General features: G+C 39.6%; 5 protein-coding genes and 2 long non-coding RNA genes across 13 annotated transcripts; 3 read left to right on the top strand and 4 right to left on the bottom strand.

Moving 5' to 3' along the window:
* The first annotated feature begins 152,135 nt into the window (after positions 1-152,135).
* On the top strand, positions 152,136-274,967 carry lef1 (lymphoid enhancer binding factor 1). 4 transcript variants are annotated; one of them, XM_003226503.4, is made up of 13 exons: positions 152,137-152,544; positions 156,303-156,553; positions 162,638-162,701; positions 164,191-164,324; positions 226,450-226,582; positions 236,227-236,317; positions 241,097-241,180; positions 244,273-244,395; positions 246,094-246,256; positions 253,912-254,019; positions 257,361-257,409; positions 259,441-259,481; positions 273,816-274,967. In XM_003226503.4, the coding sequence occupies exons 2-12, from the start codon at positions 156,326-156,328 to the stop codon at positions 259,473-259,475; spliced, it is 1,212 nt and encodes a 403-aa protein (XP_003226551.2). In that variant the 5' UTR covers positions 152,137-152,544; positions 156,303-156,325; the 3' UTR covers positions 259,476-259,481; positions 273,816-274,967. The 4 variants fall into 4 exon arrangements, with proteins under 4 accessions (XP_008117556.2, XP_003226551.2, XP_008117558.2 ...); XM_008119349.3 differs by lacking the exon at positions 259,441-259,481 and having other exon boundaries at positions 152,136-152,544; XM_008119351.3 differs by lacking the exon at positions 241,097-241,180 and having other exon boundaries at positions 152,139-152,544.
* LOC103280414 (uncharacterized) lies at positions 170,642-195,274 on the bottom strand. The gene is made up of 4 exons (XR_010006791.1): positions 195,197-195,274; positions 184,484-184,599; positions 183,556-183,686; positions 170,642-172,205 (listed from the first exon to the last, which is right to left on the bottom strand). It is a non-coding gene; the product is annotated as an uncharacterized LOC103280414 (long non-coding RNA).
* A 5,214-nt stretch (positions 274,968-280,181) lies between the features above and the next one.
* Positions 280,182-300,294, bottom strand: hadh (hydroxyacyl-CoA dehydrogenase). Its single transcript, XM_062982805.1, has 8 exons — positions 300,083-300,294; positions 295,289-295,417; positions 293,867-294,024; positions 290,277-290,403; positions 287,099-287,188; positions 285,593-285,665; positions 281,084-281,200; positions 280,182-280,774 (listed from the first exon to the last, which is right to left on the bottom strand). The coding sequence occupies exons 1-8, from the start codon at positions 300,191-300,193 to the stop codon at positions 280,656-280,658; spliced, it is 924 nt and encodes a 307-aa protein (XP_062838875.1). The 5' UTR covers positions 300,194-300,294; the 3' UTR covers positions 280,182-280,655.
* A 7,867-nt stretch (positions 300,295-308,161) lies between these two features.
* On the bottom strand, positions 308,162-339,393 carry LOC100557193 (cytochrome P450 2U1). The gene is made up of 5 exons (XM_062982803.1): positions 338,800-339,393; positions 323,065-323,700; positions 316,181-316,342; positions 313,550-313,717; positions 308,162-311,586 (listed from the first exon to the last, which is right to left on the bottom strand). Exons 1-5 carry the CDS (start codon positions 339,263-339,265, stop codon positions 311,408-311,410), a joined length of 1,611 nt encoding a protein of 536 aa, XP_062838873.1. The 5' UTR covers positions 339,266-339,393; the 3' UTR covers positions 308,162-311,407.
* An 11,004-nt stretch (positions 339,394-350,397) lies between these two features.
* On the bottom strand, positions 350,398-396,969 carry sgms2 (sphingomyelin synthase 2). 3 transcript variants are annotated; one of them, XM_008119353.3, is made up of 7 exons: positions 396,808-396,969; positions 386,028-386,266; positions 362,414-363,086; positions 361,046-361,163; positions 360,770-360,923; positions 357,128-357,294; positions 350,398-354,943 (listed from the first exon to the last, which is right to left on the bottom strand). In XM_008119353.3, the coding sequence occupies exons 3-7, from the start codon at positions 362,866-362,868 to the stop codon at positions 354,740-354,742; spliced, it is 1,098 nt and encodes a 365-aa protein (XP_008117560.1). In that variant the 5' UTR covers positions 362,869-363,086; positions 386,028-386,266; positions 396,808-396,969; the 3' UTR covers positions 350,398-354,739. The 3 variants fall into 3 exon arrangements, with proteins under 3 accessions (XP_008117560.1, XP_003226552.1, XP_062838874.1); XM_003226504.4 differs by lacking the exon at positions 396,808-396,969 and adding an exon at positions 390,253-390,400; XM_062982804.1 differs by lacking the exon at positions 386,028-386,266.
* A 9,602-nt stretch (positions 396,970-406,571) lies between these two features.
* Positions 406,572-418,725, top strand: LOC134299764 (uncharacterized). Its single transcript, XR_010007017.1, has 2 exons — positions 406,572-406,635; positions 417,884-418,725. It is a non-coding gene; the product is annotated as an uncharacterized LOC134299764 (long non-coding RNA).
* A 24,354-nt stretch (positions 418,726-443,079) lies between these two features.
* Positions 443,080-508,794, top strand: papss1 (3'-phosphoadenosine 5'-phosphosulfate synthase 1). Of its 2 annotated transcripts, XR_010006782.1 has the most exons (13): positions 443,080-443,404; positions 464,315-464,429; positions 466,652-466,887; positions 467,796-467,934; positions 470,783-470,901; positions 478,988-479,101; positions 481,372-481,483; positions 482,422-482,627; positions 485,253-485,388; positions 487,522-487,790; positions 497,807-498,036; positions 502,014-502,177; positions 508,074-508,212. XR_010006782.1 is itself a non-coding variant. In XM_062982801.1 (12 exons), the coding sequence occupies exons 1-12, from the start codon at positions 443,345-443,347 to the stop codon at positions 508,210-508,212; spliced, it is 1,875 nt and encodes a 624-aa protein (XP_062838871.1). In that variant the 5' UTR covers positions 443,084-443,344; the 3' UTR covers positions 508,213-508,794. The 2 variants fall into 2 exon arrangements, 1 of the variants encoding a protein (XP_062838871.1); XM_062982801.1 differs by lacking the exon at positions 502,014-502,177 and having other exon boundaries at positions 443,084-443,404; positions 508,074-508,794.
* The last annotated feature ends 67,922 nt before the right edge of the window (positions 508,795-576,716 follow it).

Below are 576,716 nucleotides of genomic sequence, written 5' to 3'. Positions count from 1 at the left end.
AAGTACAAAGATATGTATTGTAATGCCATTTGGGAGTGTAAAAGAACAAAGTGCTAAACATTCTCTAAGAGAATTGGAGTGAGGTAGGGATTCAAGTTACTTCCAGCAGAGAGTAGAATAAAGTGCAAAATGTAATTAATTTGTTTAAGTGGGGTTTTGATCATGGGGACTAGATCATTCAAAAGCGCACTGGAAGAGCCAAGTTTTTAACTCTCTTTTAAAAGAGGATAGGATGGGTGCTTGCCTAATCTCCCTGGGAAGAGAGTTCCAAATCTGGGGGGCCACTACAGAGAAGGCCCTCTCCCTTGCCCAACAAGCCGAGCTTGTGATGGAGCAGGAAGCGAGAGAAGGACCTCCCCAGATGATCGAAGAGATCGTGCAGGTTCATAGGAGGAAACACGATCGCAAAGATAGGCAGGTCCCGAACCGTTCAGGGCTTTGTAGGTAAGAACCTGCACCTTGAATTGGGACAAGAAAATGATTGGCAGACAATGGAGCTCCTTAAACAGAGGGGTTGACCAATCCCTGTAATTCACTTCAGTTAGCAGTCTAGCTGCCGATCGTTAGACCAATTGTAGTTTCCGGGCCGTCATCAAGAGCAGCCCCATGTAGAGTGCATTGCAATAGTCCAATCTGGATGTAACCAGGGCATGGACCACCATGGCCAAGTCAGACTTCATGAGGTATGGTCGCAGCTGGAGCACAAGTTTTAATTGTGCAAAGGCCCTCCCGGCCACCGCCAACACCTGCGTGTCAAGTGTCAGCGCTGAGTCCAGGAGGACCCCCGGACTGCGGACCTGTGTCTTCAGGGATAGTGTGACCCCCTCGAGCATAGGTTGCCACCCTATACCCTGATCCGACATACGACTGACCTGGAGGAACTCTGTTTTGTCAGGATTGAGCTTCAGCTTGTTTGCCCTCATCCAGTCCATCACAGTGGCCAGGTCCTGGTCTGGTATCCGAGGGGCTTCCTTGGATTTAGGTGGAAATGAGTAGTAGAGTTGAGTTTCTTCTTCATAGAGATGGCACTGAACTCCAAAACTCCGGATGACCTCTCCCAGCGGTTTCATGTAGATGTTAAAAAGCATAGGGGCCAAAATAGAACCTTGCAGGACCCCACAGGTCAATGGCCAGGGGTCTGAGCAGGTGTCCCCTAGCTTCATTTTGAAGGCACAAAACAGCAACAACGTGTAAACTCTAACTAAATTAAACAATAATTGATATCAGTCCAACACATTGTTCTTCTGTAATATTTTGTAGGGACATGAGAAATTAATCTGGGCCCAGACAATTACTACACTGTATTTAAAAATGGAAAAAATGAATATTGTCTAAACATTTTCTTCATTTACTTAATTTTTATTTCAGAGGGCTATCATCGCAATCCAAAAAAGACATTTATAAGATAAAACTGAATTTGTTATTTATGATTTTTTTTCATCATAGTTTATACTCTGCTGTTTGTTTGATTGATGTATGAGAGATGTACAGAGGTCTTAAAATTCTGCCCAAGACAATAAAACAGTTAAGAAAAAATCACTTAAAAATGTTCTGGTCTTTTGAGATGACTTTCTTACTGTTTAAAATAATGTCATCTTTTTCAGATAATTGTACTTCTGCATTTGGAGCACCCATCTTTTCTCTTCAAAAAGTTCCCTAGACATTGGCAGTTCTACATGCGTGGCAAAATAAAACTGGAGTAAGTGCAGAATTATCTGGTCATGTACGGATAAAGTACACACAGTGAATGTTTGAGAGCATATACATGTTGTAAGATAAACATTGATTAATTAATGGGTTGGCTGGACCTTCATGACATTCTGAAGTAAGAAGTCATTGAGCAAATACGTGCTCTTTCTCCTTAGTGGGAAAAAGTGTTAGATTTTACATTAAGAATGTCAATGAGAGTAGCAATGTTCAAAACATCCTTTCATTCCCTAATGTATGGTTAATGCTCACTTAGGCTTCAGATCAAATACATTTTGGTCTCTAAGACTGAGAAACATTTTGGCCACATTTGTCACCTTACTAAAAGATGCAGGGAAGGACAGGAAGACATTTGGCCACTATAGGAAGGAAAGCATTTGCGCAAGTGAAAAAGAATGCTAACCCTTTCTCTAAATCCAAGCCCTTCTGCTCCTGTTTTTATCACTAAAAGAACCATTTTAACACTTGGACAATTACCCATTTTCTGATTGACATTATCTCTATAAATGTTGAATGTTTGAGATTTGGCAGGTATGACAAATCTCAAACCACCCAAACACAGTTTCTGCCCTGAGTATCATTTATGGCACAATATTATTTTAAGAAAGAATATCACTATTTAAGCAAATAATCCCACCTTGAATAAGTTCAAGGGTTTGAACCCATTAGAAAGTTTTGCTTGATTGAACCAGAGGAGAAGTGGGCAGAGCATGGGCAGGAGAACATGGATACAAACACATGGACAGTCTTCAACAAATGAGTTGGCCATGATGATGATGATGATGATGATGATGATGATGATGATGATGATGATGATGATGATGGGAAATCTTGCCAAATGGAAAAGCAGAAGATTAAAGATACAGGGCAAGATGTCTGTAGGCTTTATGACTGGACTCTCTGACAACAAGAAAATGAAACAAAAGGATAGGCTATTCTATTTGCCTAGCCTCGTCGAGTTCTGCAAGAGCAGGAAGAACTTCTGAGAAAGCAGCAAAAGGCGCCCTAAATGAATTACATGTGGAAATCAGTATGTGGAGAAGACATTCATTAAGTTATCAGGTGTTTGGTTGACATTGTTGTTGCACCAAGGAGAGGAATAATTTCAGTCCTGTGAAGAGGGATAATTTCTTACTAGGGCACAATAGCACTTCAAAAGATCTTATGAGGAATTGTATTGGGGTGAACATTGGCTAGTGACTATTTCTATGTGAATTAATAATGATTTAGAGCCCTGTTAAATTAGATTTGAACCAAATATCAATACATTTTCAGCTTTGTAGCTAAGGTAGTGACTCTGATAAATTATCTGAACTGGATTCCAGAAATTCCATTTCTCAGTTGACCGGCCATCTTAATCAATAAGCATGTCAGCTATGGTGATTTTATAGATTGAGTTCCTGGAGTTTAGGGCAAGCATCAGCACCCAACATTTTTTGACGGCTGCCAGGTTCTCTACTGACCAAATTGCCAACCTGATTCAAGTAGAAGTGGATAGCTGGTTCAACTATCATTTTAATTCTCCACATTTTCCATTATGTTGTGTCATGTTTCAGACTGTTTAGATAGATTCAACTACCCAATATTACTTGGAGATTAAATCTACCAGAACTCATGGAATAAGCACAACTTTGGAAAGTTACTCTTTTTCTAGTTGGGGAATGTGAGGAATTCTAGTCTCAAAAAGTAGCATTTCAGTACTCTGGAAAATGAAGATGAGATCTACCAGTCAACATTTCTGAACTCACTTATATTGATACCTCCTGTTCTGGAACCCATACCAAAAGCTAGGGCTTTCCACACCATCTCAAGTTTTCAGCCTAATGGCTGGAGAACCACATTGGAAATTCATTATAGAGGAGGCAATGTGGGCTAGCAACACTTTGGCCTTTGCAATAGCCATGGTATACATGATATGAATAAATGACTGCAACGTTAACTATTCTACAAAAGTTCAACATCACAGCACCATCTATCATACAGTTTGTTGCCAAAAGATACTTTTGTCTGTTTTATTGCTTGAAACATGTGAACTCCATCAACTTTGAAAACTAGTGTGGTCTAATTGATGAAATTGATAGTAAGGAGCATGATGATAAAGATCTCTCCTCATTTAATAATTTTATGGCACCCTAGATATGATTTTGTCTTTCATGGAATTGTGGTTTACACACAGAGCCTTGCACACATGGTGTTAGCTTGATTGTATTTTTGTATCTAGGGAAATTGTGTGAATGTGCAGGATTTTTAAAGGAACAAGAAAGCCTTTGAACACCATTTGAACCTACCACATGTGCATGGGGTTTGCATGGAAGTGAATGAAAACAAATTAATTGCAATAATTGCCAGATCTAGAGCCCAAGACTCATAGGTTTGGGGACATGTGTGATGCATCATTAGGGTTATAAGACAATATTCCCTGGAAAAGAAATTTTGTCTTGCTTTATAATGCTTCCTTACTTTGTGGTTATTGCTTTTTAATGCTTCTGGTTGTTGCCAATGTGTTTTGCAATTGATATGAGCATAGTTATCATGGCATGGCAGGCTGTAAGTGATAAACCAATATATTCAAAGGCTTAGTTGGATTTTATCCATCTAGAATCTGCCTTATCTGGAAGGAGTACAAAGGATTCCTGCTGAGTATTTACTTGGGCAAGAACAGCATCCCTTGTATCTGACTTCTTGGCTTGCAAGTTATGTTTCCTAGCTCTTACTGTAGCTGTCCAGATCTATCTGAAGATGTTAGTACTCAGAAAAATGCTTCATCACAGTAGGGATTTGTCATTCCCTTTTATTTGAAAGGTAGGCAAGGCACAGTCCCAATAGGTGACAACAATTGGTGTAAAGTGGGAAAATGCCCTTTAAATCACCATTGTTTCTTTTAATGATGTTTTCCAAACTGTGGTTCATAGTAGGAATGAAGACTTGCCCCTGGATTCACAGAAATTTCCTACTCCTCCTCTAATACGAGACTTAGTAATTCCAGTATTGATGGAATGACAATCATGTGTGTAATAGAAAATCAGCCTTAGACACTTTACTGCATGAAACAGGGCAGAAAATGAAACTATCCCTTGTCAAAGAACATAGTACTTAAAACCTGCCAAGTTATTTTGCACATTAGGCCCAAAATGCCACAACTATTCCTAAAGGTAAAAATGTAATAGCAACACATTAAACCATCAACAATTTGTTGCTTTTTTATATATATACCCAACATTTGCTGTCCGACTCACTTTGCCTTATTGCAGTGCCAAACCTGGCATCACTATACACTGTGTTACAGACTAGATTAGTTTTCAGAAAGAAAACTAGTTACACAGTGCTTGCACAATTCTGCAGATGAAGAAATGGGTTCTTCATGACTCCTTGCTCTCCCGTCCTGTGGAAAATTGGCCTCTGAAGGCTTGGTTCCCAACTGCTGGTTTTCCCCGGCCTTCTTTGTCTTCCTCCACTGGTTGTTAATGAGTCTGCACAGCAGCCTTTGCTCTTAAGCCATAACATCTTAAAGTGAAAATGACTGGGAAAATTAGAAGGGAATTTCACACCAGTTTTGCAGGTCAGCACAACAAAACCTTAAGACTTTTACTCCTCAGCCAGAGTGCCTTCTTCCAGTACTCGTACCTATTCTGCTGTCTCTGGATTTTCTCAGCACGATAAAATAAGTTGCCCATCGGCAGAAACAAGCAATCCCAGGTGGTGCTGTTTCTAAAAAAGGCTGTCCCATTTCAATTTGACAAGTGCTTCTGGCATTTGAAAGTAACAAGGGAAATCCCTGTATTGAGATAATCTAGGATTAGAGAGAAGTGTTTCAAGCAGGTACCGGAGGCAAAGGGAATGAATTTGGGTTAAACCCGCAGCCAATGTAACTTTTAAAGCCATGTACAAATGAAGGCATGCACATATTTCTTGTGTAATTATCTCAGACCTACAGTTAGTGGTGTAGCTTTTATTTCTGTGTTTATTGTGATTAATTAATAAAGTGATAATTTCACATAATGCTGAACTATTGCATTTATATATGGGATAAAGTCATTAACATCACCATAAACTTTCCTTTGTCTTTGATTCTGCTGTCCTTAGGAACGGCCACCTCTACAGCAGTTCCCATGTTATGAGCAAGCAAGGTTCTCTAGGATTGTTCTCAAGTTGAATTTAAGTCAGAACAGGTACTTTTAGAAGTGTAACTCCAGCCATATAAATATACATATCAGCTTTGGATAGCATAGGGAAGGGTTAATACCCCTGTGGTATTTGTTTTGCTGTTTGTGCCCCTTTTTAGAAAATTTCATCTCACTTCTGTCCCTGTGATTGGATTGGATTTGTTGTGGAAGCAAGGACTGGTGAGAAAGCTCCAGTGGAGAAACCCTTTTCCCATGATAACTCTTTCAGGAGGAAATTTCCCTTTCTGGGGGGTGGGGTTAATACCAAAAATATGAGAAATATACAATTGTGCAAAAAATAAAGGAACAACATTAGTGCAAAAAGGCAGAGTTATGAAGATGTGTGGAAGTACCATCACAGATTGACAAATTTGTGCAATTGTGTTAAAGAAGAGAGGTGCAATATTGAAGATGCCCAACCTGGTATGTATTTGTTGTTAATAATAATAATAATGGGGTTGTAGTTGAATTGCGGGTTCATGTGATAAAGTTCCAGGTCAAGTGGGCAATGGTAAGGGAAGACAGAGCTATAGTTCAAAATATCTACGAACAATCTCGGAGTTTAAGATCCTCTGGGGAGGTCCTGCTCTTGGTCCTGCCTCGTTTGCAGGCATGATTGGCAGGGACGAGAGACAGGGCCTTCTCAGTGGTGGCCCCTTGGCTGTGGAATTCCCTCCCCATGAATATTAGATCTTCCACAAGAAAGTAAAAGCTTGGCTTTGTGACCAAGCCTTTGGGGAACTTGTGCAATAGATAGATATGGAATGATGTGCAATGACAATAGAAATGGCCCAGATTATGCTTGTGGATTATGTGATTAATTGTGAAGATGCTTTTAATTGTCTTAATGTATTTTATAATTCTATTTTAAATGTTCATTTTAACTGTACATTATTTTAAGGCATCAGATAGTTGCCTATGTCTAAAGCTGCCTTGAGTCCCCTCTGGAGTTGAGAAAGGTGAAGTAGAAATGTCGTAAATAAATAATAAATATGATGCCACTCTTAGCTGGGGACAGAGAAGGGAGAGGCAGTGGTGGCCATGAAAAGGCTGGTGGGAAGGCCAGACAGAGGGACACAGCATCCCACCAACCTTTTCCTGGCCACCACCACTTTGCATTATATTCGACTAAATATGGTAATTGTTTAAACAACAGGCTTTTGGACATCTGGAGAGGTTGGTCAGCAGATTTATTTTACTCAATTTAACTTGAGAATTTTTTTATTTCAGTCCAGCTATTAAATAGTACTACAGTTATACATTCATTGGATCAGGCTGGGAGTTAGGTATGGGAAGAATATTTATAAATATTCATTAGCAAGTTGGAGGAAAAGGCCTTCCTAACAGCAAACTCAACTGAAAATAATAATAGACCAGTAGGAATTTTGTACTCTTTTTTACACTGGTATTCAAATTCATTATTATTATTATTATTATTATTATTATTATTATTATTATTATTATTATTATTACACACCAGACATCACAGTTGTGGAAAAGAAAGAGGCTTGGATCATTGATGTTGCCATCCCAAGTGACAGTCGCATTGACAAAAAACAACAGGAAAAACTCAGCCACTATCAGGACCTCAAGATTGAACTTCAAAGACTCTGGCAGAAACCAGTACAGGTGGTCCCGGTGTTGATGGGCACACTGGGTGCTGTGCCAAAAGATCTCAGCCGGCATTTGGAAACAATAGACATTGACAAAATTACGATCTGCCAACTGCAAAAGGCCACCCTACTGGGATCTGCACACATCATCCGAAAATACATCACACAGTCCTAGACACTTGGGAAGTGTTCAACTTGTGATTTTGTGATATGAAATCCAGCATATCTATCTTGTTTGCTGTGTCATACTTATAGTAGTAATAATAATAATCATCATCATAATAATCATAATAATAATCATAATAATAATAATTTATCTATATACCGCCCTATCTCCCAGAAGAGACTCAAGGCGGTTTACACCAAAGATACAGACATACGATAAACAACAATATAAAAACACATTATTACACAAAATGTAATAATGTAACATTAAAATAAAATCAGTAAAATCACAGCAGCTTCCAATTGGGGTCAATGATGTCGTAGGTAACATAGACCATGATCAGGAAAAGATGAGACTGTACAGTATATTTCATTTCATACTGTACAGTATATTTCATACCCTTAAAATATTGTGGAAGAAAAGATCTCTACAAAAAAACCTATTTTTTGCAGAAAAGAATGTGAGTGCTAACAAAGACAAACCCACATATTTACCTCTACAAACTAATTCCTCAACAAAGCTTTGGAAATTTGAATACCAGGAAAAAAGTACAAAAATAATATGGAGAAAGTTACCAGAATTATTTGTCCTCAGAATAAAAAAATGTTGTCTAGTACCATCAGTTTGCTACAGTCACGATTTCACATTTATACCACTGATATGAGTCCATTTGTTACTTGAGGTATTAATTCTGATCCCGTTGGTAGAAATGCAAGTTCTGCAGAGGTTTACAGAACAAAACTAAAGTCAGAATGATTTAAATCCATTATTACACTTCATTCGTGTGGAGATTCGTGGCTGCAGATTTTAATTGGCAATGTTGACTGCTGGTTTTAATTTCAGCCAACCCCTACCACACCCTACTTGTATGGATGGTTTGCATATGTGAATAGTATAATTTGGGGCTGCTGCTTCATGCACAAAATTACATATGGCAAACACAAAAGAATGTAGGAGAGAGGATTGATTGTTTCAATTATTTTTATTCCTCACTTCTTTGTTAGAAGTAGCAGTGATTCTTCCAGACCCCGCCAAGGCCCATCACAATAACAGTAAACCTGTACTAAATGATTTGTCCACTCCAGCTCTTGCCATCAAATTACAACATCATGCAAGGAGCTGGACTTTCTTTGCTCCTCTCTCCCATATTACCTTCAAGCACAAAAATATTTTCTAGATGCTGTTGCTGTGCAACATATGGGAGAGAATGCAGAAAGAGCCTATAATGGGAAGGGGAATTTAATCTAGAACAAAAAGGTTCTAGTCTTCTGGAAGGTTGTTAGGACTGCAGTACCGCTAGTCTGGAATATTTAACTAGCCTGTGTTTTTATATTAGTGAATTGGTTACTGAAGCTGTGCCACGTATTGTACTCTGTAAGCTGAGTTGAGTGGCCCTAACAGATAGCAAACAAATCATTCTGTAAGCAAACAAAACCAGTGGAGAGATTCAATGTTTGTAGGTAGAATTTCCAATACATGGGAACATGCAGAAAAACAGGGAACTTTCTACAAAATCTAAATGTGATATACAAACCCAAGATACAATAAGGACCATTTTAGCAGCATAATGATTTGTGATGCAAAATTATCCACAAATTAGTTAAACCTGCAGTGCAAACATTTTGTAGCTTTTCAATGGGTACCATTTATACTATTTGTAATGGCAACTTCCACTAGATGGCACTAAGTAATGGGCTAACAGGTATCTGATGGGGTTGGGAGATTCCCCCAAATCACATTAAAACCAACTATTCCAACTGGTTCCTGAGGTTTAACAGTTTGTCTTATTATGGTCTATCTGAAAACAAGATGGGCACAAGGTGAAGGGGTACATACTCTACATGAGAAAAATCATTCTGTAACTATAAAATGATGGTGATGAATCTGTAATAACAAAATGGTCTCTGAAAATAGTTCATTTTTAAAAACACTTTGTCACCTTAATATCAGGACCCCCCCCCACACACACACACACAATGAGTTAAACCTTTGTGCTGGGAGGACTGCTGATTTACAGGTCAGCAGTTCAAATCTGGAGAGAGCAGGTGTGCTCCCTCTGTCAGCTCCAGCTCCCTATGCGGAGACATGAGAGAAACCTTCCAAAAAGGATGGTAAAACATCAAACATCCGGGCATCCCCTAGGCAACATCTTTGCAGGTGGCCAATTCTCTCAAACCACAAGTGACTTGTAGTTTCTCAAGTCACTCCTGACATGGAAAAAAACTTTAATATCAAATCCATTGTATACTACATGAGGTTAGTAAAAGTAAAGGTTTCCCCTGACGTTAAGTCCAGTTGTGACCGACTCTGGGGGTTGGTGCTCATCTCCATTTCTAAGCTGAAGAGCTGGTGTTGTCCATAGATACCTCCAAGGTCATGTGGCCGGCATGACTACATGGAGCACCGTTACCTTCCCACCGGAGCAGTACCTATTGATCTACTCACATTTGCATGTTTTCAAACTGCTAGGTTGGCAGGTGCTGGGGCTGACAGCGGGTGCTCATTATGCTCCCAGGATTTGAACCTGGCACCTTTCGGTCCACAAGTTCAGTAGCTCAGTGCTTTAACACACTGTGCCACCATATATCACCATATATCTATATTTGCCCTATGTAAATTATATATTTGTTTGCTGAGTTTATTCTGTTATGTCCCCACATTAATTTAGGAATTGTTAATAGTCTGCATACACAGTCCTACAAATGAATCTGTTTTCTCAGAAAACACGTATTTGTAAATATAATTCACTCAAATGTATGCATTCCTAAACATATTTTTCAGCATCACTACCATGTTTCCTTACTTATATCCACCTTTCCTCCAGACTGGTGCTCAGAAAGCTCATAAAAGACAGAACATTACAATAAAAACACCTTAAAAACATACACAGTTTGACACAACTATCGCATGACACTATGAACAGAATAAAAACCATTTAAAATCTCCTTTAAAAACAAAGACTAAAATGATAATTTTAAATAACATTATGTTGAACTATTAAATTTGGACAAGTGTGAAATCAAAATAATGATTATTATGTTCATCAGAACAATGTTAAGGGAGTATGACAAATTAGGTTCACTTCACAAACCAATTGGTGCAATGTCTAAATCAGTAATTCCCAACCTTTTTTTGACCAGAGACCAGTTGACCAGGGACCAGCTTCCAATACTAGTACCAAAATGTTTACAAATCAGTTTGTAGTTAACTTTAGATTTGTTTTGGTTATTTGGGGTGCTGATTCAGAAAATTGCATTGCAGAAAATTTCCGCAGAGTGAGTCTTCTCCGCCCTGGCCTAGGAAGCCTCCCAAGGCAGAGAAAGAGCTGGCAAGGGCAACACACTGGCATCTCCTTCCTTCCTTCCTTCCTTCCTTCCTTCCTTCCTTCCTTCCTTCCTTCCTTCCTTCCTTCCTTCCTTCCTTCCTTCCTTCTCTCTTTCTCCTTCTCTCTCTCTCTCTCCTCAAATAGTGGCACGCAACCCCGGCGCCAATTTTCACTGCATATCTTGCTGCCCTTATTTTAGATCTCACGGCCCACCAGTGGACTGCGGCCCACAGGTTGGGAACCACTGGTCTAAATGTTTAATGTTGGGTCTGTTATTGTTGTTACAGTTTTATAGATTTAATGGTTTTAATCTATTGTAATATGTCTGCTGATTTGATACATGATGATTTATACATGTGAGGCATTGAATTTTACCATTGATTATGTTGTGAACTGCTTTGAATCCCCTCAGGAGTGACAAAAGCAGTATACAAGTACAATAAATAAATAAATAAATAAATGATAAATACACTCAAGTTCTGCAAACACACAGAACCACTTTGCCAGGATCAGTCCCATACACACATGAAACAAAAGACATACATGTTCCTATTAGGTTTCCCCCCCCCAAAAGATCTGAGTCTAAAGCAGTGGTTTCTCTGGTGGAGCTTCAGCCATCAGTGGAACTAGGGAGCCTTACCACTGCAGTATCCCTCCTTCAAAATCCCTGCTGAGAAATCCATCTGATGCGGTTCCATACATTCCTCCCTCCACTGCTACTGGTTTGCCTATTTAAATAAATATTGTAAATATATCCACTGAAGTTACTAGCTTGCCTTAATACACTAATACCATAGTACCATAGGTGATCATGAATCAGGAGAAGAACGATCAGACGAATGGAGTGGAATGAACAAGCTCCACTCTGCCAGTGCATAACATTTGTGGTACTCATTAAATTGGGAAATATATATTCCTTCTCTTATAGTAAGGATGAGAAGATGTTTTGGAATGCAGTTCTCATAACCCCTTGCCATTGGTCACACTGGGTAAGGCTTTTAGTTAAAATATTCTCTAGGCCAACTATTTTCCATTTTTGCTCTACAGGTAGTACAGAAACAATCTTTCTCTACCAGCCATCTCAGGCCTCTTCTACACTGCCATATAAAATCCAGATTGGCTGCTTTGAACTGGATTATGTGGCAGTGTAGACTCATATAATCAGGTTCAAAGCAGATAATGTGGACTATCTGCTTTGATAATCTGGATTATATGACATTGTAGAAGGGGTCCTCACTTGCGTAGAGAGAATTCTCTGCAATTTCTTGTATAGGATGTGAAGTTACTTAAGCACATCATAAACAGAATGTTAATTTAACATGCCACAGTATAGTACACTGAGAGAGTATTTTTTCCACCTTGAATTATCCCTGACTCCAGGAAAAGGATGGGACCTATGTTCCCTGTTATCAACTGTTCTTTTCTATATTGATTGTGATTTCAAACTCCCCTCATTGTTATAACAGGAAAATGAAAAAAAGTAGGTTTGGTCCTGACGTGTGCTGTGCTGGTGCATGAGTCCCATGTAAAAGGAACAGCCACCTGGGATGAAGCATTACTTGGAAGAAGAACCAATGACAACATGCTTGTTGTGAAACAGCTTGCCTCTGCTCTATGTTGCAAGTATTTCCTTTTGAATAATGCCCCCAAACCATACTTAACCTCTCTAAACTCAGTCTGACAGCTTAAGAACTGCGAACCCTTTGGGGTGCTATATCACTTGCATCGCAGCTTTACATGGAAACGAGTGTAAATATGTAATAAAGCTCAAAGTTTAAAAGTGCTGGGGCAGAAGTGGCAAATGTGAAACTGGGAAAGGGATTTGAGGATCACATGGCAGAGCATATGTTTTGTATTCAGAACATCAGAGTGTCGATCCTTGGCATCTCCACTTTAAAAAACCAAAATATAAACAGATGATGGGAAGGGTTTGATTCACAAAAGTTGCTACTACAAATCAAAAAGTGGCCTATCCGGGACTGGAAGGGCAACTGGTATACAGTCATACAAGGTTGTATAGAAGTGGGAATTTCAGCAGGAATTGCTTGTTTTACCTGGTTGTGAGACACGAAGCATCTGCTGAAATCCCCTTTTGAACATGGTTTTCAGCCTAACAACTTTACACAAGGCAGCCTTCCTATATTCCCAAAGAAGCAAAAACAAAAATGTATGCAATTTTGACAATGTAGGTCAATACAGGGCTTATAGACATTATGTGTGTGTGTGGTTTTCCCCTCTTTGTGATTAACTAAGGTGCCTTGCACCTCTAATCATTTGAGACAGTGATCCTATGATGTCACTTGAGAGGAAATAACTTGAACTCAATAGTCCTTCAGAGTAGATCTGGCTACATTGGCTAGAATCCCAATGAGACTGACATAAAGCTACCTGTTAAGGCAGTGGCTCTTTAACTCTAGTCCTCCAGGTGTTTTGGACTTCAAGTCTCAGCAGCCTCAACTGCATTGGCCAATGATCAGAGATTGTGGGAGTTGAAGTCTAAAACACATATTCCCCATTGGCACCAACACAGCTTTTAGTCTGTTTACATTTTGAAAAATGATTTAAACTGGACAAGTTGGTTTTATTGTGTGTTGTCTTATTTATGTATTATTTATTTACAGTATTTATATTCCACCCTTCTCACCCCAAAGGGGACTCAGGGCGGATCACATTGTACACATATAAGGCAAACATTCAACACCATATAACATAGGACAGACACAGAGACAGACGCAGAGGCAATTTAAAACTTCTCCAGCTTCCAGCTCCCTGAGGGTATGCTTGACTCCAGCCACAGGAGGAGCAGCTGCTTCATCATCCACTGCGACATCACTTCCTCATTCCAACGGCGGCTAAGTGATTTTTATGGCATCATAAATTAGCCTCCCCACATATAAGTGGTACCTAAATTTCCTACTTGATAGATGCAACTATCTTTCGGGTTGCTTAGGTCAGCAACGAGCAGGGGCTATATTTTATTTTTAATTGTCGGGTGCTCACCCCAACACAGGCTGGCCTCGAACTCATGACCTCTTGGTCAGAGTGATTTATTGCAGTTGGCTGCTAACCAGCCTGCACCACAGCCCGGCCCCTTATAGATATAGAGATGGAAATATAATAATAATAATAATAATAATAATAATAATAATAATAATAATAATAATACCAAATACCAAATTTATTTAATGCTTAGACCATAGGTCTTTCGCATGCAAGACAAACAAACAAATACACAAAAGCCAGACCATCAAATACAATATAATAATAATAATAATAATAATAATAATAATAATAATAATAATAATAATAATAATGGCAGAAACCAGTGCCGGTGGTCCCGGTGGTGATGGGCACACTGGGTGCCATGCCAAAAGATCTCAGCCGGCATTTGGAAACAATAGACATTGACAAAATTACGACCTGCCAACTGCAAAAGGCCACCCTTCTGGGATCTGCGCGCATCATCTGAAAATACATCACACAGTCCTAGACACTTGGGAAGTGTTCGACTTGTGATTTTGTGATACGAAATCCAGCATGTCTATCTTGTTTGCTGTGTCATACAATAAAATAATAATAATAATAATAATAATAATAATAATAATAATAATAATAATAATAGGAAGAAGAAGATTTAGAACTGCAATAGAAGAAGCACACTTTCCAAGAAAAAAGTAACATGTAATTAAGGTTTGATCCTTTCTTTTGCCGCTGGATATGTCTCCGTGCAAATCTTGTAAAATCAGCAAGTGTGGTGGCTGATCTTTTCAGATAAAGAAGCACTGCCTGGGCTAAGTCGATCTGAAGGCAGAATCAAGCTCCGTGGGCTTTGGTTGTCATATTCAGCTCTCAGCCAGAAATGTTGCTCGACCAGCATAGAAATATTCCACTTGCATCTTATCGTGCTGTTGGCGTAACAATCAGATTTTGATGTTTGTTGTCTCACGGGCATCCAGTGATCCATCCTGGCAGAGAGTAGCATTTGATATGCAGTCTTAAGTGAAAGAATGACTGAGGGGGAAGGTGCAGTAAACAGCAGAAAATGCTTGCAAAGTTAGCACTCTTAATGAAGTCTAGCATTCTCCATCATTAAGTAAGCCCACATAACCCCAGTACAGTGCCCCATGAGTTTGCGTGGTTTGGTTTGGATTTTTCTTAGAAATCATTCTTTCTTCTACTTCTTAGAAAACAGCTTTCTTTTGGGTTCTTCAGGTGGAGAAGCTTCTTTGTACTCTGGGACAAAGATTGCAGTCTCAACATAGAATTAGCTCATGTTGGTAAGACTTTTGATTGAGCTTATTGGCTCCTATACCTGCTACTGACCATTGGGGAAAATGATCTGATCAGGGTTTGTTGTTTGTTTGTTTGAGGTTAGTAGTTAGAAAAACAAAGGAAATCACTGGTGTTTTCACCTTAAAGGTAGGAATGAGCAATATGCAACCCTACAAGTTTTTGGAATGCATCTCTCATTTCCCATAACCAACATAGCCATCAGTGATGGATAGGAGTTGGAGTCCACCAATTTCTGCCATCAGTGATGAGTACGAGTTGGAGTCCACCAATATTCTCCCTTCCTAATGTAAATGTGCTTTTAAAAAAAACCAAAGTCTCATTAAGACATTAGGCTCTACCCACAAATCCCCTGTAAACATAATCTGAACTCCCCTCCACTTTTCATCTAAGTTCTACAACTTTTTTATCCCTCCGGGGAGATAGGGTGGAATATAAATAAATTATTATTATTATTGTTGTTGTTATTATTATTATTATTATTATTATTATTAAATGAAATTTTGTTGGAGACAAACTTTCATTGTCCTTTTATATGAATACATGTACAGTAGAGTCTCACTTATCCAACATAAACGGGCCGGCAGAACGTTGGATAAGCGAATATGTTGGATAATAAGGAGAGATTAAGGAGAAGCCTATTAAACATCAAATTAGGTTATGATTTTACAAATTAAGCACCAAAACATCATGCTATACAACAAATTTGACAGAAAAAGTAGTTCAATATGCAGTAATGCTACGTAGTAATTACTGTATTTACAAATTTAGCACCAAAATATCATGATATATTGAAAACATTGACTACAAAAATGCGTTGGATAATCCAGAACGTTGGATAAGCGAGTGTTGGATAAGTGAGACTCTACTGTACTTGGTTGTGAGGTTTCATTTTGTCGTCCCAGATGAAATATTCTGGCATAGCCTGTTCTGGAGCTGGATACAGCATCTTGACTCCACAATTATCTGCGTAAAAGTGATCCAAAGTCCTTTTGGAGTCCAGGCAGCTGGCAAAGTTGACAGCCCATCAGCAGAAGTGCCATGTCATCTTGTTTCACCAGCCAGAAGCAGCTCCAACCTCCGCAGCAGATCTTTGTTGGTTATGCTGCTTCTGGTGAGGCCCAGCCATGTCATCTCCAGAAGTGATGTTGCCAGCAAGACTCTGCTGGGAAGTTGCTTGGAGCTGCTTCTGACTGGCAAAAGAGCAGTGGGTCTTTTTTATTTACGGACACTGGATCCTGAATCTCACCCAATCCATTGGTCCATCCATCAAAAGCACCAGGATCATTCTGGAGCTTCCTGGAATCTCTAAACTGTATTTTTTTTGTACCAGATTATTGGCTAGAAGCATCGCTTCTGCTACAGAACCAGCTGTATGTCATGTTCTCATAAGTACATTTCATTTAGCCCATGTAGACATGGTCAGGCACCTAGAATTTTTCAGACTGCCACATTAAGCATTTCCTAAATCTTAACTAATGACAGTAAAAAATAGTATTTTTGGTCATCTCCCTATTCCTTTGGTCCTATCTGTCATTATAATGTGGCCCCAATGATTTCTCTGGAACTGAATTCAGCACTTGGGCTGAAAGAGAGTCCCTCTTTACTTTAGTTGCGAAAATCTTTATCTTTATCAGAAAGTGAAGGGGAATCTTTTGATGCGTATAGGAATCAAAAGAAAGAGACAGAAGTTTTATAATGTAACGTCACTTTTTGTGTATAGTAAAACTTTTCCTGAAGCTAAACACAATATACGCAATGCAATTTTTGAAAATTTGTTTGAGTGAGAAAGAAAAAAATGTTTCATTTTGATGGGAAATGGAAATTGGGGGATTAAAGGCCTCAGACAAGTGATTTGTAATTGGTCTCCTGGCTGCCCTCCTTCCTTTAGTGGAGAGAATAAAATGGCACACAAGGACTTTATTAGCTGCAGCTTTCTTTCCTGACCCTGGGATTAGTGGAATACTTTAACCTTGACACATTCATTCTATATCCACTAAGCTTCACTTTTAACGATCTTGTCTCTTTTTGCCTCTTCATACTTGTCTGCTTCTGCCACATCATGCCTTTTTAAATTAAAAAAAGAGTTGTGTAGTGTCCCTTGCTTGAAAGTTAAAGCAACTTTCCACTTCCTTCAGGGATTCAACCTATTCAAAAGCCTACAGAAGAACAGAAAGATACCAGAAATCCACCTTGCCACAGTAGTTGGGGTTTTTAGGGAACTTAGGTGCGTGTGCGTGCGCGCGCGCGTGTGTGTCACATCCTGCTTTTTCAGATGCTTACCAACTTGGCCAAGTATCTTTACTCTTAGCCTCAGCAGTTTGCCCTGTTCTTCCTGTACTTTTATTTTAGCCTCACCTGTTTAATTCTGTGAAAAAGATGCTTTGTGACTGATAATGCCCAGTCACAAGATTTGCAAATGGATTACAGCTTGGTGGTGAAGTATATGTTTTCAAAACAATTGATCATTTTCTTATAACTCTACATCGGCTAGAAAAAGTCCTGCGTGAAACCCTTGAAAGTCACTGCATATCAATGTCAACAATACTGGGACAGATACTATCTGTCTCAGTGTAAGAAAGATCCCTACATTCCTCTTAGCCTTTGGGTGATAGCCATTTAGCAAGCCCCCTACTTCCCATGGCACTCTTTCAAACTTGCAAATGTTTCTACTGGCATGGACTTTTGCTATAAATATGAAAGTTATAGGACCACATCAAACACATCTCTCATTGTCTGTCCCTAGTATCTGGCATTCAGAGATGTTGGCTCTGAACATGTATGCTCCATTTAACTGCCATAGCTAATGCCCATTATTTGAAGTATCCTCCATTATTATTTTCAACTCTGTTTTAGAGACAAAAACAAAAGTATGCATGTCACAAATGAACACAATCCATAATCCATGGATCCTGCATCCACAGATTTGAGCATACAGATTTGAGCCTCTTAATATCTATAGCCCAGTCTTTTATAGGAAGGATGGATGGATGATGAGGTTGTAAAAGAAGTAAGGTGACGGTGGCGTACACAGATGGCGGAAGGAGGAATGCTTAGCGAGACATCTGAAAGTTAATTGTGGAATAAAGAAATATCCCTCAAAGGTATACATTTCCCCTGTGCACTGATTTATTATAATTACAGAGTTTATCTATACCTTTTTTCTTTATCCAGCCACATATTTGAGTTGCTTTAGATTAAAGTATATGTCTTGTTAATTATGGCATTTAGTTCTCAAAATGTAATTGGTGTCTGGTGCTCTTAAGCTCCTATAACTCTTCTTGTCACTGTTTCAAGGGGGCCTGTTTAATTTGCCTGGGGTAAGCTGAAATGGAAAGTACCGTCTTACTTAAGTAATTTGACTTTTTTCTTGTGGCTTTAGTGATTTAATATCACTCTGGTGTGGAGAGGGAAGGAGAAGAAAAGGAACAGAATTTGGGAACATTGTCTGCCAAGATTTAATCAAGCCTCATACTCTGTGCCAGTAACAATTTTAATGGCTTTATTATGTCCTCTGAAAAGATGAAAGTCACAATGTTTGCAGTAAACAAAGCAGCACTGGACATCGAGTAAATTGACTGGATCAGCCCGACAAGCATTTTCATGCAGAGTCTTCCTTTCAAAAGCCATGTGGCAATGTACACACAGAGATGCAGAAGTAGCAGCATATAGAAATCTATACCTGCATGGCAGCAGTCATTTGAGTGAGCAAAATGTTTTTTGTTTTTTTCAGCAGCAGCAACCAGCTAGAAGATGGGATCTTTTTCTTCCAATTTTAGTTCAGTTCAAAAAGGGCTTTGGTAAATTTCTGGAGTGCATGTTATGATGTTGAAACCACCCAATAGTCCTTAATGTACATTTCCATGGAATGTCTCAATCTGGATAGATTTAGTCCCATGTTGAGAAGGAAAAATATCTCAGCATGGGGGAGAATTCAATTTGAACAGTAATTCCCCCTGTCTTTCTCAGGTAGCAAAACTATGGACATGCTGGTCCTGATTGAGCAATCTCTCTGCATAGGTGTCAGGGCCTGCAATACAGATGAAGATGAAGGGCTGCCAGGCCCAGCATCTGGTTAAGAAGAAAGCAGGGAGCAACAACAGCTGCTGCCTGACCCTGAGGAAGCTACCCCTGCAGTGCAGGACCAAGTGCCTCAGGCAAGTGGGAGTCCTGAGTTAACTCAGGATCAGGAGAGCAATGAAGCAGAGTTAAGTATCCCGGAAAGACTGCAACTGAGGACCCATGCTATTCAGCTGTGTAGATCCGCTCGGCTGGCACAGAGAAGGGCCAACAGGTGAGAGCACTTGTGCTATGGAGTGTAAAGAGTGGCAGCTTGGATTTGATCTTTGTTGGGAGCAATGTTTGGAACTTGCTACAGCTTAGAGCTCTGTTGGGTGACTTCGTGTGCGTTATAGTGTGTTAGACCTTGGCTTTGGACTTCTACTTACATATAGTTTTGGATGTTTGATGAGGACCTTTGGAATGGACTATTGAATATGACTTTTGGATTATCCCTGCATGGTTTGTTTTTTGAATCTACTTTAGCTTGGATCCCAGGCTGACTGACGACAAGCATAGTGAGTGGCTGTTTATACTGACAGATGCTGTGCAGGGTTGCGACAATAGGAGAGGGCTGTTAGTGCACAAAACTGGTGCAATTACATTGATGTAGGTTGTGACAGCAGGAGAAAAAGAGACACAAGCATTTGAGAACTAGGCTTCTTGGAGCCCTTTGTGACCTGGAAAAGGTATAACTGCTTGGTTTTGCACCAGCAGAATTCGGTAAGGTGAAGTGGGGACACTATTTGCCCAGGAAACTGTCGCAGCTATTAAATTCCAAACATTCAACCCCTTCTGCGGAAGCTGCACCCTTCATCCAAGGAGAAAACCCCAAAACAAACTATATTTTAGTAAAGAAAGATTTATATGAAAATATATACAAACATAACAGTCCTTGGCTTTTATCAGCAGCTTTTAACTGGCGAAACAAAATGTTATCTTCAAGCTTTCTTCAGCTCCACTCCAACAGCTTTCCAACAGCAACACCATCACCTTCACAATAACATTCACATTCACTAACTCAAGATTTACTCAGTCTCTATTAATAGCACTCAGTCTTTAGCAGGTGTCTTGATTGCTGCTGGTCATACATGGATAGGACATGATTCTTACAAACACTTATCCATTTTCACATAAGAAATGACCTAAATAATATAAAACTCTGACAGAAACAAGAGTCACTGGTGGCTTCCATTTTAATGCAGCATGGGGTGCATTCTAGGAGTACTGCTACACTGTGAAATTAATGTAGTTTGACACCACTTTAACTGCCATGACTCAGTGCTATGGAATCCTGCATGGCGTCTCACAGTATAAACAGCACTCTTTAGCAAAGAATGCTACATATCCTGTAAAACTATAACTCCCAGGATTCCATAGCATTGAACTGGTGCCAAACTACATTAATTCTACAGTCCCCGGAAATCCCAGCCAGTTCACCAGCTGTTAGGAATTGTGGGAGTTGATGTCCAAAACAATGGGAGGGCCAAAGTTTGCCCATGCCTGACGTAGATACACCCCAGATCTTACTTTAAACTTCTGAGACACTGTCCAAGGTACTGAATTTCTTTTGCCATGAAAACCACTAGTCTCAATCTAGGGATGGAGATCATATGAATGGCTATACACATGGGATAGGATGCACATTTTCCTTCCAATAGCATCTCATTGAAGAATGACAATTAATGCACACTAGATTATTTCAGGCTGCTCTGTTGTAGAACTAGGACTTTTCATACCGATACCATAAAGCACCCAATAATGTGTCAAAAACCTCCTTCTTTAGAAGACTGGTGAACTTTCCTTAAACTCTTAAGCAGGCCATAACATTTTTTAAAAGTTACGTTATAATTGTCTCAAGTCAAACTAATGAAAATCCCTTTTATATTTAATCCAAGATAATTTTGTGTTACGTATTACAGCATTTAAGTAACTTGAGAAAGCTAGAAAGGGATTCCTAAATAAATCTTTTGACCTCCAGGCTACTCGTAAAGAAAATAGTGTATATCAGACAGACACACAAATCTTTATTTTATAATCGCTATGAACTTTAATTTGATAGAGTTTGAAATCAGTTTGAGGTAAATTCCATCTCAGAATTCAGTAGCTACTTGTTGGCAGTCTTTCGTGAAGTTTTCCTTCCCCGTTCCGCCCCTCAAACCACAGAAATGTGAATGAAAATATACATAAGTAAATAGAGCTCTTTCTTGTAACTTATTCAATATCGTGCTAATCTCAGCACAACCTGTGAAATAATGAGATATATGTTTTGCAATCCAGAATCTGTCTTTAATGCCAGAACTCTTTTAATTCCTCAGTTGTAAAATGCAATCCCTGGTTAATGTGATATCTGGTTTAATTTCTCTTTCTTCTGAACCTTCTTCCTTCCTTTATTCCAGTGGTTCTCAACCTTCCTAATGCTGCAGCCCCTTAATACAGTTCCTCTTGTTGTGGTGACCCCCAATCATAAAATTATTTTAGTTGCTACTGGTATGAATTGTAATGTAAATATTTGATATGCAGGATATATTTTCATTCACTGGACCAAATTTGGCACAAATATCCAATACACCCAAATTTGAATACTAGTGGGGTTGGATCAGGGATTGATTTTATCTTTGGGAGTTGTAGTTTCTAGGATTTATAGTTAACCTACAAATAAAGAGCATTCTGAACTCCACCAACAAGGGAACTTGGCACACAGTACTCCCATTACCAACAGAAAATATTGGATGGGGTGGGCAGGCATTGACCTTGAGTTTTGGAATTGTAGTTCACCTACATCCAGAGAGCACTGTGTACTCAAACAATGATGGATTTGGACCAAACTTGGCATGAACACTCAAAATGCCCAATTAGACTGGTGGAGTTCGGGGGAAATGGACCTTGGCATTTGGGAGTTGTAGTTGCTGGGATTTATATAAAAGGGCCGCTTTTACCCCACCAACGATAGAATTGGGCCAAACTTCCCACACAGAACCCCCATGACCAACAGAAAATACTGGTCTTTGGTGACCCCTTTAACACCCCCCTCACACACACCCAAAGGGTCCCGACCACCAGGTTGAGAAATGCTGCTTTATTCTTCTGTTTATTCATATGGCCACCATGGTGCAACCAGGGATGGGGGAAATGTTCCAGCATTTGCAGTCTCTTACATTTGAATGGTTTAAACCTTATTTTATATCTCCCCTCAGTATGAAGAAGTGTGTGGACTCTGGAAAACTCTTCTAAACCAAACTGAAACAAAATTATTTCCCCATTTTATTACCCAGGTTTGACAGGTGTAGCTGTATAGAAAAGACTATGTTGTGCCTGCCTGTCATACAGGAGTTCAAAGACGAGAGGCTAGTTAGAAAAATATAGTCCAAATCCACACTAACATAGATAAACAGTCATTTGATGAAGTTAAGCATTCTAAGGATTTCTTGCCTAAGAATAACTGATGAAATTTACGAGATAGGTGACTTGAAGGCACACACACCATAAAATCTTCCCCATTCGTGTTGTTGAAGGCTTTCATGGCCGGGATCACAGGGTTGTTGTATGTTTTCCAGGCTGTATGGCAATGTTCTAGAAGTATTCTCTCCTGACGTTTCGCCCACATCTATGGCAGGCATCCTCAGAGGTTGTGAACGTGGCCATACAGCCCGGAAAACATACAACAACCCTGTTCCTCATTCATTTTTAAAAAATAAAATTTCAAGTTAATTTTAGGCAGAATATGAATAGAGTTGAAAACATAAGTACATTGCGAGCAAATTGCAGAAAATTTAGATTATTAGTACATTATTTTTCAAAATAAACTGAAACAATACCCACATACCTCTGTCCAGATCTACTTTAAATCAGATCAGAATCTCCTGTAAATCAAGCAGAATCTCTTGTAAATCAAACCCTTTGTTGGAGACTACTGGTTTAGACTGAAACAAAAATAAATATAGGAAATGTACTTGCATCTTCAGTTCATTGGCACATAGAGTATTGTCCTGAATTCAGTTATGCAGATATTAGCTGAATCTCAACATCCACTTAATGTGGTGGAATTAAGCCAACATACACAGTGGCGGCACAATGCCCTGCTTAGTGGCAGCTTTTGTTTCCTTTTCCTGTGGTGAGTCCTGCTTCGGGCAAAGATGTCTGACTCACTTGGCACAAACAGAAGCCACCATAAACCGCCTCAATGGGACTTTCCAACTGTCAACTGCTGCTTGTTTCCATAGCTGAGTCAGATAACCACTCTCTATAAGTTAATAAACCAGCGTAGGCATATTTGAAAAACACAGGCCATGCTTCTGGTGGTGTCTTAATGCAGAATTAATGCAGTTTGACACAATTTTTGCTGCTATGATTCAAGGTTATGGAATCACGGAAGCTGTAGTTTGGTGAGATACCAGCACTCTTTGACAGAGAAGGAAAAAGGTCTTGTATAGGTGCAACTCTGAGGATTATATAGCCTCAAGCCATTGCAGTTAAAATGGTGTCAAACTACATTAATTCTACAGTGCAACTGCACCTTCATGCAAACAAAAATGGGAAGAATATTCCAAAAAATGTTTCTCGGGTGTTGAGAAGCTCTTAGGAGAAGGTTGATTTGATTAGAATTTTCATAATTTTATTCTACACAAAATTGTGTAGAATTTTGTGGAAATTGTGGAAAACAGCATTTTCTGAACAGAAAATAGCATCCCACAAAGGAAAATGCTGCAGTTCATGGAGAGGGGATGGGTTGCAGAAGAAACAGCATTTTCTGGGCAGAAATATCTTACTTTCCATGCAAAGTCAACATGTGCAAATTTTGTGCAAAATTGGACACAAAATGCTAATAGTCTTTGAAAACTGTCCACACCCTAAATATTTGCTGCATGGTGGAAAGAAAAAGATACTTCTCTTCAATCCATCTAAAAGAAGCCAATCAGGCAGGCAACTGATGAATGTTTTTTATATTGTGGAATGATATTTTAAATTGTAAGTCGCTCGGAGCACTCTGGTGGAGAGCGACTAATTAAGAAATAAAGTGAAGTGAAATGAAGTGAACTATGTCTTTTTTGCAGCATTAAAAATGGATGGGTTGTCCAACTCAAGATGTCAGGTGAGCTTAAGGGTGGGAAACGGCTCTGCTTTCAAATGGCTGGAATGGCAAGGGACTCAATAACAAGAGGTAAGGGCCAGCACTGATGCTCCTAAGAAACTCCCTCATTTTATGCTAAGATTCCCTTATTTTAATTCTAAGACTGGCCCAACACTACAGGGCTTTACTAGACCACAGCCTGAATCACCAAAGAAGGGTTTCTGGTCCTCCCCCCCAAAACAATCCCTGTGATTCTTCAATATCACTTCACAAGTCATAAGACTGATTTCTTTAGAACAGGTTCTGTGAAGAGTTTGGAAAAGTTCACTTTTGGACCACAACTTTCAGAATCCTCAGCAGGTTGCAAAGTAGCTTAAGAAGTTATCGTCAAAGTAATAAGGAATATTTTAAGCCCTTGTGCACTATAAATTACAGCTTAATATTTCTCTATAACTTCAAGACAACATCCTATGGAATCTTGGCAGTGACAATTGAGGGAAGGCAATTTAGAATTTTTAGCTAGAGATTTTAATGCCTCATTGAACTACAAAGGCCAGGTTTCCAGATATTGTAGTCATATTAATTAAACTGGAATATGCTGTACAACTCCTTTATCTGTGGGACCAGTATCTGTGATTTCATTTTACCACATCCAAAAGAAATATGCCGTATCACAGCATTTTTAGTGTGATTCTTAGTATTTTTTAGGTTAGAAATGTGTCATTTCAATAGGGTTTGCAATTATCCACAGTTCTGCGTATCCACACAAAGTTTTGAAATGTAATCCCTTTGAATACAAGAGTTGAAGTGTAGTGAATAACTGAATGATGTGAAAGGGTATTAGGACTGAATCAAGGTTGGAATTAGACATCATGCCCTGCTCCAAAAAAAGCATAAAAAGTCTTTGATGTAAAACATTTTGTCCAGAGTTTTCTGAGCTTTTACATATCCATTCAACTGGGAAGTATCACACACTTGAAAAGGCAAAGGCATTTCTGTTGAGCATGTTCTGATTTCCATTTGCCAATCATGACAAGTAAAAGCAAGCAAGGAGACCATAGATCTGACACATCTCCAGAAAGATGTTTGCTAAGCAAGTCCACACTGTAAATGACTGGTTTCAACACTGGCAGTCCTTACACTCAACCTTGTCCAGATGCGCAATGGAAAAAGCCTGGCCTGTTCCAAACATTTGCCTCACAGCAGTCTAGTTTAACTAAGCTCAAAAGTGAGGTCAATACAGCCATTTAGAACCCATTTTATATGTTCAGAATAGCTGCTAAGATGTTTATTTAAGTAGAAAGATCGCCAACTTTATATTGTCTAGTTGGAAAAACAGAAGCCTACACATTGAAGTGTGTAATATGACTCCTCCTATCTTTAGCAACAGCCTGACTTTTATTTCCTTCTCTGCCTTTCCCTAGAACGTGGGGAATTCACTTTCTCAGACTGCACCCCTAGAATCTATACCCAGCTTGGCCAGTGGCCACTTTGGATGGGGAACTTTGAAAAGTTACTTTAGCACCAGAACTCCAAGAATCTTCAATTGACATGGCCAGAGAGAACACCGAACAAGTATTCTGGTATTTGCCATAAAACAGAGGAAAAGTTACTTTTTTTAGACTGCTACACTCACCAGTGCAGCCAACATTTTGAAGATATAGGGAACAGGGAGCCTTTCCAAGTTTTGCTTTGAAAAACATGTATCTTGAACTAAAGGGTAAGCAAAACTAAACTTATTACATCAGACAAAAGAGAAATAGTATGGCATTGATGGGTCATATAGGTAATAATAATGTCTCTGTTTATTAGCATGTTTTTTTCCTGTTTCATCTCTTCATTTTGGATACTACAGACCACGATTTCTGATGTAAGCATACTGCTAAGAAACAGCTTCAAAATGAGGAGCAGAGGACGAGAAATTGTAAGTACCATTTATAAGATATTTAAGTCAGGAAAATCTTCTTATCCATGTCTGCATTAAAACTTGCACTTAGGATGTTAATTCAGAAGAGAGGCTGATATCCTTTTAACATAACACTATTTTTGCTTAAGTCCTGCATGACAACATGCTTGTCACACAAGTGGCCTTTTGAGCCGTGCACCAATTCTCAGACATATGGGAGTGATGAGGGCAAAGGAGGAAGGAGAGCCACGCTTGCTGAGATTGTGTGTGTGGTGCACACATCAGCATGCACAGAGGAATACCTATAAGGTAGGGAGTTTAGGTTATTGTGCAGCACCACACAGCAGAAGAAGAGTAAAGGGGCAATTTGTGAAAGAAAAGTATTTATTTTAAATAGAAGTAAGCAAGCTCAGCCTTCTAGTTGTTACTGGACTGCTGTTTCCAAGAGCCCAATGATGAAGAATGCTGGAAGGTATAATCCAACAATACTGAGAAGGCCGCACTAAAGCTATGAGTCAGTTTTGAGAAATCCAACAGCTAACTTTTATTTAAGTTCCATCATTCCATGGAGTTTCAGTTGTGAAAAAGGAGTCCTATTGATTTAAGCAGGTCCAACCTAGGTAGGAGAAACATTGGTATTAGCTGCCCAGATTCACGTACATTTCAAAGAATTGCAAAGGCACAACAACTTTGGTATCAAAATATGATTATTTTATTAATTGTTGTTGCATGATTGGTTACAATTTATGCCTGGCCATAGACTTCTGATAAAAAAATCAGAACTTTTGGGACCCATTTTGTAGAAGTAACTTGCATCTATCTATGTACTGGTTACAACATTCTCACTTTGTCTGCCAATCAGCTCTAGCTAGCTTTCACAACTCTTTTTTCTATTTTATGGACACAATGATTTTGTGAGGAAAGTGCCTCTAGGTAATTTTATACAATATTTCAAATACATTTTGTGATGAAACTAAGTTTGTGTACATTGAGCCATCAGAAAAGCAAAGATGTCACTAGCTCAGTCTCCCATATGGATAATTTTAGATTTTGGAGTAATTCGAAATTCCAGATGTCCCACTTGCATTAGATATTGGTTTATATCACAATATGTTTCTATCAATGCATCCTGCATTTTTCCTCATAACCAATTGTTAATTATTAGGAAGTGTCTTTGCCAACAGCACAGATTATTCCTGCGGGAAAAAGTATCCAACCAATAATGCAGGGTGTTCAAATGAATGCACACTTAACACTTTAAAATTCTGGAATTTTTAATGCATTTTTTTAAAAAATTGTATACATCTTCATTGGATTAATTATAGTAGAGAAGTGTCACAAAATTACAAAATATCTGTGAGATTTACAGCAGCATTGCTCTGAAGGGACAACTATTTGAACACCTGATGTTAAATGGTAATTTAAGATGGAATTTGTAACTCTAATAATTGTTAAAGCATATATTCTTCAACAGAAATGTATTTACTCAGCCTTCAAATAATTGCCATAGCTACTATTACCTGTTGAAGGCATGCATACATTTTTGGAGTGACTGTACAATTCACCAGCAGATCTAAACCATTTGGTTAATTTAAAGGCCAGATAAATAAAAGTGTTATCTGCAGAGTCTGATGGGCATGACAGTACACTACTATAAAAAGAGTAACAGAATAAATTCAATTCTTATAAATCATCCAGGCTGTTATAATGACTGCTCTGTGCATTGCTGTGATACAGTATTCTTAATAAAATGACATACTGACTCAAGTTGAATCAGAAGCTGTGTTATTCTTTTGTCAAGAACATATTTCGGCACATGACTACCTGGCTTTGTACCTCTCCACAAAAGATGTTGGTACACATAAAAGAGAAGCACCTGGCTTACATCTGACTCACCTTTGCAGTTTCCCTTCTGATTAATTGGGTGGAGGACAGCAATATACATGTTTACAAGATTCCAGTAAACACAGGTGAGAATAGTCAGAAGACTTTTATTGACATATGCATCGTGGGATATGCTTTTAAAAGGAGATTTAACTTTTAAAATAATTAGTTACACCAATTGTTCTAACCACTACCTCAAAAGTAGATAGCGGTCATAATAGTATGATAGGACTTCTTTAACTGCAGGATCTAGATCTCTTTTGGAAACCATCACTATGTTTCTTGATAGTGGCCATCTTAGCTATGTACTTCTGGTAAACCCAAACAGACAGCCCTGGAGAGGTACATTTCATTTCAGAAGATACTGGGATAATTGAAACTGATCTGGGGAATGGGAATGAAAAGTCCTTGGTAACACTGGGAGTTCCCTGGGAATTCTTCCAGGTGAAGGAAACATTAGGCAGGTCTCAAAAACCTGGAACTTCCAAAGATTCTGCGCACAGGCTAGAGAGGATCTAGGTTATGGCTGTTGACTCCTAGTGTTGATGATAGTTGATTTTCTGCAGGGATGGTGGGATAACCCTATTTCCTATTCTTCTAGCATGCTATAACACCTGATAGTGGAATTGTTCTGTTGGAATGACTTTATTTTGGGAGCATTGAAGACCCAGCATGTACCATTATTTTCCTAGGCATCAAAGGTTCCTAGGAACCAGAAGTTAGTGTTTGTCAGAGGCATGCCTCTAAAGACAGGCAAGGTATGTACAACAGTCCAGGATCTAGCTAATCCACAAAGATGCCGAAAAAAAATCTGAGGATTAAGCAAGATAGAAAGCCAAATGTCCCTTCCAGGGTCAAAAGCCAGTTACTAGTAATATCCAGGAAGAAGGGTTAAGTCCACAATTCCAAAGCTGGTGTCTGAGAGCTGTCCAGATTCCAGAGTGCATGAGGGTCCAAAGTCTTGGCTCAAGCACTGACATTGCAGCCAGTAGTCTCTTAAATCCTACTTTCAAAGGTGTTCCCTGTTGTTTGCCCTCTTCTCAGCTAACTTCAACCATTTTCTCAACTGAGCCCTTTCATTCCACAAATGCAAGAACAATGAACCCCTGCTCAGCAGAAGTCTCTTGTGTTTGGTCAGCAGGCTAAGTAATCTTTCCTTTTATAGATGATCTTTCAAGATGTGGCTGAGGGAGTTCCTGTTGATTGCTCGGCTCTAGTTTTAGAACTGAGCATTCTATCAGCAAACCCTCATCCCCACTATCCATGACAGTGTTGCTGGCTGCACAGCTATAGGGGCTCCTACTAGTCACTAGAAGAGCTCAGTGAGGGGCCTACTGCCAATCACTAGAAGGATCTGGGTGTAGGTGCTGCAAGTACTCTCCCTCCTTAACCTCCCTGTCTATTTACCAATCCCTCTAAATACAGGGCAGCACCAGGTGCTTGATCAAGGGTTAGCAATTATCATACTCTTTGTCTTCTCCAGTTGGTTAATTGTGCAGATTGGGTTCAAAGGAAGACGACAAGTGAATTGAACAGGAGTGAGAACAGTAAGAAAGAAGAAGCACCTAGAAGATCTTTCTGAGGGTAACAAGACAGCTTCAGTTGAATTTTTCTTTGCATACAGCTAAATCAACAACCTTACACGAAAGAGAAGGGTTTAGTAGCCACTCTAGGACAACTACTCTTATGCTGCTCTGGAAAGACCATTGTGAAATATTTCCATAAAGAAGTAAGAGCAACATGGAAATAAACACTCAGGTTTCAAATCTAGAATCTAACATTCTCTTAGGCCAGTGGTTCCCAACCTTTTTTTGACCAGGGCCCACTTGAGTGGGAACCATTTTGGCTAGGGGCCATTCTCCAACATTAATACCAGAAGGGGCGGGGTGGGGCTGGTCAGCTCTGTGGAAAGGAGTGGAAATAAAAAATAAAATAAAATAAAATAAAGAGGAATGAGGTTTGCAGAGTGGATATTCGTTCTTCCAGCCCACTGCTGGGCCAGTGCCCACAGGTTGGGACCACTGTCTTAGACAATGCACTCCAAAGATGTGCCAGACATGTAGAAAATTAGGATTGGATAGAATCCTATAGAAATGTATTTCTGCTAACAAAACCCTCATCTCTCTGTTCATTTTATAAATCTGTTGACAAAGTAATCTGCTACTCTGTGGCCTATAACTGTTCAGCAGAATACCCAATAATTGACTGGAGAAGAGTTACCAGGAGAAGCCTTCAGTATCATTGCACATTTTGAAGGAATCATAGTCATGCAACTGCATTAGTACTCTAGAAATCTTCCTGAAACATCTGCTCTCTAAATATGACATTCGGGTTTTTTTGTTAGTTGTGCTTTCAGAAAATTAGGAATGACATTTTAAATGGGGCAGATGTGAAAGGATTACTTTTCACCAAAGACTGAACGTTCAAATGTACCATCAGACAGAAGATAAAATAAGAGGTTGTATGCATGGGCAGATGATGGGATAACATTAGCATGTAACAGTGCCTAAAACTGTATGAGTAACTCCAGAATTTGAGACAATCAATGGGGGCTGTTACCATTTGTGGAAATAATTCCTCCTCCCTTGTAACATCATAGTATCTCATCAGTATTCCATGTGGAGCTAAAAATCAGCACTGGGTGCTCTTGGTAGACTTCAAACATGAACCTTCAACAACATGGATGAGTACAAAGAGAATCTGAAGGGGGTGATCAAATAATTCATCCCACGTGGTTTAAACCAGATGTAGACTCAAACAAAAGGATTTGACAGGCACTCACATGAGACTTGCTCCTGAATAAGATTTATTTAACCTATTCTAGAAAACTTTGCAAATTCATGGGACAGAGGACAGTTGAGATGTGAAGTAATAAGAGAAAAAAGCAGTTTGAAAGCAAAATCTACCAAGGAATATTCATCACAGAAAATAAAAGTGTGACAGTATATTTAAATAGCAATCCTCTTAGGCACATTTTTTAAATATATATGCATTAAACTGGACTATAGACTCAGAATCTGTACTAGTTTGCCTTTATTCATAGAGTGGAGAGAGAAGAGCCCTAAAAGACTTTATTTTGAGGATGAATGAATTTCATTAGGAACCAAGTGCCAAAATCCAGAGTATGGAAAAGCTACTGTTTGGACTACAGCTAAGACATTCCAGGAGTTGGAGCCCAAAAAGTAATATTTTCCAAAATCTGGACATAATCCAAAGACCGTTTGAAACACTGTTGCTTTAGGCCTGGACACATTCAAAGCTCTTTGATTTTCCAGCATGGATCATCAGTAGGTAACTAATATATTTTGTTGCATTTGTTACTTTATAAAGTTCCTCCCTTCTCCCAATTCCTCTTTAAGCTGTTGCCAAAAACGGAGGGGCTGAAGGGGGAGCGGAGAAGAAGAGAAACCCCATCCTGGAAAATGAATGAAGGATTCTGTGTCTTACACATCTGGGGCCTATTAGTGAGGGAAGAACTGAAGGCACTTTGAATAGGCAATTCCAGCCTTCCTTCGGTAAAGATCGGAGTAGAGGGAGGGGGAACCCAATCTTGGCAACTGACAAAACCTGAGTTTGGGAAAGCAAGCTGCCACCACAGCATCCATCCTGCAAAGTGCACTGCTGGGTAAAAGGAAGAGCTGTAGCCTCAGAAGTCAAAGCCATGGGAAGAGGCTGTGGCATGTTAAAACACCCCCTCCCCACAAAAATGTTCTGCCTATGCATTATTTATTGCTTTCCTATATTTATATAATATTCAGTTTCCTGAAAGTAATTTGTTTTGGATTGTGTAATGCTGGGCAGAACATCAAAGGTATGTTAATCAGTGGCAATAAAACGTGAAGGTTTTATGGTCACTGAGGTATTAAATATTGCTAATAAATTACAGGGTTAGCATTTTAAATGAGCTATCGGTAGAGAAGAGCATCAACACCACAGTCTAAAAATACTAATTGCCATGGCTTGACTTAATAGTTATCATGGGTTCCAAATAACTTTACTCCTTCCAGAAAGTACAAGCTTTGAACACCATAAAAATAAATAAATAAACACAGGGCTGTATTTTACACCTTAATCCTTCAAGTTATGCTGTCAAATTAGCCTACAAATAACTCATTTTTAACATGCTACATAGTTCTTAGGATTATGTCGTAAAGCAGTATGTGTGGAGGTCGGTGCACAGCCGATCAACACACAGTCTTCAAAGAGTGAGGTGCACATCCAGTGGCATGGTTAACATGATGACAGTGGCTTCTCAATCTGTTGCAGCCTTCTTCCGCCTTCACAGCCGTTGTAACATGTGCCATGTTATCTTCCGCCTGCTGCACTGTTGAGGTCTTTGGATCTTCGATCAACTTTGATCTTCCAAAGCAGTTGCTATACACCCAACCCAAAAACGGAAAATGGAATGTTGGTGGACAGGAAAAGGGATTTAAAGATAGGCTTAAAGCCAACCTTAAAAACTGTGGCATAGACACCGAGACCTGGGAAGCCCTGGCCCTTGAGTGCTCTAACTGGAGGTCAGCTGTGACCAGCAGTGGGATGGAATTCGAAGAGGCACAAATGGAGGACAAAAGGGAGAAAAGTGCCAAGAGGAAGGTGCATCAAGCCAACCCTGACTGGGACCGCTTTCCACTTGGAAACAGATGCCCTCACTGTGGAAGAGCATGCAAGTCAAGAATAGGTCTCCACAGTCACCTATGTACCCACCGCCAAGACACTACACTTGGAGGGTCATCATACTCAGATCACCTAAGTAAGTATAAAGCAATTTGTGAGACCCAGGATATATAGAAAGACCTCAACTGCATATATGCAAGAGGATGACTGTTTACTTACTATGGATTCTGTCTAATCCAAAGAAAGTTAAAAATGGAAAGCATATTATGGGCTGCACTGTAGTTTAAGCAGACAAATGGACACAATGGCATTTAGTTATCTGTTGGCTTCTGTGTTTGTTATGTGCCTTCAATTCACCTGTTGACATTGTGAGTCCATGAATTTAACAGGGTTTTCGGAGGCAAGGAATACTCAGTGGTGGGTTTGCCAGTTCCTTCCTCTGAAATATAGCCTACAGCACCTAGTATTCATTGGCAGTCTTCCATCCAATTTCTAAGCTGGCCCTTCTTAGCTTCCAAGATCAGATAGAATTCGTTCCTTTAGGGTAGTTAGGCTGCTGAGGTATACGAATATTAAAGGGGGGGGGGGTGTAGTGGCTAAATGGTGAAGTACAGGTGATTGTGAGGGATGGAAAAATACAACATCCCCAACAATCAACAAAAGACATATGTAGGCATAAAGTGGAGTGACACCTATGTATAACTTCATAATTCTTCACATTTCCGCATCACTATGCACAACAGCCAATTAAACAAATAAAAATAGGGAAACCTATAGTGATATGTTGTCACATTGAAGTAGGGCTGTTCCATCAGTTTTAATGAGGTTGCCTTCTGTCCTTTCACCTTACACAGCTATAGCACTTCAATTGCATTTTAACATATCTTCCAATATTTCGCATATTAAATTTAGGACACATGTAGCCAAGCAACTTCAGAGTGTGGCAGAAGTTATTAATGAGGAGGTATGCATAAGCTATGGGAGACATCAGAAGTTTGCAATGGTTTGCTTGTCACTTATTTGAGACTGTCACTGCTAAAACTGTCCTGCTAAATCAGAATGGTTGGAAGTTATGCTTTAATTGTCATGGCTGTATCCTATGGAATCCTTGGATAAATATTTTGGGGAGTCACAGGGGCATTCTGGCTGAGAATTCTAAATATTCTTCTCTGAATGCAAATCGCAGGACTCCACAGGATTTTGCCATGGCAATTAAAGTGCAGTCATAAAGCTACAGTTGTGTAGTGTGAAAGAGTCCTTTGTTTCTGTCCAGCTGTCACTTAGCCAGCAGCCACTCATCTGAACTGGTTCCTTCCCCACTAAGACATTCTTTTGCAATAAGAATTGCAACTTTAAGATGTACTTGTTAAGTGTGACTTTTTCCTCTCCCCTTTATTTGTGTGTGTGTGTGTGTGTGTGTGTGTGTGTGTGTGTGTGTGTGTATCATGCCCTTTAGGTTTGCAAGGTATGTCCAGTTGCTTCTGGATATAAGAGTAATTGCCACCAGTTACTCATATGTCCATATGTGTCCATATGAGGAGACGCATATGGACTACACAGCCATAGATATTCCAATTCCTTTTATAACAACACCTTAAAAAATTCCACTGCAGCAATTGACTTATCGCTTTTCTTCAGAGTTAAAAGTCAACCTAGAGCTACCCTGAAAGTCACAAGCATGCAGGTTCTCTAAAATCCATGACAGTTCTGCATTTGGGAATCCTCAAAACAGTAATGTCCATTTGGGTGACAAAAATCCATGATTTTTTCCCATTAAAATGCCTTCACAGCAACAGAGATATACATACTTTAATGCTAATATTTCAGCAGTTCATTGGCGTTAGACGTGCAATAACACTTAACACAGAAGTGTCAAGAATACTCCAGGGCAGGCAGAAGTAATAAGCTTAATATGTCGTTTGAGTGGCCTAAAGTGTCCTCCTGACTTGTCTACCTATCCTGGCCCTTCTGTGATGTAAACTAACACTTCTAGGGATGCTTCTCTGTCTCGTTTCTTCCCACAGGTCCTCTCTTGGCTCTTCTGAAGCCAGATTAAGTTAGTACTCAGAATAACTCAGCTCTGGAATTCCCTCCCCAGGGAGATCAGGCTGGCACCCTCACTATCCATCTTTCGAAAGGACCTTAAAACATGGTTATTTCGATGTGCATTCGAATAAATATTTCCGGTTAGTTATTAGTTGCCACAACTACTGCACTTTATCACATTACACTCTTATCGATTGAACTCTGTAATGAGATCCTTAATTCCCTCTTGTAGAGTCTGCTGAATTTTATCTTACAGTTTGTATATTATGTTCAGACTCTAATGTTCTAATGTTTTGATGTTGATGTTTTATGCTGGTTTGTATGTTTATACTATTTCACTTGTTTACCATTGGTTTAATTATGCTGTATTTTATTGTATGTGAGCCGCCCCGAGTATCCTCTGGGGAGATGGGAGCAGGATATAAAAATAAAGTTATTATTATTATTACTATTATTATTATTTCCTTATCTTAGAATGAAGTTTCCAATTAAAGCCTTTAGTTTGTTCCCCAAGCCATTGGTGTCATTGCTCCTTAATCAGAATCTCTAACTGCTGCATGCACTCTCTATCAACGGCCAGACTAACATGCACATTTTAGTTTCTTGCATTTGTTGACATCAATGAAAGAAAAAAACATCTATTTTACTTTAGCAAATGTTAAAGACTGATAGAACCCCTTGCCATGCACAGTCAAAGCCTCTGTTTAAAAGTTTCCAAGGAAGGAGCTTCCACCACACTCCGAGGCAGAGAGTTCCACTGTTGAACAGCTTGTATGGCCAGGAAGTTCTTCCTAATTTTCAGGTGGAGTCTCCTTTCCTGTAATTTGAACCCATTGCTCTGAGTCCTAGGGTCCTTCCACACAGCCATATAATCTAGAATATCAAGGCAGATTATCCACAATATCTGCTTTGAACTGGATTATCTGAGTTCACACTGCCATATAATCCAGTTCAATGTGGATTTTATACATCTGTGTGGAAGGGACCATGGTCTCCAGGGCAGTAGAAAACAAGCCTGCTCTGTCTTCCTTATGACAGCCTTTCAGATATTTAAACATGATGATCATGTCTCCTCTCAACCTTCTCTTCTACAGGATAAACACACCCAGTTATTTAAGCTGTTCCTCATGATCTCCAAACACTTGATCATTTTAGTCACTGTCCTCTGGACACCTTGCAGCTTGTCAATATCTCTTTTTTAACTGTGGTGGCCAGATTTGGACATTGTATTCTAGATGAGGTCTAACCAAAGCAGAATACAAAGGCACCATAACTTCCCTTTATCTATCTATTGCAGCCTAGTTAAACAGCTGTTTTTAATGTATTTATTTGTCTTATGTACTGTGTATTTCTGTTTAGTTTTGCCTATATGATGTTTTTGTTGTTTTTTTTACATTAATGTGTTTTTGTCGCTTAACCATTGTATGCTGCGTTGAATCCCATACATGGGAGAAAAGTGGGATATTAATAATAATAATAATAATAATATATATTATTATTATTATTATTATTTTGTTTATTGAAAGTAAAAAGCAGCTTAGGAGCCTCTGATTATTACTGTATATGATATAATCTAATCTCTTTAATATTACTTAGAAGCAGGAGGAAAAGAAAAAAAAATGAAAATATACAATTGAATCTCCTCTTCAAAATTGTTTAACAATTCACTTATTTTTAATTGTGATATAGTTTTTCACATTCGACTTCAAAACATTTCAGCCTGAACCCCAACATTTGAAATAAGCATTTTTTTAAAAGTGTGATAATGTACATTGTTAAGATCTTTGGAGTTGTTTGATCTAATCTCCTGGGATAAGGAAGTATTGACAGCATTGTTAATCTAGTCCTGGAGAGTTATAAAATCAATGAAGTCACAGACTCAGAGACACCCGCTGAGACATATGAAAAACATTGAGTGTCTGAAGAGACAACCATCATAGAAAGGCAGACAGACAGAAAACAAAATAGTTTGGCAAGAAAAATCAATGTAAAGATGATCAAATGCTATCACTCTTTCAAGATAAAGAAATGTACATACAGGTGAAGATATGTTATAAGGGAAGAAACTATAAATGATATTGGCTTCTTGAGTTATAAAATAAAAAGCCTAAGTTGTATACATTATTTTGATACCTGATAAGTAAATGTTGTCCACCATCCCAAGTCAAAATGGACACATTCAAATTCAGACATGCTATTTTGAAGAAGAGAGTAGATAATCTCTCAAGGTCTTCCACGTTCTAAAATAAAATGATAATAACAACAATTTCACTGATTTCTTTTTCTCTTTCCTGATACCCAAAACCTTTTGCCAGAAGAGATCACCACCACATTCTGGCTAATAGTAGAGCCAAGCAGTGCCCATTCCTTATCTTGATAATGTTAAGTGATTGTCTAAAATCTTATATTCCTAAATGCATGTTGCACTCTATCTCAAAATCAAGAGAGCTGAAAAAGGGCAGAAGGATTAAAAATTCAATTTTCAGCCATTCAGAAATATAGTGCCAGACAGTTTAAAAATATAAGAGCATGCAAACCCTATCTACTCACTCAGCCCTCTCTTCACATGAAGAGTGTCTTAAGAAGAGAGTTTCTTCAACACATGAAGGCTCTCCATGTTTGGAGATCTGGAAAATGAGCACCCTAGATGAGTAGTTCTCAACCTGTGGGTCCCCAGATGTTTTGGCCTTCAACTCTCAGAAATCCTAACAGCTGGTACATTGGCAACGAAGGTCCGTATAGTGAAAGTATGGATGCGAGAGCTGGACCATAAGGAAGGCTGAGCGAAAGAAGATAGACGCTTTTGAACTTTGGTGCTGGAGGAAAATCCTGAGAGTGCCTTGGACCGCAAGAAGATCCAACCAGTCCATCCTCCAGGAAATAATGCCCGACTGCTCACTGGAGGGAAGGATATTAGAGGCAAAGCTGAAGTACTGTAGCCACATCATGAGAAGACAGGAAAGCTTGGAGAAGATCATGATGCTGGGGAAAATGGAAGGAAAAAGGAAGAGAGGCCGACCAAGGGCAAGATGGATGGACGGTATCCTTGAAGTGACTGGCTCGACCTTGAAGGAACTGGGGATGGTGACAGCCGACAGGGAGCTCTGGCGTGGACTGGTCCATGAGGTCACGAAGAGTCGAAAACAACTGAACGAGTGAAACGATGACGACGGTAAACTGGCTGGGATTTCTGGGAGTTGTAGGCCAAAACACCTGGGGATCCACAGGTTGAGAACCACTTCTCTAGACAGATCAAGTAGGAGTCTGAACGGAATAATTGGCCCGGGCTGTGGCACAGATGGGAGAGCAAGCCAGCTGCAATTAACTGCAATGAATCACTCTGACCAGGAGGTCATGAGTTCGAGGCCCGCTCGGAGCCTATGTTTGTTTGTCTTTGTTCTATGTTAAAAAGGCATGGAATGTTTGCCTATATGTGCAATGTGAGTCCCCTTCGTAGTGAGAAGGGCGGAATATAAATGCTGTAAATAAAATAAATAAATATTATGTTTTGTATTGGCATTAAATGTTTGCCACTTTACTTTGGAAACCACCCTGAGTCCCCTTGGAGAGAGGGGTGGGTAAAAATAAATTATTATTATTATTATTATTATTATTATTATTATTATTATTATTATTATTATGCAGCTGTGTGCTGCAGGGAAAGAAAGCCGTGCATACCTGTAGCACCTGTCTCCTCTAGAGTAGAAATAGCTTTAACTAAGCATTAAACCTGGTTTTCTCTACCGACAGAAAAGAAATGATTGTAGAAGGAGTGGTATCTTAACTTTGATGCTTTAAATCCAGGTCTTTGAAGGATATAAAGACAAACAATGCCTGAAATAATGGGAAGGGGAGCCCGAGGAACTCTCTCCCATAATGGGCTTGATAGAAAATGAATCTTTCAGCTTCCCAGATTGAAAACGGATTTCTGTCCTCCCAAATTCAAGATGCTTCTGAAAAACAGATCAGAACCCCCACTGAAATCTGGGACACCGAAACAGACCACAGTTTACCCATATTGCACGAGCCTATGCTGCGGCTTCTCCTCATTAGTAACTTTTGGCCATACATCCCTGATTTAATCTGTGAAATGTTGAAAAGTACACTGTTGCATTTGATTATTTCATAGGCCAATGTAAGCCACTTTGAGCATGGCTTTTATGCTAGAAAAGCAGGATTGCAATAAACTGATTATACTGAAAATAATGCTAGATTTTAAAATTATTATTATAACAGAGGTTTCATTTCTGTGCAAAATTTAAAGGAGTTGGCTAAATGGAAAAGCACAGTGAGTTTAAAGAAAGTAACCAGAATATTGATTTTGCTTATATAGTTTGGCAATATAAAACAAATTCCCTGTGTGAAGTTATAAATAAGAGCAAGTGCCAAGCAATATAATCTGCCAGGGAAAATGCTTTGCTTGAAATCAAATTTCCTATTGACTAAGGATTTGTTAGTCATTTTTCCATGGATTGTTTTTAACTAAGTGTTATAACTGAAGCTTGAATGGACTTTGTGACACTTAATGAGAACAGGAGTAACGCATCCAAAGAAAGATCAAGACACAGAAGCACAAATGAACTTATCTGAGAAAATGGAGCTATTCTAATCAACCAGACTCAAAATCAAGGACTAGACTAGAGCAAATTAGATACAGCACAGCTGATCTTAAGTCAATAATCAACAGAGCCCAGGCATTTCTCAAAGTCAATGAGGCAGAAAGATTTAAGGCATGACAAATCCAACACAGCAGAGCAAGAGCAAAGCCAAGCTTTCCCCTTCTGCCAGCAACAGAAATAGCTTCACAGAACAATAACACAATTCCCAAATAAAATGCTGAGCTCCCCCAACCTCCAAAGAGATGATGATTTGTCCCCAGTCAGAATTCTGGATAGCTTCGGAAACATCACGAAGATGAACGTTTTGAGAAGGAAAGCAAATAAAAAATCATGTACACTGGCTGCAAATTATTGCCACTTTAAAGTTGCAAACTAATTTTAGATTTCATCATGGAATGTCTGTTTATAGGACAATTGTTTGAGAAATCAATGAAGCTGTGTGGCATCATTCAAATATTTCTGAAACCAGGATCTGCCCTCATTTGGAGCAAAGCAGCCAAGGCATTCATTAGGCATTGCAAAAACTAAGAAGATTAAGTGGACTAGTGAGGATTTTAAAAGAACAATCCAGTTCACCCTGCTCTGTTTCTCTGTGCATGATATGCACCACACATATCCACACAAAATGATAACTCATAAATGAGTTACCATATTTAGATTGCAAGCCCCAGAATCCTCCAGACTATATGGTTCACTGTATTACTAGCTGGGGATTTGGGGAAGTTAAGAGTCCAAAATATAGCTGCAACCAGACCTGCAAAGTGTCAGCAATCTCTCCCATGAGGGAAGAAACTCCACTACTGAAAATGGCTAGAAATCAATCGCAGCCGTGTGTTTAAAAAGAGGGAATGAGTTATAGCAGCCACGGGGCAGTACAAGGATGCTAATAGGAAGTAGCAATTCTTAAACTAAAGTGCAGAATTAAGTGGTTCTCTTCCCTTACTCAGCCTTAGTCTTAAATAGTGGGGAAATGAAGCTGAAATACAACAAATTGATGTGTGAACTAGTTATGAACATAAATCTGAACACTTTTGCTTCTGGAAACATGGGAGCAATTTCCTGTAATATTAACTTTGTTCTTATATCCTGCCTCCCTCTCCCCAAAGGGACTCAGGGAGGTTTACATGGGGACCAAGCCCAATATAAACATGGTTACAAATAACACAATAAAAACATATAACAATAAAATATATTAAAACAGTAAAACCAATGAAATAGATATATAAAAATTAAACAACCAGTAGCCGAGAATGGGCATGTGCAGATTTGAAACTAACAGGGCAGGACAAGAGCTTGTGCAAATACAAAACTGTAGGGCCAGGGCTGGGAATCAAGTTTTGGAGATCCAACCAAAATATTAGGGCTAGGTAGACTTAACCAATAGCTAAACCATTATTCAAAGGCACATTGGCACATCTAAGTCTTCAAGTCTTTCTGGAAGGTGGACAGGGTGGGGGCTAATCTAATCTCCCTGGGGAGAGAGTTCCAGAGCCGGGGGGCCACCACAAAGAAGACTTTCTCTCTCATCCCCACCAACCATGCTTGTGATGGAGGTGGGAGCGAGAGAAGGGCCTCCCCAGCAGATCTTAGCACTCATGCCAGTTCATAGAGGGAGATACGGTTGTGAAGATAAGCAAGACCCAAACCGTTTAGGTCAGTCAACTCTGTGTCTCTGGTCCAGTGTTTCTCTAACTGTGCTCCTTCAGGTGTTTTGGACCTCAGCTCCCAGAAACCCAGGCAGCTTACCAGCTGTGAGGAATTGTGGGAGGTGAAGTCCAAAACATCTGGAGGAGCACAGTTTGAAAAACACTGCTCTAGTCCATCAAAACCCAGAGTTGTGGTGATTGTTGTTGCTGTTGTAGTTGTTATTATTAGCAATAGCATCATGGCCTATGGCTAGTACAATAAACAATTCAATTCAATATTAGCAATAGCAGTACCTTGCTTTTCTTCTAGGTCTTCTCCTAATATTGGGAACAGCCAGACTTCTTGTATGGCTGCTATTGTGATGTCTCAAGTAATTAAAAAAACCCAATTAAAATAAATCAATAAATTAAATGAAATCAAAAAATTATTTTAAAATCCTCAATTTAATTACAGTTAATGAGGGTATTAATTTATTAACTGATATATTCAGTTAATCATAATTTGTGTTGGAATATATTCAATTAATTTAATCCTCAGTAGGAAATAAGATTTAATGAAATGAAATCAATTTAATGAAATACAATTTTATCAAAAGTTGATGCTATTTGCACTTGTCCAAAAACTGTATATTACATTTAAATATGTTTATACCATGTTTTTATTATTTAATTGTTTAAAGAAGTGATACTTGAATATTTGATCAACTTGGAAATGACCTTCTGCTGTAATTATTCACTCTGATGTGCCTTAACCAATTTATTCAATATACAATTTGTTTTCAGTATTATAGTTATCTGTAATTAAAGCGTCACATGTTTTTGACACAGGAGATAACAATAACTATGTAAAAAATATGTGAGTTATCACTTAGTGTTCAGACATTTTAGTACAGTAGAATATATGGCGTACTGACCTCAAGTAGCAAACATTGTGGTCCTTAGAGTTAATGTTAGTAAATAGCATATGAACAAAAAGGACAGTTAACAAAGGGAAGATGGACTAATTGGTGAACTGTAATAGAGAGGCTTGACAGACAGTCAAGCTGTTGTGTTACATGAAGTAAACTGAGAAAGTGAATCTATAATGAATAAAAGAAATACTCATTTAGTAAAATCAGTCATTTTGGTGAGTAGGGAAAAATTATTGGGATTAAAGCTCAGATTAAGAATTGGGGGACAGAACAAACAGCTGTGTCAAAAGAAATCAGATACCATATTTGGGCATTTAACAGTACATAGTTGACTGATTTTTAAATACTGATAATATGTCACTTGATTGTCACTATAATTTGTTATTCTGGAGTGATGGAAAGCATAGCTTTATATAACATATATATTGACCCAAATCCAATTATTGGTCACATCAAGAGACCCCATCAACTAATTCATCACTTAAGGGGATATTGATTCCATGGGATAACTCTAAACATTGTCTTTATTTTTGCTTTTAATTTTAGTTAACTATCACTTTTGTATGAAGGTTGTCAGGCACAACAACAGATATAATTAAGAATGTCTCTCAATAACTTAGAAGCATATTTCTAGCCATGCATGTTCTCAGTTTCACAATTAGATCAACACTTTGTTGGAGGTTCCCATGTCAGTGGAGTGGTGAATCCACTCCTATAGCATACTCTCTAAAGAATCAACACAAGGTACTAAACCTGCCTGGATAATAATAATAATAATAATTATTATTATTATTATTATTATTTTATTTCTTACCTGCCTGTCCTGACAGCTTGAGGCAGGTAACAACATTGCTAAAACACATAATCAGAACACATAATGATTTAAAAACATTCCACAGAACACACACATTAAAACACACCTCCACCAAATACAGATTAAAATACATAAAAGTCAGACATAGAGTGGAAGTTTAAAATTCATCATTAAAATTATCTGGCTAGGCCTGCTGGAGGAGATAGGTCTTCACTAGTGTCTTAAATTTTGACATCTGATTTAGCTGTCACTCCATCGGCAGGTCGTTCCACAGTCATGGGGTATCTGATGAAAAGGTCCTCTAGGTGGTGGTTGCCAGCTGGATTCTGGTTGGATCAGACATCCCATAGAGGACCTCAGTGTTCAGGGTAGATAGTACAGGAGAAGGTGATCCTGTAGGTAACCTGGACCCAAATCATGTAGGGCTTTAAAGGTCAATACCAACACCAAAAAAAAAAAAAACACCAACACCTTATACTTTGCCTGGAAATTAATTGACAGCCAGTGGAGTGACTTAAAGATAGGGGTCATATGCTCACTCCTAGATTTTCTTGTAAGCAATCTGGCTGCTGTATTTTGAATCAACTGGAGTTTTCAAACTTAGTACAAAGATAGCCCAATGTAAAGTGCATTTCAGGAGTCCACCCATCACTACCATCTTCAATTTCTCCAAATCTAGGAAGGGGTGCAGCTAGCGCATCAGCCAAAGCTGATAGTAAGCACTCCTGACCATAGGCTCTACCTAGGCTGACATTTGGAGAGGCGGATCCAGGAGCACTCCCAAGCTGCGAACAGTCTTTTATGGGGCGTGTAACCCCATCTAGTATCTCTATCCCCAGATTAGGACCCTTGGTGGCAAGCACCTCTGTTTTGTCAGGATTCAGTTTCAATTCGTTTTTCCTCAACCAGCCCATTACCTCCTCCAGGCATTCATTCCTCCAGGCCTTAGCTGAAGCTGTTTTTTAAGGTTTGCTCAATCAAAGTTCAGAATAGTGCACAGAGTATATTCACTCTCAACTGGCATGATAGCAACCAACTGCCACTGATGACCTGATTGGTGGTGAAACATGTATTGTTTACCTGCCTGCCTTGGAGTGCATGCATTTCTACATGGGCCTGCAGGATTACTGCACAAGTTGGGTGGCAGACAATTGCCACCTTTTTAATGTATGCCCTCCAACATTTCACATATGGAAACTAGGACACATGTGACCGAACAATATCAGAATGAGGTCAAGATGTCAACAGGTGTTAATGACAAAATAAGATCTCCTCACGGAGTTAAAACTACTTTTGCATTTTGAACTAATTTTGCACCGACTAATATAACACGAGGACAAAGCAGAGAGCAGAATGAGGGAGAGATAAACTGAAGTAATTTAAAAGCAGCTGAAAAAGAAGGAATGACAGAGTATTAATTGGGATTGTCTCTGCCAAATTGGCACAGTTGAAGAATACTCATATATTTGGCTGGAATCCATTGTCCATTTTCTTAAATACTGTTGGTTAGTCCCAACTAGACCAGATCCACTGAATGATTGAATAGGGAGGCAACGTGTGTATAAACTCACTAAAGTCAATTGCCCTGCTTTGGTTACAACTAAACAGTAGGATATGTACTATGTTGTCCAGACTGGTAATATTTCTTCATATATCTAATACACTTGCAGTCTCGTTCACTGATTAGGTACTAAAAGGTAAACACAGGCTTGGTGCACAAGTATGATTACTGAGGAAATCCATCTTTGAGGAAATCCATTATCTGAAGGAAAGCAAGTTAATTAGAGGGAATATAGAATGGATTGGAAGAAATCTAGTTTGACTCTCAGACTGTTAGGAAAGTGTAAAGATTGCTCACAGTTTTATTAAACAACAAAGACCTGAAACAGGTGTTATTGTTTTTAGAATATTTGTTGGAGCAGCATATAGCAACAGTAAATATAGGTTTTCCTGCAAAAATATATTTCTACAGGGTGTACAACATGATGTATAAGGAAACTAGAAAACACTGTCTTTTTAAGATGCTGTTTCATTCATAAGCAGCTAAAGTGATACTAATTAAATTATTCTGAAACTGCCTTCTTTTAAAAAAATCAGATTTCTGAGATGCCTGAGAAGACTTGGTAAGACAATGTTTGCCTGTCTTGCTAAAGCACTATTATATTGCTGATTAATGTCTCTTTTCTTTCCTTTTTTTCTAGTTGCCTACTTGGAATAGTAGTGAAGTCTGGATTTGTCCCTTTCCTGAGGGTATATGTCATGACCATTCAGGAAATGAATAGGTCAAAGAGAATGAGCATTCAATGGATATTTGTTTTGGATGAGATTTGAAATTAGTAACTGCCTTTCTCTACACTTTTTAATTGCAGTGAATGGCTCCATTCTTTTCAACAGGGTAGGGAGAAACAAATCACAAAGGACTTCGCTTAAGTTAAAGATGTCTCCATTCACTATATATATGCCTCTCTTAAAATGCTCATTAATTTAGCTCATGACAACACAGAGAGAGAGAACTAGGAGCACAGCTGGCAGGACTGCGCAAAAAAGTTGTGGGTTGACAACAAAGTTGCTCTAGATATTCAGATCTTGGGAACTGGAGGATACTGAACAGGAAAGACATATTTTTCTTTCTCTTTCTGTCTTCCCTATGGACAGCATAGCTACCAATCTTTTTTGAAATGACATACATATTACAAACCAAATCCACATTAAAATATTTTAATATCCATATTAAAATAAGTATTACAGCAGCCACACTGTTGTTTAATCATACCCATGTGCCAGTATTTGTGCTCTTTCAGTCATCTAAATATAGCACCATGATTTTATTTTAATTACCATGGACATATCTTATAGCGTACCCTCCAACATTTCAAATGAAAACCAGGGCATGTGTGGCTGAGGAATATCAGAGTTCAGCCCAAGATGTTAAAGATTATTACGGTTCAGGCCCCGCCTATCTCCGCGATCGCCTCTCCACCTACGTACCAGTGTGGACTCTTAGATCCTCCAGAGAGGTCCTCCTCTCTCTCCCATCACCATCCCAAGCAAGGAGATAAGGCAAGCCCTGTCAGCATCCTTCTTCCTCAAGGACTTGAAAACCTGGTGGTTCCAACAAGCCTTTGAAGATGGTTAGCTCCAGATCCTACCCTGACTGCTGGCTAGGATCCTGCTGACACTTTATCCACTTCTTTGGCCATGTAACACATCACTGTACTAGTTCTTAACCTTCTTGTAGCTGCTCAACAGGCCTTGAGATTGAGAAGCCCAGGCTCTATCCTGGCCACCAGTTTGCACTTTAATCACCACCCCCCATCTCCATGTTACTTCATTGCACCTGCCCTGTCCCAGCCAATGGAATCTTACCCATTGCAGTTTGAATTTTACCCAATGGATCAGCAGTTGAATGTGGTTTTAATTTCTGCATGAGTATATTATGATAATAGTAATTATGTTGATGTTTTATCATGGTTGTGTTGTATGTTCTGTGCTGGTAATTGAATGCTTTACCTATGTTGGAAACCACCCTGAGTCCTCTTGGGGAGATAGAGCGGTATATAAATAAAGTTTTGTTATTAAAGAGAAGTAGCATACGTGCCAGGAGAGATGTAGCACTTTGGTTTTGTCTGAGGCTACTGGAAAGGCCAATATTATATCCTGTGTCCTCACTGAGTTAAGTATAACCAATTTTGTACTCCGTATGCACCAAAGGAAGTAAGCCAAGAATGAAGTGAGAAAGTTTGGGGAAAACAGAGAAACCACTTTTGCTAAGCCAACATACTTGCATAGAACCATGTGAGAAAAGCTTAAATTTAAGCATTTGTTTTTCCTTGGTGGGACAGAAATTTATTAACAACTACAGGTAGAGTGCTGTTCGCATCTTTTCACAAACAACACCTTCTAGACCCAGGACGCTATGGTCGATGGACCACTGATTTACTATATTAATTCCTATACCCCAAGGAAAGAGCTTCAGAAGAGATGCTACAGACAGACACTCTGCTTACATGTGGTTTGGAAGGCTGCCAAAATGGGGCATACAGAAGCCACATTTTCCGTCTTAAAGTGTCACCCTTCAGGTACAGAGTACAAACAGCAACAAAAACATAATCTCCTCCCCACATGAAAGGAGGAGAAGGGAGTAAATAGGCAAAATGCCAGCTGCTTGCTGCTTTGAGACATACCATGTCACACCTTAAGTTTTGAAGTTCATAAATAAATCCAAAATGTTGACACTTCAGGGGACTTGTGGGTGGAAGCCAGAGGGTTCCCTCCTTCCTTCTCTCTCGCTCCCCCTGCCTCTCTTTTAAAGCACTAATTAGTTTATTCAGCAACAGGACTAATGAATGAGAAGGATATTCCTTGAGGTCTCACTTATGGTTTCCCCTCCAATGCAAATGTTTGCTGTCGAGACTGGAGATGTAAATAGTGACTGAATGAATATATTTGTATTTCTCACTAAATTACTGACCCATCCCTGAACACTTTGCCATCCATGTCTTCACTAGTTATTAATCAGTGGTTTCTGAACATTCCAGATCATCCAGTTAGTTCCATACAAAGGTGGCATAATCACGTTTCCTACTTCACTGGGAAAAACAAGAGCCATAATTTGTCTTCCTCCTGTAGGTTTCATATACAAACAATTCACATACTAAACACACAAGTGTATTGTGGCCTATTTTTAAAAAAATTAATAAAATTGCATAGTCTTATCTGACACTCATTTTAGCTGTATTCATTTTTTAACTCAAGTTTCTGAACATTGTATACAAATGCATTGCCCTTCCTCATGCTAGTAACAAACCTCCAAAAACACCAATGGAATAGGCAAAGTCTCCTGTACACCAGAACATGGATGTAGACAAATAAAATCCTTGCCTGTAGTGGCGGAAATAAAACAAATTTAAACTTACAAAAGCAAAGTGATTCAAACTCCTAGTATATATGCAGAGTTGATTCATAAAGTAGTTCATAAAGGAGTTTCGAGAATTTATTTGCAAAATTAGGGATGACTGCTCTGTCAAGATCCAACTTCTGTACAGAGGATTGACCCCATATTAGATTGCAAATATTTCCAAGAATGTTTCTCCAAAGGGGTGCAATATATTTTTGAAATCTGTATACAGTTTGTTACATAAAGTCATGCAATTGCTGGGCTAGAAGGATTAGGCAGTGCTTGCATTATTCCATAGCTACTACACAGATTGAAAGATTGAAATGATAATTCAGATCAGTGGTTCTCAAACTGTGGGTCCTCAAATGTTTTGGCCTTCAACTCTCAGAAATCCTAACAGCCGATAAACTGGCTGGTATTTCTGGGAGTTGTAGGCCAAAAAACGTGGGAACCCACAGGTTGAGAACCATTGCTTTAGACCAGTGGTTCTCAATCTGGGGTCCCCAGATGTTTTTGGCCTACAACTCCCAGAAATCCCAGCCAGTTTACCAGCTGTTAGGATTTCTGGGAGTTGAAGGCCAAAAACATCTGGGGGCCCCAAGTTGAGAACCACTGCTTTAGACTCTGAAGATAAACTGGCATAATATTCAATCCAACATAGACAATTTTGGGAGTAAAATAAAGAGACCCTACTCAGAGGGTAACATCATCTTTAGCTATTGTGCCAGTTTTAGGACCTCTGACTTAGTTTGCAAGATGCCAAGTGGCACCTTGGGCTTCCAGCACCAGACCTTGGAAAAATGACATGTTTTCGAGGACAACCTCCACAATCCCTTGGCATAGCCTATGGGAGTTTCTAAGAGCTATTCTTCCAGAAGGTCTTAGCAACTTCCCTACCATGTCATTGCAAGCCTGACAGGCTAAGATCTGAAACTCAAGACTACTCCTGGAGCAGCCTGCATCAGCATTGCCAACTGACCTCAACAAATGCAACTCTAATTCACGAGACCTGCAATGCCTTGGCCTCAGACTTTCATTCTCACTATGAGAAACTTCCCTCTAGGTTCTGCCTGTTTCCTTTTCCTGATGCCAAACTTTACCTCTGTGTTCTTTTTAAAATGTTATGTGTTTCTGTCCACTCTAACACTTTGGCCATATTAAAGTATTTGTGTGTGTGTGTGTATCAGGAAAGACTTGAGAAACTGCAGATCACTTCTGGTGTGAGAGAATTGGCCATTTGCAAGGATGTTATCCAGGGGACGGTCAGATGTTTGATATTTTACCATCCAGTGGGTGGCTTCTTTCATGTCCTTGCATGCGAAGCTGGAGCTGACAGACGGGAGCTCACTCCACTCCCTGGATTCGAACCACCAAACTTTCGGTCAGCAGTCCTGCCAGTACAAGGGTTCAACCCACTGCGTCACCAGAGGCTCCCATATCAAAGTGAAATGTGCAAGGAGGCTAATGGTAGGAGATTTCTCTACAAAATGACTTTCATGGTAGATCCTCTATCCTCCTTAAAATGTTACAAGGAGGCTCACACAACAATATGGAATGAGTATGTTATCAGGAAACTTTGGGAAATTGGAACATTATCTTCTGTCTCTTTTTTTGGCCAACCACTTTGGGCCAGATCATTTGACCCTTTAAAAACTATAATCAGGTGGAGTTGCCATGGGAAATAGCAGTTAGGAAAGTCAATGTCCACTAGATCTGTTGCGTGTTCTTCAATTTTGTTTTCTTATTCTGAAACCAGACCATTGATACTTCTTACTTCATTCTTATCTCTGACCTGTTTGGGCTACGATATTATTATTTACCTGCCTCTCCTCACTGTGTGAGGTGGGGCAAAATGCAGTTAAACTACATAATCAGAAAATACATTCAATAAAATACATATATTAAAACACGTTTCTAAAAAATACACATAATAAAATACATGGAACAAAGATTAAAACACAGTTGTTATAGAATGTAAATTTAAAAACGGCAGTTTCCAAGTTCAGATACCCTAGAGTCATACCTTGCTGTGCCTTAATGGAGCTGAATATTGATGTGTAGCTACACTACTGGTTGTTGCAGGTACCTAATGGCAAAGTGACCCATACTTTTCTTCTATGTAATCAATAGCCTAGACCAATTAAAACTGCTGACATTGTTGAATGACATTTTACATCCAAAACATTTGCCACCAATCAAGTACAATACATGCGTTGCATAAACAAGATAAAACTCTATGCCGTGCTAAACTTATTATTATATCCATCCCAACATGTTAGTAAGTGTGACTCAATGCATCTGGCATGCAGGAAATAAAGATTCCAAAGATAAGATATTAGGAGTGAATCAATAGGATTCTCCTTTACATATCCCTAAAGTCTAATTAACTTCAAAGTAGTTGATATGAATATAATTAAAGAGAAGAACAAACAGCAAAAGGGGGGTGGGAGAGACCTGATTTAATAATATTGCTAAAATGACAGTGCTGGGCTATGCACTAAACCATAGGAAACCATGCTATCAAGTTAACATAATTGTTAAACAAATAATAATAGTGACATTGTATAAATTATAATTGTAGCAACATGGGTGTCTGTGAGTTTTGTTAAAAAAAATACAGCCATGAGGGAATATTTTTAAATGGCCAAAATGAGGTAGTGGTGCTCTTAATGAGCTGATTTAGACTATAAGGCAGGACACACAATTAGCATCTTGAAAGTGAAGTGGCAGAGCTGCAGTGTGTCTCAGAAAAGAGATAAGAACCATTATGCTACATATCCTTCTGAAGAATTGACCTTTTTTCTGAGGCCAACTTTGGAAGATAATATACATCTTGACTTGAGAACATAGCTTATCCTAGCCAAGAAAGTAACTTTTCCAAACTCTGAGGATATATTGTGTACATTAAATATTTGTGGTAGGTGCATGTGACATTGACTCCCTGGGCTGCTGAGATGTTATGGAACCTTCATATATATTCCAGCTGCTTGGAAGGATAAGGAAAAGTTGTCAATTTAACTAGAAGCTGTTGCAAGCCGGTTCTGTTGAGATGAGTTTTGGGGAGATGGAGTCTCTCTAGGTAACATGGAACTGTTTCTACCTCCTATAGAGATGTTCTGGTTGTACAACATATATATGAAACATGGGTCTAGAAGCTGTTGAAACTTGCCCATTATTTCTGTCTTTCTAATTTGTGACTCTTGACCAAATCTTGTTTTTTTCCTATGTGTCATGCCTTTTCTTGCTTTCTTGCTTGTTTGCAACACTTAACTTCTTAAGCATTGAACAGATAAAGGTATAATAAAATCCACAAACAGCACAGGTAACAGAACAATATCATGTAATATACTACATATGATACATGCTAAGGTGTATAGGAACAGGAATGAAACATTAAAATATACAAATCTATAACTACATGCAAGAACAAAAAGATCTTGTCCTAGCAGGGGGGGAAAGAAAGCAACATGAGCATTTGTTGTGCTTCTGCAGGAAAAAACATTCCAACATACAGGTTTTATCTAGTAAGGGATGTGTATGATGTTTTAAAAAATGAAGCCATACAGGTTCTAAGTGGCCTCACTTGGGTTGACTTTTGAGTGTTGTTCCTCTTCCCTCTTTATCCTGATTTTTCTATTTTGTAAATTGGGAGGAGTTTACTATTATATTTGCTTTGCTATTGTCACAACGTTGGGGTTCAAGGGTTATGGTAACTTTGCTGCCATATTGGTAGGACAAGCACCATCTTCTAGGTTTGTTAGGTGCACGTTCATTTGATGCCACATTAGTGGCGCAAGAAGAGGACATCTTCGTAGTGGCCAACTATGTGATGGGATAGGAGCCGATTTCCAATCATTGATCTTGCACAGCATGCCCATTATAAAACAACATCACTTTCAGCTCCCATTTGGAGCCAATTTTCATGGAATAATCAGGTTTTAGTAGTGTAGAGTGCTCGCTTAAGTGGCTGAGGGAGAAAAGGAAGGGGCTTGAGGCTGTTAGGAAGTGTGAGAGTTGAAGTCCAAAACACCTGGAGGGCCCAAGTTTGCCCATGCCTGCTGTAAGAGAACAAATTACTGCACTTCCGTGTGATTTGAAACATCTTGGTATTATTTGAGTGAAGTAATTCTTTGTTTGACTTTACATTGCCTCAGAAAAACCATTGACAAACATATTTAATAAATTAAAAAGAAATAATAAAGGTGTGGGTAAGTACATGGGAAGCAGATTTTCCACGAGAAAGTGAGGCTCGAGGTCATGTACACTAGACTTGTATAGGTCAAACTCAAAACCAAGATTTTGAACTTTGACCCAAAAATCAACTGGAGGCAAATTGTTAACATCAAATAAAATGTTGTAGTAAATGCCTTCAGAGTTAGAAAGAAGGAAATGACTTCCTTCCTTGTTCATAGTGTTGACCAATGTCTCTTTAAGAGCATGATTAATAGGTATCAGTATATTAATAGCATAATAGCATGGGAAGTACTGAATGAATAGTTGCCGCATTTAAGGTTTATGATTTACGCATGCACACACACACACTGTAATTTGCTTTCCAAGTGTTAAATGAGAATTTACAGTGGTGTTAATTGAAGTGGCATTTCTCTGCTGGCTCCTTGCTGTTAGGCAAAATGAGATTCTTTTTGCTACAGATTAAAAGTTTAATAATATCTTCTTTATGTTTATTCCAGTTTAGTGCCAGTTCAAAGAATAATTATTACAGTTGGTTGTTAATGGATTAGACTGGCCTTGCGCTCTTGCTGAATCCAACTTTTTATTCCATTGGCATTGTACTGTCTGTTGTCATCTTCTAATTAGCTGATTCTTTCTTCTTCTTCTTTTTTACTATTTGGCAATTTGATGGTTTGAGGGCTATTACCAAAATCTTAAATTAATGTGCATGTTTCACAGGATGTGTTGTTAGCTTGATTTTACACTGAAAACCAGGAGGCAAAACTGACAAGATTTGGGATTGCCACTTTCTGAAGTAGTTTTGGGAAATACGTTAGATGGATTAATGGAAGACGGCTATAAAAACATCAAGAGTGTCAAACCAGTTATGCTTAACTAGGTCCAGTACTAAGGGTTTGTCAGTACAGCTAGGACAATTCACTTATTAGGATTGCCACTACCATTGAATAAAATTATTGACCACCTCTGCAGGGAGATTTGAGATCTCATGAAGGACAACAAAGGGTCACACTTTGAGTTCACTACTGTAGTTACACTAACAGAGAGATGGAGACATGTCTATGGGATTCCCTATTTCTTGTACAAGAATAAATTTCCTGGATTTAGAACTCAAAGAAATAGCCATATTAGTCTAAAATATCAGTAGGCAAAGAGATCTTGCAGCACATTAGAAACTGAGAGAATGAAGCTGATAGCATAAGTTTTTGTAGACCATGTCTTCTTTCTCTTGACTTGAATCCATGATTTACTCCTTTGCCTCAACCTGCAAAATAACAGTTTCCTGCTGCCACTTGCATACTATCAAAATAATGGACAAAAGAGGAAGCAGATTTACATAAAATGTGGATATGATTATATCAAGGCACATTTAGAAATAATACTGTTATTTGAATGCAATACGGTATTTTTCATTATCATAGAGAAACTGGTGACCTCTTCTAAATACTGCGAGGGACAATAATAACCTTCCCATTAGTCAGAGTGAAATTCTCACCTGATTGGAAATATTAAGAGGCAACTAACATTAGAAAAGCGGTGGCACTCTGGTGTGCCCTAGAATACCTTGATGCCTTCAGGTTCAGTGAAGAACACAATCCTACTATCAGTGCTGAAGTAACATCAAGCTACGAACCCAGTTAGCTTCTCTACATGTACAAATGGGGGGGGGGGGATTTTATCCTTTGCCTCTGGCATTTTGCTGCCTAAAGGAACCAGTCATGCCATATAATCACAACAATTTATTCTTGACTTTGCCCCATTGCCAGCCTTCTTCTCCCCCAGGTGGATTCCTACCATTTCCCACCAATGTGACTGGACAGTGTCATGTGGATAAGGAGACATCAACATTTAAAAGTATATTCTGCATAGGGTTGTTGTATGTTTTCCGGGGTGTATGGCCACGTTCCAGAAGTATTCTCTCCTGACGTTTTGCCTACATCTATGGCAGGCATCCTCTGAGGATGCCTGCCATAGATGTAGGCAAAACGTCAGGAGAGAATACTTCTGGAACGTGGCCATACACCCCGGAAAACATACAACAACCCTGTGATCCCGGCCATGAAAGCCTTCGACAACACATTATCTCTGCATACTTTGACTTATTCGGGTTTTGGACAGTTTCAGAAATTCCCTTTGCTTGAATAAACCCAGTGCTGATCTATATGAGGGGAATCCCACATATCACAGCTGCACATGCTGCCCTGCAATATACATCTTTCCCCAGTCACCTGCTCTCAGCAAAACACCATGGCTTCACAGAGCCGCATTCCAGCCAAACTAATTTTCTTAGGTTACAATGCACCTCTTTATCTGTGCTTTAGGCACATGTAGCTAGGTAATAAGGATACAGCCTTAGGCCCAAAGCTACCAGTAGGCAGCATGGCATCTGATCTAGATTGGGGTGGGTGGTTGTTTTGTTTTAATGCTTAACATTATAAGATTCAAAAATTGTATAATGAATGAATTAGCAGAATTATTATTACTTGTGTGGGGCTGTATTGTATTATGTATGGCTTTCTGTTAATAATGCATGCTTCCCCCCACGCAGCAGCGAGAAGAAGAAGAAGAAGGAAAACCTCACTGAAGAGCAACATTTTAAAAATAATTTGTTAAGGATGCAAGGTCGGTGAAAATAACTATGCACATTTTCCATCTTCCATATTCAAAATGTGATCCATGCCTCAAGAACAAAGGAGCAATCCCGTTTTTAAAGAGACGTTATAATTTATGCTTTGAAATATCATGTATGTCTGGACTTTGAGTGCTTTGTCTTTGATAGTTCATTTATTGTCATTTGTGTGTAGCGGGTTTGTTTGGGTTCCCCCACCTTTTCCTACAGTCATGTAAATTCAGTGGCATACTTTAAAATTTTAATTTCACTGCTTGCCATGCGTTCAGGTGCTAAGAATAAGCCCTTCACCAGAAAGAGACTTTTTTTTTCAAGGAGTGGGGGATGGGAATGTTTGAGAATGATATCCTTTGTAGTTTGTGTTATTGCAGACAATAAAAAGGAGACGATCCTTGGCAATGAAATGCACAATGCCCACATCTAAGACAATCAAGCAGTCAAGAGCCAATATTCTGACCACAGATAACTATTTATATATGCTGCATCTGGAAGAGGGTTTCTCTCCCTCCCACACAATCTTTCATCCTCTGCTAGCAGCTGCTACCAAGCCGAATGTAAAATTAGAGAGATCGGCGAAGATCAGGGCCGGCTCAAGGCATTTTGTGGACTGAGGTAAGAAGTCAAAGGGAGTCCACTGTCCAATTCCAGGAGGGAAACCAGACTAGCAGTTGATGGCACATTGACCTTCACTGTCCTCCATCGAAGGTCAATGTGCCAGGCTTTCTTCCCCTCTCTTTCTCTCCCTACCTTTCTCTGTGGACTTTATCACACAATTTGCTATAGTTGTATTAGCACAGATAGTGCAAACATACCATGTTGAACACCTTTGATATCACACCTCTCTTTATTTGCAGTGATTCACCATTCCATGGTCTTGCAATCATACTTCCAAACACCTCTGCAACCCCACTTTCCTGCAAAATGGAGACTGTGGTCAAAAAATCATATGAAAACTAAGACTTTGAAAGATATCTATGAAGGAACTAGATAAGGTCACAATCATTCATGCCATAGCATTCCTGTTTTTATATACCCATGAAGTAGACAGGAAGAGAATCAATATACAGTAGAGTCTCACTTATCCAACATAAATGGGCCGGCAGAATGCTGGATAAGCGAAAATGTTGGATAATAAAGCGGGTTTAAGGAAAAGTCTATTAAACATTGAATTACAGTAGAGACTCACTTATCCAAGCCCCGCTTATCCAAGCCTCTGGATAATTCAAGCCATTTTTGTAGTCAATGTTTTCAATACATCGTGATATTTTGGTGCTAAATTCGTAAATACAGTAATTACTACATAGCATTACTGCATATTGAACCACTTTTTCTGTCAAATTTGTTGTATAACATGATGTTTTGGTGCTTAATTTGTAAAATCATAACCTAATTTGATGTTTAATAGGCTTTTCCTTAATCCCTCCTTATTATCCAAGATATTCGCTTATCCAAGCTTCTGCCGGCCCATTTAGCTTGGATAAGTGAGACTCTACTGTACATAATGATTTTACAAATTAAGCACCAAAACATCATGTTTTGCAACAAATCAACAGAAAATGCAATTTAATACACGGTAATGTTATATATTTACTGTATTTACAAATTTAGTATCAAAATATCGCAATGTATTGAAAATATTGACTACAAAAACACTGACTATTAAAAGGCAGAGTGCATTGGATAATCCAGAATGTTGGATAAGCGAAGGTTGGATAAGTGAGACTCTATTGTATTTGAAATGTGATGTTGGAGGAGAATTCTACACATACCAGGGACTAACAAAAATCAATGAGTCTGAGAGCAAGCTTGAATTTTCACTATAAGCCTAAATTACTTAACTAAGGCTACCATCCTTGTGATGACATCACTAATTGCAAAAGATAATGTAATATGCCTTCTGTATCCACAAATTCTGCATCAATGGATTCCATCACCCATGGCTTGAATTTTTTTTTTATTCCGTAATGAGAATTTGATTTTGCTTTTACAGCAGAGTCTCGCTTATCCAACATAAACAGGCCAGCAGAACGCTGGATAAGCAAAAAAAGTGGGATAATAAGGAGGGATTAAGGAAAAGCCTATTAAAAGTCAAATTACAATATGATTTTACAAATTAAGCACCAAAACATCCTGTTTTACAACAAATCAACAGAAAAAGCAGTTCAATATATGGTAACGTTATGTAGTAATTACTATATTTACAAATTTCACACCAAAACGTGTCCATGGTGGTCCACGCTCTGGTTACAGCTCGTTTGGACTACTGCAACGCGCTCTACGTGGGGCTGCCTTTGAAGCTTCAATTAGTACAACGAGCGGCAGCCAGGCTTATAACTGGAGCGGCGTACAGGGAGCACACCACTCCTCTGTTGCGTCAGCTCCACTGGCTGCCAATATGCTACCGAGCCCAATTCAAAGTGCTGGTTTTGGCCTACAAAGCCCTAAACGGTTCCGGCCCAACTTACCTATCTGAACGTATCTCCTCCTATGAGCCCATGAGAACTTTAAGATTATCTGGGGAGGCCCTGCTCTCGGTCCCACCTGCCTCACAAGTGCAGCTGGTGGGAACGAGGGACAGGGCCTTCTCGGTGGTGGCTCCTCGGCTGTGGAACTCCCCCCCCCCAGTGACATCCGGCAGGCTCCATCCCTTCTGAGTTTCAGAAAAAAAGTGAAGACCTGGCTTTGCGAACAAGCATTTAATGAATGAATTATGATGGCTTTAACTCGGTCCGGACTAAGGTTTACGTGCAAGGTTTATGTGGACGAATGGATTAAGTATTTTATTATACTGTTTTAAATGTATTTATTGGATTGTTTTAAATTGATTGTTTTAATTGCTATGTTTATTTTTGTACTGTATACCGGCATCGAATTTGCCAGATTGTGAGCCGCCCTGAGTCCCTTCGGGTGAGAAGGGCAGCATATAAATGATGGAAATAAATAAATAAATAAATAAAACATCGCAATGTATTGAAAACATTGACTACTAAATTTTTTTACTACAAATAATGATAGAATTGCCTAAAATCAATGTACAGTAACATTGTCAACATTGAAACCAAACACTAGCAAATACAGTGGACCCACTGAAATATTTGGTAATTTGGAAGACAATAGGAAAAGTGTAAGAACACATTACAGATGGATATAGATTGATGAATTTAAATGATTTGTTCATAGCTGTTGATTTCTAGGGCTCTTGGAGGTCTCTCATTCATAAATGAATTGTCGTTCAAGGCAAAATAGATGGGCAGCTGTCCAATGTAAATGTAGAATAGTGTTCCACAGTATTTTTACCAATAAAGAAATATGGAAATAGGATCCAGGACTTGCCTCCCAACATATGGCATAGATACAAAGAACACATTTACACTATAGACAAAAGAATATCAGAGTTGATATACAGAATAGCATATATAATCTCTGTCACATAGCATATATAATCTCTTAGAAACAAAGAGAAAAGATCTGCCTATCTTTCAATTTGAAGTGTGCCACTGTGAACCACCTTAATTTTTCCCCTTTCCATCTAGCTCACTCACTGTTCAAAAGAAGGAAAATAAATAGTTGAATATTGAAGAGAAGCAGTAGTGAGTCTCTGTGATGAATATGCCAAGAGTAATCCAATTTGCATGGAAACATAGATGCTGTAAACATTTATGCATGATTTGGGAGGAACTGATCTAAATGTATAAACTAAAGGTATGCATTATTACAGAAACAGCATAAACATTGATTCCCATAACTTCTCCCCAGTAAGCTGTCAGGTATAATTAATTCGTGCTCCTAGCCATATTAAATTGCAAACAAGCATAACATGTTTGAAATAAAGCAATAATTTAAATAAAATGCAATTAGTAAGCTGCAGTGCCTTCAGTCTGGCACAAAGTGACCCTCATTTCAGCAGCCCAGCAGTTAATGAAGCTGGCATTGAAGGAATTCTCTCCCTCTTTCTCCCTCTGTCTCTTTCACCCTCTCCCTCTCTGAACATTATCCTCATTTTCACGCAAACTTCATGCTGAAGTTAAAATAGAATTCAATTAAACATGTTTCACAGTCTGCAGAAGCCGGAGATAGCAGAGCTGTGCCCCATAGAAGTTAACGTCTCTGCCAGACTGAATCAAAACAATAAAAGAAAATTGTCACTGGATGATTTATTGGGGGCGGGCATTATGAAGCCCTTATCTGAGCCCAGTTTACATGAGATATGTTGGCTTAAGGGAATGACCTAATTCACTACTGGTTGATTGTTGACTCTCAGCTCAGTTTGAGCCTGTAATTTATTCTCTGAGAACCATATCAAAAGGAGGGGATTTAGTGGTAAAGATCCTACAATGTACTTGCACAGTGGTAAATCTACGCACACAGAGTTAACTCAGTGGTTATACTACACCACCTTTGTGTTGAATCCCAACATTGGACCAATGGTTCTGTATTGGTCAACATACTTTTTTATTGTCCCATTGCACAGTGAAAAATAATGTATATTAACTGTTTATAATCCTGATAGAGAAAGTGGTACAAATGGTCACACACCACCCAAGAATATGTAACTGAATATGGAATTTGTTTACGTATTCTTGGACATACAACCATGGATGGACTACATTAATGGCACAATAAGCAAAAAACGAATAGGGAATTTACATAACTGTATGACAACAATGGGATACTCATTAACTTGTTTTAATTGGAGTTTTGAAATAGCATGTTTCAAGTAAAGACATTACAGGTAAACATGAGTATGACAGCGTCATTTTGAAAAAATAATGTAATGACTGGCAATGTTCCAATTTTTGTGTGGGTAATGAGTAATATTGTCCTCTTATTCCCGAAGCATTTTTACAAGTTAGTTAAGAATATCATTCTCCATTCCTAGCTAGAGGGATGAGGAGCCACCAATGGAAAAAGCTTTGTAAATTCATTATTTAAAATAAATAAAACGTAACACTTGGTCCAGACAAAGGAAAAGGTTTGATTTTGTAAAGTGGTGAGCAGCCTGCTGCAATAAATCACTCTGACCATGAGGTCATGAGTTCGAGGCCAGCCCTTGGTGGGGTGAGCACCCGTCAATTAAAAAATAAAAAATAAAAGTAGCCCCTGCTCGTTGCTGACCTAGCAATCCGAAAGATAGTTGCATCTATCAAGTAGGAAATAAGGTACCACTTATAAAGTGGGGAGGCAAATTTAACTAATTTACGACATGGAATGAGGAAGTACCGTCACAGTGGATGATGAAGCAGCTGCTCCCCCCTCTGAATCAAACATCCCCTCAGGAGAAGGTTAAATTGCCTCTGTGTTTGTATCTGTCTCGGTTCTATGTGTATATGGGCATTGAATGTTTGCCCTGTATGTATATAATGTGATCCACCCTGAGTCCCCTTCAGGGTGAGAAGGGCAGAATATAAATACTGTAAATAAATAAATAAATATCGCACCTTGGTTAGGTTTGTAACTGAAATGATTCTATAGAGCCATTTGATCAAGTGATTTTTAGATCACTCAAATATATGAGTCTAATGTGGCACAGGCTGATTAGTAGCCAGCTGCAATAAATCATGATGACCAAGAGGTCATGAGTTCGAGGCTAGCCCGTGGTGAAGTGAGCACCCGACCATTAAAATAAAAAATAGGCTTGCTCGTTATTGACCTAAGCAACCCGAAAGCTAGTTGCATTTATCAAGTAAGAAATTTAGGTACCATTTATATGTGGAGAAAAATCATCCAGCTGCCGTTTGGAATGAGGAAGTCGGCGTCACAGTGGATGATGAAGCAGCTGTTCCCCCTGTGGCTGGAATTGAGCATACCCTCAGGAAGCTGGAAGCTGGAGAAGGTTAAATTGCCTCTGTGTCTGTCTCTGTCTCTATGTTCATATGGCATTGAATGTTTGCCTTGTATGTGTACATTGTGATCCGCCCTGAGTCCCCTTCGGGGTGAGAAGGGCGGAATATAAATACTGTAAATAAATAAATAAATAAATTGTATCCGATGTGGGCTATTTTCTCCCACTCGTTATACAGTTTTGTGTTACATTTGTAAAAGTGAAAATGTTCTGCTATAGAAAAAAGGACTTAAATCCAGATGTTAGTGCACACTACAATAAAGCTAGTGAATCAATGGAAGCTTAGGAGCTCAATACTTGTGTAACATCTATTTATTCAATTATCTAATTCCAACTGCTAGTCCCCAGTAAATCCATGAAATAAATATAACTGTTGACATACCAAGTTCCTTCCCATTGATTAAGTGGATTGACTTTAACTGGGACTAACAGTGGGTTACAGCCAATATTTTTGTGTTATGTATTTAGAATACTTTACGCTTTTTCTCCTTTTCTTGGAAAGGAACATTATTTATTTTAGCCACATATACTTTTCGCAGTATTACATCTCAGATAATATCTGCCTGGCAGTATCTAATTATACAGTAAAGCTTAATGGGTAATGAAGTCTCAATTTATTTTGCGGTAAGAAGGAGATTTCCAGCTTTTGCTACTGAAAATCTTAACTGTGCCAACAGAAGGTTCTGAATGGCAATAGTCATAGTAGCCACATTTTAAAAATGGAACTGTTCCCTTGCAGTTTACACAGTAGAATTTGCACTATAAACAATTATTCAAAAAACCTTTTGCTATTGTTCATGCCTCTTTGTGGCTTGCCAAAATTTTAACTAGTTTATTTCACTGGAAAAAATAAGTTAATTATATAAGAGGTACTGAGATCTTAGATTTATCTCATATTAAACTACGGTCATAGGAAAACACTTTTTTTAAGCAATGAAAGACCCCTGTATGGCATAGATATGACACAAAAGAGTGCACAACACATTATGTGAAGTATTTTTTTGTGCTCCTCTGTAAATTCAGGATCTACAGAAATAGCATAACTCTGTAAGAATACCCAAGGCAAATGGAAAGCTGTCAAGAGTATCTGCCAGTTAAAAACCAGTCAGACCTAGAGAGATGTGGTAGTAATTGTCATGGATGACTCTGTTCTATAACACTTTTGTTAACTTGCTTCAAAATCGGACACTGAAGACAATGTTAGAAGTTGGGGGAGGGTGTATTTGGCAACTTCTCTTCCATCTGCCCACAAAGGCTCAGAATTGGAAAATGGTCTCTTTTGGACTACAGTGTCCATATTCCACCAGTGAGCATGATTGTGATGTTTGAGAATTTGGGGAAGTGCAACCTCTTCATTTAACAAACTTCAAGGTCTTTAAAAGTCACTTTAAAAGAAATGTCACTTTCATACACCCTCACAAAATTAAAAATAACTTTTAAATATAAACATTTAAATATTAACTGAACTATCACATTAAAATTAATTGAAAATATCCATTAAAAAGGATGGGGGAAAATAATTTTTAATATTTTGAATTTTGTGCTAATTTAACAAAAACAAATAAACATCATTTTTAACCAAAGCAAGATAAACAAAACACGACACAATGTAAATATTACTTCTCTTCATTCAATGTTCAATTCATTGCAGTATATTAATCTTCTTTTTCCACATCTTCAAAGATTATTTATTTATTTATTTATTTATTGTATCAGAAGCAAAGCGAGAGTACAGTTGTAATCTATTTAAAAACACAAAGTTAAAAACTTGGCATTATACTAAATGTCCTTGGACCAGTAGATGTCCACTTGGAGTGCCTCTGGTGTTGCTATAAGAAGGTCGTGCATGTGGCAGGGCTCAGACTGCATTGTAATAGGTGTTCTGTGGTTTGCTCCTCTCCAAACTCACATGTCGTGGGCTCCACTTGGTGGCTCCATTTCTAAAGGTTGGCTCTGCATTTCGTGGTGCCAGAGCGCAATCTATTCAGCTCCTTCCAAGTCATCCAGTCTTCTGTGGGCCCGGGAGGAGTCTCTCATTCGGTATCAGTCATGGCTTGAGGTTCCAGGTTTTAGTCTGCCACTTTTGGACTCTCACTTCCAGAGGTGTTCCTGCGAGTATCTCTGTAGATTTTGGAAAATTATTTCTTGATTTAAGGCATTGGCCTGCTGGCTGATACCCGAACAGGGGATGGGCTGGAGATGTCAATGCCTTTGTCCTTCCATTATTAGCTAATACTTCCCGGAGAATGTCAGGTGGTGCAATACTGGCTAAACAATATAATTTCTCCAGTGGGGTGGGGCGTAGACATCCTGGATATACCTCACAACCTCTGTTTTTGTAGACGACGATTCTCTCACACCAGAAGCGACTTGCAGTATGTTCTCAATTCGCTTCTGGTGTGATAAAAAAAAATCTAATTCCCCAAGGAATTTGATAAAATTGATCTATAGCATGGCAGTATTCTATGGGCTGTCTCAGTTTTTGATAAATTCAATCTACTGTAAAGCTAATAATGAAACTGATTATTTACAATAGAATACCTCCATGCCGTAGCTCAAAATTATCAAATGTATTAAACAAAATGATAATAAAATATGTTTATATGCTTCTTTGTTTCATTACTGCACTTATTTTAATTTCGACATGATACCCCATCCCAGGAGAGCCTCAATTTCACCTAACACATGCAAGCAGAAACAAGCCTGGGACAGTTCTGCATGCAGCACTAAAACAGCCATATTGAAATGGCCACACTGGAACATCCTAGACCCTACTGTTTTATCCTCTCCCCTATTTCAATGAACCTATAAATAGTAAACACATTGCAAATCTAATTCCTTAATGACTCTGCGCAGTGTGTTTCATAAGCTTTGCATTTCATATTGTATTCATAGGACATAACAGCCTTCCTTTCTCCAAAATGACAAACATATTTGTTACATTGAAGGGCCAATTTAGAGTTTAATTTGATATGGCACTGTATTCATGTGTACCCAGATAATTACCCTGGTAAATCTGACATGCACTGTGCCTTTGAAACTACACAGAAACTGCAGATGTTGTTCTTTGACTATGAAAAGCAAAACAACAAAATTCACTGGTTTCCAAACAGCAATACTGCCTCCTGTTCTGTTTCCGAGTATAACTTCAAGTCCTAGCTTTAATCTCTAAATCTCTAAACAGCTTGAGACCTCAGTACTTTAAGGATTGCCTTCTTCCACATATCTGCCTGAGTATTAAGATTACCTTCATAGTTTTTCATTTGGGTAACCTTACTGTCAGAGGCGATAGTGCAGTGCTATATTTTGAATTGCAGACACTCATCTTACACACGCACTCAAGAAGAGTCCAAAAAAGGCAGGCAGCTTTCTTGATGTCAATGAGCCAATTGTAGCAGTGTTTATCTCAACATTAAGCAGGGGTTTTGTAAAGCTAAAGGGTCACAGTTGCTCATTCAAGATGAAGTCATCTTACTATAAGAGAGTTTGCAAGAATATATTATGGCTTAGGTAATCCACTCATCCCATGTCCAACCCCACTATTGTGAGACTTGCCACTACACTCAGAAAGAATAGGCAAGCTGGAGAAGGTGTCAAAATATGATATCATTTTTGCTCATGAAAAATGTCCCAGAGCTTTGGCCTTGTTAACTCTGGTTGCACTACAACATAGGTCAAAGGCATGGATGGTCACTGGGTCCACTGCTATAGGAGGCGCATGGCTCTGCTGGAGGCCAATACTATTCAAATTGTAATAATGGCATAAGAAAAAGCAATAAAATCCAGAGTGAATGAACTGCCACATTATGGTAGATCTATCATCCACCCCTGGTCAAAGGTAAGTCAGAGACAAGGATGTAAATAGTTCAAATTCCATTGTCACAAGCAAGAATATGATGGGTTGTTATGCATTTCCTGAGCTGTATGGCCATATTCCAGAAGCATTCTCTCCTGACGTTTCACCCACATCTATGGCAGGTATTCATTCCCGGCTATACAACCCAGAAAACGCACAACAACCCAGTGATTCGAGCCATGAAACCTTCAACAACAAAAGAATATGATGTTACTCTTTTTCTCCATGCTACAAAAAAGCCATCAGAAAGTACAGAGTTTTCAAATACTATTCACAGTATGGGACTTATTTTATGTGGGGGGGAACATTATTTTCACCATGAAAAATGGTGTTTTCTAAGGAGAAAACTCACTTTTAGCATAGAAAATGCCATTTTTGTACATTTTTCATATAGAGTGTTCATGCAAACTGTAGTATTTTTGTTGGTTTACGATTCTCCTCATCAGCATTTTCCAAATATTCTTTTATTCACCATTCAGAAAGTGACCCGGGACTCTGGAATTCTAAGTAGCCAACATAGTGTGTCAGTGATAATAATAATCTTTATGTATATCCTACTTTTATTCAAGTTTGGAATTCAGCGTTGTTTCTAAAAGATTGCAGCTTACAATAGGTTAACTTTAGGACTGCCATATATCAGGAAATAATGTGAAGGCACACAACGAACATAAAATCTTAGTTCATTAATACTGGTAGTCAGTTTTGATATCTGGAAATTGTTTGACAAAAGGATTCCAGAATTAGAGTGCCACAGAGCCATTAATGGTAAACAACTGACTACGAAGGCCTTTGTGTAAAACCAGTGAGGTGCATGGCTCAATGGGATTTGGCCCTGGATCACCAAAAATTCCTAGTCTAGCACTAAAATAATTTTAGTAAAGCTTGTAAATTTCTTCAAAGCCATTCTTTAGCTCGGTGGTTCCTAACTTTTTTTTGACCAGGGACCACTTGACCGGGGACCACTTTGACTAGGGACCACTTGACCAGGGACCACTTGACCAGGGACCACTCACCAACATTAATAGAAAAAGGGTTATGAATCAGTTTTTGGTTAACTTTGGGTTCGGTTTGGTTATTTGAGATGCTCAATAAGAAAATTACATTGGATAGACCACATCAACTCTACTTTCTGATACAGAACATATGCCATCCAGTAGTCGCCATTCGCTTGCCCACAAAAAACCATATTTAATAATGTCGAGCCACTGTTAAAGAAAGGGAAGTATTTCTGTTATGATTCTGATTACAAAATTTCATAAAAAAACTTTTCTAAAAAGGAAAAAAAATCTAGAGCTACTGAATCTAGAGCTTATTTTAGGTCTTACGGTCCACGAGTGGGCCATGGTCCACAGGTTGGGAACCATTGCTTTGGCTGAACTCCATGCATCACTTCCATGAGTAGGTTTTCAAAGTTGTTATAAGCAGATCTAGGGAATGTGTATGTGTGGTTGTGTTACTGATGAATGGAAAGTTGGGAAAATGAATTTCTAGACAGATATTTTCTCATTTTTATTAGACTTGTTGCTCATTATCTGAAAAATAGCTCTAAGCCTGATAAAGTCATGATTATGCTTAATGATTTTATCAGGTCTTGTCCACCTATGATATCACCAGGGCATAATCCTAGGACCCGGGTTTTAGGCTAATATCTCAAGACCTGGGATGCTTCAAATCTGGCAAACCTATTTGAGATATTTTCTTTCACTCTCCTCCTCTCTCATTCTGACCTACCTCACTACATTGTTGTGAGAATATGTGTGTGACATTTACACCACCCCAATCTCTTTGGGGGACAAATAGGATAAAGATGCAATACATAAATAAATACTGACCAATGCACTTTTTGTTCTCGCTTACGTCTGTGCACAGGGCTTTTCCAAGGTTCAGATCTCCAATAACAAAGCAGCTGCTGTGGCCTTGAAAGCAAAGCATGTATGTTTATTAAACAAAGACAGCGGGACTTCCAAGATACTTTTTAAAATGTAATTTGGTCTGCCAAGAGTCCTAGCACATGGTGTATGCAGATGTCGTCAGCTTTCATGCTACAGATTCCTAGAGCAGTCTTCAGCTATGAAAGGCAAGAGCATATTCCGTGCACAGGAATAGGGGGAAAGGGTGATCATTTAGGATCTATTTTATTTGGCAAGATTATTGCCCTTGTGTGTCAGAAATTTACAATGTATCTCATGCAGGATTTACTACTGCCTGTGTTTTTTTTCGTGAAACATTTGGTTGTGGAAATTGTTAGGTCATTCAAATATTATATGATGCGTTTCATTGAGGAAAGTTGGGGTAAACCAGGTATTGGTAATATGGCTGATTTCTATGTAGCCAATTGCGTTTTTAAGACAGACCTGTAATCAGGCCTGTAGCGAGGGGGGGTTAGGGGTTCAACCCCCCCCCCCCAAAATTTTTCAGGTTATAAAAAAAACCTGGTTTACTCATGAATTTTAACTGGTTAACCAAATCCCCATGCTAAGTCTATGAGACACAAAACATTAAGAGTCCCTCCAGGCACTATTTCAAGCAGATATTGACAGGTTTGTAGCGGGGAGGGGTGTGTGCTAGGGGTTAAACCCCCCCCCCCCGAAATTTTCAAAACCCCTCCCGAAATTTTTTTCTGGCCATGGCCCTGCCTGTAATGAAGGAAGAACCTGAGCACTCACAGATTCTGGGATCTACAGCAGGTCTTCGAATCAAACCATAGGGAATATACCAAAGGCTCACTGTACCCTGTTTCCCCTAAAATAAGACATCCCAAAAAATAAGACCTAGTAGAGGTTTTGCTGAATTGCTAAATACAAGGCCTCCCCTGAAAGTAAGACCTAGCAAAGTTTTTGTTTGGAAGCATGCCAGGTGCCCACCAAACAAAACACCATAGCATGCAGGATTGGTAAATGTACATACCAGTTGTATATGGAAATAATGGTAGTAACAAGAAATTCTTGACAGAAGTCACAGTTTGTCTGGTTTGGTTATGTTGGTTTGTGATGACAACTACTGTACAGTATAGAATAAATGTTCATTTTTTTGTTCAACAATAAATGTGAATTCTTCTTCATGGAAAAATAAGACATCCCCTGAAAATAAGACCTAGCGCATCTTTGGGAGTAAAAAATAATATAAGACACTGTCTTATTTTCGGGGAAACACGGTAGCTGGGATCTAGAATCTAGAGCAAGCCTGCACAACCTGTGGTCCTCCAGATGTTTCAGCCTCGAACTCCCATAAGCCCTAGCCAGTTTGTCCAATGGCCAGGAATTCTGGAAGCTGAAGTCCAAAACATCTGCAGGACCACAGATTGTGCAGGTTTGATCTAGAGCAATCTATGGTGGCTGTCCAGGGTACTTGGGAAATTGTGTTAAACCAGAGTAATGTGTAAACTAACATTATAATTTGATACCTCTCTATTCAGCCATCCTGTGTTGAACTCCTTGGATAGGAAAGGGCTAGGTGTGCATTTCTTTTTCTTCATTGGAAGTGAATTACATGGCTCTGTTAGCAAGAGTAATGCCAGAATAGACCTGATATGGCTTCACTTGAAGGAATTTTGTCAACATCGGTGTTTTAATATGTTCAACAACATATTTTCTAGATCGACGATTGGTAGAAAAAAGAATGATGACTAATATAAGCAATTCAATGCAATTAAATACAAGAGTGAAAACTTAGGGTCACTTCCAGAAGTGATGTGAATCATACATACTGGTATTTATTTGTTTCTAACAATGAAACCCTCTGCTTAGATAGAAGGACATCCCATTGAATTCAATGGAGACATCTCCCAACTAAGTGTGCCAAAGTTTTTAGATTCAACTTTGGTTTTTAAAAACAAATGGTTAAAATTGTTAATTTAATCATTTATTGTGTTGCTGAAGGCTTTCATGGCCAGAATCCTTGGGTTGCTGTGAGTTTTCCAGGCTGTATGGTCATGTTCCAGAAGCATTGTCTCCTGACGTTTTGCCCACATCTATGGCAGGCATCCTCAGAAGTTGTTGAGGTCTGTTAGAAACTAGTCAAGTGGGATTTATATATCTGTGGAATGTCCAGTGTGGGAAAAAGAGCTTTTGTCTGCTTGAGGCAAGCGTGAATGTTGTAATTGGCCAGCTTGATTAGCATTGAAAGACCTTGCAGCTTCAAAGCTTGGTTGCTTCCTGCCAGGGGGAATCCTTTGTTGGTAGAAGTTAGCTGACCCTGATTGTTTCTTGTCTGGAATTCCCCTGTTTTTCGAGTGTTGCTCTTTATTTATTGTCCAAATTTTAGAGTTTTTAAATAATCATTTATTAATTTTAATTTTTGCTCTGTACAGAAAAAATTGTTTTCAAAATACTAAGATTCAAAATAGAATTCCTGGAAATGTGTGATCATTCATATTAAAGTTTGCAAGTTAGCCTTTTAAAGTGCTAATTTAATGCTCAGATTTATATTTTTGCAATGTTCTATTGTATATAGAACTTCAGTGACCTTCTTAATGGAAAATGGTATAATAGTACTACAAATAAATAAAAACAAAATAATGGACATCAGTTTTCCAAGAGTGGGTGGGATCTATAAAATTCCTTTCATTGTTTTCTGATTATTACAATATACAAAATATTACAATCTGTTATTCCAAGAATGCTATCTTCCACACACTAGAAAATGCTGTGTATACATATATGGGCAGCCTAAGCTATGGCCATACAGATGAACATTTATAAAAACCATAATGTTGATCAACCTGACAGCATCACTGAAAGGTAGCAAGTTCAATGAACAGTTTTAGTATCTGTTGAGACCGCACCTTATTAAGTAATATCTTTTTGCTCAAACCTCTGCTGGTGTTAATTCCTTCCCCCTCCCTTTGCCATTCCAAACACCAGAGATCTTGGCAGCTGTCTCTAGGTTTTTTAGAATCGATATTGTCATGTCATCAACCCTATGGGACAAAATATACGGAATCGTATTCTCATCAGGCATCCAAATAATTTCATTGAAGAGGGACACTTTGTTAAACTCTTGTCTTTTTCACTATGATAGCTGACACGTCTTCAAATGCCTGCCGACTTACCCAGTGACAGCTGTGTGGAAGGGGACGGCGTATCACAGGCAGTGTGCAACAAGAGATAAAATGATGGTTTGGACTTCAAAGAAACTGATTGTAGCCATTCTGAAGTCAAAGGGTTCACTGCAGCCATTGCCAGTTGGTTCCTCTGAGCTCAAGCTGGGAGAGGGGGAGGTCTGAGCTCCCAAGAATTTGGAAATTATCCAGATATTTGAGGTGCTATATATTAATCTGGGAAGAGGCAAGGATGGGGAAGATGGCAGTTAGAAAGCAGCCGACAGTCATGATATTTCCGTTTGACTTGTGTGGGTCAACTGCAAACTGTTCTTGGATATAGTGATGGATTAATTACATTTGCATGCCTCGAAAAACATCAGATCAGAGGAAGGGCTTGTCTACACTGACAAAAAATATTTTGGACTGCATTTTCCCTGTCTGCAGTGACCTTACAGTGACCCTGCTAATGCCACACACATCACACTCATCATGGTGAGATTGCCATAACCATCATGGTGGGATTTCCTTGGTGAACTCGCCTTGGTGTAGGGTGGAGGTCCTCATCTTAAAACCTTCACATTATTTTTATCCATATGGCTGTGACCACTCCACTTATCCCCCTCTGTCATGCATTCAAATATGGGTATTTCCTATTAAATGGGTGTGGTGTTTATGGCTATATTGAGATATAAATAAATATATGCACACATGCATCTTCTCAAGAAAAAAGGAAAACAATCACACCAGCAAGCCTAAAATATAAAATTCATATTAGGAAAGAACCAGATCCCATTGGAAACTATCAGGCTTCTTCCTGATCCCAATCACCTCCCACCAACCTGTTCCAACCACCATTAATTCTTCTTCCAACTCCACAGCAATACAATATCACCTCGGAGGGAAGGCCACACATCAAATATATTCTGGAAAAATGCAGGATAAAAGGCAAGATTTTTGAACCAATTTAAAGACCAAAGCATCACACTGCAAATGAATAATCAAGAATGTTGTATGCCTGAATTTCAGCAGTACAAGGTGAGTATTCTATCCCTAAAACTTCACCCAGCCCTACACATACAGTTAAGTGGGGAGTCTTCCCCTTAGCCCAAATGTAAGCCATTGCAGAGACTACTGGGGTCATTTTTTGTCTCCAGATCTTCTAGTACAGTAGTTCTTAGCCTTGGTAATACTGTGAGCCCTTAATACAGTTCCTCATGTTGGGGTGATCCACAACTATATAATTATTCTTGTCGCTACTTCATAACTGTAATTTTGCTAGTTATGAATCATAATGTAAGTATCTGATATGCAGGATATATTTTCATTCACTGGACCAAATTTGGCGCAAATACCTGATACACCCAAATTTGAAGACTGGTGGAGTTGGGGGGGAATGATTTTGTCATTTGGAAATTGAAGTTGCTGGAATTTACAGTTCAGCTATGCTCAAAGAGCATTCTGAACTCCACCAATGATGGAACTGAACCAAACTTGGCACTTAGAACTCCCATGATGAACAGGAAATACTGGAAGGGTTTGTTGGGCAATGACCTTGGGTTTGGGAGTTGTAGTTCACATGTATCCAGAGAGCACCGTGGACTCAAATAATGATGGATCTGAACCCAACTTATTTATTTATTTATTTATTTCCCTCATTTCTATCCCGCCTTTCTCACCCGAAGGGACTCAGGGCGGCTTACAAAACTGGCAGAATTGATGCCAATACACAACAATACAAAAGAATAAGCAATTAAAAACAGATTTAAAAAATACAAAATACTTGAGCCATTCATCCACAAAAACCTTGTACATAAACCTTAGTCCAGATCGAGTCAAAGCCAACAAAACTTATTCTTTGAACGCTTGCTCACATAGCCAGGTCTTCACTTTCTTTCTAAAACTCAAAAGGGATGGAGCCTGCCGGATGTCACTAGGGAGGGAGTTCCACAGCCAAGGAGCCACCACTGAGAAGGCCCTGTCTCTCATCCCCACCAGCCACACCTGTGAGGCTGGCGGGACTGAGAGCAGGGCCTCCCCTGAAGATCTTAAATTACGTGGTAAGTCATAGTGAGATACATGTTCAGATAGGTAAGCTGGGCCGGAACCATTTAGAGCTTTATTTCTATTGTCACAAATACTCAATATGCCCAAGTTTGAACACTGGTGGAGTTTGGAGAAAATATACATTGTCATTGGGGAGTTGTAGTTGCTAGGATTTATAGTTCACCTACAATCAAAGAGCCCCTTGAACTCCACCAACGATACAATTGGGCCAAACCTCCCACACAGAACCCCCATGACCAACAGAAAATACTGGTTTTTGGCGACCTCTCTGAACCTCTCTTGCGACCCACCCAGGCTGAGAAACACTACTCTAATAGGTCACATCTGCATATTCATATGACTGGAAGTGATGCCACGTCCAGTTTCATTTCAGCAACTGTTTGCAGTGTTTTGGGGAATTTTAAAGTTTGTTGGGTCCTGTGGCTTCCAGGGGCAGAACCACTTTATTCTGCAGAGACTTTGAGACATTTTGGTGTAGAAAATAGGAGGGTCTGTGGTCTAGGGACATTCTGAGTTTCAGAATTCACAAAATGGGGTCCACAGGGTGCATACAATCCATCGCTGCACTTTCCCCACCCACTTACCTCAGGTCCAAAGATGAAAGATTATGATGAACAATGATGGAACATTCTGGAAATTGAGATGCAAAAACATCTGGAGGTCACCAGTTTAGAGAAGGCTGATTGATAGATTCCAGCAAGAGGACCTCAGTAATTATCTGTGTTAGAAAATTTCCAAACATTGCTGCTCTGAAGAGACCAGGTAATTGTGTGCTGAGTTCTTTGCACTGTGTCCAAAGCTTTTTCGGCTTTCTTCACACAAAAGGAAATCAAAGCAATCTTTCACAATTGATTGGAATGTTGTCCTGCAAATATTTTGTGGAACCAAACTAAGTTGAAGCCACCATAACATTGTCATTCATGCACTGTTATAACGGGAAGCATAAGCCATACAATGTATCACCCAAGATAAGCCTTTCTTTCTCTCTCTCTCTCTCTCTCTCTCTCTCTTTCTGTAGTTAAACATCCTACCTGGTTTGACGGACCAGTGCTTTTCAGCTAGTCAGCACCTGCTCAGAGCACTTGATACCCTCCTGATCTCTTTCAAGTGCAGCCAAAGGATCAAGACTTAATTAGTAGAGAAATATCTCTTACACAGATCAGCCCAATGCAAATTCCCCGAGGGACAGAGATTTGTCTCTATTTGGCATCCACACCCCAGCTATACTCACCAGGCGGCTTGTGTGCTTTTTTGTCATCTGGCAGACACAAGTATGCGCTGTACAATGCTCTGGAGCATTGCTCGTGGCAGAGGAGACTTTGAGTCTTCAGGTAAAGATGAGGCATGTTTTAGCAGCGTACTTATGCTTCCTCAGTGCCAAGCCAAACAAGACAGGGCAACTTGCCTTCTATGGTACTCTTCACAATGATCCATTTCTTGACTCATTTGTTGGCTTAGTTAGCTTCAAAACATTTTAATTTTTTAATCCTAAGAATAAATGTCCTTTGGCGTAATACGTTGCTGACAAGTTTGTCCTAGGGCAGCAGCAGAAGATTAAATTATACTGTAGTGCAGGGAAAGAATATATATTTTTCCTCCAAAAGAAATTTGAAAGGGAAATGATTGCACTAGATTTTGTACGCAGCCTGGATGACACATCTCGGAGAGGTCTGATGGATTTAGAAAGACCAAGATGAAGAACAATTTCCTTGCCAAGTTTATATTATGTGATACTATTTCTTTCACTCTCTCCTTTTTTAAAGTAAAGCCTTCCTCTTTCTTTGCATGCAACACTTTAAAAAAAAAACTCTTCACTTCTTTCAGGGAGAGGAAGAGTCATCTAGTAAATTGAAACATTTCACATCGCCATAATTGACATTATAATCATCATTGTCATCGTCAATGTCGTCGTTAATGCCCAGGGCTGCCAACATGTCATGATAAGGTAACAGAACAGGGATCTGTAAAGGAGCCACTTTGTTGCCTAACAATCATTTGCATTCATTAGCTTTGGACATCTATACCTTAAAATGGAGTCTGTAGGCAAATCCATTAAAATGATTTCTGATTGAATCATGTATTAGATAATTTGGATTAAGATGGGTAGACAAATATTTAGACTGTTGAAGACAACAAATGTCTTCAAACAAAGACTTAGAAAATAGATATAATTATGTGACTACTCTGAGAGATCCTTCGTTCCTGGAACTGTAGTTCTATAAAAGACTGAGGAATAAAACAAAAATCTATTTTTTATCCATTAAATATAAGTGAAAGAATTCCAATGTGTACAAGGTTCTGGATAACATCAACACTAATTTCTATTGGAATCAATATTCTGAAGGCTGCTCATACCCAAACAGTTAAGCCTCCCCGACCCCCTTTTGCCTTTTGTATTTTTTTTCCAGGCTGGGATTCTGGTCTGTAGATGCCAACCAGAATCATTTTTTGGTGGCAGTTCAGCATCCTATCTACTGTGATCTTGGGAAGAGTCAATCATTTGGCTGTTTTATGCCTGTTCCTTTGGCAGTCTTGATCAATCAGTGGAATCAGCTAACAGATGACACACAGTTGAGCTATGTTATGCCGCGATAGGAAAACATTATGTTTTGTAGATTTATTATGATTGAACACAGCTGCTTTGGGGGGGAAATTTTGGCTGAATCTTATCATATGAAGTCACAGCCTGCATAGAATTTTGCTTGATTAAATTGGCTGGAGATTTTGTGTGTGTGTGTGTGTGTATGTGTATGTGTGTGTGCATGTGTGTGTGTGTGTATTCAAAGACATAGCCTTAATAATCTGGAATATCAATATGCAAAGGGATCTTGTCGCACCTTAGAGTCTAACCCAGTTAGTCCCCTCTGGACAGTCATCCTCAATTTTGATGTTGTTTGTTACCACAGCAGCAACCACAAGTTCCAAAGAACTCCTTGCTGTTGCCAGGTGACACTTCCAATATCAGCAAAGGTGCCTGACCTATCTGTAGGAAGGAGGGAAGCGATGGTGATAGGAAGTTTGGGAGATTGTCTATATAGAATGAAAAAAATAAATCTATTTAGCACTGCATTTTCCTAGTCTGCATTGATCATGCAGTGACCCATTAACATCACACACATCATGTACATTTTGGTGAGATGGCTATAACCAACCATATATTTCCCTCTGCCAAACTCATTTTGTTGTGTGAGAGAGGCCCACATTTCCAGTCCTGCATATTATTTTCAGCCACGTGCCACAGACATTCTGCTTATTTTCCCCTCATATCAACACTTGCAAATAAATGTATTTTCCCTTAAGCTAGGGGTCCCTAAACTAAGGTTAGCAGACCAGATGCCACCCTCCAAGGTCATGTACCCATCCCAAGTCTGAAACTTGACTATCTCATCGGTCAAAAGTAGGCCCACACTTCCCATTGAAATACTGGCAAATTTATGTTGCTTAAAATTATTCTTCATTTTAAATATTGTATTGTTATTTCTTTTTCTTTTTTGTACTACAAATGAGTTATGTGAAGTGTGCATAGGAATTGGAATGTGGGGTTTTTTTTCAAACTATAGTTCAGCCCACCAACAGTCCGGCCCTTGGCTTAAAATGTTTGATGGTCCCTGCCTTAAGCAGATGTGCACTGATATTGATATTCTGATATATAAGTATCTACACACATGAACCTTTTAAAATAATAATAATAATTTTTAATTCAACCTAGGAATGAACCACTTCCTAGTGCAGTGGTTCTCAACCTGGGGTCCCAAGATGTTTTTGGCCTACAACTCTAGCAGCTCCATAGCCATAAAAAAATTTCGGGTGGGGAGGTTGAAACTTTTTTTAGCAAATCATGAAGAGCAGTTCCATAACGCAAAATAATTTAGAAATCAGGCTCCCTTGGTAAATTTCAGTGAACACTCAAGACAGATAAACTTCAGTAGACATTCATGGGGATTTGATTGACCAGTTAAAATTCATGAGTACCAGGGGTTTTTTTAACCTGAAAAATGTCAGTGGGGGTTGAACCCCTAACAACCCCCACCCCACCCCACCCTGCCCCACCCTTGGCTACAGCCCTGACTCCCAGAATTCCCAGCCAGTTTACCAGCTGTTAGGATTTCTGAGAGTTGAAGACCAAAAGTACCTGGGGACCCCAGGTTGAGAACCACTGTCCTAGAGAATGCTCACCTCCCACCAACCAGTTCTGCCCACCACTAACTTTTTCCTTCAACAAGATGTTGAAGCAGTTTCTACCCAGGCCCCTTCTACAACAGTTGAATAAATTCCCACGTTTTCTGCTGTGAACTGGAATATATGGCTGTGTGGACTCAGATAACCCAGTTCAAATCAGATATTGTGGGATTTTCTGCCTTGATATTCTGGGTTTTATGGCTGTGTGGAAGGGCTCAGAGATGGCCGGCAACATGCCTAAAAGTCCATATTTTCTGTAATACCTCTGGGTAAAAGGCAATTTTTTTTCAAATGGATTAAAGCCCAAAGAACTGTTGCCTATGAGGTAAGTATGGTTTTTAGCGCACAAAGACAATCCCTAGTAGCCATATTCCAAAAATAGGAACATTTCCAGGTTTTGAGTTTCAATACTTCTTGTATAGAGTTCTAATACATATAGAGCTTTCATCCCAGTCTACAGTTAGTCTTTCATTTGGTCAAAGGAAAATATTCAATGTTGTTGCTGCTCAATTTTATGATGCTATGTTGTTGCTATAAAATTTACAATCATGCCAGAAAATAAATGCTAGCCTACTTGATACATCTAATGACCAGATTGTGTTACCAAGGAAATTGCCTGCAAACTGTCACTGACGTCTGTCAAGATGCTTCCGTTCCTAACAGAGCCATCCATTGTAACCAATATTTCTTAGACCAACTTAGCAAGGGAACTGAAACAACAAGATGCAAAATAAATCTCAAAGCAACCTCCTGCATTATACAATTTAGTTTGTTATAAAAGAATAGAAGAGTTCAGCTCTGGTAGACCAAATCAAATTGGTCTGGTTGAAGCACCGCATATCAGATTCAAATCCTCAATATTTTCAGTTTATATCTTTGGTGAGCATCATTTTCCTGCCCTTAGAGAAGGCATAAAAGAATAGGCCTTTTGGGCTGGAGTAGCAATAAGAGTGACAGAAAAATAGCAGCTCTTGGAGGGTCATTGGCTCTTTTCGATTAAAGGGGAATACACTGAAAATTGAAATCACAACATCCCAGCAGCATCGTCTGATTAGCTTGGGAGAAAAGCTGAATGTCAACCATTTTCTTGATCTGCCTAAGCCATGCGGTTAAATGGAGCAATCTGGTCTGAAAGGGATTTGTACTTTTGTTGCCTGCAAGGGAGGTAAAGAGCTGGTTTTAATCCATCAACAATGCTTTCACTCTTGGAGATCTCAGGGATTAATCGCACAGACTGGACATCATTTATAACTTACCTCTCTCCCTTTACACTTCCATATTCTGTCATTCAAAGAAGGGTATTCTTGACAAAAGAAATAATTATCATCTGAACTTCTCACATAAAATAGATTTTATCAAGGATGTGTATCTCAATGAAGTGTTTTACATATGTATATATGTTATATTTAATTCTATTTACCTACAACAGCAGCTTAAGGAAGCCGTGATTATCAGTATACCTCAAATAATGAAGCAGGTGTGTTCCTAAATGTTACTTCTTTAACAAAAAATGAGGTGCCAGAAGAAAAAATAGAGATGGGTTCCTGTGCCAAAATAAAGGAAGACCAATTCAATATAGTTCAACAAAGTTTTTATTCCAAACTAACAGTATGCACATCAAAAATAAAACAACCAGGTCAGGTAAACCTTTGCATGAGTCACCAAAACAATTTGAACCTGCTACAGACCACTTGAAAGCTTCATCCAAAATGCATCCGTGAATTACTGTATAGATTCCTAGAAATTTAAATAAACTAATTCATCTAGAAAAATTGGGTCACCTTATCTATGGGTCAATGTAAGTACTGTTCTGCATTTCCTTTGAATCGCTTTGAATGCGATTTCCTGCTTCTTAGCAGGGGGTTGGACTGGATGGCCCATGTGGTCTCTTCCAACTCTACTATTCTATGATTCTATCCTTGAGTAAAGTGGTGAAGAACAAGAGCTTGGTCCATCCAGTTGTTGTTTATACATGCAGTCACTTATGACTCCTTGTGACCCTATGGATCAGCCCACGCCAGAGCTCCCTGTTAGCTGTCGCCACTTCCAGTTCCTTCAAGGTCAAGCCAATCACTTCAAGGATACCATCCATCCATCTTGCCATCCTAGGAGAACATTAAAAAAACCTGACCCTGTCTATTTTCTGTGTCATGATAATACTTGTGTCCACTTTGAATGTCTAGGCAGGAGAGTGGCAGTGGCTGTGGCTTGGTTCACTGAGTCAGTGCTGGAGCTTTCCCCTCTCTATTGAAATATTATGCGGGTCATATCAAAATCCATCATTTTGGCCTCAAAACCTGCCCTCGACTTATACATGAGGTTGACTTATACATGAATATATATGGTACTTTCTGTTTCACCAGCCTCCGCTTTTCTTATGATTTCAGTTTGGTGGCCAAATCCATAATTTGTGCTTTTTTAATATGCTAGGGGGCCCCTGATGGCACAGTGTGTTAAAGCGCTGAGCTGCTGAACTTGCAGACCAAAAGGTCCCAAGATCAAATCTCAGGAGCGGAATGAGCGCCCGCTGTTAGTCCCAGCTCCTGCCAACCTAGCAGTTTGAAAACATGCAAATCTGAGTAGATCAATTGGTACTGCTCCGGCGGGAAGGTAACGGTGCTCCATGGAGTCATGCCGGCCACATGACCTGGAGATGTCTATGGACAACGTTGGCTCTTCGGCTTAGAAATGGAGATGAGCACCAATCCCTGGATTCGGTCACGACTGGACTTTACCTTTAATATGCTGGGAGCAGCAGATGAAAAAAGGCTAATTTTCTTGGTATTCTGCTGTTTATCCCTGCCCAGTTAGAGATTAGAGATGCACCTAATATTACTATGCCTTCTAGGCAGACAAAGACAACTAAAGAAGGATTGGCTGAGAAGTATCCCATTCTTTCCCAGCTCAAGCTAATTTGCAGAGCTTCATGCAAGCTGCCAATTGAATATCTGGGTTTCTCCAGTCCTTTACTACCCTCTCAATGCTGTTTAAAAAGCAACTTCTAGCTCGACATAACTCAAGGAGGAAAAGAGGAACAGAATGGGGGGGGGGGGGGAAGACTTTGTGAAAAGGAGCTTCTCTGACAGATTTTTTAAAATAAGGTTTCCCATTTTACAGATGGGAAGCAGAAGATCAGAAAACGGATCTATCCAGACATTCAGTCTGCAGTGGAAACAATAAGTAGTTGTTGTTCATTCTGTGTTCAGGAGCCAAGTATCTCGGTACAAGGAATTATTTCTCTTTCAGGAATGACACATTTTTGGCACCCAAAATCTCAGTATATTATGCTGTGGGAATGCCATTATCATCCTAATTCACAAGGCTATGTGATTTTCAGCATTCTTCACAATATGGCTGCTTGTGTGTGCTCCTCATAATTGGCTTGTTATGAGTTCTGATTGTTCCTTGGAAAAATGTCTCATTTTTAGACTTTTTATTAATCAAAGTGTCCCTAAAAGTACCCAACATCAAATTGCTATTTGATTTCAGAACCAGCTTTGATATCCAATTAGATTTGGACATCATGCTCTTGTATAATTTGAAACAAAGATTTACATTCAGATTTCATCATACTTAAAGCAGGTCCACTGTTATCAACAGGATTTAAGCTACTCCAGATCAGAACTGAGAAAAGTTTCTTTGTTGGACTACAACTACCAGAATTTTCTAGCCTGCATGGCCACTTTTTAGACATCAAGTTTGGAAACTTATGTATGTGTATCATTAAATGTTCGCAGCTAGTAGTAGCAGCTTGAACTTTTCTAGATCAAAAAGCTGGAAATCAAGCCCTATGAGGAATGTCTTTGGGAGCACAGTATGTTCAGGTTTGAGAAAAGAAGACTAAAGTGACATGATAGTCATCCTTAAACATCTGAAGGGATGCCATTTAGATGATGGAGCAAACCTGTTTTCTGCTTCTCCACAGACTAGAACATGAACCAATGGATTCAAATTACTTGAAAAGAAATTCAACCAAAACATTGGGAAGAATTGATTTACTGAAAGAACTTTTCAACACTGGAGTAGACTGCTTTAGAGGGTGATGGGCTCTCCTTGTTTGGAAATATTTAAACAGAGGCTGGATAGCCATCTCTTGGGACTTTTGATTCCAAGTGTGGAAACCAGTATTCACTTGTATATTTCTTAGAAGTGGGGAGAATACAGTACATCTCCCTCTTTCCCAGGTATTACAAACTCATTTAGGATTGTCAGCATTCACATATGGGTGTCTACATTTGCATATATTGACATCTCACTATAACAATTGTACTATGCAAACTATGTTAATGAACAGTCACGTCTTCTGAAAAGAAATGTGTGCCAATATGACTGTTCCAGAAATAGAAAAAGCATAGGTGTCTCAAATGCAATTATGAAAAATTGCTTGTCACAGAGAGAGCTGCACCCGCATCAAACACTTCCATTTTTCTATGGGTGTCCCCTGCTATTGGGTTCTGTTGACAATGATTAAAACCCGTCTCCAGCAACCTGTCATTGCTTCCATACTTGAGAAGAGGAATTGAGATGCAGATTGATCTAAATCCCATTAAGCCATTGGGCCCTTTGGATATGAGTGTCTGCATTTGGAAGGAGGCAGGAACAATGTGGGTGTGCGTGTGTATGTTGGGTGTTTATACATGTATACATCTCTCCTACACATACAGAAATGCTTTTCTATACTGCACATGTATATGTGGATAGAGAGAGAGAGAATAGCCATCCAGGAGAGTGTTTATTTTTCAGGCTACTTTGTCAGCTGCTACTATGCACCCGTCTTATAAATATTTCATGCCCAATATTTAACATTATTCTTTCCCCAATCGGATCAGCTTTGAAATGCTCCTCAAAGTGAATTCTCTCCTAACAATGGCTTGACGCAAAAGCCTTTTTTCCTCTCTTAAGAAGAAGAGGCTGCACATGGTCTGCTGCCATAGCAGCATGAATAGTTCCTATTTAATGGAAAATCAAAGATACTTTACATTAATTCAGTGAGTGGCAGTCAGTCGGGAAAGGAGAGATGGAGAGCTGGACACACAGGCACCTTTTTGCCACAAACATGGAAGAGGAACGTACCTTCTTTTCTCCGGTTCCATGATTACTACGCAGCCTGTATTTGAACTATAATAAGAAGTGACAAGTTTATGTAAATGATCCACACAAGGATTTTGCTCTTGTAAAACAGAGCAGTTACTCTGGGCTTTCTAATTATTTCATGCCTTGTGGTTCTGTGATAGGGCAGAGATGACTGTACTTGAAAAAATCTATTGTGATTGACAAGCCACTGTCCCTCTGGATCTCATTAAGGTCTGTACTTTGTAAAGGGAGAAGAAAACCCTATCGGGCAAAAAAAATCACCCTAAATATTATTTTACTTTATTTTAATCCCAGTGCCAGTGGCTTTTTCTCAGTTTATTTGTTGGGAGTTCTGTGTTTGTGCAAAACTCTTCAAGGATTTCTGCTTGTTCACTTGTTCCCAAAAAAAACTGCTTCATTTCAGCTTTGGGTGTTTTTGATGTTGTTTTCTAAACTTACATACTTCACAGCATGTACATACCCATCGAGCACCATTTTTAAATATATTGTTACCACTTTTCAGATGTGGTTATCATTAGTCTAAGTTCAATTGCTAGTCCCGAAAGAGTAAACACATTAAATCCATGGGAATTTGGTAAATCAGCACTTATGTATGCTTCATTGGTTAAATAGATCTGCACCAGTTCCGAATAAAAAGAACATCCCCTCTTCTTCTTTTTTATACTTACAGTAGAGTCTCACTTATCCAACATAAATGGGCCAGCAGAATGTTGGATAAGCAAAAATGTTGGATAATAAAGAGGGATTAAGAAAAAACCCTATTAAACATCCAATTACATTATGATTTTACAAATTAAGCACCAAAACATCATGTTTTACAAGAAATTGACAGAAAAAGCCGTTCAACACACAGTAACGCTTTGTAGTAACTATTGTATTTATGACTTTAGCACCAAAATATTGCAACATTTACTACATAAACATTGACTACTAAAAGGCAGACTGCGTTGGATAATACAGAACGTTGGGTAAGCAAAGGTTGGATAAGCGAGACTCTATGGTACTTTTATACTTATTTACATTCATATCCCATCTTTCATGATGATTCTGAAGATGCCATTCAGACCTACTTCCAGACATTGGTTAGCTCAAGAAACTTTAGTCTATGTAGGTGTTTCCTGATTCATCCACATCAGTGTCCTCTTCAATTGAGTGATCCATTTCTGGCTATGAAAATTAGTTATGGGGCAAGGCAAGACAAATGGCATATTATAATGGAGAAATGTTTGGCTCTGTTTACATGCAACTGTTGAGCCACCTGAACACTTCTGATGCTTCATCCTAAGTACAGAGGAGCCCCTGGTGATGCAATGCTAACAGGACTGATGACTTGAAGGCTGGGTTGTTGACCTGAAGGTTGCCGGTTCAAATCCAACCCGGAGATAGCAAGGATGAGCTCCCTCTATAGGCTCCAGCTCCATGCGGCGACATGAGAGAAGCCTCCCACAAGTATGGTAAAAACATCAAAATATCTGAGCGTCTTCTGGGCAACATTCATGCAGACGGCCAATTCACACCAGAAGTGATTTGCAATTTCTCAAGTCACTCCTGACATGAAAAAAAAATCTTAAATAGTATACACAACTCATACTTCTTTGCAATGATTGCAATAGTATTATTTTGAAACTTTTCTTTTAAATGTAGAACAAGAGACCCTTTCCACAATAAATCAAAAGAATATTTTATCAAGAGTGGGAATGTTTTGTGATTGGCATAAGTTACCACTGTCAGATGAAGAGGGGCAGATAGATTGCCAAGACTCTGCCGCTCCCGATAATGATGGTCTCTCTGAGTCTGAGGAACTTGGGACTGAGTGAGTTCCTATTCCACAGCAAAAGGTTGCGGATTCTGAAGACCATTGCCATCATTCACTGAGCAGTGGTTTTTAAGTAGGAGACATTGACCTAATCAGGAACCTGAGGTCTTAAAACAGCTATCTAAATCTCCCCATCACTCCTGGCAGTTTTGTTGCTTTTTAAACCATTCTCCTTAGTGACTAGCAGTAACCTTGGGCACTTATCAAATTCCTATCCCCAGGAAAGAGGACACAAGGGATTGTAGTATATTTATTTATGTATTTATTTATTAACCATATTTATATCCTGCCTTTCTCAATTCCGGAGGAGACTCAAGGCGGTATTACAACAGGCAGAAATTTGATGCCATACACATATATATCAAATCAACAATTACAATTAAAATCAATAATAAAAACATAAATTAGTAAAACATCAATTAAAATCATGCCATCCAAAACATAATCCAGGGCCGTTCCATTGTCAATCACATTGATTCATAGTCACATATTGCACTGCTCCAATTATTTGTCAAAAACTCGGTCCCAAAGCCACATCTTGAGTTTTTTCCTGAAGGTCAGGAGAGAAGAGACTTTTCTGATCTCACTGTGAAAGGAGTTTCATAGTTGAGGGGTCACCACTGAGAAGGGCCTGTCTCTTATTCCCACCAATTGCATCTGCTAAGGAGGTGGAACTGAGAGCAGGGCCTCCCCAGATGATCTTAATCTCTGAGATGGTTCATAGAGGGAGATACATTTGGACAGGTAAGCTGGGCTAGAACCGTAGTGACCACTGGATGATTGTATTTAATATCCCACATGAGCAGAGTGATGCTCAAAATTCTACAACAAAGACTTTTATCCTATATAGTATGAGAACTGACAGAAATTCAAGCTGGATTCAGAAGAGGAAGAGGCACAAGAGATTATACTGCAAACATATGTTTGATAATGGAGCACACCAAAGAATTTCAGAAGAAAATCAGCTTGTGCTTTACAGTTTATAGAAAAGTGTTTGATTGTGTAGATCAGTGTGGTCCAATCTTTAGTTACCCGAGGGGGAATCAAACTTTAGTATAGGAATGTGAGGTCTAGAGACATTCCAGAAAGAAAATGAATTACATAATTAATATTTAATTACATAATTAAAATATTATTATTTAATTACATAATTAAAATATTTTTCAAGTAAGAAGCGCAAGGGCCAACAAAAATGTATTGGTGGACCGCATGCGGCCCATGAGCCACGGGTTGGACCACACTGATGTAGATCATGTAAACCTAAAGAAATTATTGTGCAAGAACATTCAATTATTATAACGCATAACCTTGCAAGCAGAGTTTATTGGTCCAGGGAAAGGGAAGGACTATGGAGAACTGACATCTGAATTGCATTTAAGGGAAGAGTGTACAGTTATATCTCTGTGCCTGCACCCAACAAGCTGAGAAATGTTTTAGCCCTGAGAACTGTGGGTTAGACTAGCTTCACCCAGACTTAACATATTCTATGTGTTGTCGAAGGCTTTCATGGCCGGGATCACAGGGTTGTTGTATGTCTTTCGGGCTGTGTGGCCATGTTCCAGAAGCATTCTCTCCTGACGTTTCGCCCACATCTATGGCAGGCATCCTCAGAGGTTGTGAGGTATGGAGAAAACAGTTTTCTCCATACCTCACAACCTCTGAGGATGCCTGCCATAGATGTGGGCGAAACGTCAGGAGAGAATGCTTCTGGAACATGGCCACACAGCCCGAAAGACATACAACAACCCTTAACATATTCTCTATAAAAAGTTCCCCACACTCCATGGACAAGTCAAGTGTAATGCATCCTAATTTCAGAAGGAGAGATTCAAAACAAGAGCTGACCTATTTTGAATTTTTAACATCAGTAGTTAACCTTCCCTGCATGCGTCTTACCCCAGACAAACCGCCTGCTAGCAGCTTCTGTCCTATCCTACTTTGAAACGTTTCAGAACTTGACATGGGCATTATTAATTTGTCCTAACTCTACTTGGTTGCTTTCCTTTTCATCTTCATTACACAACTATACCTTCCTCAGAGGTCTTGTTTACATAAAACACTGTGCACTTGGCTGTAGTGATGCTTAATGAGTTTCAGCATCGCTATTACAAAGTGTGCTCGCTCTTTCTAATTATGAGTCATCACCAGAATTTGCTAAAAGAAAAGCAATGTTGTGCCAAAGGTATTCTCTCTCTTTCTCCCTCCCTGCCTCCCTTTCGTACAATTTGAAAGATATATCTCTCTGTGCTGTGCTATCTAAAATCTATTTAAATATCCATCCATATATCTATCTAAAAGAACTTCATACATATTGAAGAACTATAAATTATGAGTTAAAATAATGCTGCAGGGTGAAACACTGGAAGGATCATCCTAGTTTTTGTATCTCTTAATTTAAGAACATTGGTTCCTCCTGGATCTTGAAGACTTGCCTAAGGAAACAGCACAGCTAGAAGCCTGCAGCCAAATATTTGCCTGGTTATTTCAAATCAGACTCCATCTTCCCATGGTTCTGAAGCTTCTGGGTGTGTGCAATTTACACTCTCCTCATAGACTTCTTAAAACATGTGTGCGCACACGCGCGCACACACACACACACACACACACACAGAGGAGTGTGGGAATTACTTCCTTTGATCCCAAGACTTGTATGTGAATGGTATATGGGTACATATTCAGGGCCAACAGCACCATCCTTTTGTGTCTGATTGGCCTAGAAAGGCCTTTGTACATTCACAAAAGTAAAATAAAATACTACCTAATAATGTCAAACTATTGTACTGTCCAGCCCAGCTATATTAATCCTGCAAGCAATGGCTCTCTGCAAGGCCTCAAGCAAACCACCCCACTGCTATTTGTACTTTTTATGTTGCTATTTGTACTTTTTTTTACACTGCTGTTCTCTCTGGTTCCACAAATTAAAATTCCCACACCTACAAGAATTTCTCAATAAGGTCAACTCTATCTCAGGAGACCTGAATAGGACAATGATTGTGCATGATCTAATCATTTAATCCATCAGGACATGGTTGAAGATTTCACCTACATAACTGCCCAGTAATGTATATTAAAATCTGCCAGCTGAGATCCCTCATAAAACATCAGAAATTATGATTCTATAGCATTGCAGCATGGGTTAAACCCTTGTGCCGGCAGGACTGTTGACTGAAATATCGGTGGTTCGAATCCGAGGATTCGAGGATGAGCTTCCGTCTGTCAGCTCTAGCTTCCCGTGTGGGGACATGAGAGAAGCCTCCCAAAGGATGGTAAAACATCCAGGTGTCCCCTGGACAACGTTCTTGCAGATGGCCAATTTACTCACACCAGAAGCGACTTGCAGCTTCTCAAGTTCTTCCTGACACAAAAAAAAGTATGGCAGTTAGAGTGGTGTCAAACTGCATCAATTCTACAGTGATGCACCCTGGGGTACAGAACAATGGGTTGAAATTAGGGGAAATTCCTGCTGAACCTTAGGATAAACTTCTTGATGATAAGAGCTGTTCAATATGGAATATGTTGCTTGAAGTGTGGTAGAATGCTCTTCTTCAGAGTTTTTATACAGAGGCTGCATGGCCATCTGTCAGGAGCACTTCAAATATGGATTTCTACATGGCAGGGGCTTGGGCTGGGTGGCCCTTGTAGTTTCTTCCATCTCTGAGTCTATGATTTTATGATTCTATTAGTCCACGATTCTAGAGAAGAAATTTGGAAAATTGCTTGATTTATGGGAAAGGCAATTACAGTCATGTATTTGCCATCTATGTAAAACAGATTAGATTTGTATCTTCTCAGATTAGTTTGGATGGTGCCTCGCTGTCTTATAATAAAAGTCTGGGAATTTCCTGCATAGGATGCAATATGCTTGAGGCCTCCAGTTTTCAACATTTTTGTACCAAAACACTGAGGGTGTATTATTTGGCTCCACTCCATTCTGATGTCATGCAGGGACTATGAAAAAGATGGAGACGGAAAACACCTTTGAGTTACTCAGTGCTCGTCATTTCACTTTTGATTTCAAATTAAGCCTTAACCATGCTGGAATGTTATTTCTTCTGAAAGCTGGTACCAAGGAAAGATTAATCAAAAGCCAATTGTTAGCATAACTCACCGAAATTGTTTTCTTTTCTGCATAGTCATAATCAAGTCATTTACCCTCTTCTATACTTCAAGTTTCTTTCTTTAAAGTAGCTGTACTTGTAAAGTATTATACAATCAAATACAACTTTTGGACATCAAGGTCTCCCTGAGACAGTTTGTGGGTGTAGGGGAAGATTTAATAATTTAATAGCTGAATCATTACCTTTTCCCTCATATCTCTCCACTGAGATCTTCCCAGGTCCCTCTCAGCTTTCATTTGACTACTAGAATCATAGAATCATAGAATAGTAGAGTTGGAAGAGACCTCATGGGCCATCCAGTCCAACCCCCTGCAAGAAGCAGGAAATCGCATTCAAAGCACCCCCGACAGATGGCCATCCAGCCTCTGCTTAAAAGCCTCCAAGGAAGGAGCCTCCACCACAGCCTGGGGGCGAGAGTTCCACTGTCGAACAGCCCTCACAGTGAGGAAGTTCTTTCTGATGTTCAGGTGGAATCTCCTTTCCTGTAGTTTGAAGCCATTGTTCCGTGTCCTAGTCTGCAGGGCAGCAGAAAACAAGCTTGCTCCCTCCTCCCTATGACTTCCCTTCACGTATTTGTACATGGCTATCATGTCTCCTCTCAGCCTTCTCTTCTGCAGGCTAAACATGCCCAGCTCTTTAAGCCGCTCCTCATAGGGCTTGTTCTCCAGGCCCTTAATCATTTTAGTCGCCCTCCTCTGGACGCTTTCCAGCTTGTCAACATCTCCCTTCAACTGTGGTGCCCAAAATTGGACGCAGTATTCCAGGTGTGGTCTGACCAAGGCAGAATAGAGGGGGAGCATGACTTCCCTGGATCTAGACGCTATACCCCTATTGATGCAGGCCAGAATCCCGTTGGCTTTTTTAGCTGCTGCATCACATTGTTGGCTCATGTTTAACTTGTTGTCCACGAGGACTCCAAGGTCTTTTTCGCACACACTGCTGTCAAGCCAGGCGTCCCCCATTCTGTATCTTTGATTTCCATTTTTTTTGCCGAAATGAAGTATCTTGCATTTGTCCCTGTTGAACTTCATTTTGTTAGTTTCGGCCCATCTCTCTAGTCTGTCAAGATCGTTTTCAATTCTGCTCCTGTCTTCTGGAGTGTTAGCTATCCCTCCCAGTTTTGTGTCGTTTGCAAACTTGATGATCGTGCCTTCTAACCCTTCGTCTAAGTCGTTAATAAAGATGTTGAACAGAACCGGGCCCAGGACGGAGCCCTGCGGCACTCCACTTGTCACTTCTTTCCATGATGAAGATGACGCATTGGTGAGCACCCTTTGGGTTCGTTCGCTTATGTCAGGACCCAGGCTGCAGAGCACCAATAACCATGCGCAGAGACCAGAATCTAACTAATATCTTTATTGAGGAAATATGTAAAGTTAATAAAAACAAGTGTAGAATATAGTTCAGAAGTAGACCCTTCAGGAAAGGTCAAAAATAGTCCAGGAAAACAATGTCCAATATGAAATATTAAGGTCCAAAGTTGTAATCCAATAACCGAAACACACACTTTACCAAGCAAAGTGAGGGGAAATGACAAGGTCCTTTAGTCCATGAAGCTTAATGCAAGGCTAGGAAGCAAACTAGATTCTTGGCAAACAAGGCTTGATTCAAGGCAACAAGAAGCGAGGAGCAAGAACAGGGTCCGTGGCGAAATCCGTGGCGAGGTCCGGGGAACAAGGCAGGGCTGGAACAAGAGCAAGGTCCTGGAAACTGGAGTAGCGTAGTCCACACACAATCTACTCCCGAAGCTGACGAATTGACTCCGCAAGGATTCCTTTGTGTCCAAACACCTATATAGGATCTTGTTTTCCCGCCAAAGAACACCTTCTCTGGGGAACAAGAACCGAAACCTATGCTGTGTCCAGATGCATGACTCCTTAAACTTTCCCAAGGGAAACAGACTTAATCATCTAATTGTCTGGCAGCTATCCTAGCGCTCCGGCGAGTCGCCTCCCGAGCGCTTCTATCTTGATTATAATAAAGACGGCGAGAAAATGGGGGAGATTTTTGCTCAAGGCTTGTTTGGCTGACTTCTTGTGGGCAAACATCCTGCAGCTGCAAGGGCTCCAAATCCGGCAGAAACGGTGGGAAACCCAAGTTTTCCTCTTCATCTGACACAACAGTACTAGGAACAGGACTACATGGCCCATGAGTCATCACAGCTTAGCCAATTGCAGATCCACCTAACCGTAGTTTTCTCTAGCCCACATTTTACTAGTTTATTTGCCAGAAGGTCGTGGGGGACTTTGTCGAAGGCCTTACTGAAATCCAGGTAGGCTACATCCACAGCATTCCCTGTATCGACCCAACTCGTAACTCTATCGAAAAAAGATATCAGATTAGTCTGGCATGACTTGTTTTTGGTAAATCCGTGTTGACTATTAGCAATGACCGCATTTGTTTCTAAGTGTTCGCAGACCACTTCCTTGATGATCTTTTCCAGAATCTTGCCTGGTATCGATGTGAGGCTGACCGGACGGTAATTGTTTGGGTCGTTCTTTTTTCCCTTCTTGAAGATAGGGACCACATTCGCCCTCCTCCAATCTGCTGGGACTTCTCCCGTTCTCCAAGAACTCTCGAAGATAATTGCTAGTGGTTCTGAAATAACTTCCGCTAATTCCTTCAATACTCTGTATTGATGTAGCTGATCTGGCCCTGGGGACTTGAATTCGTTTAGAGAGGCCAGGTGTTCCTGGACAACTTGTTTCCCTATTTGGGGTTGGATTTCCCCCAATCCTTCGTCCATTCCATGTTGCTGAGGTTGAGGATGGCTTTCTTTTTGTGAGAAGACCGAGGCAAAGAAGGCATTGAGCAGTTCTGCCTTTTCCCTGTCCCCTGTCGCCATCACCCCATCTTCTCCTTGCAATGGCCCTATCGCCAGTTATTGACCTGTACTATTTTTCCGGCCCTTATAGAGCCGTGTCCTACAATGGGGAGGAGGGATGAAAAGATCACATGTACATTATACAGTTTTAGCTTTGTTCCCAGAGCTCGAAAATCATTTGTGATCTTTTGAAAAGTATGCCTAGCGGTGTCATTGGTACCTACATGAATCAACATAAGGTGGGGAGGGTGATGGGGCTTTAGGAGCCTGCTGAGCCTCTGAGTGATATGGTGTATTTTTGCGCCCGGGAGGCAGCATGTTTCTCGAGCCATCCCATCCGGTCTGGAAATGATGGCTTCTGTTCCTCTAAGGAGGGAGTCACCTACTACCAAGACCTGTTTCCTTTGAGGATTGACAGGGTCCCTTTTGTGCAAGACAGTGTGTATGTCCCCTGAAGAGTGTTCCTGTTGAAGTGAATCATGCAGGTGTAAAGTGTTGTCCTCCTCCTCAACATCCCCAGTGCATTCATCAATAACAATCCATTGAGATACATCCGAGAGCCCATTACTCTCCCAAGGATGTTCCTGTTGCTCCTGGTCTACGATTGGGGATGGAGCATTTGCATGATTACATAAGTGTGAATGTGGTGATGCACTGTCCCCGTCCGGGCTATCCCCTGCGCATTGATCAAGGGTGGCCCACTGAGTGGTATCTAAGAAACTGTGGTCCTCCACAAGATGTGTTTCCTGATTGTATGTTAATGGTGTTAGAATTTCAAATCTGTTGTGTAAATGCAGCTGAGCAGAGGAGTTCTGCGGAGGCTGCCTGGTCCTGTGTCTCCTTCTATGGGTGACCTCCTTCCAAGCCTGAGGGTTGTCTACCTGTGAGTTGATCTCCCCATAAGGTTCCTGATCATGGTCATGGTGGTGTTGGTGTGATGCAGGCTGCAGATCTACAGCAGCGTGTTGTGCAGTGTCCAAGAAGAGCTCGAGTGCCTGAATGTCCTTAAGGGTCTTAATACGGTGCTCGAGCTGTTGGATCCTCTGCTCCATCAGAGTCACCTGTTTGCATTTGGAGCAGATGTAGTTGACTAGTTTTTGTGTGAAAAAGCAGAACATGCCACAGCTGGTGCATGTGGTGGCAAGTATTTGCTGTTGGTCCATCTCTTGGTGAGTGAAGTGACCGAGGAGGATTGTGTGTGTTATGGGCAGAATGCTATCCACCTTCCTGTGTGTGTATTTTTAAAGTTGTTTTGTTTATTGTATATACTGTAAGAATGTGTTTTACTGTAGTGGTGGGTTTTAAGGCTATCAACAAGAAGCCAACACTTTCAATAACAATAGCCTTGCCTCACCTTCCAAACAATGGCAGAACAGCAAGCCTTAATTACAGCTAGCCCACACTCAAGAATCAGCCCAGACTCAGGTTTTTAAAGGTAAAAGCGTCCAACAAACACAGGTTTTTAAGGCTTTTAAGGCTATCTAAGAAAAGAGTAGGCAATCTAAGAAAAGAGTGCACACTCTCAGGTTTTTAAGGAATTATTAGACAGGCCTTACCTAAACCAAGGAGCAAGCTGCTTTCCTGCTTCCTCTCCTCACCTCTGCGTGAACTCTGAAGATCCCATGGAACTGCAAGTACAGTCTGCCCTAGGTAAAGGTAAAGGTTTTCCCCTGACATTAAGTCTAGTCATGTCCAACTCTGGGGGTTGGTGCTCATCTCCATTTCTAAACCACAGAGCCAGCATTATCCGTAGATGCCTCCAAGGTCATGTGGTTGGCATGACTGCATGGAGCACTGTAACCTTCCAGTTGGAGCGGTACCTATTGATCTACTCACATTTGCATGTTTTTTAATTGCTAGGTTGGCAGAGGCTGGGGCTAACAGCAGGAGCTCACCCCACTCCCCTGGATTCGAACTGCTGAGCTTTTGGTCAGCAGTTTAACCCCCTCCACCATCGAGGGCTCCACAGTCCGCTCTACACATTCATTAATTCTGCCTTCACAAATGACACTATCCACAACTTGAAGGTATTTAAATGTATATCTATCCCCCCATATCAAAGCATGATTTTTTTCATTTTAGATAAGAAACACGATCTTACTACACCATTGTATAAAATGGAACTTGAGCATCCGTTAATTCTGGCAATCATGGGGGCTCCTGGATCCAAACCCCAAGGGCCCACTGTAACTGGAGATTATAGAATTCAAATCAAACTCTTCATATATCTAGTTCAGCAGTCTTTAGCTTTTAAGCAGAGGGACAGTTCACGGTCCATCAAACAGTTTGGGGATGACAACTATAATCTGAAAAAACATGAATAAATTCTTATGCACAGTGCACATGTTATTTGTAGTGCAAAAATGAAAGAAAAATATAATATTTAAAATGAAGAACAATGTTAACCAACATAAACTTCCCAGTATTTCAATGGTAAGTGTGGGCCTGCTGTTGGCTAATAAGATAGGTTTATTAGGATTGTTGTTGTTGTGTGCCTTCAAGTGATACTAAGTCTAAAGCTATGAGCAGGGGCAGATAAATTACCTTGGAGGGCCACATAATAATAATAATAATAATAATAATAATAATAATAATAATAATAATAATAATAATAAAACTTTATTTATACCCCGCCACCATCTCCCCAATGGGGACTCGGGGCGGCTAACATGGGGCCATGCCCAGAGCAATACAACATAATAAAATATAAAAACAACATATCATAACACCATTTAAAATACAATAAATAATAATAAACAGAACATCAAGAAATCAAAAAACAATAAAGCAAGGGCAGGCCGCTTGAACACAGAGATAAAACCCGGAGTGAGAGGGACAGAGGAGTACTCCAGTATGGGCAGGGACATTTGGAAGGGGTAATCCAGAGGATAGATGTTCGGAGGGGAGTAATACGGAGATATATGACAGAAATTACTCACCGAAAGCACAACGGAAGAGCCATGTTTTCAATTCTCTCCTAAAAGCTAACAGAGTGGGAGCTTGCCTTATTTCAGTAGGTAGTGAGTTCCACAGTCGGGGGGCCACAGCAGAGAAGGCCCTCTCCCTTGTACTTACAAGGCGTGCCTGGGATATAGGCAATGGTGATAACAGGCCACCATTGCCTCCCGGGCCTCCCCGGATGATCGCAAAGAACGGGCAGGTTTATGGAAGGAGATACGGTCACGGAGGTAGGTGGGTCCCAAACCGTTCAGGGCTTTATAGATGATGGTCTGCACCTTGAATTGGGACCGGAAGATGAACGGCAGCCTCTTAGTTTGGAAACCCCTGATCTAGCTTAATGTGGTCTGCATTGATTGGTGGAAACACTGCAGTTGTCATCATCTTTGCCAGGCATTCAGTCTGAAAAGGATTGCCAACAAAGCCTGCACTTTTCTACTGAGAGAGCCCCCAGAAGCATTAAAAATACAGGAGACTTTCCAATTATTTTTGTTTTGATTTCACCTACATACCCATAAAATTGCTTGAAATATCCTGGGATTCTCCCCCCCCCCCTTCTCCTCCTTCATCTTCCCCCTCCCCTGATCACTTGCCACATCCAGTCTCATGAAATAGTTCAGAAAATAGATTTCCTAACTTCCACTGAATCTTTTTTTCCCTTTTAAATGCAAGAATACACTAAATGTCTAGGATATTCCACAGTTAATAATATACTTGGGATCCTTGTGCCCAGGAAACAATAGCCATATTTACTTAATGATAGACAATATCTTTACTGACCACTGAGATAGTACAAACAGGGAAATACAGAAGTATTTCATTTGGCAACTACAGAGTTAGTTCAAATTAACCCGGGAAGTGGAAATATGCCATTTTTGGAAATGCCAGGATATCCCAGGAAATATACAGAATGAGGAAATGGTCACAGGGATCACCAAAATAAAATTGGTTTGTACAAGACCAAAACCTAGAGATGCCAGAGAATGTGAACTGATTATTTGCAGTTTGTTCAAGTGAGGTCTTTCCTTCTTTTTTTCAGGAACTGAGTGATATCTGATTTGTGCTCTGTGCTTTGAATATTGTCTGAAGACATATGTATTTATGATTGCTTGGCTGCTTTTGTCTTTGGACTTCTATTACAGCTGTGATTACATAAAAAGGTAAAAGTTTCCCCTGACGTTAAGTCCAGTCATGTCTGACTCTGGGGGTTGGTGCTCTTCTCCATTTCTAAGCCGAAGAGCCGGCGTTGTCCGTAGACACCTCCAAGGTCATGTGGCCGGCATGACTGCATGGAGCGCCATTACCTTCCCGCCGGAGCGGTACCTATTGATCTACATACATATAATTTCTTTATTTAATAAATAAATAAAATGTATTATATTGTGAGTACCTTGTAGCCATTTAAGGGTGGAAATTAGATGTCAACCTTCCAATTTGGATATATACGCTTCAAGGATATGTCACAGTTACTCTGAGACATTAGAGAAAGTCACAACTGGAGATATGTGCAAGAAGTAAATTTAAACAAAGTGCACAGAAAACGTTGCTTTTGACAGAGTTTGACACATGCCGCATGGTAAATATATGTTAACCCTAGGCCTGCGTATATCTATTTTTGACCATTGGAGAGGTTGGGTTTCCTTTCCTCTCTCCTTAGTGACCACTCCATTGGACCTACCATATTGGTGCTGAAATCACTAACCATCTGAGACTGAAGAAAATTGCCAGGGAATCCAGAAACATCTGGTATGTCCTTATACCATCTCTCTCTTTGTTTTGGGTTTCAGCCTTCTTTCTTCATACAGTGTCTTTTCAACAGGCCAAGTAACATTTTCTTTTGGGGAGAGCATGGAAGTAAGACATGAGTTGAGAGCTTCTACCCCCTTCTACCTTCCCATCAGCACTTTTCCATCTTCTTCACACAGCAGGCCTAACATGTCCTTGTTTCCCTTCTACTTCCAATGTTGTGTAAAAACCTATGGTTGTTATTGTTTTCCTGTGTTGCTAGTCTGAACTCAATCTAAGCATTAGCCTTCCTGACCTTCTCCTTCAAAATACTGGCTCCTTTTTGCCCCTGCCTTTTTATTGCATCAATCTTGTTATGCAGCCATTCTAATTCCTTTCACTTTTCTATCTTGTTGAAATTGTCTGCAATCTTTCCTTCGGTATCTCAACCTCTCCAATATCACAATATCTCCAGTAACATGGTAACTGAGTATGGTGCCTCACATAAATGGCTTTCTGCATTGGGCCATCAACCAAGAAAACATCATCATTCACTAATTTTTGCAACAATTCACAGTAGCAAAAAATCAAGGGTTTGATCTTGTGCCAAGTGCTCCTTAGTGATAGGCTGCTCTTGAATGAAGCAAACACCAAGTTACCCAATCCATTTTTAAATTGGAAATATTACCCTCAATGTTTTTCGGGTATCAAGACCAAGCAAACTGCTTTATAGTTCATATGGTAAATGGTTTACCATGTATATGGTAAATTGTTTATTATAGAGTTGTATGACAAGTTTGCGATGCAATTTCATTTTAATTTAAAGAGTATATTATTAACTAAACCACTCTTCCTAATGACTATATTTTTCTTTTATGTGCTCCTGTTACATGATAATAAGTGCCTTCACGAGCAGATTTTTGACATGATTATTTGCTGGCAAAAGTAAGAAAATGAAGTTCCCACACCTTCCTCATTTAGACAAATTTGTTGAACTGATCCAAACATGTCTAACTTCAAATATTAATATCAAAACTATGGAACTAAGTTGCCAGGATATCTTCTACAAAATTACTGCTACCGAAGTATTGTTAGCTATAAACCTTTCCTGCAAACTAGCATTCCATACAACTAACACTCATTGTCCTTAGTTTCATATAGGCAATCACTGAGAAAAATGGAGGGGTGTGTATGTATAATTTGTGCCTCTTTGCCATAGGGTTATCCACAAAGCCCTACTACATGCTTATTCAGTAAATTAAGCAAATTATCTCCTTCCCAAAGGCTAATTAACCTAGACAGAGGAGATCGTAATTATGAAGTCTAGGTGGTTCCATCAAAGTAATTCAGCCACAAAATGGGGGCCAAAAATATGAAACTAAAGGAAGCTCTAACACAGGCAAAATTGCTACTAAACTGGCCTGGCACAAGATTGCTCTGCAAGCAATTTTATAACAAACATATTCTCCAACTATTCATAAAATACAAGGCAGGAAAGGGTGATAAAATGGTGGACAAAACATGCACCTTTCTCCAGACCATGAACAGTCTCTTTGATGGAGTAAATTTTCTTCATACACCGTTGTACTATGTCTGTTCACATCGGTATGTGAAAAAAAAAAGTGAGTCTTCACAGAAAATGTCTGCTAGCACTTTCATTAGGATGCTTCCATGCTAGGCATTGTGATTGGACTCAAACTCATTCACTTGTTCCATACAGTCCAATAATGGCATCTGCCTAATTGCTCTGTGCTTGTCCTCACCAATTCTGTGACCCTATTATTATTATTATTGACACAACAACGTTGTATGACACAGCAAACAAGATAGATATGCAGGATTTCGTATCACAAAATCACAAGTTGAACCCTTCCCAAGTGTTTAGGACTGTGTGATGTATTTTCGGATGATGCGTGCAGATCCCAGCAGGGTGGCCTTTTGCAGTTGGCAGATCATGATTTTGTCAATGTCTATTGTTTCCAAACAATATTATTATTATTATGTTATTATGACACAGCAAACAAGATAGATATGCAGGATTTCGTATCACAAAATCACAAGTCGAACACTTCCCAAGTGTCTAGGACTGTGTGATGTATTTTTGGATGATGCGTGCAGATCCCAGTAGGGTGGCCTTTTGCAGTTGGCAGATCGTGATTTTGTCAATGTCTATTGTTTCCAAACAATATTATTATTATGTTATTATGACAGAGCAAACAAGATAGATATGCTGGATTTCGTATCACAAAATCACAAGTCGAACACTTCCCAAGTGTCTAGGACTGTGTGATGTATTTTCGGATGATGCGTGCAGATCCCAAACATCATCATCATCATCATCATCATCATCATCATTAGGCAGATGTGTACCATTTTAATTTTCCTTCTATTGCATAAATAGAATTCCTGTACAACCCTAAAACATGTTAAAGTGGGAGAGCCCTTGCTTCAGCATCTAAAATACTTAGTATGACTTTGCAGAGGTTCCCAGTCCCCCAATATTCCCCCATTTTGCAAGACAGCAGTGATGTTTCTGAACAGAAGCATGAGGGAATATCTGTCACAGTTCGTACTGAAATTCAAGACGGTGTCTCCATTCGTGTAGCCAAACTTCTTCCTCCTCGGTTAAACAGCTCTGTAGCTTATACAAATCCTGCATATTCATTCTATATGCCTCCTGCCAGATGCCTGAGACTCTCATCAAATCGCAGAGAGAGGAGGAATTGTACGGTGCGCGATAAGCCAGGGGTGGTTGCCCTGTTCCCATGGCCTTCAGGATCAAGAAGATGATGGTTCTTGGTTCCCTTCATTTATACCAGGAGGATTTAAGCTGAATCTGAATCCTGACAGGCACTTCCTGTCCCGCATACACACCCTTGTCAGAGAGCTCTACGGAAGATATCCAAAGAGGATTAGCAGTGCTAGGTGTCTGCCTGTCACTTGGAGTTGAAAATCTCAGCAGCACTGGCTGGGTTTTATTTTTATGAAACTCCAGCCCACTACTACATCAGCCTCCGAAAGGGGGAACTTCACTCAAATGATCATGACAAAGCCTTACAATCCCTGTGTCAAATAATAATTTAATGGCGAAACAAAATGCCACATCCCCATTGGGAGAATATCATTGGGATATGACAATTATATTTAGTATCTGATCCAGTGTACCCTAATGGGAACCAGTAGAGGAACCTGAATGTTTCACTTTTCCCTCATACAAATTCAGTATCATTTATCTGAAAGGGACCAGAAATGTTTTGGATTTTAGATATCTCGGAGATAGACCCAAGTCTGAATAAGAAACTCATGTATGTTTCATATACACCTTATATATACCTAAAGGTAAATTTATACACAATACGTTAATAATTTTGTGCATAAAGCAAAGTCTGTGTCTTATTCGAAAGTAAAGATGCCACTATCTTAGCAACCCATGTGGACAATTTTGGACTATTTTGGAATTCTGAATAAGGGATGTTGAACCTGTGCATTTTATCCCATGTCACATGTAGATTTCATAAAAAAAAAACTAGATGCCACAAGTGATCTGGGTTTCATTTAGTTGCTAAATCCTGTAAGTGTAAGACCTTATGGTCCTATGTACTATATAGTCATAGGCCAGACTGGATTGACAATACTATGCTTAACACATATACTCCTCAACATTCCCCTGATTGAACTCGGGCATGTATTCATTGGATTTAGATTTTTCATTTTCCTCTTCCCAGTGATGATTTCACACAAGGATTTTATCACACAACTGGATAACCTCTCTGTTGCAGCACTGTAGCTATGGAACAATACACCCACTCATTTTGACTTTTTGTTTCTCTTGAACTAAAAAAAGACCCTAGAAAGACTTTGTGTGATTGAGATCTAGGGCCCTGTCTTCATTGAATGCAATTTCTCAGTCCTGCCTTCTGGTTCTCCCACTGACCTGACTTGCCATACAGGCTTTTCTCCCCTTTTAGGGGGTGGAGAGTGGGAGTGGGTTACATTTACATTTATAAATAAAATAAAAAATAATTATCCCCCAGAATAGTTTCAGTAAAGTCTATGTTTTGGAAAGATACACAATGTTTCATTAGCTATGCTAAAGCAGTCTGGCAAGTGCCAGAACAATGCGTAACAGTTCAGCTAATAATACCACCTCAGACCATGCGCCATATGATTATGTCTTAATCGTGTGCTGACTTGAGGCCCAGCTACCCAACCCTATCTCTCAACTCGTCCTCTTGCTGGAAGCAGAACAACTGACTCATAATCATATATGCAGCAGAAGCAGTTATAGTACACCAAAGGAAAACACAGTGTTCTTCTATTCTACTATTCCTTCAGTTTTATAAATCAAATCCATCTTTTTCTTTTTCCTTCTTCCTTTGATGACAAGGTTCCCTGGACTCAAAATGGTGATGGGTTCTGAGAGCTATATCAGAATAATCTTGAATAAACCTCTCTTGTTTGACACTAGAAAAGACCCACAATTAAGAAACCAGAAGTCACTGTGCAATTCAAAATGTGTTACATATACAGTAAGGTAAAGGTAAAGGTTTCCCCTGATGTTAAGTCCAGTCGTGTCCGACTCTGGGGGTTGGTGCTCATCTCCATTTCTAAGCCGAAGAGCCAGCGTTGTCCGTAGACACCTCCAAGGGCATGTGGCCGGCATGACTGCATGGAGCGCCGTTACCTTCCCGCCGGAGCAATACCTATTGATCTACTTACATTAGCATGTTTTCGAACTGCTAGGTTGGCAGAAGCTGGAGCAACAGCGGGCGCTCATTCCACTCCCGGGATTTGAACCTGAGACCTTTCGGTCTGCAAGTTCAGCAGCTCAGTGCTTTAACACACTTCGCCACCGGGGCTCCTGTATGACCTCCCATATCTACGGGATATATATTTCTGAATTTACTATGGAAACAGAAAACTGTGGATAATAGCAACTTCTGCTGGAAGATAATGAACAACCTCCACTGGAATTTGCTAAGTCCTCCAGGGTGACTCTATACTATAGAATTTCCTAGATGATGTAGAAAATTACTAGAGAGTACATATTATCCATTAATAGGTATAAAGGGGAGAGTTACAAGGCGGAAGACCAGCAACGGGTTGTGCATGGTGCCATGTGATAATGCTGCAATGCTGGTTTGCTGTCTTGTGAAATAAAGTCCTCTATCACTGACCAGCCCTACCCAACCTTTTACAGATGCTATATGCATCTCCCCATAGAGTCTAGACCAGCGTTTCTCAACCTTGTGGGGGTCACAAGGGGGGTCCAGAGGGGTCGCCAAAGGTGAGTATTTTCTGTTGGTCATGGGGGTTCTGTATGCGAAGTTTGCCCAATTCAATCATTGGTGGGGTTCAAGGGGCTTGTTGGTTGTAGGTGAAGTATAAATCCTAGCAACTACAACTCCCAAATGTCAAGATCTATTTCCCCCAAACTCCACTAGTGTTCAAATTTGGGCATAGAAAGAAGTCAACAACTGATTTTTTTCCAATTTTTATTTTTTCAATATTTTTCTTTTTTTCCTCCTCTCTTTCCTTCTCTTCCCTTCTCCCCTTCCCTTCTCCCACCTCACCCTCATCCCCACTTTCCCCCTTATCCTTCCCTTCCTTTCCCTTCTTCCCCCTTAAATGTTATGAAAATGAATAAAAAATTAAAAATTAAAAAATTTGGGCATATTGAGTATTTGTGCCAAATTTGGGCCAGATCCATAATTGTTTGAGTCCACAGTGCTCTCTAGGTGAACTACAACTCCCAAACTCAAACACCCACTAAATCCTTCCAAAATTTCCTGTTGGTCATGGGAGTTCTGTGTGCCAAGTTTGGTTCAATTCCATCGTTGGTGGAGTTCAGAATTCTTTTTGATTGCAGGTGAACTATAAATCTCAGCAACTACAACTCCGAATTGACAAAATAATCCCCCCCCCCCAGCCCCACCAGTATTCAAATTTGGGCGTATCAGGATTTTGTGCCAAATTTGGTCCAATGAATGAAAATATATCCTGCATATTAGATATTTACATCACAATTCATAACATGAGTTATGAAGTAGCAACAAAAATAATTTTATGGTTGGGGGTCACCACAACATGAGGTCTGTATAAAGAGGTTGTGGCATTAGGAAGGTTGAGAGCCACTGTTCTAAACCCTCTCCAACAGGCATTCCATTACCTGCAGTTGGCTGGCTCTGCCTAAAAGGTAATGCAATTGATGTAATCAGATCTGAAGGAACACATGAGAAAGAACAAAAGTAAAGATTTCTGAAAAGCTTGCAATGAACTCATTACACATCCTGCCAACCTCACACTTTGCACACCCCACATCCACTAGGAGATGTAAGTTGCTTCTAAGCTCTATTTCTGCAAAGTTAAGCAAAAAAGAACACTGTATGAAAGCCAACTGAGCATGTAACAGGACAGACAGCTTTCTCTATAGGCCCCGGGGTAATAAGCTTTTACTTTTTAATGGATTCGTACCCTTTAATCAAGGTGTTAGAATAAAATCCTTTTGAAGCAATGTTTGTGTTTGTCTTGTTAAACTTTATTATCAATTGTTGGCTACTAATGTAGCAGCCAGATATATGCAGACACAGATGAACAAGGGAGATACATAAGCTAATACCAGAAAAAGACATATTCTCTTGTTCCAAAGAATATTTGGCATATGTAAAAGGTTTCATATAGGCAATCCAAGAATGGAAATGTTTATAGGGCCAATATTTGTTGATGAAAGAGTTGAACTATCCAGTTATTCTGAAAGCATGCATGAATCACTGTGTATCTTTCACAAACAGATATTCTTCTAATAAATCACAAATATTGACCTATGACAAACAATAGGACAGCTGCCTTACATGTTTGCTTTATTTATGCATCTCCTATTTTCACACTAAGGAGCTTTGAACAACTTATAGTATAAAGGGAAATCTTCCAAAGAGTTGCAGGAGATTCCCCTGCCCTGACTTTGTGATTGTGATTTTAACAAGACATAGGATGCATCTATACTGTCAAATTAATGCAGTTTGACACCACTTTAGCTGCTATAGGTCAATGCTTGGGAATCATAGGAGTTGTCATTTTGCAAGGCCAAAACTACAGCTCCCATGATTCCCTAGCATTGATACACGGTAGTTCAAGGCATGTCAAACTGCAGTAATTCTGTAATGTAGATGAACCCTTATATTCAAAAACCTAACATTGTCAAACTCTGGAAATTAAGAAAGTGAAACCTATTCTATCCCATATATCTATAGTACATGTCATCATTCAGGCACTTAATTTCTGTGTGGCTGGGTGCTATAAAAAGGACATGAACAGTATCAAAAGAGAGCAGGCAGATCAATCAAGTGGCTACAATCCAGAATAAACAAACCTAGGGTTGGATCCAAAGAACTGTCAGCGGAAGGAAAATAGCCATTAGCACCACTCCGCAAGAACGTGTGCAAAATGCCATGCAGTAAGAAAGAAGCATCTGTCAATTTCTGCTTCTCTCAGTCACTTACTTGTCCATACTTACGTTTGCTTTATCCATATTAGTTTGTGTTTTAAAAAAACTGTAGGAAAAGAACATTGATGGACACTTTTGTGCATGTTTCTCCAAATGCGTACATTTTTGTTTGCAGTTTTACTTATTGTGGAGACCAATTTTCTAATATTTTCCATACTAACATATTGTACATATTTTGTGAGCATTTTCACATTGTGATAAATCTATCACAAACCTGACAGACATGTGAAGGAACTTCATTTTGGTTCAAATGTCCATTTGGAAGTACAAATGAGTTAAATATGTATTCAGCTGGGAACAGAAAAACTTTTTCTGCATCCCTATACAGCGCTGTAATAAATTACTTCACATTTATGTTGTTTTCATTAGAAGTTGAGTCAGGTTTTAATAGAAAAGGTTCTGAGCTCTGAATTTCATGATGAGCCCTAACCTTATGAAACTTACAATCATTCTTCTCATCTCATTGTTTCTGGTACATCATTCTACCATCCATTTTCATAGATTAAAACTATTCTCATCAAATAATTTCTGAACAATGTTAAACTTGTGTAATTTCGACATCAATATTTGCTGTCCAAAATGTACATAGTTCTTGTGAGATGCTCGATTGCTCTCCCCTCCCATTGCCATTCACAGCAGACTCAGGTTTTATCCCTGTAGCAGGCATTTTCTTTCTCCCGACCATATTTCAATTACTTCTCATACATTTAAGAGGAAACTGTTTGCATAATGTCCTCAGGAGAAAAAAGAAGATGGATGGAGTTTCAAAATAAACAAAAGGTGACAGCTAAATCTTCAAAGCTGTGGTAATACTAATTTTTGGTTTAGCTATAATGTCTACAAAACCACACAAATTTACCTGGAAGAGCAGGTTAATTGTATCTTCCCTCTGGACAAACAGACTTCTAGGTTTTTACCTTTTTTTAAAAATGTGCTTTTCCACTGTAGGGCATACAGTCCACTCAACTACTTCGTAACTGTTTCTTCTGTCCTGCATATATTCCCTGGATGCTTCAGGGCTAAATTATTCTCCTTCAAAAATATCTGGTGCTCTACTCTATGATTTTATGTCACACACTATAAGTGATCTTTCCTAAGTTATACACAGACTGACTCTCTGTTACTATTAAGTCTTGTGAAATAATTGCACGTTTCACATACGACATTTGTTTCAGGGAGCACAGTATGCTTTGAATGTATTAATAAAGACACTGAGTTTATATTGTTTGAAACCAAAAATGAGTACAGACCTCCCTTGTTTCATTTCCTGCCATATGAAGAAACAGTGTTGATGGAGGATGCAACTTTCTTATCTGCTTCATTTTACAATGCCCATTCTCTAGTATTCTGTAACATTTCTGTCAAATGGCCGTTTTCTTGGAAGCTTTGGGTGCCTCTACACCAGGCATAGGCAAACTTCGGTCCTCCGGGTGATTTGGACTTCAACTCTCACAATTCCTAACAGCTGGTGGCTATTAGGAATTGTGGGAGTTGAAGTCCAAAACACCTCAAGGGCCGAAGTTTGCCTATGCCTGCAGTACACTCGAATGAATGTGGTATGGAATCATGGGAATTGTAGTTTTACAAGGTCTTTAGCTTCTTTTAGCTGCTGACTTATCCAATTATAACTTCCATGATTCCATAACACTGAGCCACAATACCTAATGTGGTGTCAGACTGCATTCATTCTACAGGGTAGAAGCATCCTATAGCTGGTCCATTTTCTGGTTAATTTGCTGCCTTGCTTAATTTTTACTTCTGTCTCAATTTGTCTGTTCGCTTACACTTGAAAATTACCTAGGGCCGGCGCTGGCTATAGCTGACTTCTCTAGTTGAGTTAGTTTTCAATGTCTTTCATGCTCTTTGATTCATGTCTGGGCAATGCTGTGTTTGGTGATCCCTATGTAGACTTGTCCACAGCTGCACAGTATACTGTAGATTCCTGCAATGGTTAGAGGATCCCTCTTATCCTTTGCTGAACATAGCATTTGTTGAATTTTCTTACTGAGTCTGTAGATTGTTTGTAGGTTGTGTTTCTTCATCAGCTTTCCTATGCGGTCAGTGGTTCCCTTGATGTATGGTAAGAACACTTTTCCTCTGGGTGTCTTTATCTTTACTCCCGTGGCTTGTTCTTGGTCTTGCAGCTCTTCTGATGTTTGTCGTAGAATATCCATTAGCCTGTACAAATCAGTTTAGGTGGTTCAGTTCACCTTGGAGGAGGTGGGGCTCACAGATCCTGTTTGCACAGTCTACCAGGGCTTTAATTGTGCTTCTATTTTGACCTGGTTGATTATTGGAGATTTTATGTAGGTATCTATCAGTGTTCGTAGATTTTCTGTAAACTGTGTGGCCCAATTGTTGATTTGGTTTGCAAATGACTAGGACATCTAGAAATTGTAGTTTTTGAGAAACAAAACCTGGAAACAACACCAAAAAAAGTTGGTTCTGATATGCAGATGACCCTTTCACCATTTGGAGCCATGGAGAAAAAGAATTAAACAAGTTCCTGGAACACATTAACAACATCCATCCAAACATCCAATTTACTATGGAAAAAGAAAACAAAGGAAAGCTACCATTTCTAATTTATCTTTCTTTTTTATTATTCCATGTGAATGTCCGTTTACACATTATTTGTTATTTATAAAGTACATTTTCTTATTTAAAAACACATAAAAGAGTTTTTTTGGGAGGCTGGAACAGATTAATAGCATTTCAATGGGAAAATTCACTTTGAGATTAGAGCAATTTGAGTTAAGAGCTCAGTCATGTAACAAATCAAACTCTTAACTCAAGGTATCACTGTGTTTGGCTGCAGATATTGGAGGTGTGTCTGCTGTCAATCAGGCTCCATGATTCATTCGCCATCTGTCCCAAGGAAGGTAAAACATTTCATCAATGTTTATTTTGCAATCTTGTTAAAAGCAGAGAGCTCCTCTGATACACATGCACACAAAGCAAGCAAAAGTAATGTGTTAATGTGTTATCTCTAGCTGATCAATATCATTTATGTATGGGAGGAAACCAAATAAGCATTAAATGCATTCAAGCTTCAGGGCTGTTTCTTTCTGAGATAATATCAGATATTAGCCACAAACACTTGGCTCTTGTTATGCCGATTTTGACTGTAATCGGTTTTTAATTACATACGTTTCTATCTCTCGGTGTTATTTCTTTATTAGCATGGTAAAAATGCACAGGTCTTTTGACTGCTTAATTTAAGGGTTTAAGAAGGAAATTCCAGTTCCAAAAATATTTCTCTTCTCCTTGTCAATGAGACCAGTCAACTGGATGAAATTGTAATTTTTAACAAAGCAAAGTTGATAAGTTTAGAATATGTATTAGCAGTTACAACTGTGGCACTGGAACTATGTGATAATGGACCTTTGCAGGGACCTGTCACAACAAATATAAATAATAACAACAACAACAACAACAACAACAACACCTTGCTAGTTGGAGGGGGCTGGACTCTGCTCTCCAGCCTGTGGTCCAGCTTTATGATTTCTAATGGAGCCCCCGGTGGCGCAGTGGGTTAAACCCTTGTGCCAGCAGGACTGCTGACTTGAAGGTTGGGTTGCTGACTTGAAGATTGCCGGTTTGAATCCAACTCGGGGAGGGTGTGAATGAGTTCCCTCTATCAGCTCCAGCTCCATTTGGGGACATGAGAGAAGCCTTCCACAAGGATGGTAAAACATCAAAAATATCCGGGCATCCCCTGGGCAACATTCTTGCAGACAACCAATTCTCTCACACCAGAAGTGACTTGCAGTTTCTCAAATCGCTCCTGACACGAAAAAGAATGATTTCTAAGGTGGATTTTAGGAGACATTTGCAACTGCTGCAAAGATACTACAAACATAAATGTGAATTGTAATATTTATAATACTGTAAAATACTGAACAGGTTGTTAGCTGATTTTTTTTCTTTCTCTAATTTCAATTAGATGGTGGAAAGTTTGAGACTTTGATTTCAAAACTAAAGCGTTCAACTACTCATGTCTATCAGCCCAGCTATTTTGCCTTTTACAGAATGAAGGCAGGAGGAGAAAATATTGTTTTGTAATTGAGGAACAGAGTAATGGTTGTGACATTCTGAGCTCAAACTACATCTTTTTTGTGGTTAATTTAGTCTGCCACTCTGTTTCCAATGTGGGCAGCCAATCCCTCTGGGCAGTTTAGAAACCGAGGATTAAATCTAAAACCAATGTACCAAAACACATCACTCTCAGAAACACAGCAATGTTTCTGTATGATAGAAAGAGGAAGATCAGTGTTGTTAATAAGATAAGCAGAGTTACAGGCATGGGGTGATGGTACCCCTGATTTTATTTTATTTTTTTTTTTATTTTTTTGGTATGCCCTCACCTCATTTCCAACATATGATGTCTCTAAGGTCAATCTGTAACACCATTTTCTTGATTTTTTATGACATTATTTGTTCAAGGGGGTGCTATTGCCCTATCTACACTGCCATACAATCCAGTTTCTGAATCCAGATTATCTGCTTTGAACTGGATTATATGAGTCTACACTGCCATATAATCTGGTTCAAAGCAGATAATCTCTTTTCAAAAACAGCAGTGTAAATGGGGCCAAAATGTGACTTAAATGGGGATTTGAACCCATGTCAACTGAAGGTTTTTTGTGTGTCAGGAGCAACTTGAGAAACTGCATATATATATCTGTGTGTGTGTGTGTGTGTGTGTGTGTGTAATGGCAGGATCCTGTTTCCCATATTACTGGATATTTTTTTAAAAAAATGTATTCTGATGAAAGCCTATCCAGAATGCTCTTGGATTAGGAAGAAGCCCACATAAATGAATATGTGTGAACAAAACCAATGGATTCCATTGACACTGACCCAAACCTGTCAGTCTTCGCTTCGGGAAGTCGAGTTATGAAAAGAAAAAGGCCAGAAGTACTGCTGACGAAGATGAAGTAAATCTCTGTTTTGTGGTCAACAAATCCTTCAGATCTTTGCCCTGCAAGTAGCATGAAAATACCAGAAAAAGAAAAATGTTCTGACTAAAGAGATTATGACAGAATTAGGGTTTCTAAACCAATAGCAGTTCATAATTTCTACAAGAAACACAGGAAGAACTAATATTTAAAACATCTCAGAAACTTCTTAGGAATTTTTGGGTCCTCCAGTATGATTGTACAGTAGAGTCTCACTTATCCAACATAAACGGGCCGGCAGAATGTTGGATGAGCAAATATGTTGGATAATAAGGAGGCATTAAGGAAACGCCTATTAAACATCAAATTAGGTTATGATTTTACAAATGAAGCACCAAAACATCATGTTAGACAACAAATTTGGCAGAAAAAGTAGTTCAATACGCAGTAATGCTATGTAGCAACTACTGTATTTACGAATTTAGCACCAAAATATCACAATATATTGAAAACATTGACTACAAAAATGTGTTGGATAATCCAGAACGTTGGATAAGTGAGACTCTACTGTATATGTAAAGGACTGACAAAGCTACCAAGGGAATGCATGCATAACAAATAGAAGTGTTCTGGGTGCAAATTATCAATTTCTCACTGCAATGCTAGCAGTTTGGGGGCTGAATGAAATGTCATTTGAAGGGCAATATACTTATTTTTCTCCTTCATATATATTTTTCTCCGTCGTATATACAACCCCAGATGGAAAGGCTTTACATGCAGCAAAATGCCCATCAGCAAGTCGGATTTAAACTGTAATAACAAAGTCAATATTGGATAGATTAAAACACAGTAGAGTCTCACTTATCCAACATTCGCTTATCCAACGTTCTGGATTATCCAATGCAATCTGCCTTTTAGTAGTCAATGTTTTTGTAGTCAATGTTTTCAATACATTGCAATGTTTTTGTGCTAAATTTGTAAATGCAGTAATTACTACATAGCGTTACCGCATAGTGAACTGGTTTTTCTGTCAAATTCGTTGTAAAACATGATATTTTGGTGCTTAATTTGTAAAATCATAATGTAATTTGATGTTTAATAGGCTTTTCCTTAATCCCTCCTTATTATCCAACATATTCGCTTATCCAACGTTTTGCTGGCTCGTTTATGTTGGATAAGTGAGACTATACTGTATGATATTGATAGTACTGCTATGGGGACAATTTCAAGCTGCTAAATCTAAATGCTAGTACCTAGTGGAGAATATCCACTCAATCAAGGGATTTATTTGTTGATTTACTGTTTGATGCATTGAGCCTGTCTAGTTCAAGCAGATTTAAGTCCAAGTTTTGATTTGTATATGCAGGGTGCATATTTCATAAATGGGAGGTTATTACTGTTTTCTTAATATTACTTCTTCCTTTTTCATTTGATTCTATTCAATTTGCAGTTAATTATTATCTGATCTTCGTCATCACTATCCTGCCCACTGGAAGAAACATCAACAACCTTAGATATGCAGATGATAAGACTTTGATGGCTGAAAGCGAGGAGGAGTTGAGGAGCCTTATAACCAAGGTGACAGAAGAGAGTGCAAAAGCTGGGTGGCAGTTAAACATCAAGAAAACCAAGATTATGGCAACCAGACTGATTGATAACTGGCAAATAGAGGGGGGAAACGTGGAGGCAGTGACGGACTTTGCATTTCTAGGCGCAAAGAATACTGCAGATGCAGAAAGCAGACAGGAAATCAGAAGATGTTTACTTTTTGGGATGAGAACAATGACCTATCTCGATAAAATAGTGAAGAGTAGAGACATCACACTGGCAACAAAGGTCCGCAGTGGTATTTCCCATAGTAACCTATGGATGTGAGAGCTGGACCATAAGGAAGGCTGAGTGAAGGAAGATAGATGCTTTTAAACTGTGGTGTTGGAGTGCCTTGGACCGCAAAGAAATTCCAACCAATCCATACTCCAGGAAATAATGCCCGGCTGCTCACTGGAGGGAAGGATATTAGAAGCAAAGATGAATTACTTTGGCCACATAATGAGAAGACAGGAAAGGTTGGAGAAGAGAATGCTGCTGGGGAAAATGGAAGAGAAAAGGAAGAAGGGCTGACCAAGGGCAAGATGGATGGATGTTATCCTTGAAGTGACTGGCTTGACCTTGAAGGAGCTGGGGGTGGCGACAGCCAACAGGGAGCTTTGGCGTAGGCTGGTCCATGAGGTCATGAAGAGTTGGAAGCAACTGAATGAATAAACAACAACAAATCCTGCCCACCCTCACTATCGGGGGCCAATTTATGATGACACTTTATGCATTTAATAGAAGTCCACTAAACTTTATGCCAGCAGTTCTCAAATTATGGAGCATGACCCTCAGGGGCAACAATAATTGCTCAAGGGAAACATTAAAAAAAGCAGAAGAACAGGCTCCCATATCTCCTTCTTCATCTCCTCTGCCTTCTTCTCTGTCTTTGAGAACAGTTGACTTATGGTATAATATTCTGTCTGTTTGTATGGTTTGTATGGTTCTACACATTCTCTGCCGATTTTGCTATAATGGCTAAATTTAGCAAAATGGCTAAATGTTATAGCAAAATGACATGGCTAATCCATAGAACTATTTACAAAAACATGCAATATAACATCCCAATGTGCATGAAGTATTTAGATCCTAAGTTAAACATACTGTGTTGAGCTAAAAAATGAGTGCCTGATGCTGATAGATAATAAATAGGTAGTAGCCATCCTAGAGAATTCAATGGATTGGTCTAAAGAGTAACGTTTCTAGTCTCTGGCATTCTCAAATGTCTACTGTTTGTGAATGTGGAGGTTTCACAAGGCTAAATAATCCATGAATTTATATAATGCCTATTCTAATTCAATGGCCATCATCATGCTATTCATACAGCTAGATGCTGGATGAAGAATTACTTTCTAATGTTTGTGTTTAGATGATCAGAAATTTTAGCATTATGAAAAAAAAAACACTCCCCAATCTTCTTCTTCTAAACCAGGTAAAAAGGTCCAAGAGGGAGAACTGAACTGTTCCATTTTTATACCTAACGTTGTTTTGGACTTGAGAGGCAAATAAGAAAAAATGGTAAATAAATATAAATAAATGCATACACACATAAATGCATAAGAGGGAAGGAGAGGGGAGAGGCTGTTGCGCATTAGCTAGGAAAGTTGTCAGAAGAGACATTTGGTGACAGGCATTTTGCTTTACAAGAATACTATTGCCATCAAAGCATTCCAGAAAGATATCCTATATTCAATTCAAGTTAGAAAAGGGGTATCTTGTTTTATTGGCCTACATCCTATGCAATACTGGTGCCAGAGCTTTCCCTCTCCTTCTCTTTACACTCTAAAACATCCCTTTTGCTTAATACTGGTCCCAGAGAGATTTCTAGGGGAAAGCAGTGGAGCAAAACCATCTTTTCCCAATTCCAACAGAAGTATCCACCCAATTGCTAGCCAATGTTACATATGAAGGTTGCCAATTGTGTCCCGTCATTGACATTGGCTGGAGGTTTGGATTCAAAGAAAGCAAATCAATGAACTGATACAGACTGGATGTATGTAGGATATCATTGCTGTCATGATTATTTCATTCACAGTGGAACACTGTCTCCAGACTCATGGTCTGCCTTCCATATATATGTAGATAAGTTCCATTCCTCCAAAAGAAAGGATTGAGCCAAGTGAAGAAAAAAAAAGGAGAGCCTTTAGCATATCACACAAACTCTCTATGTTTTATCATCCAAAATAGGCCTCTCTGGAGCCAATTTAATAGGGTGTAATGTATACCAGACCCTTGCTGGAATAAGTCATGCTCTGTTCTTCTCCTCTGATGTATTGCCAATAGGGAGCTCTATCTTCCTGACAACATTTTTTTATTCGGGGATGCAAATACAAAAATTGAGCATCCGGAGACATTACGTGTATTTGTGACTCTCTTTTGAAAATGTTTCTCAAGTTCCATAAATCAATAGACAATTTAGGCACAATTCCAGACCTTTCCCCTCATGTAAACGGTAAGAAATGTTTTTAACACTGAGTAGCATTGATACTGCAAAAACCTGAGGTTCAGGGAACATATGGTATTGGCCTATCCTTGTAGTAAAGACTTCCAGCCAGTCTCAGATCCAGTATAGGGAACTGGCTTAGGGAAAGAAGTCAGTCCATCTGCAGAGAAACAAAGCACTGATGGGATTTAGTCAACCACTAATTCTCAATATGTCCACTATACCCGATTTCTACAAGTCTGGAGTATAGGCTGTAATACGGCCCTATTGCTCTTCTTATAGGTCTCTCCAGAACTTGAAAGGTTACTTTACAAAAATATTCCATCCTTGTTATTTGGTAGAAGTATTAATTGTTATCATTAGGAATTCATTGTTTTGGGACAGAAAAATGGCTCCCAGACAGTTGCCCAACTTTGATCTAAATAGCTAGATTCAAGGGAGCTGAAATAAAGACTGGAGAAGAATCTCAACAGCAGTCCAGCTAGATATAAGTCTCTGTCCTGACATGATTCCTATCACTTTGGAGCACTGCCATTGGGCAATCAAAGGAATAATGGCTATGACTGATTAGAGAAGCTGAGAAGGAGGAAGCAGAGCCACCCTTAAGCCATTTCCTACATAATGATTTCCTTTTCCACTCCAGGTATGCCAACTGGACTGGCATTTTAATTTTACCTGAGCACTTCTAACAGGATAGTATCTTCAAACTAATTGTTAGTCTCAACTAGAGTAGAATTATTAAATCAATAGAATTTCCATAAATATGGACTTATCAAGTTCTTGATGATTTATGGGTCTACTCTACTTGGGACTAACAACTGTATTTGTGTCTTGTATAACACTTGGAGGCTGTTGGTTATCCAAGGGAGTTCAAGACTGATTGCTCTCCAAGAGAAGGAAATGGTCCCCTCCCTAAATGACTGGGGATTCGACATCACTGTCCCATCATTTGCAACGTAAGGTGGTGGCATGGAGAAAAGGGACATTAGTAGCCCAATGGTAGGTAAAGGTAAAAGTTTCCCCTAACGTTAAGTCCAGTCATGTCTGACCTGAGGGTTGGTGCTCATCTCCATTTCTAAGCCGAAGAGCCGGTGTTGTCCGTAGACACTTCCAAGGTCATGTGGCCGGCATGACTGCATGGATTGTCGTTACCTTCCCGCCGGAGCGGTACCTATTGATGTACTCACATTGGCATGTTTTGGAACTGCTAGGTTGGCAGAAGAGCCCAATGGTAGATTATGCAAATTCTGATGATATTCCTTAGGACTGGCAGTGACCATTTAAAGATGAACATACTTATCACTTTGAGAGTAGCAGAATGCCATTACAAGAAGACATTGATAAATCCACCGGCTTATGTTCAACATAAAAAAGATTCTAATAATGCTAATTACTAGCATCCTATAGAAATAATATTTTTTCTTATCTGTGCATGGAATCATCACTTGGCCAGCAAAAAAGATCAGCTTCAACATTCTTTTTCTTGGCATCTGTCACTTTCAGTAATCAATGCCTTGGCGGGGTTGCTATGAGTTTTCCGGGTTGTATGGCCATATTATCTCCTGACATTTCACCCACATCAATGACAGGCATCCTCAGAGGTTGTAAGGTCTGTTGGAAACTAGGCAAGTGAGGCTTCTATATCTGTGGAAGGTTCAAGGTGGGAGAAAGAACTCTTGTCTGTTAGAAGCAAGCACGAATGTTGATTAGCATTGAAAAGTCTTGCAAACCTCACTTGACTAGTTTCCAATATACCTCACAACCTCTGAGGATGCCTACCATAGATGTGGGCAAAACATCAGGAGTGAATGCTTCTGGAACATGGTCATACAGCCCGGAAAACTCACAGCAACCCAGTGATTCTGGCTGTGAAAGCCTTCGACAACACAATGCCTTGGTTTCCTGGTACCAAGAGGAAGTTTACATTCTGCTTTTCAAAACTCTTTTTTAAATAGAAGCAGCAGCTTGGCTTTTTATACAGTAGGTTTTAGTGACAGAAAACCTTCCATCACCCCCACCTTCGAATGAGAGAGAGAGAAAGAGAGAGAGAAGCATGTCACCCTCAAGCAGTTCCATCAAGGGATGAAATTTTAAATCACATCATGTCTCACACCCATTTCTTAGTGCAAAATAAATCATTCTAACAGAGTGCAAGCCAATTTTTACTTTAAAAAATGTTGTGTCCTTAGGCTGTCTTCTTGAACTTCAAAAGCACACTTCATAATTATTCTACCTATCAAAGGAAATTCAATATTTCACCTCCAACCCCATTCTACTTGTGTTATAATTTTTAATTGTTAATCAATTATATTAATTTTGAACTAGTTATTCTCTCTTGAAATTACATGTTTCTTAGAAACATACGCTGACTTATTCGAAATGAACATGTATCCCTCAAAGTTACATTGTGGAGATTTTTTTTTTTGCAACGTTCTTCCTCAATTAACTCCTGTATTAAGGATTCAATCTCACATGTCCTTATTCTAGTTTAATTTGCCTTATTTCCTCACTAATTTTTGAGCTAAATATTTCCTGTTTAAAGTCTTCAGATACTTAATGTTTCAGGATTATTTATCTTTCTGTTCATTCCACATTAGCATTGTAAAATACTGTAAGGTAAAGGTTGATCATATTGAGATTGCAACCAATGGCTATTTTAAAAGGTGACAGTGAATCTTATACACTGTAAGGGAATTCAACACAAAAATCAACTAGTTTTGTACTGAGTGAATCAACCCATGGACCCATCGACCCATGGAGCACCATCTATTCCAGGGAGCCTGCCTCCAGTGACTTAGGATAGAGGTTTTGCCTATCACTTGCAATCTAATCCTTTAAAATGGAGAAGCCAAGGTTGTCCCTGTTTGTTGTTGTTTATTATTCAGTCACTTCCAACTCTTTGTGAGCTCATAGACCAGCCCACGCCAGAGCTCCCTGTTGGCCATGGCCACCCCCAGATCCTTCAAGGTCAAGCCAGTCACTTCAAGGATACCATCCATCCAATTTGCCCTTGGTTGGCCCTTTTTCCTTCCATTTTCCCCAGCATCATTCTCTTCTTCAAGCTTTCCTGTCTTCCCATTATGTAGCCAAAGTATTTCATCTTTACCTCTAATATCCTTCCCTCCAGCATGCATTTGGGCATTATTTCCTGGAGAATGGACTGGTTGGATTTTCTTGCAGTCCAAGGCACTCTCAGAATTTTCCTCCAACACCACAGTTCAAAAGCCTCTATCTTCCTTCACTTAACCTTCCTTATGGTCCAGCTCTCACATCCATAGATTTCAATGAGGAATGCCATTGCTTTTACTATACGGACCTTCGTTGCCAGTGTGATGTCTCTACTCTTCACTATTTTATCAAGATTGGTCATTGCTCTCCTCCCAAGAAGTAAATGTCTTCTGGTTTCCTGGCTGCAGTATGCATCTGCAGTAATCTTCGCACCCAGAAATACAAAGTCTGTCACTGCCTCCACGTTTTTTCCCTCTATTTGCCAGTTATCAATCAGTCTGGTTTTTATGTTTAACCCAACCTTTGTACTTCCTTCTTTCACCTTGGTTATAAGGCTCCTCAGCTCCTCCTCGTTTTCAACCATCAAAGTAGTATCATCTGTCTATCATTTTCTTCCAGCAATTTTAACTCCAGCCTTGGATTCATCAAGCCCCGCATGTTGCATGATGTGTTCTGCATACAAGTTGAATAGGTAGGGTGAGAGTATACAGCCCTGTCGTACTCCTTTCCCAATCTTGAACCAGTCTGTTGTTCTGTAGTCTGTTCTTACTGTTGCTACTTGGTCATTATATAGATTCCTCAGGTGACAGACAAAGTGACTTGGTATCTCTGTACCACCAAGAACTTGCCACAATTTATTATGATCCACACAGTCAAGGGCTTTAGAATAATCAATAAAACAGAAATAGATGTTTTTCCAAAACTCCCTACCTTTCTCCATTATCCAGCAGATATTGGCAACTTAGATTCTCATTCCTATGCCTTTTCAATTGACCCTAGAACCATCTAAATGCAAAGCCCACACTCTTCTATGCTGTGGCTCTGCCGTTGATCTTGCATACTTCATACTCAACTCTGACACATGCTTTGGGCTTCATTTTCCACAAACAAATTCTTACTTAAATGCTAAAGAAACTGAAATGTAAACTATCCAGCTGAATAAATACACATATATGTATTTGTTTTAACAATTCATTCTGCTTCTGTCCTTTTTTTCATGCCACGAGTGACTTGAGAAACTGCAAGCTACTTTTAGTGTGAGAGAATTGGCCATCTGCAAGGATGTTGCCCAAGGGACACACAGATTTTTTTTGATGCTTTGCCATCCTTGTGGGAAGCTTCATTCATGTCCCCACATGGGGAGCTGGAGCTGATAGAGGGAGCTGATCCAGGCTCTCCCCAGATTCGAATTGGTGACATTCAGGTCAGCAACCCAACCTTCAAGTCAGCAATCTTGCTGGCACAAAGGTTTAACCCATTGTACCACTGGGGACTCCTTGCTTCTGTCCTACAAGATCTTGACAGACTGTGAGGGAAAATAATGAGGAATTGTGAAAACTAAGCTGGTGAAACTCTCCCCAGCCCAACTACTGAATGACAAATTTCATTTATAATATCCCACAAACATTGCCTATATCAGGGGCTGTAAATTGTATTGCCTGCATTGCCTTTCTTGGCCTAATCCCTCAGGCTGGATGATGTCAAAGGATAGAGTTGTGCCTTAAATTTCATCCATCCCGAGTGGCATCTAATTTCTCTTGATCCTATGGCCACTTCCAGCTTCTCAATGCAGAAAAAATCTTGAGTTCTGTACATTTTTTAAAATCCTTTGTTAGTTCCCACCAGTCATTTAGGACATGTGAAAGGTATCATGCATATCAGAGATAATGTGGTTTCCACCTACCTCTACAGCTCTGTCTTAAAACGCTCTCAAAATGTGGTTTCAAATTAAACCTTCTTAGATAACCATTGCAATAAACCACAGGGACCACAGTTTTGACAGCTTCAAACAATAAGCTATAGTTAGAAGAATATGGAAGAAGTGCAATTAAAAAAGAAGCGTTGCTTCTTTTTTGCCATTTGTGGCCATAAAGAAATGGAGTAGTAGACTGAAATCTCTGTTTGAAATATATTCCAGTAGTTCTGTCGCATAACAAGGGCGCGAAATATTCCTCTTGAATCTGTCACTGCCAGCGGCTGAAGCAACAGATGTGGCAGATCCTAGAGAAAAAGAAAACATCTGTTTATGGTAGCTTTGTTGGACTCCAAGGATGGAATGTGGAAGCCTTATGGGAGCCATATAGATACTTGCAATCTTAATTTATTCAGTGTTGATTTATATCTCTGTTAAAAAATCTGGATAGCACACATATTCTACTGTTAGCTATTGAAAAGTGAACCTTGAGCCATGGTGTCTCTAAGTCAGATCTCACTGTAGCCACAGACTCGCTGAGCTATTTCATGCAAATCACTTGTTCTCAATTCGAACCCTCTAATTTTAGACATGGGCTGATAAAACCTGTTTGGATTATCAACAAAATCAACATAATGTAGCAAACTGGATAGAAATCTAATGACTGTAGGTTCTAAAGCAAGCATGGACAAACTTCAGCCCTCCAGGTGTTTTGGACTTCAATTCTCACAATTCTTAGCAGCCGATAGGCTGTTAGGAATTGTGGGAGTTAAAGTCCAACACACCTGGAGGGCCGAAATTTGCACATGCCCGTTCTAAAGTAATGCCAAGCTGAGCCATTTTGTTTGCTTGACACTCATACAAATTTCTCCTTCTTAACTATGCTTGCGATAATAGTCTGCAATGGTGTAACTTATCCCATGTTCAGTATGTGCTTCTGTTTTCCTATGGGGCTAACTACGTTGTTGCATCATCTTATATTACCTACACAACATTGGGATAGCCAAATCTGAAATTAGGTACTTTTCTAATTAATTTTTTATACATCGCCCTATAACTAGCTTCTCGTGGGGAATTGTAACAAGCAATAAACAATTTAAAATTCAACAGCAATGAAAAAACAACAACATTATCATGCAACACAAACTACTGAGAGTAAAAACAGTTTAGGACTAGGATGGGTCTTTTAAAGCCTGGAAAGATTGAAAAGGGACTTTGACAATAACGTGACAACAAAGAAGGCACCAGGTAAGCCTATTTGGGGAAGCCATTCTTCAAGTACGATGCCACAACCAAAAAGAGCCTCTTCCAGAACTGTCTACCACACTTCACTTGCTGTTGAGACCTGGAAAATATCCTTCAGACAAGTTCTACTCATGCAATGGCATCCTTTGGAGGAGATGGTCTTTTCTCTTTTATTTATAACTCCTGGAGATGTGTTCTGCAGGCTAGAGAACCCAACAATTGTCTTCCCCTTTGTTTGTATGGAAGATATTTATTGAAACCAGGGAATGTGTCAGTATATATTCAATAGAATCAATGTGGTAGCATGGTGAGACTCTTAGAGGATGTTTGACTCTACAGGGTTCTCTGGTCTTAGGCCTGGTCCTCTGGACAAGAGGAAGGAATCTCAGGATGATAGAACTGCCTTGAAAGGTCTACAGGTGTATGATGGGCACACATGCATGTCGATTTTTCTCATTATTTAGCCTACAGCTCAGTGGGTGACCTTTGGCAAGTCATATTCCCTTAGCTCAGTGTTGTGGCTCAACTTGTGGTTCCCAGGTGTTTTGGCCTCCAACTCCCAGAAATCTCAGCCAGTTTACCAGCTGTTAGGATTTCTGGGAGTTGAAGCCCAAAACATCTGGGAACCCTTAGGTTGAGAAAATCTTGTGAAGCAAACCTATGAAATAGTTTGAAGGCAAGTAACAAGAACAATAAATTCTTTATGCCCTATTTTCCTTTAACTGGACTAGATCAGTGTCAAATTTGCTTTAAATAATATTATAAGGAGATGATTGAGTACTTATATCATTTTCCACAAATTTGTTAATTATTCTCTTCTGCTTTGATGTGTAATGTTGGAATTGACTATTCTGAAAGCCTGCCTGATCAAGCAAAAACATTCAAAGTTTATCCCAATTTTTTTTTTTAGACATTGCCTTAAAATCATGTCTTTCCTCGTAAAATATGTGGCGTGTACAGACTCAGTGACGCAGTGGATTGTATTGGCACTCATTCGACAAGGCCCCATAACTCAATCACGGTTTCGCCACACCTGAGTATTACAGCCATCCCAACCTCATGCCAATAAAAACTTCTCAGCACACTAAAGTATCGTTTATTTTGCATCATAGCCTGAGGGGTTTTTCTGTAGATTCATCCATGTGTAATTACCCTTTTTTGTTTGAGTTCAAGTGTTAAGTGAGCTTCCCACTAACATAATCAATCTTCTCTGGTTTGAAAGAGAAGAATTTGACACACTGTTTAATAGAAGCATGGGTTGATCATCAGTTATTAAAGCAAATGTTCTAAATGTAAAATTCAAACCGTTTTGGTGCTCCATGTCCTAATCAGAGCTTGGGGTATTAATTTTTAAAAGTATTTTATTATATAAAATTTATCACTACAAAAATCCCCACTAGTGATTCATTACCATTGACATGTTTGGTTTACTTTGGGTAGCTGATTATATTAATTGTTAGATTTTCTAGTTTCTTTTTTTCCTTTTCTAAAAAGATTTACAAGAGAATGGCATAAAACTTAGAAAGTTCTGCTCAAAAGGCCTCTAAAAGCTTTAAAAAGCCAATAGAAAGTATTATACGTTATTTTTGCCCCAAAAGTAAGGTGTTCCCACTGACTATGTCACTTTAAAAATATAATTTTACAAAAAAAAGTTACTCAATATACATGAATATGTTAATTGTCAACTGGTTGCTTGCTTACATAACCTATATCCAATTGCTCATTGCAACCAGAAGAGACCCACTGAATCAATGAGATGTACATAAAATATATGTACCAATGGGTCAAGCTGTCATCTTATCTCAAACCTTCCCTTTCTTGGTCTTGTGTTGCAAAAGAAATTGGGCATTTCTCAGTTCCAGATGTTGTTGAAGGCCATTGACAACTTAGATCAGCTTTCTTGGCCTTATAACCTTTAGATACATAAGAAGAGTCCTAAGTCCCAGCCAATAATTGAGTTGATAGGAGTATGATATATATTGTACTCCAAAACCTCTAGGGTATCAGGTTGGAGGAGCCCCCAATGGCGCAATGGATTAAACCCTTGTGCTAGCAGGATTACTGATCTGAACATAGCAGATTCGAATATGGCAAGAGCGTGGATGAGCTCCCTCTGTCAGCTCTAGCCCCTCATGTAGGGACATGAGAAAAACCTCCCACAAGAATGGTAAAACATTAAAAAAAAATTGGGAATCCCCTGGGCAATGTCCTTGCAGACAGCCAATTCTCTCACACCAGAAGGGACTTGCAGTTTCTCAAGTCGCTCCTGACACACACACACACAAAAAAAAAATCAGGTTGGAGAAGCTGACTTTGCTTCATTCCAGCTTGGGTTTAAGATCAGAATTGACTTGGTTGTCCCAGAATTGGGTAGGAACCTCCAGATATCTTAACCTACCACTCCACAAATCCTACTAGCTTGGCTAATGGTAAGAAGCTGTAGGAGCAGTAATAAAAAATATCTGGGTGGCTAGACTCCCTATTCTTGCCCCAAAATATGACTTGGATTGAAGTTCCTCAAACCTTTTAAGTAGCGGGATGGTTCATGGTCCCTCAGACTGTTTGGGGGGCCTAATTATAGTTTGGGGGGGGGATGAAAAAATGTTATGCACACTGCACATATCTTATTTGTAGTCCCAAAAAATGAAAGAATACAATATTTAAAATAATGAACAATTTTAACTAACATAAACTTACCAGTACTTCAATGGTAAGTATGGGCCTGCTTTTGGCTGATAAGATAGTCAAGTTAATTGGGATTGTTGTTGGTGTGTCTCTTCATGTATTTCAAACTTAGGTGACCCTAAGTCTAAAGTTTAGGGCGGGATTGAGTAAATTACCATGGAGGACTGCATCTGGCCCACGGGTGTTGGAAATAGCAACATTCTCAAGCCTCCAGTAGTTATTTGTTATATATATAATTGCTTACTGTATTGTATATGTGTGTGTTGCTATGCAATTTTTCCTTAACTCTTTGTTGTGGGAGGGGCTACACACTATGTGATCAGAACTGGGCTTGTTCAGGACTCAGACCTCATTTTAGAACAGTTCAGTTTAGACTTCAGTAAGAACTGTGTGCTTCAGACTTCAATGCAGGAACACTATGCTGTACAGAAGCCATTCGACTCCATTGGACTATGGACTGTTGATTCTAAGAATGATGCCATGTGTTACCTACACACAGAAACTGCTTCAAATCTATTTGTAACTGGATTGATAAGCAAAGTACTTGTATGCTGAATACATGAAGTTTCTGAGTAAACCAACTACAGTAGAGTCTCGCTTATCCAACGTAAATGGGCCAGCAGAACGTTGGATAAGTGAATACATTGGATAATAAGGAGAGATTAAGGAAAAGCCTATTAAACATTAAATTAGGTTATGATTTTACAAATTAAGCACCAAAACATCATGTTATACAACAAATTTGACAGAAAAAGTAGTTCAATACACAGTAATGCTATGTAGTAATTACTGTATTTATAAATTTAGCACCAAAATATCATGATATATTGAAAACTACAAAAATGCTTTGGATAATCCAGAATGTTGGATAAGCGAGTGTTGGATAAGTGAGACTCTACTCTATGTTACTTTTAAAGAAGTCTACTTATTTTTGTTCTCTTAAGAGTATGATTTAAAGGCAAATATATTAGATGTAGATATTTTTGAGCAACTAAAAGAACACTTCTGAAACTCTGGTATATATATCTGTGTGTGTGTGTGTGTGTGTGTGTGTATTTTGTGCATTGGCATATCTTTGTCCCTAACAGTTCAAAGAGATATTTAGGACATCAGTTTAACAGTAGAGAAATCTAATTGCCTTGCATGGATGCTGGTGATAAGGTTATGACTCTAACAGGTCATGCTTTTTACCAAGAGGTTATAGAGGTTGTGACTTCTGACAAGGTCATGCCAATCTAAATATCATAAAATCTCCAAAAACGGTTATGGAGATTTCCATTTTCCAAAAGCAGGCCTTAGTTTGGGGACCACTGATTTGGATTAAAGGTAGTATGATGGGAATGCAACCTTTTTGATACAATAGACCTCTTGCTGGCATTTGATACCCCCATCATTGGATTTTTCAGTCACAAATGTTGGACCTGGGACTCAGATATACAGCATCACAATAATTCCATTCCTTGCTTAGTGGTCTGTATCAGAAGTTATTACTGGTTAATCTCTGAATATGAAATCCCACATCATCAACATGCTCAACTCTAACTCTTCAGGAGCTAATCTTGATGTTGGTGTTGATCCCTTTGGTAATATTTGGACATTAATGTAGCAAATGTGATGCGGATAGTTGCCAAATGTTAATTTCATAACATGTTTAACATAAGTGTTATGTATGAAACAAAAATAAATGACATATTGTCACTAGAACTGTAGTCAAAGAATTATCAATTGTCCAAAGGATTTGGTTACCCCAGGATACTGTGTGTCCATCATGTGTGTCAATGTCAATGGTAACTTTTATAAAAAGAAATCCTGGTGGACCTATAATTTGTGGATTTCTTTTTATAAATGTCCATGGAGTATTCCATATTTATCCTTCCAAGTCACCAAGAGTTACACATCAAAGAACATGTTTGCATTTCTATAATAGATAACGGCACTGACTCAAGCTTCAGGGTTTATACAAACTATAAACTGAATTAACAATCTCACATTTGTATACTATAATGATTAGGCAAGGAAGTGGAAAAGAGAAACCTAGCTGCAGGTGAAGTAATAATTTCAAACTCTTCCTAGCACCACATTTTTACCATGGCAATGTAAATTTACATGGCCAACATATTACTTTAGTTCACAACTTCTCACTCAATTCACAGGGTCAAGCAATATGCTTTAACTTTAGGATTTTGTTCCCTGAAATACAGGTAAAGTCAACATTCTTCAATATTTCTTAGCTCACCTATGTTGTTAACTTTATTGAAACTTTGCTAATACTTACCTACCATACGTGCCACTTGGCTTTTTAGATCTACATCGATAACCAACCCATAGTGTCCTAGATTCAACCTAAAACCAGTGATAGTGGGATTTTCCCCTTCTCCTTCATCCTAGAACCCTCTATTGTAATGTTTCTCTAACTCCGCTCCTCAAGATGTTTTGGACTTCAGCTCCCAGCCAGTTTGCCAGCTGTTAGGAATTGTAGAAGCAGAAGTCCAAAACATCTGGAGGAGCAGAGTTTATAAAAACCTTCCTTAGCAGTTTGCCCAGTATCCACTTTTATGCAGCATAAAGACTTGTGAGATAGAGTTGTTGAGTGTGGCAGAACCAACAGGTTGCATTAAAGGTACACCACTGACTTTTAGACAACATTTTTTGCATGTATACATCAATAAATACACCCCTTCTCCAAACCTGTGATCAGAGGGCAGAAAACTCCCATTTTGGTTGGACTGCAATATACCCAGTGAGGCTTAGGTACACACCAAGTAATAAATACATTAATAATAATCATCATCATCATCATCATCTTTATTTATATTCTGCCCTGAAGGGACTCAGGGATGTTTCCAAGAAAAAAAGGTAAAATGCCATAATACATTAAACAAAGACAAAATAAACAACCCCACCTAATCCCAAAAATCAATTTTTAACTATAACAAAGTAACCGATAAATAAAATTAAATAATAACATAACTGGACAATGACATGCTATGTTATGTTATGTTATGTTATGTTATATTATATTATATTATATTATATTATATTATATTATATTATATTATATTATATTATATTATAGATTGCTTTGGTTCTTTACATTTTTACAACCAATTATTTTGTGTAAGCCAGCCAGGCCTGCGATGTCCAATATGAAGTTTTCATTGGGTGTAATTGGAGCTTGGTCCCTGATTCAAAATGTTTTAAAAGGTTCTTCTGGCAATCACATATCCAGTTTAGATGGAACAACAGCAGAAAATTAAAATACATAGTATTTCACTCTAGAATAATCTACTGGGAATTTCCTTTGGAGTTTAAACTGATCCCCTCTCTCCTTATTAATTTGGCTTGTAAAATTGTTATGGCTTTGGAAGTTGCTTTTAATGTGCTTTGGATGAGTGTTTTTTTTAAAAAAAAATCCACATCACTATGGTAAGTGTTAGGAGAGCAAAAAAGAAAAAGAGATAGAAAGAGAGGAAGTCAGGAAGAATGAAAGGAAGGAAAGAAGGAGGCTTTGAGCGCTTAGCTCTTTGAAATCTGTGACTGAACCTTTATGTATTCAGTATGTATTAGGGTTGTTGCTTCTTTTTCCTTGATGGGCTTCTCATTTTTGAGACTTATATGATGGACAAGAAAAGAATGATCCTCTTCATGCTGGGAATAGTTATAGCGACTGAATTTGTCAACTGCTGACAAGTGAGAATTTTGTCCATTTGTGTGCTTTGATGGCAACAAAAACATTTCCAAACAACATCTTGTTTAATAAACAGGATGGAAAGAAGTTGAAATTCTAAAAAAATATATATTTAAGAGAAACTAATATAAATTGAAATACTATCTTTGTTTGTCCCAGCTTCTGCCAACCTAGCAGTTCGAAAACATGCCAATGTGAGTAGATCAATAGGTACAGCTTTTGCGGGAAGGTAACAGCGTTCTATGAAGTCATGCCAGCCACATGACTTTGGAGGCATCTACAGACAACGCTGGCTCTTTGGCTTAGAAATGGAGATAGAGATGAGCACCAACCCCCAGAGTCGGACACGACTAGACTTAAATGTCAAGGGAAAAACTTTACCTTTACTATACCCAGGGTATATAGGTATGTTTCAGCCAGAAGTACAAAACATTGTTAACTTCAGGTTAATAAAAAAAGGTACCAAGTTGCATGAAAATTCTGTTAAGTGAAGGGTTCTGGAATGCTTCCCTCAGATAATTTACAGGCCTGCTGTATTGGCCTTATACGTCTGTTAAAGTTATGTTATTTTTTAAACTGGTTTATATGGTTGGTACTGTTCCATTATCCGGGAGGAGGCCAAAAAGGGGTGATAGACAGAGGATAGTCCATTTTATGGAGAGCGGAGTTGAAGGAGGGAAACCATTTCCCCCATTTTTGCTGTTTATTCCCCCTCCCCACTTCCCATGTCATAAATGTGGGTTGTTTCCATGATGGAGATATGGGTGTGGAAATAACAGGAAAACAGGGGGAAATAATTTTACTTCTTCAAACCCCCTTTCCCCTTAAAAAAAAAAAAGGACTATCCTACTCTGTCTAGCACTCCCGTTCGGCCTCCACCCGGATAAAAGAACAGCACCATATGTTTTAATTGAAGCTATGTGTTTTTAGTGTATATTTTCTATTTTAATCTGTACAGTGTTCCCTCACTACTTCGCGGTTCACTTTTCGCGGATTCGCTGTTTTGCGGTTTTTCAATAAACTCTAAAAGACTATTATAAATCATAAAAAATTACATTTTGCAGCCTAAGGAAGGGAAGAAGGAGAAGCCAAAGAGAGAGAAAACGAGCCCAAGCGGCAACGGGAGGAGAAGGAGGCGATTTATCAACACATGATTGGTTGATAGACTTAAAATAGTGTATAACTACTAAAATAATGTGTAAATATTAAAATAAATATAGTGTCCCTACTTCGCGGATTTTCACTTATTGCGGGTGGTCCTGGAACCTAACCCTAGCAATAAGTGAAGGAACGCTGTAGTTCTTTCCTTTCTTGATCCATTGAGAGAGGTGAGTTCTGGTTGTTTTGTTGTTGTTAGTATAATTACTTCAGCAAATCCATATACCAATTCTTGTATTTAAAATGTCACTCTGCAGCCTGAAGTAGAATATCCCATTAACTCAAAATTCTCCAATCCTGTTTGCCGACTGTGTACACTAGATCTCCTTATAAAGGAGATTGTTGTTCCCACAACAATGCTTACCAATAAAATAACAACACACAATTATTGGCTTTAGTGAACCTCAACTACACTGAAATACTAGATGAATGTAATATTTAAATATTCATAGCTCCCAATGGAGAGTCTGGTAATTAATATGTAGCTTAAGCTACAACATTTGCAATAGTGTTAGAGCTCTGGCCTGCAGCCCCTTTGTTTTAATTGCTATTACTAAAGATAGATTTTTTTGGTGAGGCTAATCTGAAGAAATTATGTATCTCCATCAGAGCTATAAAGACATTTCACAAGTGGGAAGGAAAATAGCTCATAGTATTATGACATATAGACTTTCCATGAAATTTAAAATTGGATATGTTACAAAATTATTAAAATGTCTAAAACTGAATTCTAAGTGGCTACTAATACATCCAAAATATTACAGATGAAAACTGGGACACATATGACCAAGCAAATCAGAATATAGTCAAGATGGGAAAGTAATTAAAGTGGAGGATCACAAGATCTAGGACAGGCTGGTTTTTTCCTAAGTCTACTGGGAAAGGCAAGATTCCTCCCAATAGTAACTGGTGGAGGGGTAGCAGTCAGATTTACTGCAGGTTTTTATTTTGAACTTTAAAGGAGCTAGCCTAGGTGCTGAATCTTATTTGGACTCAAGCACCTCCATCAGATCATCAAGACTAAAACCCAGATTGGATTGACAACTCTGCTTAAAGGTAATCCAAGAGTCACCTGTGGCCCAATAAAGTGGGACAAATAAAGTTGACCTTCCATATCCATGGATTTAATACTCATGGCTTGAAAATATTCAAAATAAAATTAAAGAAACAAACCTTGATTTTTGCAACTTTTTTTTTTTAAAGACACAATTTTATTACACATAATGGAACTTGAGTGTCCACAAATTTTGGCATCCATGGGGTGCTCGAACCAAACCTTAGTCGATATCAAGGGCCCTCTATACATAGTTGCTTTTCTGTGTGCCGTTGAACCAGGGTGAAAGGGCTCGGGCTGTGGTGCAGGCTGGAAAGCAGCTGCAATCAATCACTGCAACGAATCACTCTGACCAGGAGGTCATGAGTTCGAGGCCAGCTCGGAGCCTATGTTTGTTTGTCTTTGTTCTATGTTAAAAGACATTGAATGTTTGCCTATATGTGTAATGTGATCTGCCCTGAGTGCCCTTCGGGGTGAGAAGGGCGGAATATAAATGCTGTAAATAAAATAAAGACCAGAGGCCTTTGTATGATGGTGCATTGAGCTATAATGGAGAGCACGAGAGGACGGCACTTCAAATGTTTTTAAGTCCTGATCACCATCTTCTACCTTTTCTCTGGCATCAGTGATCTACCCACTCATTATATGGCTCATTCCTTCAAGGTCAGACAAGTATCCCCCCCTTTAGTTAGGGTTGTTTATCTACTCAACATTATATCTTGGGAACTTAGGTAATTGGTTTATGGCAGTGTCTATAAATAAGAAGAGGGAGCCCTGGTGGTGAAGTGTGTTAAAGTGCTGAGCTGCTGGACTTGCAGACCAAAAGGTCCCAGGTTCAAATCCCGGGAGCAGAGGGAGCAGCCGCTGTTAGCTCCAGCTTCTACCAACCTAGCAGTTCGAAAACATGCCAATGTGAGTAGATCAATAGGTACCGCTCCAGCGGGAAGGTAACAACGCTCCATGCAGTCATGCCGGCCACATAACCTTGGAGGTGTCTACGGACAATGCTGGCTCTTCGGCTTAGAAATGGAGATGAGCACCAACCCCCAGAGTCAGACATGGCTGGACTTAACGTCAGGGGAAAACCTTTACCTACCTATAAATAAGAAGTCATTTGGCAGGTAGTGGGAAGAGAAAAATAAGGTTATGCTGAACATCTCTGGCTTGAGATCTGCTTTTTTAAGTACCTTGTTGGTTCTCCTTTGGGTTCAGGTGGTTTGCTCAGGAAGAAGTCTGGGGTGACCTTCTCTTCACCATGTTACATCTTCCACTGGCAATTTTCAAAGGATTTAAGACAGTAAAATAGATCAGGAAGGAGACCCTTATTTACACAATTTCTTGAGTCTAGTTATCCCTATGGTGGCAGCTGGAGCCTATCAATATTGATGCTATCTTTATTTTATTTAATTGTATTCTTTCATGTTTTTAATTTAAAAATGAATCCTTATTGGTTGACCTGGCAGATAGCAGTATCACCAGATAAAAGTAGTACCAGTGTTGAAGCACAGCCATGGTTCCCAGGGTCAACATTCAGGGGCTTTTTCATAATGATGTAATCTGCCATTCTCCTCATCCTTCCCTGTAGAAAAGAGCTGCCATCCTCATAGGAGCTAGGACAGTGAAAGGAAGGGATTATTTTTCATCAATATTTATATTGTGCAAACCATGCCTAAATAGTCTGGAGGTGGCATGGACTTAAAATGACAATTAGAATTAATTACATACACTCACTGTGATAATGAAAACAATTGGAATTGGCTTGTTCATACAAGTAAATAAACTGTAGACTTCTCTTTGGAGTCTGAGGCCCCTTCCACACAGCTGTATAAAATCCCACATTATCTGCTTTGAATTGGGTTATATGGCAATATGGACTCAGATAACCCAGTTCAATGCAGATATTGTGGATTATCTCCCTTGATATTCTGGGTTATATGGCTGTGACTATGGGGTTTACAGGGATAAAGATCTGCAACATATACCATTACCCCCATTATCTGTTATTTCAGAACACCTGGATCACCGATACATCTGATGTAATAGAGAAGGTGATCACAGCTGCAGCTGCTTTGCTTGGAAGTCTCAGCTGAGCTGCACCAATTGTTTCAACTATTTCTGTTTTAATAGGTGGCAGAAGGCAGCAGATGACAATTTTGTTAGAAAAGCACCAAATGAAGATGCCATAGCAGTTACCACAGTCTAAACTTCCCAAGGACAACTACTGAGGTGGTATGGGGAAAGTTTGTAAGGCACCAACCAAGCCCAGAATTATTGGATGGACACCTCACTCTGCCTAAAGCTGAGCACTTACCCAAAAAGCAGGATAAAACTGAATACAGACATCAGCACTGGTTTCCTTGCTTTTGTTGTTTACACTTTGGAGCATCTCTGTTTTAGTCACCATTAAGCTGTCTGCTTTCTGATTATTACCAGGCTCCAGAGAAAAGCCATTATGATGCTGTGGCAGGAACCCTTCAAAATGATGCTGCACAAACCTCTAACCAATGCAACACATTTCTTCAGTTATGGTTTCTAGTCACATCTATCAGATCCTTTTCATTTATGCATCTTTCATAACATGGTTGGAGAAATCAGTGTCAGCTACTTCCAGTAGGAGTTAGAAAGCAATGATTCATCTTCAGACAAACCCCAATTTCTCATCTGTGTCTCATGCTGAGTAAGAATGTTTTTCTCAGTATTTATCCACTCTTCATTTTGCAATCTACTAATAAACTGGCTCTGCCCTTTGCCCAAGCAGAATGGGGTAGAACAAAGCCAGGGAATCCCGAAAGATTGGGCAAAGCTCATAAACTTAGAGCAAACATGGTGATTGCATTGCATTGCATTACTGACCTGCTTGACAAGCACAAGACTGATGCTCTTGGAAAGTTACTCACTGGTTTCTTCCCTTTGTTAAGAATGTCATGTTTCAGATAGTGCAAGATCATTCAAGAGATGGGCAGTCAGGCTGCATTAGATTAGCTTTTTTTTCATCAATATTATTACACCACAAATGCATAACAACAACAGAATACAAGTAAAATAAATTTGAATTGCTTTAGCACAGTTTAAAACCGAAAACAATACAAATTATTTAAATGTTCTTTGCATTATCTATCAATCACCCTTAAAAATAAAATACTGTATATTCAGCTATGGAAACTCATTGGGTGACCTTGGGCAAGTCACATTCTCAGAGGAAGGCAAGTCCCTTTGAACAAACCTTGACAAGAAAACCTCATGATAGGGTTGCCGTGTCAGAAATAACTTGAAGGCACACCACCATCACCACAACAACAACAACATATACCTTCAAGTCCCCCATCAACTTAGAGTAATCCCATGAATTTCATAGTTTCATAGATTTTCCTTCCTTTGAATATAGTTTCCCTTCCAAGCACTAACAAAGTCTGGCCCTGCTTAGCTTCCAAGATAAATTCCTACTTAATTCAGAAGAGCATGCATTGGATTGGACTGTAACTTCCAATTTTCAAGCTCCACCCATCCAAAAGTAGAAGCTGATATGCCAACTAAATTTAATCTTCTCCCACTGACCCACACTGATTTCACAAAGAGCTTTACTCTATAAATAGTATTAAGCCTGAGGCTGAAGATAAAATAGGAATAAATGGTGTGTTATGCCACGAAGACCTGACTTCGCTATTCAGAATCCCCTTGCCTCCTTTTTTCATCCTCCTGGAACATTATTAATGAAACTTCTTAAGACTTCCTCTACTTGAAATGAGTTCCCACCATGACACCATGTATTTCCAGATTACCAGTCACCCAAATGGGGCAGTGCCTTTCTTTGTGTTAAGTGACCCACTGATGAGCCTCCGTGTTAAACCAGCCTCCTCATTATCTGAGTTCAGGCGAGTTTCGGTCAAAAATCAAAGGCTTCATGTTTGCCTGGTTCTTGTTTGAGATACCGCCTGTCACCTCCAGGTCACAGGTTTAAATCTGGCCCATGTCACCGGTGACAGAAAGCTCTTGCCATCTGTGCCGAGGGCTCCAGGGCCTGTGTGAAATGAGCTCCAGGGAAGGTGACACAATCACACTCAAAAATACCAGTTGGTACTTTTTGATGTTTGGATCAGCTAAAGAGGCCTATTTAAAATTTAGGAATCTGATTTTTTTTATCCAAGAGAACACTGAATCTTCCATTCACTGCAACGTCAACAGCACTTCACCTCAAAGTGATGGTCCCTGGATTGGTGATGGTCCCCAAGCCATTGGCTGCCAATCTCTGATGCATTTCTGAGAAATAGTTGTAGTCAAAGGACAAAGAGTATAATGATCCCTAGTATATTAGGGTAAAATGCTGGCCCTTCGCACAAGACAGGCTACAGCACAATTATCTATGACAATACTTGGAGTTTTCATTTACTATTTGTTACACTTCTATCTCAGAAGTCCTCCACTGAACTCGAGGTAATATACATAGCTTCCTCCCATACCATTTTATCTCCATAACAACCTTGTGAAATAGGTCAGATATTAGCTGCTGCAACATAACTCAGTAACTTTTATGGCTCATAGGAAGATGAATCTGAATTTATCAAGTCTATTCCAGCACTTCACCCACTGCACTGCACTGGGGCCCTATCTACACTGCCATATAATGCAGTTTAACTGTATTATAAGGTCAGTGTAGATTTATATAATGCAGTGCTGTGCATTTAAACTGCATTATATGGCAGCATAGGGCTTGCATCTCTTTATAAAGATGAGGATATAGCCAAAAGGGAGGGACTACATAAGATCCTCAAGTGTAAAAATGTATCATTAAATACTAAAGTCAGAATCATCCATGCTATAGTATTTCTATTTTCTTTGTGTGCTTTTAAAAGCTGGAGACTACAGAAAGCTAATAGATAGACCAAGTCATATGAAATGTGATGGCAAGAGGAGAGTTCTGTGGATACCATGGACTGCCCAAAAGATAAATTGATGAATCTGAGAGTAAATAAAGCCTGAACTACCACTAGAAGCTAAAATGTCTACACTGAGGCTATCATACTTTGGATTCATCATGAAGTGGCATGACTCGTTGGAAAAGATGGTGATGCTCAGTAAAGTGGAAGGATGTGGGAAAGGAAAAAAAGAAGACATTGCACATGAATTAATTCAGTAAAGGAAGCCGTAGCCCAGAGTCTGCAAGTCCTGAGCAGGTCTGGGAATATGTCTTATGCGTTTTTAATTATTTCATCTATTTCACATCCCATTTTAAGAGAAAGAATAGTATACATCAAATGAAATAAATAAATAAACTATCAAAATATATTGTGTACATTGACCTCTGTGGCTGTTCTGAGATAATTTTTGAAGCAACTAAGTAAGACTTAGCTTCAGGGACTGGTGAATGTCCAGATGTTTTGGGCTACAACTTTCTTGAGCCCTATACACAATGATAATGTAACATGATTTTTGTTCCTGGGTTATAAATGTTATTTTCTAATTGTTTCTATCATAAAAGCATGGGGAAAGTGTATTAAATTGCAAAAAACTCCTGCAGTACATTTTGCTATAGTTTTTCAGTGAATATCTCATAGAGTCTCAAACCAATTCAGAATAGTTTGTGTAGCCACAAAAATAACGTTTCTGGAGTGTAACAACTACTTTCAAAGTAAATGCCACACAATTAAACAGGAAATAACACTTTCAAACCAGAAGCAGAAAATTCTTCTGTTGTGAATTTTTCTGTGGTGAAGAATGTTGGGCAAGATCCAGCAAGATCTATAAGGGCTTCATGATTCCCACAGCAGTCTCTAGATACAGTAATCTTATGCACTGTTACATAGGACGAAGCTTAACTGAACTTGGGACATTTTTCTCTAAGTAAATAAACACAAGATCTGACTGAGTCATTTCATCATGATAAGGTTAAGCGTCATATTTAAAGTTTGCAGTTATTCCTTTTGTGCAGTGTTAATCTCATTTGATTTGCAATCAAATCTAAACTATGTTAATTATGGTATGAACATCGTCTTAATTATAAAATAAATCCTAGCTCCTGGTAAAAATACAGAACCTATTTCTAAGCCCAGTGGCTGATCTTGCTACTTATATTTTGCAGCCATGGGGTTTTCTGGGGCTAAGAGTATGTGACTCATCCAAGGTCACCAAATGGGTTTCCATGGCCAAGTGGGGAATCAAACCCTGGTCTCCAGAGTCATAGTTCAACACTCAAAACACTGAAACAAAGGTCAAGTTTAATGAAAACCAAGTCAATGGAATGCATATGAATATAATAACAGAATTTCATTGAACACAATGGGATTTTCCTTTAAAATCACAGATATAAGGTCACACTGTTTAAAATATATTTTGCTGGAAATAATTGATCTTCCTTATGAATAGTGGTTCATGTGTTTGTTTAGTTGTACTCTGGTTGAGCAGGGGGTGGGAAGTGATCCTATCAGCTTTAGCAAGCATAACCAGTGGTGAGAAATATTCTGGGAGTTGCAATTCAACAACATCTGGATATCTACACTTTGTGCACCTTTGATCAAGATTTTTGCCTCTGCTGAACAGCACCAATACATGCAGGCACAAACTGCCAAGTCCCAGCATATTTGAATGAGAATATACTGTATGGTGCACTGTCTCATCCCCAAATTCTTAGGGTTGATCTACACAGTAAACTTAATGCAATTGGACACCACTTTAACTGTTCTGGCTCAACTATGGAATCCTAGGAATTGTAGTTTGATGAGGCACCAGCACTCTTTAGCCAAAAAAAAGCTTTCGCCCATGTAAAACTACCAGAAATCAAAGTACTGAGCCATGGCAGTTAAAGTTGGGCAAACTGTAGTAATTTTACAGTGTTGATTCACTCTTAGTCACATATAGCTAGCTTTCCACTTCTGTTTTTCCAGGATGGAGCCTTCTGCAAACTCAACATCTGGCAGAAAGCTGTTAGAACCACTTTTGCTGGCTACAGCTGCCTCAACGGAAGGCACACAGCTGCTTAAGCCATGTGGTAAGCAAAAGGCACTCATTTGCTTCATTGGTGTTGTGCTTTCTGAATGTTTTCAATCAATCCAATGACGGTAGGATAAACGGAGTCCCTTTCAGGATTTATATGGTGTCTAATCTTGAGTTCAGCTACATATGAGCCATTTATATATAGTGTGTGAAGATCATCTTAGAACAGTTATTTGGAGCTGTGGATGTTGGTTAAGTAGACAGAGCATCCTAGCCATGATGTTATGTTTGTAGTCCTGGTGACTAAAAATGTGTGAAAAATATATATACTGTTGTTTTTCAGAAACTGGATATGATGGGATAAACGTAGCAATACTAATAGTTTGGCTTATGAGTATATTTCACACTATGTTTTAGCCAACTCCACTAGACAATGATGACAGTAGATTTCAACTGCTATAATATTTGTTAGTACTTTCTGGAGACAAAGGCTCTGAATCTGTGATCTCCATCTACTATAGATTTTCACATCCTATACATAAAATCACAAGGTATGTATGTAATACAGACAGGATAAATGTAGCTATCTTGGCAGAAAAATTCAAAGGACATCCAGTTAGAAGCAGAGTATAAAGGTTATATCAAGATGATTCCATAATATGCAGAATAATGTATGCCTCATATCAACTGACCCAGGATGGCCTTGGAGGTGGCACAAGATTCAACAGAAGACACACATTTGCAGGAGAATCCTGATCAAATGCAAGTCCTTTGGGGATTATAATAATGTAATGCAACCATATGCATCTAACTGAAAATACATGGGCAAAGAATAGGGGGAACTCATAGTATGGGATGTGCAATGAATAGAGGGTGAAAGGGAGAAACATGCCAAGAGGAAGGCAGGTCAAACAAACTCTTGTTGGGACTGTTGGACTATTGGGCTATGACCTGTTAGGATCACAACCTAATGAGGATTATGACCTGTTAGGATCATAACATATTTGGTAGCAGAGTTTCAGAAGTGTCCCTTTAATTTATTGGGTAACAGAAGATCACTGGGCATGTAACTTGTTTCTATTTGATGTTCTCAGCAGACAAAAACTCAAGTAGACTTGTTTTACTCATAACAGGTGCATTTCTTGTCAAGTTTAAATTTTCAATTTATATCTTTAACTTATAGTCTTTAACAGTCTCTTCAAAACTATATTGCTCCGTACAGTTCTCTTTCATAACAATCTACTTCCAAGGGACTGAAGCCGCAACTTTCTTCTAACTCCTAACACTGGCTTCTGTACTCTAACAGACTCAAGCCTCAACTGTCATTCTTCAATTGCCATCCTTTTTAAAATGCCTTCTAAACAGTCACATGATCAACAGCATTTCCCACTGCTTCAAGTACATAGAGCTAAGAAAACTGCAAACCAAATAAGACATAGTAAAGGTAAAGGTAAAGGTTTCCCCTGACGTTAAGTCCAGTCGTGACCAACTCTGGGGGTTGGTGCTCATCTCAATTTCTAAGTCAAAGAGCCGGCGTTGTCCGTAGACACCTCCAAGGTCATGTGGCCGGCATGACTGCATGGAGCGTCCTTACCTTCCCGCTGGAGCGGTACCTATTGATCTACTCACATTGGCATGTTTTCGAACTGCTAGGTTGGCAGGAGCTGGGACTAACAGCGGGCGTTCATTCCGCTCCCAGGATTTGACCCTGGGACCTTTCGGTCTGCAAGTTCAGCAGCTCAGCGCTTTAACACACTGCGCCACCACCAGGGGCCCTAAATAAGACATACACTTCAGAAAATAAACGAAACATTATAAAACAGACAAAACATTAAATAGAGGAGACTTGAGAAGGTTGCTATCTCCAACAGAGACCACCTTCCATCTGGAAATCTATGTTATCATTGAGAAAGAGCATGCAGATCTAAAACAAATCTCCATAGTCATTTAAGGACCCACAACTAAGACTCTATCCTTGGAAAAGAATCATACTGAGCCATAAATGATTGGCTATAGCGAAAGTCTTCCTCTTTTATTTATACTATAACTCCCATCAGTCCTGGCCAGGGGTTATGAGGGCTGCAATCCAAAAATATCTGGAGTGCCACAGTTGCCCATCCCTGTTATCAGGCTTTCCTAAACTGGCACGATGGGTGGGCTCTTTCTAACCTCAAAGGCAGTTTACATCATTTGTAATGATGCTGTACAGGTGTGTTTCAGGCCAAGGGCCAAAGAAAATAAAGCAACACACAACAAAGGAATGGGCTGCTTCAGAGGGTGTGGACTCTCCTTCATTGGCAGTTTTTAAACAGAGGTTGGATGGCATTTCTCAGGAGTGCTTTTGGTGTATATTTGGCATAGCAGGGGGCTGAAAAGCATGACCTTTGTAGCCCTTTCCAATTCCATACATGCACACCTATACATCAATTGGAGTTTTAAAAGAACATATTACCCCATGCTTGGGGGGAATCTTAGGCATGAGCCCAATTGAATTATATATAGCATATTTCTGAGTAGATACATAAGGTTCTCACTCAAAAGAAAAGGCATAACTAGAGTAGAGCGACTGAATCGATGGTTCAATTGTAAGTCAACATTTATACAAGTTCCAATGATTCGATAGGTCTATTCTAGTTGGAAGTGGCAATTGGATTGTTAGGCTTAATTTGTTCTGCTCAGTTTGCATTTCGTTCTGTGGACAAATTAGCCATCTTAATTTGTTAATTGGTTTATTATGGCAATTTCTATCTTCAAAGACTTTCCAAAGCCCCTACCCTGCCAAAAATAAGTCCGCATCCCTGTCGTAGAGTGCCTTCAAATCATTTCAAGCTCATACTAAGATAAACCTACCATGAGGGTTTCTTATGGCAGAATTATTTCAGAGAGGGTTTGCTTTTGCCTTCCCAGGAGGCTGAGAGCGTGTGACTTGCCCAAGGTCAACCCATAGGTTTCCACAGCTGAGCTGGGATTCAAACCCTAGTATCCAGACTGCATCTATACTCCCATATAATGCAGTTTCATAATGCAGTTGAACTGCATTGAATTGTATTATATGAATCCACAATGCCATATAATGCAGTTCAGCTGCATTATCAAACTGCACTGTATGTCAGTGTAGGTGGGGCCCCAATCCAACACTGAAACCACTATACCACACTAAATATCCCTTTAGTTTTCACATGACAGTACAGTATTTATATCTCATACTGTCCTTCACTGTACTTATTTGAAAGTCATTTCGAGGATGTTTAATTAAAAGATCCCTTCCCCACCCCTTTGCATTTACATCATTTCTAATTGGGGTAAAAATGTTAATATGCTTCAATCAAAGGAATATACCAACTGCGTTGACAACAGTGCACTGTCTCTGATCCTTCTAGTACCAGATTTGTGCATATTGCTTTGGGTAACTTACATAGGCCTCAAGGAATGCCGTTTTGCACATACTCAGAGGCACTGCCAAGCTTGATCCTGAGTATGTTTATTCAAAATTAAGTCCCATTTGCTGGACAGGTGCTTTCTCCAAAGTGAATCTGTCAAGGATTGCTGTCTGACTACTGAGCCAGATGCCCTATAGCTAAATCTACTGTATAAACATTGGCTCTGGGACCAGATTTCACCAAGATTTACCCCATGAGCCCCTTTCCATCAATGTGAGGAGGAATGTGTGAGCGTGTATGTACCTTCAAGGCGCATGTTGACTTATTGTGAACCCATGGATTTCATAGAGTTTTCTTAGGCAAGGTATTCTTTCAGGTTTTTAAAACTCCACTGTGGGTCTATGAACCAGGAATAGCATGCTGCAACTTCTTTTATTGGCCCAGTGTGGGTGCTTCTACACTGTAGAATGAATGTAGTTTGACATTACTTTAGCCCATGCCTCAATGCTATGGAATCGTGGGAGTTGTAGTTTTCCAGTCTTTAGCCTTATTGCTGTCAAAGGATTTCATGGCCGGAATCACTGGGTTGCTGCGAGTTTTCCGGGCTGTATAACCATGTTCCAGAAGCATTCTCTCCTGACATTTCACCCACATCTATGGCAGGCATCCTCAGAGGTAGTAAGGTCTGTTGGAAACTAGGCAAGTGGCGTTTATATATCTGTGAAATGTCCAGGGTGGGAGAAAGGACTCTTGTCTGTTGGAGGCAAGTGTGATTGTTGCAATTGATCACCTTGATTAGCATTGAACAGCCTTGCAGCTTCGAAGCTTGGCTGCTTCCTGCCTGGGGAAATCCTTTGTTGGGAGATAATTAGCTGACCCTGGTTATTTCTTGTCTGGAATTCCCCTGTTTTCTGAGTGTTGTTCTTTATGTACTGTCCTGATTTTAGAGTTTTGTTAATACTGGTAGCCACTTTTTGTTTCATGATCAAGCAGTGCTTCTTGTAAGTCTGAGCACAGTCCAGAGTAACTGCCAGGAATTTGGGTGTGCTGCAATGCTCCAGTGGGATTCCTTCCCAGGTAATCCTGCGAGCTCAAGATGCTTGTCTATTCTTAAGATGTAAAGCACAAGTCTGTGTTTTAAATGGATTAGGGATCAGCTGGTTTTCCCTGTAATAGGCAGTAAGAGCACCTAAAGCTTCAGAGAGCTTCTGTTCAACCATTTCAAAGCTCCCTGCTTGGGCGGTGATGGCAGTATCGTCAGCATAGATCTCTGTCTTTTCTGGCAGTGACTGATCATTTGTGTAAATGTTAAACATGGATGGAGCAAGCACGCTTTCCTGAGGGAGATCGTTCTTCTGTTTTGCCATCTGCAAAGGTGACTTGCAGCATAGTTAAATCTATTATATAAACATTGGCCCCAGGACCAGATTTCACCAAGATTTCCCCATCGATGTGAGGAGGAATGTGTGAGCGTGTATGTGCCTTCAAGTTGCCTGATGACTTACCTAGGGATTGCATAATTTTCATAGGCAAGGTATTCTTTCAGGTTTTTAAAAAAATCACTTTGAATCTATGAATCAGGAATAGCATGCTGCAACTTCTTTCATTGGCCCCAATGTGGGTGCTTCTACACTGCAGAATGGATGTAGTTTGACACTACTTTAACACCATGCTTCAATGTTATGGAATAGTGGTAGTTGTAGTTTTACACAGTATTTAGCCTTCTGAGTTGCTGGGAGTTTTCCAGGTTGTATGGCCACGTTCCAGAAGCATTCTCTCCTGACGTTTCACTCACCTCTATGGCAGGCATCCTCAGAGGTTGTGAGGTCTGTTGGAAACCAAGCAAGTGCTGTTTAGTGTTTCTATGGCTGTGGAGTATTCAGGGTGGGAGAAAGAACTCTTATCTGTTTGAGCAGGTGTTTGCAGCTAGTTTCAATTGGCTAGCTAAATTTGCATTTAATTGTCTTGTAGCTTGAAAGCCTTGCTGCTTCCTGCTTGGGGGAATCCTTTATTGGGAGATGATTAGCTGGCCCTGATAGTTTCTTGTCTGGAATTCCCCTGTATTCTGAATATTGTTCTTTATTTACTGTCCTAATTTTAGAGATTTTTAATACTGATAGCCAGATTTTGTTCATTTTCATGGTTTGGACTTTGTGTCTATGAAATAGGAATAGCATGATGCAACTTCTTTCATTGATCAAATGTGCATGCTGCAACTTCTTTCATTAACCCCAATATGGGTGCTTCTACACCGTAGAATGAATGTAGTTTGACACTACTTTAACACCACGCTTCAATGCTATGGAATCGTGGGAGTTGTAGTATTACGAAGTTTTTAGCCTTCTCTGTCAAAGAGTGCTGGTGCCTCGTCAAACTACAGATCCCATGATACCATGGCAGTTAAAGTGGTGTCAATCCGCATTCATTTTACAGTGTAGAAACACCCTGAAAGGAGTGTCCCTCTCTTTGGGAATTAATCTGGAGATAGCCCTTCCTCCGGAGCCCCGGTGGCAAAGTGTGTTAAAGCACTGAGCTGCTGAACTTGCAGACCGAAAGGTCCCAGGTTCAAATCCCATGAGCAGAGTGAGTGCCCGCTGTTAGCTCCAGCTTCTGCCAACCTAGCAGTTCGAAAACATGCCAATGTGAGTAGATCAATAGGTACCACTCCAGCGGGAAGGTAATGGCGCTCCATGCAGTCATGCCAGCCACATGACCTTGGAGGTGTCTACGGACAACGCCGGCTCTTGGGCTTAGAAATGGAGATGAGCACCAACCCCAGAGTCAGACATGACTGGACTTAGCGTCAGAGGAAACCTTTACCTTTACTTAGCCCTTCCTCCTTCCCTCCTTCCCAGAGGCAGCAGTGTTATGGTGAAGGTTTCTGCAGTGACTCATCTGAGAAGGGAGGAAGCAAGAATAATAATAATGTTGGAAAAACCTTCTCATCAGCACCTTTCTTCTGATTGTTTCAGCTGGAGCAAAGCGAGGAGCCAGGCCTAATGTTCAGGGACTAAAATAATATTGACAGTGGGAGACTGGGAGTGAGGTGGGGCACAGGGGGAGAACAAGCCATTCTTCTCCTCTAATATAATTGCAAAGAGGAAAGAAAGAAAAAAAGAGAAGCCAAACAGAAATCTGGAAAAAGGAATGATTGCTTTTATATTGGCATCATGTGTTCCCAAAGTCTTTCTGCTCAAGGGCTGGAAGGGGTCCAGGTTTGGATTGTAGATGTGTGTGTCTTTCCCTCTCCACCCGCCTCTTCCTTTCTTTCTTTCTTCCCGACGATTATTATTATTGCGATTATTTTCAAGGCACATTGCAGTTCCAACTCTGTCTCTCTCTCTCACACACACACAAAGTCTTTGATCTTTCTTGGCTGTCTCCTTACCCGGAAGAAAACCCTCGGCTGCTCAGCTGGGAGCGCGAAGCCCACGTGGAAAACCTGGCGCGGCTCCAGCTCTTTGCCAAATTTAGTCACACAAAGAGGCCGGAGAGGGGAGAGCGGAGGCTGGGAGAGGATGAAAGGGACCGCCGGCGGGGCTTCAAAGGCAGCCGCCGACCCGCCCCCGCGCCCCCTAACCCCGCCCCCCCCCGCCATATAAGGAGCCCTTCGCACGCAACGACGCCCCCACTCCCACTCCCACCCACCCCACACACACACAGGCCAGCCCAGGGGGATCTGGCCCACGCAGGCCTCCCGCTCCCGGTTTCAAAGAGGGAATTAATTGTGTTGTCGAAGGCTTTCAAGGCTGGAATCACTGCGTTGCTGTGAGTTTCCCGGGCTGTATGGCCATGTTCCAGAAGCATTCTCTCCTGCCATTTCGCCTGCAACTTTGGCAGGCATCCTCAGAGGTTCTGTTGGAAACTAGGCAAGTGGGGTTTATAGATCTGTGAAATGATCAGATTGGGAAAAAAAAAACTCTTGTCTGTTTGAGGCAAATGTGAATGTTGCAATTGGCCACCTAAAAAAAGGTAAATGTTTCCCCTGACGTTAAGTCCAGTCATGTCTGACTCTGGGGGTTGGTGCTCATCTCCATTTCTAAGCCGAAAAGCCGGCGTTGTCCGTAGACACCTCCAAGGTCATGACTGCATGCAGCGCCCTTACCTTCCCGCCGGAGCGGTGCCTATTGATCTACTCACATTGGCATGTTTTCGAACTGCTAGGTTGGCAGGAGCTGGAGCAACAGCGGGCGCTCACTCCGCTCCCGGGATTTGAACCTGGGACATTTCGGTCTGCAAGTTCAGTGCTTTAACACACTTCGCCACCGGGGCTCCTTAACACACTTGGCCACCTAGATGAGCATTAAATAGCCTTGCAGCTTCAAGGTCTGGCTGTTTACTGCCTGGGGGAATCCTTTGTTGGCCCTGATTGATTCATGTATGAAATTCTTCAGTTTCCTGAGTGTTGTTCTTTATGTACTGATTTTAGAGTTTTTTAAATACTACGTAGTAGCCAGATTTTGTTCATTTTCATAGTTTCCTCCTTTCTGTTGAAATTGTTCACATGCTTAAGGATTTTAGTAACTTCTTAATGGCCATAGCCAGGGAAAAAAAATTAGGTGGAAGGGGGGTTGAAACTTTTTTTTAGCGAATCATAGAGTACTTCCATAACGCCTAATAACTTAGAATTCAGGCTCCAGCGACAAACTTCAGTGGACATTCACGGGGATTTGGTTCATGAGAAAACCGAGGGGGGGGGGGTGTTGAACCTGAAAAAAATTGGGGAGGGTGAACCCCTAGCACCCCCCCCCCCTTGGCTACAGCCTGTCTGTGTAGTCTGACATGGTGGTTGTGAGAGTGGTCCAGCATTGCTGTGTTCTCAAGTCATATGCTGTGTCCAGGTGGGTTCATCAAGTGCTCTGCTATGGCTGACTTCTCTGGTTGACTTAGTCTGCAGGGCCTATGAAAATGAACAAAATCTGTCTACCGGTGTCTAAAATCGGGACAGTAAATAAAGAACAACACTCTGAAAACAGGGGAATTGCAGACAGGAAACAATCGGGGCCAGCTAACATCTTCCAACAAAGGATTCCCCCAGGCAGGAATCAGCTAGACTTTGAAGCTGCAATGCTTATCAAGGTGATTAATTGCAACATTCACATCTTTCTCCCACCCTGGACTTTCCACAAATAAACAGACCTCTCAGCCTCTGAGGATGGCTGCCATACATGTAGGCAGAACGTCAGGAGATAATGCTTCTGGAACTAAACTCACAGCAACCAGGGAATTAATTGCCCCGCTCCTATCTCCCTCTCGAACCATCAAATGTAACTCACCAAACCATTTACTCCACCCCTGGCTTTTTATCTCTATTTTTTGGCATAGATTCTTTCCAGCACCTGTCTCCTCCCTTAATAATGGGGGCATCTACAATGCTGAATGAATGCAGTTTGACACCACATTAAATCTCCTGACTCCACGCTCTGGAATCCTGAAAGTTGTAGATTCACAAGGTCTTTCGTTTTCTCTAAAGCCGGGGCTGGTTTGGCTCGCTGATTTCAAAGGAAGGTCCGCTTCCCCGCCCACCCCGCTTTCCTTCCCAGAGATAAAGTTTCATGCTCTGCCTGGGTCTTTCTTTCCCTCCCTGTTTCAAAACCACGCGCATCCTAATCCTATGAGATGGAGGAAAATTCCTAGCAGAGTGGCAGGCATCTGTTGGGAAGCAGAGGCTCTGAAAAAACAACGAAGCCGCCTCTTGGGGTGGGGGTTCAAGGGGGTTGGATTCCTCCCTCCAATTAATATTTCTGCTTTATTGCCTCAGGAAATGGAGATTAATATAGACAATGAGTTATATTCCAATCGCAACAACTCTGCCATTGTGTAGCTGTGAGTTTTCCGGGCTGTATGGCCATGTTCCAGAAACATTCCCTCCTGACGTTTCGCCCATATCTATGACAGGCATCCTCAGAGGTTGTGAGGTAGTTAAGGAAGGTTTATTTAACTGTGGAAGATCCAGGTTGGGAAACAGAACTCTTGTCTGTTGGAGAAAAGTGTGGATGTGGCAATTAATCACCTTGATTAACATTGAAAAGCCTTGCAATTTCAAAGCCTGACTGCTTCCTGCCTAAGGGATCCTTTGTTGGGAGGTGTTAGCTGGTACTGATTGTTTCATGTCTGTAATCAGTATGTTATTCTTTATTTATTGTCCTGATTTTAGAGTTGGGAGACAGATTTTGTTCACTGTCATGGTTTCCTCCTTTCTGTTGCAATTGTCCACATGCTTGTGGATGTCAGTGACTTCTCTGTGTAGTCTGACATGGTGGTTGGTTGTGAAAGGGTCCAGCATTTCTGTGTTCTCAAATAATATGCTGCGTCCAGGTTTATTGCTTCAGGAAATGGAGATTAGTATAAGCAATGTGTTGTCATCCAGTGGCCCATCTTTTCCATTCCTAATCATTCGCCACTTTTGCAACTTCTTTTACCCCAAATGGGGAGTCACAGTGTAGGTTTTTTCGAAAAAATTCCCTCGGAAAATATCAGATTTCTGAGGAAGTTATGTCAATCAAACCTGGTATGGCACAAGCTAGCAGCAAGGCGCAATTCTATTCGCGTTTCCTCACCAAATTACAAACTAAATACAGAGAAAACTAAATACAGTACCTTGTAAAACTAAAGCTCCCATGATTCCATTGCATTGAGCCACTGCAATTCAAATGATGTCATTGGTGGTCTCCCATCCAAGTACTAGCCTTACTTAGCAGCTGATGTTAAATCCTATTGGGTAGAAGTGGTCATTAATCCACATTTAGAAGCGACAGGCTTCCAACCTCTCATGAGGCACCTCCTGTGAAGGGTGGCGTCCAATCCCACCCTTTTTTGTGGGGTTGCTGTGGTAATTGGTCACCTAGATTAACATTGAATGGCCTTGCAGCTTCAAAGCCTGGCTTCTTCCTGCCTGGGAGAATCTTTTGTTGGGGGAATCAAGGTGACCAATTGCCACATTCACACTTGCCTCAAGCAGACAAGAGTTCTTTCTCCCACCCTGGACCTTCCACAGATATATAAACCCCACTTGCCTAGTTTTCAAAAGACCTCACAACTTCTGAGGATGCCTGCCATAGATGCTCTTAGAACCTGTGCAGGTTTAACTATGTTTGATTAATACAAGGACTTGGCCAGTGATGATGTACCTTCAAGTTTCCCACTTTTGGCCATATTTACCCAGGAATTCCAGGTTCTGCCTGCTATATTTCAGAGGAAGGCAAAGGCAAAGCACCTCTGAGTACTACTTGCCTAAGAAAACCATAAATATGTTGTGGAAGGCTTTCACGGCAGGAATCACTGGGTTGCTGTGAGTTTTCCGAACTGTGTGGCCATGTTCCAGAAGCATTCTCTCCTAACGTTTCGCCCACATCTATGGCAGGCATGCTCAGAGGTTGTAAGGTCTGTTGGAAACTAGGCAAGTGGGATTTATAAATCTCTGGATTGTTCAGGGTGGGAGAAAGGGCTCTTGTCTGCCTGAGGCAAGTGTGAATATTGAATAGCCTTGCAGCTTCAAAGCCTGGCTGCTTCCTTCCTGGGGGAATCCTTTGTTGGGAGGTGTTAACTGTGAATTCCTGACAAGAAACAATCAGGACCAGTTAATACCTCCAAAGGATGCCCCTATGTAGGATGCAGTCAGGATATGAAGCTACAAAGATATTCAGTGCTAATCAAGGTGATCAGCTGCTAAATTCACACTTGCTTCATGCAGACAAGACTTCTCCCATCTTGAACATTCCACAAATATATAAACCTTAGTTGCCTAGTTTCCAACAGACCTCACAACCTCTGGGGATACCTGCCATACATGTGGATGAAACGTCAGGAGAGAATGCTTCTGGAACGTGACCATACAGCCCGGAAAACTCACAGTAAGCCATATATGCAGTACATTATACACACATATATGAAAAACACCCATATACATATATACATAAAGATATAAGATACACACACTCATATATATAACATACACAAACATATACTGAAATATACGTACACAAATATATGTGAAAGCACCCACCCACACATATATGCATACAGATAGATAACATACATATACATAACACACACACATATAGCAATATACATGCAGGGTTGTTGAATGTTTTCCGGGCTGTATGGCCATGTTCCAGAAGTATTCTCTCCTGACGTTTCGCCTACATCTATGGCAGGCATCCTCAGAGGTTGTGAAGTCTGTTGGAAACTAGTCAAGTGGGGTTTATATATCTGTGGAAAGTCCAGGGTGGGAAAAAGAACTCTTGTCAGTTGGAGGCCAGTGTGAATGTTGTAGTTAATCACCTTAATTTCTCCATACCTCACAACCTCTGAGGATGCCTGCCATAGATGTGGGCGAAACGTCAGGAGAGAATACTTCTGGAACATGGCCATACAGCCCGGAAAACATACAACAACCGTGTGATCCCGGCCATGAAAGCCTTCTACAACACAATACAAAAGGTATATACACACAAATATATAACATACTAGCTTTGCCCGGCCACACGTTGCTGTGGCTTATGGGAATCCTTTGTTGGCCAGATGGAATAGCAGTGAATAGCCTTGCAGTCTCAAAGCCTGGCCGTTTTCTGGAGTAGCTGGAACTTTTTGTTGTATGAACGTAGAGGCATGGATGAGGGGTTGTGCTGCCAAGTTTAGTGTTTCTGGGATGTGTAGTTTTGTTGTTTTGTCCTAGGCCGAAATTTCATTACCCTTTTATACATACATATATATATATATATATATATATATATATATATATATATATATATATATAACATAAACACACATATATAAATACACCAATATACACAGACAGACACACACACACATATATATTCGTGTGTGTGTCTGTGTGTGTGTAGTTGTTTTTTGTAAAGTGTGGTGGTGATTAGAAGGGAGCCGGTGGGCATGTAGGCTGATCGAAAAGGGAGGGGAGAAGGAGGGGTGGAAAAAAACAGATTTAGGGCAAATTTCAGAAACAGGCACAAATCCTTCCCTAATTGTTTTATTAGAGGGATCAGATTAATACTAAACCTCCGTGTGAACAGTCCTCCCCGGAGGAAGCTCCCCTTTCTTCCTCTTGGCCCCCGCCCTCGCCTTCTCCAGGGTCCAGGCACAGTAAACACCCCCAAAATTGACACAAATCTCGTTGGAGCTGGAAAGGATTTCCCCATCCCATCCTGCCTCGATATCTTTTTTTTAATGGCAATGCCAATCGATTAGACACATGCTAATTGGAGACCCGAGCGCTAATCGTTCTGACAGCTAATAAGAGTTTTGAGAAAGGAAGAAGGCGGCACAATGCCTTTCCGGGGGTATTCTTCTCTTGGCTGGGACTTCTTAGGAAGGTTCCTGGTCGAGTTCTTCCTCGCCCACGAGGCGCTTGCTTCGCCTTCCCTAAACTGCCGTGGGTGAGAGGGGACCCACGCAAACGGTTAATATATAAGCGGCGAAACACTAAAACCACGTATGCCTGTTAAAGCAAATCCTGAGCTTATCTGCGGATTTTGGTCGGGTTTCCAAAGGGGAAGGAAGATCTCTCTGCCGGAGTATCTCCAATATTGGAGGAATAAGAGAACACAGAAATGCAGGACCACTCTCACAACCACCAGGGCAGACGACACAGAGAAGCCACGGAAATCCACAAGCAGGAGGACAATTTCAACAGCAAGTAGGAAACCATGAAAATGAACAAAACCTAACTACTTTTTAAAAAAAAACCTCTAAAATCAGGACAGTAAATAGGAAAAACACTCAGAATACAAAGGAATTCTAGACATGAACCAATCAGGGCCAGCTAATACCTTTCAACAAAGGATTCCCCCAGGCAGGAAGCAGCCAGGCTTTGAAACTGCAAGGCTATTCAACGCTAATCAAGGTGATCAATTGCGAAATTCACACCTGCCTAAACAGACAAGAGTTCTTTCTCCCACCCTGGACATTATTCCACAGATGTATAAATCCCACTTGCCTAGTTTCCAACAAACCTCTCAACCTCTGAGGATGCCTGCCATAGATGCAGGCGAAATCAGGAGAGAATGCTTCTGGAACATGGCCATACAGCCCGGAAAACTCACAGCGACCCACACAAAAGCTCCCTTCCTAATCAGAGTGCAGCCCTGGAGGCATTGCAGAGTAAGCCATTCTCGAACAATGTGTGCATCCACACTTTAGAATTAATTCGGTTCTGCGCCACTTCAATTGTCATGGCTCAATGCTAAGGTATCCTGGGAGTTGTAGTTTTACCAGTTCTGAGCCTTCTCTGCCAAAGACAACTCACCAAACTAAAATTCTCAGGGTCTCATAGCAGTGAAAGTACTAGTAGTGTCAAACTGCGTTACTTCTACAGTGTAGATGCATCCCTGTTTATGTCGACTCCCTTGTAAGTCCCACTCGGATGGATGGGCACCTAGGAAAGCAGCCAATCCCAACATCTTTAGACTTCTGGGCGAATTAATGCAGTTTGGCAACAAGTGAGCTTGTATGGCTCAATATTTTGTCATCTTGAGTGTTGTAGTTTTACAAGGTCTTTCTCTACCCAAGACTGCTGGTGCCTCCCCAACTACTGCTAGGCTTCTGTAGCATTGAGCCACAGCGGTAAAGCGGTGTCAAACTGCATTCATTCCACCCTCCGTCCACAGGCAATGGTTTTGAGAAACCAAGGTGGGAAGCCCATCTTGGACGTCCAAACGCATTCCCTTCCAGCTCACAAGGCAGCGAGCTTCGTCTCTCTTCTTCTGGAAGGATTTAGTGCCTCGGACCGATGGGATCAACCGAAGCGAAATCCCGAAAATAATATTCCTCGTTGCTTCCCTTGGCTCAGCTCCTCCCATAGTAGTCTCATTGCAAGAAAGAACCGTGCCTCCCCCACTCCCACTCCCACGCGCGTCCCAGAACGGTCTCCTTAGGAAAGAGATGAGAAAACGGGCCTCACGTGTTTGTGGCGGTGAGGAGGTTTCTCATCTATCCGACGGTTTCGTCTCTGCTGAGAAGGATCTGCGCCTTTAACTTGGGTTAAAACGACACCGAACCGATATGAGCCCAAAACAAAACCCACACTTTCGAAAAGCTAGGAAGCCACATGGAATCGGATGCAGTTACTCCCATGTAAACACGTCCACTGTGAGGCTGGGAGTTGGGTTTGTCATCATTTCACTTACACAGCTTAATATCAATATGTGTCTGTGTCTGGATAGACAGATTGGGTACATGGATATCTATGTAGACAGACAACAGACAGACAGACAGATGATAGATAGATTGATGATACATGATAGATAGATAGATAGATAGATAGATGATAGAGATAGATGATAGAGATAGAGATAGATGATAGATAGATGATAGAGATAGATAGATGATAGAGATAGAGATAGATGATAGATAGATAGATAGATAGATAGATAGATAGATAGATAGATAGATAGATAGATAGATAGATAGAGATAACCCTATTGTATTCCACTGTCGCATTGTAATTTTGGCACACTTCAATATATGTATGTATGTATGTTGTCTAAGGCTTTCATGGTCGGAATCACAGGGTTGCTGTGTGTTTTCCGGGCTGTATGGCCATGTTCCAGAAGCATTATCTCCTGACGTTCCGCCCACATCTATGGCAGGCATCCTCAGAGATTGTGAGGTATATATACGAAACGTCAGGAGAGAATGTTTCTGGAACATGGCCATAAAGCCCGGAAAACATACAACAACTCAATATATATACTTATATGTGTATACTTATAATAGTATAATATATAATATATAGTATAATATATATATATATATATATATATAATATAGTATAATATATAATATATAGTATAATATATATACTTATAAGTATATATATATATATATATATATATATATGTGTGTGTGTGTGTGTGTGTGTGTGTATATATATACACACACACCTCTTTATAAAGTGTGTGTATACACACACACTGTATATACACACACTTTATAAAGAGGGATAGATGTACATGTTGATCTCATGTTCAATTAGACAGATAGGTAGATAGATACAGTAGTATGTTCAATATTATATATGTATATGTATTGAGGTTGCTGTGAGTTTTCCCGGCTGTTTGGGCATGTTCCAGAAACATTCTCTCCTGACGTTTCGCCCATCTATGGTGGGCATCTTCAGAGGCTGTGAGGTCTGTTGGGTTTATTTATCTGTGGAAGGTCCAGGGTGGGAGAAAGAACTCTTTGTCTGTCGTAAGCAAGTGTGAATGTTGCAATTAATCACCTTGATATAGCCCTGAAAAGCCTTTCAGCTTCAAAGCCTGACTGATTCCTGCCTGGGGGAATCCTTTGTTGGAACCAACCTGGACACAGCATATTATCTGAGAAGACAGAAATGCTGGACCACTCTCACAAACACCATGAAACCCACAAGCATGTGGACAATTTCAGCAGAAAGGAGGAAACCATGAAAATGAACAAAATCAGGCTACTAGTATTAAAACAAACTCTAAAATCAGGACAGTAAATAAAGAACAACACTCAGTAAAGAGGGGAATTCCAGACAGGAAACAATCAGGGCCAGCTAACACCTCCCAATAAAGGATTCCCCCAGGCAGGAATCAGTCAGGCTTTGAAGCTGCAAGGCTGTTAAATGCTAATCAAGGTGATTAACTGCAAAATGCACACTTGCCTCCAACAGACAAGAGCTCTTTCTCCCACCCAGGACCTTCCACAGATATACCTCCCTTACTTAATTTCCAATAGACCTCACAACCTTTGAGGTTGCCTCATAGATGTGGGCGAAACGTCAGGAGAGAATGCTTCTGGAAATTGCCATACAGCCAGGAAACTCACAGCAACCCAATATGTGTGTGTGTGTGTGTGTGTGTGTGTGTAGGGACAGACAGACAGACAGAGATATTGTATTCCACTGTCGTATAGCAATTTTGGCACACTTCTATTATATATACTTTATAAAGAGAGATATAGAAGGGTACATGTTGATCTCATATTCAGTTAGACAGATAGGTAGATATTTATTCAATTTATTTATATATTATTTATTTATTTATTTATTATTAAATTTTATATATCTATATGTATCTATCTATATATCTCGATGTCATGTTGTATTCCGCCTTTGCATGCTAATTTTGGCACAATGTAGTCTGTCTATATAGGGAGAGATACCTATTGATGCCATGTTCAATTAGAAAGGTAGGCAGATAGAGAGAGAGAGAGAGAGAGAGAGAGAGAGAGAGAGATGTTCAACTAATGTTGGCCCATTTCCACTATATGTATGCAATGCATACACACATACCATGTTCGATTATATAGACAGATATAATATGGTATGTCCAATCCTATTATATATCGATGCCATGTTTTATTCCACGTTCGAATGCCAACTATGGCACATTTCAATTACTGTACGTATAGAAGAAAGAGAAACGCATAGAAAACCCTTTTTGGTTGTCGAAGGCTTTCATGGCCGGGATCACAGGGTTGTTGTATGTCTTTCGGGCTGTGTGACCATGTTCCAAAAGTATTCTCTCCTGACGTTTCGCCCACATCTATGGCAGGCATCCTCAGAGGTTGTGAGGCATGGATAAACTAGGCAAGGAAAGGAAAAAATATATATCTGTGGAGAGTCCAGGGTGTGACAAGAGTCTTTTGTCAGTTGGAAGCTAGCATTAATGTTTCAGTTAATCACCCTTTTTGTTTGGGAAAGCTACCCTAAAATATAGCAGAGCATCCAAAAATAAAACAGGATACTAAAAGTTGAGCATTCAGCTCATGAGCCAGCAGAGCGTGTGATGTGGCTGTAAAGAATTCAGAGTTTAGGCAAGCAAAGATGCACAGTCTAATCTTAAAAATCACAAAAGGTTTATTTACAATAGGAAAAGACTATCGGTAGGATATTTGTTTTGAAAAGAAGACACAGCCCGACTCTATGACTTGTTGAAGTGACCATACCATTCAATTCAATGTGACATATTGCCACATAAGATGTACACAGAAAGACCTTGAATGGTTTCTCTCTCTCTGGATTTACCTTCCAAGTAAGCATCCAGGGGTCCTTTATGATACCTGCCTGCTGCTAACCCTATTTTGCCTGCTCATTTCTGATCCCTTTTCCTCTCTCCCTGCCTTCCCATTTCGTAACGACGCCTTTCCCCTCCCTTCCTCTCTTTCTCTGTGTATCTTTTTCTAAAACTGTAAATATAAACAAACAAAAACACCCACATGAGCCTTCTCTCCCTCTCCCCACACCCTCCATTTCCAGCCACCAAACAATTTGAAATATATGCGCTCCCCCTCCTTCTCCAAAAAGGGGAAGGCTTAACAAAGCAGCCCTAGAAAAACATCCTTGTTCCAGATTTGTCTGAAGATGTTCAGATAACTATTATTTGCCCTCTCCGGAGAGGCTTCCTTGGGGAAGGGGAGAGTGAATTAGAAACCTCCACCCCTTTGAAAAGAGCAATTCCCTTCCCACCCTCGGAGCTTTTGAAAGAAAAGCCCTCAACCCATCTCAGATCATAACAATAATAATAAAAATATCTATATAAACGATGTCAGGAGAATTGGTGATGAGGATACTGAAAGCGATGAGGCTCTAATCGGGGGGATATGGTGGTAGTGGGTCCTATTATTATTATTATTATTATTATTATTATTATTATTATTATTATTATTATTATTATTTAATGATGATGATGATGATATCCGCTTTTCTCTCTTAAAACGACTCACAACATTACAAACAATTCAGGGTTGCTGTGAGTTTTCCGGGCTGTTCCACAAGCATTCTCTCCTGACGTTTCGCCCATATCTATGGCAGGCATCCTCAAAGATTGTGAAGTCTGTTGGAAACTAGGCAAGAGGGGTTTAAATATCTGGAAAGTCCAGGGTAGGAGAAAGAACTCTTGTCTGTTTGAGACAGGTGTGAATGCTGCAGTTGACCACCTTGATTAGTATTGAATAGCCTTTCAGCGTCAAGATCTCGCTGCTCCCTGCCTGGAGGAATCCTTTGTTGGGAGGTGTTAGCTGGCCCTGATCGATTCATGTCTGGAATTCCCCTGTTTACAGAGTGGTGTTCTTTATTTACTGTCCTGATTTTAAAGATGTTTTTAATACTGGTCGCCACGTTTTGTTCATTTTCATGGTTTCCTTCTTTCTGCTAACACTGCCCATATGCTTGTGGCTTTCAAGGGCTTTTCTGTGTAGTCTGACATTGTGGTTGTGAGAGTGGTCCAGCATTTCTATGTTCTATAATAATAGGCTGTTTCCAGGTTGGTTCATCAAGAACACTCAGAAAACAACAATCAGAAGACAGGGAAATTCCAGACAGGAAACAATCAGGGCCAGCTAACACCTCCCAACAAAGGATTCCTCCAGATAGGAAGCAGCCAGGCTTTGAAACTGCAAAGGCCATTCAATGCTAATCAAGCTGGTCAACTGCAACATTCACACCTGCCTCTTTCTCCCACCGTGGACCTTCCACAGATATATAAACCCCACTTGCCTAGTTTCCAACCGACCTCACAACCTCTGAGGATGCCTGCCACAGATGCAGGCGAAACGTCAGGAGATAATGCTTCTGGAACATGGCCATATAGCCCGGAAAACTCACAGCAACCCAATGATTCCGGCCATGAAAGCCTTCAACGGGACACAAAAACAATGCAATGTATGGGTTGCTGTGAGTTTTCCGGGCGGTATGGCCATGTTCCAGAAGCATTCTTTCCTGACGTTTCGCCTGCATCTATGGCAGGCATCCTCAGAGGTTGTGAGGTCTGTTGGAAACTACTAGGCAAAAGTGGGGTTTAAATATCTGTGGAAGGTTCAGGGTGTTCGACAACACAATGCCATTTATGTTTTTGTTTTGTTTTCAGAGGGACTTCTTGGCTTACTTTCTTGTTTTCCTAGGTACATTTCTTGCTTCCTGACCCTGAGTTTACACCTTTCCTGATGTGGAACTCAGTAGCTGAGGCTGCTTTATGATCTTCATTTCCCATGGTAAGGGGGAACTAGGCAAGGGGGGTTTAAATATCTGTGGAAGGTTCAGGGTGTTCGACAACACAATACCATTTATGTTTTTGTTTTGTTTTCAGAGGGACTTCTTGGCATATTTTCTTGTTTTCCCAGGTACATTTCTTGCTTCCTAACCCTGAGCTTGCACCTTTCCTGATGTGGAACTCAGTAGCCGAGGCTGCTTTATGATCTTCATTTCCCATGGTAAGGGGGTGGTGGGGAAAAAAAACTTTGGGTACATAGATATAATAATTTTTCAAAAGAGAGAGATCCATCCTATCCCTTTCCCAGTTCGCTGCTTCCTAAGCTGGGTTGAGGTTGTTGTGAGTCCACCCCCCCCCCCCGCCTTTTCCACTACCACCACCACCTCCCCTCCTCCTCGGGATGGCTACATTTCCTTTTTCTCTCCCTCTCTCCCGAGCGTCTATCAATGCGCTGTCAATCAAAGCGGCGGCTTCCCTTTCATCTTCTTCCTCCCGCCCCCACCCTTTCAACAGAGCGAGAGAGAGAGGAAAAGGGGGAGGAGGGAGGGAAAGGGGAGTGGGAGGAGGAGGAGGGAATGTTAAAGTTCCACTACGGAGGGAGACAGAGGAGGAGAGAGAGAGAGAGGCAGAGAGAGAGAAACCACTGCCTTTTGGAGCAGGCTCCACGCGAGACCGTGGGTCGCACGCAGCGAGGCGACTCTTTTCCCCCTTCGCATTCCCGAGGATTGTTTGGACCACGAAAGAAGAACCCCACGGACGGAGTCTTTCTCCTGAGGACTTAGTCAACCTTGGACTCTTTTTCTTCTTCTTCTTCCAGGGGAGAAGTTTCGGGGTCTCGCTCAAGGGGCTTCGGGGTCTCCACGCAGCCCTCCTGGCGGACCCCAACCCCCAGAGTCGCCCCTTTTTCTCTCCGGAGGCGACGGCAGCGAGGAAGAGGAGGGAGAGACCTTTCGGAAGGGGGAGACCAGCACTCCCCGGTCCCGGGGACAAAGGCAGAGGCCCGGTGCGTGGGTTTGGGAAGGGGAGAGGATTGGGGAGGCGTGCGTGGCTGGGGAGCTCCGTGGAGGGGAACGAGTGTGCGAGAGAGCGGCTTCCCTTCTTCTCCCTTTCCTCTTCTCCTCTCTCTTTCACTCTGGCATTTCCCCTTCCCTCGGTGAAGTCTCTGTCTGTGGCATTTCCCCTTCCTTCTCCCTTCTTTCTCCACTCTGCCCTGTCAACATCCCTCCAGACTCCCCCAAAATAGCTCTTTTTCCTTTGTGGGAATCTTACTCTCTTGACCTGCATGATTTTTTTATTTCTATTTTTAAAAAGACGATCCCAAGCGGAAGAAGAGAAAAAAAAGAAAGACAGCGGGTGTTTATGTTTTGGAAAAAACAAAACAAAAGTGACGCTATTGGGTTGCTGTGAGTTTTCCGGGCTGTATGGGGAGGTTCCAGAAGCATTCTCTCCTCACCTTCCGCCCACATCTAAGGCAGGCATCCTCAGAGGTTGTGAGGTTTGTTGGGAACTAGGCAAGTGGGGTTTATATACAGTAGAGTCTCACTTATCCAAGGTTCTGGATTATCCAATGCATTTTTGTAGTCAATGTTTTCAATACATTGTGATATTTTGGTGCTAAATTCGTGAATGCAGTAATTACTACATAGCATTAATGTGTAATGAACTACTTTTTCTGTCAAATTTGTTGTATAACATGATGTTTTGGTGCTTAATTTGTAAAATCATAACCTATTTTGATGTTTAATAGGCTTTTTCTTAATCTCTCCTTATTATCCAACATATTCGCTTATCCAACATTCTGCCGGCCCGTTTATGTTGGATATGTGAGACTCTATTGTATCTGTGGAATGCCCAGGGTGGGAGAAAGAGCCTAAAGATCCCACAAGACTACGTTCTATAAAAACCCTAATTGGAGCCCCGGTGGCGAAGTGTGTTAAAGCACTGAGCTGCTGAACTTGCGGACCGAAAGGTCCCAGGTTCAAACCCCAGGAGCGACGTGAGAGGCCGCTGTTAGCTCCAGCTTCTGCCAACCTAGCAGTTCGAAAACATGCCAATGTGAGTAGATCAATAGGTACCTCTCCGGAGGGAAGGTCCCGGCGCTCCATGCAGTTATACCGGCCATATGACCTTGGAGGTGTCTACGGACAACGCCTGCTCTTCGGCTTAGAAATTGAGATGAGCACCAACCCCCAGAGTCAGACATGACTGGACTTACCTTTACCTTAGAGTAGGTCCAAGGTGGGAGAAAGAAGTCTTGTCTGTTTGAGGCAAGTGTGAATGTTGCAATTGATCACCTTGATTAGCATTGAATAGCCTTTCAGTTTGAAGGTCTGGTTGTTTACTGCCTGGGGAAATCCTTTGCTGGGAGGTGTTAGCTGGCCCTGATAGTTTCTTGTCTGGAATTCCCTTCTCTGCCAAAGAGTGCTGGTGCCTCACCAAACTACAGATCCCATGATTCCATGACAGTTAAAGTGGTGCCAATCCTCATTCATTTTAGTGTAGATTCACCCTGAACACCTTGCAACAAAGGATTATCCCAGGCAGGAATCAGCCTGGCCTTGAAGCTGCAAGGCCATTCAATGCTAACCAAGTTGATTAATTGCAACATTCATGCTTACCTCCAATAGACAAGAGTTCTTTCTCCCACCCTGGACCTTCCACAGATATATAAACCCCACTTACCTAGTTTCCACCAAACCTCACAACTTCTGAGGATGCCTGCCATAGATGTGAGTGAAACCTCAAGAGAGAATGCTTCTGCAGCATGGCCATACAGCCCGGAAAGCTCACAGCAACCCACCTTTTTTTTTTTTTTGTAGCAAGTGTGAATGTTGTAATTGATCACCTTGATTAGCATTGAATAGCCTTGTAGCTTCAAAGCTTGGCTGCTTCCTACCTGGGGGAATCCTTTGTTGGGAGGTGATTAGCTGGCCCTGATTGTTTCCTGTCTGGAATTCCCCTGTTTTCTTAGTGTTGGTCTTTATTTACTGTCCTGATTTTAGAGGATTTTTAAAAATACTGGTAGCCAGATTTTGTTCATTTTTATGGTTTCCTCCTTTCTGTTGAAATTGTCCACATGCTTGTGGATTTCAATGGCTTATCTGTGTAGGCTGACATGGTGGTTGTTAGAGTGGTCCAGCATTTCTGTGTTCTCCAATAATATACTGTGTCCAGGTTGGTTCATCACTTATTATTATTATTATTATTATTATTATTATTATTATTATTATTATTATTATAGAACTTTATTTCTGTTCTGCTTATTCTCCCCAAAGAGACTCAGAGCAGATTCCAAATTCAAGGGCAAACATTAACAGCCTTCACTAAAACTGACAAATACCTACATAGCATCCCAGAAAAAAACAACCACATATGAAATCAGTAATTAAACCCTAACATCAAATTAAACCTAACATCAGTGAATTAAACCTAACATCAATAAATTAAACCAACATAGTCAGACAAAAAATTACATAATGGCATAAATTCTGAACAAACATTCACATTAATTTACTGAAGCTAGTTGGAGTTCACAAAGTTGTTTGGTTGGTTGTGTGGCCTATGGTGGTAAATTGGGCTGACATAGACTAGCAGAGCCCAGATACAAAATAGTTCTCAACTCATCAAGTGCTCTGCTAATGGCTTTCTCTGGTTGAGTTAGTCTGCAGTGCCTTTCATATTCATTGATTCCTGTTAGGGTAATGCTGTGGTTGGTGGTCCCTATGTATGTAGACTTGTCCACACCTGTATGGTATAAGGTAGACTCCTGCAGAGGACAGTAAATAAAGAACAACGCTCAAAAACAGAGGAATTCCAGATAATAAACAATCAGGGACAGCGAATCACCTCCCAACAAAGGATTCCCCCAGGCAGGAAGCAGCCACGCTTTGAAGCTGAAAGGCTATTCAATGCTGATCAATAACAACATTGGAGCCTCCGATGGCCTAGGGGATTAAAGCCTCGTGACTTGAAGGCTGGGTTGCTGACCTGAAGGCTGCCAGGTTCGAATCCCACCCGGGGAGAATGAGGATGAGCTCCCTCTATCTGCTCCAGCTCCATGCGGGGACATGAGAGAAGCCTCCCACAAGGATGGTAAAAACATCAAAAACATCTGGGCGTCCCCTGGGCAACGTCCTTGCTGACGGCCAATTCTCTCACTCCAGAAGCAACTCCGGTTGCTCCTGATACGAAAAAAAAATAGCAACATTCACACTTGCCTCAAACAGACAAGACCTGGGCCTTCCACATATATATAAACCCCACTTTCTGAGTTTCTAACAGAACCCACAACCTCTGAGGATGCCTGCCATAGATGTGGGCGAAACGTCAGGAGGGAATGTTTCTGGAACATAGCCACACAGCCCGGAAAACTCACAGCAACCTAGTGATTCCGGCCACGAAAGCCTCCAACAACACAGTGACGCAGAGAAGCCAAACCGGGCAGAGGCGCAAACTTGTCCAGACTTCTTGCGGCAGACACTACAGAAACTGGGGAAGGGAAGGGGGTCTGTATTCCTTCCTTCCTTCCTTCCTTCCTTCCTTCCTCTCTTTTAAAAGCCGGCAGACCAAGCAGAGGGAGAGTCCTTCCCCCTTCTCTTCTCCCCTTTCTCCAGGTGTTTGGTGGTGAGTGGCGTAGGGATGGAAGGAGGGTAACTCTTTGTGTATTTGCGTGGGTTGATTAGATTAGGGAGCCTCCTCTCCAAGACTTCTAACTTCCATCCTTCCTGTTGTTTCTCTTCCTTCCTTCCCTCTCTCCTCCAGGCTCTCCAGAGGCAGCAGCCACGATGCCTCAGCTCTCGGGAGGAGGAGGAGGAGGCGGCGGCGGAGGAGGAGGAGGCGACCCCGAGCTCTGCGCCACCGACGAGATGATCCCTTTCAAAGACGAGGGCGACCCCCAGAAGGAGAAGATCTTCGCCGAGATCAGCCACCCGGAGGAAGAGGGAGACTTGGCCGACATCAAGTCCTCGCTGGTCAACGAGTCGGAAACCATCCCTAGCAGCAATGGGCACGAGGTAAGAAGAAGAAGAAGAAGAGGAAGAGGAGAGTAGGCCATTGGTGTGGGGCAGCGGGAGGTGGCACTGCAGCTGGGAAGGTGGAACAAACTTTCCACCTTCCTTGCTGAGTTTCTCCATACCTCACAACCTCTGAGGATGCCTGCCATAGATGTGGGCGAAACGTCAGGAGATAATACTTCTAGAACATGGCCATACAGCCCGGAAAACATGCAACAACCCTGGAAGAAACTTTCTGGAAGGAGTAGTTATTCACCAGCGAGAGTAAGTTAGTTAAAGTTACGGCAAGGGCAAACTTCGGCCATCCCTCCAGATTTTTTGGACTTCCAACTCCCACAATCCCTAACAATTGCTATGATGAGTTTTCCGGGCTGTATGGCCATTTCTCTGCTGACGTTTCGCTCACATCTATGGCAGGCAACCTCAGATGTTGTGAGGTTTGTTGGGAACTAAGCAAATGAAGTTTACATACTTTATTTGTAAAAGGTCCAAGGTGAGAAAAATAACTCATGTCTGTTGGAGGCAAGTGTAAATGTGGCAATTAATCACTTTGGTTAGCATTGAAAAGCCTTGCAGTTTCAAAGCCTGGCTGCTTCCTGCCTGAGGGAATCCTTTGTTGGGAGGTGTTAGCTGGCCCTGATTGTTTCATGTCTGGGATTCTCCTGTTTATTTATTTATTTACAGTATTTATATTTTGCCCTTCTCACCCCGAAGGGGACTCAGGGCGGATCACATTACACATATAAGGCAAACATTCAATGCCTTAACATAGAACAAAGACAGAGACAAGCTGGCCTCGAACTCATGACCTTTTGGCCAGAGTGATTTGTTGCAGCTGGCTGCAGTTGGCTACTCACCAGCCTGAGCCACAGCCCGGGCCTGTTTTCTGACTCTTGTTCTTTATTTACTGTCCTGGTTTTAGATTTTCTAAAATACTAGTAGCCAGATGGTGTTCATTTTCATGGTTCCCTCCATTCTGTTGAAGTTGTCCACATGCTTGTGGATTTGAATGGCTTCTCTGTGTAGTCTGACAGGATGGTTGTGAGAGTGGTCCAGCATTTCTGTGTTCTCAAATAATATGTTGTGTCCAGGTTGGTTCATCAAGCGCTCTGCTATGTCTGACTTCTCCAGTTGAGTTAGTCTGTAGTGCTTTTCATATTCCTTGATTCATGTTTGCTGGTCCCTATGTAGACTTGTCCACAGCTGCATGGTATACGGTAGATTCCTACTGAGGTAAGAGGATCTTACCATACATGAAGGCAACCATTGACCACATAGGGAAGCTGATGAAGAAACACAACCTACAAACTATCTGCAGACTCACTAAGAAAATCCAACAAATACTACATTCAGCAAAGGACAAGAGGGATCCTCTCACCTCTGCAGGAGTCTACCGTATACTGTGTAGCTGTGGACAAGTCTCCATAGGGACCAGCAAACGCAGCAATGCCCAAACACTGCAGGCTGATTCAACCAGAAAAGTCAGCCATAGCAGAGCACTTGATGAACCAACCTGGACACAGCATATTATTTGAGAACACAGCAATGCTGGACCACTCTCACTCACAGACTACACAGAGAATCCACTGAAATCCACAAGAATGTGGACAATTTCAAGAGAAAGAAGAAGGAAACCATGAAAATGAATAAAATCTGGCTACTAGTATTAAAAGATTCTAAAATCAGGACAGTAAAGAACAGTCATAAGACAGGGGAATTCCAGTCATGAAACAGTCAGGGCAGGTAACAGCTCCCAACAAAGGATTCCCTCAGCCAGGAAGCACCCAGGCCTTGAAACTGAAAGGCTATTCAATGCTAATCAAGATGGCCAATTGAAACATTCACACTTGCTTTTAACAGAAAAGAGTTCTTTCTCCCACCCTGAATCTTCCAGAGATATATAAACCCTACTTGCTTAGTTTCCAAAAGATCTCACAACCTCTGAGGATGCCTGCCATTGATGCGGGCGAAACGTCAGGAAAGCATGCTTCTGGAACATGGCCATGCAGCCCTGAAAACTCAAAGCAGCCCAGCCGGTAGGCTGTTAGGAATTGTGGGAGTTGAAATCCAAAGAACCTGGAGGCTCAAGTTTACCCATGCCTAGGGTTCCATAGCACTGAACCATGGCAGTGAAAAGAGCTGTCTATCTGCCTTCATTCTCTGATGGCAGTACAGCCACGGTCTTAACGCTCAAACCACGGCACCACAAAACCCAATGGATATTTCACAAGAGGGGCCTTTCGGAAGGGCAGGCTCTCCCAGGCGAGCAGGGCCGAGGCAGCCTGCGTGTGTGCCGGGGCATGGAAACCGGGAACCGCCGGCCGGGCGGCTGTTTTTGGACGGCGGCGCTTTGAAATCCGATCCGCCGCGGTTCCCCATGAATGAGCAGCGCTGGGAGAAGAAGAGGAGGAGGAAGAGAAGGAGGAGGGATCGGAGCTGGAAGCTGTTGGCCGCCGCGGAGGCTCTCCCCCTTCCTCCTCTCACTTCCTTTTTGGAGTTGTGACTCGGGGCGAACGCAGAGGTTCAAAAGCAGCCATAGTGTCTGGGTTGCTGTGAGTTTCCCGGGCTGTATGGCCATGTTCAAGAAGCATTATCTCCTGAGGTTTCGCCTGCATTTATGGCAAGCATTCCCAGAGGTTGTGAGGTCTGTTGGAAACTAGTCAAGTAGGGTTTATATATCTGTGGAAGATTCAGGGTGGGAGAAAGAACTTTCAGGCAGGTGTGGATGTTTCCATTGGACACCTTGAATAGCATTGAATAGCCTTGTAGCTTTAAATCCTGGCTGTTTCCTTCCTGGGGGAATCCTTTGTTAGCTAGCCCTGACTGTTTCATGTCTGGAATTCCTGTTTTCAGAGTGTTTTCCTTTATTTACTCTCCTGATTTTAGAGTTCTTTAAATACTGGTAGCCAGATTTTGCTACCAGTATTTTTAAAAACTCTAAAATCAGGAGAGTAAATAAAGAACAACACTCTGAAAACAGGAATATGTAAAGGTTTCCCCTGACGTTAAGTCCAGTCATGTCTGACTCTGGGAGTTGGTGCTCATCTCCATTTCTAAGCCGAAGAGCCGGCGTTGTCCATAGACACCTCCAAGGTCATGTGGCTGGCATGACTGCATGGAGCGTCCTTACCTTCCTGCCGGAGCAGTACATATTGATCTACTCACATTGGCATGTTTTCGAACTGCTAGGTTGGCAGGAGCTAGAGCTAACAGCGGGGGCTCACTCTGCTTCCGGGGTTTGAACCTGGGACCTTTCGGTCTGCAAGTTCAGCAGCTCAGCGCTTTAACGCACTTCGCCACCGGGGCTCCCAGCATTCTGAAAACGGTAATTCCAGACACGAATCAATCAGGGCCAGCTAACACCTCCCAACAAAGGATTCCCCCAGGCAGGGAGCAGCCAGACCTTGAAGCTGAAAGGCTATTCAATGCTGATCAGGGTGGCCAATGGAAACATCCACACCTGCCTGAAACAGACAAGAGTTCTTTCTCCCACCCTGGACATCATTCCACAGATATATAAACCTCACTTGCCTAGTTTCCAATAGACCTCACAACCTCTGAGGATGCCTGCCATAGATGCAGGCGAAATGTCAGGAGATAATGCTTCTGGAACATGGCCATACAGCTCGGAAAACTCACATCAACCCTGTGATTCTGGCCATAAAAGCGTTCAACAGCCAAAAAAAGTTATTTCAGAAAATTTCAGGGATCAAATTTGGCAGTATAGTACAGAGAAAGGCACTGTAGCCTTAAGTAGGCAGTTCTCTGATGTTTTCATGTTGCTGCCAAAGGAAACAGGATGAGCCTGCCGCATGTATTACCCAAGCCTGAATTTCAGTAAATCAGAGCATGTTTCAGGGGGAAAAGATGCATGAAAGGTATCTGTAGAAACTCTAGAACCCTTACTTCTCTGGCTTCAGTGGCTTGACCATGGGAACTGGGAGCTGCTGCTTGTATATCAGGAGAAACACCTTCTTCTCTTGCTGCTGCCGGATTCTGATATCAGCAATATATTAAGAAAATAAGTGGAGCTGTAACAAAAACAGGCAGCAGAATGGTCTCAAGCAGACACACTTCAAATAAATTCCACTCAAAATCAGTGTCATTTACAATCCTGGCGGCAGTCCTGAGAATAAAGCATATGGAAAGTCAGCAGGACTTTGTTCAGAGATGGGATTGAGTTACAAACTTGCTTCAGTTTAAGTTGTTCATTGTTTGCCTTGGCTTTGTGTTATTTTCATTGTTTCTAGCCTGTCTCACGATTCGCAGGAACTTGCACAGATTGATTTGAAAGTAGTAGCTGGTTAACTTTATTGTCAATAAATACGTATTAGTTGTCGAAGGCTTTCATGGCCAGAATCACTGGGTTGCTGTGAGTTTTCCAGGCTATATGGTCATCTTCCAGAAGCATTCTCTCCTGATATTTTTCCTACATCTGTGGCAGGCATCCTCAGAGGTTGTGTGGTATGTTGGAAACTAGGGAAGTGGGGTTTATATATCTATGGAGTCTAATACCAAATAAACAAGAGTTATTTCTCCCAATCTGGACTTTCCACAAATATATAAACCCCACTTGCCTAGTTTCCAACAGACTTCACAACCACTGAGGGTACCTGACATAGATGTGGGTGAAACATCAGGAGAGAATGCTTCTGGAACATGACCATGCAGCCTGGAAAACTCACAGAAACCCAATACATATTAGAATAATCTGCACTATTTGGTAAACAAGCATGTTAGCTATTAGTTCTTGTAGCTTGTTATGTTTGTTGCATTTATCCTGTGTAATGCATAATAATTTTTATTTTATTTTTGGTGTGGACATGATGCCTCACCAATCTACAATATATTGTAAGTCCCTTCTCCTTTATACTGCAGTCCTCAAGCAAGTTACCTGGAAGTAATTCGTGTTTAATGCAGTGAGACTTATTTCTACATCGATATTCATAGTATTGAATGTAAATCAATTTTCATGGCATAGAATCATAGAATCATAGAATCATAGAATAGTAGAGTTGGAAGAGACCACATGGGCCATCTAGTCCAACCCCCTGCTAAGAAGCAGGAAATCGCATTCAAAGCACCCCCCGACAGATGGCCATCCAGCCTCTGCTTAAAAGCCTCCAAGGAAGGAGCCTCCACCATGGCCCGGGGAGAGAGTTCCACTGTCGAACAGCTCTCACAGTGAGGAAGTTCTTCCTGATGTTCAGGTGGAATCTCCTTTCCTGTAGTTTGAAGCCATTGTTCCGTGTCCTAGTCTGCAGGGCAGCAGAAAACAAGCTTGCTCCCTCTTCCCTATGACTTCCCTTCACATATTTGTACATGGCTATCATGTCTCCTCTCAGCCTTCTCTTCTGCAGGCTAAACATGCCCAGCTCTTTAAGCCGCTCCTCATAGGGCTTGTCCTCATAGGGCTAGGAAAGTTTATATGAAAAAGAATAATATAATAAACACCATTAAGCCTAGAATAGCCATACAATCTCTTGGGTTTAAATCAGCAAGGTCAGAGCATTAGTCATCAACTGTATAAAGCATTTGCATAAACTGTTTAGTAATTTACCAGCATTAAAGCAATCAGGAAATGGTTTGGGTTTCCTGGACCATGTTCCAGAAGCATTCTCTCCTGATGTTTCATCCACATCTCAGAGGTTGTGAAGTCTGTTGGAAACTAGGCAAATGGGGAATGCCCTGGGTGGGAGAAATAACTCTTGTCTTTTGAGGCAAGTGTGAAGGTTGCAGTTGGCCAGCTTGATTAGCATTTAATGGCCTTGCAGCTTCAAAGCTTGACTGCTTCCTGCCTGGGGAGGTGTTAGATTTAATGGTAATACAGAGACTCTCAGTGACATTTTTCAAAATAAAACTGTAGAAGCCACTATGTCACTAAACATGGAAAGCCAGTAAAGCTGAACAAAGTTAGACAACATAAACCCTTTGCTTCCTTTTCTGGAGCATCATTTCAAGCTTATACATTAGGAAGTTATTCTGTTTCTGTAGCAGTCGGACATCACCAGGTTTTAGCATGGACAAATCAAATTAAATGGATGCTAATGTGATAATGATATTGGATGGTTTCTTTTTGGCTAGGTGTCCAGGCAAGGCCAGCCTCAGGAAATTTACCATGACAAAGGCAGAGAACATCCTGAGGAAGGTGAGAGTTGTTCTTTACTTTACAAAGTTTCACGTTGTTGCTTTACATTGTGGCAGAGGTGTACCTGTAACAGTTCTTTAGAATCTGTATAATATCAGCAGGTTCATGTGGCAACTGATAGTATGCCTGTGTGTGTGCCTTCAATTCACCTTAAGATAATCCCATTAGTTTTATAGGGTTTTCTTAGGCAAGGAGTGTTCAGAGGTGGTTTTGCCAGTCCCTTCTTCTGAAATATAGCCTACAGCACTTGTTATTCATTGGAGGTCTCTCATCCAGGGCCTGACCTGGCTTAGCTTCCAACTTCAGACAGAATCTGGTATATGTCGGATATTTAGGTGGTACGGTGTGTCTGAATTTTTTTTAAAAAACTGTATTTGAATAGTTTTGGAAAAAAGGTTTAGTTCTTACTTTGTACCTTTGTGCAATGGATACGTTTCCAATTCATTTTAGATCCTTGGCATGAAGCATGAGAAGGATCCATTCTTATATTTCCTTTGTAGGAAAGCAGATGTCCACTCTTGTCCTTTCAGGATGCGATTGCATTTACTTTCTACCTCCCTGCTTTTGCCTTTTCTTTAAAGTTCAGGAGAGGTTACTTCAGTGATCGCTGAGGCATGATGTTGGAATCAGCATAATTCAAACAGCACAGTGGTCGCCTGAAGTGCTAATTAGCTAAATATTTTGGATGACCCTCAAATTACACGACTTGATGAGAGTTTTCCCCCCCAATGAGGCTGACTGGGTGAACACGATTCTTACAGCAGAATCTATTGATTTCAGGTCATTGAAGACAGAAATGAGTGTTGTTGGCTGGAGGATTGTAGTGAAGGGTTTGGTAGCCTGTGTCAATAAGAGTTGTAACAAGAACTCTGCCAAATTCAGCATTTCAGCTTCTGTCTGGGTGCTTGCAAAATAGCCATTATCATTTAAATTAGACCTTAAGCAGATTAAAAATGGAACCCCCTATGATGAATAGTCCCAGAACTAGCAGCAGGGTACTGTTGTATGCCAGTCTGAAATCTTTTTTCTCCTTAATTGCTTCTAATTGGCACGATCAGAATAAACTTCCTCATTCTACATGTATACAGACTACAAGAGGGATGATTTGTTAAACAAACACCCAAGCTAGTTAGAACATCTCAGTTATTCACTACAGAAATATGAGACTTTTCATGTCTCATATTTAAAGATATTTATTTGAAATTTTGATTTTTATGCAGAGTTGGTTGGGAGTGGTGGTGTTTTCTTCCCTCCTCCTTCTGCAAAATGACATGCACTAAAATCTGCTAGTAGACTCAGTTAAAACTTATGCCCACTTTAACAATATCTTTCTGAAAGGCCTACGAAATGAAAACATGTAAACACTGATAATAAAAACTGGAACATTTTCTTTAAGTGCTGGAAGAATATGAGTTATTATTTTGTACAGAAATTGCTTACACATTAGAACCGTAGATAGTAACTCTATTAACCATGCTTCTCTTTACAGGCAAACACACAGATGGTGGCTTATATGGTAAAGGACCGTCTTACTCTGGTTATTCTGGGTATATTATGATGCCAAATATGAATAATGACCCCTATATGTCTAATGGATCCCTTTCTCCACCGATCCCTAGAACAGTAAGTTTACTTTTTTATATATATCCAGCTATATATCTGCCTGTCTAGAATTGCAGAAGGAGATTATTCTATCAAGACAAGAGTTGTTTACAGATTAGCAGGTCTTTAGTTTTGATAGGATTAAAGAAGAATGCTTATTTCTAATTAAGGTGCTGACAGTGCATTCCTGCTGCTCAGGCTCATTTCTCACTGTGCATAAGCTTTCTAGGAATTTTGAAAAGCTTACAGAGGAGTATAAGAGGTGAATCATACCAAATAGCTTGGTGGTGTGGCTTCAGTGGTAGGCATAACCAACCGTTGGTTTTACATTTGTAGCACTTATGGTGAAGTGGGCTTTGATTTGATAGTGTTGTTTAAGCGTTTCATAAGATCTTAGATTTACATGCCTTGAGTGCAAAGCCCATCAAGCTCAATATGGTATAGATCTGATCAGACATTCAAGAATTGATTTGTATTCCTGCATGGCTGAGTATATCCAAAAGGAAGGTGTATTGAATTTTATGGCATCACTGAGCGGCATTCAACAAAGTGAGCATTTAAAACACAACAACCACTTTTGCATCCTGATTGCACCGAGAGGAGAGTTGGATGCATCTTAAAGTTTGTATGCAAACAGCAAATATTGGGCACATGGTTAATGATCTCAATGCATGCATTCTGCAGATAAAACATATGCACCTATGTGACAATGTATGGTAGCAACTATGGCTTGAAGTGACCCATTGACTAAAATTTTATGTAAATTTATTTGGGACTTACTCCAGTTTGAAATTTGTTAGCTTAGCCTTAGTTGCTTTCAAGTGGTCCCTGATTTATGACAAACCTGCGATAGAATTGCCTTAGCAAAATGTTTTCTGATGGCTTAGTGACTGACCTGACAAATTACCCAGTGTCTTATTCCATCCTATTGAACAAAATGGGAAGTTCAAGCTGGTTCCATAGCAATGTTTCTTGTTGTGATGTTTATGTGTTACTGGTGATTCCTTACATGAACCTAAAAATAAAAAGTTTACAAGTTTTAGAAGATAGCTGATTGCATGAGGATAAAGTATGTAAAATGTCTAAAATGTATTGTTTAGCATGTGTCCATGCTTCCTATTGATTTACTTTAGAGGCATTTACTTTGGCTTGATATGCATATGAAAATATTGGTAATTGATAATTGTATGCGTGTACATACAAATTTAAAATATGATTGTGGAGGATATAAATAGCTGGAAAATACTGAATATTCTTGTGTGTTTCAAGCTGTGTCACTTTGTTGACTTCAGTTTGTTTCCCCACCTTCAGGTTATATCATTTATGCTCTATGTGTTTTAGTGATAAATCATCAGTTATAAGGCATTCAGTGATATAAATCATGACATTCAAACATATTCTTTCTAGGCTTTTGGAATTTTGTGTCAACTGCAGAGTTCCCATTAAGATAATTCCTAACTGGTTGGATAAAATAAGCTTGGAGGGGGTGGAAATAGCTTACAGAGGTATTTACCGGAGTGGTGGAATATGATGGTTTTGAGAAAGATTCATCCCTACAATTGCATATTTGTGTTACCTTGACAAACAGGTTTGGAAACACATATTTTCTAGGGTGAGAAAATTCTGCTTTTCCATTCCTGCCTTTTTAGTAGAGCTTTAGTTATACCACCTTCTGGTTTCTTTTCCGATCCATTTAAAGATGTATAATTCTCTCCTGTGTTGAAGGGACCATTTGTGTGCAGACTTGTTTTAAGGTAGATGAGAAATTCTTCGCTAATGTAACAAAGGATCTGCAAGTTTCTTGCATCTGTTTCCTCAAAGGTGTTAGGATACAGAGAATGCTGTAGTGCATTTTGAATGCAGAGAATTTCCTCGCCTTTTTACTGGATAGCATGACTTGTCAATTAGCAGGAAATCTGAGGAATACCATTACGTACTGAGAGACATCTGCATCTAATTAGTTGCTGTGTATTTGATATTCAGATGCAGGTGAAGGTGGGTGGGAAGCATGGTGTATACCTAAACTGCTCACTATTTTTGTGTATATGTATCTTCAAGCAGCTTGTTAACTGATGGTGCCTCATGAGGTTTTCTTAGGCAAGGAATGCTCAGAGGTGGCTTTGTAAGTTCCTTCCTCTGAAATTTCATCTGCAATATCTTGGACACATTGCTGGCCTCCCATCCAAGTACTAACCAGGAATGACTCTGCTTAGCTTCTGGGAGCAGATGTCATCTTGTGCTTTTAGGGTGTGGCATATTAAAATTCTTGATGAACAGAAATATTCATATTGGAAGGCGTTTGAGATTGTGCATAGTTTAAATAAAGCCTGAATATATCCTTGCATATTTTGTCATGTAAAAATGTCATACAGTTTGATGCAGTTTAGTAAATTTCATTAAGAAAATTCATGGGGTTGCCATAAGTTGAAAGACTATTTGAAGGCACTCACATACTTGTATTTGTTGGGATCTGTTTGGCAGGATGTTCAGTATATTTTGAAGTCACAAAACAGCTAGCTTGGTAAAAAAAAATACTTCACTTACTTCCCATCATTTTATGCCAGTAATGATTAACACTGGCAGATTCCAGGGTTATCCTGGGAATTTGTTTGAGTTAAGTAGATTATCAAAAAGTTTCCCAAAATTTTAAAAAAATCTGCAAATGATTGTATCGTTATATATAGGGAGATACTTTGATGTTGTAGCCCAGGGGTCCCCAAACTAAGGCCCGGGGGCCGGATGCGGCCCATCGAAGCCATTTATCTGGCCCCCAAGGCACAAGGGCAGAAGGGGGTTGGGCTAAATGACCCAAGGGGTCTCTTCTTCTCTTACAACCATTATTATTATTATTATTATTATTATTATTATTATTATTATTACTATTATTATTATTAATATTAAGGCTGGGTGGCCATCTTTCAGGGGTGCTTTGCATCTGCTTTTGGTGCACAGAGGCAGAAGGGGGTTGGACTCAATGGCCCAAAGGGTCTCTTCCAACCCTCTTTATTATTATTATTATTATTAACATTGAGGCTGGGTGGCCATCTGTCAGGGGTGCTTTGCTTGTGTTTTTGGTGCACAAAGGCAGAAGGGGATTGGACTCAATGGCCCAAAGGGTCTCTTCCAACCCTCTTTATTATTATTATTATTATTATTATTATTATTATTATTGTTATTATTATTATTAACATTGAGGCTGGGTGGCCATCTGTCAGGGGTGCTTTGCTTGTGCTTTCGGTGCACAAAGGCAGAAGGGGATTGGACTCAATGGCCCAAGGAGTCTCTTCCAATCCTCTTTATTATTATTATTGCTATTATTATTGCTATTATTATTGCTATTATTATTGCTATTATTATTATTATTATTATTATTATTATTATTATTATTATTATTATTATTATTATTGCTCGGTGGCCAACTATAGTCCGGCCCTCCAACAGTCCGAAGGATTGTGAACTGGCCCCCTGTTTAAAAAGTTTGGGGACCCCTGTTGTAGCCTATAGTGGTGTCTTGCAGGTGAACAGCAGCTCAAGGACTCATTAAGGAGAGATACATCTCATTTATTATTTATTCTTATTTATTTATTTCACCTGGAATAGTTTAAAATACATTACACATGTATCCTTGGTTCACTTCTGACATGATAAATAAATACCTGGAATAGTGTGTCCTTGTGGACTTGGAAGGGTAAAAGGCTTTAAAACCAGCTACATGTTAGCTTTAACACTGCAGTTTACTCCTGTTTTAGGACGGTGACCTAAGCTGCATTTCCCTCTGTGTGCTATGTTCACTTTGAGAGAGAGAATGTTGTTGTTGGGGACCTTCTACTCATTTCTGACCTAAGATGACGCTGTCACAGGATTTTCTTGGCAGATTTGTTCAGAGGAATTTTATCATTGTTTTCTTCTGAAGTCACCAAGAGGGCTTCAATGGGAATTTGAATCTTGGTCTTCAGAGTTTGAGTGCAAAGCTCAAACTATTGCACTGTCCTGGCTTCCAGACTTGTGAATGAATGAGCATTATTTTGGAGCCCTTTTCTGTCACGAGTTGCTCTGAATTATCTTCCAGGTTGTGAACTGTGTCCTTTTGAAGTGATTAGAGCACACAGTATATATCTTTTACTTTCCTTTTCAAAGATTGTTTATATGTTTGTGAGGACATCCTTAGTTCAAAAGACCCTATCTGGAAAGATGAGTAAATGAGCTCATTCTTTAGGACAAGAATGAATAATTATGATGACATCCCTGTTTATAGGTTAAAGATACTCCTAGTGGAAAAATATATATTGCTGTATCTTTATTCCTAAACCTTCCTTTCCTTTCTAATCCAATCTAGATTTTCCCCATTTGTTTTTATTCTCAGTCAACCTATGTTGTCCTTGAATACTTCAGGTTACAAGTTTCCCATTTGCTGGAAGAGAAATAGTTGTAATAATGGAAGAAAAAAGCATGAACAGCTGGAGCTGCAAAAGGCAGAAAAATCCTTCACAAAGCAAGTGTTAATGTAGCACACTTGTAAAGAGTGAGAATTGTGTGCCTTCTGGCAGTTTCTCTCATAACGTAGGAGTGTTAAACAGAGAAGAAGATAGAAGAAAAGGAGGCATTAGTATTATTTCAGTTATTTTCAGTTTTGTTTTGTTTTTGCTGTCTGTGCCCCTGTTCAGAAGATTTCACCTCACTTTCTGTCCCTGTGGATTTTGAAAAAAAAAATGGCTTGTTGTGGAAACAAAGATTGGGAATAAAGCTTCAGTGGAGGCAGCTTTTCCCCATGATAATCCTTTCAGGAGTGAATATCCCTTCTGAAGGGAAGTTTTCTTTCACTTCCTGTTGTCTCACCCTATTCTTAACTATGAGTTGTTTGTAAGTCAGATGTTTATAACTAGGGGATTGCCTGTATATGAAATTCTCAAGTAGTGCTGGCACTAGAAAAAAATATGGGAAGTAGCTCAGATGGTGCGAAGTCTATTTCCAGGTGGGTGAGAAGTAGAAAATTGCAATGCCATTTTTTTTCAAGAAATCTGGGGGTCTGCAGAAAGGGGATTGGGGGACCCACAGAACCCATAGGTTGTACTTGTTCTCTTCCTCACATTCTTGCATGATGATATATTAATTCATCTATATATGTAATGACAGTAATTCTAAAATGGATGGGGAACAGTTGGATTTCTTGGGAAGCAGTGCCAGAGCATCCTTGTGACCAGAATGACCCCTCTCTCAAAAAGCTCTGGGGTTCAGCAAGCCCTCTGTATGAGGTACCTTCTTTCTAAATCAGAATTAAGAATGCACATAAAAGAAACTATGAATGAGAGTTTTGGAAATTTGGGGACAGCTGCTTTGTGTAGCTCAGATAAAGAAGAATAGAATATAGTACTCAGGCCACTTCCACACAGCTGAAGAAAATCCCGCTGGAATATATGGCAGTGTGGACTCAGATAAACCAGTTTAAAGCAGATACTATGGGATTTTCTGCCTTGATATTCTGGGTTATAAGAAGGGCCCTTGGTTGCACATCTGAAAAACATTATTGTTTTTGTTACATTTGAGAGACCACTGACAGTGCAGCTGTGCCTTATACAGTTCTTGCCATGTGCTTCCTTTGCCTAAGCTATGAGAACACTTCAAATGTTCTTGGCCCAAAACTAAGTGGTATGCCAGTTTCGTATTGTGGAAAACAATATGGAAATATTCAGCCAAACAATGGGTTTCGACATGGCCCCAAGAACTGCTACTTCCAATACATGTTGTACTTGAGTTTGGATACCCAAGTGCAAAACACATGCTTATTATGCCAGTTACAATAAAAGGAGTAATTTGTGTAATTATTTTCTTTTTCTTCAGAATGAGAAATAAGCCCTTTCCTTAGTCCTCTGAGGGCAGTCCTGGTAAATGGACTCAGAATATAGGTAAAGCGGGATAATCAGGAGACACTGCAACGCAGGGCCAAGGGAGAAAAATCCCATAGTATTTTTGGCAAGCAGGCAGCAAAACACACACAGTAACCAGAACAATTGTTGGCATTCTCTCCCAGGTCCAGTGATGAAAACTAATTAAAATCAATTAAATTAAACTTTTTTTAATAAACAGGCAACTTAATTAAATTCATTTTTTAATTTGATTGCCTTAAGTTAAAACTTCAGCATTACTTTAATTCCAGAATTAAGTTATTAATTAAGTTATTCAATTGCTAAATTAGAGGCCAAGTTAAAGAGCCAAGGATTTTGTCTTTCACGAACCTTAGCCTTTTTGGATTTCTGTTTGTTACTTTACAGTGTTTTGTACAAAGTGGAATGACAGTCTTATGGTCACAACATGCAAACCACTACAAATGTTAATGGCTATAAGAATTTTTATTTAGTTAGTTAATGGTTGGAACAGGATTAATTCCAAGGTTAACACATTTTTAAAAGACAAAAAGTAAGTTCAACTTGGAAAGAAGGGTGATCTTTGTATTACCAAACTCAAGATGGGATAAAAGGAGACGGGAAGTGAAAAATCACACAGTAGGCATTTCTGAGTTCCAGTCTATCATAGATTTAGTATAAACTTTTAATGTACATTGAAATAGCAATTTAATCAGTGTAGTAGTTGAAATTGTTTCCCTTTGCAATATAAAAGCAATTGAATCAGATTTGTTAACTTATTTATTAATGGTTAACTTAACACATTGATATTTTTCTGTTAACTTTACTCTTTCTAGTTAGGGCTCATATCCTATTCTGCTATACCTACAGCCCACACAAAACATGGAAAGTGTTTCTGTATCTATTCTGAGATTTCTCTCCTAGCCTGCCACAGAGAAAAGACAGCAATTCTTTGTGACTTCAGCCAGCATCCTGAAACATGGCAATATAAGGCTATTAGAAGATGTTACAGGTGTAGGATTTATGTGCTATATCATTGAGATAGTTGTTTTGCTTTGTTTCCATAGGATGGAAATCATAAGGATTGTATGCTCCAAAAGAGTTTCTAATAAAGCTCACTATATAAGACCTCTGTTTCTTGAAAAGAAAAGAAAACCCAAGAAGGTGTAAAATAAATTTTGGTATCTAACAAAACATACATACATGCTTTGCTGATAGAGAAGATAAGGGAGTCTGATTATATCATCATGAGCCTTGCTCTTTCTTTGGTGGAAGTTGTGCTAAAGTAGTGGTTCTCAACCTGTGGGTCCCCAGATGTTTTGGCCTTCCACTCCCAGAAATCAATGCTGGTAAACTGACTGGGATTTCTGGGAGTTGTAGGCCAAAACATCTGGGGACCCGACCAACAGATTGAGAACCACTGTGCTAAAGTCATGTTATGGAGCAGTAAATGTCCCTTTAAAAATGAGCAAACCTTGTTCTTGCGTGAAACAGAAGGTTACTCCTTATAAGAGGGTGCAATGGCTGAACATATATTAGGCATAGTTTCCCTGCTCAACCTTGAGGCACAGGTTCCCTACAGAAATCCAAACAAGACTATTCAAATGTTATAGACATGTTTGCATGCAAGTTTCTCATTTCTGAAGTCTTTGCACACACACAAAGGCTAATACTAAAATAGCTGTTGACAAGCTGAAACTACAGAACTTTTGGAGAGCTGAAAATATCTGTGTGCACACATGTCATTTTGTGTAAAATGCATGCAAATCGGGCTGGGTGACCTGTGGCCCTCTGCTTAATCTCATGGAGACCTCCTCCTGCAGCCTGGTCTTAACCTGAACAGATGTCTCCTAAGAAAATGTAGCCCTTAGCAGAAGAAAAATGGTTCCCTAGGCCTGGTATGTAAGCAAAGATATATATGAATACATATACATACTGCATACATGTACAGAAAATAAACACTTTTGATCTTGTAAGAGGACTGCAGTAGATGTCAAGTGAGATTGATAGATGTTTGTGCCTCTCCGTATTAGCTCCTGAACTGCAACAAAGAATGACATTGTTTATAGCAAGACTTTGGAAGCTCCTTGCTTTATTGGGGGTTGGTCTCATTTTGGTGGACATCTTTGAATGTTTCAATAGATTTGGATGCATCAGGTACTTAAACTTTTTTTGGCACCGTATTTAAGATACTGGTCTAGGCCAAAATGCCAGCCTTAGAGCAACAGAACTTTTTAATTGCCAGATGTTGTGTCAAAATCATATAGAATCAGTGGTTCTCTTCTAGTTCTAGCAAGTTATCAAAGCATCATCTCTGAAAGAAATGTCATAGTTTTCTATAATATAAATATGCAATATCAAAGCATTTATCATTAGTGATGACAATTGTAAGAAAATCACATCTTTAAAAACAGGATTATTTTTAAGTACCGTATATACTTGAGTATAAGCCAAGTTTTTTAGCCCTTTTTTCGAGCTGAAAAAGCCCCCCCCCCCCCCCCCCGCTTATACTCGAGTGAGGGCCTTGGCTGGTTTATATTTGGGTCGTCTTATACTTGAGTATGGAGTCCCTGTGGCGACGTGTGTTAAAGCACTCAGCTGGAGACTGAAAGATACCAGGTTCAAACCCCGGGAGCGGCGTGAGCGGCTGCTGTTAGCTCCAGCTTCTGCCAACCTAGCAGTTCGAAAACATGCCAATGTGAGTAGATCAATAGGTACTGCTCCAGCGGGAAGGTAACGGCGCTCCATGCAGTCATGCCGGCCACATGACCTTGGAGGTGTCTACAGACAACGCCGGCTCTTCGGCTTAGAAATGGAGATGAGCACCAACCCCCAGAGTCAGACATGACTGGACTTAATGTCAGGGGAAACCTTTACCTTTACTATAATCGAGTATATAGGTAATCAGAGTTGGACAGTCTTATCTTATTACATTCTTATTATTATCTTTAATTACAGTTTTGTGTAAATATTCAAAAACATGTATCCTACTGACGCCTCAATTAATGTAATTTTATTGGTATCTATTTTTGTTTTTACCACTAGCTGCTGCATTTCCCACCCTCGTCTTATACTAAAGTCAATGAGTTTTCCCATTTTTTGTGGTAAAATTAGGTGCCTCGGCTTATATTCAGGTCGGTTTATACTCGGGTATATTCAGTAGCTATATTTGCAGTTTAGGTTTTGTAGGGCAGACAGTTTCATCTCTTATATCCAAACTAGGACAGAACATTGACTTATTAGAGGCTGTCAGGCAATGGCTGGCATCTAGTTAGTGCCGAAAATGCTATTATATGCAGGGTGAACAATTCACCATAGCACAACAGAATTTTCTGCTGACAGTGGCAGAAAAGGAGTGCAGAAACAACAATGAACATTGAAGTTGTGCATTACATATCACAGTTGTATATTTCAATTATGTTGTGAGGTGTTGCTATTCTGCATGGGGATTTTGTAGTGCTGGCACAGTGTGTGGATATTTATGCTACACCGAGGGGTTGTTGGATTGAAGCCAATAATTTACTGTTTGTTTCCTGTAATACTTTATCCACACAATGATCTTTATAAGCATTAATTGGCACATTGTTTCAAGTAGTATAGCATAAAGTTTTAAGAGTCTAAAGCAGGCATGGGCAAACTTTGGCCCTCCGGGTGTGTTGGACTTCAACTCCCACAATTCCCAACAGCCTCAGGCCCCTTCCTTTTCTCCCTCAGCCGCTTAAGCAGGACTGTTTCAAATTTAAGAGTATAGTAGAGTCTCACTTATCCAAGCTACAAGGGTCTGCAGAAGCTTGGATAAGCAAATATCTTGGATAATAAGGAGGGTTTAAGGAAAAGCCTATTAAACATCAAATTAGGTTATGATTTTACAAAGTAAGCACCAAAACATCATGTTATACAACAAATTGGACAGAAAAGGTAGTTCAATATGCAGTAATGTTGTGTTGTAATTACTGTATTTACAAATTTAGCACCAAAATATCATGATATATTGAAAACATTGACTACAAAAATGGCTTGGATAATCCAGAAATTTGGATAAGCGAGGCTTGGATAAGTGAGACTCTACTGTATGTTCAGAACATCTTGTTCGTTTGGGCTTTGGGTTCAGAGCCTCATAATTTAAGAATACTTTTCAAAATGGGCCAAAGTTGAAGGGAAAAAAGACTCAGAGTTACAGGAACTCTGAACCAATGTTTCTAAAAAGTCCAGAAATTTTGAATTATTTCTATTCAATAGAAATAGAATTTTCAAGCCTGTGTCACTGATACGTGTTTGTGAATTACTTCAATAGCCAGAAAGATTTATTTTTTTAAAATATAAGCTTAATTCTATATTATAGGACTTTCCTGCTTGAAGGTGGTTCTTGCTTGACATAAACAGGCTTCTTGTGGGTTTCAGAAATCTGGTATTAGCTACTGTTAATTGTTGCAGTATACTTTTTCCATCCTGCCTTAGAAAACTTGCTTTAAAACAGTGTTTGTCAACCTGGAGGTCAAGACCCCTGCGGGGGTCGTGAGAGGGGTTTCTGGGGGGTCACTAAAGACCATCAGAAAACACATATTTCTGATGGTCTTAGGAACCCAAATCCCTCCAGTATTTTTTGTTGGTCATGGGGGTTCTGTATGGGAAGTTTGGCCCACTTCTATCATTGCTGGAGTTCAAGGGGCTCTTTGATTGTAGGTAAGCTATAAATCCCTAGAATTATAACTCGCAATGTCAAGTTCTATTTTCCCCAAACTCTGCCAGTGTTCTAATTTGGGCATATTGTGTATTTATGCCAATTTTGGTCCAGATCCATCATTGTTTGAGTCCACAGTGCTCTCTGGATGTCAGTGAACTACAACTCCCAAACCCAAGGTCAATGCCCACCAAACCCTTCCAGTATTTTTTGTTGGTCACAGGAGTTCTGTGTGCCAAGATTGGTTCAATTCTATCGCTGGTGGAGTTCAGAATTCTCTTTGATTGTAGGTAAACTATAAATCCCAGCAACTACATCTCCCAAATGGCAAAATCAATCCCCCCAACCCCACCAGTATTCAAATTTGGGCGTATCGGGCATTTGTGCCAAATTTGGTCCAGAGAAAGAAAATACATCCTGCATATCAGATATTTACATTACGATTCATAAAAGTAGCAAAATTACAGCTATGAAGTAGCAAAGAAAATAATTTTATGGTTGGGAGTCACCAAAACATAAGGAACTGTATTAAGGGGTCGTGGCATTAGGAAGATTGAGAACCACTGCTTTAGATGTTTTAAAATGCTGCAATAAGCACCATTGTATAATGCTGTTGCATAATGATTGGTTTTTGATATTGCTTCTTTCTCATAGATGTTTCTGTATTAATCTCTGGACCAGTAAAATAAGATCAATAATGAAGTTGAAACAAAGCAGTGGGCCCTCTTCTTCCTATTTCCAGGGAATTAATTCATAATCTTTTGCCTTTGTAGCTTGTTTGTGGATTTCCCAAGGGCACCTGGCTAGTTGCTGAACAGGATGTTAGATTAGATGAACTACATAACTTCCCACCTGATGGGATCTTCTCGATTTTGTCCAGCCAGAATAGGCAGCAATTTGGGATTTGGCAATTAGATTCGAAAACACCTCATAAGACCCAATGTGTGTAAAGCTGCCATGTTGAACCATTGTAATCCAGCTTGGCTTCTTTAAATATAAGTTTAATATATATACTTCTATTATTTATTACATATCTACGTCTTTCTTCTCTAAAGTATGTAGGATTCCCAGATGGGCAACCTGTGCAGGCTTTGCTTAGTATGGTTCAGGTCAGGCATGGGCAAACTTTGGCCCTCAAGATATTTTGGACTTTAACTCCCAGAATTATTATTATTATTATTATTATTATTATTATTATTATTATTATTATTATTATTATTTCATTTCTATCCTGCTTTTCTGGTAGGCTGTGAGGAATTGTGGGACTTGAAGTCCAAAACACCTGGATGGCTGAAGTTTGCCCATGTCTGATTTAGGTGCTGCATGTTTGGCCTGCAGAAAAGAAGGCTGAGAGGAGACATGATATCAATGTATAAATGTGTCAGGGGAAGTCATAGGGAGGAGGGAGCTGGGTAGTTTTCTGCTGCCCTGCAGACTAGGACGCAAAACAATGACTTCAAACTACAGGAAAAGAGATTCCACCTGAACATTAGGAAAAACTTCCTCACTGTGAAAGCTGTTCAGCAGTGGAACTCTCTGCCCAGGAGTGTGGTGGAGGGTCTTTCTTTGGAGGCTTTTAAACAGAAGCTGGATGGCCATCTGTTGGGGGCGCTTTGAATGCAATTTTTCTGCTTCTTGGTAGGGGTTGGACTGGATGGCCCATGAGGTCTCTTCTAACTCTATGATTCTATTATTCTCTCCCAATCGTCCACCTCCTGTGTCAAAATATTTCTTTTCCACTATGACACTGGCTTGCTGGATTGATTCATTGCCCTGAACGGACCCCTTGTTATCTTGTTAAGAGATTGTTTTTTATCTGCTACAGGCAATTCTGCTTGGCCCCATGGTGTGTTATCTGGATTGTTTTGCTATGATGTCAGCTGCCGCTAGCATTCTTTTGTGATGGAAGAGTGTGAAAAAGGACAGTTTGATAAATATTCCTGTAGTGTTCCCCCCCCCCAAAAAAAATTAGTTTTAAAACATATTGGCTTGGATATGCAACAAAAGCATACTAGGAATATTGTCCATCACTTAGAACCTTTTCTTTCAAAACTCAATCAGCAAAAGAATTGGTTAGGAGATGATGACAAACTAGGGCAGCTTTCAGAGACTGAACATATTTAAGACAAAAGAATCAACATCTGCAAGACTTTTGTCCCCTTGACAATATAACAAGAAGCAGTAGGTTTCACATTCTAAATATCTAGGAGTTTAAATAAGACGGGAAAGTTCTGCAACAACAAAATGTCCAGAGAGGTTGTGTAGCTGCTTTCTTTGGAAGGATCTTAAAGAAAAGGGAAAGTGTTGCTGTAGGAACACAATATTGTTTCTGGTAAAACAAATTAAACAAGAAGAGGTTTCCTGCTGTTGTTTTGGACTTTTTATTTCTAGTCTTGCCACAAACATGAAATTTCTTGAAGGAAAATTTATTTTTTCTAAAACACAATTGATTGGCTGAGGACAGACATAATATATTGATCTTATGGTGTGTTCTTTACATATACTCAAAAATACCTTCTTTATCGGGCATGGGCAAACTTGGGCCCTCCAGGTGTTTTGGACTTCAATTCCCACAATTCCTAACAGTAGCTGTTAGGAATTGTGGGAGTTGAAGTCCAGAACACCTGGAGGGCCCAAGTTTGCCCATGGCTATTTTTGGTTCTAAACTATTTTCGCAATTCTGTTTTCTGTTTGCAAGCTTTTTGCTACAAATTTACAAAGGAGAAAAACATTTCTAAAGCACTCACTTATAATCAGGGTTCTTCTAGTTTTCAGTCTTAAGTTTCATCTTTTCCTCAATTAGAATTTTTGAAATGTCACGTTCTTTCCATTGTGTTAATGAAGAAATGTACAAATTCTGATACAAACTTCATGAAGTTTTCAGAGCTCTGAACTGGTGACATGTAACAGATAGAAGCTCTTGCCAGCTTGGAGGGGACAATACTTGCACGCTATGTAGTCAAATACATGAAAGCCTATCAGAATCTTAAGAACCAATGCAGTGTAGTGGTTTGGGTGCTGAATTAAGACTCTGGAGTTTGAATCATGCTCAGCCATGGAAACCATTGGTCACATTCTCCCAATCAAAGCTCCCTCTGAACAAATCTTGCCAAGAAAATCCCTAGAGTTTCCATAAGTTGTAAGTGACTTTTTTATTGTGTCAGAAGCAAATTGAGAATATACTGCAAGTTGTTTCTGTGACATAATGAAAAATTAAAATGTGTAGTTCACGTGCTGCCTTGCCAGAGAAAGAAGATATGTGCCACGCAGGTGAACAATAAAGAACAAGTGGTTTATTCTTCTTAAATACAGAACAACATATGTACAATGTGCCCAGTTGCATCAACTCATATAATGTCCTTTTATGAGAGATTTAAAATAGTCTTTCCTTTATCCATGTGGATAAATTCCTTCCAGCAGCTCATGAAGCAAGAGCACACTTCAAATCTCTGTGTCTCTTGCTCTGCGTCACTCTTCCAACTGTCTCTACACCTGCTTAGCTCAAGCCTGAACACAATTGCAACAGTATCAAAAACTTCCAGGCTTAACAGCTTTCCAGAGATGACTCAACCAATCACCTTTGTGCATCTTATTTTGTGCATCTGATTCCTTACATATCATAACAGTTTCTGGTGTGAGATAATCGGCCGTCTACAAAGACATTCCCAGGGGACTCCTAGGTGTGTTACCACTCTGTGGGAGGCTTCTCTCATGTCCCTGCGTGGGAAACTGGGGCTGACAGACAGGACTTCACCCTGTCTCGCAGATTCAAACTGCCAACCTTCAGGTCTTCATATCCATAGTTCAGCTGGCATAAGGGTTTAACCCAGTGGTTCCCAAACTTATTTGGCCTACCGCCGCCATTCCAGAGTTACGAGCTCTGAGGCAGGGCTGTGCTTCTATCCCTGTCCTGCAGTGCCTGCCAGGACACGGGGTGGGACTAGAGGAGGGGGCAGGGCCTCTTCCCTAGTGCCTGATGGGGCTGAACCTCTACCCCGCCCCCATGTTCTAACAAGCACCTCAGGAGAGGTATACAGAGGCTCAGCCCCGTCTCACACTCTTGGAAGGAGGCCCCACCCCCTTCCCTAGCTCCGCCCTCTGTGTCCCAACAAGCACCTCAGGAGAGATATAGATTCTCAGCCCTGTCTTAGACTCTTGGGAAGAAGCCACGCCCACTCTAGCTCCACCCCCTGTGTCCTAATAGGCACCTCAGGGGCTCAGCCCTGTCTATGGCACTTGGGAAGAGGCCCCGCCCCTCCCCTCCCCTAGCCCCGCCCCCATGTCCTAATAGGTGCTGTAGGAGAGAGAGGTTCAACCCTGTCTTGCACTCTTGGAAAAGGCTCCGCTATGAGCAGAATACATAAATCAATTTTTCTAAATCTCCTCTTCTTTCTTTTATGCTTTCACCACCCCCTTACAGTTATTCATTGCCCCCAAATGCACCTGTGGCCATCACCGCCCCCCTGGATCGCTGCAGCGCCCACCAGGGGGCGGTAACAGCCACTTTAGGAATCACTGGTTTAATCCATTGCACCACCTCGGCTCCACTGTAAATGATTGAAGACACAGAACAATTAAGATAAACCTACAGCTATTATTGAATATACATAAATTCAGACATGATCTTTGACAGCTGAGTGCCAAAAGCTCTCAGCCAGGATCAGTCCTTCTCAGTTCTCTGCTCTTTGTCAAATTAGGAATCACTGCACTTTGAATGAAGAGTTCGCAATGAACAGTAGTCTTAGCCAGGTTTCCAGTTGGTGAAATGGAAGAAACCATTAACCAACCATCCCAGGGAGTGGTTAACTGACATTTTAACACTTCTTATCTTCATTAGCCTCTACTATCTATCTTGCAGCTTTAGAGATACACAATGTAGAATGAGAGTCTACTAGTCCATACATAAAGCAGCAGAAAACAAGCTTGCCCCCTCCTCCTCATTTCCTCCTCTTCCTCTTCTTCTTCTTCTTCTTCTCCTATTCCTTTATTTTTGTACCTACATGACTCATTAAGCATTCTGTGGGATTCAAAAACTCAGGCCACTTATGTACTACTTCTTATGTACTCACAACATTAATGGTCCTCATAAGAGCTATTGCCCATCTCCGTTTTCCGCATGCTTTCCAAGTGACTCTCTTAGAGCATTGCATTAACCCCCTCTTATTTGAGCAGCTTAGGGAACTAGGCATGTTTCACTTAGAGAAGAGAAGGTTGAAAGGGGACATGATAATCATGATTAAATATTTGAAAGGATATCACATTGAGGAGGGGGCAAGCTTGTTTTCTGATGCTCTGGTAACTAGGACACAAAGCAATGGAGTCTAATTGCTGGAAAAGATATTTCACCTATCACTAGGAAGAATGTCTTAACAGTAAGAGCTGTTTGACAATAGAATATGCTGCCTCACAGGGTGATGGAGTCTCCTTCTCTGGAGCTTTTTAAACAGAGCCTGGGTGACTATCAGTCAGGAGTGCTTTGATTGTGTTCCTGCATGACAGGGAGTTGGAATGGATGACCCTTGTGGTCTCTTCCAATGCTTTGATTCTGTAATTGTCATTGATGTCTTCTGTTTACATACTTTCCTAAAGTTTGCTTTCCCCCTGGAGAAAAATAGTAATGTCCTGTTTCAAGCATCTAGCTCAGTGATTCTCAACCTGGGGTCCCCAGGTGTTTTTGGCCTTCAACTCCCAGAAATCCTAACAGCTGGTAAACTGGCTGGGATTTGTGGGAGTTGTAGGCCAAAAACATCTGGGGACCCCAGGCTGAGAACCATTGATCTAGCTAATGGTATGCCCTGCTAACTTGCCCAGGAAAATAAGGTAATTTTTCTGACAGAAAGGGGAAATGAGCAGAAATCCCATGATAAGAACAGCATTGTTACACGCTTGTAGAAAGCATGCATCTCTTTTTAAAACTATATATTCATGTAAGCATATTGTATCTGCTCCAGCTTTGCAAGCCTACATAGCTGTTGCTTAGTTCTGCTAGTGGTACAGAAATTCCTGGAAAAATATTCTTTCATGTTCAATAATGTATAGTAGTAGTTCTTCAATATAGACTGAGCAAATGGGAAGAATGCTTCCTGAAACAGTTTCCAATGCTTTGAGTTCTGATGGACCAAAAATTGAATTTAGGCCATTGAAAAAGGTGTGTCGAAGCAGTTCCATTGGTTAAACAATTAACAGGATAGCAAAGTTATCATAGCGCAGTTAGTATTGGGACTAAAAGATTCTGAGAAATGAGAAATATAACATTATGACATGGGACACAGGAAGTAGTCGATTAAGACCTCACACTGAAAAACAGAAATCTAAGAGAATGGCAAGAAGTCGGATCAGAGCCATGGTGCTATGGGAGAGAAAACTCTTTTCCTGAATGCAGTTTTTAAAATAATTTTATGTCCCTTCTCTCAAAATATCAATTTGTCACATGAAGCAAAATCTGCAAGTACTTGTGACATACAGAGTAAACAATTTCTAAGTAGATTTCATTGGAGCATCCCATCACCATAGACCCACTATGGTTTCCTATTTTTCTTTAAGTAGGCTAGATTTTTGTTATAAAAATAACAATTGCTGATGTTTTACATTGTGTTTTGTAGAATTCTAATTGATGGTTACTTTGTACAAGTAAGGCATGACATTTTCTGACATCTGCTTGTTTTCAGATAACCTTACTGATGCTGACATAAATCAGCTTAAGTATGTGTTATTGAAAGATATCTTCCATTAGTCCATAGGTGTTGCTTCCAAATAAATGTGTATTTTTGTGATGATGCACTGCTAGTTATCTGGTGCCATGCTGATTTTAAACAACTTATTTTTCAAGAGATTACAAACATAGTGTCCCTCTGAATCTGCAGAATCCGGATCTATAGTTTTCCAGTATCTTGAGATTATCCATCATAGCCCATATTGGCAAATTGCAGTAATGTGGACATGGACACACTGAAGCATGTATATTTATATCCCCACAATTTAATATTATGGGCTATGTTTTGTATTTGTGTTGGATCTGAGAATGGAACCCCTAAGGAAATAGTGGGCCACTTGGTCAAGTGCTGATTTTGACCTAGAAAACCCTTGTGTCCAGATTATTTGAGAGTCCGGGTCTCCCTTTATGAGCTCATTACAGTTCTAAGATTGTCTGGAGATGCTTTTCCTCCTGTCCCACCCTGTTCCCAGGCTTATTTGGCGGGAAAAAGAGAGAGGACCTTCTTGATGGCTAATCCCAGACTTGGGAATCTCGCCCTAGAGATGTCAGGATGACCTCCTCATTTCTTTCACAAACATTGTTGTGTCACCAGGCTTTTACTAACGAGGGTTGGGCTTTTAATGCTATATGTTTTTGACATTTGTATATTGTCTTGTAATATTTTTTAATACTTTATTTTATAGTTTGTTTTTAAAATCTTATATTTATACTTTTATCAATGTTTTGTATTGTTTTTAATTTGCACTTGCTGTACTTCAAATACATTGTTAGTCCCATAACTGGGAGAAGGGTCAAGGTCACCTTTAAAAAAATCATATTAGAAATCTGAATGGTGTTTTTTTCAAACCTCAATAATAATAATAATAATAATAATAATAATAATAATAATAATAATAATCATCATCATCATCATCATCATCATCTTTATTTATATCCCACCACCATCATTCCAAAGGGGCTTAGGGCGGCTTACAAAGGCACTCCAGGTTGCAGCATATACCATACAGTAGATAAAAAACAATACATATGTATAAAACAAGTCACATAAAATTATAACAATAGCCCCTGTCAATACACATAACATAAAATCAAAATCAAAATAACCATATCAGCCAATAATTCCAGGTTTTTAAGACAGGATCTGAATGGATCATGTTTCCTATTAGACAGCTTTTTTAATAGTCTAAATTGTTAGCTAGGAAATGAAAAACTAAAATTTGCATTTCCATATAATTTTTCACAGCATTTTATATGCAGAATCTAAATAGATTCGTTACACAGAATGTATTTTTACTACAAAGAAAGGAATATTATTCATTCATAGGTGCTTGCTTACAGTGGATTTAGCTTGGCTTTAAAGCTCTAATTTTTAAACTCTGCCTTTCTGTGTACAATCATCATTTATTTTACTTTTTAGGACTCAGAATACATGTGCATAATAAGCAGTTGATTTTGTGTGGTCCGGGCTATAAAAAAATGTCCCTTCTGTTCTTTCCATATGAAAAACGTGTTTTTCATTTTGGGAAATTTTACATAATTCTCTGTGTGCTCATGCGCTTTTCTTCTGTGTTATTTCAGATTAAAAACAAATGCTTCCCTCCTCCTAAGTTTGCATGTTCCAATTACAGAGTTGTGAAAATAAGTCATCTCTCAGCTTTTTGTTTCTTTAAAACAGCTATCGGTGATGTCAGAGTCAATACTAAAAGCATTAAGAATGCTGGCAGAATGTAATGCAGCTGCAATCCAACATGATGTTGGAAATGGGGTTGAGAACATAAAGGCTTTCCATATTCCCAGGGCGCACAACTGCTTGCGGCCTTGGCTTTGATCTCTTCAAAGGCTGCTGCCTCCTCCTAGATGGAGAGACTTGGCTGCCACTCGCTTGCATTGAAAAAAGGCAGAGGTCTCTATTCAGGCAGAAATCAATCACTGTGCAGAAACAATTATGTGTAATTCAACCATCATGAAAACAGGACGAGATTATGGGTTTGTTACCTGAGTGACTGCGTAGAGACGAGGGAACTCTGAACACAGGAGTCCTGCTGACATGCCACATCTTGATGACAATTATAGACATATGAATGATGTTGCGGGCGGGGGAGGCATGATGACAAATGCTGGTCACGCTGTCCAGCAGAGCAGAAAATGAGGTTACAATTGGGAGATAATGTTTGCATATGTAACCATATTTCATCAAGCTGGGCAACTTCGGGGAACAGGCAAGCTGGGATGCGGTACAAAGTATGCCTCCATCCACAGTGGAGGGCACTTGATATAATTTATCTCCCTATTTATATATCAGAGTGTTGTCAAAGGATTATATTGATAAATATCCTGGTAATGTTTTCAGATTCAAAGGCTGAAAGGGTGAGAAGAGAAAGAACGGGGGAAGGGAAGTAAAGAGAATGGAGGGGTGGAAAATTTTGGGTAATTTGAAAAGAGATGATATCTAGAAGTTGCTCCAAGGCTGCCTTCCTATTTTTGAGAATGCTAGTGGTGGTCTGATGAATTGCTGTGTTTTTGAATTGCACATATAAATGCCTCCCACTGCTTTCCCATCCATGTCAGACTTTCAGAGGGCTTCGTGCTCACATTGGTGTACAGCTGACACTCTCCTTTTTAAAGAGTACAAAGATCTTAAAATATTTCAGCCACAATGTTCTCTATTTAATATGTAAGTGGTCTTTTTAAAAAAATCACCCCTTAAAAAAATAAAAATTGAAATTGTAGTGGCTTATATCTTAATTTTTTAAAGAGAGAATAATCATAGGTGAGGTTTTTAATAATGTCACTATATTTTAAAATATATGCTTTCTTCTTCCCCTACCCCCCCCCCCCCCAAAAAAAAGAAATATAAAATGCAAAGAGATGGCTGATTATAAATGGCATTGCTGCTCAGTTTGAAACACAGGACTAGGTTTACCTTTTATGCTGCTCAGGCTTTAGACATCAGAGGCGTGAGAGCTGCTTTGAGTTACAGATCTTCAAACAATAAGTCAAAACAAAAAATCAATCCCTCTGGTCCCTGGCTGCAGTTAACTAAAGATAAAAGAGAAAAATAAAGTTATGCTAACGCAGATAGAGGAAAGGAGCAGATATGCCAAGGAAACACAGAGGACAAGTGCAGAGTTGAAGTGGGCCCAGTGTGAGCTAACATCAATGCATTTTTATCTTATCAAAAAGTTTTAGGGTTGCCAATTCTTTTCAATCTGGATCCAGCCTGCTACGGGGCCGCCTGAAGCATTGGCTTCAATGAAGTCGCTTTCTTCCACTCTCTTAAATAGAATCACAGAGGAATTGGACTCCATTTCACTCACAGTATAAAACTTTGCCACTAACTTCAATAATAAATTAGAGACTGGAATAAACCCTCCTTGCGCTGTTAACTATAAACTGAGCTTTTAAAAATGCATATTGAAAGCTATGAAGAAAAACATCAAATATAAAGGATGAGGGGGTGATTATTAGTTTAAATGTTTTGGAAGAGTCACAGAAAAATATTCATTTATATGAAAAAAAATTAATGTTTTACAACTTTTCTGAAGGGATTCAAAGAAGGTGGGTGGTTTTGGTTTTTTTTTGTTTTTTTTGTTAACTTGGGTGTCCAGTGTAAAAAATTAGAGTAGGAATGATGCTAAAACAATATCAGAGTCCCTTTGGAAATGTCATTATTTTCAATGATCTTGGTATTTTCCTATGGGACTTGTAAATTATATTTTCTATAAGTATGTAATAATGATTTGAGCATTGGTTTAGTGCTAGGAAGACAGGTTCAAACCACACTTGGTCCTCATGCTAATTGGGTGCCACAGGCCAGTCATTCTCTTTTAGCTAAATTTACAACACGAAGCTGTGGTGAAGGCAAAAATGGGGAGGAGAAACAGTTGGCCTCTTTAAGGAGAAATCAGAATACAAATGAGAGAAAGAGAGAGAAGATGGTGTTGTGGTTTGCGTTTTGGATTAAGCCATCGGGGGAGACCGGATTTCAAATACCCAAGCTAAAATTGGAGCCCCCGGTGGCGCAGCAGATTAAACTGATGAACTGCTGTACATGCTGATCAAAAGGTAGGTAGTTTAAATCCGGGGAGCGGGATGAGCTCCCTGTGTTAGCCCCAGCTTCTGCCAACCTAGCAGTTCAAAAACATGCAAATGGGAGTAGATCAATAGGTACCACTCCGATAGGAAGGTAATGATGCTCCATGCAGTCATGCCGGCCACATGACCTTGAAGGTGTCTATTAACAATGTTGGCTCATCAGTTTAGAAATGGAGATGAGCACCATACCACAGAGTTTGACACGACTAGATTTAATGTCAAGGGGAAACCTTTGCTTTTACCTAACATTGGGTGGAGCCTCCGGTGGCCTAGAGGATAAAAGCCTTGTGACTTGAAGGTTGGGTTGCTGACCTGAAGGCTGCCAGGTTCGAATCCCACCCGGGGAGAGCGCGGATGAGCTCCCTCTATCAGCTCCAGCTCCATGCGGGGACATGAGAGAAGCCTCCCACAAGGATGGTAAAACATCAAAAACATCTGGGTGTCCCCTGGGCAACGTCCTTGCAGACGGCCAATTCTCTCACTCCAGAAGCAACTCCGGTTGCTCCTGACACAAAAAAAAAATCCCTAACATTGGGTGATCTTGGCAAGTCACTCTGTTTCAACCTTACAAGAAAGCAATGGCAAACTCTCTCTGAATAAATCTTGGCAAGAAAACCCTACAATATGGCATTGCCATAGGCCGACATTAGTCTGGAGACACATACCACTAGAAAGACAGACAGATTCATGTGTGTAAAATATTTCATGACATTGCAGCTCAATGGCTGTATTTGTTGCTACTTGTCACAACTGCCTTCCACCTGGAAACCTATGTCCTCAGTGTAAAAGACCATGTAGATCTGGAATAGGTTTCCACACCTCCAGACTCGCCTATAGTGTAGTATTGCCTTTTTTCTCTTCCTTAAACTCTGCAGCCTCTAACCTCTGTGGGTGGAAGATAAATGTTTATATGATATCAATTTATAATACTTGAAGTTGGTAGCAGAGAATTGTGTAGACTATATAAAAAAGGCATGCAATGCCAACTGGTGCCCACTGAGACTTGAGATGCAGAGAAAGTAGAAACTGTTCAGAAAGGCTGTGTCTGATAGAGCCAGCTTCTACAGTGTCCCACCTTTCTTGGCAAACAGAAACATCTGGACATTGGGTGCTTTGAGTGTGTGCACGTGGCAGTATCTTGATAGAATTGGCTGTTCCAGGAAGATTGGAAGGAACCTTCAGATGTAAACTCTGAAAATGAAGCAGTTCTGCTGCTTTACACAGATGTCCAGAACAGAGAAAGCATAATCAAATCAAAGAAGGAGCCATTTGTTCCCCAACAGTTAGAAGCTCTTATAAAAACCTGGTGGGGTACCAAAAGCATGTCTTATAAGGCAGTCATCAGGGACAGTGACTTCCACTTCTCCCTCAGAGGATGTTGTTGGCTGAATTTCTTTGCATCCTTACTGAACAAACATGCTCATCATCTCTTAAGGAAGGTCTTGGGATTGTTCTGCAGAATTTTATCATGGAGATAAACAGAGAGCTAACTAAAAGTCCTGCATTAGCAACTATCCAGTTCACAGAGGAGAAAAAACAGAGACCATGTACTTTATTATACTGTAGGGAGGGGAGAAATTCTGTATCGTAAATACCTTGCTTGATACCAAGACAGATAAAAAGGATTGTCCTCCTCGGTACTTTGCTTACCCTGTGAAGATCAAGTTTACCTTACTTGAACTCACCAAGACTATATTCACTCTCTATTATTGGGTAAGGCCCCTTCTACACAACTGTATAAAAACCACATTATCTGCTTTAAACTGGATTATATGGTAGGGTAGATTAAGATAATCCAGTTCAAATCAGATAACCTGGGTTATCTGGCAATGTAGAAGGGGCCTAAGGATTGTGTTTTTAAAAGGGGTTGTTCCAGCTAAGTAAAGTTACCTATACTGTACCTGCTTTGCTTTTGTTTAGTATCTGTAGTTCTTACCTGAAACACAACAGTTCACTTATGAATCTGTTTTATTTCATGAATTAATTAATAAATGAATGACTCATACAGCAGTGTGGAGTCCCAACTCACTCACACATCTATACAAGAGCCATTCCAGCTGCCTCATCAAATATATACTATCAGAATAGTTAGTCGGTAAAGGTAAAGGTTTTCCCCTGGACATTGTCTAGTTGTGTCCGACTCTGGGGGTTGGTGCTCATCTCCATTTCTAAGATGAAGAGCTGGTATTGTCCGTAGACACCTCCAAGGTCATGTGGCTGGCATGACTGCATGGAGCGCCATTACCTTCCTGCTGGAGCGGTACCTATTGATCTACTCACATTTAAATGCTTTCAAACTGCTAGGTTGGCAAGAGTTTACAGCGGGAGCTCATTCCACTCCCTGGATTTGAACCACCAACCTTTTGGTCAGCAAATTCAACAGCTCAATGGTTTAACCCACTGCGCCATTAGGGGCTCCTCAGAATAGTTACCTCTGAAATTTGACTTTTCCTTTTTTCATTCCGTTGTTAAAGTGCTTAATAAATATCCCCAAAGTCCCAGCAGGACATCACTAGTTTTGAGGCTGCACAGTTGTTCTCAACTGCACATTTTGAGTCCAACTTTTAAAAACTTACCTTGGATGAATCCTTCTCTTTTCTCCATCTTATATAAAAATCCCTCATGTATCCCTCACAGCTCCCTCCCTTTAAATATGGGCATAAAGGTCTAGACATAAATGGATAATGCTTTCAGGTTACTGTAGTTAAAAGGGTTACAGCACGTGCAGTTCAGATTTTAGTTGAGACAAGAAAATCACCAAGCAGCAATACAAGCTGTTACGATTTAAGTCATTTTAAATGCATAGCCTGCTTTGCAAAAAGGTTTGAGAATAAGCATTAGATATAACAAAAAATATTCAGGACAGAACAATTAAAAACCAAAAGATAATTCATTCATGCAGAGGAAGCCAATGTCCAATCTTCTGTCTGTAAAACTGAAATCCTAACTCATTTCTAGACTTGGCAGGACTTCAAGAGTAAGGGAAACAGCTGCAGAACCTTGCTGCGCGCTTTCCTATCTGAATCTGTACAAGGATGGGTTTAAAGAGTCCCCTTTATTTGGTTTTAAGACTGCTTCTAACAACATTTTTCTTTTTGCTCATACGTTTTCTGGAGAATCAAAAGATGCATACTAAGAAAGGGAAAGCTTGCATTAACTGAGCTGTATCTGGATACAACATCTGCTGTTTCTTGAGTTTTCAGGAGCTAAAAAAGTTGTCAGGTGGAGAAACTGCTTTTGGTTTCATCTACAACTAAATTCAGACTCGCTTTCCCACATGTGATTGCGAGATAGCCACAGGAAACACATGTGTAGCAAGAAAGTTGCTTTGTGAGTTGGCATTTGTAAGCTGTAATGAAAAGGGGAGAAGTTGTATGACAAATTATTTTGGGGTTAAGACATTGATGTCTTTATAGAATAAGCCTATGTGCTTAAATTAACTATGTCTACAAGGTTGTCATGAGGGTACTGGAAATGCCAATTCACTTCCCATTGACACTGTGGAAAGTTCTGTTCATGTTGTTTCTCAGTCGAATAATTACTAAGGAAAATTCCATAGCTGCCAACTTTAGCTCAAGCTTTTATCTATGTTATTTCTGGCAAAATTCCAGAGAATAATTTATTGGAAGTAAGATTGCCAGAATGAAAGCTGGAGAGGGCTTCTGCATCTTTAATGATTGTGTAGAAGAGGAATTTCAGCAAATGTTGCTTGGTACCTGGTTGTGTGATAAGCAACACTTGTCTAGACTAGATAAGGATATACTCTCACTTTTTGATGAGAAACATTTGGTCAGAAAACATTTTCTCTGAGTAATCAGATATGAGGAGCCCCTGGTGACGCAGCAGGTTAAACCGCTGAGCTGCTGAACTTGCTGACTGAAAGGTTGGCGGTTCAAATCCAGAGAACGAGGTGAGCTCTTGCTGTTAGCCCCAGCTTCTGCCAACCTAGCAATTAGAAAACATGAAAATGTGAGTAGATCAATCGCTCCAATGAGAAGGCAATGGTGCTCCATGTAATCATGCCAACCACATGACCTTGGAGGTGTCTATGGACAACACCAGCTCTTCAGCTTAGATATGGAGATGAGCACAAACTCCCAGAGTCGACTCAACTAGACTTAATGTCAAGGGGAAAACCTTTACCTTTACCAACTAACTATTCTGATAGTATATATTTGATGAGGGAGCTGGAATGGTAATGCAAAAATTTGTTAATTGTTGGGATGTATAAAATAAAAATTTAAAAAACACAAAAAAACCAGAGGTAAAAAACAAGACTAGACTTAATGTCAGGGAAAAACCTTTACCTTTACTCATCAGATATGAGAATTTTGATATATGTTTGGTGACAAGTTTGGTGACAATCTTTTGAAAAACTTCACTGATCTCACCTGATGGAAAACTGATTTTATGTTGTGCTTTAGTTGCATATTCTTTTCTGACAGGGTCTTGGACTAGCTACCCTGAGATCCCCCCCCCCAAAAAAGGTAGGAATATACATATTTTAATGAATACTTATTTAGATATCCCTGGCACAGTAGAGTCTCACAAAACCAAGCTAAACGGGCCAGCAGAAGCTTGGATAAGCAAATATCTTGGATAATAAGGAGGGATTAAGGAAAAGCCTATTAAACATCAAATTAGGTTATGATTTTACAAATTAAGCACCAAAACATCATGTTATACAACAAATTGGACAGAAAAAGTAGTTCAATACGCAGTAATGCTACATAGTAATTACTGTATTTACGAATTTAGCACCAAAATATCACGATATATTGAAAACATTGACTACAAAAATGGCTTGGATAATCCAGAAACTTGGATAAGTGAAGCTTGGATAAGTGAGACTCTACTGTAGTTCTTTCTAGCTGTGTGGTTCTAGGATTAGTTCTGCTGCAATGATTGAAAGTATAGGTTGCTAATCATAAACATATGTCTTCTTTCTTTATTTGGAAAATCGTTAGAATTTAGCTATATAACAGGTAAAAATGGAAGCGTTGTATATGTGATACTATTTTGCTCTGATTGAAGCCACATTTTGCATATTAAACTAAGCTTGCCAAGTTTTTCCACAGTATGAATTGGATGTTGTCTTGCTAAAGTATCATAAGCAAAGAACAATGTTATATAATGTTCGGAAAACCTCTGGTAAATTCTAACTGGATGCAGTAGTGTGGGAAGTGGGTTAACACATAAGATCCAACATTAAAAATGTCTGTTTTAATTTTGATGATTATTGCTGATTTATAAGGTATCACAGACTCTACTGTGCTAGATGCAGAGACAAAACAGTAGGAAAAGGGTCTCTTCCATGCACTGTTTCTGATTTTCTGAGCTACCCAAGCACAGCAGCAATTGTATTGAAATCCAGTTCCTACAAGTCATCCTATGATTGCAGAGTAATGTCGGGTTTAGGGCTATGTTGTGTCACTTTACTGTGCTCACTTTTTATATCATCCCTTGAGGCTGCAGTACATGTCCATTAAAATAAATTGAAGATTTCTATTAACTGGATTAAATCTGGATTATGTGTAGTGTTGCCACTTGTCTTAAATCCTGTTTGATTTGTGTAAGTTTTTCAACTGACTTCAATATAAGTACATTTGCAAATAAGACATCTCATGCTACAGTTATAGAACTATGTTTCCACTTTTTACTGCCATGGATCCATGGAATCCTGGGATTTGCCATTTAAGGAGCTCACTTAGATTTCTCAGCCAGAGAGCTCTATGTCTCACCAGATTACAAACCCCGGGATTCCATGCAATATAACAATGGCAGTAAACAGTAGAATCACAGCACTATAATAGTGCAGTGTGAAAGGGCTCCTGAAGACAAAGGCAGTGTTTGTAGTGGAACACAATGATAAATGAGGGAGCTTAGCCCCTTGCTTCCTTTGCAAGTCAGGACTGCAAAATGATATCTGTACATGGAGTACACATAACACTTGCCTGGAAGCAGAAGCCAGGATCGTGCTAAACAGATCACAATAGATTACCTATGGGGATTGTTAGATGCTAGATAAGACTAGTTTCTGTTTGCCTGAGAGTTACTTTTACAAGTAATCTTAACTAATACTATTCCCATACTATACTGTACCATAAACTCTGTACTGACTTGATAGTAATATTGAAATACAGTAATTAAAAACAAATTGTCAGAAACAGACAAATGTAACAAAATGTAACCCAGCTTTTACTATTTAGTGTATTATAAAAACTTTTTTAAATGTAAGTATTTTTTCTTAGATTTTTAGATTTTTTTTGCTGGTTGTTTCAGAGTTGTTTGAGTTCTGGTTAATTAAGAGTCTACTGTATCTCTAATTTGTTTACCCAGCTGAATAACCAAGAACAGCCAAGCAAAAGCAAATAGGTTTACAGTAGCATCCAGTTCATTCTCGGAAATTCAGTATGTCCATGGAATTCTTAGACTTAAATCCTTTGCTTTCAGTTGATGGAAGGAACCTACATTGGATGTAATAAACTTGTTTAAATCATTCAACATAGTTCATCTTGAGCCTGACACTCTATCACTATTCATATCACTTTACCTTTTAATCAGTTTACATCTGTAAAATCCATAAGACTAATGTCCTGTTGAATGAGCTCCTAAGATATTATCTTGGCTCATAGGATTTATTTGTATATGTGTTTAGTACATACACTCTTTTAAGTTTACAAAGTCCCTCTCCTGAAGTGTTTTCTTTTTAGTCCACACTAGAGCTTTCAAAGACTTGTAGTTCAGTTATTAGGGTCAGTTTTCTAACAATTTTCTGCATAATGGTCAGATCTGAGTTGTTTCTCAAAATGCAACAAATCATAAATACATAAATACAAATTTAAATTCCATATCTTCTTTAAATGAAAAGTTTATGCTCTTGAAGCTGAAGGATCATAACTGTCTCTTATTCATTTGAGATTCATTATATTTATGATGCAAGTCAGCAATACTGAAAGGTCCAGCACAATGTTTGCTGTGCCCTAATACTCTTAACTCCCCTCCCTGCTTGGGCTTCTGGAAACGGCAGAACATTGGGAGCCCCATTAATCAAATGATGTCTCTCATATGATTGAGCTGAGAAAAAGGATTGACCACTTTCAAGCATTTTGTAGAATAAGATGAGCCTGGTATCTGCTAATCTTAAACTGGAATTTGTCAGTTTGGAAAAAAAAATTAACCATGTTGATTCTGATACATCTGAGACTGATTCTGATACATTGTTGTCAATTCTGGAAACAGTAGCATAAGGTCCCCATTTGGAAAAGACAACCAAGAAGTCAGAAGAAGACTAGAACATGGAAGAGCAGCTATTGAAAAACTGTGTAAAGATATGTCACTGAACAGCAAAGTCAGAATCATTCATGCAATTGTATTTCAAGTTTCTATGTGTGACTATAAAAGCTGGACAGTGAAGAAGCCCATTTGAAATGTGGTTCTGGAGGAGAGTTCTCTGAATGCTATGGACTGCCAAAATGCTATGGAGAGCCAATCAAGCCTGAACATTCTGTAGAAATGACCAAACTGAGGCTATTGTACAATATGAAACAATCAAACAGATGGTTACCTCCATCCTATCATTTTGATGTTCTGGAAAATATCCATGTTAAACCTATTTTTGATGCTCTCGATTATTTTTGTACACTGAAGGAAATAGGGTATATGGTGCTTAAGATACTCTTGTAGTAGCTTAATGCAATCATAGAATCATAGAATCATAGAATAGTAGAGTTGGAAGAGACCACATGGGCCATCCAGTCCAACCCCCTGCTAAGAAGCAGGAAATCGCATTCAAAGCACCCCCGACAGATGGCCATCCAGCCTCTGCTTAAAAGCCTCCAAGGAAGGAGCCTCCACCACAGCCCGGGGGAGAGAGTTCCACTGTCGAACAGCTCTCACAGTGAGGAAGTTCTTCCTTATGTTCAGGTGGAATCTCCTTTCCTGTAGTTTGAAGCCATTGTTCCGTGTCCTAGTCTGCAGGGCAGCAGAAAACAAGCTTGCTCCCTCCTCCCTATGGCTTCCCTTCACGTATTTGTACATGGCTATCATTACAAAAGTTTTGAAACATGAATAGATGTGGAATGCAGTAAGATTAGATGGGTTGATTCAACAAAGGAAGCCATGGGTTTTAGTTGGTACTGTAAGTGAGCTGCTGAACACCTTATTTGCCTCAGTCTTCTCCCAAAAGCGATCTCCAACCCTGAGCAATATGGAGCAGAAGAGGTAAAAGGAGAAATACCTGGCTACTCTAAATGAATTCAAGTCTCCAGGGCCAGATGAACCATATAAAATAGTACTGAAGGAACTAGCAGAAGTCATTCCAGAACCACTGGCGATAATCTTGGAGAATTCTTAGAGAACGGGAGAAGTCCCAGCAGATTGGAGGAGGGCAAATGTCCCTATCTTCAAGAAGGAGGGAAAAGAGGACCCAAATAATTACTGCCCAATCAGCCTGACATCAGTACCGGGAAAGATTCTGAACCAGATCATTACGGAGGCAGTCCCTAATCACTTAGAAAAGAATGCTGTGTCAATATGAATTTCTCAAAAACAAGTGACTGCCTTGGAGTGTGGTGGAAGCTCCTTCTTTGGAGGCTTTTAAACAGAGGCTGGATGGCCATCTGTCAGGGGTAATTTGATTGTGCTTTTCCTGCATGTAGGAGGTTGAACTAGATGGTCCATGTTGTCTCTTCCAACTCTATTATTCTATGATTCTATAAAACTACAGTAGAGTCTCACTTATCCAAGCTAAACGGGCCGGCAGAAGCTTGGATAAGCGAATATCTTGGATAATAAGGAGGGATTAAGGAAAAGCCCATTAAACATCAAATTAGGTTATGATTTTACAAAGTAAGCACCAAAACTTCATGTTATACAACAAATTTGACAGAAAAAGTAGTTCAATACGCAGTAATGTTATGTTGTAATTACTGTATTTACGAATTTAGCACCAAAATATCACGATACATTGAAAACATTGACTACAAAAATGGTTTGGATTATCCAGAGGCTTGGATAAGCAAGGCTTGGATAAGTGAGACTCTACTGTACCACCATCCTTGACAATGTTATACTTCTTCTGAAGCCCCCCATGAGATCTCAGCACTGATGTAATCCTTTCACAGGATATTTTGGAGGTTGTATGGTAAGACCAGGCTTTTGGGCCTTTGCAACCCCCCAAAAGGGCCAAATACAAGCCTAAGTACCTATGTCCTAACCCACAATGTGATATCTTTGAGTTTTATTTAAAGAACTGAGTAGTCTATTAATTTAACAAAGAGAAGAAAACAGTCTGGCCTTTCTTCTTTATCTTGTCTACCTCAAGACCTTAAAATCATTAGATTATTACTTAGGAACTCCTTGGAAACATCTAGGTTAAAATACATACATATTGCACTGGTGCTTGGTTTAAAGCGAGGCATTAGACCAAAATAGATAGGAAAAGCTAGTACTAGAGAAAATATTGAAGAGGTTTGTTTGGGAGGTTTTGCTACATGTAGTAGCTTACTGGCTGTTTTCATTTGCTACTTCATACACTTACTATTTTAAAGCAGGGCAAGGTAACCACAGATCCTTTCTGAGCCATTTCCTTTGTAAGAAGGAGAGCTACAAGTGTAAAAGCAATTCTGCACTAAGACTCCAGGTGGAACCACTTGAAATGCACTTCATTATCTACATGGAGATAAAGCCAGCTGCTCTTTTGTGAATGGCTTTGTATGTTGAATGGATGCTATAAGACAATAATACACTACAAATGCAACGCCTGTTGTTTCGGGTATAGCTGCTACGCTTTATAGTTGCCCTTCTTATAACAGGGATTGCAGGGTTCAGAAATGGTTTCTGGTTACTTTACAAAATTATAATGGAGAACAGCATCTTAAAGGTTCTAACATCATCATTTGCAGCCGTACATTATTAATATAAATGGCATGTTTGACTGAGCTGATTCCAAAGCTTAGAGGAAAATACTGAGCTAGCTAAGTACATGTCTTCATGACATTTGAATTCCTTTATTCATACTCTATTTTTCCATCCCTATTCTGATAAAATAAAATTTTGATTTATTCTTAACCAGCATCTTGATCTACATCCAAATGTTGCTCTCTCCTGAATGGAATGCTTATTGCTTACCTAACCTCATCCATTTAAAAGATAATGGGTAAAAAGCTGATAAGGGAAACCTAAAAGCTTTTTGGCTTATTATTAAATTGCTTGGTTCAGTCCTGAAAATACTTCCAAGGGAATAGGTCCCATGGAATACAATGGGATTGGGTTTTAATTTAATATGTTCAGGTTCTATGATTCTACCATTATTCATTCATTTGTAATTTGTTGTTTGTGTAACTATTCTGAATATCAACAATGGAATTTCAAAGTATGGTTTTCCTATTTTAATTCCAGCCTTTTCTCCCATATCTGCAAAAAGGATATTATTTTAATATTACATTAAATATGATTAGAGTCTCACTTATCCAACATTCGCTTATCCAACATTCTGGATTATCCAACTTTTTAGTAGTCAATGTTTTTGTAGTAAGTTTTCAATACATTGTGATGTTTTGGTGCAAAATTTGTAAATACAGTAATTACTACATAGCATTATTGCATATTGAACTACTTTTTCTGTCAAATTTGTTGTAAAACATGAGGTTTTGGGGCTTAATTTGTAAAGTCATAATCGAATTTGATGTTTAATAGGCTTTTCCTTAATTTCTCCTTATTATCCAACATATTTCCTTATCCAATGTTCTGCCGGCCTGTTTATGTTGGATAAGTGAGACTCTACTGTACTTTGTTCGTCCTTCTTTTGGGGGGATTGATTCCACTATTTTTCATGATGAGTCTAATGTGGGCATGGGTCAGCTATCCATTCATTGAACATCTTGCGTGTAGATCAAAGATTTCCTTAACTAGGGAATGGAAATGCACATTGAGTCAGATATGTCTGATGAGTATAGTGAGATGCTATTATTATAGCAACAACCTGTGCAGAGCGAGAGTTTAGAGAAACCATTACTGAAAATGGTATTGAAAACTGAAAAAAGTGTCTACAGTCAGTAGCATAAAAAAGTAATATAGTAGGACTATAGCTTAAGGGCAGTATACCAGAGCATAATCTCTTTAACCATACACAGGAATAATTTGATCCATTATATGATATGACTTTTTTCATTCATGTACAGCACAAACATTGAAACAGAAACATTGGGTAATAATGAATCCTATTGAAATGAATGACTCCCATTGGAAGTTACTTGGAGATGTGGTCTATAACATCCTGGATAGTGGCACTGGTGACAATGTGTACATTTGTTAGATTCAGGTACAGGGTAATAATAATAATAATAATAATAATAATAATAATAATAATAATAATAATAATGGCTTGTATGGCCATGTTCCAGAAGCATTCTCTCCCGATGTTTCACCCACATCTATGGCAGGCATTCTCAGAGGTTGTGAGATATGGGTGAAACATCAGGAAAGAATACTTCTGGAACATGACCATACAGCCCGGAAAACTCACAGTAACCCAGTGATGCTGTCCATGAAAACCTTCGATAATAATTTTATTTCTTACCTGACTTTCATCATGGCTTGAGGGTATTCTTTATAGTAGCTCCTATGTTATGAGTACCTCTTCCAGGAAATATATGCCTGTCACTGGGCTTTAGAAAAGTTTTCTGAACTTTTATTCCTGTTTGCTTTAGGGTGATTTTATTACACTATTTTAACTGTGATTTTATATTGTACTGTTAAAACCACCATAGTTGGGCAATATCTTTATAAGAACCAACCAAAATGACATAAAACTCTGTAGTCTTTCAGGACTTCCAGTAGTTTTGAGGAGAAACAAACATGAAGTATAAGAATTAAGCTGGCTATTGTAGCCATGAAGTCTGCAGTTTATACAAGATGCCACAAATAATGAATTAGTCACTGGTAGGTTATTCAGATATTAGATTACACCTAGGAGTGTATGGATAGAGGGCGGATCTCATTTTGGAAAGGACAGCTAACCCAGTGCCATAATCCTCCACCTTCTGTGGCTGCTGTTTTCTGTTGAAGAAAAAGATCTAATAATGGATTTCCACAATTTCCTATTGAAAAAAGGAACTTCCTGCTGATAACACTTCATAAGCAAGCTCATGTGTAATTTTTAGAGGGATCATCATCATCATCATTTCATAGTTACCTCCCCTCCCCCTCCCCCAAACTAAGACACAGAGCAACTTACAGAAACTAAAATAATACCAATAACACATACAAAGGCATAAGCAAAAAGATTCAAAATAATTGCAAAAACACAGCTAAACTATATATAGACTTAAACCATTTGAAAGAAACCTATTAATATGGAAAGTCTTGGAGGGGAATTCAAAGGGATTTCTGCTCTGCCCTAACCTGTGAAGGTACTACAATATTCTGTCTTGTTTCTGTTTTATTTTAAGGGTGGAGTCTAGAAACATTAGCTAGTTGCAGCAAAAACAATAGTCTTTAAGTACCTGAAAGGCTCATCAGTTTCATGTATTACATATGGGAAGTAATATCATTTCACATATTGCCATAACGCCTTTTTACTATAAATGGTATTTAAGGCAGCTAACAACAATAACATACAGGATAAAATATAAAATTAAACCACATGCATCCCTTATCCTGAATTCTGAAATCCAAAATTCTCCAAAATCTTAAAATGTCCATACGGGTGGCTGAAAGAGCGACCCCTTTGCTTTCTGAGTATTCTGTGTACAAATTATCTTTGTGCTATGTGTATAAGATAAAATATAAATTATTTTTTTTATTTTGACCTATGGTTCCCATCTCCAAGATACTTCACTATTATTTATATGGAAATACGGGTATTCCAAAATCCCCCCCCCCCAAAAAAAATCCCAGTTCCAAAACAGTTCTAATCCCAAGCATTTTTGATGAGGGATACTCAATTTATATTATTATTATTATTTATTGTATGACACAGTAAACAAGATAGATATGCTGGATTTTGTATCACAAAATCACAAGTCGAACACTTCCCAAGTGTCTAGGACTGTGTGATGTATTTTCGGAAGATGCGCGCAGATCCCAGTAGGGTGGCCTTTTGCAGTTGGCAGATCGTAATTTTATAAATGCCTATTGTTTCCAAATGCCAGCTGAGATCTTTTGGCACGGCACCCAATGTGCCGATCACCACCGGGACCACCTGCACTGGTTTCTGCCAGAGTCTTTGAAGTTCAATCTTGAGGGCCTGATAGCAGCTGAGTTTTTCCTGTTGTTTTTTGTCAATGCGACTGTCACCTGAGATGGCAACATCAATGATCCAAACCTTTTTCTTTTCCACAACTGTGATGTCTGGTGTGTTGTGAACCAGAACTTTGTCAGTCTGGATTCGGAAGTCCTACAGTATCTTTACGTGCTCATTTTCCAATACTTTTGCAGGTTTGTGATCCCACTAGTTCTTTGCTGCTGGGAGGTGGTACTTGAGGCATTATTATTATTATTATTATTAGTATTATTATTATTATTACTATTTGTTCTTTTCCCCTGCTTTTCTCCCATGGGTGAGATTCAAAGAGGCATACAATATAATCAATATATAAAAGTAAATCTGTTGAAAACACATCAATTAAATTTGAAAAAAAATAGCAGCCACCAATTAAAATGAACGTCAGCACAACTAAAGTCAATTAAATGCCAAAAACCTGTTAGATACTAACATGTTTGCCTTTCACCCAAAGGACATCAGAAATTAGACTATTTTGCCATTCCTTGGCATTTGCGTGAAAACACTGGAACTGTCAGTACTTTTACATCCCAATGATTTGAACTTCTCCTTCACAAAGCCATAGTCATTAAAAGCAATTTTAAGGAATTCTGGAAGTTGAGGTCCAGCACATCTGGAAGGCCTAATATTGGGCACTCAGGGACGTCATCCAAAAGTCTGGGCTGCAATATCACTGGCGACACTCCCTTCATCTTTTCTTTTTCCAATACTACTAATCCCAGAGAAGATATATAAATCCAGAGAATGTGCTTTACTGGCAAAATTTGGATGAACGAAGGCAAGCAGGACTTCATCCAAACAAGATAGAAATACAGTACTATCTGATATAAATAGAGATGTTCAAGTAGTATTATACTGTGTTGCACTCCCTCTAAAGAGCCAACTTCATCATTTGTGGGTCTTCCTGGATCAATAACATGAATTCAGGCAATGTCGGGTAATTTTCCCAGCACAGGAGGGTATGTTCCAGGACTTGCATTGATGTATGACATGATAAATAATAGTGAATCCTATTATCTTCAATAATAATAATGGAGACACTAAGAAGAAGAAGTAGCTTATACAGAAGGTCAAAGTGAAATTGTGGATGAGTGAAGCTGCATAAACCGTGCATGCAGGGGTCATGCTGTATTAAATAATGGAGCATCATATGGCTTAGAACAGGGAATTGAAGTAGTGAATCCTCCAGATGTTGCTGAGCTGCTACTCTCAGAATTCTTCATTATAGCAATAACTATTAGGCTGCATGATTCCCTATCCTGCTTTAGAACAATAACTAGTATAAGAAATTTAAAGCCTTTCTGGCTTGTCAAGGATTCTCTTGAAATATGCATGGTTGCTGCTTCTGTGGAAACGTACCCTAGTTCTAGCAAAAGATCAAGAGGAAGTATTTCAGAGCAGTGGTGAGGTCTTAACATTCATAGTTACTGTGTTGTATTTTTCCCTCAGGCTAACTAAGCTAGATTTCAAATGCAGCTTCTTTATCATGCAGGGCCTTCCAGATGGGAAGGATTTTGCCTGTCTGAAATTTGCAATCCACAAAAAGGCTCTGTCATGATTGTTGCTCACTGAACTACTATCAAGAGGAAAAGCAATGAACCTAAATACTAACCTAATGCTCCTATGTGAATATCTTAATTGAGATATTTACTGTGTTGATACTCCTATTGTTGCCAAAATTCCCATCATAAAAGTACCTGTGAAAGAACTGTTTTAAAGAAACCAAAAAACCTAAACAAAGAATGCAATTATATAGATATTTATTTGCTTATTTATTTGATTATTATTTGGAGATCCAACAAAGCTTATATGCCAGTAGTGCCTAAGGCCACAAATTAATTTAGTGAGTTGATGTGGTTGGTTAGCAAGTGTGGAAGGAACACTGAACTTAACAGAAGAAAATTCTGTGCTTTTTTCCTACCCTACTCTTTTTAAAGCTACCAGTGACAAATGATTTTTAAAAGAAATACACACATCCTAAATCGCACTTACTTTTATGTTTCTTAATTTATAGTTGTGTTTGCTATATTATTGTGTAAATAACCATTGATTTATAAAATTTCAAAATGGCTTAATTTTCTTCCATTGTGAAAATTTTGCAATGCTTGGGCTGCACATTCTGCTTGGATTTACCAGCATGTTCCATTTCTTCCACTACTGAAAAAAATACATGGAAAATCACATGGTTGCTTCTAATTCATACTTCGTGTACATGCTTAACTCAAGAAACCCAAGCTAAATGTCTCTTCTGCCAAATTTAGTTTGTGGTGTTTGTAATCTTTCCTCATTAAATCTTGATCTCATGCCATATCCATTTCGTTTTATCAACAAATGTTGGGTCTAATTAGAAATTTCCAACTGGAGGTCAACATGAAGTGCATGACTCAAGAGAGAAGAGATTATTAGGAATTGTAAATGCTAGTGTCAGAACTCAAGAGAGGTTCTGCTTTTCTAGATATATCTTAATCATGGGTGGAATAGTTTTGGTAAGGGGATCTTTCAGATATCTGTTTTGTAAAAGTCCTTAGCAAGATGCCTATGAGACTAGATTTAGCATTAAGCATGCCTTCAAACAGAAGTCTTCGAGTGAGTATGTGTTTATGTGCCTTCAAGTCACCTGTTAACTTGTGGCAATTCCATACCTTTCACAGGGTTTCCTTAGACAAGGAGCACTCAAGTAGTTTAAGTAATTTCTTCCTCTGCAATGTAGCCTATAGCAACTGGTATTTACTGGCAGTCCCCCATCCAAGTACTAACTAAGGCTGACCTTGCTTAGCCTCCAAGATAAGATGAGATCTGGTGCATTTAAGGTATTTACGTAGGTCTTCAAGTACATCTAGCCCCTTTATCTTTTCATTATAATGAAGTGTGTATATGTATCATATATGTGAAGTGAAAAAAAACAGACAAAGTAGTGGGAAAGCACAGGATAATTACAATTGGAAAATACCCCAGGATAATTATGTGAAGGGGAGTAAAGGCATATGATAATGGGATGGAGAAGCTATGCTTAAAGCCCTGTCTTTTTGTTACATGAAATATTTGTGATATGATTATGTTCATGATATATGAAATACCTGTGATAATGGTAATCATGTGGATGTGTCTCTAAAGGTCTCCGTAGTAAGCATGGTCTAGATTTTGCACCACAGAGTATTTACAGACAAAGAGCTCCTACCAGTGTTAGTTAAAATATACTCTGGGCCTGTTTTTCTCTATGTGGAATGAAAAATATGGGGAAGAAGTCACAATCACAGGTTGTTTTCAAAAGTAAAACACATGCTTGCTCCTTCTCCTATAAAATCCTATGAGTGTGTGTGTGTGTGTGTGTGGATTTTATTCTATGAATTTTAAACATCCAAAGAATGACGGAATACATGGATGTGTATGGCTTAGTACATCAAAGACCAGTGGCTTGTGCATTTTATTAAACGTGCAAGCATGCAAAAGCTTTGTATTCAAAGCTACATTGGAAGTGGGCCTAATTTGGAATGAGGATGGGAGAGAATTTTCTCTTCTTCCTGAAGTTTTAGAAAGAGACAGGAACTTGCCTGGCTTTACTCAAAGTCTAATCTGCAAATTCACCTGGTAACCAGATAATGTACTTCAGTTAGGTGCTGGGCTGAAGCTTCTGCTGGGAGAAATATATGCTGGAAGAGTGCTTGCAGGCATCAGTGTCACTCTTCCTGGAATGCCTGACCTTTCCCGGGGCTTTGATCATGCAGGCTCACCGTTTGAGATAATGAGCCCTTTGCCGATTCTGGAAGGGTGTGGGCTTTTTTTCTTTTTTTAAAAGCCACTTTGTTGGGGCTTTTTAAAAAGCTCTAATGTACTACCTGTGTTTCTGGCCCATTACCCAATAATGGAGATGCCACATTCCCATCTTAAGCCTTTTATTTGCTTTTGGCAAAACGTCTATATATGTGCATCACTTTTGGAAGGAGACTACTGAGAAACCACTACCTGTAAAGTACTAGATTCCATCTGAACTTGGAAACTTATTAGGCTTATTCCTTTAGTGCAGCTGGTAACAACTGGTAAACTAGCTGAGATTTCTGAGAGTTGTAGGCCAAAACATCTGGGGACCCACAGGTTGGGAACCACTGCTTTAATGCTTGGATAGGAAACTACAAAGAATGGCAGAAGCTCTGGGCTATAATACAGAGGAAGGAGCTCTCAGTATTCCTTGCCTAGCCTATGAAATTCATGGGGCCACCTTACATACTTACTTAGGTGATCTCTTGTTGTCAGAGTATGATGGCCTCCCAAGTGTAGTGTCTTGGCGGTGGGTATGTAGGTGACTTAGGAGCCCTATTCTTGACTCACATGTTCTTCCACAGCGAGGAGATTGGTTTTTAGGGGGAATGTGGTCCTGGTCAGGGTTGGCTTGACACACCTTCCTATTGGCATGTTTCTCCCTTTTGCCTCCATTCATGCCTTTTCAAATTCCACAGCACTGTTGGTCACATCTGACCTCCAGCTAGAGTACTCAAGGACCAAGGCTTTCCAGTTCTAGGTGTCTATGCCACAGTTTTTAAGGTTAGCTTTAAGCCCATCTTTAAATCTCTTTTTCTGTCTACCAACATTCCGTTTTCTGTTCTTGAGTTGGAAATATAGTAACTGCTTTGGGAGACAGTGATCAGGCATTCGGACAATGTGGCCAGTCTAGCGGAGTTGATGGCTTAGGAACATTGCTTCAGTGCTAGTTGTCTTTACTTCTTCCAGCACGCTGATATTTGTCTGCCTGTCTTCCCAAGAGATCTGCAGGATTTTTCAGAGGCAACACGGATGGACTCGTTCCAGGAGTTGAGTGTGATGTTTGTAGACAGACCATGTTTCGCAGGCATAGAACACCGTTGGGAGGCCACCATAAGTCAACAGGTGACTTGAAGGTGTGCAAACCTTGTGACGTAGTATAAATAGTCCACGCACTGCTTGGCCAGAGAAAGAAGATATGTGCCACACTGGTGAACAATAAATAACAAATGGTTTAATCTTCTAAAACCAAAACAACATATGTATAATGTGCTCAGTTTCACCAACTCACATAATGTCCTTTTATGAGAGATTTAAAATAGTCTTTTCTTTGCCCATATGGATGCATTCCTTCCAGCAGCTCATGGAGCAAGAGCACACTTCAAACTCTGTCTCTCCCTTTCTGCTTCATTCTTCTAACTGTCACTCTGCACCTGCTTAGCTCAGGCCTGAACAAAATCACAACAGTATCAAAACTCCCAGGCTTACCAGCTCTTCTGACATGGCTCAACCAATCAACTTCATGCATCTTATTTTGCAGTTGAGACACACAATCAGAACTGCTTATGTACTGAGAGCTGCCAGGTCAGAAAATCCCAGGACTTTATGAAACTGTGGTTTCCATACAGGGGTGTGTTGAGACTGAAGTCTCTAGGGCACATCATTGTTATTTGGTGTCATTGACACTTTGAATTGGAGACCTTCAGGAACTCCAGTCATCAACAATAAACTGAAGGCTATGACTTCCTTGTGAAATGATTGACCTGAATGCAAATCTACTCCTTTTCCACTTAACTGAGCATTATTGTCTTTTCTAGTGAGTCACATCACTGCATGAGATTTTCAAAGTACAACAGCCTGAGTTTAGTCACCTTGACTTCTAACCAGAGCTCAGGCTTGCTTTCCTGTAGTTTCCATTTATTTTTTTCTTTTTAGTTAGCCATGATAGCCATAGAATTCTCCTCTAACACCACACTTCAAATTTGTTGATTTTCTTCTGTGTATCATAGCACAGTCATAACTTTGTTTATAGAATCATAAAGTTGGAAGAGACCACAAGGGTCATCAAGTCCAACCCCTGGATTGCAGGAAACAAACCAGTCATGACAGATGACAATCCAGCCTCTGCTTAAAAACTTCTGAGGAGATGATGCCACCACACTTCAAGGCAGCATATTCGACTAGTTTGATAGACATTTATTTCAAGGTGTTTGGGCTGAAGGTGTAAAGGGGCAAGTTTCAGATTCCTAAGAATATACTTGGCATTTCAGAAAATTTTAGGTGCTTGTATAGCATAGATATGTGCTTGTTCACAGGCTTGTAGGATAGATGTGCGACAGATCCATGCAGTCAATACATATATCCAACCATCCTAAACTGTCAGATTTGCATGTGATTGACTTGCATTTTAGCTCCTGTTGTGACATTTTGAGATGTAATTTTTAAAAATCTAGCATCTGAATTTATCCTTACTTATAGAAAATATGTCTCTTTCATCTGCGCTAAATTTGGATAGGACAGAAGCATGCTTAAATATAAATACAATTTTAAGCATTTCACATCTTGGATTTTGGGAGGAATGTGCATTTTCATAAGCTCAACTACACTCAGAGAAACACATATTTTTGCACCATGGGAAATGTTTTAAATTTTTTCCATAAGCATCTAATTAATTGGGGAGTCTGTTAAAAGTAGCCAATTGCTCATGCTGTACCTGTCTCTGTGTATATGTACATCTTTTGCTCATGCTATAGAGGCTGTTCTTCAAAAAGACAATTGGCACCTACGAAATTAGACTAGCATCCTGCAGCTTAGCCAGTTTAATAAGGTGCTGAAATATTACCTTTGCTTCTCATTATAGATACGAGTTGCTAATTAACTACACTAAAGTAAATGGGAAGCAGTGATGTTGGGACTCTGGCAAGTAGATGAAAGGAATGGGGCACAAAGCAGTAGATATTTTCTCCAAGTGTAGACGTGGGAGGTGTTTTCCTGCTGTGTACATAAAGGAGGCACAAGCCCTGGGGTCATGATGGGAGTACCTTGATTATCACTTTTAGTCAGAAGTGGAGGGAAGCAACTCTGAGAGGATAACTTGTTCCTAGTAAGAGTCAAACCGATAAATATATAATTGGATGGACCACTGAAGCCCATGGTGTATTTGCAATTAGCATATTTTGCATTACATTTCAAAAACATGCCAATTAATTGACTTCATGCAATTAGAATCCTTAGAAACAAAAAGCCCCTTTCTGAGTCATTTCTAACCATACAGCGTAATGAGTGGTTTCAATGTGTTATTCTATCTATATGGTACTTTTATAGACAATTTTTTTCTGGAAAAATGTGTTTTGAAGATTATGAATAATATACAACCTGCTGGTCAGAATTCTGAAAGATTGTATCCATCTTATTATATTAGAGTTGTAAAGTAATGTAAGAAATATGCATGTATCATTCTTCTTAAATGAAACTTTCCAAGCTCTGGTATGGAGAGCCAGAAAACAGGCAGGTTCATAAAGCAATTAAAATGCTTTCATTTAGTACCAAACCTTTTAAAACAAATGCAGAAAGAGGGGGGATTACATTGAGAAGGAAGGGTTATTTGTTTGAGCCTCAGTCATTATTATGTAATATAAAGTTTTTGGCATTATTATAATGTGTCAATTCAGAGGTTCGTCTCCTATTTTGGGTGGGAATTCCTACTTACAGGGCTCTAGCATTCAGTGAAAGTAGGCAGGTATACAGAGGTTTAAAAATAGCAGTCATTGAAATCCTGATTATTTCTTTATAATGACTTTTTCCTGTCTAAAGCACATTAATGTTTTTGTCTCATGCTGAACCTTCTTGTTTGTGTGTACTCTTTTGCGGGGTAATTGAAAGGGAACCATACTAGAGGTTTCTTCCATCATCTGTATAGTGTTGTTAGATTGCTTTGTTATTCTGTTAAGGTTGTGAGTTCCTGGCAAACCTTGTATGGAAGCATCTTTTACATTTAGATGCACAGACTGTTGAACAGCCTCCTGTATGATGGTAATGCAACTTGAATGATCTGCTTTTCATTCAGTGTGGATGGTAGCAGCCAGACTGATGAGACTGAATGGCAGAGGAGAGACTGGATTCATAGGAAAATTTTCTGACACATTCGGTTCCTTTCCTACATAGGTCAGTTCCATTAGGAATGGAATAAAGCCTAATGGAGTAAAGCCTAAGTGGAGGTAGTCTGTTCTTTGTCTGATATGAGGCAAGCAGTTGCTAATGTAGTTTTAGCTGTACAAACGGATCTCCGCATTTGTGAGTTTAACTTTTGATTATTTATTAATTTGATTAATATGGTCCCTCTGAAATCTTCTGCTACAACTCTGTACCAATCTCTTATGGAACCTAGAGATTCATAGACAGTTTTATAAATTCACATTTTCCCCACTGAATGAGGAGGTCTTGACTGGAAGGCTTTGCACAGAGCTTGGGAGACAATATCTCCCAAATCTTCCAGTGTCCATGCTAGCTGGAGGAGAAGTAAAACTATAGTCCAAACAAATTAGAGTTCTGTTGTTGTTGTTGTTGTTGTTGTTGTTGTTGTTGTTTATCTTTGAGCCATTTCTGACATGGTAGACCTAAGGCAAATTGTCCCAGGTTTCTTGACAAAATTGTTCAGAAGGGTTTAGAACTAATAATGCGTAATACTAACTTTAAATCAAACCCTTGTGCTACACTATTCCATTTTTTCCCATGCCAGGACCGACTTGAGAAGCTGCAAGAAGCTGCAAGTCGCTTCTGGCTCGGGCTGTGGCGCAGGCTGGAGAGCAGCTGCAATGAATCACTGCAATGAATCACTCTGACCAGGAGGTCATGAGTTCGAGGCCCGCTCTGAGCCTATGTTTGTCTGTCTTTGTTCTATGTTAAAAGGCATTGAATGTTTGCCTATATGTGTAATGTGATCCGCCCTGAGTCCCCTTCGGGGTGAGAAGGGCGGAATATAAAGGCTGTAAATAAATAAATAAGAATTGGTGTTCTGCAAGGACGTTGCCCAGAGGACGCCCATATTTTACCATCCTTCGGGGGGGCCTTTCTCATGTCTCTGCATGGGAAGCTGGAGCTGACAGATGGGAGCTCATCCCACTCCCTGGATTCGAACTGCCAACCTTTTGGTCAGCAGTCCTGCCAGCATAAGGGTTTAACCCACTGCGCCACTGGGAGCTCCCATTTATTCCAATAATTCCCCTTTGTAGTATAATAATTATTCACTAATCTGTCATCCCAAAGCTTCTAAAGTTAATGGCTGAATATTCTGAGTGTGAATTGAGGAATTATAAATGTTTTAGATGGAAGAAGTAGAGAATTTGAGGGTTAGTAAAATAATCACTGCTTACCCCAGAGTTCAATATTTGGTATGGCTAGGGATCCAGCTGCAGAGGCTTTGTAGAAGGAGTAATACTGGCATGAGATAGAAGAAGCTACTCTAAAAAATTGTTACATGTGGAATTCATATTGGCCTTCTTTACAGACTTCCCGCTAAGTGAGTGGAAAAGATCAGGTGAATGGAGGGACATAAAATAGGGGTGGGGGAGGAAGTAGTACTGTAAATATCAGCTGGCAGGAATTCCTTTCATGACTCTCTGAGAAGGACATTGTGGCGGGGCTTGCAACTATGGTATGATTAGCATGCAAAGAAATGTGGCTGCAAAGAAGTCTTGCATGCTGTTTGTTAAGGAAGCTACTATCAGGTTCAGCCCTGTGAGGAATGGGGGGGATTAGGCATCAGCTGTGAGTTCCTCTGTTTGGGTTGGGAAAATGGCACAACCCAAAGAGCAGTGTTCCTCAAATTTTGTTTGGCCCATATCCTTTTAATAAATACAAAAATATCCTGCTCCTTCAAACTACATCTGTGATTTTTATTTAGACTTTAAAATAGCATGGGTAAAATAACTTAAAGCATCTGTAAAATGGTTTTATTTTATTTATCAATAAAACATGCATGATGTGCCTCAGTTCTTATCCGTGAAGAGGCAAATCACGTTGTCAAGCCTGATGTACTGCTTTGTTTTCATAACCATATGTGCAGCAAAATATTTCAACTGAAAATTACAAAAAAAAAAAAAAGGTTTGCTGGAAGTTGCTTTTAGCAAGTGCATTCTGGAAACTTGAATTCCAAAGAACTTCTTGGAGATTAGGTGGCAGAAATGAACTACAACTGGAAAATATCTCCTGAATTTATCCAGCATAAAGATTTGCACAAGAGGGTTATTTCCCCTTTTGAAATTATTTTCAAGAAGTATATCTTTCCAGAATATCATCAAGTTGAGAAAATGAAGCACTATTTTAAACACCAGTTCCTTGTATCTATAAATGGAATTTGGCTATAAAAACTTAAATGTTACCACAGTGAGCAATAGTGGCATTTTCCTTTGAAACCACAAACTCTGCCAGATATGCCAAGCTCAGCCAAAACCCATCATTCCTAGAAGTTTTAAGCAGTTAATCTTTCCTTGATACTCCAAAACAAGGGTGGTTTCTACCTTCAGCTCCTAACTCCAGACGGTCATATTTCTCTTTGACAATCAGTGAACTCCAGTGAGGAACTGAAACACTATGTGAGCTTCCAAGTGTCCACAAAGCAAAGCAACTGTCTTGGGATTAAATGAGCTGCTTTTCACGTAATTAACTGACCACTTCTTGTAGATTAATAAGCAGAGTTTGGAAATCAATTTATGACACCTCACCCTGAACCAATGAGTTTTTTCTTTCTTTCTGCTTGATCATGAACATGATTGTTGGAATGCTGTCAGAACAAACTCGAACCAAGTGCTGTTGCTTCCCAGCAACTATCATATCAGCCTGCCTTCCTTCCTTATGAACATAAATACATAAAATAGATCCAAATGCATTAGATGATTTTCCCCAATCATTTCTGTTTGGTAAGAAAAACTCTCTACGGCAATTGGATGAAACTTTGAGACATTGTTTACAGGTGACACCATCATAAAATGCCTCTTTAAATCTAATTCTGCATAAACATGTCTATGGGAGGCCTTAATGTCACATCCCAGTGGGTAAACGTTAAGCAATAACATTTACCAATACATAAGTATGTTAATCGCTTACTGTTTAGCATATGAAATTTTGGCATACATCAGTTCAAACTATAAGACATGAAATCAGAAGGTTCTATCTGCTAAAGAGGCTTGATTAGGAGCAACATCTGGCATAGCACAGTGATATATTATGCTGGCATAATACACTGGTTTTCAGGACTGAACACTGGTTTCAGTAAGAAAGCAGAGAAAGTCATACTGTTGCCATATGAAGGCAGTGTTTTCAGGGTGTGTCTTCAAAGATAAAGTTGCTTTGGCACAGTTTGCTGTGGAAAATTGCTCATGCCAACTTAAAAATGAACTTTAGTTTTGAGGACCCATCTAAGAGCCAGGCACTGGAAAAATAGGCTATTCAACTACCTCTCTGGATGGTGATAAAGTGGCTTTTTCTGTCATTTCCTCTTCTCTGCTCACATTCTTTTTACTCCTGCCATTGCTGTGGTGTACACTGGTCTGCAGGTTCTCAACTATTGTCGAAACTTGTCCCCTGTTACAAAGTCCACTTGTGTCATATGTGCGTGCATGTGTTTGTTTTATATTTCGCCTTTCTCACAAAACTGGGAGTCAGAGTAGCTCACAATAAAAAAAAGCTCAGATCTCCCAACAGGCTAAGGACCTTATCACACACAATTTGGAAAACATGTTTTAGGTAGGTAACCCATCATTTAAGAATGCTAGATGAGAACTGGATACCTATTCACCCCATCTCACACGCTTCTTTCCTTTCCGTATCGAATAAAATAATGCGGATCAGATTTATCACACAGCCAGGGAATGACTCCTCCCAATCCATCTAGTGTTCCCCTACATCACTGCCTCTTTTCAATGTTAAAGATTTCAAATAGTATTCCATAACAGCCTTATATATAAAAAATACTTTACAATCCAATGAAGTTACCCGAAAATGGTTTTACTATCACGGTCCAGAGTCAGATGCAGCTTTGTATGTGAGAATGTAATCTCTCAAATAGTTTTTCTCATATACTATAATAGAGAGTACCATTCCAAGTTGGGTGTACATTTATAGCTAAGCTTAGAAAGTTACTTTTTAAGAAGAATGGATATAATTACATGTTGAAGCCACTTGTAATGGAATAACACATCTCCCACCTGGGGACCAGAGCCACAGTAAAATTATATCTCAAATAAGACAGGTTCTTCCGAAGAAAACTATGGGTGATGCTATCAAGATCGTACTGGAACATCTGGCAGAAACATCAGGGAGTCACTTCCTCAACTCCAGTCCACCGTGTGGGTTGCCCACTAAGGTAACTAAAGGAGTCTATGTCACAACCAGACATAAACTGTTACACCGAAAATTTAGCACAGCACAGTTTGCACATGTTGTTCATTTCTAACAATGCAAGACTAATAAGAAAAAACAGAAGTACTGAGAGTTTGTTTTAAGACTGAGTCATGTAATAATTTGCATCTGGCATGGAAAGTGCTTACAAAATGCAAAACATGCTGATTCATTGTCCTTGGACACACAGTCATACAGTCTTGTCCTAAAACCATCATTCTCTTCAAGTCTCAGTTCATCCAGACCTGTGTTCTTATTACACAGTTAGAGAAACTCTTGTGAAAGGCTGCTTTCTGACTGTTGCCAAAACTCACGCTGAAAAATGTCCTTGTTCAGTTTTAAAGATGAAAGCCAAGCTGATGATTTAGGAGCTATTATACAACTTCCCCTTCCTTCCCTTCCTTCTTTTCCTTCCTTCATCCCTCCTTTCTTCCTTCTCTTTTCTCTCTCCCTTCCGCTTCCCCTACCCCTTCCGCTTTCTTCCTTCCTTTCCTTCCCTTTCTTCCTTCCTTCCCTTCCTCACCATGCAGATCCTTTCTGGTGCCTTCCTTGATTCCAAAACCCCTTTGCTTCTTTTGCTACATAGCAGAAAGGGGTTGGATTAGATGTCCCCTGGGGTTTCTGCTATTATTATTATTATTACTACTGCTACTACTACTACTAGGGCTGGATGGCCATCTGTTGGGGGTGCTTTGATTTGTGCCTTTACTGCATGGCAGAAGGGGTTGGACTGGACAGCCCTGAGGTTGCTCCTATTGTTGTTGTTGTTACAAAGGTTGGATGGCCATCTGTTGGGAGTGCGTTGATTGTGCTTTTTCTACATGTAGAAGGGGTTGGACTAGATGGCCCCTGGGGTCTTCCGCTGAAATACTGTTATGTTTGTGTGGGTTAACATTTTAAATATTGCATTTTTTGTTATTTTTGGCACAAAAACTAGATATGTGCAGTGTGCATAGGAATTTGTTCATTTTTTTCAATTAGTTCACACAAACATTCTCCATCCATCTGCCACTGGCCCAGCCCATCTGTCAAATTTTAAAACTCAATGCGGCCTCCGTATCCAAAAGTTTGCCCATGCCTGATATATATATATATATATATATATATATATATATATATATATATATATATAAAAAATCATATAATCATATACATTTTTATTGGGGCTTCACAAGAAACCTTTCCTTCTAAAAGCCATCAGTGGCTGAAAAAGTTTGAGAACCCCTGGTTTAGGATATCAGCAGGAAGTAAGTCAGCATATGAACAGAAAATCTGAGATGGAGGGAACAGAGGCTATTAGGAGTTGACTACAAATTTGTTTAAATAAACTTTTGTTATTTAACATAGTTGTGTTTTTTAAGCACTAGGTCACAGATGAACCAATTCTGCCCTAAAAGACCCTGAAGCTAACCATGCAGAATATGTTTTGCAAGGTTCGCCCACATTATTAATAAGCTGTGGTTGAAGAAATTATAATTCCTACATTTCCACAGACAATCTCTTAACACACCATGCAATTTTCCACATTTTTTACTAGATCATTGTTTAATTGAAATACTCCTGACAGTTTTTGCTAACATCATTCATTTATGTAACATTTTTCATGCACATATTTTTCAGGAGCCAGTTTATGACTCATGCCATGTGTTGTGTTGAGTCTGCTCATTTTTCTTCAGCTATCTGTATTGTCTGTGCTTTAAATAGATAAAAGACTATATTTATTTTGAAACACAGTATTCAAATAGAATTAAAATACTTACCATCTTATTGCCCTCTTTTTACAGTTCAGTCTCCCATTTTCATGTTTGAGAGAAAAGAAGTCTAATTTTTTTTCTGTCTAAAATGTTGATTTGTTTGGGCAGAGGAGTACTTATGACCTCTTCAAACGGGTTTTTTCCATCCTAGAGCACTGCGGGAGCCCATAAAATGATGCAGGGCTACTTCCAGCAGAGGTTTGTTGGGCCCCATCCTGGCAGCATGCTTTTTTTTGTGTCAGGAGCAACCGGAGTTGCTTCTGGAGTGAGAGAATTGGCCATCTGCAAGGACATTGCCCAGGGGATGCCCGGATGTTTTGATGTTTTTACCATCCTTGTGGGAGGCTTCTCTCATGTCCCCGCATGAAGCTGGAGCTGATAGAGGGAGCTCATCCGCACTCTCCCCGGGTGGGATTCGAACCTGGCAGCATTCAGGTCAGCAACCCAATCTTCGAGTCATGAGGCTTTTATCCCCTAGGCCACCGGGGATAAAGAGGTAGCCTTGAGGATACAGGTGACTACTCGGAAGAATCCGGGGACAGCATGGGTGGAAGCCGGGGACAATGGGGAAATGGCATGGCATGGCAACCCACAATGAGCCATGGTAAGGGGACTAAGCTGTGTGCTGCCCCACAGTTTTCCATGCTGTCCCCCATTATCCCCAGGCTTCTGGACCTCCATGTGATGAGGTCTTCGGTCACTCCGACTTGCAATCTGATATACAATCAGGACACAGGTTAACTGTCTTAAGTGACAACTTTGCCTCTCTTGTTTTTAGCCTGCACTTAGGGAATTTAGTAGATTGATTGCTAAGTGTTGTACACCAGAGACATGTGCAATGAAGAACAGGTCATGTCACATGAGAGGCTTTGAGGGAATTTTTTGTTCTGGAATAAGTAAAAGTAAAGGTTTTCCCTTTACATTAAGTCTAGTCATGTGTAATACCTCAGGCACCTTTGGCCCCTGACCCTGTGACTATTGCTGACCAGGACGAAAAAGACTTTGGTTTTCTTCCAAGTCAGCAAGATTCAACTCCTTTCCAGATGCCTTCTATTGACATTGCTGAGCCAGCACCAATTAAGGATACCCTTGAAACAGTGCCGGCTCTCCCAGATTCTCCGGACGGGTTAGCGTTTGATCGCAGAGCCTTTTTGAAAACAGAGAGATCGCAGAGACAATGTTTGAGGAGAAGCGCCAGGTTAGCGGAGTGTGGTGACTATGGCTAAGCTTAGTTCTCTTGGGAAGAATTAGGGAGTCAGGCACCTGGTGCGGTGACTAGGGCAGGCTCAGTTCTCTTGGGAAGAATTGGGGAGTCAGCCACCTGTTTTTGGGTGAGCTTATGAACTTCAATAAAAGTATTGCACTGGGAACATTCCTTTGCGGTGTCAACATTACTTCTCACTGAAGAACATCATCGTCTCCAGCTCCTGAATCCCAAGCGGTCTGACGGCACGCTTACTCTTGAGTAGACCGGGCGCCGGTCTACCTTCTTGCCCTGGTTTGGACTGAGTTTCGGTTCCAGTACATCTAGCTCGTGCCTTGCCTTGTAATCTTGTTTTGGATATTTACTTCAGAGAACTCATCTGTGTTAACTTGCTCTTTTTCCCCACTTAATCCTCAAACTGAGGTTGAGTGTGTTTCGGTCTATGGACTTTGGACCTTAATATTGGACATAAGACTTTCACTTATTGGACTAATTTTGATCTTTCCTGAAAGGTCAATTGCCTGCTCAACTTTTCTGCTTATTTTCCTTTGGAACTTTATTTGCTTCAATAAAGATATTATATTGTTATTGGCCTCTGTGCTGGTTTTCAGTGCTCTCACTGCCTAGGGGTGTAACATCGTGTCTGACTCTGGGGGTTGGTGCTCATCTCCATTTCTAAGTCAAAGAGCTGGCGTTGTCCATAGACACCTCCAAGGTCATGTGGCTGGCATGACTGCATGGAGCACTGTTACCTTCTCACCAGAGTGGTACCTATTAATCTACTCACATTTTGCATGTTTTCAAACTGCTAGGTTGGCAGAAGCTGGGTCTAACCGCGGGAGCTCACCCCGCTGGAATAGTTTTAGTCAAAAAGTCACGAGTCTGGAGTCTCTTAGGTTAGAGAGATGCAGGGATTCAAGAAGGAAATGCCTCTCAGATACAGCTCATGGTTTTTGTTCTAAGCTACCTTCTTCCTGTGTAAAGAAGTCTTAAATCATTTCTCTTCATAGACTGAGTGGAGTCCTCCTCCCAGGCATGCCAATCAAAGCTCTGGAAATGCCATGGAAGTGAGTTGTGGAAGGGATATAAAAAAGAGATTTGAATGTTCAGCTTTCAAATGGGATCATTTAGGAATAGAGATAGATGTTGAGATAGGGGTAGATAAGATCAAGACAGGTTCAAATGAAAATAGAGATTCGGTTTACTGAAGGATGAAAGTGTAGTGATATACTGAGTCCATTTACAAGGGAAGTTGTTGCAGCCGACCCTCCACATCCATTGATTCTGTATCTACAGATTCATCCAAGGGTGACTTGACAATATTATTTTTAAAAATCCTTTATTTATGCACTAAGCACTATGCTATTGTAGTTTCTCGGCATTTCACAGGTCCTTGGGCTCTCTCCAGCAGTCATTTGAGTTGTTCACCATTTCAAATAATGCCATTGGATTCATGGATTTGGTATCTACAGGGGGCCCAAGAACCAAAGCCCTGCAGATATCAAGGGCCCTCTGTACTTTGATTCAGAGTTATTACATTGCATTGCTTATGCAGCCAGCGACATGCTAGATGCTTCAATTTTCTGTTAGTAAATAAACTTTGTTATTTCATTTTATTTAAGCAGTTAAAGATAAAATTGGTCATCAGATATCACAGAGTCCAGAGTTAAAGTCACCTTGGGGCCCCACTTAATAAGCCCAGGGAAGGGTTTACAGTTTTGAGCAAGGTGAGTAACAGGGACACAAGGGCAGGTTTCTGAGAAAACAACACAAAGAAAGGATCTGTCACATTCTGAAATATACTTTTTTAAAAAAGTTGTGTTTATTCACAACAAAACATTCAATTTATCTGTAAGTATCCTCTTTTACCTTTTGGAATATCCTCTAAGACATGTCCCCATTACTTCTGGAATTTAAAGGAAAACATATTGGACCTTTCTGTGGTAGACTTTTGAAGGGACTGGAGAGAAAGATGGTCTGGTGATAGCAAGCTTTTTAATCTCCATAGCACAAACAAGTGATTCATATTATCTTAGTGGATTCCCATGAATTTGTTGCACTAATGCCTTCATCTTTCTCAGATAGCATGGCCTTGTGGACTGCATTCTTTATCTGTTTCTATGATTCAGATCTTAAGCTCTATTTTTTTTGGTGTGCCTTTATTTAGTTTGTGACCGCATCAATAACTTGAGATGGAAAAACACATTGTTGGATGTGTTGTAATTAGAGTTGTGCGCAGAACACATTTTCCTTCCTTACATTCATTCTTTCGGACTTTTGTTACTTTCGGGAGCACGTAATGGGAAGCCCCTTCCCTGCACAAAAATGAGCTTGACATGAAAGCAAGCGGGAGCTGATCTCAGCTCCTCCCCTGCTTTTCAAGGGCAGCTTCCTTGCCTTGGAGAGTGCGTGTGTGGTGTGCAGCCTGCCTGCAGCTGAGCGCCTCTCCTCTAGAGAAACAGGTTGGAAGCCTCCTAAAAGTGCAAGCCAGTGCCTGCAGGCAAGCACCTCCTCTAGAGTAAGAAACAGAACTTGTCCCCTTGCCTTGGAGAGAGTGTGTGTAGTATGCAGCCTGCCTGCAGCTGAGCGCCTCTCCTCTAGAGTAGAGAAACAGGTTGGAAGCCTCCTTGAAGTGCAAGCCAGTGCCTGCAGCCAAGCACCTCCTCTAGAGTAAGAAACAGAACTTGTCCCCTTGTCTTGGAGAGTGCGTGTGTGGTGTGCAACCTGCCTGCAGCCAAGCGCCTCTCCTCTAGAGTAGAAACAGCTTAAAGGCCTATGATGGAAAGGGGAGCCTGGGAAACCCCCCCCCCATAATGGGCTGATAGAAAAATGGATTTTTTGGCACCCCAGAGCAAAAACAGATATCTGTCTTCCTGATTTCGGGAGGCTCCCAAAGAATGAATCAGGGCCCCCCACCAAAAGCCGGGACAAGAAATGGGTCAAGGTTTACCCCAAAAGCACAATCCTAGTTGTAATAAACCCGTAACCAAAAACTTTAAATCAAACTTCTTCATTTGAGGTAGAAACTACACAGTATATTGTTTTGTTGTTGTCGTTATTATTGCCGTCAGGTCAACCTCAACCAATGAAGACCCTATGACTGAGACATTTTCAAGACACTATTATGAAAAGCCTTGCTTAGGGCCTGCAAATTGGGAGCCATGACTTCTTTGATTGAGTCTACCCATCTCGAATGCAGTCTTCCTTGTTTCCTATTGCCTTCTGCCTTGCCAAAGCATTATTGTCTTTTCCAGTGAGTCATGCCTTCTCATGATGTGGCCAAAGAATGACGGCCACAATTTAATAATTTTGACTTCTAGGGAGATATAATGACTGATTTCTTCAGGGGCTCAAAATGCAGCACTTGGAGGCTACAATCAGAGGTGGGATGGGAAGGGGTCTTTGATCATTTCTCTGTCTTGCAACTTTTTCTCTGAAAAGCACTTCTCCAGACTGTTTTTCCCCTCTACAAGGGGATGAAGGTGGAAATAAGAGGTAATTTACTTTCTTTGTAGGGGGAGAGGCAGTTGAGAAATACAGATTCTTCTCAAATCTCATTCCATTTAAGCTTAAAGGCCAAATTCAAATGGGCACTAAAATCAGACAATAAAGCATTGATTTTTAAATGCATGGCTATACTAAAAAGACCTATATAAGTTATTTCAAATTATTTTGGATTTGGCCTTATTGGGTAGCTATTTTTACTTTGCTGCAGAGTGGGTATTATTTTTCTGATGTCTTATATTGCAAAAGAGCTGGAGCCTAGAATTGTGTGTGACTTTTTAAAAGGTGCTTTCTAACTTTCTTTGAAATATCCCTTTCAGTCTGGTCAGTGGGGCATTATAGGCACCCTCTCAGGTTAACAGGCTTGAGTGTTCCCTTGCCGTTAACCTTTAATGTTCATAATACATTGTGACATCCATGTGACAAGGTGCTTTAAAGCATGACACCGGGCTATTTACTTTTACAGACCTGTGAAGTTCTGCATTTTTCTGATACTTTTGCTTTGCCCATATAGTTGTGAGCTTGTGGTGCAACCTGTAGCCTAGACTCTTATAGACACCAATTTAAAGATGTTTTGTTGAGCAGCAGGAGGTATGAAATGATGACTCTGTTAGGGGTCCTCTGTGCAATACAAACTGTTTTCATAGGACGTATTTATAAATGAATAGCTGGCTGTTAGCAATTAACTTTTCCGTTTTGAGTTCTATAGTAGTCATTTAAGAGATTTTTTTCCTGCGTGACGATTAGTCCTTCAATGTAGTAGAAAATTAGTGCCTGTTATGTAGGCAGCTATCAGTGCTACCTGATCATGGGTCTATTTAATTTAATATAGCCAAATCAGATTGGAAGTGGCTTTTCAGGGTTTCAGGCAGGACATTTTATGGGCTCCTTGGCCCGTCCTACACCGCTTGTTCTCCCCTTCCAGGATGGAGCCCACTACACAACACACATGTACGTCCAGTCAGGCTCCATCAAGAAAAGGAGAGCAAGCGGCATATGCCACTGTTGCAGCAACATGAAAGTCTTCCCATGATGTTGCCTTACATGGGGAATACATAGGGGAAGCCAGGTGGTGACACTTTCCCCCATAGAATGGGGGGGAAGGCAAGTCACGCAATGCAGGGCGTAGAACAACAACTTCTCCACACACCCCACTGGGAGCTCATGGATTTGCCACAATGCGTGGCAAATCCATGGGCCTTTGTGATGAGGTTCTGAGAGAAGTTGGAAGTGGTTCATGTACAGTACTTTATACTATTTAGTAAATACTTCTGATATGGTTGTTAAAACTGAAGGGTGAGCTCTCTCTTTCTATATATATACTGCCTGTGTGTGTGTGTGTGTGTGTGTGTGTGTGTGTGTGTGTATGTATGTAGAGAGAGAGAGAGAGTGCTTTGAAGAGGGGATATATGCCTGATAGTGGTTAACTGATGTAATAAAATATATGTTTATGTACATAAGTGTTAAAAAGAAACTACCAATATGACTCACACAACGTGACTCACTGATTAGGTAGCAATGTTGCTATCACCTGCAGTAGGTTTCTGCACGGATTCAGAGAGGTCGGTTCTCTTTGACTAATCTGGCTGGTCTGGCTTGTTCGGTTCGCTGTAACGGCAAGGGCCCAGCCTCCATTTTTTGGCCGCAACAGTACAGTGGCTGTCAAAAACGTCTGCCTTCAGTTACAAGTGGAGTGTGGAAGGGAGGCAGCCATTAAAAGGAAAAGCGTGAGGGGAAAAAACACACCACTCCAGGGCCTGCAAATCAAGAGAAAAGAGAGGGCTTTTTATAGGAATCCCAGAGTAGGATAGCTCCACACTGATTGCTCTTCCTTCCCTGCTCTGGGAAGTGGAGATTCGAGCCTCCTTAAAATGCCTTGGAAAGCTGCATTCTGCAGGGAGGGAGAGAGTGCCATGCATGCCTGCAGCGCCTATCTCCTCTGGAGTAGAAATACCTTTACCTAAGCATTAAACCTGGTCTAACTAAGCATTAAACTGGTCTAACTAAGCATTAAATCTGGGAAAGGATTGCAGAAAGAATGGTATCTTAACTCTTTTGAAAGGTCTTATTGAAAGATGAAAGGACAAACAATGCCTTAAAAGGGAAGGGGAGCCTGGGAAGTCCACCCCACAATGGCCAGATAGAAAATGAATCTTACTGCTTCCCTGATTGACAATGAATATCTGTCCTCCTGAATTCGGGAAGCTCCCAAAAAACAGATCAGGACCCCCACCAAAATCTGGGACACCAAAACGGATTGCAGTTCACCTGGATTGCACAAGTCTAATCTGCAGTTTTCCTTTATAGTGTTTCTACACCAGACTTTCAATAAAACAAATGTATTTATTTTTTTTCTTTGAGATCTATTTATAAAGAATCTTTGGTTAAGGATCTTCTTTATATTTTTTATTCTTGCTGTGTATGTTACTTCCATGTAAATTTTATAGTCAAAGATTGGGTGCTTTGAATCAATTTTGGTCGAGAGTTAGGAATATCTACCTTTACCCCAGTGGTTAGCTGAGAAGGAATCCAGGAATCCAACCTCCTTCCCTTGATCGGCTGACACAAAACTATACTTTAGGGAAGAGGAGACTCCATGGAAAGTGATGTAGCTGTGCTTGTCTTTGTCCGAAACTGCTTCCAGGCAGAGGCAACTCTAATTGATCTGGGCATTGCTGTGAAATTCATTGGAAGCTTTAGAATTGGTTCCTCAGGGGATATCTCTGCAATCAGGTTCCTGCTTGAACTGCCATGGACCATTAGAAAATATTTTCTGGTGAAAGTACAACAATGTAAGCTAATACAGTTTTTGCGGATCCCTTCCAATTCCAAATGCAATGAAGACCCAGGAGGTTGAATGGACATCCCATAGGAAGCATCAATGGGGTTTTCCAGAAAATGTGAAAGTGGAAACATTTCCAGAGCCATAAAAATCACCGCTTCTTAAACTATGCGTGCTAACCCCAAATGGCATTGATTTAGTGCAATGCTGGGATCATAAAAGATTTGCCAACCGTTAAAGTTTTCTGAATGCCACTTATTTACACAAATCTGTTAGCAGCAACATGCAGTGGTTTACAGTGGACTCTGCAGAAAATGCTTCAGCTGTATTCCACAGAAAGGAAAACCAGCCTGTTTAGCAATCCTTGCGAATTCTAGCAAATAATTCACCTATGTTTAACAAAAATGACTACACCTGAAAAAACATTATTTTTTAAGGTTAGATATCAAATTTATTGCCAAGAAATGTTGGATAATGAAGCGAATATGACCAAATGGAAGATATCATATTTTGGATATAAAGAGATGACAAGATTTATTAGAAAAGATGTTTGGTAAAATAGGACACAGTATATAAGACACAAGAAGCATATAAACTAAATTTTGGAAGCCACAATCATAAATTTGGCTTAAGCAGGACTGTTGATGAACGAGTGTCTTAGAGATCTCCCTTTCATAAGGTCATTGAATGCTAAAGCCAATTTCATAACAACAAATCTAAAAATAGCAGTACCTGGTATCCAACCTAAAATAACTATATTTGCTATATCTCATGTTTCTTAGGCTGAGGCATAACTTTTGTACTTCAATTTCACTCTTACATATACTCTCTGCACTCTATTCATACCATTTCAGTTTGTGGGAAAGCTTTCATGTTTGATTTTACAATGTGTAATTTGTCACTGTTTTTATTATTGTTGTGAGCCGCCCCAAGTCCCCTCGGGGAGATGGGGCGGGATATAAGAATAAATTTATTATTATTATTATAAAGCTGATTCAATGGAACTGATTAAGCATTTTATTTCACTGGCAACTTATAATGTTTTGCTTTGATAATTGATACTTTTAACTGATTAAGAAGCAAGAAATGTTGTGAAACAGAAACAAATATAGCAGTATATTTATTAATCTGTTCTTTTGAGCACTAAGGTTTGTCAGTGCTTGTCTTTCCAGAATAACTAAAACTTCATAACATCGATTTAGTCTACATAACAAAAAGTATTGCAGTACATAACTCCAGATAATTATAGAGATATAGAGGGGAAAGGGGAGAAAGAATCACACACACACACACACACACACACACAGAGAGAGAGAGAGGTGATGTGGATAATTTTTCACAGGAAACAACAGCATAGGAAAATTATCCAACCCACGTCTCTAATGGGAAATGCTCATGCTCAATGTTGTCTTGAACTATCCACTTGCTTTTTGCTTCCTTAGTGTACTTTATGTTGTCATTATTTTTTCTCCCTTTTCTTCAGTTTTTGGTGGGAAGGTTGCTGCACATTTTGTATAGTAATACATACATTTATATTATGCATTGTCTAGAGGGCTGGGGAAAGCAGCCAGTTTTTCTCCAGATTCCAACAAATTTGCAGAATCATTACATTTCATAATGCCCGTGATACACAGTGAAGCCACTGATGCATTTAAATTGAGCATTGTGTGTATGTTTTTCTACTCTGCTATCTATGGTTAAAAAAAGGACTACTATGGCCTGAAATGTAGAATTTGGTGTTAGTCTTATTTTTGTTCCTTCCTGCTACCAACTTGATAATGCAGGTTTCCTGGAATTAAATCACTTTTAGGACTCAAAAGAAGGGACCCGAGACAACAAGAAATGAGAGAAACCTACCTCTAGGAAGGGAAATTTACTCCTGGGGAAAATTTACTCGTATCATGGGGAAAAGATGTCTCCACTGAAGCTTTCTCACCAATCCTTGTTTCCACAACAAGCCAAATTTTTCAAAACACAGATGCTGAAAGAGGATAAATTGAGACCTTTGCTATTTTATATTTATGCAAAGGGGAGAATTTTTAAAAGCCTTTTGAGGGATTGCCAGCTCATGCAGAAGAAAGTAGTCAAAGAACATTACAGTATGGAATGTGTAATATTTTGGTATTGGGGAAGTCCCTAGGAGAAACCTAGGTTTAAATCCCCACTCAGTCATGAGAATCCACTTGGTGACTTTGGGAAAATCCCATGCTCTTGCCCTAGAAGAAGACAAAGGCAAACCCTTTCAGAAGACATTTGCCATTTAGAAATCCCCATGGTAGGTTTGCCTTGGTGTTTCCATAAGTTGGAAAAGACTTGAAGACACACAAAAACATCAACAATAAGCTTGTATAATAATAATTTTATTCTTATATCCCGCCCTATCTCCCCGAAGGAACTCGGGGTGGCTTACATGGGGACCAAACCCAGTAATGCAACAATAAAATACAACGTAAGATACATTCAATTACAATGAATTAATACATTAAAACATATAAAATCATAAAAGCATAAACTCAACAACAACTGATAACTAATAACCAATAGACGGGCGCAATGGGCGTGTTCAAAAATTGTAGGCATGGCAATAAATTATAAATGTGCAATATATTGCAAGGTCACTAATAAGATGAGCTAGTAATAAAGTGCAGTGGCTGGGTATAGGTGGAGATAAAAGGACTCCATCATATTGTGCCGAATTAGTCAAAAGCACATTGAAATAACCAGGTTTTCAGGTCATTCTGGAATGTGGCCAAGGTAGGGAGTCCCTTCGGGGAGATGGGGCGGGGTATAAAAATAAAGTTATTATTATTTATTATTATATTACTAATCTAATTTCTCTCAGGAGGGAGTTCCAGGGCCAGGGGGCCACCACCAAACAGGCCCTCTCACTTATCCCCACCAACCGTGTTTCGGACAGCAGCAGGAGTAAGAGGAATGAGTCCATGTCCCAGTTTGTTCCTTCAGTTGTATGAGAGTCTTGTTGGTCTGAAGCTTCCATAAATATTTATCTTGGAAAAAAGTTATTATCAGGCTTGGGCTGCGGCGCAGGCTGGTTAGCAGCCAGCTGCAACAAATCACTCTGACCAAGAGGTCATGAGTTCGAGGCCAGCCCATGCCTGCGTCTGTCTCTGTCTCTGTTCTATGTTATGGCATTGAATGTTTGCCTTATATGTGCAATGTGATCCGCCCTGAGTCCCCTTTGGGGTGAGAAGGGCAAAATATAAATACTGTAAATAAATAAATAAATCTTAGATACCCTCCACATTTTCTAACGTCTCTTTGTTTTTAGAGTATTAGTCTAAATATTAATTCAGTGCCTATAGATATCTCCTTTGAAAATTGAGGCAGATAATCTGAAACTTGGTATCCAATTTGTGTGTCTTAAAGAAGGGAAGATGCATGGCAGTTTAGAGCTGTCTTTCTGGGAAACCAATTCTTATATCTCAAGGGAAATTCACACTGCTTTTATTATTTGGTCACAAATAATGGACCTAATGCTTGTTGGCTTTTAAAACACCTATGAGTAGCACTGCATTTTCTCCCTTGCTCACACACTCTCTCTTCCTCTTGCAAAATATAAGACAAGGCCAAAGCTTAAATTAAAATCCTCAGGTTCTTATCTCCTTCCCACAGGAAAGCAAATCTGTGTTGAAAACCGTAAAATTAAGAGGAGAGCAAGGATAGCATAATTTAGCAAAAATTCATGCAGAAGATTCTGAGCTATATGACTGGAGGGATAGGTCAGACATTAAGAAGATAGCACTTGCTTAATGCAGGCTCCTTAAGGTGGTGCTCTGAAAACAAGGGAAAGTATGCAAAGGAAAAAAAGTAGCTAGAAAATGTGACACCAGCTTTGTTTTTTATTCAGTTTAAACTAGAAAGGAATTCTTATACAGAAGCACTTCTCTTGTGTTATGCTATACATCTTGTTCGCATTCAAATGAAGGTTGTCCAGTTAAGAAACCTCTCTCACCATTTATTTTATGAAGTACTTGATCTATGTATTTTGATATGAATCCCTCCCCGCTCCCCATTCCCAATACATCCATCATCTGGTATGGTTTTTATATTTGTGACCAAAAAAAATATTGCTGAAGGGGTTCCATTCAGAGTTTATCAAAAGGAAAAGCTGCCGTTTTTCCTCCTTGATAATAGAGCTCATTTATAGAAAAGTAGAAAATTAAGCTACAGAACATGGTGTAATAATGCAAATGATTTCAAACACTTCCATATTTTGCCTAGACATAGAATGTAGAAAAATGTCTCTAGAAACTCCAGCATTTTTCCAACTCAAAGAGATCACATCATGTAGCAACTGAATGATTTAATATTAATAGTATACTGTGTAATTGTAATCATGTACAGATACTGTTGTGTGAACTATGTTTTACCTTAGTATTTCAGATAGGGCTATTTGGATAGGATCAGCCATAATGTAGGAAAAAATTATACTGTTTTTAAGGCGCACTGTTGTTTTCATATGAAGGAGACAGTCGTCTCTTCCTCCTTGTTCTTATGTGAAAATTAAGATATGGCTCTCAATGCTTCAGTGAAGAAAGTTTGGTGTAGTGCAGGCAAGTGCAAACTTCGGCCCTCCAGGTGTTTTGGACTTCAACTCCCGCAATTCCTAACAGCCTACCGGCTGTTAGGAATTGTGGAAGTTGAAGTCCAAAACACCCGGAGGGCCGAAGTTTGCATATGCCTGGTGTAATGCTCTGAGTGATGGAGAAGGATTCATAAAGCAGGATGTGAATCAGTGCCCCTAGCCATGAAAACCTGTTTGGGTGACTTTCAACAAGTCACACACTCTCAGCCTCAGAGAAAGCCAGTAGTAAACACCTTCTGATAAGATCTTGCCAGACATTGATAGCGTAACTTTAGGGTCACCATAGGTCCAAAAGCCATGAGGGTACCAAACAAGAAGAACAAAAATGTTGGGGGGGGGGGGGCAGACTATAGTTTGAAAAAAAAATCAGCAAATTCCTATGCACAATAGACATATCTTATTTGTAGTGCAAACAAACTGAAAGAACAATACAATATTTTAAATTAAGAACAACTGTAACCAACATAAACGTACCAGTATTTGAATGGGATATATAGGCCTGCTTTTGGCTGATGATGATGATGATAAATTTTTTTATTTCTTAACTGCCTCTCCTTGTAGCTTGAGGTGGGTTACAGAATAATTAAAACACATAAACATTGTAAAACCTTTTTTTTTTAGAATAGATGTTTGGGCAAACCCCAAAGATACAGAAATACAGTTGTAATCAGTGGCTTACTAGCACTCTTAGTGATTATACAAAATTATACTACGCATTTTATGATATAAATGTTTTTATTTTTTTAAGTTTGTACATCTGTTAATACTCTGTCAATTTATTATTCTTTAAGTGTTGGATGCATTTAGGATTTTAACATGCTAATGAACATAAGCATTACTACTTGTATAGCATGGCTTGGCTGATGTTTCAATATTCCTATGATCAAGGCCACATTGAATTAAATAGATGCTCTAAACAAGGGCTCATTTAGTCTAGTCCAGTGAGCCCTTGATTAGAGTCACGTGTGTTTTGCGTTCAAAAAAGCACCTTTTTCCAGGTTTTGTTCAGTCATAAACTTTTCAGAATTCTTGATTGCATCAATGGCTTTCTAATTGCAGTGAGTCTGCTGCCTTCTTGTGCTTTTATATTTGGACTGTCATGACTATCATGTCTCTTTCTACTGTATTAATGCTCCTAGCAATCAGACAAATGTATATTAACCAATCATTCTAAATGCTGCCTAAAAGCCATCTCACCTTGCATTTTCAATCTCAGATAGTGGAATATTAAGTACCTATAAATCAGTCACAGATGGCAAATTCATGATGAGTAGGATTCACATGCAGATTGATAAAAAATAATTTGGAGAACTTAAAAGTTGCCAAAAGCTAAAGACATTTGTGTGCCTGGGTCTGTGTGTGAGAGATGCATTGGGATTGTCACATTTCTGATCTAAAGTTAACTCTTTAAAGGCCAGGCAGGCACTACTGAAATTGGGGTGTTAAAAAACCAACCCTACTGAGAACACAAACAATATTGTTACCTTTTTTTGTTTCTGTTTGCAGTCAAACAAAGTACCGGTGGTGCAGCCTTCTCACGCAGTTCACCCTCTCACCCCACTTATCACCTACAGCGATGAGCACTTTTCTCCAGGGACACATCCTTCACACCTCCCCTCAGACGTCAACTCAAAGCAAGGTGAGAGACCATCATTAGCAAGATCGCCACCCATGCTTTACCCTGAGCCCTAGGGTGCTAAAGGGAGCACTATCACTTTCCTACTTTTCCTAAAAATTTGCTTGATCAAGAAGCCAGATGCTTCCATCTTCCTGAGAACTTGAGAAACCAGAAGTCTTTAGTGCCCCCTGCCATGTTAAGAATGCAGTGCATCCAAGTGCTGGGGAAGTTTGCAGATTGGTTTGCTTGTTTTCAAATACACGTTCAGATACTAAATTTAATGGCAATGGGATGTTGCCTTCCCATTCTTTCCTATTTATTATTAACCATGTTATATCTTAGAGCTCTGAGTAGTCTTGCTCTATTGAATGAAGTTTCTGAAATGTGTTTCTCCCACCTTCAGCAAGTTGCTTTGTTTCTCAGATCTCCAGCATTTTCTTTCTCACCACCATTTGTAATCTTAACCTAGCTATAACACCCTGCACAATTTGCTTTCAAATTAGTTTTGACCAACTTCAGACTGGGCTGTGGGAAAGCATAAAAGCATGCAGCCACCTCAATTGCACCTCGTTGCAAATTTATTTTTAAATCTCTGTAGTTATTTATTCATGCTAATAGTTGATTAACTAGATTACTGAAGTATCACTATTGCTCATCTGAGTTTTAGAAAGTCAGCTTAGATGGCTTGTCTTTGGCTATAACATATACATACAGTGTTCCCTCACTACTTCGCGGTTCACTTTTCGCAGATTTTCTGTTTCGCTGTTTTTCAATAAACTCTAAAAGACTATTATAAATTATAAAAAATTACAATTTACAGCCTAAGGAAGGAAAGAAGGAAGGAGAAGCCAAAGGGAGAGAATAGGAGCCCAAGTGGCAACAGGAGGAGAAGGAGGCAATTTATCAACACACCATTGGGTGATAAAGACTTAAAATTTTGTGTAACTATTAAAATAATGTATAAATATTAAAATAAATATAGTGTCCCTACTTCAAGGATTTTCACTTATTGTGGTTGGTCCTGGAACCTAACCCCCGCAATAAAGTGAGGGAACACTGTATAGGTTTTGATAGAGGGTGGTGACATGTGCCTTTGCAGGAGTTTATTAATAATGGGTTCCAGAAGACTTCTTGGAGTATATTTCTGCATTAGAATTAGTAAAATGTAGTTGTGCTGAGCATAGATATGAGGCATACGGAATTAATGTTTCCAAAGAAAAACAGAATCTTGAAAAGATAAATATATAGTCAATTTTAAGAAAACAGGGTAGTCAATGTTGCTGTATTGCTTAATGTTCCTGTTATCGTATTATATACTGTATATACCCCTATAGAATGAATATCACAAAGGACAGAACTAATCATTCCAAGCTGGAAAATGTATTAGAATATTTATAGTTTTGATGTATCATAGTCCTGAATCACTTACAGGAAGGAGCCCCCGGTGGTGCAATGGGTTAAACCATTATGCTGGCAGGACTGCTGACTGACAGGTCGGTGGTTCAAATCTGGGGAGCGGGGTGAGCTTCCGTCTGTCAGCTCCAGCTTCCCATGCGAGGATGGTAAAACATCAAACATCTGGGTGTCTTCTGGACAACGTCCTTGCAGACGGCCAATTCTCTCACACCAAAAGTGACTTGTAGTTTCTCAAATCCCTCCTGACATGGAAAAAAAACTTACAGGAAAGCGGTTTCATGTATTGCCATGAGTGTCTGCTGAGATGAATTTTCTAAAAGTCTCTTTTCTGAGTATTTCTACTTTTGTGTTTATCATTTCCTGTTTTAGAGTAAGGTTCTTCCTGTCATATATTTATTCCATGTTTATTATATTATCCCCAAACCACCTTTTAACTTGACATATACCATGGATCTATGCAAAAAGAGCTAAAAGCAGGGCAGATAGGAAATACCACACCAGATGGGAGAAAGGATCATCATCCTTTGCCATATATATTGTTGATTATGCACTTGCAATAGAATTCTTAACTGAAGTGTTATATGTAGCAAACTGGATACAAGAGTGATAAAATTTCTGGAACTGCACCAAAAAAAGTAAATAGCTGAGGTTTGCAGGGGCACTATTGGCCAACTTGGGACAAAAAATGTATTTAATAGATAACCCTATTTATTTAATTAATCAGTTCAACCTTCCACATTTTCCAAAGAAAGTACCCAAGATAGCATGCTAAAATCAGATATAGTATAGTCTATACATGACCAGTTTCATTCACCCATGTCCTATCTAGGCATTTTCTAGGTCCTCCAGTGCAACTCTACAATATTATTGGGCCAGAAGTCCTTCATTTCAGTGGACTTTGCTATTGCTGTATCAATGCAAAATTCATAAAGTGCTTCATGTGGATGTGGCAAGTCTTACTGTATAGCTGGAACCTGTCTGAAACAAAAGTTAAAACTATTAAAGAAATTATTCCATAAAAATATTATATTGAAATAGTTTAAAACCAAATTCAAACATAGTAAATAGGATAAAATCCTAACATATCCCTTTAAATGATCCTTCTGCTACTGTAAGCCTGCCTAAATAAAAAGATCTTTGCCAGCCAGTGAGTAGAGAGTGGAAAGTGGGCCAACCAAATCTCCAGTGGGAAAGAATTGGGAACAGTCACCAAGAAGGCTTTCTCCTGGTCTTCACCAAACACCCCTGATGATGGCAGAATGGAGAGAAATCCTTTCCCCAAAGGTCTTCAGAGTCAGATTGGCTCATAGAGGGAGATGCAGTTTTTCAGGGACATGGGATGCATGTAGTAATGCTTGCTACTTGGGGGCAAACAGTCATTCAGGTGACCCCTTTGTCCGGTCACGCTGCAGCTTCTTACTGAATTTTTGTCAAGGAGCAAGTCTTTCAAAATGACTCAGTCATTTGTACCTCTTCTCGTTTAGAACAGAGGGCTTTACATGCAAAATGAGACCTGCGATTCTTGCTTCGCTACTTCTCTAATGGGCTAAATAAATCAATGGCTTAATGGTCTTTGTGACCATAATTCTGTATGCCTCCTCGGGGGTGTGAGATTTAGGTAGACCGTGAAAACCACTGGGCTCATCTGGGACTAAGATTAGTGTTAATCCTTGAGGTGGTTTTTAGAAAGGGTTTGTTGCATTTTTATGTTCTTGGGAGTGTGGGTTGATAGATCGTTTCCAGTGGGACTGCTTTACCCTACTGCAAAAATACTAACCAGTACAAAAGCCTGACCTTGGCGTCCACAAGAGTCAACTTGATGAGGAGCTTAGCTGAAGCTGGAGTGACAATCAGAAACCAAATGAATCATATCAAGTGTGACCATTACAGGCCTGAAAATGATTCTTAATTAACCACCGATCCTCTGTGGTAGCAAGTTTCCAAAATCTGTGAATCACGAGGGAACCGCAGAAAATGTACAAGCAGCAATTTACCTAATCTAATAAGTCTAGTCTGCTGCGTATTTGGAATGGCTGCTTGCCTCTTCTCTAAGCCCCTTCTGACATGTTTCATTTCTGAACAATTTCTCAAGGCTGATTTTCAGTGGATTTTGAAAAAGTGGAAAAATCCAGATACTAGGAGTTTATCATTTATGGGCTGTGTAACCTTCTTTCTCTTTTTCTTTTCAAATCAGAGTGAAAATCAACTATGAAATGTATAAACCACAAGACTTGTGGCATAAGCTTTTCTGGGCAAGAGCCTATTCCACCATATTCATGAAGCAGTCACCAAAGTGGGTAGGTGTGTGTGTGTTTATATATATAGTCATAGTACAGAAGGAAGGACATTGAACTATTTTCTTACTTATTTTTCAAGGCCAAGAAGTCAAGCAGTACAAAATAGGGTGGTTGGTTTGTCGCAGTACTATGCAGATCACAAATGAATACAGAATATAATCTGATACAAGCCTATATAGCAAAACAAGTGAAAATCAAGAGTATATTATTTGGGTCCTTATTAGGAAAGAAAACAGGATATGCATCAAATCAAAACAGATAAAAACTGGACTCTTATATAAAATGCCAAACTTACACATACTTAGCAAGAGTTTACAAAATGGCATTGTGTACATTATACTGCATTTTGCTTTTCTAATGGAAAGGAAGATGGCAAGCCACAGCTTGGCTTATACGCTATAAGCACACATAATGACAGCACCTTTTTACTTGCCCAACAATATTTTTAACCTGGAGAGCCATCCACCATACCATGCAGAAGAGTCTTAATTTAGGAGCTGTTCTTATATCTTCCATGTACAGCAAAGTTCTACAGTGACCAAAAGTCTTATTTTTATCACCCCCAATTTGAGGAAAACTTCAGACAGATCAATGAGCAAAGTATTTACATGCAGTAACTATTTTAGATGGTTTGCATGTGGAACACTCCTGAATGTTCTCTAAAGACTGAACTTTTGCATAGGATTTCTGTATTCATGCTCACATAATGATTGGAAACTGCAATCCTTAGTTGTATTCTCAGGCATACAGAATGCATTGACATCTCAAATGTGCCTGAGCAGAAGGACAGGATGTTGTTCACATCCTTCATACCGGATTGCCAGTTAAATTTTTACATGAGTGAAGATGATGGGGGACAACACCCTTCACACAACTAAGAGCAAAAACTATTTTATGGGGTACAGGGCAGGCTACATATAACCTGGAATTCTGTACTTCAACAAACAGAACTGGCCGGTTGACTGTCACCAATGCCAACTCATCCACTAGGAGTGAGAAAATAGAGCAGGGATCATTTTCTCCCTGGGTTCTTCCTGGGGACGGAGGGCACAAAACCACCAAATATGCCAAGAAAAGAAAAACAAAATTGGAAAACACAAGTCCACTTGTGATTTCAAAGAAAACCAAACAGATACCTTTAAAGCAGTGGTTCTCAACCTGTGAGTCCCCAGGTGTTTTAGCCTACAACTTTCGGAAATCCCACCCAGTTTAGGATTTTTGGGAGTTGAAGGCTAAAACATCTTTGGGGGGGGGGGGATAGGTTGAGAACCACTGTTTTAAAAGTTGAAGAGTGCAGGGTGACAGTTACTTATTTTAAAGGTAGATTGTCACTCTTGGAGATTTTATGCTTTATTTTTATTTTACAGAAGAAAGACAGTCTGTGGGGTCTGGAGATGATTAGGCCCATAAATCAGCTTTAGATCATGCTTAGTCCACCATTGTCATATATTATACCTATCTGATGCATGAGTGTTCGCTTTCCATTTTAGTAGGGCTATGAATCTGAGTCTCAAAGGAGCTGTCCAGCATGCCAGACTGACTTAGGGCAGACATGTCCAAAGTCTGGCGCGTGGGCCATTTGCGGCCCCTGTTAAAAATTTCCACCGGCCCTCTCTTTTCAGGCCTCCGTCCCTCACACATTTACTCCCTTAGTTATTCCTCCCTCCTTCCCTTCCTCCCTCAGTTCCTTGTCTTCCTTCCTTCCTCCTTCCCTTTCTTGACTTCTTTCCTCTCTTCGTTCCTTCCTTCTTGGGGATCAGGGTCCCAGGCAGGCTTCTTGGGAAGAGAGAAAGAGGAATGGTGTCCTCCTGCATCCCGTCACCCCAAAAAACATATGCAGTGTGCATAGGAATGCATTCATGTTATTTACAAACTATAGTCTGGTCCTCCAACTGGCTGAGGGACCGTGAACTGGTCCTCGGCTTAAAAAGTTTGGACACCTCTGACTTAGGGGAAAGGTTATGGTACCTTAATAGTTCATGTAAAGTTTATACTGAAACCCAGTTGAGTGAATACTATTCCTGCAGTACTCATGGCCTTAAACATAATTGTGATGTTTCCATTAAGGAGGCAGACTAAAGGATGGTTGTACTTTATATGTGAAACTGAGATGCAGCAGCTCCAACATCAAATTCTATAGCTCCTTATCCCTATTCTATGCTGAGTAAATATACAATTTGTTAAACATTTTTACAATGGACCAGGATTGTTTTCTAGATGCTATTGTGACTTTACAGACAAGATTATAGCAGGTGCCCTTTTGTTCAGATATTGGCATTCTCACATAATGGCTGTCTTTATTAGGTGTTATTGAGCTTTATGATAAAGCAATCAGAGAGATTCACAAGACATTGCACCACACCCCTTAAGGAAACAGTTCATTGGGGGCCTCTAATAAAATATAATTCTTCAATACACATGTAGTACCTGTATTGTTTTAACCTGGTCTGTGCACTGTAACCATGTAGTGAAGAAATGGGCAAAATCATCTTTAAAAACAGAGAAAGGAGATGAGAGAAATAATTTTGCATTGGCTGAGGTCTGCACATCCATGTGTACCTTTTTCTTCATCAGAATAGTTTTTGCTAAAAATGTCCTTGCACTACGTTTTGCACTTTCTGTGTCTGCCCATGCTTTCTGAAAGCCCTTGGGGAATATGTCAGATCTACAGAAAGTCCAGAAAGCTGCCTGTGGAACATCTGAGACCAGTGACTCTTTATGATTCTTTTTAAGTTAAAAGGAAGTTCTTTTAAGTTTCAAACAACCACGATAATGACACAGTCGCCTCCGATGGTGCAAAAGCAGTCGTCTTGACTTCCCATGTTTTTTGACATTCTCTCAGAAGCTTTCAGGGAGTAAGACAGACATGGGCAAACTTTGGCCCTTCAGGTGTTTTGGACTTCAACACCTACAATTCCTAACAGCCTACTGGCTGTTAGGAATTGTGAGAGTTGAAGTCCAAGACACCTGGAGGGCTAGAGTTTGCCAATGCTTGGAGTAAGGACTTTCTTTCCAAAGTGAAAGTTTGGCAGCTCCAAGGGCAGCCAGGATTGCTTTCTATAAGACCAGTGTAGATGTGACCACTGCCCAATAAACATTGACCCAGGATCCCCTGTCTCTGCCACAATGAAAGAGTGTGAAATTTGCCATCTCTTTCATGGGAGGAGGAAATACATTGTTAAATAAAAGAGCGTGATTTGTTACAGTGCAGAACTCTATGAACTGACATATAAAAAATGAACTTAAGATATAAAATGGGCAATTTTACAGGTTCTGGATTCTATTTTTTCAAGTATTTCCCCCCACCTCCCAGGACCTAATATATTCTTAAGCAAGCCTGTAAAACAATTCTTTCAGTTTTGGGGGTTTCTGTTTATTATGTGTGTTTCCCCCCTCCTCTTCCTGGAAATTAACATTTTCACCAAAACTAATTTTGGCCAGGAGGCAGTAGAAAACTTTGTGGCACTCCTGATATGAAAAAAAAGGTGTTTGGGAGGTTGCAGGAACCATTTCTGCCAAAAGGAATGTATACTATTAACATATGCCTCCATCGGTAATTTATCATATCACAAAGTATATTCTTCACAACCAAATAAAGCCTGTAATGGTGTTTTTCTGAACTTTTGTATTAAAAGTATCAATTAATAACTTTTCTACACAGCATCCTTTTTAAAATAGTGTACAATAAAATAAATACAATAATTCTTTTGAAAAAGATTTTAAACAATTTCAAAACCCAGGCTAAATAAGAGCCAAAAGCAAAAATGGAAAAATAAAGGTTTCAGACTGAAAGGTCATCACTCCAGAATTCTTAGTAATTCCTTAAAAAGTAGCATTTATATAGGAAACTTGTAGGGAGAGAGAGAAAAACAGATCAATAAGGCCAAAAATCTGCTATGCCCTCTTCGTCCTAGCAGATTGTGCCCCATTCTGGATTAGTTACTCATCAATGAGATATTCAAACAAAAATGCATATGTAGCATTTCTATTACTGTGTCTATCAAGCAGTGCTATTATGGGAGCAAATAGCATTAGCAACAACGTAATGTACTTCTTCAACTGCCCGTGTTCTGACATATTATATGCCATTCCTGTAGGCCAAATAAATTGACCAGAAGCAGGCACTGAAAATGTGAATGCATGTTTACAGGTCTCCCATGATATCCTAACAAATTCACATGTGAAGCCACTTAGTCCGGGATTATCAATGCACTGCTGGAATCTAGTCTCAGCAAATTTTAAGCAGCTAGTTCAATATGAAAAATAGTTATCTCTTTTATATGTATGTTTGTTGTATTGAACTTGTTATGGCTAGCAATGACAGCTAGTAAGGTCACAAACATTTTGATTAGATCCAAGTGAGTTTGTTTTTTGCATGGTACTGTGGTGAATCTACTGCCATCTCTTGTACTGCTTGGCTATTTGGTTTTGATTTCGATGGATACATGTATTGGCACATGCATATACCCTCCTTCTCTTTGTACTTGGAGTATATATACTTACCCACTGAGACAGTCATGCATCCAACCAAGTGGTTTCTGATTCATGCAAGATTATGCCACAATAAATTTGCTAGATTTCAAAGTGCCACAAAACTGTTGCAGCAGATTATAGAGCTGTGCCTCTGGAGCACAAAATGAAAAGGCTCAAAGTTTCTAAGAATTGGTATCAGATTTTACTAGCAGTATTCGTTTACCTTTTATTTTAACCAACTCCACTAGAAATGGCTAAGAATTTCATTTCTGGTCACACATTAATTAGATTTTCTTTATTAAACTAGAATGTATGAAAATGCACAAAATTAAAATTAAGATAAAGTCAAACTAACTAGTGTCACCAGAATTTAGGCTTCTGATTGTCATCTCAGAGAATTACTGTACTTCTCCAGGTGGGGACAAAAATTTCAGGCATTAAAAGAAGGCAAAATCTGTTTATTTCACATTTTTGGTGCCAAGCCAGTGCACCAAAACTCCCAAGCATGAATAAAGTTGACTGGGGAGGTTGATTGTGGGTACATGTACCTGCACCAATGGTAGAATTTGAAACAAGACATAGAGTTAAACACCTGCATCGTGTCTTGTGAACCATCATATTGTAGAATGGCACCAATTATATAGGACCCAGGAAAAAATATTCCTGAAGATCTGGTCACAGCAGCTTGGGAAAAATCATGAATTCTTTATTTTGTAGGTAACCCTACATGGGAAGTGAGCCTTTGTGGGGACAACAGTAATTGGCTGCATTTGCTGCCTGGCAGCTACCAAAAATTATCCTTCCACCCAGAGTGCCACATTACCTGGTTAGCCCAATTTTAGCCAGATCTGGGCTCATTTATGCCGATCGCCCTCATGCCCATTTCCACAGTCACCAGACCCACTGGGCCCACTATACAAGGGTCTGACCCAGTCACATATTGAGGCATAGGAAACAATTGGCAACTTTGGACAAATAATAGATTTTCTCATCTATAGATTATGATGTGACCTGGTCTTGTAGGCTTTGCAAATATCTTTGGAGTTTAGGCTACTATCCAAAATTGCTAAGTACTGTATTGGCATTGGTCATGTCTATAGAAATGGGTGATGTGGCATGTGATGCCACTAATTTAATTGCAATTGATAGTGCCTCAAATGTGACTTCCACTGAGCTACCTGGATTGAATCTGTTTTAATAAATGAAAGGGAGAAGAGGTTGCACAGATCTATAGTGTCCCCATCTATACCATAGATTATTATTGTTTCAATGATCAACAAAAATATCTCTCCTTTCTCTACATGCCTGTGGGTGAGCCAGGACCCACGCATCTCCAAACAAGTTAGCCTTAAAAAATAAAATGGGGGGAATTGAGTGACCAAACCAAAAAAGATTAATATTTGAGCATTTACAGCTATGTGCAGTGCTGCAATCATTATTGCTACCCAATTGCAAATCACTCTCTATGCTCTCCAACAGGCATGTCCAGGCATCCTCCAGGTCCTGATATGCCCACTTTCTATCCCTTATCTCCTGGCAGCGTTGGGCAGATAACTCCGCCTCTTGGCTGGTAAGAACCTTTTACTACTTCTGAACTTGATGTGCTTATGCAGTTGCTGTGTGCTTCTTAAAACCATTGCAAGTTTTCATGGCTTGGGACGTATGTTTCCTGTGTGATTGTTGTTTTTAAAATGTGGTGTTTATTATATTAAAACTGGTAACTAAACAACGCTAACGCTTTGAAGTACAAAGACAATTTGGTTTTGCAAGTGAATAGTTGGGCTTGTTTAGTGGCATCTCACAATGTGTATTACTATTCATTACTATTCATTCACAAGCTTCATGGCATATATATAGGAATACAAAGTGCATTCTCTCCTAATGTTGGACTGCAACTACCAACATTCCTTATCACTGGTTGTATTCTAGGGTTGATGGGTGTCACCGTTTGGGAGCTGTATTTTGCCCATGTCCGAAATAGGATCTAGTACATACAGTAGAGTCTCGCTTATCCAACATAAATGGGCCAGCAGAAAGTTGGATAAGTGAAAATGTTGGATAATAAGGTTGGATTAAGGAAAAGCCTATTAAACACCAAATTACATTAAGATTTTACAAATTAAGCACCAAAACATCATGTTTACAACAAATAGACACAAAAAAGCAGTTCAATACACGGTAACGTTATGTAGTAATTTACTGTATTTACAAATTTAGCACCAAAACATCGCAATGTATTGAAAACATTGACTACAAAAACACTGACTACTAAAAATTGACTACAAATAAGGATAGAATTGTGTAAAATGTACTTAGAGTAACAACATTGTCGGATGTTAAATCCGTAAAAAGTTTAGTCCTTGATGCCTAGACAAACAGCTGTGCATCTGGGTGGGAGGCAGACTGCATTGGATAATCCAAAACGTTGGATAAGCGAAGGTTGGATACATGAGACTCTACTGTATATGAATGTAGTTTTCAGACACTTTATTTGTTGCAGCGCTTACAAAGCTTTTGTCCTGAATATTCATAGAGTACAAGGCTGGAACAGGTAACATACATTAAGAATGTGCAGATTATCCTCTCACAACTAAGCATGTTCTACCCATTTGGTCGCTTTTGCTTTCACACTATTTGTGTAGCAGATGAGTCATTTTAAACAGTGTGCTAATAGCCAACCCACTTCAGGATTTGTGATGGAATGTGAAACTCATTCATTGAGTTCATACCCCAGTCAGAGCTGAAAGATTGCTGTTGGTTGTGTGAATTTAGATTTTCTCTACATGTTAAAGAATTGACTCTACTAGCCATCTGACTAGTTATACTGCCACCCAGTGAGGGAGTGAGCAAAAATGAAATCTAAAAAGAGAGATTAAAAAACATTTTCTTTGAGGTAAGGGTGAACCAATAACGATGATTCTCAAGTTGTTAGACTACCAACTTCAATCACTTGCAGTCATTATGGCCAGTGGTCAGAAATATGGAACAGTAGTTCAATGTCATTTGAAGGACCACACATCTCAGCCTTTTAAGGACTACTGCTTTAGTAGTTATTTGGGTTTGTCATTGTAGAAATGTTTATATTATATTTACACAGTTGTATACTGTGTTGGATTTGTTCCCAATCTATGATTAGGTTGTTTTTAATTTTTAAGAAAAGAACTGTGTGATGCAGTGATATCACTAGGTTTGATGTCACCTAATGTCGTAACCCCATGGACATACTCCCATTACAGACTCTATCATAATATTGTAGCTAAAGTATCAGAAAATTTGACAATGTCAGCAACAATAAATAGCCAGCAGCAACAAAAACAATGGTGTGTGCTTGTAGTGCATGTTGTTTTTGTTGCATCATTCGAAATGCTATTGCAATTGGATTATAATGATAGCTCTGATTGGCACACATATGAAATGGAACGTTCAAGAAGTAAATTAGCATAGAAATTTAGCCTTATACTTACAGTGTATGTGTGAGGTGGGCTTACAAAATGTTTTCTCAATTATATCTAAGTATATGGATATTTTTTGTAAAAAAAATTCTGTTGAAACTCTGCACAAACATTATATAGATAGTAGTTTTGGTGTCATCCAGTTCGATTTGCATCCTCTGTGCCCCTCTAGTGATGCCACTGGTGTAATGACTTCATATGCCAAAAATCAGTGCAAATCCAACATTCCTTTATAATTAGACCTTACAGTCAAAAGAGCAGACTGTGTTTATTCCTCTGCTCTTTTATTGCTCTGTTGCTTTTCCACAACAGAAGGATTTGTTGTGGTTTTGATTCCAGTTCTAAATATTGTCATTTCTTTCAAAGGCTCTTAAGGCTGTTGAGGAGTGTGTATGTTGAGTTTTTGTTTGCTTTCTGCAAGGAGAGTAAATTAAAACATATGCTGATAACTTAAATGGAGCGTAACACACAAATCTAGATTGTGTGCTCTTGGATTGATATTTTTGATTTCAGCTCTTCCACCTTTTCTTTGCTGCAATGTCTCTCCTTACTGTACATGGCCAGACCTCTGTCTAAGTGGGAAGCCTGTCATGGTGAGCATAATAAAGGGCCAGCAGCTTTGGAAATAACAATTTCTTAAAACATTAAATCTGTCAATCAATAGCTCTGCTTGAATGGAATTGAGCAGCAGTCTTTCAAGGATAGATCAATTATTCTCTCTGAACTTTGCTACTTAAGTGTGTTAAATCCTGCTCAGAACTTGCATCAATGCAAGCTGGAGGAAAAGACAATGTAAACTAAGCAGAAAAAGTTCAAAGTATTTGAAGCAATCAATTTGTGCTAGTGGGATATGACATTTTGAAGAAGACTGGGACTTCAGAGGAAAAGGTTTTTGGTTTTTTGTGTACATTTTTTTTCCTCCCACAAGATTCATGTTTTGCATTCATCTTGCATGTATACGGCCACCTTTAAGTATTGATCCATGCATAAGTTTCTTTAAATCTTACCATACTTGCTTGGAAACAAAATGCAAAATAATGATGGCTTTAGTCTTTTCTGACTATATACAGCAAGTATTGCTTCAGTAGGGCAGGGGAAATTGATGCTGCCAACAAGATAATTCATCTCAGATAAAAAGAGACCAGTATAAATGGACTCTTATCAAGCTAATAAAAACATCTGAATTGCCAAAGGAATGGCTGCTGCGGTTGCTACTCTCTGTGGTCAAATCAATGAAATCAATGCATTTCAGTAATTTTAGTTATCATGCTCCTTTGTGTGAACAAATTGCTGTTATCTCTCTATTTACTATCTCCCTGCTAATCTGGAAAGTTTCCTCTCAGTATTGGTGGAAGAAGCCATTCTCAGTCTTTTAAATGCTGCTGCAGTAGGAAATCATAGTCAGACATGGATGATGAACATCAATGTCAGTCAAGACTGGCTCCAAAGCAAGCTTGCATCTTTGGCAGAACGTCAAGCTCAATAGAGCACCCATTACTCCAAAAGTATTGTCTTTTCAATTGATCTTAAATGCACACTATGAACATTTTTGAGTTTGCTTGCCCTACATCTTCCAGTTTGGGAGGTCATATATTTAGACCATCACCACAGAACCATTATTGATGGTAGTAGACTTGGAGTAGGAATTAACTTGTTGCACCCACTAGAAACAATTTAAGCTTTTATAGAAAAGAGCCCCCAAGTAAGTGGAAATTGGTGGGATGTTTCAGTAGCTCATCTATTAGAGTAGCAAAAATAATTCTTCCTAGGTTGTGATTTTGGAAAACTCTGGGTCGTCATCTTCCAGAATCTATGTGCTGTATGGTTTTGTTGAAATGTTTGTCTTCTTCATTAGATGTTGATAGGACCTAAACTTTGCAGAGAGAAGGGAAGGGAATATTTTCGTACAACTCAGTCTATTCTTATGCCTTAGAAGAATGAGCGACAAACATCCCTTGATTTCAGTCAAAGTGTTCGTCTATTCCACTGCAGACTTGTGTATATTTTTAGTAGCACTTTGACTGTGAGTGTTGTGGATAGCTATAATACTGTGATAATGGGTCCATCAGCAAATCAATCTTCAACTGTAGCTGAAAGCTAAATTGACTAATGTGAGGGCATTGTACTTTGGACATATCATGAGGCAACATGGATCATTACGCAAGATGTTAATACTTGGCAAGTTGGAAGGCAATAGGAAAAGAGGAAAACTATATTACAAGCTCATAAACTAAATCAAAGGAGCCATGTTTCTGAATTTTCACAATCTTAGCAAGACTGTTAATAAGAGGATGTCTTGGAAGGTTCTCATTCATAGAATCACCATAAGTCAAAGCCATCTTGACTTCTATTAACAACGAAGTGTTTAAATATCATGGTTTCATTTTGAGTAATTCTGTAATTAGATGAGATACTTATTATTCTTTGCTTTAAAATTGTATTGAACTCCAATGAACTAGATATTTTGGGTATTCACCAAACATCAAATCCCAGAATACTATAGGATAGAGCCATGGCTGTTGAAGGGATTTCAAATTACTATAACAGTACAGTGCAGATAAAATATGTCACGTCTTCTCTATTATTTGAGGTGCTGAGAAATATTTTCTTTAATGAGAGATCGTGGATCTCCTTCCCTTAGGAACAATAGCCCAGCCAATTTATTTGGGCAAACAAATGGTATATCCATTATCACAAACTAAATTCTAGTTTAAATTCTAAATTCTAGCCGCTCTGAGTCCCCTCGGGGAGAAGGGCGGGGTATAAATGCATGTAATAAAATAAATAGTTGACTCTAATCCATTTTGCAAAAAGTGTTAGATCTTCTAGAATTCTGTGCCAGTGATTTTCTCTCAAAAGCAGTATTATTGATGAGTTCCTTTCTTCTGTGACCTCAGGCAAGGTCAGCCTGTATATCCCATCTCAAGTGGATTCAGGCAGCCCTACCCATCCTCACTTTCAGTCGACACTTCCATGTCAAGGTAGGTGTAGGTGTGGGATGGCTGGTTGAGGACTAAATGCTGGAATTAGAGGGACCATTGGCTCTTCTGCTTGTATCCTGATCTCTGCCTCTGCTTGCTTCTCCCCACTGCTCTCAACCTGCATTTACATATAAGTGAGTCTGTGTAAGTCTATGTGTGTTTTACTATGTATACACAGCTTATTTTCATCACATGGCTATGATCTGAAGGCATGTGATACATCAGCCTGACTAAAGCTAAGCAGGTCTGGGCATGGACACTATTTAGATAGGTGGACGTATCTTGAGAACCTTGAATATGCTGCTTTTTGTTCTAATTGAAGAAAGCCGGGGTATAAATATATTAAAATACCTAGGAATAATTTCTTTTGATATTTTGGAACCACATGAACATAGCTAAGAAGAATTAATAGAGACTGCTCTCACCTGACCCCCACCAATACTCTAATCTTTGCAGCACAAATCAAAGTCTGCTTTAAATCAAAGGCAAAAGAAACTGTGTACGCATGGTTATATCTGTAAAGATGATGTGTGAATGAGGTGTCAATGTTAGTGCAGGCAAGTGGCACTAACTGGAACTTGGCACTGGGACACTTTTGCATTATTCTGTTATGTTATATTTCTGCACTTGGGTAAAATGGGATCTATATGCTTTGTTTGGTGAACCCCAAGATTACTGTGAACTCTTTGACATTTTGAATATTGGACAGACACGAATATTCAACACCACTGTCTAGGTGTGGGTTCCATCAGTTTCTTTATCTGTGCTTCTTTCTATATATACTTGAGTATAAGCTAACCTGAATGTAAGCCGAGGCACCTAATTTTACCACAAAAAAACTGGGAAAACTTATTGACTTGAGTATAAGACGAGGGTGGGAAATGCAGCAGCTACTGGTAAATTTCAAACATAAAAATAAAAATAAAGTAGAGTCTCACTTATCCAACATTCTGGATTATCCAACGCATTTTTGTAGTCAATGTTTTCAATATATCATGGTATCTTGGTGCTAAATTTATAAATACAGTAATTACTACATAGCATTACTGCATATTGAACTACTTTTTCTGTCAAATTTGTTGTATAACGTGGTGTTTTGGTGCTTAATTTGTAAAATCATAACCTAATTTGATGTTTAATAGGCTTTTCCTTAATGCCTCCTTATTATCCAACATATTCGCTTAGCCAACATTCTGCCAGCCCGTTTATGTTGGATAAGTGAGACTCTACTGTAGATATTAATAAAATTATATTAATTGAGGCATCAGTAGGTTAAATGTTTTTGAATATTTACATAAAACTGTAATTTCAGATAAGACTGTCCAGCTCTGATTACCGTATATACTCGAGTATAAGCCGATGGGGGATTTTTCAGCCCTAAAAAGGGCTGAAAAACACGGCTTATACACGAGTATATATGGTAATCCTTTTTTAAATTCCCCTCATTAATGGAACAATTCACCACAAATTCCCAATTAAGCAAGACACTATGAAATGTTGCTAGCATTTTTTCTAGGAGCTAATATTCATGTCTGTGTAATTTCTTGGTGGATTTTACATGTTATCAGTATATTTTAAATTGGCAGAGCAGTGAGAAAACTTAGTGAGCAAATAGCAAACTAGTTCAGATTGCCAACAGTAAACCCCATCCATTTATATATTTCATACATTTAATCTCAAAACTTCACCATCCAGGCACCCTTAGTGTGATCCTTGTGGACTTTGATGAAACATGAAAAAGAATTTGCCAACAGAATCATACATATGCAAAGTCCTGAAGATAGGTTTAATATCGTTTTATAATAGTTAGCTTTGTTAGAGGCTTTGTTTGTTATATCTGAATGTCCGTAGCTGTTGAAAGCTAGACAGTTTTGACCACAGTTCCTTGAAGAAACCGTGGTGGTAGTCTAGGATTTGACTCTTTGTGGAACGGTAAAGTGATAGTAAGCCCCGGTGGCAAAGTGTGTTAAAGCACTGAGCTGCTGAACTTGCAGACCAAAAGGTCCCAGGTTCAAATCCCGGGAGTGGAGTGAGCGCCCGCTGTTAGCTCCAGCTTCTGCCAACCTAGCAGTTCGAAAACGTGCCAATGTGAGTAGATCAATAGGTACTGCTCCGGCAAGAAAGTAACGGTGCTCCATGCGGTGATGCCAGCCACATGACCTTGGAGGTGTCTACGGACAACGCCGGCTCTTCGGCTTAGAAATGGAGATGAGCACCAACCCCCAGAGTCAGACATGACTGGACTTAACGTCAGGGGAAACCTTTACCTTTTACCCTAGGAATCTACTGAACTGGTCTTACTTTTCTGCATGATAATTCTTACCTGTTGTTGTCTGGTGGTGGGCAATTGAATTTCTTCATTTCATATTTGTGTGGAAACAGTTTTATCCTTCATTAAGGGCATTTGTTTTTTAAATGATTGGCAACATTAAATTACTTTGTGTCTAATTCCAGATTCCAGATGAGGATTTAATTAAAAAAAGGGGGGGGGGGGTTCTCCTGGGTAATGGATAGTGGGGTAGTGAAGCCCAACTCAGTGGGTCAAATCCCCAGGACTACTTATTAATAGGGACTAAATTACATGTATTTTCCTTGGGTTACACTGTGTCTACTTAGATTAGTTGCAATCCGCACAGTCACTGGAAAGGATACCAATTGTCCAACTATTATGAGATTTTTGCTGCAGTCCAATGTATTTGGGGAGGGGATGGCTTTAGAAAAGGCCCTGTTCCCTGGTATAAGTTCTTTTAGATCAATACAGCCATCTGCCTCTTTGACTCTCCATAGGGATTGTCCTATAGCATTTGTAGCATTACACTATTGCTAGTTGAAGATTTTCTATTGATAGTTTATATGCTTTAGCCAAGGCATGGGCAAAGTTCGGCCGGTAGGCTGTTAGGAATTGTGGGAGTTGAAGTTCAAAACAACTGGAGGGCCAAAGTTTGCCCATGCCTGCTTTAGACCAATAATTGTTTCACACATTGGTGTGTTGTGGTAGGCTAAAAATTGATGTTGCTTTGATCCATGCAATTGTCATACACCATGTGCTTGTTTCCATTATGAAGAAGGATGTTCTCTTTCTGTTTTTGCAGGTTTTCACATCATATGATTCCTGGTCCTCCAGGGCCCCACACAACTGGAATCCCTCACCCAGCAATTGTAACACCTCAAGTCAAACAAGAACATCCGCACACAGACAGTGACTTAATGCATGTGTGAGTTAGTCTCTCATTCTGGTTATTAATTAATTCTCAGTCTGTAATATATGAGAATTATGTGAGCATGCCAAAAACAGAGCCTGGAAATGTTATTTTTCATTGAACCATCATGCCGGAAAGCAGAAGTGATGTCCTCTGAATCTGATTATCTACTAATTGGTCCATTTTGGGGACACTGGAATTCTCAGTGGGATCAGAAAACACAAATAATTCAACTTTACCCTGCTAGTTAAAGCAGAAGGCAGTAGAAAAAGGGGAACACCACATCTCAGTTATAGAGACTCAAGCTCCTTCCACACTGTTGAATAAAATCCCACATTTTCTGCTTTGAACTGGGATTACCCAGTTTCAAAGCAGATATTGTGGGATTTTCTGCCTTGATATTTTGGGTTATATGGCTGTGTGGAAGGGCCTTCAATCAAGGGAAGCCACAGCTCTGATTTTGCAGTACCTTTTAATGTCAGCTCCCTAATTTATAGGATTGTCTTATGCTGCTGCTGGCTTCATGGCAATTAACAACTGCAACAATAACTAACCATGCCCTTATTTACTAACCCTCAATACATCAAAACTCACCAGGTGGTGGTGGTCAGAAAGTGTGGGTGCGTGCCTTCAAGTTACCCCTCAACCCCATGAACTTCATAAAGTTTTCTTAGGAAAAAAATACTCAAAAGTGGTTTTAACAATTTCTTGACCTGAAATACAGCACCTGGCAGTCTCCTACCCAGGTGCAAACCAAGTCTGAGCCTGCTTAGTTTCCAAGATCAGACAGGATATGGTGTCTTTCGGATATTTAAGCCCTATTTTTAGTTTAGTTAAAAAGGTTAGTGAAACTGTTCTTCTGTTTTTGTGGTATCGACTATTTTTCCATGTTATTGCTGCCTCTACCAAATTTTCTTTTAAAGAAGTAATACTCAGCAGTACATCTACTTCATTACTTGAGATATACCTTTTACCTGCAAAATGTTAGATAATTGAATCCATATGCCTGTTTGATGTATCATTTTTAGACATTTGGAAAGAGGCAAACAGATCAGTATATTACCCATTACATTATATTTAATGCTAGTCTTCAGCTAATGGACAAATATCTGTATCTTTTAAAAGGACTGGATGGATAATCGCATTTCCATATAACTAGAAGTTTTTCAGGTTCTGACACTACAGGATATTCTGTTCCTCAACACCATCTCTGTCTGCATATTGTTTCTGGCAGCACTATATATGTCCATAGTTCACTTGCTCATTGATCAAAATAATAATCAAAGAAAGATGAGTGTACACAGATGAGTTATGATATGCCAGTTATTTATAGTTTTGAAAGTGACTCTGTGGCCCACTGATAGACTGCAGAGAAGAAAACTGCTGCTCCACAACCATCTATAAAATATAATGGCCTAAATCATAATGTTAATCCCAACTAAAGGAGACCTATTGACTTAATGAGATTTATTTATGTGTTGACTCATTGATTCAGTATGCCTACTCTTATTAGGAATAACCAAAATGATTCCAACCAATATATTTCATTTTTTTTCCTCCTTGTGCCCTCAAATCCCAAGAACCAATTAAATATGGCCACAGGGTGAAAACAGTTGATCCTCTGAAATGGAGGTATAAAGCGTCCACATTTACAGCAGAATTTAGTAACAAGTGCTCTCTTTCTGTATTTTCCTTCCCTCCTGCTACCTTTAGGAAGCCTCAGCATGAACAGAGGAAAGAACAAGAGCCCAAAAGACCTCATATTAAGAAACCTCTGAATGCTTTCATGTTATACATGAAAGAGATGAGAGCGAATGTCGTAGCAGAGTGTACGCTGAAAGAAAGTGCAGCTATCAACCAGATCCTTGGCAGAAGGGTATGAAATGGCATGTTTTGGGGTGTTTATGATGTCTGTTCTTTATTTGGCATATATTATAACCCACTACACTTATTTGTTTACACATTGACTTTGCTATTATTTGGAAACAGAAGTAAGATGATGGATCCCAAAATAAAAATCAAGTAGTCTTGTCACGTGTACGAAGTTGTAGGTGTACACTTAAGATCTCAGGCTTATTTCCCCACATCATCAGTTAATGAGGCTTGGATACAAGAGCTGTTTGGGATACGTTTGTATAGAATCTGGCTGAGCCCTTAGAAAAGTGGTCTGATCCAGAGGAGCCAGTATTCGGTAAGACCAACATGTAAGCCCCTCCCCAACCACAAGCCCTGAGCCTCAATGCAAAGTGTATTTTTACTGACAAAACAAAAAAATGACTTGTAGCTCCTTTAAGTAACCTCAGTTTATCATCCAAATATGGTTCAAATGGAACATCCATGTTTAATGTGGTCCAGAGTCACATTGAAGTTCTCTACCTCTAAGTTAAATAAACCAATTTTATATGCAGCTACATAACATTCATGCAGAGATGTTGGCCATGTCCAAAGATCACTTCCCGTCATTCATACCATAGCATGGAAATAGATGTATCTTATGTTGGAAGAAGGAAGAAGAGTTGACTTCTCTTTTAACAAATGACTCAGTTGTTGTTGAAAATGTCCAGAACATTGGATTGCTGTGTAGACTTCTGCAGTGGTGGAAGGATCCTTCTAGTCCTTTGCTGAACGTAGCATTTGTTGGATTTTCACCACTGCAGGAGTCTACCGTATACCATGCAGCTGTGGATAGGGACCATCAAACACAGCATTGACCAAACACGAATCAAGGAACATGAAAGGCACTGCAGAGTAACTCAGCTAGAGAAGTCAGCTATAGCAGAGCACTTGATGAATCAACCTGGACACAGCATATTATTTGAGAACATGAAAATGCTGGACCACTTGAACAACCACCATGTCAGACTACACAGAAAAGCTATTGAAATCCACAAGCATGTGGACAATATCAGCAGAAAGGAGGAAACCATGAAAATGAACAAAATCTGCCTACCAGTATTAAAAAAACTCTAAAATTAGGACAGTAAATAAAGAACAACACTCAAACACATAAACCCCACTAGCCTAGTTTCCAACAGACCTCACCACCTCTGAGGATGCCTGCCATAGATGTGGGTGAAATGTCAGGAGAGAATGCTTCTGGAAATGGCCATACAGCCCGGAAAACTCACAGCAGCCCAGTGATTCCAGCCATGAAAGCCCTCAACAACACAGTACAGAACATTTCCATTCTTCATATAAAATTATATATATTTAAAAACCAAGTAACAGTGCAGTTGTGTATTCATGTATATAAAGAAGGCAGTTACCATTAATTCAGTGGAGATAACTCCTGGGTCAATGGTCATAAAAGACTGTGACTTCCATTCTTCTTTCTCACTGTTTTCTTTTCCCTTCCCCTGCCCATCCTTGGTGCTTATTGAGCCATTCACTCTTCTGTCTTCCCCATGAACCAGGCAAGAAGAGCTTTCATTTCTTCCTTTCTACCCTCCCTTACTCACCCCACCCTAAAGCAATGAATAAGAGACATCCAATATGCAGTTTGATTGCACAATTTGATTGATAGGGTTGGCATCTTCAGGATACAGTGCAAATGTAGGATCATGTCCTACATTCAAAATCAAACAGATCTAGACAATTGTGTGATGGAGTTGCTGCAGAGGACAGCCATATATGCAATTCTTAAGCCATTTTGGAGACACTTTTCAAAGCAGACATTTGACACAGATTTAAATAGGTTAGTGAAAGTGCAATCCTCCCACTGCCTTGCTGCCCTATATCCTGCAGGGTGGACCATGTCAGTGTTTTCTGGTAACAATGGTGCATTGATATTATATCTCTCATAAGCATTTACTCTGTTCCAATGTGTAAAGGGAATAGATTTTCAGTAATGTTTAATTCATATTAGCACATATATTCTAGTACATATTTCCATATTTGTCAAGATATTCATAGCAGGATATCTGCTTTTAATATATAGTATTTTAAAATGTGACTAATGCATTTATAAGTGGAGACCTTCACTGGAGTCTGGATTTCCATTCTCTTCTGATTTTTCTGTAGCTTGAGCTGTGCTTGCCAACTACCTAAACCCTTGGCTTTTAAAATGGGTTTTGGCGTCAAGAGTGATTAGGGATCTATTTGCAAAGCATACTATGAAGTTTATTGCCTGGTTCCATCAAAGGACGCTCTGTGTGTTTGATTATTATGCTGTCTAAATGTGTCACAAGACTGGAAATTCCAACTCCGATTTTCACAAACATTGATTTAGCTTAAGCCCTTGTCTGTATTTTGACAGCTTTCTCCATGACTTCAATGGCTCCCAAGGCAACTCCACCACCCTTCATGGAACAGAGCATTAGCCTCAATGTTTAATAGCAACTCATACAAAGAATAGCACCTAGGTAGGAAGCAAAGTAAGGTCTTCTAGGATAAACACTATGGCCATCATCCAGAAAGGTATGCTGTAAATGCGCTGCATACCAGCTTGTCTTCCTTAAAAGCTCTCTCTGTAGATCTGTTAAACCCTTCTTTGTGTTTTTTAGATGGATATATGGCAAATGAGCTCTTTAAGAGTGTGAATGTGTCAATTGCATATGCTATGAAACAAATTCACACTTCTCTGCCTTGATGAGTAATATGGGCAAAATCCTCCTGGATGAAGGCAGCTATAACATTTTAATAGTAATATTCTTAATGTGGAGACTCGTTTGCACTCAGTTGAGACTTCCCACTACTTTCTAGGATCAAGCATAGCCTCCTTCCACATGGTCCCTATAACCCAGGATTGGATCCCAGATTACCTGTTTATCCCAGATTATCTGGCAGTGGAGACTCATATAAACCAAATAATCTGGGATCAGATCTTGGGATGTAGGACAGTGTAGAATCATAGAATTGTAGGGTTGTAAGAGACCTCATGGGCCATCCAGTCCAACCCCCTGCAAGAAGCAGGAAAGTTGCATTCAAAGCACCCCCGACAGATGGCCATCCAACCTCTGCTTAAAAGCCTCCAAAGAAGGAGCCTCCACCACAGTCCGGGGCAGAGAGTTCCACTGCCAAACAGCCCTCACAGTGAGGAAGTTCTTCCTGATGTGCAGGTGGAATCTCCTTTCTTGTAGTTTGAAGCCATTGTTCCGTGTCCTAGTCTGCAGGGCAGCAGAAAACAAGCTTGCTCCCTCCTCCCTATGACTTCCCCTCACGTATTTGTACATGGCTATCATGTCTCCTCTCAGCCTTCTCTTCTGCAGGCTAAACATGCCCAACTCTTTAAGCCGCTCCTCATAGGGCTTGTTCTCCAGGCCCTTGATCATTTTAGTTGCCCTCCTCTGGACGCTTTCCAGCTTGTCAATGTCTCCCTTCAACTGCGATGCCCAGAATTGGGCACAGTATTCCAGGTGTGGTCTGACCAAGGTAGAATAGAGGGGTAGCATGACTTCCCTGGATCTAGATGCTATTCCCCTATTTATGCAGGCCAGAATTCCGTTGGCTTTTTTGCCACTGTATCACATTGTAGGCTCATGTTTAACTTGCTGTCCACAAGGACTCCAAGATCTTTTTCACATGTACTGCTGTCGAGCCAGGCATCATCCCCCATTCTGTATCTTTAATTTCCATTTTTTCTGCCGAAGTGAAGTATCTTGCATTTGTCCCTGTTGAACTTCATTTTGTAGTTTCGGCCCATCTCTCTAGTCTGTCAAGATCGTTTTGAATTCTGCCCCTGTCTTCTGGAGTGTTAGCTATCCCTCCCAGTTTGGTGTCATCTGCAAACTTGATGATCGTGCCTTCTAACCCTTCATCTAAGTCGTTAATAAAGATGTTAAACAGAACCGGGCCCAGGATGGAGCCCTGCGGCACTCTACTCGTGACTTCTTTCCAAGATGAAGACGACACAGAAGGGGCCATAGATGTGTGACCTTCCAAATATTAGATGGCAATTCCCAGCATTCCTCATATTGTCCATGCTGTCTAGTGTTACTGCAATGCTAACACTACTGCATCCAGCAATGCATAGGTGGGTGCATTATTCCCACCCCTGGCTTACTACAAACTGCATAGTAATACATTTCTACTAAAGCCCCTTCTACACTGACATATAATCCACATTATCAAAACAGATAATCTACATTACCTGCTTCGAACTGGATTATATGAGTCTCCATTGCTTAAGAAGGAAGGAGATGTTCTTAGGGTTCAGCTCACAACTTGGACTTTAATACCGCCTCTGCCTTCTCTCTCATGTTTACACAGTAAATCTAGGTGACTTTAACACAGTGAAGTGGTTTTCTCTTTTTCAAAACTTCCTAGCAAAAATCCAATGATGCTCCCACCTAGAGTAATCCCTTTAAAATAAATTGTGCTTACATAAGGAATGACAAATATGTCCTTTTCATTTTATAGTTGAGATTAACACTCAGTCCAGAATGAACCGTGTTTCACAAAAATCAATGGAGAATGTTTGTCCCAGTATTTCAAGTAACCATCTATAATTCATTCACACTATTTTTGGTTTTCCACTCCTTTTTTTGATTTTCCATCCACCAAATGTTGAAGTAGGCAAAAGTAAAGGTTTTCCCTGACATTAAGTCTAGTTGTGCCCAACTCTGGGGGTTGGTGCTCATTTCCATTTCTAAGCCAAAGAGCTGCGTTGAAGAGCTGGCAATGTCCATAGACATCTCCAAGGTCATGTGGCTGGCATGACTTCATGGAGCACTGCTGCCTTCTTGCCAGAGCAGTACCTATTGATTTACTCACATTTGCATGTTTTCGAACTGCTAGGTTGGCAGAAGCTGGGGCTAACAGCGGGAGCTGACCTCGCTGCCCAGATTCAAACCATCAACCTTTTGATCAGCAAATTCAGCAGCTCAGTGATTTAACCCACTGTGCCAACAAGTTTCGTAGAGTTTTTAAAAAAATAGGCACACAGTTCAAAGAAATATGGAACATATAGGAATTCTCGCTCAATTGAGTTCCATGTAGATTATATTATGATTAATGTTGTTTACTCACACTGCCTTCTGAGTGCATAGTAATTGCAAGGAACGTCTACTTGTGTTTATATACAGTCACTTCAGACTGAGGTCAGCTGACTATGTATATCTGCCAGCTCACAGAGGATTTGGCTGTTGGCTTGCTACATCAAATATCACTTTTCCAGCATTCACAATTGCCTGATAGAAGCCAAACTTTGAAAACAGTGGCAGATGGCACGCAACTGAAATCACCTTGTAGCAAAAGGAAAACAGTAATATGGGAATCTGTCCAAAGCTCTAGTAAGGCGTCTCTCTAAAGCAACAAAGTAAGAGGACAAGTTGCTTTGGTCAGAAGAGTTCAAAAAGTACTGATGCAAAACCAGTTTAAACTCAACTTTACTGTTTATATGTTATCCAATGTTAGCAATGTAATGCATTTTTTAGTTTTAAGCTACTGTTTAGCTTTAAAAAAACAAAACAAAACACTTACCAGACTGGGTTGCTGTGAGTTTTCCAGGCTGTATGGCCATGTTCCACAGATATATAAATACCATTTTCCCAGTTTCCAACAGACCTCACAACTTCTGAGGATTCCTACCATAGATTTGGGCAAAAAGTCAGGAGAGAATGCTTCTGGAACAAGGCCATACAGCAACCCAGTGATTCTGGCCATGAAAGCCTTTGACAACACACTAACCAGAGTCATACTATGAACAAAATAAATATGTACAAAATTGCAACTGTACAATGATAAAACAATACACTAACAACCGAAGTCCTGCTCAAATGTTAAGCATCAACTTACCTTGAATATATCTGGTAATTTTTCAGGATAGCACACCTCAGTAAGAACACTAATATAGACAGAAGACAACCTAAATGTTGCAATGTGATTTCTCTGGGGCATCTCAAACCTCTGGTTCTAATTTTATTATTAAAGAATAAACTCTTTGGGGAAACCATGTGCCTTCTGTGCTTCATCTCTGTCCCTTGTTGGCTCCCTCCCACGTTCCCTGCTGGCTGGTTCTTGGAGGCAGCAATCTTCCACCCCGGTTTCCTGCTGTGAAACAGCTGACAGACAGCTGTGGGGGTTGGAGCCGGCTGCTCCTTGAGAGCAAAGCAAAATCTGCTCTGCCTTGGAGAAGGGTGTGTGCGTCTGCATAGAAATGAGCAGCTCCGTGGTGCTAAAAATCACCTTGTCCTGGAATACCCAGGACGGTGCCCTGGGGTGCTGTATGAGTCTTAACATTTTAGGAATGTTAGATCGTAGGTTCAGTTCTTATAAACACAAAGATGTAGTTGTAATAACAGTATAAACCGGAATAATAACAGTGTGCTGACCACCTAAATTTGGAGTATATGAAAAATGAGACTATATGAGAGTAGGTTGAGAGATGGAAGAGAACATACTCCCCAACTGAAAAGGTGAATTCTCAACAAGAATAAAGATTTCTGTTGCTCTTCTGAGAAAAAAAAACCCCAATAATTTTTTTAAAAAAGAATATTTAATTCCTGCTACATGGTTGTTCAGAGGCTATGGAAGGAGCTTCATGCTTTTTGACTTTGTAAGATCTTGAGTTATTGCCAGTAATAAGTGGTAGTTAGAAGACTTTGAAAATAGAATCCAGTTTTTTTATAACTAGTTTCACCTCTTTATCCAAGTCTTGCTTTGGTAGATGTTCTGTCAAGCAGTACTACTGAAGGCCATTTGCAAAGAGGCTGCTGTGCTTTTAGTGGCAGTCTGTGCCTAAACTATAACACTTAAGAATCATGTGGCTGGGCTGTGGCGCAGCTGGTTAGTAGCCATTTGCAATAAATCACTACTGACTGAGAGGTCGTGAGGTCGAAGCCTGGGGTCAGATTGAGCTCCCAACCATTTAATAGCCTACCTCACTGTTGACCTAAGCAGCTTGAAAGACAGTTGCATCTGTCCAGGAGAAAATGTAGGTACCGCTTTATGCTGGGAGGCTAATTTAACTAATTTACAACACTATAAAACTTCCAGCAGCCTGTAGAAAGGAATGAGGAAGTACTCGGTGTCACAAATGGACGATGAAGTGGCAGCTTCCCCTGTGGCCGGAATCAAGCATACCCTCATAAAGCCAGAAGCTGGAAATGTTAAATCGTCTGTGTTTGTCTATATGTCATGTCTGATGGCACTGAATGTTTGCCGTGTATATATGCATTGTGATCTGCCCTTAGTCCCCTTCGGAGTGAGAAGGGTAGAATATAAAAACTGCAAATAAATAAATAAATAAATATTAATTTTGTACACATATCAGACCAAATCTTTTATGAAAATACATTAGAGCTTTCATTATAAGAGTCCTGTATAAATATGAATCGATCAAATATCAATAGAGATAAGTGCAAAAATTCAACATTGGGGTCATAAAAAACCAAATGTACAATTTTATTATAAAGTTCTGTTTAGATGCTGCTACTTCCTTGGCTTGTCATTGGTGCTGTGCAAGCAATTACAGTGTGTTTTTCCCTCCGTATGCCAGAATAACACGAATTAACGTCATCCTTTAGGCATTTCTGTGTGTAGCACGTTCTGTGAACAGTGCACAAAATTCACTCTTTCTTCCTTTATTTGCAGTGGCATGCATTGTCCCGCGAAGAACAAGCTAAATATTATGAACTAGCTCGGAAAGAAAGGCAGCTACACATGCAGCTCTATCCAGGCTGGTCTGCAAGAGATAACTATGTAAGCCCTTCATTTACATTTTCTTCAGCTAACATTTTCTGTAATTAAAACCCAAGGAGGTGAGGGAGCAGCTGGCAAAGGAAAGCAACCCCGTTTGGGCCTCATGTCTACTTTACTTTCCTGCCTCATTTTAGATAACTTCCACATATCTCAAACTGGTTTGGAATTGGCCCCATGAATGTTTCTCAACCAGCTGTGCCATGTGACAAATAAATAAAAATGGCCATTAAAATAGCTGGGGATTGCTTTGCAAACATCTGGGGGAGTGACTCACAAATGTCTGCCTTTGACATATTACATGGTTAACAGATGCATATGGCAATGATTCTGAAGAAGGTTTGGTAGATTGTTTTTGACTGATCTGAGTTGTGTGAACACACTTTTATGTTAATCCTGTTTTGTGTTTTTTCTTTGTAAAATTTCACTTATTTATTTATTTCGTGTCAAGAGCATTGCATAAATAAGTATAAAACTGATAAAAAGTAGAGGGAACACAAGTGGTTAAATAATCTTTGACCAAAACCAGGCAACAGCAACCGCATTGTCTGTAGCTTTAAACAATTATTCCTCTGTGCATGAGGCAGGGCATTGTGGACAAGCAAGCATACATATGCGGAGTTGTTTGTTCTACTCCACAAATGCACAAGGTGGAGGATCCTTCTAGGTAGTGCCATTTTGCCAGGTTATCTTTTGATCTGCCCACTCCGCTTCTGAGTCTGTTCAGGGACTTCCAAGTTGTCCATACTTTGTTTGTCCCTGGAGGAAGATCCTCATGGGGGGGCCATCCATTTGGGATTGCCTGGTTTAGCTGCCCAGAGGATACTTTTGCTGTTGCTGGGGGAACGTTAAGAGGAGTGGTGGTTCTCATGAAGCTTTTCCTTGATTTGAGTCTACTGGGAGGAGGCTGATAGCCCTGCAGAGGATGGCTTTTGCAGTGTTCAACCTTATTTCTTTGACAGTTAGCAGCAACTTCCCATTGCACATCGGGGGTGGGGGTGGGGGGTGGGATGCCAGCTAGCTTGTAGAGCAGGCATGGGCAAACTTCGTCCCTCCGGGTGTTTTGGACTTCAACTCTCACAATTCCTAACAGCCAGTAGGCTGTTAGGAATTGTGGGAGTTGAAGTCCAAAACACCTGGGGGTACGAAGTTTGCCCATGCCTGTTGTACAGTGCATTTATTTATTATTGTTATCTTGCCTTTCTCCCGATATAGGGACTCAAGTAACAGCAATCTTCAGTTTAAATCAGAAAGATTTAAGAATTTAATTTATTTATTTTCAAAATGTTTAATTTAATTTGATGGAGGATTGTACCGTGGTTTTGATGCACGTAGCAAAATATAAGGGACATTCTGTTGGGATTAAACAATACACTTGCCATTTATCTTCTGAAATACCTCTTTCTTTTCATTGTTTTTTTTTTAATCCATACTGAAGACAGCCAAATAACTATTTGTCTGGGAGTTAGCTAAGATTGGGCCTTGATTACTCTTAAATAAAGAATTCAAAGGGAAAACTAATCCCATACCTAGTCCTGACTTTGAAAATGTGGTCTCTCACGCATTCAAGAAGATTTCAATCAGTACTAAGCTTTGTCCATAATCCAATACGCCTAGTTTAAGCCAGATAAGTAGAATTGCCCTCAAGTCAGACTCCATTTAAAAAGCCAGTGGGCTTTAGAATAAAGAGAATCTCCTTTACCTAGAACCTGCCTTAATCTAATGAAAACATCTCTGTGTCTTTAACTTCAGAACTTCTGAAATTCTTGTTCTGTCAAATGAATTGTGGTATAATGGGACTGAAAGAGATAGAAGCACATAGCATAGTGAATATCAGGGGAATATAAATGTTTTTTTATGTCCCCATTTCACCTGTAAAGCAGGGTGAATGACATGGATCGAGCTGAGAAATAGTGACCAGTCCTTTCAGCATTCCTGGTAGCATGAGGACTTGAACCCAGGTCTTCCCAGAACTGGCTATTTCATTACAATATCTCTGAAGCCCCAGGTGACGCAATGGATTAAACCCTTGTGCCAGCAGGGCTGCTGACTGACAAGTTGGTGGTTCGAATCCGGGGAGAGCAGGTGAGCTCCCTCTGTCAGCTCCAGCTCCCCATGCGGGGACATGAGAGAAGCCTCCCACAAGGATGGTAAAACATCAAAAACATCTGGTCGTCCTCTAGGCAACGTCCTTGCAGACGGCCAATTTTCTCACACTAGAAGCGACTTGCAGTTTCTCAAGTTGCTCCTGACACGGAAAAAAAATTCTCTGAAGCCAGTTTTTATTTCTTTTTTAATGTAAGGTTCAAAAGCTTCAAATTTTTGTGACTTTGGAGAGCAGATGTTGCTGTTTATTTTGAATTTGGATGCATTTTAAATTACTGCTGTCAAGAACTTGTATCATAACTTAAGATGTTATTTTAGTTTGTGAATAATAATTATGATGGGTGAATCCAATTGTTACCCTCCATCAGAATACTCACCAAATCAATAGAAAATTGGTAGGTTGCTGCTTATGTATATTCCATTGATTAATTGGGTTTACTCCCATTGGGACTAACAAGATTTAGCTCTATATTCAGTCCTTATCCCTTTTTTGCTGAAACGTGCTGAAATTAAATCTCAACTTATTTTATATGCAATGCTTGGAAATAACTGGTTAGAATTTCAGCTAGAAATGTTGCTCAAATTTGAATTAAGCTACTGGCTCTGACTTTACGTAACATTATTTTGACTGTTTCTTAAATTGAATATTGGAAATAATATGTTTTTAAAATTAATATTGGCAAAATTGTCTATTAAAATTATTTTTAAAATTATGTGAAGGTGAAGTTTATTTTCTTTGTTCAGAGCAGCTTAAATATGGTAGTTAAAACATGTTGATATGTTTAGAAGTGGCTTTTGTGGTGTTATTAAAGGTAAAGGTAAAGGTTTCCCCTGATGTTAAGTCCAGTAATGTCTGACTCTGGGGGTTGGTGCTCATCTTCATTTCTAAGCTGAAAAGGCAGCGTTGTCCGTAGACACCTCCAAGGTCATGTGGCCAGCATGACTGCATGGAGCGCCGTTACCTTCCCACCAGAGCGGTACCTATTGATCTACTCACATTGGCATGTTTTCGAACTGCTAGGTTGGCAGAAGCTGGAGCAACAGCGGGATGCTCACTCCACTCCCGGGATTTGAACCTGGGACCTTTTGGTCCGCAAGTTCAGCAGCTCAGCGCTTTTACACACTGAGCCACCGGAGGCTTCCATAAGTGCTATAAAGTTATTGAGAAGAAAGGTAGTCATAGGCTGCTCTAAACCTCTTTTCCATTGATTTCCTCCCCTTTTTTGTTTACTCTGTAGGGAAAGAAAAAGAAGAGGAAGAGAGAAAAGTTACAGGAATCAACATCAGGTATGTTTCATTGGTAGACCATCTTGTTTTAACATTTATAGCATTTGAAAAACTCAGCCCATTGTTTCATTGCTTGTTTATAGATTCTTAACACAAAGACTTCTGTAATGGATTATACAAATTTAAACATTTTAAAACTTGTGGTCTTCATTACCTTGTCCTTCAATGCCCAGAGGAGTGTTGAACATTGAGCCATATTGTTAGAAAACTCATGAAATTAAACTCTATGCTGCTTGCTTCTGCATCTTGAAATTAGAGAAAAATCCCCATTCTTTTGGAGGTCAGGCACTTTTACTTATAGCAATGATCAATTGTTGTATGGCAAAGTTATACTGACGATGAGAAAAGGAGCATTTTGTGCAGACAGCCAGTCTTTGCATACTGTAGAAATTGTCTTCTAGTGGCCACTGCAGTTGAATATTGGTTCACAGAAACAGAATAATTTCCATTGCTTCACATGCGCATTCAAACAGCATCAGTAAACCAATTTCAGCAATGGGTTGCTGTGAGTTTTCTGGGCTGTATGGCCATGTTCCAGAAGGATTCTTTCCCGACGTTTCGCTTGCATCCATGGCAGGCATCCTCAGAGATAATGAAGTATGTTGAAAACTAGGCAAGTGGGGTTTATAGATCTGTGGAATGTTCACGGTGGGAGAAAGAACTCTTTGTCTGTTTGAGGCAGGTGTGACTGTTTGAACTGGCCACCTTGATTAACATTGAATAGCCTTTCAGCTTCAAGGTCTGGCTGCTTATGGCCTGGGGAAATTCTTTGTTGGGCGGTGTTAGCTGGCTCTGATTGATTCATGTCTGCAATTCTGTTTTCTGAGTGGTGTTCTTATTTACTGTCCTGATTTTAAGAGTTTTTTTTTTTAATACTGGCCAGATTTTGTTCATTTTCATAGTTTCCTCGTTTCTGTTGAAATTGTCCACATGCTTATGGATTTCAATGGCTTCTCTGTGTAGTCTGACATGGTGGTTGTTAGAGTGGTTCAGCATTTCTGTGTCCTCAAATAATACACTGTGTCCAGGTTGGTTCATCAAGTGCTCTGCTATAGCTGACTTCTCTCGTTGGATTAGTCTGCAGTGCATTTCATGTTCCTTGATTCGTGATTCAATGCTAATCAAGGTGGCCAACTGAAACATTCACACTTGCCTCAAACAGACAAGAGTTCTTTCTCCCACCCTGGACATTCCACAGATATATAAACCCCACTTGACTAGTTTCCAACAACCCTCACAACATCTGAGGATGCCTGGCATAAATGTGGGTGAAACCTCAAGAGAGAATCCTTCTGGAACATGGCCATACAGCCCAGAACACTCACAGCAACTCAGTGATTGTGGCCATGAAAGCCTTCAACAACAATTTCAGTACCTTGGCTGTTTCCTTCTGTATCAGATCTAGTTTCAGCAAGTAGCAACTGGGGGAGGTCTCTTTCTTGCACTGTTATGAACTTGATTTCATGTTTTATTAAAAAGTGTTCACCGTTTTTCTGTGCACCAGGCCTTCTAAAACATTGTACAGTAAAATACTGAAAGGCTATGTTTAAAAGCATATTATTATGTTATTAAAGATAGTCTTTAAGCACTATTGTTCAATACATTGGAAGGCGTAATGGACGTAAATCTAGAAGTATAGAGAATGTGCTCTTTTTTTTAAACTACTGAAACACATCAAGAAAGAATTAATACACGGCTTCATTGTGAATATAGTCTTCAGATTATTGCATTTGGAGATGTTGGGAAATTCTGTATTCAATCGTATGTGCCTTGGCTATAACTTTTTTAAACAGTGGAAATGGTCTTAACAGCTGCCTGATATGTCAAATTAAAGCACCAGTGAGGTCATTTCACATCTTCTTTTTTTGAAACAAAAATGCAGATATTTAATAGATGAAATAGCTGGTATAAGAACCATGAAAGTCAAGAGGAAATCAATTGGCTATTCACATTCTAGCATAAGATCTTTTATTTGGGGTATAAAAAACATAATTTAATGGAAATTTGTTAAAGAAAAACAATCTTCTACAGGTGCAGCCCCACGAATGACAGCTGCCTACATCTGAAGCATGGTAAGAATATTTCTAAAAGCCTTTCTGCTAAATTGATATTTAAAAAATTAAAAACGTGTATGATTTTCTCACATTTCACTCCTGGAAAAAAAAAATCTTGAATTTATAGCACACGATGCTCTTTCCTCAAATGAATGCTCTTATGATTTATGGTTTTTATACCGGCTTTGTATTTTAGCTCCTAATCTTTTTGTTACTTTAAAAAAAATCTTGAATTACACTAACTATACTGACCATACCTCACGGACTTGGCTGCAAGTCTATCTGTGAAGCACAAGAACTATATTACCAAGCAGCTAAGCTATTCTGGCTTTCCACATGATACAAAACTTGTCATTAGAAACAAATTAGAACAGTTTCTTAGTTCCCAAATCAACTTGTTCTAATCACTGTATGCATAGTGCTGACTTGGCGGGGTAGGCAGCATTGGTTTGATATTCTCATGAATTATTTCATTTGAATTTCATATTTATAAATACTGTAATGAAGTGGCTCCATATTTTAGCTCTTGGGACTCTCGTCTTCCATAATTGTGCTAAGTGCTGGGTGTGGTGAAGGCCCCTGTACTATTCACAAAGGAATTAAGGCTGAAAAGATTACGGTGGATATTGAAATTCATCCCAATAAGGATGCCACGTCTGAATATCTGCAAGAAATGCAAAGGCAGTTTCACATTGTTTAATAATAATAATAATAATAATAATAATAATAATAATAATAATAATAATATAGTACACTTCATCTATATTCCACTTTATCTTCCTGGAGAGACTCAGTGTGATTGCAGTACATATAAGGCAAACATTCAATGCCTTTTAACATGAACAATGACATACAATATATAGATAAGGTAAAGGTCTTCTCCTTTTTTCCATTTCCGCCATCTGGAGGTCAACTTGGAGCCATGGGGAGGTGCTGCTGTTCCATTTTTTCCATGCTGAAGGAGTCTGTTGGCCGTAGCCTTTTCAGATCTTTTGCCAGCATATCTGCATGGGCGCCCTTTGACTTTCAGAGGTGGTACCTATTGACCTACTCTTATTGCATGCTTTTGAACTGCTAGGTAGGCAGAGAGCTAGGACTGACAGTTAACAGCTCACCCCGACTTGCGAGTTCAAATTGTTGACCCTCCGATAGGTTCCTGATAGGTTCCTATACTACAAAACAAGAAGAGCAGCTCAGCATGTTTCAGCAAACCATTTATTCAAAACTAACATCATATACATATGAAATGAAGCAACTGAATGAGGTAGGCTTTGCAAAACAATACATTTTGAACCTTCCAGAGACCACTTGAAGGCTTCTTTCAAAATGCATCCTGGTATACCATATTTACTCAATTCTAGTGCTCACCTTTTGTGACTAAATTACTTCCCCAAAATTAGGATACACGTTAGATTTATTTATTTATTTATTTATTTATAGTATTTATATTTAGCCCTTCTCTCCCCAAGGGGACTCAGGGCAGATCACAATGCATACATACATGGGAAACATTCAATGTCATTATTAGACATACAGCACACAGACAGACAGATACTAGAGATGATTCAATATTTTTCCAATTTTCGGCTTCAGGAGGTTATGCTCGATTCCAGCCACAGGGGGAGCTGTCGCTTCATCGACTATGACGCCGAGTCCTTTTGATCATAGTATTTCCTCCTCGCTCTTTTATGGTGTCAGAAATTAAATTGAATTAACCTCCCCGCATTAAGTGGTCCCTAATTTCTCTACTCACAGCTGTTTTCGAGCTGCTTAGGTGGATAGTAAGCTGGACTACTAAACAGTCAGGGCTCAATCCGACCACAGTCAGCAGTGATATATTGCTGGTGGCTATTAACCAGCTGTACCACAGCCCAGCCCACATAATTAACGTAATATGGTAAATGCTTTTTGGGTTTCAGGGTTTTGAAAACTGAGATGCGCTTTAGATTTGATGGTGCATTAGACTCCAGTAAATACAGGGATATTTTTTCCCCTTTCAACAGCCAATATATGTACTAGGACAGCTAGTGAAGCAGGATTTCCCCTTTGTTTATCTCTTCATACATGCTCAGTGATTCTGGAGGCACCTGGTTCTCTTGCTTGATGTACCGATGTATTTGCAGCTGTATTAGGACCTCATAGAGTAGAATCTCATTCTTTCCCGCCAATGTTGAAAACAAACCGAACTTCCAGACAGACAGAAGTCAAGAAAAGTGGGAGGTTGGGCTCCCATTAAAAGGCTTCGGAAAGCAAAGCCTTCTTTGTCAGAGGCTTTGTTGACTGAGATATGACTGCGTTGTTTCATTATAAATCCTCGTCATTTTGACCTTTTTGCTGCTTCCAAAACGTTATCTTCTGGGTCTTATACAGATCTAGATTGTATGTAAATCTACTAATTAAACTAATTTATGGAAAGAAATGTAATAACTTGTTCATAATTCAAAGCAAACAAACAGATCTGTCTCGACATTTTGTTGTAAGAGAATGATTTTGCAACAGTTGATTTTACAGTTTTTCATGAATGTGATTAATAGTATTCATTGACTGCTGGCATACAATTCTAAACATGTAATTCAGTACAAAATAAATAAAAGCCCATTATAGCAGATTGGGGTTTTTTGTTGAAATGACATGAAATTATCCTTTGTAACGTAACAAACATATTTTTCAAAGCTATTTCTTCCAGTTTATATTTTCTAAATTTCGTGTTTATTGTGTCATCATAATATTGCCATCTTGAGTTTCAATGTATTCCACTAAGGGATGCTTTTATATTATATATATTGGGTGGTTTCAGATAGTTTAATACTTGCCTAAAATCTGGTTTAGATGAGCACCAAGAGTCATACATAAATCATGTTTCTGAGTTAATAGAGAACTAAAAAACTTAACCTTTAAGAAGAGTAGCAGTTTAAGGCATATCATTAGAGCGTGTGCATATTTCATGCCAAGAAAATCCAAATTCTGTTAACAGGAGCAATATGCTTTGCATGTTGCGCCAAATAACAATGCTTCTGTTGCCTCAAATGTTGGGAACACAATACTGGGAACAATGAATGGATTGCTGTTGAATCCTGGAAAATGAGATACAGCTAACTAGAGAAACTGATGTGAAGACCCCATCCAACAGATGAGTGACCAACTGTTCACTTTTTCTGCTATAAATTAATGATCTGAAAAGCCTTGTGGTTTAGAAACCCAATGAACTCTGGCCAAGAACATCCAGTGCTCAGGGAGAAAGGCATTGACTTAACCCACATAGTTCTTACATTGCATCTCATCCTGACCTTGTTGAACAGTAAATCCAACCCTTGGAACCCTTCTCTTTCTCCCCATTTCCCAATGCCATCTCAGCCGTTGCCCACCCCCATCTAAAGGCTTTGAAATCCTCAAATCTTGGAAGCAGGGTGCATTATGCAAAATGTAGATACATGCAGATTGGCTTCATTTTCATAATCCTGTTCACAGAATTTGGGTTTTCTTGGCATGAAATAGGCACAGCTGCTGTTATAGCTTGCCACAAGCAGAAAGCAGGACCAAGAAGAACCCAACATATGAAATGGGCCTGTAGGACACATTTAGCAAAACAAATGGAGACGATAGAAGCCTCTTCAAACTTAGCGATGGACAGACTTCAGGCTTGTGGGTTTACTTTGGGGTTGTTGGTTTGTTTGTTTTTTTAGAACCTTGTAGGCCAACAACCAGAGCCTGGTTTAAAATGAGTCATTCAGGAAGTTGACATAGACGTCATGGGGAAGACTCCTCAAAGCCCATGCTGGGCCCAAAAGTTTCTTTTACAAATCCTTTTGTAAAAAAAAATTACTGCATTTTCTCCATGAGTTTTTCTTCATTTTAATGGCTTAGTTTTTTGGAGGCAGATTGATTTTATTCTTAAAGCATTCGGTGTTGGAAATTCTTGCAAATTGCCTAATATCCTACTAATGCTACTTTTGCCTACTCTGTCCTTGACACACTACTACCAAGTATATATAAGAGAAGCATTATGATAAGCTGCTGCTTATCAATAACTGCTTTTTTTAGTTTTTTATTGGTATAATGGTCTCATTTGGCTTGGCTTGGCTTGGCTTTCCAGATACGTTTTTATCTTTTTTTAAAAACAATTCAATTCTAACAAGTTTCTTGGAATTGTTTAATGGAACCAGGGTTCTGTATTTTGTAGTTAAAATCCATTGCTCCAAGTCATAGTCTTTGGAGCCTCAGAAAACAGAATTTGTTCCATCTTTAATATGACATCCTTTCTAAGATATAAACATGGCTATCATGTCACCTCTCAACCATCTCTGCTCCAGTCTAATTACACACAGCTCTTTAAACCATTCCGCATAGGACATGGTTTCCAGACCCTTGACCATTTTGCTGGCCCTCCTTTGGACATGTTCAAATTCTCATTGCTATTGAGGTGAACTAGAAATGTGGAAATGTAATAAGTCAGAATACTTTAATAATTGTAATGTTTAACTAGATGAAATAATGAAGAAGAAATCTATGATGCTTGCTAGAATTATTGCCCCCAAAGCTCAAATTCATCTTGCCTTGTTTCTGCATCAGTTTACAAGATAGGTAAAGGTCACGGTTTTCCCCTGACATTAAATCTAGTCATGTCCACTTCTGGGGATTGGTAGTCATCTCAATTTCTAAGCCATTGTCTGTAGACACCTCCAAGGTCATGTGGCTGGCATGACTGCATGGAGTGCTGTTACCTTCTTGACGGAGCGGTACCTATTGATCTACTCACATTTGCATGTTTTCGAACTACTAGGTTGGCAGAAGCTGGGTCTAACAGCAGGAGCTCACCCCGCTCCCCAGATTCAAACCACCAACCTTTTGGTCAGCAAATTCAGCAGCTCAGCGGTTTAACCCACTGCGGTATCGGGGGCTCCCGTTTACAAGATAGTGGGGTTTTAAAAAATTCCTCACAGAGATTTTTGCTAATTTTTATGGGAAGTTTTCCTTTTTTGTGTGCATTTCATTACATTTCCTCTCAATATACCCATTTTGGTATTTAAAAACATATCAAAAGACTGCATCATAAAATCTGTAGAATGCCAGACCTGAAGAGTAATTGTTTTCCTCTTCATGCAAACCGATCTGGTGATATTAACATGTGAACCAAACAAAAGCTTCCACCTCCCCAAACATGGATTTCCAGGGTGAGGAATCACATGATATTGTGATAAAGAACTCCCTCCCCTCCTTCCTTCTTTCTTCTCCCCAGCAGCTGATATAGGCAAACATAGCTGGAGAGTCCTTCCAAGGGATTCTCTTTCTCTTTCCCTTGTCAACAACTGTTTGCTCGCTTTCCCTTAGCACCAAATGGCTCTTTTGAGTCACTAAAAGTTTGTCCCTGTCTCTGCCTTGTAGCTGATGTTTTCCATAAGTAGTTGAGAAGAGGGTGCATTTTCCATTTATGTAAATTAGGGATGCAAGGAAGAATAAGATACATCACCAACTTAGACAGGTTTATGAACCATCTGCTTAGATTGCTTGCAAAATACGTTGTGATAGATTTTGGTTTAGGCCCAGAATACATGACTTTTTGTCACACAAAGTGGCATGGGTGATTAAATTCAGACCACTTTGTTCTTTTATTATGAGCATTTTGCTAAAAAGAATTGTCCTTGGAGTTTGGTAAGGTAAGGTAAAGGTTTTCCCTTGACATTAAGTCCAGTCATGTCTGACTCTGGGGGTTGGTGCTCATCTCCATTTCTAAGCCAAAGAGCCAGTGTTGTCTGTAGACACCTCAAAGGTCATGTGGCCAGCATGAGTGCAAGGAGCGCCATTACCTTCCCACCGGACCGGTACCTATTGATCTACTCACATTTGCATGTTTTCAAACTGCTAGGTTGGCAGAAGCTGGGGCTAACAGTAGATGCTCACTCCACTCCCCGGATTCGAACCTGCGAACTTTTGGTCCGCAAGTTCAGCAGCTCAGTGCTTTAACACACTGCGCATACCCTAATGACTTTGATAGATATATTAAAACAATAAAACTTCATTGGAAAGAAATCACTTCACATTGACCTAGTTGTATCATAATATTTATGTGTAGAACTGTTATTAGATACTGACAACCATATAAGTATAAATATAATGGAGGAGATGGTTGAAATTAACAGTAGGAAGAAAATGTGTTTTTTCATCTTCAACTGATCATAGCAAATTTAGGTTTTGATTGATCCCAAAAGCTAATTCTGTACATTAAAATAATGTTATTGCTATAACTCAGCTGCTGATCATGGATGTGAGCCTATTTGTCATTGCTTGTTTAGTGGAGAAAATGCCACTGTGTCCCCATGAGAGCAAAATTCCTATTCAGTAAAGCAAAGCCAAACTAGGCATATTGGACTTTTAAGGCTACAGAAGGCTCTCAGACCTATTTGTATATGAAATAGTGACATCTGCTGGGCAAGAAAAGAGGAAATTGGTAATGGTACAGTGATTGTGTCTTGTTAATATTTTACTTTTCCAAATGTGTGTTTCATGCTCACCTGATGTGATGACCCATGGGCCTTGTAGTCCTGCTCAGGACATTGTAATCCCTGTTGAAGATGAAAACTTGGGTTTTTTACCTTCCCAGTCTGAACTGGATTCCTCTCAGCCAGATCTTTCCCAGGCAGATCTGGGAACCTTGCACCTGCAAGAAAGTTGTGTCCCAGAAGTATGTCAAACAACCCCAGAGCCTACTTCTCCCGTGTTCTTGCGCCGGGAGTTTTGTAAACAACAGAGAAGTTTGGAATCAGCTTCGCGCAGGAGTGCGAGGATAGCAGCTAAGAATGTTGCCAATTAAGACTGTTTCTCGTGAGAATCTTTAAGGAGTTTAACATCTGGTCTCGGAGTTTAGCTTTCGTTTCTGTTTCCCAGAGAACGGCTTCGGTGAGAAAGTTAGACTCTATATAGGTGTTTTGCCCGCGTAGTAACTTCGCGGAGTCAATTCGTCAGCCTACGGAGCGAGTTGTGTCTGGACAGCGCGCTCCGATTCAAGCCTCGCTCCTGCCCAAGCCTTGCCTTGCTATCCAGCCTTCGCCTTGCTTCCCAGCCTTTGTTTATCTGCGGACCTTGCCTTGTTTCCCAGGATCAATCCTTGCCTTGTTTCACGGATTTTACCAAGTTATTCCACGGACCTTGTTCTTGTTCCTAGTTACCTTGTTCCACGTTCAAGCCTTGTTTCAAGTATCAAGTTATTTCCTAGCCACGCTCAAGTTTTATGGACTAAAGGACCTTGTCATCTCCCCTCACTTTGCTGGGCAAAGTGAGTGTTTCGGTTATTGGATTACAACTTTGGACCTTAATATTTCCTATTGGACATTGCTTTTTTGGACTATTTCTGACCTTTCCTGAAAGGTCTATTTCTGGACTATTTTCTACACTTGTTCTTATTAACTTTATATATTCCTTCAATAAAGATATTAGTTAGATTCTGGCCTCTGTGTATGGTTATTGGTGCTCTGCAGCCTGGGTCGTGACACCTGAGAAAACTTGTACTGGATCTAGTCAATGGTTCATCTAATCAGTATTATTTCGCTATCAATGATCATCCAAACACTTCTTGAGAGTTTCCAAGAAGAGTATATGGTAACATTTCTTGTTGTAGGAGTTTTCAGATTTATTTAACTAAATTGGGGCAGATTGGCACATGGATGAAGCTACCTCCTGTCCCTCTCTGCTACTCAGATTTAAACTATATATTATATTAATTATATAATGTGTGTCTTCCACTCTTTTTGCTTTAACTCCAAAATTGGAAATGTGGTTCTCATGTCTGATTGAGACCATCATATATGAGCCAGGAGTTTAAACATTTCCTTCTTGGAGACTTCCCTCACAAATTTCCCATCCAAGACATAGGTTAAAAGAATTCTTAGACATAAATGAAAGGTTCAGGAATGCTAACGTTATTGATTTATGTTCTAAAATGAAGTGGAATCGGTTTAATGTAAAACTATAAACGTTTTTCAAAGATTCCATAATTTTAATAAATGAGATGGGGATAAAATGAAACAGAAGCTAAATTCAGTATTAGTTCTACTAGGTTCGATTCACTGAAATGAAAAGAAAATATTACTTATAACTATCCATCATGAGAAAATAAGTATCCAGAATGACTTCATCACATAGAAACATTTGAGATATGAGCACAACAAAGGCCATCTAGTCCAAACACTCAGGCATTTACGACCAAAGCATTTTTGAAAAATGCCCATCCAACCTGTTTATAGATATTCAAAGATGAAGACTCCACCACCCTACAAGTGGTCTGTTACAGTACTTATCAGTTCTAACAAGAAAGAAGTTCACCTAATGTTAGAGGGAATCTCTTTTCTTGTAACTTGAATGCATTGGTTTGTTTTCTGGCCTCTGGATCACCTGTTGTTGTTGTTGTTGTTGTTGTTGTTGTTGTTGTTGTTGTTGTTGTTATTTCACCTGAATAGATAGATACAGTAGAGTCTCACTTATCCAATATTCGCTTATCCAACATTCTGGATTATCCAACACAGTCTGCCTCCTGCTCCGGTCCACAGCTGTTTCTGTAAGCAGCAAGGACTGAACTTTTTACGGATTTAACTTCCGACAATGTTGTTACCTCAAGTTAATTTTATGCAATTCTATCTTTATTTGTAGTCAATTTGTTAGTAGCAAATGTTTTTATAGTCTATTTTTTCAATACATTGCAATGCTTGGATGCTCAATTCGTAAATACAGTAATTACTGCATAACATTGCTGTGTATTGAACTACTTTTTTGTCGATTTGTTGTAAAACATGATATTTGGGTGCTTAATTTGTAAAATTTGACATTTAATAGGTTTTTCCTAATCCCTCCTTATTATCCAACATTTTCGCTTATCCAACGTTCTGCCAGTCCGTTTATGTTGGATAAGTGAGACTCTACTGTATATCTGTTTGTGACCAAATTCCAATTGAAATAACTAGAAAAACATCCTCTAGATCCTAGAATAAAAGTTTTTAAGCTCATTCACAGCTCCCTCTATAAATACGAAGCGCAGAGAAGGGCAAAACCTTCTTGGGCAGTTCCTTTTGGGGAGACAGGGGAGAGAGAATTAAAATTCTGCCTCTGATCTTTGTATGTCACAAGTCTCCAATTATACACCCTTCTGGCTGCCAAGTATTTCAATGTTATCTTTTAACTATAGGGCTTTTACAAAAAAATATGTTTGAGTTTTATTTCTTGAGGAATGGCTCCTCATTTCTCTGCTGCAGTCAGCTCTCCACTACAGCATAAATGGCAGAGGGATGGCAGATCTCAGTTGTGGCTGGAGCTCAAGGCTTCACATATGCTAAAATGTGACTCACAGCGCTTTGCTTTGAAGCCTAACCACAGCCAGGGAACTGTAATTGCCGTCTTTGATTGCACCGACTTCACTTGCGGGTTGGGCTTTGCTAGGGCATGCCTGGCTTGGCGAGACTTCAGCTGCAGCCCTCCAGTGAAGCCTCAGATGTGGGAAATCTTCAGTCTCTGTAGCACATACCTGTGGTTTCTTGAAAAGAACCCTGGCTTGACCTGTTTTATATCTGTAAGGCAACACCATTGCTGTGCCTTTAAGACTCCAGTTGGCTTGTGCGGAGCTTGCATGCATATAGTACTCGCAAGTGCTTTGGTTGCTGCTGCTTCTTGCTCATTTTGCTCAGACTTGGACATTTGCGTAGCTACTGAATTGGATGCAAAATTTCTTGTGCAACTCAAAGAGCAATCAAAAGCAGTGAACTCTGTGTGGCGCAGCGAGTTATATTGTGGAGCTGCTGAACTTGCTAACCAAAAGGTTGATGGTTTGAATCTGGAGAGCGGGGTGAGCTCCCACTGTTAGACCCAGCTTCTTTCAACCTAGCAGTTCGAAAACATGCAAATGTGAGTAGATCAATAGATACCCCTCAGGCATGAAGGTAACGGTGCTCCATGCAGTCATGCTGGCCACATGACCTTGGAGGTGTCTACAGACAATGCTGGCTCTTTGGCTTAGAAATTGAGATGAGCACCAACCCCCCGAGTTGGACACGACTGGACTTAATGTCAGAGAAAAACCTTTACTTTTATCGGTGTAGCCTTACGTAAAAGAAAAATCAACATTTTATAGATTTCCTTTTGATTCTCCCTAATCCTTGTCCAGGGCAGGAAGGCAGGAGAAAAAAAGTGGTTACAAAAGTGTGAGCCTCAAACTGAAGGAAACTACTGTAATGCTAATACTAATTTTAAAAGTCCACTTTTTGAGATGGGAGGGCTCGAGCAAGGCCATGAATGTTATTTTAACCTCCTCACTTCAAAGGCAAGCTGCTGGTTAAAAAGGGTGTGTATGGAGGGGGTAGCTAGATGGGACCCATTTCAACAGAAGGACATTTCATTTCCTTCAGCCCAAGTTGCATTCCTGGCTGGTAATGGGGAGTAGTTCTGAATTGCTGTGCTTGTATCAGACTGCTGTGAACTACTGGGCTGGCGCCTCAAGGCCATTCCTCAACAGGAAACAGAATGTTTTAATCTAGGACCGAGAGGAAAAACTTCTCAGGAAGAGCAACCTGGATCAAACCTTTGAAAATCTGGGATGAAAAGGTCCAAAGTAAATATAAATCGGCAGGGTGCTGGTTCTCTCTCTCTCTCTCTCTCTCTCTCTTTGCTTTTTCACTTGGCTTCTTTTTCATGATCTTTGGAAAAGTAAAACCCTTCATGACTCTTTGATCCTGATTTCTACTGGAGTAATTTTTTTCAAGGCAGGACACGGAGGAGTCTGTTTTTTTAAAATAAAAAAAAGGTTGAGGGTCAGTGTAGTTTTATGAGGAAATAGGAACTAAGTTAGCCAGTTGCAGACCACCTTCAGTGCTTTTCCAGAGAACACTTGCCTTTGTTTTTTAAAATGTCAAAATAGTTCAACTGAAATGAACGGTAAAATAAAATCTGAATCCCTGAAAAGCAACAGGTGTAAATTTTCTTGTCATTTGAGTAGATATAATAAAAGAGAAGATGACTGTAAAATTAAACCTTGCATTGGCAATAAGGTTAGGTTTTTGTGTTTCTGTAGCAGCTGTACTCTTGAAGCAATACGGTGCAACTTATGTGCACAACCTACTTTGTCTATAGAGCAGGCATGGGCAAACTTCAGCCCTCCAGGTGTTTTGGACTCCAACTCCCACAATTCCTAACAGCTGGTAGGCTATTAGGAATTGTGGGAGTTGAAGTCCAAAACACCTAAAGATAAGGTAAAGGTTTCCCCTGACGTTAAGTCCAGTGTGGGGGTTGGTGCTCATCTCCATTTCTAAGCCGAAGAGCCGGCGTTGTCCGTAGACATCTCCAAGGTCATGTGGCCAGCATGACTGCATGGAGCACCGTTACCTTCACGCCAGAGCAGTACCTATTGATCTACTCACATTGGCATGTTTTCGAACTGCTTGGTTGGCAGAAGCTGGGGCTAATAGTGGGCGCTCATTCCGCTCCCCGTATTCAAACCTGTGACCTTTTGGTCTGCAAGTTCAGCAGCTCAGTGCTTTAACACGCTGTGCCACTGGGGGGGCCTTTTTCCAAAACACCTGGAGGGCCTAAATTTGCCCATGTCTGCTATAGAGTGATGAACTCTCTCTCTCCATATATGAATGTTCAGAAGACAGTTAGTGCATCTGTGTAGAACTTGTTGGGTCTGAATGACTGTGGAAATTAACACCATTCCTTCTGGAAGGGAGGGATGTAATCCCTTTGGAAGGGATTACGTTAGATTCTGTTGTATCCCTCATCATCTGTTGGAGAACAACATTAATAAATAACCACCCAACAATATGCAGTGTTATATAATTTACATTGCTGTTTTCTTGAAGATTGAGCTTTAATTTTCAACTGTTCGGACTTTTGTCTATTATAGGGATAAGGATATGTGCTTCTAAACTATTTATGGACTGGACCCACCTTGCTAGCCACCATAGCCAATAGTGATGTATTGACTTTGCTACCTATAGCTAAAAGGAGTTAGCGTCTGGCAAAAACTGTAGAGCCATTTTCCTCATCCTTCAGCTAAGGTGAGGGACCAAGGCATGTAGTATATTTAACATCCAATGGAGAAGCCCTACTCTTGTAACAGGTTACATATTTTCTAGCTTGGAAATGCCAAGTTATCAACAAGTTAGTTGTAATTCGTTTCCATAAGTTACATTACAATGGGAAGTAAGCAAAAATGCATTTACATTGTTCCCTCACTTATCGCTGGGGTTAGGTTCCAGGACCACCTGCAATAAGTGAAAATCCGCGAAATAGGGACACTATATTTATTTTAATATTTATACATTATTTTAGTAGTTATACACTATTTTAAGTCTTTATCAATAAGTTGTGTATAGATAAATCGCGTCCTTCTCCTCCCGTTGCCACTTGGGCTCCTTTTCTCTCCCTTTTGCTTCTCCTTCTTCCCTTTCTTAAGCTGTAAATTGTAATTTTTTATGATTTATAATAGTCTTTTAGAGTTTATTGACAAACCGTGAAAAGTGAACCGCGAAGTAGTGAGGGAACACTGTACTTAAAGTAAATTGATGTTGTTGTCTGCTGCTTGGTTGTGGTGTTTGAAGTACCAAGGTAGATAGAATAAAAGCAATTTTTTGTACCATATCTTCTCACCTTCAAATCACACTCATGGAATATTGGAGAGCCAAAATTTTACCTAGTGGTCTCCACTATAGCATTTAATGGAAACTATGAAATAATTTCCACCGACTTATGCATGGGCTGTTATGCTGATTGTCCTCAAGAGGTCTCAGCTGGTGATATAATTGGCTGTCTAACTATGATCTGATACTTAGATGCTCCTCTGATCTTTTCCATTCTCCTTTGAAGTCATGGAATATCTGTTGGGGAGGAGCTATTAGAACACTATATTAATTCTTGAGGACTTTTGCCTATTGCATAAAGAGGAAGGAAATGCCAGTCCACAATGGCCAAGGAAGTTCATACACAAGCATAAGGTGGAGTTACACTTCCATAAGCCACTAACAGGACACTAGCCATGTTACAGTGATGAAAGCTGATATCAACAAGATGAGCACAGCTGGAGCAGTCACCACAAAAACCTGGGCCTCCATATGCAGTCCAGGAGTTACTCCAAAGCTATGAACTGTCATTTCAGGGGAGTGTAACTCCATCTAGCATGGGCCAAATCCCTATTCCATTATATGCTTTCCGACTGGCTAAGAGTTTATTTATTTATTTACAGTATTTATATTCCGCCCTTCTCACCCCGAAGGGGACTCAGGGCAGATTACAATGCACATATACATGGCAAACATTCAGTGCCATTGTTAGACATACAACATATACAGGCAGACAGTAGAGGCGATTTTAACATTTTCCAGCTTCCGGCTTCATGAAGGTATGCTTGATTCTGGCCACGGGGGTGGGGGTGCCGCTTCATCATCACTGTGACACCGAGTCTTTTTTGATCATAGTACTTCCTCATTGCTCTTTGCATGCCAGCAGTTTTATGGTGTCATAAATTAAGTTAAATTAGCCTCCCTGCATTAAGGGGTACCTAAATTCTCTTGTCACAGTTGCAACTATTTTCGAGCTGCTTAGGTGGGCAGCAAGCTAGGCTATGAAATGGTCAGGAGTTTAATCCAATGTGGGCTTCGAACCAATGACCTTTTGGTCAGTAATGATTTATTGCTGCTGGCTACTAACCAGCTGCACCACAGCACGGTCCTCTGTCATGTCTGGATTGAGCTTCAATTTGTTTACCTTCATTCAATACATGGCTACAAACACTGGTTTAGTACTGAAACAAATTATTTGGAATGGAACTGAAAGTAGTGACAGAGTTGAGTGCCATTGGCATACTGGTAATACTGAACCCACAAACTCGCAACAACCTCTGTCATTAGTATTCATGTATATGTTAAAACAGTATGGGAAACAAAACTGAGCTTTGTTGAACATCATAGGCCAATGTCTGGTGTGTCAAATAAGCAACCCACAGCATCCCTAGTGTGTCAAATAAGCAACCCACAGCATCCCAATTATTCGTGTTAGGAGATCAAGGTTTAAATCTTCAGAGTCATGTAATTTCCTTATGTGATCTGGGACACTTTTTCTGTCAGTCTGTCCTCTTATGCAGATAAATGGGAGAGAAGAGTGCTGCTTTCAGGTTGTTTTGAGCAAATGTGGAGCATAAACGTATCTAACAAAATTAACCTATCTTACAGGGTGGCTGCAAGGTTTATTGACATCATGTACTTGGAAGCTCTTCTAACACTTTTAGAACATTACATAAATGTGTAGCGGTAGTATAATTAAACAAATGATGAATGTGTTTTGGTGCATTTTGTTTAATTTTATTATTACTTTTCCTGGCAGGTGGGAAGAGGAATGCTTTCTCAACGTGCAAAGGAAAGGCAGCGACATCAGGGCCCCTCCTCGAAATGGAAGCTTGTTAAATCTCCAGGCATGTCCTTCATCCGCACAGGCCACCGCTAAGGAGTATGTTTAGGATATCGACACTTGCCCTGATGTCACTGCTACAAAGACACTGAACCATAAAGACAATCACTGCCAGGCCCCTTCGCTATCATGGCGGCGTCCCAAATATGACACAATAAAAGAGAGCAAGAAGAGCATTTCAGACCTTCCCCAGTCAGCAAAGTAGCTTTTCACTCCACCTTACACCTCCAACATTTGTTATCTCATAACTTGTCAGTACCGAGTCAGCAACAAAATAGCCAGGCTGCATTTGTTTTGCTTCAGCCGATGGAATGATGTAAACCAGCAGCAACTCCCATCTTGGCCCTTCACACCGAAGAAACAAATATTGGTTGAGGAAGGCACAATCCAGTTTATTATTTAATGGTGCAAAAGGATCAACTTTGGATTTTCAGCTTCTAAAAAGAAAACTTGAATGCTTTTTATATTTTCATTTTCTCCCCCATGGTGTATATTTTTATTGTCTTTGAGCTTTTAAAGAAGCACCAAAACCTACAATCTTTCTTTTAATTAAAGGAAATTCCATTTTTCCCTTTGCAGGAGAGGAACAAATTGTTTGGAGAACTGTGGCTTTTTTGTTAACAATTCGTAATGGTTAAAAACCCCTCATTGTATATGTGTGCTAGTTTATATTAAACATTACAATCAGTCTGGTCACTAGTCATGTTGATCTGTCCCATTTACTCTATATGCGTAATGGCAACATATTTCATCAGATCTGACTGCAGCGAGCTCTCCTACTTACCTATCCTGAATTTCCTTGTAAAAAAAAAGAAGCCCAGCACTTGAATTATTATTACTTCAAATGGTCTGTATCTGTTTTGTATCTGTTTTTGTTAGCCTGTTTAGTGGGATTTTATGCCAGTTGTTGAAATGAGCATTGATGTACCCATTTTTTAAAATAGTTAAGGCACAGCCTTTGCCAAAAATTGTCAACTGATATATATTTTGTCATTCCAGTTTGAGTTAATGTGCTGAGCATTTTTTTGTTTTTGTTTTTTAAATAAAAGCTTTGTAATAAAACTACAACATAGTTCTTGACTGGTTAAAATGAGTTGTTGGCTTCAACATGAAGCTTAAGAAAGCAAAGACGTGAATGGGGCTTCTGCTTTTTTGAGACTTGTTTTTGTGACATAGTTCAATGAAAACTTATTTTTGAAGTTTGAATGAATAATTGGAACATCAATTAGTCAATATTAAGGTTATAACTTCATATGAAGAAGAATAAACAGAACCCAGTTTTTAATGGATGGGTTTGTATACCATATACCCTGAACAGTGTTGAACATGGTTTAGTGTTCAAGCCAGGTGACCAAACAGAACAGTCGATCTTTCCATTTTCTTTCCTGCATCTTTTGTAAGCTTCTATTTCAGAATGTGAAGTTGGGGAAATTGGCCATAGACATTTCATGCTTACATTCTTAGGTATCATGACACACCAGTTTAAACAACCCAGCAGCCATAACCCAGCAGTATACTTAGGGTTCATATGGTAGCTTTATCAGACGATGGGTTGTTATGACTAATTAACATGGTCATTCTGTTACTTTTAATTTTGGTTAAAATATTTTACAGCGTCTAAAAGCTATTTTCCTTTAAGAACCCTTCTGCAAAATTCCTTCTCTTCTAGTACTTGTACAAATCCTCCAAGTAGAGTTGGGCCCGAATCCTGTTTCATCTGTTTCTTTCGTGGTTTTGTATTGTTCCTTCCATTTGGATGGCATGGAACAGTACAACCTCCTCTGGAACAAAAGGAACAGTGAAACGGGGAAAAAAGGGGAAAGGTAGCCATTTGGTCGGCTGATGTTCAGTGCTTGGCTGTAAGCCCTGGCTGGCAGGGCCTACAGCCAAGCGTTGGGTGCTCGACGCTCGACTGTAGGCCCTGTGAACTGAGCATTCAACACTCATAGGACCGGCTTGCAGGGCCTACAGTCAAGCGTCAGGCACACGGCACTCAACTGCATTGAGCACTCAGCTATAGACCTTGCCCACAGAACACTCGATGCTCGTAGGCTCGGCAGGCAGGGCTTACAGCTGAGAGCTCAATGCCCAGGCAGGCAGGGCCTACAGCCAAGTGCCGGGCCTGCTTGGATGTAGGCCCTGGCAGGCCCTGCTGCTTTGCCACCCAGGGCCCTAAAAATCTTTGTTTTTTTCGGACCTTGGATGGAAAAGCTCATTTGTATAGGGACCAGTTTCCAAAAACAGTGGACAAAAATGGAAATGGGGCCATACGAATGGGACAAATAGAAATGGTTAGCGATTCCATACAAATGTACAAGACTACTTCCTTGCATTCCTTACTTTCCCCTTTACTAGAAATCTCCATAGGTTACAACGCTGGTGTTCTGCGACTGAATTTTGCACTCCTAGGCTTTGTCCCGAGTTAAGCCTCCTTGAGTGGATACCAGACAACTGAACAAATTATGGACTTCTGGAAGAAAGAACATTAGCTTAAAACTCCCTTCTATTTGGAGTGATGGTATTAAATTTATGTGTGCTACAGTATTTGTTTGCTGCTTTTGTAAATTTTGCATCAACATTTGAATGTACTGACTCAACGGCCCTTTGGCAGAAACCAACACACACACCAGTGTCTGCTCTAATACAGTAGAGTCTCACTTATCCAACACTCGCTTATCCAACACTCTGGATTATCCAACGCATTTTTGTAGTCAATGTTTTCAATACATCATGATATTTTGGTGCTAAATTCGTAAATACCGTAATTGCTACATAGCATTACTGCGTATTGAACTATTTTTTCTGTCAAATTTGTTGTATAACATGATGTTTTGGTGCTCAGTTTGTAAAATCATAACCTAATTTCATGTTTAATAGGCTTTCCCTTAATCCCTCCTTATTATTCAACATATTCGCTTATCCAACATTCTGTCGGCCTGTTTATGTTGGATAAGTGAGACTCTACTGTAATAGTTTTATACTAACTATCTAGGAACCTGCAACTCTCAATTTTACTTCAACTGGCACTGCAGAGAAACTGTTTGCCCTCTAGAAAGCTTCTGCACTGCAGATAAATGTGTACTTTTCCATAGAAGGATCTAGTGCTCAGCTGTTTTTAGAATGATACTGTCTATGTTTGAATATTTTAGTTGCAATTATGTTGGACAGGATCAAAGGCAAAACGGACACTGGTCATGTTATGGGAGAGTATTTGCAAAATTCATCTCTGCTGGCTCCTGAGAATACTCTGGGGATAGATCATTATTTATTGATAGTATTTCTATCTTACCCTTCAGGCAAAAAGGCTTACAACTTGATAATTTGACAGTTCCCTGTAGTTTTTGCTACCTCCCATTTCTAGCTATAGAAACCATACCCAATTTTGCTTTAGCCAGCATGAGGCACAAACAGGATTCCTCTCTGTCTATACTTTCAATGCTTTAGAGTGCTTGTCTTCACCGAGAATTAGAAAAACCCATATTCTTCTACTAGAGAACTCTTTTCTGTAGCTGCTTTGCCATGGATACTAAAAAGACAATAAAGGAAAATTGCCTTTTGCAGGCAGAACTAGACACTGAGCTCAAGATACAGCTAATGTTTTGTTTTCAGGCCTCCTCCCAAACTGTTTGTAAATGCAAAACTTTGTCTGTGTTGTATTTTCAGACTGTGAGCTTCGCTGTCTCTGTTACACAATGCTATTTGTTAACCTAAGCCAAGTAAAATACTGAATACAGCAACTACATAGATCAGGCCCATCTTGAATTTCATACCTGTTTTAATGATAATTCCAGTTAACACCAAGTCCTAAATATGGAAAGTAAAAAAAAAAAACAAAAAAACAAAATTGTGATAGTTTATTCAGTTTCATACATCCCAGTGGGTTTAAAATGTGTAGTCTGATTCACATTTGGCCCCATAAAAAATCTATAAAATTTTATAAAATCGCTTGGCCTTACTGAATTGAAACTGATGGAAACTGTAGATCCAAACATTGGTGCGGCCAAATGTGTCCCAAAAGGATAGAGCTTATCTTCCATGGGATGAATACATACACACATACATATTAAAATGTATATATTGAACAATGTGAAATTATCCACTGTAGTCAATATTTGCACTGTTCCTGGGCATTACTTCTTTTAAGAGAAGATTTGATATCAAAAGCAGTAATAACATGTAAAAATTACATAATACACATGGACCACGACTCCCCAAATCCCTTACTATTGGCTTTCTGAAGCTGGAGTTCAAACTATCTGTAGATCTAAAAGTCTTAATTTGTTTAAATTATATAACCTCTAATAACATGAAATTACCACATTTATCCATGTCGAGAAAGCAGACAAGGATGCTACCTAAATCGTTAAGCATAAGAATCTTATTTTTGAGTCAGGGTATTTTTGTGGTTTAAAGCTAGATTATGCGAGGTACTGTTTTTTTTCTTACATCTTGTTTAAACTGTATACTAAAGATAATCTTATCACTTGCTATTACAAATTAAGAAGAACACCGCATGTTTGGCAGAAGACATTTGTATTATTTCAAGCATCTTTTATCGAAAGGAAAAGAAATCCACTTATTCTCACCACATTGAAACCATGCTCTTTTTAAAAATTCTACCACACTAAAATTTAGAAATAGAATATTAAAAAAAGAAATTGACTCTGATTTTCTTTGAACAACTTGATAAACTGACTAGAAAATAAATTTTGCTGGGCTCAAGAGTCAAAAGTAGTTACAAGGTTTAAACATATATGAAAACTGGAATTAATCAAAACTAGAACTAATGTATTTCTATCTATATTTCCGTTTCCATAGCATAATTGTTTTCTGCAAGTCAGTGATGTATAGTGGCTAGAGTTCAAATTCCCACTTGGCTATGAAAATCCATACTCTCTCAGCTCTAAAAAAAATCCATGATAGGTTCACTTTAGGATCATTGTAATCCAGAAAATACTTGAAAGCATACAACAGCAAATATCTATTAATATTTCAGTTTCCAAAGCATAACTGTCTTTTTTGTAAATTAAACTTCCTGTTCTCTTACTGCTGTTTGTTTTCTGCTCCCCTCATTTCATATAACATTGATACTGGTTTCATGGGTAAAACTGAAATACAAATACAAAAGCAATACCCATGGTTTCCAATTGGCAGGGAGGTCAGAAAAGGCTGCATTTCATTATTGAGTCTATTTAATTTATATGCAGAACATGTGATAGTCTCAAGGAAAACCTCAAAGGAAAAAGACTGAAATTTGCAGGATTTTTTTTTATCATGTCAGAAGCGATTTGAGAACATACTGCAAGTCACTTCTGGTGTGAAAGAATTGGCCATCTACAGAGACGTTGCCTAGGGGACGCCCAGATGTGTTACCACCCTACTGGGAGGCTTCTCTAATGTCTCCGCAAGCTAGAGCTGACAAGACGGGAGCTCACCCCATCTCACGGATTCAAATCAGCAACCTTCAGGTCAGCAACCCAACCTTCAGGTCAGCAGTTCAGCCGGCACAATGGTTTAACCCATTGTGCCACCACTGCTCCTTATTTTCAGGATAAAATGCCAACAAGATATGCAGATGATACCATATTATTTGCAGAAAATACCAAAGACTTGCAACAATTATCAAGGAAAGTCAAGAAAGGAAGTGCAAAAGCTGAACATTATAGAAACAAAAACAATAACCATGGATGATGTAAACAACTCAAGGTACACAATGAAGAGACCAAAATAGTGAAAGACTTATATAATACCTTGGCTCAGTCATAATTCATAATGGAAACTAAAGTCAAATAAGCAGAAGGCTGTGACTTCGAAGAGCAGCTGTGAAGGATCTAGATAAGATCCTCAAGTATCAAGTAGATAATAAAATCAAAAACTTTCATACTATTAATATTTTGGTTTCTATATATTCAGGAGAGTGAGGAAACTGGCAGGAAGAGAATCACCTCATTTGAATTCCACAGATATCATGGGCTGTTGAAAGGACAAATGGGTCCGACAGCAAATCAAGCCTGAACTCTCCCTAGAAGCCAAGATGAACAGACTGAAGCTATCATACCATCAGGCATATAATGAGATGAGGTGTTAGTAAGGTGGGAGCTGATAAGAAAAGAGGAAGACAAAATTGCAAGAGGTCAGAATTCAATTAAGTTCTGAGCTTGCAGGACTTGAGTAAGACAGATGGGAAAAGTTTCTTGGAGGCCTCTCATTCAAAAGGCTAACCTAAGACAAAGCTGACTTGACAGATGCTAACAACAACACAAAAAATAAAATATGGGAAACTGTAGTATATATTTTCATTTATTTACACCAGTGTACACATTTTAGCACATAATAAAATTGCTATGGTCTCCATACAAAACTCTGTTCCAGCTACAAATTCATAAGTGTCATGCTGCCACCTATTGGATCAAAATCAATGCAAATTAAAAGCAATGCATTCTATTTCCAGGTGATCCTGATACTCATATATTGAATTAAAATGTCTCATGGTTTAACAGGTTGATACAAACCCATGAATCCAAACCTTGTTTGGAGAAAGAAGAAGAAAGGCACCAGAGTGTATAAAGATCTAAGATTATAGATCAAGGAAACAAATCATTAGCCAAGAAAAACAATTTGTGCGAAGACACTGCAGCCAGTGATTACTGTTTCTTAAGATCCAGATTAAACAGAAATCCAGGCACAGTATGGAAATACCAAATGGCACAGGGGTTATCCTTATGCAGGCAAGAAAAATATAGCACAAGGCAATGTTTATTTGTGTTTATAAAATCCTTCACCAGTCTTCTTTCCCAGTTTCTTCTCCTCTACCAGTTTGTTCAGCAGCGGGCTTGGAGCAAAGAGGGGGTTGTCTGGGTCTAATGACTGCCACCCTGGACAGAGAAAGGAAAAAGGGAACAGTGGTGTTCATAATATTAAGCAAATACACATCTCAATTTGGTAACCTATCACAGATGTTTCCATATACTTTCCAACATGGTTCATCCACAACCAAGGGCAGTTCCACACAGCCCAATATTGCAGGCTATCCAAAATGCATGATAAAAATATAAATGTTTAAATAAGAACAGTGGTTTGCATCAAAAATATCTATTTTAATTTGTGAGGTGCACTGGGCCTGTCTTGGGATGTAAGGAAAAGCAGCATATAATACGTGTACCCAGTCCAAAAAATATACATACCATCTATAATATATTTGCTGGTATCCAAGCCAACATAGTCCAAGAGTTCAAATGGGCCCATGGGATAGCCTGCCCCCAGCTTCATGGCTATATCAATATCTTCCTTGGTTGCATCTCCTAGGAAGGGAGAAAATATTAACATTCAGATAAAGAAAGTTCACCATTTGTTCTCTCCCTCATAGCATGAACTTGGTGCAGAGGTTGCACTTCTCAAGAAAATTGTAGATTTCAAAAGTCAGCTGTCTAGAGAAGATTTGCTGTTGATACAGGAAACGTGAACCAAGAATAATTTTTCACAGTGGAATCAAATGGGGAACAGATATACATGATATACATTCAGTGCTTGTCTGTTGCTGTCAGTTCGATATGTATCAATTGCTTTGTTTTGAGTTTGAACTGAGTTAGATGGGGTTACACTCCCCCTGAAAACACAGGTTCGCAGTTGGGGGTACTCGTGGATTCAGCCCTGAACGTGGAGACCCAGATATCAGCAGAATTCAAAGTTCTGGTTTTCAGCTGCAAAGCTCCAGTTCTGGTTATCTGAAGGACCGTGTCTCTTTCTATGAACTTGGTAGACATCTACAATCAACTGGGAAGGGCCTTCTCTCTGTCCCACCACTTGCTCAAGTGTGCTTGGTGGGAACGTGGAAGAGGGCTTTTTCGGTGGCTGCTCCAAGACTGCGGAACTTCCTCCCAAGAGAGACCAGGATGGTCAAGATCTTTCTGTGCTAGCAGGCATTTGGAGGCGGATGAGAGCCATGCTGCTGGGGAGGTGGTGGGTGGGATTCTGTGAGAATTTTGAGTTTAAAATGTAATTTCAATTGTATTTATTATACTTCAACTTTTAACTTATGTCCATGACACAAATATTTAATTGTTTTAAAATTTGTTTTTAATTTTTGTTTTACCATTTGTAAATTTATTGGCTTGTGTCATGTAATTGTGAACCGCCTTGAATCCCCATGGGGAGAAAGTTGGGGTAGAAATAAAGTTAATAATAATAATAATAATAATAATAATAATAATAATAAACCAATTTTTAGATCATATTTCTGACTCTTTGACATGAACATGTTTCTATGGTATATGCATAAATTCCTCAGCAGACATGTAGAAGATCTGACAGTAGAAACTTTATAAACATTTAGCCTACAAGAACATTTATTTTGTTGGAAATAGGGAATCTTCTAAAGCCTCCTCTGTTTAATGATTTGTCTGCATATAATATACTTTTTAATTACTGAAGTATATATTGTTCATGTATGTATGTATGTATGTATTTATTTATTTGCTTCATTTATACCCCGCCTTTTTCAACCCACAGGGGACTCAAGGCGGCTTATAGCTCTGGCAAAAATTCAATGCTGGTAAAACTAACAATAAAACAATAAACATATCCCCACAATTAAAACAATTAATAGTTTATACACTTTATATATTTTGATCTCTATATATTGTTTTATGTGCTTTATTGATTATCTATTAATTGTTTCATACACCCAAAATCCTAGCTCATAATCCTTATTCAAACTGTGTCGCAACCTGAAGTGACTTATTCCTCGAAAGCTTGTGTGCAGAGCCAGGTCTTTAGCTTTGTTCTGAAAACCAGAAGGGATGGGGCCTGCCTGATGTCGCTGGGGAGGGAGTTCCATAGCCGGGGAGCCACCTCTGAGAAGGCCCTGTCTCTCGTCCTCACCAATTGTGCTTGTGAGGAGGGTGGGACTGCGAGCAGGGCCTCCACAGACGATTTTAAAGTTCTAGTAGGCTCATAAGAGGAGATGTATTCAGACAGGTAAGTTGGACCAGAACCTTTTTGGGCTTTATAGGCCAAGACCAGCACATTAAATGGTGCTTGGCAGCAAATCGGAAGCCAGTGAAGCTGAGGCAACATAGGAGTTATGTGTTCCCTGTATGTATATGTGTTTTGTGGTGTGTAGTTTTTCTTAACTCTATGTTTTGAGGTTGTGGGAGGGCTTGCAGACCATGCGACCAGATCAGGGACTGTTTAGAACACAGTTGAAAAGTTGATAGTTGAAGGATGATCATTGAAGATGACAGTTGAAAAGCAGAGAGTTATAAAAGACAGTTGAATAGAACAGTATAGTGTTGAAGAGACTGATAAAGACTGAAAGTTAAAGACACAAACTGAAATGTTTTAAAGTTTAAACTAACAAGAAATGTGCCTGTGTATTTAAATTCATGAAGCTGTGAGTAAAACTAACAAGTAATTTTTTAAAGAAGTCTACTTGAATTTTGTCTTTGGAGAGCATGAAATAGAAACAAGATATTTAGGGGAGAGTAGATGTGTTTTGAACACTAAACAACATTTCTGAAGATCTGCTAAACATATATATTTTGTGTATTGGCATATTCTCTGTTCCTAATAATTTAGAGTCAACTGGAAATCAGTCTAACTGCTGAAAACCAATTGCCCAGCATAACTACACGTGGATACCATTTCTTTTTCTAAAAGATATACAGCTTATGGTTTTTCCAATTGGTCATAATCCAATTGGTTATGATCCTAACAGGTCATAATCCTCCATTTGGTTATGTGACCAGTGATTATCCAATATATCTACTGCTTCAAGAGGTAGAGAGAGGGTTCTGATGAAAGAATGAAAATGAAGCCATAATCATTGACCCTCAAATGCAGAGAACTCCACTAGAATTCTACCAATTTCACTAGTATCTTCATTTATCACAATTGAGCCTCCAAATTTGCAGATTTCACCTTTGCACATTTGTTGATTCATATATTTGATTAATATGTTGTCTCTAGATTCTCCAGTGCAATTCTATGGTCAAATTTCAGCAGAGAGTAACTATAGAGATGCATTAGAGATTGCTAGAAGGAACGCTTCTTTAGGCATTTATAGGTCTCCGGACAACCTAGATATTCCTAGAAAAGTGTTCTCTAAGATAAAATGCTGGGTTTTTTTTTAAATTTATGGTTTTCTCCCACTTTTACGGGAGTCCTGTACTTCTAACCCCCAGCAAATGTGAAGGAGCAACTATAATCTATAGTTTTTAAAGTCACAACAAGAATGGAAATCAGGACACGGCTATTCAAATTTAAATTAAATATATATTTGAGCAGAAAAAGTCATATCTAGTTTTTCATCCATGTAAATTTAATAGTTAATATATTTTATGCATCCCAAAATAAAACATTTAGCTGACGCATTTTATATGATGTCTTAGATGAAATTAGCATTGTTTGTGCAATGCCACTCATGTACTTTAAAAAGGAGATATCACTAATTTGTTTTCATTCTGCCTTTGAGGAATAATTAGTGATATTTGCTGATGGATGAGCAAGAAGTATCGCTCATTTTGTTTCACAAGCCGAAGACAATTTTTATGATCTACAAAGGGAGCTTTTAATATTTAAAATATATTTACAGAGATCTTGATAATGGAGGCCTTTCATCTATAAGGGAAGGCTGACTTCCAAATAAAATGTTTGAAACAACGTTCTTAAAAGCATGAAAGGGGGCTTAAGTTTGAACACTTACACAGTGTAACTTTCTTTAACTCTTCACAAAGCAAATGTGCATCCTTTGAAGTCAACGTTTATTTCAAGAATTAACTTGTGCTGGGATTTAAACACTATGATTTCCTCATTTTTGTCCACATGAGTATAAGAAGCCCATGGCCAGGAAGAGCTTCTTCTCCAGTACTTTGTTCTACAAATAAATCCATACCACCACTACACTATTCTCATTCCTGGGCCATCAAACTGTCCTATTTCCTTCAATTTAATCCTCCTTCCTTCATTTTATCCTGTTGGCTGTTATATACTGTATTTACCCAAGTGTAAGGTGCCATCAAATGTAAAGCACACCTCAATTTTGAATGTGTGCATTACAAAAAAAGATTTACTACAGAATGTACTGCACCATGCCCTTTTGCCAGCCCCACACACTTCCGAACTAGCCCCATTCACGACGTCTTCCAAACTAAGGGGAAAGTTTTGAAGGACCCGTGAATGAGGCCAGTTGGGAAATGTAAAGCGATGGTGCATTAGAATCGCACATGTAAACCCACTCTTGCTTGCTCTTCACTGGCACTGCCCTGAGGGACAGGGGCAACTTGCAGACACTTGTTGGGTTGTTCACTCATGCCGTGGTCACCTCGCCTCATCCAACTCGACCTTCTGGCCTTGACCTGGCAGCCCAAGAGCTGGCAGCTGGGTCAAGGCAAAGAGGCACAGCTGGGCGAGAAGGCCACTGTGTGAGTGCCCAACCTGATGGGAGAGGAAGATGCAACAGCAGTGGCTGCAAGGCTCTTCCGTTCCTAAGGTTGCCAGGTCAAGGTGCAGAGGTGGAGTGGAAGAGGAGGGGCAGCAGCTGTTGAGATGAGGAAATACCTATTGGTGGTTGGTTCCAGAATCCCCCAGTGGATACCAAAATTCCATGGATGCTCATCCCATTATATACAATGTTGTAGTAAAATAGCATCTCATGTATAGAATGGGAAAAAACAAGGTTTATGGTTTATCTTTACCTCTTTCAAAAAGCCGAACAGCTTCCATAAGATAAGGTACAAGAAGCCTGTTCACAATAAATCCAGGGGTGTCCTGTGAACAGAAAAAAGGGGCTTAAAATAGAGAATTCTTACAATATGATAAAATACCTCAGCCCTAAAAAGAGAAATCCTGAGAACCTGACAATTGTAGAAACAGGGTTTCTTTTTGGGGCGTGGGTGGGCGAGTTAAACAGCCTCTGATCACATTTTGTGCAACCTTGCTTGGTACACATTCCAACAAAGTCATGAAGTCTCAGGGGGGCCATCTTCCTCTAAGCCAGTGGTTCTCAACCTGTGGGTTCCCAGATGTTTTGCCCTTCAAGTCCCAGAAATCCTAACAGCTGGTAAACAGGCTGGGATTTCTGGGAGTTGTAGGCCAAAACACCTGGGGACGTACCGGCAAAAGAAATGGTAGAATTAAGGCTTCTCCAGAATATCCATTCTGGTTTCACTTACAGCTTACCTCTTAGCTTTGAAAGGTCCACAACTAATTACAGTTGTCCTGCCACATTGGCAGATTTGATTATTTGTGATTTTGATGGATCTATCTTCAATCAAGACCACTCTAGGTCTTCCAGCATGACTCTATGTACTATGGAATACAGAATCTTGCTGGAGAACCTAGCAATTCCTATAGGGAAAATGGTCTAGGCATCTGTAGGTCCCTCCAACACAATTCTTTGGTCATATTCTAGAGGAAGTTGGCCATAGAATCATGCTGGAGGACCTAGAAATTTCCAAAGAAGTATTCTCTTAGATTAAAAAAAATCAGCAATGTTCTTAATTTGTGTTTTTCCTCTTTTCGTGAGGATCCAGTGCCCATAACCTTTACATAAGTGGAGGGCTTACTGCAATATGCTTCTTATATGCTAGATAACTAGAGCCTGAAGTAGCATATTAAATGTAATAATGCTACTTAAAGTGTTTGGTTTTTTTTTTGAGAGATAACCTTAATAGAGCATTTCTCTTGCAAAAATAACAATGCCTAGCAACGTTGTTACTGTGTTTCTGTGTGACATGTGACATTTGCAAATTTAGAATATCTGAGGGAGAATTTTGATATGATTTTCTGAAATGTTGGGTTGAAATAGCGATGGAAATAAAAGCTTCTTATTTGAGTGTTGAAACAAATTGCATAAACAATTCCTTTAAAAACCTTTTCCAAGCTCTGGACAAAAGATTACAAAGTAAGCTGTTGACTGCTGTAAATGGTATTCCCTATTTAAATCAGGTATGGACACAGCTTATGAACCTCGAGATGTTTTTGGACTGCAACTCTGATCAGTCCTGGCCAGCACAGCCAACATTAGCAGATGCTTGGAGTTAAAATCCAACAACATCCAGAGGATCACAAGTCAACTTACTCCTAATTCAAATGAAAACTCTGACTTTGTATTGTATTAAATTAGAAAAATATTGTTTGATGGAATTTGAAGCTCTCTGCATCTACTTAGATCACACTCCTTTAATTTAAAATGTACTTACCTTGCATGCCACTGGGTTCTTCCCTAACGCTTTGGTGAAATCCACAAGGGACTCAAAAGTCTTTTCGCTGGTCATGGGTGTCTTCACAACCTGGCACCAAAAAAACATGAAGTGAAGGATGATAGTTGTCTCACCATACAAACAATAAGCTGTTGTTGTGCCTTTGAATAATTTCCAACTTATGGAGCCCCAACCATGGGATTTTATTGGAAAAATTTGTTTGAAAGGCTCTAAGGCTGAGAAAATGTGACTTGCTCTATGTTACCCACTGGGTTTCTTTGCCCAGTGATAGATTTCATTGGTTTCCAAAGCTGTATTCCAATGCTACAAACACAACTGCCTTTCTCTATCCATAAGCTACCTTTCATAAAATGTAATCTCTCATAAAACAGAATACTAGACAACCAACAACAAACAAATCATGCTCAGCTCCTCCATAATTCAAGCAATTCATTGAAAGTGGATCATTCCTTTTTCTACCTCTCTTTCAACTATTGTTGTCGTGTGCCTTCAAATCCTTTCTGACTTTTGGAAACCCTAAAGTGAACCTATCCCAGGGTTTTCTGAGGCTGAAAGTGTGTAACCTTTCCAGGATCACCCAGTAAGTTTTCATGGTGGTGGTGGGGATGAACCTCTTCTCCAGCTGTGGAGTCCAACACTCAAATCACTAGCTATAGGGGAAACATTATCTTGGAAGGCTTTTGTATATTGAGAAGTCGGTGATATGGTGCCTGAATGTTTTAGTTAAAGCCCTAATTACTATAAATCTTTACTGGAGCAAGGCCAGAGAGAGCATGAAGGATGTTATCAGGCTGGCCTCTGGCTTGAAGGCAAGAATTCAGCTCAGCCTTGGTTCATTAGAGACACCAGGTGGGAAATTACCCAGGACGGCTGGCATAAGAGGGAGGCAGTTTGTCTTGTTTGTTGGAAACTTGGTGTAAGCATAGACTGGTTACTGTCTTACATGAATTAGCCAAATTGGGGTCTTCCTTGTCACTTTTCCTGGGGTTCCCATAATCAAAAAAGGAAACTTGGTATTGTTTCTCTTGCTTTCTGTTTACATCTTTATTTGCTTTATTGTAAATATTTTTTTCTTTATTCATCAGTCACCAGTGTGCTTATTGTATCTGGATTCACAAGAACTAATTTGCAATTTGGCAAAACACTAGCCATGCCGGCTCTCCTCTTTCAACTATTCAGATACATTTAAATTATAACATTTTATTTATTTATTTATTTATTATTCAATAAATAATGGCGACCGGTATGTCGCCACTCCCCTAGGGCTTGGGGTGGCTTACAGGAACAGGCTAAAACATGCATTCTGCAGTTTTAATGCAATGGAAGTTTCATCAGAGAGCATGTAACGTGTTAATACAGTGTGCCACTTACAAAGCATGGTCACAACATGCTTAAATTCAGAACAAGAGGCCTCAGAGCAAAAGGGCTGCATGTGAATTTCCTACAGATCCTTGGATGGCCAGTGCAAACAACAGCATGTGGTATAGGTAGGCTTTAAGTCTAATAAAAACAGCATTCTTATGTATGGTACTTCATTAGTCAGGAGTGTATGTAAAGTCACATAATCTTATATAGGGTGAACTGGGATGTCATATTCAGTAAGTTTATGTTGCCTTGAGCTAATTGAAGGAAACACACGATATAAATGTGTCATTTTTGTGAGTTTAATTTGCCTTCAGCTAACTGAAGGAAACACATATATAAATGTTACAAATGCATAAGTCAGATTTCTGAAGGCATATGTGTGGACAGATAATAATGAGCACATTCACTAGCTTTTTAAGTTGCTGTCAACCAAGTCAGGATAGGATATATAGCCAGGTTTAGAATGATACTGAAGACGTCTCTGTGGGATGTGCAAGAAATATGAACTCTGCCAAGCTCTTACATACAGTTTCCTCAGAGTCCACAACACATCCCTTTGAAACTCTTCCTTCACTACCATCCCAGAATTTTTCCCTTTGGGTGGGGGCTACAAGAGAGAAAAGGAAGACGTGCTTGTCCTACTTAAGAACTGCTTGTGGATATAAACTGGCAACTTAACTCGAGGGTTTTTTTGTTTGTTTGCTCAATTATTCACATTCCAGCATCAAGGCAGAAGACAGAACAGTACTAATCACTGACCTGACATAATAAGGCTGCTTTGATTTTAAAGATGAGATGGTAATTTAAGAGACTGCCCTTGCACACAAAAACAACTGTCATTATGTTCAATTCACACAAACAAGTGGCAGAAGAATGCAGAGTGCCCAGAATCCAGCAAGCAATACTTAGGTTGCAATGCTTAAGCCTTATATTAAAGTGTAAAAACTACTTATAGGTTATTGGAAAGGGAGAGATTTTATGATGAGGCAATGCTTTCCCTATGCACTAAACCTGAGCTTCTGAGATGTGGAGGACTGGGAAGATTTTTTCACCAATTGTTAGAGACTGGCAACTAAATTTGTACCCGCTGATTTTCTTCTTTCCTTCCTTGGAAACTTTCAAGGGACCAACAGCCAGTAGATCCGTGACAGGTATACAGATCCAGGGACCACCACTTTGAGCAACTTTGCACTGAATCACAGTTCAAGTAGTCACCTGGAAGCTTTTCAAACTGACTTCTAATAATAAGTAGCTGGATCCCTCTAATTAGGAAGGTCTTAAAGGAGTATCTTTTAGTACTACTGAATAGTTCTTTGAAGTTCACAGCCATGTGGACATGGCTGATTGAGAGGGTCAATCCCCATGGAAAAATCTTAACTGAAGGCTTTCAAGCATTGTATTAGCCCCACAAAATAAAAGCATGGGTTCTCCTGTGAATATTTTATATTTCACTGGCAATTCTAACATATACAATTATTTTGGAAGCTAAGCTGGGTCAATTCTGATTATGCATTGGATGGGAGACCACCTATGAATACCATGTGAGCTGTATTTTAGAGGACAAAACTGGCAAAATGACCTCTGAGGATCCTTGCTGAAGAAAACTGTATGAAATTCATGAGGTTGCCGTATGTCGACAGGCAAATATATATATACACACTATCCAGTGCAAGTATTTATCTCATCACTCCTTTACAGCATTAAACAGAAACCTCAAAATCACATAAATAACAGCATGTACCAATCACACCACAGTATTTATTTTGGGAGTTTTCCTCCCAAGATCCCTTACCTCCACAAGTTTCATCACAGGCACTGGATTAAAGAAATGTAGGCCACCAAACCGGTCCTGCCGTGTAGTTGCATTGGCTATATCTGTGATTGGCAAGGAAGAGGTGTTGCTGGCAAATATTGTGTGCCTGTGGGCAAAGAAAGCCCACTTAATGTTAGTTACTTTATCATCAATGCACTTGGAAATATCAAGTAATATTTCAGCAGCATAACAATTATAGTCAGGCATTATTGGATCTCAGATCTTTTCTTCAACAGCTTGAATTCTAGGCAAAAGAGTCCACATAGCATGCATTTTTAAGTTCAAGTTTCCATGTTCAAATAGGCTTTACATCATTTTAATCCAGTATGATACCAAATTCCATAATAAAAAACCTATTCCCATATCTGCAGCACCACCTAGTGGGATATATAATGGAAAATAATATGATTAAGGAAAACCACTGATTGTTTCATTGTAGTATCACTGGCTGTGTTAAATTTCAGAAAATTGGCATAAATCAATTAAATGTGAAACGGCTCATATAGCGCCTTGTCTTTACCTAACAGAAAAGGAAGAGTGTTTCGAATCCGTAAGAAAAGAAGTTTGGCAGGAAGGACAAGCTCAAAAACTATTCCAGTGACATGAAAAAACGTTTAATGCTAGGTGTGAGTTTTTGGTACAATTAATTAACAACAACAATAATAATTGAGGATTTACCCCCTGATGAAAACATGGGGCTGATTTGTGGATACTTTAAAGGACATACTGCCACACACAGACACAGCAGTGAAAGATATATTTCCCTTTCCTTAGCATAATCACATGCTTTGACCACCTTGTTCCTCTAGAACATTGAAGAAAGTATTTCAAATGCACATTAGTGTTGCTTTTAATTTTTTTTTAAAAAAAATCCCAGTCTTTTGTTAGCAGGTACTTGCCTGATCAAATACAGATGGTTTAGGTTACCTTCTTCTTAAAGGCATTGCATTCCTCAGAAGTTTTGTGCTCAAATAGTAGTAAAAGGAGCCTTAATTGAGTTTAGCCTATTGTATTTAACTAACAGAAACAATAGTCTCAGCAGATGAATGCTGTGAATGGTACCAGCTCTCTGTCATGTACTTGTTGTGGTAGTCATGAGATTGCATATCAACAGCTAGGAAAGATTAATTGTAAAAGTGAACATTTTACAAAATGCCATTAGCTAGTGGGTTGCTGTGCGTTTTCCAGGCTGTATGGCCATGTTTCAGAAGCATTCTCTCCTAACATTTCACCCACATCTATGGCAGGCATCCTCAGAGGTTGTGAGGTCTATTGTAAACTAGGCAAGTGGGGTTTATGTATCTGTGGAATGTCCAGGGTGGGAGAAAGAACTCTTGCCTTAGCTATTCAATGGTAATCAATGTGGCCAATTGCAAAATTCACACTTGCCTCCGACAGACAAGAGTTCTTTCTCCACTCTGGACCTTCCACAGATATATAAATCCCACTTAAATAATTTCCCAACAGACCTCACACCCTCTGAAGATGCCTGCTATAGATGTGGGCAAAACATCAGGAGAGAATGCTTCTGGAACATGGCCATACAGCCCAGAAAACTCACAACAACCCAGTGATTCCGGCCATGAAAACCTTCAACAACACATTGCCAATTAGATACTTTTTTCCCTAACATAAGGACTCCTATTAACTTTCTTAACAGACAGAAATGCCCTTCTGCAGAATACTTGATTCCATCTTATCACCTCAATTTGTTTTTGTTCTCCAATGAACAATTATTTAATGGCTATTAACAGGAATTTTGTTCTTATTCTGGGTTAGGGTTTTTTGGGAGGGAGGTGTTGGCTCACTAGCATGACAATGGGGATTTATACACCTGAAATCTTCAGTGTTTCACAAACATGCTGACACCTATCTGTTTTCCAGTGACTTTATTTTGGTTTTATAGCCCAACAGAACCTGCACCTCCTTCATTAGTGATAGTGACATTTATACAGCAATCTGCAAAATATATGCCTTTTAAATTGGCCTATATTCCACTCATTTTTAGCCCTGCAGCCTATTTAGCTGATTAATTTAAATCAGCCTAGAATTAACTTTCTGATAGCATTGCTCATTTAAAAATATAATTCTTCAAAACCTATGGCAGCAGGGAAGATTAAACCTATATGGCGTAAGCAGCTGGAGGCATGGGTGGGGTTTTTCTTAAATAATTCATTGAAGGTGGTTCTTTGGAAGAGGGATATCTTTTTAATCTTTCCTCATAAGCAGAGGATTGCTCCACCTTCATTTTCTTCAGAAGCTAATATCTTCACTCATTTCTCATACAACTCCCAATGGACACAGCGAGATGATCTTCAAGTTATAAGTTATCAGAGAAACGCCCGCATGAAAAGAAGATAAGCTTCCAAACTTGCTGCAGAACTGTATCTTCACATCGGATGCTTTATTTGGAAATCATCTTAGGTTTCAACCTTGAGAGTGATTTCCTTTTTCAAACTGTTGTGCTATTATGGTTTAAATAAAGACTGCTAATATAAAAACTATAGAAAATATTTCACCATATGAGAAAAACGCCAGCAGATTAAGCTACTATATATCGTCAGCATGAATTGTTTTGCTTGTTTTTTTTTTGTGAAACTACTAATTTTAAAGGTGCACTATCACTCTTGGCGGTTTCTCAAGATTAGCAATTATTCCTTTGTTTTGGTCAGAAAAACTGGGGAGTTTAAGGGTGTATCTACACCATAGAACCGATGCAGTTTTGACATCCTTTTAATTTCCATAGAGCAATGCTATGGAATCATGGGAGCTGGAGTTTTCCTAGGATTCCATAGCATTGGGTGGTGGCAGTTAAAATGGTATCAAACTGTAAAAACAGTTGGGGGGCATTGGGTTAAACCAGTGGTTCTCAACCTGGGGTCTCCAGATGTTTTTGGCCTTCAACTCCCAGAAATCCTAACAGTTGGTAAATTAGCTGGGATCTCTGGGAGTTGTAGGCCAAAAAATATCTGGGGACCCCATGTTGAGACCCACTGGGTTAAACCCTTGTGCCGGCAGGACTGCTGATTGAAAGGTCGGCATTTAGAATCCAGGGAGTAGGGTGAGCTCCTGTCTGTCAGCTCCAGTTTTCCATGTAGGGACAAGAGGGAAGCCTCCCGCAGAATGGTAAAATATCTGGGCATACCTTGGACAACGTCCTTGTAGACGGCCAATTCTCACACCAGAAGCAACTTGCAGTTTCTCAAGTTGCTAATGACATGAAAAAAAAATTATTCCTTTTGTTAATATATCAGTGATCTCTGAGCTAAATTGTGGCAGGAAATTTAAAAAGGTGCTTGCTTCTTCTTTCATAGACCCACATACTGTTTCCAATTTGTGGATCTATGAAAGAAACTTACATCCCAAACGGATAGGTGATTAGTTAAGAAGCACAACGGAAGGTATATCTACTGATCAGATATTTGGATTTTTTTCTTCCAATTAAGAGAAGAGCATGCATAGGATAGGAAGTTTTGACTCCACCAACTTCATGAAAAATGAATAGGTATTTAGAACAGGCTATAGCTATCAATGGCCTTTTGCATTAGTTTTGGAACTGAAGAACATACTCTGGTGCAAACTTATCCAGTGTCTTGAAGAGGTCATGTTTTGCTGATAGATTTTCCACAATGGCCTCCACTACAAGGTCAGTACTATGTACAACTGAGACGGGATCTGTGCTTGTGCCGATGTTCTTTAAAGTTTTCTCAATGAACTCTGCACCAGCCTGAGAAGTTGGAGAAAGAACAAAACCACTGAGTATTTCATTCATTGTCACAGGAGGATTCCCATTTTACTTGCAACATACTTCAACAAAGAAGACAGCAAGTCCTCTACAGCAGTGAGAGATTGGCAACTTATTTTCCCTGTGTGCTAGGGTTTGGTACTATATTTCTGCCAAAATATTTATATTTTTATTCTGTTTTTGTTCCTAAAAACTTGGGCCCACTAACCATCACTTTCATTAATACTACTTAAAAGCAGCATTCTGATACGATGTGTGGAAATGCTATATTGGTCCTGGTTCCTAAAACATTGCTGAATGTTCAATAGGTAAATGTAAACTAGCAAACAAACTTAACCCAGAGGAAAAAAATACAACATGACCCCCACATTCACAGAAGGTATGTTTGTGAACTAATCATGGAAATAGGAAACAGTGAACCCTACTGAAATGGAGAACAACTGCTGGAATAAAGCATAAAGTTGCCATGGAGGACCTAGAAAATTCCTAGAAAAGTACCTCTCTAGGAATTAGCCAGGTCCTCTAGGCTGATCCTGTGTTAACTTCCAGTGGAAGCATATCATAGAATTACCTGGAGAACCTGAAAAAGTCCAAAGGAGGACATATGTGAGTAGGTGAAATTGTGATGTACCACTCCTACAAATCCTGATATACTGGTCCTACAAACACTGGAGATGCTTTGATTGTACTTTTCCCGCATGGCAGGGGTTGCACTGTATTGGTCCATGCAGTCTGTTCCAACTTATGATTCTCTACAAGTACAGGGGTCATACTTCACTCTAACCCAGTGGTACTAAATGGCCAAGTTCTCTCTCCCAGGAAAGCTTCCACCATCACCATCATGTGGAAATCTTTTCACTTGCCCTTTCCTATGCTTGGCACTGACAGTTGCTGCTGATGGAGGAGAGAATGAGTATTCTAGAGCCAGGGAATGGAGTCCGACCAAGGGTCTGGTACTGAGAACTTTAGAGAGAAACCATTACCGGAGTCAGATTTTTGTTCCCCACATAGCCAATCTCACGTAGTTTGCAGATCTAACATATACACATATGGCATGTGGCTTCCTATATTAAACGTAACGGTATACAGCATGACCCCCATATCTGCAGGGTATACATTCCAGGACTTTATGTAGATATGGGAAAGGGAGATAACAGCAAACACTACTGAAGTGAAGCACTTCTGTTTACAGATTTGTCACATTCAACCACCACCATTCCCAGTATTTATAAATATTAAGCTATACCTCAGGTTTGTCGGCAAACCTTTTCTTCGCCACTTTTTTCAGACTGTCTTCAATTCCTTTCTTGGATTTATTTAATATTTCATCTGATTGATCCACTAATATCACTGTGTGGCCGGTGGATGCAGCAACCTATAGAAAAGAGGATTGAGGGAGTATATCAAAAAGAAATCAATATGGGATGAAAAGTGACTTCAGAGAGAAAGATGGCAGAGAAATTAAACTGAAAAACTGTTAGTGGTGGACTCTCCAACTCTGAAGGTCTTTAAATGGGCAGCTTTCAAGAAAGCTTTAGTTGTGTATACTGTACCTCCGTGGAACAGAATTGGACTAGATCACCCACATAGTTCTTTCCTACACTATGATTCTATAATTTCTTGACCATTTTTCTATCAACACCTTTGTGATACTTTTAATCAACTATTTTCAATCTTTAGGCTCCAAAGCTGTTGCGAGGAGGTTATGGACTGGAACAAAAAATGTGACCAGGGATGCAATGAATGGACTACAATATTTTTTTTAAAAATTACATCTGGAGGTTATTTCCCTCTCTAATGAAGTTAACAGCCTCTCTACAGTGCTAGGATCTTCGCAAGTTTAAAGAAGTTGGTCATTTCGGCTCAATGATTTTAATGTGTTTAAGCTTATGTCCATCTCTTTTAATATGTGTTTAATTTTTTGTGTGTGTGTCAGGAACGACTTGAGAAACTGCAAGTTGCTTCTGGTGTGAGAGAATTGGCTGTCTGCAAGGATATTGCCCAGGGGGGACACCCAGATGTTTGATGTTTTACCATCCTTGTGGGAGGCTTCTCTCATGTCCCCGCATGGGGAGCTGGAACTGACAGAGGGAGCTCACCCGCTCTCCCTGGATTCAAACTACCGACCTGTTGGTCAGCATGCCTGCACAAGGAGCCCATTGTGCCACCAGGGGCTCCATGTGTTTAAATGATCTTATGTTTTACTTTTGTCAGATGTTTTCAAATGTTTTGGCCTTCAACTCCCAGAAATCCTAACAGCTGGTAAAGTGGCTAAGATTTCTGGGAGTTGTTGGACAAAACACCTGGTGACCCACAGGTTGAGAACCACTATGTTGTACCCCACTTTGAGCCTTGAAGAGAGGCAGGTACAAAATAAAATCATCATCATATATATCATCATCATCAGTAGTGTGATTTAAAGCAGGGATAGGCATACTGCACAGATAAGAGAGTTGCACTGTCCTATTCCTAACACCTCTAGAGCATGAAAGCGCTGCACCATGCCTTCCATTTTGAATAGCCAGAAGTTATAACCTTCACTTCTGGTTATTTTTCAGCAACTGGTAATCCTCCAAACAGCTTTTTAAAAAATCTGGTGTGCTGTTGTGTGTTTTCCGGGCTGTATGGCCATGTTCCATGTTTCTTCTGGAACATGGCCATATAGCCCGGAAAACACACAACAACCCTGTGATCCCGGCTATGAAAGCCTTCGACAACACAATCTGGTGTGTGTTTTTTTCCAGCTGGAAAATCGAGGGGGGATACTAGAGACTTCAGGGCTACATGTGGTCTGCAGGTTTTTTTTAATTCTATTTTAATGTTTGTATATTTTTGGATTTTAAATTGAAGTGAAATGCTTTTAATGTAAGCCGCTGTGCATCTCCTTTGTAGAGAAAAAAAGCAAGGTATAAACAAACATAATAATACATAATAACAATAATAATCATTTTATGATTTATATCCCTGCAACTTTCCTGGTAGTGGGAAGTTACAATCTCGGGGTTATTCTATGTCTGTTTGGAAAAGCAAAATTACATGGTGAGCTAGTACCAAATGTTTTCCAATGTATTAAAGGGAAGCTTCACCGCAAAAGGAAAATGAAGTGCCTTTAGCCAATTCTCTGCCAAAATGACTCCATGTTTATTACTAGACTGAAAGGCAATTAGCAAGAAGCACCACAGGTAGCCAAGGTGAACTTTCACCTGCCACAGTCATACACCTATTTCCTTTCCACAAAGGGCTTTCAGAACCGTGGATGACTCTCATCTTCCTCTTCAAGAATATTACTTTTAGTATCATTCATGTCACAAAGTTCTGAGACTATAAAATCTTTAAAATAGGAAAGTGTTTAATCAAAAGGATCTCGACTCTTACAAGAATGTTGATAGAAACTGAATTACAGTACATTCAAGGTGTGCTGTTATGATGCATACTATAACAAATTAAATGGGTAGCATTTGTTATTTGGACATACTGATAGTAATCAATAAAATGCTTCTCTCTCTCCATGTCAGGCGATTTAGAAATGCAATAAGGTAAGTGAATTGGCTGCCTTTTATAACGTCTCCAACTTGCTGCTTGAAGCCACTGCCTCACCCCAGATAAGATCTTGCCATTCAGGTTGCACAAGAGAAGGCACACAACTTGTGAAACAGCAATGAGTTGGATATGGAGAAGAGAACATGCATCTGGGAAAAAGGACAGCATACTTTCCACAGTCCTCCGTAGCAATGGTGCTCATTTCTCCCTATTGATGTCTCATGTGTTCTAATAATATCCCTTGAGTATTACTATTAGCATATTTTTACTACAACTGGAGTCTCCCTTATCTGAAATATTTTGGAATTTTTGTGTTTATTTTGGAATACTTTGATTTGCACATACATATATAATAAACTTTCTTGGAGGTGGGACCCAAGTGTAAATGGAAAATCATTTAGATATACACCTCTATACACATTTCCTGAAGGTCACTGTATACACGATATTTTCAAAATAACTAAGGCTGCATCTTTACTATGTAGAATGCAATGCAACTTGACACCACTTGAACTGCCATGATTCAATGGTATGGAATGTTGGGAGTTGTAGTTTGCACTGATTGGCAAAGAAGGCTAAAGACCTTGTCAAACTACAACACCCAGGATTCCATATCATTGTGCCATGGCAGTTAAACGTGATGTTGAACTGCATTTATTCTACAGAGTCGGGGTTTGGATGGTGCATTTATAATATGGCAATAATGCAGTTTGACTCCACTCATAAGAGATGTAGTTTGTGCAGCACCATCATTTTTTTGGCAGAGAAAGCTAAAGACTTTGTCAAACTGCAACTCCCATGATTCCATACTGTATGCAACTTGACGCTAGTTGAACTGCCATGATTTAACGCTGCAGAATGATGGGAGTTGAAGTTTATACTCTTTGGCCAAGAAGGCTACAGACTTTGTCAAACTACAACTTCCATAATTCCATACTGCAGAATGTAATGCAACTTGACACTACCTGAACTGCCATGATTCAATGCTATGGAATGACGGGAGTTGTAGTTTGCACTGTCTTGCAGAGAAGGCTACAGACTTTGTCAAACTGCAACTCCCATGATTCCATACTGCATGCAACTTGACACTACTTGAACTGCCTGATTCAACACTAAGGAATGATGGGAGTTATAGATTGCACTGTTTGGCAGAGAAGGCCAATGACTTTGTCAAACTACAACTCCCATCATTCCATACTGTGGAATGTAATGCAACTTGATGCTACTTGAACTGCCATGATTTAATGCTACAGATTGATGGGAGTTATAGATTGCACTGTTTGACAGAGAAGGCCAATGACTTTGTCAAACTACAACTCCCATCATTCCATACTGTGGAATGTAATGCAACTTGATGCTACTTGAACTGCCATGATTTAATGCTACAGATTGATGGGAGTTATAGATTGCACTGTTTGTCAGAGAAGGCCAATGACTTTGTCAAACTACAACTCCCATCATTCCATACTGTAGAATGTAATGCAACTTGATGCTACTTGAACTGCCGTGATTTAATGCTACAGATTGATGGGAGTTATAGATTGCACTGTTTGACGGAGAAGGCCAATGACTTTGTCAAACTACAACTCCCATCATTTCATACTGTAGAATGTAATGCAACTTGATGCTACTTGAACTGCCGTGATTTAATGCTACGGAATGATGGGAGTTATAGTTTGCACTGATTGGCAGAGAAGGCTAAACTAGTTAAACTAGAACTTCCATGATTCCGTACTGTAGAATGTAATGCAACTTGACACTACTTGAACTGCCATGATTCAATGGTATAGAATGATGGAATTGTAGTGTGCACTATCTGGCAGAAAAGGCTAAAGACTTTGTCATGTTCATAGAATCATAGAATCGTAGAGTTGGAGGAGACCTCATGGGCCATCCAGTCCAACCCCCTGCCAAGTAGCAGGAAATCGCGTTCAAAGCACCCCCGACAGATGGCCATCCAATGGCCATGATACAACTCCCATGATTCCATACTGTATGCAACTTGACACTACTTGAACCGCCATGATTCAGTGCTACAGAATGATGGGAGTTGTAGTTTGCACTCTTTGGCAGAGAAGCCTAAAGAGTGATTTTGTCAAGTTACAACTCTCAGGATTCTATAGCTGTTCAAAGTGGTGTGTGTCCAGATGCATTAATTGGCAGTAATTCCCAACTTCTAATCCTCCAGGTGGTTTGGACTCCAACGCCCAGAAGCCGGTAGACTGTTAGGAATTGTGGGAGTTGAAGTCCAAAATACTATGCCTGTTCTACAGTATACTACAGATCAGGCATGGGCAAACTTTGGCCCTCCGGGTGTTTTGGACTCCAACTCCCACAATTCCTAACAGCCTACCGGCTGTTAGGAATTGTGGGAGTTGGAGTCCAAAACACCCGGAGGGCCAAAGTTTGCCCATGCCTGCTCAAGGAGTGGGTGCAAAGGAAGAAGGCAAGAGAGGCGTGGGTCGTGCATGGAGCCCTCTGCCTATGCCCTTGGGCTCACCTGGGCAATGCCTGCGCCCATCTGGCCCCCGCCAACCACGGTGACATGCTTCACGACCAGCTTCTTGGCGGCGGCGGTGGCGGAGGTGGAGGCGAAGCGGGCGAAGGCCATGGCGGAGAAGTATTGCTGCTGCTGCAATGGGAGCAAAGCAAGGAAGGAGGAGGAGGAGGAGGCTAAGGAGAGGGCCGGGCTTCCTCTCGGCCCCAAGCCCAGGAGCAGAGCGCATGGTAACTGACTACTGCACAGAATCCCCGCCTCCAAGCAGGAAGACCTTTGTACACACATTCATGTAGGGTTGCGTCTACACTGCAGAAGGCATGCACGTTGACAAACCCTTGAACTACCACGTTTCAGTGCTAGGGGACCCTATGAGTTGCAGGAGTTCTACAAGGGCTTTGCCAAAAAAAAAAAAAGGGTTCCCACTCTTATGATTCCATAGCATTGAGCTATTGCAGTTAAAGTGGAGGCAAACTGCAATCCTTCTACAATACAGGCAGACCCCAGGTTGCAGCCAAGATAGGTTCTGTAGGTTTGTTCTTATACTGAATTTGTATGTAATTATTATTATTATTATTATTATTATTGACTCAACGACGTTGTATGACACAGCAAACAAGATAGATATGCTGGATTTCGTTTCACAAAACCACAAGTCGAACACTTCCCAAGTGTCTAGGACTGTGTGATGTATTTTCGGATGATGCGTGCAGATCCCAGCAGGGTGGCCTTTTGCAGTTGGCAGATCGTAATTTTGTCAATTTTTGTCTATTGTTTCCAAATGCCGGCTGAGATCTTTTGGCACGGCACCCAGTGTGCCCATCACCACCGGGACCACCTGCACTCAGGGCCGGCCCCACCATAGAGGCCACGTGAGGCGGCCGCCTCGGGCGCAGGTCCCTGGGGGGCGCCGTCAGGCTTCCCCCACCCCAGCAGGGACCATGAGCTCGCTCGCTGGTGAACAGGAAGGCCTGTTTGGCGACGAGCGAGCTCCACATGGCTGCTGCCGGCTGGGCAAGGCCAGCCAGGCCAGGGCACACTGGGCGAGAGGCGGGGCACCATCAGGGCGGTGCCCCGCCTCCCGCCCAGCGTGCCCTGGCCCCGCCTCCCACGCAGTGTGGGAGGCGGGGTCAGGGCGAGTAGCACGGGAGGCGGGGCCAGGGTTGGTCCCGCCTCCCGCGCTACTCACCCTCGCCCATCTGGCCTTTTCCAGCTGGCCAGACTGCAGCGGAGGTCCCTCCAGGCCGCGATCGCGGTCTGGAGGGACCGCTGCTGCAGTCTGACCAGCTGGAAAAGGCCAGACGGGAGAGGGTGAGTAGCACGGGAGGCGGGGCCAACCCTGGTCCCGCCTCCCACGCTACTCGCCCTGACCCCGCCTCCCACGCTGCGTGAGAGGCGGGATCAGGGCGAGCAGCGCGGGAGGCAGGGCCAGGTCGCGGGAGGTGGGGCCCGCCGGCACCGCGGGAGGCGTGGCCATGCGCCTCCCGCGGCACATGGCCACGCCTCCCGCGCCGCCGGCAGGGGGGGCACTTTTCCCCACCCCCGCTTAATATTTTAAATTTTAAATTATCTCCGGCCGGCCCTGCCTGCACTGGTTTCTGCCAGAGTCTATGAAGTTCCATCTTGAGGTCCTGAGAGCGGCTGAGTTTTTCCTGTTGTTTTTCATCAATGCGACTGTCACCTGGGATGGCAACATCAATGATCCAAACCTTGTTCTTTTCCACAACTGTGATGTCTGGTGTGTTGTGTTCCAGAACTTTGTCAGTCTGGATTTGGAAGTCCCACAGTATCTTTGCGTGTTCATTTTCCACGACCTTTGCTGGTTTGTGATCCCACCAGTTCTTTGCTGCTGGCAGGTGGTACTTGAGGCATAAGTTCCAATGGATCATTTGGGCCACACAGTTGTGCCTCTGTTTGTAGTCTGTCTGTGCAATTTTCTTACAGCAGCTGATCAATGGTTTCGTCAGCTTCCTTGCACAGTCTGCATTTTGGGTCATCAGCTGATTTTTCGATCTTGGCCTTATTATTATTATTATTATTATTATTATTATTATTGACAAAAGGTTCTGGAAGTTTGTTATACTGAATATGTATGTTATTATTATTATTGACACAAAGACAGAGTATGACACAGCATGGATTTCGTCAATAATAATATTATTGGGTGCCGTGCCAAAAGATCTCAGCTGGCATTTGGAAACAATAGGCATTGACAAAATTACAATCTGCCAACTGTAAAAGGCCACCCTGCTGGGATCTGCACGCATCATCCGAAAATACATCACACAGTCCTAGACACTTGGGAAGTGTTCGACTTGTGATTTTGTGAAACAAAATCCACCATATCTATCTTGTTTGCTGTGTCATATAATGTTGTTGTGTCAATAATAATAATTACATACAAATTCAGTATAAGAAAAAACTTACAGAACCTCCCTTGGCTGTAACCTGGGGACTGCCTGTATTGTAGAATGATTGCGATTTGTCTTTATTATTATTATTATTTATTTATTTATTCATTTATTGTATCAGAAGTGAACCGAGGGTATAAGTTGTAATGTATTTAAAAGCACAAAGTTAAAAACTTGGCATGATACTAAATGTCCTTTGACCAGAATCTGGCCTCTTGGAGTGCCTCTGGTGTCACTATGAAAAGGTGGTCCGTTGGGCATGTGGCAGGGCTCAGACTGCTTTGTAATAGGTGGTCTGTGGTTTGCTTTTCTTCACACTCACATGTCACGGACTCCACTTTGTAGCCCCATTTCTTAAGGTTGGCTCTGCATCTCCTTCCAAGTTGCCTTCCAAGTTGCCTTCCAAGTTCAGCGCCTTCCAAGTTGCCCGGCCTTCTGTGTGCCCAGGAGGGAGTCTTTCATCCGGCGGTTCTGGCTTTTAGCCTGCCACTTTTGGACTCTTGCTTGCTGAGGTGTTTCTGCGAGTATCTCTGTAGATCTTAGAAAGCTATTTCTTGATTTAAGGCATTGGCGTGCTGGCTGATATGCAAACAGGGATGGGCCAGAGATGTCAATGCCTTGGTCCTTTCATTGTTGGCTGCTACTTCCCGGCGGATGTCAGGTGGTGCAATGTCCTCTGTGGATGAGAGGGTGTGACTCACCCAAGGTCAGAATTTTCTCTCAAGCGCAGGCCTTCCTCAAACATAGGCCATTTGCAACTTAGGTCAATCAAAACATATGGGACTTATAGTCATTACAAGTATCTTTGAAAGTTCTTTTTCTAAACCCACGTCCCTCTCAATAGGGCCCTTCCGCACAGCCATATAACCCAAAATATCAAGGCAGAAAATCCTACAATATCTGCTTTGAACTGGGTTATCTGAGTCCACACTGCCATATATTCCAGTTCAAAGCAGATAATGTGGGATTCAATTCAGCTGGAAGAGGCCTTAGCTCCTTATAATATGTAATATCTCCAAGTGAAGTGTCACCCATCCTATAACTGTGCATTTCATGTTTTCTGCCTATGTGTAAGATGAAAGATTCAAGTATCTGACAACTTAGTCTTTAGTTTTGTAAAAGCTTTTCCAAGAAAACATCTATTGTTCTATGAAGACTTTTGCTATCAATACTGATATTCCAACTATCACAGCTATATCTTAAAGCAGGGGTCCCCAAACTTTTGAAGCAGAGGGCCGGTCCACAATCCTTCAGACTGTTGAGGGGCCGAATTATCATTTGAAAAAAAACAAAACAAATTCCTATGCATACTGCACATGTCTTATTTGTAGTGCAACAACAACAACAACGAAAAAACAATACAATATTTAAAAATGAAAACAATTTTAACCAACATCAAACTATCAGGATTTCAATGGAAAGTGTGGGCCTGCTACTGGCCAATGAGATAGTCAAGTTAATTAGGATTGTTGTTGTTGTGTGCCTTCAAGTCATATCAGACTTTGGCCGAGCCTAAATCTAAAATTAATTATTTATTTACTACATTTATATCCCACCCTTCTCACCCCGAAGGGGACTCAGAGCAGCTGTATGTACATACAATATATATTATTAGCATAACACAATATTAGCATTATATATTACTATATTGAACTATACCACTATACTATTATATAATATGTAATATATAACATATACTTAATATTATTATATGGTATTACTATTAGTATTATATTGTATAACATAATATTATTATCAATATTATATGTATATACAATATATTATATTATTAAAACTGATATAAAAATATTATATTATAAAACTGAGGGCGGGGGCCAGGTAAATGACCTTGGAGGGCCGCATCCGGCCCCCGGGCCTTAGTTTGGGGACCCCTGTCTTAAAGCATATCTCTTGTGTTTACCGAAAAGAATGGAGGCAACTTTTAACTGATTGCTATGGCCTAATGACACAATGTGTCTGTAGCTATAAAAATCAAGTTGTTTGACTGAGTTGACCTGATTAGTTCATTAAGATATTCATATTTTGGCAAGATTAAGCTGAAGGTACATTTATTGGTAAACAGGCATGGATGCAATAAATAGAAACCAGAAATCAAAATAGAACAAGTATTTCAACTTGGTTTGGATCAACTTGAGAAATTTGGTTTGGTTTGGTTGCAATTATGTGTTCAATTCTGCTTATTCTTAATATAATTCAGACCAAAGCATATTGTTCTGGATTTAGAGAAGATGAAAAAGTTGTGATTCTACAGCATGCAGAATAGGTATGTGCTCATCTTCATAATTCTTCCTAGTCGAAATCAAGTTGTTTACCCATAATTGTCTCTAGGGGAGTATATACCCGGTAGAATGAATGCAATTTAAAACCTCTTCTACTGCCATGGCTCAAGGCTACGGAATAATGGGAATTACAGTTTTACAAGGTCTTTAGCCTTCTCTCCCGAAGAGAGCTGGTACTTCATCAAACAACTTCCATGATTCCATAGCATTGAGCCGTGGCAGTTAAAGTGATGTCAAAATGCATTCATCCCACAATGTAAATGTACCCTCTAGCATTAGAGATCATGCTAGTGATCCCATAAAAATAATTATATAAAATTATAAAAGAGGGATGCTATGTTCTCATCTTCTTTTAACCAGTGGTATATTTTTCAATGCTTCTTAATTAGCTGCGGATCCATTTAAGGAATGTTTGCCAGGCAGTAAAATAAAATAACACTGTAATGAAGCCTATACTACCTGATGAAGTTGTGAATTTTAATCTGCATTTCATCAGTGGACTTTAAGTTGTATTTAAGTCATGTGTGTATTACCTAATAGTATTGTATCTCTTGTTTTAACAATGCTGTGCCCCACCTCGAGAGGCAGGGAGAGGTGGGTAATAAATATATTAGTACTACTACTACTCTAAGCCTTATACCTGGTAGCAAATTTATGTGGTAGTTGGTGCCCCGAAAGATTGGATGCAATAATGTATGTGTACTTGTGTGTTCATACACATATGTACGGAAATAAGCAAGTGCAATAAAGCCTTGCCTGCAAGCCTTCTATAGGTATTGCTATAACTTAACATTATAGGAAAAGGGAGGCTAGTTGGCCTAGATAGATCATTAATGTGATCCAGTGGGGTTCTCACACTCTTGATAGTGTCTCTTAATAACTAGAGATTTAAAAACTTCACAAAATAACATTTCTGTTTGACAGATGGCTATCTCCCGAGCATCCGGAAATTGCCCCTCTCCCATCCTAATTTACTTGGGATCAAAGTCATCTTTGATTGCACTTCTTTCAAGTGCATGATCTTAAGATCGGGATGTAAAAAAACCATGCTCGAAATAGCAGAAATGGCATCTTGGTGCAATATACATATTGGTATGTTTAAATTGATTTTATTTTTTGGCCAGTTATATAAATTATACTGTCTTCTGGTTTGTGATGCTTCTCTTATTCTTCTTGAGAATGTGCTTCCCTCCTAGCGATCTAGGGAATTTTGTGTTACCATTTGGCCCAGTTTTCCTATTAGCCTTGATGATGTGGGTTCAGCTAATACATTCCCCTATTCCTGTTCTAAAACACTTGAGAGATTTTTACCTAGAGCTGAAGTCAGCAGATGTCCAAGATCTAGTCTTGCATTTGGAGCATTATACGTGATATCAGTCTTCCATCTGGAAGGTGACTATAGAGAATCTAGTGGTATTGTCTCTAGAATCTCTAGAGCAGGCATGGGCAAACTTAGACCCTCCGGGTGTTTTGGAACAGAAAGGTAGGAATTGTGGGAGTTTGCCCATGTCTGCTCTACATCCTTCAACGTGATCTAATGATCAATTTCCAGAGTTGCATTAGAGTACCTAGAGATTCCTAGGCAGAACATTTTAATAAAATCTTCAAAGGGTCGACTATAATATAATTCTCTAACAACAAAGGCATATTTACGTTACTTTACCGTTATAATCCAAAGAGGAATAATGTCCTTCCTTAAAAATTAACAATGCAGGGAACAAAAACAGTAACTGGTTATCTTTTTGTTGGAAATAGAAACCTTCTATAAGCCTCCTATACTAGTTATTTGTTATCTATGTAATCCAGATTGCTTACTGTATTGGTGTGTGTATTGGTATGCAGTTTACCTTAACTCTATGTTGTGGGGACAACAGATCATGTGACCCAGATCTGGGACTATTCAGACCTGAGACTCCTTTTTTAGAGACAAATGCTATAAAAAGGAGATTCCACCAGAACATCAGGAAGAACTTCCTCACTGTGAGAGCTGTTCAGCAGTGGAACTCTCTGCCCCGGACTGTGGTGGAGGCTCCTTCTTTGGAGGCTTTTAAGCAGAGGCTGGATGGCCATCTATCGGGTGTGCTTTGAATGAGATTTTCCTGCTTCTTGCAGGGGGTTGGACTGGATGGCCCGTGAGGTCTCTTCCAACTCTACGATTCTATGATTCTAGACTCTCAGACACCACAAGATGCCATTAGACTGTCAGAATATACAGATTCCATTAGACTCTGAGAGATGCTTTAGACTGTTGATTCTAAGATGCCCTGTTACCTACTCAGATAAACAAATCTATTTGTGACTGGATTTATAAGCAATGTACCTGTATGCTGAATATATGAAGTTTGTAAGTAAACCAACTACGTTATTTGAAGGAAGACTACTTCATTTTGTCTCTTGAGAGCATGATTTAAACCAGTGGTTCTCAACCTGTGGGCCACAGCCCAGCAGATAATGAAAATCTAGTCCACGAACCTCCTCCTTTATTTTATTTAATTTTATTTCCACCCCTTTCCGCAGAGCTGACCATTGCATTGGATAGACTGTGTCAGATCTAGATTATTAAATATGGTTTTCTGTGGGCAAGCAGATGGCAACTACTGGATGGCAAATGTTCTGTTTCAGAATCTAGAGCTCATGTGGTCTATCCAATGCAATTTTCTGAATCAGCACCCCAAACATCCAAACTGAATCTAAAGTTGACCAAAAACTGATTCGTAACCTTTTTGGTACTAATGTTGGAGAGTGGTCCCTGGTCAAAGTGGTCCCCAGTCAAGTGGTCCCTGGTCAAGTAGTCCCTGTTCAGGTGGGCTCTGGTGAAGTGGGACTTGGTCAAAGTGGACCCTGGTCAAAGTGGGTCCTGATCAAGTGGGCCCTGGTTAAAAAAAAAAAAGGTTGGGAACCACTGATTTAAACCAATATGTTTTAAGGGAGAGTAAATGTTTTTTGGGCAACTAAAAATAACACTTCTGAAACTCTGTTATATTTTTGTGCATTTGGCATACCTCTGTTCCTAACAGATCAGAGACAATGGGTTCAGTCTAATAACTGAAACCACATTGCCTTCTATGAATGCTAGTGGATATTTACCACTAAAGAAAAGATTCACTCAAATGAGTTTTTAGCTCTTCTCTGGAAGTCATTCCTTTCCAAAAGGCTATGTTTCCAACAGGTTATGACTAACAGGTTACCAAAACTTTTAAAGTACCTTCTTTTAGTGTACTTACCAGGTCTGTAGTATAGTGGACCAAAACATCAGAAATATTGGCAGAAAGCACCAAGAAAAGTACGGAAAGGAAACACCTAGAGTAAAAGAATATTCCTAATACCTAGGAAGAACCCATTTTAAGCAATAATTAATCTCCAGGCAGTCATGCTTTTTTAATTAAAAAGTTTAATTTAGACAAAGATTTACACTGAGAGACAGATCTCAGTCTGTTTGTAGAAATATAGGCACCTTTTAAAAAAGAGCAATGGTCTCAATGCTAGCTTTAGCCAGTAATCCAATCCTTCATACTCAAATTCAAAGCGATGCAAAAGAAACATCAGCAAGCTACATATACATCATCATTGGTGAGGCCATTCAAGCCTATTAAAAGAGAAATGAAGATCTTTGGATCAAGAGGAAGAAAGAATATAAAGTGCTTCATTAAAAGACTGGCTTGTTATGAGAGGCCTTGCATGCCATATAAAAGATCAGTTGCATCACCAGCTTAGCTATACGTTTTGTTTCTTACACGTTTTGTCATTCTAAGATTGTTCAGTTTAAAGCCAGAAAGTGCAGTTTTAGCTCTGCTACTGAAGATTGAAAAATGTCTAAGGATGTCAGCACCATCTCCCTTAAAGGCAAACCCAAATTAAATGCTTGCTATTGCTCATTTCTGTACAATGCTTTATAGTCTGTATGTTGGTTTTTGCTACTTTAGTACCACATCACTGTTCTCTCTAACAATGAATTAAAAATGAGCCCTGTATTTACAATGTAATGGGGCATCCCCTGCTAGAAAGGCCAGCCGGAAGTTTGGCAGTATGGTTTCCCTTCCCAGGGAACACATGTATGATACACATGCAGTGGTATTGTTATTTACCTGTCGTTTTCTCAGGTGACCATTATGAAAGTGCATTAACTCTCAGATCCCAACAGCCACCATAGCGAAGCAATGCACTCACCTAATTTCATGCTTTAAATTCACTAACAAGAACCAGGAAAATGTTCCTGGCTAACATGAAACATGCATCATAATTTCTACTTTCATAGTCTTGCATGGTTAAGAGAAGGAAAGGCAGGGAGAACATTAGGATAAGGCTTTATCCTGCATACAGTAAAATCAGCCAGTATGAAGTTATTTTTAATCTTGTAAAGGACACTTTCCAAATTGTTTGGAACTGGACTGTTTGAAATGTACAGGGTGGACCAAAAGTCATAAAGGTGTCAGCTTTTTTGGGGGGTGGGATTAGAAAAGATTTTACACATAATGTAATTTTCTATGTATAGTGTATAATGGGCCACGATGGTGCAGCGGGTTAAACTGCATGAGCTGTGGAACTTGCTGACTGAAAGGTGGGCGGTTTGAATCCACAGAGCGGGGTGAGCTCCCGTCGTTAGACTCAGCTTCTACCAACCTAAGGTAAAGGTAAAGGTTTTCCCCTGGCATTAAGTCTAGTCGTGTCCTACTCTGGGGGTTGGTGCTCATCTCCATTTCTAAGCTGAAGAGCTGATGTTGTCCGTAGACACCTTCAAGGTCATGTGGCCGGCATGACTGCATGGAGCACCGTTAACTTCCCGCCGGAGCGGTACCTATTGATCTACTCACATTTGCATATTTTCAAACTGCTAGGTTGGCTGAAGTTGGGGCTAACAGCGGGAGTTCACGCCACTGTCTGGATTCCAACCACCGATCTTTCAGTCAGCAAGTTCAGTAGCTAAGCGGTTTAATCCGCTGCACCACCCTCTGCCAACCTAGCAGTTCGCAAACATTGAAACGTGAGTAGATCAATAGGTACTGCTCCAGCGGGAAGGTAACGGCACTCCATGCAGTCATGCTGGCCACATGACCCAAGAGATGTTTACGGACAATGGCGGCTCTTTGGCTTAGAAATGGAGATGAGCACCAATCCCCAGAGTTGGACATGACTAGACTTAATGTCAAGGGGAACCCTTAACCTTTACTTTAGTATATATGTTGCTATGGCATTGCAAATTAAAAACAAAAAAAATAAAGGAGTTAATAAATATCGAACACTTTTTGTGACTCTTGGCCCACCCTGTACAGCCTTCCTTCATCAGACACACTCCAGATTTTTTTATTACAGTAATTTTATGTAATCCAAAAATCTGGAGAGCATCAGTTTGTTAGAAGCTGACATAAACACGTCTGCTAAAACCTAAACAGATGCTACAAGTTAGCTGAAGTTCTCTATGAAGTTCAGCTCTATGTTAAACTCACAATACAGGTAAGTCAAGAACACATATTATTCCGCCGCGCCCCCCCCCCCCCCCCAACATAAAAAAATCCTGTTTTCATAATAGTGCACAGGGACATAATGAAATAAATCTCAGGTCATAGGCAAATATGGTGTGAGCTGTGGATGTCCAACCACTTCCTTCCAATCTCATGCGTACCACAATCCCAACTGAAATCAAGTTCTCCAGAACTGAAGATGAATTCAGCTAATGCATAATGCAGATTGTCTAGAACCAGTGACATCATTAACCCATGTGGAAGACCCTGGAGCAGATCTTCTACATTTAAATCCTAAATATTTTTTATTTTTGGAGACAATAAAATGCCCATGTCATTGAACTGGTGTGCAAACAATGCACTATTATTTTTTAAGCATTCAGTTTGCCTGAAACTCGGGAATTTCAAGCCTGAGGACTGAATCAGCACTTGAATCTGTGGGTACACAAGATTTCTTTTTTCACAGTGAAGGTGGCTAGAAATCTGACTAGTAGGAAAAGAAAAAAAAGAGTACTGTACTTTAATGAATTCTTTCAAAAGTGTGTCAAAATTCTTATATGAAAGAGATAGGCAAATACAAAGCTGCTTTCAGTGCTATTGATTTTCACTTGCTATCATCATTCATAGCTTTGATTTTCACTTTTCTTCACCATTTGCTCCTAATTTAATATAAAGTGCCTCTCGATTCCTATCCAATTGTTTATACAGTTGCACTGCAGTTCTTTTAGGACTAGAAAGTGCTTCTTTTCACATAAAAGTTTTTTTCCCCTACAGGCTATGGAGAAAGTGCTTTATGAGCCTTGATTTTCATCTGCTATCATCATCCATTACTTTGCTTTTCAAGTTTTCTTCCCCATTTGTTCCTAAACTAATAAAAAAGTGCCACTCGATTCCTATTCAACTTTCTACAGTTACACTGCAAATCTTGAGAACTACAAACTTTGTTTGGTTTCTCATAGACAAAAGTTTTCCACACATGAAAGAGTCCCCAGGTGAAGGGGAAAGTGCTTTATGAGCTTTGGACACCCTGTTAGCGGAAAGACCCCCAAACCCTCACGCAAGGGTTGGTGACTGTGTTAGTGAAATACAATTCATACATAGCCCTGAATTTCATAGGAATATTACAAGCTTCATGCATCATTCTGGACCGAGGTTCCTTCATCTTTTTAAGGCAATTATGTTGTATGGAAATGGAGCCAACGTTAGGCCAAATCTTCCTTCCATTGGTGGCTTCTTTGCATCTTCGGGAAATTGAAAAGTGAAAGTTTGCAGGAGACTCACAAGCATCAAAAAGAGCTCCATCTTAGCTAGTTGTTCTCCCATACAGACACGCCTCCCTGCAAAAGTAATGAGATGGAAGAGAAATGAAAAACACAACCCTTCACAGCTCAGAGTAGGAATAGTTTGTGATTAAGTAGATGAGTAAGAATGGAAAAGAAGCATCCATGAAAGTATCCATTTTTGCAGTAGCCAGCACCCACTGTGATATCAAGCACACCTTTTTGAGAATAAAATAAGCAAGTTCTCATGTGTAAATTTTGAAAATGCAAACACAGCTAGAATACATCCCACTGAAAAACATGCACAAAGCATTAAAAATGCATTCAAAAAAGGTATTTTTAAATGCAGAAAATAATAATAATACATTTTATTTATACCCTGCCCCCTGTTCCCCGAAGGGACTCGGGGTGGCTTACAGCAAGCAACAAATACAAAAATAAGCAGTACATAATAAACAACAATAACAGTATACAATTATCATTTAGTACAATTTAAAATAGCGTAAAGGTAAAGGATTCCCCTGACATTAACCGTGTCCGACTCCGGGGGGGGGGGGTGTACTCATCTCCATTTCTAAGCCGAAGAGCCAGCGTTGTCCATAGACACCTCCTAGTCATGTTGCCAGCATGACTGCATGGAGCGCTGTTACCTCCCGTAGAAGCGGTACTTATTGATCTACTCATATTTGCATGTTTTTGAATTGCTAGGTTGCCAGAAGCTGAGCCTAACAGCAAGAGCTCACCCCACTCCCCAGTTCAAATAGCATAAGTATTTATAAATAACCATTAAAAAGCTATTTGTCCTTTAAAAACAATTTAAATATATATCACAGTTTAAACCTGCCATTCCTATTGTCAAGTTATAATTAACGATCTCATGGTCATTCCAAATCATGTCTGATAGTTTCCAATACAGTCTAGCCATTCTCAAAGGCTTGCTTAAATAGACAAGTTTTTAGCTCCTTCCTGAAGATTAACAAGGTGGGTGCTTGTCTTATTTCCTTGGGGAGAGTATTCCAGAGTCGGGGGGCTACTATCGAGAAGGCCCTCTCCCTCGTCCCCACCAACCTCACTTGTGAGAGAGGTGGGATCGAGAGGAGGGCCTCTCTAGCTCCGGACAGGTTCATAGGGAGAGATGCGATCACGTAAATAGGCAGGACCCAAGCCGTATAGGGCTTGGTAGGTGATAACCTGCACTTTGAATTGCGCCCGGAAGCAAATTGGCAGCCAATGGAGCTGCTTTAAGAAGGGGGTCGTATGTTCCCTACAACTTGTCCCTGTAAGCAGTCTGGCTTCAGATCTTTGTACTAGTTGAAACACACACACACAGAGTCTCTTGTACTCACAACCCTCATATAATGTGTATGCTTACCTCAATATACAAATTTCCTCCTTCCCTTTTTCTCCCTCTTTTATGTTTTTCTTTTTTTCTTTAGTACTTAAAAATCTGTTTTTAAAAGATTCCCGTTGCTTCATAGTATGGACTAAATATAGAATGAGAATACAGGTAGGAGTAAGAGGAACAGAAAGGAAATTATGACGGAGGCTTTCATGTTGTAAAGATGTAGGTCTCTTCTTCACAGCCAGATAATCCAGGTTATCAAAGCAGAAATTCCACATTATCTGATTTGAATTGGATTATCTTAGTCGACCACTGCCATATAATCCAGTTCAAAGCAGATAATGTGACTTTTATACAGCGGTGTAGAAGGGGCCATTCACTCTGAAACAATACAAAGCAATAAATAAAAGTGGGGGGAGTGGAAGTTTTAATCTTTAGGTTTTTTTCCCCTTTGCTCAAACTCCCTCAAATTGCAGAAGTACAGGAAAGGTAGGCAGCCCTTAGTAAAATCTGTATCCTACATACTTGAGTCAGAAATAAGCAAACAGATGTTCCAGACTTTTGGAATACACACATGCCAGCAAAACATACGATATGTGTGTTTTTAAAGATGTCCTACTATGCCACAGATGCAATTGTCCTCACAATCTTAATTAAAGAAAGAAGTTAAATAATTACCGATTCCAAAAGGAATGAACGTTTCTTTTTTGAGGAGCTGGCCATTTTCGTCCAGAAACCTTGCCGGGTGGAAATCGTCTGGTTTCTCCCAGATCTTGGGATCTCGGTGCACTGACCACAAGTTAGGAATGATTACGCTGCCCTTTGGAATAGTGTAGCCCTGGAGCTCTTAAAAGACAAGCAAGCAATGAGTTTAAGAAATAGCGTTACAGTTGTGGAAATAATTATTCCAATGAATATTCTTTCTCTCTTTCTTTCAAAGGTTTCAGGGAGAAAACTCATAGCGAAGTTGTACTATCAATACATCCTCCATCCAGCCCAAACCATTTTAGATGTGTTAGGTAACACATGAAATTTTTCCCCATGAGGCTTTGAAAGGCAGAAAGAGCTAATAAAATAAGCCAAACTGCTAAAAACCCATAGCTAAAAATAATGGCAGCAGGTAAAATAATATATAAACCCTATTCACTGAAAAATAAGTGTGGGTGAGTGGGTGGGTGGTGTAAATCATTTTTTTGGCATCACCAGAATATAATTCTGCATTTCTGAACATATCCACAAAGGGATAAAAAACTACCAATAAAATATACCAAGGGATAAAAATAAACCATTAAAGCCTCCAAGACTCTAGTTGTCATAGGTTTTCCTGTTTCAAATATGTTTGCAACTCAAGAATGTCATCCAATTCAAATGTGGTATAAATGTCTATGAAGGGACATTGCAAAATTTATTGCAGTGCAAAACAAGACCTAGGTGACTTGCTGAAAAAGTAACTAATTAACAGCCTATTTACAAATCACTAGATGTGGAGAAATGGACCACAGTCCACGCACTCAAGTCTGATCACAGTCCATTCTTCATTGTTTTGCCTCTGATTTTCCTCCTTGAAGCTGAAAAGGACTAGATAAGGGTCTGCCTGAGTGCAAAACTGGTTTCTGGCAAAACTCCTCTTCGTCTTTAGTACCGAAAACCTGTTCTAAATTAGTGAAGTCAGTGTAGGTTAACTATCCTTGGGACTAGAAGTATTTTGGAATGCCTGAATTCGCACATACTGTACATACAAAATGGGGTATCTTAGAGATGGGGCCCGAATCTAAACACAAAATTATAAACTTTATTTTGTACATATTTTAAAAAAATAATTGTGTACATGAAAGAATTGTGTTCACCGAATGATTGGAAACAAAGGTATTACTCTCTAATCCAACCTAGTGCAACATTTTGGATTTTGAGATAGTCTGAATTTTGGAATTCTTGATAAGGGATATTGAACCCGTAGCAAACTAAACGATCCATCCTCTGAAAAAAAGCTCCCCATGACCTCTGCTGTCTAAAGATCACACTGCCAACATAATAATAATAATAATAATAATAATAATAATAATAATAATAATAATAATAATAATAATAACAACTTTATTTTTATACCCCGCCCCATCTCCCCGAAGGGACTCGGGGCGGCTTACATGGGGCCTGGCCCGATAAAACAAACAAATAACAGTAACAAAGCAATAAAACAATTATCCCAGTAAAAACATCAACATCAATAAAAACAATCATTAAAAACATACACACAACACTGTATTGGAGGCTTTGTTTGCAAACACCGTTGTCTCTTGTTACATTCAAAGCTAAATGCTATGTTCTTAGGTTGCATTCCCACTTCATTTCTTCTCCCAATCAGAACACATTGGGGTGGCAGGAGGGACCTCGTGTTATCTCCACTGAGTAGGTAATACAGGGATTTCTTTTGAACACACGGCAGTACAATAAATTGGAAAAATCTAGACAAAGCACAGTGGAGGTCAGAAACTGAAGATTATTTTCTTCTACACAAGGAATGAAAATTATGGGACTCTTTAGATGTTACTCAACCATCCCATAAGCCCTAGCAACAGTGCCAGTAATGAAGAATGCAGGAAGTGGCGCTTCAACATCTGGTTTGCTGTCCATTTCTCACTTTTGTTATGCATTATTTGGGGGGAAACATGGTGCCATTAAATCAGAAAAAGCAAAAAAATCCTAATTAACAGTTTGACATACTAAACAGGGTGTTCCAAGAGGAAGAAAAATGAGAAAAGTGTCATTATGGAGCATTAACACATGCTTAAACCACTACGCTAAATGGCTCCCAAATACAAGCCTAATGCCTCTAAAATAAAATAAGTTCCTATTGCTACGGATTTAAGACTTACATCTTTTCTTGGAACCAAATTCTGAGTTGAGAGAACAATAAAAGCAGACTTGTTTTGTTGGTGAAACATAATTTACATCTTCTGCTATAAATATATATAGGATTTATCCAGCATAGCTGCAGATAGTATATCAGCTCCAATTCAAATTAAAAGTCCAGATGTCACAAACAGCTGGATCAGTTAACCTTATAGCAGAAGAAAGAGAAGCAGATTTTTTTTCTTCAAATTTCAACTTTCCATTTTTCCCTGCACAGAAGTTGGGAAACTTACTTTTTTGGACTGTATCTCCCAAAATTCCTAATCTGGGAAATACTGGGAGATGTAATAATATATATTTTAATCAATTATTTCCCGGTTCCTCTCCAGTGTACATAGTTAAGATCAACTTCTCCCTAAAAGAGATACATCTATGTAACTATGAGTTAGTTATACTCACTTGTCGTTTCTGATGCCATTCGAGGAATAGAAAGAGGCACGACGACTGTCATCCTTTGGACTTCCATGATGGTGGCTTCTGTGAAGGGCATCTGCGCCTTGTCTGCAAGAGAAGGAGGCCTCTCTCGTCCAATGACCAAGTCAATTTCTGCCTGAACCTTTTCTATGCAAAAGAAAATACAGGAAGGTCGGCATAAGAAGAAGTAGTAATTGAACTGTCTGGAGCCATAACAAATAAATTAGCTATATCCCCTTTGACACTGCCGGATAAAATCCAGATATCTGCTTTGAACTAAATTATATGGCAGTGTAGACTCGTATAACCCAGTTCTAAGCAGATAATGTGCATTATTTGCTTTGATAATATGGATTATATGACAGTGTAGAAGGGGCCTAAGATGGGCAGAGCTGGGGAAAGTTACTTTTTTATCTAGAATCCCCCAGTCAACATGGCCAATGATAATGCTGATGGGCAGATTCAAGGAGCTGTAATTGCTCCAAAAGTAACTTTGCCTGACTTTAGCTGTGTGGAAATACAATGCCATTTATATTACTGTTCCAGAAAGGGAAAAGGCTGATATATCACTGCAAAGTGGGTTCTTCTTCACCTGTATTTCCTTTAAAGTAATGGTCATAGTTAGGAGGGATTGATTTAAGCAATTAGTTGCATTAATAGGTAAAGGTTTCCCCTGACGTTAAGTCTAGTCATGTCTGACTCTGGGGGTTGGCGCTCATCTCCATTTCTAAGCCAAAGAGCCAGCGTTGTCCGTAGACACCTCCAAGGTCATGTGGCCGGCATGACTGCATGGAGCGCCGTTACCTTCCCGCCGGAGCGGTACCTATTGATTTACTCACATTGGCATGTTTTCGATCTGCTAGGTTGGCAGAAGCTGGAACAACAGCAGGCACTCACTCAGCTCCCGGGATTCGAACCTGGGACCTTTCGGTCTGCAAGTTCAGCAGCTCAGTGCTTTAACACACTTCGCCACCGGGGCTCCAGTTGCATTAATATTGGGATCTTGTTTATTATTTATTTACTATATTTATACTCACTCTTTTCACGCTGAAGGGAACTCAGAGTGGCTTGCAATTATTATATTGATCGTACATAATTTGGATACATGCAAGCTATGGTTGCCAGGAGTCCATTATTATAAGGGATGTCCCTCATTAGAGGAACAGAAAATCTGTTTCCTATGGAGCTTGCAAGCATCACCTATTAAAAGCGATTTCTTTTCTGCCATTTGAGGTTTGAAAAGCTTTTCATTTTACACATGATGCACACATTTCTATCTCTAGATACATCCTATATTTGGGGGTTTGGCCCCTCATATAGAATTGTGTATATCATGTGATTTATGAATGGAGACAATAGGTTAATTCTACAGAAAAAAAAATACATAGCTCTGAAATCAATGCTTTCATTTTGTGTTTAGCCAGTAAACAAGCTCATTCATTAATAGCTACGTCCATATTGTCAATCCTACATATCATGGATTTTGGCTGTTTCTTATTCCATATTTTGAAAATTCAGCAGTATTAGGAGACTCTGCAGGGCGGGGCAGAGAAAAGTTTAGCTGGGGGCATTTCCCTTTTGACAAATTTAGAAACAATTCAAACACTGCCCTCAAGCGGCTAAATTCTGAACTCCAAAATGACAATCCTAAACATGCATTTAAGTAACAAGTCAAAGCAAAATACCAGCTGTTAGGAATTGTGGGAGCTAAAGTCCAAAACACCCAGAGGGCCGAAGTTTGCCCATGTCTGGTCTAAAATGTTAACTTTTTCAAGCTCTGGCCCATTGTTTCTGGAATGATGCATGTTTCAGTTCCATGTTGAGACATATATGCAAGTATGGGATTAGTGTGTTTTAGGAATAGTTTTGAAGTACCTCTAGTTTATACTTATTTCCAAATTTTATTTAAGAGATCATGGAGATCTCATAATGTATGTAATTATGAATATAAAAATAAAAATAATTAAATCTGTGCTGCATGAAGCATAAAAAATAAGAGTTAAAATTCAGAGTAAAAAACGACACAGACCCTCCAAATCCCACTCACAGCATCTCCAGCAGCCTGCCCTTCAACATTCCCTAAATGCCTAATGGCAGAGATGTATTTTCACCTGTCTGCAAAAACAAATCAGGGATCAGGCCATCCTGCTGTGGCATATATTACTTCCATAGGTCAGATGTTTACCTCCTCTTCCCTAACTTCCCACTAACAAGTTTATTTTGCTAACAACATATCTATTGCAAGAGAGGAGCGCCCCCCCCCCCCCCCGTGGCACAATGAGTTAAACCCTTGTGATGGCAGGACTGCTGATTGGCAGGTCAGCAGTTTGAATCTGGGGAGAGCGGGTGAGCTACCGCTGTCAGCTCCAGCTCCCCATGCGTGGTCCTGAGAGGAGCCTCCCACAAGGATGGTAAAATATCAAACCTCCAGCATCCCCTGGGCAACATCCTTGCAGACGGCCAATTCTTTCACACCAGAAGCGAATTGCAGTTTCTCAAATTGCTCCTGACACGGAAAAAAAATTGCAAGAGAGGTACAATGTCCGTCACCATAATTTTTTTAAAGATAGGGAAGCCGCTGTCGAAATAGAATTAAATAATTACTAGGATGTTTTTTACAATGCTCACTGTATGGGCATAGTAAAGGTAAAGGTTTCCCCTGACATGAAGTCTAGTCGTGTCCGACTCTGGGGGTAGGTGCTCATCTCCATTTCTAAGCCAAAGACCCAGCATTGTCCGTAGACACCTCCAAGGTCATGTGACCGCTACCTTCCCGCCAGAGCGGTAGTTATTGATCTACTCACATTTACATGTTTTCGAACTGCTAGGTTGTCAGGAGCTGAAGCTGACAGCGGGAGCTCACTCCGCTTCCGAGATTTGAACTGCCGACCTTTCAGTCGGCAAGTTCAGTAGCTCAACAGTTTAACCCACTGTGCCACCGGGAGCTCCTATGGGCATACTAGAGTCAATAACAAAGAAGCACCTTCTCACACTCTTTTTATTCCTTTCCTTCTTGTCTTCTGTCTGTTTCTTTTTAGCAGCATTAGAAGAATAGGGAAGCTTAGTTGCAACAGCGTCCCTACAGTAAACAGTGCAATAAAAGCTTGAACTGTGCAGGAGAAGGGTTCTGCTCTAGTTCATCCTCCTATAGTTGTGTGCCCCACCTGGAAGAGGCAAAGCAAACAGTAGCTGTTGCCAGAATCCACCACAGAACATGTATGAACAGCAAAAGAGAAGGTTGGGATATAAGCCTGCCTTTACCTGCTCCTCTCACCATGCAAACAAACAAAAAAATACATAGATCTATAAGTTTGACTATCAAGTAGAGTTTGGTAAAAAAAAAATTTTAAAAGCCCCACTTTATGGCTTTTTTGGATAATGCCTTTGGATAAAGCCTTCAAATGGTCTTTTAAAAGTTCAAAACTTTTTTAAAAATCAAACTTAATGTAAGACTTATCTGATCTGGTTGTTTCATTACATAGCATTGATTTTGAACAAAAAAGGCTATCTGAAATAAGGTAAACTGATCTTTTGGAAGTGATGTAGAAAACTAACCTATGTTTTTCGTGTTATGTCTGCTTCTGGCACCAAATTGTCTGTTAAAGAAGCAATGCATCTACTTTTTAAACTGAGCTGTGCTGCTTATTTATTCAGAGCCTTTCTATCCTGCCCTTCAGCAAAAAAAAAAAAAAAAAAAAGGGCTCAAAGAGTGGCTTACAAGTCATTAATTTGACAGTTCCCTGCCCTCAGGTACTTGTACTTGTATCTTAAAATAAAAAAGCATGCTAAGCACAAGGGAGTCAAGCTCTTCGCTTCGAAAGCAAGTCTTACAATGAAAAACTCAGGTTTTGTTCAAGAATAAGTGATACAAATTGAGACCTTTTGTATCCAATTAAATCTTTTAGCAGCAAAAACTTGATTTTGCACAATTTATAGAGTTGTACACCAAGAAGGAATACGATCAATACAGAGGAACTAATTTTGTTAACTGCAACTCCCAACAGAAGTTTCAAGCGAGTATAGAAGCTTGGTTAATAATCCACTGGGAATCTACAATGGACTGGCTCATAAATAGATGAGCCATAGATAAAGCAGAGGAATGTTGACTATGGGACCAGTGCTAAATGTTTTATGCTTTCTGTTTTATGTTACGATGTTTTTCATATAGTATTTTAATAGTTTAATTGGGATTTATATGTTCATTGGTTTTTTTAGTGAATTTTATGTATTGCTTTTGTACATTGCATTTTTGTACACTGCTGTGAGTCCCCCTTGGGGGGGGGGGGAGTGGGATAGAAATGCAGCAAATAAATAAACAAGACAAACTAGTTTTCAGAAAGAGAGAGAAAAAGTGCCAAGGAAAATGGCTGAATCAATTTAGAATCAAACATATATAAATACTCAAACTGGCTATGCAGGTGCGGAGTGAAAGAAGATGGGAGGAGATATAGAGAAAACAAGGGGTATCTACACTGAATAATTCATGAAGTTTCACACCACTTGAACTGCCAGAATTGAATGTTATAGAATCACGAGAGCTATAGGTTTTTTTTTTTTTAGCCCCTAGGATGCTTTGTACATTCCAGCCCAGGAACTGTTGTGTTCTTCATTCTCTATACTAAAATTAATGTTGATTCAATCTAAAACAAAAATATTAGCAATCTATTGTTGCTATGTTGAATTGCTGGGCTACTCTGGTACAGTGAACAGAATTGCTGGCTGCTTGCTTACATTGGAGAAAAATTGCATACACAGATGAAAGCTCACAAAAATACCGATATCTCTCTTTCTGTTATACATTTGGGTCGATTTAGTTTCAGAGGCAGACTCACCCAAGGCCACTGAGTTTATCATCAGAAACAGAGCTTGCTTAGATGTTTACACTGAAAGGCCATCCTGATTTTTCCCTCCCTCTTCTTGCTACTAAGTTTTTCAATTGCTTTAATGTCTTGTGGCTTTCTTAAAGTGATTTCCTTTTAAGAGACTTGGAGAAGAGGAGAACAGGTCTCATGATCAGCAGTTCAACCACAGCATTTATGCAAGACTCATAGGTGATCTTTAAAAAAAATCCAAGCTTAAAAATATATTATTCAGGCTTCTGAGCAAATGTTAATAAGATAGCATTGCAGCTGCTTTTTAAAAAGCAATGATATTTGCTTTCTTGTTGCCAAAACACAACTAGTTATCTGCTTGAGTGCCAAGGACATCCCTTATGATAAGAGACACCTGTCAGCACTACTTAGAGCTCTAGGTCTGCACAGAGAAGCACAAACATCCAACAGCTATTCTCTTTTCCTCATAAAAGAGCGATCTGTATAATGATTTCTGAGAAAGGGTGAAGATAAAGCAATTTGTTTTCTTCCCAAAATATGTCTATATAGATTCCTTTCCTGGACGCTCGCAGAAGTGCAGAATGGGACACCTGTATGAAATTAGAATCAGCAGAAAACAGTTCTCATGCCACCGGTTTTGCACCCCAGGGAGAGTGGTGGCTCTGATGAAATTAGGGCAGTTCATCTGTTCTGGGTTTCAGACTGTCCTTTAAATGAATTCTCCAAAGGGATTGACTCCGCCTACCAAGAGGTTTCAGCACCTTGGAGAGCACCTTTAAAATGCCAGCTGAAATCTAAAGCACTATCCTATTGACAGCCTACTCCACCCAAATGGAGCCACCCAATCCCTTGTTGTTTAATCCCTTTGTAATTACAAGCAAGTATGACTTTGTATCTTTGCATTTGCTTCAGTATTCTCTCCACTGCAGCAGGATTATTTGCTAAACAAATAGATGTAGAATATTAGTGTCAGTTCTAGGTTCCGGAGCTCATTTTAGAACTAGAGCTCCAAAATTCCTAGTCTCACATTTGGATGACCATTCCACACCCACCGTGTTGAGAGTTACCACCCAAAATAGCTCTGTTTAGGAGGTCCTTGCCCAAAATATTTGAATTTGTCTGTTTTTGCCATCTGCCACCCATTTCTTCCTCTATTTTTCTTCTGGGTCCAAATAACACACCTGCTTAGTGTGTGTGTGTGTGTGAATGTGCAACAGGTGTGCTGCTTTAAAGACTTAGCCCTAGCACTATTTTTTTAATTATATTTTAAATGTTTTAAGTATGGTGTTTCTTAAAATGTTTTAGGAAATAGCTATTTAATTTCTTTTTAACTTTTTATAATTTAATGTTTTAACTCTATTCAAAATAGAAATACAGTTGAAGAGGAACACAGTTGTATCTTTGAGAGAAAGGCTTGGTATAAATTCAACAAATGATGGGAAAAGATGAGGGGAAGAATTCTGTTCCCTTGCTCCTCTAAGATGGACAAGTAGGCAGCAACAGCAAGGAGATATTCAACAGGAAAGTGAGGAACTACAACAACTATCTCCAAACTCACAGCTAAGGTTGGGGTCATACCAGTAACCAATAATGCTGACTTCTGTTATTAACCCTGTGGAATTCTTCCTCCTGTTCAGAGAAGTTACTTTTTTGCACCACAACTCACTTAAATCTGCAGGCAACAAGGCATCTGGAATGGTATGGTCCAAAAAGACAGCATTCCTAAACTTTGTCTCCAATTCCAAAGAATAACACTTTAAGTGCCACTCTGCCATAAGTGCCACTTTCTGGCCACAGGGGAAATGCTAATAAAGAGATAGCAACCTTTACGACAGTACTACTCCAAGTTCTGGTCCCTGGTTTGGAACCAGTTCCTGAACTTTTGGCTGCCAGTTAAAGACAAGTTTGTAAGATAGATAGAAAAAAATTATAGCTAGGAGGCACAAATATGGTGCTATGGAAAAGAAATCATAATAGTTTGCCCTGCCCCCCCCCCCCGGGGCCCCAAACCAGGAACCATGAGAAGCATGGCTTTACTTTGTTCTTGTGGGTGAAGTGACAAGTAAAGCAAGCTCCAGAGCAGCGTGTTAGATGTTGTGTCTGTGCCTGCAATGAAAAGATCCGCAATAATAAAGAACAGATAATCTTCGTTAAAGCTGCTTTCACTGTTGGTCTTTTTTTCCTCATCCACATGAAGGAGGTACATATCGGTGAAGTCTCGGGGATTCTGGGCATCCAGGCTTTCCCTGTGCTGCATTATTATTTTCTTCAGGAAAGCTGTGACATCCAGCTCAATTTGCCTGAGTTCTCGGAAACATCCAAACGGGAGGTAGTACAGCCAAGGGCAGATGTTGACCAGGAGAATCTGGTTGTTCAAGGTAATCTCCAGACCACGCGAAATGAGCCTCAGCAAGGTCTTAAACCCTATATCATCATAGTCAAAGCGTCGGCCGAAGGCCATTGAGCAAATGATGTTGGATACCGCATTGCCGATAATAGGAAAGGGATTGAATGGCTCCTCTCCATGTTTCAGGATCTCTCCCTTCACATACTTGGATTCTTCAATGATTTTTGGCTCCAGGCTATGCTTTCCTAAACCAAAGTGACGCAGAGTTGAATGGGAGAACCTCCTCTGTTTCCTCCATATTGGGCCATACGGGGCGAAGACCACACCTGAATGAAAGAAAAGAAAAATGTTGACATCTCCAACAGAGAAGCTCGTAGTAACATTTTATCCATGGCAGAGATTCTTGTGTAGCCTCGCTCTCATCCTCACTCTTAGAGGTGACTTTTCACATAATTTTCCAGAACTGAGGGATTGAATTAATTTCAGAGAAGTCTTTGGAGGGCACAATCCCATGGAAAGTTGGATCAAAGGCAAATGTGTGGGGAGAAAAAAAATGTTGTGTGCTCTCGTCGTTTCTGACTCACTATGACCTTAAAGCAACACTATCCGAAGGAAATTTGGTCTCTTCCAGAATTCTATAGCCACAACACACTGGCTCTCAAACCTTATTTAGAGCATTACTTTTTGCTGGAAAACCCACATCACCATCCACAACACTGGTACAATGGAAGAAATTCTGAGATTTTCCCAGAAAAATTCCTTAAACCAAATCACATTATCTGTTCTTCTAGGCTACTGCTGTGCTAACTGGCAGTCTCTGACCATCATCATACAGCAGTGATAGGAACCTTTGGCCATACATGTCAGTGAAAAGGAGTGGAGTTAAAACTGGAGTCATGGAAAAACATGGAAAAAGCCAGAGAAATGGGGAAGAAAGTGCCGGGCTTCTCTTGTTTTTATATGCCTTATACTCTTTATATAGGGCCTAAATATCCTAAAGGAACCAAATCCTCGCCTAACTTGGAAGCTAAGCAGGGTCAGCCCTGGTTAGTATAGTTACTTGGATAGGAGATCACCAAGGAATGCCAGGCACTGTAGGCCATAATTCAGGGGAAAGAACTGACAAAACCACCTTGCTTAAGAAAAACCTATGAAATTCATGGGGTTTCCATAAGTCGACAGGTGACTTGAAGGCACACACTTTGTATACTGCCTTTTATTTCATCATCTGAAAAACAAAACATACCCTAAATCCAACAGTTCAAACATTTCACAAAAGCAAGCAGACCTGACATGATAATACTGATTGATCAGCACGTAAAAGCAAAGTTCAAGGAACTCTACTGAAATTATGCTATATAACACAAATGGGGCAAAGAGCAAGTGTTGATAAACTATGATGGTCCCTTCAAATAAAGAGTCAGTTTGATTGAGCCAATAGGATCCTGGTGATTGCCTTAGGAACATCTTGCCTGTTCTTGACAGAAAAGTGGGAGAAATGAGTAAATATTATAATTATGCTTAGAAACAGATCAGTTGCTAATGAAGATCTTTAAGCAATAATATGTATTTCCAGCACCTGGGCCTAATTCACCTACTAGCAAAGTAGGTACTGTTCCATTATCCGGGTAGAGGACAAACGGGGGCACTACAGAGACAAGGATAGTCCAGGTTTGTTGTATGTTTTCTGGGCTGTATGGCCATGTTCCAGAAGTATTCTTTCCTGATGTTTCACCCACATCTATGGCAGACATCCTCAGAGGTTGTGAGGTTGTGGGTGAAATATCAGGAAAGAATACTTCTGGAACATGGCCATACAGCCCAGAAAACATACAACACAAGGATAGTCCATTTTACAGAGGGAGTAGGGTTTGAACACATCTCGTGCAAACAACCCTCGCTTATGAAAAGGGAAGTGAGGAGGGGGAATAACCAGAGAAAATTGGGAAAATAGTTTTCCTCCTTCAATTCCCCCGCCCCCAATCCTTCTCTGCCTAGGCCCGCTTTTGGAGTCCGCCTTGATAATGGAACAGTACCACAATGTGTTTTAAATTACTTTCATATTCTGTGCAGCCTTCAAATGCACCACTTTGAACAATGTTGTTGTAGTCTAACCCTGAGGTTACCTGAGCCAGACACACAGACAATTTCTGCCCAGGACAGATGGCACCTGGTGAGTAGACACAACACTCAGTGCCTACTCTGTAAAACTAAATCTCTTCTGGGACTGCCTGACTTAGAGGTCCAATTTATTACATATTATCATCAGGGAAGAAGTTGGAATGAGATACATAAATGGGAGAAATGACTATGAAATGGAGTTAACTTTAGATATAATAAATACAGGTTAATGGCTTACCACAAAAAGGTTAACGGGTGCAGTTTGCAAACCAGTGACTATATATCTGTTTGCCAACAAGAAATGTGTGCGAAATGAACATATCCAAAGTATCACCTGTGTAAAAGTCCTAATCATAATGCTCTGAAGTTAAGCCAAGAACATCATTATCTAACAAAACAATTAATTCCCATTTGATTTTCAGATTTTTTGGTATACTTTGTAACATGTGCTGCTGCAATAACATTCATTCTATGAAAGTATGTTGCATTTATTTCACACCATTATTGTTGCTGCTGTGGTTTTCCTGGAAACATTTGTTCAGAGGGGTGTTGAGTTTACCTTTCTCTTCTTTTGAGGGTAAGAAAGTGTGACTTACCCAAGATCAAACCAGCCTACCCTTAAATGCTGGGAAACTGGTGATAAAAGGCTTGGATCCCATTTTAAAAGCATATTCTCACAGCATGCCAACTCCTTCAAACTTCTTGTTTCAATTACAAATCCCTGGAAGCTACTCTGCTGTGTAACAAGCAGTAGAGTCTCATGAAAAATCCAAACAGCTCTTCTTTGGAACGTCAAGAAGCCACTATGATCAATACTTAATCAATCAATCAATTAAGAATATTTATACTCCGCTCTTCAGTTACAAAAGCGCCCAGAGCGGCTTACAAATTGTTAATTAACAATCAATAAGTGAATAATGCTCTGCTAGCGAATTGGACTGTTAGGAATTGTGGAATTTGAAGTCCAAAACACTTGGAGGGCCGAAGTTTGCCCATGCCTATGCTACAATGTCAACCTTGAATGCTTGAAATGCATAGAGTGAGATATTTACAGTAAGTCTGTCAAAACGACAATTACAGAGCTACACTCCTGATGCTGCCCTAGGCAGCATGCTTTAAAAGCTCTAGATATCATGTGGTGCTATAATTCTTGTGAACCTATGTCAGTTCTTTCATCAAGAGTGAGGATTCCCAATTTCTTGACAGCTATTTAAACTTCCAAGGATACCACTGAAAGAAGTATGGCATCACACAACTAGGTAAACGTTAAAAACAGGAATCTAGACAAGGCTGCGTTAAACATGCAAATGTACTAATCCATAAACTCTATTCAAAATTATTTCAAAACAAACATATCTCCAGTCAACATCATGTTATATGTCAGTAATCAGCACTCAACATGCTGTTTCCTTTTACAGTAGTTGTACCATAGCCTAAGGGCTACACATAATTTATGTACAAAATCAGATACACCGACCTCTAGCTTTCTTCATACAGGTGTGGTTGGCAAAGGCAAAGTTAGACATTGCCACACGTGCCTGTTTTTAATGAAAGATGCAGCCAGGAGCATTGTAATATAGCTCCATCCTTAATGCAATATAATCCCTGGGTTCCCTATTGCTGGGTGTTCTAATAATTATGAGTATTGTATTTCTCAGAAAGATAATATATCAACAACCACTTCTATTGTCCCTAACTGATTTTTTGCTGATAATTCTTGGCACTAGCTGTAACATTTTAATCAAACATTGAACACACTCTTTTTTAAAACTTTGCAATATATCTGAACACAGAAAACCTATTTTTTTTCCTTTCTTTCCCTTAAAAAAATCAGAAATACCACCTAAGACAAGATTTATGAAATACTTTTCCTTCTGCAGGTTGAGTTTCTCTTATCCTAAATCTTGGGATCAGAAAGGTTTCAGGTTTATTAATTATTATTGTGCCGTCGCGCCTGGGGCTGTACTCTTAGGAAAAGAGGCATGGACGTGACATCTTTCCCCAGGGGATTGCTTCTTGCCCTCCTTTAGGGAAACTGGAACTCCCAAGGACCAAAACACTGTAGTTAACTCAAAAACTGGGTTTATTCTTCACAAAGGGGGTAAAAGAAAATATACATTACAGTCTTTGATTGTTTAAGTCCATGAAGCTTGTCCAGATCCCTCTTTCTCTGGCTGTGAATGCCGGAGCAAACTCAGCCTCAGTCCAATGACCTATATCTGAAGACAAGAGTCTTCCTCTGTTGCCAAAGGACTGATGTGAAGGCGCTTGAGACTCCTCAACGTTGTTCAGGTTGGCCCTGAACATGAAGTGTGAGTCCCAAGGGTAAGAACCTCAGAATTGGTGCTGAGAGGTAACTTTTGAAGGGCTTTTTGAGCCAAGCCTCTCTTTCACGTCCATCCGATAAGAGAACTTGCTGATGGAATGAAAAGGAGGAAACACAGTCCTACTCCAGGAAGAGGTGGAGCCAAACAGTTTTGCTGAGTGAGCAATATAACAGGTACAAACAACATTGATTGACAGATATAAATAACCAATCCAACTACATTTACAGGGTAAGGGCAAAATCAGGCATGATACAACAATTCAAATCTTGAAACTTATAGTTCCAACATATAGATGGCGCCACTCGCGCCGTCACACTCCCGGCCTAGATTTCCGGACTTTCGGAAATCTAAACAAAATGGAGTTAAATACCTTTAACTCTAATAACTTTAAGACTGTACGTCTTGTGAAAATAACTCAACCATGTCACTAATAGGCCTGTCAAATAAAAAAAACCTTTTCGTTAGAGATGACCTTAACCTGGGCCTTGCGCACTCTATTGTCAGAGCTAGGATATAATTTTGACACAATACCCTTAGCCCATTGGTATCTAGGAGCATCTTTGATTAAGTAACACCAAATCCCCAACCTTTACGTTGGCACCTAACAATCCAAAACCCATAGTTTCTTAGGGCAGACTGAGTAATTGACCTTCCTTGGTGTTTGACTTTTGTGTGGAAATGCTGTGTCAACAGCAGAGCTATGTGGCTATGGTGTGGCAAAATAAAAGGATTTTCAACACAGGATCTAATCTTTGCTCTCTTTAGTCTACCTCCAACCCTAAGGAGACCCTCATTGTCCAGGAAGGGGTTCAAGTCCTTTAAACAACTATTTTTGGGCAAGGATGCTTTTCTTTCTAAACAAGCTATTTCTTCTAAAAAACACTGTCTTTGAGTGGATCTCAGGATGACTGTTGAGGCTTTTGAAAGATCTTGGGGCTGAATTGCACCACTGTTTTTTGTAGTGATGTAATGTATGAGCCTGGCAATGGCTGCCTGAAGTCTAGTCCATTTTGAAAATCTTTCAAACTTGGCTGGATTTAAACCTTGCCTTGATAAGTCTTGGCCATCGATGGTAGATTTGCAGGACTGAATTTCTGGCAACTCAGTGTCTTTGAGCACGGAAATGCTTTCTGGAAAGGAAGGATTTTGAAGACATTTGGGTCCAGTGATCCAGGATGACTTGGACAACTTTGCGGCTGATGTTCCTCGGGATGTCACATCTGCCGGATTTTCTGAAGTGGATATGTAATGCCACTGCTCTTCTCCCTCCGCACACACGCTGGCTGGTTCAGCGTAGTTGCTTCTGAAGAGGTCTTCCACAAACTGGGTGATCTGGGTCTTTACCTTCGGATCTTTTAGCATCCTTCTTCTTAAGGACAGGAGACGATGAAGGGCAACATCTCTGTTGTTGGGTAGAGATGGTCTTTCCGGCTTGAAAGGTAAAGGTGCTATCCAATTACCTTCAGAGACTTGAATGACTTGGTTGTTCATCATCTCAAGAAACTTCTGATCATTTTTAGAGAAGGCTGTTTGCTCATCTCTCTCTGTGACTTCGATGATGGGAGAGTAATCTGGCATTACTCCCTGGCAGCAAACTGAGATGTGGCTGGCACATCCTTGCATTAGTGAAGGCCTTTTAGTGACAGGCTGGAACATCTTGTTCAGGCAGACTGGGCCTAACACCGTCCATCCTAAAGGCAACTGCTGGGCCATGGGTGATCCCTTAGGACCTTCAATCTGGTTGCTAACACGGAACAGTGTGGGACAATCTGCACCGATAAGCATGACGATGTCTGTTTCCAAGTCCAAAGCTGGTATTAGATCTTGAATACCTTTGAGATGAGGATGGGCTTGTACCACCTCCTTCGTGGCTATCTGTTCTTTGTTCCTGGGAATCAGGCTGCATTCTATAAGGTCAGGAAGATCGTACCTGACCTTTTGTCCAACAGGTGAGATTTTGAACTTTGTTGCAACTCTGCCATTCATCTTATTCTTTCCGGAACAAGTGGATATGGTGTAATCTATTGTCTCGGTATGAAGGTTGAACATGTCGAAGAACTCTGGGGTTGCAAGAGATGCGTCACTTTGGGCATCCAAGGCGACGTAGACCCTTTTCTTATTCCACGGCTGCTTGTCTGGATACACCTCTGCCAGGCAGATTGGGTGGCAAATCCTGGGCTTGTGGCTATTTTGACAAAGCTTGGTGCAGGCAACCGCAGGAGCCTTGAGGGCTACCTGAGGTTCTGTAGGCTTTTGGTCTTCTTTGGTTTCTTCTTTGGTAGGAGAATTTGACTTTGCTTTGAATTGAGGGGAATCGAAGTTGTGCATTGCAGAGCAATGCTTGATGCTGTTGCAGTGTTGGCATTTAACCTTTTCTTTGCAGTCTTTGGAGAAGTGAATAGTGGCGCCGCAGCATCTAAAGCACACCTTGGCCTTTTGAATTATTTGGAGTCGTTCTTTGTAAGGCTTATTTGCGAACTCTCTGCATTCAGCTAGGCTGTGTGGCCTTTGATGAATGGGACAGGATATGCTGTTGTTGCTGACTGGTTGAGCAGAAGTTGCAGGAGTTGCGTCTGTCATCTTGACACTCAGGTTCCTTCTAAGATCTTTGCCCTGGGCTTTGTCTTCTTTGGAGGTCTTTTCAGGCTTTAGGTCTTGGTACAAAGCGAGAAGACCTGTTTGAGGGTCATTCCTCTCACGGGCTGCTCTAGTGACGAAATCCACCAAAAAGGTGAAGGGCGGGTATACATTTGCATTCTCCTCTTTGTACTTGAACACCTGTTTCCCCCAAGCTTCTCGAAGAGGAAAAGGAAGTTTGCAGAGGATGGCACTCTGAGACGTGTGCTGGTCCAGACATGCTAAACCTGGCAGCTCTGGATTTCCTTTGGCTGAAGCTAGCTCTAGTAAAAGATCACTAAAGTCCCAAAGCTGTTTGCAATCTTTCATCTTCAGTGATGGGAACCTGTTGAGTCGATCCATGAGGGATGCTTCTATCTCAGTGCTCGCACCGAAGCGCTGGTCCAAGCGAGACCACGCTGTGGACAAAGCTCTTTGGGGGTCTGCTACATGAGCAGCATAAAGTCTTTTTACTTGCTCGGCTGAGCTGGGTCCAAGCCACGCCATAAGAAGGGACAGTTCTTCATCCGCTTCTAGCTTGAAATCTCGAATGGCCCTCATGAAGGTGATTTTCCACAGAAGGTAGTCATCCGGTCGGTCAGTGAATTTCTGGACGCCTTTGTCTCTGATGTCTCTTCTTGGATTTCGCAAGAGGGAACCCAATTGAGACTCCAGTGTGTAAGGGTACATCTGAGTAGTGTGATGTGGCGTGACAAACTCAATGTTCTTCGGTTGAACACATCTTGTCGCGATGGTAGGCGATGCTGGGTTCAGCAGATTGCTGGCAGGCAGCACCTCTGAAGCCTTCATCTTCAGCGATGGGAGAACTGACTTGGTATGCAGGGATGAATGTGGTGGTTCACTCCCGGCCATGCCTTGCCAATGTGAATGGACATCTGGATGTTGTTGAAAGACGTCATCCTTTTGTTCCCAAGTAGACAAGTGGTATCTCTGAGGCCTAAGTACAGGAATGGACTCTGACAGAGATGGCACTCTCCCGGCCGTGCTTTGCTGTACTTCTGAGGAATGGGCTGGCCTTGAAGTTGCGAACACTGGAACAGGTGAGCGATCTTCAAGGTGGCAAAAGGAGATATGACTCTGCACTACAGGTGATTCCAGTTGCAGATGTGCTGAAACCTTTGCTGTAGGCTCTTGTGTTGGCAGGAAACTAAGGTTTTCTTGTGTTAGTTCCTGTGATAGGGCTTTGGCTAGAATGTTAGCTCTGACTATCTTTTGTGCTGTGTCTCTTTTTACTTGAAGCAGATCTAGATCCCGTTGCAGTTCCTCTTGCTTGGCTTCAGCCACTGCAAGCTCTATTTCTCTCTGGGCCCTGGCCTGTGCTAGGTCAGCTTCTTGTTGGGCCCTAGCCTGCGCTAGATCAGCTTCTTGCTGGGCCCTAGCCTGAGCTAGAAGCAGTTTCTGCTTGGCTTTAGCCTGTTGAAGGAGGAGTTCCTCTTCATTGAAGGCAAAGTCTTGCCTAGCCATTTCTGCAGACGCCTCTGCTTCTAAAACCTCTTTTCTAATTTTCAAACGGACAGCCTCTCTGTTGTAGTGGGCTGCTTTGGAAGAAGTACTGATGAATGAGTGTGTGGATTGGGAGGAACTGCTATGCCTAGATGAATGCTTGGATTTAAGGCTAGCATCATTAGATGGAATCTTGAGCAGACTGGATCTAAGGCTTACACATGGGGAGCCTTGAACCCTTTCTTCTGCACCTTTGAATAAGGAACTGGGCTCTGGTTCAAATAGAACTGCGCTGTAGCGCCTCCTCTCTTCTTGTAGGCTGAAAGAAATTTCCTTAGCCCTATCTAAAGACTCTGGAGTGTTAATTTTGTTCAGTACATAGATTATTTCTTCTGCAATAGCACTCCCATTATTGAAGGCCTTTACAAATTCTTGCCTGAGAATTTCCTTTTCCTTTGGGCAAAGGGATGCCCTTATTGCATCAGCTATGGTCGGCAGGTTTTGCCAAGCTCTGTTAAACCTCTGCCTAAGCTTGCCTTCCTTCTGCAAAAGGCAGAGCATTGTTTTCTCTGTGGGGTGCCTTTCTCTGACTGGGCGGGGAGATTTGACCCTTGTTTGCAAAATCTCATTGCTATGACTTGACATTCTGTGAAATTCAAAAGGAAACTTATCCCAAGTTTCAAACAGTACAAAATGCAATACTATATAACTATACAATTAAAGGCACACAAAAGGGCAATGCAATATTTTAAACAAGACAATTAAAACAGCTGCTTAACTGGGAAGTTAAGCCTGGGCTTTCATAAACTTGCAGCAGGCTTTGAAGAAATGGCAGGAACTGCAGAAGGTTGGAATTTATTGCTTTGCAAACTGGTTTCTGGAAGAGGCTTGGTTGCTGTAAAGGCTGGCTTCTGGAGAAATGTATCTACTTTGCAGAAACCTGGATTTTGCTGCAGTTGCAAGAGCTGGATGTAGCGATTTGCTGGCTTGAGAAACAGAAAAGGCGGGAAACTTAGCAAATGTATCAATTTTGCAAAGGCTAGGCTTCTAGCAAATGTATCCACTTTGCAGAAGGCTTCAACTTGCTGCAGCTACAAGAGCTGAATGTAGCAATTTGCTGGTGGCTTGAGATGCAAAAAGAGCGGGAAAGCTTGCAAATGTCTCAATTTTGTGAAGGCTGGGCTTCCCTCTGGAGGCAAAGGCAGGCTTCTTTTGACTTCTTTATCTTTAGGAGACTATGGGCTTGGCAAATTTAAGGCCCTTTCACTCCTTCTTTTCCCTTCTTAGCACTTCTGGAAGGCTTCTTTCAGCAGTTCTGGAAAAGAAGGCTCCTCTCTCAGTACTTCTGGAAAAGAAGGCTTCTCTCAGCACTGTGCCGTCGCGCCTGGGGCTGTACTCTTAGGAAAAGAGGCATGGACGTGACATCTTTCCCCAGGGGATTGCTTCTTGCCCTCCTTTAGGGAAACTGGAACTCCCAAGGACCAAAACACTGTAGTTAACTCAAAAACTGGGTTTATTCTTCACAAAGGGGGTAAAAGAAAATATACATTACAGTCTTTGATTGTTTAAGTCCATGAAGCTTGTCCAGATCCCTCTTTCTCTGGCTGTGAATGCCGGAGCAAACTCAGCCTCAGTCCAATGACCTATATCTGAAGACAAGAGTCTTCCTCTGTTGCCAAAGGACTGATGTGAAGGCGCTTGAGACTCCTCAACGTTGTTCAGGTTGGCCCTGAACATGAAGTGTGAGTCCCAAGGGTAAGAACCTCAGAATTGGTGCTGAGAGGTAACTTTTGAAGGGCTTTTTGAGCCAAGCCTCTCTTTCACGTCCATCCGATAAGAGAACTTGCTGATGGAATGAAAAGGAGGAAACACAGTCCTACTCCAGGAAGAGGTGGAGCCAAACAGTTTTGCTGAGTGAGCAATATAACAGGTACAAACAACATTGATTGACAGATATAAATAACCAATCCAACTACATTTACAGGGTAAGGGCAAAATCAGGCATGATACAACAATTCAAATCTTGAAACTTATAGTTCCAACATATAGATGGCGCCACTCGCGCCGTCACAATTATTTTGGAATATCTGTTTTTGTATTTATGCACACACTGAGGTATTTTGGAGAGGGGATGCAATTCTAAACACAAAATTCATTAATGTTTCATACACACCTTATACAGGTAGCCTGTACTCAAATGATTGAATTTTCAACAATCATACATATAGCCTGAATGCTAACTTTATACACAATATTTTCAATAATTTTGTGCATGAAACCAAGTTCAAATACATTGAGCTATCAGATAGCAAAGGTGTCACAATATGACCACACGGGTGGCTAAGACTGCAACACCTTTGCTATCTGATAACTCAGTGTATCCAAACTTGGTTTTGGAGTATTTGGTACTTCTGGATAAGGGATGCTTAATGATTTAAGATTTCCCTCCATCTCCACAGAGATCTGACGAACTTGTCTATTTTCAATATCTGGATAAGGGATCAATCTGTATAACTGATGAACCAAAAGAAATCACTGTCCATCATGAATCATAGAATCATAGAATAGTAGAGTTGGAAGAGACCACATGGGCCATCTAGTCCAACCCCCTGCTAAGAAGCAGGAAATCGCATTCAAAGCACCCCCGACAGATGGCCATCCAGCCTCTGCTTAAAAGCCTCCAAGGAAGGAGCCTCCACCACAGCCCCGGGGAGAGAGTTCCACTGTCGAACAGCTCTCACAGTGAGGAAGTTCTTCCTGATGTTCAGGTGGAATCTCCTTTCCTGTATTTTGAAGCCATTGTTCCGTGTCCTAGTCTGCAGGGCAGCAGAAAACAAGCTTGCTCCCTCTTCCCTATGACTTCCCTTCACATATTTGTACATGGCTATCATGTCTCCTCTCAGCCTTCTCTTCTGCAGGCTAAACATGCCCAGCTCTTTAAGCCACTCCTCATAGGGCTTGTTCTCCAGACCCTTAATCATTTTAGTTGCCCTCCTCTGGACGCTTTCCAGCTTGTCAACATCTCCCTTCAACTGTGGTGCCCAAAATTGGACACAGTATGATAAGGTGACCAGCAACTTTTTCAGAGGAGTATCTGCACCTGGGCTTTCAGCACCACCTACCTGGTCTTCCAGATGTTTTGGATTGCATCCATTAATTGAGTTTGATGCCACTTTCACTACCATGGTTCAATGCTATAGAACTATGGGCAGAGAAGACGCAAGATCTTATCAAACTGCACTCCCAGAAATCCACAGCATTGAGCCAGGGCAGTTCAAGTGATGTCAAAGCTGCCTTAATTATACAATGTAGACATACCTTGGTGTAACTCTTACTATGTTTAAGGGAAATGTGACTTCCAACTAACTTCAGCCTATAGCTAGGGTTATAATATTTGGCATATCTTCAAAAGCAAATCGAATCAAGGGAAGTTTCTGGTGTACAGTTGTTTTTTATTGGAAATGACAACCTTCTTTAAGCCTTCTGGTATGAAGCCTTCTTTCCTAGCTCTATATTTTCCTGAGAAGTTATGGGAGGGGCTGCAGACCACATGATCTGCTCTGGGACAATCACAGAGCACAGACCTCTTTAGACTTTGGGACTGCTCAGATTGCAAACTTGCAAACATTTGCCTGTTTATTAGAAGAGAGATGTTCTGACCGGATAGCACAGAAACCTATCTGTAACCACGGCTGTAACCAAGGGGGGGGGGGGGGTTAAGGGTTCTAACCCCACCCCCTGAAACCTGGTTTATTCATGAATTTAACTGGTTAACCAATTTATAAGTAAACCAAGATTTTATTTTTAACCTGACACATTTCAGGTGAACTTTTAAAAAACCCCTCTGGCTACGGCCCTGTCTGTAACTGACTGATAAGTTGTGTAGATGTGTATGCTGAACACATGAAGGTTGTGAGTAAACCAAATATGTTATTTTTTTTACCTGTCTACTTTATTTTGTCTCTTGAGTGCATAATATAAACAAGCTGTTTTATGAGAGAGCAGATGTATTTTTGGGCACTGACAAACACTAAAGAACTGCTACCGTGTTTTCTGGAAAATAAAACATTGTCTTATATTTATCTTTCCTATGGTTTATTTTCATGGGATGTCTTATTTTTATTAAATATGGTACAACAATCTGCATTTACGGGATGATCTCTCTGGGCTCAGTAGCAGACTGCTTGCTGAAGCTTTCCCCCTATCCCCTAGTGTTAATGTGGGGTGAGATAGATCCACAGACTGTTGCTGGTTGGTGCTGGGTGAGAGAGACCCACAGTGCTGTGTAAAACGGCAGCCACAGCTTTACTTCTTCCCCCTGAAGACACACAATACCTAAAGCAGAGTGTCCTTCTCACTTCACTGAGACTTTTACTTTCACTTTCTTTGTCTCCCTCTATGCCTCAGCTTGCTGCACGCACAGAACTACCGGGACCTGACAGGGGTAGCTGACCTTGTACACTGCATAGCCACGCCTATCACTATGTCTTATTTTTGGGGTATGGCTTATATTGTGCAAATGCTTAGAAATCCTGCTATGGCTTATTTTATGGGTATGTCTTATTTTTGGGAAAATTATATTTTTTATGCATTGGTATATTCTCTGTTTCCAAACAGATCAAAGACAACAGGTCATTCAGTCTAACAACTGTAGTCAATTGCCTTGCATAATTCCCTTTGGTTGTATACCATTTGAGAAGATGCTACTCAGATGGGTTTTTGGCTCTTCTCTAAAAATGTTATGATCTCTAAAAGGTCAGCTTTCCTAAAATGGTATAAGGCGGATATTGTTAGGAAAACAAGGGGCACATTTATACTGCAGCTGCCATGGCTCAAGGCTAAAGAATGACAGGAATTGCAGTTTGACAATCCTTTTTCGTCTTCTCTGCTTAAAGAACGGGTGCCTCGCTAATGACACCAAATGAATTTATTTATTTATTTGCAGTATTTATATTCCACCGTTCTCACCCTGAAGGGGACTCAGGGCGGATCACGTTGCACACATATAAGGCAAACATTCAATGCCATAACATAGAACAGAGACAGACGCAGGCAAGGGCTGGCCTCGAACTCATGACCTCTTGGTCAGAGTGATTTGTTGCAGCTGGCTGCTAACCAGCCTGCGCCACTGCCCGGCAATTTATGGAATCAATGTGCAGTGCCGAAGGATCCCATTGGATTGAGAAGTTGGCAGTTAAAGCAGTATCAAATGGCATTCACTGTGCAGAGTAGATGCACACGCGAGTACACATTCTGCCTTGGTCAGACCACACCTGGAATCACTCTGTGTCTAGCTCTGGGCTTCGCAATTGAGGGAAAATGTTGGCAAGCTGGAATGTGTCCAGAGGAGGGCGACTAAAATGATCAAGGGTCTGGAGAACAAGCCCTATGAGGAGCGGCTTAAAGAGCTGGGCATGTTTAGCCTACAGAAGAGAAGGCTGAGAGGGGACATGATGAGGGCCATGTGTAAATACAGCAGAGTCTCACTTATCCAACACTCGCTTATCCAACGTTCTGGATTACCCAATGCATTTTTGTTGTTAATGTTTTCAATACATCGTGATATTTTGGTGCTAAATTAGTAAATACAGTAATTACTACATAGCATTCCTGCGTATTGAACTACTTTTTCTGTCAAATTTGTTGTATAACATGAAGTTTTGGTGCTTAATTGTAAAATCATAACCAAATTTGATGTTCAATAGGCTTTTCCTTAATCCCTCTTTGTTATCCAACATATTCGCTTATCCAAGCTTCTGCCGGCCCATTTAGCTTGGATAAGTGAGACTCTACTATATTAATTACTACATAGCATTACTGCGTATTGAACTACTTTTTCTGTCAAATTTGTTGTATAACATGATGCTTTGGTGCTTAATTTGTAAAATCATAACCTAATTTGATGTCTAATAGGCTTTTCCTTAATGCCTCCTTATTATCCAACATATAATTTTATGTTTGAAATGTATATTTTTAATTCATAATGTATTTTAATAGTTTTAACTGTTTTATGTGCTGTTTTATATTGGTTTATATGGGAATCTAATTGTTGCCACTGTTGTAAGCCGCCCTGAGTCCCTTCGGGTGAGAAGGGCGGGATATAAATGTGAGAAATAAATAAATAAATAAATTTCCTTATCCAACATTCTGATGGCCCTTTTATGTTGGATAAGTGAGGCTCTAGTGTATGTGAAGGGGAGGGAGTCATAGGGAGGAGAGAGAAAGCTGGAGACTTGGATGCGGAACAATGGCTTCAAACTACAGGAAACTGAACATTAGGAAGAACTTCCTCACTGTGAGTTCACTGTTTCAGCAGTGGAACTCTCTGCCTGTAGTGTGGCGGAGGCTCCTTTTTTGGAGGCTTTTAAGCAGAGGCTGGATGGCCATCTGTCGAGGGTGCTTTGAACGCGATTTCCTGCTTCTTGGCAGGGGATTGGACTGGATGGCCCATGAGATCTCTTCCAACTCTACTATTCTATGACTCTATGAACTTCCTCACTGTGAGTTCAGTTTCAGCAGTGGAACTCTCTGCCTTGTGGTGTGGCGGAGGCTCCTTTTTTGGAGGCTTTTAAGCAGAGGCTAGATAGCCATCTGTCGGGGGTGCTTTGAACGAGATTTCCTGCTTCTTGGCAGGGGATTGGACTGGATGGCCCATGAGGTCTCTTCCAACTCTACTATTCTATGACTCTATGAACTTCCTCCTCACTGTGAGTTCACTGTTTCAGCAGTGGAACTCTCTGCCTTGTAGTGTGGCGGAGGCTCCTTTTTTGGAGGCTTTTAAGCAGAGGCTGGATGGCCATCTGTCGGGGGTGCTTTGAATGCGATTTTCGGTCTTCTTGGCCGAATGGGGTTGGACTGGATGGGCCCCGAGGTCTCCTCCAACCCTGCAATGCTCACCCATCTTCTTGGTGAGGAGGGCCACGAGGGGGATGCTGGGCCGGTCGCTGAAGACCTCGGCCTGGTTGACGAGGGCGTCGCGGACGGTGTCGAAGTCGCTGAGGACGATGATGGGGCGGCTGCCGACGAAGAGGCTGAAGAGGTTGCCGTAGGCCCGGCCCAGCTCGGTGAGGAGGAGGTGCGGGGCGAGGGGGCGCTGGAAGCGCTGCAGGGACTTCCTGAAGCTGGTGCTGGAGGAGGAGGAGGCGCCCATCATGGCCAGCTTGTTCCGCAGCACCTCGGGCAGCCCCGCGACGGCCAGGTTGCCCACCAGCGGCCAGGGCTTGGGGCCCGGAGGGAGGCCTCGCGGCGCCCGGCGGCACAGCAGCCACCACAGCGCCAGCACCAGCGCCGCGCCCGCCAGCAGCGCCGAGCCCAGCGCGGAGGAGGAAGACGGCGCCTCCCGCAGCGGCTCCGAGCCCTCCATGGCTCCTTCTTCCCCGTTATGCCCGCAGGAGAAAGAGAGAGAAAGAGCAAAGCGGGAAGGCGCAGGGAAACCCTTCCCCGCCGCTGCTACATTCTTGCTACATTGGCAGCAGCGTGGCCTCTGATTGGATGCCCAGCCGAGAGGGCGGAGCGATTAGAACGCTGATGAACCAAAACAGCTTTTTTTTTGGGAGGGGGGGGGGGGAGAGGGAGAACCTTCGGTAGGCGTGACGTCACGATGCAAAGGGTTTCCCTGACTCCGGGAGGGAAGGAGGGGGTCGCTCCATCGCTGCAGCTCACCTTCTGGCTATAGAGGTGCATCTCTCTCAGGCATGGGCAAACTTCGGCCCTCCCGGCGTTTTGGACTCCAATTCCCACAATTCCTAACAGCCGGTAGGCTGTTAGGAATTGTGGGAGTTGGAGTCCAAAACGCCGGGAGGGCCGAAGTTTGCCGATAGTTTAAATCCACTTGAATTGCACTGTGTAACATGAATGTCCGGCCCCTGGTGGTGGCGCAGTGTGTTAAAGTGCTGAGCTGCTGAACTTGCAGACCGAAAGGTCCCAGGTTTAAATCCCCGGAGCGGAATGAGCACCAGCTCCTGCCAACCTAGCAGTTCAAAAACATGCCAATGTGAGTAGATCAATAGGTACTGCTCCGGCGGGAAGTCATGACGGCCACATGACCTTGGAGGTGTCTACAGGCAACGCCGGCTCTTCGGCTTTGACATGGAAATGAGCATCAACCCCCAGAGTCAGACATGACTGGACTTAACATCAGGGGAAACCTTTATCTTTATCTCAGACATGGGCAAACTTCGGCCCTCTTAGCGTTTTGGACTCCCAACTCCCACAATTCCTAACAGCCGGTAGGAGTTGGAGTCCAAAACGCCGGGAGGGCTGAAGTTTGCCAATCCACTTGAATTGCACTGTGTAACTCGAATGTCAATGTGTAAGGATGGATGCTTGTTTTGTAATTTGTACATATATACAAACAACTGCCGTGGCGCAGCAAGTTAAAGCGCTGAGCTGCTGAACTTGCCGACCGAAAGGTCAGCGGTTCGAATCCAGGGAGTGGTATAAGCTCCTGTCAACCTAGCAGTTCTATGATTAAGGGGTAGTTACTCCTGCCAATCTAGCAGTTCGAAAACATGCCAATGTGAGTAGATCAATAGATACCGCTCTGGCGGGATGGTAACAGTGCTCCGTGCAGTCATAGTGGCCACATGACCTTGGAGGTGTCTATGGACAATGCCGGCTCTTCAGCTTAGAAATGGAGATGAGCACCAACCCCCAGAGTCAGACACGACTAGACTTAATGTCAGGGGAAAACCTTTACCTTTACTTTAGTCAAGAAAAGCATGACCTTGTTAGAAATCGACCCTCTGAACAAGTGATATTCATAAACATTTATATAATGGCACACAGGAAACTCGGCTGTTAAACTGAAGAACCATATCTTTGAACTGTCAAGGACAAAGACATGCCACTACTAAAACATATTTGGCTAGCAGAGGATGGTTGTATCTTTGAAGCTGAAATGGCAGTTGCCCAAAAGATATACACTCCCTTGAAAACCCTTAGTTTAAAATATGCACTCAGAAATAAAAACAGTCTTCTTTGAAAATTAACATATCTTGTTTACTCACAAACATCTAGTATTAATTCGCCATACAGGCACATTTTTAATTAAAGTTCAGTTACAGATAGGATGTAGTTCTCTGTGTGTTGAGTACACAGAGTATCATTTTTAATCAATAGTCCATAGTCCTTAGGTATAATTGTACTCACTGAAGTCCAAACAGCAACATGCATCCACCCCCACTGAGGTCTAATGCAAACATGCATCCACATCCACTGAGGTGTATAGTAGACTGAATACAAAGTGGAGTCCTGAGTCCGAACATGCTCAGTATAATCACACAGGGATGCCGTTTGAACCCACTTGAATTGCACTGTGTAACATGAATGTGAATGTGGAAGGATGGGTGCTCGTTTTGTAATTTGTACATATATCATGTGATTGGGGGTGGGATTTAATTTGTTGTACAAAAATTGATTTATTGCTTATTTTACATAGACTAGGAGAGTTCTTGTTATGTTCGTGCAACACACTGCAGCCAAAACAGTAATGTGTCATGACACAGTTTGGAAAGCCCTGGTCTAGATTATAGGCTTAATGCAGTTTGACACCACTGTCATGGTGCAGTGCTATGGAATCAGAGGGAAGAGCCCTGCAGGTCTTTTAAGTTGAAGAAGCATAGGTTTGTTTTGAATATTAAAGCACTAAGAGTCATTTTGAAACAGAGTCAATTTTCTAGAAATGTGTTGGGGTCTCTTTATTTCCAAGTCTTCATAAGAGGCTGGACAGCTCCCTGCTGGGAATGCTGTTGCTGGAGTTCCTGCACCGAGCTGAGGATGAACAGGAAGACCTGGAGGACTCTCCATTCTACAGCCATCCCTCCACCTTGCGGTTTTGATTTTTGTGAACTTGATTTATAAAAGTGTTCTCTTGAGGAATCTCTAGGTCACAGCTTTCCAGACGTTCTATGTTGGTGACATGCTTTTTAGACATGCATCTTTTCACAGCATGGTATTTCAGTTTTATTAGCAAGCCAGAAATTAAACCAACCCCTTAGAAGAGTTGCATGCAATATATATTATATAATTGTATATAATATATTTAAATTTCATATACTGTATAAACAAAGTGGAAAATTTACCTTTATACTTCTGATGTACTGCAGTTGATTTCTGTGTTGTTTCCTGTACAGCTGCTCCATGTGGTTCTTCACAAACATAGTTGTTAACAGATTTTCTTGTCTTAATTAGAAACTTACCATTTTAGTGGTATTTACTGCTCAAACAACAAACTATGCAAATTATAAAAGTTATAGTTAATGGAAGGAGGGTTGGACTAGATGCCCTTTGGGGATCCCAATGCTAGTAAAGTATAGACTGCCTGGGGCCCCAGTGGAATCTCTATCTTTTGATTTTTTAAAAATTGAGGCTGGATGGCCATCTGTCAGGAGGGCTTTGACTGTGTCTTCCTGCCAGACAGCTTTGGTTTAGGGGGCAGAGCCTTTTTTAGGCAGCATACCTGTGGACTGCAGGCAACACACTATAATAATCATCATCATCATCCAGCATATGTATCGTTTGCTGTGTCATACTCTGTCTTTGTGTCAATAATAATAATAATAATAATAATAATAATAATAATAATAATAATAATAATAATAATAATACTTTATTTATATTCCACCCTATCTCCCCAAGGGGACTCAGGGTGCATCACAACACAAATACACAGCAAACATTCAATGCCATTTTGGACAGATAGAACAGAACAGAACACACAGGAAGTATGTTGTGTTTGAAGTCCAGCTTCGGTGCCTTAGAGGTTGTGCTCAGAGGTTATGCCTTGGAGGTTGTGCTCGGATTCAACACCAGGGGGGTGCTATTGCTCCATTCTCTATGACGAAGAGCCATCAGGACTTCCTCCTTCCTTTCAGTCACCGGTCACCGGCATTTTATGTTGTCATAAAATATCTCCCCTGCTAAATTAGAGGTACCTAATTTCTCTACTTACAGCTCAGATGTTTTTGAACTGCTTAGGTAAATAGTGAGCAGGGCTTGACAGTCGAGTGCTCACCTTGACCGGGCTTTGAACTCGCCACCTTTCAGTTGGAAGATCTTATTACTGCTTATTAGCAGCTGAGCTACAGCACAGCCCTAGTGTGTCCCATTACACACTGTTTGGAAAACTCTGCTCTAGGTACTCCAGCGTGGCTCTAATGTCAACTTCCTTCAGCCATGCTGAGGTTTCTAAAGAAAACACGTCCCAAAGAATCTCTATGTCTTCCAGTGAGATTCTGAGAACAATTTCTAGTGGAGGTTGACCATAGAGTCATCATGGAAGACATAGAAATTCCTAGAGAACTAGAAAAAAGTAACAATGTTATTTGTGGTTTTTCACTTTCATGGGGGTCCTGTTCCCCTAACTCTAGAGAATGTGGAGGACTGACTGTATATTTGTTATACCACTTCTGGGGGGCAGGTCAGGTAGGGGTCATAACTTTCAATATGTCTAAATATTATATCTATAAATCTAAAAGTAGATGCAGACCTGCAACTTGCAGTTCCTCCACCATCAACTGTGTTCCCCTCCCTAAAGTCTGTGCCATCTCCATTTCATGAAGAAGCCAGTGAACCTCGGAAGCTACCCCCCCCCCCTTTCTGATTGGCTTAACAAAGATAACACCAATGAGTATTGTGAATTTTGTTAAATGGTCACCAGAGCTACTCCTGCACTTTCTAGACCAGAGTTTGGAAGTAAACCTTAGACTTAGGGTGCATCTACAGTGTAGAATTAATGCAGTTTGATACCACTTTAATTGCCATGGTTAAAAGCTATGAAATCATGAGAATGGTAGTTTGGTGAGACATCACTATTTGGCAGAGAAGGCTAAAGACCGTGAAAAACTACAGCTACCATGATGCTGTAACATTGAGCCATGGCAGTTAAAGTGGTGTCAAACTGCATTAATTCTACACAGTAGCTGCACTCTTTATCTCTTTTGAGAAAAAAAAAACTAGCAAAGGGTACTGATTTGAATAGAGAACCCAGGCCAGTTTTGTGCAAAAAGTGTTATCTCCAGTGTTGTTTATGGATCAAGGCTATGCCTGTTTTTCTCCAAATAAAACCAGTCAAGGTTAAGCCACTTGTTTTAACATGTGCTACCATCATGAGCCCCCATGAGATATGTGCTATCTTACATTATATGGCCAAAGTAATTGTACCAAATCTTCAGAGAAATAAACATTCACAGTGACTTTGCATTATATGGTAGTTCCCCATTTCTAGATATGTCTCTTCTGCTAATTCCTACAAATTAAACAAATTAAAGTTTGTTGCCCTTGTTTTGCACTAGGTAGGCAAGGTATAAATAGAAGTTTTCTAGTGCAGACATATAGTTTTATAAACAAACTGAAGGAAAAAGGGACCAAGAATAACAAGGAATTAACAATAATACAAAATATTATACTCTACAAGAATCATGTTTCTTACAGAGGCACTTTATTTTGTCACATGGATTTGCAATGCAGTTATTTCAGAAGGTGACAAAAGTTAACATACTGCTAGTGATGGTAAGTGTACATAAAGTTTCCAAATTACAAATTCAGGTACATAAGGTTTGCTAGACTTATTATAATTTGGAACAAAATGGAAGTTTACATTTTTAAAAGTCCACCTCAAGTTAGAATACTTGAGATGAATGCCCACGGGACACAGATCACATTTGCAAAAGCATGCCTATTATGTATGGTATTAAGAAAGCAAAAAATATTCTTGTTTTGGTAACTAAGCAAGACACTTTGCTTCTAGTTTTGTTTTTATGAATTGCAATGAAGATCTGCTACTTCTACTGGGGTTTTTCCCAACTCTCTGGGAGATTATAGGTATTTGATACAGATGCTATTGCTATGTCAACTCCTGGAAACTAGGACGGCCTAGGGGCGTGTCTATGCTGTAGAATTAATGCAGTTTGACACCACTTTAAATCCAAAGACTTAATGCTAAGGAATGCTGAGAGTTTTGATCTGGGAAGTCAAAGAAAGCTTGATTTGGCTTAGTTGCATTCACTGACAGTATGCTTGAATCCTCACCACAGGAGAATGTGTTTAATCTTAAATGCTATGCTTTACATTAAATAATACTTTGTTTATGGGGTTTTCTTTATGCTTAACATAGTAATTATTTCATGTTGGGGATGAATGGCCAATTCTTTTTTTTATTATTATGGGTCCCAAAGGTAGTTATATTCCAATACAGGAAAACAAACATCCAACTTACAAACAACTCATAGTTACAAATGGCGGTGAGACAACAGGAAGTGAGGGAAATCTACCTCAGGAAGGGAAATTCACTCCTGAAAGAGTTATCATAAGGAAAGAGGGTCTCCCCTGAAGCCTTCTCACCAATCCTTGTTTCCACAACAAGCCAAAGTTTTCAAAATCCAATTGTCACAGGGATAGAAAGTGAGGTGAAATTTTCTGAATAGGAACAGACATATTTTCTAAAGGAGATATCATTATGCATCATAACAAGAATAAAGGTCCCATCTCTAGACACACACCCATGCTGAAGGTTCTTAATTTTTGTCACACATTTTGCTGTGCATCATGTCAATGTTGTTGTTATGCAAATGCACAATTTGTCCAATTATGATGTTTTCAAGATTTTGCACCAGTTTTTCCTGAGACAACCTGCAATATATCTAACCTCTTCTCTTTCTGGGATACCTGTTTTAGGTTTAAAAAACAAACAAACACCCTATTGCTCTATCACTCCACACATAAGGGAGTTATACTGAGAACATGATAAGCATATCTTATCTGGAATTCCAAAATACTGTCCTCAAGTGTGGCTGGGATAGTGACATCTTTGTTTCTAACAGTTCAATGTACATAAATTTGGTTTTGTGCACCAAATTATTTTAAAAAATATTGTGTATAAAATTACCTTCAAGACATTGCGCTTAAGCTGTAAAAGAAACATAAATGAATTTTGTTTAGACTTAGTTCCCATCTTGAAGACCTCATTATGTTTATGCAAATACAGATATTCCAAAATCTAAAAAATAGCCACCCCAAAATTCAAAACAGTTCTGGTTCCAAACAATTTGGATAAGGGATAATCAACCTGTATAAGGAACAGCTGTAGTGGCTTTCCAGGAGCATCTGTTTGCTTTAAGCAAATAGACCACTGGGGAAAATGATGATAATTATATTTCTATGTCCTTTTTTTCTCTTAAAAGAGACTCAAAACAGCGATTCAACCAAAATGTCATTGATTCCAAAATGAAGAACATATATATTGTATATCCAAGTGCAGATTAAAGGGATTATGAAAATTAGTTTTTGATCACTAGTTCTTCGCTAATCTCTCTACAGGATTCACTATCAATTTCACTCAAATTATCTTGCACCAGTCTTATATATTCTAATTTTACAGTCGTCCCTCTGCATTTGCCGTTCTAACTTTTGTGGATTTGATTATTCATAGATTCGGTTTAAAATGTGCTGAAGGACCTAGAGACTTCTAGAGAGAACACCCTCTAGGTCCTCCTGTGCAATTCTATGTTCAGCTTCCAGTGGAAATGCCTAGAGAGGTGTCCTCAGGTAAAAATAGTAAGATTTCTGAAGCAAATTGGGAGGGGGGAAGTACATGGGGGAGGGTGCTGGGGTAATTTGATCTGCTTATGGTGTTTATTCCAGTGATAGAAATACACCACAGGGCATACTATTTTATTCAAAACTGATTATGGGAGTCAAGACATGACAACATTTTTCATGCACTTCTGTTATGTTATTAAAAGGAAATTTGATGAAATGTTACAACTATCTCATATCCCATGTACTATGAAAGCATGGGACACAAGGGCATTTCTATGGTTAGGATCACTGATATTATTTTTCATTTTTAATATTTTCTTCAGAAGATTTTCTCTAAATTTTTGTAAAATTATGCAGTTACAGCACCTTCCTCATATAACTGAAATTGCATTATAACATTATCTTCCTGCTATACCGTAAATTAGAGGGAATATCCATCTTTATTCTGACTACTGTAAGGACAGAATGAGGATAGTAATCCATCTTGCACTGTATTTTCTACAAGAGCAGCTCTCTAGGATTTCAGGCAGAGGTCACTCTTTCCTTGCTGCAGAGGAGCATTGCAAAGGAACTGAAACTAACAGAACATTTAATGCTAAAGACTTAAAATGGCCACTTTCTTTTCCACAAGGCTTTACATCAGGCATGGGCAAACTTCGGCCCTCCAGGTGTTTTGGATTTCAGTTCCCACAATTTGCAACAGCTGGTTGGCTGTTAGGAATTGTGGGAGTTGAAGTCTAAAACACATGCAGGGCTGAAGTTTCCCCTTGCCTGGTCTACATTCTTAGGTGATCCCAGTAGAGAATTCTCAGGATCAAAGTAGAGGAAAGTTGTAATCAATTATATCTGTTAAGTTCAAAGCTGCTGCAGGTTTAAATTGCCTTCATACTATTTACTAATATCAGAAACTGTCTCCTAAGGAAGAAAATTCCCAGCACCATTTCCTGATTCCTCTTCCTTCTCATAGTTGCTCTGGGCCAGCAGAAAAAAGAATATATGAATCTATGGGCAATCTAGTACACTGTTTCTTAAACGGTGGATCCTGACTTAACTTAAATGTTGGGGTGACGAAAAATTGGCAACAACCTTTTTTTTTAATGCCACCCATTTACACAAATCTGTTAGCAATAACATACAGTGTTTACAATGGTCTCTGCAGAAAATGTTTTAGCTGTACTCCACAAAAAGGAAAATCAACCTGTTTACCAAGTCTTGATTTATTTCAAATGCATGTTTCATTGTTATACCTATTTTATATATGTCTGGGGTCACGTAGAAGATTATTGGGCAGAAAGGGGTAACAAGTGGAAAAAGTTTAAGAAGTCCTGATTTAGTACCTTGCCAGAGTACAGTTCATAGGCTTTCTTTTCTTTGAAGGGGGCTTGCTGCAATCCCCTCCTCAAAAAGCCCAGTATAAAATTCATCTAAGATTTTGGAGTTATTCTTCTTCAAGTTGTTGCTTATGCTAAACCTGGACTTGGCTAAATTGTCAGAAAATTTATACACACTCAATTATGGCTGAAATTGATTTGAAATAGAAAGAGATCACTGCTTCTAGTAATCAGAGTTTTGAAAATTCAATGTTTCAGCCTTTGAATGCTTGGTGCCTACCAAGGCCAGATTTAGGTAGTTGGGTCCAAGCAGAGTTTCCTTCTGTCCACATGTGTGAGCTGTTTCAATGCAAGGCTGGCTTTGCACCTAGAAGGATCTTGGTTGGCAGTGCTATCAAGCCAAGAAGAGCCATGTTTGGGTCAGAATCAGCCCCTTTACAGCTTGAAGGAAGAAATGGCTGCTTGCTCCAACCTCAGCTGGAATGCATACCCTTCAACTGTAGGCCACCAAACCAAAAAGGTGGTAGATGATGCTTTTCAGAAACAAATCTTGGAAATGTCAGATACCAGAATTAGTCATCATGAGGAATTTCAGTTTCCCAGATATTTGCCGAGAGACTAATTCTGCTAAGCATTTAAACAAGGCTCTCCAAATTACTGGTGTACTTTGTAGATAATTTCATATTTTGAAAGGCAGAAGAAGGAACAAGGTGATCAGCAATTGTAGACTGGAATCAAAGTAGTTGGCAAACATTACTATGTAATGCTAGAATTTGTGATTGTTTGACAGCAGAAGGAAGAGTATAATCAAACATGGACCTTGTATTTTAGGAAAGCTGATGTTAACTACAGTAGTTCTCTGGAATCCCAGAGTTTGACATGCTAAAGGAAAAAGACACCCAGCAAGGGTGAGAGTTATTGAAGGATTCCAAAAAACACAATCACAAACAATCCTATAAAAAAGTGGGAAAAGCCAGTGTGAGTGCATAGCAAACTGAAAAAAGAAAAGAAAAAGGGATTATGCATATCGAAAGGACAGCTCACCAGAGTACAGAGGTGTAGTTCAAGCTCAGAATGAGCCAAGATTGGATAGGCAAGCAAGGAGCAACAAAAAGCTTTTTTCCAGATATATTTGAGGCAAAAGAACGATGAAGGAGACAGTGGGGTTATTGTTCAACAAGGATGGCAAAATGCTAACAAATCACAACAAAAGGGAGGAATAGCTCAGTAACTATTTTAATTCGATTTTCTCCCCCTAAAAAGAAGAAATACTATGTTTGGTTTTGGGTACTTAATTTTAAAAATAATATAGACATATTGAAGTAGGTTCAAAGAAGGGCAACGAAGCGGATAAGAGGTATGGAAAATGAAACATATGATAAAAGGTTGGAGGATCTTGGCATGTTCATTTGGTAAAGTGAAAGCTGAGCAGCTGACATAACTGTACTCTTTAAGCACCTTAAGAGCTTTCACAGTGAGGAGGGGACAAGATTGTTCTCTATTACCTAAAATGGTAGGGTCAGGTTGGTAGGATCAGGTTGAATGGTTTTACGTTACAGGAGAATAGATTTTAATTAAACATTAGAAGGGATGTCTTAAGAATAAGAGAGGTTTGGCAATGGAACCAAATGACCAGAAATATGGTGAGCTCTCCTATGGATGTCTTCAGAAAGATGCTTTTGCTGGAGATTTCGCATTGAGAAAGGGGTAGGTTTATTAAGCCCCTCCCATTATGATTTTATTCCATTTCTGGGATACATGCTGGGATACATGTAAACAACATCAGGGTCTGGTCAAAATGGTAAACATTATTAATAAGTAAAAAAAGACAAACTTGGAGAATCTGCACCATTTTCCTTTTTGCTATATCCATATCTCCACTCCAACCAACTGAAATCAAAATACTTTTGCATTCGCCATGCAGCTGGGAAATGGGATCAAGATGGCTCATACATTCTGCCATCCCATAGGGAGGCTGATAGTTATAGTCCCTCTTCCTGGAGTTTTCTACATTCCCTTTTCCAATATCACAGTACAAAAGCTTATTTGTGTATCTGTGTACAGCACCAGCAGCATATTATGCATAACCACTGAAAACTCTTGAACATTTGCTACATCTGCATAATTGATAATGCAGATTTTGATGCTCTGTCAACATACACACACTTACTTCCTCAGGTATAGCTTTTTTAAGTAGCCAAACCAGCTTTTCCTATCAATGTCTGGAAGCAATATATAGATCCCAAGGCTGGACCACAATTACTTGTGTTGTCAAGCAGCTGTGTGTTAAAAATAAAAGCCCTTGACATTTATGTTGCCCAAGATATACATAATAAAATATTTCAGAACTTGTAAAAAAACAATTTAGAACCACATTTCTTATTTAAGAAATGAGATGGTTCTAAATTAGTTAGATGTTTTAGGTCCTGTTGGAATTAATGGGATGAATCAGTCATGATTTAAGTTCCACTGAAGTCAAAAGGAACAATATGCAACTTGCATCAACATAGTATGGATTCACAGTGGGTTTGTTTAAAATGGATGATGGGTTTACAAATTTTACAAATGCAATGCCAATTCACCAGCGACTCACCTTGCATTCCCCCCATAAAATATTACATAAATATATTCATAATATATCTTTATTCTGCTTCCTCCATCAAACCAGAAAGACACATAAAAAGTAGCAATTGTGAAGGCAATGTGGCAATTGAATTTCTCCTAATGGAAAGCATATATGAATAAAGATACAAAGATAAGGCTTTTAAACAAATCTAATCATGAAAGATTAAACTAGTCAGCGCTCAACTACAATGCAATGACACATACATTCAACAAGAGTTAATAGGTACATTGTGCAAAAATTCTACTTGATTTATTCTATATTTTTTTCTATGAACATAGTGAAGATACCTGTTACAAATCAGCTGTATTTGTAAGGTTATTCTGTAAATTTAGCCTCAGTAATTGTGGCGAAAAAGCTTACTACGTACTATACAATGATTGGTCTGCTAAGTTTTATCAACAAGCTGTTAAAAGCCTGTATAGATATGTGTAACACTGAATTGATCTACATGTTTCTTCTTGAAGTCAGTCTTCCAAAACAATTTTCTAGCACTTCAAACAATACTATTTCAAAAGTGTTCTGAGGTACTTCACCAAATCACACAGAAATGTTTTTGGGAAAAAAGAACAGAAACCAAAACATGATTGACAAGTGGCCTCTGTATTGGTACTTGATGGGTGAAAAACTTAGTGCATGTAAAGCATATTTAAGGCAACATAAATGTCACAGAGCTAGGAGAAAACAGTAAGTAATGGCCATGAAAGTGATTCTGAATGTGCTCCATGTTACTTTTATAGGAACATTATCTTCTCTCCCTATGATGGTTATTTTTGTGATTTTAGGCACATCCTTTTCATAATATTCACAAGCTTTTTCCTAGCTTTGCTTATGGCTTGCTTTTGCTTTGATAGCTAAAGGTAGCTTTGTAAGACTAAGAAATAATTTTAATATTTCAAAACTTGTTTATAGATGTAAGATGTAGTTTGTTTAAGTTTTGGGTTCACATGTTATGCTTTTCCCTTAGGATTACTTTCAATTAGGGACTTTGTAATTTCAAAAGCTTTCCTGAAAAATGTGAACATATTTGATAGGAATGTAATATCAGAGATTAGGCCTTCCTAAGTTGTGACCATGTAGTCTAATGCAGCCAACCAGCCAGAATGAACATATTCAAGAACTGTTCTTGCAGACTTTTCAAAAATAAATTTGCAAATGTAAAAGTTACCACAGAGGGAATAAAACAAGGAAGGTAAATTGAAACCTAAATTCAACTGCTTGTACTAACTAAAGCAGACCTATTAAATTAATTGTTGTATAAATCATTTGTGTAAATTCTACCGATATCTACTCTAGCTGGGGATAGCAATTAGATTTCGCTCCATGTATCTATATTTCAACTTGGAAACAATCTAAGTAAGTTCTAAAAATCAGTAATGTTTAAAAACAATACCATAGAACTGTTAGTTCATGTTTCATTAACTTCCTTGTGAAAAACCTTATAAATGGGTCCAGCTTTCTCTGAAACTTTCAGAAGATAAAATGCAATAAGACAAGTGAGTATTTGTATAGCATGGATGGTACTCTTGAATTCAGATAGTATTTTAGATCTTTTTAAACCAAAATCTCTGAATTGTTTTTTTTTTTTCAAGTTTAAAGAAACACGTCGAGGACTTAAGGTAAGAAGCTACATGAGTGTCTACTGAAATTGTACCATTGGGTCAGTGTTCATGCAAAACATAAAATAAGTGTGGATGTCTTTTCCTTCAAACATAATCTTGCAATGCTTTTGAAATGTCCATGTTTCTGTCTAGCTTGGGGGCAGCTTCAAACATGTTTCTTTCTATACCTTTGTTATAGGAAAACTGGTTCCAGGCCAGACATAGACTCTTTTTCACATTTACATGTATTTTGTTACACAGACTGGACTTAAGGTGATCTGAGAAAGGAAGCTGTTGTATAAAAATAGTGCCTAGTACATATTTCTGTCTTCCTATTACATTTCTTTGGACTATGGTCACCACTTTCAATGAAGGAAAAATACAAATACTTGTGCTTTAGTGTTATGTTTTAAAATCAATTTTTTCAATTTATCAGGCACTATATCTCATTCTGTATTTAAAGGTCTGCTTAGCTATTAATGCACAAAAAGGTACAAATGTGCCTAGAACTGGCCTGAGCGCAAGCATGCATCTTATAGTTTTTCTAGAGAAGGTTGACCTATAAAGTAAGAAACGCAAATGGATTGTCACACTTTCGTGTTCAGGTTGCAGTATTGATGTACAGTATTAAAATTTGCTGTTGTCAAAGTGATTTCTGAAAGCTAAATCCCCATTCTCAGTTTTCAGCCAAATTTTCAAAGCAAATTTTCAAATTATCATAACTCTTGAAATGTATTTTTAGCCTTCAAACCATTATTTAACAAAATACAGTAATAGATTAGAGTAAGGCAAATTCAAATAGTTGTTTTTCTGAATGTTGCTTTTACTGAGTTTTTTTAAAAAATAAAAGCATTTGGTAACAAGAAAAATACAGCATATTTAACTGCTAGGTATTATAATGCTAATGGCACTGTTTAATTCCTGTATAAAACAGAAATGAAGTGGGCCATGTCAGCTTTAAAAAAGTTTGGATGCTCCTACATATTAACTTTATAATATAATGAGACACTTCGTCCAAACAAACCACCCTGAAATCAAAACGTTTGCAGATTGGCCACATGACCATTTAATAATAACAGTATTAGGTAATAGTGAAACAAAACCCCTCACACTTATTGCAGTGAATAACCTTGGCACACCAACACAAATCCATGCCAAGAAAAAACAAAAGTAATGTTTATATCCCGCTCAATGTTCAAAAGATTCAGCAAAAATAGTTAACATTTCTTGTTAAGTATTCAAAAATAGGGCAGCCTGTTTACACAAGACTGAAGCTAGCAAACTGAGGGATTCGTGGAAATGTTGCCATTATGCCTCATTTTAATTAACATATTATTTGCTAATGCATGTAAATGTTTGGTCATGTGTGTTATCCATTATAGCAACAGTCACGTGAGAATGCCAACAGTCCTTCAATTAATGACCAAAAGTATAGGAACACCATTGCACAAGAACAATCAGTTAATGGCCATTCATAACTGTAATTCCTTAATTTTGGATGGAATGCATTTTACTGTGCCTCTTCGGTTCTGTGATAAAAAGGCAATTTGAGTTCTCGGAGGTACTCATCAGGAAAACAGGGAGAAAGGATGGTTTTTCCTTTCTCCTTAAGTTCCCCATTCCACATATTAAGCTATTGCAAACATTCACTTGACCCTTCTTGCAACAGATTTGGGAAGGGGGCTACAGTGCCTCCAAAGTCCTTTGTTGAGAGCTGAGGGAAACTAAGAGGATACAACTCATTCAAAACTATTGTGTTACACATGTGAATTCTAACCAGTGGGCTGTATTTTTAGTTGTTATCTGAACAATCGCCAACATTCTCCCGTGACTTCAGCCCTTCCAAATTTTGAGCATTCACAGCAAAGTGGACAGGCTCAAAATATATTATGCACATGCACCACACATTTATGCAAGCTAACTGACCAGCAGAATTTTAAAGTTTTCTTGACTTAACATATATTTTAATAATAAATTAGTTTTCCTCTTGCAGAACTCTGATGACATTAGTAGACATTATTTCTAACCTTCAGCATCATCAGGTAAAATAGGTTTTATTTTCATATATAAAATAACCACTTATTTTTAAAAAAATGTAAAAGTCAATACAGAGCAGAGTATATGGAATCTGTGGTGGAATTACTTGGTCATAATGTATTCATTCATTCCCATAAAAGAGAGTATAAAAAGATCAAGGCTCACTTCTGGTTTCATTAGTCATATATCACAGATCTTGTTGTCACTAGTGAGGATAATACAACCACTGCTTGCTAATTTCTCTCCAATATATACTTAGAGACACCACTACTGTGCCCTGTATCATTTATGATGGTTTTGCTAAACAGGCTCCAGAAATCTGAAGCTGTTATTTTGTTTCGGTGCTTCTGTGGATAAGTGATATTTATGAACAGATGGTGTGATGTGTTCTTTGGCACCTCTTAATCTCATTAGGAAACCACATCCTGGCTTCTCTTCTTAGGAAGTATTGTTTTGGCACCAGAATGTCCACTGAGTACCAGTGTCTACTGACATCTGGGGGTGGGATAGAACTGAACAATATGATTATAAAAACATACTAAGGGATAATTACTTTGTGTGTGTCTACAATTGTCTTTTCTTAGATCAATTGCACAAAGTTTGGTCCACTTCTTCAGTTAACAATCTAGTCATCTTAAGAGCTTTGGTTATAGCACAATGTTTTGGTAGAACAAAAGAGTCAATCCATTTTCTTGCCTTCATTCTCTTCAGGTCGATTTTTCATTGTCCTCTCCTGTTTTTTGAACCCGGGAATATTTTTTACATGAAGACTTGAAACAACTAGGGGGCCAAGATATTGGCCATGAAAAACAACAAGGAACTGAACCTTGGATATTTTTCTCAAAGAAATTGAATATTGGATACCACCACGCTCGAGACAGGAAATTAGTCTGTGATGAAATTTTCAAGTTCTGCAATAAAAGAAGAAAATACATATGTGTCTATGTATCAAGTTACACTTATCATGCAGGACATTCTCACTTTTTTAAAAAAACAGAGACCACCTCCATGTTAATGATCTATATTTGGTCAGACTGATTATTCAATATGATTGTCTTTCTTTCATATTCAAAATTGTTCTCAGCATTATCTTACATTACTTGAAACTTAGAATCCAGAAAAATAAAAATTGGCTAAGTAGGATTCATTACTATTTTTACTACACTCTGCCTCCAAAGAACTTGGAGTGGTAATACAGGGGGTCCCAATGAAGTTCTCCCATCTGGATAATGAGTAAGTCCTAACCTGTGTAATCTCATATAGACACCTTAGGCTTTTTAAAATGTATTGTTTCTACCACAACGTTGCTTATTTTCAGGTTTCATTTGTTTTTGTAAATATGGAAGATACAAATAACAGTGAAAGATTTAAAGTTTTATAACTTACTGTTATTCCACTAACATTTTATGCTGACAGCATTTTTTTAAGACAGGCCTACTCCATAGAATATGATTCTTTAGATTCACTGTTTATGAAGCAACTACACAAGTAATTAAAAACAGTTATTACTCTAAAGAATTCAGGCTAATAGTGAGGGAACTAGCATATGGCTCAGTTTCTCCCACTTGGCTCCTCCTTCATTGTAGGACTAGACTGCCGACCTTCCATTCAAGATTTATTGACTGATAAATGCAAACTGGGAACTTTGGTTTGTTGCTTCAAAAGATGGAATCCTTAAGCCATTCCTCCTGGTAGCAGGAGTAACTGGGAAGCATGCTCATGGATAATGTGTATATATGTGTAATGTGATGGCAATTTTGGGGCCAAAATTATCAATTTTGGTATGACCCGTGGATAAGTCAAAGGTCACTCCATAGAATAAGCACCAACAACAACAACAACAACAACAACAAACAACAACAACTTTATTTTTATTCCACCCTATCTCCCCAAGGGGACTCAGATTGGACTCCAACAACAAAAAGGTAAACATTCAATGCCGGAAATAACCAAGGCCATCCCTAGAGGTTTGCCGTCTCTGGCTCCTACCATTATTTCCCAAAAAGGGCCAGAAGCAGTGCCATGGCGGAGATTGAAAGAATCGGTGCTTCTTTTAAGCTCTTCTGGGATGGATTAAGCTCTTGCCTCTTGGCACTCTATGCAGAGAATAGGACAGTCTCTTATTGGTAAGACTTAAGATACAGTACTCACGCTAACCCATAGATAAGCCAACCCACGTATTTTGGGTTGATTCTTTTGACCAAAAGCTCTAGATGTATACAGAGCTTTTAGTTAGTACTTTCTTCAGTAAGGGTGAAGGCAAATCAGTTTTGATGAAGTGTCGTTTGGACAAAAAAGTGAATTTGATCACATACCCATGGATGATGCCCAGTACCCATGAATCAGATGTAATGTCCTGCAAGGCATGTTAATCATATTTATTTATTTATTTATTTATTTAACATATTTGTATCTTGCCCTTCTCACCTGAAAGGGGACTTACAGCAGGCAGAAATTCGATGCCAATACATATAAATATAAAAATAAAAGAGCCTTTACATAAATAGGACTAGTGAGGGCTTGTGAGACAATGGTGAGAGAGTCATCTTTTACCAGTGTACTGCCTTTTAATAATCTGGACCCACTCTTTAGATTTAAGCCATGTAACCCTTTCAAAAGGAATGTTAGCCATATTAAAGCCATTTTAATGTAATTGTATCTTAATTGCTTTCAGGGCATATGTTGTAATGTTTTACTCATGTTTCAGTTTACTATGTCTTATTGAATTGGTTTTGATTATTTTCATCTCAATGCTTAATTTTTGTTGTTGTAAGTTTACCGTTGTTACTGTGCATTACCTTGTATTATTTAGATGTGTTTGTACTCATCTGAGGCATTGAATGTTCACTTTTTTGTTTTGTGTCTGTAAACCGCCCTAAGGGCCTTCAGGGAGAGGGGGCAGTCTAGAAATAAATAATAATAATAATAATAATAATAATAATAATAATAATAATAATAATTATTATTATTATTATTATTATGTGGGAAATGCCCCAAAGTCTCATTTTCCTCAGAAATATCTATAACATTTAAAGAAGTACTAAAGGTATCAATCATCCAACATTTATTTTACAACATACATGTTTGTTACTCACCTTTTCATTAGCCATTGTATGATACCACCAGAAGAGCCTTGTGGTTATGTAGTAAGCAATGACAACATCTACTGTATAATGTTCATGTCCAACTAGAATACAGATTATTCCAGCAACACTCATACACCAGCATATCAAATGATACCACCAGAAGTGACGTGGAGAATCTGTTCAAACAGGAAAGCAAATAAACAAGTTGGAAGTGGGAAATGACAAAACAAATGCACACTCATACTTATTTTACAATAGTAGTGAGCAACTGTATGTAGGCTTGGTTCAGTCCTCCCCTGAAAAACCCTTAGACCACCCCACATCAAGCCTAAATACTTCTGTTTCCCTCTGTTGCATCTCTCAAAATGACAATTACCTTTATGTGTTTTAATGTAACTGGGGACTTTCTGCATGTATTTAGAACAAAACAATTCCAAAAACCATGCTATTAAAACCTGGGGGGAAGGGTTGGGTGGCATTGGGGAAAAGGGTGGAGAGGCTTCAGCCTGATGAAAACTGGGTTTCAGTTTTGCAGCCTCACTTGCATCTCTGATTTACAGGAATGAGTAACCCTGTGCTCTGAGACCATATTGTGGGCTCAGCAGGCCAAATCCTTTATTGAAAAACAGTAGACACAAATATAGAAGGTTATTCATCTGGTCTGTGTTTGTAATTGGTTGTGGACTTTTGCTGAATCCTGCTCTTGTGCTTGAATTGGTAATTTCTATCCTTCCTGCAGCCTCTTGTTCACCCTAAAAATCTGACCAACCATACTCCTAATCCCAAAAAGTTGGATAGGGGAAGACATTTTTTTCTTCCAATTTCACTTGATAGATAAGATCACAGAGGAAGAAACCAACAGCATTTTGAAATCCTCAAGCATGAAGTCAAAGAATATATCACATTTTTTCATCATTTATACATGGGAGCAAATACTACCAGTACTATATTTTTGACTTTCTTATTCAATCCATGACTAGAGCCTAAATCAATTCCAATTAAAATAGACCCACTGGATCTATGGAAACTTGATTATTCAATCTTCATGTAAACTTCATTGTTTTAATGGATATACTGTTATTAGCACACACAAGTGGATTTGTCCTTATTAAATTAGAAACCACTTCGTTAGAGACTGATTGTTGTTTCTGACTGAAGGCAACACTAAGGGGTTTCTTGGCAAGATTTATCAAAGGGAGGGGGGAGTAGTTGTCAAGGGGGTTCCTCTGAGGCTGACAATGTGTGACTTGCCCAAGATCACCCAGTGGGTTTCCATGGCCAAACAGTGTTTGGACCCATCATGTCCCAGTCATAATCCAATACTGAAACCACTGTACCATACTGATAGTAGCACACAAACTGTAATTTATTTGTGAGGAAGCAAAGACGATACAAAACATTACATTAGCTAATCTTTAATTTCCTTTATCATTTTGAAGGATAATAACATTTGTTCCTTTTTAAAGTTGTTTTGTTCATTGAATGACATCAACATATAAATAAGAAATATGCTACTGTGTTTTATTGCTCATTCCAAAAATAAATTGCAAGTGGGTGCAGGAGGAAGGAAGCTTGTACAAGCGTCTTTGGCCAGAGAGTTAAACATATTGATAAATAGGATTGCGAACAGGAAGCATATTTTATACTGGCAAGATGCCTGTTCAAAGGAAACTAAAGAGCATACTGTACTCGCTTTCAAATAATAGAACAGTACCTGCTCTTGCTTCAACAATGGTTCTATCATCTCGCTAAAAAACACAGACAATCTTTGCTTTGATTAAAAAGCAGCTGTATTCTAATAGGAAATATTTCTATATTACAGAAATTTAAAGGAAAAAAACTTGTGAAGACTGACCATTTTAACCCTATGTCAATAAAATTATTTCTACTTCAATTCTTTGAGTATACAATCAGCCCTCTGCATTTGTGGATTTGACTTTTGCAGATTTGATTATGCATGGATTTTATTAAAATTATTATCTCTCGGAATCTTTAAATCCTCCAATGTGACTGTATGGTCAATGTCTACCAGAAAATGAGTCATGTCGAGAACACCTTTCTTGGAAACTCTAAGTCCTTTAGTACAATCTGGTGGAAGCTGACCATACAGTCATGCTTGAGAAACTAACCCTAGGCGTGTGATCTCTCAGGTAAAGAAAATAGTAATTTTATTATTTGTGGTTTTTAGCTTCTGCGGGGAAGAAGGGGGGGTGATGTCTGTGCCCCTAACCCAGCAAATGTAGGGGGCTGACTTTAATGGCACTTTAATTCAATGAGCCAGACAATCATATTACTTTTCTTTAAAAGTTACACTTTACTTCAAAAATCAATGAACTGCTAAAAGCTTTAGTAGAATTTCATGAAATTCAAAGGCAACGTGCCCCCTTCTTAGAGAATACAAGTTACATGTACATTTTAAAATAACCACATTAGAGAGATAGCTGGAACATCGTGCCAGTCTCAACACATCAAAATTAAATTTAAAAATGTGGTAAAACAGTTTATCAACTATTCATGAATTTCCTCTTGTGTTTCCAATACAACTTGTGTACTGAAACTGAAATTAGAGTATATACATTGCTTTGTTAGAATATCACAGACTAAGCTGAACAGAACTTGATAAAGGCATATAACCAATGCTTATGGGAATCTGCAATAACATACTGAAATTATTTTAACTCATACAGTAGAGTCTCACTTATTCAACACTCGCTTATCCAACATTCTGGATTATCCAACGCATTTTTGTAGTCAATGTTTTCAATATATCGTGATATTTTGGTGCTAAATTCGTAAATACAGTAATTACTACATAGCATTAATGTGTAATGAACTACTTTTTCTGTCAAATTTGTTGTATAACATGATGTTTTGGTGCTTAATTTGTAAAATCATAACCTATTTTGATGTTTAATAGGCTTTTTCTTAATCCCTCTTTATTATCCAACATATTCGCTTATCCAACGTTCTGCGGGCCCATTTATGTTGGATAAGTGAGACTCTACTGTACTTTCACCATGTTTTATACATTCCCTAGCACTATTTTAAACATTCCATAGCACTGTCCATATAATCTATATAATGAGCAAGTATTCTAGCTTTTTAATAGGTTTTTTCCTGCACCACAAACCTAAAATGCTTCTTTAATGTTTTACTTAGTTACTATAAAATCTTTAAGCTACATATGCCTATATTTTTATCCTACTCTTCTGCCTTTAGCTCTGTTCATTGCTGGAATGAAGGCTGCAAGAACTTTTACGCAATTCGTTTGGCCCTTTTGCTAAAAGAGGTCCCCCACTCTTGCATAAAAGCTAATAAAATGTCCTTTCACTTGAGAGAAGTTTACCAGGCAATATTCTTTATATAAATACAAACCTTCCTTTTGGTTGGAATGGAGAAGCACATTTGACTGCTAAACTCTTTCACATGAATGATATGCTATTCAATAAGAGCTGCTTTAATAGATTTTCCTGCAGTGGCCCAGCTAACTGCAATATTTCCAGGTCAGAACAAAAAACTTAAACCTTTAATATGCATATGCATGTTAGACTATATATAAATGAAATACTGAATCGCTTATAAAATCCTTGGGAAATCAATGTTAATGATTTTTCAGACCTATCTGTTGGTTTGTGAACAATGAAAACTTACATTCCTTGATAAACAGGTATGTGAGCGTTAGAATTACAGTATGACCACTGAACAGGAAATCTCCACATAAGATGTGTGAACCTGTTATAGACAGTCCACCGCCGGAAATTAGTCGTAGTATCCGTTGTACTTTAGCTTGAGAATCTCCATTTAACTAGGATTAAAACAAGGGAACAAAACAAGAATAAGCATAAGCTGAAATATATTTTATTATACAAGACATTTCAAGCTAGCCCATTATTAAAACAAAAATTAATTTTATTCACTTATATTTACCTTTGGAGCACACTGAAAGTGCATTCCAGGCACAGGTAAGGTGGTGACATACATAGTAATGCAGCGGTAGAGGTACAAAGTTCCGATTATGAAAAAGAACCTACGTCCTATTATCGATCTGAAGGAAAAGTGTTCAAGACAGAATATTCAGTACTGCAATATAAACACATCTTCATGAAAAGCAGTAATTTTGAGGTTTGACAACAAACACAATTTATCAATTTCTGCGATAAAATAAAAAGGAAAATAGATTTCCAAAGTAACAATAAAGGGAATATATGTAACTAGGTCCATGCTCAGCCAGTCATCCCCTGATTATGTTTCTTTTTAAAGAATGCTATCAGCCTGCTCATACTAATCCCAGTACTGATACAGGGTCCTTTCACTGCTTTCATCCAAGTGGCTGTTTCCCTATTCCAAACTTCATTGTCCATGTTGGATCTCAGCCTGCAGACCTGTAGCCAGCCCAGTAAAAATTATAGTAGGACTTTGCATTTTCAACGTTTGCATCATTTGTATTCATTATCACCCTATGTGCTAAAATCATCTGAAAAAGAGCAAAATTGTGATTACAACTGCTCAGAAAAACCTCTAATACAGATTATTAGCATTACTTTGCTTACGGCTTTTATAGCTTCGCAGGGCAACTGCACAGTTCCCCAAATGGCTGTGACTGTGGCCTCCTCTTTTCTTAAGGATTTCAGAACATGAAAACTAGGACAGACAGCAAAACAAATTAAGTGTCTACTCTGTTGCCTTTCTTTCAGGTTTACCATTTAATCCTATACATGTCTACTCAGAAATAAGCCTCACAGATTTTGATCAAACTTACTCCTAAACCATTGCAGTCCATATCACCTATGATTTAGATGTAATTAAATGTGCTTCCCCCCCCCCCCCAAATGTCAGGAGCGACTTGAGAAACTGCAAGTCACATCTGGTGTGGAAGAACTGGCCGTCTACAAGGACATTGCCCAGGGGACGCCTGGATGTTTGATGTTTTACCATCCTTGTGGAAGGCTTCTCTCATGTCCCCGCATGGGGAACTGGAGCTGACAGAGGGAGCTCACTCGCTCTCCCCGGATTCGAACCGCTGACCTATTGGTCAGCAGTCCTGCGGGCACAAGGGGTTTAACCCATTGCGCCACCAGGGGTGCAATTAAATCAATTCGCTTTACCTTGGCTATTCCCATCGTTTTTATCAAAAAGTAATTCAGGGGCAAGAAAGATATCAAGCAAAGTATTAGTACATGTATAAATCTTTGTTCTATTAACTTAATACTTCTCAGTGTATATGACTTTAAAATTGGAGGTTACACCTTGTATATATTCTTAATAAAAAGAGGACATAGAAACAGAACCACTTACTTGTATCTGAGAAACAGCCACTGGATTATCCATAATCCAACGAGTATAATTCCATTTATTTCTGATACAGAAAAAGCCCATTCCACACGATCAATATAATCAAAAAATTTATCAGGTAATGGAGGACTGAGCTCCTTAGGAGGCACCCTCTCATGTACCACTGTGATCATGACTGTCGTTAGAATTAAGTTGAAAACAGCATACACGAAAGCAACACCTGTTTTCCACCATTCCAATGGGAGTTTGTTCCTAGAATCAGTGGGCATAGAAATCTGTATATAGTCTGGGAACTTCTTAGCACCTTTTCGCAAACCATTGGATAAAGCTTTTGTTTTGTTGCTGCCATTTTTGCTTTCTTCACTAACAGTGAGAGCAGGTCGAACATAACCATTTGCTGTTTCATTGTTCTGTTCTTCCATATGCTCTTCAAGCTTTGCTGTCTCTATGGTATCCATCAGGACTAACACGTAGGACAAAACAAATTCCTGTTCAATTTCTTTAAAGAAAATATCTTCCACTTCTTTTAAAAAGTTTTCTTCTTGTACTTCCTGCCCATTTGAGTCTTTTAACAAATTAAACAAAAACTGTGGATTCTCTTTTCTGGTCAGTTATGGCTTCGGTTCTCTGAGAAAAGTCTCACAGATTTTCCTTCCAAGGACCATCAACATGCTCCCTGAAATTAACAGAGATATAAACTACATGAAAATGCACCCAATAGGCTCTGAATATATGATACTTGCAACAAAAGTCATATACAATGAAAGAAATTGGGTTATTTTTGAATCATAATTTAGAAAACCTAACCAGATGTAGGGTGTTTCATAAAAATTAGAAAATATATTTACATTAAAAGACTCAGTATATAATGTAATGGCAATATTTATGTTTCCATCGGTTTGTATAGATAAATATTGTTCTGCTTCTTAACTGTCAACATATATACGTCAGGTCAACTAGATTTATTTAAGTGTATAAATCTCCCTGTATCTACAAAGGCAGTGAACACATGATAAAAAGACAATAATAGGATAGGAACAAAGGAATCTACTTTACAATGAGTTAAAGTAGTTAAATCAGGGTCCATCTAATCCTTTTTGGTCCAGTATAACTGGCAAAAGCAAAAGCATCAGTATCTCAGCTACCCATGTGGACAATTTTGGATTTTAGAAATCCCAGCCATTTTACAAGCCGTTAAGAATTGTGGGAACTGAAGTCCAAAACATATGGAGGAGCAGTTTGAGTAACCCTAGAGGGTTTCAGAGATACAACTGGCAAATTGGGGAGAGGTATTTTTAAACCATTCAACAATGAGGTGGATATGCAGATTCTGTGTTTCCTTATCACAGCTTTTAACAAAAAGAAACCAGACAAAAACATACAATGTAATCACCAGACCCAAAGCTTACAGTTCATAGCTTCTAAAACTTACAGGGAAAGTGGGCTGAGAGATTAATTAGTGGTGAGAAAAAAAATATCCACATCCCCTTTTAGCCCACATTTCCCCTTCAAAAAGAAATTTGAGCAGAAGTGTAGAAACAGCATGTTAAAGCACAAAGTAAAAAAAAAATCGGGTGGGGGGGGGGGAAACAATTTTTTTAATGAATCATGAATAGTAGGTCCATAACACAAAATAATTTAAATTCTATTACTCATTCTGTATTTTTATATAGACTTAATTAAATCAAATTAGGGTGTCATAAGGAAGAAGGAGCAGACTTGTTTTCTTCTGCCCTTAAAACTAGGACTAGGAGCAATGGGTTCAAATTATAGGAAAGGAGATTCCACCTGAACATTAGAAAGAATTTCCTGACCGCACAAGCTGTTCAACAGTGGAACTCTGCCTTGGAGTGTGGTGGAAGCTCTTTCCTTGGAAACCTTTCAAAAGAGGCTAGATGGCCACCTGTCAGGGAAACTGTTTTTCTTGCATGGCAGGGGATTGGTCTAGATGGCCCATGTGGTCTCTTCCAATTCAATTATTCTATAATTCTATGAAATTTCCATTTTAGCTACCAAGTTTCAAGTCTAAAAAATGATTCCTAATTGGTAATTTAGTGGTTACAAAAGAATATCACAACACTTGTTGGAATCACTTGAAAACTTTGTCAATACACTTTGCCAGAAATCAGGCTCCACCAATATATTTCGGTGGACACTCAAGATTGCAATTTGTTTCACTTCAGACTGGGGAGGGGGGAATCCTTTGCTTTAATCAGGACTACTTAAACCTGTGACCAATAATATGGAACAATATCTAAAAGCAAAGCTCCATGGCCAGCAGGAACTTCACAATAACTCACTTATTCATTGAGTAGCAATACAGAAGTATTGTCCTTCCTTTCTTACTTTTTTAATCTCAATTTTAAAACATTTTGTTTTCCAAAGCTTTTGGAATTTTAGTTTAATATTGTTTTATAATCTTATATGTTTTGACTGTATGTAGTCTGTTTGCTTTATATTATATTCTATTTTGAGATTTTCTTTTCATTATTTCATAATTGTATAGTTTTGTTTCTTCGCGCGCGCACGCACACACACATACACAAAGACATGTTGAGTATCACTCATTCAAAATGCTTGGCACCAGAAGTGTCTTTGATTTTATATTTTATTCTTTGCATTTTATAATACCTCTATTTACATATACAGTATGTACATAACAAAATACCTTAGAGATGAGACCTAAGTCTAAACATAAAATTCATTTATGTTTCATGTCACCTTATATATATACAAACTGGACGCAAGTCATAAGTGATTAGATAAGTCCATACTTACAACACACATGATGAAGCCAGCGCAATGCGGGCCCCCCATAGAAATGAATGAAAACAGTCATCTACGGAGAGTTATTAAGAAGTTGGTTATTTTCTAAGATGTTTGTTACTTTCATAAGTCACAATGAGCCAGCTTCTTCAGTGCAACCAAATTCTACTGGGAATGCAGACAAATTTGGTATGTCACATGCTCACCTCAGCTTATCAGGGCTGAAGGAGAGGGGAAGGGAGGAGGTGCTCCTGGAGTTTCCATTAAATCCAGGAGCCACATTGGCTCTGGAGTCACTGTGAGCAAGCTGAGAGAGAGCTGGAGATCTAGCATAGCGAGTGAGTGATGTTCTTTAGTTTCTCTTATGCGGTGCGGCCCGGGTGGGCTGCACTGCTGCTGTCCTTCTCCCTGTCCCTATACACCAGTGATTCTCAACCTGGGGTCCCCAGACCTTTTTGGCCTACAATTCCCAGAAATCCCAACCAGTTTACCACCTGTTAGGATTTCTGTGAGTTGAAGGTCAAAAACATCTGGGGACCCCAGGTTGAGAACCACTGCTATACGCAGTGCTGTCTTGAATCGTCCTTCTCCCTTATCCTATATGAACCAGCCAGCCTCTCCAGCCAGACATATCAGCTTTATTGATATGCCATACAGGAGAAAAACTATGCATGGGTCTAAGCTCAGGATCAGCAAAGCATCCCCCCACCACCTCAGCGTCTGTGTTTTGTGGAGTTAGTGGAGAGAGAGAACACATCTTTTTAAATCCCCTAAAAATCAGTGGATGTGCAAATTTTTCTGAAACTTGGGAGTAATGATGCCCTGATCATGTTGTGTCATTGTATAGAAATCCAAGGGTTAAATCTTGTAGTTTTAAAAAACTTTTGGCAAAACTTTAAAAATTCCCTAAAAATCAGATGTGCACATTTTTCTGAGACCTGGGAGGAGTGGTGCCCTAGTAATGTTGTGTCATTTTAGAGAAATTCAAAGTGATAGCTCTTGTAGTTTATTTTTAAAAAGTTGTTTGTAAAAATTTCAACAACTTCCTAAAAATCAGTGGATGAGTGAAACGTTCTAAAACGTGGGAGGCTTATAGTGGTAAATGTGTGTGCTACAATTTTAGCAAGTTTCATCCTGATAGCCCTAAAAATACCAGTCTTAAGAGAATGGTATTGGCTCCCAATATGTTTCCGGTCGGCATTCAAATGATGTCATTTTAAGCTCTAAATGGCTTGGGACCCCAATACTTGAGGGAGCACCTCTTCCCGTATGTGCCTAACTGAAGATCTGCTGGGGGAGCCCTTCTTTTTGTTCCACCAGTAAGGTAAATATACTGTGTTGGAACATGGTAGAGTTTTTTTCAGTTATGGCATACCAACGGAGGTATATCTTTTTCCTAGAATCAAGACTGGCACCAACACTCCTTGCACTAGGCACGAAGTTACAACTTGGATGTTCACTAAAGCCTTTTGCCTCATTATTTCAAACCAAAGATTGCTATATGTAGCTTTTAAAAACTTTAAAATTAAAAAATCTGCTTTTAATTCATTGGTAATAGGTTTTAGCTTATTTAAATAATCTATTTTTAACCCATTTAACATATTTTAGTGCCATTTAATGAGATCTCTTGATACAAAGCAGGGTATACATTTTTAAATAAATAATGAACAATAATTAGGATATTGGTTTAGCCTTTATCCAAACGAGATACTTTTTTAAGAACAGTTTTCCAAGTTCTGATTGAAAAACCCCTCTAAACAAATTTGAATGGAAGATATGTTAAAATTTCTCTTCCAAGTAAGCTTCTTAAGTATCAGCACCATTTCTTCCTTTCCTTTGCTTAAACACTAGGTTATAAAAGTAAGAAGTGGTTTTGAGAATTATGAACTAAAATCAAACAACTATCGCTAAACTTTGATGAAAAATGCAGGAAATCAAGCCCCACAGTTTTTGAGCTGTGCATGTAAAAACATAGTTGACACTTACTGATGATGATCACAGAGCAAGTCCACTGATAATTCTGGGAACAAAACCTAGTGTCCAGACAAACACTGCCATAATAAGTACTAATGGATTAGGGAAGCAGAGAATTTTAATCTGGCAGACCTTCAATAGTCAGTTCAACACACTAGACTTATGTGGTATGTTCTACTTTATTTGAAGCTGCATCAACATAAGTTATTTTCAATGAAATGAGAAAGAAGACTTGGTACAAAGTACTTTCTTGGGGAAAAAGTCATTCTAAGCTGGTTGTATTTAATTTTGATGAAAATAAGTTGTTTTATTCCAACATCTATAAAAAAAAATTAGAATTACATGCAAGACATGCATTTTAACTACAAATCAGGCCATCAAGGTATTCATCTACTAAAACTAGATCAATTTTCAGTTTAATCATTTTTGAAATCGAGAATGAGAAGTGAAATCAAATGTAAGAAACCCACTGGAACATGCAAATATAATTCAAGAGGTCTCAACTACCTGACAACTTTAAATGTTTTCAAAAACTTCCCCTGGCTCATTAATTGCTTTTACAATGTTGTTTTCCAGAAAAGTGTTAATTATGTTATACAGAAATGCATATGAGTTGCAATTTCTCTGTACATTATGCATAAATCATTGAATCATATTATATGAAACAGTATATAACACAGTTAATAGAGTAATTCTAAATATTGCTGGAATAACTAAAATAATAACTGAAATAATAATTATTTATTACTATAATAACAATTATTATTAACTGAAGTAGGATACACCATCATTTTATATTGAGGTCTATCATTTCCTTGGCCCAATTTTATTTTCACACATCTGCAGCACAACCTGGAGTTTTCCTGATATCATATCAGTTCACTATGAATTGGATTTATGTTTCTGCCTTCTGCCTCTATTCTGCCTTGGTCAGACCACACCTGGAAAACTGTGTCCAATTCTGGGCACCACAATTTAAGGGAGATGGTGACAAGCTAGATTGTGTCCAGAGGAGGGAAACAAAAATGATCAAGGGTCTAGAGAACAAGCCCTATGAGGAGCAGCTTAAAGAGCTGGGCATGTTTAGCCTGCAGAAGAGAAGGTTGAGAGGAGACATGATAGCCATGTATAAATATGTGTGGGGAAGATATAGGGAGGAGGGAGAAAGTTTGCTTTCTGCTGCCCTGGAGACTAGGACGTGGAACAATGGCTTCAAACTACAGGAAAGGAGATTTCACTTGAACATCAAGAACTTCTTCACTGTGAGAGCTGTTCGGCAGTGGAACTCTCTCCCCTGGACTGTAGTGGAGACTCCTTCTTTGGAGGCTTTAAAGCAGAGGCTAGATGGCCATCTGTCAGGGGTGCTTTGAATGCTTCTTGGCAGGGGGTTGGACTGGATGGCTCAATGAGGTCTCTTCCAACTCTATTATTCTATGATGCTATGATTCTATATTTTCATGCTGAACTGTGCAAAATGATTTCTTCCAACATTCTATTGCATCAGTTGGCCCCAGGATACAAAACTGTCAATTTCTTTTAAGATACTTGGGAACAAAGAACTAGAAAACATTATGTTTTTCCTTTGACCATAGGCTATTTGAGGACAAATGACTGATCTACATACAAGCTTTCAATACATCAAAGAGTATAATCAAATCAAGAAAGGGAGCAAGCAACCTCACTATAAACAAAGCACCTTGCTTTACTATAACATTTATCAACATAAGACTTAAATGTTATTGAATAAGTTACTGTTTCTTTTTATGAAGTAAAACCATGGTGACTTGATACCTCAGTTTATAAATACAGCATTATTTATAAAATTGTACAGCAAAGGCTATGTATATATACACACACAAATTAAGAAAACTGGGATGTAATGCCAACTTCTAGTTTAGTACTCTGGAAGAAGGGAGAGAACAGAATACAAGGAAAACGTCGAGGATAGGTTTGTAAGTCGTACAAATGCTTAACATTCTCATATGTATTCTAAGGCTTTGGATAACGAAAGAGGATCCAGTGCTAAATGGTCACTGTATAAATTGCTTCAATTAGTTTAAGTGCAATTGCAATGACTAAATAGAGCTAAGCCTAAAGTTTACAAACTCTGGCATGTAACTATTTCTCAGATAAAAAAGAGGAAATAGATTCCTACATCCTTGATTGAGTTCTGCTGTTTAACAAAGCTCAGTGGGCCATTCCACCCCTCACAAAGGACATCAGAACAAACAAATCTACCAGCTTATCAACATAGCATTTTGAATTCATCGAATGCTGAAAGGAAAGCAAGGCGGGGTTAATACTAGTACTACCCTGTTTCCCCCAAAATAAGACATCCCCAGAAATAAGACCTAGTAGAGATTTTGCTGAAATGCTAAATATAAGGCCTCCCCCGAAAGTAAGACCTAGCAAAATTTTTGTTTGGAAGCATGCCCGCCGAACAAAACACCAGAGCATGCAGAATCGGTAAATATACGTACCGTAGTGTGTTGGACATGGAATTAATGGTAGTAACAAGAAATTCTTGATAGGATTCACAGTTTGTCTGGTTATGCTGGTTTGTGATGACAACTAAGGTACAGTATATAATAAATGTTCATTTTTTGTTCAACAATTAATGTGAATTCTTCTTCATGGAAAAATAAGACATCCCCTGAAAATAAGACCTAGAGCATCTTTGGGAGCAAAAATTAATATAAGACACTGTCTTATTTTTGGAGAAACACAGTATATGTGAGGCCCCTGGTTCATTTCAGGATCCAATTTGATAATCCACATTGAAGTCTGAATTGATCTGGATTAATCAGGAATACAACTTGAATTGAAATACGGAAATCTAGATCACTAGTCCTCCCTAATGCCACTTAAGGGCATTTTATGCTCTAAACTGATGGGTTTTCACCTTTACAACTAACAACGTTTTAGAATATCTTGGCTACAAGGTATCTTCCTTCACAGTATGTGGGGACATTAACAATTGTGATATGTGGCTTCTAACTCTTACAAGGTTTGTAACCAATTAATTTCAAACATGTTTATTTACTTTTCCTATGTATTCTATAGTTTCAGATTCCACTTTAAAATATAACACAAAAACTGGTTATCGTTTCTTGGCTGCCTTGATCACAAATGCAATAGTATCTGAGAAGAGAGAGAGACTGAGAGAGAGGCTGAAAGAGAGAGACTGCGAGAGAGACAGAGACAGATAGACACTTTTACTGTCGGCATTTTCAGGAATGTATGCTGAGTAATAAGTACTTTCATTCACCACAGAGAAAATGAGTCAACAGCCAGCAAACAGAAAAGTATCATCAGTCACATGCTAACCCCAGAAAAAGCGACTGAACTATTTTCAGGATGTGTCATTTGTATGTACTGGGATTATTATGAGGTTGTCAAGTGACATAGAAAGTTGGCATATTTGTGCATTTATATAACAGCTGTTATGATATCTAATATGTTACCATAGAGGCAGGATGTTACCAGTGAATACACACAGTTTCTAAGATGAAGAACTGAAAAACTATTTTAAAATTAAGAGGAATTAGAATTTTAGTTCTGTCATATTTGTTCTCCTGACAGTATCAAAATATGCTTTAGAACAGGTGATAGAAGAGATGACAGATTAAAGATTTAAACTAAAGGAAAAAAAATGCCCTTTCCTTCAGATCTGACCTGTTACTAGATGTCCTCTGCTCAGAGTTCCATGAACTCCAAGTCATATCTTTTGCTGACATCATAATGGGTATACACCTCAACAATGTACATAATATGCACTCATGAGGAATCTGTGGCAACTTTGAACTTGGAGCTGTTTATGATGTCATCAGAATATAGAAATGTAAAAAAATAGCTACTTAGAAGTTTGCTGAGTTGCATAGAATTGAAATCTCAATTTTCAGTGGATCCACTTGAGCTTGGTGAACACGGTTTTGTTTATTCACAAAGAACTTGGAATACCATAGAATAGTTTCAGAGAACCTAGAAAATGGCTAGATAAATGTTCTCTCTAGACCACCAGCATGGCTCTGTGGTCAATGTCTGCCAGGGGTTCCACCAGAAGTTGACCACAGAATTGCGTTGGGGGCCTAAAGATAATATTTCTCTAGGCATTTTCTAGTTTCTCTGAAACGATTCTATGATATGCTTCAGCCCACAATGTAAGAAAAACTTATATGTTTTTACCTTATTCCTTCTCTATATCATGCCTCATTTCATTACTATTTTAATTACTAAAGCTTTATTTATTTTAATTTAATTTATTTTATCCTGCCTTTATTCATTCCTATATAAACATTCAAGGTGGCTTTAGTGATTAAAGCGGGAGATTCCAGTGGTCCAAAGAATCATCTGCCCAGTCATCTTCAACTTGAGTTACAGCTGCAGGAATGGGAAACTGGGGAGGGGGGGTGACTAAGTGGAAGCTGCAATGAAAGTGTATTTCTAGTGAAAATGTTAAAATAAATTCAAAATTAAGGAGAACCAGGGAAGGACAGAAAAATCGGGGGGGGGGGAGGATACACCTACATCTAAGGCCACAATCCACATCACAACCAAGATGCCTTCACATGAACCAACCAGTGTCTTCTGTCTACTACTTTTTTAAAGTCAGGAGAATATTTGGATAGGAAAGCAACAACTGGCAAAGAGCAGCATTGAGTATTGTGATATAGGTTGTTGTTATCATCATCATCATTATTATCATCATCATCAGGTAGAAATTCTTAGTCCAGGTGATCCCAAAATCTCTATGCCATTTTAGATTCTGGATTTTCTTCATATAAAAACAAAACGGGTTTGTAATTGGTCACAAACTTTATTACAATAGAGTATCTTAAATGTGGTAAGACATATTATTGACAGTGGAATAGGGCATATTCAAAGTAGTTCTTCTGAAATTTAAATAATCTGCCCTGACACCATTTTACTAAGAAGACTATATTAAAAAACAATACACAAATGCAAATTTCAGACTAGCCCATATAGTTCCTAGACTCTACATGCTTTGTTTGGCATCCATACGAATGCATGTACAATCAGATAACTATAGAAGAAATAGGTTGCTATTTAAGTATTACGCAGCCCAACCAAAACAAAAATTCTTGAAGTCTTGTTTTTTAAGCCTGTTCCTGGAGTTATTTGGGGTGCTGATTCAGAAAATTACATTGGATAGACCGCAATAGCTCCAGTTTCTTAGATATAGTTATCATGATTTTCTATGGGCGAGCAGATGGCGATTGGTAGGTGACATGTTCTGTATCTCAAAAACTACAGCTGATAAGGCCCGGGCTGTGGCGCAGACGGGAGAGCAAGCCAGCTGCAATTAACTGCAATGAATCACTCTGACCAGGAGGTCATGAGTTCGAGGCCCGTTCGGAGCCTATGTTTGTTTGTCTTTGTTCTATGTTAAAAAGCATTGAATGTTTGCCTATATGTGTAATGAGTCCCCTTCGGGGTGAGAAGGGCGGAATATAAATGCTGCAAATAAATAAATAAATAAATAAGGGGAAACTGGTTCCATTTTTAGAATCAGCAGTTCAATATACCCAGAAACAGGGCTAACATTAGAGGCACCAAATATGTGTTGGCCAATGTAATAAATAAAGAACAGGAGCTATCGCAAAGAAATGTAATTATCACTATAATCTATGTACTATGCACGTGAGTCTACAACATAACACAGAGCATAACTTTATCCTAAACTAAATTTTGGCACTATGTATGAGGATATACGACTTCTTGGCACATGACTCCCAGATGAGGAGCTATTTCATGTGCAACTTAAGAAAAAAATATTCCTCCCCTAACAAAAAATTCTCAAAAGCAAAGCTTTTCATACAAAGGCCTTTCATACCCTGGACAAGTGAGGTAGCAAGGAGGGGGACTATAAAATCCTTTGTTGAAAACTGAAAACTGGGGATGTCTTTACTCACTAGCAGATTATGAGGTAACTAAAAACCTGGAGTTTCAAAGAACTAGCTGATCATAGGATTCATAAGATATATAAAGCTATACTTGCAATAGCCTACTAACCATTTTAAAATTATGTGGCCACAATATACCAATGAAACTCATTTGTGAAATATCAATAATATTGAGTATAAGATAACATATTAAACCAAGTTCCAGATTTATTCAGCTGATAACAATGACTTCACCACAGCCTAGTACTTTGATATTGCTATTTAAAGGTTATATCCAAGCCATACGTCTCCTACCAATGCACAATGTATTCCAAGAGGGAACTGTGAGCAGAGGTGTGAGATTCTTTGTTCTTTATCTTGGTTGTGGATTGGCAATTTGAACCCCTCAAGCTATCTCTGCACATGAGAGCTAGACTGGGGAAAGTGTTCATATTTCCCCAAACCAATTCTTGGTGTGCTTGGGAACATACAGAGCTTCTGAACTTCAACCCTTCAGATTCAGACATAAAAACAGATTTTAGGTCAGCATATGTATTGAGGTATGCATATTTTACATTTTTTTTTCCGTGTCAGAAGCAACTTGAGTCGCTTACATATTAGAGGCCTCCAATCAATATTTTGGTTAGCAAATTAATCTCCACAATTTTCTGGATACACACTGAAAAAAGCTCATAGCCATTCTTATGCATATTTCTCAGAAGAAGTCTCACTATATAGCTGAGCATAGAATTATATCCTTTCCTGCACTCTAAGAGCAAACATCATTGCAATCTTTGCAAAAATTGTTTATTGTTTTTTCCATTAGCTGACCTTGAGATCAGCTGCTAATGGAGTAGTTAGCCATTAGAGCCAGAAGACCATGAAGTTTAGGGTGTGAGGAGGGTGCAGCATTAGCCTTATCTGCCTTCTTCTGCCATGAAGAGGACAAGAGAGGAAGAACAATCATAAGCAGTAACACTCAAATAAATCCTCTTAAATTTAATTAAAACTGCTTCCATCTAACTATAGAGAGGCCTTAGTCATTGCTAGGGCTATAATATTTGGTCAAACCTTGAAAAGCAAATCAAATCAAGTTGATTCAGACCAATTTGTACCAGATCTATAACAAATTAAAATGTCTGCTATCTGGTTCCAGAACAGAACACAAAACTTGGAAACATTCAGGACTGATCTAAACATCTGGGGTGTCGCAAATGAGAGGGAGAAATAATAACAATAATAATTATAATAATCATCATCAGATATATATGGCACCTTATAAACCAACAAAAATCAGCCAGTTCGCCAAATGTGTGCAGTAGTTACCTTTACATACAAAGAAAATAACAACAAATTTATATCCCAAAAACTGGGACTCAAGGAGGTTTAAAAATTAAAATAACATTAATGACAGAAATATACTTAAATATACTTAAAACAGTCATAGGGTGGAGGGAGCAAGCTTGTTTTCTGCTGCCCTACAGACTAGGATGCGGAAAAATGGCTTCAAACTACAGGAAAGGAGATTCCACCTGAACATCAGGAAGAACTTCCCCACTGTGAGAGCTGTTTGGCAGTGGAACTCTCTGCCCCAGAGTGTGGTGGAGGCTCCTTCTTTGGAGGCTTCTAAACAGAGGCTGGATGGCCATCTGTTGGGGGTGCTTTGAATGAGATTTCCTGCTTCTTGGCAGGGGGTTGGACTGGATGGCCCATGAGGTCTCTTCCAATTCTACTATTCTATGATTTAAAATACAATTTAAAAATGAGATGATGTTGTCATACAGAGGACTGGAGCTGGACTTTTCTTATTAACATTGTGACAGTTACATGGGGCAAATATCTAAGTTGTATTCTCCGACCACAGTACATTGGGTACAGATTGTGTGAAGTTACTGAAATAATATAAGCAACTGTCCTCTGTAATTCTTAATTCATTTGCTGGAATTATTAGCAGCAGTTCAAAAGATCTATTGAGAGTATGAGTGGGGTCAGTTTCACTAACATCTGACACTTTTGTCTCTGAGTCTAATTTCCCAATGTTTTCTATTGTTGAATAGCCTAGCTTAAGCCTCCATTTTCCCCTTATTAATTTCATAAGTAAACTTTTAACAAAAGTACATGTTTTAGGGAGTAAAATTTATTGCTCCCTACTGTTTTGGAATAGCTGGTTCACTTTCACATTAATATTTTTTTAAAAATTCTCTTTAATTCTCTCTCTTTCCCTGAGTGCGCACCAACAATTAGGGTCTGCTAACACAATGCACATACATTATTATATTGCATATATCATTTATATTGTGATGCAAAGCTTGATTTTATCGCTCATTTGGTGATAAAATCACTACATTAAATTTCTACCATATCATTAAAACTTTTCTTCTATTAATAGCAATGATCAGAAATAATCTCCATGTGAGTTATATAAATCTATATGGTGTCCCTAAGAACAGAAGGAGAATGATTAATTTGTCTTCGCCCCTACTACGACTTCTAAAAGGGAATAGTGACATTGGAAGCTATTCCTGCTTCATCCCCAGACTTGCATGGGCTCAGGGTGGAAAGAGTAGAAGCAAATTTTTCAGCAAGTCTTTATTTGATTCTGAAGATAAGTGGCAAACAAAAATCAATATAGCAGACACTGCCTCTGAGATGGAAGGCAAACAGTATGAAGCACCATGCTAAAACCAGAACTTATCTGGGACTACGTTAAGGGCAGATGCCAAAGATTGCCATCTGATTTAAAACAAACAAAAAGTAAAGTGGTGCAAATTGCTCAAGGGCCATAAGAATCTTGTTGACAAGTCCCAAAAGCCAGGCAGCAAGGGACAAGACATGTCAGATAAGGGGGGGGGGGGAGAGTTAATTCCTTGGCATGGGCAATTGTCAATCTTTCTTATCCTCAAGGTATCAGGCAGGCTGGAACCATGAGATGGTCAACATTGATCCCAACACTGATCACCAAATTCCTTAAAGAGAATCATAGGAACCTACCACATGGACTGCTGGTACAGCAACCTCTCATCCCACTTCTCCTTCCACATAGTACATTGATGAATCTGTCTTTCACAGCTGATACAGTAATGCAGAAATACCCTATGTAAATTGTCATTTAATTATCATATTACTATCTGATTATAAATTTTTACTAGATTTAGCTGATTTTACTCTAGAACTACAATCCTGAAGTGGAAAGAAACTCAATCCTTGTATCTTGACTAAAGATGGGAAGGCCTGGAAAAAAACTGAAAAAAAATGGTGGAAAACACAGCGTTTTCCCCAATTTTTTTTTAAAGTGTGTAGAATATTTTTTTCCAATGATAAATAATATGTCTATGACATGGTATTCAAACTACAGTAGAGTCTCACTTATCCAAGCCTCGCTTATCCAAGTTTCTGGATTATCCAAGCCATTTTTGTAGTCAATGTTTTCAATACAGTAGAGTCTCACTTATCCAACACTCACTTATTCAACGTTCTGGATTATCCAACCCATTTTTGGAGTCAATGTTTTCAATGCATTGTGATATTTTGGTGCTAAATTCGTAAATACAGTAATTACTACATAGCATTAATGTGTAATGAACTACTTTTTCTGTCAAATTTGTTGTATAACATGATGTTTTGATGCTTAATTTATAAAATCATAACCTATTTTGATGTGTAATAGGCTTTTTCTTAATCCCTCCTTATTATCCAAGATATTTCCTTATCCAAGCTTCTGCCGGCCCGTTTAGCTTGAATAAGTGAGACTCTACTGTATATAACATGAAGGCCTTAAAAAAGATTTGAGACTTTTTGTTTCTACACCCCCCTCATTTTTCTAGAAAAAATAGTTTTGGGGAAAAAATAAAAAAATGGTCCCCCCTCCCCCCCCCCCCCATTTTTACTGGGCTTTTTTCCGGGCCTTCCCATATCTAATCTTGACTATGTCCAGATTTTTCTGTATATGTGTAACATTTTCCAATGTAATGTTTTTTTCTGTGATTTCAGTGCTACTTTATAGAAAAACTACAATTTTGTATTCCATACTACAGGAAGAAAAATGCATTCTTTGCATTTTAAACATATACTTAAAAAAGAAAATTAAAATTTTCAAAGGAAAGGATTAGATAAATAAAGCATTTCTGTCACACTATCTTCAATTTATGTGCTTTCCAAGTTCCAAGAACTTTCATGCTGAAATAGTATAATTTTATATTACTTATTAATGTTTGTATATGCCTACAGGTTGCCCATCAACTTATGATGATCCTGTAATTTTCATAGGGTTTTCTTAGGTAAGGAATATTTAGGTAATTTTGCTAATTTTTCCCTCTGGAAACACAGTCTACAGCATCTGGTATTTGTTGGAGATTTCCCATCTAAGTACTAACCGAGGCTGACCTTGCTTAGTTCCCAAGATCAGACAGCACCTGGTGCCTTTAGGATATTTGGACTATCGACTAAAATTTTACAGTATATGCTAACTACAGAAAATGTGATGTCCAAAAAGTTACATGAACAAAGTACTTGAACTGAAACATGAATAAGTAGTACAATGGTACCTTGACTTAAGATGTAACTGACATCTTAACTAAAACTGCTCTTATCTCAAAGTTCTTCCTGATGTTCAGGTGGAATCTCCTTTCCTGTAGTTTGAAGCCATTGTTCCGTGTCCTAGTCTGCTGGGCAGCAGCAAACAAGCATGCTCCCTCCTCTCTATGACTTCCCCTCACGTATTTGTACATGAAGCAATAAAGAATGAAAGATCAACTTTAAAATGGTAGAAGCATAAAGTAGTAGCACAATGGCAGAAACACAAAATTGTGACAAGGAAGCACAAAGTAAAGATGCAGAAGCATCATTTTCTTCATATTGCATTCATTCCAGTCTCCCTCCCTTTCTTGCTCTCCCTTCATGAAGCCAAACATACCAGGAATAAAAACCACACAAAATCAACTAACCCAAAGCTCCTCAAAGTGGACAAGAGCAAAGCGGACAGCAACCTCCCAAAGTGAAAAAGAGCACGAGGCACAGAGACTGCTCCCTTGAAACCCTAAAGCTATGTACTCTCGCGCTAGCACTCCCACTAGCTCTTAACTCAAGATTCTGCTCTTATGTTAAAGCGATCCCGGTGCTAGGTGACAGCTCTTAACTAAAAACACTCTTAAGTTGGGACACTCTTAAGTAGAGGTTGCACTGTATTATGCTTTATCACGGTTGGTGATATTGTGGACAACTCAGAAATTGGAGCATTTATCATAAATGAAGTTTGGTAAGAAACATTTTGGGGGTATAGAGTATAGCTAAAATGGAAAACAAAAACTCCAAGCAACAGTTTCTACCCTAAAACGTAAGAAATATTAAAAATTAACTAGGTATTTTTAATTACACAAATGTGAAAGGGTTAAATCGATGCAATGACTCAGCAAAAGCAGCAGTTCAATATAAGCAGGTGTGACTGTAGCTGAGAAGGTCTCAATGTGAGGAAGGCCTCACTGTTAGAAGGCCTTAGTGTGAAGTAGGCCTCAGTATGAGAAGCTTCAGTGAGAGAAGCCCCAGGTTGAAGGCCTTGTGTGTAAAGCTACAGTGTGAAGGCTGCTGTATGTAAAGCTACTGGGTGAAGCTCCTGTGTAAGTTCGGTGTGAGAGGAGGTTCTGTGACAGCAAAGCTAGAAGCTGTTTATCTGCATGAGAAAGAAGCCCAGCATGGAAGCAAAGAACGAAGTATAAATAACTTTATTTGTGTTATGGAAACCTTGTTTTTGTTTTTTTTTTATAAATTGTGCAACCATATTATTTTGCTACAAAGAAAAGCCTCCTAAGGAAAAGATAACATTGGTCTGTGTGTTTTCGTTCTTTCTATCACTTTTGGCTACTGGTGCTGGGTCACGCTGCTGCTAATAAGTTACTCTACTATACATTTATGGGGAGGGTCTTTTGTTAATAAGCCCACTCACCCAACAAAACATTCCCAACATTTTCATACCCCCATAATTACACAATAGATTATAGATTATAAATCATGCAAACATTAACCACTATTACACAGACACACATTATTCTGGCTTTTAAATTTTAATGCTTTATATAACTTTCATTAATGTCAATTTTAAAGTCTGATTTTTAAATAGTTTGTTAAAATGTAATTTTTAGTTGTGTGATGTCTAATTTGTTATGTTTTTTTTCTGCTTGATGACGAAGTTTAATGTGTTATTATTTGTTTCATGGTAATTTGTCTGTTTGTTGTTTACATTTTATGGCACTGAATGCCACTACATGTTGTTAACTGCCCTGAGTCCCCAGTGGGGAGGTAGGGAGGGATGGAAATGAGACAAGATAATCAAGAAATAAGCAAATCATAAACTAGCTTATTTTTGAAAAGCCCAATTCTAAATTCATTTACTCCAAAGAAATCCCAACTAATTTCAGCTGGATTTACTTTTTAATATGTCTGATTTAATTCCAAGAGTATAGCACAAATCTATAAATATTTATTTGGAAAAATTGTTAGGCTCAGTTAGGTTACTCTGAAGGAAATGTGCACAGAATTGCTAGTTAAATAGCAAAATCTATGGCTATTTATTTAGGTCCCTTCCATACTGCCCCTATATCCCAGAATCTGATCCCAGTTTATCTTCTTATCCCAGATTATCTGGCAGCGGAGATTCATAGAATCCAGTTTAAAGCAAATAATCTGGGATCAGATCCTGTAATATAGGGGCAGTGTGGATGGAGTCTTAGATGTTCCACTGAGTTAAGAGGACTTATTTTTCAGTAAATGTTAAATTTCATTTGATCCTAGACCTCAGCTCAGCAAGCAATGCCCAGTATAGCTACCAGTTCTCTGAGCAGATGCAGATTTGAGGAAACAGTAGTTCATCTGTCTTACAGAAACTTTCCCATCAATGCTTGTTTTGGTATCTAAATAAATCTCACAGCATCTGCTAGGACAGTGCTGTCTGTGATTCTTAATGCCCTTTGGAATAATCTGGGACAGTAGTGTCCATGGTACAATAACCCTCCTAGCAGGCTGAGATCTGCAGAGACAGCAACATCTCTGTTAGGAGTCATGTTCCCAGCATCTGCTTGGCGTATAGCAGTGCTGTATCTATATTAAAATGAAGTATCATAGCACACACATTTTATACTGCTTTAAATATTGTGTAAAAATAAACTTACTTTTGAAAACATTTTTTCAAAAGTATATAACAAATAAAACTGATTAAATACACAGTAGCATTTTGAAAGTGCCCTTTCCTTTTTTGATAAGCAAAATTAGCTCATTGAAAAAAGAGGAAGAAAAGGAACATTCAGTCCCAGTATATAAGCTGAGCTAACCAAAGCTTTGCATCAAAGCAAAATATTATTCAATTCATTGGCAGCTTGACTACTACTACTAAGCTCTACTCAAAATAACTGAACCATGACAGAAATCTTTATAAATCTGATAGTTCAAGAAAGTCTATGAAACATAAGTATTTCAACTGAACAAGATAAAACGGACTATCAGACCTTTCTAGTTTGCGAATAAATTTGTCAACAATTTTTATATGTTAAATTGGATGTTTGTGTGATATACATGAAATACACTGGTAAATTCTGCTTCTAATTTGTAGAAAACTAGGTTTTCTGATTTCCAGTTGCATAATACCACCATCCCCACAGAAAACAACATATATAGTTGTGTATATGTTTACCTGATGTGTACGCTGAGTGCAGGTTTTGGGATCACAATTATGGATTTTGATATGATCAGTGGATAACAGAGAGGGGAAAGTGCCAGCCTCCCTGGGTGACACTACCATTTTTCAGGCATTTAGAATGCCAAAAGTGATTCCATGGTGGAAAAGGTAGAGGGGTCAGTGCATCTCTCAGGTTCTCCTGGGATGGCCTAAGCTTTCAACTTTTGTCATCTATCCAGAGAAGGAGATAGTTCCTTTTAGATAACAGTTAAGGTACAGTACACTGACCAGTGGATAAGTAGATCCAGTTTTTTAAATAGATTTTTGACTAAAATTTCTAGACTTCTATACGAGTACAGAGCAGGCCTGCTCTGTTCTGGTGGCCTTCCAGGTATTTTGGACGTCAGCTCCCAGAATTCCTGACCATTGTACAAGCTGGATAGGGCTTCTGGGAGTTGGAGGCCCAAACACCTGGAGGGCTGCAGTTTATGCTGACCTGGTAAAAAGGGTGTTAGGCAACATCTGGTTGATGAAAGAGAAAGTGACGTGGTGAGATAACTGCATGAAAAGGCTGATGTTAGTATCCTGCTGCTGACTGCAATTTCTGGAGTAAAACGTGCTTGAAGGCACCTTGTTCTTTAATTCTAAAGGCTAAATCCAACTGATAGACCCAGCTATAGCAATGAATGAATGAAACTTGTCGAAGTTAACAAATCTCATTCATTCAATGGACGTATTGCAATAGGAACTTAGAAGTGATGTAGTTTTCTTATTTGTATACCCAAGTCTTTCTTCTGTTCATAGGGGAAGGCTGTAGAAGGGGTATGTCAGTTTTAATAAAAACTGAAGTAACCAATGTCTGACCACCTACATATTCAACTATAGACAACTTTTAAACTTTCAACAGAAAACTGGTAGTATTGCTAAAGTATGGCCATCACCCTTATCTTTATCCTGGTTTAATGATTCCAATAAAATATTGGCAGAATTTATACCATAGGAATTACACAAAGAGCCCCCCACAACATACTGAGAAGAGAAATGATCATGTGTACTGCATAGACTGAATAATTTGATTTCCTTCCTATTGATATCTGTCTAGCAAGTAAGACCATTCTTCCACTGGATATGTATTTCTAAGGATAAAAAAAGAAGTCATCCAATGTTGGCATAGGTTTTATTCTTACTGAGTGGTTGGTTCTGTCTGATCAAGAGCATTAAGTGTCTACTTGGCTGCAGTCTTCAAACCACTTACCGCACAGCACTCCCATTTTTGTACCTATAATTGCTCTTAGCGGTTGCGACCATTAAAGCTAATTCTCATGTTACTATTTCATATACACAAAATGGCACTCATGTATAAAGAAGTAATGACAACAACAATGCATTTTTCAATATGAAACTGGGTACAGACGTGTCCTTCTTTTGGCCTGGTACAGAAAATGGATCAGCATCCAGAAACGTATTACTGAAGTGGGAGGGGGGAATGGAGGGCATTTTTACATGATATGATGTATACTGCTCCATAAAATAAACCAAAATCTCAGATTTCTGGAGTATATTGTAGTGGGAGCTCTACAATTGTTACACATAGAGTTAGAGACAATTAAAAAGTCATACAAAGAGCAGAGATAACCATGTTGATTTTTTAAAATATCCATACACAATGAGTGAAAACTTTCAAAATATCTAAGTTATTATAAAATTTGTTATAAAAACTGAGAGGATAGATGGAAAAATAAAAAGGATAAAGTGGACTATCTTGATATTATTATCTGCCTAGTGTTTTAAGACATGATCAAGGAGGAACACTGGGTTTTATCAGGTAGTACAATGATTGGAACTAGGAAAATGAATTAATAGCTATTCAAAATGAAGATTTTAAGGAGTTTTACGTTTTTAGAGCTATCAATGTAAAGAAATATATTCATTATATCCCTTTGCAACCTTATTTATTTTATTGAATTTGATTCCAACCTTTCTCCTGAAATGGAATTACTGAAATTATAATTCCAATATGCAACTACTGTACTCAAGTGCTTGATCAACAGAAGCAGTCAGAAGGTCACTTAGAAGAGATAAGCTTCTTAAAGACTACTGAAGTCCACAGGCAATCTGACTTACAAATGACTCATAGTTAAGAACAGGGTTGAAACAACACAAAGTGAGAGTAATCTACCCCTAGGAAGGGAAGAGATACCATGAGAAAAGGTGTCTCCACTGAAACTTTATCACCAACAACAAGCCAATTTTTTAAAAATCCAATTATCACAGGCATACAAACACCAAGGGGGGGGGGGGGTGTTAACCCTTCCCTAGGCTAGTAGGCTAGCCAAAGTTTAAAGATATATAAATTTGGCTGAAGTTACACTTTAAAAATGTACCTGTTCCAACTTACATACAAATTCAATCTAAGAGCAAACCTACAGAACCTACTATCTTGTTTGTAACTCTTAATACTGGGTGAGTGGACTGATATCACAAAACAGGAGGACACTTCATTTTGTTACAGTACTTTGTTTCAGGTTCACAACCACACTAACATCAATCCCTCCAACCTCAAAAAGTATTGTCTACAACAGAGGTTTTCAAACTTTCTATTTATAGGCCTCCATGGCAAGTTTTAAATGGCTAAGGCTCAGAAGTCACAAAACGAAAGTGAAGAGCTATCACAAAATGGTTGCAGATGGAAGCATTACTTATAGAGTCTCACTTATCCAACACTCGCTTATCCAACGTTCTGGATTATCCAACGCATTTTTGTAGTCAACGTTTTCAATACATCGTGATATTTTGGTGCTAAATTAGTAAATACAGTAATTACTACATAGCATTACTGCGTATTGAACTACTTTTTCTGTCAAATTTGTTGTATAACATGATGTTTTGGTGCTTAATTTGTAAAATCATAACCTAATTTGATGTTTAATAGGTTTTTCCTTAGTGCCTCCTTATTATCCAACATATTCGCTTATCCAACATTCTGCCGGCCCGTTTATGTTGGATAAGTGAGACTCTACTGTATAATAATCAACAGTAATAAATTTATAGTAGTGATTTTCACATAGTCCAATACCCTAAAGACATCAGATCCCATCCGTTCTTGGAAGTTAAGCATGGTCAGCACTGTTAGAATTTGGATGGAGACTGCCAATGAATACAACAAATGTAGCCTGCATTTCAGAGACTCAAGACAAAATCCATCATAGGTTTTCTTGGCTGAACATATTCAGAGAAACTTTGTTATTGTCTTCCTCTTAGGCTGAGAGAGTGTGACTTGCCTAAAGTCACCCAATAGATTTACATTTTCTATGAGTTTCCTAAACTCAGACTACATCACCATGGTGGCTTTCTTCCTTCTGCTTGAAAACAAACATATTTACTCAGGTCTAGTTTGTCTCCCCATGCCCTCCTGCCCAGGGACAAATTCTACAGTTCCTAATGCAAGTGCAATGACAGGGTGTTCTTTTGATACAGAAAATCACCATCATATTAACAGCCTTGGCTACTTCTTTTCTTCAGTTCATCTATCCTTTTGTTTTATTTAAAAATATTTCTAAATGGAGACAAATACTGCTCAAAGCCATTTACACAACTAATAAAAACCAATCCCAATCATAACTTTCTTATTTTCCTTCTTACTGTGCACTCTACTTCCCATAATATTCAGTCAGTCAGTTTTCTACCTCATTCCCTCTCTCATTTGTATTTTTTTTCCCTTCAAGTTTACCTGCTCCAACCTGACTCTCTAATTCCCACTTTCATTGCACTGGGCACGTCAGCCACCTGCTGCTGAATCCATCAGTCCAGAAAGTGGTAGTCATTGATTTTCAGTCTGAAAAATATTGGTATATAGGATTGCTCAGCTTAACTGGCTTGGATTGCATTCTCAGATGTTAGCTAATACTTTGTAAAGTAGTTCCCATTTAACACATTTACCTGGAAGACATGTTCACTGATTTCAGTACCCTTTTCTCATTGGCAAGTATATTAGCCTCAAAGTCACTAATTAAAAACCTATTGTCACATCAAGATACTGTACCTACCAAATAAGATGAAACTCTCAAGAATGTCAAAGTTAAACATCCATTTCAAAATATTTGAGTTTACATTTACAATATCCAGAACTGATAAAATGTCCAGGACTGTGATGTTCTGTGTTAGGGATTGCAAATTTCTATTAATGAGCCTTACCCTGGAATATTACACACAGATGTGTCACGTGTTCACTAGAATTTAAGAATTTCTACAGTTCCTATATGGAATGTAAAACATACAAAACAATGGGATTATATTGACATTGTTGTCCTAGAAGGTTTAAATGGTTTGATTACTGAAATATTTTGTCTTAAGACAAACTGTTAATACAACTTCTACATACTATTGTCCTGAATCAATACCAATAATTATATATTTCAATGATAATAATAATAATTTATTTTTAACCTGCCCGCTCTCCCCGAAGGGACTGAGTGGCTTCCAGAAAAACAAGAATGGCAAACATTCAATGCTATATACAGTTATAAAAATAAAACATTTACACATACAGTTAAAACCAATTAAATGACTTTGGTAAGAAGATATAAATCAATCAGTCAGGCATCATAAATACCTTAAATATAATAAACCATCTAGCATATTTTTGTGTGTCCAATCAACTGTTTTTAATATTTCAAATGCAATGTTCTGCATTCTTTAAAAATACATTGAAAATAAACTGGATTCCAGAATTCTGTCTTGGAAAATCTCATGAAACTGTAGCTCAAATCAGTATGGAATTCTCTCAGATGATAAATCCCTGAACCAAAGTATGTTAAATCAAAAGCTTTTCATATTATCTCACTCAAATAGCATCAAAGCATACCAAATCGCAGCAGGACAACATTTTGATGGAAGCTTCTTTGATGTTATACAAGTTACAAACCAGCCTACAACTTTTCTACAAGGAACTTCTATGCTAACTACTCCAGTTAAGTAGCTTTTCAGCACTTGAGACTGCAAGCCTAAAAACAGTTACTTGGGAATAAAAACTATTGAAACTCAGTGGAATACTTGCACGTAGGCATACATACCATGGCACTATTACAAACTAACGGGAGATTAATCTATAAAAGGGAAGATTTTTAAAATACATCGAGCAATCAACGTGGAAAAGTCTTTTAGAGGATTACTAGGTTAACTTCGCGGAAGCAAGACCGAAATCCATCTCCAAACGGTATGCCAAATTTTTTCCTTCTATAAAGCAACACCCTGAGTAAGTGAGGTTTCGCCTCTTCCTCCTGAGAGATAAGCTTTGAGTTCTTGAACTTACCTGCTTATTTTGATGGGGAAGAGGTAATTTCCGAGCAAGTTCTGCCTTCCAGCCCTCAGCAGGGAAGGCTCCAGGCTCTCTTGGCAATTCCCAACTCTTCCGGGCCAGAAAAAGAGTGAGACACTTCCACCGCACTAAACAGGCAGCCGCGAGGAGACAAAACGGCTAGAAGAAAGTTTGCCTACAGCCTCTCCCTTTCCTTCGCAGGCAGCTTTGCTTTCACTCTTCGCCTCGCAGCTCTAGAGGGCAGAGAGAAGAGACACAGAAAGCAAGGCTGCTGGGCTGGCGGTGCTGTTGATTCTGGAGCCGCCGCTGTGTTTACAGCCAGCTTCATGCTCTTTGCTGCCTCCCTGCCTTTCTCCCTCCCGCCCTCTGTCTGCCCCAGCCTCGCCTGACATCATTCATTCTCTTACATTCACACACACGCCCACTCCATTTCCAAACAGTGACTCACCCCAGCTAGCCCTGCTGCTGCTATTTGAAGGCTGGGCTAGAAAAACCGGTTAAAGACCTCTAGAGAGGAGGGGGGTATTCATTTTTTTTAAAATAAAGGGTGAGTGGGAAGTCCCTTCTCATGATGCCGGTTATTCAAAGTGGGGAGAAAGCACGGCATTTGGCATAGGGACAGATTGGGTAGGTGCCCACTGAAAGGTGCTCTTTCAGTTAATCCTTGCTTTAGAAGGCTGCTTTTGGAGATCCCAAAGGAAAGAGGGAGGTTTTTCTGGTTGTAAAATTATCTTCTGTATCTTCAGACTGCCTTAAAGAGGCAAAGACTTTTTAAATGTCAAATTAAAATGAACAAAATCGGGCTATCAGTATTTTTAAAAAAAAAAAAAAACTAAAATCAGGACAGTAAAGAAAGAACGACACTCTAAAAACAGAGGAATTCCAGAGATGAAACAATCAGGGCCAGGTAATACCTCCCAACAAAGGATTCCCCCAGGCAGGAAGAAGCCAGGCTTTGAAGCTGCAAGGCCATTCAAATCAAGGTGGTCAATTGCACCATTTACACTTGCCTCAAGCAGACAAGAGTTCTTTCTCCCATCCTGGACATTCCACAGATATATAAACCCCACTTGCCTAGTTTCCAACAGACCACACAACCTCTGAGGATGCCTGCCATAGATGTGGGTGAAATGTTAGGCCATGTTCTGGAACATGGGCACACAGCCCAGAAAACTCACAACAACCCATTTCCCACAATCCTCTCCTTTTGAACCCCAGTTGTGCATACTTATTTATTTATTTTTATTTATTTCCATCATTTCTATCCCACCCTTCTCACCCGAAGGGACTCAGGGTGGCTTACAAAACTGGCAGATTTCAATGCCAATACACAACAATACAAAAGAATAAAAACATAAGCAGTTAAATACAGATTTAAAACAATACAAAATACTTAAGCCATTCATCCACAAAAATCTTGTACATAAACCTTAATCCAGACCGAGCCAAAGCCAACAAAACTTATTATTTGAATGCTTGCTCGGGGGTCGCATAACATACTTCACAAAGCCACATTTTTTTCAAACTCCTCTTCAAACAAACATACAGTTGATACCCTGCTTTTCTCTCTTAAACAAGTTCAAAGCAGCTGACAACATTAAAAATAACACAATTTAGAACCTACAAAATTTAAATATTAAAATAGAATGAAGCATAAAATTATTATAAACAAGTTAAAACCATATAAAAGCATTACAAACTGTCAAAATAATTAAAACACTACTGTGGTGAACCACTCCAATGTTGAACCACCCAGAAATCCCCATCCAAAATAACCCAAATTTTCACAGGCCTGTAGTCAGAAATATGATATCATATAGATCAGGCATGGGCAAATGTGGGCCCTTGAGGCATTTTGGACTTCAACTCCCACAATTCCTAACAGCCTGGCTGTTAAGAATTGTGAGAGTTGAAGTCCAAAACACCTCGAGGGCCCAAGTTTGCCCATGCCTGATATAAATGCCTGAAGAACAAATATAGATTATTTTACCAGATGTGGGTTTGAAAGGCAGCCATAGGTACAAACCTCACTACTAGGGGCAAACTCATTGAATGGTAGGTCTTAATTTCCAGTTAAATCCATAAGATTTCATGTATTAAGTGTTACCATAGATGTGGGAATGGTTTATAAATTATGAGAAGACATATTGGCATTTGATTATCTCTAAAAACAGTTAGACCTATTCTTCGGATTTAAAAAAAAAATCATGACAAATACTGCAGCTAGCAATTAGTAAAGATGTTTGCATCTCCACACTTGAGAACAGGAAGATTGTTAAACACACTTTTTTTTTTAAGTGACAACTTTACATGTAAAGAGATGTGATCACAACCTTCAAATATCATGGAGTAGGGAAAAAAGAGGAAAGTTTAGGACAGAAGAAGCAAGAGAAATTATTCTCTCAAAAATCTCTACCACACATAATAATAGTTTAGGAGTAAAAGTAAACAAAATGTTACTGGATTACTTGGTCTACGTAGGGGTATGACTATCAATTACAATTAATATTAACTATAACAACAATTTATGTATGTCTTTGTATGAATACAGGCAGTCCCTAAGTTACGAATGAGATAAGCTCTGTAGGTTTGTTCTTAAATTGAATTTGTTTGTAAGTCGGAACAGGTATGCATGTATCAATGTGTATATGTATGAGGGTGGGTCAAAAGATTTTGCCTCCTGTGTCATAAAAATGTTATGAATGGATATATGACAGCAGAAGTTGTTATATAGATCATGGCCTGAATTATCCTCTACACAAAATTACTGTTCAACATAGTCACCATCAATTTGTACACATTTGCGCCATCATTAAACTCAGGCATCAAAACCATTTTGGAAGATCTCAGGGTCTTGCTTTGTGACCTATGATTTTAAAACTGTTTTAACATCATTCAAGTAATTGTATCTGAAGCCACCTAGGTTGTCTTTCAGAGGTCCAAACACGTAAAAGTCAGAAGGGGCCAAATCAGGGCTACAGGGTGGGTGAGGCACTACTGACCAACCCATTTTTGCAATCGCCTGGATTGTGAAAAATGACATGTGTGGGTGTGCATTATCGTGATGAAGCTTGATGAAACAAACATCTTTTTTAGTGGTCTCTTCTTTCTTATTGCCTCCTTAAGTTTCTTAAGTGTGGTTACATAGGTTTCGCTGTTGATTGTGGCACCATGTTGCAGAAAATCAACAAGAATTAAATCCTATGTGTCCCAAAACACTGTTATCATAACCTCTGTGCTGATTTGGGAGACTTGAATTTTTTGGGACGTGGAGAACCAGCGTCAGTAGTGCCTCACCCACCCCAAAGCCAACGTGGTTTCAGACTCAATGACCTGAATGACATTAAAACAGGTTTAAAATCATAGGTCACGAAGCAAGACCCTGATTTTTTTCCAAAATGGTTTTGACGCCTGGGTTAAACGATGGTGCAAATATGTAAAATTGATGGTGACTATGGGCCCTTCCACACAGCCCTGTATCCCAGAATATCGAGGCAGAAAATCCCACTTTATCTGAGTGTGGACTTGGATAACCCAGTTCAAAGCAGAAATTGTGGGATTTTCTGCCTTGATATTCTGGGATATAGGGCTGTGGGGAAGGCCCCTGGGTTATCTGAGTCCAAACTCAGATAATGTGGGGTTTTCTGCCTTGATATTCTGGTATACAGGGCTGTGTGGAAGGGCCCCTAGTTCAAAGCAGATATTGTGGGATTTTCTGCCTTGATATTTTGAGATATAGGGCTGTGTGGAAGGGCCCTATGTTGAACGGTAGTTTTGTGTAGAGGATAATTCAGGCTATGATCTGTAGCAACTTCTGCTGTTATATGTTAATTCATAATGTTTTTAATGACACATAAGGCAAAAAACTTTATGACTCACCTGCGTATGTGTGTGTGTACACACACACAGCCTTCAATAGCTTAGGGAAGGGTTAACACCCCTGTGGTGTTTGTTTTGCTGTTTGTGGCTCTTTTCAGAAGATTTCACCTCACTTTCTGTCCCTGTGAGAATTGGATTTTGAAAAATTGTTGTTGTGGAAACAAGGATTGGCCATAAACTTTCCCAAATGATAACTCTTTCAGGAATTAATGTCCCTTCCAAGAGGCAGATTTTTCTCACTTCCTGTTGTCTCACCCCTGTTCTTAACTATGAGTAACTCAGGAACTGCCAGTACTGAAAACATATGTTTTAGGCCTCTATGGACATAGGCTAAGTTTACTTTTTTAAAAACCGCTGTAATTGTGATGCTCCTGGAGACCAGTCAGTGGCCCGCTTCCTTTGAGGTCAGCTATTTCGTCCAAGATGTGCAGCATCCTCGGCTCTGAGGCATGTAGAGTTGTTGCCTGGTTGCTTAGCAACCAGGGTAGATTTACCTCAGCCTTTTCTCCCAGGGAAGCCATTTTGTTTTAAGAGCTAAAAGGATGGAATTATAAATCTTCACAGAAGGAGGCTAAAAGGAACTGAAGCCCCTTCCACACAGCTGAATAAAACCGCACATTTTCTGATTTGAACTGGAGTATATGGCAGTGTGGACTTAGATAACCCAGTTCAAAGCAGATATTGTGGGATTTTCTGGGTTATACTGAGGCTGTGTGGAAGGGCCCTGAGGAGATTCCTGAATTAAACACGTTAAATAGGACACCAGTTGTGGTAGAAGATAGTTTACAGATTGATGTTCCATAATACAGAGATTCCCTGACAGGCCTTGCTTAAATTGTAATTTCATATAGGCCCCTTCCACACAGATGAATAAAACCCCGCATCATCTGCTTTGAACTGGGATATATGGCAGTGTGGACTTGGGGCCCTTCCACACAGCCATATAACCCAGAATATCAAGGCAGAAAATCCCACAATATCATCTTTGAACTGGGTTATCTGAGTCCACACTCCCATATATTCCAGTTTAAAGCAGATAATGTGGGATTTTATTCAGCTGTGTGGAAAGGGCCTCAGATAACCAACTTCAAAGCACATATTGTGAGGTTTTCTGCCTTGATATTCTGGGTTATATGGCTGTGCAGAATGACTCTAAGGGCCCTTCCATACAGCCCTATATCCCAGAATACCAAGGCAGAAAATCCCACAATATCTGCTTTGAACTGGGTTATCTGAGTCCACACCCAGATAATGTGGGATTTTCAGCCTTGGTATTCTGGGATATAGGGCTGTGTGGAAGGGTTCTGAGTTACCCTAGTCCACATTGCCATATATTCCAGTTCAAAACAGAAAATGTAAAAAACTACATTATCTTCTTTGTACTGAGGGCCCTTCCAGACAGGCCTTATATCCCAGGATCTGATCCCAGGTTTATCCCACATTATTTGGCCGTGCAGACTCATATAATCCAGTTTAAAGCAGAAAGCCTGGGATCAGATCCTAGGATATAGGACATGTCTGGAAGGGCCCTCAGTGCAAAGCAGATGATGTGGGATTTTATGTTCAGCTGTGTGGAAGGAGCCTCAGACTATCAAGGCAAATAATCCAGAATATCTGCTTTGAACTGGGGGCCCTTCCACACAGGCCTATATCCCAGAATATCAAGGCAGATAATCCCACAATATCAGCTTTGAACTGGGTTATCTGAGTCCACATGCAGATAATGTGGGATTTTCTGCCTTGATATTCTGGTATATAGAGCTGTGTGGAAGGACCCTGGGTTATTTATTTATTTCTTGTATCAGAAGCGAACCGAGGATACAAGTTGTAATGGATTTGCAAACATAGAGATTTTTTAAAGAAAAAAAAACCTTGGCATTAATACTAAATGTCTTTTGCCCAGTAGCTGGCCACCTGGAGTGCCTCTGGTGTTGCTGTTAGAAGGTCCTCCATTGTGCATGTAGCAGGGCTTAGAATGCATTGCTGTAGGTGGTCTGTGGTTTGCTCTTCTGCACAGTCACATGTTGCGGACTTCACTTTGTAGCCTCATTTCGTAAGGTTGGCTCTGCATCTTGTGGTGCCAGAGCACAGTCTGTTCAGCGCCTTCCAAGTTGCCCAGTCTTCTGTGTGCCCAGGAGGGAGTCTCTCATCCAGCGTCAGCCACTGATTAGGCTTCTGGGTTTTAGCCTGCCACTTTTGGACTCTCGCTTGCTTAGGTGTTCCTATGAGTATCTCTGCAGATCTTAGAAAGCTATTTCTTGATTTAAGGCATTGGCGTGCTAGCTGATATCCAAACAGGGGATGAGCCGGAGATGTCAATGCCTTGGCCCTTTCACTGTTGGCTGCTACTTCCGGGCGGATGTTAGGTGGTGCAATGCCAGCTAAGCAGTATAATTTCTCCAGTGGTGTAGGACGTAGGCATCCTGTGATAATGCGGCATGTTTCATTAAGAGCCACATCCACTATTTTAATGTGGTGAGATGTATTCCACAGTGGGCATGCCTATTCAGCAGCAGAGTAGCAAAGCGCAAGGGCAAATGTCTTCACTATGTCAGGTTGTGATCCTCAGGTTGTGCCAGTCAGCTTTCGTACGATGTTATTTCTAGCGCCCACTTTTTGCTTGATAGTAAAGCAGTGCTTCTTGTAAATCAGAGCACGGTCCAAGTATTTTGGAGTGCTGCAATGTCCAGTGGGATTCCTTCCCAGGTAATCCTCAGAGCTCACGTTGCTTGTCTGTTCTTAAGATGGAAAGCACACATCTGTGTTTTAGATGGATTAGGGATCTGCTGGTTTTTCCTATAATAGACAGTAAGAGCACCTAAAACTTTGGAGAGTTTCTGTTCAAGCATTGCAAAGCTCCCTGCTTAGGTGGTGATGGCACGATCCTCAGCATATATGAAACTCTGTCCCTTCTGGCATGCATGCATGCATGCATGCATGCATGCATATCTATCTATCTATCTATCTATCTATCTATCTATCTATCTATCTATCTATCTATCTATCTCACCCAGAATATCAAGGCAGAAAATCCCACAGTATCTGTTTTGAACTGAAATATATGGCAGTGTGGACTCCTTATCGGAGTCAGTTCAAAGCACATATAGTGGGATTTCCTGCCTTGATGTTCTGGGTTGTATGGCTGTGTGGAAGTGCCCTATGAGTGGCTTGTGATGCCTTTGCTTATGGATGGTGCAATGTAAACGTACTACGTTTCATGCTCCAAATTATTTACAATATTATGTATAAAATTACCTTTGAACTAAATAAATAAATTTTGTGTTTTGACTTGGCTCCCATCTCCAAGAACACATTTGGAACACATATGCCAATACATTTATTCCAATTTTTAAAAAAATAATACAAAGCATTTCTGGTCCCAAGCATTTCAAATAAGGGACATTTGACCTGTATAACTCACCTCACAAAGTAGCTTCTGATGGCATATGAGATCATTGGGACACTTTATAATGTCAGCCTATTTTAAGACTGGTTGGGAAACACATCTAAATAATTAAATCAATTTGTTTTGGTTTTGTCTTGGGGTTTGTTTGTTTTTAAAAAAATATCCTGTTAGTCCTAAAGTGTATTAATCCAAAACATTTTTGCTCTCCAATTTTAACTGGTTGACATTTCAGGTGGTTGATTGTTTTAGTTTTTCTGCAGCTTTAATCTAATGACATGTTTTGATGTGCATTGTTTGTATTTTAATTTTATTGTTTTAATTACATTTGTACACCATCCCAAATGTAAACCTTCTAAATACAACTATATCCACAGATCTACAGATAGATATGTGGACTCTCTCCCCCCTCTCTCTATTGTTTCAAGTTGTTGTAAAACTATAACTATCCGAGCTGATGTACATAAATATAAAATAAACAGATTGGATATCCCTTATCTGAAAATTCTGGGGCCAGAAATTTTATCATCAGAAAGCAAAGGTATCACTGTCTGCATAAGTAACTATGGATTTAATCAAGTATCTGTATTATACTAGGGCTTGTTATATATTTTCCACTCTGTCTGAGAATTTTTTAATGACCCAGGCATATAGATATATAAAATAGGTATAAAAATCAAATATTTACTGATAATAAATCAGGCTTGCTAAACAGGCTGATTTTCCTTTTTGTGGACCACAATTGAAACATTTTCTGGAGAGTCCCATGTAAATACTGCACATTGTCACGAACAGATTCGTGTAAATGGGTGGCATTCCGAAACTTTTACCGTTGCCAAATTTTCTGTGACCGTAACATTGAGCTAACAGGACACCATTTAGGATTTAAAAGCAACACATTATACAACCTTACGCTTGCTGAAAGATTTATCAGGTTTTGAAAGACATCCTTCCTCATACACCTTTACAGTACAAGCATTTTAATTGCCAACTTCCAAATGAACATTGTTTCACCAACTTACCTCATACAGTTGATAATAAATATAACACTTCATTATTTCCCCATAGCTGATAATACAGTCTTGAAGCGCCTCCTGTTTTTGTCCTCGTAGAAACGATTAGGTGTGAGATGTATTTTATAAACCAATTTATACTTTTATCTTCAGGACATGTTGTTACAAAACATATGGTCTGTCTGTTTCCAAGGCCATGAGAATGTGTTGTTCTTAAATTGTTCCCCCAGGCAACACAATTTTACTGTGTTATTAAATACAAATCTTTTCATAGTACTACTGCAGTGCAATATGTTGTGCAATGAGTGGATTGGGCTGTCTTGCTGCGAGAAGGAAATGATTCAAAAGCAACACATTCTGAAGCATAAAGCAAATAGATTATAAAGGGTCTTTCAGAATGAATGCTATTGAAATTCGTCATAAAGTAAAGTGAGTTTTAAGGGGTACATATTTTGTCTTCTTTAATATCAGAATTTAATTTTTAAAAGTGTTTTAAGACATGCTCATATTTCCTTTAATTCAATTATTTAATATATTTTAGATTGTTTACAAGATTATTGTCTACTGTATTTCTGTTTTCTTATGGCATTTATTTCAGGAGATTTGCAGTGGTGTTACTAAAGATGACATTGCTATAAACAGACACCATCTAGTTTGTGAATTACCATAGGACCTCACCATCCACTGGGGTTTATTTCTAAACACTAAAATACATTTTAAAGACAGAGTCCCACAGAGCCCATCAAACGATGCAAATATCCATTGGTTGCCCATGGAATTCTGTTTCTAAAGTGTATAGAAACAAAGGTTTTTGAAGTCTGGGAGCAATTGACTCCAGAGCTCCCCATTCATGTAGAGATTGTGCATATTTTAAGGTGGGATGGGAAATGTCGGATTTTAGATAAGACGTGAAAGTGTAGACGTTCTTTAAATGTGCTCCTTTTGTCAGAATCACTTCCATGCAACTTTAATTGTAATTGTTTTTAAAATCTTCAGAAAACTCACAATTTTGATATATAATTCACTGTAACTATATTTTTCCTTTTTGTAGACCTGGGATCTGCAATAGTGATTTTTCCCTTTTTTATGAGAAAAGAAAAGAAAGTGGTATGAGCACAGACTACACCTCCCCGTGTGATAGTTCAGTAAGTGGAGGATTTGTCTATAAACGAATGGAGTCCATGATGTGTGATGGTGGTGAGTAAATGATAAATTTTTCCTAAAAACTTAAAGAGATGAAGTGCTATGGTAAGAAGACAATTTCCCCCGCTTTCTGCCCTAATTGGGATGAGGTCAATAGTAATGATTTCCAGAAACATGCCTAGCAGCAAGCACCTTCTTGAGTAAGCACTGCAGCTAGGATGTAGTCAATACACCTTTTTTTTTTTGGTAGAATGAGATTAAAACTTGCAAACTTTACTGATCTACCCGTTTGTAATAGTATTCTTTAGACCAGTGGTTCCCAACCTTTGGGCCTCCGGGTGTTTTGGACTTCAACACCCAGAAATCCCAGCCAGCTTACCAGCTGTTAGGAACTGTGGGAGCTGAAGTCCAAAACACATGGAGGTCCAAAGGATGAGAACAACTGCTTTAGACCAATTCTTTTTGGGCTATCAATATGGGAGAGGAGCAGGGATTTTCCCCCAATGTGCAAAAAACAACACCATATTTGTGCCCATATTTGTGTAACTAAAGTTACAACTGTTCTCCCCTCCAGTAAGCTCACCACAGAGCAGTAGCTGATAGTTGATAGCTCCATGGGCCATGCCATCTTGACTATTTCAAACTATGCAATTTTTATACAACCTATTGGCAGTGTTTATGTCACTGAATATTCCTAAGCATCTAATATCTCTGTAACACTTCATGTTTTATCTAAACCAAACATCAGTTTGAGTACTGATGTAAATAATGGACTTTTGTACTCATAATATAGTCCTCTTAATATGCAGGAAGATAATGAGTCAGAGAGCAAAGACCATACAGGATGTTTGCAATTCAGCACAGAGTTCATCCTCACACCAGCTTTCTAATCTTATCCTAACAAGCCAAACAATGCATTCAGTGGGTTCTACCTTCTTATCATCTCTTGGTTGGAACTACAGAAGGTACATCTATACCAGGCATGGACAAACTTTGGTCCTCTAGGTGTTTTGGACTTCAACACCCACAATTCCTAACAGCCGATCCTGATCTACACTGTAGAATTAATGTGGTTTTACACCACTTGACCTCCCATGGCTCAATGCTGTAATCATGAGAGCTGTAGATTTTCAAGGTCTTTAGCCTTCTCTGCCTAATACTGCTGGTGCCCTGCCAAATTAAAACTCCCACAATTACATAGCAGTGAAACATGACAGGTAAGGTGCTATCAACTATTCTTTCTAGAGTTCTTTAATTATAGTACCTGTAAAAAGTATAAATATTCAACAAATGATGCTTCCCATTGCTGAATGTTCGAGAGCCTGAGCAACAGTACCTCTGCTGAATTTCTGCTTGTTCTCTGCCTCATGTTGATAGAGAACTGATAATATAATTTGTGTTGTTCTAGCAGAGAAAATCTGCTTCCTTGCATTGCCTCTGACAAAAATAGCTCCATGAGAGGCCTCTGAGATTGCTCTGTGATGTAATTACTTCTTTTGTAAGAGCAATTCACTGTTAAAATGCAATGTCTTAGGCCAGATTGTTGTCAGGGTGGCCACATAAAAGGGGAAAGCGTTGTTTTACCTTTACCAGGTGTATGGAAGATGTAATTTCAGCAAGTGAGACTCACATTACCTGTCAGGAACATCTTCTGCATAGTTATTAAAGGTGCAGCAGCCCCATTTATTTTTGCATGTGGATACACTGCAGTACTTTTGAAATGGCAGCCTCTGTGTTTGTGCTAAGATTCTTCTCCTGAGCCCAATTAGGGATTTATGTGGTCTTCCGTATTATTGTACTACAACTCCTGTCAACCTATCCATCATATCTAGCAATGATATTGGGATCATGCATTAAATATTGGATGATGCAATCCAATAACAGTGTCCCCATTTGTGTTTCAGAGCAGCCTCTAATAACTTGCAAGTGCTTTGGAATGCAACTCCATTAATCTGACCATACTAATCGGTCCATTATTTACAGTAGTGGAAGAAAATATGTCAGACATGTGGTGACCTTCATACAAAGACTATGAAAACCTTAAGTAAAATAGTATGTTAAGAGTAGGGAAACATGAGCTGGAGTTCCTGGTTAAAATTCCAATTCAGTAGCCAATATTTCACTTCACTATATTTCAAGAATAGGAAACAAATACAGAGTTAAGAAAAAAGCATTATTTGTGAAAATCAGATGTTTCCGGCACATCCTCATCTCTACCAAATTGATATGATTTGCAACTATTCAAACATTACCTCATGCATTGATCTGGAAAAGTAAATCTAATTTATCTGGGCTATGTTTTATAATAAATCAGTTTAGATCCTCTTGTCTCAACTATTTTATTGTTGTCATAGATTGTACTTCACAGGGAACGGAAAAGGCATAAGGAGACATAAAAGAAAATAACGTGTTTGCTATTCTGAATGGATAATATGGCTGAGATATGTGGACTTTAAACCCAGTACCATTAGGATAGTTTTTTTTTATAAGTGTCAGATATTCACAGCACATAAATCTGAAGTGAACAGAAACTGTGGGTGTTTAAAGCGTAACTGTTTGTTCAGTATAAGTAAACAAATGAATATAATGAGACCTATCCTTCAACTGAAACCACTAAAGATTCTGTTACACAATTACTGATGATGTCAATTGAGATGTATCCCCATTCCACCTCTTTCATCTTTTTTCTGCCAGTAATGAAAGAATATTTTCAAACATACTAAGACTGTGTCATCTGCTGCCAATACAAGGACAAATTCTAAATATACATATAGGAGATTGCAATGCTTTGCAATGATGCTTCACTTGCCTGTGTACATCCACCATATCTTCCCAAAGAATTGCATGCATAATGTTTACACAAGTCCATAATGCACAGTTATAACTACTGCTATATTATAATATCCATTATATGAAGCACAGGTTGTAGTGGTATATTGTCAGTGACAGGGAAGATCAGCCTAACCTGATGAGCACAGGCATTCTTGGAATTTAAGGTGTATTTAAAGCTATTGTGCACAGCACCTCGAGATTCTAAGGCTGCTGGGGTATAAAAACGATGTCACTTCTTCATTCATTGCATATATTCACAGATTGGCAGTGCTAATTGTATTGTGTTGCAACACCGAAATGATGAGCAGAGTACTAGGATGTCATAACTACCATTAGTATAACATTTACTAGTCTGGTCTAAGAGTATTTTCTGGTCCTAATTATGAGATTCTGGCACAGGTGTTTTACCATATAAGAATGTTATAATTGATGAACAATTAGTGCTACTCAATAAAGAAGCCTCATTTACTTTTTAAAAATCTTGTTGTAGGCTTTTAATTTTTGGATCTCACCATTAAAAACTATAATTACAGTGCAATATATGTATGTCCACTCTGGGTAATATCCTCCTAATTTGAATGAGTCTTACACTCAAGTAAGTATTTATAGGGTTGCAATCTATAGCTGCAAAAGACAATATGCTATAAACTTGAAAAAATAACCTGCCTAATCCCTCTGTCGCCTATACAGTCCTGCCCATTGCACACCTTAAATTCATGATTATCTCCATCTAGAGCTAGACCTATCTTTGAGCCAGACTTACCATCGGCTCTTTTTCCATTGCTCTGTAATTGGCCCACCTGCTTTTCAATGGTCTTAGAGGGTTACAGTGTTACTGTTTATTAAACGGAAACAGTTTACTAAATACGTATACCAGGAGGTTCCGTTTGTTTACTGACATTATAGGAAAGATGATCACAAGCCCCAGATGTTCTCTCAGTCTCACAAGGGAGGGGGGAATCTAAATTTCAAGTGAGGGACCAAATAGGGAGGGATCAACCAGTTAAGCTGAGAACCTGAATAAACCAAAATTTTGAATCAAATGAACTAGCAGTATATTTTCTACTGTTAGCTCTGTTCCAGGAACCATGGGAGCCTGGTTACATACCTCTGTACATGAATTAGGACTCAATGTTATTATAGAACATAGTAGAGCTTATCCTAAGTGGAGGAATCAGGCAATCAAGTCTAAAACAATTTTGTTATTTTGTTTGTAATCAGCACCTCATAGTGATGTCTGTGTCTACCTATAAATATGAATTAGCAGTCAAAACATTAAGGTGCCTGCATGAAGGAAACTAAAAATAGCTGAAAAAATAACTAAACCCTCCAGATTTATAAAACAGACTGGATTGGAATAAGAAGGTGGCTCTGTGTTTCTTTGGGAACAGAGAACTGCTGCTTGGTGATTCATTTCTTGTTCTAATTTACTTTGTTATTTTATATTGAGTAAGCTGTTTTCTCTAGTCAATATAGCCCAATATAATAATACAAAGAATTTTCTAAAACAAACAGTAATAAATCTAGCTGAAGAACAATAAGTTATTGCTCACAAATCCTGTGCACTTGCCACCTGCTACTAGACACGATAGCAAATTCAGTTCTGTGTTAATAAATTCACTTACCTCTATCATTGCTTGGATCATTTAAGAGCTTTCTCATTCTTATAGCAATTTCCTGTCTAACTTAAAATCCACACATATAAAGACCTTGTATCCCTATATATCTTGTGATCCATCCTCCGGTTATACCACCTTCTGCTATCCAAAAGCCAGATTTATTGTGTTGATCCTCTGGTCCTTAGAATATTTTGTTCTAGCTGTACCTTCTACTTAGGACTCTCTAACATAACATCTGTATAATATATCTAGTTTCCTCCATATTTCCTCTTTATTTGTAAAATGTAAACATGGGCTGGATCTACACTGCCATATAATATAGTTTGAACTGCATTGTACTGTCAGTGTACACCAGTGGTTCCCAAACTTATTTGGCCTACTGCCCCCTTTCCAGAAAAAATATTACTCAGCGCCCCCTGGATTTTTTTTTTAAATTTTAATAGCAATTAAACAGAAAGGTGTATGTGTTAATGTTTCTACCTGTTTCACCTGTGGCCATCACCGCCCCCCTGGATCGCTACAGTGCCCACCAGGGGGCGGTAGCACCCACTTTGGGAATCACTGGTGTAAACCCATATAATAAAGTTCAGTGTAGTTCAAACTGCATTATATGCGTTTACACTAACCATGTAATGCAATTCAAACTGCATTATATGGCAGTGTAGGTCCAGCCTTGCACAATCAAACTACAGTTCAGTACAGTAGAGTCTCACTAATCCAAGCCTCGCTTATCCAAGCCTCTGGATAATCCAAGCCATTTTTGTATTCAATGTTTTCAATATATCATGATATTTTGGTGCTAAATTCGTAAATACGGTAATTACAACATAACATTACTGTGTATTGAACTACCTTTTCTGTCAAATTTGTTGTATAACATGAAGTTTTGGTGCTTAATTTGTAAAATCATAACCTAATTTGATGTTTAATAGGCTTTTCCTTGATCCCTCCTTATTATCCAAGTTATTCGCTTATCCAAGCTTCTGCTGGCCCGTTTAGCTTGGATAAGTGAGACTCTACTGTATTTGCAATTTCTAAGTGTCATTGTGAAAGGTGGACATTGAATAAAGTTGTCAGGAACAAAATCAAGTCATTTGAAATAAAAAAGTAGAAATAAATAGTAGAAATAAATAGTAGAAGCCATCTGAATTTTCTGTAAAAGCCAAAATGTCAGCTAAGACTGTTGTACTTTGGAATATAATGAGAAGACATGATTCACTAGAAAAGACAATAATGCTTGGTGAGGTGACCACATGTAGATAGACTCAATCAATTGAAGCCATGGTCCTGAATTTGCAAGTGGAGACTGGAAAAAAAAAGCTAGATGGTAGTTTTGAATATGGCATATGATCTGCATTGTGATGATTGTTTCTCTTGATAACACCAGATCAACTCAGTTATTGCACCAGATCAACTCAGCAACTCAGGATAATTGCTGGTACAGCCACAATCCTGGATTCAATACAGCTTTCAGAACGATGTCAGAAGGTATGTGTGTGCTTTTTATATTCCTGATTAGACAAAATCAACATGTCTCTCAATCTTTTTTCTAGTTTACGTAACATAACAGCAGTTACACTATAAGTGGCCAATAATAGTTTTGAATTACAAACAGCAATGCAGAATAGAGTTCTTAGTTCACAACTGAACTGGAACCTATTCCAAGGGTTCAAAGTGTGGTAGACTCCATTTAATACCCCATGTTGACATAAAACCGGTATGAAATAGAGTGTACCACAAAAGCACAGAATGGTCAGCTAACCTTTGAAAGTCTGCCAGTATAAAATCCCTATGTTTCTCTAAACCAGGGGTCCCCAAACTAAGGCCCGGGGGCCGGATGCGGCCCATCGAAGCCATTTATCCGGCCCCCATGGCACAAAGGCAGAAGGGGGTTAGACTAAATGACCCAAGGGGTCTCTTCTTCTCTTACAACCCTTATTATTATTATTATTATTATTATTATTATTATTATTATTATTATATTTTATGACACAGCAAACAAGATAGATATGCTGGATTTCGTATCACAAAATCACATTATTATTATTATTATTAACATTGAGGCTGGGTGGCCATCTGTCAGGGGTGCTTTGCTAGTGCTTTTGATGCACAAAGGCAGAAGGGGATTGGACTCAATGGCCCAAAGGGTCTCTTCCAACCCTCTTTTTTTTATTATTATTATTATTATTATTATTATTATTATTATTATTATTATTATTATTAACATTGAGGCTGGGTGGCCATCTGTCAGGGGTGCTTTGCTTGTGCTTTTGGTGCACAAAGGCAAAAGGGGGTTGGACTTAATGGTCCAAGGGGTCTCTTCCAACCCTCTTTATTATTATTATTACTAGCTTGGGGTCCGGCGGTGCCCGGGTTATTTGAGAACTGAATTGTTTGCCTTTGTTCCAAGTTTAGTCTCGATCCAGTGTCAGTTGGCTTTAGTTGGTACGGGTGAACTACAATTCCCATATGCAAGTCCATGGTCGATCCCCCTCCAAACAGCTCCAGAATGTAAAGCAGGTCATGGAGACTCGATGTGTCAAGTTTGGTCTTGATCAGACATTGGTGGGGGTCGCAGTGGTCTGGGGAAGTGAGTGAAGATACTGTCAATCCCATTGTCCATGGTCTGTTGTTTCCTCAAATGATAGGAGGATGTAAAGTGGGCCACATTGCACCTATATGTCAAGTTTGGTACAGTTTCATCATTCATGGGCATCACAGTGGTCTGTGGGAGGTGAATTGGATGAAAGTACCGGAAATCCCATCATCCTTGGTGCATTCTTCTGCAAACAACACCAGGACATAAATTGTGTGACATTGCACCTGTGTGTCAAGTATGGTACAGTTTCGTCTTTCATGGGTATCACAGTGGTCCGTGGGAGGTGAATCGGATAAGGGTACTGCAAATCCCATCATCCATGGTCCATGCTGCACCAAACTGGATCAGGACGTAAAGGGGGCCACATTGCACCTGTGTATCAAGTTTGGTACAGTTTTGTCATTCATGGGAATCACAGTGGCCTGCGGGAGGTGAATTGGATGAAGGTACTGCAACTCCCATCGTCCTTGGTCTGTCCTCCCCCAAACTGCTGCAACATATAAAGTGTGTCATTTGGGATATATATACCAGATTTGGTTCAGTTCTGTCATTTGTAGCAGTTGCTGTGGTCTCAAGAAGAGAGTGAAGGTACTACATGTCCCATCTGTGTGCCAAGTTTGGTCCAGTTCCGTCACTGGTGGGCATCGCAGTGGCCTGTGGGAATCGTAATGATTGAAAGTACTACATATCCCATCACCCATGGTCCATCATCCCGCAAACGGCACCAGGACATAAAGCGCATCATGGGGTAGGCTGTCTGGAATTGTGGGAGTTGGAGTCCAAAACAGCTGGAGGGCCCAAGTTGGCCCGTGCCTGGTTTAAAGGCTGCCATAGAATCCTAGAGTTAGAAGGGGTGCCCAAAGGCCATCTAGTTGAACCCCCTTCTGCCATAGACACCATCCAAGCCCTCCCGACAGATGGCCATCCAGTCACAAATACGATTGGGAGATAGAGAGAGTCCTAGATTTGAAAGGGGTCTCTGAAGGTCATCCAGTCCAGCCCCTTCTGCTGTAAAGGAAGACACCATCCAAGCCCTCCTGACAGATGGCCATCCATTCATACATACGATTGGGAGATAGATAGAGTCCTAGATTTGAAAGGGGTCTTTGAAGGTCATCCAGTCCAGCCCCTTCTGCCACAAAGGAAGAGACCATTCAAGCCCTCCCGACAGAAGGTCATTCCAACCATACATACCATTGTATAGTAGGCCATGGGGACTGTATGTATCAGGCCTGTTGGAGTGAGTAGGCCAAAGCCTGCTCTGTGGTAGTTTTTTGCCTCAGTAAAAACTGGGGGGGGGGGGGGGGGGAGTAAACCATCCTTAAAAGGAAAGATTTAAAAGATAGTCATTATTTTCTCTTTAGTGTGCTGTGAATAATACTATGTCCCAATGAGCCAGGGAAAACCTGTCTTCTTTGGAACAGTATTAAGGGGTGAAGATGGCCCCCGCCTTTGGGCCTAGCCGGGCCTAGCAGCCTGTCAGTAGAAGCGCTGAAGGAGGTGAGGTGAAGGGGGTAGAGTTTTCATAAACATACCCACAAACGTTGTTGAAAAGGAAGCATTAAAACATAATTATTTTCCATCATTAGTTAGATTCAGAATGCTGTGAATGTGTGAGTGAACTGTAATTCTTAGAACCAAAGTTTTTTATTATCAGTATGACAGTTGGGCATGTTGGGTCTATGTGGTCCAGATCCGTTGTCAGTGGGTTCATGGGTCGTAGGGGTTATGTGTGTCAGGTTTGGTCCAGCTCCGGCCTTCCTGGTGGTCCCAGTGGTGTTTTGGATTACCAAAGTGTAGGCCGAGGCTGTTAACTCTCCCAGAGCTAGCTTCGTTCTGAGGAGATAAGTAGGCCGAACGAAGCCAGTTGGTAGTAGTTTTTCCCTCAGCGATCCCAGTGGCCTGTGAAAGTGGCGGCCAATCAGAGCTGGCCCATATTCCGGCTGGCCAATTAGAAAGCTGATCCATATTCTGCGAGGCCAATCAAAACGCGAGCACATATTCCGCCAGGCCAATCAAAACGCTGATACATACTCCGATTTCACTTTTATTATAGATATAGATAGATATAGATATAGATATAGATAACTTTATATACAGCTTTATATTTAATAATAACTTGATATTTAATATATGACTAGCTTGGAGACCCGGCGATGCCCGGGTCATTTGAGAAAGGCATTGTTTGCCTGTGTTCCAAGTGTAGCCTATATCCAATGTCAGCTGGGTTCAGTGGATGCGGGTGAGCTCCAACTCCCATATGCAAGTCCCATTGTCCAGTGTCCACCCCCCTCCAAACAGAGCCAGTATGTAGAGTAGGTCATGAGGGCTCCATGTACCATGTTTGGTCTTGATCAGTCATTTGTGCGGGTCGCGGTGCTCTCAGGAAGTGAGTGAAGGTATTGGAAGTCCCATCGTCCTCCAAACTGCACCTGGGTGTAGAGTGAGTCATGGGTGTTGTTTGTTTGAAGTTTGGTCTTGATGAGACATTGATGGGGTGACAGTGGTCTCGGGAAGTGAATGAATATACTACAAGTCCCATCATCCAAGGTCCAAGCTCTTTCAAATCTCACCAAGATGTAGAGTGGGCCATGGTGGCTCTATGTGCCAAGTTTGGTCTTGATCAGTCATTGGTGGGGGTCACAGTAGTGAAGATAGTGTAAGTCCCATCATCCACGGTCCCTCCTCCCCCAAACTGCACCAGGATGTAAAGTGGGCTACCCTGCACCTGCGTGTCAAGTTTGATACAGTTTTGTCATTCATGGGCATCACAGTGGTTTGTGGGAGGTGAATTGGATGAAGGTACTGCAAATCCCATAATCCAGGGGTCCCCAAACTAAGGCCTGGGGGCCGGATGCGGCCCATCGAAGCCATTTATCCGGCCCCCATGACACAAAGGCAGAAGGGGGTTGGGCTAAATGATCCAAGGGGTCTCTTCTTCTCTTCCAACCCTTATTTATTTTATTGTATGACACAGCAAACAAGATAGATATGCTGGATTTCGTATCACAAAATCACAAGTCAAACACTTCCCAAGTGTCTAGGACTGTGCAATGTATTTTCGGATAATACGCGCAGATCTCAGTAAGGTGGCCTTTTGCAGTTGGCAGATCAATTATTATTAGTATTAACATTGAGGCTGGGTGGCCCAAGGGGTCTCTTCCAACCCTTTTTATTATTATTATTAATATTAACATTGAGGCTGGGTGGCCATCTATCAGGGGTGCTTTGCTTGTGCTTTCGGTGCACAAAGGCAGAAGGGGGTTGGACTCAATGGCCCAAGGGATCTCTTCCAACCCTTATTATTATTATTATTATTATTATTATTATTATTATTATTATTATTATTAACATTGAGGCTGGGTGGCCATCTGTCAAGGGTGCTTTGCTTGTGCTTTCGGTGCACAAAGGCAGAAGGAGGTTGGACTCAATGGCCCAAGGGATCTCTTCCAACCCTTATTATTATTATTATTATTATTATTATTATTATTATTATTATTAACATTGAGGCTGGGTGGCCATCTGTCAAGGGTGCTTTGCTTGTGCTTTCGGTGCACAAAGGCAGAAGGGTGTTGGACTCAATGGCCCAAGGGATCTCTTCCAACCCTCTTTATTATTATTATTATTATTATTATTATTATTATTATTATTATTAACATTGAGGCTGGGTGGCCATCTGTCAAGGGTGCTTTGCTTGTGCTTTCGGTGCACAAAGGCAGAAGGAGGTTGGACTCAATGGCCCAAGGGATCTCTTCCAACCCTTATTATTATTATTATTATTATTATTATTATTATTATTATTATTAACATTGAGGCTGGGTGGCCATCTGTCAAGGGTGCTTTGCTTGTGCTTTCGGTGCACAAAGGCAGAAGGGTGTTGGACTCAATGGCCCAAGGGATCTCTTCCAACCCTCTTTATTATTATTATTATTATTATTATTATTATTATTATTATTATTATTATTCCTCAGTGGCCAACTATAGTCCGGCCCTCCAACGGCCCGAAGGATCGTGAACTGGCCCCCTGTTTAAAAAGTTTGGGGACCCCTGATATAGCTGCTCTGTTAGCCGCTCTGTCCCTCAATGAGGGAGAGAGGGCAGGATATAAAACAAAGTAAGTAAATAAATATAAATCAAGTGAAAGGTCAAGATTCCCCTTAGCTCAGCTTTAATACAACTAATTTGTTACATAGAAACCTAGCATAATTCTTTGTGAACACCAGTAAGAGGAATCAAACGTAAACATTCACGTTTAGTTTACCACTGCCAGCATATCTGCGGGAGAATTCTAAGGGATAACTTTCTATAATCAGGACATTGTGACAAAAATGGCCTTCTTTCCAGTAATCACCCACAAGTCTTAGTAAAAAGCACTTGAGAATGATATCAAGGTCCATTAACATACATGTGAGAAGAGGAAAACGTTCAAGCTGCTTAGAAATTTTCAAATCAAAATCAAATAGAGAGTAAATCTGATACTGTATATTAGTTTTCAAATGTAAATGTGCTAGATCAACTCACGCTACTTGTCTACACAGACTAAAAAATCATTCTTTCATTTTACACACAGTGTCTATGACAATTGATTTGTAATTCATTTATTTGAGCTTTAATCCCTTTCAATCTTGCCTTTTATTTCTAGTTTTTACAGAAAATCCAGACTTTTAGGAATGTGGCTCACCCTTCAAAAGGCAGGACTGCTTATATTGTTGGCTGGAGGGATTCGTGTTGGGCAGAACTGGTTGGTGAACTTACCCATCAGGAAATGTCCCCCCCCCCATTTTTATTTTTTAAATTTTTTTGGAAAAGGGTTATGTGTACAAATACTTGCATGTCACTACATCAATATTAGCTGAAATCCACTTAACAAAAATGCATGCATGATGGGGGAAAGATTGAATGTTCATGACCATATGACCAAAAATAATGTGGAGGGTTGGAAATGCAGGCCCCCTCACTTTCTAAAGTACATGAGGACCATGTTGTTGTTTTAAAGCTGGGTTTTGGTCTTGGCTGCTTTAGGCCTAGAGGATGCCTTTCCTAAACTATGAAATAAATGTAAGTCAAGCTCTAAGGATGTAGGTTGTGGCAAATTCCTAGTTAAAATAGATACTTTTCAATTGCAGGCTTTGTGCCCTTGGGAGTCTTAAAATGGCTTTGGAGGATCACTTGAAATCCATGGGCTGCACTTTCCTTATGTGGTCCACATGCCCTTACAAATAACTTAGGTGTATATGGAGGGGACAACAGGGCCATAGCCAGAAAAAAAATTCGGGAGGGGTTTTGAAAATTTCGGGGGGGGGGGGGTGTTGAACCCCTAGCACACACCCTCCCCCGCTACAAACCTGTCAATCTCTGCTTGAGATAGTGCCTGGAGGGACTCTTAATGTTTTGCATCTCATAGACTTAGCATGGGGATTTGGTTAACCAGTTAAAATTCATGAGTAAACCAGGTTTTTTTTATAACCTGAAAATTGGGGGGGGGGGGGTTGAACTCCTAACCCCCCCCCTCGCTACAGGCCTGGGGGACAAGGGTGTGGTTGTTTCCAAATTTAGAAAATGGTTGCATATGTTCAACAAAAACAACATGTATTACATTTTGTTGGTTGAATGGCAAGCATTAGGGTGGCAAGATCAAACATTTACCCTCTCCCTTATTGAAAGGTTTGAATAATTTTTCTTTCTGTATTTTTAAACTAAACAAATCTTAGATGTAAAATTATAGAGCAGCTTCTGGGCAGTGAACGTGGGTGGTATATATGTAGTGCTAGCCAAGGTTTATTTAGAAGGCCTCTTTTTAAATTACAACAGCAGTTTTCATAGTATTTATGGACTGTAATGATTGGTATGTTTTTCCCAGTTATATTTTGGTGTTAAATAATTATAGGCCGTTTAGCTAACACATCCAACTGCTTGAATGTTCCTTTACAGAATAGTGACCTACAGCCCACTATTTACAATGACTCCTACACTATGCTCCAGTGTTGTAGTTGAGCCAGAATTTGCCAATGTATTCTTCATTAGCAGAGATGACAACACTGTCTGAACACCCCAAAGTTTTCCATATTGCCTCTGAACTGAACTGCGAACCTCACAGTATTGTGGCGTGTAAGGGGCAATAGATTTCTCCAATAACAGTAAATGGTAGTGAAGTATCACTGCTGCAATGCCCAATGTGTGTGTGTGTGTTACAGAAAATTATACATACAGACATTTAATAATCACATATATATTCAAATCAAGTCAGTGTGCTGTATTTTTGGACTCTACACAGTGGAATATAGGTATATAGGACACAAGTCTCTGTCAGATTTAACATCATGCTCCTGTTGTACATATTTACAGTAATGGAAACAAAAAGTTGTGAAGGGCTTGAAAGTTTTCCAACCTTCTTCCAGTAGAAGAATCCAAGGTAAAGTTATCCTGAGAGGTAGCCATCCAACCAGAAGCCGTGGTTGCACAGTTAAACACTTGTGAATGGCTGACCTGAAGGTTAGGTTGCTGACCTGAAGGTTACCATTTCGAATCTGCGAGATAGGATGAGCTTCCTTCTGTCAGCTCTAGCTTGCAGGGACATGAGAGAAGCCTCCCAGTAATACATCTGGGCAACATTACTCTCCTCGGGATACATGCTAACTTGCTGATACTCTTCTTAAATTGTAATGTCACAGTATAGGAGATAAAAATATGGCTATAGCAGAAAAAATGGTGCTGTTATTTCTCTTGATCTAAACACTATAGTTGTATTGATACAACCTTGAATTCTGTTGGTATTCCTGCCATTGTACTACACTAGGAATACATTTATTGAATTCAATGGGATTTCCTTTCAACAGATATATATGTAGGACTGTTTATCATAATTATTCATTGGGTTTGAGTCTGACTCTCCAGTTTCTGAAACCTAGATCTCAGCTCTCCATTGCATGGATTATTCTTATGAATCCTGGCTAAGGTTGTAGTTTGTTGAAAATTCTCAGAAAAAAGAATAATTTTAGCAATTTTAATCTCACTGTGAGAGTCTTTAAAATGTGCGGAGTTTTCAGTTATCATTTGCAGCTTAGGATCGATTCTGTGCAAAATGTGCATGTGGTTATGCTCAGGAAACTGCACATTTTAAATTGTGCAGAAAATGCTGCTTCCAATGAAAAGAATGCTTATTTTCTTGTTAGTCCAGGATTTTTAAAAATCAGGGCTCCTCACCATTCAATAAAAATATATTTTGACCATTTTTGAATATTCTTAAATATTTTTCCCATCCTTAAACCTGGAAATGAAACTTTATTTACTGAATATCCTGCCTTTGTTCCACAATAGGATGAAAAGTGACTTGCACCAAATTAAAACAAAGGACAATTAAAAACTTCTTAGTATGAAAGTTAAAAGTGTTAAATGTAGGGCACTGTCTAGCCAAAATGATGAATGTTTGAGTCCCCAAGTTGTACACCTTCTAAAATACTTTAATCAACTTTCATGGATATAGTTGGATAATTAGTGGAACATGAAAATTTTAGCAGTTAATGTGCTTTTAAGCCTGTTAATTGGAATACAAATTGAATTTTTACAGCAGTATTAGGAATGCGCTGCTGATGTGCTGATGAAACGAGCAGACTTCTTCTATTGTCAACTCAATAGAACAAGCTGGAAATCACAAATAGCAAGCTTTCCAAATTTTACTTGCAGGCTTTTAAAAATAGAGAATGCTACTTTATAAGGAACTGTCTGGGATCAGGGAGGCAGGGAAATAATGGAACCCTCTTGAGATGGCTGCCTAGATATGGCCAAAAAAGAGGAGGCATATCATCAAAAGGAGTATAAGAGAGATGGTGAAGATTTGCATAAATTTTCATATGGTTATTTACAAATAGCCAAAAAGTTAAAAATAATTACTAGATTTAAATAGGGATATGAATCATCTAACTATAACAGGAAAGATGGACAACTTATGATTTTTGACTCTGAACTGGACTTGGGCCAGCCAATCCTACATTCGTATGGAATGTACAGCTCTCCAGATGTTGGATTACATCCCCCCCCCCCAATAATCATTCACCCATCACTATACCAGGTACGGCAGGTGGGCTTTACAGTCCAAGAACTTCCGGAGGGTCACATGCTGTTGAACCACACCTCTAAAACAGAGGAAGCCTTCTCCCTGGTAATCAATCAGAGAACTGTAATCTATAAAGCTGGATGCATAGAAACTTTAAATCCCTTATCTGCTCCAAACGTGTCCCTATAAGATTTCAAGACTGCATATTTTACCCTGGTTGGGAAGAGGGATTGCTTGTATATTATGAGTGCTCAAGATAAACAGGACTGTAAGAAATGAATTCACTTAAAACTTTGTGATCAACAACATTATATGGGTTATGGAAGGCCTCTGAAAGCTGTCCAGTGAAGAAAATTGATAGAAGAAAATAAATTCATTTGAAATATGGTGCTGCAGAAGAGTTCTTCCAATAGTGTGGACTGCTTAAATCTATATATATAAAAGAGTGACGGAATCACGGCAGCGGACAAAAAAAACCAAAACTAAACACCCCACAACCTTGAAAATTGACAGCACAACCCCTCATCCACGCCTCTAGGTTGATACAACAAAAAGTAAAGAAAAATAAAGTCCTAATTAGAGGGAGAGGAATAATTGTTTTTATCCAATTGCTGCCAGTTAGAAGGCTAAGCTCCGCCCACTTGGTCTCCTAGCAATCCACTCAGCCCAGGGGACAGGCAGAGTTAGGCCTCACTTAGGCCTCTTCCCCACTGCCTGTAAAATACAGATTATCTGATTTTAACTGGATTATATGGCAGTGTAGACTCAAGGCCCTTCCACACAGCTATATAACCCATTTATAATCATATTATCTGATTTGAACTGCATTATCTTGACTCCACACTGCCATATAATCCACTTCAGTATGCATTTTATCCAGCTGTGTAGAAGGGGCCTCATATAATCCAGTTCTAAACTGATAATATAAGGTTATAAATATACAGCAGAGTCTCACTTATCCAACATAAACAGGCCAGCAGAACGTTGGATAAGTGAATATGTTGGATAATAAGAAGGGATTCAGGAAACGCTGATTAAACATCAAATTAGGTAATCATTATACAAATTAAGCACCAAAACATCATGTTATACAACAAATTTGACAGAAAAAGTAGTTCCATTTGCAGTAATGTTATATAGGAATTACTATATTTACAAATTTACGACCAAAATATCACAATGAATTTAAAACACTGACTACAAAAACATTGACTACTAAAAGGCAGACTGCGTTGGATAATCCAGAATATTGGATAAGCGAATGTTCGATAAGTGAGATTCTACTGTAATATGAAATAATTACTGTGGTAGAATAATACAGAACAATATAATCTCTAAAACCAGGACAGTAAATAAAGAGCAACACTCTGAAAGCAGGGAAATTGGGAATTCCACAAAGGAAACAATGAGGGCCAGCTAACACCTCCCAAGAAACGATTCTTCCAGAAAGGAAGCTCAGAAGGGAGTGAAGCAGTGTGTATTACCAAAGTCATTATTATTACTATTATTATTATTATTATTATTATTATTATTATTATTATTATTATTATTATTATTATTATGTTGCTGTGAACCATGAAAATGAATACAATCTGGCTCCAAGTATTCAAAAACACTAAAATCAGAATATATAAAAATTACTGTAGTATAATAAAACAGAACAATACAATCTCTAAAATCAGAACACTAAATAAAGAACAACACTCTGAAAACAAGGGAATTCCACACAGGAAACAATCAGGGCCAGCTAACACCTCCCAACAAAGTATTCCCATCACCGAAGTCTGGCAAATCCTCTGTTTTCTGAGGGCCACAGACAGTAGAAGCACATAAATTATTGCAAACAACACCACTCTGAAAACAAGGGAATTCCAGACAGGAAAAAATCAGGGCCAGCTAACACCTCCCAACAAAAAATTCACTCAGGGAGGAAACAGCCAGGCTTTAAAGCTGCAAGGCCATTGCATGCTAATCATTTCCCCTAATTGCAGCATTCATACTTGCCTCCAACAGACAAAAAAAACCCAATCAGAAATATTGTATATTCACAAGCTTTAGGAAATAATATCCCCTGATGGCACAGTGTCTTAAAGCGCTGAGCTGCTGAACTTCTGGACCGAAAGGTCGTAGGTTAGAATTGGGGGAGTGGAGAGAGCCCCCACTGTTAGCCCCAGCTTCTGCCAACCCTAAACTTCAAAAACGTGCAAACGAGAGTAGATGAATAGGTACTGCTCCGGCGGGAAGGTAATGGCGCTCCATGCAGTCATGCCACATGACCTTGGAGGAGTCTACAGACAACGCTGGCTCTTCGGCTTAGAAATGCAGATGAGCACCAACCCCCAGAGTCAGACATGACTGGACTTAATGTCAGGAGAAAACCTTTATCCTTTACCTTGACTACCACCAATTCCTCAATACTTTATTTCCCATTCCACCATACTTCGCCACAGCAACGCGTGGCCGGGCACAGCTAGTGACATATAAATAGATCCTAGAGGAAATAAAACTTGAGTTCTCCCTAGAAGCCAAGATGACTATACTAAGATTGTCATACTTGGAACATATCATGAGAAGGCACAACACACTACAAACAGCAGTAACACTTGGTAAAGTAGAAAACAGCAGAAAAGGAGGAAGACTGTGTTACAGATGAATCAAGTCAGTCAAAGAAGCCATGACCTTGAATGTATAAGACCAGAAGATGGTAAGGTAACAGAGCTTTAATGTGTTGTCGAAGGCTTTCATGGCCGGGATCACAGGGTTATTTTATGTATTCCGGGCTGTATGGCCATGTTCCAAAAGTATTCTCTCCTGACGTTTCGCCCACATCTATGTCAGGCATCCTCAGAGGTTGTGAGCTTTCATTGTTAACCATTGTTAACTTTTCTCCCCTCACAAACATCATTGTCCTGATTCAGATTAGAGATTCAAATTATTAATTTTCTGCACTATAACTTCCATAATGTCCTAACCAGAATAGCTAGTGGCAGTACTGGCTGAGCTTTTGGGGACCTGTAGCATAAAAAACATTTCCAGTTTTCCATTTTATTACTGTTAAAACAGCAGGAGGTCCTTTTCATAGATCTCAATGACTCATCAGTCTGGTATAATATTTTCTGATACTATAAAATAAATATTGAACATATTGAATACATCTAAAGCAAATAGTGGGCTTAGCTGGTGAAAGCTTTTCTTGCAGCTCAGACTTTTCTTTCAGATAAATGTATATACTAAAATATAAACAATGGTACTAAATCTAGGCTTGAAAGAAGTGATTTGTATTTCCTTCTAAACTCAGTCACCCATAGAAAAATGTGTTGTAATAATGAGGTTTTGATTCTTTTCTCCATTGCTAGTTTTTGAACTCTAAGTGATGTGGATCTGAAATATGTATCTGTACCTTCAAGGTTAAAAAAAAGCAATTAAAAGTTAAGATTTCAAAAGAAAATGATTCACAATTGCATCTCACCATTTCTGATGAGTTGAAAGACCCAGTGTGAGCTAGATTACAACATTTCTTCAGAGTTTGTAAAGGAATCCTGAAGAAGTGTCCAGGATGGTGACAGGAGATGAATGTATCTTTGTGTGTCCATGAAAAAGCAGTGCAAATATACAGCATTCCAGCCAAGGGCTGAGGCACATACCCAATGATGGGCACTTGGGCAGCTTACCACACCCAATCTTGCTGACTATACCATTTCTATTTATTACCGTTTCTATTTCCTTACCTCCTGAGGTGCTTGTGAAGTTCTAGTTATGGAAAAACTAGTTCAATGAACCACAGTAATTGCTTAACATTTCTAGCTGTGGTAGTTTGCTATGGAAACACTGTTGACAAAAAATTTAATTGCATCTTTGGGATTCTCACTGTTCCATAGCTACTAGCCAGAAGTTTATTTTAGTTACCACCATGTACAGTACAACTGCTTCTCTCATATCAGAAAATATAAAGGCAAGCTCATGATTAATAGTCACAGTCTTCAATTTAATTAAGCTCACAAGGACACATTTTTTAGCTCAAATGGAAAAATTTTCAGTTTTACTTGGTATCTGAAAACATTCCTATTGAGAACACTTGTCTTCATCAAGGCAGATTTCAATGGTGTAATAAGTTTAGTTATAATTAGGTATCTGTCAGGACCCAGGCTGCAGAGCACCAATAACCTTACACAGAGGCCAGAATCTATCTAATATCTTTATTATAGAAATATATAAAGTCAATAAAAACAAGTGAAGAATAAAGTTCAGAAGCAGACCTTTCAGATGAGGTCAAATATAGTCCAGAAATGTATTGCCCAATATAAGATATTAGAGTCCAAAGTTATAATCCACTTGACCGAAACACACACTTTGCCAAGCAATAGTGTGGGGTATGACAGAGTCTTTAAGGTCCAATGTAGCTTGACAACAAGGCTGGAAAATAAACTTGATTCTTGGCTAGATCAAAGACTTGTAACGAGGCAAACATGAAACATGAACAGAGTCCAAGGAAGTCCGTGAAACAAGGCAAGGCTGGAAACTTGATCCGGGAAACAAGGAACTGGGGTTACGAAGTCCACACACGATCTCTCTCCTCAAGCTGAACAATTGACTCCGCAAAGTTCCCCTTGCGACCAGCACCTATATTGGGTCTCGTTTTCCCGCCAACAGAACACTTTCCCTAGAGAACGAGAAGCGAAACCCAACTCTGTCCAGATGCATGACTCCTTAGAATTTCCCAAGGGAAGCAGACCTAATCAGCTAGTTGTTTGGCAGCGATTCTCAGGCTCCGGCGATTAGCCTCTCTGGCTCCTCTATCTCTATTATAATTGTCCCTCCGGGAAAACGGGGGGGAATTCTGCCCAAGGCCTGTTTGGCTACATTCTTGAGGACAAACATCCTCCAGGTGGAGAGGCTCCGATTCTGGCTGAAACGGCGGAAATCCCATGTTTTCCTCTTCGTCTGCCACAATAGTACTAGGAACAGGACTACAAGGCCCATGAGTCATCACAGTATCTAATCTAGGCCACAAGTCATTTCAATTCTAAAATTCTAAGGCTGGTGGTTGGGGTTGGGCTGATGAGCAAATAACCAGAAACAAGAATATGGTAAAATAAAATTAGTATTTTAGCCAGGCAAAACTGTACAGTCAGACCTTGTTAACAGTACCTCTCACCAAGAAGTTCCTTTAAGCTTGCTGAGCCCTAGAATCATAGAATCATAGAATAGTAGAGTTGGAAGAGACCTCACGGGCCATCCAGTCCAACCCCCTGCCAAGAAGCAGGAAATCGCATTCAAAGCACCCCCGACAGATGGCCATCCAGCCTCTGTTTAAAAGCCTCCAAAGAAGGAGCCTCCACCACAGTTTGGAGGAGAGAGTGCCACTGCCGAACAGCTCTCACAGTGAGGAAGTACTGCTGTCTAGCCAGGCGTCCCCCATTCTGTATCTTTGCATTCCATTTTTTCTGCCTAAGTGAAGTATCTTGCATTTATCCCTGTTGAACTTCATTTTGTTAGTCTCGGCCCATCTCTCTAGTCTGTTAAGATCGTTTTGAATTCTGCTCCCGTCTTCTGGAGTGTTGGCTATCCCTCCTAGTTTGGTGTCATCTGCAAACTTGATGATCAAAAAGAAACCTGCTTTTCTTCTTTGTTCTGGTCCAACTTACCTGTCTGAATGTATCTCCCTTTATGAGCCAACTAGAGCTTTAAGATCTGCTGGGGTGGCCCTGCTCTTGGTCCCACCCCCTTCGCAAGTGCAACTGGTGTGGACGAGAGACAGGGCCTTCTCAGTGGTGGGCCCTCAGCTGTGGAACTCCCCCCCCCCCGTGACATCTGATTGGCCCCATCCCTCCTGGTCTTCAGGAAAAGGTTATAGACCTGGCTTTGTACACAGGTGTTCAGGGAGTAAGGTAATACGGAATTCAACCTCAACCTAGCAGTTTGAATAATGACTATGGGAAAACCAAGAAGTATGGAAATCATGCCTTGGCACTTTGTATGTCTTTAATCTGTTTTATTGTATTTATATGTTTTAATTGTTTTATAATTTAATATGGTATGTTTATTGTTGTGTGTACAATGCGGCATTGAATTTTGCCATAGTTTGTAAGCTGCTCTGAGTCTACTTCGAAGTGAGAAGGGCGGGGTATAAATATAGTAAATAAATAAATAAATTTGTCCTATGTCTAACTCAAATGTTTTAGCAGCATTGACACTGGCAGTTTGCTGAAGGAGGGTTGGAGAAACATGACATTTCAGTGTTGGATTGCCACAGCATATCTGCAGCAAACAATGCAATAATGGACTTTTGCTGCATGAAGCTACTATCCCACAGCATTCCTGCAATAAGTAATAACAGAAACTTACTGATAAAATGATCCTCAATGTTGCACCATTCTGAGCAGTGCACTGCTTCTACACTTTGCAGATCCATGCCCCTGTGGCCATACTTTTGAATAGCAGCTGAATTTCTCCCTCCTGCAGTTCCACTGCTCTGAAGGATTATTATTATTATTATTATTATTATTATTATTATTAATTTATTTTGGTAGAAGCAACATTGGAATTGCTATGAAGTTTAGGTTAAAAATTAATTAGATAAATTACAGAGAAGGTAATTGAGAGAAAGACAATCCCATCCCCTACCATCACTTTTGTGCTAGCATGCCAGCACAGAAGCAAATCAGGAGATCATTGCACAGGTAAGTTGTGGCACTATGATAACAACTAAAATATTTTCATAATCAATATCAGGGGTTGAGTTTGTCAAGGCGTCGCTGCAGACTGGCATTTTGCAATAGGAACTGTCACTGTAGATGACAATCCTGCTATGTTGATTTGCCACCTTCATGAGATAAAGTCCACAATTTAAGCTGTGAAAAAAATGAGATTCCACTCTACCTGGTTCTAATCTGCCTGCCTACAACAAGCAAGATAAACAGCAGCTGCCTCCAGAATTCCTTCCTGAGCATATGGTAACATCAAAATGGAGGAGGGGTGTGTGAAAGCAAATGATTCTGCCTCACCGAGTGCCCTAAGTGTTTGTTTTATATATAAAGATATATAGATATGTTCACCAAAATAGAAATCATAAGAAAAAGTAGAGTCTGGGGAAAGAAATAAAAAATCCTGGATGCATTTTGGAAGAAACCTTCAAGTGGTTTCTAGAAGGTTCAAAATGTTTTGCTTTGCAAGGCCAACCTGATCTGGTTGTTTTGTTTCACATGGGCATATCATTAGTTTTGAATAAATGTTGGTTGAAACTTCTGGATGGCTCTTCATTTTGAACTGAATGTTCTTTCTGCCTATGGTACTAAATTTTCTATTACAGAAGTAATGGCTCCTCGGCTGTGGAACTCCCTCCCCAGTGACATCCGGCAGGCTCCATCCCTTCTGAGTTTCAGAAAAAAGGTGAAGACCTGGCTTTGCGAACAAGCGTTTAATGAATGAATTATTATGGCTTTAACTCGGTCCGGACTAAGGTTTACGTGCAAGGTTTATGTGGACGAATGGATTAAGTATTTTATTATACTGTTTTAAATGTATTTATTGGATTGTTTTAAATTGATTGTTTTAATTGCTATGTTTATTTACTGTATACCAGCATCGAATTTGCCAGATTGTGAGCCGCCCCGAGTCCCTTCGGGTGAGAAGGGCAGCATATAAATGATGGAAATAATAAATAAATAAATAAATAAATAATGCCCAGAAACACAACTACTTCATCAACTGAGGCATAGGGTTGTTGTGTGTTTTCTGGGCTGTATAGCCATGTTCCAGAAGTATTCTCTCCTGATGTTTTGCCCACATCTATGGCAGGCATCCTCAGAGATTGTGAGGTACATGAGGTAACTGAGGTATATTTGCATGGTTTCTTCGTCAGACAGTTGCCTGAATTATATAAAACCTTCATGGTTCCCACTGCATGTTTAAGTCACAGGATTCTGACTGAACTCAAGAGCTGAAGTTCCATCTCTCTGATGGAGTGTGCTTGATCTCAGGATGACAGATGCTACAAGCCAGCTGCTTCCAGTTAAGCCCCCATCAAAGTTCACCACTGTCCAAGGGCTACCAGAGGACATTCTGCTGAGGCCTCAAGTTTCCATCAGAGGGAAAATGTATTCTGTTGCTATTATTCTACATAAATTAAAGTGACTGTGTGTATGAAGATTACAGCTGAAGATGATGTATTTCTTTCCTTGAGACTCATTCTGCTTGCATTGTAGCCAACTGTATGGAATCCAAATATTTATTTGCTCACTCACATTTCAAGTCATTCATGTGGAAAATAATATTTGCTCATATTTTCCTTTCATGAGACTTAAAAACAATTTGCTGTGTTTCAGCCACATCAACTATAAAGTAACCAACCAATTTCTTCTCAAGACATATTTTGCAATACAGTATATCATTCATTTGTCTGTGATGCAGTTGTAACTAACAATAATTTCATTATAAAAGTTAACAGACTAAATCTTCTTTACCTTCAATGGTTGTCATCTGTCCCAGTCGAGGGTGGAAAACTTGCATATTTTTGCACTTGCATGTACAAATTAATTAAATGTGACTTAACTTTCCTTTCAACATTTTGAACTTGCGGATACATGGAGAATACTGTGGAAGAATATTTGTCTTCTCCCACAGCAGGGAGAAACATACGATAATTATTCATCCTTGTGTGTGTGCAATAGTTGAGGTTTTACATTCCTATTTGAGGTACTCTGCTGACAAACTCTGACACAAATCAATACAATAAATAAACCATTGTTAAAACCTACACACACATATTGTTTTAGCATTTCCCCCAAATATGCATAAGGGTTAGGCTCAGTGGAGAAACAATTTAAAATAAGAAAAGAAAGATTAACTCTTCCCACAAATAACTTCACCAGTGATATATAAAACATTTTTCTAAGAGGGCTTGCTCCATCCCTATACTTATGCTTTGTTTTAACAACCCTGGCTTGCTGGTTTCTTCCACAGACAAAGTGGCACATACCTTCAAGGACTATGTAACTGATTCTGGGAGTGGTACTACTGAGTCACCTGTTGCAGTAACCCACAAATTTTATTGTGACATTGAAGAGAACAATGCCAAAGAAGATGTAATCTTTTTCTCATAACTATCTTACATAATAATGGCCATATGACTCCTCCCTGAACAAATCTTCTCAAGAAAATGCTGAAGTCTTAGGATTGCCATAAGCTGGAAACAACTTGCGTTCAACAACAAAGATATTAGGAGATTAACTCCTTTGTTTATGACAAAAATGTCTAAAATAGAATTGCAGGATTTTCAGATCTCTCATACAATTATATGATGGAGCAGTGGCCATTAAACTTGTGTCAAAAAGCTACAATTGTACAGTGTGAAAGATATCCAACAGTATGTTGCCTCTATCTGTCTGTCCGTCCGTCCGTCCGTCTATCATCTATCTATCTATCTATCTATCTATCTATCTATCTATCTATCTATCTATCTATCTATCTATCATAAAGCAACATTCTCTGTTGCACCTATATTACAAATTTGTACTGGGCTGTCCCATATGATCTTTGTAAGAGAAAGAACCAATAGCTGTTGTCAAAGAACTGCAGTTTAGGAAGATACAATCTGCTTTTTCTGCAGAAGACAACCACGTTCTCTATATCTTGATTGGGAAAGAACACGTGAAAAAATACTGTAATCTCTGCCTAGAAAGTAACTGCCATTCAGATATAACACCGTACGAGATGAATAGAAAAATTGACCAGGTCTTATGGTGGTGTACTATGTTCCTGCTTCATATTGGAAATTACTTTTTAAAGCACAGCTCTCATCATGGTTGAAATACTAAAGGAGCTTCAATCTTAAAACACAACTTTTTGTGGGCATTAAGTGAAGGTAGACGCATGACAGTAAAAGCAGCCACTCTGAAAGACATCTTCAGAGTCTGTTCCTTTGTGGGTTGTGCAAATATTTAAGCAAAGTTCTAATTTTAACAAGTGTTGTTTAATCCCGTAAGAAGAACTGCTTCATAAGGTCACCATGCAGCAAGACTACTTCTGTTTCTTGTCATGGATATTTAATCTTGGCCCCAAATATATATTCTAAACAAACCATCTGTACTTTTTAATGGGGTGTGACTTAGAGGATACAAGCATAGAATACAGAACACAATGGACCCAATGATTTAGCTTTAGATTCCCCGCTCCCACTACTGTGAAGATGGAAATACATGTGGAGCTAGTGTACAAATAAAAATAACTACAGATCTATGTTCTATAATGTGGACATTGCTTTATTTATTCATTTTAATTTCAACAAATGATTCAAGAAAGCATACAACATTTTAAAATTTTAAAATTGTTAATATAAAAGTTAAAACACAACCAAAATTCAATTCAAACCAATGAAAAACATTAATTACCTTGTCCATAAAGAGCTTTATCTTCCCCATATACTAAACCTCCAATGCTTCTCTAAATGAAGAGGTCTTTTATCTGCTTGTGCAAAGACAAGAGGGGCAGCTTCCCAGAGAAGCTAGTTCCATAACCTAATTGGTATCCCACCCCCCCACCCCCAGAAATCAGCTTTAGCAGAGCTTGTCCAGAAGATCCTGTGTGCAAATATAAAATTTAACAAATTGGAGCAAAAGTATGGGGGAATGTGGAATTACTATTCTAGCAGTCAGAAATAAACTGCAATATGACCATGAAAAGAAAGCATAGACAGTTTTCATAATTTGATGTTCTCATAAATGGACAAAAGTAATAGTTTTGATCAGAAACAGCCAAAGACATTTTGCTGCTGGAGTCAAAGGACAACATTGATTTATTTACTAGCTTTGCCCGGCCACGCGTTGCTGTGGCTTATGGGAATCATTTGTTGGCCAGGTGGAATAGCAGTGAATAGCCTTGCAGCCTCAAAGCCTGACTGTTTTCTGGAGTAGCTGGAGCAGCACCCTCAATCAAAGAGCCGTTTTGAAGCCTGGCTACTTCCTTTGTAGGGGAATCATTGTTTGGCCAGATTGAATTGCACTGAATAGTCTTGCATCTTAAAAGCCTGGCCGCTTTCTACATAGGGCATCCTTGCTAGGCCAGGTTGAATGGGATGGAATAGCCTTGTGGCTTCAAAGTCTGGGGATTTTTCACCTAGGTGAAAACTTGGTTGTCCAGGTTGAAAAGCACTGAATAGCCTTGCTGCTTGCAAGCCTGGCCGCTTTCTACCTTGCGGAATCCTTGGTTGGCCAGTTTGAATAGCAATTAATGTGGCAGGTATGAATGCTGCAATTAGGCATTTAATTGATTAATATTTAATGGCCCTGCAGCATCAAAGCCTGGCTGCTTCCCTGCCTGGGGGAATCCTTTGTTGGGAAATGTTAGCTGGCCCTGATTGTTTCCTTTCTGGAATTCCCAATTTCCCTGCTTTCAGGGTGTTGCTCTTTATTTACTGTCCTGGTTTTAGAGATTGTTCTGTATTATTATATCACAGTAATTATTTCATGTTATATTTATAATCTTATATTAGCTGCTTAGAAGTGGATTATATGAGGCCATATAACACTGAAGTGGATTATATGGTAGTGTGGACTCAAGATAATCCAGTTCAAATCAGATAATATAAGATTATAAATGGGTAATATAGCTATGTGGAAGGACCTTGAGTCTACACTGCCATATAATACAGTTCAAATCAGATAATCTATATTTTATAGGCAGTGTGGATCAGGCCTAAGTGCACTCTGCCTGTGCCCTGGGTGCCATTTTGGCTGAGGGAGTTGCTAGGATACGAAGGGGGCGGGGCCTAAAGGCAGCAGAGCCTATCTTTCTAACTGGCAGTTAGGGGGAGAAAGGCTCATCCTCATCCTCTGTAATGTGAACTATTTTTCTAGGTTTTTTTATTGAAAGGCATATTTTGGATGTCTATGTCTTTTGTGGACAAATTTGGTGTGATTTGGTTCAGTGTTTTTGTTGTTTATTCCATAGTAAAACGAACATTACACACACACACACACATATATATAGATTATTTATTTAAAATATATATATTCTGCCCTTCTCACCCCAAAGGGGCCATGTTGTTGATAACCATGACACATGTGGCTTTCTTTGTTAGTCATGATTACCACCTTCTAACCGTTCATGACTTGCACAAACCACAATTAGAAAGCTTTACAAAGTTCATTTTGGATAATCCAAGATGTTGTTACTGTATGATTAAATTAGATTACATATGTATTACAAACGTCTGAGATTGGAACTGACCTTACCATTAGGCGCAACCACCTCACGTAGTATAATCTGGATGTCATGAAAGGACAAAATACTGTTAGTTATTTAATCTGATTTATTTGTGTTTCCTGCCAGAAAAGAGGAGAGGTGATTGTGCAATTTTGAAATCTACTGTGCCAAAAACTTTGCTGGCTTGGAGGGTAGAAACTATTTTCTAGTCTGCTTCAGGCAGCAAAGTTTCTTGGGTCAGTTGTGTCTCAAACAACTGTTATGCCATAATATATACCCATTGTCAGCATGGATTCAGTGCACCAGAGAGAGCACTTTATGGTGTGAGAATGCTTTCAATGGCAATTGTCAACAGAGCTCTGTTTATGTTCAGGTTAAGAGAAATTTGAAGCAAAAGGGGTAATAGAGGGCAAATGTTTGGGGATTTGCATACTAGTGATGCTATCAGAAATAAAAAAAAAGACCTTAAGATTCAAAGCTTGCTTTGTTCCTTAGCTTTTTACTAGGTTCCTTAATACTACTTTCCATTTCTTCTTTCAGATTACTGGCAGAATTATTATTTTGTTCATTCTGTCCTAGCATTTTGAAATGTGATTCTACTTTATAATTTTCTGGAGAACAAAAGCTCTCTATTGACGTATTTTTATGCAGACTTCCATTCCATTACAGTGAACAGTTGTGATCCAATTCTAGACAGAGTTTGATGAAAAACTGACCAGTAAAATCCAAAAGCATATAGCATAAATTTTACAAAATGAAAAGATATATTCCTTCAACAATTCCCCAGTCCTGTTGTGTGGAATTAAATGTCCATTACCTTTGGTCAAGCTTTGAAGTTCTGAACCCAGGTTCTTCACTTCATTAGAAGAAGATAGATCCTTCTCCAGTGTTTCAGACTAAATGTGATGACATTCAGATCCTTTCCAGATTCACATTAGGTGTGCCCGTGTTTATTCTTGCTATTATCTTTTTTTAGAGATATGATTGCATCTCCATCTCCAATTCTCTTTAAAAGGCATGTGAAAACACTGTTTATCCTTCAGAGATAAATGGGTGTTCCACAAGTGTTCTGTTTTATATAAACAAGCAGCTTGGTGTCAGCAACACGATGTTCTGAAAGGTGAAGACAGATTGAAAGGTAGATTAAGGAAGCAGGCTAAAAGGGGTCAGTGGAATAAAGAACAGTAATAATAATAATCCAAAGCTTTTTAGGTTTCAGAATAAAGAGCAGAAAAATGAAATGGAGGAGAATGTATTTTGAAGAAGTCTGTAGACTACAAATAACCAATATTCTTTTTATACTGCCATATTTTAGGACAATGCTACTCAAACCGGTGGTCCACAGACTGAAGGTGGTCTGCAAGTCATCATGTGCTGGTTCCAATAGCATTTCCAGGGGAAAAAAGAAACCATGACAGCCAACAAGGACATACATACACACACACATACACACACACTGAAAACAATGATACTGCTGGTCCTCCACAGTAGAAAACTTAACAAACACTCTTCTAGGAAGTCAATTATGGTTTGTTTCTTGTTCTCAGTAGTCCTATAGGAAGGTTTAGGTTCCATCTAAATCATCACTTCACCTGGTAGAGCCTGAATTTGAATGTCTATAGCTTTCTCTTCTTTTGCAATTGAGATTTCATGTCACCGCCTTTGCCCACTGAAACAACTTCAACTAACTTTTTGTAACATCTTGCCTGGTGAGAGAATCTGGAGATCTTGGCTGGAATGCAATTGTTGCACTATGTTTGAGGTTGCTTTTTCTCCAGGGTCATGTAGTGATATTGAGAGAAAGCAGAAAGCAGATAAAATTTGCTGGCTCAAAGCAGCCCACCATATTTTTCTAATACATTATTCCTTCACAGCTGCTTCACTATCTGTGTGTGCGCATGTAATTGAGAGAGATAGACAAACGAAGATGACTTGCAGGAAGAGAAAAAGAGTATATAGAAGAATTCATAGACTCCAGGGATGAAAAGAAATGATCCTAACAAGCACGCAGTAATAAGGATTAGTGAAAACAACTAGAAATTGTTCCAGATAGTGACAAATTGTCTTGTGGAAACCAGGTTTTTATATATTGTCCAATATGTCAGATTCTCTGGAGACTAATGCAGCACATCTAGATTATGTGCTTGCTTTCCAGATTTATGATGTTGATGGGTTTTGCTTTTCAAGTAAGGGAAATCTAAATGTTCTTATATTAAATATCCTAGCCTTAGGTGTACATGATCTCTACCATGAATATGGCTTGCTACCATAGAGACTGGTTCCTGTAAAGAGGGTAATTCAGGCATTACTTTAATATTCTGTGTTCTTACATAGCAGGGGGTTGGGTTGGGTGTCCTTTGTGGTCTCTTCCAAATCTATGATTCCATTATTTAATGTTTAGCAACATAAGTACTAGTACTATTTCTTTCCATTAGTTACTATTGGGGAAAACCAATGATCCACCATACTTCTCCCTGGTCACATGGGTGCCCCTCCCGATGTCAGCATGGAGTGTCTATAATAGCTAGGAGCTGTCATGGAGTTCTGCAGCACTTTGGCAATGACGACTTGGGCAAAAAATGATGGTCCAGCAGAGCCAAAATGGCCTCAGCCCAGCTAGATCATGTAAAGTCCCCCCTGACATGGGTTAGGGATGAATCGCTCTGAAATGGCCCCACAATAAGAGGCCAGTGTAGATGAGCCCCAAGTCTGCCTCAATGCTTTAATTCCAGTACTCAGCAGGTCCTAGTACTCTCTTCTTTGCACTGACAAATGAGTACTACTAGTGTGAAATCGATCTATATATTCCCATCAGTATGATGTAATGGAGACTAGTGTCACAAGGTTAAAGGACGAGAGCCTGTTAGTTAATAGAGACAATATTGGTGAGCTTCCCTATTAGTTTACTTGCCGCCTTCACAATAGATAATGTGGATGATTTGGGAGATTAGACAGATTTTACTAGCAGAAATATACTGTTGTGAGCTATTTCTGAAATGGAAAGTATTTCAGGGTGGCTTGGTACTGAATAGATCACAATCATTTGCTTTATAATGATCCTCCACCCAGTGGTGATAAAATTGCTTTGTTTCTCAAGATTTCTGAGATAATATAAATCAACAGTATGGCCTGCATTTCTGGACTCTCCCTGTAGGCATGACCACGAGGATTGTCATGATAAGAGCTGACAGTTCAAAAGTACCATTACACTGCTCAGCACACAATGTGTTGTAAAATAATTTCAGAGATGTCAGCTTTGAAAAAAGACAGACACCATCTCCTTCAGAAGAAAATCAATGGTTTATTTAGGATGTCACACTGCCAGGACTCAGAGTTCCCAATAAAATACCCTGGGGATCATGTGGGCTATATTTCAGAGGAAAGCAATGGAAAACCACCCTGAGAATTTTTAAATTAAAAAACTTCTATGAAATTCATGGAATTGCTATAAGTCAACAGGATATTTGAAGACTCATACTCTCTTTAACCATGTCAACTAATGCAAAGAAGTCACTTTATTAACTTGTGCAGGTTGAGAGGCAATGAAGCAGAGTGAACCTTGCCCTTCTTTTAAAGTTAGAATTTGGATGCGAACTGGAGGATCTAGTTGACATTAATACTCAAGTGTCCTTGGAGAGGACCAGGTTTTACTGCACCCATCAAATTCTTTTTTGAGCCTGGTTGGCAAGATTGGCACTGACATCTTTTTACCATATTTTAACCATTTGCTATTGAGATAGCAAGCAAAGAACCTCTGCCTCTCAAACTATTGGAATATGGCAGCTGCTTGGTATGGTTTGTCAAGTCCTTTCTTCTTCTTCATTCACACAGTCGTTTACGACTCTTTGTGACCTCATGGACCAGTCCACGCCAGAGCTCCCTGTCAGCCATCACCGCCCCCAGTTCCCTCAAGGTCAAGCCAGTCACTTCAAGGATACCATCCATCCATCTCGCCCTTGGTCGGCCTCTCTTCCTTTTTCCTTCCATTTTCCCCAGCATCATGATCTTTTTCAAGCTTTCCTGTCTTCTCATGATGTGGCCAAAATACTTCATCTTTGCCTCTAATATCCTTCCTTCCAGTGAGCAGCCGGGCATTATTTCCTGGAGGATGGACACCAGGAAATGTCAAGCCCTAGTGTTTCCCTAATGAGCAACAATATGTACCAACATGGTGTCTTGTTGCAATCACATTGTTTGAGAAAATAGATACATACAATTATCGGAACAGTCACTTTCACACCTTGTTACAACTATGCAATCCTGGCACTTTGGTGAGGTGAATTACACTGGTAAGATATAAGGCTGTACAGAAAACTGACTCTCTGGAATAAGTTTTCTATATAGCTTCATCTCCTGTCAGTGTTTTTTCCATATTTTTCCTTCCACCATTTTGCCACAACCACGCTATTGCACAATTTTGATATTCTTGCAAAGCTTCCCTCTGCCTTGCAATATCAAGACTGCAGGAGGACATTATCATACAAGGAAGAGTGGTGGAAGAATAGTGTTATTGGATTCATGGATGGGTTTTTCCTGTCAATGAAAAGGACGATCCTGATCCAAGTGCAGTGTGACTCTGGGAGAGACATGATGTTGCATGGTAAACCTCATTGAAAGGCATATTTATTTTCCTTTGGCATTTTTATCCTGCCTACCCTGTAATTGCGCTTTATTAGCCACATGTAAAGAAAGTCCTGGGAATTCTGTAACTGTAGTGTTACTTCCTCCTTCCTTGAATACATCTACAAATACATTTGTGTTGCCAGGTAAAAACTATTTCAGGCCTTGAGATTTCAGGGCTAAAACATGAGACCTAGGGACAATCCCTTGGGTTGTTATAGTGGGCAGCCCCTGGTCATATCATTAAAAATGTTATGTTAAGCAGCAACCACAGTGAGTATGGCATTCCAGTAAAAAACACAAAGTGTAAAAAAATCTGAAAGTATGCATACATATTTTCCAGTGTAGCACTTTTGCCCTGAGATTCCTCCATCTTGCTCTGAGAACTACAGAAGAGGGCCCAGATCCTGAATCAATGGATAGGTCCTGAGATCAGGTTCTGCTGACATGGAAACTTCAATTTGCAAACAAAGGAATATTGTAGGCGTAACCCAGTCAATTCAAATATGTACTTCTAAATCCCAGGCTTTGGTATCTTTGGGGGATTTAGACAAGTTAAACATGAAACTTCTTTGCAATTGACATTAAAGCAGAGGACTGTGCCCTCAAAGGACTTTCTTGTTTGACTGACCTCTATTGGCAAAGAGATGTTAATACAGATCCAAAATTGCTATAATTTACTGAGACAATTTCAGTATTAGAAGCATGCTTCCAAAAATAACCCCATAAGAAACATGCAAATATGAACAACATACCCTTAACTTTTATGTACTGCATTGAAACATTTTAACTCTCCAGGTTAGTTTTTGTCTTGCCGTATGTTCACAGAAGTAGACAGGACAATAATAAATAACACTATGTAACACGATTTTTGTTCCTGGATTATAAATGTCATTTTCTAATTGGTTCTGTCATAAAAACATGGGAAAATGTATTAAACTGCAGAAACCTTGTTTTTGTGGGACACCCTGCAGCACATTTTGCTGTAGTTTTTCAATGAATATTTCATCAAGTCTCAACCAATTCAACATAGTTTGTGGCAGCCACACAAATGAAGTTTCTGGAGTATAACAACTACTTTCAAAGTAAGTATCACACAATTAAACAGGAATAACACTTTCAAACCAGGAACAGAAAAGTTTTCAAATTTTGTTACATAGTGTAATTGAACTACGTCAACCAAATTGTAGAAACAATGTGTAACAGTACAAACAACTATAAATACAAACAAATACTCAGACATGGTTCTGCTAGTTTCTTCCTCAGAAATACAGCCGACATCACCTGGTAGAACCCAGAAGTTCCAAATTGTCCAAAATGCGGCAGCCAGGCTGCTAGTGGGATCATCTATAAGATCCCATATTACACCAATTCTGAAACAACTGCATTGGCTACCAATAGAACATCGGATCTCTTACAAGATACGGATCCTGACATTTAAAGCTCAAAATGGCCAAGGACCATTATATCTTAGGGACCGCCTCATTCCTTTTTTTCATCAGTGGTCACCTTGATCCTCCCAGGAAAATCTCCTATACGTATCGGGCCCTAGGGAGGTACACCTGGAAGCTACAAGGTGTAGATCCTTTTCGACCTATGCTCCAATTCTGTGGAACTCATTGCCTCCATATGTTAGAGCAATGTCGGAGTTGCAACCTTTTGTAAAAGCGCTCAAGGCTTGGCTGTTTGGTTGTGCATTTAAGTAAATCACATCTAATTTGCCAAATAGTCACTGTTGAATGTTTTTATGTTGAATGTTTTTATATTGTGGAATATTTTAAATTGTAAGTGGCTCGGAGCACCCTGGTGGAGAGCGACTAATTAAGAAATAAAGTGAAGTGAAGTGAAGTGAAGTGAAGTGAAGAAGTGAAGTATTCCTTGGTGATCTCCCTTTCAAGTAGCAACTGGGCTTCACCCTACTTAGATTCCAAAATGAGAGGGGATCTGGTGTCTTTAAGGTCTACTGGGACAGTAGTAGCCCTGCTATTTTTCAGGATAAGGGAGATAAAAGTACTGTAGTTGGCTTCATAGTTGATATCATGAGGCCTCTGGTGGCCAAATTTCAGAACTGCATTGAACTGCCAATGGTCAACACACATTGAGAGATTTTGTTTATATATTTGAGATGGAAAAATGAGATCCAAATAAATTAATGCAATAAAAGATTTGAAAAGTCAAAACAGTCAGATCTGTCTATTCTAGCTATTGGAAAATGAGTTTAAACTTGTGGAATTAAATCCTCCTTGTTATTTGCTGCTGTCAAGTGGACTTTGACTTATGGTGACTCTATGAATGTGAGATTACTACCATTAGGGAGAGGCAGGTAATAAATTTATTGTTGTTATTATTATTGTTATTGTTATATTATTATTATATTAGACTCCCTGGCCAAGCTCACGGAATTGGTTGTTGGAGTTCAACTCCAGCCAGATTAGTTACAGGAACATTCAGGAGTGAGCATATTACACCTATCCTAAAGTCACTCCACTGGCTGCCAATTAGTTTCCAGGCAAAGTATAAGGTGTTGGTTTTGACTTTTAAAGCCTTACATGGTTTGGATCCAAGTTAATCTACAGGATCGCCTTCTCCTGTACAAGGTCATCTGGGGGGCAACTACTCCAGCCTGCCAGAACCTGACTGGTGAGTGTCACCCAGGGCCTTTTCATGGGCTGCCCTAAGACTCTGGAACAACCTGACTAAAGAGCTCCAACAGCTAAATGAGCTGTTGGAACACACTATCCCACCGCCACAAAAAGTTAGCACCATGATGAGAAAATCCTCCTGCAGTTAGTCATTTGGTTCTTGAGACATTCCTTCGCTTGCACACATAAGGTAGGCAGATTCAACATACCATGGTCCTTTTCATGTTGGAAATAACTATACCTGTAGAAGCTGGCTTGTAAGAATACAAGGACCGTCCTAATGAATTCTCTGTCATCCCACTTTTTCAGCAGCTTTCAAAATGTCCCAATTTCCCTTTCATCCAATTTCCCCATCTTCCTCTAATTGTGGCAAACCATGTTTAAAATGCAGAAGTAGTTTTCTTTTCAATTAACTCAGTGGGAGAAGAAAAGACAGAATCTTGCTCTTCCCAGTAAGCTCCAATGAAAGTAAACTGCTGCAGCCTCTCTAGCTTGTGAGTTTTTATTCATGAATAACTTTTGCCATTTTGATCATACTCACTCAGATCTCGTTTGGCCACAATAACCCAATTTTTATCTGTAAAATGTCGAAAGGCATCAAATGTGGGACGACTTCATTTAATTTACAGGATTTGGAAATGGTATGTACAGCATTAAAATGAAACTGAGGTTTTGAAAAATTCCAATGTGTGAGAAAGTGGAACTGAGAAATTGTTCCATCCTGATCTACAAACAGAAGGAGTGTGTGGTTTCATATGCAAGAGTTCACCACAAGTTGAACTTCTGTTTTATATGGACTGACAACTGTTATCTGGGGAAGGTTTCCTTTAAAGTACTGTAGTAGTAAAGATAAGTATCTAAGACACAGGGGTTTATCAAGTCTTTCAAAAGAGTTTTAATATTTCTAGATTGCTTCCCTCAATTGCCATTGCTCTGGAAGAATCTGGTGGTATAAAACTAGCAGATACAGGGTTGGCTGGATGAGACATTGAGTGGCTTCAAAAGGGTGCATCTACAGTGTAGAATTAATGCAGTTTGACACCACTTTAACTGTCATGGCTGAATGCTATGAAATCCTAGGATTTGTGGCTTGGTGAGGCACTAGCATTCCTTGACAGTCTAAAGACCCTGTAAACTCTCAATTTCATAACATTGTGCAGTTAAAGTGGTGTCAAACCACATTAATTCTAGGTGGCTGTGAGTTTTCCAGGCTGTATGGCCATGTTATAGAAGCATTCTCTCCTGATGTTTCGCCCACATCTATGGCAAGCATCCTCAGAGGTTGTGAAGTCATTAATTCTATAGTGTAGATCCACCCCAAAAAGGAGAGCCTGACATCCACCAAGGCATTTTATTCCACTGTCTTAACAGCTCTCATAATTAAGATGGTCTTCCTAATGTTTAGGTGGAATACCTTCTCCTGTAATTTGAATCCATTATAGTCTAGTCTCTGCAACAGCAGAAAACAAGCTTGCTTCATTTCCTACATGACATTTCTTTATTTGTATCTGGAAGGACAAATGTTCCCCATAACAGGCACGTGCCAATCTTATTAGTATAAGCTTGTTAAATCTCTGTTGTTTAATTTGTTTTAGTAATCTTCAATGCATTTTAATTACATTCTCTGCAACCATCATAATGAAAGGCTGGGAATGTAAAGGAAAGTGTGTATTTGCCCTAAGGAAATGTGTGCAGAGGAGGAAATCATGATTGAATAATCCACAGTAATTTTTGAAACTGGATTTTTCACCGCTGCTACTGAGTTACTCATTGCTGGTGTAACGGTTGAAAGATTAGGGCATTAGGACATGACTTCCTATCTGTTAAACATCAGTTAAGCAATGGAAATGGTGTGCGGTGGAGTATTAAATGTTCTTCACCTAGGGATTTAAGAAAGGAGGAAGGTCAGTTTTGCTACATGGAAAAAGTAATTTGAAACATGGGGAAATCCATTTTACCCTATTTCTGTGAACATTTCTGATTTCACAAAAGTATATGAAGATTTATTTTGAAAGCTAGCTCTGCTTCTACAGGAGAAATGACCTGAAACGTGCTGTCAAGGGTGACTTAACATACAGATTGTAATTAAGGGACTATAATCCATTTATATGCCATGGGCATATTTCATAACTCATAGATTTCCATAGTAACCATATCTATTATCTATAAAGTAAAAATGGAAACATCAGAGAACACAGGCGTCATTGAAGGGCTTGACTCCTCATTGGTGGCAACATTGACTGGCAGATTCTGGGAGTAAATTACACACATATTAAATGATTTGCCCAACAGAAGTAGCTGAAGTTCCTTCTCACCAATAACGTATTCTGGTAGAGAGGAATAAAGTACTTCATCCCAACTCTGTACCCAGACACAGAACCAAACGGGTTGCCAGAAGGGAAAAAAATCCAGTATTTCATATCTGTATAAAAATACATTGAACATCTGCAGGAGGAACAGATCCTAAAGCAGGCTAGATTGCTTTGTTTTTGGGAAATTACGGTAGTAACTTTTGCTATGTAATCATGGAAGATAGTTTTACAAGGTCTTTCACCTTCTCTGCCCAAGAGTGCTGGTGTCACCAAACTACAACTCGCAGGATTCCATCGATAGAATTGAACCATAGCATTTAAAGTGTTTCCAAACTGCGTTTAGAGCCTCCGGTGGCACAGTGGGTTAAACCGCTGAGCTGCTGAAGTTGCTGCCCAAAACGTCGGCAGTTTGAATCTGAGGAATAGGGTGATTTCCCGCTGTTAGACTCAGTGCAGCTGTACTACATGACAATGTCCTTTTAGTCATCTTGATTTGCTGTTGGGACAGGGCTTCTTCTTCTTCTTATTATTATTATTATTATTATTACTATTATTGTTCCGTCCCCCAGGACGATGGTTTGCCTTACTTATTGGTCGTTTGTTTGTTTTCCCTCCTTTGCATTTTGTTTCAGCCTCTGGCTGCAAAAGCCCAGGAAAGGTGGCTTGAAGTCTGCAAGAGCTGGCTGCAGTTTTCTTTGCAATGATTGGTCAAAGAGTACAACATCTTAGGACCGCCCTTTTTACCAGGGTCTAGTCTCCATTTTAGAGTTTCATTCTGGCTATAGTCTTCCAACGTGCTGGAGCTGTGCAAGGCTAACTGGGACAAATCATCCTCAAAACCAGGCCAATCTAAGCCTATCCAAATTAGATAAGTATTGAATTATACTGATCTGGAATAGGAAATCTAGTTAGAGGAGCAGGGTTATTCCATCGCTTCTAGAACTAATCTTTGCTGTAAAGATAGGGAAGGAAAGAGTTTCTCCTTCTAATATAGACAGCGTGATTAGGGTATAGTGGTTTTATAATCACCTTTGCCTTCTGGAACCAGGGATAATTCTGCAACTAAAACCTATGGAAATTTGTTTCATTTTCTGCAACTTTAAGATCTGTGCCAGGTTTACAACCTTGTATGAATAAACATCCTTTTTTGAAGTTCTCCAGACTCAGTCGTTCAATATTTTAGGACAGCTTATAGGGATTTGCAGTTCGCCCGGATAAAGGACGGCACGTTTCAGCTTTATAGTTTTTTTTTATTGTCTGGCGGACGGCACAGTTTTGAGGTCGATCAGCGGTTTTCCGCTTGAGCTAGCCTGCACGGCCATAGAGACTTTGATTTTGTTGGTCTGTTGCAGTGAAGCTTGCTGCCATTCCTTCAGCCTCTGCAGTATCCTGCTCTTCAGCTGCGGCTGTTTCTGCAATTGCACGGCTGTGCAAAACCCAGCAATCTACCCCGAGCTCCTTCGGTGGCAGGTATCGAGCCGCGGAGCTCCAGCAGCAGTCTTTGGGCTCACACAGAGGTGGTGAGTCCAGAAGCACCAGGCCGGGACCCAGATAAGCCTGGCAACTCCAAAAGAAAGTTCTGGCTGAGTCTTCACAGTGGCTAGGATCTCGGCCGGGACAGTCGCCCGGCGGTGGTGACCTGCCTCATGGTCCGGCGGTCGTGACCTGCCTCATCATCCTGCGGTGGTGACCTGCCTCATTGACCTGCGGCGGTGACCTGTCTCATCATCCTGCGGTGGTGACCTGCCTCATTGACCTGCGGTGGTGACCTGTCTCATTGTCCTGGGGTGGTGACCTCCCTTCACAGCGGGGAGGAGGCGTCTCTTCTCTCCTCCTTTCCAAAGCCAGCCTCGGTGCTCCTTCGGCGGCAGGCCTCGAGCCGCGGAGCACAAGGTGCTTGAAAATTTGGCGAAGTCGCCATTTTGGCAGTTTACGTCACTCGGGCAAGGGAGGTATCAAGTGGCAAGTTGCTGTCAGTTGGCATTTTGCAGCTTGCCTACCAAAGTTTGGCGCCAAAGGTCACAATCTTTGTAAAGTATAGTTACTTAGTGATATATATTGCTATGGTTAAGTGCTGTGAATTGTATTATATATTGCATTTGCTTTTATTGTAAATTTACTTGCAGGTATATTGCATTTGCCTTTGTTGTAAATTTACTTGCTATTAAGAATACATAATGTCTATGCAATTTCAAGATGATGCAGATGGTATACCTCCTTCTGAGGCTGAAAGTAGGAATGAAAGGCCCCAAAGGATAAAGCACCCTTCAGCCAAGATGCTAGCCCATCTAATAGATGAAAAGGAGCTCCTCCATGTGAGGTTAGGTTCGGCATGGGAGCGAATTGTAACATTAATGGACAGAATTGAGAGCTTGGGTATTACAAGGGTGCCATCCATATTACAGACAGACCTTGAAGAGACCTTCGGTATTTGGAGGGGTTTGGTGTCTAAGATAGTCCAGGTCCTCGAGCGCATTAACGCCAAGGATTCAGAGTTAGAAATAGTGAGTGTCTTAGCTGACACTAATGAGAAAGAAAATAAGGTGAGGGCAATTCTAGATGCCTTGGAATTTAGTTCTCCATCTGTTAATCTAAGGTCTGAGCCAAAAGGAAATCAGTCTTCCTTATGCAGCCATGAGACCAATCTTTTAAAATCACCTGCTGTGGCACTTAGTCTTAAGTCCAACCGCTCTAGCCAGGTATCTAAGCTAAGGGAGTGTGCATCATCTAAACATAGCCACTCTAGCAAGTCTTCTGCTGCTGGGAGTGCCATCTCTTCCCTAGCTGCCTTGCACATTAAGGAGGCTGCACGTCTAGAGCTAAAGAGCAAGGTAGCGGGGGCGGAGGCTGATGCTAAGGCAGCTGATCTCACCCTTCCCTTTAAAGAAGAAGAGCAACGACTGCAAATAGAACAGGCCCGTAGACAAAGCGAAATGCAAATGGAACAGGCCCAAAGGCAAGGTGAAATAGAAATGCTTAGAATAAGGATGGATGCTACTGCCAAAAAGGTAAGGGCTGAGACTTTGGCCAAGGCCCTAATTGAGCCACTCACAGAAGAAAATGTAAGTCAGTTGCCGAAGCAGGACCCTTCTTCCAAGGTGCTTGTGCATCTTAATAGCTTAAACAGCCAGTTTTCGGATGAGGAACAGGAAGACTTCTCTCCTTACGCAGAGCAGGGCCCCAAAGTCACTTTTGAGTTTCCTGCAGAGCAGAGCGTCATAGCGGGGAGCTCACCCTTGCCCGAGCTACCTGTGCCTCCTGCTAAATCCCTAGGTCAGTCAATCAGGGCCTCAAGGCCAAGTGCTAGTTGGCCCTTACAGACAGCTGCACAGGGAGCCACCGATTCGTCAGTGGTCGATGTCATCCCTCCAAGAGGCCAAAGGTTGACGCAAGGTGCACGGTGGGAGTCCACTCCACAACAGCAAACTCCTCAATTGTTCCCTTCGACGCCAGAGTCCCAGCTTGTCTCCATCATCAGAAGCCCCAGAAGAGATCTTAAGGACAAGGGTGTCGAAAGGTTTTCGGACAAGCCTGAGGAATTTCTTCTCTGGAAGGCCACCTTCCAGAGAGCAATCAGAGACTTAAAGTTATTGTCTGAGGAAGAACTGACTCTTCTGGCTGCATGGTTGGGCCCAGCCTCATCCTCGCAAGTTAAGAAGATCTACGCAGCCCATGTAGCCGATCCCGACAAAGCCCTGGAAAAGGCCTGGGCCAGGTTGCAGCAGAGGTATGGGGCCAGCACAGAGATTGAAGCATCTCTTATGGACAAGCTCCAAAGGTTCCCAGCTTTGAAACTCAAAGACTTCAAACTCTTGTGGGACCTCAGCGATCTCCTTACGGAATTAGAGTCGGCCAAGGAGAATCCAGAACTGCCCGGTTTGAAGTGCCTCGATCAGCACCTGTCCCAGAGGCAGATCTTGACCAAGCTGCCCTTCACTTTGCAAGAGCGCTGGGGACAGGAGGTCTTCAACTACAAGGAGGCCCACTCCCAGGCATACCCTCCATTTTCTCATTTGGTCCAGTTCATCACCAGGGCGGCCAGAGAAAGGAATGATCCGCAGACGGGCCTCCCCACCTTATACCAAGGGACCCAGCCAGAGAAGGCACCTAAAGTGGAGAAAAAACCATCCAGAGAGGCCAAAAGACCGGTTAGTGTTAAGGCTGTTGAAACTCAGCACAGGGCCAACGAATCCAAGTCAGAGGTGAAGGAGGTGCTCTGCCCCATTCACCAAAAGCCTCACAGTTTGGCCAACTGCCGGGAATTTGGCAAGAAGCCTTATAAAGAAAGACAACAGATTGTACAGAAGCTGGGCATATGTTTTAGGTGCTGTGGAGCAACTCCTCACTTTGCATCCAACTGCAAAGAGGACGTCAAATGCGCAAGGTGTAACAGCCTTAAGCATTGCACCGCGATGCACAACTCTGACGCTGTCTCCCGCGCCAAAGGGGACACGTCTTCCAAAGAAGGGTCATCTACTGAAGCCACCAACATGCAGACCGCGTCACGGATGCAGGAGGATGCTCCATCGGTCGCCTGTACTGAACTATGCTCTGACGTGCACCAGTTCAGAGTCTGCCATCCCATCTGCCTAGCAGATGTATATCCAGCCAGAAGACCTTGGCTTAAAAAGAGACTTTACGTGGCTTTGGATTCACAAAGCGACGCCTCCCTGGCGACTCCAGAGTTTTTCCAACTGTTTGACATAAAAACCCAGACGGTCGACTACACCATGTCCACCTGTGTAGGGAAGAAGAAGTTGCAGGGTCACATAGCATCCGGCTTTGTTGTCTCCTCTTGTGACCAGAAGAGACTGTTCGAGTTACCAGACCTCATTGAGTGTTCCTCTATTCCCCGGAACAAAAGGCAGATTGTCACCAGAGAAGTCGTGGAAGCCCATCCTCACTTGCGAAAGCTGAAGAACGCCTTACCTGCTTTCCGTCCAGATGTGGACATTGCCCTTCTGCTTGGTGCGGACTGTCCGAACTTGTTCTATGTGAACGACCAAGTTAAGGGACCTCCAGGGGCGCCCATTGCTCAGCTGCTACCACTAGGCTGGACAGTTACAGGCCCAGTGTGCATAAATAGGATGCACCCTCCATCGTCGGTGGGCACTCGTCAAGCGCACGTGCTTCAAGGCAGTCGCCCCACACTAAGGCATAGCTGTTTGAGTCATATCTCGGTCTATTGTCAGGGGATAACACCAGAGTATTCTTCCATCTTTGAAGTCTCCGAAAGGGATGAAACTACAGCACTTTCCAAAAATGAACAGAGGTTTTTAGAGATCATGAACTCTCAAGTTTCCCGGAGTCCCGAGGGAAATTGGATAGCCCCTCTGCCTTTTAAAGCAGAAAAACCCACTTTGCCAAACAACAGGCATGTGACAGAAAAAAGACTCTGGTCACTGAAGAAGATAGGATGGGATCAAGAGCTGACCCCATCGGTGAAAGCAGCTTGGGCAAATTGGACTTCTCAAGCTGAAGGACTGGAAACCATCACAGTTCCCAGACAATTTGTTCCCTGCAAGGCGATGATAGAACCCACCACAGAACTTCACATCTTCTGTGACGCATCTGAGCGAGCTATAGCAGCTGTGGCATACATGCGACAAAAGGACAGAGATTTTTGTCACGCAGGATTCATCATGGCAAAGGCTAAAATAGCTCCTATGGGAACTTCAATACCCCGGCTGGAATTGTGTGCAGCAGTTCTTGCTGTCCAGCTCTGGCGCATCATCCAGCAAGAGATAGGAGACTTGTTTCAAGATGTCCATTTCCACACGGACAGTACAGTTGTGCTTGGTTACATCAACAACACAACCAAAAGATTCAAGGTGTATGTGGCTAATAGAATCAACAACATTCTATCCAGTTCTACGCCTAGCCAGTGGCACCACGTCGCCACCAGCAACAACCCAGCTGACATCGCTTCCAGAGGAGCTTCAACTCAACGAGTGTTAAGTTCAAGTTGGCTGACAGGCCCCAGATGCTTGACCGAAGTCAATTTTCCATCAGCCTTTTCTCCCACCGATAATACAGAATTGCCCGAGTCCGTTCCAGAGGTGAAAGTTTGCAAGATGACCACAGAAATCAAGATGGGCCAAAGATCTTGCCTGGAACCACACCGTTTTGAATGTTTTTCGGAGTGGCACAGTCTTCTTAGAGCAGTTGCTAGGCTTATACATCGTTTAGCTTGCAAAGATAGTGAGCCTTTACAGGTCCAGGATATGATAAAGGCTAAGAGCGTCATATTCAAGTCAGTACAGAGATCTGCTTTCAAGCAGGAAATAGCTAGGCTAGAGCAAGGGCTCAACATCCCTAATCAAAGTCTTCTAAATGAGTTAAACCCATTTCTAGACAAGGAGGGTATTTTGAGAGTTGGAGGAAGGTTAGCCAAAGCTAAACTCAAGGCGTGCATAAAAAACCCCATCATCATACCCCCTAATAGTCACACTGCATTGCTGCTCGTTCGGCATCACCATGAAAGGATCCATCATCAGGGTAGAACTCTAACTGAGGCAGCCCTTAGAAATGAAGGTCTGTGGGTAGTGAATGCCAAAAGGTTGGTCAACAGTTGTATTTTCAAATGTGTTAAATGCAGGCGCCTTAGGCGAAACTGTCAAAGTCAGTTGATGGCAGAACTACCTCAGGATAGGACTTTGACAGACCCACCCTTTTCCCATGTGGGAATCGATGTGTTTGGTCCTTGGGAGGTTGTCACTAGGAAAACCAGGGGTGGTGTTGTAAATAACAAGAGGTGGGCAGTTTTGTTTACTTGTTTAGTAATACGAGCTGTCCATATAGAAGTCATAGAAGGGATGGACACTTCATCATTTTTAAACGCATTAAAAAGGTTCATAGCCCTCAGAGGGCCAATTAAGTCAATTCGGTCGGACTGTGGCACCAATTTTGTAGGTGCGACCAAAGAACTCAATTGTGTGTCTAGGTTTGGGAGAGACCCAAAGGTTCAGAACTTTACGAATACTGAACAAATTATGTGGACTTTCAATGTTCCTCACGCCTCCCACATGGGTGGTGTTTGGGAGAGGATGATTGGTATTAGTCGCAAAATCCTTAATGCCATGCTTTTGAGTCATAGGTCATTGACGCATGATGTTTTGGTGACACTTATGGCGGAAGTTACCGCAATTATCAACAACCGGCCGCTGGTTCCCCTTACCAGTGACCCTGAGAACTTACAACCACTGACTCCTGCACTTATTTTGACACAAAAGGTGCCAGGATGGAAGGACATCATGTTGCCAGTTCCGGACGGAACTCACCGTGCCCTGTGGAAACAGGTGCAGTCCTTGGCCAACCACTTTTGGAAAAGGTGGAAAGCTGAGTACTTAAGCCAGCTTCAAGCTAGAAGAATCTGGCAAAGCCCACAGGACAACATTGAGGTTAACAACGTTGTGTTGTTAAAGGACAAAGACTTGCCCCGCCATGCATGGCCCATGGGCATTGTATTAAAGACCTTTCCTTGCCCGGATGGTAAGGTCAGGAAAGTTCAATTAAAGACTTGCAACAGAGACAAAGTGTCCATTTTGGACAGACCAATTAGTGACCTCGTGTTGCTTATTGGAGATGTTTAAAGTTCTAGTGTTTGTATTGTCATATGTGCAAAGGTGTTTGTATGTTTTTGAGTGGTAAATTCCCACATCCTGGGAATTTAAGCGGGGAGTGTTCCGTCCCCCAGGACGATGGTTTGCCTTACTTATTGGTCGTTTGTTTGTTTTCCCTCCTTTGCATTTTGTTTCAGCCTCTGGCTGCAAAAGCCCAGGAAAGGTGGCTTGAAGTCTGCAAGAGCTGGCTGCAGTTTTCTTTGCAATGATTGGTCAAAGAGTACAACATCTTAGGACCGCCCTTTTTACCAGGGTCTAGTCTCCATTTTAGAGTTTCATTCTGGCTATAGTCTTCCAACGTGCTGGAGCTGTGCAAGGCTAACTGGGACAAATCATCCTCAAAACCAGGCCAATCTAAGCCTATCCAAATTAGATAAGTATTGAATTATACTGATCTGGAATAGGAAATCTAGTTAGAGGAGCAGGGTTATTCCATCGCTTCTAGAACTAATCTTTGCTGTAAAGATAGGGAAGGAAAGAGTTTCTCCTTCTAATATAGACAGCGTGATTAGGGTATAGTGGTTTTATAATCACCTTTGCCTTCTGGAACCAGGGATAATTCTGCAACTAAAACCTATGGAAATTTGTTTCATTTTCTGCAACTTTAAGATCTGTGCCAGGTTTACAACCTTGTATGAATAAACATCCTTTTTTGAAGTTCTCCAGACTCAGTCGTTCAATATTTTAGGACAGCTTATAGGGATTTGCAGTTCGCCCGGATAAAGGACGGCACGTTTCAGCTTTATAGTTTTTTTTTATTGTCTGGCGGACGGCACAATTATTATTTTATTTCTTACCTACTCCTCCTCATGGCTCGAGGTGGGTCACAGCACAGTCAAAAACACACAAATACTATAAACTTTCAACACACAAATCCATAAAAGATACATATCAAAGCATTTCTATAACATGCACATTAATCACACAGGACAATGAACAAAACAAAGAGCATGATTTTAAAATTCGTGCTTTCAACTGGCTGGGTAGGCCTGCCGGAGGAGATAGGTTTTCAGATGGTTTTTAAATTCTGACAGTTTCCACTCACAACCAACCCCTTTCAGCCAGAGAAATTTTTAAGTGTAGGTATATAAAATAGACCTAAAATCAAACATTTAATGAAAATATAACAGGATTTACAAGGCTTGCTAAACAGGTTGATTTTCCTTATGAAGTACAAATTAAGGCCTGGGGGACGGATGTGGTCCCCTGGGTGCTTACCTCAGGCCTTCCTTATTTTCCTTGTCCACTTGGCATAAGAACATGGTGGCCCACCACATCCTTATGCCAAAAAGATGAGGGAGGAAGGCATGCAGCAGCTGAGAGCTCTCTGGAGCGCTCTCAGCCACCGCGTGTCTTGCCCTCCTCCCGGCATGAGGACGGTGTGAGTGACCTATCCCTATGCCAGGAGGACAGCTCGAGGAAGGCATGCGGCAGCTGAGAGCACTCCGGAGAACTCTTAGCCATTGCCTGTCTCACCCTCCTTCTGGTATAATGTCAAGAGGACAGCCCGAGGATCGGTGGAGGAGGATCAGGGCAGTCGTCACATGTCTTGCCTTTCTCTCAGCATAAGGATGAAGTGAGCAACCCCGTCTAGGAGAACAACCTGAGGATGACCCTGCCCTGCCCTTTCCTGGCCCTTACCACCCAGCTTGTGCCTGGCCCTCCTCCCTCCTGACAATGTGGTCCCAAGGCAAAAAAGTTTGCCCATGCCTGGTTTACACCATAAAGGCTGCTGGTATGTGAAATGGCCCTTTGTGATGTCAGTGGATAGGTGAAGTGACCCTTTGCGAAGTTAGTAGATTGGCTGTTGCTAGGTGAAGTGGCCTTTTGTGGTGTCAGTGGATTGGCTGTTGCTAGGTGAAGTGGCTCTTTGCGATATCAGTGGATTGGCTGTTGCTAGGTGACCCTATGCGATGTCAGTGGATAGGCTGTTGCTTGGTGAAGTGGCCTTTTGTGATGTCACTGGGAAAGAAAGGTGTAATGTGTGGAAGGAAGGGAGGGAGGAAGGACCCAGAAAGAGAGCCTGCCCACCACGGCCAGGAGGCTTGAGTTAGGCTTTCTCAGAGCTGAAGAAGGAAGGAAGAAGTAGAAAAAGACAGGAAAGAAAGGAAAGGGAAGGAAGGGGGAAAGGAAGGAAGAGAAAGGGGAAATTTTATGAGGGGAGGGAAAGAGAAAGAAGGGATGAACAATGAGTAATGTCAAGTGGTGTAAAACTGCATTATTCTATGTCAGTGGTTCTCAGCCTGGGGTCCCCAGATGTTTTTGGCCTCCAACTTCAAAAAATTCTAACAGTTGGTAAACTGGCTGGGATTTCTGGGAGTTGTAGGCCAAAAACATCTGGGGACACCAGGTTGAGAACCATTGTTCTATGTGTTGTCGAAGGCTTTCATGGCTGGAATTACTGTGTTGCTGTGAGTTTCCTGGGCTGTATGGCCATGTTCCAGAAGCATTCTCTCCTGACATTTCACCCACATCTACAGCAGCCATCCTCAGAGGGTGTGAGGTCTGTTGGAAACTAGGCAAGTGGGGTTTATATATCTGTGGAAGGTCCAGGGTGGGAGAAAGAACTCTTGTCTGTTGGAGGCAAGTGTAAATGTTTGAATTAATCACCTTGATTAGCATTTAATGGCCTTGAAGCTTTGCTGGGAGCTAATACTTCCCAACAAAGGATTTTCCCCCCAGGCAGGAATCAACCAGGCCTTGAAGCTGCAAGGCTAGTGATAATCAAGGTAGCCAACTACAACATTCACACCTGCCTCAAACAGACAAGAGTTCTTTCTACCTCCCTGGACCTTCCACAGGTATATAAACCCAAGTTGTCTAGTTTAAAACAGAACCCACAACCTCTGAGGATCCTGCCATAGAGTAGGGCGAAACGTTAGGAAAGAAATACAAGAGTTAATTTGTATTTACTCTACTTCCTACAAAAGAGAACAGCCTCTGCGCGCCTAGAGCGGCGAACCCGGAAGTTCCGTTCTCACCCGACTCAAGCTCCTTTTTTGCCTCCCTCCCTCCCCTTTTTTCCTAAGCGAGCGTGGCGATTCGCGGCGAGGCTGGCGCATGCGCAGAAGAACCCGGAGGAGACTCCGTACGGCGTGGCAGTGCAAGCGAGGGCTGTGCTCCTTCGCTCCGCCGGCGGCAGAGTGTGCGCATGCGCGCCCTCTCTATCTCGCCCCCGCCTTTTTGGTCCCTTCTTGCCCCACCCACTCCGCTCTGCAAACCCAATTAACCATCTTAAGCAGAAACAGCGTCGCCTTTTGCCTATCTCTGCCTCTCCATCCCTTCCCTCTACCTGCTTGGCTTTTCTTTTTTCTTATTCCCTTGCCTCCAATCCTTGTGCTTTTGCCAATCCTCCTTCCCCGGCAGCAGCAGCATGGATTTGGCCACCAACCAATGCAAGAAAGTCAAGCTGAGCAACAAAGTGCCCAGTTGGGTAAGTCCCATTGCAAGGGTTGTGGGGACAGCATTTCTCTCCCTTCCAGATTCAATTGAGAAGGAAGAGAGTGGCCAAGGAGACCTGCAGGGATGCAGATTGGGCAGGGTTGGGTCGCTCTCTCTCTCTGTGCATCTACACTGTAATCTTAACGCAGTTTGGCATCACTTTGACTGCCATGGCTCAATGCTATGGGATCCTGGGAATGTACAAGGTCTTTAACCTTCCTTGCTTGTGCCTTGCCAAACTACAGATCCCAGGATTCCATAGCAGCACTGAGTGTTGTCAAACTGCATTTATTCTACCCAGGATTCCATAGCAGTATTAAGTGTTGTCAAACTGTATTAATTCTACTGTGTAGATCAGACATGTGCAAACTTCGGCCCTCTGGGTGTTTTGGACTCCAACTCCCACAATTCCTATTGTGGGAGTTGAAGTCCAAAACAACCAGAGGGCTGAAGTTTGATGCACCTTTGTGATGTGTTGGTGCAAAATGCTTGGGATGCCAGGGCTTGTTTGCACAGGTGGAAGCGTACGGATCAGATTTCAGTGCATTCCATTGATGGCTCTAATTTGTGTTTTCAGGGAAAGTGAAGGAGGAGGAGCTAGTGAAGGAATTCACTTTTTAAAAGAAACTCCACAAGTCAAGTGTACAGTCAGCCCTCTGTGTCCGCAGGTTCTGCATCCGTGATTCCATCATTCACAACTTGGAAATATCCCATACTCAATACAAAAATCCACTGGTGCATCTACACCAGGCATGGGCAAACGTCGGCCCTCCAGGTGTTTTGGACTCCCAACTCCCACAATTCCTAACAGCCGGTAGGCTGTTAGGAATTGTGGGAGTTGGGAGTCCAAAACACCTGGAGGGCCGAAGTTTGCCCATGCCTGGTCTACATTGTATGTTTTCACTGCCTGGGCTCAGTGCTATGCAATTTTGGGAGTTGCCGTTTGATGAGATCCCAGCACTCTTTGGATTAGAAGGTTCAAGACTTTATAAAACAACAGTTCCCATAATTCCATAACATTGAGTCATAGCAGTTAAAGTAGTGTCAAACTGCATTAATACTACCCTAAAATGTAAGCCTTGATTGTGCTAAAAGGGGCAGCATTTTACTATGCCTCTGTATGTATATAATGGGATTTGAACATCTAAAGTTTTTGGTATCCACAGCAGTGTCCTGGAACCCAACTGGATACCTAAGGCCTACTCCATATCTATTATAGAGATGGGCCAAAAACTAACAAAATGAACTTCAGCAGGGTCAAATGCAAGATATTCCACTTAGGGAGAAAAAATGAAATGCAAAGATACAGAATGGGGGACGCCTGGCTCAACAGCAGTATGTATGAAAAAGATCTTAGAGGCCTTGTGGGGGAAAAGTTAAACATGAGCCACCAATGTCATCCGGCAGCTTAAAAAGCCAATGGGGTTTTGGCCTCATAAATAGGAGTATAGTGTCTAGATCCAGGGAAGTCATGCTACCCCTTGGTCAGACCACACCTGGAATATTGTGCCCAATTCTGGGCACCACAATTGAAGGGTTGACAAGCTGGAATGTATCCAGAGAAGGGTGACTAAAATGATCAAGAATCTGGAGAACAAACCCTGTGAAGAGCAGCTTAAAGAGCTGGGCATGTTTAGTCTGCAGAAGAGAAGGCTGAGAGGAGACATGATGATGGCTATGTATAAATGTGTGAGGGGAAGTCATAGGGACGAGAGAGCAAGCTTGTTTTCTGCTGCCCTGGAGACCAGGATGCAATAGAACATTGGCTTCAAACTACAGGAAAGGAGATCCCACCTGAACATTAGGAAGAACTTCCTCACTGTGAGAGCTGTTCAGCAATGGAACTCTCTGCCTTGGAGTGTGGTGGTGACTCCTTTGGAGGCTTTTAAGCAGAGGCTGGATGGCCATCTATTGGGGGTGCTTTGAATGCAATATTTTTGCTTCTTGGCAGGGGGTTGGACTGGATGGCTCACGAGGTCTCCAACTCTATGATTCTGTTATTATTGTTAGTAGTAGTAGTTGCCAAACTGGATACCGAGGACCCATTGTATATCTACCAAGAGAGAGGGTATCTCTCTCTGTGTTTTTCTATGCAGAGCCTGTCTTTATGAATAAGATCTAAAACACAGCTTTTCTTCTCTGTTGCTTTATCCTGCATCTCTGGGTAGTGCTTGTATTAAAAGCTGTGGGTGGCAAAAGGACTGCCAATGCACAGTAATGCGCCCACCTCCTTTAGCATCATTTCTTTCCTTCTCAGTCTGTTGGAGGAGGAGAAGAAGGAGATGGAGGAAGGGACTGGGGTTTCAATTGTACAATGTGCCCATTCATAAATCTTGGGCAGCTCAAGACTGGGGTTCTTTGTGAGGTCCTTCTTGAATGAGAGCACTGTGGAGGCAGGCAGGCAGGAACAAACTTGGGTTTTCATCGCCAAGGTGCCCGGTAGGTCAGTTTACAGCACAAGCCAAAGGCTATTAAACTACCAGACCTCTGGGAGGCCTTTTGCTAGAAATGAGAGGGTGGTTTTTCGTGTTACAGAACAGTAGTTATGATCTGAAATCAAACGTCTGTTGGAATTGCCAACCCCAACTCTGAGCTTGTGATATTGGATGGAAAAGATACAGATTAATGATAGACTTGAAAAAAACAGCACAATCTGATTTGAATTGACCTTTGTCCATTTAATGCTTTAAAACATTCTGATCTGTGTTTGAGAAAGGGGCCAGTCTTGCTCTGTGGGGCTGTGTGAAATATGAATCATAAGGCCTCAAGTCTGTCCACAGGATATCAAGGAAATGGGACTTCTTTTACGCTGCCACATAATCCATCAAATCAGATAATCCACATTGTAGCTTTGAACTAGACTATATGAGTCTACACTGCCATATAGTCCAGTTCGAAGCAGATAATCTGGATTTTATATAGCAGTGTAGAAGGAACGAGCTATTGGTGTAAAATTACGTAACTTGATTCCTCTGCCTGCTTGCTTATTTTTGAGCTTAGAAGTTCATGAGTTGCCGTCCTTGAAGGAATTTTAGCCTTGGGCCATGTTTGTGTTTCGTACTTTTTTATGTGGCTCTCCTATGGTATCATATTGCTGGATAAAATGTGTTCTCAGTGAAGGTTTACAATTGCAAACAAAACTGGGAGCACCTTTTCCCCATCAATATGATACCATCGAGGGTCACCTGAAGAAAGTATGGAACTCAAGTATATTCCAGAGCTAGAATCCCTTCTGTTGGTCATTGACATTACTGGTAGGGCTGGCATAAAATAAGAATTAAAGATTTGGCTATATGTTGACCTGTTTTAGTGAGTTTAACAGCTCCCATTTTGACAACAGCTTTTTTTAGTGTCAGAATCGACTTGAGAAACTGCAAGTTGCTTCTGTTGTGAGAGAATTGGCAGGCTGCAAAGACGTTGCCCAGGGGGCACCTGGATGTTTTGATGTTTTTACCATCTTTGTGAGAGGCTTCTCTCATATCCCCACATGGAGCTGGAGAGCACTGGTTCTCATCCTGGGGTCTCCAGATAGTTTTCGCCTTCAACTCCCAGAAATCCTAACAGCTGGTAAACTGACTAGGATTTCTTGGAGTTGCAGGCAAAAAACATTTGAGGGCCCCAGGTTGAGAACCACTGTGATAGGGGGAGCCGTGCTTTCCCCGGGTTGGATTCGAACCGGCAACCTTCAGGTCAGCAACGCTACCATCAGTCCTGCCAGCACAAAGTTGTAATCCACTGTGCCACAGAGGCTTCCAGTTGACAATAGCTGATGTCTTCCCATGGCCTGTATTGTTTGCTGAGCTCTGTCATTTATATTTTGCTAGAAATGGTGTAAATGCAATGTTACATGCCCAAGGCCACCAGCCTAATCTTTTGGCTACATACAGTGGTCAATCCTGAGAATATCCTGTTAAACAAGCAAGCTTTAGCTACATTCTGTACTGGTCACATAGATGTCAGATGAGGATTACCATGTATGCATTATATATTGCTCATGCACACTTTATAATAATAGTAATATAATTTATTTATTACCCACCTCTCCTTGCAGCTTGAGGTGGGGTATAACATGGTTAAAGCAGTGAGATAAAGCAGAACACTATTAAAATACACACATCAAATGTACACAGGTAAAATGCAGGTTAAAATTACTGATAAAATGCAGGTAAAGATTCACAAGTAAAAATAGACTGGATAGGCCTTCTGGAAGAAATGGATCTTCATTTGCATCTTAAATCCTGGCAGCTGATTTAGCTGTTGGATCTCTTCCAGCAGGTCATTTCACAGTCTTGGGGCAGCCGATGAAAAGGTCCCCTGGGTGACAGTCACCAGCTTGGAATAAACTTTATGTATCTTGGCCAATGCTGTGAATATGTTGGACTGACAATAGTGCTGGACTTGCTAGGTCCTTTGGCTAAATTTATTGTTTATTGTCTGTTTGCCTTCCTGCTTAGTTTCAGGGCCCATCCTTGCCTTACGTCCCAATTTGGCAGATACAGTAGAGGCTGGTATTTTAGTCCTTCACAACAGTAGGATTGATTTCTCCCCCAGTGCTTCATAACTATTTCAAAACTTTATGGACTCTTAGAAGAAGATATACCTGTATGTTCAAAGAAGAGTAGAAAGGGGAAGTCCCATTGCAAAAGTAAAAGCGTGATTGTGCAAGTTTGATGTAACTTGGAGTATCCTCTTGCTGCATGCACCTCCCAGATATCAGGTGCATTCATGTAACAAGACAACTCAGGCATCTGTAAGTAAAGAGAAATATGCTGGTGTTCAAAGTCCAGTTGTACCCACTGTGCAGGGGGGAATAAACAAGCCACAAAGCTTTACATCATAATTTGTGGTATCTGGATGGAGACAGAGCTCACTTTATAGTTTCTTTCAAAATGAACAGGCAGAAATCCACAGCTTGTTCCAGACTTGTTTCTTTTAATTTTTGAGAGAAGGACAACTGGTGAGCTGACTGTGCCCTCATCCAGATTATTTGATGAAGCACGGAGCAAAGCATGAACCAGTAAACTCACATTATCAACAAGTTAGCGTTCTTGTAGATTTCTAGTTTTTTGTGCAGTATTTTGAGATTGCAGCCAATGTCTACTCTATACTATCTGAGGCATATATGTCCTTATAATGTAGTAGTATTTGTGATATTTGCATATTCCTACCCTAACATTTCAGTTTCCTTATTGTTTTATCCTTTACAGCAACCATCTACCTTTTGTTAAGCCACAAGAATATCATATCAACTACACATGCTTTTGAACGTGATGATCTGAGATGTTTGTTTTTTAAATCACCTTACTACAGTATATTTAATTGAACTGCAATAAACTTTTCCACTTTCATAAGACTTTTTGTCTTTTTACTTGGAAGGCGTACTTCTAAAGGTTTCCTCTCTGAGAGCAGCTACTAGAATTAACTATTTATTTATTGTATCAGAAGCAAACTGAGGGTACAGTTGTAGACGGCTGATTCTTTCACACCAGAAGCGACTTGCAGTATGCAACCAACCAAACAAACTAGAATTAACTGATTCAGGGAAATAAAGAAAAATGAAGGAATGCTTTGATTTTGACTTCTTATGGACATTCGTTTCTTAAAGTCTGGGTATGCTTGGCAACATGCACATACCAAGATTTTGGCTTAATATACATTTGGCTTAATATATTCAAAAATATGCTGCTAGCACTAGAGAACAGCTAGGAAGACAGCAGGAGTGATGGTGGTGTGAGTTTTTTAATGTTTCATTCTAATAACGAAGCTGAATTTGATAATTTCACTGTGAAGTATGACTGGGATTCAAGCCTCCCTCTGGTTGATGGGAGTGCAACCCCAATCCCAACACCCACAGGTATCATAGCCAATGCTGATACATCCCAGGAATTGCACCCCAGCAGCATATTTCCTACTGGGAACTAGAGGGTGTGTGGCGTTCAAAGCCGAGCGAGCCAAACCGAACACGGCTATGTCTCTATCTCAGGGCATATGCCGCGGCAATAGATGCTGCAAAGAATGTTTTCTTTGCAGCTAATATTGCGTTCGCAAAGAACCGTCCGGCGGAGCTGTTCTGAGTTGTCAGAGGTTTGTTATATCCCGCCCCCCAAGACAGGATCCCTGACAACTCGGCAGCCCGCTGTGAAGCATTTGCTCAGTTCTTTGCGGACAAAGTCGCTTTGATCCGTTCTAGCTTTGACACCATATTAACGGCAGTCTCCGAGGATGTAACAAGAGCACCTGCTTGTCCCATTTTGATGGATTCGTTTCAATTGGTTCAGCCTGAGGACGTGGACAAGGTGCTTGGAGAGGTGAGGGCTACCACATGCATCCTAGACCCCTGCCCATCCTGGCTGGTGAGAGAAGCCAGAGGGGGGTTGGCCGAGTGGGTGAAGGTGGTGGTGAATGCCTCCCTTCGGGAAGGCATATTTCCAGCGAGCCTTAAATTGGCTGTGATCAAACCGCTGTTGAAGAAGCCATCACTGGACCCCCCTCAATTGGAGAACTTTCGGCCTATTTCCAATCTCCCCTTTTTGGGCAAGGTCGTGGAACGTGTGGTGGCCGCACAACTCCAGGCATTCTTGGTAGATACCGATTATCTGGATCCGGCACAGTCTGGCGTCAGGCCGGGGCATGGTACCGAGACAGCCTTGGTCGCCTTAGTCGATGATCTACGCCGCGAGCTGGACAGGGGGAGTGTGTCCCTGCTGGTTCTGCTGGACCTCTCAGCAGCCTTTGATACTGTCGATCACGGTATCCTTCTGGGGCGCCTTGCCGGGATGGGGCTCGGAGGTACTGTTTTGCAGTGGCTCCGGTCCTTCCTGGAAGGTCGGTCCCAGATGGTGTCCTTGGGGGACACCTGCTCGGCCCCACAACCATTGACTTGTGGGGTCCCGCAGGGTTCAGTACTGTCCCCCATATTGTTTAACATCTACATGAAGCCGCTGGGAGAGATCATCCGGAGTTTCGGGGTGAGGTGTCATCTGTACGCAGATGATGTCCAGCTCTGTCACTCCTTTCCACCTGTCACTAAGGAGGCTGTTCAGGTCCTGAACCGGTGTCTGGCCGCTGTATCGGACTGGATAAGGGCGAACAAATTGAAACTTAATCCAGACAAGACAGAGGTCCTCCTGGTCAGTCGCAGGGCTGAACAGGGAATAGGGTTACAGCCTGTGCTGGACGGGGTCGCACTCCCCCTGAAGATGCAGGTTCGCAGTCTGGGGGTTCTGGACTCATCGCTGAGCCTGGAACCCCAGGTCTCGGCGGTGGCCAGGGGAGCCTTCGCACAACTAAGACTTGTGCGCCAGCTGCGCCCATTCCTTGGGAGGTCTGACTTGGCCACGGTGGTCCACGCTCTGGTTACATCCCGTTTGGACTACTGCAACGCTCTCTACGTGGGGTTGCCTCTGAAGACGGCCCGGAAGCTCCAACTAGTACAACGGGCGGCAGTCAGACTAATAACTGGGGCGGCTTACAGGGAGCGTACCACCCCCTTGTTAAGCCACTGGCTGCCAATATGCTACCGAGCCCAATTCAAAGTGCTGGTTTTGACCTATAAAGCCCTAAACGGTTCTGGCTCAATCTACTTGTCCAAACGTATCTCCTCCTATGAGCCAGGAAGATCCCTGAGGTCATCTGGAGAGGCCCTGCTCTCAGTCCCGCCTGCCTCACAGGCGACTGGTGGGAACGAGGGACAGGGCCTTCTCGGTGGTGGCTCCCCGGCTATGGAACACCCTCCCCAGAGATATACGGCAAGCCCCAACCCTTTTGAGTTTTAGAAAAGCCTTAAAAACATGGCTTTGAGCCCAGGCTTTTAATGAATAAATGATAAAGACGACCCAGATTGTTATATGGATAAAGTTGGAGGATATTGGACGAACGGATTTTAAACACGTTTTATGTTTTATATTTTATACTGTATTTAATTGGTTGTATTTTTTATATGTTGTTGTTTTTAATGATGTATCGGCATCGAATTGTTGCCAATTGTACGCCGCCCTGGGTCCCTCCGGGTGAGAAGGGCGGGATAGAAATATTTGAAATAAAATAAATAAAATACTTTTGCTTTAGAGTTTTCATAAAGCAAAGCAAGTCTGGCACCATAGGGAACAGCACATGAATATAGTTTTAACCTTCCACATAATTCTTCCGCAATGTCCTTGAGCATTACAAACTTACTTAATAATTTGATTCTTCTGTCATGTGAAAGTGTGTCAACAAGGGAGTTATATTCTCTTTAACTGGCCCCAGCAGGACTCTGGCTGCAGTATTTTGTACCTGCTGAAGTTTCTGAATAGTTTCCAAAGGCATTCATGTAAAGTGCATCACAGTCATCCAAATGTTGTAACAACCAAGGCATGTAACCAAGTGCAGCTACAAGGATGAATTCTGAAGCTTTTATTTCTAATTCAGGTCAACTACAGTGTCATTTTGTGCCTGAACTTGATATAATGTGGTTTATTTTAATTATGGACTGCTTCGAATAATCCAAATTCAAACTGTGGGTTGTGATGCTGGGTTACTAATAGTAATCTTGGTTTAGCATTTGCACATCTAATTGTTAGTTGAAGAAAGAAAGGAAAGCTCTCAGAAGTCTTGGACTTCAGCTGTGCAAGAGAAAGAAGTTGTGTAAAATATGTGGCTGATATATTAATATAAAATGTGGGGGCACCGCTGGATATAGTAATATGTGTGTTTACTTGTAAGTAAAAATGAAAACCAGATTAAATAATGAAAGACACCAACATTCAAATATTAGGCGAGGATGTGTGCTGATATATAAATCTTGTGTAATATTGGGTAGAATGTAGGCTTACTTTTAGAAAAATCCAAAAGGAAAATAGCAAAACAAAGCCAGCACTTTAGGCATTTTAAATATTGGGAGGAAAAGATCAATAAAGGAACATGTCAAAGATGGTAATGCTGAAACATGGCACCATTTTTTCAGCACAGTAGCTGCATTAAAGTTGATCTGAAGCCATATAGAAATCAAGGTGCAACAGTGCTTCTTATTTTTAATTCTTTTAATTATTGACCAGATGTAATTGTAACTTTGTATTGGATAGCCACTGAAACATAAGTAGGGAGGGATAATTTGTGACCACTTTCTCAACAGTATTGTTTCAAGGTTGGCTGGGTGTGCGTGATAAAACCTGTTTTAGTTCCCAGATAATTTTATACAATATCAATAGTAGAGATGTTTCTGTTTTATGTATATGTTTTTACTTGTACTAGTATCTAAGATTGTTTCAAAACCTTTTCAAATGGAAATAAATTAAAGTTTAGAGTTGAGCTGCTTGAAAGTTCAGTCAAACAATAGTTCAGCATTTTTTTTTACCTTTACAGAATAGCAAAGAACACACTCAACTGGTTTCAAATTTTGATAGTTTGATTTATTGCTGGTGCTTTTCCCCTTTTGTATCACATAAATGCTTCTGGTTTAAATAGGTAGCTGCTAGAGGAAGCTTTTATTGTATTGTCCTTAGCTACTGTAAACTGGGTCCAGTTCTGCCTATTCATATGAAAGGCTCCCTAAGGGAATATAAAGGTAAATTGACCTCTACATGAAAGACTTGTTAATTAGATAATTTAAAAGAATGAATGAATGAATGAATTGTTTATTGTACTAGCCATAGGCCATGACATCAGTAATATACAACCTTTATAAACACTTTCCAATAAAAACATTAAAACTTATTCAAAAATTAACACTAGCTCTTTAAAATTATGATCGCAGCAACATAACAATGATAGTGTCTGATTTGTATCATCCCATGAAAGACTTGTTAATTAGATAATTTAAAATTAACTTTAACTAAGTGTTTACAGGTTGAGCATCTAATTCTAAAATCTAATATACTCCAAAATTCAAAATTGTCTTATATGGGTGTCAGAAAATAAGAACTTTGCGTTCTGATTCTTCATTCTTTTTTATTTAATATTGAATGTTGTTTTGTTCTGGATTTTGTTACTATATTTTTGCTTGTCCTTGAACTTTTGGAACATAACTTTGAGCAAAGGCTTTGTTCTTTAACGTCCATCACCCTGACTTCAGTTCTCTTTTATGTACAAGTAGTCAGTGTTTTGTGTATGCTGAAACCTAGTTCATTTTCTGAAGTGCATGGGTAAGCAAAGTTTGTTTTTAGATTGATTTCTTTTTTGCTTCATTTATTTTTTTACAGTTAGTTAGATGTCCCCCCATTAGATGTTTTTGAACAGATCTAATTCATATTTGTAACTGTTTTTCAGAGATTTCATTTCTCTCTGAGCCATACATTTTGGGGGCTGCTTTCCTTTTTTTTTTTTTTACACAGCTCTATTTTATCCAAGATGTTTTTAAATATCACTAAAGAGTATGTTGTTCCTTGGTTTAATTTTTTTCTTCTCCATTTTCCTGGACCAGGAGCCCTTTCACACTATAATATTATATCATAACCAGACACACTAAAGACATCTGCCCTTGCACTACAGTTGCTGAATACATGTGCCCTGTGTGGAATACATCTCACCACGTTAAAACAGTAGATGTGGCTCTTAATGAAACATACTGCATTATCACAGGTTATCTATGCCCCACACCACTGGAGAAAATATACTGTTTAGCCAGTATTGCACGACCTGACATCCGCCGGGAAGCAGCAGCCAATAATGAAAGGACTAAGGCAGTGACATCTCTGGCACGATTATGCCATAAGTCAAGAAATAGTTTTCCAAGATCCACAAAGATACTCGCAGGAACACCTCAGTAAGTGAGAGTCCAAAAGTGGCAGGCTAAAATCCGGAACCTCAAGCCATGGCTGATACCAAATGAGAGACTCCCTCCTGGGCACATAGAAGACTGGGCAACTTGGAAGGCACTGAACAGACTGTGCTCTGACACTGCAAGATGCAGATCCAACTTTAAAAAATGGGGCCACAAAGTGGAGTCCACAACATGTGAGTCTGGAGAAGAGCAAACCACAGATTACTTACTACAGTGCGGCTTGAGCCCTGCCACATGCGCTGTGGAGGACCTTCTATTTTTTTTTTTAAATAATCTTTATTGAAAATTTTCATACAATACTTTAAAATATATAGAAATAGGCCGGTAGAGCGGTGTAGTGGGAGGGGGAAGAGATAGACGTGGGGGGGAAGAGAAATAGAGAAGGAGAAAGAAGTATTAAAGAAAAGAAAGAAAGAAAAAAAAAGAGAAAAAACACAGCATCAAATATAAAAAGTAGTTAACTTAAAAAATATCTGGGACATCCCAGCTTTCCCGATGAGGATCTTTCATTTGTTTCCTTCTTCTTTCTTTGTCTTCATTCTTTTCTTCTTACGCTCCTTAGGATTATTGGTGAGTTCTTACTTAATTGTCTCTTTTTACCTATTAAATTATTAATTAATTTGTTGTTTTTCTTATTATTTTATTTTATTTATTTGTTTGTTTATTTATTTATTACAGTATCTCATACTTTTTTCTTATTTTTCCTTTTTTCCTTTCTGTTTATGTAATTATCCACTTGTTGCCAGTTTGTCTCTCTTCTAGGTTTTCCCTGTTGTTTTGCTATTAAAAATGTTAGCCTGTCCGAGTTTTTTATCTCCGCAACTTTTGTTAGCCATTCTGTCACGCTTGGGATTTCCTTCTGTCTCCAGTATCTTCCATAGATTATTCTAGCCGCTGTTGTCAAGTAGGTCATTATTTTTTCTTCGTTTGAGCCTGGGGGGAAGTCAGTGATTCCTAATAAATATATTTCTGGAAGTTTTTTAAGTCTTTTTTCTAGTATCTTTGTTATACTTTGGTGTATATTTGACCAAAATTCTTTGGCTTTTCTACATTTCCACCACATGTGGAAGTATGTACCCTCTTTCTCGCCACATTTCCAACAATTTGTGTTCCTGTTTTTATTTATCAGGCCTAATTTTTTTGGTGTAATGTGCCACCTGTAGAGCATCTTCATCCAATTTTCTTTTAAATCGTATGAATATGTTAATTTTAGTTTCCTGTTCCATCCTTCCTCCCATTCATTCATGTATATCACTCTCCCTACATCTTTCGCCCATTTTGTCATACATTCTTTGACTGTTTCGGTCTCTGTGTCCCATTCAAGTAAAACTTTATAGACTTTCGATATTACTTTTCCTTTGGTTTCTAAGATTCTATCCCATCTATTATTCTTTTCCATAAATCCCAATATTTTGTCTTTTTTAAAGGATTCCCTCAGTTGACCATATTGTAGCCAGCTTAAGTTTGGATATTTAATTTTTATTTCTTGTTGTGGGATTAATATGTAATCTGCCCCCTGTTTCCTAATTAAGTCTTCATATTTCGGCCAATTTGCCCAGCCTAATAGTCTTCTTTGCACAACCTCCAGGGGTGATAACCATCTTGGTGTTTTGTTATACATTCTTCTCTTATATTTGTCCCACGTTTTTAATAGGGCCGATCTGATTAAATGATTGCAGAAGTTTTTTTCTATTTTAATTTTGTCATACCAGAGGTATGAATGCCATCCCGTGCGCAGGTCGAAACCTTCTAAATTTAATATCTTCTTATTTTTTAGTTGTATCCAGTCCTTTATCCATAATATATTACTTGCTTCGTAATATAATTTCAGATTGGGCAACGAAAATCCCCCCCCCCTGCTCCTGTCATCTGTTAGATGTTTTATTTTAATTCTAGGTTTCCTTCCGTTCCAAATAAATTTACTTATATCTTTGTTCCAGTTTGTGAAGTTCTTCTGATTTCTTAAAATAGGGAGACATTGGAATAGAAATAACATTTTGGGTAATACGTTCATTTTAATTGTGGCCATCCTACCTAGTAATGATAGCTTTAGATTTTTCCACACCTCAAGTTCTTTTTTTACTTCGTTCCATGTTTTCTCGTAATTATTTTTCAATAACTGTATATTTTTTGATGTTATATTTATTCCTAAATATTTAATTTTTGGTGTTATTTGGACCCCTAGTTGTTCTGTTATCCTATCTTGTTTTTTCTTTTGGATGTTTTTTGCTAATGCTTTGGTTTTACTTATATTCATCTTAAATCCTGCTAGGTCTCCATATTCCTTGATAGTCTCAATCCATTTTTCTCCTTTTGTTACCGGATCTTCAATAAAACAAATTAAATCATCTGCGTAAGCTCTTACTTTGTAATGTGTCCCTTGGATTACTGTGCCCTGTAATTCTTTGTCTTCTCTAATCTTATTAAGTAATATTTCTAGAGTCATTATGAATATTAATGGAGACAGGGGGCATCCTTGTCTTGTCCCTTTCTGTATTTCGATTTGAGCTGTTTCTTGGCCGTTTATTATAATTTTAGCTGTTTGATTTTGGTATATAGTTTCTAGTATGTTTTGAAAGTAATAACCCATGTCCAATTCTTGCGCTAGGAGTTTTAAAAAGTTCCAATTCACCCTATCAAACGCCTTTTCGGCGTCTATTGCTAAAAATATCATTTCCCTCTGATTATTAACTTCATAGTATTCTATGAGGTCCAGAACTATTCTAATATTATCCTTTATATGTCTGTTTGGGAGAAATCCAACTTGGTCGTCTTTTATCCAATTTGTTAAGAACTTTTTTAATCTGTCTGCTATAATATTTGAGAAAATTTTATAATCAATATTTAATAACGAGATGGGCCTATAATTTTTGACTTCTTCTGGATCATTATTTTCTTTGTGTATTACAGTGATCGTGGCTTCTTTCCATGTGTCTGGCATTTTCTTTTGATTTCTAATTATATTCATAACCTTTTGGAGTTGTGGGGCTAATTCTTTTTTAAAAGTCTTATAATATATTGCGGTTAAGCCATCCGGTCCTGGGGCTTTTGATCCGTCTATTTTTCTGATTGCTTCTTCTATTTCTTTTATTGATATCTCCTTATTTAAGAGTTCTCTTTCCTCTGGTGTTAACCTTTCTAATTTCAATTTTCCTAAGTACCTTGTAATCGTTTCTTCTTCTATGTTATCCCTCTCATATAATTTGCTATAAAATTTATGAAACTGATCTAATGTATCTTTGTCTGTATAGAAATATTTCTCCCCAATTTTTATTCTATTTATAAAAGTTGCTTCTCTTTTTCTCCTTAACCTCCTTGATAACCAGCGTCCCGGTTTATTCGCATTCTCAAAATGGTTTTGTTTTATATACTTTAATTGTTTCGCCCTTTGTTCTAATTCCAAGTATTCTCTGTTTCTTTGTCTCATTATCAGTTCCTGCAAAAGTTTATTATTCTTAGGATTCTTTTTTAGTTTGTTTTCTGTTTCTATTATTTTTTCAATTGCCTGGTTTATTTGTTCCGAACTTTTCCTCTTTTTTTGAATGCTTTGTTGTAAAAAATAACCCCTCATAGTAGCTTTACTTGCTTCCCATACTATTGTGGGTGAGATTCCTTGGCTATTATTAATCGTAAAAAATTCTTCTATTAGTTTCCTATTTTTTTCTATATCCTCTTCTCTTTTTAGTAAGTTTTCATCTAACCTCCATCTCCATCTACCTCTTTTTTGATTTAGTATTATCTCAGTTGGGCAATGGTCTGAATCTAACATTGGTAGGATCTTTGATTTTGTGACCTTAGTACTTAGCGATCTAGATATCCAAATCATGTCTATGCGGGACCAGCTTTTGTGTCTGGCAGAAAAGAAGGTAAAATCTCTATCTTTTTCATGTTGTGATCTCCATATGTCTATCAAATTATATTCCTCTTTTAACCTTTTAAATTCTCTAGAAATTGTTTCTTTATTTTTCCTGTTCCCTCTAATTTTGCCAGGGTTTTTATCTATTTCATTATTTAGAACCCCATTGAAGTCGCCCATCAGGATAATCCCATCAAATTCCTTTTCCCTCCAGAATTCTTTGAGTTTTTTCACAAATTTTGATTTCGAGTCGTTTGGGGCGTAGATGTTGCATATCAAAATTTTTAAATTTTCTAGCTTTATCATTACCCCTAATATTCTACCTTCATTATCTTTAAAGCTTAACTCAGCTGAAATGTTAGGGCTAATATAAGTTACTACTCCTCTTTTTTTTTGAGAATCTAACGAATGGAATTCTTGGCCTAATTTTGGTTGTGTTAACAGTTTAGCGTGACCTTGTTTAATATGGACTTCTTGTAGCGAAATTATATCATATTCCAATTTTTTAAATTTATTAAGTATTTTATTCCTTTTCTGGGGTTCATTTATTCCGTTGACATTGTTACTATATATTTTTAGTTTTCTACTCATATCTGGTCTTCTTCTTTATCCTTGGGATCTCTCCCATCTTCCTCTGAATGGTTTAATGAGCTCTCTTCCACCTCTCCTTCCGATTCGCCTTCCTCTTCTGTTTTGTTGTCATCTATTGAGTGCTCTTCTCTTGCCTGTTGTTCTCTGTCTGCTTTCTTTCTTCCCTGGGATGTTACGTATTGTTTCTGTCTGGATTTTTTTCCCGTTGTTCTGTCCGTATTATCAAATTCCTCTTCTTCTTCCATCTCCTTTTTAATCTTTCTGTAGAAGTTTTGTGCCTTTCCCTCTGATGTTATCCAGTGTTTCTCTCCTCTATATGTCGTCATTAGTCCTTCTTTCTCCCAGCGGAACCTTAAGTTATGTCTTTTCAGTTCATCTGCCAAAAAGAGATATTTCCTTCTCTTGTTTATTGTATCCATTGGGATTTCTTTCAGTATTATCACTTTTTTCTCCTTATATGTGATGGAGTTTTCACTGTTCAGTTTTAGAATCTCATCTCTGTAGATTTTCTTCGTAAAGTTTACTATTACATCCCTTGCTGTTTTGTTTCTTTTGGCGTAATTAGTATTAATTCTGTATACTCGATCTATTCTACCTTCTGTGTCCTCTTTTGAGCTTTGAAGTAGATTCGCTAGAATTTCTATCACCACCATCCTTATGTTTTCTCTTGGTTCTTCCCAAACATTACGAAGTCTGAGTTGGTATTCAAGTTCTTTTGCTTCTAATACTTCTTGTTTAGCTTCTATTTTGTTGGATTTCTGCTCTAAGATTTGAACTTCTCTTTGTAGTTTCCCGTGAAGGTTTCTTAATTCCGCTTTGTCATTTTTTAATTCTTTTAGTTCTTGACTTAAAGTTCCTATATCATGTTTCATTCCCTTCAATTCATTTTTAATTTCTTTTTTAAACTCTGCCATTTGTTCCTGTGCCAGTTTTTGGTACGCATCTTGCTTCTCCTGCATTCTATAAAGTTCTTTGAGGATCATTTCTGTCATATCTTTAACCTGAACTTCTTCCGAAATTGAGGCTCTTTTCTGCATAGTTTTTGAGTCCTTTGTGTCTTTCTCACTTCGCAGTCTGTAAGCCATTTTATTATTATTATTTTTTTCCCCCCTCTATTTTATTCCTTCGGTCTCTAAGGTTTTATTTTGTACTTCTCGATTTTGTGGAGGACCTTCTTATAGCATCACCAGAGGGACTCCAAGTGGCCAGCTACTGGTCAAAGGACATATAGTAGAATGCCAAGTTTTTAACTTTGTGTTTTAAAATACATTACAGCTGTACCTTCGGTTTGCTTCTGACACAATAAATAAGTATGATTCCACTTCTGCTTTCATGGTTACGTCTTGTGGAATCATGAATTATGTTTTTTTTAATGAGACACTAGACCTCTGAGAATTTTCATACCCCTCTATAAACTACAAATCCTAGGGATCCATAGGATGGAACCAGCACTGCGAAAGTAGAATCACAGTGCAATAATAATAAGAAAGTCTCATATTTCTTGGATTCTGGATCAGTATTCCAGTCTGTATTAGGTTTTCAGGAATCTGTCTGAAACACGTAGTATAAGTTTTCCTTTCTCAATCTTTATGTCAAATTGTTAGAAAATTAGGAACATCGTAAGTTATGAACAAATGTAATGCTGCGTAAAGGCAAAATTTAACTAATTTAATGTGTTTCAAAACTAATATATATTGGCCAAATTCATCTGACGCTTTAATCCAGTATTTGATACTATAAATTCATCTTTAAATTCATCCAAAGCTTTAATTTGCTCACATTGTACATTTCAATATCATAGTATTGTATCATTTTTCAAAATCCATTGATTTTTCTTCTTCTGGTTTTATGAACTTTTATTCTGTAAGGCTGATTTCTTGTTTATCTATAGTGAGTGAAATATATTTTAATGCTTTGCTCCTCTCTAAGGCCCCATCTACACTAGCATATAATGCAATTTCAGAATGCAGTTTTCCCTCACTGAACTTTATTATATGACAGAGTGGATTTATATAATCCAGTTCAATCCTATTAAACTGCATTGCGAAACTGAATTATATTGCAGTGTAGCCTAAGTAACATGAAAACGTTTGTTGTTGCACCTTGTTCCTTGTGAACAAAGAAGTTTGTTTTCAAGTAGGTGGTTAGATTAGAAAGAACTAATTGTTTGTGCTGCTTGTCACACAGATAAATGTTCTCTGAAGTCAAGACTCGGGCATAGCTGTGGATTTTCTGGAGTTTCTCCAACTTCTTTATAAATGAATAGTTCAGTCTTCTGAAATGTAATACCTTGGCTGGCAATCACAATAATTTCTTCAGTATGGGAAAGCTAAAATTTGAGATTATATGTTTATTGTTCTTGTTACTATATTGATCATAACGTTCTGTAACAATGTTGTTGTGCCAAAAATACTGTAGATGTTGAGTTACATTATTGAAGTCACATATTCTGGTAAGATACTGTTTGTGGGCAAGATTGCCATTGTATTAGGTGGGTTGTGTGTATAGATGTCTGAGTTGTAAGCCTGTATTGGTTTTGACTTCAGGTTGGGTTTTCTTGGGTACCTCAAAGAAGGTACAATGTGTCCTTGATATCTGCTGGGGTTGGTTTCTAGGACCTATCGTGGATACCAAAAATCTGGATACTCAGATCACATTATTTACAATACTCTACTAAGATAATAATAATAATAATAATAATCATAATCATAATCATAATCATAATAATTTAATTATATTTTGTCCTTTTCCCTGAGGGGACTCAGAGTGAATGGCAGCATAGGGAAACAGTCAGTGCTTTAATACAATGAAACACAAATACACAGACAAAGGCAAAGGCTTCGCCTTTCATTTCTGACTCTGGAGGTTGTGCTCATTTTTGGCTCTGAGGGAGGTGCTCATCTCCATTTCCAAGCCAAGGTGCCTGCGTTGTCCATAAACACCTCCTGGTTGTGTGGCCGGCATGACTGCCTGGAGCGTCTTTTTGCCTTCCCACTGAGGCGGTACCTATTGATCTACTCACATTTGAATGTTTTTGAACTGCTAGGTTGGCAGGAGCTAGAGCTAAAAGCAGGAGCTCACCCCATCCCACAGCACAGTGCACCACTGTGGCCCCCTATCATTATCATGGCAGTGGCAAAATCAAGTTAGCTTTTAAAATGAAATAAAATAAAATATATTTTCAAGCTCTGGATGTTTCAATCCGTGGATACAAAATCTGTAGATATGGAGGCTGGCTGTATTGCAGATGTTGCTGGAAAAAGTGGGGGAAAATGGCAAACAGAATGATAAATGGCTGGAATAATTTTCCAAGGAGGAGAGTAAAACATTTGAAGAACATGCCTATTGGAGAGACACGTGTCTAAAATTAAGAGTATTATAGAACAAGGGTGGGAATGATGTGGTCTCTAAGCTGCATATCGATCTGGAAGGGAAATTCAGAGGAGCTCTCAATATTTTAATTAATATTATCTGTAATCTATTTTCTTTCAAGGAGACTCAAATGCTCCCATTAAACCTCCAACCCCTCTTTTAATAATAGAATCATATAATAATAATAGTTGAAATAGACCACATGGGCCTTCCAGTCAACCCCCTGCCATGCAGGAAATGTACAAAGCACTCCTGACAGATGGCCGTCCAGCCTCTGCTTAAAGCCTCCAAAGAAGGAGCCTCCACCACAATCCGGGGTAGAGAGTTCCACTGCCGAACAGCTCTCACAGTTAGGAAGTTCTTCTTTATGTTCAGGTGGAATCTCTTTTGTTGTAATTTGAACCCATTGCTCTGGGCCCTAGTCTCCAGGGCAGCAGAAAACAAGCCTGCTCCCTTACAACAGCCTTTCGGGTACTTAAACATAGCAATATGATTCCTCTCAGCCTTATTTTCTGCAGATTTTGGTTGTGTAGTGTTTAATGTATCATAATTTTCATATGTTTAATGGTTCAATAAAACAAAAAAATTAATACTCATATTTTAATGCATTTTCATATTTTAATTTGTTTGGTGTTGTATTTATGGCTAGCAGCCCTGAGTTTCTATATCAGGAGTAAGAAGGGTTAAAAAATGGGGGGGGGGGGCTACTTTAATATCACCAAAAAGTTACAAAAAATGCTGTTCAGTGGCAGTCCCCATGCTGAAACAGGAAGGAATCCTCTCCCACCTCAAAGGTAATCACAAGTGACATGGTATCATTTCTAGTTATCAATTTGGTGGCCACAACATCATGTCTGTGGCTCTCAGAAAATGCTGAAAATTGGTGTTGCGAAAATACAGAGGAACTCATTGTTCTTTGACATTATCCAGTATATGACTTCATGCGGTATAGCTGAACAATTGAAGAAGGAGCTTAAAAAGTACATGCCATGATCTTACTTGGTGAAGGGTAAGATGAAAATGTAACAGGATAGGCTTTTCTCAGGAGTTACTGGGATTTTTCATTCTGAGCAGAGAATTAGATTGGAAACCTTCGACTTTACAATGAACAGATGTAATATGTAGCTTAGACTCAATGCTTTCTGTTCACATTATTGTGAAATTACCCTCTGCAAACTAATATACTGTTGGTGTCTTTGTGCATTGAAATATTAAGAACTTGCAGTCTTTGGAAAAAATGGGGTGAAATAGGAGCCTGCAAAGTACTTTGTGTACTTTGCTTTTAATTTGAGTGCCCTCTCCTGCTGGCTGGAGATGATAATAGCATAATTCAGAACCTCTGATTAGTACTAGGTTGGGGAAAGCCGGTCTCTATCTTATTTTTCTGGAGGTTTGTATATTTCTGACTGGAGATTGTGCATGAGAAGGCTGAGCAAAAATGAACTGCTCAAGATACTGCTTTTAATCTGCATGCGGAGCCCCCAGTGGCTAAACCCTTGTGCCGGCAGGACTGCTGACTTGAAGGTTGGGTTGCTGACCTGAAGGTTGCCAGTTTGAATGTTGCTTATCTGACTCAGTTGTTCACGCCTTCACATACTGAATGAATAGTAGAATTTTAGATCAGTAGAAAAATCTTGGTGGATGTGCTAACTAGGACAGACATGTAGTAGAAGGCTGGATGGACTTAAAAAGAAATTAATTTTTCTCCCCTGCTACTTCATATTTTGTGTTTTAAAAAACAAATACAGCCTGAAACTATATTATTAAAAAAACTCAATTGTTAGCATGTAAATATTATAAATACTGGCCTCTTATTAAATGATAACGGCTTAAAATTCTAAAACATGGGAGTTGGGGTTTTAAAAGATCTTTAGCTAAAGAGTGCTACTGTCCCACCAGACTACTAACTCCAAAATTCCATAATACTGAGCATGAAAGCTAAAGTAGTGTCAAATTGCATTAATTCTACAGTGTGGATGAACTCTTAGTCTGTTTCTTCAGATACATGGAGTGACTTCATTTCACACATCTGTAGAAATAGACTTAGTCTATGAAAGCTTGTGCTATCAACTTCATTTTCTCAGTCTCTAAGGTGCTACAAGATCCTTTTGCATATTGATATTCCAGACTAATACAGCTATGTCATTGAATATCAGTTCAAGTTAATTATGATTGCATTGTTAGTTTGTTTAACTTTCGCATGCTTCTATAGCAGATTATCCTGTTCACGTGCGTATTCCAATTTTTATTCCTGATCTACAGCTGACTGGTTTTGTTAAGTGAGTTTGACCAAAATTAAAAGTTCCTTTCTCAATCATTTTTAGGGGATGCAAAGAGCTACCAATGTCACCTATCAAGCCCATCATGTCAGTCGAAATAAGAGGGGCCAGGTAGTGGGGACCAGAAGTGGCTTTCGGGGCTGCACAGTCTGGCTAACAGGTAAAATTTCACTGCTGCCAAGTCCACTCTCTTTAATTTTTCATGACTCCGTTTTCTCTTTGACATTTTAAAATGGTGATAGTATGGAGAGATATCAAATGCCTAAATATCCAAAGAGTTGCCTAAAGATCTCTCAGGAGCCCAAAAAGCTTTTCATCTTGGCAGCCTTGTATTGATGCACGATTTTTATACTTGTTGCACACTTGTTTGTGAAATTGTAATAAATGGCCAAAAGTTTTAATTACATCTAAATAAATTATTCTGTTCACCAACAAAGTTGGCTACACAGAAAATAGGTTAGGGTAAACAAACAATGATAGTAACATTGAGTAGCCCTTATCTAAAATACTTGTGACCAGAAGTGTTTTGCATTTGGGATTTTTCTAAATTTTGGAATATCTGCATATACATAACGAGAGGTCTTGGCGATGTGACCCAAGTCTAAACACAAAATTAACTTATGTTTCATATACACCTACATCATACCCATATCTTGATAGTAATTTTATAAAATGTTTTATATTTTATACGGCATTTAATGTTTGCCTCTCCAAATGTCGTAAGCCACTCTGAGTCCCCAATGGGGAGATAGGGCAGGATAGAAATAAAGTCTCATTCATTCATTCATTCATTCATTTTAACATTTTTCAGCCTGATGAAAGGTTTATGTACATTGAATCATCAGAAAGCAAATGTGTCACTATCTTAGCAATACTTTCCAATATTGATAATTTTGGATTTTGGAGCATTTCAGATTTCTGAATAAGAGATTTTCAAGCTGTATGAATGTTGATGCTTCGTGTTGTTTCCAACTTATGGTAACTATTTCTGGTTTTTAAAAGGGTTCTTTCAAATACATTGTGATAAAAAAAAGAGAAAATCATAAAGAAAATAATAGAAAAGTAATTAAGCAAATTAACATGGTACAATTTCAATGGTAACTGCTGGGGATTACTTTTCAAACACAATATGAATATATTACTTTTTAAAATTAATTTTCTGTGCTCTATATACACAGAGTAGAATTTTCACTGATTTAGTGAGTAACCCGTTGTCGCAGCAGGTTAAACTGTTGAGCTGCTGAACTTGCTGTCTGAAAGGTCAGTGGTTCGAATCTGGGGAGCGAGATGAGCTCCTGCTGTTAGCCCCAGCTTCTGCCAACCTAGCAGTTCGAAAACATGCAAATGTAAGTAGATCAGTAGGTATTGCTCAAGTGGAAAGGTAATGGTGCTCCATACAGTCATGCTGGCTACATCACCTTGGTGGTGTCTATGGACAACGCCGGCTCTTCAGCTTAGAAATGGAGATGAGCACCAAACCCTAGAGTCAGACACCTAGTGAGTAAAATATTATCTGCGCCTGAGGCTGTGGCGCAGACGGGAGAGCAATGAATCACTGACCAGGAGGTCATAAGTTCGAGGCCTGCTGGGAGCTATGTTTGTTGTTTGTCTTTGTCCTATGTTAAAAAGGCATTGAATGTTTGCCTGATGTGTGTAATGTGATCCGCCCCGAGTCCCCTTCGGGGTGAGAAGGGCGGAATATAAATGCTGTAAATAAATAAATTAAGTAGTTAGAGAGAGTACAAAATTATCTTTTAAGGTTACTACAGAGGAATAAATCTGGTTTATAAAAAATACATTCTCAGTATTAAATTTGAGACATTTTAGAAGAAGTGCAAGCATATAGGAAATCTATAGAAACAATACGGTTCAGGCTTCAATCCTAAGGGTATAAGTGTCATTAACATGTACTTTATTAAGATGATGCACCTGTTTTCCTAAATATGATAAGGCAAGGAAGCTTTCATGACTTTAAATTGCTAGTGCATCTGTTGTTTTATAAACTGTATCACTAGACTTGTGAAATTAATTGCACGCACTGGTGTGTGTTTATATGTGTGTGAGAGTGTCTTCAAGTCACCTATCTCCTTATGTTGACCCCATGCTCCTTTTTGTTAGGATTTTCCTAGGTAATTAATGGTTATAGGTAGGTTTGCCATTGCAAACCACCTATAACCTTGTATTCTTGTATTCTCCTTGTATTCTTTGGTGGTTTCCCATGTAGTAAGTACTAACCAAGCTTGACTCTTCTTAGTCTTCAAAATCAGATGGGATCTGTGCCTATTTAGTCCCTACTATCTTCTGACAGTTGGGTTAAAAATATCAATTATGGTATCTAAGGAATATGGGTTCTATGTTTGCTTTTGTTTTGGATTAATTTAGGGCTGTCTGGAGCTGGGAAGACCACAGTCAGCATGGCACTGGAGGAGTACTTAGTGTGTCATGGCATCCCATGTTATACCTTGGATGGTGACAACATCAGACAAGGCCTCAATAAAAACCTAGGCTTCTCCCCAGAAGACAGGGAAGAGAATGTCCGTCGAATTGCTGAAGTTGCCAAGTTGTTTGCCGATGCTGGCTTAGTTTGCATCACTAGCTTTATTTCTCCTTATGCCCAGGTAAGCTTCCTATAGGAATAGTTTATAATATTGAGTGCCATTGACATTTGTATGTATATGGTCAAAATGTGACTTCGTTTGATTGTTTGTATGAAACAATGAACAAATGTTTGCCATGATCTGGAGAAGCCATTGTGCGCATCAGAATATTTGGTTTGACACCATTGTATCAGATATTGATATGGAAGACTATGAAATGGGTTGTGTGAATGTGTATCATTTCTTGTAGATAACTTCTTGAAGCAACTCATTCTGGCAGGACATAGCAACCAGGAGCAATTGTACAGCATGCAAAAGTGTGCAGCTCATGGATACGAAACCAAGATTCTCTGGAATCCTGGATTATTGTTTTGTAAAAAAAAGGGTAGTAAAATAACTCAAAGCTGAAATAACCATTAAATTAAGTAATTCTGTGGAAAACTAGAATGTTGCTGTATTAAAATCTCTCTTATATATGTAAGTCATGGTCAAAACAAGCAGGCTCCCTTATAACTTTACATATTGTGAAAGAAAAACTCCTAAAATACTTCTTAGGATTGAGATCAGTGAAAAATAATTTTGAATAATGATTTAATTGAGAATGCAGACTTCCCTCTGCATTTGCAAGATTAACTTTTGCAGATTTGATTATCCATGGATTCTTTAATATATCATCTGTAGGAATCTCTAGGTCCCCCATTGCATATCTATGGTCACCTTCTGCAGACATTGACCATAGTTTTTCCCTGGAGGACCTAGAGATTATTTTCTCAATTAAAAAGATTACCGTTTTATTTCTTTGTGTTTCTTCTTCTGGAGAGGTCTTGTGCCTCTTATCCCTGTGAAAGTATAGGATATGCTATGTTGGCTATGTTGTGTGCTGTAGAACTTTATTTCTATCACTTTTCTTAGTCTTTATTGCTTTTCAGGACCGTAACAATGCTAGGCAGATTCATGAAGTGGCCAGTCTGCCTTTCTTTGAAGTATTTGTGGATGCTCCATTGTATGTTTGTGAGCAGAGAGATGTGAAAGGCCTCTACAAAAAAGCTCGTGCTGGAGAAATTAAAGGTAGGTCATGGTGTCACCTTTGTGACAATGATTTAGATTATTACACTGTCATTTTAACACGCATATCTTCTGAATCTGAGACAGTGTGACCTGCCCAAGGTCACCCAGTGAGTTTCCATGGCCAAATGGGGATTCAAATTCTGGCCTTCCAGTATTCCTGTCTAACACCCAAACTATGACTACATCTACAACATACTGACTCTTTATTACTAGCTTGTGAATATGTTTTATACCAGTGTTCTACATTGGTTCTATTTAGTGCCCTCTGTAATATCTGAGCAATATGTGTGACTATTTCCTGTCCCTTTTTTAGGTTACCAAGAGCATATGCTTGCTATTATGTGTACTCTTCTTGTATCGAAGTTTCCTTTGTCCTTTATGTAGGCAACTTAGTATTGTGTGATATGTTGATAAAAGTAATAGTCATAAAACAATCTCATGGAATACATGTATAGGTTGAGTACCCCTAATCTGGAAATCCTAAATGATCCAAAATCTGATTTTTTTTGTGTGGCCAGCTTTCTGCTTCTGTCTTTGTGGTGGAGGTTGTGATGCTCCTGCATCATTTGCAAGGTGATAGCCAGAAGTTGGTAGGCTTACCAGAGATCTCCTGCACAGTACTGTATTGCCTTCCTACTCAAATATCAAGTCTCGTATGTCCTCAGCCTCGTAAATCCATAGTCTCTCTCTCTTTCTCAAGGTTCCCAACTTGTACACAACATAAATAGTGAATGAATGAGATGCAAGGCTGGAGAGAAAGGATCGAGAATGATGCAAGGTTCTGTGAAATGGCAAGATAGATAGATATCCAAGTTACCTTATTTTTATATATGCAAATATTAGAAAATTCAAATAAATAAATAAAATGCAAATCCAAAACACTTTGGACAAAGGATGCTCAATGTATACTTATACTAATAATGGTAAAAGTCATAAAGAAATATGCAATCAGTCCCCTATCCTTACACAACACGTTTTTTAAAACAAAAACAAACAGCCTTCCATTGATGATCAAGACTTTAAAAACAGACACATACTGCTGTGCTATGAGGGAAGGTGCTGGAAATGGAAGGATTAAGTGTTTCCCTCTGAACAGTTTGGTACATAGTCCAAATTGGGGCTCTATATACTTAGTGTAAAGACAAACAAGAAGGGAAATTGAATACTGTGTAATCAATCTGAAAAGTAGAAAATAGAAGATTGCACTGTGAAAAAGAGTAACTTGTTAAGTGTGTTGTCGAAGGCTTTCATGGCCGGGATCACAGGGTTGTTGTATGTCTTTCGGGCTGTGTGGCCATGTTCCAGAAGCATTCTCTCCTGACGTTTCGCCCACATCTATGGCAGGCATCCTCAGAGGTTGTGAGGTATGGAGAAAACTAAGCAAAGAGGTTAATATATATCTGTGGAAAGTCTAGGGTGAGAGAGGTCAGTGTGAATGTGTAGTTAATCACTTAAATTAGCATTGAAAAGCTTATCTGCTGTCTTCTTCCTGCCTCTGGGGCATCCTTTGTTTAGAGTCGTTAACTGCCCTTGGTTGATTCATGTCTGGAAACCCTCTGTTTTCAGAGTATTGCTTTTTATTTACTGTTCTGATTTTTGAGTTTTGTAATACTGGTAGCCAGATTTTGTTCATTTTCATGGTTTCTTCCTTTCTGTTGAAGTTGTCCACATGCTTGTGGATTTCAATGGCTTCTCTGTGTAGTCTGACATGATAGTTGTTAGAATGGTCCAGCATTTTTGTGTTCTCAAATAGTATTCTGTGTCCAGGCTGGTTCATCAAATGCTCTGCTATGGCTGATTTCTCTGGTTGAATTAGTCTGCAGTGCCTTTCATGTTCTTTGACTCTTGTTTGGGCGCTGCGTTTGGTGGTCCCTATGTAGACTTGTCCACAGCTGCATGGTATCCGGTAGACTCCTGCAGAAGGGAGAGGATCCCTCTTGTCCTTCGCTGACCGTAGCATTTGTTGCATTTGTCGCTGACCGTAGCATTTGTCAAGACAAAGATCCACCCAGAGGAAAGGTGTACTTACCATACATCAAGGGAACTACTGACCGCATAGGGAAGCTGATGAAGAAGCACAACCTACAAACTATCTACAAACCCACGAAGAAAATCCAACAAATGCTACGGTCAGCGAAGGACAAGAGGGATCCTCTCTCTTCTGCAGGAGTCTACCGGATACCATGCAGCTGTGGACAAGTCTACATAGGGACCACCAAACGCAGCGCCCAAACAAGAGTCAAAGAACATGAAAGGCACTGCAGACTAATTCAACCAGAGAAATCAGCCATAGCAGAGCATTTGATGAACCAGCCTGGACACAGAATACTATTTGAGAACACAAAAATGCTGGACCATTCTAACAACTATCATGTCAGACTACACAGAGAAGCCATTGAAATCCACAAGCATGTGGACAACTTCAACAGAAAGGAAGAAACCATGAAAATGAACAAAATCTGGCTACCAGTATTACAAAACTCAAAAATCAGAACAGTAAATAAAAAGCAATACTCTGAAAACAGAGGGTTTCCAGACATGAATCAACCAAGGGCAGTTAACGACTCTAAACAAAGGATGCCCCAGAGGCAGGAAGAAGACAGCAGATAAGCTTTTCAATGCTAATTTAAGTGATTAACTACACATTCACACTGACCTCTCTCACCCTAGACTTTCCACAGATATATATTAACCTCTTTGCTTAGTTTTCTCCATACCTCACAACCTCTGAGGATGCCTGCCATAGATGTGGGCGAAACGTCAGGAGAGAATGCTTCTGGAACATGGCCACACAGCCCGAAAGACATACAACAACCCTCTAACTTGTTAAGCTTTGTCTCTCTTGCAGGCTTTACTGGTATCGACTCAGAATATGAGAAGCCTGAAGCCCCTGAGCTGGTACTCAAAACGGATTCCTGTGATGTCAACGACTGCATTCAGCAAGTTGTGGAGCTTCTGCAAGAAAGGGTATGGAGTCTCGTACTGCTTGCTTTCTTTTGGTTGATGACATGCTTCTCTGAGATACATTTTGTCTGACCCTCTTTCAACCTGAGAACCCAAGTACAACCACAGAAGATTTTCCTTTATTCATTATCATTTTGCCTAAGGGCACTGCACTGCATATTACATTCTGCTCTGTTTTTGTCTGGACTTTTATAGTTCAGACCTAAAGAATAGAATGCTATAGATATCCTGTAGCAAATGTTTTCAGCTAAGTTATACGCATACCTTTTTCTGGTTTTACTACTCAAAATAATTGTTTTAGTACAGTTTCTCATTAACAGGTCAAAAGGCTCTCAGGCTTTGTGAAATGTTGTTTCTGATGTACTTTCTAGGATATGCATCCTGTTTATGACATTTTTTTTCAGCTGCGCATTGTTCACTTGGCTCCATCCCTTGCGGCCACTGAAGATGATTCTTCACACAACTAGTCATCCAAAGAATGACTAGCTGAGCGGTCTGGCTTCAAATAAAACTTTTTGAAGCAGTTTCAAAAGCCTTAATAAAGCAGTCTCTTTTTCTTTGAAAAAGACAGTGCCAAAGTGTGATGCTAAAATTAAAATGAGTAAATTATTAGCATATGGTAATGGTAATCTTACAAATTTGAATGAGGGCCATGGTTTCATTAACTGTTTTCCTCCCAACAGAGATTAAGAACCTATGATATTGTGAAAATTTATTCATACATCTGAAATCCTTAGGACAATAAATGTTTTGGATTTTGGATTTTTGGATTTTGTAATATATGTACATATTTGCATATACCTACATAATGAGCTAACTGGGAGATGGGACCTAGGTCCAAACAGGAAATTCATTTATGTTTTGTATACGCTGTATACACATAGACTGAAGATTTACATAGAGGACATCACTGGCACATACTTTGTGATTATTGAAAAGCTATTATAGCTCAGACCTAGATATGCTGGGATGCTGAGTCTTGCAGTAACATTTTGCTAGATACTTCTTTTAGATCATGGATTTATTTATTCAAAATGAATGAGTATAAATATGAATTTCTTCCTTATGGTCTCTGTGAAATCGCACATATGGAGAACTACCAGATGTGCGAATTTCACAGATGATCACCCGAAGAAACATGGTTACAGGTAAGAGATTCAAACCAATATGGGTGCGGAAAATAATGGATGTGTTAGACAAGTGATCTTTTCAAAGCTCTTAAAATGTAATTCTCAGACTCTGGTATGCAATGTCCTTCATTTTTTTTTTTTGCAAAACAACTGTGCAAATTAAAAGATAGTAATGATCCCTGAATGGAAGATTAATTTTCTTTCTGTACTGTAGGCACATGTGAAAGCCTGATTGAAATACATTTATGGCAGTTTCTCCATGCAACATATGAAAGCCATCCGCTATACTTTCTTAGTTTTCCAGTACAGTCTTAGCAGCTGTACTCAAAGACAACCCTCCCCATAAAATATGTTCAAGAAAGCAGAACATAACATGATCAATATAAAACAGGCAGGGACTAAATTTATAGCAAGCAATAATTCAAAGACCTACGTTTCTCTTTGCATAGTTAAAAATTGCCCTTTAAACTCATGAAAGTAGCACAAAGACACAGACTTTCAAAAGCTGGTGAGAATATTCAATCCCTTTGCCTGAAGCCAAAAGGATATAAAATCAAAACTCCTGTGTGGATTGACTGAATCTTTCTATTATGAACTGCTAGTGCTCTGGAGACTTTCAGCATCATGGAACTGATTCTGTGATCAGTGTCACAATTCTTGAATATTAATTATGAAACTTTAAGAAATTTTTCAAACATAGTTGTTCTTATTTGGAGTTCAGAATCCAATTTGAGCAGCATTTCAAATATCAAAATGCTGTTCAATGGTGATAAGGAAAGGAAATATGATGATCTAAAAAAAAAATCAAACAAGAGGAATTCCCCCCCCCCCAGCAGAAACAAATTAAACATTTATCCTGTCATGCACAATTTCTTGCAACAAAACAGAATCATATTATTTGTTAGAATATGGTTTTGTGATATTTGTTAATATGTGGTCTGCCCCAAAAGTAATGAGAGTGCTTTTGAATAACCACATGTTTGCAATTTCACGGAGGAGACTTACAACTCTGGTTTTCAAATGCTCCAAAACTTGTCGGTAAAATGTTTGATTCATAGTCAGTCTCGGTATCACAGATTCCTTGTGAACAACTCTCTTTGAATTAAAAAAATATGATCAGCATGGATTTCACTCTTGATTTGCTCATTTGGGCCTTCTTTGGTCAAGGTGCGTGGGAAGTCTGCCACTCTGAACTCTGTCTTTTGGTTGTGGGATCATACTCGAAAAACCCAAGTTATCACTCTGATTATCAATTGCTGAAAAAGTCGGATTCACTTGTCACATGATTCCAGAGTTGCCAATAAACCAATACACAGTTGTCCTTTTGTTCATCTGACAAATTCTTTGAGACCAGTTTTACACAAATTTTTCTCATGTGCAGATCTTTGGTGGATGTTCATTTTTGAAAGTCCTACCTTCTCTACAATTATCACACATTCAAACATTGGGCCTTATCCAGAACCTCGAAGCCACATTGATCTCAGATGTTGAAACTGAAGACTGCTGTACGCGGTGTTCATCCTTAACACTTTCTGTTCCATTCTTACACACCTTGTGATACCTGAAGACTTGGGCTGAAGACAAAACAGCATCACTGTAAGCTGTCCCTAACAATTGTAATCGTAATGTTTCCAAGTTTCATGCAGAATTTGATCATGTAACACTGTTCCAAACTCCTCTGCAGTTTCACATGCGACAAGACACATAAACAATTACATACTTTGCTAACATACCGACTACTGAAAAAGCATGGACTCAACCGAGGAAGGTCAAATTGTGTGTCTGGGTTTGTCGTCCACTTGTCTCAACCCCCACTTTCCTTTCCTGGCCCTTCTGCACTGGTCAAAAAATAATTCTTGCTTTTGGGACAGAACACATATTTGCAAGAATAGCTACAATTTGTATGGTTATAATGTGAATAGTTCTCCAAAATGGTCTGGAGTAGAAACACATTAGGGGCAGGGCGGCTTGTTTCAAATTAGTCCAATTTGTTCGTGTAATGCAATGCATATTCTGGCTATTGTCTAATATAAATGTATTCAGTATTCCAATTAAATCTGTAGTTTACCATGTATTGTGTTATTTTCCTAGGACTTTTTAATGATACTCTTGACATATAATCAGTGTTGGAACATCCGTCGTGTCTGGATAACTTAAAATGAGGTTGCTGTTGTTCCCATGTCAACATTCCTGTATTCAATTTTAATAGTGGCAATAAATATCATTTAGTTCTTAGTGTTGAATACTGAAGCAATTAATGGTGATTTAATATCTCCGTGAAATGACGTTAGTACACAAGGCTTTTCTGCTATGTGAATTAGTCGTCTTTTCATTTTCTTCACTGGTGGATGTTGTTTCAAGTTTCCTAAATGAAAATAAATTGGCTTTGACATATAGGCATAATTGGGAGACTTTCAACAGCTTTGGCCATTAAAAATCCGGTTCAAGTCTTCAAAGCTTAGAGCTTCCTTCATTGAGTCAATCCACCTGTCATCTTCTTTTTTTACTGCTTTGAGCTCTATGGAGCATTACCTTCTTCAGTAAATTATATCATCTCATGATATATCCAAAATACAGTAGCCTAGGTTTAATCAAGTCATCATTAACCAACAATAAATCTATACTTAGATGTTGAATAATTGAAAAGGAGAACAATTTTTGGTTTGTTTTCAAAGAGGTTTAAACATCTTCTGGAGAAAGCTCAACCCTCAAGTGGTCACTAGAGGGCCTTCTAACATAGTCTTTTCACTGTTTTGTGCACGATGCATAAAAAGTAGGGTTCTTGCCTCTGTTTTTAATCTAAAGTGATATTTTAAAAATTGCCTTTATATGTACAGGAATGCTAGATTTACTCATGCTATAAATTACTTTAAACATTTTTCCTTTTCATGAAATCACAGTTCAAAGCTCAGAGAAATTCTGTACTGTGCAGAAATCAAACATAGCCCCTTTTCTATTGAGATGCTGATGGTTGCATTTTATGTGGTGCAGCAGGTACATACATGGACTATGCATTTGATTATATGGCCACTGAGATATAACTTTCCTTGTAACAGCCCTACATTAATCTTCATGCTTGCAGTATTTTTGGCTGGAGACAAAACAGTATTGAAATAAGAGAAAACCCCTTCATAATACATTAAAGGAAACATTTTAATAACTTACTAAAACACTTCATAAAATGACATGTCCCTCCACCCTTTTCTTACATTCAAAGTCGGCATAGTAAAAAAAAGTTTTTAATATTCCATGGCTTTCACATCTTTGAACACAACTCTTTTTTCGAATGGTTTGGTTTCAAGGAAAAACTCTTCAGCAACAGCTATTACCTTTTTTATGAAACAAAACTCACTGTCCCTATATTATCCCTAGTTGTTCTTATTATAAAACATGCACATTAGGATGGAATGTCATTCTTAATAAATAGGAATGAGTTATTAACATATGGTTGTGATTCTTAACAGAATTTTAATCTCCATGAAAAATTGATTTTATGCAAATGAAATATTTTAATTTTAAAAGCATGCTGTTAAAATGATTCATTTCCTGAAGATTCTCACAACTACATTTCTGCAAAATAATATTTTGCACTTAAGAGATACTTATGACAAAATAAATTAATGTTCTTGGATTCTACTATTAGAGATTGAAGAAAAATATTAATTTTAAATAGATTACAGTAAAATGTTACAGTAAAATGGTTGCACAAATATTTGTTGTCTTGGGTATAAATCTATTTCGCAAGCACTGTAGAAGCAAGATTCATGGGCATATCTTTATGCATTGAACATTTAATCTGCATGCTTAAGATTTGTCGGTTCTAGATCATTATGTGGCACATGCTTGACTATGGCATTATCTATGTTCATATTTTGTCTTGCAGATGTTAAAAAGAACAACTTGAGTGTTTTTCAAGGGTGGCACTTTGATTTGCAAGATGCTGGCCCTAATAGCATAAAGTTAATATAACCCTGCAGTCAAGTCTGATTGCAGTTTTGAACAGATTGCCTACAAATAGCCCAATAAAACTCACTTGCTATGAATAGACATGCATAAAATTGCACTATTAATTTCTATGACTACTTGTTCCAGCCTTAGGTTCCCAGGTAATGTTGACTCCAACTTTCATTATCATTAACTATAATGGCTAGAGATGATAGAAATGGAAGCCCAAAGATTTATGATGACCTACAGTTCTAAAATGCTCTTCTGGTATCCTATACCAGATGCTTTCTTGAGTATTTTAGTTTATTTTGAATTTGCTTATAGAGGACAACCTTGCTAGTTCAGCCAAATATTGCAACCTCCTAGTTCCTCACTTTCCAAAGAAGTTTCTTACTTTACCTCTTTAGTAGACTTAGTTATCTCCAGCAACATCGAATCCTGCCAACCTTATCTACTTAGAGTCTTTTCTGCTAGAGAGGGTTATTTGGACATGAAGGTTGCTGACCTTTGCTGGGAGCTGGATTTGAAGGGTTATTTTGGATGTTCTCACTCTTGGTGCTCTTTTCACCCAGTTTGGAACTGAAGCGGGCATAGAGATGGATATGTAAACAGCAGAACTGCTAGCTGCTTTCAGACTTTGCAACTTATTTCTTAGAGATACTACACTGGCTCCCTTCTTACAGACCTTGAACCATTCACACACACCCTTCCCCTAAATAAAACTCCAATAGACTTTAGGGAAATGATTGTTTTACAATAGCTTCATTTCAGTTCTATGGGCAACTCAATCTTACTATAATCTTAATAGTTTGTTTTTAGCTACATGTTTTTATATATCTAGCCAGGTAGGCTATCCACTTTGAGGAAAAGGTGGGGTATACATAAAGTGAAAGATACATAGATAGAGCAATCCCACAACTGCAGTGTGCATAGAGTCAGGAATGCCACTGTGGTAAGCATGATGATGTTACTTGGAATAACAAGCTATGAAATCAGCAAGACTTCTTAGTATATGTGCTTAGGATCCAGCTGTCAGCCTGGTTTTTCCCAAATAAAATAATATTTTCTGGGTTGAGAACAACGACTTAAAAACTGTCCAGATGTCATTTATGGGCTGCAATATCTATTTGCCAAGTGACAAAGACTTTTTGTGGTGTTTGGAAATGTTTTTGTGGGTGCTGTGCAGGCAGTCACTGCATGCAGACCACCTTCATATGACAGCAATTTCTGTTTCTTTTCATTTTTTTCCATATTAATTTCTCAGTGGTGTACACATTGTATCCTATTAAGCTGTTTATCCAAACTGTGTTAATTAAGTTTGAATTGAGGATTCACTGTGCATCTCGTTTTTGTATGCCTTGACAAACCTTTATCCCATTGCCTAAGATTTTCCAGCCTGCTTATACTTGCAAGAAAGGTTTTAGGAACAGGCTTTGGTTTGTGTAGTATATTTTTTTCCAGATGAAAAATCAAAGCATTATTTACAATATTTTTTAAGAACAGAGAGCACTTTCTGGATGGGGGAGAGAAGAAATAAAAAAGAAGACTGTTTAAGAACCAAACTTCTAAACTGTTTCTAGTTATGAATAATTTTTGGACACGTCATTGGCGAGAAATTAACTTTGTGGTGACTCCATCACGTTCTTTTCCCACTTGAATGTTGTTCTGGTTGTCTGCGTACTTTTCTGTGCTTTTTGGCAAATGTGGTGTGACACTGGTTTGCTTCAAAACTGTATTTGCTAAAAAGGCCACAAAGTTGTATTGCCTTGTGCCATGCTTTGGTCTTTCTTGATTCTGATAACAGACGTCAGGGAAGAACAAAGATTCAAGGATGTGATGTTTAGAACAGGGCAAAGTGCATTCCTCCAAATTTTCCTGAAGCCTTCTTGTCTGTGTTGGCTTGGACTGAAAGGAGTTGCTGTATAATGATATTTGCAGATCTGTTTACGCCTAACCCTGGCAGAGTCAAGGAGATAGTCTTGCTTCTGCCAGAGTTAGGCATAAAACAGACCTGCAAAGCATGAATGTCTGCATCTCCTGTCTTGCCACTCAAATGAAGATGGACTAGGGAGAGGAAGAAGATATATTGAACAATTGAGTTGGGTCTAAGATCTGACCCCACCCAGCCCCCAAGTGGGATGTACCAACCCCCCAGCAAGCCCAAATACTTCCTTTGTATCCCTATTTTGAGAGGGATTTCAGGGGATAATAGAGGTATTTGGAGTAGTCTGGGGTTCTGGTGTCCTTATTGTGGTGAGTGGGGTGTTTTCATGCCTCAGGGGAGCTTTCTGTGTAGTTTTTGGGCAAAAAGTGTCTACAAATGATACTGAAATGGGGGCGAGGAGGAGGGAGGGTGCTTGTGAAGACTGGTGGGGTCATAGAAATGGGATCTATGGCATCTGATACAGGGAGGCTGCTATAGGAAGATGTAGTGATTCAGATAACCCAGAACCAAGACATATAGGAATATGCATAATTTCTTTCTAAGCTACTGATTCCAAAGTATCTTAATATTCATATTGTATGCTTTTTCACTGTGTTGCGCCCTTTTTGAAATACTTCACCCCTTTTTCTTTGTTTTCCTACTTTGATTAAAGAGATCAATTTAGCCTGAAAGGCTTGAATTGGTTAATGAATTCCTTTGGAAATGGTTGGATTGGTCACTCAATATTTGAACACTATCAATCTAAGGATAGAATCATAGAATTACAGAGTTAGAAGAGACCACAAGAGACCAGTTCCGTGCCATGCAGGAAAATTGAAGCACTCTTTTTTCTTTGGTCACTATTATCAGTTGAAAAAGATGTTAACCCAAACAGTGAAGCTCTACTGCAAGTAAAATTTTGATCTGATTTACTTTAGAGAAAAGAGTTTCTCTTTAGAGAAAGAGTTTCTTTAGATTTACTTTAGAAAAAGAGTGTTCTACTGATTTGCAACACTGTCATTTCTAAACATTAACACAAAATTATTTTATCTGTTAACCATGTTGGCTTCTCCTTCTGCCTCTTGTTCAGGATATTGTACCGGTGGATGCTTCTTATGAGGTTAAAGAGCTGTATGTGCCTGAAAACAAACTAAAATTGGCCAAAACAGATGCAGAGACTTTACCAGCCTTGGAAATAAATAAGGTAACACAGACATAAAAGAAAGTTCACAGAAAAGGTCTACTTTGTTTGCCCACACATTGTCTGTTTGGGTTAACTATTTGCAGTGTATTTGAAGGCTCAGAAGCTATGATTGCTCATCTGAGGAATTCAGGTTGAATAGCTACAAACCAGAGGCAGCAGACATTTAGCTGTGTTTCTACAATTCAGTTTTTAAAGATCAGAAACAATTGTCTTCTAAATTTAGCTTTAATATATTATTTGTCATTGTCCCCCATCCCACCCCCTTTGTCCAGTCCATCTGGCACTTTTCTCCAGTTTCTACCCTACAGTATCTTTATTGTGTTTTGGTAGCTGATACTCTATTTTTATCTTGTTTGTTTATGATGCACTCTGTGCTTTTTGCGTGTTCCTTTTCCACTTTGGTTTGCTTTTATTTCCTGCTGTTCTACAGATTTATGCCTTTTAGTTTACAGATTTATGCTTCCACTTCTCTTGATTAATTTTCCTTTCTTTAGTCCTGAATTTGAGTGTAGCTCTCTGCAGTTTAATCAGTTGTGTATATTTTTTATGTCTCTCAATTGAGTAGTTAACATCTAATGAATATAAGACTACATTGGAAATTTTAATTATTTGGGAACACTACTTTCAGAATCCCTAGCCAATCTCACCATTGGCTATACTGGCCGAAGAATTGTGAGAGTTGTTGTTCAAAGATAATATTCAATATTTCTCTGAATATAATTTTTTTAAGGAGCTTGATCCTGCTTAGGGTGTTCTTTCTTCTCTGCAGTCTTTTCCTCCAATGACAAAGAACCTGCACAGTATGCCATATGTCTGTTGTTTTGATAGTCCCTTATGTGATTGCATTTTTATAATAGTTGTGTCGTTGCTGGAACTCTCTTTTATTTACCTTAGTTGTGTTCAGAAAGGCAGTGTTTTCTAAATCTGCTTTCTGTAGATCACCTTTCAGATATTTAGGACTCAATCTTTTATCAGTTCCACATTGCACATTGTCATTGGTGAGGGATCCCAGGGGTTGTCTGAAACAAGGTGAAAACTGAAAATGAAAAATCCCCGAGTAATAATTATTACAGTCATTCCAACACATTTGCAAGTTTGACCTATTTGGATTTGATTAAAATATTATCTCTAGGAATCTCTAGGTCCTCCTGTATGTCCCTACGGTCAATGTCCTTCAGTCATGCTGGAGAACCTAGAGATTTCTAGAGAGAACACTTCTCTAAGAATCTCTAAGCCCTCCAGTTCAATTTTGTATTCAATTTCCAGTGGAAGTTGACCATAGAGCCATGCTATAGAAGACCTTGACATTCCTGAAGAGATGGTCTCTCAGGTTTTTTTTAAAAAAATAAACAATTTCATTATTCATGGTTTTTCACTTTCATGAGGGGTCCTGTGCCCCTCATCAAATGTGGAAGGCTGACTGTAATTGGTTACTGAAAACCCAGCAAGTCAATAATATTGTAATAATAATTATGTAGAATCTTCAAAGATATTATATTGCTTGTCTCTATAAATTGAATGTGAAACTCACAACTTGGATTTGTCCTGGTAAAAATTTGGAAGTCATTCATGATATCAATGCAGTCAATAGTTTGTACAAACTATTGGATGAAATGTTCATTCATCATATAATATGGCTTGACTTGGATAGGATGAAAGGGAAGTAGGACACTGACATTGGTAGTTACAATTTTCATATCATTTTGCTTAGTAGCTTTGTATGTTGGATTACTAGTGATATGAAATCTGAAAGGAGCATCTGATTGTCTTGATTTGCTACTTGATTTGCTTCATGCCAGTACATGCATTTTTCCTGAGATGAAATAGCACTATTTGTGGCACTATTTAACTATACAAAGTTATGTCTTGGAAGAGCTAGCATGGCATTGTGATTTGAGTGTTGGAATAGGTTACTGGGAGACTATTAACCTACTCTGCTTGGCCATGGAAACCCACTGAATGACCTTGGACAAGTTATACTCTCTGAGACTCAGCTGGAGGCAAGGTAAAATCTCCTTTGAACAAATTCTGCCAAGGAAACCCCGTGGTAGATTATTCTTAGGATTACAAGTCAGAAATGACTTGAAGGCACACAATAACAACAACTTGAAGTTCCACCACATCACATTACATAACACCTCCGGAATGTGCAAGTTCTAATAGACTTAGTTGTGTGGCCTTCCACCCCATCACAATTTAGAGGATATGTGTCACTTTATTGGCAGTGGCAGAAAGAACTAATCTAACACTAATAACATTTTTGTTTGTAGGTGGATATGCAGTGGGTGCAAGTTTTGGCAGAAGGTTGGGCAACACCGCTTAATGGCTTTATGAGGGAGAGAGAATACTTGCAGTGCCTTCATTTTGACTGTCTCCTGGATGGTGAGATATAACCAAGTCTCCTTCTAATGGACATGCTGGTAGGCTGTGGACAATCATTTTACTGTCTTTTAAACAACAATCCAACACCCAAAGAAAGATAATAAATCTGTATAGAGTCTGGCTTTTGCTCTTGTTCCTATGTTTGTCACTTGCCCAACAGCTATGGAATGCTCTCTTAATGCAGCTGCCAAACAGTGTCTTTGCTTCCTCTTTTTCTGTGTTCTCCCCAGGGAAAGTCACAACTAGATGTCATTACTAAAATAAAAACAAATGGAAAAGGAACTTGGATGAAAACCAGAGGTCATAGTAACCTTCACAAAGGACACAGAAGTGTAAAGAAAGAATTGACATGTCAGATGTGTAGATCACTATCTGCATCTGCAAAACATTTACTCCCTCAATATTTTGGTATTTGTTTCTTTATTGGAAACAACAAGAGTACTGGGAATGCCAGGTAACAAAATCTGCATACATTAAATCAGCAGAAATTTGGAGCCGTTGGAGCTTTAAGTGATAAATGCATAGCTTGACTTTATATTGGAGTGAATATAGCAGGCTATGTAGCTATAGAACTCTGGAACACTATGCCAAATGCTTAGTGTTAAATTTATATGGCTAACTTAGTGTAGAAAAGAAACATTGGTATGAAAGATTCATTTGCAACATGGTTAGTTTTCCAGCACAGGAAAGCTTTTCTGTTGCTTGCTCCTTCTTGTTGTTACTTGTGTTCCATATCTTTGTACGGTGAGGACAACTGCAAGAATGGCTGGAGCATGTCTACTTTGAGAAGACATCCAACATGGAATCTCTTCTCTGTTGGATAAGGGTGTGCTCTAAAAGTATTAGGATTTTGAACAAAATTTCCTTCAGTTCATTTGGACCTAGCACCATTTTAATGAACCCTGTTGCGATTATATGTTTCTGTTTTTACATTTTAGGGGGAATTATTAACCTATCAGTGCCTATAGTGCTAACAGCCACAAAGGAAGACAAAGAGAGACTAGATGGCTGCACAGCTTTTGCTCTGGTATATGAAGGTCGCCGTGTGGCTATTCTCCGCAATCCAGAGTTCTATGAGCACCGGAAAGAAGAGCGTTGTGCTAGACAATGGGGGACAACATGCAAGGAACACCCTTACATCAAGGTTAGCCTCCCTGTGCCAGATGTCAGAGAGACAAGGGCATTGTATTCATTTATTTGTTGTAGGTTTTCAAAAGCATCTGGTTAATGTACAGAAATAATGTGGTGATAGAATACTGGACCAGATAGCTGTTGACCTGATCAGTTATAGCTTTTACATATCTACGACAGCTATTGAAGCTGGTTATATGTTACTTGCCAACAAGTCAACTTGATCTTATGCTTTGTGAATGAGAGACCTGTTTGAGCCTCAGTCTTCAGCTGCCCCGATCAGGTTTTGCTAAATTAAAGCCATGACTTCTCTCATTCAGTAAATTCATCTGTAATGAAGTCTTTCTATTTTCCTTACCAGTTTCATCTTTCTTATTATTGTTTTTTTAAATGAGCAATGTCATATGATGATTTGTCAAAAGTTCATAGCCTCAGTTTGGTCACAAGTTCAGGCTTGATTTCTTCTTGAACCCCTTTAAAAAAGAACCTTTTAAAAGTTCATGGTATTGGCAGAATACTTCTCTAGTACTACATTTCAAAGGAGTTGATTCTCTTAGCTTTCTTCAATGTTCATCTTACATAACCATAAATATGAATTAGAAATACTAGGATACATTGCTATATATGGGAATATTGTCTAGTTCCTTTCATATTTGGTTACGTTTCTTACTAATGTCACTACTAGCCTTTATGAGGTTCCACTTGGAAATGTGATGGAATAATCTATGGAAATGTTTGGTGCATAGAATCATAGAATAGTAGAGTTGGAAGAGACCTCATGGGCCATCTAGTCCAACCCCCTGCCAAGAAGCAGGAAATCACATTCAAAGCACCCCCGACAGATGGCCATCCAGCCTCTGCTTAAAAGCCTCCAAGGAAGGAGCCTCCACCACAGTCCAGGGCAGAGAGTTCCACTGCCGAACAGCCCTCATTGTGAGGAAGCTCTTCCTGATGTTCAGGTGGAATCTCCTTTCCTGTAGTTTGAAACCATTGTTCCGTGTCCTAGTCTGCAGGGCAGCAGAAAACAAGCTTGCTCCCTCCTCCCTCATATGTCTGTATTCCCTTGAGGATTCTCCCCTTTGCTTTCACTCAGCCGCTTGCTTATATATGCATACATTCTGTGGTTGCTCAGAACGTGGAGGGCTGATTGGGATAACTGTGTGTACATACAAATATGTGACAGAAACAGATTTAGGGTGAACAGTGTAGACTGCCAGTGAAGATCAGAGAGAAATTTGTCCTCTCTTGCGGTTTATAAGTGCAGCCTTGTGTGCAAGAGACATGGAGAAAGCACACCAAAATGAATTACTTTGCAGTGATGACAGGAAAACAGCTGGCCTCTCTGCCTCCGGGCTTGGCTCGGCCAGATCGGCATAATGGAGCCCAGCCTTCAGCTCATCTTTTATTTTTGCAAACAATTTTAATGTTACATTAATATGAGCTCTGCTGTGTTAACTGAGGCTCTTATTCAGGTCACAGTTCAGCTGTAGAATTCTGCCTTTTGTTCCTGGCCTGTTCAGCTAGCATCTTTATACAAACTAGGCATTATTCTGGGATGCAGCAACAGCTCAGGACCTGCTTACCTTTTTGACCCAAAGGATACTGTATTTCATCTGTTGTTTGTTCTGAGACTGGAGAGCAAAAGCAAAAGCAGTCTTTCTCAGCCATTTCTATTCCAACTAAGGACACAAATTCTCCCATCCTTATTTTTTTAGCTGTGTTGCTGAGTCTGATGGAAATTTATGCCCTAAACATCTGGAGATTTGACGTTGGCAAAAGCTAGATCATAGAAGCCAAGTTTGCAGGATTTGTTGCAATGCCCCTGTCGGAATAAGATCACCCATAATGAAATATCAGGCTGGAAACAATCTGGATATAAATATTTGTTGAGCTGGCTAGGGCTCACTTTCAAAACATGTTGGAGACTTACAGTTCCTTCACCTGTAACCTTTGAAGCCCTGCACAATACGTCCTAGTCAATGAAAGAACCCACATGAACCTTATTGTTGTCAATTGCCAAGTCAGCTTCCACTTATGGAGATCCTGTCCATGAGAAATCTCCAAGTTTCCTACTTAGATCTTGTAAACTCAGGTCTGTGAGCAAATAATGCAGTCTTAGGCCCTTTCTACACTGTCATATGATCCAGTTCAAAGCAGGTAATTAAAGCAGAAGGCAGTACTCTTTTCCTACTGCCTTCTACCTTACCAAACATTATTCTATGAATAATATGCCCAACGTAGTTTCAGTTTAGCCACCTTGGCTTTTAGAGATAGTTCAAGCTTTGTTTGCTTTTGGACTCATTTGTCTTTTTGGCAGTCCTGGTATCTGCAGAGCACTCATATAGCATCACATTTCAGATTAATTTATTCTCTTTGTATCAGCTTCCTTCACCAAAATTAGAAATATAGTGGTATGGGCAATCCTGGCATGAATCTATTCTGGTACTAACATCCTCATCTGCTTGGCATTGGGGCATCACATACCAGTAGCTTCAAAGTTTATCTCAATTTAGATTCTATGTGTGCACCTGATACCCTTATTCACATCCTTTCAAAAGACTAAAATTTTAAGGTTTGATCTTTATTTATCGTTGTTTCCATTTCTATTGAAACTCATTGCTTCTGTTACATTTATTAGATGGTCATGGAACAAGGGGATTGGCTGGTGGGTGGTGATCTACAAGTTCTTGACCGTATTTACTGGAATGATGGCCTTGACCAGTACCGACTCACACCTGCTGAACTAAAACAGAAGTTCAAAGACATGAATGCAGGTGAGTTCTGGAATGAAGAAGGGTGATATGAAAGAGAGGAAACCCTCTCCTACTGTTCTGGAGCTTGTTGCCATTGCCTTTTTCACTGGAGAACAGAAGATTACTAGAGGAACCTAATTTTTTGTTTTGAGAGAAACAAACTTTCTTAAACTGTTTCCAAAAGAGGTTCTTCAGAATAGAATAATTTGATCTGGAAAACCAGCAAAGAGTTTTGTGGCACCTTTAAAACAGATTTATATTAGTTTGAGCATTTGTGAATTATAGCCCGCTTCCTTAAATGCATGGAGAGTTATCAGTTATTTATGCACATTGCAGGAGACGAGATAAGGACATAATTAGAATAGAATGGAATAGCTTTATTGCCATTGTGCTATTGCACAATGAAATTAAATGCCTTCCCCGGCACATATCACAAAAACAACACACCCATTCCTCCACACCCCAACCACCACCACACAGCCCCCAATGTCACATCAATGTGAAATCATGGAGTTCAAGATAGCCACAGTTCAAGGAGAAAAGCTATTTCTCAGTCTGTTTGTCCTTGCCTTGTCATCCTGAACCCTTTTTTATTTTTTTTATTTATTTACAGTATTTATATTCCGCCCTTCTCACCCCGAAGGGGACTCAGGGCGGATCACATAACACATATAAGGCAAACATTCAATGCCTTAACATAGAACAAGAACAAGACAAACACGGGGCTCCAAGCTGGCCTCGAACTCATGATCTCCTGGTCAGAGTGATCCTTTGCAGCTGGCTGCAGCTGGTTGCTCAACAGCCTGCGCCACAGCCCGGCTGTTAAGGCTGCGGGACCTATAAAGTTTTTCCAAAGATGGGAGAGGGCAACCAATGATTCTCTGTGCAGAAATGGTGACCCTTTGGAGCAGAAAACATTAACTGATTGTCGCCACTATCAGTAATTGCCATTTTCTGCATTCACTTTCACTGTGATTTCACCCTCGATTGCTGACATGGAATGCCATGAATTTGAGGAAGTGTATTGTAATTCCTGGAAGTTTATGTTGAGTTTTTTTTAGCTTTAAAGGTGCTTTAAAGGTGTCAATTTTTTTAAATGATGCTACTCCTAAAAAATATCTTATTACAGTGGCTGAGTATGTGAAGATGGAAGTTGAAAGTATAGATGCAGTTAGACTGCCTTTGAAAAATCTGACTGCTGATTCTCAATATTTGGAATAGACAAACCTGGCTATATTGAAAAGTGATCAGCAGCAGTAATTATTTTCACACTACTTGCTCTTTATCCATTTCTTTCCTGCTTCACTGTAACTGTTTAGGAGTGGATTTCACATCCTTTATTTTGGTAATCATGAAAACATTGACTTTTTTCTCCTTGTGTGAATTGTCTTGAATTGTCTTTAAAAAACAAATCCCGAAGTTGTCACAAGGGGGTTTGAAAAATTGCTTTGGAAATAGTTTTGCTAGCTTTTCATCAGAATGGAGAAGCCCAAAGCATTTTGGTTTATTTCCATTTTAATGTTTTGTGTTAGAAGAATAAGTGACAGACCAAGGCAATACAAATCTGGCAGTTTATTTGTTTGGTCTGTGCTGTCCTTTGTGGAGGAGGAAAAGCATTCTTCTGCCTTACACTCTAAGGTGTTTGCATGTGTGTGGTGTAGGGAGATGCCGAAGATAGGTGGGGTGGGGGTGGGGGTGGGGGGGATATTTTCAAAGAATAGGCTAAGCAGGATGCAGTCTTAAACAAGTTGCAGCTTTTGCCTGTGAAATAGCCAGCCCAGTTCTGAGTGCAGACAAAACTGAAGCACTGTATACTTGATTTTTTTTTAAAGGAATTAGTTTAGTTTCCTGTAACAGGATGAAAACAAATGGGGGAAGCAAAGTAGAGTACGTTTTGTTCAAATTCTCTGAAATTGATTTATGAGTTACTTAATGTTTTCCTTTGTACTGAAACTTGAATACATGGATTTCTCCTCTGGATTCGATCCTTACAACACACGTGTGAGTGTTAGATGACAGAGCTGAGAGGCAAGGTCTGACTCAAGAACTCAAGAAATTAAGTGCCATGTATTGACTGTAACTGGACTGTTCATCATTGGTTCCATAAGAAGGAATAGTTTCAATGGATACTGACCCTTCTCTCTTCTTTCTTAGATGCTGTCTTTGCATTCCAGTTGCGCAATCCTGTTCACAACGGACATGCCCTGTTGATGCAAGATACGCACAAGCAACTTCTGGGCCGTGGCTACAGGCGTCCAGTTCTTCTTTTGCACCCTCTGGGTGGTTGGACAAAGGATGATGATGTTCCTCTGATGTGGAGAATGAAGCAACACGCAGCAGTGCTGGAGGAGGGAATATTGAATCCAGAAACAACTGTGGTGGCCATATTTCCCTCTCCTATGATGTATGCCGGACCAACGGAGGTAGGGCACATTTTCTTGTAATGCAGCTTGCTAATTTGTGTTTGTCTCAACCGAAGTTCACTTACCATTGTAGAAGTTCACTTGTTGCTATCATTTTCAACAACTGTACTATTTCTAGGTGAGTGCTTGGGTATCTAAGGATCTTTTGTTATGGATTTTTCCTGGTGTTTGGTTTAGAGGCCTTACAAGAGGAGTCATCATGTACTGCCGAACTTCAGAAGATCATTGTTTACTGTTTCAAGAGACTTGTTACTTCATCTCTTGCCTTCCCTTTGTGTTGTGAGTGCTTTTAACATATTGAACTGTGGCCCAAGATGGGATCTTCCCCCCCTCTCCTTCTTCCTGTTTTTTTCCCCTTATGATCTACATGGAGTTGAGACAAGCATGAGCAAACAACTGGAAAGAAAACATGCTTTTGGCAGCCCCCTTCGCTGAACAAATGGCATCAAAGCATCACATGCAGTGCTGTAAAATGGCTCTTGTTCAATATTTGATTTAGAACTTTTGTGCTGCTTAGTGATGGGATTTAGCTTTTATCCCACACAGCCATTCTCTATTTCTCCCTTCCTTCCACTCTATGCTTATGCATATTCATATCGTTCTTTGAACTTTTGAGGTCATTTCTACTCCCAATCTTCCTTTTGTTTCTTTGCTTAAGTCCAGTTGCCTTCAAGCTTTTTATTTTTGTGGGCAGAGAATTATCTGCATCCACAGATTCAACCATACATGGCTTGAAAATGTTCCAAGATGGAGTGCCTTTTTCTGTTTGAGTCTGACTGAGCCTTCCCTCACCATGATGGAAGGGCTTCTATGAGGTGAAGAGACTTTAGGGCATGGGGTAACAAGCTCTCCCTGTGGGTACCACTGCATCCCCTTCATTTGCCTCCCCCTCATTTACCCCATAGGTCCTTATCTTGGTGGCTGTAGTTTTGGAGAATGAATTACAGATGTGAGGCCATCTAGAAAGGGGGAAGCTGGTGTCACTATTCAGTTGGGGTATATGTCAGGGAACAAGAAACAACCTCTTCCCTTCTCTTCCCTGTCTTTCTCCATTCTCTGCAGGACTTGGCAGCCAAGAGAGTGCTGCCAACCTACTACAAAAGTGGATGGCTGTGCTACGTGCCAATTTGCTAGCCTGCCATATGAGGTTGTCAGTACCTGACTACTAATGTCCTTTTGAAAAGCAGCTTCTATCTGTCCAACCCCATCGTACAAGCAGAAGTGCACTGATGGGCTACCTCTTCGTGGCTACCCCTGCTGCCGTCATGATATTTGTTTGCTTTCGGTTAGCATGAGAAAGTTAGTATGTTCTCCTGTCTTTCTTGTTTGCCCTCCCCACAAGCACTTACTGCACTTCCCCCAGAGGAATCGCTCCTCACAGTTGAGAACCAATGGATTGAAAGGAGTACTGAAAGCATTATAAGCCTCTTGTGAATGCATGTGTGCCATAGTTGTTTTCCTAAAACACAGTTCAAAAAGTTCTGTACATTGTTATGTTCCACACAGTTGGCATTAAGTGTCTTCCCTTGGCAGATTAAGTATGGAAATCTAAGTGTCCACTCTGCAAGGAGAATATTATTTATAGCTGAAGCATATTAGCTGAAGAGGAGGTGGAAAATAGTGGAGTTGCCTGTGGTTAGAAGCAACTGGCATAATAATTGTAATGGAGGGTAAGAATCTGTAACTCCAGATGATTTTCAGCTTTTACTTTAAAAAATCTAACTTAAATAACTACTAAGAAAATTTCCAAAAGCTCAAGAGTAAATACTTCCATATATATGTGAGGTGATTCCAAACCTGTTCTTTCCTCAGTAGTGATCACAGTGTAAGGGAAAAATCAGGGCCCTTCTTGCTGGTCGAGTTCTTATGTCTCTTTCGTGATGTGGCCCCTTGGGTGACGGGTTCATGTGATGGTAATTCATGAAGCGACAATAAATGAATAATGCTTAGAAGAGGTGTGGGAGCCATGCTTCCTTCCAGAAATTGCTGGATTACAGTGTGCAGCATTCTTCACCATTGACTCGCTCTGCTGAGAGTTACTGTCCAGCAACATCTGGAAGCATGCATGATCCCCACCCCTGACCTAGGACAGCCTTTAATTCAGTCTTTGTTTCACATCCTTTGAATCATAGTCTATTATTAAGGGACATTATATTTAATGGATGCATTTAATGTTGTAGCTGTTCAAGATTCATGTTGGAATGTGCACTGATTAGATTCCATTGATTTCGGTAGAGACAACTAGTCATGGACCAGGCTGTCTTTTGGCTATTTGCTATATTTCTTGTAATATCTGGAAGTCATCAATATTTATATTAAAATCATCTCTGAGTATTGTTTGCTTAAGAAAGCCCACTGAAATTCATGGGGATGCCATAAGCCGAAGGCATCTTGAAGACACATGTACACATGTACTTTCCATTATGGTGATGGGATTCATATTCAGAGAACATGGAAACAAGAATTTCAACAAATCCCGTATCTGAAGTTTTCAGTCATGGATACAACTACAATAAGAAACATTCTTTAATTTAAGCTGCGTTTTCCAGTGACCTCAGAAAACTACTTGCCAGCAGTGTGTTTTAGACAACTAATAAAAGACAACTCTTCCTTTAATCATTTTCTGCAGGTCATTTAGAAGACATTGGTAACAGATTTGTTTCTGTAGTGTAAATGATTTGCAGAAGAACAGACAGCTGTTAAGCCAATATGACTATCAACTGTCTTACTATGGTTTTGCAGGCAGTGAAGATTTAATGGGCATGTTTTGTAGGTCTCAATCTAAACATATTTTTTGGAAACTCTTTTAAAATATATATTTTTATGGAGTGTTGTCAAATAACCAAGGAAATTGTGTTGCAACCTATTGGGTGTTACCTGTAGAGCAGTGAAGAACAGATGCTTTTGGGGGTGGGGATAGAACACTGGAAGAAGAAGTCCTGATTGCAGAAATCACAGAGGGAGAAGAGTTTGTAAGCACTTATGCCTAACTCATCTCTTTTATTTTCAAGCTGTTGGAAACAATACTTTATCACATGCATTCTTAACTTTTAATAACTACAAGATGAATTGCTCTCTTGCTTGTTTTGAGTTATAGTAGGCTGAAACATATAATCATCCAAATATATTCTGTATACCCAGAGTGGGTTGGTATAGTTGTGTAACCTTTTACAGGTGTTCCCCGCTTTTTGTCAGGCCATTTCTTGACGGTGCGCTCTTTCAAGGCTCTTAAATTCTTGACACACGGTTCACTCTGTCAACAAATATAAGTACAGTTGCAATAACTCAGTGACTGCAAGAGAGAAGTGAAGAGTGCTTCACAGGGGTGCCTCCTGAGAGAGAGAAGACCCATTCAGACAGGAATGCCGTGTTCATTAACCTTTCACTCATACACCAGCTTCCAGTCCGTTCCCAAATGTGCTTGCTTCTGTGGAGTTTCTGCTCTCTAAAATGGATGCAGGAGCTCTGTTCCTTTTTGCATTTGCCAATCTACACTTCTCCATGATACTTTTCTCCACTGTTCCTTGCCACTCCCACGCCAAACTTGAACCACTGCCTAGGAATCAGTCCTAGAATCATAGAATCATAGAATAATAGAGTTGGAAGAGACCTCATGGGCCATCCAGTCCAACCCCCTTCCAAGAAGCAGGAAATCGCATTCAAAGCACCCCCGACAGATGGCCACCCAGCCTCTGCTTAAAAGCCTCCAAAGAAGGAGCCTCCACCACACTCCTCAGCAGAGAGTTCCACTGCCGAACAGCTCTCACCTTTGGGAAGTTCTTCCTGATGTTCAGGTGGAATCTCCTTTCCTGTAGTTTGAAGCCATTGTTCTGCGTCCTAGTCTGCAGGGCAGTAGAAAACAAGCTTGCTCCCTCCTGCCTATGACTTCCCCTCACATATTTGCACATGGCTATCATGTCTCCTCTCAGCCTTCTCTTCTGCAGGCTAAACATGCCCAGCTCTTTAAGCCGCTCCTCATAGGGCTTGTTCTCCAGACCCTTGATCATTTTAGTTGCCCTCCTCTGGACACATTCCAGCTTGTCAACATCTCCCTTCAACTGCGGTGCCCAGAATTGGACACAGGATTCCAGGTGTGGTCTGACCAAGGCAGAATAGAGGGGGAGCATGACTTCCCTGGATCTAGACACTATACTCCTATTGATGCAGGCCAAAATCCCATTGCCTTTTTTAGCTGCCACATCACATTGTTGGCTCATGTTTAACTTGTTGTCCACAAGGACTCACAAGGTATTTTTCACACGTACTGCTCTCGAGCCAGGCGTCCCCCATTCTGTATCTTTGCATCCCATTTTTTCTGCCAAAGTGAAGTATCTTGCATTTGATCATTTTGAATTCTGCTCCTGTCTTCTGGAGTGTTAGCTATCCCTCCCAGTTTGGTGTTGTCTGCAAACTTGATGATCATGCCTTCTAACCCTTCGTCTAAGTTGTTAATAAAGATGTTGAACAGAACGGGGCCCAGGACAGAACCCTGCGGCACTCCACTCGTCACTTCTTTCCAAGATGAAGATGACGCATTGCTGAGCACCCTTTGGGTTCGTTTGCTTAGCCAATTACAGATCTTCTTGGTTTCGTTAGATGATTCATTTCAGCCTTAAGACATACGAGTGCACAGACTGAATAAATGTGTGCTGCTTTTTCCTCTGAATTGATTCAGTATCTTGTTTTCAGTAAGTCTGTGTACAGTATGGTATGGAATTTGTTTGTGGTATTGTTGTGTGCTTATACTGCAAAACAGCATAGCAATTCATATATATAGTACCCTGTAATAGTACCTATAGAGCCTGCATGGTGCAGCAGTTTGAATGTTGAACTATGGCTCCTTAGACCAGAGTTTGAATCTCTGCTCAGCGGTAAAAACTCATTGGATTACTTTTGGCAAGTCACATACACTTGGCCTCAGAAAATCCCATGATAAGTTTGCCTTTAGGTTGCCATATGTAGGAAACAGCTTGAAGGCACACAACAGGCTGTGTGTATAAGGCGTATATGACATAGAAATGATTTTCACGTTTAGACTTGGTCCCATCTCCAAAATATCTCATTATGAACTCATCTGTATTTGTATACTTATAGTCTGCCTTCCACATTTTGCTGATTTCCACTTTTTGACTATTCTCTGGTCCCTAAATAAGCAAGGACAGACACCTGCATAAAGGGTTATGCCATTGTAGTGCACACTCCTAGAAGATCAGAATAACAAGGAGAAAACCACATGTTTTTGCAACACACCTCTCTCCTTCTCCATTGACAACTTAATCCTGGGTTCATGTCCCTTCTCTCTGCAGTCAAGGTGAAAATGTTTACCACTTGTTCTCCTTGGCCATGGTTCAGTTAGCTCCTGGCTGTAATATCTGCATGCTGTTGTGCAGAAGAGGTGTAAAGTACGTTGTGTACTTTATAACTGCTCTATTTTACATGATAAAAGTTCTTGGGTAATCGGTGTGCTTTTTTTAAAAAAAAGTAATCTAATGCAAAATTGGTATTAATCTGTATGCATTATGTTCAGGGAGACTGCTACATATGGACATTTAAATTATTCTTGTGTGCAATTGTTTATATATGTCTGTATTTTCAAAACTGAACAGAAATCTAGAGCATCTGTTCATATAATGCTTTATAATATGGTACATTATAAGCATATGTTATGAAGGCTGCTATAATATGGTACAGTACAAGCATATGATATGCTCTTTTTATCTTTTCTGATTTGCTTGTTTGCTGCTTGCTCGAGAAAAGTATCAGACTTTGATTTTTCAGTGATTCCCTGCCAACATCTTGATATCACAGTCCTATTCATTCAGTGGAGTCTCACTCATTCCATGTGTATCACTTAGAAGGAGCTGGAGCACTACCAGAGGAGGGATAGTAAAGACCATTTCAGCCAGGCTAGTTGTATGTGCCTAAATTTGGACATTCTAGTGTATAAAGATCTATTTCCGTTATAAATGCTCGCTGTTTCTGCATCTCTTGACACTTCTGCAGTTTCATCAAATCATTTATTTTCAGATTAAATTGTTTGAATCATCATCATAAATTGTCACAAGTTCTTGGTGATATGGGGATACTAAGTCACCTTGTCTGTCTCCTGAGAAATCTGTATAACGACCAAGTAGAAACAGTAAGAACAGACCACGGAACAACAGATTAGTTCAAGATTGGGAAAGGAGTACGACAGGGCTGTATCCTCTCACCCTACCTATTCAGCTTGTATGCAGAACACATTATGCAACGTGGGGGGCTTGAGGAATCCACGGCTGGAGTTAAAATTGCTGGAAGAAACATTAACAACCTTAGATATGCAGATGATACCACTTTGATGGCTGAAAGTGAGGAGGAGCTGAGGAGCCTTATATCCATGAAAGAAGAAAGTGCAAAAGCTGGGTTGCAGTTAAACATAAAAAAAACAAGATTATGGCAACCAGACCGATTGATACTGGCAAATAGAGGGAGAAAATGTGGAGGCAGTGACAGATTTTGTATTTCTAGGCACAAAAATTACTGCAGACGCAGACTGCAGCCAGGAAATCAGAAGACGTCTACTTCTTGGGAGGAGAGCAATGGCCAACCTCGATAAATAGTGAAGAGCAGAGACATCACACTGGAAACTAAGGTCTGCATAGTTAAAGCAATGGTATTCCCCGTAGTAAGCTATGAATGCAAGAGCTGGAGCATAAGAAAGGCTGAGCGAAGGAAGATAGATGCTTTTGAACTGTGGTGCTGGAGGAAAATTCTGAGAGTGCCTTGGACCGTAAGAACCAGTTTATACTCCAGGAAATAAAGCCTGACTGCTCACTGGAGGGAAAGATATTAGAGGCAAAGATGAAGTACTTTGGCCATATAATGAGAATACAAGAAAACTTGGAGAAGATCATGATGCTGGGGAAAATGGAAGAAAAAAGAAGAGGGGCCAGCCAAGGGCAAGATGGATGGATGGTATCCTTGAAGTGACTGGCTTGACCTTGGAGGAGCCGGGGGGGTGGCGATGGCCGACAGGGAGCTCTGGCATGGGCTGGTCCATGAGGTCACAAAGAGTCAGAAGCGACTGAACGAGTAAACAACAACAAAAGAGTTCAGAGGGCTTAGAAGCATGCTGTAATTTTATTGGGATGAAAGGAGTACCCTTTTCCCACTATTAACTGAGTAAAGATAACATTTTCTAGGTCTTACTGTTTAGCTACCATCCACCCTGTAGTTACTAAAAAAAAGTTCAAATGCGGTTTTGTCAAATCATTAAATCAGGTCAGGTAACACCTATTTCCTTTCTGAAAAGTTGTGTAGAATGATACAGTGCTTAACATGTGCATGGGTTTGCTTTTGTGCATGTGTACCTGCCTGCCTACATTTCTGATTTTAACCTGGTGATTTTAATTTGGGATACAATCATTCAGGTTAGTTAAAGGAGTAATCTCAGGGGGAAAAAACAAACAGTATTTTAAATGAAACTTTGGTGGCATGGAGTTAAGGAGTAAGAGGCTGGCAACTACCAATATGAACCATCACTCTATTAAAAGGAACTTTCAGTTCCATTTTCACTTTCAGTACATTAAATTATGAGAATAAGAATAACTGAAATAAAACAGCACACACTGTATACCTTTAGGGGCTGCATTTAGCACAGCAGGTTAAACTACCAGCTGCAGAAAATTTTGCCAGTCGGAAGGCTAGCAGTTCATGCTGTGGGTCAGGGTGAGCCCCTTCCATCAGCCCCAACTTCTGATTACCTAGCAGTTCAAAAACAGCAATGTGAGTAAATAAATAGGTATTGCTTTGGTGGGGAGGTAAGAAGGCGCCCTGAAGACATGCTGGCAATTTAATCAGGAAAGCATCCACAGACAACAGGCTCCTTGGCATGGAAAAATGGAACAACAGCATCCCCCCAATGGCCTAGTCAAGCACAGCCTCCAGATGCTGGAGATGAAAAAAGAAGAGAAGCCTTGCCTTTGTCTATGTCAGTGATTCTCGACTTGTGGGTCCCCAGATGTTTTGTCCTTCAACTCTCAGAAATCCTAACAGCTGTTAAACTGGCTGGGATTTCTGGGCGTTGTAGGCCAAAACACCTGGGGATCCACAATGGAATATAAATAAAGTATATTATTATATTATTTTAGATGAATTACACGTGTAAAAGCATGCATCATTCAAGAAGAGACAGTCTTTCTTGTTTCTGAGGTTTGGGAAAATACCAAGATGACATTGCCCTTTACCATTTAGCACGATCTTTTAAAAGAACTGCAGACCAGGAAGATGAAGTACTTTTTCAGTAAAGCAAAAGAAGGTTGTATTGATTACCGATTAGTTAAATTTTGCAGCCTTAATTATCTGATAAACAAAAGAAGAGTGATATCCAAAACCTTTAATGCTCTTCCTAGTATCTAAAGCTTTTCTGCCACCGCAGAGGAAAAAGAGAGAGTAAACTGAGATCTTTATAATTTTTTCCAGAACTTCTGTCCACGAGAAGCTGCTTTATTCATTCTATCCAAGTGATTTCAAATTCATGTCTTTGTAACATAGTGATTTGTCTTACTAATTACAAAAATGTTTTAAACCAGAATTCTTTATTTTATGATGTTCATACCAAATGAGAATAGCAAACCATGACAAGCTAACAAAAGGTTTGAAACACATCTGGCTCAATCTTCTCTCTCTCTCTCTCTCTCTCTCTCTCTCCTGTGCACATTTGCCTATAAAAACTTTAGCTGTACTAAAGTCCAGAGAATAAAACAATCCTCTCATCCTACAAATGACAACTCATAGAAAAATCCAAACGTCATTATGCAATATCTAGGAAAGTCAGTGTCTTTTTACTCAATACTCTGAATGGATAATTTCATTTTATGATTTAGTCACGAGGTAGTACCTGATTTAAATTTTCTAGTGGCATATGGACCCTACCATATTGCTCTTGCTGGAAGAATACATTTTTGGTCTAGATTACTGACTTGTAAGCTGGGAACGGGAATGTATGGCCCTTCAGGTGTGAGACTGAAACAACTGGCTATGTTGATGAGATTGCGGAGATGTCCAACCACATCTGATAGGCCACATGTCCCCTACTCCTGGCCCGCATGTTCCACAATCTGTTGAATATCCATAATTAGTCCCTTCTACTTTGTCCACCTCTTTTGCCCTTTCAGGATGGTTGCATTTTCATCTGATCAAGAATGTATTTCCAGATGGTAGTGTGCTACACACGGATTATTTGAGTCTAAACTGGAAGAACTCTGAAAATAATACCCACAAAGAAGTAAAAACTGTAGCTACAGGGGTTAATACTATTTGAAAGGAAATTAACCCAAATTTAGTCTCTCTTAGGAGTGATTGTCTGTTCAGATTGCTGGCAGGAAGTACCAACATGAATTGATACCATGCTGTTTTGGAGAGTTGCTCTGTGTTGCTTCTGAGAAGTATTACATTTATGCAACTCTGTGTATGCTTTTTATTGATTTACTGAACACATGCAAATAAGCAATAAACAAGATTATCTCCGTTCTTAATGACTATATGACCCTATAGCTTATCCTACATATTCATGTATATATCTAGACATTTTAGTTAAAAAAAATCAACCCCCAAAACTTGGATCAACTTACCCAAAGGTTAATGTGAGTCATGTATTGTAACTCTCAACTCCTTTTTTGGGTAGAGTGGCGAAAGGCAAAAGCTTAGTTAATCTCAAGAGAACCTTACAAGAAGCACTGACCCTTCTCCTTTGTCCACTGTGGCCTTTTAAATGCCTTGGTGGAAAAATTGTGGTATTAGTGTTTTGCCCTCTCTGCAGAATGATCTTTGACTTACCCATGGATCACATCAAAATCGCAATTTTGGCCTCAAAATTTACTCTCTGCATATACAAGAGGTCATTTTATTCAAGAATATATACAGTAGTTCAGAGATAATTTTCCCTCTCTGTTTTATTTTACGTACCAAGAGGCTTCTGACTTCCCTTTTCTCCTTTCATTCCTTCTGCTGACTTCTTTTCTCATGTTTCCTTCTAGGTTCAGTGGCATTGCAGGTCAAGGATGGTTGCAGGAGCGAACTTCTACATTGTGGGCCGGGATCCTGCCGGCATGCCTCACCCTGAGACTGGAAAAGATCTCTATGATCCAACCCATGGTGCCAAAGTACTGACTATGGCGCCAGGCCTGATAACGCTGGAAATTGTACCCTTCAGAGTGGCGGCTTATAACAAGAAAAAGAAGTGTATGGATTACTATGATTCGGAACAGTAAGTTTTTTTTTGGTTTTAAAAAATTGATGAATGTTCTGCATAATAAACCGGGTATGGTGTTTGGGGTATTTGGTTTTGCATGCCGGCACATCTCAGCATGTATTATTTCGCTTCCAAGTAATTTCTCATTGCTTGGGCCCAGGCTCAATTTACTTTCTTCCTGATTTGAGAACCCATCTCCCCAGACTCAACATTTCATCATTTTTAGTTTTTTTGTGTCTTGTGACCGCCATTTAGAAAAAAGCAGATTGAATCTCCACTGCTCTGAAATTGTTTTGACACCCTGGGTGGCCCTGGAATGGAAGCAATGAGTGTTCCTGCATCTGTAATATAAAGTAGTGCTTGCTGCGATACTGTAGATCAGGTTGCAATTTTTATTTTAAACATCTCCATTTGGGAATTTAGTTTCAAGCTACATTTGATGTCGTTGTACAATCTGAGAGATTTCTAGAGGCGTGATGAGTTTCTTTTTTTGTTTTAATAATTTAAGAATGTGTCCACCTGTGATAGGTATGTCCTTATCCAAAGTTCTACAGCATCAATCTTTGGTTCTACATTATTTATCTATGTTTTGCTGCTGTCTTTCTGTCAACTGCACAAAGAAAGGGTATAGTACTTTTACCTTTTCTTCACTTGGCAACCTGGACAAGACAGTGACACAATTGGAAAAAAGGAGTTGTTTACATGTTTGTGTTTTCATGCTGTTATTTTTATGTATACTGTGGGGGGAGATGGTAGTTATAACAACTGTATCCCTGCAGTTACAGAAAATAAAATAGAATCCAGTTTATGAATATATAATATTTATTAATTATTCAATAAACAAATCTACAAATAAACATTCCAGATACTATCAATATAAACTCATCAAACACACTAAAACAATACTATATTCTTCAGACTTCGAACGCCTTCATAGTCTTCTCACTTCTCATCATCTTCCATGTCTGTTCATATCTTTCTTAACCACAGATAGATAAATAGGTTCTGACATAAAATAAGATGTTTACCTAAAGAGAACAACATATATTCTGTGGTATTCTCATCTTATATTCAACAAAATTCATTTAACTGTTTCCAGACTGTGCCCAAGGTTAACAAATTAGAGAAGTTGACGTACCATCAAATTTCCCAATCTCCCCAGGATCCAGTTTAGATACAGATGCAAAAACTTAATTTAAAAAAGAAATTAAAAATTTCTAGCAGTTTCAGGAGGATCAGAGGTGGGTAAATTCAGACTTCTTCTAGGTAGTTAGATAAGGCAAAATTAAAACTATACATTAAGTATCCTTTACCCAAAATGTTTGAACTAGAAGTTTTTTTGGATTTTTTTCTGATTTGGGAAGAGCTATATCTGCATATAATTTTTTGAAAATCAAAGTATTAGCTTGTACAACATGTGCTTATGCGAGTCCCCCACAATTGCAGCAATGCTGCTCTCACACCCATGCATGGCCTGAGGAGAAGCAGCAGAAGGTGGGAAAAGGTGGGAAATGCTAAATTTTGAGATACAAGAGGTGTGTGTGGAGAGGCATGCTCTCTCTATCCCCCATAACAAACACATTCTCTGCATCATTTTACCCTCATGGCTCGTCTTGCTAGGATTGTCATATTTCTTGCTGGCAAGAGGAGCCCTGGTAAGTAAGAAAGAAAAGAAGCAATACAACTATTTTTGTACCATCACCATTGTCACTACCACTACCTTAGTGAGGTTCCATTTTTTGCGTGCCTGAGGAGAGTGGGGTAGTGCTCGCCTTAGAAAAAAAAAGGGAGGTGAGACTTACCTTCCTTTTTCCTTTCTTCCTCAGTCTCTTCCTCCTTTCTGTGACAGAGATAGGAGGAAGAGGAGGAGGAGAAAGGAAGATGGAGCAGATGGCTGATGACAAAAACTTTAAACTTTTTCAGATTTTTGGATTTTCATATTTGGGATGCTCAACCTGTATCTACTAAACCGGGAGTGATTGTTTTTTAATTGGCTAAAATGAAGGTAATTCTCAATATAGTAATCATCAGAGAGTTTTTAGTGAGAGATGAAAGTGCTTTTGTTTTGTCTCACAGAGTATTTTCATCAATACAAGATAAATGAAGCAATCAGATTCAGGTTCTCACCAGCTTGGATTCATAGTACTGCTTGATTTTAAGATTGTTTATACTCTTGTTTAAAGCACACATCCTGATTGATACAGAAAATAAAGCAGACAGAAAAGTGAGATCTGAAAATAGAAAGGTCTAAATCAGTGGTTCCCACCTTTTGGACCTCCAGGTGTTTTGGACGTCAGGCCCCACAATTTCTAATATCTGGTAAGCTGGCTGGGATTTCTAGAAGTTGAAGTCCAAAACACCTGGAGAACAAAAGGTTAGGAACCACTGGTCTAAATACAGTTGCTAGTCCGATGTAGAGTTATTTGATTTTATATGAGTGCTGGTTTTTGAGTTAGTCATTTTTGCAATTAATCTATTCTCTTTGGGATAAGCTATTGAATTTAGGGGGCATTTGACATCTGGTTTGTTCAGATGGTTCATTGGCAATCTACTCTTTTTGCCTCTTTTTTCATGAGCATAGTAGTGCTACCAACTAGTAAGGTAGCATAGGGTAAGGTTTTCCCCGACGTTAAGTCCAGTCGTGACTGACTCTGAGGGTTGGTTCTCATCTCCATTTCTAAGCCAAGGGCCAACGTTGTCCGTAGACACCTCCAAGGTCATGTGGGCAGCATGACTGCATGGAGCGCCGTTACCTTCCCGCTGGAGCGGTACCTATTGATCTACTCACATTTGCATGTTTTCGAACTGCTAGGTTGGCAGGAGCTGGGGCTAACAGCGGGTGCTCATTCTGCTCCCGGGATTTGAACCTGGATGGACTTCAGTAAAAGCAGGAAAGGCTGTGGTATGTCATCTGGGTAGAAACACTCAAGGTGACCAGAGCAGGACCTCAATTGGCCTTCCATATTATGATTGTGTCTTTCCTTCTATCTTTATTTTACTATATTCTCAAAGAAGTCATTCTTCATCACCACTAGTTAATTATTTGTTATGAAGGAAATTAGATATTGCACGACAGACTCATTTTAATGTCTGAATATCTGTTTTAAATTTTAGTGTAATGGTTACATGACCTTGATTTTCCTAGAAAAAATAATAGCAGATATGTATTTTGAAGTAATGTTGTAGAATCGCACACACTATCTCTTGTGTGGACTAAAACATTAATTTTTCCCTGAGAAAAATGCAGATCTTTTGATTTTAATTGCGCACAACCTTTTTACATTCAGCTTCTCAAACAGAACATAGTTGCTTAGGATAAAATTAACAGTGCATTGAGACTTTGTGGTTAGCAAGGCAGAATTTTGTATTAAAGAAGCCCAGTTGGTAATTAAGTGCATATGAACATTGTGAAATCAACAGAGATCATTCTGGGAAGTTTGTGAATAATCACTTATTTTTATCATGCCATATTTTACAAGGACGCCCACGGCTGAAGATTAAAGTACCACTGGATACACTTAGGTTTTAGAAACCAGCTGACTGACTTGCTGGTGGTACATTTGACTTTGAAAAAGAACACCAGTATTTGAGTTTGGGGTTGAGGGGATTAGAAGGAAGAAAACAAAGTTTTTGTACTATTACTTTGTGTCTGAGTGACAAAAAGAAAAGGCCAAATAAGTACGGTGTTTAGGGAAGTCAGTTGAGGCACAGTTCTTAAAAACCTAAGAGAAATATACTTGCAGTATTTAATAGTGCGGGAAGACTGACTCTCAAAGCAATTTATTAAATAAAGGGGTTTAGTACATTGCGTTAACCTTTGTATTTGTCAACATTCTGTGGGAGTGCAGAATTAATGATTAGACATACAATTTAATTTAGTAAATCTTATAGTTAAAAAACAATATTTGAAAATGGTCATATAATTTCAGAGGCCAAAGAAATTGATGAAATAAGATTTGAAGCAATCAGGAATGGGGTTTCTGTCTTCACAGATCTTTATTCCCTCCATATGAAGAGAAAACCAAATAAACAACAACTGTGTAAACTTGCATAATTTCTAAAGTGTTTTCCTGATGCAAAAATTGGGCTGTGGGTTTAAAGAAGTATTTTTCACTATGATGTACAGATGACTCCTGCTTTCAGCTATTTATACAGTGTAAGTAATGCAGAACTGCAGTGTGAGTTCACAGTTTTGTTTTGTTTATCCTTCCTAGTAGAAATAATAGTATATGCTTTTGCTCAGTTGTTAACGTAGTAGATGGTTTGGTTTACATCTTCTATTAAAAAGCAGAGCCAATAAATATAGCATCCCATTTGGAAAGGAGATTCACCCCAATTTTTGATTGGACCAATCAAGAAGCTGCTATTTTCATACAGTGTAACTTTGTTGCCCTTATTCATCTTATCACTTTTGTATAGACTAGTGCATATTAATTAGTACCTTGAGTACCTGGGTTGTGAGTAATGTGCTCAAGCGTGTCCTAAGGCATGCCCTAAGAACAGTATTCACATTAAGTCTGCCTTTGTAGCGAATTAACTCCCAAACGTATCTTGAAAGCTGTTTGCCATTTAGCATAGGCAGTTGCTGCCTAAAGAGAGCGCTCTTAATTTATGCTTGCATTAAGGCTATTGCGCCAGGATTGGCTGGCTTGAAAATGTGTGTTCTTGAGTCAATAAATCTTTATGTTCTCTGACTTTTCCATCCTCAAAGCATGGTGGTGGAAAAACATATTGTTGAGCAAATCTTCCAAATGGGTCTCAATTAATTATGCTGTAGGGATGTGTTTATTGGAGCTGGATTGGAAAGATGATGCCTGGCAAGATGTGAAAGTAGAACTCCCAGTTGTGTGTGTGGTGTCTTTGTAGCATGCACCACAGATGTAGGGCGAAATGCTCTCAAAGGGGGGGAAAGGGTAGCTTGAGAGCGGTGTTTTAAATCCCCCTTTAGTGAGAGTTCCTTTTAGCCGCTGGGGCTTCACACATACCACTTGGCTCTGGGGTGGGAGGAATGAAAGACTTTAATTGGTCTAGGATATTTTCCCCTCTTTGATCGAAACGTCAGGGAAGAACAAACTTGTAGGCTTTTATTGTTCTCCTTTCCCTGCCAAATAGCAGGTCATACACAGATTTTTTTTACATAAATGTGGATATTGTCACTTAAGGAATTTCTGGTTAAATTAAATAGAATCATGAAGTTAGAAGAACCCAAAAGGCCATCCAGTCCAACCCATCAAGGAAGAGCCACACAACTAAAGCACACACATCTTTAACATCTTAGAGATAACAAATATTAGGATTTTATTACTCTTGTGGTTCAAATTGTATGGGGTGAAAGTAGGGACCAATAGTCTTTCGATGCGCATCCGTTTTTTCCTATTCATTTGGTCCTACTGCATTGAATACCAAAGGGCCATATGTGTGCAAACTCACCATACATTTTTTTTTTCGTGTAAGGAGCAACCGGAGTTGCTTCTGGAGTGAGAGAATTGGCCATCTGCAAGGACAATACAATTTAGAACTGTGCATTATGCATAGCAATTTTAGTGCCCTGTGTGAGTTCAAGATGGGATTTAGAAGTGTTAAAATATGTCTAATCACCCCACCCCTGGGCATAATTTTTTTAAAAAAAGAAATCTTGAGGGGCTATTCAAAGTATCAGCCAGTTCATTCCCAGTATTTTTTTAATTGTGGTGTTTTGTCAAATGTTCCAGACAAAACAATCTCTAGACTATTTCAAAAAGTAGAGTGGGAGTGCTACAGAAATATTAAAAACATTAATTGTAATGAAAAGCTGCCATAAAACACAAAAAGCTTGGCTATTCATCATAATGGTTATGATGAAAGGCCATCTGTTTTGTTTGGCCTTTAAAAATTACATGTTTCTGACCATGTGGGGTGTGTACTACACAGAATGACTTGGCAAGTTGACCACATTTTTGGTAGTATACAGAGGCATAAGAGATGCCCCCCATTGAAAGTCTATTGTAAAAGCCACAGGGTCCTGGTAAATGAATGCCATTAAAAACAGAAATGTGTCTTGTAAATTACAATCAAGAAGTCTTTTGGGGAGAGTTAATAAATCTGAGGAAGTGCCCTCACCCCATAGAGGTTTTATATAGCAGCAGCAAGTGCAGTCTTTGCCTAGAATTCATCTGGAGTACTGAGCTTTGGTGATAGATGGTAGAATTCGCTAACTTGTTTGCTTGTTGCTTGATCTCACAATCTAAGGAAAAAGCTCCACATTCTTTAGAAAGTTAAAAGGAACTAATTAACAGTGAATGGGAAAGATCTTGGCTTGGAAAAGTTATTTTTTGGGCTGCAGTCGTCAGAACACCCCTTTGTTAGCTTGGGAAGATTTTAAAATCTAAAAAAGTACTTTGGCACTAGACCTTGTCAGGTAAGTATGCATTAGAGTAGATGACAGATTGATAAGATAGTTAATCTAACTTATGCTGAGGCTTTTTCAATAGTTCGGTACAGCATGTTATTTTTCAGTTGCCTAGCTGAAGTGAACCATTGGCTGTCAGAATAGACAATATTGGGCTGGGTTGGGTGAGGAACATGTGATGGACCAGATGTTGCTGCTGTTGTTGGACTCTCTATCATTAATTTTAGCCAGCTATGGTTAATAGTTGGTGTGTGTGTGTGTGTGTGTGTGTGTGATGGAATTCATTGTTCAACATCACCTTGAAATTTAGTTGTTTCCTATCTCTGTGCTACATAGATAATTATTAGATCCAGCATAAATCTTATGGCAAATGGCGATAGCTTGTTTGAACTTGTTTGAATAGTTCTAACTTTCATAACATATGACATAGTATTTCCTGATCAAGGGGTTTCACATATTCAGTTGCAAGTCCTTGAGTGATGGACACATATGCAACACATCTGAAAAATATTACCTACTGGAGCTGATCCAGTCTGTTTTATTAAGTATTTGGGTTCTTGGGTTCCACAGATATTTTCACATTCAGGATGAAAAAAACCCTAGCTTGTCATCCAGCTGCATTTGGGACTGACTTACAAATACAAATATTTTGGTTTAGTTTGGATAGTGATCTAATCCTCAAAACATCAAGCATATTATACGACTGGCCTGTACCAGTATCTGTACTATTGAAACGACCCAACTCAGTTCATCCTGTTCAAGTTTTCACTTTAATTAAATAATGGTCCAGCTACCACTCAAAATTTAAAGTTGTGATTCTCCTATGATGTAGCTGAAAATAAGAGCTCATTTGGATTTTCATTTTGGGGGTGAATATCACAGAATATCAGTGACTACCCACCGCAGTGGACTCGAGCAGACTATGACAGCCTGGCTTTTTCCTTTATGGTGAAGCTGAAGGTTATTTCAGAGGAAGGAACTAGGAAAACAGTGTCTGAGAATTCATTGCCCAAAACATCCCTTTTGGGCACTGCATACAGTTGAATGGTCCCTTGGCAATATTTTAGACCTCTATCCCTGCCTCCATGGCTTGCCCTTCTTTAGAAAGCACAGGAAGGTCCGTGCAATCCAGAGGATAGAGGTGCCAATAATACATAACACGGAGATGCAAATGAAATGGATGGCAATATAAGAACTGAAAAGTAATGGAAGCACCTGAAATATATACAGTTGACTCTTTTAGCAAACTCCAAGGCTTATCAGGAACCCAGCCAGATGTTTTTTAACAGAAGGAATGTTCTAATGCATCTGATGAAGAAGAAAAAAGCAGCGAAGGATCAGAATTATGGTCTCAAAAGTTGAAAGGAAGACTGAAACAAGATCCATGTTATTTGTTTAAAGTGTTTAGTTAGAAGTGTCTAGTCCACTTTCCAGTGTTGACTTTGAAAACACGTAGGAAACATTAAATGCCACCAAGACACAGTACATAAAAAACCCAAACAAAAACAAAAGCCAAGATTGCACATTAAAAACTAACCACAGATTGAAAGCAGCACAGAAAAGAATGTTGCCAAACATGTGGTGAAACACAAGATCTTGTCTTGCCTTGGGAAAAGACAACAAAACAGAAAGCCATGTGAGCTTTGGGGTGTGTGTATGGACAGCATTGCATTTCGAGGAGCTGTAACAAAGAAGACCTTGTACTTCAGAAATCAGTGTTATTCCAGAATTTGAGATACCATGTGATGCCTCACCTCAAGCCGTGAGAAGAGGCGGGTAAAAAATGAAATAAATTATTATTATTATTATTATTATTATTGCAATGTTTCTGGACTTCATTGCAAGGTCATGCTGTAAGATTATTAGGGCCAAGGCTATTCATATCAAAGGCAATTTATACCTTTCCTTTATTTGTAAGAGCTCGTTATAGCTAACAAGAGTGTAATGTCGATGTCTAGCTATCATTAAGTTCTGTTCAATTCAGTGTTACCTACTGCTGAGTTGAATTTGAATTATATTATTAAAATCAGGAGTAGGTGAAGTACTGTAGGATTGAAATTTCTATCAGCGTGAGCAATTTTAAGGAGTTGCAATTGAACTCTGGCAATTTATTTTCTGGCTACATCAATTTAGCTCTTTAAAGGTTAAAACTAACTTTGAATTTTGCCCAGAAATGAACTGGTAGCCCAGATGTTTCTAGGTAGGTAAAATCTGAGTAGGCTAACTCCAATCTGATATTGGTGGAGCAGCTAAAGGCTAAGATTTCTAGCCAATGTTGATGGCAACACTTTGTCATGTATTATTGATAGGAGCAGCTCTATGATCAAAGAATTACAACAACTCAGGCTAAAACTGTGTATAAGATAACTTCACTGGACATTTCCGTTTCTTCATATCCAGAAAATTAAATCAAGAGTTATGATGCTAACTTCTTGTGTATACCATAGGAAGACTGACGTTTTTTATTTGCTAAGTGAAGTTAAAGATTAAGGCAAACAGATCTTCCCCTGCATACTTTTGGCTTCAATTTCTCACATTCTCAGAGCTATAGCCAACTGAGGTCAGCATTTGGCTTGTGTTTCAAACTAAGAAAGAATGAGTTAAAGATAGGTGCTCTAAATCGAATAAATAAAGTAAAAACATTGCATTTTATTGTTGGATTGATTACTGTTTCTTCAAAGTACTTAGGAGTTTTTGTCTGGTTTCATTCCTACTCTGAATTTTGTAACATTTAATAAAATTCAGTACTTATCTCATGGTCATCTGGATTTCTGATTTTGTCCCATGTGTTTGTTTGACAACTTTTTAATAATCAAATGCAAAGGTTAACCTATATATGTATCTATTGTATATTTCAACTGAGAATTGCCTTGGTGAACAATGCCAAGATCTATCTAAGGGTGCATCTACATTGTATAATTAATACAATTCAACACCACTTTAACTACCATAGCTCAGGGCTGTAGAATCATGGAAGCTGTAGTTTGGTGAAGCGCCAGCACTCTTTCACAGGAAAGGCTAAAGAACTTGTAAAACTACAACTCCCATATTCCATAGCATTGGGCTGTGGCAGTTAAATGTTGTCAAACTGTATTAATTCTACAATGTAGATGCACCCTAAGTTTCCCGTAGCAGCTGATTGGATAGCTGAATGCTTCTTGAGAGCCTCCCCAAACAGGATGGAGTCGACTTTGTATTTATCCCAAGCACCAGTCCTTTCAAAGCATCTACTCACATTGAAATTTCTATTTCTTCTTCCTTGCAGCAATGAAGGTATACAGAAACATATGGATAAATATTACATTTTGTACATTCTAACAGTGAATTTTGTTTTCTGCGTATGACTTTTTATGATAGCCAAAACAGTGCCATCAACACCTGATAGGAGAGGTTTCAATTTGTGAACCCAGATTTGAAGAGGTGTGGAAAAACCTTAGAACTTTGTTCTGGAAGATATAACTCTGAATGATTTCATTGCAGTTCCTGGCATATGATTTTCTATATGTGTGTGAGAATGTGCTGCATGGAGACACTTCAGAGTCAATAATCTTTGGCAGAAATCCCTGGGGTCCAGATAGTTGTATTTTAAAATTCAAATGAAAATGTCATTATAACCGTTGAACTGTTATCCTGAAATGCCTGTCATTTTTGTGTTTTATTTCAGCCACGAAGATTTTGAATTCATTTCAGGAACTCGCATGCGCAAACTGGCCCGAGATGGGCAAAATCCTCCTGAAGGTTTCATGGCTCCTAAGGCATGGACTGTGCTGACAGAATACTACAAATCCTTGGAAAAAGCTTAGGCTTCTTATTAATTGAGGATCAATTTTTGACGCTTGATTTATTAACAAGAAGGGGGACCACACAGTCACCGATTGGCAAAGCTTTCATGTAATGTCTGTCAGAATGCTCTTCCCTTAAAAAATCCAGACCCTTTTTTCCTTAACTATGGCATTTTTCTGTTTCTCTCATGGGTTCTGTTACATATTGGCACCTAACAAATGGCTGCTTTTAGTGTTTTCTCTTTTATTATGGTTAATATCCTTGTGGAAAGATTTTTTTTGTTTAATCTTGTGCTTTTTAAAATATTATGTTATGCCTCTGTACCCTTAAGTTCTCAGTGCGGCTGCATCTTTTTAGTTATTTTCTTTCACATTATTTAATGGAGCTTCTGTTTTGTATTGTTTTCCTCTTTCATAGTTTGAAGGATAAATACTGCGATCTGATAATATGGGATAGAAATAGGTGCTAAATTAAATCAAAATGAACTAACTTTTTAGAATAATCCACTTTTACTGTTCTGTCAATGGTCTTTGAAACTCTTGTAAGGAATCTCTAAAATATGCTTCGGTGTGCTACAAATTAAACTTCTTTATTTGAAGGCATATTTTGCTTGTATAGTTTATTGTAATAGCATAAAGAGGTATAGAATTGGAACAAAACTTTTTTCTTCATCACTTCTCAAGAATTATAACTTTTTTCACATAGTTACTCACATTGTGAATTTTTTAAAAAAATTATATTTTTGTGTAAATAGGAAAAAAATCATTGTTTCCTAACCCTATTTCTTGACATGATGTTGAAATATCTTAATTGTTGAAATGCAGATAGTATCACACCTTCCAATGTATACCTTGTCGTTGCTTGTAAGAGTTCAGAGTAGTTAATAAGATGTTATTTCTATGTTTTGCTTTCACTTAGGCCCCATCTACACTGCATTATAAAATCCAGATTATCTGCTTTGAACTGGATTATATGGCAGTGAAGACTCATATAATCCAGTTCAAATCAGATAATCTGGATTATCTGCTTTAATTTTCTGGACTATATGGCAGTGTAGATCCAGACTTAGATTACAGTCCTGATAGGCATAAAATTAAATCATTTGTTTTCTAGAATGAAAAAGCTATGCAAAATCTATGCCATCTGCTTCAACATCCAAACAATTATCGAAACATCTTGAATTAACATTTCAAACACTTTGGCATTCTTTAACCTACCCTTGATTGTCAACAGATTCTGACTTCTTGCTACGCACCACTTACGCACTATCAATTTTTTGTGTGCAATATGTAGTCAAGTAATTGGGCGTTTTAGTTGGTGGAATGCTACTATTATCGAAGGATATGGAAGGTTCAGAACACATACTGGCAAAGAACCAATGCTTGCTTTCTGTCATTTGCAAGTAGTACTTTGAAGGAAAAAGAAATAATTGAATTCTGGACAGCAGTTGTCAGTCGGTGCCGAGAACGCATTGACCTTAATTTGTTAAAAAGCCGTGTTTTCTGTTCTTAAGTTAGGATAATTTAATTTGACGTCTAGTACTTGTAGGTTCACTTTTAAAAGGCAAAGTAAGACAAACATCAGTACAAAGGAAGGGGCAAACAGGCTACAAAAACTTTTGTCCAATTTGTTATTTTCACTATTAAATTGCAGCAGATTTTTGCAACACAGAAACTTTCAATCAGAAGAGGTCTAATTGCAGTCTTTAGATATTGAACTGCAACTCCCATTATTCCCCATCATTGGCTACGCTAGGTAAGACTGATGGGAATTGTAGTCCACTAATTGGCGGATTTACTTTGCCCACCCTTCCCTTAAATTATGGGTAGAACTAGAATGGTCAAACAGAATAATTTTTCTACTTTGCCTGGAGCACAGTATCTTTTAACATTTTTCAATATGTAACAATCTGTCTAAAATATCTTTTCTCCTCTAGAATCATTATAAATCTTTTCAAATAAAAGATTTGGGTCACTAACTTCAAGCTTTGGTACCAAATTCACAGAAGTTATATGTTTTACTGGTGCATAGCCGTTTCCAATATACTGAAATTTCCCCTTCTAAATCGTACACAAGAGGACCATATGTCTGTTCTAATTCTACCATAACCTTCGAACTTTTATTTGTCCCTATCAAAAGTCATTCTGACACATGGAACACAGTTGTTTTGAGGGATAAAGAGTAATAAAAGAACCTCTTGTTAGTTTTGAAGAGTCCTAAAAAAGGAAAGGTTGGAGCATTGCTCTCCTTTCTTTCAAAACTGAAGTTAATGAGGTGGACGGAGTTTACTAAATCTTGGGTTGAAGAGTTAAATAAGTGCTATAAAACCATTACAGTTCATCATTGAGAGATCTATTCCAGATGATACTTTCTTTTCAAATCTACTTTAAGTGACGTCAGTTATTCTTCTGGGGTCAACAAAAAAGCAAAAGGACAGGCCTGTGCCATTTTGCAAGATGGAGGCTCCAAGCGGTTTAGTTTTACAGCTACATAAATTCCCATTCAAAATCTGAGGTCCTGAACTTGTATAGAAAAGTTGCTCGCTTAATGAAGATTAAGAATCCCAGGCTTGAAATTGGGATGCTCCGTTAGCGATCTTAAACCCTGGATTGTTCAGTAAGTACTACCAGACGGGAAATTGTTACAGAAAGGAAAATCCTGGAGCCAACCCAAATGCCTATGGTACAAATAATACCACCTATAAAAATCAGTAATATGAAACTATACTGGATGTCTTTGTAGGTTTTGGTCTTCTCATTTTTTTATTTTTCTTAGGGAATTTGCACGCCCCCCCCCCCCCCTAATTTCAGTCCTATGATCTGACTTTTTTTTACAAGAAAATTATATCACAAAGTACATCTTATAAGCAACTAAGGTAAGAAACTGTGATTTTAGAGCAACAACTCCAAAGAAGAAGGAAATATTGCAGCTTTTTGCTAGCAAAATGACATCTCTGGGATTGGGGGTGATGTTGAAAACAGACCTGTAGACCAACCTTTGTGTTTTCCTATATTAAACCCTATGTTGGTGTGAGAGAGATTTACATCATCAAGCAAAAAGGAAAAATGCAAAATAATGGCTAAAAAGAGTAAGCCAATTACTTGTATTTCCACCCCTATCCCAAGAGGTTTGCATGAGATCCAGTGTTGTAAAGTAGTTTGAGTGTTAGACTAGTATTTCGGGGGGCCTGAATTGTGCACATACATACACAACTGAAAAACATTGTTTTGGTATGTATGATGATGTTGAGGCTATTTCCCTCCAACTCTGTAGTTCATTCACACATGCTAATCATTGACTGAAGCTTCACTTCAATTTTCAAATCATTCTAAAATGCTCTTAAATGAGAAATATGGAGTTAATCTGAGACAATGTATGGTGACATTAACCACTTCTGAATGCATGCTTACTAGAGATTAAGCCCATTGGACACAGGGGAGACCTTCGTCAGAGTAAGTAAAGTGTTGTGCTATCGTTTTTTATTGAGAAGTCTAAAGCAGCAGTAATGGACAACTTGTGCTTCCTTCAAATATTGCAGAGCACCAGCTGTAACCATTCATCCATCACATACTATGCTATGTAAAACTGATAGGAGTTACAATCCAAAAACATGTGGAAGGCTGTAAATGGTCCACCTTTGCCCTCCATGGTTATATAGATAACTGTGTGGTATAGTAGTTTGACTGAAATCAACACTCGATGGAAGAGGTGGGTTCACATCCCTGCTCAGATAAGGAAATCCATTGGATGACTGGGTAAGTGTCTTAGTCTATGAGGAAGAAGATAGAAACGCTCCTCTAAACAAATCTTGCCAAGGAAACCACAGGATATGGTCACTAGAACATGGAATCAGATACAAAAAAACAGTAATATAATCTTATGCGGTGCCCACAAGAAAGTAGCTTGTCATAGCAATCATTATTTGTGATGGAGACTAATTAAAATAAGGCTCTAGTCTCTTGAGAGATTAGGACAGAGATGAAAAACAGTGTCTCCGAGGAAAATCTGTGTTGGAACTAAATAGTATCCTTTTCATTCATAACCTAATGCCAAAATATGTACTTTTTTACCCTCACTAACACAAAATTATTGGCAATAGACTATTGGACTTGGGGTTGGCATACCATCTTCCCTTCATTTTTAAAGATCTCTTTTGACTAAACTGGTTGCAAAGCAGAGGATGGGTGGTTTTACATGGACCATTCCAACATGCATTTCAAGAGCTCGGCATGGTGTGTCTCGAGGATTGGCTTACAATTCTGGGGAGCAGGGTTCAATTCCCCCAAGACTATGGAAACCCACGAGGTGACCATGGGTAAATAACATACTCTCAGTCCCAGAAAACCCCATGATAAGGTCACCTTAAGGTTGTCATAATTCAGACATGACTTGAAGTTACATCACAACAAATATGTAATCTGTGGGAAATGCTGTTTCTTCCCATTTTTTTCATTGTGCACAATTTGGGGAAAGGGAAGGGAGGGAGCATGGGAAAAGGGCAATAGGTGAGCCAAATTCATTCCTATAACTCATTTTTTTGTAAACTCCATATTTTCACTGCATGAATGGAGTAAATGGAGGGTAGTGGAGGGAGAAAAGTTAGTTCCCCAACAAACAATCATGGGATTTAGCATCACATCTGTAACTCCTAAAAGGCAAAAAAAAAAAAAGTCTCCCAGGTCTAAATCACCGAGTTCATCTCCCTCCCCAATAAAATTCAATTTTGCTTGACTACAATCAAAGGACCCTGTTGTCCAAATTGCTTACTTTAAGGCTCATTGTGGTGAAGTAACTACACAATATGCTTTACCATCCATGAGTAAATACATCCCAGTGGGAGCTAAATGAGTACTTGGGGCTTGAACTGAATCTCTTCATTAAAGAGAATTTTACCCACCGTATATAGCCATTAAAGAACAGTTATGTCATTGGAAACCCTTTCCTTTTTTATTTTGATTTTCCCATGTATTACTGGTAAAGAATGTATAGATGTGAACTGTATTTTGCAGATGGTTATATGGAATTTGCTCCTCTTTTAATTCTCCTGATTGTTGCTGCTGAATTGCAATCAAGACAAAATAGTTGCAGCAAGTGAAGGCATCTGATGTGCCTGCTTGGAATTTAAGAAAACACATTTGTTTGAAAAATATTAGGGAAAAATGTGTTTCTATATCATTTCTACATTAGGTTTTTCCAAAAACTTGCATCTTGATGAGCGGACAACATAAGAGTCATAAGTGAACAGTAGATGTGCTAAGAAAAGTTCATTTATGTTCTCTCTCTCTCTCTCTCTCTCTCTCTCTCTATATATATATATATATATATATATATATATATGTAAAATCAAGAAAGCTGTAATGCTCAAGTTAAAGTTTTCTTTTTTGATTTACAAGATTTTCCATCTCATTTCCTGTTACTATATGCTTGTACCATATATTACATGTGCAAAGTGATCCCATTACACTGCCAGAGAGTGCATAATTCAATTGCAAATACTCCTGTTTAAAGCTTCAAAATGCCTGCTATGGAAGAACACTTACTAACAAGAAAACAGTGCATCTTGGATTTGCAAAGGCCCTGTCTTCTGTTGATGTACAGGAAACATTTCCAGTTTCAGTTTAAATAAATGCAAATTTAGGAAATAAATTTGTTTAATCTGTAAAATGCATTTCAGAATAATCTGTTTAGTTAGGAAGATTTCTATAATTCAATAAAATTTCATGAAGGACAACATCAAGTACAGGAAACCTTATATTTTACCTTTCATTGCTGCTTCCTCCACAGACCTGTATGTTCCAGTCAGCCTCTAAATCTAACATGCTGCCCACAATTGTGACAGAGAATGTTGTCCTTGTGTTGAAATAAGACAGAATTATTAGTCAAAGTGGCATGTGTAGGGGAAAGTTGTGGTGGTCAGACACTTTTAAGAGAGGAACAGAATGAGCAGTGACTGCGGGTCTCATATATTAGTAGAACTTCAAGCATAGTGTGAGTCACTTGAACATTAGCATTCCTGCATTATTACCATCTCAATAACTTCAGCTCCAGAAATCTGACGGCTTGGAGGATCACAAAACAAAATCTAGGGATGGTTCTGTTCTTTTGTTGTGATAGCAAGTAGCACTAAGAGCAGCAAGCCAGACCAATTATTTTTAAAGTATTGTGTTTATTATCCCACCTTCCCCTTCCCAACTGGTCTAAAGTTAGTAAAGAGATTTATGGATGCCAAGAAACTAGAACCTGGATTTAACAAGTCTTGGTTCAATAATCTAACCCCAGCATGGGAAAACTTCAGTTCTCCAGGTGTTTTTGACTTAAACTCCCAGAAATTCCAGCCATCTCACCGGCTATTAGGAATTGTGGGAGTTAAAGTCCAATACACGTAGGGGGCCATCAGGGACAGGGTCCTTCCATGAGTATTCAAGTTACCTGGCCCCTGATGTGCGACGGGAAGTTGCTGCCAATTGCGAGAGAAATAAGGTTGAACACTGAAAATCACCCACTGTATGGCTATCAGCCTCTTCCCAGTAGACTTAAAACAAGGAAAAGTTTCATGAGAACCACCACTTCCAGCAACAGCAAGAGTATCCCTCTGGGCAGCAAAACCAGGAAATCCCAATTGGATGGTCCCCATGAGAGTCTGCCTTCAGGGAAAACCAAGAATAGGCAACTTGGAAGTTCCTAAATAGACTCAGAAGTGGAGTTGGTAGATCAAAAGACAATCTAATAAAATGGCACTACCTAGAAGAATCCTCCACCTTGTGTGACTGTGGAGCAGAACAAACAACTCAACATCTGTATGCTTACCCACAATGCCCTGCCTCATGTACAGAGGAAGAGCTGTTTAAGTTACAAACAATGCAATCACTGTTGCCTGTTTTTGGTCTAAAATTATTTAGCTGCTTGTGTTATCTTTATTTTATCAGTTTTAAACTTATTTATTTATGCAATCCTTTTGACACAAAATAAAAAACCTGGCCCCAGTATCTTTAAAGGATCCTGGTGAGAATACTGTCTTTACTTTTTCTTGAAAGAGCAAAATGCATTATGCCAGCACAGCTCTTAATTGCAATTCTAAGCACTTCAGGAGATAAATTAATATTTTGTCATTAGTCTGAAGTGCCACATTCATGCCTTTATAAATTAGGCAGCTGAAATACAATATTAAGTGAAAGAGGGAATAGTTGCAAGACAAGGAATAGTCAATATCCATGACAGCTTTGCATACATCTTAAATCTTTGTTTGCTATATCCCATCATGAGTGTCAGTGTGCTGTCGTATGCTGGGCCTATAATAATATCTGTTTAATAATGTCTGTATGCCCAACGGGACGCCGGGGTGCCTCAGCTGAAGGGTATTTTAGATTTCCCAACACAAAGTTCTATTGAGGCTCCAAATAAGTTCAACAAAGTTCTTTATTTGGGCTTAAATCTTCAAACAAATGAATTAAATGCTTTATAACCTTGGAAAACCGGTAGCTTCCTCAATCTGCCATCAATGGGCAGGCAACTGTTGGTAAACTGCTTCCTTTTTTCCTTAGGGAAATCTTCTGACCCCTCCCTGGGCAATCTTTCTTTACCTTGCTGGCGTGAGGCCCCTGCTTCCGGCTCCAAGATATGGATAGCCTGAGTGGTCCCTTACCAGACAAGGTTGCTGTGGATTCTGGCAAGCTGGAAAGTGACCTTTAAATCTACTCCACGAAGGCTGTAGGAACTGTGCTGATCCCCCAGCAAAGCTGTGGAACTATTCCTTTACTCACCCAGCAAAGCTGTGAGAAGTGAAGCTTTCATGTAGGTGGGAAGGAGAATCCCACATGTCCTGCCACAAGGCTTCAAAACAATGAGACTGAACAAAATCCCCCTTTCCCTCCAAAACCCTGGGAAAAAGGGTGGGTTTAAAGATTCTAACGAAGATTGCCAAGTTGTTGGCCCTATGAATGCAACCTGAGGGAACCTACCTTATTGCTTAAACAAGTTTATACAAACTAGCAGTGCAAGAAAAGGAATTCAAATCTCCTGGCACTGCTGTGCCGGCACAGTCAGAACTTCTCTTGTATTTCTCTTGTTCATCTTAAATTGAGTCTTTCAAAGCATCCAGGATTGGTTTTCTCTTCTTTTAATCAACATCATTTTCAGTTATGAAAAGGGTGGGCAGAGAATTTTTTTTCTATTAACCACATTTAATACATCCCAAGCAAATTAATTTTTGATAGTCCTATGACCACATGCAGAATTGAAACGTTAGAGATTCAGAATTTGTGGAAAAATGTTTTCCTTCTCACTCACACATACAAAAAACTTAACTTGTTACATTTACATAAAACAGTAAAACCAATATACACAGTTCCACAAACTTCGAATTTATTGAATACCTTAGTCCAGACTTTGATTAAATATAAATCAATATGTTGCTTGGAAAACATGTTGTTTTCTACTACATTTATGATGATGATGATGATGATGATGATGATGATGATGATGATGATGATGATGATGATGATGATGATGATGATAATGATAAGGTCCAAACTACGTATATGACATGCCCATGTTAATGCAGGTATTATGATGAAAAATTATTATTATTAATTATTTTTTACGGCACTTTTACCCCACCTTTCTCAATCCCGAAGGGGACTCAAGGCATCTTTACAACATAGGCAGCAATTCAATGCCTTTAAAAAACTACAATAAAATAAACATTTAAAATGAAGTTATAAAATACAATTAAAACAATTAAAAGCATTAATTTAATTAAAATGTGCACACACATTGAAATTAGAAGCATAGCAGAAAATGGGTGAAATCTGGATTGGACCACAGTGCATGGAACACCATGATCCAGTTCCTCCCAAACTGTTTGATCTTGGAGGGAAGTTTGCCATGACAGTGATTTCCATAGACCTATGCAAGTTTAATGGAATAACAGCCCAATTTCTATTAACCACATTTGTTATGATTTCCATGTGGTTGTCCTCTATTCCTTTTACTCTTTGAAATGGATCCCCAATATTTTCAGCTTTCAGTGGCTGGCTTTTAACTAATTATTAGTGATAGGCACATTAACATATAAAACTAAAAGTTGCATAGTTTGTTTGTTTATTTTATTTTAAGGGTGTTTTGTTGTTGCAAATATTTAATGTGGAAGAGGAATTGATGAGCAAATGTAGATTGAATCTCTTCTCCTGCTATTAACACTGGAAGGGATGAAATTTAGATTCTGATCAAAATTGGATTCACATTTTCGAAATGTCTGTTCTGTTCTATTTAAAATAGACAGATGATATTTTATCCAAATTAGGAATATGGAGCGATATGAAAGATACACCCTGATTAAACAGGCCAAAAATAGAAAGGTTTTTCACATAAAAAAGTAAAAAAAATATATTAAAGACATATTGAACAAACGGAACATACATAATAAGTGGTATAATCAAAACCTATTTCTCAATCAGTTTTACCCCACTTGTCCTATAGATCCAACATACCATTAATACTCTTTTTCCCCTTCCTTTTTATCTTATAGAGCTTTTTACAAAGACAATAGAGCAAGTATTTTCTTTTGCCCGCCTTTATGTATTTTTGATTAGGTGACTGGAAAATTGCCCAAACGTCTCAACTAAATATCTTTTGGGAGGTTTTCTTTTCTTTTCTAGCACTGCTTTTCATTTGTGTATCTGTTCAAGCTATAAAATCCACAATAAACGACATAACTTGAACAAGCAACCCACCCTCCACTCCACCCACTACAAACATTTGTGCTGAATGAGCAGAATAGTAAGAGCTTTTCCCATCTTCAAACCTCAGCCAGACCTGCTGTTCAGATGTCACACACTTCTTTCTTTGACTTTGATCTCTTGCCCAAATCGGAAAGTGAAGTTTAATTATATGCCAATTGTTAACTTTCTTTTGAGGAGGCAGCAATTGATTTTGCCAGTGCTTGACAGCATGAAGAATGCCATGAATTTCCTTTCCCTGGCCCAATACATGTTTCATGAAGGTAACCAGCTGTTCTTGCATATTGTTCATGGGGATACAAAGCCATTGGGCTCTTCCACATTACTCTTAAAACACTGGTACCATTTCTTAGGCTACAAAAAAAGTTGCAGGATCTCAAAAGGAAAATCATTTTTTGCTTCATCTGGTATTCTTCAGTTGCCTTTACTTGCTGACCGCTTATTCCCTAGTCTTCAAGTCCTCTTCAGTGAAATATTGCAAATGCCTTGTATTGGTCCATATTTTTTAAAAGCTACATCAAATAGCTCAAGATGAATGCTTTGTTCTAGAGCTTCTTCATTCTCAGGATTTATGTTTTAGATTGCATTGTTTAGTTTTGTTACTTGGATCTTGGGGTACATAAATGCAGCAATATGATGTCACATGTGCTTGCAGGCGCTATGCTCTTTTTGTCTCTTAGATGAGACTATTTCTTTTAAGGACAGTCCTCCCAAACCTGGTACCATCCTAATCCATTGGACTAAATCTCTGATAATCCTACAGGCATATGATAGGAGTTATAATAAAACAAGTGTGGAAGGTACCAAGTTGAAGAAGGCTGTCTTAAGAGAGTCAACCTGATCCAGTGAATAGGGGGAATTGTAACCCAACATAAAGGTGAAAAAGTGAAATGCAAGCAGATAATCCATAGTTACTTAAATCTAAATTCAAAACACAGTGCGTGAAGTAACTTGAAGCCAGCATCTTCTCCTGGGGTCTTTGACTTTCATCTGTTTTCTTTTGTCAGAAACAAAGTATTTACTTCTGTTGGCATTGCAGATTGGTATAGCACTAAGACAGCCAGCTGGACTCCATTCTACAAACCCTTTTGCCAAGACCAAGGCAAGCATTTTCCAATTGGAAAAATCCTTTTGAGATTAAATAGTTCCGTTCCCTAGGACGCAATATGTATAAAATAGGTTGTTATGAAACGTGGCCCAATCATTGTATGCTCAGAGCAGCGAAAACCATTTCTAAAAGCCTGGAATGCCAATAATAGTTTGATAACAGTTGTTCAAAATTGATTTCAAAACACCTTTCTCTCTTGGATCAGTCAAAACAGTATCCTAGTCAGATGTGGCCCAAAGCATTTTATTGTATGAGGCCAAGAGGAAGATGATTCCCACCGCACCTATGTATGGAAGCCAACTTGGACTAGCAGTTGAATCCTGAGTGGAAAACTCCTTTTTGGAAAAGATTATTGTTTTTAAGTATAATTCAGTTTCCTGTTCTACTCATTGCAATTACTTGCCAACAGTTTCCCTGTAGCTTGTAATGTTGCTACTTAAAAAAAAATCTTAAAAAGTAGAAAAATGACTTAAATGAGGGGAAAATGCCTTCAAAATTCCACAGAAGCATTTTAGCACTCCAAAAGTAATGAGAAAAATAACACAAAACATTACTCATTACATGCAAAAATATAATAACCTGGCTAGCTGCCCTTTAATGCCCTCATTACACTTCAAAGTAAGATTTATTGCTAATATCTTTACTTATAACATGTTACATCCAGACTCTGGTTGACCTTGCTTCAACATTAGAGATTGGGCCACATCCACTACTACCCGAGAGAACAGCAGGTTCACTTAATGGGGTCATAAAAGGGTAGGAAAGATTATACCACACAAATACATAGTTTGCTTCTACCTCACAACTATTCTATTATTTTGACCACTAAGTGCTTGAGGCCAAGAACAAGTTGTGTTGTTATGCTGTAACATGTGCTGTCATGTTATAACAGTTATGCTGTTATGTTCTGTAGTATTTGTCAATGCCTTGGGGTATATATATTTGGAGATGTACAGTAAGATATCATGTTCTATAGTTTATTGTAAAATCTTATATAGGTCTATTAAGTGATTCTCTGTAAGCCTGTTGGGGAGAGAATGTGGGGTGTTGAAGGTGATTAATGATTGATTGAGAGTTGGAATGAGAACATTGGAAAATGTGGGGTTTTCAGGGGACATGGTGGTTGTTGTGGCAATTAGTAGAGTAGGGTCAATGTGAAGTGATCCATACAGTCATACGTCATTGATATATACATCTCTTAGAACTACATAGAATTAGGAATGACTTGTTCAATAAATATTGGAGAAGCTGTAATGCTGTTGGCACATTTGAGCATGTGTGGGTCTCCCGTCTGCAAATATCTCTTTGGCCTGATTGTCTCAGCCAGATTAACAAAATCACTTATTAGAATGCATGGTTCTGATGATCTTTACTCATTCTATCAATTTAAGATAAAACAATGAAAATCTCTTATACAAAGTTCTTGTATGTATCCTGCTATATGAACAAATCTACACAGTTTTTCTGTTTGCTAAGGCTAGATGAGGCCCCTATACAAGCTAGTGATATTTCATTTTACTAGAAGTGAAATAGCTGAAGAAACTTTGAAGACCACATAGTGCCCATTTATAACATATGTTGTATGTTGTAAGCCGCCCTGAGTCCCTATTGGTGAGAAGGGCGGAGTAAAAGTGATGTAAATAAATAAATATGGACATTTGGAACAAATATGGATAGTTTCCGCTATGGAAACTAATGATGTTCTGGAGATGATCGTGATGAATATCTTTGGATATTCATTGTAATAAATTGCTGTAATCTTCTTTTGCTTGTGGTTGCCTGGTTGTATGTTGAGTCATGAAAGGAGAAGGATAGTGAATTTACCATGATTCTGTATAATCGTTAGGCTCTCAAATAGTGAGATTCAAGCCTGCAGCTAGAGTATGATAGTTGTACAAGGGGTGTATTAACAACTCGAAGATACACACACACACACACACACACACACACACACACACAAACTAGCTCTTATTCAAGCGTAACACTAGAACAATTAGTAGCGTCTCCCATACCCTCCAATTTTCCTCCTTTTTAGAGAGAAAAAGCTGAGTCATCAACATCATCTCCTGATTTGGTAATTCCAATTAATCATTTTATATCCCAGTTATATTTAAAATATTCGTTTCTCTATCATCCTCCAACTTTCCCCCTTTGTCACTGGTACAAAATGAGTTAATATTTATTCTCCATCCCTTGATCCATTCCTTTATCCTTCACTGATTCCATATGTTCACTGTGCAAAATAAAATAGTAAGTTAAAAAAATCCAGTATGGGTATAAGTAGTTACTAGCAACTGCCATATATACATTGCATGTTAATTATTTCATTGACTGACATGCACCACAAATAAAGGAATTCACTACTTTTTTCAATTTTAAAAATCCTATTGTTTTCATAGAATCTTGCCAGATTCCTGTTGGTTTCCTAGTTGAATTTTCAGTTTTATTCTCAGAAAGATGTTTCTTTGAACCCCACTGTTAGAAGGACACACACACACACACACACACACACACACACACACACACACACACACACACATATATATATATATATATATATATATATATATATATATATATATATATATATATATTTACAGCATTTATATTCCACCCTTCTCACCCCGAAGGGGACTCAGGGCGGATCACATTACACATATAGGCAAACATTCAATGCCTTTTAACATAGAACAAAGACAAACAAACATAGGCTCCGAGCGGGCCTCGAACTCATGACCTCCTGGTCAGAGTGATTCATTGCAGTTAATTGCAGCTGGCTTGCTCTCCCGCCTGCGCCACAGCCCGGGCCTCAAACTTCACTTCAAACTGATGTTCCTGGAAAGAGCATGTGTAGATGTGACAGCATGGGGAGGCACTCACACCGGAGCTACACGGTTGACAAATGCTTTTCCTTTTTCTGTGATGATAAAGAAACTTTAATTGCTCAGGGTTTTCATTACTGTTTAAACTTTCACAGAGGCTGTTTTGAATTCAAAGCCTACTTTGCCCTTTTCTTTTCTTTCTTTTTTTTTTTTTTGAATAATGTGCATTACAGCACAGCCATGGTTTGAATTAACATTTATATTTATGAGGAATATGTGGCATATAGCTATCCATGGTTAACCCTTTCTTCCCTCAGTATATTGTGTATTCTCTTGGCTAACTTCAAGATGATGTATTATGAAATGGAATTTATGTGCCATTGGAAAGACCTACAGGTGAGAACTATGAATCTTCTGAGCATATACTCACCTGCTCCAATCAGTCTTATGCTAACTGAGTGAAAGGAGCATTTAAAAATATTACCAATGAGTATATGTAGTTACATGCATATGTTTTCTGCATATGCTACACATATGTCCTTGTTTTTCATTTTTATGAGTAAGATAGAGCAAGGAGGTGGGAGATAATGAAGATTTGATTGTGGTTCTTTCCTCATGTAAATGGTTGTTTTGAGATTAACCATAAATTGAGTTCTGAAAAAAAAACCCAGGTTTTGCTCATCAGAGCTTTATAAAGAACTTGGAAAGAGAACGAAAGAAAAGAGCATACTAAAGGGTTTCAACTCGAACAATAATTTTATTTTATTTTGTTATCCCTGATTCTTCAAGCCAAGCTTTGGCCAGCTCTTCCAATCTTCTAGGCTGGACAAGGTCAGCACTTGGTCAGCTACTGGCATCAAAGTGAGTGTTTTGCCCACATGCTATCTTAACTACTTGGAAGGTGAATGGGCTACACAGGGAACTGATCAGAGACTATATAGCTGAATCAAAAAGAGTTTATTAACCAACAAGAATTTTAGACTTTCTCTCTTTCTTAGTCTCACTACAAAGGCTTTATGAAGAGAGGCAACGGTTTTGAGAGAGAGACACAGTTCTGGCCAAACTGATGCTCTTGAATTTTTATTTCTTCTTATTGTCTCTTTCTTGTATGGCATTCAACTGTCTTTAAGATCAGCTCAATATTTAACTCTGACTGGACTTGAATACTGCTCTAACTGGATGTGCTATTTCTAGACCTTCCGGCCTTCCTCTCTCTTTACTTTCCAGTCACTAAAAGCCTGACTCTTCCAAGAACCAGAAGTGGCTACGCCGAAGAGGGGATTCCTAAAGGGGCAGGGCTACAGAGGCTTCAAATGCAAAGAGGCTGTCTAGACTGGCCACCCAAAAACTGTACATAAAATATTAATCCCTTTAACTAAAAAGGGCTTAATTAGAGGTAAACAGTGAGGGTCTTCCTGGGGCATGACAGTGAGGATTATTTTCATTATTTTTTCTGGCTTGGAGCTGCCACAGTGCCAACTGGCTGGATGTACCCATCTACCAGGGGCTTGGGAACAGCAGAGATCTCGCCATGTCATCACTGCAACAATTTCCACTTTGCACAGAAGATCCAAGAAGATGTAGCTGAAGAGAATTCTTAGATTGCATGAACTTTTACGTTGGGGTATATGATGAGGGGCCCCTGGTGGTACAGTGTGTTAAAGCCCTGAGCTGCTGAACTTGCAGACCAAAAGGTCCTAGGTTCAAATCCCAGGAGCGGAATGAGCGCCCTCTGTTAGCCCCAATTTCTGCCAACCTAGCAGTTCGAAAACATGCAAATGTGAGTAGATCAAGAGGTACCACTCCGGTGGGAAGGTAACAGTGCTCCATGCAGTCATGCTGGCCACATGACCTTGGAGATGTCTATGGACAATGCCGGTTTAGAAATGGAGAGGAGCACCAACCCCCAGAGTCGGTCACGACTGGACTTAATGTCAGGGGAAACCTTTACCCTATATGATGTGAAATGGTTAATGGTGAATAGCTGTGGTGGAAAAATCAGACTCTCTTCTATCTTCGTTACAGAAAACAGGTAGATTCAACTGGACAACCCATAGCCCTCTTGTAAACTGAAGCTCCCCTTTGAATTCAGCCCATCCCCCTGGTTTGTGTTTGGTTGTGGGTGAAATTCACCATGTGTGAGTCAGCAGCTCCTTTGGTACATTAAAGTCCTTCCTCTTTTTAATGAACCATCTGGTTAAAGCATCCATGCGCATATATGTATTTGTTATTTACCTTTACCTTCAGGCACTGCTAAGCAGCTGGCCTTAATGAATAAAAATCGCCAGTGAAATCATGCCATGTGGTTGCTGGGAAGGAAGGATTTATAACTAGCTGTATTATGGGATGGGAGTGGGGGAAAGCACATAGAACCTATGCTTTTTTGCGCAAAGCAAGGGCACCTGTACTGCTCAAGGCAATGGAATGTCAGGCTGATTAGCAAGTATTAATTCCCTTCCTACTACTATTACCATGGGAATAGGGAATCTGAGATGGAATGTTAGAGATCAACAGAACTTTCCCTCCTCCACAAAATGTCTCATTATTAGCGGCTGTATCCTAATCGCCAGGTGCATGATGTCATTCACACCAGGCACATAGACAGGAAGTTGATTTTCTCTTCTGTCTCATTCTGTACCTGTCCGAATAAGGCTTTACATGTAACCAAGAACCTGGACCTAGTCCAGGAGCAAGGTGGGTATTACAGAACTTACAAGGGCAGCAGGATAGCCCTGAGATATATTTCCACACCTTACTGTATGGCTCTATTGAGCTCCATCATGTGTAGATGACTTTCACTGCTAAAGATGTAAAGGGATAAACTGCAGAATCAAATAATATAATTTGGAAGTCCAGAAGGATCTGAGGCTCAGAAATGCATGATGAAATATGCTCAGGTGATCAACCTTGAAGGCGGACAGAGCTCTTGTTACTTCTAAGGGTGTGGAAAGAAGATATTTTCAAAATAGCAGTTTTCCATACACCTGCACAATCCTCTTTTTTTTTTTTTTGCATAGCTGTTAAAGGCACAGGACTTTGCTTCTTCAGCATCTAGTGATTCCCAAGGTTTGTCTACAGCAGTGGTTCTCAACCTGTGGGTCCCCAGATGTGTTCGTCTTCAACTCTCAGAAATCCTAACAACTGGTAAATTGGCTGGGATTTCTGGGAGTTGTAGGCCAAAACATCTGGGGACCCACAGGTTGAGAACCACTGTTCTACACCAACCAAACCCCTCAAAGTGGTCCAAGAAAAAAAAAGGAATAAAACCAAATCAACATACACTAGCATTTCGGAGAAGAGGTCAATATAAGAATTATTAATATTAAAAATGAATATACCATATATACTTGAAGATAAGCTGAGTTTTTCAGCCCTTATTTATGAGCTGAAAAAGCCTCCCTCGGCTTATAATCGGGTCAAGGTCAAGGCCGCAACAGAGCCTGCAGGCTATTGCTTGCAATATGTGATCTATTTCTCTCTTCTGTCTTATCAGTGTGTTTTCTTTTGCAAAGCCTCCCTCGCTCTTAATCAAGGGGATGTTTTGATAAGAGAAAGATACCCTTGCAAGTCAGGAAGAAGAAAAATATATATTCATTAATCTTATGAAAGCATTTCCCCCTGAAATATTTATTAAACTCTCCTACAGATATATAGGCATTAATCCCTTGTAAGCTTTTGCCATCTCTATGTACCTTTATATGTGTATCTATATACATTAATTTTATATATGAATTTCCCCTCATATATTTGCAGATCTTTGCAAATCCTTTATACATATAGATCCATGTACCTGTGTATCTGTAGCCATACATACACATTATTTTTATATATGAATTTACCCTCATATGTTTGCAAGTCTCTGCAAATATCTATATACTGTAAAGAGAGATGTCTGGATAGATATGAATATATTCTTACCTACCTATATATAGGGCTTGCAAATATTACAGGGGGGAAATGAATACACAAATATATATAGACATATATATGTGTGTGTGTGTGTGTGTGTGTGTGGCTTGCAAATATTGTAGGGGAAATGCACATACACACAGAGGGGATTTGCAAATGTTTCAGGGGGAAATTCATATGTGAAATTAGTATCTATAATTATAGATCTATATCTAGCTCTGCATTGTTTATATAAGCATTTAATATTTGCCTGTTACTATGTTGGAAGCCGGCCTGAGTCCCGATGGGGAGATAGGGTGACCTGATTTTAGGTTTTTATTATTATTATTATTATTATTATTATTATTATTATTATTATTATTATTATTATTATTTTATTGTTGATACCATATTGTTTTTGTTGCCCCTACTTATAGGGCTAGTTTATTGTTTTTCTTTGAAATACGGTAAATATTTAAATACATTTAATCTACTGATGTCTCAATTAATGAAATTTTATTGGTATCTATTTTTATTTTGAAATTTACCCATAGCTGCTGCATTTCCCACCCTCGGCTTATACTCAAGTCAATAAGTTATCCCAGTTTTTTGTGGTAAAATTAGGTGCCTCGGCTTATATTCGGGTCGGCTTATACTCGAGTATATATGGTATGTCCCATGGGTGGTGGGTGCACATAGAGATTACATGTATAAAATATATTATTAATTGTTTAACTGATTTATTGTATGTTTTGTGTCAATGTTACTTGTTTGTGACTTGTATAATTTATTTATTATGAATAAATTTTAATCTAGAAAAGTGATCGAGAAGTAAACCTCTGTGAGGAAAACATGGAGAAATCAAAACTAGATACTAAATCATGTGGTCCCTGGAATTATGCAGAATCTAATGGCAGACATTGTGGTTTAAAAATTCGGAGAGCTATAGCCCAAAAGGTATAATTTCCAAGCTGTTCATTAGAACTATTGTTGTTTATGTCCCCTTATTCTTTGCTAGCTTATATTAATATCGACTCGGTTGCAGGAAAATACTGTTTATCACAAGTCATACAATTCATTGTTACTAAAACCCAAGTATAAATAATGCAAAACAGTGTGAGGTTACATAGTTGTCCCATTATGCTCAGAACACACATAAACCAATTTTACACAGGAAAGCAGTAAAAAGTAAAGTATAACTTTTCTTGTAAAAAAAAAATGCCTTCAAACACTCCATGTTTATTTTGGTAATATTTTGTTTTTGTTTATAAGGCCAAAAATATTACACTTCTGGTTGTCAAATACTTGGATCCAGAGTGCTGGCTGTATTGCATTTGCACATATGGCTGGTTGCAAGATTTTAAAAATGTTGTTACAGATGTCTTAATAAGCAAAATTAACATTCTACGGTGTGTAACATTCTAGGTTTGTGGAGCAGTGAAACTCAGTACACATAAGCATGTTTCAACTGTAAAGGCATTTGTAATGATATACAGATGAGTATTGACTTGCCAATTTACCAACTTTATCTGTTCTTTAAATGCATTTTAATCTGAAAATGCCCTAGCAGAGAAAATAACAATGATTGTTATTTAGAAGGTTGCTTGGAAAAATGGTGCAGGATCAAATGAAAAATCTTGTGAATTTCCAAAAGGGAAATAGCCTGACTTATAAAATATTTTATTCACAAAAGTTGTGCATTTTAGTACTTTGATCTTAGAATTTTTACAATGATTGGGTTGCTGTGAGTTTTCCAGGCTGTATGACCATGTTCCAGAAGCATTCTCTCTTGATGTTTCACCCACATCTATGGCAGGCATCCTCAGAGGTTGTGAGGTATTTTGGAAACTAGGCAAGGGGGGCTTGTATATATCTGTGGAATGGGAGAAATAACTCTTGTCTGCTGGAGGCAAGTGTGAATGCTGCAATTAATCACCTTGATTAGCATCTAAAAACCTTGCAGCTTGAAGGCCTGGCTGCTTCCTTCCTGGGGGAATCCTTTGTTGGGAGGTGTTGACTGGCCCTGATCAATTCATGTCTGGAATTGCTCTGTCTTCTGAGTATTATTCTTTATTTACTGACCTGATTTTAGGTTTTTTAAATACTGGTAGCCAGATTTTGTTCTTTTTCATGGTTTCCTCCTTTCTGCTGAAATTGTCCACATGCTTGAGGATTTCAATGGCTTCTCTGTGTAGTCTGACATAGTGATTGTTAGAGTGGTCCAGCACCTCCCAACAAAGGACCCCCCAGTAAGGAATCTGCCAGACCTTGAAGCTGAAAGGCTATTCAACTCAATCAAGATGGCCAATGGAAACATTTACATCTGCCTCAAACAAACAAGAGTTCTTTCTCCCACCCTGAACATTCCACAGATATATAAAACCCCATTTGCCTAGTTTCCAATATACCTCACAACCTCTGAGGATACCTGCCATAGATGTGGGTGAAATGTCAGGAGATAATGCTTCTGGAACATGCCCGTACAGCCCGGAAAACTCACAGCAACCCAGTGATTCCAGCCATGAAAGCCTTCAGTAACTTATTACGTTTGTTAAAAGTATTGCAATGATTCACTTACAAACCAATGAACTAAATGCTTTATGGTTTTGAGTGAAACATTCTAAGGCATCAAAATATAAGATTCATGGCCTTGCAGGGAAATTACATTAGGTGGCCGAGTGTGAAATAGGACAAGAATCTTGCATTATTAGTAGTTGTGTAGCTAGATGAGTGTATTTCAGCAGGTAGAATTTCCAATGCTATTATTGATGGTGCAGAAACCATGCCATTTTTTGTATCTGCCACTTTACAATTACTTTTTCCTCCCAGAAATCAAACAGTTGAAACTGATATAATGTGATTATTGGTACAAGATACAAAAGGCTGGAGCATTTCTACCTCTGTTTTCAGGAGGATCACTCTTTTGATTGAAATGAAAGAAAACATGTGATTTCTCCCCTAAATTTGCAAATTCTACTTGTTTTTTCAAAACAGGAAATGTTTCAAATCCCTGTGATCTTCATGATGAATGACATTTCAATCATGCCTTCTTATAAACTTGGGGGGGAAACAGGCCTTATTGAATGTGTTTACATATTGATACTCTTACATAGTGTGCCATTCCATGGTGGGAGTGTTCATATAATTTTTAGTTGTACGTGAAGGGAAAAATAGTTTAATTGATTGTGGTAAACATTGTTATATGAAACTGTGGTAAACACTGGGAACATAATATCTGCCCCCTAAAAATGTGGGAAGAGTCACTTTCCAGCTGTTTACATTTGCCCTTCTGTCTTAAATCCAAACTGGATATTGAGCTAATTATTAACCAAATATGTTTTCAATCGGAAAATCAAGGCAGCATCAAAAAACATCTCAAATGTGTGCGTTCTTGCCCCCCAAGCAGAATTTGAGTGCATAATTGTCGCATTGTCATTTTTTGGAGTTGCTTGTCAGCACCTGCCTGTGTTATAGGGTCCTCTCCAGTATCATTGACTCTACAGTGTGAAATGTTTTATGGAAAAACAACAAAGTGTCACTTTAAAGGGTAACAAATTTATTATGGCATAAGCATTTGTGGACTACAGCCCATTTCATCAAAATCACTTCATTAGATGTGGGCTGTAGTCCATGAAAACAGCCCTCCAGATGTTTTTGGCTTAAATGCCCCAACAACCGTAGCCAGGAGAGCCAGTGGAGAGGAATGTTGGATGTTCTAGTCAAACCACATCTGGAGGGCCACATGTTCCTCACCTCTGCATAATAAATGCCTTTCTGCAGCGAAAGACCAACACAGCTACCTCTCTAGAAAACATTTTATGGAAGACAGATATACTAAAGGCAAAATAAACAAATCAACAATAACCAGTCTGCTTAACTCATGACCTATGAAACGAAATGTATTTTTCTTGCCATATGTAGGGCTTATCAAAGGTTCCTTTACTATTTTTCAAATTTCAGGGAGTCTCCCATGATAGGAGGGCATGTGTGAATTGTCATTTGGGACTGGTGAGTTGCACTCAAGTTTGGTGATTCTCACCTTGTGTAGATCCATGATTGCATCCAGAGCTGGCCCTAGGTAATTTTCAAGTGTAAGCAAGCAGTATTTTGGCCCCCTCCCAAAAATCCCCCAATCACTCACGGCTTCTCTCTTCATCGAGCCCCTGGCCTCCTCCCTTGCAGCAAAGAAGGAGGCCGGCGCTTTGGGGAGGAGAGAAGCGGCATTTCCCTCGCCAAAGTGGCGGGCTCCTTTCTTTCTGGTGGTTTCAACAGGTTTTTGAGTCAGATTAGCCTCATTGGAGCCAAATTGGACTCTGGTACACTGCTCACCTCTCGGCCCTAAGATATATGCACAAGTTTTTCTATCCCTAATATGAACCATGTCAATCTGCCCTGATTCCTGCCCCCTTGAGCGAAGGTTCTGTCTGTGATTGTTTATTTTATTTATTGCTAATTTTAACCGAATTGTTTTGTATTGTTTTAATGATGCACTTTTACTGTATTAAGTTATTGTATATTGTATGTTGTTTTGCACTGGTTGGAAACCGCCCTGTGTCCCTTTGGGGAGATAGAGCAGTATATAAATAAAGTTTTATTATTCATGATGTATTATTATCTGAAAAACATCTGAAAGGCAGGCATCAATAGTGGCATCCTGCAAGCTGTTATGTATGGGTGTCTATACAGCCATCTTGCTTGAACCTTGACAGTCATTTTAACCTTTTAAAATGCCTGTCTATAATTCTGATGACCCTACAGTTTTGGAAGGGGTCGTAAAATATTGCCCTTAAGGCAGATGTTCCATTATGTTAAGAGCTACACTGATAAAAGCTACACTGGTAAAAACTACAATGATATCAACTAACTAGGAAATAAAGTATTTCATATTGGAAATGCTGAATCAAATTTGTGTCAACTCCTTAAGAATTGTATTTCTTCACTCATAGTTACTGACAATCTGGTGACCTCTCTTAAAACAATCTGAAAAATGTTCTTTGTCTTCTAGTGTTGCCCAGGCTGTTGCGCAGGTTGGAGAAGCAGCCTGCTGCAATAAATCACTCTGACCATGAGATCATGAGTTCGAGGCCAGCCCATGGCGGGGTGAGCACCCGTCAATTAAAAAAAAAATAGCCCCTGATCGTTGCTGACCTAGCAACCCAAAAGATAGTTGCATCTATCAAGTAGGAAATAAGGTACCACTTATAAAGTGGGGAGGCAAATTTAACTAATTTACGACGTTGGAATGAGGAAGTGCCATCACAGTGGATGATGAAGCAGCTACTCCTCCCTGTGGCCAGAATCGAACATCCCCTCAGGAGAAGGTTAAAAATTGCCTCTGCATCTGTCTCTGTCTCGGTTCTATGTGTATATGGGCACTGAATGTTTTCCCTATATGTACATAATGTGATCCGCCCTGAGTCCCTTTCGGGGTGAGAAAGGTGGAATATAAATACTGTAAATAAATACAATAAATAGTGTTAGAAGATAATGCTGGAAAGGTGTTAATTTATTATGTGTTAGTTGAAGTGATTGAGCCATATCTAATACATTCACTTATCATGATTTATACTGTTTCAGACAATTGATGTTTGATTATTTAATTATTTTAAAGTGTTTAAAATTAACCTTACTTTAATTTGTGTTGTGAATTGCCTTGGATCTCATTTTGGGGAAAAGATGGGATACAAATTAAAATGCACACACACACATGTGTATGCATGTATGTGTATCTATCTATCTATCTATCTATCTATCTATCTATCTATCTATCTATCTATCTATCTAGTATCAAAAGCCTTTCTGATTTGGAGATCTGGAACCTTGGAAAAGATAGCAGACATTCAGGATGTGCTATGGATATTAGCTGCCTTTATGAAAGATCCTTTATAGATGCAAAGAAATAGATGCTGGAATTCAGTGTTTTCCTAGCACTATCATTTCACTTACTCAGAATACTAAGAAGTCAGTATGGTTCAATGATTTTGTTGATAAGGTTTGTAACTGTGCTGATGGCCGAAGCCATCCCCTTATTTCAAATGGAGAGCAGAGCTTTGGCAGGGCTTCTGGCTGAAGTTGAGGAATAGTAGCTGCCTTGTGGGATTTGGTCAGTCATACCAATCAAATCTCGGAAAGTTTCTACCCATCAGATCAAAACAGATGTGATGGAAAGAAATGGAGCAAATTCTTTCCTACTGCCTCTTCATAGCTCCAGAGCTAAAAAGTAAATTTACCAATAACCCACAAAGGAGGTTATATTGTGATTTAATAGAACAGGGATGTGGAATAGGCAACTCTCCAGGTGCTGTTGGAGTGAAACTCCAATCATTCCTCCATGCTGATTATCTCAGTTGGGGCTGCTGGGAGTTGCAGACCAACAAGTTCTGGAAGTCCACACACTTCCCATGTCTGTAATAAAAATATGCTAAAAAGAGTCCATAAACCTTTGCATGAGTCATCCATGAATCTCTAGCCATCATTCTGATAGTCTTCCATGGTGTGTTCCAACTTCAAAGCTTTAATCTGCCATTTTAAAAAAATTCCTTACTCTTTTCCCAGACTTTCGTTTTTTTAACAGGCAGAACTGATTATCTTGGAAAATGGATGTGCCTCTTGAGAAGAAATTAAGAAGGTGACTCTTCAAGGATTGTGGAGATCTGTCATAGAATCATGTGAGCACCAGATGTCTTGTTTGGGTTCACTGAATAATTTCAGAACATGGAATTTATAACTTGCTGCACTAACCGATACATCATTACCCCATACTATTGTACCCAAAGTCATAACTGCATGTAACTAAAATGTTATTTTAATATAAACAAGCTAACGGAGAGCTAAATGCAACTGTTAGTTCCAGCTGGAGTAAAACCACTGAATCAAGGAAACTTGGTGAATTAACACTTATGTAAGTCCATTTGATTCATGGGATCTACTCTTGTTAGGGCTAGCAACTGGATTGAGTCCAGATACTTTTAATTCATTTAGTGAATGATGATAGCTTTCCTTGTTTATATGAAGAAAGCAACTTAATCTTTTCCTCTTTGTTTCCCACTCCCCAAATAATATTTCTTCATACATTCTCAGTATTGTAGAAGCTAATGAGTCCCCGAATCACCATTAATATTGGGCAGATGACATTCAAAAGCACCAAGTTAAACAGTTTGGTTTCAATCCAACATTTATTGGTATATCAAAGAAATCTTAGCATTGCTTTGATTTAGTATTCATGTTGAACTACTTCATTTTCCCCCCTGTAAAACTCAGGGGAATTTGGGAAGCTGCCCACATTTTGTTTACATTATTAGATTTATTTTCTTTTTAGTCACAGTCTTGATACAGCTAATCCACACAGGAAACCTGATTTGGTTCTGAGAACTGGTGTATTAGCCATGGCCTCCTACATGAAGACCTTTGGAAACCTGAGTGGTGTCCATTAGTGTTTTTATAAGGTTTCAACTCCATGATTTTTTTTTTGGGGGGGGGGGGGATGACCTTGTGTTCTTGTCACATTGGAGCTTCACTCTGGTATGTGACTGTTATTTGCATGTCCATCATGGAGCTGCCAGTATATGAAGGGAGAATAACTATGTGTCCTATTCAGTAATGAGGGTCCATTCGAAGATAGTCCTCTGTTGGAAGGGTGCTAATAGAGCTATCATTCTCCTAGAATCATAGAATAATAGAGTTTGAAGAGACCTCACAGGCCATCCAGTCCAACCCCCTACCAAGAAGCAGGAAAATCACATTCAAAGCACACCTGGTCTGTCAGATACTAAGTCTTGCCTGCCGACAGATGACTTATAACCTTTAAGGCTTACTTCTACAGCCAGAGGTACCACCTGAACTGGATAGTTATCCTATCAGAAAGAAGGACATTTAGGATGGCTAATGTAATCTTTTATAAACATGTGATATCACTGCAGGCCAAAAGAAGTATATTTTAGAGTTCTGAGAGTCATGTAAGTGAAAATGTCCCAAAATCCTGGATTAGTCCAGCATGCACATGTGGCTCCTCTTCAATCATGCTACAGCATGGCAGAGCAGTAGAAAGAAGTAGCATAGCTGTGAAGTCTATAGTGGTGGAAATTATTCCTGAGATCTTGAATTGCCTCAGCAGAGCCTTTTATTAATTTACTTCTTCCCTAATAATAATAATAATAATAATAATAATAATAATAATAATAATAATAATAATAATAATTTCTACCCCTTCACCATCTCCCCGAATGGACCACGGGGCAGCCAACAAAATATAGCAAAGTGTTGCATATAGATAATACATAAATCTGAAATGATAAAAATCACAGAATTGCAACCACACACATACCTAATTACAATGTAAAACATTAAAATTAATAAAATGTAGTCATAGCTGCGGATAAAAACAAGTTGTTTCAATTGACCATGGACCAATAGGCAAAGGTTTTGAAGTTAGGTTTTGAGGAGTTTTCTCCTTCTCTTCTCATATACAACCCACCTCTTCCCTAAAAGTGCGATGCAAGATGTTTTACAAAAATTAAAATTCATTTTATTTGTAAGCATTTTGCTTGCTTAAATGTGTTTTGATGAGAGATCATGGAGACAACAAGTACTTACATTCCTTTTGGATGTTTTTCTATATCTTTTGAACCTTTTGAACCTAAAAGCACAAAGAGTTAGGAGATGTGTAGGATTTGCTCACCTACCTCCACCTATTAGATCATGTTTCCTTACAGCCTTTCAAGAATGTAAGAAAATAGTTTTCCAACAATGATGTCACAACCCTACACCAACCTAGATGACAACTTTCTACTGACATACTTCACCAAGGTAATGTTTAAATTGCTGAATTGTCATTGCATAGATGCTGAATAGTGCACATTTGATACTTTGCTCGGCCATATATAAAACAATCACATTTTAGTGACCACTGAAGTAAAAACACTGCAGTTAGATAAAAGCATTTAAACTGGAGATTAAACAGAATTAAGATTTTATAAGAGGAAACTTTTTTCTCCCTCCCCCTTCCGTGTCAGCTTGCCTATATTAACAAAACAATCCCATACTTACCATGAATAGATCTCTGGATGTCATCATGATACACAGTAGCTTCAAATGAGTTTCAGTTTAAACTGACTTTAATGACTTTGTCCTGCTTAGGGGGATACTTCAAATTTCATAGAAATTCCAGAATATGGTGGGCTTTGGGGAAATCTGGATAGAGGGATCAGATCTGATTCAGACCAATTGGCTGACCAAACTGAATGACAGTGCCATTATCCCTTCCTGTGCTTAGCAGATGCTGCTCCAAGAACAGGGTGCCTGCACGACCAGCAAGAAGGAGAGATCATTGTTCTAACATGAACAGAGGCACATGTGATGGCCAGGAGCTTGAGTGGAGCAACATGTTTGGCTAGGAGTAATGGTGATGACACAGAGGTGACAGTGTAGAGGAATGACCTATGATGACCCTATGAATGAGAGACCTCCAAGTCACCTTGTCATCAACAGCCCCGCTCAAGTCCTGCAAAGTGATGGCTGTGGCTTCCTTGATTGAGTCTATCCACCTGTTCTGTGATCTTTCTCTTTTCCTCCTGCCTTCTATTTTACCAAGCATCATTTTTTGTGAGTCATGTCTTTTCATGCTATGTCCAAAGTACAATGATCTTAGTTCAGACACCTTGGCTTCTAGGGAGAGTTCAGGCTTGGTTTGCTCTAGGACCCACTTATTCACCTTTTTCTCAGTCCATGCTATTCACAGAACTCTCTTACGGCACCACAATCCATATGAGATTATTCGCTTCGTATCAGTTTTTTTCACCATTCAACTTTCACATCTGTACGTCAAAATTGGAAATACAATGGCATGGACAACGCTAATTTTTGGATTCAATAATATATCTTTACACTTGAAGGTCTATTCAAGCTCCTTCATAGCTGTCCTTCCAAGTCCCAGTCTTCTAATTTTTGGAATGTAGCCATCATTTTGAGTGATAATTAAGCCAAGACCTTTAGACTCAATGTATTCATTGCCTATTTTAAAGTTCAAAGGTCTGAGTGTAGCATCAAATTGTCCTATATTAGTCAGTTACAATATCAGTTCTAGATCCTGGAAATGGAAGAACATGGATTTTTGAGACTCCATACAAAAATAAGTGAACAGCTTCAAAAATTATTCATTGACTTGTTGTCGAAGGCTTTCATGGCTGGGATCACAGGGTTGTTGTATGTCTTTCGGGCTGTGTGGCCATGTTCCAGAAGAATTCTCTCCTGACGTTTCGCCCACATCTATGGCAGGCATCCTCAGAGGTTGTGAGGCATGGAGAAACTAGGCAAGGAAGGTCAATATATATCTTTGGAGAGTCCAGGGTGTGACAAGAGTCCCTTGTCAGTTGGAGAAGGAAGGTCACACGGAGATTGGAAAAACTAAGGACCAGGAAAGCACATCTGCTGTGCTCCCTGATTCCAAATAACTTTTAGGCCTACTACGCCTCTAAGATAATCAACAAAACTATAATTAAAAACAGTACAAAGCCTCAAACTGCCAAGATACTTTCCTCATCATAAAGCGAATATATGGTACCACCTTCCTTTAAATTTGGTGAAGATATTTAGGAATGCTGTAATTTAGATCTGTTGGGTTATTTGAAAACCTGTTTTTTAGTGTTCCAGACAAATCGCTTTATATGTAATGTTTCTTACAGCGGATATTAAAACAATCAATTCAAATCGTGAGTCCTGAACACATTACTAAAACCTTGCTCTTGTGACTACATATGTTTATTCTTCGCCCCACCCTTGCATAATAAATAAAATAAATTTGTGTATGGATCAAGGGATATAACATACAGATATGCCCCCAAGTAGGTAAGGAAGGATCAAAAGAAAAAACAAGCAACTCTATACTTGCTACAGAAAATCTAGGCAGTACGACTAGCAGAATGAAACCCAGGATCACTTCAAAGGGAATTGCTGAGGAAATTGATAAATAAAAAATCTGTACACATCAGAGGATCCTAGAACCAAAGCTTTAGAAATACATTAGATGATAAACATGAGCAATAACTTTATTACCATATTGGCAGAAGTAGTAATGAGCTGATTTTAATTTCTATTCATTTATGAGTAGAACTGCTATTTGTGTGCATCACTTTTCTATCAAAAGGATATATTTATGATATATGCCAAGCTTAGGAAAATTACTTTTTTTGTACCACAGCTCCCAAAATCTACAGGATATGCTGACTAAAGAATTATTTACAAAAGTAACTTTCCAAGCCATGTTTTCTGTCTAATGTTATTGCATTTTGTTGGTTTGTTAATACAGATTGAGTATTCCTTAAGTGCAAATCCAAAATTCAAATGCTCCAAATCCCAATATTGTCCACCTAGGTGTCAGAGACAGCTCTCTTTGCTTTTTCTGATGGTTCAGTGTATCCACAGTTTATTTCGTGTACAAAATTATTTCAATTATTGTGTAAATTGCCCCCGGCAACCATCTTAAAGTGTATATGAAACATACATGAATTTCATGCTGAGATCTTGGTGTCATCTGTTAATATATCTCATTATGTAAACATTATGTAAACATTATGCGAACATTCCAAATTCTGAAAAAACTCTAAAACCAGAGACATTTCTGATCCAAACTATTTTTCTTGAGTGATACGCCGCCTGTAGATTGTAGATCATGACCTGCAAATGGGTGGATACTCTTAATTCCTTTAATATTAGTATGTCACCATATTTTTAAACTCGTATCTTATGTTTAATCTCTGTTCTGTGCATTTTTTCTTAGCTCTGAATATGTTTTAATGGATTTTAACTGTGAATGTTTAGTACTGTTATGTTTAATTCTGGTTTAATGTTTGCATATTTGTACATTTTAAATTATGAGGTCAAACTTTTAATGTAAGTCATTAAATGTGAGTCTTATTCCGGGGAGATAAAGTAGGGTATAAATAAACATATAATAATAATAATAATAATAATAATAATAATAATAATAATAATAATAATAATAAGTTTAATATGTATTTTATAGAAATACATTTTAATATGTATAGTTATAGATTTTTTTACCATGTTTATGTGTTTTAATTATGCTGTAATCCACCTTGAGGTTGTTGGTTTTTTTTTCTCCAGAAAGTATCCTTTATTCATAGGGATGAGGGAGCTGTTTTGCCACTCATGTTTATGGTGGCCAATTACATATTGTTCAAAAGTGTACAGATTTGTCCAATATCTTCATAAGCCTATTAGTATGTATAGCTAATAATTTGCAAATAGAAGTCATTGTTATAATTTAAAATAGAAATATAATCTAGCTTGCGATGAGAGGGGGACTGTGATCAGGAGATCTGTGTACCTCCTGAATCTGCTGTCCAGATGCTAACTGCCGATGGGCAACTTCAAAAGCTCTGCTCTACTAACTTCATGTCATTCTTTATTTCAAAGCATATTTGGACTAGACAGCTCTTCTGACACAAAACTGTCCTTTGTCAGCCCTTCATTTATGCCCTATAACATAAATGGCCACAAGACCCATGCTAGAACTTGCAAAGAGAAAGAATGAGACAGAGGAAAACAATATGTAAAACTCTCCTTCTGTTTTTACAACTTCCTGCAGAAGGAAAAGCATGAACGTTGCTAGAGAACTGATTGTCACATCATTTGCTAATTGTTCCTTTGTTAAACAAAAAGCCAGGTTAATCAATCTATAGGTGCCAGGATTTCAGGCACTTTGATTAATATTTCTACAAGTACAAGGAGGCGAGCATTTGTAAACTGCAGAGCTTTGGAAACTGAAATGGGGAATCCCTGTCAAACTTGTACAAGGGTTTTCAAAGATTTTGCGGCAGAACCCAAAAGGAGAAACAGACACAATTAGTGTGGGTTCCTAGGGAACACCTACAAATCCAATTTGTTGGACTTGCTCCAGATCTGTTTTTCCCTTGCCTCAAAATTGAATTATCTCAACACAATTTGCTTTTGCCAGAGTTTACAGGGAAGAGCAAGATTCTGCCTCCTTCTGTCCTGCTAATTTAATTAAATGCATACCACTTTCTCACTTTGAATTTAATATATAGCAGTTGAAGTAAATTGACGAAAAAGAGGAAAAGTGGGAAAAGAAGAAATAAATTGGACCCTTTTAAAAGCAGCAAAAAAGTCAAGTGACAGAAGATTATTTAGGACTGTCTAATATGCCATATCAGGATAGCTGGAAAAAACAACCTCTGCCCCCAAACCAATATTGCCTAATTCCCTCCAACCATGTGTCAAAGTTTTATAATTATTTTGTACTCCTATCAGTTATTTTAATTGACTAACAAAGCAATTTTGCCATATTTTTGTTGTGAAACACTGCAAAACAATTACAAAACTTTGACACAAGTTTGGAGATTATTCCACATGGGGAGCTGAACAAAGCTTTTCTGCAGCTTGGGGTGTGCATTTCCCTGTTTATTTGAGAAAGAAATAGCAAAAGACAGCATTTATAAAAAGACAGAAGTAGATAAATCTGAGAGTTGGCTGAAGAATACTGGGGATTCAGGAAGACTTCTTTTCTGTAATTTGATTTTGGGGAAGGATTACAGATATGCTGCCTTATAAGACTTCTGTGCCTTCATTTCCAACTTTGTTTATGCAAAGGTTATTTTTTGGAATTCTGTTCCCAGAATTGGTTCTCGTTGGTTCTCGCAGAAGCAGAGGAAGCAGGAGGACATTTTTGCTCCCTGGCTTCAGGTAGGATTTGGCTAAGATTTGGCTAAGATTTTAAACTGAGTTTGGGCTTGGCTCCTGTGGTCAAAGTCTAACTGTTGTGTGACTGTTGTGTTGAAAGAGAGCCAGGTACTTAAGTTGATTGACAGCAGGCATTGTCCCCTGTTAATTGAGTTTCTGGGAAAGCTTTATTTGCCAGTGTCGTGCGCGCCTGACGGCGCGCGCGAAAAGGCACCTTTACTAACTATCCTTTGCAGTACATACAGGAAACAAAGCAACATAAACAAATACACAAAGACGTGGTTTGTTGCAGTCTGCACATAAAGTGCGTGCATATTACTTAACTGTACAAAGATCCCACTTGGCCACCACGCTCACCAAGAGATGCAACAAAAGCAAAACATTCCCATCACATGCACCAGCTGTGGCATGTTCCGCTTTTTCACACAAAAACTAGACAACTACATCTGCTCCAAATGCAAACAGATGACTCTGATGGAGCAGAGGATCCAACAGCTCGAGCACCGTATTAAGACCCTTAAGGACATTCAGGCACTCGAGCTCTTCTTGGACACTGCACAACACGCTGCTGTAGATCAGCAGCCTGCATCACACCAACACCACCAAGACCATGATCAGGAACCTTATGGGGAGATCAACTCAAAGGTAGACAACCCTCAGGCTTGGAAGGAGGTCACCCATAGAAGGAGACGCAGGACCAGGCAGCCTCCACAGAACTCCTCTGCTCAGCTGCATTTACACAACAGATTTGAAATTCTTACATCATTAACATACAATCAGGAAACACATCTTGTGGAGGACCACAGTTTCTTAGATACCACTCAGTGGACCATCCTGGATCAATGCGCAGGGGATAGCCCTGACAGGGACAGTGCATCACCACAGTCACACTTATGTAATCATGCAAATGCTCCATCCCCAATCATAGACCAGGAGCAACAGGAACATCCTTGGGAGAGTAATGGCTCTCGGATGTATCTCAATGGATTGTCATTGATGAATGCACTGGGGATGTTGAGGAGGAGGACAACACTTTACACCTACATGATTCACTTCAACAGGAACACTCTTCAGGGGACATACACACTGTCTTGCACAAAAGGGACCCTGTCAATCCTCAAAGGAAACAGGTCTTGGTAGTAGGTGACTCCCTCCTTAGAGGAACGGAAGCCATCATTTCCAGACCGGATGGGATGGCTCGAGAAACATGCTGCCTCCCGGGGGCAAAAATACACCATATCACTCAGAGGCTCAGCAGGCTCCTAAAGCCCCATCACCCTCCCCACCTTATGTTGATTCATGTAGGTACCAATGACACCGCTAGGCATACTTTTCAAAAGATCACAAATGATTTTCGAGCTCTGGGAACAAAGCTAAAACTGTATAATGTACATGTGATCTTTTCATCCCTCCTCCCCGTTGTAGGACATGGCTCTACAAGGGCCGGAAAAATAGTACAGGTCAATAACTGGCTCAGAAAATGGTGTCAAGAGGAGCATTTTGGCTTCCTTGACCATGGTCTACTCTTCCAAGAGGATGGACTACTGGCAAGCGATGGGGTGCATCTCACACAAGTAGGAAAACATCTTTTTGCACACAGACTCACAAACCTCATCAGGCGCACTTTAAACTAAATCCACTGGGGGAGGGGAACAACAGCCTGGCGAACACTATATTACCCACGACCACAGGGAACCGCCGTAAGGCTAAACGGAGGGCTGCACAAACACAGCAAGGACCAAGTACAGAGAGCACAATAATCCCAAATAAACAGTTCGAGGGGAGGTCACAGGGGCTTACATGTCTTTACACTAATGCTCAGAGCATGGGAAATAAGCAAGACGAACTCCAACTCCTAGCACAGCACCACACATACGATGTCATAGGCATCACTGAAACCTGGTGGGATGACTCCCATCACTGGAATTTAACCATTGAGGGCTATAACCTCTTTCACATAAATAGAACAAAGGGGAGAGGAGGGGGAGTAGCTTTATATGTCAAAAACAGTTACGTTGCAGAAGAAATGCAAGACTGTAATCCGGGAAACCAGCTTGAAAGCATCTGGATAAGAATCAAGGGAACCGGGACTCAAAAAGATCTTGTCGTGGGTGTCTACTACAGACCTCCGAGTCAGGATGAAGGACTTGATGAAGCCTTCTGTCAACAGCTGACCAAACAGTGTGATGACCCATGGGCCTTGTAGTCCTGCTCATGACATTGTGATGCCTGATGAAGAAGAAAACTTGGGTTTTTTACCTTCCCAGTCAGAACTGGATTCTTCCCAGACAGATTCTTCCCAGCCAGATCTGGGAACCTTGCACCTGCAAGAGGGTTATGTTCCAGAAGTATGTCAAACAAACACTGAGGCTACATCTCCTGTGTTTTCTCGCCATGAGTTTTGTAAACAACAGAGAGGTTTGGAAGCGGCCTCGCGCAGGAGTGCTAGAATAATTGCTAAGAATTTAGCCAATTAAGCCTGCTTTCCATGAGAATCTTTAAGGAGTCAAACATCTGGTCTCAGAGATTAGCTTTCGTTTCTGGTTCCCAGAGAACTGCTCTCGGCGGGAAAGTTAGACTCTATATAGGTGTTTTACCCGCGGAGTAACTTTGCGGAGTCAATTCGTCAGCCTCCGGAGCGAGTTGTGTCTGGACAGCGCGCTCCGATCCAAGCCTCGTTCCTGTTCAAGCCTTGTTCTTGTTTTCAAGCCTTCGCTCCTGTTTCCCAGCCTTGTTTACCTACGGACCTTGCCTCGCCTTTCAGGACTAAACCTTGCCTTGTTTCACGGATTTTACCAAGTAATTCCACGGATCTTGTTCTTGTTCCTTGTTACCTTGTGCCACGATTCAAGCCTTGTTTTCAAGTATCAAGTTAATTCCTAGCCTTGCTCAAGTTCATGGACTAAAGGACCTTGTCATCTCCCCTCACTTTGCCTGGCAAAGTGAGTGTTTCGGTTATTGGATTACAACTTTGGACCTTAATATTTCATATTGGACATTGTTTCTTTGGACTAATTTTGACCTTTCCTGAAAGGTCTGCTTCTGGACTAACTTTTACATTTGCTTTTATTAACTTTATATATTTCCTTAATAAAGATATTAGATAGAATCTGGCCTCTGCATATGGTTATTGGTGCTCTGTAGCCTGGGTCGTGACAAACAGGCACAAAGAAGAGATATAGTAGTCATGGGCGATTTCAATTATCCCGATATCTGCTGGAAAACAAACTCAGCCAAGAGTACAAAGTCCAACAAATTCCTCACTTGCCTTGCAGATAATTTTATGGTCCAGAAGGTAGAAGAGGCAACAAGGGGATCAGCAACTCTTGATCTAATCTTAACAAATGTGGAAGACCTGATCAATACAGTTGAAGTGGTTGGATCCTTAGGGGCAAGTGACCATGTGTTCCTGCAGTTTGCAATACAAAGGAATGCTGAAACTAAGACAAGTCAAACACGCATTCTGGACTTTAAGAGAGCTGACTTCCAAAAAATGAAGGAATTACTGAGCGGCATTCCATGGACGCCGATATTAAAAAACAAGGGAGTTAAGGATGGATGGGAGTTTTTCAAAAGTGAAATACTCAAGGCGCAAATGCAAACAGTGCCAACAAAGAAGAAAAATAAGACAAGTGCAAAGAAGCCAGAATGGATGTCCAAAGAACTTCTAACTGAGCTAAAGCTCAAAAGTGACATGCACAAGAAGTGGAAAAGGGGAGAAATCACCAAAGAAGAATTCAAACGTATAGCCAACTCCTAGGGAAAAGGTTCGCAAGGCTAAAGCGCAAAATGAGCTCAGGCTTGCCAGGGACATAAAAAACAACAAAAAAGGTTTTTTTGCTTATGTTGGTAGAAAAAGGAAGAAAAAGGAGGCGATAGGGCCACTGCAAGGAGTAGATGGGGTGATGGTGACAGGGGATAGGGAAAAGGCAGAAGTGCTTAATGCCTTCTTTGCCTCGGTCTTCTCACAAAAAGAAAGCCATCTTCAACCTCAGCAACATGGAATGGACGAAGGATTGGGGGAAATCCAACCCCAAATAGGGAAACAAGTTGTCCAGGAACACCTGGCCACTCTAAACGAATTCAAGTCCCCAGGGCCAGATCAGCTACATCCAAGAGTATTGAAGGAACTAGCGGAAGTTATTTCAGAACCACTGGCAATCATCTTCGAGAGTTCTTGGAGAACAGGAGAAGTCCCAGCAGATTGGAGGAGGGCGAATGTGGTCCCTATCTTCAAGAAGGGAAAAAAGAACGACCCAAACAATTACCGTCCGGTCAGCCTCACATCAATACCAGGCAAGATTCTGGAAAAGATCATTAAGGAAGTGGTCTGCAAACACTTAGAAACAAATGCGGTCATTGCTAATAGTCAACACGGATTTACCAAAAACAAGTCATGCCAGACTAATCTGATCTCTTTTTTCGATAGAGTTACGAGTTGGGTCGATACAGGGAATGCCGTGGATGTAGCATATCTAGATTTCAGTAAGGCCTTCGACAAAGTCCCCCACGACCTTCTGGCAAACAAACTAGTAAAATGTGGGCTAGACAAAACTACGGTTAGGTGGATCTGTAATTGGCTAAGCGAACGAACCCAAAGGGTGCTCACCAATGCGTCGTCTTCATCATGGAAAGAAGTGACAAGTGGAGTGCCGCAGGGCTCCGTCCTGGGCCCGGTTCTGTTCAACATCTTTATTAACGACTTAGACGAAGGGTTAGAAGGCACGATCATCAAGTTTGCAGATGACACCAAACTCGGAGGGATAGCTAACACTCCAGAAGACAGGAGCAGAATTCAAAACGATCTTGACAGACTAGAGAGATGGGCCGAAACTAACAAAATGAAGTTCAACAGGGACAAATGCAAGATACTTCACTTCGGCAGAAAAAATGGAAATCAAAGATACAGAATGGGGGACGCCTGGCTTGACAGCAGTGTGTGCGAAAAAGATCTTGGAGTCCTCGTGGACAACAAGTTAAACATGAGCCTACAATGTGATGCGGCAGCTAAAAAAGCCAATGGGATTTTGGCCTGCATCAATAGGGGAATAACGTCTAGATCCAGGGAAGTCATGCTCCCCCTCTATTCTGCCTTGGTCAGACCACACCTGGAATACTGTGTCCAGTTTTGGGCACCGCAGATGAAGGGAGATGCTGACAAGCTGGAAAGCGTCCAGAGGAGGGCAACTAAAATGATTAAGGGTCTGGAGAACAAGCCCTATGAGGAGAGGCTTAAAGAGCTGGGCATGTTTAGCCTGCAGAAGAGAAGGCTGAGAGGAGACATGATAGCCATGTACAAATATGTGAGGGGAAGTCATAGGGAGGAGGGAGCAAGCTTATTTTCTGCTGCCCTGCAGACTAGGACACGGAACAATGGCTTCAAACTACAGGAAAGGAGATTCCACCTGAACATCAGGAAGAACTTCCTCACTGTGAGGGCTGTTCGGCAGTGGAACTCTCTCCCCCGGGCCGTGGTGGAGGCTCCTTCTTTGGAGGCTTTTAAGCAGAGGCTGGATGGCCATCTGTCGGGGGTGCTTTGAATGCGATTTCCTGCTTCTTAGCGGGGGGTTGGACTAGATGGCCCTTGAGGTCTCTTCCAACTCTACTATTCTATGATTCTATGATTCTATGATTCTATGAATCGTCAAGCTGGTTGTGTCAATATGGAAGTAGTTGTCCAAAAAATTATATTTTTAAACTCTGAAACAGGAGCAAAAATTCTTTTTTAAAAATTCAACTGCCATGACACCAGTGTGTGCAACAAACACAACAAACGGCACAGCAAAAAAACTTGGGTAATACTACCCAATGGCATCACTTGCAGGGTGCATGGGATGTGAACCACATTGGGTGACACCATTAGAGGGGATGACACCAAAATGCCAGTCTATAAAATGTTTTGTGCAGTTTTTCAGCAGAAATGTATTATTTTTAAATAAAAATATCCATGTACTTAGATATAACCACAATAACATTTTTGTAAGTCCCATTGTGTCACTGGATGGGCAGATTTCTTATTTGGCAAGGGGCATGCCTTCATTTTGCTTCTCGCTATACCAGTCATGTTAGCTATATTATCCTAAGTTTGGATCTATGAGTACCTCACTCATTGCATTGCTGTTTCTTCTGAAATCTAAAACTCTCCGTTAAAAACCAGAGGGACAGAAAATGTTATAGCTATCATAAAGAGAAATATAAACCAAAAATAAAGAAAAGGAATTATCTGCTATGTTAGAAAATGTTTTGGCAGAGGTTCATATGACAGTGTTACTCGCCTCAGAATTCATGCATGATTTTATAGATATCTTGCACATATGTAAAAAAAAAGGTTAGAGTAGGTTTCCTGGTTTTTCTTTGAGATAAAGATTAGCATATTTTACATTTAAAGGAAACAGATGTGTCTTTTCTAAATGTTGCTAAGAAAATATTGTTCTGCCTTATACATTTCATGTATAAACAGGCATATTCTGTAGTACTACCATTCCTTATGACGCAGTGGAATGTGTAAATAACTTGACAAGGAAGCTATGAAAAACTGAATGCAGAACCTTTCATTACTGCTTAATCAAGTTATGATAATGAAGGAGGTCAATGTTTACAAGGTACATTCATTTCTTGTAAAGGTTGGATTACATTCCAACTCAAATTCATTTGTAGCCTTTTAAAGGATTAAAAAATGTGCAAAACAGATTGTCCTAGTTCTGAAAATCACATAGGTACACAGTCAGATAATTAAGTTTCAAAACATATTGTGCAGTTTTGGATCCTCCAGGACTATTACCATCTTCCAGCCCTCTGTAAAAGTCTAGCACAGTGGTTCTCAACCTGAGGTCCCCAGATGTTTTTTGGCCTTCAACTCCCAGAAATCCTAACAGCTGGTAAACTGGGTGGGATTTCTGGGATTTGTAGGCCGAAACACCTGGGGACCCACAGGTTGAGAACTTGTGGTTAGCAAGATCATATTAAACTTTTTAAGAGCTTGGCTCTTATAGAATAGGCTGTCAGGAATCCATAAGTTCACAACAGGTATATGTTATGCTGTGTTCCTATTGGTATGCATCATGCTAAAAAGACCAGGGGTTATATTGCTGTTTTATGTGTAATGGGGTTAATTGTTATTGTTATTAATTGTATCTCCTTGTATTCTATTGTATTCTTTCTATACAATATATACAACAGATATCTTTTTGGATTCTATTGTATTTGTATTGTGTTGCACTATTGAGTGCATCCTGTGAGCTGCCCCGAGTCCCTCTGGGAAGATGGTGGCGGCAATCATAGAGTTGGAAGAGACCTCGTGGGCCACCCAGTCCAACCCCCTGCCAAGAAGCAGGGATACAAATAAAGTTTATTATAAGTTTATTATTACTTCCAAGACAGACATTTCGAGAAGATATTCACTAGAGTCTAAATGTAACCAAATTTATATGTAAACTCTAGCCAAAAAATATTGACACCCCCACAATTCAGTTGTGGCTGCTATAATCAAACATTTGTACAACAAGGAGAGCTTTTGGAAAACAATGGGTATAGAGACCTTGCGTGATAGTCAGTGACGAATTTACCATTGTACTTAGGTGTGCTTAAGCACAGGGTCCCGTTGGCTGGGTGGGGAGGGGGGGGCATCTTCCTGCTAATTTTTTATTATGGATTTTGCTTATGTGATGCAATTCTAAATTTTAAGATATTCTGTTTTGGAGTTAACAGTCTATGGGAGTGTGTCACAAAGTAGGCAGTGTAGGCCTACCAGGTCTACCACCTCCCAAGTAAGGGCTTCATAACTTAACTAGCACAGGGCCTCATTTGTCCTAAATACGGCACTGGATACAGTAGATAAACTATCACACTGAAACATCAAGATTCTAGTTCTCATTGAGCCATGAAATAACTGGTTGATGTTGGGTCATCCCTCAGCATGACCTATCCTCATAGCATTCATGTGATAGTAAAGCAAAAGGGGGAGATACATATATGTTGCTTTGGATTTACTGGAGATAAATAAAAGTATAGTGATGATGATGATGATGATGATGCTTGAATGAAATTTGGTATCATTAGCATGAGTACAGCTCTTTTACTGGCTCTACTCTGCAGTATTATACACTGTCTCCCATGGTCTCCTTTTCTCTTAACCCTGGAAATAAACTGGGCAATAAATCTCAATCAGTTCCCATTTTACTCCATATGGATTTACGTGATCATTCCCAAGGGAGCAGTCTATAAAGTATGTCACTTTTTAAAAGGCCCTTTCTTAGCCCTTTCCTTTCCCCTTGTCACAATTAATCACTATAATAAAAATATTCCCCCACACTCTTCCCAACAATACATCATGCAAGTAATGATTCAGGTCTAAGCATTAATGTCAGTAATATATAGCCCCATTTATTACATGAATTGAATGTCTCATTTGTAAAACGTATACCATCAGCAGGACTCACTGAAACTGAGGCGAGAAGTGTTTTTGGCACTTTCCAAATGTTATTCATGTTTCATTTCATTTGTTAGTTCTACTTTAATTTATATCTATTTCTAATAATGAGTTGCCCCATGACTATTAAATAAAAGCACTTGGAATTAACATTGATCTTATGTTGGGTTTGTGTACTGTGATTCAAAGCTGAGATCCCATGCTAGGGATGTATAACACAAATTGCTACAATCACAGTTATGTTTTCATTGTATTGAATAAAGAAAGCAAAAACAGGGGAGCAAGTAATAAAATCTTCATGAGAAACCAAAGATACGTCTCCGAAAGCTCCAAAAGCTGTTTTGTTTAAATTCAGCCCAACACATTTTGGCTTGTATATAAATCTTCAGTTAAAGATACAACACATAATTCATGGAAAGATAAAACACAAAAACACATGATAAAACAATATTTAATATAGCATTACCATATATGAAAGTATTATTGCAGCTTTACATTACTTTTAGCCCATTTGAATTTCTGGAGCGGTCATATTAGTTATTCAACAAAGAAAAAATATTAACAAAAACTATATGTTTTTTATGTCAACAAAGGGTCAGGAAAACAGTGTTAGATAACATTCCAGATCACCTCTGTGTAGCTGGGTTAAAAGATGTGGGAGGGTCAGAAAACATGGAGAAAATGCACAAGAGTGAGAATAAAAGCCTCATTTAAGCCTCTAGGGAGCTAAGATTTCAATTTTAAAATCGACAACTGACGACACATTATTGCCAGTTTCAGCAAGGGCAAATAGATATAGCTCAGTTCAAAATAAGCACCGTCATGCATAGAAGCACCACATGAAGAATTCCAGTATTTGCAATCTTAATTTTAATGCACTGTTGTGCTTTGGACAAATATATGGTCCATCCCAAAAGTAATAAGAATTTTTTTGTGCAGAACAAAAGGGCCACTAAAGGGAATTGGGGGTTGAAACACATGGAGGGGAACCCATGCACACAGTTCGACCTTCCTCAGTTGAGTCTGCACCTTTGTAGCAGTTGGTATGTTGGCAGTTGGTATGTGCCTTGTTTCCAGAGTTATCATCATAGGCAATCACTCATGGCCAAATATGATTGTCTTCCAGAGATAGAGTCTTGGCAGTGGATAAAAAACTGCGAAGACCTATTTTGGATCCACACGGTCTTTCACATTCAGGACATATTTTTCCAGATGGAAGGCAGTCATGACAAGGATTTGCTTAACGCACCTTCTTCTTGGCACGTTTCTTTCCTGTATTTATGTCTTAAAATCCATAGCATTATTAGTAACAGTTGACCTCCAGTTACAGCGCTAGGGTGCCACGGTTTTTCAGTTCTTGGTGTTTATACATTTTTAATTTTTTTTTGTTGCTGTCCATTGACATTACATTTTCCATTCTTAACTTGAGAATAAAGTTAAGAAAGTCTTTGGGAGACAGTGATTGGACATTTGGACAATGTGGCCAGTACAGCAAAGTTGATGGCAGAGAATCATGGTTTCAATGATGGTGGTCTTTACTCAAACCACTACATGGCTCTCTTGGTAGGGGAGAGCTCCAATTCCCAAACCATGCAGCAATAGGCCACTTGGGCTGTGATAGTCTAAGTCATGTTAAGTGATCCAAACTCTGATCAAGAGCATTTACAGTACTACCTCTGCCAGTTTCAATTTCTACTACAGTAGAGTCTCGCTTATCCAACGTAAACGGGCCGGCAGAATATTGGATAAGTGAATATGTTGGATAATAAGGAGAGATTAAGGAAAAGCCTATTAAACATCAAATTAGGTTATGATTTTACAAATTAAGCACCAAAACATCATGTTACACAACAAATTTGACCAAAAAAGTAGTTCAGTACACAGTAATGCTATGTAGTAATTACTGTATTTATGAATTTAGCACCAAAATATCACGATGTATTGAAAACATTGACTACAAAAATGCATTGGATAATCCAGAACGTTGGATAAGCGAGTGTTGGATAAGTGAGACTCTACTGTATTTACTTCATGCAGTCTCTCCCATCCCCTACCCAGATGTCCAGTGCTATTTCAATTTTTGTTTGTTTTGTTCTGTCAATCCCCTTCAGGGAGCAAAGGCACCCATCAATTCATGTGAAAGAACTTCGTTTTCCCAATCCCTTCCAAGAATAGGTCATCCTGTTACAGAGTGTATTGAAATGAGTTGTAGCCAGGAGAAAAAACAAATAATAATTTTGCTGGGTTATAGCAAGAGATTATTTGCCAAACTATCAATTGAAGCAGGAGGTTCCAATTTTGTGGAGCTTTAATGTCTCCTGGCAAAAAACGAAAGCTGTATATATACATGCTGACAAGTACAAGATAAGCAACTTTTCCACTCATTGCGATGTTGTCAGTTTAATTACACTCCAGTGCCTATTTGTGGGAGCCACTTGGGAAGTGGATGTCAGTGATACAAATTTAAGGCAGGTTCTGTTAGTCATCAAGGAGGCACACCTTTCCAGAGAGAAAATGGAATCCCATTTTTTTACAAAAGGGCTAAAGGGAGATTGAAAGAGAGAGAAAAGAATGTTGTGGCAGCAGTCTAATTTAGCTACTGTCTGAATCTAGAGTAATTGCACAACTTCACTTCATTAAAGGTAATAACTGACCCTGCACTCATTTTGCCCTTATTTCTATCAAATATGTAAAACCAAGTCAGTTAACTCTAAGGTTTCCACTCAGCGGATTTTTTTTTCCATGTCAGGAGTGACCTGAGAAATTGCAAATTGCTTCTGGTGTGAGAGAATTGGCCATCTGCAAGGACGTTGCCCAGGGATCACCCAGATGTTTTGATATTTTTATCATCCTTGTGGGAGGCTTCTCTCATGTCCCCGCATGGAACTGGAGCTGATAGAGGGAGCTCATCCGCACTCTCCTTGGGTTGGATTTGAACTGTCAACCTTCAGGTCAGCAACCCAACCTTCAAGTCATCGGTCCTGCCCAGGCCCGTAGCCAGGATTTTGATTCGGGCGGGGCTGGGATTTTGATTTGGGGGGGGGGGGAGGCTGATTCATAAGAATATATACCAATTTCTAAGTTAATTTGATATTTTTTTGTCAAAAATTATGGATTTTGAAATGACACATGAATAATTTGAGGGTCATTCTGTGTAGAAGGGAAAGCATTACCAGGAGTTCAAGGGGTAAGTTAACTCTAGGTGTTGCCATTTTCCTATCTTGGCATTTAAAAAGGTTCTCACTCTTGGTCAAGTGAGAATTTTATTGCCAATTATGAAGATTTTGGAAGCTGGATTACAGATGTACTTATAAAAGATGAAAATTAATGCAAAATATTACAGTGACTTTGATAGATGCTTCTTTTGGACATGAAGAATATAGTGGACGTGAAGATTATAGTGGGACACATATGAGAACTACAGATTAGAATGATTTAAATATTTTTAAAGTAAACTTCTGTGATTCTCTCCACTTCCTGCTCTCTGTCTGCTTCCAGTTTCATGGCAAGCCAAATCCACTTCATATGTCACTGCACTTTTATAGCCCATCTGTACAGATTGCCAGAGAAGCACACACTTTCTAAATGAACCAGGTGTGTCGCTGTTGAATGAACCACATCATTTTGCTTGGAATCACAGGTGGCTCCAAGTTACAACTATTCACCACATAAGAGGACTTTTGATCTTGATCCAGTTTGATTCCTAATGCCTGAATATATCCCTTCATTTAATGTCCTAGGCAATGTATCTTAAATCTGACAGATTAAATTTAATCCTAATACTGTGATTCCTAAACTCTGATCCTCCAGGTGTTTTTGACTTCAACTCCTAATAGCCTCATGGTCAGAGATTCTGGGAGCGGAAATCAAAACACCAGAAGGACCATAGTTTGGGAATCACTGTTAATATGCCGTGTTTTCTTCTTTATTGCCCTCCTTTCATTGCAAATTAATATTTTAAAAAGTGGAGGACTGCACTTTCCCCCAGTAAATGTGCATTTATGAGCTTTTGTCAACTTCTGCTCTTCTTTGTCTTCCCCACCCAAAATGCCCTAGTTCCAGTGCAATTCTGAGTGTAAACCCAGTTCTAGGTGCAGCTGTTGGTTGAATTGCTAAGTACCTATCCTTAGTAGAAGAACTGAGGTGAAGTATTTCCCTGTATCTATAGAATTACTCTTGGATATATTATTTATATAGAAAAATCAAGTTCTTCATGAAATCAAGATTGTTTGCTATTAAAACATGTAAACTTATTTAAATCAAGTTTAGACATCTTGGGGACTTATGGAAATGGCTGTATTAATAGAAAAAAAATGTCAAATGGGTTTATTTTACATGACTTCAATTCTCAGGAGCCCTGGGAACATGGATCACTGGTGAAAACATTGTGGTGTTGTACTCCAAAACATTGGAAAGCCAAATGTTCTCTACCTTTCCTGTATAAATTACATAAATTATTATGTGAAAGTTTTATCTATTGCTTCACATCGATAGCATCACAGCTCAGTGAAGAGATGTCACTTTAGCAGTACAGTATGACTTGTCACATTTGAAAAAATACATCCTTTTTAGGAATTTTCTAGATTCCCCAGGATGACTCCATTGTAACATCTGGAAAAGCCTTTTATTTCAATTTAAGTGTTTCCATGATAGGGTCAGGAGCATATCCCCCACAGATACAGGAGGTGTATAATACATGAAGAGATCCTAGTGACAGGAGGCAACTTATTTTCTGCCCATTCAACTAAAATTGACTAACTTAGACTTGAAGACTTCTTAAAAGTGTTTCCAAGAAACTCATCCTCTCTACTACTCTGGATGAGATCACAGCAATCAGCTCATTTCTGTTTTCAGTTCTCATTCTGATGCTTTAGGGGAATAACATGCCTGTTTCCAACACTTTCTTGTCTCTACAAAATAATGTTTTGCATAGTTGTTGGGTGGTGGTAAGATCTCCTCACATGGTGAGGACATATGCGTCAAAGAAAGATCAAAGAAGCAGATGAAAACAAAACAAAAACAAAACGCTAAACTATTTGAATGACTTTATTTCTGATTTTGGAATTTCTGGTCACTTTTGAGAACAAAACCAGATGGTAGAAAATCAGGAGAGCATCTTCTCCTGCTTTCTAAGTGTCAGAGTGCTCTGGGCTTTGGCGCATGTGTCAAAAGCGGGGGAGATTGGCTTCCATGCATTATCCCAAGCAGGACTTGTGTTGCAAGGTCTCACTTCTAGGAAGTAATGACTAACTCAGGAAGTTAATCCAATTTCATTGAGCCTGAAGGCTGTTGACTCTTTTGCAAAGACCCTCTTCCGTTTCATCTTAGGAATCAATCTGCCCACACATCAACAGATGTGCATGAACAATACATATATCATTAACAGGACAAATATATTTTATGAAGACGCCCTGTGCAAACCTCACTAAAATGGCATGCAAGTGAGGGACTTGGCCATTTTATGTTTACCTCATGTCCTGAGGATATGAGCATGTTGTTCCCAAGTGTCATCTGTGGTCACTGCCCCATATGATTTTCAAAGAGGCCATTGGAGGACATGGGGCAGATGGTCCACAGTATGCTGATGACATTCTATTCTGTTTCCTATATCATCTAAATAGTGTAGGAAGATGACAGAGATGACCCATCGTCTCATTTCAGGAATGGCCTGGATAATAGCCAATAAATTAACTTTTTACCTTTCCCCCCATTTGTGTGTGTGATTAAAAATATGATAGACAATATCAATATTCCTAGATGCCAGTCATGTACCTGGAAAGTAGAACCTTGGCTTGGTACGGCACCAACTATCTACACCCTTGATGTGATAGACAATATTACTTTCACATATCTGCAGCAAAGGTGAATTTCCCTCCCTCAAATAGCTTCAGTAGTGTACATACAACTTGGAGGGAAGTTATCATAGCATTGTCTTTCTTGCAGTCTTTCGGAAGCAGTTAAAAACATGGATGTTCTGTCGTGCATTCGATTAGACTAGTCCGTTATAACCTGGCCCTTACCTACATTGAAATTTGCCCTGTCACTTTATAGTTGATTTCCATCTCAGAATTATCTTCCCTATCTGTATGCCTATGTCATGTATGTTCTACTCTGATATAGACATTCTCTTTATCAGTTAGACCGTTGCCCACTCATGTCCTATATTGGACCTTTTAATGACTTGTGGATGATTGTTAATATTTTGTGCTTTTAATTATGTTATTTTAAACTATGGCTTGTTTAATCTGTTTTAAGTATGACATTGTTGTCTTAACTGTTGATTTTATGATGTTAATGTGATCTGATTGGGCCTGTCCCCATGTGAGCCGCTCCAAGTCCCCGCAGGGAGATGGTGGTGGCATACAAAAAAAAATAAAATTATATTGTGTTAGGTGGGTAGCAGTGATCCACATAGTTAGGCAGTGACCCACACGGGACATTATGCATTGCTGATTAGTCACCAGAAGCGGATGCATGTTTGAACAAATAGCTGTTAGGAGACGTCTCTGGTAATGTGATGACTCATGGGCCTTGTAGTCCTGCTCATGACATTGTAATGCCTGATGAAGAAGAAAACTTGGGTTTTTTACCTTCCCAGTCAGAACTGGAATCTTCTCAGCCAGATCTTTCCCAGGCAGATCTGGGAACCTTGCACCTGCAAGAAAGTTGTGTCCCAGAAGTATGTCAAACAAACCCTGAGCCTACATCTCCCGTGTTCTCTCGCCATGAGTTTTGTAAACAACAGAGGGGTTTGGAAGCAGCTTCGCGCAGGAGTGCGAGAATAGCAGCTAAGAATGTACCCAATTAAGTCTGTTTTTCGTGAGAATCTTTAAGGAGTCAAACATCTGGTCTCAGAGTTTAGCTTTCGTTTCTGGTTCCCAGAGAACTGCTTCGGCGGGAAAGTTTGACTCCGCCACCCTAAGCACCAATTAACCTCGGCCAGAATGTCTACCGGAGCCGTACCTGGGCCGAGCGGCCAGCCGATTACCTACACCATCGACAAGGATGAGGTGGACCGAATCCGTGATAAGCTCAATGCACAGGATGGGGAAATAAAGGGTTTGAAGGAACGCGGAATCCGTCTTCCGGCCATGGCGTTGCCAACCAAGTTTACTGGAGAAGCTTCTAAGGTTCATGTTTTCCGTCGCCAATGCCAAGCTTATCTAGAGGCCCGTGATGCCGAGTTTCCCCAGGAAGACATCAAGGTGGCGTGGATTTACAGTCTCCTAGACGGGCCAGCGGCTAACTGGGCGACGGCTCTGTTCGACCAAGCCTCCCCACATCTAAGGTCAGCGCAACACTTCTTGGACCACCTTAAGGCGACCTGGGGAATCGAGGACAATTTAGAGGCCGCCGGGCACAAACTCCGCTGCCTCTTCCAAGGAGACAGACCCATGTCTCAGTACATAGCCGAGTTCCGAGTGCTGGCCCACAACACCGGCTGGAACGATGTTGCCCTCAGAGGACAATTTCGGGAGGGTCTCAACATTGAAATGCTGGAGGAAATCTCCAAGGTGGATCCTCCCCAAACGCTGGAAGCACTCATCGATCAATGTTTACGGGCTGAAGTCATGATTGCCAACAGAAAACAGTGGGTACGAGGCCAGAGCGGTAGAGCTGGGGCAAAACCCCCCGCTCCCGCCAGCGTTCAGCCGCGTCCAGTGTGGAGACCCCCACCACCATCCCCATACCCCAGAGGGAGCGAGGAGGTGCCGATGCAGTTGGGCAATGTGCGTCCCAGATTAGATGCCGCCGAGAAGGCCCGCCGCCAACGCCTAAATCTCTGCTGGTATTGCGGGAATGGGGGCCACTTCGCCAGAGAGTGCCCAGCCAAAGGGAAGCCCGCCGCCCGTCTTGCGGCGGCGTCCTCCACGGAGACGAAGGCGTCTGAGGCGGCTGGCACACAGCCGGCGGGGGAAGCCAACGACCGGGCGTAGAGAGGCTCGCCAACCCGGTCAAGAAACCCGTTCAAGAGCCGCCAACCGGGGTCCTGTTCCTTCTAGTGGTCACCTTATGGTCAGCAAAAAAGGGACCCGTCATGATCCACGCCATGATAGACTCAGGAGCTACCAACAATTTCATTGATAGAGAGTATGCCGACTCTCTGGGATTACAATATCATGACTTCAAGAATGCCCGTGTGGTGCAAGCCATCGATGGCCGCCCTCTCAAGACGGGCCCCGTAAGCCAGTGGACGGAACCCACCAGGATGTGGATAAGGGAACATATGGAAGAGATTTCCTTCTTTGTTACTGAGGTTCCCCATTTCCCTGTGATTTTGGGGATTCCATGGCTGACGCTTCACGACCCAAGCATCTCCTGGTCCAACAGAGAACTGCAGTTTGCTTCAAAGTACTGCCAAAACCATTGCCTCGTAGCCAAGGTCTGCCATGCCACAGACACCGAGCCCATTATCACCTTGCCAAAGAAGTACTCCGAGTATTGGGATGTATTCAATGAAAAAGAAGCCGAAAAGTTACCCCCACATAGACCTTATGACTGTGCCATTGACTTGGTGGAGGGGGCCCCGATCCCGCGAGGGCATCTCTACTCCCTGACTGAACCAGAGCAAGAAGCTCTCAGGGAATTCATAGAGACAAACCTTCGCAAGGGATTCATCAGACCCTCTCAATCCCCAGCCGCCTCCCCAGTGATGTTTGTGAAGAAGAAGTCAGGGGAATTACGCTTGGTGGTGGACTACAGAGCAGTGAATAATATCACCAAGCGGAACAGCTATCCCCTGCCCTTAATCTCGGATCTACTAGACCGACTTCGAGGAGCCAAGGTTTACACCAAGCTGGATCTTCGGGGAGCTTACAACTTAGTTCGCATCAGAGAAGGGGACGAGTGGAAGACCGCTTTCCAGACCAAATTCGGATTATTCGAGTCCCGAGTTATGAATTATGGATTATGCGGAGCTCCCGCAACGTTCCAGCATTTTGTCAATGACATTTTCCAGGACTATCTAGATAGGTTCTTGATAATCTACCTGGACGATTTTTTGGTGTTTTCTAGATCACAATCAGAACATGAGAACCACGTCAAAATGGTGTTACAACGATTGCGGGATCATGGACTTTATGCCAAGCTGGAAAAATGCGCTTTTGATCTACAAGAGGTAGATTTCCTTGGATACCGTATCTCGCCTCTAGGGCTCTCCATGGATCCAGCCAAGGTTTCAGCAGTATTGGAATGGCGGGCGCCAACTAACAAGAAGGAGGTGCAGCGATTCTTGGGGTTCGCGAACTATTACCGCAAGTTCATTCCAGATTTTGCCCGCTGGTCTGACCCAATCACTAGCTGCATCCGTGGAAAACAGCCCTTCCGCTGGACTGATCAAGCAGAGAAAGGGTTCCAGCAACTAAAGAAATTATTCACATCCCAGCCAATCCTTCAGCATCCAGATCCTGAAACCCTTTTTGTGGTGCAAGCGGACGCCTCTGATGTGGCAATTGGGGCTGTGCTCCTACAACCGGTGGGAGATCACCTTCATCCTTGTGCCTATTATTCTCGTCAACTAACCGCACCAGAGAGGAACTATACCATTTGGGAAAAAGAACTATTAGCCATAAAGGCAGCTTTTGAAACTTGGAGACATTGGCTAGAAGGGGCCAAATTTCCCATTGAAGTCCACACTGATCATCGGAATCTAGAACATCTAAGAACTGCCCGCAAGCTAAATCAAAGGCAGCAACGTTGGGCTTTATTCTTTGAACGTTTCAACTTCCAGATTCATTATGTGACCCCAGCCCAAACCAAGCAAGCAGACGCCCTGTCACGTAAACCGGAATACGCTGCAGGACGCAAGGAGACCTTTGAATCCCAACTACTACAACCCAAGAACTTTGCCACGCTCACAGTGGGGAACACCAAATCCACTCCCATTGATTCAACTCCCTCTACTCCAGGGCCCATCTGTGCTCAAGAAATCAGGGCTAGTCAGCAAGCAGATGCCTGGGCGCAGGATCAACTTCGTCAAGGTCTGCATTTTCCCTTTTCGCTTAAAGATGGACTGCTTTGCTATAGAAATCATGTTTATATCCCACCCGGACCGGGCAGGGAAAAAGCACTTCGTCTGTGTCATGACTGCAAACCAGCAGGGCATTTCGGACTATTTAAAACCATGCATTTGATCCTAAGAGATTTCTGGTGGCCCAAGATCCGCAAGGATGTGGAAAAATATGTTAACACCTGCCCAGTATGCCAGCGCTCCAAGATAAGAAGGGAGAAGCCCTCAGGGCTTCTACACCCCCTTCCTAACCCATCTCGCCCATGGGAAATAATTTCTGCGGATTTTATCACTGACTTACCACCTTCCTGTGGATTCACCACGATCCTAGTGGTGGTGGACCTTTTCACCAAGTTAGCCCATTTCATTCCCTGTGAAGGTCTTCCCACGGCCCAAGAGACTGCAGATTTATTCCTCCAACATGTTTTCAGACTACATGGATTGCCCAAGAGTTTGGTCACAGACCGTGGATCCCAATTCACCTCTCGTTTCTGGAAGGCACTACAAAAACTATTGGGCATAGACTCTCGTTTATCTTCAGCTCATCATCCCCAAACGGATGGGCAAACGGAGCGCACCAATGCCACTTTGGAACAGTACCTTCGCTGTTATGTAAACTACCAACAGGACAATTGGGCTTCTCTGTTACCACTGTCGGAATTTGCCTACAACAATGGGGTCCAGGCTTCTACAAAAGAAACGCCGTTCTTTGCAAACTACGGCTTCCATCCACGTTTCTTTCCCCCTGTCATTGAAACTTCAGAAGTTCCCGCAGCAGAAGATTGGCTGCAGGAACTCACAGCGGTGCAACAACTTTTGCTCCAGCAACTGGAACAAGCCAAGGAGGACTATAAACGTCACGCGGACAAACATCGCCAGCCGGGCCCCGAAATCAAGGTAGGAGATCGGGTTTTTCTGTCCACTCGCTTTTTGCCCTCCCATCGCCCTTGCCGGAAGTTAGATGCCCGTTTCATTGGCCCCTATCCAGTGGTGGCGCAATTAAACCCCGTGACTTTCAAACTCCAACTTCCGCGTTCAATGCACATTCACCCAGTGTTTCACCGCTCCCTGCTCCTTCCGGCGGATGGTGTGCGGCCAGATGTAGACCGACCGGCCCCTGTCCCTATTTTGGTGGATGGGGAGGACGAGTTCGAGGTTCAGGACATTTTGGATTCTCGCTTTCACCGCCGCCGCCTGCAATATCTCATTGACTGGGTGGGTTTTGGCCCTGAGGAACGCTCTTGGGAAGACGCCTCCACAGTCCATGCTCCTGATCTAACCCGTCGCTTTCATCAGACCTATCCCGCCAAGCCACGACCTCGCGCCTCGGGGAGAGAGTCCCAGTTTGGGAGGGGCCTTGAGGAGGGGGATAGTGTGATGACTCATGGGCCTTGTAGTCCTGCTCATGACATTGTAATGCCTGATGAAGAAGAAAACTTGGGTTTTTTACCTTCCCAGTCAGAACTGGAATCTTCTCAGCCAGATCTTTCCCAGGCAGATCTGGGAACCTTGCACCTGCAAGAAAGTTGTGTCCCAGAAGTATGTCAAACAAACCCTGAGCCTACATCTCCCGTGTTCTCTCGCCATGAGTTTTGTAAACAACAGAGGGGTTTGGAAGCAGCTTCGCGCAGGAGTGCGAGAATAGCAGCTAAGAATGTACCCAATTAAGTCTGTTTTTCGTGAGAATCTTTAAGGAGTCAAACATCTGGTCTCAGAGTTTAGCTTTCGTTTCTGGTTCCCAGAGAACTGCTTCGGCGGGAAAGTTAGACTCTATATAGGTGTTTTACCCGCGTAGTAACTTCGCGGAGTCAATTCGTCAGCCTCCGGAGCGAGTTGTGTTTGGACAGCGCGCTCCGATTCAAGCCTCGTTCCTGCTCAAGCCCTGCCTTGTTTCCAGCCTTCGCTCCTGTTTCCCAGCCTTTGTTTACCTACGGACCTTGCCTTGTTTCCCAGGACTAAACCTTGCCTTGTTTCACGGATTTTACCAAGTTATTCCACGGACCTTGTTCTTGTTCCTCGTTACCTTGTTCCACGTTTCAAGCCTTGTTTCAAGTATCAAGTTATTTCCTAGCCTTGCTCAAGTTCATGGACTAAAGGACCTTGTCATCTCCCCTCACTTTGCCTGGCAAAGTGAGTGTTTCGGTTATTGGATTACAACTTTGGACCTTAATATTTCATATTGGACATTGTTTCTTTGGACTAATTTTGACCTTTCCTGAAAGGTCTGCTTCTGGACTAACTTTTACATTTGCTTTTACTAACTTTATATATTTCCTTAATAAAGATATTAGATAGAATCTGGCCTCTGCGTATGGTTATTGGTGCTCTGTAGCCTGGGTCGTGACAGGTAAAGATATTGGACCTCTTCTTAAATGAAATTTTGTAGGTTTATAAAAATGTATACATGTATTCTATAAATGAATTGTATTGTTAGTCCCAAGTAAACCAGACTCCTGAATTAATAAGATTTACCTATGTGTTGATTTATCATTCAACAAATTGATTCAATTGTATGCCGTCACACCCAGGCACCTTTTTAAGCTTTAGGATGTGCTTCTTCCTTTGCCCAGGTGAACTGCGGGGGCCTTACTCAGAAGCTCTGGAAATCCCAGTAACCAAAGGCACTTCAAGTAGAACAACCAAACAAAATTTTACTTTCACAAAATCCCTGGCAGACTTGGCACTTGTAATTAAAGTTGCAAATAAAAACAGTCCACTTATAAAACCTTGCAGATGTTCCTTGCTTGCTTTCCCCCTTTAGGTTGCTGGGTTAACTTCCACCAAAAGCAAAGAGGTCCAGAGATCCTCTTCACCCTAGCTCTGAGCTGCTATCAAAAGATCTATAACTATCTTAGCTCAAAGCTAGTTTTTGAGGCGAAGTTGGTAGAGCTTCCTCCAGTGGCAAAGAAATCAAAAGATGTTCTCTGCCCCAGTGCCAAAGCTATTAGAAAGAACAGGTCTTTCCCCTATCTATGCTTGGCACTGGTTTTAAAGGCAGGTTAATTGTTTGTACTTACGATGGCCTTTTCAGAGTTGGCTTGGCTTGGCCACACAAGCACATCTATGTTGTTTCTCCTTCAGTCTAGAAGGCAGAATAGGCTTCTCAAAATGGAGCCTTCTATCCCCAGGAAAAGGGGCGGTCTCCAGAACAAAATGATACATTTGCAGGCTGCAAGCAGCAAAGACTTGCAAATAGACTAAACTATCAGACTGCTGCAGAATCTGCAGCAACCCTGGAGCAAATGCAAACAGATGCTATTCCTACAACTATAAAAATGCAAACCAAACCTCTGGGGGACGGAACAAATTGGTCTACTCTATTAGGACTAGGATTAACCCAGAAGAAGAGGGCATGAAAACTGGAGAACGAAAAACCAACAATTGTGGTGCAGAAAACACCATAACAGTAGTGAAAAATAGCAAAAACTTAGAATGCTTATGGAGGAAAAAATCAAGGAGGAAAGAATGTATTGTTATTATCTGACCTGTTACCTGAACCCCAATAATTGGTTCAGCGCCTGCAGCACTTGAATCTGATGCCACTTGTTTATAGGCCTCAGTTTTGTCAATATGCTCATGATGCCTTTTAAATTATTAGATAACCTCATCTAGTGATTTCAAGTAGGTGTAATAGAACATAGCATTCAAAATGAAATATTGTGAGATACCATAACTCAAATGTCATGTTATTTTCTGATATGACAGTTAACATCAGTTTACATAACTGCAGTTAACATCACTATCACCATTTAACTTGAATCCCAAACCATGGTAAGAATGAGAGAGCTGGCATTCCCAGTGGTTGACTTTTTACTGGAACTTTCCGTCCGGGGAAGCCAGAATGGCCCCCTCCCTGCTGTCCTTCCAAAGGCAGGTTAACACCTTTTTGTTCAGGCAGGCTTTTAAAGAGGAAGGTTTTAAAGATCAAGTCAGGGGGTGCTGTGGTTTTTGCTTTGAACACATTTTTAATCCAGTTTCACTACGGGAAGTCTCCACAAACACCCCGGGAACCTGCAGTGTCCACAAAGTCCCTCTCATGCCGAATCAATCCAACAGAACAACATATTTATTTTCTTACCCCTTTGGGAGAAATGCTCTGAATTGCATCAGCCCATTGGACGAGAATAAGCCATGGAGCTCATTTTCCAACAAAAAAACAAAAAAGAGGAAGCAATTTCTTCTCAGGGAGGGAGAGAAAAGGTGTTTGTTTACCATCCTAAAGGTGCAATGTCCGGTTCCTTTTTTCAAATTATCCAGAGGTGGCACTGATTACACAACTCCTGTGCACTTTCTTCCTGAATTTCTCCTCTGCAGCAACTACAAACTCATCAACTGCAGTGCATTTTATCCTAATTTTCGGACTTTCTTCTGACTTTTTCTAACACGTGTTTATCATGTGGATGTGCGTTGCAGTGCACATTAGGAGTGTGTGTTTTCTAGCCACTGAGGGGGGGGGCATCATTCTGGATTTTGCAGCATGTGTAGATGAGGCCTGTGTTATCTTGGAGTGGAACCATCACCATTCATCCCAGTATGCATTTCCCTAGAGAAATATTCATGACTGAATATTAGTTGTTAAAATATTTTGTAAAAATCTTTCCAAGCTCTGGTCAAAATGCAGATGGCTTAGCTACTGTCCAGCTCCCACTGAGAAGAGCTCAAAGACAGAAACAATGGGCGCTCAAGGGAACATGGTTAAAAATAATGCTATATTATGTAATAAAACTGGCAGAAATAATGACATACGTTATAGCTTCTTGTTTCATTTCAGTTTCTTCTTCCTGGAGTCAGAAATAATAGCTAGAAGAATAAAGTGCTGTCAATTTAGACTTGAGTCCCACATCACATGCTACCTTGAGAAAACTTTCTACTAATAGCTAAGAAAGCTATTCAGAAATTCCAGTGCTCTCATAAAAGTCCCATGATTACATTTTATTTCTCCTGTCTTGTTTCATGAATAGTTATGCTTAGTGATTTCACTTAGTTTGGAAAAATTATACAAAATTTTCTCAGACTATGCTGGCTGGGTATTCTGGGAGTTGTAATCTAAAGATATAGTTTTCTGAAGTTCTGCCCATTTATAGGATACCAAAACATACAGTTCTACCATTGTGCTTGATTTCAATAAAGCAGCACTAGTTGAAACAGTATAATAATAAATGACAGAAAATGTGTGTACTTTATATTGTTGATTCCTTTGTGCCAAATATTCGTTTTATACATTTTGTAGGGCAAGGTCTTCAAAGCATTGATAGATGGCATCAGGGCCGTAGCCAGAAAAAAATTTCGGGAGGGGTTTTGAAAATTTCGGGGGGGGGGGGTTAGCCCCTAGCACACACCCCTCCCCGCTACAAACCTGTCAATATCTGCTTGAAATAGTGCCTGGAGGGATGTTTTGTGTCTCATAGACTTAGCATGGGGATTTGGTTAACCAGTTAAAATTCATGAGTAAACCAGGTTTTTTTTATAACCTGAAAAATTTGGGGGGGGGGGGGGGGTTGAACCCCTAACCCCCCCCCCCTCGCTACAGGCCTGGATGGCATCGTATCAACAGGAACAACAAGACTTGCTCTCTACACATTGCCAAAAATGAGGGCACAGATGTGGCATGGGCATGTGCATGCATGTATGTGTACATGCATAAATGCAGATTTAAGTTTGATAATAGAATTACCACAATTGAAATGGGAAAATAGGCTGGAATCTCTTTAGCTAGTTACAATTCTGTAAGCTAGCACACATACTTGCAATTGTCTGGTGTTCATATTTATGATTGAGGCTCAATTACTATGGTGCAAATGATGCCCAAATCCACTTTTGAAACCAGACATCTACACTGAATTCTCCAATGCAGGAAAACAGGATGCTAAATATGGATGTATCTCACCCTCTTCCACCAGTGAGCTCTGATACCACAAGGAGTTGCAATGGGAGCCCCCAGGAGTCCCTGCTTTTGCTCATTTCATGACCATTTGCTGGAAGGAGTAAGCTGTATCATCCCCCAGCTTCTTGCTCACCAGCTCCAGAAAACTCCATCCTTTGATGTAGATCTTAGGATGAGGTTTGGGAGTCAGATTGAGAAATGAAACATAGTCCTTATATAATGGCTATAGGATTCTGGCCATAGTTTATCCCACTAATTTATAACACTACTTTGTACTAAAGAATGCCATTGATTTTTACAATCAATGCATGGATTTTGATTGAGTTTATATTGTGGGCTTCCTTTTCCTGACCTGCTGTGAGAAACAGCTAGTTGAACACGAGCATTTCATTTAAAGGCATATAAAACATTGGTTAATTCTCAAGCTGGCTTTTGAAAAGCACCCAAAATTTGCCTCTGACAATACATATGGACTGCCTCCAGTCTGTTGATGTCTTTGTTGAGCAGGGTCTGTATTTGTAATGCCAAACGTGGTGGCTCAGCAGGATGTGAGACATGTAGCTATAACTCTTTCCCTTTTTTTTTCATGCCCCAATCCAGTACCTAGGCATTCCTGGACAATAAGCATGGAAATAATTTTTTCTTGGTATTCTCAAAGTATTGAAGAATTAATAGATGTAAGCTGGAGAAGTGAATTAGGATTGCAAAACTTTGGGAAAAGAAGCAACTCTCCAGCTCTTTTCTGAGCCTCCTGTTATTTCATTAAAATATACTTAATAATGTGGAATGATGAATTCTTTTCATCTTTATGCTAACCACAATAAACTTGGAAAGAGAACTGTCCTTATTAAAGCTTGTTCCAAGCAAAAATAATTTATAGCAACCGCAGTAGTGCTGTGGATGCACCATTCCTGTGGAATGAACATTTAAGCAGTTCTCTTGAGGTTTCTCACCAGCCACAAAGTTCAAGAGAGGCTAATGTATAGCTTTCACTTTTCCAGGGTTGGGAACTGAGGCAGGGGAAGAAGACAGAAACATTACTTCTCAATGGCTCATTTGAGAAACCAAGAAAAAACACACACACTATGTCTGGTAACCATTGCTTTTTGCTTGCAGAGTGCAAAGCAAGTGTAGAGATTTTCTATCTCTGTTGTAAAGGAAGCCTTGTAAGACATAATGAGCTATACAAAGGCAAAATGGGGCAGAAAATGTAGTTTAAAAAGTTGGAATTGTTTATCTGAACTACATGAAACTATCTTAAAGGTCATGCCTTCTTTGTTGTTTTGATTTATTTGCTTTTTTCCACAAACAAGTGACTGTTTTCTGCTTAGCAAGACTTCAGCGAGTCCAAGGCACTGCTGTACTGCAAATATAACACCTTTGACTGAAATGGCACTCAGAGGTGAAGATGAAATGTCTGCCTCTGCATCTGCACTTGCAACACTTTCCCACAATCTGCTTCTACTTGCGTCTAAAAAATGCATTTCATGTCTGATCCCATAAGCCCACCCATAAAGCATGTCAACATCTAAGCTATGAACACTTTAAACAATAAGGAAGCATTTGCTTCATTGTTTTTATATATTTTTCTTCCAAGAGAAAAGAACATTGATAGATTGATGGAAACAATATGTAACTATACTAATTTTAAGAAAATATTGATGAGTTACAGTTAGGGTGATTAGGAAAGGGGAGGGTCATGCCTTAAAAATGAAGTTACTCATGATGAAATCCAGTTAACTTCTTAAATACATTCCATTAATTTCATCCAGCTTTTCTCTTTGGAAATATTTCTAAGACTACTTCACCTCTTAGATCATTTGGCCTATAGTTGGTATGTGGTCATTTTTAACAAAGTTTTCATTTGCAGTTTTCCACATTTTTCCTGAAGGAGTAAGATGACTCCCAGAATTCAAAAATTCTCAATCCTAGCAGTAGGGCCCAAACCACAATTCTAGTTTTAACCCTATTTAATAGCTCCAACTGTTACATTTTACAAGGAAGCCGCATCGTCCTATCACATGCCTTGCAGCAATCAACATGTTTGGAACATTTAGTGACCTGACTATGTAGCTGGTGGCCGCTAACTGTAGTATCCTTATCTCCTTTCAACTCATATTTCATGCACTTTACTAAACATACATCTGCTCACTGTAGCACAGTGATTCCCAACCTTTGGGCCTCCAGGTGTTTTGGACTTCAGCTCCCACAGTTTCTAACAGCTGGTAAAATGGCTGGGATTTCTAGGAGTTGAAGTCCAAAACACCTGGAAGCCCAAAGGTTGGGAACCACTGCTGTAGCAGAACTGGCATAAGATGTGTTCTTACACACTTCAACTACCCTGATCTTTCAAGGACAGTCCCACTTTTTCAGCTACTTGTAAAGTATCTACATTTCTCTCTTCTTATCCCATGTTCCCCTTTTGTCTCCAGCTTACTACAGTTGTTAAAAACTCAATTCGAAGTGCAAAAGTCGTTTGTACTTAGTTCAACGAGTGTGGAGTCTTGCTCTTCTCTGTAGAACCAAGAAAAAGCAAACTGCTGCGAACCATATCCTGTCTTTTGTGTTTTTTTCTCACTCATACTTTGGCCATAGCTTTAACCCTCAGCATCGTGTGTCCTGATTTTCATTTTTGAAATGTTGGAGGATATGTGTTCTACATCAGACTGCTAAAATCTTTGAAAAGGGACATTACAAATCACTTATTCTGTAATCCCTTCTAGATCGTTATAATGGAAAAGGATGTTTTTCAGTAGAGTCATATATAATAATAATAAATAATAATAAATTTTATTTGTACCCCGCCACCATCTCCCTGAAGGGACTCGGGACGGCGTACAAACACTCCAAAGTGCTGCACATGAAATAATCATAATAATAATCTGAAAGCGATAAAACATGAAATTACAATGGCCTATATTAGTATATAGAAATACTAATGAATTTATTGCGCTATAACTTTGATTTATTAATCATCCTAATTTTTCTCTGCTTATGCCTAAATTATTTCAATTAAACAACCATTGCTTTGTCTTTATTTTATGTTGGATTTTTAAAACGTATAATTATTTTGAGTATTTGAATGGAACAGAAGGTTTTGGGGTTTAAGGCAGTATTCAGATTTTATAAATGGTGTTCTTTAATAACTGGCTTGTTTGCTAATGATTGGAACATACACAATCTACTTCACATTAACAGGCCTTTAAGTTTCCATTAGTTTGTAAAATAAAATTCAGCTCCACTCTGGTTTTCCTGTTAAGCCACACTGAGATCTTACCACATCTTTTGTTTCATGGAACATTCCACCTGTGGTTTGCTGTCGATGATTAAAACCGTACATGTTAAAATGCTGTCTACAATATAGCCGATGTTCTTTGGCTGTTCATATTGACAGTAGAAAAGGCTGTGGTATATGATCTGTTACTAATCTCTAGAGTCCCCTTGTTTCCATAAAACATGTTCTTAAAAAAGAAGAAGCATTCACTATTGTTTGGCTGCAGGGATGTGCAGCAAATTATTTGAGAATATAGCCATCCATCCAAGGTCCCTATGATGTAAAATGGTACAAAGATAGCAGGTGCTGGCCAATAAAAGAGAAGACTTTCTAACACTTTATTTGTCAAGAATCACACATATGTAATAAAGTTCCCAGTTGCTATTATTTTACTGTCTTCTGCCCCATTGTACCCACCTGCCTGCCTGCCTATGTATCATCTGTCATCTATAGGTAAAGATAAAAGTTTTCCCCTGATGTTAAGTCTAGTCATGTTTGACTCTGTGGATTGGTGCTCATCTCCATTTCTAAGCCGAAATAATAATAAATAAGCCGAAATAATGTACATAAACGCCTACAAGGTCATGTGGCCGGCATGACTGCATGGAGTGCCATTACCTTCCCACCAGAGGGGTACCTATTGATCTACTCACATTTTCATGTTTTCGTACTGCTAGGTTGGCAGAAGCTGGGGCTAACAGCAAGAGCTCACTTCACTTCCTGGATTCGAACCACCAACCTTTCGATCAGCAAGTTCTGCAGCTCAGCAGTTTAACCTGCTGCACCATCGGGGGCTCCGCTATCATCTATATTCTATTCTATTATTATTCTCTGTCTAAAAGTGTATTTCAAGCATTCATCTGTCTGAATTTGAGATTTGACAAGAAATTCCTTCACTAACGAAAGTGCAATATTTCTGTCTATCTCTTGATCTATTTCTGTCATAACTATTGTCACTGTGGCATAATGTGTACGGTGTTACTAGCGTGTGATTCACAACTATGATCCCAGGAGTTTCCTTATTCTTTTAAAGTGGAAACCATTTAGACAAAGGAGATTCTAACATAAAATTCCCAGGCTGAGATACAATTGCTTTGAACTTTATGAATCTAATTCAATCATAATTCATAATTGAAACCAGTGTAATCAAGTTACTCCTGAGGAATCTACATGCAAAATTTCCATGGTCCATTGGTGTTGTCTGACTACTGATACAAAGTTAGAAGAATGTGTTTATAATAAGAATACTAAACACTTGGACACAGATAAATATGGTAGATCCTTGGAATGCTCCTATTAATGTTGGGTTGATTATGGGGAAGGTTATTTTTTCTCATTTGTCTGCAGTCCCGTGAGAAAAAAAAATCTACTCCAGAGGGTTAAGAGTCCCTCTGGAAAAATATGGCAGATAGCATAGGATGTTTGGGAGGGGAATTGGGAAATGCACTTGCCACTTTTTTCTATCTGGAGACTCCTTTGCTGGATCAAATACCTTTTTATGAATAGAAGGATTTCTTCTCTTAACAGAAAACCAAACGATCTATGGCAAAATATTTCTTGCTCAGAGATCAGGAATAATGGAATAGAACAATTGATGGCTCCTTCTTTCCTTCCCTTTTCTCTTTCTCTTACACCGCACTCTTCCTACAAGAAGCTAATGCCAATTTACCTGTAGTCTTCCAATCAGATGTACACCTTCCTGTGCATGCATGTGTGGTGATCATGCTTTTCAGTCCTGGTTTTACATGTCATGAGATATTAGTACCTTTTGATTTCCCCAACATTTCAATGGACTGTGAGACAGTCTTTGGCTGTGTGTCCACTGCCAGGCTCTGTTTTCAGAGAGTTGTTATAACTTTATGTTCCCACTCATCTCTCTCTTGATGGCTGGATGACTTCCATTGCAATTCATCTCACTCCTGCCATAAGCCTTGGCGATTAGTTGGTTAGGACTAATGGGAGTTGCCAAACATCTGCAAAGCACAAGGCGGCTAACCCGATTTACCCAAATGAGTGACAGACTTTGGAGATGTATGGAACCTAAATGGAAACCAGGATGGCTTGATGCTCTCACTTTTTTGCATTTCTGTGAAAAAACTACTCTAGCTAGTTATTTAAAACTTTCTTGTTTAAGCAGGCCTTCATCCCTAGCTGACTAGGATGGAGTGATGTACACTCTGTCACTTATTAGTATATAATGTGTATTTCAAGTTTTTAATTGTTTTAATTATGAATGCCTTAAAAGTAGTTGGATGTACATCTAAATGCTTTTTCCATCTTGATACTATAGGCTGTTTTAAATGCCCTGTTTTAATTTATGTTATGAGCTGTTCGCAATGCCATACAGGATAAAATTGGGATATACGTAAATCAAATAATAAAAAAATAAATATCGAGTTATATTTTGCTTAGCAACACTACCCAGAAAAAAAGCTTTGTATGTCGCCAGTCTGAAGAACCTTTAAAAATTGCTACATAATGGACATTCCTTGCCTAGTGGAATCAGGAAGGCAAGATCAAAGCAAACTGTGGATTAAATAAATTTGGGAATTATTTCTCCCTTTTCTGTAGTGAGACAGCAAAACCATCAGCTGAAACACCAAAGTCTCAGATATCCTCTGTAGCCATGCTGACATATGTATGAGCGGGAAAGGATATAAGTGAGACATCCTAAAAATAAGTCATAATTGTTGTAATGTTTGTGCTATGAACCGCATTGAGGGGAAACAGACATCAGTAAACCATGGCTGCTTTATTTAATCCATCAGGAATTTTCAGCTAGAGTTCAGAGGGTTTGCTCTTCAATTTACTTATAAGCACTGACAACCTTAATGGCTAAAGATCTGAGACAGTTGTTTTTTGTGATTAGTGGCCTGATCCAACAGATGGGAATTACATTGCCTAACTTTATGTAGGATGTGCATCTGTATCTGATCTCCATATATGGTTCCTGATCCAGCAAGTTTTCCATAGATACATTCTGCCATGCTGGATTGGGGTAAAGATGTTCCCTTTGCAACTGATCAATATCAAACACTGCCATTTTCTTTACCAAGGTTCTTGTACAAGGAACCAAATTTGAGTCATAGAACTGTATATTCCTTAAACTTAAATGAGAAAATACTCCAAAAGCTGTCTAACCCCATGTCAAATGCCAAAAGGTGGAGTCAGCATGCATATTACACTGATCTCCTCATGGTCATTTTTGGCCAGTTTAATAATTGCTGGGCTGGTTGGGATGATAGAAGCACCAAAAGAAGGCTGGGTGATCAAGAGTCATGAAATTGCCATGATTAACAATGCCATTTCACAGTGCTGATGTCCCAAATGAGGATCTTAGAGAAATACTTTGGATTTCTCATTTATAGTAATCCATAGCAAACATATTTTGATCATTTTAAGGAATTTGAATTTTTGCAAAACTGATTGATCGAAAAAGGACTTGCAAATGAAAATTCTGATTACCCTGAAATCATAACACAACTCGATTGTATATGTTGCTTACAATTCAATTTCCCTTGGACTGCAATAGTCGGATTAGACAATTTAAACACCAGTGACACAATAATCAGGAGGAAAATGCCACAACGTGAGATGTATGCAACTTTTAGACTGATTACATTTGCATTGAAAGAGGGTTGCTAATTTTAATTCTATCCATTTTGATTTAGTGCCTTTATTTGCCAGAAAGTAGGTGAAGAATGGTATTGTGTCTTCTTTCTGTTTTGCTCCCTCTTATATGGGAGAAAAGGAAACAACTGCTAAAAATGTAGAAAACATCATTTTTCACTTATTTACTGTAAGGAAACAGATAAGGTTGGAAAGAAAGGCACTCACACAGAGTATAAATGTATACATATAAACTATAAAAAAGATTCCCTCTTGCACCTTTTATCTCTATCAACATTCGTCAGATCATTCCATCAACACCCCCCCCCCCCCCCGGTTCATTGATACTCCATAAAAACTATTTCAGAATTTTAAAAATATATAAATGGCAAACTGAGTCCAATTCTGAAAAAGGTTAATTCTGCAGGAGAAAAAAACTGGATTTTAAGTGGATTTTTTCTCCAGTGTGATGAAGTGGTAAGCCACAGTTTTTAAGGTTAGCTTTAAGCTCATATTCAAATCTCTTTTCCTGTCCACCAACATTCTGTTTTCTGTTCTTGAGTTGAGAGTACAGTAACTGCTTTGAGAGACAGTGATTGGACATTTGGACAATGTGGCCAGCCCAGTGGTTGATGACGTAGGATCATTGCTTTGCTGCTGGTGGTCTTTGCTTCTTCCAGCATGCTGCATTTGTCTGCCTGTCTTCCCAAGAGATTTGCAGGATGATGGAATCATTCCAGACATTGAGTGTGACGTCTGTAGACAGTCCACGTTTTGCAGGTTGGGAGGACAATAATTTTATGAACAAGCATTGTGGTATCTCTACAAAATGTCCCGATCTTTAAACACTCTCTGCTTCATTTTAAAAAATGCTGCACACACAGAGCTCAGGTGGTGTTACATTTCAGTGTCGATGTTGACTTTTGTGGAGAGGTGGCTGACAAGGTAGCGGAAATGGTCAGGGTTTTCTAATGTTACACCATTAAGCTGTATTTCTGGCATTGCGGAGGGATTGTCTGGTGCCTGCTGGAAGAGCACTTTGGTTTTCTTGATGCTCAACGAGAGGCCGAGCTTCTTGTATGCTTCTGCAAAGGTGTTTAGAGTGGCTCATAGGTCTTCTTTTGAATGAGCACAGACTAGACTATCTTTGATTTGCATGAGGATAGAATTCACAGTAAGTTCCTCTTCTTTCTTTGAGGAATTGTTGCTTGTGGGTGGGTGGCAAAGGAAGCTGTTTTAGATTACAGTAAATTTTTGGACAAATATCTAAATGTTTGTCAACATTTCTTTACACTGACATTTCAAAATGGGCGAGATTGAGGGGGTGTGCAAAGATATTTCTGTGGTTGAAATTGCCTTTATCCTTTGGAGCTAGGCTACAGAGGTCTGCCCACCACTGCCTTCCACTTTATACACAGATGAGATAATATAGGTTCAATTTGCTTAACATATGTATGCAGCTCTCAAGATGGATAGGATATAGTGGTTACATGTGCACATTTATGTGAAACTTTTGTCTTAAATCAGAAACCAGAGCTATTTCTTGACCCTTGGTTGACTCTTTGCAACTATCCAGTTTTGATAAGCTACAACAAATTTTAAAATTGCCTTGTATTGAGGCCAGAAGTAAAAAGGGCAACTAAAAAGATGAATAGTTACAATTTTTCACAAAGCTCTAATATCCCATTTGTTACTTTCTCAATTGAAGAAATGTCCTCAGGAGATTTTTTTTTACTTTTATTACTTTTAGTCATTCCTACTTCTGCTATGCTAGCAAAAATGGGCAAAACGTTTATGTGGACACACATTTGCACTGATGGGAATGATTTCAATGCATTGGACATCATCCAGTGAAGAAAAATTGCAGCTCGGTCTCATCAAAATCAGGAGAATTGCACAGCACAGTGGGGCTGCAATCATATAACTGCACACCTGTCTGGGATTGAGCCCCACTGAACACACAGCACCACCACTTTTAAATAAATCATGCTCAAAGACTACAATTGAATCCACCTTGTACATAGAAGTGAGTATTGCTACACATATTTCTATATTTATACCCAGTGGTTAGGACCCATCTATTCTTCACTACTAGCGTATTATAGGTGTACTACTTTTTATTCAGACATGCTTTTGGAATCCAAATTGGATTGCTTCTTTTTTGTTGATGTGTTTTAATTGCATTTTAAAACATGATTTCATTTTTTCTTTTTTTCTTTATTCAAATAGACATATATTTGTAAGTGTTTGTTGCATACAGTACAATACTTTCCAGCTATTAGTGTTCCATAATCATTTCTCAGATAATATATTTTCTTTAAGGGGTCACAGTCTTCTATTTAAATAGTACATATAAAAGTATCATAGGCTCTAAATTAATATCTGTTTCCTCCTTGTCTACAGTCTTAGAGGTTCCCCTATGTACATTTTTAGATTAATTTTACATTAAGATGTTGAATCATTGGTTGCCATTCATTAACAAAATTCTCTAAAAATTCTCCTCTTAAGAGTACAGTTATGGGCTGTGGTGCAGGCTGGAGAGCAGCTGCAATGAATCACTGCAATGAATCACTCTGACCAGGAGGTCATGAGTTCGAGGCCCGCTTGGAGCCTATGTTTGTTTGTCTTTGTTCTATGTTAAAAGGCATTGAATGTTTGCCTATATGTGTAATGTGATCCGCCCTGAGTCCCCTTCGGGGTGAGAAGGGCAGAATATAAATGCTGTAAATAAATTATCGGCAAATCTGTAATGTATTTTTCCCATTCTTCTAAGGGAGGTGTCTCTGAGGTTTAGAATTTGTCAATAAGATTAAAAGAAAATGTATACAAAGTCATATGGGGATGGTATAAACTACACCGGTTAAACTACACCAGATGGATAGAAAACAAAGTAACCTCTGTTGGAGATGTGGCAGGCATAAAGGAACATATTTTCATTTATGGTGGGAATGCCCCCAGCTGAAGAGTTTTTGGAACAACATATTTATAGAAATCGGTAACATTATAGGATTAAATATCACCCCGGATGCTAGGTTAGCATTATTAATGGATGCCACAAGGTTGAATTTAGAAATTGAAAAGAAAGAATTGGTGATTATTTTACTCACAGTGGCGAGACTTATAATGGCAAGGAATTGGAAAATAGTAACCAATCTCACACTGGAAGCCTGGTATGGGGAGGTATGGAATGTTGCCTTAAATGATCAATTATCAATGGAAATGAGGGTGTTCAGAGGGGAAATTAATAGATCTGATTTTGAATTATACTGGTCAGTTTTTATTAAATATGTTCTAGAAAGTGAAAAAGGAAAGCAATACAATCTTGTTGGTCAGGAATTTTGGATAGGACATTTGTTTAATGGTTGAATTACAAAACTTATGGTAAAGGAAATGATACTTGTTCAGGCCTTGGTGGTGGGGTTATGAGTTTGTAAAATGTTTACTGTTTTCTGTTCTGTTTCACTGTAGGTTATTAATGTATGTAAATAAAAATAAAAATTTAAAAATCGGCAAATCTGTAATGTATTTTTCCCATTCTTTTAAGGAAGGTGTCTCGGAGGATTTCCAAAATCTAGCATATACTATTCAGGATGCCACTGTCATATAAAACAAAATGCTTTCATGTTTTGATTGCCTTTATTTCCATTTTACCATTATAAGCTAATTTTGATGCTATTTCTGGCAAAAAAGTGGAATATTACTCAATATTATTTAGCAGATGAATCATAGGTGAATGATACAAGTGTAACACTGTACATATATTAAACAAATGAAAGATACAAATAAAGATAAAATTGTGTAGGGATTGTATAAGTGCACTGGTTTTTTATATTTATTATGTAGTCACTAGGGCTGTGTAATCGATAAAAATGTTTCAAAACTCATTACAAAATTAAGGGGTGCTGGCATTTTGTTTCTAAAATGTTCTAAAGTATGGTTGGTGAAAATTTCATTACTATAACGAGAGTAATGAAATTTTGTTACTTTTTCGTTATAATAGCACAAGTGGGAAACTTCAGGGGCTCCTTTCTCACTAATTGTTACAGCCATTGGGGTAAAACTTGCTACAGGGGTAGAACATATTTACCACTGCTAGCCCATCAAGTTTCAGAACATTTCACTTATCCACAGATTTTTGGGAAATTTTCAATTTTTTTATAAACAACTTTAAAAAAATACTACAAGAACTATCTCCTTGAATTTTCTATACAATGACATGATATAACAGGGGATCATTCCCCCCAACTTTCAGAAATATTCATACATCTATTGATTTTAGGGATTTAAAAAAAGTTTTTAAGCCACAACAGCTATCTTGTTGGGTGTATCTCATATTAATAAATAGAACTTCCATTTAGGGATTTCTTCCAAACCCTGCACAGAGATTTACTTGCTAGAAGTATCAGTTAGTCTTCTTTGCAGATTCAACAGTTAACTGGAACTCTGGCTGGCTGCTGCTATGGGGAGACAAATCTCTCACCTATTCTGATTGGGTCTTTCTGATGCTGTGCAGAATTCTGGGAAATGTAGTTTAGGGCAGGGACTTTTGAATTCTCTGGCATAGGGTTCCTCGTCTTCTCAAACAACATTTCCCAGAATTCCGTGCTTTTTCAATCTTTTTCCCAGTGAAGCTTGCTTTCTCCCTGCTGCTTTCCTATCCTAATGGCAAGAGGCCATTGATTCCAAGAGCTCTTTTTTTTAGTTTGCTTTGCTTGCTAGCACTGAAAATAAAGCTGACTTTGGGAGGCTTCCAATGTTTACAAAATTCAAACAAAAAAAATTGAATAAGTTTTGATTTTTAAGTTTTTGGCATGGGCCACACCAACATGTCAGATATCGCATCGTAAATACTCATTTAATGAATTTGATGCAACTTATGAGAACTAATGATAATTTTGCACAGCCCTAGTAGTCACTAAGGAATTGAATCACATGAAAGTCAGAAGCCAGCATAGAAGCAGGACTGTCACCTGTGGAGATGATTTCTATTGTATGATGCTGTGCAGAACCTGTTGCTGCTCTGCCACCTCCACATGACAAACGTGTCCCTGTTATTGATAGGCTAAAGCCATCAATAGCCCCTGATCACGCCATGGTGCTACTGTGTACCTTGTGCAATAATCCCTGTACATGCTGGTACAGAAGTGAAACTGAGATGTGGGTGAGGCTCCTCCTCTTTCCTCTTCCCCATCTAGTAGCTAAAGATTAAATAATTAATTTTTAAAAAACTTGTCCAGAACTATGAAGCTGTTTTTTTTTAAACTTATGGAGGAGAGAAACTATGGAAGAGAAGAGTGAGCTCCACCCCTAACAAGAAGTATGGCTATAAGACTATGGATTGGCTAGTTGTCACTGTTATGTGACCATGGGGAAGGGTGTTGGTTCCCATATCTGTGAATACTCTGGAATTATGGCTTCATGGAATAACATCTTTGGATTGCAAGCCTATAAATATTTATCTGGAAGAACATCCCATATCTGAATATGGCATATCATTGTTTATATACTTGCTTGATGCTTATATATTGTATCTTTCTACCAAGGCATTCAAGGTAATTTATAATTAAACACGACTGCAATGCAGCCAGTGTGGTGTAATGGTTTCCCTGTTGGACCATGACTCTGGAGACATTAGCCATGAAAACTCAGTGAGTGACTTTGGGCAAATCCCACTTTCTCAGCTTGAGGAAGTCAGAGGAAACCCCCTTCTACACAAATCTTGCCAAGAAAACCCTGGAGTGGATTCATTTTAGAGTTGCCATAATTTGGAAATGATTTAAGGGCACACAACAACAAATGGCAGCAAATAAGTTATGATGGGGGAAAATAGCATACCTATTTCTGGTCTCTTTAGAAACCATTTCTATGACCCTCTCAATCTATTTCTTCTTTCAGAGCATATGTTAATTCACACAAGGTGGAGAAAGATCTGACTCAATGTTCTCTTAGGCTTGCAGGGATTTGCCCAGGAGCTGATACGATCACCAATCTCTTCACCAGGGTTTCTTCTCATTTTCCCTGGAAGTTACAGTCTTTTGGCAAAGTTTAT

This window comes from Anolis carolinensis, chromosome 5, assembly GCF_035594765.1.
Source record: "Anolis carolinensis isolate JA03-04 chromosome 5, rAnoCar3.1.pri, whole genome shotgun sequence".
Lineage (NCBI taxonomy): Eukaryota > Metazoa > Chordata > Lepidosauria > Squamata > Dactyloidae > Anolis > Anolis carolinensis.
This window is presented reverse-complemented; position numbering and strand designations above follow the sequence as displayed.

Excerpts from the sequence above, each read along its gene's own strand:
- LOC100557193 (XM_062982803.1), bottom strand. The coding sequence starts at position 339,265 with ATGGAGGGCTCGGAGCCGCTGCGGGAGGCGCCGTCTTCCTCCTCCGCG. Across the intron at positions 323,701-338,799 it reads CCTCCTCACCAAGAAGATGG|GTGTGGTCTTCGCCCCGTAT; the intron begins GTGAGCATTGCA and ends TCTTTCATTCAG. Across the intron at positions 311,587-313,549 it reads GTTCATTCCTTTTGGAATCG|GGAGGCGTGTCTGTATGGGA; the intron begins GTAATTATTTAA and ends TTACTTTTGCAG.
- hadh (XM_062982805.1), bottom strand. The coding sequence starts at position 300,193 with ATGGCCTTCGCCCGCTTCGCCTCCACCTCCGCCACCGCCGCCGCCAAG. Across the intron at positions 290,404-293,866 it reads CTGGATAAGTTTGCACCAGA|GCACACAATATTTGCCAGCA; the intron begins GTATGTTCTTCA and ends CTTTGCCCACAG. Across the intron at positions 285,666-287,098 it reads AGAACCCAGTGGCATGCAAG|GACACCCCTGGATTTATTGT; the intron begins GTAAGTACATTT and ends TTCTGTTCACAG.
- papss1 (XM_062982801.1), top strand. The coding sequence starts at position 443,345 with ATGGATTTGGCCACCAACCAATGCAAGAAAGTCAAGCTGAGCAACAAA. Across the intron at positions 443,405-464,314 it reads GCAACAAAGTGCCCAGTTGG|GGGATGCAAAGAGCTACCAA; the intron begins GTAAGTCCCATT and ends AATCATTTTTAG. Across the intron at positions 498,037-508,073 it reads GATTACTATGATTCGGAACA|CCACGAAGATTTTGAATTCA; the intron begins GTAAGTTTTTTT and ends GTTTTATTTCAG.
- sgms2 (XM_008119353.3), bottom strand. The coding sequence starts at position 362,868 with ATGGATACCATAGAGACAGCAAAGCTTGAAGAGCATATGGAAGAACAG. Across the intron at positions 360,924-361,045 it reads ACTTTCAGTGTGCTCCAAAG|TTAAATGGAGATTCTCAAGC; the intron begins GTAAATATAAGT and ends TTTTAATCCTAG. Across the intron at positions 354,944-357,127 it reads ATACAATGGCTAATGAAAAG|AACTTGAAAATTTCATCACA; the intron begins GTGAGTAACAAA and ends CTTTTATTGCAG.
- lef1 (XM_008119349.3), top strand. The coding sequence starts at position 156,326 with ATGCCTCAGCTCTCGGGAGGAGGAGGAGGAGGCGGCGGCGGAGGAGGA. Across the intron at positions 241,181-244,272 it reads GTCGACACTTCCATGTCAAG|GTTTTCACATCATATGATTC; the intron begins GTAGGTGTAGGT and ends CTGTTTTTGCAG. Across the intron at positions 244,396-246,093 it reads GACAGTGACTTAATGCATGT|GAAGCCTCAGCATGAACAGA; the intron begins GTGAGTTAGTCT and ends TGCTACCTTTAG.